The 576,716-nt window shown below is 45.8% G+C and overlaps 4 protein-coding genes across 8 annotated transcripts; 1 reads left to right on the top strand and 3 right to left on the bottom strand.

Moving 5' to 3' along the window:
* The first annotated feature begins 64,162 nt into the window (after positions 1 to 64,162).
* On the top strand, positions 64,163 to 175,115 carry EFR3A (EFR3 homolog A). Of its 5 annotated transcripts, XM_084848788.1 has the most exons (26): positions 64,163 to 64,192; positions 66,554 to 66,629; positions 71,456 to 71,560; positions 81,580 to 81,669; positions 102,095 to 102,171; positions 107,725 to 107,852; positions 109,983 to 110,133; positions 115,971 to 116,092; positions 119,520 to 119,669; positions 131,133 to 131,270; positions 132,955 to 133,033; positions 136,445 to 136,580; positions 140,470 to 140,634; positions 142,690 to 142,804; positions 146,057 to 146,108; positions 147,926 to 148,098; positions 150,642 to 150,717; positions 152,798 to 152,959; positions 153,228 to 153,359; positions 154,959 to 155,026; positions 156,731 to 156,858; positions 160,500 to 160,588; positions 163,004 to 163,052; positions 165,062 to 165,165; positions 167,153 to 167,202; positions 170,240 to 175,115. In XM_084848788.1, exons 4-26 carry the CDS (start codon positions 81,657 to 81,659, stop codon positions 170,343 to 170,345), a joined length of 2,463 nt encoding a protein of 820 aa, XP_084704914.1. In that variant the 5' UTR covers positions 64,163 to 64,192; positions 66,554 to 66,629; positions 71,456 to 71,560; positions 81,580 to 81,656; the 3' UTR covers positions 170,346 to 175,115. The 5 variants fall into 5 exon arrangements, with proteins under 5 accessions (XP_084704914.1, XP_084704913.1, XP_084704915.1 ...); XM_084848787.1 differs by lacking the exon at positions 66,554 to 66,629; XM_084848789.1 differs by lacking the exons at positions 66,554 to 66,629; positions 71,456 to 71,560.
* Positions 175,116 to 177,828: 2,713 nt separating this feature from the next.
* On the bottom strand, positions 177,829 to 226,904 carry OC90 (otoconin 90). The gene is made up of 15 exons (XM_084851441.1): positions 226,780 to 226,904; positions 225,848 to 226,016; positions 222,749 to 222,755; positions 217,649 to 217,708; positions 214,302 to 214,476; positions 212,862 to 212,974; positions 197,160 to 197,288; positions 196,378 to 196,419; positions 196,136 to 196,192; positions 194,870 to 194,920; positions 194,292 to 194,342; positions 186,142 to 186,234; positions 185,116 to 185,290; positions 178,410 to 178,516; positions 177,829 to 178,142 (listed from the first exon to the last, which is right to left on the bottom strand). Exons 1-15 carry the CDS (start codon positions 226,902 to 226,904, stop codon positions 177,829 to 177,831), a joined length of 1,668 nt encoding a protein of 555 aa, XP_084707567.1.
* A 5,667-nt stretch (positions 226,905 to 232,571) lies between these two features.
* On the bottom strand, positions 232,572 to 285,590 carry HHLA1 (HHLA1 neighbor of OC90). The gene is made up of 17 exons (XM_084847962.1): positions 285,489 to 285,590; positions 282,743 to 282,802; positions 277,223 to 277,303; positions 275,479 to 275,562; positions 273,980 to 274,063; positions 272,235 to 272,318; positions 268,465 to 268,521; positions 264,323 to 264,409; positions 262,720 to 262,812; positions 261,534 to 261,782; positions 257,181 to 257,408; positions 255,250 to 255,327; positions 253,385 to 253,456; positions 249,516 to 249,584; positions 238,620 to 238,770; positions 235,348 to 235,430; positions 232,572 to 232,982 (listed from the first exon to the last, which is right to left on the bottom strand). The coding sequence occupies exons 1-17, from the start codon at positions 285,562 to 285,564 to the stop codon at positions 232,939 to 232,941; spliced, it is 1,680 nt and encodes a 559-aa protein (XP_084704088.1). The 5' UTR covers positions 285,565 to 285,590; the 3' UTR covers positions 232,572 to 232,938.
* A 37,292-nt stretch (positions 285,591 to 322,882) lies between these two features.
* KCNQ3 (potassium voltage-gated channel subfamily Q member 3) lies at positions 322,883 to 565,077 on the bottom strand. Its single transcript, XM_084848784.1, has 16 exons — positions 564,309 to 565,077; positions 367,173 to 367,263; positions 362,115 to 362,241; positions 360,188 to 360,360; positions 359,267 to 359,419; positions 358,689 to 358,799; positions 355,056 to 355,151; positions 353,681 to 353,775; positions 350,241 to 350,264; positions 346,515 to 346,571; positions 334,793 to 334,980; positions 332,468 to 332,570; positions 330,971 to 331,102; positions 329,851 to 329,949; positions 328,669 to 328,753; positions 322,883 to 326,572 (listed from the first exon to the last, which is right to left on the bottom strand). The coding sequence occupies exons 1-16, from the start codon at positions 564,662 to 564,664 to the stop codon at positions 325,844 to 325,846; spliced, it is 2,619 nt and encodes an 872-aa protein (XP_084704910.1). The 5' UTR covers positions 564,665 to 565,077; the 3' UTR covers positions 322,883 to 325,843.
* Positions 565,078 to 576,716: the final 11,639 nt, after the last annotated feature.

The following is a 576,716-nucleotide window of genomic DNA, read 5'->3' as shown; positions in this document are numbered from 1 at the left end:
CAACAGGATGGGGGATACAACAGAGCCCTGTGGCACCCCATGGCATAACTGCAATAATCCCCCAGCACCACCTTCTGGAATCTGCCATCCAAGTAAAAGTGGAACCACTGCAGCACAGTACCTCCAACTCCCAGCCCAGACAACCTATTCATAAGGATACCATGGCTCTGAGAGAATCAATAGGATCACACTCTTCCTGTCCTTCTCCTGGCATCCCAGAGGGTGACCAAGGAAGTTTCTGTTCCAAAACCAGGTCTGAAGCCCAACTGAAATGTATCTAAATAATCCATTACATTCAAGAGTGCCTGAAGTTGACCGGTAACCACCTGTTCAAGCACTTTGCAGAAGAAGAGGATATTAGCCACCGGCCTGTAGTTGTTAACATCTTCTGGGTTGAGATTAGATTTTTCAGGAGTGGCCTAATTACCACCTCCTTAAAAGAGGCTGGCACGACTCCCTCTCTCAAGGAGGGGTTGATAACCTCCTGGATCCAGCCAGACATCCCCTCCCTATTAGATTTAATAAGCCATGATGTCCAAGGGTCAAGCACACAGGTGGTCGGCAGGACTTGGCCAAGGCCCTTGTCAGCATCCTCAGGCCCCCTCTCTCTCATACGCACACTGCCTTTGCCCGAATCCCTTCCCCATCTTCTGTAGACACGTATTCATATGCTGGCTCTGTAGCTGCAATAACAGAAGCATGCAAGCTGTCATGCCACCCTCCTGTTTGCATGGAAAGTCCCTCTCCAAAAAAGGGAGGGGGAGGTGAGCTTCAAAGAGAGGTGGCAGAGAGGGAGTTCTACAGATCCTTCACTAAGGGAGGGGAAGGAGGCCATTAGGGAGAGCTGAATGTTCATGGCTTGGAAAGCAGCTTATTGAGTATCTTCCAGCTCCAAAGTTTCCTTCCCCATCCCAGTTCTGTTACTGACAGATGGAAGTGAGCCCATGGGAACTGCTCTTTAGTGCTCCTTCTAACAGTGAACTCAAGTAGTGAGCGCTGACAGAAATGGAGCCAAAAAGAGGCCATGGAGAAGCAAAAGGGGGGTACTAGCCCACTTGGGGAATCTCCAAGATTTGCAGAAGTACAAAAAAAAATATCTGTTTTCACCACAATGAGGGCTGACGCACCAAAATGTCTTCATATCAGAAGCTGGTGGTCCTAACCATGAGGACAGCACAATCTGAAAGCCTCAGTTTGTCCCTGACCAACGCGTGGTTCAGAGGGTTGAGACTGAGGAGCCACACCCATGCCACAGTCACCAGCTTCGTAGGACCAGGCAGAACCGTACTGGCCCTTTTTGTCATGTGACTGTCATTGAGCTAGCAGCTGTCATGTTACCTTCTGGCCACAGGCAGTGGTGGCACAGCATAGCAGTGCAACAGAGAGCAGGCCTGGGAAGTCACCAAGGTGGCACAAAGATTGGCAGTGTGGTATAGTAGATAGAGCAGTGCAGTGTAACAGTTAGAGCAGGGGCGGGGAACCTACAGCCCAAGGGCTGGATGCAGATCCTAGCATAGTTTCATGTGGACGGTGGACATCAGCCTACTTTCAAACTTTGCAAACTGCCCACTTTTGCTCCAGCCCTAGCCATTTTGCTCCAGCTTCTCCCAATGTTGGCTCTGACTCTATCCATCATTGGCTCTGATCTCCCCACCATTGGCATGTGTCCCCTTGACAGATTATCCCTGAGGGCTCTTCACAGAGAGAGAGAGAAAAAAAAAGCTTCCCCACTCCTGAACTGGACTAGGGCTTCAGGGATCTGGATTCAAATTTCCACTCAGCCCTAAAATCGACAGGCGCAGTCTTGAGCCAGTCACATTCTCTCACCCTAAGCTACCTACCTCACAGGATTGTTGTGAAGATCGAGTGTGAGCTCCTTGTACAAGATCAAAATGTATTAAATAAGTAAGGGCCTAGAATTGGTTGATAGAGTACCTAGTTTGAGACACACCCCACACCCTGCTTTAACCATATTGATTTCAACCTTACATACTTAAACAAAGCGTATAATTAGCTAAGCAATGTGCACAACTGTTCTTGCCAAACAATATGCACAATTAGGAAAAGGGCATGCTATTTACATAAGTGTACCTTAATTTGCATAATGTGCCTCATTAGCATCACACAGGATTGGAGGTTTCTTGGCAGCAAATTAGAGCTTTTGTTGTTGCAAACTACTGGAAGACATGAAGCTTTTAAAAATGGCCCCAGTATATACATAAGCTGGGCAGAAGCCCAGACTAATGTTCAATTCCCCATTGAAATTAGACATCTGCCCCCCACCAAAAAGTAACAATAAGTGAATGAGACAAAAAGGCATTGCTGATCTTTTCTCTCCAGAGGGAGACAACAGGTAGTAGGTTGCCAGAACATTGACAAAAGATGACTTCAGGGAATGATAGGGGTAGACAATTTTGCTTGCCATAGCATACAGAGAATGTGTTTAACAGCTACGCACCTCTCTTTTTTAATTTAAGCACAAAATCATTCTCAATAGTGCAGTTGAAGCTGGCATTTGCTTTCAGAATATAACCTGCAGAGCTATTCTGCATAGCAGACAGCAGTTTTTCTCCAAAAATGGAAGGTTCTGCTATAGCAACTCACACCAGCCTTTGGCCTTGAACTCTAAACCTTTGGCCTTCTTAAGTCTTAAGAACCACACACACAAGGCAATCAGGGAACTGTCAGGGATGGTTGTTCTTTATGTTGGGGGGGGGGCAATGCACCACCACAGACCATGCCCACTTTACTCACATTCTACTACTATTTTTCCTTATTTATTGTATTTCTAGTGTGGCACCATTGAGCTGACTGCTACCACATTGCGGCCAGCAGCCGCTCACTTCTCTCTCTCCTCTTCCAGCAGCCTGATGGCTTCATTTGATAAACTGTTCATGAACAGTGATTGTACATGTGCAGGTCACTCACCTTGGCAACAGGGAGCATACTGGGAGGGCGCCCAGGAGAACAATCCCCCAGAGACCTGAAATCATCTCATATGGGCTCTCTCTGCTTTTGCCAAGGGATGGCCCCATGCTGGACCTACTCAATCAAAAGATGGGCACACCACCCATCCCACCCTGCCACCCTCTGTCCAACTGAGAAATGGATTAGACAACCCATGAACATTTATTTATTTATTTAAAAATAAAATAACTGGCTGTCTCCCCTATATACACCAAACTGACCCCTGAGATCCTCCAAGGAGGCCTTATTGGTCATCCTATGTCAAACAATGTATTATCATCCAATGTAAGAAGAGCCTTCTTGGTAGTGGCACCCCACTTCTCCAGCTTCACTCAGCCATTCAACCCATGGACCCTGAACTGAACAACATTGTCTGGCTTTATTTATGTATTTATTTATTATATGCCTATCCCACCTTTTTTTCTCCAAGGAACCCAAGGTGATGTACATTATCCTCCTACTCTCCATTTTATCCTCACAATGACCCTGTAAGGTAGGTTAGGCTGAGAGTCAGCAACTGGCCCAAAGTCACCCAGTGAGCTTCATGGCCGAGTGGGGACTAGAACTTGGATCTCCCACATCCCAGTCCAAGACTCTAACCACTACATCACACTGACTCTCATGCTAAAATATGCTGGTATTTTTGGTATTTTGGCCCCTCCCCTTTTTCTTGAAGCTCCATCCCTCTTGCCTTCAACCCCACTCATCACTGGAATGCTGCCCCTGAGATTTCTCTGAAATAGAGTTGGCCCTTGGGCTGAAAGAGTGTCAACACCCCTGAACTAGGGGGATCCTTTCCAGGCATGTGGAAGGAAAGATAATGTGTCCATAATTATGTTCTACTATGGTGAAAGTGTGCAAGTATCCTTAATCTTATCAATAGGCACATTAGAACGTTGATTGTCCTCTGCCCCAAGTTTGTTCATGAACATTGGTTTCTCTTGCCTGTTGACGCTCATGTATATGGGCTCCCCTCTTCCCTGCAAAGTTTGTATTTTATGGTATGTCTTGTTTCAATGTACAACAACACTGATTTATTTCCATTTGGAGGAGCTTGCTATATTTCTTCTTTAAACACAGAGGCCATTTTAACTATATCTGATTGTATTGTACACCACCCAGAGTACTTTGGTTAATGGTTGTGAAAAAGTACAGGAAGGAAGGAAGGAAAGAACGAACGAATGAAAGAACTGGGTGGAAATAATATGAGAAAGTAACATGCTTGCAGCTATCGAAGAGTTTCTGTACAGTTTCTGAGACCAAGCAGTGACTTGTTAGATCAGATGTTTCACAATTAAGCCAATTTCACAAAATGAGGAAGGATTTGAAATAGTTTGGTCATCTGGGCAATAGCAGACCTCAGACAACAGCAGGTGAGTAAGCATTTTGATAATGAGCAACAGTGGTCAGCCATCGGCCAGCACTGGTGCATTAATCTGGGGGCCTGATTTACCCAGGGCCCAGTCAAAATAAAGTCTTTGGATTACCAAGATGAGCTAGACCGCTTGTGAAAGGCATGACAGTTCATTGACAGAAAAGGGATGAAGAATAAAAGTACAAAGTGAGCTCACCCGTCTCTTCAGGTGATGAAGCTGGTGCCCTCATCACAGCTGAGTGTACATCGGGGTCTCCATCAACAGCATATGAGATGTCATTCCTAGGACCAAAGTTCTCTAGGCTGGTTGTGCATGTTTTCCCCCATGGAGCGAGATTAAATTGGTTGGGCCTCTGCCCAATCTTTTAAACCCTTTTCCAATATTTTAGAACATGCTGGAAACATCACAGGCAGGGAAATAGTTCACCTCTCCTATGAATAAGAGGTCCCAACATTCCAACATGGGAGAAGTGGAGGAGAGAACCCTCTCCGTCTCCATGAGATAAAACATCACACCCTTAGGCAGCTGCATAACTGTTGACTTGAGGATTACGCCCTTATCAGTGTCAGACAGCTTGCAATTGTTAACATATGGACCGGTGCCTGCTTGATACCAATCTCCTCATGTGAGAAACCTATGGAAGTTGCCCAGTATTCTATTATACTATTCTATGATTCAATGTATGTGGGGCCTACTCAAGAAACAAGAAAACTGCCCTTCAGTCTATAGTTGACAGGTCTTTATACATTTAATAAACAGCATATAGGACACTGTGTCAGTTCAACCCCTGACCTGACTCCTCAAACTCACTACAAGTAGTGCAATAGCACATGGGTCAGCACTTTGAAAAGGGAATTGTATTCATTCATCTTAGGATGCAAACTTACATGTAAACTAAAGTTATTACATTAAGGATGCAATCTTATGCATGTTTAGACTGAAAAAAGGCCTACAACTCTCAGCACTCCCCAGCCAGCCATGCTGGCTAGGGAATGCTGGGAATTGTAGGCCTTTTCGGTGGGGGAGGGTTGCAATCCTATGCATGTTTAGACAGAAAAGCATCCTAGAACTACCAGCATTCCCTAGTCTGGCTAGGGGATGCTGGGATTTGTGGGACATTAAACATGCATAGGATTATGCCTTCAGACACGTCTATCATTGCAAAAATTACATATTCATCTTGGCAGAAAAATGGCCTGAATGTGCAACATCAGTTTTTGATGAGGCAAAAAAATCCACTGAAAGAATATGGACTATGCAACGCTTCATGCATCCCAAACATCTGTCCCTCCCTGTTGGTAACCTCCCTCTTGATGGGCTTCCATTTTGCATCCAACTGATTGTGTTTCTCTGTATATCATACACTTTTTGTCAACGCACTTTGCCGAGGAAACTGAGCCAAGATATCATGAATCATCCAGCCGAGGATGGCGGTACGGCCTGCTTGGGGGGGGGGGGAGGGTGAAAGCAACGTTGTCACCATTATTCACATGTGTCAACGTGCTAAGCAAGAATTCTTACACATCCCACTATTTATAGTCCTTTGTTCACACTTTTGCCTCCAAGAGCTCAAGGTGGCGGTTGCTGTGTTTTCTAAAATCTGCTAATAAATGGGATGCATCCCCTTGTGGTCCGTATTTGTCCGGTGCCTGGGCATGTTCCATTATTATCCACTACTAGGCACTATCGTTTGGAGGTCATGTTTGAAACACCATATTATCGCCATGCTGCACCTCAGCATAGGATGAATAAATATGGTGAGGTGAGCCTGGCCTGTTTGACAAATGCAAATGAGTAGTCAGAGACAGAAGACCATTTTTTTCATGCCTGCCCATGGTTTCTTGAATGGGCAATTCACCTACATGAGTGGGAGGTTTCAGATAATGGCTCTGCAGGCTGACAGTGACAAGTCAGACTGGCAACAAAGTGATGCAGGATATCCTCACCTTCTAACAAGAGTGCTTCTTTTCAGAATTTATTTATTTATTACATTTATATCCCACCTTTTTTCCTCCTTAAGGAACCCAAGGCAGCGTACATAATCCTCCTCCTCCTCCTCTCCATTTTATCCTCACAACAACAACCCTGTGAGGTAGGTTGGGCTGAGAGTCTGTGACTGGTCCAAAGTCACCAATGAGCTACCATGGCTGAGTGAGAAATAGAACTCAGATCTCCTGACTCCTGGTCCAACACTCTAACCACTACACCACACTGGCTCTCAAGAGTTCCAGTCAGTCAGCCATGTCTTCCTCCAGGATATTCCATCCCTCCCCTTTCATCTTCCATTTTTCTTTACCAACTGACACTTATCATTCAATGACTACTGAGTGGGCTACTGAGTGGGTTCAATCCCCATTGTACTGGGGGTGGGTGGGGGACAATTACCCCCTCAAGTTTTCTTTTTGTTTGTATGTGTTGTGCATCTGCAAACCTCAGGATTCTCTTGGACATGCTGATAAGCCCGTCTTCTTTCTCAGTGGCCTTATTTGGCTCCAGTCCTGTCGGCACTCACCACTAGAATTCACTCTTAGAGGGAGCGGTACACTGAGAGAATTTCTAACTGGGGATATAGCCTTGAGGAAGAGGGCTGCACAAGTTGCTTGCTTTTGAGAGCTGATAGATGATTAGCTATCATGCTTTCCACTTATAGGAGTGTACTTGCCTCCACTACATTCCTACATACACTAAGATCCCAGGGGAGCTACTATGGACGCAAGCATCTAGAAACTCTTCAGGACCTGCAAGCAAGAGGGGTGTACTTTATCAGTGCTTGAAATTATCAGGCAGTATGAAGCCCCTAGGGAAAGTAGAGCAGGTATAAATACAGAGAAGCTGACATTCTTCCCTCACCTGGTACTTTCTGCACGTCATGCTCCACCTTCTCCAGCTTCATTCAGGCAGTGAACTTAGGGGCCCTATTGAACAACATTATCTGGCTCTGTCTGTCTGTCTGTCTGTCTGTCTGTCTGTCTGTCTGTCTGTCTATCATCTAGTTCCATTTATATCCCACCTTTCCTCCAAGGAGCCCAAGGTGGCATACATGATCCTCCTCCACTCCAATTTATCGTAACAACCCTGTGAGGTAGGTTAGGCTGAAAGTCAGTGACTGGCCCACAGTCACTCTGTGAGTTTCATGGCCAAGTGGGGACTAGAACCTGGATCTCCTGAGTCCCAGTCCAACACTCTAACCACTATGCCACACTGGCTCTCAAGATCTAGATGCACATATGGCCACTCACAGATAGGGATGCCCATTGTGGGACACTCCAGCCCTTGTAGGGCCCGGCAGGTTCCCATGACACCCCCAGCTTGGCTTGCCTTTGGGAGCCAAGCCAGAGGTTTCATCCCGAAATCTAAGAACTCCCCTCCCCCTGCTTCCATAAACACATTTACGGAAGGGGGGGAAAGAGAAAAAAAGTGGCTGCTGCCACTGCCAGGCAACTGACCCTTTCTCTCTGCCAGGGTCAACCCTAGCAGGGATGGTAGGTTGCCCAGTGGTAGTGACAGTGGTTGCAGTGCAAGAGCGGAGATGGGAGGATGAGAGAGAAGAGCCCTGGCACTCCTCTCTCATCCTCCCACCCCTGCTGCTGCACAGCTGCTGTGCAACTGTCATCCCATTCTCTCTGCTGCAGCCAACCCCGGCAGGGAGAGAGGGACGACAGGTGTGTGGCAACATGGGCAGGATGATGGGAGGGCACTGTGTGACCCTCTCATCATCCTACCACCAGTGTTGTGCCATCCCTGCTGCACAACCATCATCTTTCTCTTTCTGCCCCGTGCAACCGTCATCTGCCATGCAACCGTCGTCCCACTTTCTCTGCTGCAGCCAACCCCGGCAAGGAAAGAGGGACGATGGTTGAGTGGTGGTGTGGCAGCAGGGGTGGGAGGATGAGAGGAGAGTGCATGGTGCTCCCCTTTCATCCTCCCACCCCTGCTGCTGCGCTGCAGTTGCCACCTAACCGTCACAACAATGGTTGTGTGGCGGCATGGCACCAGGGGTGGAAGGATGAAAGGGGAGCGCCATGCACTCTCCTCTCCCACCCCTGCTGCCACACCACCATGCAAAGGTAGAAAATTCACCAGCTAGCCTGACTCAGTGCAGGCTGACTCAGACCAGCTGGCTGATGTGGGGTTGGAGTCCGAGGGGGCCAAGCCGGTGAAAGCTCGCCGACCTCCACATCCCCCCTGCAATGGATTTCTCTGACATCCCTACTCCCTGCTCAGCAATAATCTTGGCCTGACCCTTACACTGGCTCTGTGGGACAATACTGGAATCATATTTGGTACAGTGAATTAGGGGTGTCTAAGTGAGCAAAACCTAATGTTGTCAGGGTTCTCTGAATTCCACCTTGAAGCTTGTTCCAACTCATGTCTGTATCAGGGTGTGTGTGTGTTTTTCTTTTTCCATGAAAATGTAGATGTATTTTCTTGTGTTTTTTTTCCAAGTGTATGCAACAATTCTGCACATTTTTCGAATGTGCACATTTTTCTCCCATTCATTAACGTGTGTGTATGTGTGCACGTGCGCATTTTTCAAAAATGCACTTGTTCCCTGCCCATTTTTCAAATGCATGCATTTTGGGAATGCATTAGTTGGTGTTGTTGTTGTTGTTTGTTTGTTCCATGAACCACATCGCAAGCTTGGAAAGGTTTGTGCTTCAGCTGCAGATTGTGTTCTGGGAGGTACAAACTGGGTAAATTCTGGTCAAAAAGAAACAAAAATGAATTCTTCTTACATCTCTGCTTTCAATGGAAGGAACTGGTTGAGCAACATATGAAAGGAAAGCACAGGAGCTGTGAAAGCTCAGTGCAATGGTGTCTAAGAATGCAGACATCATCTCAAGGTGAAGACCTGCTAACCCTGTGGATGAACAACTACATGTCAAGCAACTATTGTCAAAGCTCCCAAAGCCAACTTCAGCACCACAGACAGCTCCTTTGCTAAGCTTTACTCCCTCCCTAGATGTTTTACTAGAAAGATAATTAGTAGTTAAGATGAACAAGAAGCAGCTGTTTTAATAAAAGTCTAATTACTTGTTATGAGTGATTACAGAGTCCAGCATGCAAAAGAGTTGTGCTAATCTCTTTTTATTATCACCCCCATGGATTCTCGTTTCTAACACCTGTGAGGAATTTGTGGGGGACCATCTATAACCCTAAACTTTCATTTCAGTATTATCTGTGCATTATTTACAAATCCTTTAGGAGGTACATGTAAAAACAAAAGCAGGAACAAACCTGGACTCTAACATGTGACTTGGACAGCAATCCTCTGGCTAGGGATGCTAGAGAAATTCGAGATGGATTAAAATGAGCTCGGATTTCTAAGAATCCGACCTGTGGAATCTAATGCGGGGCACCCCCCTCAGGCCGTGAGGGGTCTGTGGACTTTCAGATGATAGTTTTACTTTCCCTGAAATAAATGCATATAAATCCGTAGAAAGATACGTATGTTTCCGCTGTCTGGAAACGTTGAATGGAATGGGGAACAATACACTAAACGTTACATACTGAGGTAAATTATGTACATACTTATGTAAATACTTACATAAATATTTATGTAAATATTTCCATATTTTTCCGTAAGATGAAAAAAAAAATCACTTCTGTTCTGTCTACGGACGGATGATGGAATGAAAGGCGCCTGACAATCCACGAAACACAGAGCGGATTTTCAACAGTCCATACATCCCTACCTCTGGCCACTATATACTGTCTGGAGGGCCATGGCATTTTTCAGTTTACTGGCTGAAAGTCTGTAGACAGCGCTCCGAGCCAGGAAACAGTGCTCCCCTTCCCACCCCCTCCCCCTCCCAGCCTGCACAGGGAGAACCACAGTGACTGCCTCTCTGTGCTCGTAAAATTGAGTGTGGAGAAGGCAAAAAGGGGCATTCCCAGGGGCAAGAAGGGAAGGAGACTGTGGATGCCCCTTTACATTGCTTCCTATGGGGTCTCCAGACCTGTTCCTGCCCCCTCTCCAAAGCCCTGGCTAGATGTGCGAAATTATGCCTCCAGCCAAGAATGCAGGGTGGGTGGAGCATGGAGGAGAGGATCCCCTCTGTCCTCTGCCCGACCTACAATGGATCAATGTCAGCCTCCAAGATTGGGGGCTGATGTCTATCTCGATAGGATTGTGCCCTAATAGTTGTTTGAAACCAAATTAAGGTAACAGAATAAGTTGCTGGGGGGCGGGGGGGGGATCACTTACTAATGTGCGATATTGCCTGTGACAGGAGCAAATCCACCACAGGATTCATGCCCTGATATCTCAACAGATTCATGAACTTTGGGGGCTCCCAGCCTCATACACACATGCAGCTTCTTTGAGCTCTTCAGCCTCTTCATTCTAAGGGTGCAATCCTATGCATGTTTAGACAGCAAAAAATCCTACAACCCCCAGCATTCCCCAGCCAGCCATGTAGGACTGGGAGCTGTAGGACTTTTTCCTGTCTAAATATGCATAGGATTGTGCCCTATTTCACCGTGGGGCTGCATGGGTACCACTAGAGGTCAGGCACTCTCTTCTTACTCAGTTGCACCATCAGAGTAGCTGGTTGGAGTGAGAGGCTGCAAGCCCTTAAAGCCAGCAGGCAAGAACTCTGAGCAGAACATCCCCAGCCAAGAAGTCCAATGATCAGTTGAAGCCAGGAATCTCCTATCTCTTTACTGATTAATATTTCCCTTTCCATCTTTACAATCTATGTACCTTAGACAGCAGCTCGCATAGGAAGGGAAATTACACAGTCCAGGGCTGACATCGTGAGTTGTCATGGGTGGGCAGTTGCTGACGTCGTGGCAGAAAGTAACAAAATTTACCTACATCTGTCTATATGCACTGAAGGAAGGGTCTTTGCATAGAACAGAGCCCCCAAAAGGTGATTCTCAGAGTCCCAATTCAGAAACCAAATGAAAGATGAAGTTGAAGACAATGGGCAGTTACAACCCCCTCTTTTTATGCTAAAGCCCCAAACAACTCAAGAAATATCTTTATTAGCCAATCACAGGCTGGCTGGAACAACATTCCCAAACCGTGTGTGTGTGTGTGTGTGTGTGTGTGTGTGTGTGAAAGTTCCCACAGAAACACAGCTGAGATCACTCAATCCAATTAACTGAGTCTTACTCTGCCCTTGAAGTTACAGACGTCTCAAAATAAGAGACACACAGGTGGTTGCATCACTACATGCCACTTCAGCCTGGCCAAATGGAGTCTTAAAAACAGAGCGCAAAAAGAAAATGGCATTCTCGACACTCGCTCTTCGTCGCTCTTCCTCTGGACACTGCTAGAGGGGCCCATCTTGCAAAGGGACCCCAAAACATGGCCCTGGCCCTGTCATAGCTTGTACTGTCAGTAGGAATAACTGGGGATGGATGGGCTCACCTATATCCAGGGCACAGGGGAGCTCAACAGGGGAGCTTCCCTGCTAGCCCTGCCCGCCCATCAAGCCTCATGAGCCTCCCCTCCTCTGTGCACCAAGGACTCTGGCAGTCAAGCCCTTGTGCTTTATGCCCACAAGGGCTTGACTGCCAGAGTCCTCAGTGCAGTACATGCCCCAAGTGCTCCAGCTTGCTCCTCCTCCTGAGGAGGACAGGGCTAGAGCACTTGGGCACCCCCAAGGCCCCTCCTGCCTGCCCTGGTTGCCAAGGGCTTCCTTGCCAGCTGGTGGATGCAGGATGAGGCCTTGGTGCAGCTCCCAGCCGCTTGCTGAGCTCCATGGCTCTCGGCAGCTGGGTCTGTGAGTGCCCCATAGCTCAGTGAGCAGGGTTCAAGAGGCCAGATGGGGGAGAGTCCGTTGGACTCCACCCCCTCCTCAGACTCCCATGCCATCCCGATAACCCTGCATGACAGCTTTCCTGAATATAGAGAATTCTCCCATTCCCACAACAGCTATAGTCTTTGGGGTGGGGGTGGGGATATAAGGAATATTTAATTCATTGTTCTCTAGCCTAGTGCCTTTCAGATGTGTTGGACTTCAACTCCCATTAGCCCCAGGCTTCATAGCCAATGGTCAGGAATGCTGGGCATTGTAGTCCAAAACATTTGGAGGATACTAGGTGGGGGATGGCTGTTTGTTTGTTTATCTATTTATTTCATTTCTATACCGCCCAATAGCCAAAGCTCTCTGGGCTGTTCACAGATGCTTCAACCGCATCTGACACACTCCAGCTGTTACCAAACCATCCCATTCTTTCAGTCATGTACACTTTAGAGCTCTTCATGGTTCCATGCTGAATGGCAAGCTAGATTGGCATGGCAGCTCTTCCTCACTTTAATATGAATCTACACATATGAATAATGGAAAACATGGAAGCATTAAATTGCCTTTGGGGGGAAATATAGATTTTGACACAGTGAAGATGAGAATGAGTGGCAGATTATCCGATTCATCTAATTGCACTCCGATCAAAGCATGAAGGTTTATTCCATGCATCAAAGAGTGTAATGCTTAAGGAAATCTACTATTTCCAGAAAGCAAACCTCAGATGTTGCAACTGTCATGAAATGGGGCATTGGCAGAAATGATGCCTGGTTCCTCTGCAGACCTAGAGTAAAATTAACCCTTTTCAAACATAAGGAATTGGAGTATTAACATGGCCCTCTGGGTACCTCAATATGGCTTGCAGCACCCCACTCACACTTTGCACAATTCAATGAGAGGCCAATCCACTAGCCCATTTCAAGCTGTGTTATTCCTTACAGAGGGGACTAAACATCCAACCATGTGGAAACTTGTAAGTTTGGTAAGTCCAATTGTGTTGATTGTTGGAATAGTGGTGGCAAGGGATCATATCCAAAAAAGGGACAAGCTCAGATTTAATTTGTCCTTGGAATTTTAAAAACAGTTTTTAGGTACAATAGCATGGGTCACTTGGAGTACAGAACTAATTAACAGCTCTGGATGCATCAGTGAGCCTTGGGTGTAAACAGGGCTCACAAGCAGGAATATTGCCTAGCAGCCAGGTGGAGCCAAATAAGTTTTCTTTTAGCCTGGTTTTCTTGTGTATAAAGACTGGCATTTTCACTATGTTTAGTAGTAATAGTGGTTTCATTCTGTTAGAAGCCTGGCCAATTTGCTCTGCTGCTTAGCCCATGGGCTTTGCCAATAAGCTGTTCTTTACAGCAGTCTTATTGTTGCAGTTTTGTTCAGCTGATATGTTGACTCAGTAAAGTTTGCCAAACCCTTCACTTTATGAATTCAGTTCATGTTATTTATCTGCTTTTACTAACATTTATATCCTCAGTTCTGGTGGGAAGTACTTTGTAGACACTGTCACTAATAATGCCTATCATGGAGAAGAAACCTACACTGGACACTATCTATTGCTTCCAGAGACAGAACAATGTAGAGTCAAACTCCATTTCCAAGCTGTTAGAATGATCTCTCTCTCTCTCTCTCTCCAGCTGCTATCTCACTGGGGCTGTGTAGATTCAAGGACAGGATGCTAAAACAAGAACCATCATGCTGAGAAACCTTTGCTGCAAGAGAAGGTCAGAGGCTCCCTCTCATGGTTCCAGCAGCTGCAATTTGATGTCTCTATTTGAGTTTCTCTCTTTTTTCCTTCTTTTCTTTTTTCCAGCTATAAGCTTCTCAGCAAATATTTGATTCAGCTGTAATTTAGAAAGAGAGGTATCTGTTAGCCTCACAGGAGAGGGAAAAGAAAGATCAGTTGGTGAAGAGACAAAGAAACCATTGACTGTGCTAAGCCACAGCAATCCAGGTCTGAAAATAAGATGTCCTGCTGAGCTCAGGGTATTTAGATCCAGAGCAAAAAAGAAAACAAAAAAGCAGGGGACAAGAATAAGAAACTGGCTACATAGATGATGGCAGGCAGTTCCACATATGCCACCCATTTGAGCATCCCATAAATGGTATCCAGGGCAAAAATATTGAGATAGTTCAGAAAGCAATTTGATCACGGGTGGGCAGCCTGTGGCCCATGGGCTACTTTCAGCCCTCAACCAGCATGCAGCTCCTGGGTCGCATCTAGCCCTTGACCTAATTCACAAGCTCTCTGCCTGCAGTCAGTTCAGATCTCTAGCAGGAATTATCTGTCCCTTCCCTGGCAGCCTGTTGGCAAGAGGGAAGAGGGGAAGAGAGAAAGGGGGTGGTGGGAGAAAGAGACACACCGACTTTTGGCTCTAGCTCTGCAACTGAAATGATCAAGGGACTGGAGAATCTCCCCCATGAGGGAAGGTTACAACAGCTGGGATTGTTTAGATTGGAAAAAAGGAAGGTAGAGGGAGACATGAGGTCTACAGAATTATGCATGATGTGGAGAATGTGAACAGGGAGACATTTTTCTCCCTCTCTCAAAATACTGGAACCTGGCATAGAATCATGGAATAGTAGGTTTGGAAGGGGCCTACAAGGCCATCGAGTCCAACCCCCTGCTCAGTGCAGGAATCCAAGTCAGAGCATCCCTGACACATGGCTGTCCAGCCTCGTCTTGAACGCCTCCAGTGTGGGAGAGCCCACCACCTCCCTAGGTCATTGGTTCCATTGTCGTATTGCTCTAACAGTCAGGATGTTTTTCCTGATGTTCAGCCGGAATCTGGCTTCCTGTCACTGGAGCCCATGATTCCGTGTCCTGCACTCTGGCATGATCGAGAAGAGATCCTGGCCTTCCTCTCTGTGACAACCTTTCAAGTACTTGAAGAGTGCTATCATATCTCCCCTCAGTCTTCTCTTCTCAAGGCTAAACATGCCCAGTTCTTTCAGTCTCTCTTCATAGGGTTTTGTTTCCAGTCCCCTGATCATCTTTGTTGCCCTCCTCTGAACCCTCTCCAGTTTGTCTGCATCCTTCTTCAAGTGTGGTGCCCAGAACTGGACACAGTACTCCAGATGAGGCCTAACCAGTGCTGAGTAGAGGGGAACTAGTACTTCCCAGGATTTGGAAGCTATGCTTCTATTAATGCAGCCCAAAAGAGCATTGGCCTTTTTTGCAGCCACATCCCATTGTTGGCTCATATTCAGCTTGTGATCGACAACAATTCCAAGATCCTTCTCGCTTGTAGTGTTGTTGAGCCACGTATCCCCCATCTTGTAACTGTGCATTTGGTTTCTTTTTCCTAGGTGCAGAACTTGGCATTGATCACTATTCAATGTCATTCTGTTGTTTTCTGCCCAGGGCTCCAGTCTATCAAGATCACTTTGAATTTTGTTTCTGTCTTCCAAAATATTAGCTATCCCTCCCAATTTTGTGTCATCTGCAAATTTGATCAGCATTCCCTGCACCTCCTCTTCCAAGTCATTAATAAAAATGTTGAAGAGCACTGGGCCCAGGACTGAGCCCTGCGGTACCCCACTTGTTCCCTCTCCCCAGTTTGAGAAGGTCCCATTGATAAGCTCTCTTTGAGTCCGATTCTGTAGCCAACTGTGGATCCACTGGATCGTTGTTTCATCTAGGCCACTTTGAGCTAGTTTGCTCATCAGGATATCATGGGGCACTTTGTCGAAAGCTTTGCTGAAGTCGAGGTATATTATGTCTACAGCATTCCCATAGTCCACAAGGGAGGTTACTTGATCAAAACATATGATCAGTTTCGTCTGGCAGGACTTGTTCTTGACAAATCCATGTTGGCTTCAAGTAATCACTGCATTGTTTTCAAGGTGCTTACAGATCTATTGCTTTATCATCTGCTCCAGAATTTTCCCAGGGATTGATGTCAGACTGACTGGTCTGTAGTTCCCAGGTTTCTCCTTTTTACCCTTTTTGAAGATAGGGACAACATTAGCCCTCCTCCAGTCATCTCGCACTTCACCCGTCCTCCATGATTTTTCAAAGAGAATAGACAGCGGTTCTGAGAGTTCTTCTGCCAGTTCCTTTATTACTCTAGGATGCAGCTCATCTAGCCCTGGAGATTTGAACTCATTCAAAGTAAGTTGGTGTTTCTTGATCATATGCCTATTGATCTCAAGTTGCAATCCTGCCCCTTCAGCCTGTACTTCGCCTTTGCCAGGGGGATCATAGTCCCTCTTTTGGGAGAAGACTGAGCCAAAGTAGGAATTGAGCACCTCTGCCTTTTCTTTGTCCTCTGTTATCATTTTGCCATCCTTATTTAATAGCTGAACCACCATTTCTTTCCTCTGCCTTTTACTATGCACATAGCTGAAGAAAGACTTTTTGTCGTTTTTAGCATCCCTCGCTAACCTCAGCTCGTTCTCAGCTTTAGCCTTCCTGATGCCATCCCTGCAATTCTGTGCTCCCTGCCTGTACTCTTCCTTTATCACTTGGCCTTCTTTCCACTTCCTATATGTGTCCTTTTTTGTTTTCAGGTCATCCCTAAGCTTTTTGTGAAGCCACATTGGCTTCTTCTGTTGTCTTCCACCTTTTCTTCTTGCGGGAATTGTTTGTGATTGTGCCTTGAGAATTTCCTTTTTTAAAAGCTCCCACCCATCTTGGACTCCTTTTCTCGTTAGCGTCGCTTCGCTTGCCATGGGACCTTACTGATCATTGTTCTGAATTTATTAAAATCAGCTATCCTAAAATCCAGGGTACGCATTTGACTACACTCAGCTTTTGCTTCCCTTAGAACCAAGAACTCAAGTGCAACATGGTTGCTTTCCCCCAGAGTTCCTGTACCTGCTGCTTTATCCACTAAGTCATCTCTGTTGGTTAGGATCAAGTCAAGGATAGCCGATCCTCTAGTTCCTTCCTCTACTTTCTGTAGGAGGAAGTTATCTGCCACACAAGTCAGGAATTTCCTGGAGGGGCCATGTTTTGCAGAATTTGTCTCCCAACAAATATCGGGGAAATTGAAGTCCCCCATTACTACTACATCATGCTTCCTTAAAACACTGGCTATTTGCTTTTCAAAAGTTTTATCCTCGTCTTCTCCTTGATTGGGTGGCCAGTACTAGACTCCGACCACCAGGTTCCTTTTATTCTTTGCTCCATTTATTTTGATCCAGATGCTCTCGATGGGGCTACCAAGCTCATCTTCTTGTATTTCTGTGCAGAGATATGTATTTTTCACATACAGTGCAACCCCACCTCCCTTTCTGTTCCTCCTGTTCTTTTTGAACAAGTTATATCCTTCAATTGCTGTATTCCAGTCATAAGAGTCATCTCACCAAGTCTCAGTTATACCTATCAAGTCATAATTTTCCTCCTGTATTAAGAGTTCAAATTCGTTCTGTTTGTTTCCCATACTCTGGGCATTAGTATATAGACATTGAAGACCATGTGCTTCATAGTCTGGCTTTCTTCCTACATGTGTTTGAAGACTATTATTGGGTGCTATTAGAGCTGTCCTCTCCGTTGCAGTGCATGAGCCTACGTCCATTGTTACCCCCAACTTTACATCTCCCTTCCCTGTAGGATTCAGTTTAAAGCCCTCCTGATGAAGTTCTTCCTGCTGTGGCCAAACACATTCTTCCCAGCCATTGTGAGGTGCAACCCGTCCCTTGCCAACAGCCCATCTTCCAGGAAGTATAGCCCGTGGTCCCAGAATCCAAATCTCTCTCGTCGGCACCACCTTCGTAGCCAGCCATTCACCCGGAGTATTTTTCATTCCCTTTCTATCCCTCTTCTAACTACTGGAAGGATGGATGAGAAAACTATCTGGACCCCAAAGTTCTTGAGTTTCCTTCCCAAAGCTTCAAAATCTGATGTGATTTCTTCGTAGCTCTGCTTGGCGGTATCATCTGTTCCCACATGGATGAGAAGAAAGGGATACCTGTCAGTGGGCTTTATGAGTGCAATGGCATCATCCCATGAAGCTGATTGGTGGGAGATTCGGGACAGATAAAAGGAAGGACGCTTTCACACAGCACATACTTACACTATGGATCTCACTTCCACAAGATGTAGTGATGGCCACCACTTTGGATGGCTTTAAAAGGCAACTGGACATATTCATGAAGGAGAAGGCTCTTTCCCCAGGCATTTGGCAGCATATGATGTTGTAATCAGTCCTGGATGTGTCTTTACTTATGACTGCCAGTTCAAAGTTGTTTTTAATTATATGTTGATTGTGTATATTGTCTGTGTCCTTTTATGCAAATCGCTTTTAAACTTTTTATATTGTATTTTAATGTTTGAACTTCTGTAAACCGCCTGAGAGCTTCAGCTATAGGGCGGTATAGAAATAATAATAATAATAATAATAATAATAATAATAATAATAGCTACTCATCTACTGCTTCAGCAAAGGAGATCGCTACCTTGTCGTGGTGCTGGAGCTTGAGCACCTTAATAACGTCATGAGCTAAACCATGAAGGGACACCCAAGACGGGAAGGTCATGGCAGGGAGGTCAGACTAAATATGATCCCTGGGGAAGGAAATGGCAACCCACCTCAGTATTCTTGCCATGAAAACTAAATGGACCAGTACAACCAGAGATATGTCAGTATACCATCAGAAGATGGGACTCCCAGGTCGGAAGATGGTCAAAATGCTACTGGGGAGGAGGAACAGAGGATAAGTTCAACTAGCCCCAGATGTGATGACGCAGCTAGCTCAAAGCCGAAAGGACGGCTAGCAGCCGATGGTGCTGGTGGTGAACGACGAATCCGATGTTCTAAAGATCAACACACCATAGGAACCTGGAATGTAAGATCTATGAGCCAGGGCAAATTGGATGTGGTTGTTGGGGAGATGTCAAGATTAAATATAGACATTTTGGGGGTCAGGGAACTGAAATGGACTGGAATGAGCCACTTCACATCAAATGACTACCAGATCTACTACTGTGGACAAGAGGACCACAGAAGAAATGGAGTAGCCTTCATAATTAATAATAAAGTGGCTAAAGCAGTGCTTGGATACAATCCAAAAAATGACAGAATGATCTCAATTTGAATTCAGGGTAAGCCATTTAACATCACAGTGATCCAAATATACGCCCCAACCACAGATGCTGAAGAAGCAGAAGTAGATCAGTTCTATGAGGATCTGCAGCACCTACTGGATAGTACGCCAAACAAAGATGTTATTTTCATTACAGGAGACTGGAGTGCTAAGGTGGGTAGTCAAACGACACCTGGAATTACAGGCAAGCATGGTCTGGGAGAACAAAATGAAGCAGGACATAGGCTGATAGAATTTTGCCAAGACAACTCACTGTGCATAACAAACACTCTCTTCCAACAACCTAAGAGACGACTTTATACATGGACTTCACCAGATGGTCGACACCGAAATCAGATTGACTACATCCTTTGTAGCCAAAGGTGGCAGACATCTATGCAGTCAGTAAAAACAAGACCTGGAGCTGATTGTAGTTCAGATCACGAACTTCTTATTGCACAATTTAGAATCAGACTAAAGAGAATAGGGAAGACCCACAGATCAGTTAGATATGAGCTCACTAATATTGCTCATGAATATGCAGTGGAGGTGAAGAATAGATTTAAGGGACTAGGTTTAGTAGATAGGGTCCCGGAAGAACTATGGACAGAAGTTCGCAACATTGTTCAGGAGGCGGCAACAAAAAACGTCCCAAAGAAAAAGAAACTCAAGAAGGCAAGATGGCTGTCTGCTGAGACACTGGAAGCAGCCCAAGAAAGAAGGAAAGCAAAAGGCAACAGTGATAGGGGGAGATATGCCCAATTAAATGCAAAATCCCAGAGGTTAGCCAGAAGAGATAAGGAAAGATTGGGAAAGATTGAGTTTAAGATTGGGAAAGGAGTACAGCAGGGTTGTATACTCTCACCATACCTACTTGGATGCCCTTCTCTCTGTCCCATCAGCCAGGACAGCTAGACTGATGGGGACGAGGGAGAGGGCCTTTTCTGTGGTGGCCCCCACTCTGTGGAACTCCCTCCCTAGGGAACTCTGCCATGCGCCCTCTTTAATGAGCTTCCGTCGTGCATTAAAAACATGGTTGTTCAGGCAGGCATTTGGGGTGGGTTAGGGTAATTTAGAAAATGTTTTTACTGTAGAATTTTATTGTTTTAAACTGTTTTATTGTATGTTGTACATCGCCCAGAGTGGCTGGGTGACCAGCCAGATGGGCGATTAATAAATTTAATAATAATAATAATAATAATAATATTCAACCTGTACGCAGAACACATCATGCGATGTGCTGCGCTTGATGAAGCCAAGGCTGGAGTTAAAATCACTGGAAGAAACATTAACAATCTCCGATATGCAGATGATACCACTTTGATGGCTGAAAGCGAGGAGGAGCTGAGGAACCTCATGACGAAGGTGAAAGAAGAAAGTGCAAAAGCTGGGTTGCAGTTAAACCTCAGAAAAACCAAGATTATGGCAACCAGCTTGATTGGTAACTGGCAAATAGAGGGAGAAAACGTGGAGGCAGTGACAAACTTTGTCTTTCTTGATGCAAAGATTACTGCAGATGCTGACTGCAGCCAGGAAATCAGAAGACGTTTACTTCTTGGGAGGACAGCAATGACAAATCTTGATAAAATACTTAAGAGCAGAGACATCACACTGACAACAAAGGTCCACATAGTAAAAGCAATGGTATTCCCCATAGTAACCTATGGCTGTGAGAGCTGGACCATAAGGAAGGCTGAGCGAAGGAAGATAGATGCTTTTGAACTGTGGTGCTGGAGGAAAATTCTGAGAGTGCCTTGGACTGCAAGAAGATCAAACCAGTCCATCCTCCAGGAGATAAAGCCAGACTGCTCACTTGAGGGAATGATATTAAAGGCAAAACTGAAGTACTTTGGCCACATAATGAGAAGACAGGATACCCTGGAGAAGATGCTGATGCTAGGGAAAGTGGAAGGCCAAAGGAAGAGGGGCCAACCAAGGGCAAGATGGATGGATGATATTCTGGAGGTGACGGACTCGACCTTGGGGGAGCTGGGGGTGGCGACGGCTGACAGGAAGCTCTGGCGTGGGCTGGTCCATGAAGTCACAAAGAGTCGGAAGCGACTGACCGAATAAACAACAACAACTCGTCTACTGATGGCTATATGCCACCTCCAGTGTCAGAGGCAGTATGCCTATTTACACCAGTTGCTGGGGAACATGGGCAGGAGGGTGCTGTTGCACTCATGTCCCCCTTGTGGGTTTCCCATGGGCAGCTGGTTGGCCACTGTGTGAACAGAATGCTGGACTAGATGGACCCTTGGTCTGATCCAGCAGGGCTCTTCTTATGCTCTTATGTTCTGCCACTGCTGGCTTTGGCCTTGCTCACCTCTGACATGTGGCCCCTGACAGATTAGTCATGAAGGAATGGCTAATTCCTTCCTTCATGGAATTTTCCTTGACAGAAAAAGGGTTGCCTACCCCTGAATTAGATACTACATAGATACTAAAACACAAGATGGGGAAACTCTGGCCATCCAGTTTATTTATTCACAACATCTATATACCATTCCGCATCTAAATAGATTCCAGAATGGTGAACAATAAAATATCAAAAGAATAAAACACCATATTAAAAGTAAAAACAAACAAACAAACAAACAAACCAGAATGCCAATAAAAACTGTGGCCGGTCAATTAAGGAAGGTTTTATTTTATTTTCTATGTAACTATTTATTTATCCACTGTTTTGTGTCATGATTTTACTTATATACATGAAACCTTTGTTCTTTAAATACAATATGATATTAAGAGAGGAGGGGAAAACCTAAATGGGAAAGAATGGGATCAGAGGGGACAGCAGGATAGGAGAAGTGTTTATTGTTTGTATTAGTGCTCTGCTGAAAACTTCTACATTTTCCCCTGACCATTCTCATTCAATTTGATATAAAAGAAATGGCTTTTGAAAAGAAATTCAAAGGAGAAGAGAAGTTCAGAGAAATTATTGTGTGTTGGGTTCAGGGCTCTTGTGCTTACCTTAGTTATGAGGTAGCTGAGAAGTGTGCATGAGTGCCCTGTCTTTCATTGTATAAATAATTTTTGGGCAATCTGGAGCTTCCTGCTCCAGGCTTCCTGCAATTTCAGTTAATGCCCAGAGAAAGACAACATGAAGCAATTCCTCCCATACGGCTTTTTCAGGTCATAAAGCGCAGGCAGCCTGGGAGGCTGCAGAGCAACGGAGAGATGTGTAATAGAAAAAGGCAGACACAGCACCTTCGGCCGCCTTGCAGTGATTAGGTAAGCTCAAAATAGAACACCATAAAAATAAATTCAAAATAAATTATAAAATGTCCTCAGAATGTGGCAGGAACATGGAAGCATGGAAGAAATGGAGAAGTTTTCTTTCATGGGGGACGGAAATTGGTGGACAGATTTTGGCACACCACTTGCTCTCCACCTCTTCCTCAAGCTGGATGCAATGCCATCCCACTCACACCTGCATTGTGGAGGATGCAAAATGGGGGCCCGGCTGCCAACACAAATGATTTATTTTATTATTTATTTTATTTACAATATTTGTATACCACTCCACCTCAGGAGATTTTGGAGAGGGTGAACAACAAAGGTAAAAAGAATAAAACACCAGGTTAAAACAGTTAAAACGTGTTTTTTTTTGAAAAAAGACAAGACAAATGCTGCTGCTGTTGTCACCTGCACTGCCAAAAAAAAAAAAAAAAACCCCTTAGGAAAAAAAGAAAAAAGCTGTGCTATGACCCATGCCAGGGGTGAGCCCTACCTGTGAGAAACAGTTGGAGAATTTCTCCTCCCTTAGAGAAATTCAGTGAAATTGTCCTCCTAACTTTTCTTCCCACAAACAGGGTGAAGAATTTTGAGAGGCCATTTGTGCACAGCTCTAGTTTGTACTGTATTGAAAAATGGGGGGGGGGGTCCTAATAAACTGTTAATAACAAAATGAATACAAACTCTGACTTGGATTCCTGCACTGAGCAGGGGGTTGGACTCGATGGCCTTGTGGGCCCCTTCCAACCCTACTATTCCATGATTCTATGATTCCTAGAATGGCAGGGTGCTTCTGCCTTACCCCATCCAAGACTGGCCCTAACAAGAGACAGGCCAACGGCTATTGAGCATAGCTCTTCGGACAGCAACCAAGATTTGTAAAAAACTGTAACGTTGCCCAATGCCCTTACCCCTTCATTACACATGGAACACGAGTTCCTTCCTGCTCTATCATAATTCATAATGGTCATAAAAGAGCAGTGCGTGGGAAGGTCTTAACCTGATGGTACCAGGCGAATTAGTAAACTGTGTCTGTCGGAAGAGGGAACACCATTAGCCTGATAAAATATTTAGTCTCCAATAAAGTGCTCCATTAGCAGGTCCCAACTTCCTCTGTTGTGAGCTGCCTGGTAAAGCGTGTGTGATTTATTTGGTGTGCTGAGAAAGAGTGAGAGAGAGAGAGAGAGAGAGATGTGGCACTTGTCACAGAGAGTCTGCAGTGTGCTATTAAAAGCCCAGATTTGTGTCAAAGGAGGAGCAGCTGAGAATCACTGATTCGGTTCATGTCTGTTAGGGATGGACGAAAGTCCCTTACCTCATCCCGCAGCTTGCTTCGCGGTGGGGGGGAGGCGCCCCATCCCTCCGGCCGAAATTCTGGCTGGGGGGGAGGCGCCCCATCCCTCCTGCCGCGAATCTCGTCTCCTGCTGGGCCGCAAATGGCGGCGGCCGTAGCTGCTGCCGTTTGCGTCCCTGCAGTCAGCCGTGATAGGCTACGTAAATCCTTACGTAGCCTATCACGGCTGACTTTGGAGGGGAAAAAAAGCGCGTACGCAAATGGCGGCGCCCATGGGCACCGCCATTTGCGTTCCTTATTTGGGCACGTGTAGTCTACGTAAAGATTTACGTAGACTATGGCGAAAATAAGGGCAACACAAATAGCGTTGCCCTTATTTTCACAGAAGTCTATGTAAATGTTTCCATATGTAAATGTTTACATACGCCGCCATTTGCGTACGCGCTTCCCCCCCCCCAAAGTCAGCCAAGATAGGCTACGTAAGGATTTATGTAGCCTGTCACGGTGTTTTTTGAAAATCTAGCCATGATAGGCTACGTAAATCTTTATGTAGCCTATCACGTTTGTTGTTGTTGTTTTTCACCTTGGAAATGGTGGCGGCGGCAGCCACCAAACTGCCGCCGGGAGCCGGGAGCCGCCAGCGCCAGGGACATTCAACAAAGGTAAGTCCCATTCCGGGGGGGGGCGGGGGAGGCGGACCGTTTCTCCACCAATTTTGGGGGGCCAAATGTGTTGGCATTCGGCCTCCCAGAGATTCGTGGAGAAATTCTCCGACGTCCCTAGGAATCCAGCACAATCACGAGAGAGTGGGCTTTTTAGGAGACAAAAGCGTTGGCAAGAAAACACTATACAGGGTGCCCATCCAAAGGCCATTGAAATGAATAGAGCATGCATTTCCAGCACTGCCTAGTGGACTGTGTCCTGATTTAATCAAGAAGGTAACATTGGAAGGACTCGTATAAAACTGCCTTACAAGGATCTGTCTAGCCCAGTGGATCTCCTGCAGTTGTTTCTGAGCCCTGCAGAAGCCCTGGTTGTCCCGATTGTTTTGTAAATCTGTGTTTTCTTTAAAGTACTCTATGGGAATTTGCACTTAAATAGGTATTTTAAACACATTTTCTTATAAAATACACATTTCTACATGTGTTTTCTCTTGATAAGCACACTTTAAACTTTATGTCGATTCTTTCTTGATCCAAGAATTGTGCCAGAATGTTCTTGAAATTAAAAAAAAGAAAAGCTTTGGATGTACGTTTGGACTAAACGTACTTGGCAGCAAGCCCCACTGACTTTTGAGTGGGCATGCATAGGACTGTGCTCTAAATTCCAATATGTAGATTATTCCCAGGAAGTTTGGATGAGGTCAGTTTGCACTGGAATTCACAAAGATCAGATCCCCAGGGGCATTGCTAGGCACTTAAAAGATTTGGGACCCATGCCCATAGGGCACACTTTTGCATAAAAAAATGGCACACCCTAGCAGGGTACCACTAACGAGACCCTTGAACTTGCTCCTCGTCTTTGCTATGGCAACCTGCTTGTTCACCTGCCTCTTGCTCTGGTCCAGACATTGATGGTGGTGAGAAGGAGGAGCACGAGATGCCCGTGCCTACATGCTCACTGGCTCTCTGCCTGTCAAGAAGGAAGCAGTAGGAATGAGGAGGAGGAGGAGGAAGAGCAGCTGGCAACAATGGCGCTGAGAAGGGAGACTCACTGAGGAGGGAGGAGCCCACTGAGGGTGTCTTGCTCAAGGGGCCTCCAAAAACTGGAGCTGGCACTGATTGCATTTATAGCCTACCTTTCCCCCACTCTTGCAAGGAACCCAGGGTGACTTACATGGTCCTCCTCCTCTCCATTTCATCATCAAAACAACCTGATGAGGTAGGTTAGTGTGAGAGTCAGTGACCGGCCCAAAGTCACACAGTGAGCAGAATGGGGACTAGAACCTGGGTCTCCTGAGTTCCAGTCCAGCACTCTAAGCACTGCATCATACTGGCTCCCTAGAAACATATAGAAATTTAGAAATAATTACTAGGATTTATTTAAATTTCACAGAAGGCAAAGCCAGCCAATTTATTTCTAACTCCAATCACTTCAAATAAAATAAATTCTTCAATAAAGTTGCACTCCGCCCCTCAGCATTCCAAATCGGTGGTTCCTCTGCAATTTGCCATGGCGTGGAAAAATGTAAAAAGGAGAGTGGCCGGTAGTTTTGCATGAGTGCTCTCTCTCTCTCTCTCTCTCTCTCTCTCTCTCACACACACACACACACACACATACACATCTAAAAAATGGCCACTTTGCACCAAAATGGAGTTTCAAAAATTTGACAGAGTGCTAATCCAAAAGCAAGTAGGGATGTCTGTCACTGCAAAATCCAGCCCTTTAAGGGCCTGACGGACTCCCATGCCCCGCCCCCCGGCTCAGCTTGTCTTTGAGAGCTGAGCTGGGGGTTTGTTCCTGAAATCCAGGAATGACAACACAGCAGCAGAGGGGATCGTTCCCCCCCCCCCAACCTTCCATAGTGGCACCATCACTGATGTGCAATGCTCTCTCTGTCCCTGCCACCGGGTGAAGGGGGTGGAATGCTTCCACACACACATTTCTGATGCTGTGCAAAGGCAGAAAATCCACCAGCTGGTCTGACTTGGTGTGGGCCGAGTTGGGCCAGCTGGCGGATGTCAGACCAGAGTCCAGGGGGGCTGAGCCAGCGAAAGCTCACTGAGCTCTATCTAGGGATGTACAGACTGTGTAAAATCTGCTCTGTGTTTCAGGGATTGTCAGGTGCCTTTCATTCCGTTGTCCGCCCACAGACGGATATGAATATTTTTTTTATACAGAAAAATACACAAATAATTATGTAAATATTTACATAAGTATTTACTTAATTTACCTCAGTACGTAACATTTAGTGTATTGTCCCCCATTCCATTCAACGTTTCCTCAGCAGAAACTTACATATTTTTCTATGGATTTATGTGTGTAAATTTCAGGAAAGTAAAAAAAAATCATCCGAAAGTCCACAGACTCTGCATGGCCTGGGGGGGGGGGAGCGCTCCGCAGTAGATTTCACAGGTCAGATTCTTAGAAATCTGAGCTCATTTTAATCTGTCTCGAATTCCTCCAGCATCCCTAGCTCCCCCCCCCCAAATGGATTCTTCTGACATCCCTAAAAGCTGAACAAAGGAAAATCAAGGGATCATCCCCAATTAACTTTGCAATTCCGGTCCAGATCCTTCTCCAAAATGCAAGTTATTCCCTTCAATTAATTATCCAATTAATCAATTCTCATCATTTCCATTCTTTCAGTTCAAAATGAAGTGGTCCCCAATTCAGGGGGGTGTCAAAATGCTTAGTGGAAGGTGGGAGGGTTGGAGGGTTGAGCAGAGGGGTTAGAGGAAAGGGGGCAAAGAAGGATAGGCAAGAGAATCATGGAGGAGGCAAGCAGGCAGGCAGGAGAAGATTTGGAGGTGGGGATCAGAGGGAGGGGAAGGATGGAGCCAGGACTAGGCAGCATGGAGGAGACAGAGGGAGCCTGGAAAAAGGAAGGGGAAGCGGCAGTAGAGGCAAGGTGGGTGCATGGCCAGCGTCAAGGGAAGGCATGGTTGGGCAGCTGCCAAGGGCCCACACCCCAGTAGGGGCCCAGTGACAAGAGCACCCTGGAATCGTTCCTCCCTTTCATCATTGCAACCTGCTTGTTCACCTGCCTCGTGCCCTGGCCCAGACAAGAGAGGTGGTGAGAAAGAGGAGCAGTAGATGCCCCTGCCTTCTTGCTCCCTGGCTCTCTCCCTGTCAAGCAAGCAAGTGGCGGCAACGATGAGAAAGAGGAGGAGGAGCAAGAGCAGTGGGCAACAATGACAGTGAGAAGGTAGACACACTGAGGGAGGGGGCCCATGGAGGGTGTCTTGCCCAAGGGCCCTCAAACACCTGGAGCCAGCACAGGGTAGGTGGAAGAATGGCTCTCTCCCTTTCTCTGCTCTATAGTTTCTCACATTATCTCTCCATGTGATGGGAACTTGTGACTTTCCCCACAAACCCTATCATATACACATAGGCCGGGTTCAGACAATCAGCACAGGAAACAATGCAGCGACGGTTGTGCAGCGTATTGGGCCAGTGTTGTTGTGACTGTAGTTGATTGAGCATACCTGTGATCTATTGTTCCCCTTTTGATTGTTTAGGGCTGCCTCCCGAAAGCTGAGCAAGCACCATTTTGTGCTTCTCAGTTCTTCTAGACGTTTCAATAAAGCAAGCAGCAGAAAAAGTCCACTCCTGACTCCCGTGGCTTTCTAGCCCATGAAGGTAGAAAGGACACAACAGGTTGTTTCCTCCACCCCCGTGCATGCCAGTCACATGACTGGGACTCCCCAATTACCCACACCACGGGCTGTTCTCTCATCCGAACCCGGAACATGGTGCCGGCGTAGTGACCCTTCGCCCACCCTGCATCCCCTACGCCTGCACTGTGCACTGGGTTTGGACAACATCGCAACCTGCAGCACAGGTAATTGGGGTAATCCCGGCCATGTGACCAGCACACACAGGGGTGGGGAAAACAACTGACGCTGCGTCGTTTCCCCTACTCATCACCCGAACCCGACCATAGACACACACAGGGGAAGAGTCAAGCAGAGCAGGTAAGAAATCTCACACTAAGAACTCTCTATGCATCACAATTAGGGATGGACGAAAGTCACTTACCTGATCCCGAAGCTTGCTTCGCGGTGGGGGGGAGGTGCTCTGTTTCTCCCCCCAAAATTCTGGCCAGGGGGGAGGCGCCCCGTCCCTCCCTGCTGAAATTCTGGCCGGGAGGGAGCTCCCCGTCTCTCCAGCCACGAATCCTCTTGTCCTGCTGAGATGCAAATGGCGGCGGCCATAGCTGCCGCTGTTTGCGTCCCTGGCCTGCAGTCAGCCATGATAGGCTACGTAAATCCTTACGTAGCCTATCACGGCTGACTTTGAGGGAAAAAAAAGTGCGTATGCAAATGGCGGCGCCCATGGGCGCCGCCATTTGCGTTCCTTATTTTGGCACGGGTAGTCTACGTAAATATTTACGTAGAATACCCATGCCAAAATAAGGAACGCAAATGGCGGCGCCCATGGGCGCCGCCATTTGCGTACGTGCTTTTTTTTTTCTTTCAAAGTCAGCCGTGATAGGATTTACGTAGCCTATCACGGTGTTTTTTGAAAATCTAGCCGTGATAGGCTACGTAAATCTTTATGTAGCCTATCACGTTTGTGTGTGTGCGGGTTTTTTTACACTTGGAAATGGCGGCGGCAGCAGCCGGTCGGAAGACCGGCCGCCGCCGCTGCCGCCGAACCACTGCCGGGAGCCGCCGCCAGGAGGGACATTCGCCAAAGGTAAGTCCCATCCCGGGGGGGGGGGAGACCGTTTCTCCACCAATTTCGGGGGGCTGAATGCGCTGGCATTCGGCCTCCTGAGATTTGTGGAGAAATTCTCTGGCATCCCTAGGACTAGGAGACATCAAAAGATCGAGACGAGCTGCACCACACACAGGCAACGGGAGCAAATATGACAGGGCCTCCAAGGATGATCTTAACTTATGAGTCTGCTTCTTTCCACCTATAGCTAGGGATGCTGGAGAAATTTGAGGTGGACTAAAATGAGCTCAGATTTCTAAGAATCCGACCTGCGGAATCCGCTGCAGAGAGACCCCCTCAGGCTACGTGGAGTCCATGGGCTTTCGGATTTTTTTTTTTACTTTCCCGAAATTTACGCAGATAAATTCGTAGGAAAATACATAAGTTTCTGCTGAATGGAGTGGGGGACAATACACTAAATATTATGTACTAAGGTAAATTATGTAAATACTTACATAATTATTTGCGTATTTTTCCACATTATGAAAGAAATATATATTCTCATCTGTCTGTGGGCGGACAATGGAACAAAAGGCACCTGACAATCTGAGAATTGGATTTTACACAGTCCGTACATCCCTACCTATAGCCTTGGGTTCCTTTGTAGAATCATATTCAGCTGACAGCCTCATTCATAAAAGGATCCCGCTGCAGTGGAAAATACACTGTGATAATTTAATAAGCCGGAAGTGGAAATTGTCAAACAATGCTAACAGTTTCCATGAATGTTGACGAATAGACACATGGATGAATAAAAGAAGTAGGAGAGAAAGTGAAGGCTCTGATTTGAAATGGAAACCTACATGGTTTCTCCTGCCTACAAGACAAGCAATCTCTAAGATTACATAATGGGTGTAAATTCAGCACGAAAGCTATTCATGGCTGAGAGTCTATTGACAGGCACAGCATCTTCCACAATCCATCAGCTCTCCAGGACAGAGTGGTTTTGTTTATCTTCAGACTGCAGACACTGGCCCTGGGCACAGCTGATGCTGTTAGCATTGTATTACAAACCATGGCAAAACTGAACTTGGCATCAGACTCAATTAAAGGTGCAACTTTAGCCTTTATGTTTATTCACTATAGCTTTCCATGTTCCAGGGATATGAGATAGGCACAAATGTGCCACGCCATAATAAATCTGGCAGTTTAGTTTTGCCTCTGACCTGGCTACTCAGAATCTCAGCTACCATTTGTAGTTTCTATATTTTCTATACCTCTCTATCCAGTGGAAGCTGGTGGTTTCAATTTCGATGGGGCTGAGAATCCATTCTGGGTTTCAGTCACAACCAGTCAGAGAGGAGCTATCCAAGGTACTGAACCTATTTGGGGGATAGGGTTCAACATGTTGGATAGCTCCTCTAGAGTTTCAGTTGGTTCTGACTGAAACCCAGAATGGATTTTCAGCCCCATTGAAATCACAGCCACCAGCTACCACTGTCTCCATTTTTGCCTTGAATTTTGCTAAATATGGTCACCCTGATTCACCAAGATACAAACTATGGATGAGCTGAAAGGGGATGCTGTTCTGTGAAAGTCTTCCTCAGAATCAAAACAGGGCCCCCTTTCAGTGATTAATCAGAGATTATTGTGAAAATACTTTGAAAGTTTTGGTTGCGTAATCCCTGATAGTTTGTGATCCCTGGTTGGCTATGATCAGCTATATGACCTGTATAGGATGCCATTCCCTCACTCTAACTGAGCTCTATTTGCCCTTAGCAATGTCAGCAAATAGTAACACATCATAGGCTACATATCATTGTGACATTGTCACACCCTGCTGCACATAATTCCTAATTGGCTGGGATCATTTGAGGAGGAATCAAGTATATGGTAAAATGGTTGCTGACACTAGGGCTGTGCATTGCTTCAGTCTGAACCCTGAATCGCGAAGCCGCTTGGGGCACTTTGGGCCAAAGCGGTGTGGTTCCGGAGTGGGTCAGGATCAGGCCAAAGCATTCCAAAGTGGGCTGAATTGCTCTGAAGTGCTTTGGGGGCTTTGGCCTAATTCAGACATCCACCCCGCCCAGCCACGCAAGCCCCTCACTCCTTATCTGGACCCCTGGGGAGCGCCTGCAGCTGTCGCCCTCTTGGAGGGAGTCACCATTTTCTTCCTCTTAGTGGAAGAAGTCACTTTTTTTAAGGCAACTCCCTTGCAGAGGCTGATGGGATTCAGCACTGGTAGGGGGGCATGGCAGTGGCAGCAGTGGTTGGGGGGCTCGGTCAGCAGTGGCAGCCCCCCCCCCTGCTTTGCGTCTCCGGATCTTGCTTCAGATCTGGAACCCGAAGTGGGTTTTCCCAGCTCTGGAGCAGGGTGAGGCGGATGAGGGCCAATTCAAGTCCTCTGTCTGAAGTGGCCTCTGAAGTGGGGCAAGGTGTGTGTGGGGGGGGGTGCTGTACACAGCCCTAGCTGAAACCATATGGTAGCTGCAAACAATAGTTAACAGGTAGGTGTGGGAGTTTCAGGGTTTTCCCCCCCATAACACCCAGTGGAGGCTGGTGGCTGTGATGTCAGTGGGGCTGTGAATCCTTTCTGAGTTTCAGTCAGAACTCTAATGGAGCTATCCAAGGTGCTGCTTTAGAGTGCTGGGCAAAACCCAGAGTAGAGTCGCAGCCCCACTGCACTGGAGCCACTGAGCACCACTGACAAAACCATTGAATTGGATCCAGACTTAGACACACTTAGAGTGCACCATCCGAAATCAATGGGACTTAAGTTAGGCATAACTCAATTGTGATGATTGCATTGAAATGGGATCACTTAGCAGCAAAGCTCCGTGTCAGGATTCCTTTTGCCCCCACTTAACTTCAAATGCCGAAACATACACAGACAAGAGGCTTCAGTCTACAGCTTTTAATCCGTTACTTCACAGGGTCATACAGATGCAAATTCTCAGTGACTCTCAGTCTACAAGGAAATGCCTTCAGGGGGTTCAAAAGGTAGTTACGAAAGTTGCCCACTGTTTGAAGAGGAAGGCAGTCTCGCTAGCCTAACTTAGGGAGGGGAGCTCTCTCTCTCTTACAAGACTTCTAAGTGCAGCTTTTCACACAAGGCCAATCAGGTAGACCGTCTAAGTTCTGCCCCTGCTTTCTCTCTCTCTGCTCTGCATCTACACCTGGCGTCTATTGAATCAGACTCCCCAAACCCCGCCTCCCCCATTCGCTGTCTCTCATGTGGGGGTGAAGAGGAACCCTCATCCTCTGCCAGCTGGGCCTTTGAAACCAGAAGAGACTGCCTAGTCATGTCTGGACTAGCCTGGGAAAGTACCTCCCCCATGTCTGGTGGTTCTCCTTCAGAATCTGAACTACTATCACACTCCCTGAGCTCAGAAACACCCCTGACACTAGGGATGGCAGAGAATTCTGCCACGGATTTCAGTGAGGCCGAATGCACTGGCATTTGGCCCCCCGAAATCCGTGGCACCACAGTCTGCCCCCCCCCCGCGGATCCCCCCCAGGACGAGACTTACCTGGGGCGGATGTTCCGGACGGTGGCGGCTCCAGCGGCGGTTGCGGCTGGTCTTTTGATTGGCTGCCGCGGCTGCCATTTGCAGTCTGGTCTAGGGATGTACGAAAGGCACTTACCTGGTCCCGCAGCTTGCTTCGCAGTGGGGAGGAGGCACTTCAGTTCTCCCCCCAAAATTCAGGCCGGGGGGGGAAGGTGCCCCGCCTCGCCCGGCCGAAATTCAGGCCGGGGGGGAGGCGCCCCACCTCGCCCAGCCAAAATTCAGGCCGGGGAGAAGTGCCCCGTCTCCCCGGCCGTGAAATAAAAAACTGTGGGGGGAAAACCCCGTGATAGGCTACGTAACGATTTACGTAGCCTATCACGGCTAGATTTCCAAAGTCAGCCGTGATAGCCTACGTAAATCTTTATGTAGCCTATCACAGGTGACTTTGGGGGGGGGAAGAGCGTACGCAAATGGCGGCGCCCTTGGGTGCCGCCATTTGCGTTCCTTATTTGGTCCCAGTAGTCTACGTAAAGATTTACGTAGACTACGGCGAAAATAAGGGCAACGCTATTTGCGTTGCCCTTATTTTCGCCGTAGTCTACGTAAATCTTTACGTAAACTACCGGGACCAAATAAAGAACGCAAATGGCAGCGCCCATGGGCGCCGCCATTTGCATACGTGCTTTTTTTTTTTCCCAATGTCACCCATGATAGTCTACGTAACGATTTACGTAGGCTATCATGGCTGACTTTGGAAATCTAGCCGTGATAGGCTATGTAAATCGTTACGTAGCCTATCACGGGTGTTTTGTTTTTTTTTACTTTATTTTGTAATGGCGGAGGCGGCAGCCAGTCAAAAGACCAGCCGCCACCCCCACCCCCGACGAACCGCCGCCGAACTCCCGCCAGGACCCGCTGCCGAGAGGGACATTCGAGGGAGGTAAGTCCCATCCCGGGGGGGAGGGTGGGGGGGTGGCGGAGAATTTCACCAACAATTTCGGGGGCCGAATGCATTGGCATTCAGGCTCCCCGAGATTCGTGGAGAAATTCTCCGCCATCCCTAGTCTGGTCTTCTTTTTTTACCCAGACGTGATAGGCTACGTAAAGACATACGTAGCCTATCACATCTGGGTTAAACAAAAAACGGCGTATGCAAACGGTGGCGGCTACAGCGGCTGCCATTTGCGTTCCTTATTTTTCGCCATTTTAGCCTACGTAAATATTTACGTAGACTATTATGGCGAAAAAAGGGGAACGCAAATAGCGTAGAGGGTGCTATTTGCGTTCCTTTTTGATTTGCTGTTTTAGCCTATGTAATTATTTATGTAGGCTATTACAGCGAATCAAAAAGGAACGCAAATAGTGTACATATTTATGTAGGCTAAAACGGCAAATCAAAAAGGAACGCAAATAGCGCCCACTACGCTATTTGCGTTGCCCCTTTTTTTCACCGTAATAGTCTACATAAATATTTACGTAGACTAAAATGGCGAAAAATAAGGAACGCAAATAGCGTTTTGTTTTGTTTTTACCCAGCACCAGCCAGTCCGCAGCCGGAAATCCGGCTGCGGATGGCCCTGGCCTGGCCGGCTGCTCTGTGGAGCCGCCACAGAGCAGAGCCAGCCGTCGAGGATTCCGGGGGGAGGGACGGAGTGCCTCCCCCCCTCCAGCGGACGCCGCCAACAGAACAAGGTAAGGGATTTGTACATCCCTACCTGACACTCCCTCAGCATTCTTCACCAGTCAGCCCCCTCCCCTCCAAGAATCTGCCTCAGAGTCTCCTGTGTAGGGATATGCATACAGTACAAGCAAAACTCAAAGTTTGTCAAAGTTCTTCCAGTTCTGCCTCAAAGCTCGCTGCACCTCGTGTCCATATCAGATTGAAATCTCTGCTTTTTTCCCCTTTTTGTATGAATGTTTATGCATATTTTTGTGCATATTTTTCCAAATATATACATCAGTCGTGTGCATCCTTGAAATGTACACATTCTTCTCCCATTGATTGAAGCATGTTTGTGTGCATTTTTCAAAAGGACAGATCTTCATGTGCATTTTCAAATGTATCCCTGCTGTCAAACACTCTTCGGAGCGGGGGGATGAATCACATTGCAAGCATTGAATCACATGTTCTGGAGGCTTGGGCCGAATACCCAGTGATGTCAGCAATGAATCTGAGCATGTGGAGATGTCTGGCAGCTCAGATTCGGAATTAGAATGGGAACGGCCAGGAGGCACCCTTCCTAGTGAGCCCAGATATGGTGAGGCTTTCTTTCTAAGGCCTTGACACACAGATGGCCCAGGCTGAACTGCTCCCCCATTCCTCTACCATGAGAAGTCAAGTTTTGGAGGAGGAGGAGGAGGAGAAGGGTGAGGGGCATGACTGGAGGGACTCTAGGGTCTGTCACAGAGTGTAGCAGGAAAAGTTAGGAGCAGGGCTCAGATGCTCTGCCAGGTTGACCACTCGTGGAAGCCAATGTGGAAGGGAGCCACCCTAAGGGAGGGGCATCCCTATGACACTAGTCTGGCTGTGAAGTTCATGCCCAGACTGCTGGCAACTTCTCTAACTTCCACTTCAAATCCCCTATTGATATTCATAGGTGTGTGGATTAGCTGGTTCTATGCAGTCTGAGAGTTTCCTAGACTTTGCATTTGTAAGGAAGCTAGTCATTTACTAATAAAATAGTGTTGACCTTAAGCTTTGTTTCCTGGAGTGTGTTGATTGTGAAGGGGGAGAACAAAGGAATGTGACAGGTGACAAGACAAAGAAGCACAAGGAATGGGTACCATTCGTCCCCATTCTGTATCCTTTTGGATTATAAATTCGGTTATTGGTAGGGGTGTACGAAACCCCGCTTACCTGGCTCCGCCGGGTTCCGTAGGTGGGGGGAGGTGATCTGTTCCTCCCCCCAGAACCCTCGATGGGGGGGGAGGCGATCCGTTCCTCCCCCCTGGAATCCCGGCCAGATGGCTCCGCTCCGCGGCCAGGCCGCAGAGCCGCCGGCCAGGCCGCAGAGCCGCCGGCCAGGCGAACCTGCAGCGGGGCCTCCAGCCGCTGCTGGGCTGCTGCAGACGCAAATGGCGTCCTGTGTAGGGGATGCCATTTGCGTCCCTATGCAAGCCCATGATAGGCTACGTAAATATTTACGTAGCCTATCACGGCTAAAGCAGGGATGCAAATGGCGTCCCCTACGCCATTTGTGTTCCCACTTTAGCCATGATAGGCTATGTAAATATATACGTAGCCTATCCTGGGCCGGCGTAGGGACGCAAATGGAGGCTGCTACGATGGCCGCCATTTGCGGTTGCAGCAGCATGGCAGTGGCCGGAGCCGCTGCCGCTGGAGCTGGATCCGCAGCCAGGTAGGCTCCGTTTCATGGGGCTTTCATGGGGGGGCTCCATTCCGCCATGGATTCCGAGGGGCTGAATTCACTGGAATCTGGCCCCCCTGGGATCCGTGGCGGAATTCTCTAACATTCCTAGTTATTGGGTGGTATATAAATGAAATGAAATGTATGTATGAATGAATGAATGAATAACAGGGCTGTGCCAAATATTGTTCAATTTGGATTTGGGGGTCAAAAAATAGCTATTTTTTTTTCCTGAAAACAATACTTCACTTTTGCCAACTCTATTTCACACAGTTGTTTCCCGTGTCAGTGGTTGCTGTTTCAGTGGCATTTCTTTCCTTCCTAGATTAGTCACACGTGTGATCCCAGCGAACCAGGGATCATATTGTAAATGGGCCAATGTCTCAGAGAAAGGTAGCCAATCAGATTTGTCCACATTATATTGTTACTGAAGGTGAGTGAAGCAAGTTAAGGTTTAAAGCGTGTGTAGGCAATACATGCAAAGTGGTGAACATTTTCACACACACACACACACACACACACACTCCAACACATAAGCATTTTTTGACATTGGTAAAAACGTTTGTGGAAATTTGTGCATAGTTTTTTTGTGCATAGTTTTTGACTTCTGTCAATGTGTGACAGCCAGATCAGCTTAGCTACAGCTGGTTGTGTGCTTTGTGCATAGAGGGGTAGGCACAGATCAGACATTTGCCAATGGGTGCCTCTGTTTCTGATCCTTATGGACAACCAATCTAATAATGTATATCAAGCCTTCTTTTCAGCATCTTTGACTAAGTCTATTTTTAGGCTGTGGTGTGATCTCAGATCAGATGTTTCATGCTTAATTCATCAACGATTATCCACTGAAGAATCATAGTATAAAATCATTTGAAAGCATAAATATACTGCCTCGAGATAAAGAAAAAAAATGCCATTTTCCCCCAATTTACTGAGAGCAGACATGAACATAATGCTTTTCTTCCCCATTTATTTCTACTCCCTGCTACCTGTTTTTAACTAGTTACCCATCCATTCTCCTGTCCCATAAGTACCACATTTATTCAGGAGCAAACGTTTAGCATCCCTACCCACATATCCATTTTGCTCTAGGGATATACAAGAATTTGGTTTCAGTTCGCAAATCATCGCCCTGCTCACAACCCCAAACATGAGTGAGAGTGCTTTTTTTTCAAAAATGTTCACACATTCCCAAATTGCAATTGCATTCAAAAAATAAGTATTTGAATATGCATTTTTTCACTCCTTAGTCAATGGAGGAAAAGTGTGAACTTTTGAAAAATGTACACTGTCATGCACAGTTTTCCTGTTTGAAATGTTCACTTTCCCCATTCGAACAAACTGAAAAACAGTTCGCAAATAAAAATGGAAGCCAGCCAAGCTGAGCTTCGAACTGAGGTTCGGAGAATTTCAACAAGCTTGAACATCCCTGGTTCTCCCATCCTTATTTTGCTGTAAAAATCAGAACACACATCCTACTTTATAGACAGATGGGATAGCAATGTAAGAGCATAGGAAGCTATTTCATACCGAGACCATGTGATTTCCCCTCTCCAAGCAGTAGTCCTGATGGCACAGGAAGTAAGAATCAACAAGGATGCTGCCTCAAAAGGCTGGACATTTCCCCATTTGGCTTGTTCATAGCATCAGTTCCTTGTTCACTTAACATAAAAGAAGTGTACCTATTTTACCCCCCCCCCCGACAAACACTGGAGTATATGCCAAGTTGAATATGGGAAGAGATCTCACATATGTCGATTCATGGACAACCTAAAGGGGTCAGTGAAAATGGCTTCCATTTAAAGCCTTCTATCTTGGATTGTCATCTAAATAGGGATGGCGGAGAATTTCTCCCCAAAACTTCGGGGGGCCGAGCGCCAACGTGTTCGGCCCCCCGAACAAGTTTCGGGGAGAAATCCTCCGCACCCCCCTGCCCCCCGCACCCCCGCCGGGGCGGGACTTACCTTTGCCAAATGTCCCTCCCGGCGGCGGGTCCGGCCGGCGGTTCGGCGGGTGTTCGTGCCGGGCGGGAGCAGCAGCCGGTCTTTCGACCGGCTGCCGCCGCCACCATTCCAATAAAAGAAAAAAAAACGCCCCCGTGATAGGCCACGTGACGATTAACGTAGCCTATCATGGCTAGATTTGCAAAGTCAGCCGTGATAGGCTACGTTAATCGTCACGTAGCCTATCACGGGGGTGTTTAAAAAAAAAACAAAAACTTTGGAGTTCGCGGCCGGGCGAGGCGGGAAGCCTCCTCCCCGGCCTGAATTTCGGCTGGGCGAGGCGGGAAGCCTCCCCCCCGGCCTGAATTTCAGCAGGGGTGAGGCAGGAAGCCTCCCCCCCCGGCCTGAACTTCGCGGGGGGAGCAGCGAAGCGCCTCCCCCCCACCGCGAACAAGCTTCGATGACAGGTAAGTGACTTTCGTCCACCCCTACATCTAAACTACAGGAGCTCAGTCTGAATGCTCATTTCCAGCTGGGGTAGCAATTATCTTTGTCCAAACAACTCTAATAGCTTTTGAGGGTGGGGCAGGAGGTTAATGTTTACATAAAAACCAGGTGTCTTGGCTGACTGCAAGAAGAACTGAATTGTGGTCGATGGTATCACCCACTCCCTGTTTTGGGACAAAGAATCGTGTCTTGCAATCACAGCAATCACGTCTGTAATGAGGGTCGTCGTTTCTGTCTGAAGCTTCCAATACATGCAACTTGTCCTATGCAACAATGATCCCCTTGGCCACAGAAGTACAAGGTTAGCTTCCCTTGAATAATGAATATAATGTTGTCCTGGGTTTGAACTTTAAAAACTCATTCTGGTGCTGCTAAGGGCGGTGCTACCCATTAAAAGGCAGACATGGGGTTCCCAACCCAGTAGATGTCCTGTAAATGCTGAGGGCAGGAGTGGAGAAACTTCTTTCTGTTGAGGGCCACATTCTGTCAGTAATAATCTGCTGGAGGCCACATGTCAGCAATGGGTGGGGCCAAAGTCAGTGGTGGGCAGGACCAGAGCCAAAGATGGGCAGAGCCATACCTCCCTCTCCCCCACCCCTCTTCCACCACACACAGTGGATTACTAGAGGAGGGATTGATCACCCTTGCCAGAGGTCTGAACTGACTGCTTGCAGACAGCCTTTGAAATTAGGCTGAGGCCTGCATGAAATTAGGCCAAGGACCAGAGGTTGCCCCTTCTGGCTGCTGTAGGGTACAAGAATTTCATTTTGATTAATTCTTTACCAGAACGTATCCCATTTGCATCCCCAAAGGTGCAAATTTTTCAGGCAAACTCACTTGTTCCCGAGCTTGCATTCACATTCACAACATGTGTCTGTTAAAAACACACACACACTTCAAAAATGCATAACTAATTTTCACTCTTCAGTCAGTGGGAGGAAGTGCTTATTTGGGGGTGTGCTTAAAAAAATAGCGCTTTTCCCATTCGGACAACAACAACAAAACAGGAACATGAACAAGGCAGAACAAGCTTCAAGGTTGAACAGAACCTCACTGAGCCTGAGTCTGTCTGATTCTCCCATCCTTAATGTAGGGGCATTGGTAGAGAGAATGTGTACCCCTTCCTTGCATGTCGATTATCCTCTGCGAGTGGACCCAAGGCCATTTTTCGCTTCTTCTTTATTTTTCCCTCTGCCAGAACCCGAGACCAGAATTGAGCTTGGTGAGGCTAAAGCCAGCATGGAGAGGCATTTGCAGAAGAGAATGGATATGGGAAGGGGTAAGCACTCCTTCTTCCTGCCTGCCCATTCTCCCACGCAAAAGTCCTCTTCCCCTTGCATTTCTGTCACCTTGGCAAATGCAGATTAGGGATGTGATTGCTGAGGTAACGTGCAGCTTTATCCTAAGGCTCTTAGTCTTACCTGAATTAGTGACTGCAAAGCCAGAATGCAGAGATGGTATTCCACAGTCTTAAATCGCACCACAATCTTAGATAGGGAGGTCAGAGAAATCCATTTGGGGTTGGAGTTCGATGAGTTTTCCTAGGTTTAGCTCCCCTGGACTTCATGCTGGTTCCCACTGCAGTATCTGCCTTGATCTGCAGCGGGGTGGGCCAGGGATCAGCAGATGTGGGGGGCCTTTTGTGCATTTTTTTCACACATTCTGCAATTTGCAGAAATTTCTGAGCAATTCATGTAAAAGTGGCTATAATTTGCACAAATTCCTCAGAAATTTGTGCAAATTGCTCAGAAATTTGCACAAGTTGTGGAACCTGTGGGGAAAATATGCAGAGAAAGTTCTGGAGTGCAGGAAAAAATCTGCAGCTCGGCTCACAGACACAAATTCAGCTGTACATGCCATGGAACTCCACCGAGTCAAAATAGAACCAGATTTCCCACCAACGGACAACCCTAGTCTTAGACTAGCCCAGGGCACCCTGGAGGCATGGCTAGGGATGGACCAAAGGGCCCCTCAGTCTAAGAGGGCCCCCAAAGAGTTCCCTGATGAGTGGCAGGCAGCAGTCCTCCTCCTCCACCAGCTGTGCCACTAAAGGAAAGCAACACAGCAGCAGTGGATGGGCAGTGTTGCAGTTCCACGGGGCACCATTTTGAATGAAAGTAATTTTTTTTCTAACTTTCATAAGCAGTGTGCTGAACCAATCAGATCCTGCCTTTGTGAGCATGCAGCCAATGAGGCAACTGGAGTAACTGGAGGGGTGACAGGGGCAGTTCTTCACTGGCCTCACTGCCCCAAAAGCAGAGTCTGTCTGGTTCAGCACGCTGCTAATCAAAGTTAGTAAAGAAAAACACAGACATTTTAAAATAATGCATGTGGGGATGACGTCTTGACCAGATACTGACCTGGCAATTTCCTTTAGCAGCACCACAGCATGGCAGGAGGAAGAGGGGGAGGAGCTTCTGCTGCTGCCCAGGTAAAAAAGCAAAACTGGGCTTGGTTGGCTGGCAGGGAAGAAGGAAGAGGATGGTCAGGGAGAGCCCCCACCTCTAGAAAGTATCTTGCCTGGGGCCCCCTCAAACCTTTCAGTGATTCTGGGGAACCCTGGACATTGTAGTTCTGTGAGGGAGCTAAGGTTCTCCAAAAGAGACTTCTGCGTATCCTCCCAGAACTCCCATTCCCAAGATTCTTTGTGGGAAGCCATGACAGTTATGAAATCTTGCAGTATATATACATACATCTAGACCTTCTCAGTGGTGGCCCCCAATTATGGAATGATCTCCCACTAAGGCCCACCTGGCGTCAACACTGTCATCTTTCGGCACCAGGTTAAGATTGTCCTCTTCTCCCAGGCATTTCATGGCATATGATGGGGGAATTTATGTCAGCTGTTTTTATCAGGTGTAGTATCTTACTGATTTATTTTTTAGCTGTTTAAATTGTTTTAAATTTTTGAATGTAAAATTTTTGGCACTGTGTTTTATTATGTCATATTTTAGGGTTTGTAATTTTGTGAACCGCCCAGAGAGCTTCAGTTATTGGGTGGTACAGGAATGAAATGAAACAAATCAATAATAACAGATCAAATGAGCGGGCCCATTGGCCTAGCAAGAGAGTGAGTGTGGCAGAGGTGAGCAAACAAGGATAAGCACTTTTCCCTAAATAATCTTCAATATCCATTATTCTCAACCACAGAATTTCTTCTGTAGCAATGGAATGCTGCATTTAAGAATTTCACAGGAAGCTGCCTTACACCAGAAGACCACATAGCTATGTCCACATAGCCCAGTATTATCGACCTATTGCCCTTCTCCATCAACCTGGGTATTTTTATTTCCAGTTTGGAATTGTTCACTGAAATCATTCTGTGGGGAAGAATTCTTTCTTCAGAGCTGGCTATCACATCTCGGAGAGTATTTCAAGATATAATCTGTAAAATGGAACTGTTAAACTGACTTTTAAAAGTCAGGTTAATATCGGTGTTGCCAACCTGCTAGTAGCAATATTTTATCTCTCGCTTTAGGGAATTTCAGAAACGATATAGGATAATGAGTCACCATCATGATTCAAAATTCAGTCAGGGGAGGCTATGTGTTCTCTGCAGGACTGGGCTTAATTGGGAAAATATCAAGCAAATGTTGTTCATTTCCTAATTTTGTAAATGTCTTGTTAATAAGAATTTCAAAAGAGTTATTTCAGAGCAGATGCCTTAATCACACAAAATCTCAAATCCTCATGCCATCTTGTTTTCACGCAAATGCTCCACTGAAAAGCCCTTTCTCATTTTAGTTTGTACTCAGGGTTGTAAGAGACATGATGTTGTATGCGGGAATGCATTTAACATGTCTGTGTCTCCCCCCGACCCCTGCTTAACAACAGCAGCTATGGGAGACGTGGAGAGAGGCAGGACTGGGTCCACAGGATGCAGTGAGGAGGGACTAACCCCTCCTGCTGCAGTCCTGCCAAAAATCACACACACCCCAGTTTCACACTTATCTGATTCTAGATCTCAAAGGCTGTCCTTTCACTAATGGGATAGATCCTACAGCTTGTTTGTAAAGCAGGTAGGAGCTGGGAAGGCCCCAGTTCAAATCTCACCTTAGTCATGAGCTCATCAGGTGGCCTTCGGAATGGCTTCTTTCTCCCTTTACAATGTGGGGACAATAATGCTGACAGACAGAGCAGTTCGAAATATGATGGAAATCATCTAATGTTACCCCTGCTGGGTTGTAACCTGTCTTTCTTAAGATGATGGCTTGCGAATCAGGCATCCCCTCTACACACCAGCCGTGCTGAAACTCAAGTGCGGGAACCAATCTAGTTTTCTGGGGTTCCCCATATTGCCACACCCCCTTCTCTAGATCACCAGGTGGTGGTCACATCCCCCTCCCCCTCCTGATCACTGGTATTTGCACAATTCCCAGGCTTTTTCACAATTTCTACGCATTCTAAAAGATGGACATGGCTCTCCTAAGGCTTAGTTAACGGCCATAAGAGTATTTAATAGCGCTGTGCCAAAAATTTCTCCCACATTTTTTTCGACCATTCTCATTCAATTTAATTGAAAAGAAATTGCTTTTGAAAAGAAATTCAAAGGAAGAGAAATTTCAGAGAAATTCTCATGGGTTGGGTTTGGGATTCTTGTGCTTACCTTACTTATGAGGTGGCTGAGGAGTGTGCATGAGTGTCCTGCCCATCACTGTACAATAATCCCTGTGGCAGCCTGTAGCCTCCTCGCTTTCCCGCACTTCAGTTGAAGCCATCATGAGGAAGACATCGTGAGGCAGTTCCTCCCATGGGGCTTTTTCAAGTGCAGATGATCTGGGAGGCTGCAGGGCAATGGAATGATGTGTAATAGAGAGAGAGAACACACACAGCACCCTCAGCCACCTCACAGTGATTAGGGCAGCTCAAAAACCAAACGAAATTCAAAATTCTGCCTCAGAAAAGTGGAAGCCTCAACATAGTTAATGCTGTTGCTGCTTGCTGGAGCAGTGCAAGAAACCAAAAACCCTGAGGAAAAAAGAAAGAATCTGTGCTACAACTTTACGTAGACTACTGCGTTGCCCTTATTTTCGCCATAGTCTAAGTAAATCTTTACGTAGACTACAGCGACCAAATAAGGAACGTGAATGGCGGCTCCCTATGGGGGCCGCCATTAGCGTACGCGCTTTTTTTTTTTTTTTTTAAAGTCACCCGTGATAGGCTACGTGACGATTAACGTAGCCTATCACGGCTGACTTTGCAGATCTAGCCGTGATAGGCTACGTTAATCGTCACGTAGCCTATCACGGGGGCGTTTTTTTTTAAAAAAAAAAAACTTTGGAGTTCGCGGCCAGGCGAGGCGGGAAGCCTCCTCCCCGGCCTGAATTTCAGCCGGGTGAGATGGGAAGCCTCCCCTCCGGCCTGAATTTCAGCCGGGCGAGGCGGGAAGCCTCCCCCCCCCGGCCTGAACTACACGGGGGGAGCAGCGAAGCGCCTCCCCCCCACTGCGAACAAGCTTCGACGATAGGTAAGTGACTTTCGTCCACCCCTACTGACATCCCTAAGCCTACAACCCCTGCTAGTAGTGAGCCCTATCTGTGAGAAACTGTTGGAGAATTTCTCCTCCCCTAGGAGAAATTCGGTGAAATTGTCAACCCAATTTCTCTGCACAGAAATAGGTTGGAGAATTTTGAGAGGCTATTTGCGCACAGGTCTACTATTTAATCTAAAATACTGGTATTTGGAGTAGTTTAGGAGAGCTGGACTATAAGGAGGGCTGAGCGCTGAAGAATTGATGCTTTCGAACTGTGGTGCTGGAGAAGACTCTTACGAGTCCCCTGGACGGCAAGGAGGTCAAATCAGTCAATCCTAAAGGAAATCAACCCTGACTGCTAATTGGAAGGACAGATCCTGAAGCTGAAGCTCAAATATTTTGGCTACCTAATGCGAAGAGAAAACTCTCTGGAAAAGACCCTGATGCTGGGAAAGACTGAAGGCAAAAGGAGACGGGGACGGCAGATGATGAGATGGCTAGATAGCATCACCGATGCAATGAATATGGACTTGAGCACGCTCCGGGAGAGAGTGCAGGACAGGAAGGCCTGGCGTGCTATGGTCCATGGGGTCACGAAGAGTCGGACACGACTGAACGACTGAACAACAACAACAACAACAAGCCCCACTCCATTTTCCTTTGGCCCTGCCCTGTTTGCCTTTGGCCTCACCCCTTTACTTTTTGCCTTGCCCGTCATCGGAATGCAGCCCCCGAGAGCTTCTCCGGGATTGAGAAGCTCTTGGACAAAAGAAGTTCAATACCACTGCTTTTCACGTACACTAATAGCACAGAGAGGGGAAGCAGGCCACACTGGCCCTGCCCCCAGATCTCTGCACATGCACTGGATGGTCTGAAAGGGATGCTTCCCTGCATATAGCTGTACATACACAGACACTCCTTGTGACCTGGAACCCCATGCAGCCAGAGGTAATGCAGGCTGATCTGGGGGAGCTGAGGCAGGGGCAACAGGTACAGCCCCCTCCCCCTCCAGGCATTTAGTGTATACTGGAAGCAATTTCTGATCAGGCCTAGCGATGAGGCTGAATACAGAATTGGGTATGTTTTGAAACTGGACTCCCTCCGGGGCTGGATCCAGGTTTTTGAGAGCCCTAGGACAAGACAACCTCAATAGGGCCCCTCCCTCAGTTAGTTCACCTTCTCTACCACCATTAGCACCAAGTAGGGATGCTGGAGAAATTTGAGACAGACTAAAATGAGCTCCGATTTCTAAGAATCCAACCGGTGGAATCCGCTGCTGAGCGACCCCCTCAGGCTGCATGGAGTCCATGGGCTTCCGGATTATTTTTTTCACTTTCCTGAAATTTATGCATCTTTACTCGTAGTAAAATATTATGTTTCTGCTGGGGAGAAGTTGAATGGAACGGGGGACCATACGCTAAATGTTACATACTAAGGTACATTATGTAAATGGTTGTGAACCCTCTTACGGAACTATTTGTGTATTTTTCTGCACAATGAAAAAAGATTTTCTTCTCATCCATCTGCGGGCAGACGATGGAACAAAAGGCGCCTGACAATCTGTGAAACACAGACGGAGTGGATTTTACACCGTCCGTACATCCCTAGCACCAGCAGCTCTTGCTCCTCCTCTCTCTCGTCATTGCTCCCACCCACTTGCTTGACGGGCATGAGCCAGTGAGCAAGCAGCTAGGGGCATCTGCTGCTGCTCCTTCTCATGACCGCTGCTGCCTGGGCCAAAATGTCAGACAGGTGAACAAACTGTTTTCAATGGTGAAGAGGAGGAGCACCGCCAGGGACTCTTGTCAGTGGTCCTCTGCTGGGATGTGGCCCCTTGGCAGGTGCCCAACCATGCCTACCCTTGATGCCAGCCCTTGGCTCAGAAATCCCACCCCAAATATGAGCCAAGCCCAAACCCACTCTGAACTTCAGGCCTTGTCTTGACCCTGGCTCTGAGCAGCAGACAGGACTCTGAGACGGAGGAGGAGGAGGAGGAACCAGCTAGATGAGGAAGGCCTGCAGCACATGCTACTGAGCCCAGACCCACAGCCTGAGTCAGAGCCTGCGTCAGCCAGATTTGCCGCAGGGCCATGCATCCATGAACGCATCCATTTGAAAAATGTGCCCCAAAATATGTACAGGTTGATTTTTTCTGGAAAAAAAATCATGCAGAACAGACTTTTGAGGTGAGAAAAGGAAGAAGTCGGCCAAAATGGACCTGACAGATCCACCATCCCTAATTTATGTTCATGTGTAGGTAGGCCCAAATGTTATTCTAGCTTGACCCTCAGAGCATCTTGGAGTGAGTGTTGGGCTAAAAATCCAATCAAAGAAATGTTAAAAAGTTCATATTATTGTTGTGGGTTGGGGGGGAATATAAATGTTTCTTTCAAAGACAAAAATCAGACAGTCAAATACATTATTACATTTGACCTTAGCCAAAAAGCCAAGAAGTGATTCATATTATTAATAAAATGAAGAAATGTCTGCAGTCTCTCAGCAGCAAAGAGAACTTTTGGAACAGGCAGATAAGCTAAAAAGAAAGAACCGGTAGAAATAAGAAAATGCCATCCTAGATGGGTAAAATGTGCCATTAAATTGAACAGAGAGGAGCAGAAGCTTTGCAGAACTAAGGGCTGAATCTTACTGTACTCTGTATACCTGGGTACACATATCCTTTGCGTATTCCCTGAGCAGAATTGCACCTTCTTGCTAGTTGACATGCCCAAAGAAAGCTTAAGGAAAGCATCCCGCAGGATGATTAAATCAGTAGGTGGTGCTGCTGTCCTATGGTCTCAGTATGAGGCATGCAACAAATATGAAGTGTTTGGGGAAGGGGTGTAGCTCCGTGGTAGAGGACATGCCTTGCTTGCACAAGGTTCCAGGTTCTGCTACTGGAATCTTCAGGGCAGTGCCAGCCAGTGCCAGTCAGTTTACATCAGGGGTGTTGGACTCAAGGGCCAAATTCAGATCTGGAGAAACCCTTAAGGGGTGCATTCCAGTGGCGGACAGGACTGAAGGCAGAAGGGGTTCACAAGTTCCTATCAACCTAATATTTCCAATGTGGGGAGCTGAAATCAATTATTTTTGGACCAATCGAGTCCAGTACTCACAAGCAGGAGTAGGGATGGATGGGTCCCCCCATCTAGGTTCTCTGGTCACCCCCCAAGCCCCTGCCCCCATTTGCGCATCCCTGGACCTGTGCCCAACCACCCCCCTGCTCGCTCGCCAAACTGCCCATACTCACGCCAGATCCGTCTGGTGATCTCTGCACCCACCATTTTGTAAAAGAAGAAGTCCCATTTACACCTGTAACCTTGTGTATATTGGCCATTCACAGTGCCATTTTGCAGAAGAGCAAATGTATGCATATCTGTGCCCACCTTCTTCTTCTTTTTTTTGCAAAATGGTGGGTGTAGAGATCAGTGGACAGGCCCGGGGTGAGTGCGGGCAGCTCAGTGAGTGGGTGTGGGTGAGCAGGGCAGGGGGGTCGGCAGGCGTGGCTCGGGGCAGCAGGCGGTGGGGGTGTCCGCCAGATTCCCGGACCCGATTGGGCACCTGCACCATCCCTAAGCAGGAGAGTCCTCATCTGACCTAAATGCATGGGGAGGGTGGCTACTAATGCCGCATGTGCCAGTGGTGCTGACTCCTCAGCATATGCTCAGCACAGCACTTGCAAAGGGGTGCCTATGTTCATACAGCTGTATGTGTGTGAGCACTCCCCATGAGTTGCACACCCCTGCGCGATCAGGGGTCCTGATCACCTGGCACACCAATGCACATGTACACTTGTATGTGAACACAGTACTCTCCACTTTGAGAAAATGAGGCCTTTTAAGTGTCTCACAGAACTATTTTCTGGGCAAAATACGTGTGCCAAAACGAAAGAAGAAATACAGGTAACAGCGATGACATGTTAGGTCTGGAATCTCTTCCTGTCCATGTTTGTAGCAGGGGTATGAAGGTTCGAGGCCTACAGATGCGAAGGGGGGGAAAAGTCAGGCTTAGAGGCCTGGGGGGTTTTGCTGGGAGGTGGTATCCCTGAGAGGAGTAATTTCATTTCCCCGATTAAGTTTCAGTTTCATTTCCTCAGTGAAGTTTCATTTCTTCATGTTTGACACAGTACTTTTGGTTTTAAGGGAGGAGGGTATAAAAAGAGAGAGTCAGAGTAACCAGAGCAGTGAGAGCAGAGTCAGGAAGAACAGAGCGCAAAGAAGGAGCTGGAAGCAGCAGCCTGAAGAAGTCTAAGTGCAGCTAGGGTAGAAGTACTTGTGTTTTTGCAACTTTTATTTTCTCTTAATGCTTTTTGTATCACTCAGCTTTAATGTGTAAATACCTTTAGTTGTGATTCGCTTGCTTTAATTTACCAGTAAACTGTTGTGATTAACCCCTGTGTCTAGTGTCACCCCAAGCCTACAACCTAAACCTCATGTTATTGGAAAGGGGAAGGTAAAAGAAGGAAGGTGGGACTCTTAAGGAGGCTAGAGAATTGCTCAGGGGGTCTAGGTCATAAGGGGAACCCCGAGCAGTGGCTATGTAGGGTGGTCTGCTTCCACATTGACAAAAAGAGGACTAAAAAGAAAGCAGATTTGCATTAGGGAAGCAGATTTCCATTCCTGGGAAATCTGGTTCTTTTTTGACTAGATGGAGTTCTGCAGCATGTCCAGTTCAATTTGCGATTGCAAGCTGATCTGTGGGTTCTTCCCCAACTCCAGGAACTTTTTTTGTTCATTTTTTTGCAGGTTCCATAATTTGCAGAAATGTTTGAGCAATTTGCACAAATTACAACCAATGTTGTACAAATTATGGTCAAATTTGCACAAATTGCTCAAAAAAATTGCACGAATTGTGGAACCTGCCCCCTCCCCCCCATGTGCAAAATGCCTGAAGTGGCCTGATGAACTGCAGATCGAGTTGGGCGCCACAGTAGGAATTGAACCAAAGTCCGGCAGCTGAACCTAGGAAAACTTGTGGAACTCTACATCCATACAGATTTATCCGACATCTCTAATTTGCATAGGGTACTTTATATGTATAGGAGCATTACTGAAATTTAAATAGAATTGCAATTCATCTCAGGGCATGGTGTGAGGGCACATGAGGCAGCCACCTTGCTGAAGCTAAGCAGGTTTGGGTCTGGTCGGCGCTTGGAGGTGAGACCACCTGGGAACCACATGTAGCCACCTCGAGTTGCATGATGGAAGAAAGGTAGGATATAAATGTAATAAAAATAAATAAATAAATAAATAAATAAAATCTCCCCATATCACCAGAGTCTCACCATAGTGGGGGAAGACTGGGACCAGGTGCCTGTTCAGTCTTCTGTCCAGGTGCTAAATGCAGATCGGAAACTCCAAGGCCCTTGCCTGCTCTCCCGTCTTGGGGTTCTTTATCTTTAAACTGGACTTGGACCAGACAGACCTTGGGACACCTTCAAACTGTCTTCTGCCAGCCCTTCAAATACAGAACTGTCCTCAGTAAAGGAGGACACGTGGCCACCTTACCCTAAACAAATTTGTTTGGAAACAAGTCCCACTGATGACTTCCTCCTCCTAATAGTTTTATGCTAGATTGTTTTCCTGCACCTGTGTTGTTCAGCCTTCATTTCTCCCCTTCCCCCAGCAAATGGCTCTTTTTTTTTTCTACTTGCACTGGAATGAGTGAGATGAAATTTGCACCTTCCATCGTTACCAACTGTGTCAGACCATCTGTTTAGAGAATTAGAAGAGGAATGTTCTGTCTCTCTTAATGGGCTGAAATGGCTCTATTTTGCTTTGGGAGTTTTCTTTGCCGGCACCGTTTTCCTCTCTGCCTCGCCAATGATTCTCATGATTTTTTTCCTTTTTCTTTTTGCAGCATAGCAATTTAAATGCCATTTCACCTGGTGCATTGCTGAGCATCTTTCACCGGCTGCTTCATTTTTACGTGTTATGTTTTTATGTTTTATGTTTATGATCCTTCAGATATGTTGGATATTTCATTTTGTGCTTTGACCATTTCCCAGTTTAGCCAATATCCCTAATAAGATTATTTCAGTGTTCAAGGAATAACAACAAAACCCCAACCAATTTTGTGCCACATGAATCAGCGGGAGGGGGATGTGTATTGTTTTTCTTACAAGAGAGATAGATCATTTGTACAGCAACATCAATGTGCATAATATCACAGGGGGTTCTTGTAGGGGATCTAGTCCACCCTCTGCTCAACACAGGTAAACCAGAACTAGCCCCTCCCCCCCCAGAGGTTGCTGTCCAGCCTTTGCATGAAGATCCCCAGTGTGGGAGAGCCCCACTCTACAGGGTAATTGGTTCCATTGTCAAACTGCCCTTACCATTCAATAGCCTCTCCTAACATTCAACCAAAATCTACCCTCCTGTAATAGAGATGCTGGAGAAATTCGAGATGGACTAAAATCTAAGAATCCTCTGTGGAGAGACCCCCTCAAGCCACGTTGAGTCCGTGGACTTTCAGAATTTTTTTTTTTAAACTTTCCCATATTTTACACACATTTATTTGTAGGAAAATACGCAAGCTTATGCTGAAGAGAAGTTGAACAGAATGGGGAACAATACGCTAAATGTTATGTACTAATGTAAATTATGTAAATTGTTGCGAAGTGTCTTACGTAATTATTTGTGTATTTTTCCACATAATGAAAAAGTTATAATTCACATCTGTTTGTGACCAGGCAATGGAACAAAAGGCACCTGACAAACACAGACAGAGCAGGTTTTACACAGTCTGTACATCCGTACCTGTAACCTAAGCCCATTAGATCTAGTCCTGCACTTTGGGGCAACAGAGAACAAGTCCTTGCCCTCTTCTATGTGACAGTCCTTCAGGGATTCAAAGAGTGCTATCTGACTGCCCTTAGTTTTCTCTTTGCTGGGCTAACCATACCCTTCAACCTTTCCTAATACAACTTGTTGAGGTTCTTTCAGACTTAGAATCATAGAACAGTAGGGTTGGAAGGGGCCATTAAGACCATCGAGTCCAACCCCCTGCTCAGTTCAGGAATCCAAGCCAAAGCATCCCTGACAGATGGCTGTCCAGCCTCGTCTTGAATGCCTCCAGTGTGGGAGAGCCCACCACCTCCCGAGGTCATTGGTTCCATTGTCGTATTGCTCTAACAGTCAGGATGTTTTTCCTGATGTTCAGCCGGAATCTGGATTCCTGTCACTTGAGCCCATGATTCCGTGTCCTGCACTCTGGGATGATCGAGAAGAGATCCGGGCCTTCCTCTCTGTGACAACCTTTCAAGTCATAGAGAATACAACTTGTTTTTTATACCACTGATCATCTTCACTGCTGTCCTCTGAACCTGTTCCAATTGCCTATGTCCTATGTAAAGTGCAGCATCCAGAAATGGACACGGTACTCCAGATGAGGTCTGACAAGAGCACGGTAATGTGGCACTATTACTTCCCATGACTTGAAAACGATGGTTCTATTAATGTGGCCTAAAATTGCATTCACCTTTTTTCTTCTTTTTCTTTTTGGATCCAGGTGGCTGTGGTGTGGCCCTGGTGGATTCCAGGGGAGAAAATGGCCCCTGGTATCCCGAAAGTTGCCCACTCCTGAGGTAGAGTAGAGGATCATAAGAAACTGTCCTATACAGATTCAGACCACTGATCCATCCAGCCCAGCATTGTCAACACTGACTGGTAGCAGCTCTCCAGGGTTTCAGGCAGGATTCTTTCCTAGGCCTCCCTGAGATGCTGAGGACAGAACCAGGGACTTTCTGCATGCAAAGCATTGAGCACCAGCAGAGGAAGAGCTGGCTACCTGAGGCTAGTCAGAGGCCATGAGGATCTTTCAAAGACTACAGCCAAGAAGCACATACCAAAGAAAGAAAGAAAGAAAGAAAGAAAGAAAGAAAGAAAGAAAGAAAGAAGGCAGATGTTACATATATGGTCCTAGCAACAACTGGTCAGGCTCAGTGGGGATCCAGAACACATAGGCAAACCAGCAGTGAGCCAAAGGCAAGTCTGATACTGGGCAATGGGCAGATCTTCTATTAACATGGACACCTTCTGGTTTCCCATCATTCCCTTTTGGGTGCCACTGATTGACCAGTGACAGGGAAGGAGAGACAGGCTGTACTGGTGATGCTCAAAGCCCAGAATGTCTGGAGGTATGAACAACTGGGCTACTGTGAAGTAGTGGGCCCCTCAAAGCTCCAAATGAACTGGATTCTAACCTCTACAATAGTGATCGGTTCCTTTCCAAGCAGCCCACTAGGCAGGAAGGAAGAGGAAGAGATAGAAAAGGGGGTGGCAGAAAGAGAAAAGGGGTAACCCAAACACATTTGGCTCTGGCCTTATCCAGACTGGGTTCCCTCTCCTTGGTAATGCAGCCCCCACCCCACCCCACGCATGTGTTCTCCACCACCCTCACAGGGTCATCATTGCCTTAGTAACAGGCTGCTGTGTGGGTGACTTTTCATTCAATAGTTTTCTCCAGAATGAATTATTCATGGTTGATATTAGCAACATACAAATGGGAAGTTATGAAACCCAAATTTTGAGCATCAGTCCCAAACCATGTTAATAGAACTGCTTCATGGATATTAATTTGCAAACCAAAACTCTTAAAAACAAATTAACTGCTGTGATTCTTTAATAACCTACAGGCTATTCCATATATATATATATATATATATATATATATATATATATGTTTTTGTTTGTTTGTTCAGTCGTTAAGTCATGTCCGACTCTTCGTGACCCCATGGACCATAGCACGCCAGGCCTTCCTGTCCTCCGCTCTCTCCCGGAGCGTGCTCAAGTTCATCTATATCTATATCTATATCTATATCTCCCCATTCAAACAATGCATTCTTCTGAGTTGACAATTAGCATTGTATGTATGCTCCAGACTAGCAAAGTAATTTAGAACATATATCAAGATATGTCACCACCTTCTGCAGAGCTGAGCTGCTAAGAGCAAAGACTAGTCGGTGTTTGGAACAGAATCCTTATCCTAATTTGTATGTTTACTGGACTTCTAAATCAGCCTTCCCCAACCTGGGGCCCTCCAGATGTATTGGTAGTTATAATCCAACACATTTGGAGAGCACCAGAGTTGTTCAAATTTGTCCAAAATGTCGTGTTCCCTGTGGCACAGCGCAATAGCAGTACTCAAGAAGTGCATTTCCCAGAAGTCCTAACCATAGTAGTGTGCCAGGAATCAGAAAGAAGAAGGGGAAGAGAAACCTCCTTCCCTTCCCTTGTTATTGTCATGCTCCCCACTGGATTAATCTGTAGTGGGGCACACCGGAAGGCCCTTGTGTGGCGAGGAGGTTAGGATTTGATGCATACAATAAGTCTTCTCTATGCCTAAGTCTTTGCTGTACCCTGGACTTGCTGCTTTGGGCTAGAAACAATGAGTTACTCAGTGTCAGGTGTGTGTTACCAGTGTCAACACACCTGTGTGATGTATAGGCAATTTATATTGTAGTCCATGGTGGAAGGAATAAAAATCCAAAGGACCCCCTCCGCTATGAACCTTGCTGTGGGCTAGGATTGTGATGCATGGCAGCATAGGAGCTACAGCTGTGCTGATTCAAGGGTTCCTCAGCAACAGATGGGATATGAGTTTGTGTATCTGTTTTCTTTTCTCTTACATCGTGTGTAATTTTTCTGAATAAACCAAGTTAACAGAGCAACTTTCCAGTGTGTGTTCATTGCCTGATCTGAATCCTTATGAACCTCTGCCTCCCTGGTGGGACAGAATTGTTCTCAGTGTTGGAGCTAGAGCTCCCAGAGACAAAGAACCCTACACAACAGCCTGTATCAGAAGACCAGAAGAAGCCTGGACCCTTGGGGGAAATGGCTGTAGGTGTGTCCCCACAGGAGGTGGGGGTCCCAGCTCTGAGGCAGAGGCTGAGTGACCCTTAGCCCCAAGACCATTGTTGTCTCAAGAGGAAGGCCACAGGAATCCCTGTAAAGAGGAGTGCCTGTTTACAAAGGGGGGCTCCTTGTGTGTAAAGGACTACCTGTGAGCAAGGCCCTCCTCATGAGCAGGACTTTTGCCAGAGGGCCTGTGATGAACTGCAGCTGAGCCCTAGATGGGACTCCGGGAGCTCAGGCTATATAAGCATATAAGCCTTCAGCTCCAGTCCAGCCATTGCTGGAACAATGTCTTTCTACCAGCTTCAGTGGTTTGTGTAACCCTGGCCTTGCTTTGTGACCAATTCTCTGTGCTGATAACCTCTGGACCCCTGCTGCTTTTGGGGCTGCATTTGTATTGGACTACTTACCTGTGCTTTGACCTTGGCCATGCCTCAGACCCTTCTCCTGGATCTCTCCTTGATTGGTAACACTTTGCGCTTGACCTTTGCCCGTATACTGACTACCCTTGCATGAACGATGCTCTCACTGGACTGATTCAACTGTGCTTGACCTTTGCCCATTTACTGACTTGTTATCACACTTGCCTCTTAGTTTGCCCTAATACTAAGCTCGTTTGAGCCGTAGCAGGACAATTATCATCCCAGCAACAACTATGGTGAGCAGATGGATGGGTGGCAGCTGGGAGGGAGGGTTTGTTTTCTGACTTGCTCACTTCATGACTGAAGCAAAGGCCAAACGATCTGCAATAAGTTCAGCCCTTCTTTGAGAAAGGGAGAGAGGAATGTTTTGTGATTGGCTGCAACTTGTGGCAGTCAGCTCCGTGGAAATCCTCTTTCTGCTGTAAATCAGATGAACAGATTTTGCCTAGCCTCAAACTAGAGGAGAAGATGGCACATATGGCCAAAATGCCTGTGTAAAGGAAACAGAACTGTCTTCTAAATTTGTATGTTGTTTGGATGGTGCAGGGTTAATTATTTTTTCTGTAATTGCTGGAATCAAAAAGCTCAAACATTCAGGCACTTTCCAGTAATACTGAGTAAGGGAGGGGACAGATGGTTCAGCTACAGGTCAGGAGCCTTGCTCAGCTCTTGGATGCAGAAGTGTCTGCTCTGAGAGAAAGATAGGTTTCAGTTTGCAAAATGTAGAGGCTTTTGCAGAAATGCTTATAAGGTGTCATCAGAAGGGAGTAGGGGCAAGGGTGAGTCTTCCTGAATGGTCATGAATTGCGAGTGCACCAGCTAGCTTGACCTTATAAAAAGTTGAGGCCAAAAATAAATTTTAGAGGAAGGCTGAAATAAAGAGAGAAGCACATTGGAAGGAAAGAAGAATCGGAAACAGATAGAAAATCAGAGAGCTATCTGAGAGAAGCTGAACACTGGGGCAAAGCTGAATACTTGAAAAAACTGAAAACTCTGATGGTATTTCTGGGAAAAACCTAGAGAAATTAGATACCCAGTCTAGTTAGGAATTAGCTGGATGCATTTAGCCTGGTTATTTTCTTACCCTTTTGTTCTTATGGTTTTGTTTTGTGTTTTGTGAAACTTCAGATGTTAAAACCTTTTTCCTAATAATACTTTTTCAGTAAACATTTAAAACTTATTTAAACCCTGTGGTCTCCTTTCTTATTGGATTACCCACCCCACTCCATACTACTTAAAGGTATTTACAAGAGACTCAAGAGGTTTTTAAGGCTGTTGAGTGGAGGCAGGGAGGGAAAATATAGAATTTCACCTGGTGGTGGCAAAAAAGTACCAGGAAGGGAAGGGCAAACAGGAGTGGAGCACTCTACTTGGCTTATCTCTCTTCCACTCATTGGCCAAGGCATAGCTTGTCCCATGAGAGCTGGTGAGTGGGCTTCCACTGTGGGGGTTCTGCTAGAATGATGTGAATTTGGAATACTCCCTTTCCAAAAACCTTTAAAAAAAATTCCCTCAAATTCTTATAGATGTCTTGCCAGGGCAAGGCCCTCCAAACTTTTCTCAATTTTTTTCTCTAGGACTAGAGCTGTATGCAAATGGCCTCTTGAAATTCTCCACCTTACCTGTGGGCGGAGAAATTTGAGAGACAATTTCACCAAATTTCTCCAGCTGGAGAAGAAATTTTCCAACAGCTTCTCCCAGCTAGGGGTCATAGAATCATACAATAGTAGGGTTGGAAGGGGCCTATAAGACCAGCGAGTCCAACTCCCTGCTTAATGCAGGAATCCAAGTCAAAGTATCCTTGACAGATGGCTGTCCAGCCTCATCTTGACTACCTCTGGCATGGGAAAGCCCACCACCTCCCTAAGTCATTGGTTCCATTGCTGTATTGCTCTAACAGTCAGGAAGTTTTTCCAGATGTTCAGCCAGAATATGGCTTCCTGTCACTTGAGCCCTTTATTCTGTGTCCTGCATTCTGGGATGACCGAGAAGAGGTCCTGGCTTTCCTCTTTGTGACAACCTTTCACGTACTTGAAGAGTGCTACCCTATCTCCCCTCAGTCTTCTCTTCTCAAGGCTAAACATGCCCAGGTCTTTCAGTCTCTCAGCATAGGGCTTTGTTTCCAGTCCTCTGATCATCTTCGTTGCCCTCCTCTGAACCCTCTCCAATTTGTCTGCATCCTTCTTCAAGTGTGGTGCACAGAACTGGACACAGTACTCCAGGTGAGGCCTAAACAGTGCTGAGTAGAGGGGAACTAGTACTTCCTGGGATTTGGAAGCTATGCTTCTATTAATGCAACCCAAAATAGCATTTGCCTTTTTTGCAGCCACATCAAAAAAGTCCCCATTGGCAGGGCTTGTAGCACAGTTTATTTTTTTGGTAAGGGCTTTGGGGTTTCTTGTGCTGTGACAACATCAAATGTCTTGGCAGGCTGGCCCCCAGTATGCATCCTGTGCCATTCAGGTGGGGGCAGTGTTGTGTCTAGCTCCAGGGATGAGGTGGAGTTAGTGCTCTGCCCAAATTTGTCCTCCAATTTCCCGAAAGTTTTCTCCCCCCATGAAAGTGGCTTCCATTGTTCTGCCTCCTTCAGGATGTTTTATAAGGTATTTTGTGGTGTTTTTGAGCATAGCTAATCTCCCAGGTTGCCTGCATGTTGCCACGTCCTGATCTGAAAAAGCCCCATGGGAGGAATTACCTCATGGTGCCTTAAACTGAGCTTCAATTGAAATGTGATGTCAGGATTGATTCTGAGCACAGGGAGATAGTTAGCAGCTCAGATTCAGAAGAGGAACAGCCAGAACCGGGGGATGCATTTTCCCAAGCCAGTTCAGATATGGGTAGTGCTTCTCAGGTTACTAACTACCAGATGGGCGGGCCTGAACGCCCCCCTTCCCCCCTCCTCTGTGAGAAGCCAGGAGGGGGATGACGAGGAGGTGGAGGAGGAGAGTGGGGGCTGTGACCTAAGAGATGCTAGACTGCGGCGCAGAGCTAAGAGGGAAACGTCAGGGGCGGAGCTCAAGCAGTTGACCCGGTTAGCGATGCGTGAGAGGCGACATAGGAAAGCATCACTGGAAGGGTGGGACATCCTTCCCTAAGTTAGTCTAGCCTGCAAGCCTCAATTCAAACTGCAGGCAATGTGGGTGTTCCCATCTGAATCCCCTGGAGGCATTCCTTTGTAGCCTGAGAGTCTTTGAGGATTTGCATCTCTAATGAACTTCTTGATAGTGAATTAAAGGCCTGAGACGGAAGTGTGTGTGTGTGTGTGTGTGTGTGTGTGTATACACGTATGTGCATGAGTGCATCAGGAAAGGGGGGCCCCAAGGGAAACGTGACATGTAGGAAGCTGAGGAGGCTACAGGCAGCCAGAGAGATGATTGTACAATAAAAAACAAGACGTTGTGCTCACTCCTCAGCCACCTCCTAAGTAAGGCAAGCCCAAGAACCCCAAAACCCTTTCTCCGAATTTCTCCGAAATTTCTTCACCATTGAATTTCTTTTTGAAAGCAATTTCTCTTCTATCACATTGAATGAGAATGGTAAAAAAAAAAAAATAAAGTGGGAGAAATTTTTGGCACAGCCCTACAAAATACAGAAAAGAGTTCAAGAACAGATGTACCCATTTTAGGACTGGATAGCAGAAGGAGTCATTCATTTTCCCTTACTCCACCCCTAAATGAAAAGGACGATGGTAGTCTCTTAATATCTGGTGAGATTCACGTAAAATAATCCAGGAAAGTCAAACCTTGTTCAACCTGTGGGTTGAATTCAGCTTTGGAGAAGCTCATGGGGCTGCATTCCAGTAGTGGGTGGAGCTAAAGGCAAAAAGGGGGGGGGGATACCAGCATATGTAGCATAAAGTTCTTACTGTTGGTAACTACGTCCTAAAAGAGACATTTCAGCCCTTTAGAATGGGACAGAAAATACACAATCTAGGAAAACATTAAACAGGCTGTCAGTGGGGGAAGTGGGAACTAGCCAGTGTAGTGTAGTGGTGAGAGTGACGGACTGGGAGCCGGGAGATCCGGGTTCTAGTCCCCACTTGGCCATGGAAGCTCACTGGGTGACTTTGGGCCAGTCACAGACTCTCAGCCCAACCTACCTCACAGGGTTGTTGTTGTGAGGATACAACGGTGAGGAGGAGGATAATGTAAGCCGCCTTGAGTTCCTTGCGAGAGGGAGAAAGGCGGGGTATAAATGCAATAAATAAATAAATAAACTATCTGGTGATGTGGGGGAAGGGGGGCATGGCCAACTGGTAAACCCTGGTGGGCCAGTTTTGGCCCCCACGACTGAAGGTCAACACCCCTTATTTAATCAGAAGTTTCTTTGTTTGCGTTCCTCTATAAAACTTTCAGGTTCACCATTAACCTTTTATTCTGTCAAAGGCTGAACTATAGAGACAGTCCAATATATGGAATGAATGAAGCCTTAAAATATTAATATTGCAATGTGACCCGAATCCACAAGGGTGCTACCCAATGGAATGTGTCGTCGCTGCTCAGAAGACTCTACATGGAAGCTTCCAAGATTCCTAGGCCATGCCAGGCTGCAACCAGCAGGGCAGGAGCAGCACTGGATGCAATCTTTTTGCCTCCCTGTCCTCCATCCTGTGCTGTTCTTGGAGGCTTCGGAGGGGGAGGGAAGGAGGCTGGAGGAAGCTCAGGACAACTTGTATCCTGGCCTCTTCAGTCTCTTCCCCTCCCCACCCACTGGAACGCCCCCTTTTCCCCTCTCCAAGGTTGACTTCCTGACCATGGAGAGGTAACCCGCACAGTTCTCTGCGTGCAGGCTGCAAGGAGTCCTGTGGTCCCTGGAATGCTCGCCTAGGGACCATAGGCTTGCTGTCTAGATTACTGACTTGGAAATGGGTCGGCTTATCATTGGTATCTGATATATGCTAGGGATGGACAGGCTCACTCCATCCATGCCTTCACCCGTCTGCCAAATTCCAGCTGGCTGGCTGCCCCTGCTCACCATGCGGTCCATGGGTGCACAGTGGCTGCTTATTCCCTCAGTGAGCCACTTCTCTCTCTCTCTCTCTCTCTCTCTCTTTGCAAAATGGCAGCCTGGGTTTTTCTGTAAATGTAATGTTGCATAAATGGCAGACATAAAGGGGGCCATTGATGAAACATTATAGCATGGCTGGCTGGGGGATGCTGGGAGTTGTAGGTCTTTTTTCTGTCTAAACATGCATAGGATTGCACCCTAAGCCTTTCTTGGCTCTCAGCAGTGGACATTAGATGTAAAACCATCACTGGTTCCAAAACTAATCCTTTATTGTGTAGAAGTGAGAGTTGGAAGAAGTTTTCAAACTTAACTTGACTCTCATTCTGTTAGCATATGGATGGTCACAGAGGGGGCAGCCAAAAAGAAAATAACTCCTATCCAAAACCAAAAGCATCAGCAGCCCTGGAATGGCAATTTGCAGATGCTTGTTTATTTCTGTAATTATCTTACCCAGAGGAACTGTTAAAAGGGGATTATGTGCATTTCAGTACTTAAAACTCAAAAGTGTTGATGTCCAGTGATACGGAAAATGCTAAAGAACCATAGAAACGGAGTGGAGAAATACATGGAGTAAGTGTATCCTATATTGCAGGAGGGGGCCTGACAAGGAGAGAGAATGGTGATAACTCTGGTTGAACCCATTTTTATGTATACAGTTCTGTGTTCAAAAATTCCAGGCATCTCTAGCTAAAATAGATCTCAAATTGCAGAGTGGGGAAAGACCTGGGGGTAGAGATGTATGAGAAATCCATTTCAGTCCATTTTTTATCAGGATCTGCCAAGTTTGCATCTTCCGGGGAGGTCATTGAGTCAGACTCAATCTATCGCCGAAGCCTGTACATTTCCACGTGTGCAGCATGATTTGCAGACCCCAAAATAATGTGCTAGACAACATGCATACATTTGAAAAATGTGCATAAAATGTGTACTTTTGAAAATAGCCCACAAATACACTGTAATCAATGGGAGAAGAATGTGTACATTTCAAAGATGCACACAACTGATGTGCACGTTTGGAAAAATATGCACAAAAATACAGACGGATTCTCCTGTGGGGGCTGAGGGAAGCTCTCAGTTGTAGCAGGACAGTTAAAATCAGAGCAACTGCTAAGGTGAGCAGGTGGAGGGGTGGTGTTTGGCAGGGAGTGTTTGTAAATTCACTGAAGGATTGGGGAAGAGGTCCTGTTGTGCATGAGTGCACACTTTGGTGAGCTTGAGTTCTGATTTGCACATCCCTACCTGAGAGAGCCACTGCTGGTCCAGGTAGACAACAGCTGAATGGGCTTAATATAAGGCAGGTTCATAGGATGGCCAATTATGCATCTCCCCCACCCCCAGAAAAGAGGACACAGATATGCATATGTTAATGTACAGATGCAAATGAAGAACTAATTGCTGTCATTTAAATAGAAATACAACACATACCACCATAGTGGAGAAAGCTGTGACAAGGTGATCTGTGTGTGCCTGTGTCGGGGTTCCCCTTATGATCTGGACCCCTTAAGGATCTCTTACTTAAGAGCCCCACCTTCCTTTTAAGCTTCCCCTTCCCAATAACATGGGGTTTAGGCTGTAGATGTGGGGTGATTAACATACCAGACACTTGGGGTTTAGCCAAAACAGTTTACAGGTACATTAAAGCAAGCAAATCACAACTAACGGTATTTACGCAGTAGAGCTGAGTGATACAAAAGGCCTTTAAAGACAATACAAGTTGGAAAATGCAAGCTCCTTTACCCAAGCTGTATGTAGACTCCTCTAGGCTGCTTCTACCTGCTCTCTCTTCAGACTCTGGTCTCCTGACTTTGCTCTTGCCAGCTCTCTTTTTATACCCTCCTCCCTTAAAAGCGCAAGTACTGTTTCAAACCTGAAGAAATAAAATGAAACTGGGGAAATGAAACTACTCCTCTCAGGGATGCCCCCTCCCAACGAAAACAAAAACCCCAGGCCTCTAGGCCTGATCTTTCCCCCCCTTTGCCTCTGTAGACCTGAAACTTTCACAGCCTGCTGTCTAGGTGCTAACTGTGGATAGGCAACTTTAAGGCTTCTGTGCTCCCTTTTAAGTTTTATCTTTAAACTGGACTTGGACCGGACAGCCCTTCAGATGGAGAGCTGCTGGCTTGTGGGCCTGATAAAGCCTGCAGCAGTTCTCTATCCAGCTTCTTCCCCTGGTCCCTTTTACCATGGAGGGAAAGCTCTTATCTCCAACTGGCAGCAGAAGAGAGATAAGAGCTTTTCTTTGCAGAGTAGACAGGGTGGGGCCAGCCAGGGGAGGAAGCTGCTGCATGAGTCAGTCCCACAGAGGTTTGCCCTGCTTCCTTGTGAGTAGACATGATACTCATGCTCACTTCTGAGTAGCAATGTGATTTGAAAGTGCTGCTGAGTGATTCAGTCCTGCTTCCTTCTGAGCTTTGTCTTGCAGAGGCTTCTCCTGCATACTTATGAGTAGTTATGCAGAGGTGTGGTATTTGGGATGCTTTTGGGAAGTGCTGCTGAGTTATTCTTTCCTGCTTCCTTGTAAGTAGACTTGCAGAAGCTTGCCATCCTTACTTCTGAGTAGACATGCTTCCTACTATAAATTGTTAACAATGGAATTGGGGGGGGGGGTATCCAGGCCCAAGCACTAGAATGCACCCCCTTGAGAGCGTCTCTAAAATGGAATCTGTTCCCTACCCCTTAAATAGAGGATATCTTCAAACAGAGGACTGTCCTCTGTAAAGGAGAACACTTGGCCACCCACAGCTTCATGTGTTCAAGAAGTGGCTGCCCAGTTTGTTGTATATGGAAATTCAGGCTACCATTCTCTGCCTTCTGAATATCCCACAGGAGAGAGAAAATGCTCCCATGTGCAGAAAGCAATGCATTCATCTTCTCCGAGGGCTTTAATCAATTCTCACAGAACCTCTAGTTAAGACAGGAAATGGAAGAGAGAATAATTAGCTTCTATTTTGGGGGCAGTTATTTTAATCAAGAATTCTGACATTCTGTTTTCACTGCCTGGAAACTGAGAGGGATTGCTTCAGGTGGAGCTAAATTGAATACACTGGAGTCTGACGGATCACGGGTGTGTGAAAAGAGAAGTGGGAGCCTGACGAATATATCAACATTTCTAATAGAGAGGCAGGGAAACTATACAATAAGCCAGCCTTCTGCCAACTTGGTGCCCTCCAGATGTGCTGGACTACATCCCCCATGATCCTCAACCAGCATGAACTGGATTATGATGGATTAAAATCTGACACAATTTGGCAATGGAGTCTGTGCTTGCCTATCTTCTGTTAGAATTGCAGAAGATTGTGGAGAAGGAAGCTGTTCTGTTATGCAGGGGCCAAAGTGGCCGAGGTATTGGAAGATGGGTAGAATGTAAGGCCTTTTTCACATGTGAAGCTTAAATTGCTTTTGAGCTGCTCTTCTGCTGTCCTTTATGCAAAAGAGAAAGTGGAGAAAAGGCATTTGTAATGTGAATGGACATTCTGATGTTGGCATGCCCAATTTAAGAACAGCCTTAAGCCATGTGTGTCTAAGCAATACCCTTTCTTATAACTCCATTTGGGGTGCCCTTATGAACACTGACAGCTTTGTTAGATTTGTTGTTGTTGTTCTGACTTTGCATCCTGCAATTCTAGCAACAACCAGGGAGTATAAATCATCTGGCTAGTTGGCGACCCTGTTAAGTAGAAGCGAGGGGAAGGCACTCTGCTTGCACACAGAGGCTTACTTGACTTAACATGAATGACTTAACACTGAACATGGTACAGATGAAATCTTTCCAGATCTTTGAACTGGCTCCATACCAGCGCTCAAGACTCATTTTCTGTGAAATCTTCTCCCAGCCAGGAGGCATAGAGGAAGGCTAGCTGCCTGTAGATACTTCTAAAGAAAGGCACTCTGCACAAGCTCAGAGGCACTTTTATGTCCTTGGCCTGAACCCAGCCAGGATTTTGGAAGTATCACCAGATTTATTTTTTTACCATGTTTGCTGACTGCCAGAATTATAGGATGCAAAGCCAGAGAAATTTCCAGTCCAGTTTTTATTGTTGCTTTAAGGATACATGTGTGGTGGACTGTCATAAAGCATGTATGTACTGTTGAATGTTGCATGTGGAGAGATGGTTGCATTTTTACTGTAGCACAGGTAAGCCAAGAAGACCACGTGCTTTTCACACGGGTTTTCTCAAAAGCCAAAGGCACGTCTGGGACTGATTTCCTAAGTGAATGTTAACACATGCGCAGGCACACAATTTTCAGTGGATTTTCTGAGAAAGGAGAGGCACTCGACACATGATCAAAAGAACAGGACCGGTTTCTTAGAATACTGGAATTAGAAAAGACCAGAAAAGTGAATCGGCGCCTGTGGATGTGCTTGCTGTGATGGGTGTGGGGAATAAAACGAGCTAGAAACTACATGCATACATTTTTAAAAAAAAAATTATTTTGTGTATTTAAGGGAGTTAAGACTCCTCCCTGCAGAAGTTACCAGTGCGGCGTACAAATAAATAAATTAAAAAAAAATTAAAACAACAACAAAACATTACAGCAGCACAACAAAGAAGAGCAAAATACAAACTGTCAGCTTTTGTTCAACTTGGCCAGCGTCAGGATCATGCAGATTGCTCGTCCCTCTCTTTTTAAACGTCTGACTATAATAAAAATAAAGTCAAAGCGGAGTTCTCCGTCCCGGAGGCCTATTTCGCTAGCCCGACGCGCTCTTTCCCCGTGGAAGGCCCTCTGCACGTGCCCAGAGGCGCTCGGCCTCAGGGCACCCACCGCAAGGTAGTTGCGGACGTGTATTTATTTTGTCCCGTTGTAAAACTAAAGCCCTGACTGAGGGTTCGCTCGGCGGCCACAGACAGGTCCCGCGCCCGGGCTCAGGCGGTGTGCGCGGCCGCCCTTTCTTCTCCCCCCCCCCCCGCCGCCGTTCACCTGCGTCCTCGCAGGAGAGAAAAGCCGCGCAGCTGCCGCAGTGGCCCGCTGCGGCGCAGCCTCGCCCGGCGCCTTTCGCTGCGGCACGAGGCCGCCGGGCGGGCGAGGGGAAATAAACTACAGCCCCCATAATGCAGAGCGCCCCGGCGAAGCCTTTAATAGGGCAGGCCCGGAGCAAGATGGCGGCCGCGGCGCGGGCAGGTGAGTGAGCCGCTGCTGCGTGGGCTGGCCCGGGGTGGGCTGCGGATTGCCGGGGAGGCGCAGCAGCTCCATGGGGAAGGGGGGGGGCGGTAAGGACGAAGGAGTTGCTGCTTTCTCGTTTCCCCCCTTGGCGTGTTGACTGGACACAGTGAACTGGGTTGCAAACGTCATTAATTATTATCATTATTACCCCCCCCCGCGCTTCTGCCATCCCTCCTTTTAGCTTAACAACAGCCCTGTAAGGTTAGGCTGAAAAGAACTGGCCAAGGTCACCCAGTGAGCGTCATGGCTGAGAGGAGATTTGAACCCAGGTCACAGCCCAAGGCGCTAGCCACTAGATCGCACTACCTCTTTCGCACCACCCCTTTTGCAGCAAGGGCCAGCACGAGGCTCCCATTTCATTCTTAAACCCTGATGTTGGCAGCACCGTATTAGCATTATATGGTTTGGTTCTGATTGTTTGCTTCTTTGTTCTCCCTACCTCTCTAGGCTGTCTAGAAAGGAGGGGGTTCAATCCTTCCCCCACCTGACGCCCTCCATACGTTTTTGACTGCAACTCCCATCAGCCCCAGCCAGCATCACCAATCGTCAGGGGTGATGTGAGTTGTCCAAAACATGTGGAGGGCACCAGGTGGAGGAAACCTGCCTCAAAGCATATGCAGAGTGCATTTTCCTCAAACACCCCTCTCCCTAACTTGAGTATGAGTACCGCCAAACCCAAGTGTCAGGTGTGTGGGCAGTGTTCATAGTTTTCATAAAGATTTGGCAGCCTTGATGCTTCTCATACACCCACAGCTGAGAAGAAGATAGAAAATCCTTTCTGATCAGCTTATAGCTGCTAATCTATTTGTCTCACACATACACACACACACACACACACACACACCTGCTTTCCTCAATTTTCTGCCTCTGTACCCAAGTTAACTATTCCATGCTTCAGGGTAGCCAAGCATTTCAAACCTTGGGGTGGAAGGGCGGGGGGGGGGGGAGAGTCTGTTATGCAAGCAAAGGAAACTGCCATCCACGTGTCTGGATTGAAGCAGTCTGGGATGAGTGGGTGGAAAATCCAGAACAGAAATCCAGCGGCCAACATATCCCTTGTTTGTGTCCCTGGTTCCTCCACTCTCCCAAATTGATTGTATTCAATATTGCCCATGTTACAACGAAAAAAGGTGGACAAAAGTATGAGCACGTGTTGATATTTTAGATGCATGTACATATCTGCAGTTGCGGGACCACTGACATTCCTGCTTGGTACATATAAACCCCTCACCTGTGCCCAGGGAGGAGGCGATCCTTCTCGCCAGCACATATAGGGAAATGATTTGGGGGGGGTGCTTTACAAAAGGGCCCCCACATTTCTGTCCAAAGGATGAACAGGGAGGGTGATATGCATCCTTTCTAAGGTTAGGGAAGATAAAATTCCTCTACATGTGTCCTTCCTGCAGGTGGTAAAGGAGAGAAATCTCAACAGCTTTTTCTGGGTGGGGTGGAGGGTGTTAACGGACCCCTCTCATACAGGTACCTGGAGTGGAAAAAGGGAAGCAAGCTGGCAGAAGAGGGAGAGTGTATATGGTATAGTGGTTAGAGCAGCTTTGGCCAGTCTGGTGCTCTCCAGATGTGTTGGACTGCAACTTCCATCATTCCCAGCCAGCATGGAATTGCAGTCCAATACATCTAAAGGGCACCGGGCTGGCAAAGGCTGGGTTAGAGTGTTGGACTGGGGAGACCTGGGTTCACCATCCTCACCCAGCCATGAAGCTCACCGGGTGACCTCAGTCCAGTCAATTAGGGCACAATCCTATGCATGTTTCAACAGAAAAAAGTCCTATAATTCCCAGCATTCCCCAGCCAGTCATGGCTGGCTGGAGCATGTTGGGAGTTGTAGGAGGGTTTTTTTTCTGTCTAAACATGCATAGGATTATGCCCTAAATCTCTCAGCCTATCCTACCTCACAGGGTTGTTGTGAGGATAACATGGGGAGGAGAGAACCATGTATGCCACCTTGAGCTCTGTGGAGGAAAGGTAAGATATGAATGCAAAATACATCTACCCCAGTGCCCAGTTTCCAACAGTAGTCGGCCAGAGATACATGCCTATGGGAAGCTCACAAGTAGGGCATGAAGGTAATAGCAGAGACATGCTACCTTTAAACATGCCATCTCCATGTAGCGATTGTGACAAAATAGCCTTGCCATCCTTAAATCTATTTGATCCCCTTCGCATCTATCAAAGGTGTCAGTGGCTTTGAAGCATTACATCTTGTGGAAGCAAATGCTGCAATTATACTTTGTATGAAAAAAAAATGACTTTGGCAGAAGATTCAGGATAGCAAAACAATCAGTTTTATTGGCGTTCTAGTACTATGAAAGACAGCAAGCAAGAGAGAGAAAGAATCCTCTCTCCACTTTCTCCACACTCGGGGCCGGTGCCAAAGGTAAGCATGATTGGGCACCTGCTGAGGGCCCACGCCCCGGCAGGGGCCCGCTGACAAGAGCCCCTGGAGTTGCTCCTCCTCTTCTCTGTCGCAACCTGTTTGTTCGCTCGCTTCTCATTCTGGCCCAGACGACGGTGGTGGTGAGAAGGAGGAGGAGCAGCGGACGCCCCTGCCTTCTTGCTCCCTGGCTCTCTGCCTGTCAAGCACGCGAGTGGTAGAGAGGAGGAGGAAGAGGAGCAAAAGCAGCTGGCAACAATAGCGGTGAAAAAGTATTTTAATTTTCGTGAACTGCCCAGAGAGCTTTGGCTATTGGGCGGTACAGAAGTGGAATAAATAAATAAAATTAAAAGGTAGACTCACCGGGAGAGGGGGCTCATTGGGGGTGCCATGGGGCCCTCAGCAACTTAGAACTTGCACTGGCCGTGCCATTCATGTCTTGCACCCTCCTCCATCTTTTCTGTAAGCGTGAAAGTCCCAACTTCTTTTGCCCCTTTCTCAAACCTTTGATTGTTACTTCTGTGCTCACCTCCATCTTTTCCAGCTCCTTTCTGAGAAGGGATGAACTCCTAAGGTGTATTGCAGCCTCCCCCAAGGTGGTGGTCCAGCATATCTGGAGGGCAGCAAATCCCATCAGCCACAGGCAGCATGGCCAGTGGTCAGAGTTGATAGACATTGTAGTCCAAAACATCTGGAGGGCACCACATTGGGAAAGGCTGGTATATCGAAAAGCTTTAATTTTAATATAAAACGTAGATAAAAAATACTGAACCATGCATATATATCTCAAACTGTACTTGTTTAATGATTTACTGTGCTCCTACCTGACACTTGCGGAGTTTGTGTGGTAGCAGAAAATGTCAATGAGCAATAACAAGCCAAGTATTGGTTGCAGCCATTCCACTAATAGTTAGGGTGTCAATTTGCGTAGCATAATAATTCCTGTCTGTAATTGCAGTTTTGCCTAATTTCAAAGGCCTCGGCTTGCAAGCGGCTGTTTCTCAAAGATGCGGCAAAACAGGACACATTTGAGAAGGAAAAACCTTTTTAACCATTGTAGCAATTCATCAAGTCCATCTGTGTGTTTAAATAAATATATATATATATATATATACACATACACACACACACACACACACACACACATACATACATTGGGGCCGCGGTGGCTTAGTGGTTAAGATGCTGAACTGCAGACCGGAAGGTCGGCAGGACAGCAGTTCGAGACCCGAGTGCTGCATGACGGAGTGAGCTCCCGTCTTCAGTCCCAGCTCCTGCCAACCTAGCAGTTCGAAAGCAAGAAATTGCAAGTAGATAAATAGGTACCGCTTCGGCAGGAAAGGTAACAGCGTTCCGTGCACCTCGGTGTTCAGTCATGCCGGCCACATGACCACGGAAGCGTCTTCGGACAGCGCTGGCTCTTCGGCTTAGAAATGGAGATGAGCACCACACCCTAGAGTCGGACACGACTGGTTGGGGACACCTTTACCTTTATATATATATATATATATATATATATATGACTTGACATTCGTATAGCTCAGTAGTGGTGGAATACAAAGTGCTTCCAAGCTCCTGGCACTTAGCAGCTATGCCAACATTTTTATTTATTTATTTATGTAAAATATTTACATACCGCTGAAAATAATTAAAAATATCTGTAAGTGGTTCACAAACTACATTATTAAAATACAATTAAAGCACATAAGAAATTGTAATAAAAACATTACAATCAATTAAAACAACACCGTAATTACAAACAAACAGGCTGGGCAGCATATTCACTCAGGGAAGGCCTGGGTAAAGAAATGGGTCTTTAATTGATATACAGAGCATGATACAGTTGGTGCCTCCTAAATAGCAGGGGTAGATCAGTCCATAAATTGGGTGCCACCACAGAAAAGGCCCTCTTCTGTGTAATAACATCTCTGTCAAATGTTATTGAGAAATTGCTAACCAAGAATAAGTCCATCGGATTACGGGCTGCTCATGCCGAGGTTAAAGGACAATATCCATGCCGAGCTTACAAAGTTGTATTACCCTGAATCAGACTATTCATCTGTCTAACTTCATATTGGGTATCCTAGTGGTGGTTCTCCAAGGGCTCAGCCAGGGATCTTTCCCGCCCTGCTTCCAGAATGCCAGTGGTCGAACCTGGGGCCTTTTGCATCTGCCCAGAAATCTACTTTCATGGCAGAAAGTAGCTCTCCAGAGGTTTTGGACTTCAACTCCTAGCATTCCTGACCATTGGCTATGCAGGCAGGAGCTTCTGGGAGTTGAAGTCCCAAACATCTGGAGATGAACATCCTCCCCACCCCTGACATTGAGCAGCCTTTCTCAACCTTAGGTCCCTAGCTTACATCAGACTGCAACTCCCATCATTCCCAGTGAGTGTAGGGGTTAATCAGTGGTTGGGGATGATGGGAGTGGTAGTCCAACATGAGCTGAGGGATTGAGGGTTGAGTAAGGCTGCTCTAGAGCATGTGCTCCAGTTCTGGGCACCTTGTCTTAAGAAGGGTGATTGCAGACAAAGTGGAATGGGGTCAGAGGAGGGCAGTGAAGATAGTCGGGGATATGGAAAGTAAGTCTCATGAGGAAAGGTTGAGGGAGTTGGGTATGTTTAGCCTGGAGATCATACCTAAAATAATGGAAGGGCTGTGCATGCAGGAGGGCAAAGTCATGTTTTCTGCTATGCTGGAGAGCAGACCTAGATTTAGGATGTAATCCTCTGTATGTTTAGACAGAAAAAGGTCCTACAACTCCCAGCATTCCCTAGACAGTCACGCTGGCTGGGGCGTGCTGGGAGTCGCAGGACCTTTTTCTGTCTAAACATACAGAGGATTGTGCCCGTAATTGGCTTATGTTACTGGAGGGTAGATTTTCATTGGATGTTAGGTGAACGGTAAGAGCCAAGTGAATGGAACCATTTACTTAAGGTAGGGTGGGCTTTCCATTGCTGGATGTCTTCAAGTAAAGCCTGCATCAAACCATGGGGTTGGACTAGTTGGCCTCTAAGGCCCCCTCCACTTCTAGGATTCTGCTACCCAGGGCCAAACTACACATTCTAGCAGCCACAAAGAGGCCATGAATAGCAGCCTCCCCATGTTAAGAACATAAGAAGAGCCCTGCTGCATCAGACCAAGGGTCCATCTAGTCCAGCATTCTGTTCACACAGTGGCCAACCAGCTGTCAACCAGGAACCCACGAACAGGACACGAGTGCAACAGCAGCCTCCCACCCACATTCCCCAGCAACTGGTGTACATAGGCTCACTGCCTCTGGTACTGGAGGTAGCACACAGCCTCAAGACTAGTAGCCACTGATAGCCTTTTCCTCCAGGAATTTGTCCAATGCCCTTTTAAAGCCATCCAGACTGGTGGCCATTGCTACATCCTGTGGTAGCGAAGTCCATGGTTTAACTATGTGCTGTGTGAAGATGTCCTTCCTTTTATCTGTCCTGAATCTCCCACCAGTCAGCTTCAAGGGATGACCCCAGGTTCTAGTATTTTGATAGAGTGAGTAAAATGTCTCCCTATCCACATTCTCCACACCATGCATAATTTTGTACACCTGTATCATGTCTCCTTTCACCCTCCCTTTTTCCAAGTTAAACAATCCCAGCTGTTGTAACCTTCTCTCATAGGGGAGATGCTCCAGCCCCTTGATAATTTTAGTTGCTTTTCTGCACTTTTTCCAGCTCTACAGTATATGTTGCTCCTCTCACGGTAACATTGAGTTTCCCTACCTGTATCATGCGTATCTTATTCTCCCCCCACCCCATTCCACAACATTGGCAGCCACTGTTGGCAGGGGGAGGGAAGGAATGGCAGGACAATGTCCTCTCTGACACATATGGAGAAGTGTGTATGTAGTTTAGCCCTGAACTATGGCCTTTCCCTGTCGTTTTTTTCATCGAAGGAACGACATCTCCAAAGTGATGCTGCTGTTTGGATATTGGTGGGACAGGCACTATTTTAGTCCAAGCAAAGATGTTCTTGCAATAAAGATGCGCACTGGAAGATTTGAAGTGAACCGCTTAATGTTAATGTTAGGTCCACATGCTGGTGCTCCTCACATGATTTTGCCCAAGCGAGGGAAACAGTTGCTGCATGCTCAACGCTGCGGGTGGCTTTGCGCTTGATAGTTTCTATGTGGGTATAAATACTCGAGCACATAATAGACAGGCACCCATCAATTGTGAAAGGCACATACATGCATAAATAGTCATTCCCTGTAAAATACACAGAAGCAAGCAGCTGATTTCTGGTTGCCCCTTCTGAGGCATAACGACTATTTATATACGCACCCCCATTCACACTTGATGAAGTGTGTGGTTATGTATTTGTGTACCAGATTTGGTCTTAAATCTGAAAACAAAGCAAAAACGATTTGTGGATCTTTACAGTATGGAGAGCTGCATTAGCGAGATACAAACAAATAGGCAAAAAGTTGTATTTGGACTTTGGCCTTATGGAGTAACCAGCCCTCTTTTCTTCCAATAATATCTACCATCGCAGTTTCAAGCATCTTTGCCCTTGATTGCTCCCAGGTCTGTGTGTGCTCTGATTCTGCAAAAGCAAAGTGTTGGGCATGGGGAAGCAGAATGTGGTATTGCATACAGGATTCAGCTTTCTGACAATCGCTGTTCATTTTTTTCAGTGTTACTAATCCTCATGGCTTCAGTGCAAAAATAAAAGGAATCATGAAAATTTGTTCAATATGCATAACATATAGAAGTTGCAGAATTCAGGGTTACTTGTCCCACAATTAGGATTGCTTGGGTGAATTTCATGGATTTGTTTAGCCCTAATTGCCCATCATTTCAACAGGTTTTGGCGCTGTTCTTAAGAATCTGGGTTTGAGAACAATGCAGTCCGGTATTTTCATGTCTTTCCCTCGGCTGCTCGCTGCTGTTTAAAAATCCATATTTTGAGGTAATTAAAATGTTTTGACAGATCTTTGATTTTTTTTTAAACCCTTGGTAATAGAATATTTGAATTTAGTGTGGGATGCAAAAGCTGGTGGGTGACAGCTGCTGAGCGAAGTCTTCAGCATGTCTAATAGTACATTTTGGAAGTGGAACAAAATTCTTTGTTTTTCTCCCTGAAAGCCTTATGACATTTTTATGTAACTGGAAAAAAATTCACATACAACATATTGACAATCTGTCGGTGCTGCTTACAATCGATTTTGTTTTGCTCTCGTTCTCTGTTAGTGCTCCTTTATTAACAGATCATGCTGATGTACAGCAAGCTGTGGTAGCCCGTGGGTGTCGATGGGGGAATGAAAATGGGAAGATGTGGGCATGCCCCTTCAGAGTCGTCTGCTGGAAAGGAGCAAAAGTGGTGGGGAGTAAGCTAAAATAGGAAAGATGATGGCGGGAGGGGGCCAAAAGAGCAGGGATAATATGAGGGTCAGTGCCAGGAGCTGGCAGTGATGGGGACATGCCAAGAGCAGGGATAATTTTAAGGTCAGTGGGATAATATCAGGGTCATAATATCTGGATAATGTCTGGGTAATATAATATCAGGGTAATAGCTGGATAATGTAATGTAATGTGTGTGAGTGTGTGTATAATATATCCAGATAATAATATCTGGTTAATAGCTGGATAATATCAGGGGCAGTGCCAGGGGCTGGCATTGATGGGGACATGCCGAGGCTCACAGTCCAGCAGAGGGCTTGCCACTGACCCCTGAGAGGTCTCTGGCTCCACTGCTCCTCCTTCCTGTCACTTCCTGTTTACCTGTCCTCTCCAAATGTGCAGGCAGTGAGAAGAACAAGGAGAGGGAAAACCAGCTTCTGTTTTGACTTGCCCTTTCCTTCTGGGCAATGAGAGAAGGCAAGTGAATGAGTAGAGTGGCCACTTGCAAAGCGCTCCCCCACCCTGAGGACATGCATCACTAAAAAAGAGGAGAAAAGAGGACACCAATTTGCACAAAATGGGCATATGCTAATTTATATGTATAGATGCAAATAATTATTATAATTTAAATAGAAATACAGTGCATCTTGCTATAGTGTGGAAGACCATGACTAGGTGACCCATGTGCCTTGCTCAGTCTGCTGTCCAGGTGCTGTTGATGGGCCACTTCAAGGCCCAGCTGTCGCTTCTGATGGTTCTTTACTGGAATTGGTCAGGACAGCCCTTCAAAGAGAGGACGCTTTTGAAGCAGAGGACAGGCCCCTTGCAGCCTTTCAAACAGAGAACTAACATCTGTAAAAGAGGACAGATGACAGCGGTATGAACAAGCAGTGGTGACAGCAGTGAGGAGGTGGTCCCACTCAGGGAGAGGGCATCCCTGAGTGGGACCTCCCAAATTCTCCTCCCAGGGCCTCCCAATTCTGAGGCCGACACTGGATGGCATATGTTAACAATGACAGCTTTCTGGCTATAATTTGTTGGACCAGGATCATTAAATTGAACTGGGCCTCAAAGTGGCATAAAACTAATACAAAGTTTGTAATGGACATATGCACTCACTGTTAATATTTCTGTCCCCTGGTTAGTATGGGTGGGAGGTTTTGAAAGCCTATTAGACCTCTGAGCTTTTGAAGGGAGAGTTGCCCTGATGATGATGATGATTAGGAAATCCCAGTTGCAAGTGAACATGTTTTGGCAGCTAGCACAAGTTTTTACTTGTTATGTCCGCTACGTAGTGGATGGTCGCTGAAGGTTTCTTCAGCAAAGTGACTACTTTTCAGATCCTTTTTGCTTTGATTCCACGATGAAATACTAAAACCAGAGTTGTGGTGGTTGTCACAGCAACAGTGTCATAACACTTGCTATTAATATTATGCACGTATTATGCACTGGGAACATGTTTTGAGGCTTGTCACGTGTTTTTTTTTTTTAAAGAAAGAACTAATGCTTTTACCCTGCCATCATTTATGAGCTACGCTATGCCAAAATATTTTTGTGAGGGAATGATATGAAGAAAACGGGGAGAACCTTCACTATCGCAAATACTCACAGAACTTGTTTGGAGCATGTGGGAAGGCGGGAGATTCGGCTCCTCTATCCAGTCAATGTGGAAGTGCAGGCTGCACCATAGATTCCAGGCAGGGCCAGGGTCAAGGATAGGCATGGTTGGGCACCTGCCCAGGGCCCACACCCTAGCAGGGGCCCACTGACAAGAGCCTCCTGGATTTCCTCTTCACCATTGCAACCTGCTTGTTCAACTGCCTCTTACTGAGGCCCAGACAATGGTGATAGTGAGAAGGAGGAAGAGAAGTAAGTGCCACTCCCTACTTGCTCACTGGCTGTGACACAAGCATAAGAACATAAGAAGAGCCCTGCTGGATCAGACCAAGAGCCCATCTAGTCCAGCATTCTGTTCACACAGTGGCCAACTACCTGATGATGGGAAACCCACATGCAGGACATGAGTGTGATAGCACGCTCCCGGTCATGTTCCCCAGCAACTAGTGTACATAGGGTCACTGCCTCTGGTACTGGAGGTAGCATATAGCCATCAGGACTAGCAGCCATTGATAGCCTTCTCCAGGAATTTGCCTAACCCCTTTTTAAAGCCACACAAATTGGTGGCCACCACTACGCCTTGAGGTAGTGAGGTAGCGAATTCCATAGTTTATGCACTGTGTGAAGAGAAAGCAGATGAGGAGCAATAGCAGCTGGTGACAATGGTGGTGCAAAGGTAGACTCACTGGGGGAGAGGGCCCTTTGATGGTGTCTCGCCGAAGAGCCTTCAAAAAGTTTGCATCTGGCAGGGCTTCGTGGGCCCTTTATCCCAGGTCAGATTCCTCAGTCTCCATTGAAGATGTTTCAAACTCTGTTCTGGGGAGTTACCAATGTAATGCTACCAGTGGTGCAGCTAAGGCTTGACTTCGGGGCCAAAGTCCAGAGCCCCAGAGCCCGTGGGGCAGGGGAGGGATGACCACCCAGAGTGCAGCACGTGCAGAAGCAATCTTTTTTTTTATTCCAAATGCAAAGGTGTTTTTGTTTTGTTTGTTTTTTAAACAATCAGGATTGGGAAAGAGTTTTGTTCTAACATTTCAGGAATACAGAAGCAGATTTAAAGCATGGGATGTTGATGGGAGGGGGTTTGGAAGGGAAATGTTGCTTGTGGGCTTCACCATTGAAGTAATGGGCATCTACATAAGACCATCAAAGTCTGGGGTCTGAAATGATGTAGCTGCACCACTGAATGCCACCAGCATAAATGCTGGGTGAAGGAGAGCAGTAATTGGTTTACATGAAACACATTTATTTATTTATTACATTTATATCCTACCTTTTTTCCTTCTTAAGGAACCCAAGGAGGCTTACACAATCCTCCTCCTCCATTTTATTCTCACAACAACAACCCTGTGAGGTGGGTTGGGCTAAGAGTCTGTGACTGGCCCAAAGTCACCCACTGAGCTTCCATGGCCGAGCGGGGACTAGAACCTGGATGTCCCAACTCCCAGTCCAACACTCTAGCCACTACACCACACTGGCACACTGACTTTTGTATCACTCAACCAATTAAGCCAATTTATTGAAACTGTTTACCAAGATTTCCACGTTCAGTGAATCATCTAGAAGTCTTCCTCTGCAGTTTGGGTGTAGGGGCCCAATGGGGCCATTCACTGATTCATGTGCTTTTGAAGGATGGTGTGAATGTAAAAGTTCTTTTGATCGAAGATCCTATATACCTTTTCACTGGGTAGGAGCACTGCTTGAGGAGCCGTTTCTTCTCTTCAAGCAGTAATTATTAACCAATTGTACATGGAAGAAAAGGTCCATCACTTCTTTGGATAGCTTTGCAAATGGGTAGTTTGTGGAAGTTTCCAGAAGATCCTGGAAATAAATAGAAGTAGCCATCATGGCCTTGGTTTTTATTTAATTAGAGCGTTTCTGCTATAACTCGCTCTTCCTAGACATCATCTCATTATTTCAGGCAATTACTTGTCATACCGATAAAAACCCTCTCTCATCTCTGAGAGAAAATTTAGTTTCTTTCATGAACAGGCTCTTTTCGTAAAGAGGCAGGAACTTGGTTCAGGCTTATCTGGCAAGCAGGCTGGCAGTGGGTAACAGGAACTCTGGAATTGATTGGAAACTTGTGAAGCATTCTTCAATGAGATCATCAATTATGACAGACAAGCTTCCCTGAAAGAAAGTTTGCCAGCTACCACCAACCTTTCCCAGCAATGCCCAGACATAGGAGAGTGTTGGGTGTGTTCAAGGATGTATGTTCATATCTCATGTCAATGTAGAATTTCTGAAAGTTAAACCAGTATTTCACTCCACAGAGGTTGACTCGGGGATGGGCAAATTCCATTGGCTCTCCCCTTTTTCCCATGTCTGTGTCCATTTTGTGCCAGTGTGCGTGTTCTATGGGGGGGGGAAGTGTAGGTTTGGAGGGGGGTTTGCATGTTTTTTAAAATGTGCTAATTTTTGTGCGCATTTTGAAATTGTGTGCATTTTTGTATGCATCGATCCATTGAGTAATATATGTTTCTATGCATTTTTGAAATTATGCATTTTTTTGTTTTTGCATGTTTCAAATGTGCATATTTAATTGGACACATTTTTCCTATTCCACAGAACACATCACAAGCCCTAAAAACAAGTATGGATTGAAATATACAGATTTCGGGCACAAAGTGTGTCAGGGTCTGCATCCATTTCCAGGTAGTTTGGATTGGGGAAATCCATTAAAAACAACAACAGAGTAGATTCCTCCCTATGTTGGATATCCCAAGTCCACTCCCACATGAGTCTCATTTGAGTTTTTCTCCATGCACTGAGGTTATACCATAGTGGACCTCCAAACAAGCTTCCCTCTGGAGTTTAGCCCTGGAAAAGATATGGGGGTTCTGAAATCTTTTTTGCACCTCTTGAGTTTGGGGCTAAATTGATTCCCCCCCCCCCCCGCTCATACATTGTTTCCATAATCCTCTGGCAGCCAACTGACATTTTTCTTGGGCTGGGTTGAGCTTCTCTCAAGAACAGCATAGGATCTTAATTTGGCAGTTCATGTCTTCTGGAAAGGCTGAGAATCCATGTGGTACTGGGAAAATTCCAAAGGGAACAAACTTGGAGCAAGGGCAGTTAGCAGTAGTTGGCCACATCTTTGTGGTAGGGTTTAATCTAGTAAGAGCCTATTTCCAGGGAGCCGACTGCGGTCAGGACCTTGGAGAGTTCCCGGAGGGAGAAGGAATTGCTCCATCAAAGGTTGGAGCCCGCCGAGCTCTTATTTGAATAGTGTACCAGGGCTGCTAACAGTGTAAGCACTACCCCTCAGCTATGGGCAAGCAGGGGTTTTCAAGGGGTAGGCCACTCTTTCGAACCTTTGGAAGCTAGATTTGTTGGATAGCATCTTCTGTCTCTGTAAACTTGGGGCTTACTGAGATGAGAGACTTAGATGTTGGAACAGTCAACTTGGACTCATCACTTTAAAGAATGTGATTTGGCTTTGGGGACTGAGCCAGGTGACAAGTCTGCTTTTTCAGGATGCACCCTGAATTGCTTTCCCTCTGACTGGGCTTTGGGTAGGCTTGAGGAGTGCAAGGTCTCTGAGGAAGGGGATGTGTGAGACATTTGCTCCATCAAGGTCCCTTTATGGATTTACCCAGCATTTCCTGGACCTCACCTGAATGCAGATGCGATTGGAAATACGTAGATTTCCAAGCTTGCGATCTTTTCTCAAAAAAGGAGCATTTGACAAAATTTGAAAAATACACAGAGAAAAATGCTACATTTCCGAAACACACATGTGCATGCTTTAGTCAGTTGCCACCAAGCATGAGCATGTTTTTAAAAATCACACACAAAAATTGTGTACATTAATGTGAACATTACAAAAAAGTGTACACATTTCGGTACAACCTTTTTTAATTGCAAGCCCATGCAGAAACAGGATGGAATGAGTTTCGCTTCAAAAAACTGTCAGTTTTGGCAAAACTGAGATTGACAGTTCAGTCCATCCCTGCCCTGAGTTAAACACCACCTAACCTCCACCTGTGCCCCAGAATCACTGGTGAAGACTGAGTTGCAAGCAACACAAAATGGGTCTATACAAATAGGAAATGTCACGCCAATTTCTAAAGCAATATGTCTGCCAAATTCATGCTATTTTAGTTCAGTTTTTCTGCGTGTTTACACATGCTGAAAAGGTTGCTCTTTTCAACTGTCTGGGCTTCTTATTTAGCTTTAGATCTAAAAGTCAAACTGATACCTTCTTAACCTGTGCATAATTGGTTTTAAGAGCTAAGAATAATCTTGCTGCCTTCTTTCTTTCCCGCTTCTTCCATGCAACCTGCCATTAGTTGCTGATTGTTAATGATAATACTTATACAGGAAAGAGCCTACCTTTCAGCTCTGAGCTTCTTTGAAAGAGCTTGCAGTGAGCAAAACATTAATTCTAAGTGTGACTTAAGCGAATTCGCATTTCAATTGTTCTCCTGCCAAAGAGCTGTGCCAGATGTGAAAACAAGAGGAGAGGGGGAAGATGGGAAGCACAGCTGATCTGCACTTCCCTAGGAGGTGACGGAGTTGGTGTTGGTACAGCACCGATTGAAGCTGACTCATTTCTCAGTGTGCAATTGAGTCGGAATTTGACGCACAGTTGCGAGAGGGGCAAAACAGGCCCCTCACCCCAAACACATTATTCTACAGGAACAGGGGGTGAGTTTAAACCCACCCCAGGAGTGTTCCTTTCTCCCCTATAATAGAATTTTATGGGAAACCCATTGTGCTAGTAAGCACTATGGATATTGTGCAAGCACTGTTTTTTTCTACCACAGAGGTAGGAAACCTCAGGCCCGGGGGCCAAACCTGATCCTCCTGAGGTTTCAGTCTGATGCCCCTTTCCTTGGCCAAGCCCCTTTTCCCTCAACCACCGTTGGTTTAGTGGTTTTCGGCTTTGAAACGACTCTCTTAGAAGGCTTAGGTACTGGCATTAAGAGCTTTAAGCTAAAATATGCTGGTATGTTTTGTATTTTTGGCTGCACCTTGTGACGTTCCTGCTCTAGGTTATTCTCCCTCCAGTTTCCACCTGTTGAAACTGAAACAAACAAACCAACCCAGGACGTCTGCCTCAGCTTTGGCCAGTTGTCCTCACTGAATCCCAAAGCTTCAGCCCTTTTACTTTGAGTCAAGGAGAAACCCAATAGGTGACCTGGTTTCATTTAACCAGTACTGGAGTAGTAACAGGAAAATAGACTTTTCTGTTTGGTAGCGTTAAGAAATCAAACCAAGACATGGAATGATATATATAACAAAGCAACTAAAATGTTGTTAAATACAAGGAGAGTTATATAGGTTATTATTTAATCATCCTATACTTATTCCTAGCCCTTCTAAACCCTTCACCTCACACCCCACTCACTAGATGTGCATTCACTGAATCTCTAAGCCCTACCCAAGCATTAAACTCCCTGTTTTCTCCATTTAAATTCCTTCAAATTATCTCGCTCACAAGCCCCTCCCACCTTTCTTTCCATTCCATTCCATTAACTCTAACTTACGTGGATAACATTTTACAATTCAAACACAAACATTTACATTATACCCCCCTTTGCTTTTGACCCTGCCCCCTTTTGCTTTTGGTTTCCACCAAAGGAATGCTGCCCCTGAGAGCTTCTTCAAAATTGAATTCAGCCTATGGGCTGAAGGAGGTTCCCCACCCCTTGTGCTAGCACAGTGTAAATAACGCTAGCGGATGGATGCCGTTGGATCTTTCCCCCGGCTTAAAAAGCTGGCCTACAAGCGCTCTGCATATACATACGATGGCCGTGCCATTAGTTTATATGTAATAGTTCTAATGTGTTTGCAGGGCCTCTTAGGAAAGATGGCAGAAAAGGAAGGAAAGTGGGAAAGAATGCATTCCAGGGGTCTATCCTTGCATAGAAAAAAATATAGGATATTTTGGTCTACTGGAATGATTTGGGTGTTTGTTTAGTATTTAACTTTACCCTTCAAATAAGTTATCCGGGTAGCTGACAATAAAATATTAAGGATGGCGCAAAATAACCAATGCATCAAAATAAGCTAAAAGCACAAATCTATATAAGCGGTATAAAAATATTGAAATCAGAGTAAAACAGATGACAAAGAGTTTTTAAAAACTGGGAAAATATTTTTTTTTTAAGGATTCTGCTTGGAGTAGTAACTCATCAGAGTAGGCACCAGATTAGCCTCTTTGGAGAGGGCTTTCCAATGCCAGAGGCCACCATGCAAAAGGCCCTTTCCCTGGTAGTCACCCACTACATCAGGTGGCAGGGGAACCTGGAGAAGAGCTTCCAATGAGGAACTCAGTGTATGACCAGGCCCATTTGGAGACAGGCAACACTTTAGGTCCCCTGGCTCCAAGCCATGAAGGGCTCTAACATTTGAGGACAGTACCTTGAATTGGGCCAAGAAATGAACTGGGAGCTAGGGTGGCCATGTGTCCTAATTTACAGAGGACAGTCCTCCATTTGAAGGGCTGTTGGAGGACAGTCTTCTAATTGATGGTGTCCTGTATTTAAAGGACTGTCCAGTTCAAGAACCATAAGAAGGGAGAGCAGGGCTGATGGTCCTTGAAGTTGCCCAACAGCAGTTAGCACCTGGACACCAGACTGAGCAAGCATCCAGGTCACCTAGTCACAGTCTTCCCCACTACGGTGAACTATATTGACAAATTATAACAAAGGACAGCATCCAACTGTGTCATTCCATTAGTACAAATGACGTTGCGCTAGTGGAAACTAGGTTCTGAACTGTGCCCAAGAGAAGCATCCAACTAAAGTTACGTTTGTGCATGTTTGTGCAACTCATTGTGCAACCAGTTGCACTTAACTCCTGAGCAGACTATTGTGCAACCTGTTGCGCATTCCGCATGTACAAGCTGTTGTGCAACCAGTTGTGGAACTGCTTGCACAAGCAGTTGCACAAGCATAATGGGCTACTACTTGCTCAGCAGAAAGATTCAGCAGAGCTCCCCTATTTGAGCTATTTGAGTTTGCGGAATGACACCATTGGATACTGCCCACTGAGTCCTGCATAGGGATGTCAGAGAAATATGCCGCGGACTCAAATGAGGCCAGATTCCAAAGAATTGGCCGCCATTACCGTATCGCCAGTGCTCCGGAGCTGGAGTGCCGTTCCGGCCTGAATCCTCCTGGAGCGGAGGTAAGTGGAGCGAGTGGTACAGAGCCAGAGTGCGGCTCCGTGGAATCCTCACAGAGCGGAGCTGCTCCAGAGGATTCCGGGGGGGGGGGTGAGGAACGGATCACACACACCCCGGGCAGATTCCCCATCAGAACGGAAGGTGGGGAATCCGTACATCCCTAGTCCTGTGCCACCTTAAAGATGAATAAATTGATTCAGGCCTAAGCTTTCGTGGACATTGCCCAATTCATCGGATGGTCAAGACTTTGCTGTTTTTGCTGCAACAGACTAACCTGGCTACCCCTCTGGAAATTGTTGAAATGACGGCAATACTTTCTCAATTTGCATCAGTGTAAATAATTTGCCCCATGCGCATCTTCTGCCAATTGGTCTTATCTTTTGTTCTCTTTTTTGGTGATGCATTTCCTCTTTTCTTGGCAATGTGTAAGGGGCCACCCTGATGGGACCTGGCACTGTTTGCGAAGCACTGGCATAATATTCTGTAATAGTCTGGGGTGCATGCTTCCAGGTCCACGCTCTGAGTTATAAGTTATCTTGAGCACCAAGTATACTTTATTTAGAGTGCAATCCTATGCAAGTTTAGACTGAAACAAGTCCTACAGCTCCCAGCATGCCCCAGCTAGCCATGCTGGCTGAGGCATGCTGGGAGTTGTAGGACTTTGTTCTTATGCATGTTTAGACAGAAAAAGTCTTACAACTTTGAGCATTCTCCAGCCAGCTGCCTGGGGAGTGCTGGGAGTTGTAAGGCTTTTTTCTTTTTTTTCTAAACATGCATAGGATTGTACCTTGAACTGTTCAGTATAATCCCTCTCTCCTTTTTTGCCATTTCAGATAAGAATTTGCTCCTAGGTTTGGCACTGATTGTCAATTAAACTTCATGCGCAGTATTTGCAGTTGGTTTCAAAGTCATGGTTCGGAAAGGTGAGCGTCAAGCAATTTATGAAATGCACATCTGGTTTGTGGAATGATAAAGATAAGCCTGCAATGTCTAAATATTTGCATTTTTGTTAGGCTGTCAGTGAGTGAAGGCCTTTTTAGTTGATTGAGCACTAGCTTCTTACCAATTAACTGATTAATAGACTGAGTGTAAATAATCGACTGAGTGTAAACATATTACCAAAACCCCAGTACAGACACTTTTTTGATGCACTGAAGGCAGTGTGAAAACATACTATTTCATGAAGAAAAGCTATCTTTCCTTATTTATTTATTTAAAATGTTTATATACCCCCTTAGTTACCAAATCACACTTTTTAAAGAGAAGAAAAGATCATCCTTAATCTTTGTTTATGTTCAATTGGAGTAATGCATCAAAACCAAGATGGCCTCAAAATATAAGTAAGTAGTCCCTTTGACCTGCCACCCCAAGGATGAAAATTTTAGCAACAAAAGCTTGGTTAAGTTACTTAGAGCTTGCACACCTGCTATTGTGTATAGGCATTCTGTTGGGTGGAGGTGCTGTTAGGGGAGAAGGCATTTACACCTCGTGTAATTATTTGCCTGTATCTGGGGCCACCTCACGGTTTTCTGTGCAGTAAGTGACCAGCGGAACAAAGAGTTAAACAGGATGGAGAACTGTTTGGTGTGATCTTGCTATAGTTACTGTGATGCCATGTGTCCTTTGGCTACACATGGTTTTGACCTTTAAAGCTCTAAACGGTTTGGGGCTAGGATAGCTGAAAGACCGCCTCCTCCTGTATGACTCTGCCCGTACTTTACGATCTTCATCAGAGGCCTTGTTGTATGTCCTAGCATCAAGACAGGCTGGATTGATGGCCTTTTGTGTAGCAGCACCCTGACTCACAGAAATGTATCATGGAAAGTTTAAAGCAGGGGTCCCCAACCGCTTTAGGTCTGTGGGCACATTTGGAATTTTGAAAGAGTGACATGGGCACTCTTGCAAAATGGTTGCAAAGGGGCCTTGCCCAATTTTAAAATGGCTACCATGGTCACAAAACACTCATTTCCCAGAAGACAAACTGGTGAGAGTAAAAGAAAAGTAACTTGTCCAAGACATTTTGTAGTTTTAATGTGTTTTTTAACTGTTTTTATTGTTGTACACGACCTTTGATTACTGTTTAGCAGATAAGGTGTTATATAAATGTTCGAAAAAAAGGAAGGAAGGAAGGATCTAAGTACAAGGCAGAGGTCAGGTCTGATCTCCAAAACACAAAACCACCCCTTTGAAATCAAATACGTATGGCACTGGATTAGGGATGTACTGTGTAAAATTTGCTCCATCTGTGTTTCATGGCTTGTCAAGCACCTTTTGTTCCATCGGCCACCCACAGACGGATGCGAATATTTTTTTTTCATCATGCGGAAAAATAGGCAAGCAATTATGTAAGTATTTACTTAAGTATTTACATAATTTACCTTAGTATGTAACATTTAGCATATTGTTCCCCCATTCCATTCAACATTTCCTCAGCAGAAACTTGCGTATTTTCCTACGAATTTATATGCACAAATTTGGGGAAAGTTAAAAAAAATCATCCGAAAGACCACAGACTCCATGCGGCCTGAGGGAGTCACGCCACAGCAGATTCCGCAGGTCGGATTCTTTGAAATCCAAGCTCATTTTAGTCCGTCTTGAATCTCTCCAGCATCCCTACAAAGGAGGGCAGCACTTAATTTTTTTTTTTTAATTAAAAGGAAATGTAATAAAACCCAGGAGAGGCACAGAGTCTGGCGGGTACCAAGAGAGGTGTTGGAGACCCCAGTATAAAGTATTAAAGTTTTTTTTAAAAAATATATAAAAAATACAGTTTTCTGTATATGGGGAGAACAATCCTATGGTCACTAGATAGTGTTGCGGGCATGTGTGTGTGTGCAAAGGATAGTGCAGATTGCTGGAACCGAGGTCGGAGATAGCGCTCCAACCTCGGACCCAGGAGTCTGAGCTTCCTGCCCCCTTGCAGCCAGCCTGGAGTGAACGGTGCCCGTTGCGTCTCTGAGCTTGCAAAAGCGACTTCGGAGAGGAGGGGAAGGGGGCAGTTATGTGGGTGGGGAGGAGACTGGGGGAGTGGAGATAAAGCTCTCCCCAGCCTCCTTCCCTCCCTTTCCACAGAGGCCTAGCTAGATGGGCAAAAATGCCTGTCTAGCAAAAATGTAGAGAGGGAGAAGCATGGAGGCAACAATTGCCTCCACTCTCCTCCCACTCTACATAGGATGCCCGTCAGCCTCCAAGTTCGGAGGCTGACAGGCATCCAGATAGCATTGCTCCTAGGGATGTACGAAAGTCACTTACCTTTCGCGGATTATGTTGATGGTGGGGGGGGAGGCGTTTCGTCCCTCCCCCCGGAATCCTGGATGGGGGGAGGTGCTCTGTTCCTCCCCCCGGAATCCTCCGTGGCTGGCTGTGCTCCACGGCAGCCCCACCAAGCAGCTGGCCAGGCCCAGCCAGGCCCGAGCCATCCGCAGCCGGATTTCCGGCCGCAGAGGGCTCTGGGAAAAAAAACAAAACAAAGCCATGTACGCAAATGGTGGCGGCTACAGCCGCCGCCATTTGCATTCCTTATTTTTGACGTCTTAATCTACGTAAATATTTACGTAGACTAAGATGGCGAAAATAAGGGGAACGCAAATAGCGTAGCGGACGCTGTTTGCGTTCCCCTTATTTTTGCCATCTTAGTCTACGTAATTATTTACGTAGACTAAGACCGCCCAAAATAAGGAACGCAAATGGCGGCGGCCGTAGCCGCCGCCATTTGTGTACGCCTTTTTCTTTTTTTTTTAACCCAGCCGTTTTAGGCTACGTAAAAACGTATGTAGCCTATCACGTCTGTGTAAAAAAAACAACTGCAAATGGCGGCGGCGGCAGCCGGTCGGAAGACCAGCAGCCGCCATCGCCCGGAAGATCCGCCTCAGGTGAGTCTCGTCCCGGGGGGGATCCACGGGGGGGTGGGGGGGTGGCAGGCCGTTCCGCCACAGATTTCGGGGGGCCGAATGCACTGGCATTCGGCCTCACCGAGATCCATGGTAGAATTCTCTGTCATCCCTAATTGCTCCCTAAGTGACTTAAGGTATCTACCTTTCTCCTTTCAGTTACTTTAGGAGCTCCTGTAGTCTAACCATTAGATTCTGAAATGCCATTTAAAACTGTGGAAGACATAGATGTACAAGGAGGCGTGTAGATTTTGAGAGCTTTCATTTTTTAGCCTCTGTTAGACTTCAGCACCGTGAGGCATGCTGTTCCAGACACAGCTTGCTCCTGGGGTTGTTGCTGCAAATGGAGCAGTTTGAGTGTCTGAGAGCATTTCTACACACGACTTTCATTGCACACTTGTGATTGGCCACTCACAGACGTTCGCGGGTCCTTTACATAATGTCGTCAACCTCAAGAGTGACTCCTGGACTTTTTGAACTTCATCCCACTTTAAGAAAAATCAGAGAGAAAATGAAATAAAATTTAACCCGAAATATCAGCAGCCGCTAGATGGCAGGTTCATTGAATGTTATAGAGCATTGCCAAGAAGGGAAGGTTTCAATTCCCAGTCATGTGCTCGCCGTGTAATGAGCCCATCCTGATCCCGTGAAGAAAATTGAAGCAAAAGCCCTGGTAAGGCTGCAGGATTTGTGGGAATGACTAGTAAGTTATGGATGAGTTATGCAAACATGATACTAGTAAATGTGACCTGGGCTTTTGTTCCATTAACCTAGAGATGAATTGCTGCTAAATTAAATCTATCTTGATCAGAATTGCTACTCAGTTGGGTACAAGTCCAAGAATGTTTGGTATACCAGACTACCATTCTAAGGATCAAACCACATGTTATGTTAATTGCATAGCTTGTAGATGCAGCTTATCTTACCCTAAAGTAAGTGCAGGCTACCTCAATTTGGGTTGGGGCAATTTCACACCAGGAGGGGAGGATTAAACCCTCCCCCCTGCCATTTGCTTCCTGAAATCCCTTGGTTTAAAAAAGAAAGAAAGCCTCCATTGATGTAAATGGAGGTTGCCACGCACACACACTTTTTAAAGCCTCCACATGGGGTTGTGGGAGCCAGCTGGAAGCAACCTAGGGGGTTGGGGAAGGTTGAGTGCTTGTGTGTCTGAATGGATGGGGTTGCATGTATGTGAGGGAGAGAGAGAGGGTTTTTTGGGAGGAGGGATTTTGGAGGAACCCTGAAAAAAGTGAGTGTTCACTTCCTTGTGTTTGCAGCAAGGAAGTGAAAAGGAGTGACGTGTGTGTATTATTGTATTATGAACGCAAGCATGATGGATACATGGTGTTAGTGTGTGAGGGGGAGAGGGGGAGCATCTATGGGTGGTGAGCTGGGGTGCGGGGGAATGAGTTGGCTGGCAGAGAGGGATGGGGTGGGGGAGGTGAATGAGTTTGTTGGTAGACAAGTTAGACAACCCTACCCAAAAAAGCAGCCTCTGCCCTAAGGGACCTTCTTGAGTAATATTAGCTAACTTTATTGCCACCAAGATCTCTTTAAGAAAAGAAGAATAATGTATAAAGTAATATAACCGATACACAGTTAAAATGCTTATTTTGCTGTATGTTTTAAGTTGCCGTTAGAAGCGCACAATTGTGGCTGGATCTGCGCTTTCCCATCCTTGGAAAAAATTCCAGTTAAAACAGACAGATCTGAACATAAAAGGCGCAGTCGTGAACACATATGCCCCATTTGAAAGTGCCAATTTGGAAGGGCTCAGTTCAACAATATGGTACTGCCACTGATTTTTTTTCAAAATAAAATAAATGAGCTATATGCTAAAGAATAATCATAAAAATCTTTAGAAAGCTGACATTTTAGGAAGTCTACTATACTTTCATCTTAAGCGCTTCTTAAAAGTAATCAACCAGACCAGAAGCAACAGAGCCTGAAGAAATCAAGATCAGAGGCTTCAATTCCTCCTGTAATGTTCTCTGAACAAACATTTTGGGTATGACATTTCCAGCTTGGGGGACAATCGGAACAACGTTCAGTGGCTTCCATTGTTTGAGCTGCTGGGCACGTCGACAGCAGCATACAGGTGTCAAGATGAGGCCCAATACCTCCTGTGAGCCACCCGACACCTCCTCCCCTTCCCTTCAGGAAGTTTGAGAAGGTGGGGAGACAAGAAGAGCTTACAGCAGGGGATGGTGTGGTGCAACAGCCTCTAGGCAAGGGGTGAAGAACTTCAGGTCTGGGGGCCACATTCGGCCCTCCTGGGTCACAATCTCGCCCTCTGGGGTTCCCAAAATAGCCCCACCCCATTTCCCACACCACCAGTGGAGGCTGGTGGCTCCAATGCCAGTGCAGTGGCAAATCCACTCCAAGTTTCAGTCAGAACAGTCAGAACTCTGAGGAGCTATCTAAGGTGCTGAACCCATTTGGGGGATAGGGTTTAGCACTTTGGGTAGCTCCTTTAGAGTTCTGGCTGGTTCTGACTGAAACCCAGAGTGGATCCTCAGCCCCACCGAAATCAGAGCCACCAGCCTCCACTATACACCACCAATCATTGGGTGGCTTCCTGGCTTTTGTGCAGTTTTTCCCCCTTCTAAAAAGTTGAAATGCTTCTCCTAAGGCTTAGGGCTTTTCTACATGAGGCTTTTAACCCACACCTTTACGAAGGCTTCTGCTTCCAGATTCTTTGTGGGATTAAGATCGGCTCCTTTGCACGTGTTTTATTTTCCGGAGTTTTTCCTTCTCCGTCTTCCTATATATTTCATTATACAGCCACTAGATGATGCTGTCATATAGCAGAATTGTGCAATTACATGAGAGTCTCATTCCACCATTTCTAAATACCACACTTTCCTCGATCTAAAAAAAAAGCTGGGGAAATGGTTGCAAAGACTGGGAGAGGCCCTGGAGGATGACGACATCATATGAAGGACTTACACACTACCATGAGCGAGCAATCACAAGTGCACAATAAAAGCCTTGTGTAGAAATCCTCTTAGTTACTGGCAGTAAGAGCTTTAAGCTATGCTTGTAATTCCTGGTAGTTTGGGCCCTGCCCCTTTGGCCTCACACACCACTGGAATGTGTTACTGGAGAGCTTCTCTGAAGTGCAATTTGGCCCTTGGCCTGAAAGAGGTTCACCAGCTGTGGGCTCTCTTATTTATTCATTTGTTTGTTTATTGATTGATTGATACTGATATACCACTTAATGTATTAAAATCCCTACGTGGTTCACATATAATGGTATAGCGGTATAGAAATGAAATAAATAAATACCTCCCAGAGAGCTTCGGCTATTGGGCGGTATAGAAAAGAAATTGAAATGAAATAGCCGTATTAAAATCACAGCTTAAAATACACTATTAAGAACAATTTCAGCAATGATAATAAAACAATAGAAAAACAATAACATGGAGTAGCAGCATAATTAATTATGATTAATTACAAACCAGAGAAAGCCTGCTTAAGCAAGGGTGTTTTCAGGAGGCGTTTCAAATGTACCACATTTTCTGCCTCTTGCTCCAGACGGTGGGAGCCATTACTGAGAAAGCCCTCTTGCATTCCTAACAGTATGTGAATGGTCTGGAGCCTTCACACGTTTGTAATGGGGCTGATTTTTGTAGCCGTTCCACCCAGCTGTAGAAGAGGGAGTGAGAGCAAAGCAGGGCCACCGTCAGCCCTCCTAAGAATCCAGCTTCATCAAGCATTGCTTTTCTCCAGTGGTCATCCAGCAGCCGTTCCATCAGACTATAAAAGAGGGAGGGACAGGAAGCAGGGAAACCTGTGCAATCGTTGCTCGGTTTTGCTTACGTTTCCCATTCATGTAAAGCCAGCAGTGATCGCAAATGCTGGCGGGAATCAGTCATGAGACGAGCAGGGCGAAGATGTTTGGAGAATCCCAGCAATCTTGAACATTGCGCGTTCGCCCATCCCTCTGTTCAGCTATGAAACTTGGCCCAGCTAGGAATGGCAGAGAATTCCGCCATGGACTCCGGTGGGGGGCAGATTCTTAGAATCCACCCCCCCCTAGATTCCGTGGTGGAATGGACCACCCCACCTCGCAAAGTCCGACCCGGCCAGCTCCTACCTGGCACCACTGGGTCCAGGTCCGGCTGGGTCCATCCACAGCTGGTCTTCGGACGTGAATGGCGTACTGCCTAGCGGATGCTTGCAGTATGCCATTTACGTCCCTTCCCCTTACTGTGATAGGCTACGTAAAGATTTATGTAGCCTATCAAGGTAAGGGGAAGGGATGCAAATGACGTCCGCTAGGCCGGATGCCATTTGCATCCGAAGACCGGCCACAGCTGGAAGTCCAGCTGCGGCCGGCCCTGGCCAGCAGCTCTGCGGACTTGCTGCAGAGCGGAGCTGGCCGGGGAGGATTCCAGGGGGGAGGACTGGATCACCTCCCCGCCACAGACCCCCCGACAGACTCCAGGTAAGGGGGTTTCATACACACCTACACCCAGCTACTGTTAGGGATGCTGGAGAAATTCGAGATGGACTAAAATGAGCTTGGATTTCTAAGGATCCAACCTGTAGAATCTGCTGCGGAGTGACCTCAGGCTGTGCGGAGTCTGTGGACTTTGGGTTGTTGTTGTTTTTTTACTTCTCTGAAACTTACACACATGTATTTGTAGGAAAATACACAAGTTTCTGCTGAAGAAAAGTAGAATGGAATGGGGGACAATACGCTAAATGTTACGTACTAAGGTAAATCATGCAAATTGTTATGAAACCTCTTACGTGATTATTTGTGTATTTTTCTGCATGACGAAAAAATTCACATCCTCCTGTGAGCAGACGATGGAACAAAAGGGCTGACTATCCATGCAACACAGATGGAGCGGATTTTACACAGCCCGTATATCCCTAGCCGGGGTACGAATAAGTACAAGCCTGGGGGTACAAATATGACAGATTATTTTAATAGCACAAGTGAAATGTCATACATTCCATTTAAAAAAAACAAGAACCCTACTAAAAATATAATAGGAACAGTGAAGGAGAAAGACACTGACCACAGGGAAGGTCTACAGCTCAGGGTACAGCATGTAGTTTTCTTGCAAAAGGTTGCAGTCTCAATTCCCAGCAGCTCCAGGAAGGGCTGGAAAAATCTCCTGGAGATCACCTTTTCCCAACCTGATGCCCTCCACATGTTTGGACTACATCTCCCATCAGCCCTAGATAGCATGGTCAAGGATGATGGAAGTTGCAATTGAAAATGTCTGGGGGACACCAGGATGGGGAAGGCTGGAGTCAGTAATATTGGGCTAGTTCTGGGGTGGAGAACATGTGGTTGGACTATAACTCCCATTACCCCTAGCCAGCATAGCCAATGGGGAAGGATGATGGGAGATGTGGTCCAACCACATTGGGAGGGCCACATGTTCCCAGTCCCTGGGCGAGATGGACTCAATGTCAGGCAGCTTCATTTGTCCATATCTTACCAGGCCTACTCAACTTTGAATGAGTTCAAATCTCCAGGGCCAGATGAACTGCATCCTAAAGTAATAAAGGAGCTGGAAGAAGAACTCTCAGAACCACTGTCTATTCACTTTGAGAAATCATGGAGGACGGGGGAAGTGCCAGATGACTGGAGGAGGGCTAATGTTGTCCCTATCTTCAAAAAGGGCAAAAAGGAGCAACCTGGGAACTACAGACCAGTCAGTCTGACATCAATCCCTGGGAACATTCTGGAGCAGATTAGAAAGCAAGCCATCTGGAAGCACCTTGAAAACAATGCAGTGATTACTCGAAGCCAACATGGATTTGTCAAGAACAAATCCTGCCAGATGAATCTGATCTCATTTTTTGATCAAGTCACCTCCCTTGTGGACCATGGGAATGCTGTAGACATACCTCAACTTCAGCAAAGCTTTCGACAAAGTGCCCCATGATATCCTGGTGAGCAAACTAGCTCAAAGTGGGCTAGATGAAACAACGATCCAGTGGATCCACAGTTGGCTACAAAATCAGACTCAAAGGGTGCTTATCAATGGGACCTTCTCAAACTGGGGAGAGGTAACAAGTAGGGTACTGCAGGGCTCAGTCCTGGGCCCGGTGCTCTTCAACATTTGTATTAATGACTGGGAGGAGGAGGTGCAGGGAATGCTGATCAAATTTGCAGATGACACAAAATTGGGCAGGATAGCTAATACCTGGGAAGACACAAGCAAAATTCAAAGTGATCTTCATAGACTGGAGTGCTGGGCAGAGAACAACAGAATGACAATAGGGATAAATGCCAAGTTCTGCACCCAGGAAAAAGAAACCAAATGCACAGTTACAAGATGGGGGATACCTGGCTCAACAACACTACAAGCGAGAAGGACCTTGGAATTGTTGTCGATCACAAGCTGAATATGAGCCAACAATGTGATGTGGCTGCAAAAAAGGCCAATGCCATTTTGGGCTGCATTCATAGAAGCATAGCTTCCAAACCCCGGGAAGTACTAGTTCCCCTCTACTCAGCAGTAGTTAGACCTCATCTGGAGTACTGTGTCCAGTTCTGGGCACCACACTTGAAGAAGGATGCAGACAAACTGGACAGGGTTCAGAGGAGGCAACAAAGATGATCAGAGGACTGGAAACAAAGCCCTATGGAGAGAGACTGAAAGAACTGGGCATGTTTAGCCTTTAGAAGAGAAGACTGAGGGGAGATAGGAGAGCGCTCTTCAAGTACTTGAAAGGTTGTCACAGAGAGGAAGGCCCGGATCTCTTCTTGATCATCCCAGAGTGCAGGACACGGAATCATGGGCTCCAGTGACAGGAAGCCAGATTCCGGCTGAATATCAGGAAAAACTTCCTGACTGTTAGAGCAATACGACAATGGAAGCAATGACCTAGGGAGGTGCTGGGCTCTCCCACACTGGAGGCATTCAAGACAAGGCTGGACAGCCATCTGTCGGGGATGCTCTGACTTGGATTCTTGCATTGAGCAGGGGGTTGGACTTGATGGCCTTGTAGGCCCCTTCCAACTCTACTACTCTATGATTCTAACTTGTGCCTCACCAAGCCAACTGTAGTTTCCGAGACATATGCACTGACTAAGCCTCCTCCTCATATTTCTGGTTCAGAAAAAAAAAAAAAACAGAAGCTTCTACACACCTGGAAGGCCACATTTCTAGTTGCTGGGTGGGTTACCAATTGTGCAGCCTGGGTAGTCTGATAAGCATTTACCAGTACAAATATATCTTCTTTTACCCTGTGTCTGGAGATTAAAGTGGTGGAAAGGTATTTACTTGTACTGGTCAATGTTTATCATCAAATATCAGTTGCATGTTGAATCGTGCTTCCCCACTCCCCATCCCAAGTTTTAAATTCATGTTTTGTGGTAGCAGGGGACTATCAGAGACCTGGCCTCTGGGAAACCCACAAGCAAAGGTTGAACACATCTGGTTGCCCACTGTGGGACACACAATGCTGCTTTAGGTTGACCTTTGGTCTGATCTGGGAAGGCTCTTCTTAGGTAAATCATTTCCAGAGGAGAAGGAGCTAAACAGATGGGCTTTTTTTTAATGCCAAACTAATCACCCTGTTTTGTGCAGGGATTAACTCCCCAGCCTGTCATGAGGTAAGTTTGATGTCAGACGAGTTGCCTTTCCTTGAAATAAAACTGACTGAGCCATCTTAAGTTTTACTGAAGAGATTCCTCCAGGTGCATCTACCATTATGCACCAGTATCCTGCTCAGTATTTTAATTACCTTCTATCCACTCTCTGCTATTTATTATTAACATTTATGTACTGCATTGTTTGCTGAGAAGTCCTCAAGGTGATGTAAAATTTAAAACAATAATGCCTAAAACAATAAAAAGACCATTAAAAACAGTAAAAAATTAAAACTGCACAATTTAAAAATCTAGATTAAAAAGTTGTATCATTGTGCCCTTTCTAAAAGCCAAGAGAGTGGGGGCCAGCTGTAGTTCTTGTGGGAGCACATTCCACATTCTGCAGGAGAAAGCCCTTCTATACAGTAAAGTATCAATGTTATCAAAGGATCAATTTATTCCTATTATCTCAGCAATAACATATCCATAACAGAGTATTGATAATTATTTATGATTTTTTTAAAAAAAATATGATTATGGAATGTATCACAATAGAATATAAAATGTTCCTCAAATAATTATTAAAGTACAAAAAATTCAAAAGAAACATGAACAAGTAATTATTGGATCGATTCCGGATTTAGTCATATATTGAGCAGATCCACTGAAATCCATGGGACTTAAGTTAGTTCAGGATCTTGGACAGCTCCATTAGAGTTCTGACTGAAACCCAGGCTGAAACCCTGCCCCACTGACATTGGAGCCACCAGCCTCCACTGAGGGCAGGTCTTTGGGGCGGAAGTCCAGTGCATCACTCAGCAGATTGATCTGGAGGGCGCCCAAAGTAGGAGGGCTGGTTTACCACATTTGAAAGGAAGTGAAGTAATACAGAGAGCCAGCTAAAGCAGCCTTCCCCAACCTGGTGCCCATGATGGCTGGGGGATGCTGGAAGTTGTAGTCCAACCCAACATGTTTGGAGGGCACCAGATTGGGAAAGGCTGATCTAACGAGCCCTCACTGTAAGACCATTAAGGGAGCAATCCTATGGCCGCTAGTTGGCGGCTAGACTATAGGATACATCGGTTTCTGGGAACCGACCTCAGAGCCCACACTCTGAGGTCGATTCCCTGAGAACCAGCCTCCCCCCCCCCCACGCGTGTGCACTGCCTCACAGGTAGCACGGAATCATGGCTCTGCACTCAGAAGGGGAGCGTGGAGAGGCCAAAATGGGGTGTTCCAGGGCAGGGAAGGCGGAAATGGCGGTATGACACATCCAATGTGCCGTCCGGCACCGCTTCCTCGCTCCACCTTCCTGTGCCTAGACAGCTGAAATCGGCTGCCTAGCCGCAAATGCAGGGTGGCTGAAGCTCAGAGGGGTGATCCCCTCCACACTTCTCCTGCCCTGCATTGGATAGGCGGGTTGCCTGCGAGGTCGGAAGCGGCCGTCTATCCTGGTAGGATTGCTCCCTAAGTTGAGAATCTGAACTGACCCAATTGTTCCACCGATCTCATTTACAACTGTCAGGTGACCATCCTTGCCTTAGTTTAAAACGAAGCCCCCCCCCCCCAACCACCCTTTCAGTGGAGGCTGGTGGCTTGGCTCCTATGTCAGTGGGCAGCAAATCTGCTCCGAGTTTCAGTCAGAACTCTAAAGAACTCTAACTCCCTTAGAGTTCTGACTGGTTCTGACTGAAACCCAGAGCGAATTGCCGCCCACTGAATCTCCTGACCCTTCATACTTCCAAGCAAAGCCTTGCATTTTCTTTCTAAATATAAGACACATTTCCTCTCAGGTGAGTCATTTGGTCAAAGAGAACTGATGTGCTTATTACCAAAAGAAGGGTGTGTGTTTTTTAAATGAAAACAACCACCACAGTAGTTAAAAAGAAGCAGCTTTCCATCTGTTAAATCTGTGCATTTTTACAGGTTTATGAAGCAGAACGAGTTTTCGCATCGAAGGATTGTCGTCGTTAGAGATGATATGTGATTTTTATGCTTCAGCTCTGGCACATATTGTGTGTGTTTTTCCCCTAGCTGATGGATGTTGCGGCAGCCCTGTAATGTTCTACTGCTGGAGCAAGTCATCTTGATATAACCTTGCTTAGTGCACTGGCAGTCTTAATTAGAACCATCGTGTATAGCTTGTGAAATATCATTGTTTTATTAACTGCGAGTGGTGATAATTTTTTTCTCTCTTGGTGTGACTTATTTCGATGATTAGCTTAATCCAGGCTTCCTCAGCCTGGTGCCCACCAGCTGTGTTGGATTACGACTCCCAGCATCCCCCACCAATGGCCACACTGACTGGGGATGATGGTTGTTCCAATCCAACCCATCCAGTGGGCACCAGGTTGGAGAAGACTAGTTTAAGCTAAGGCTGATTGATACATACCCCCCCCCCCCCGAATGGGAAATAATTTCAGCAAACTATCCAGTTATCAGGTACCCTTTAGATATTCTCCTAGCTGCCACATGGCTGGGTGAGCATTTAAATGACCCAACCAGGTGGGTGTGGCCAGAGCTGTAGCTGCAGGGGGGGCAGGCATTGGCCCCCCTCAGGGATCTTTCAGGACCCTCCTTGAATATTCATGTTTTGAACTTTTACTAATATGTAAAAACAATATACAATGTATCATTATAACTACAGCAGCCTGTTGCAGCACATTTTCACCTGCACATAGTCTCTGTGACTTCCAGTTGCTTCCAGTTGAACAAACAAGGGACGCTGACATGCTCAACAGAAAGGAAAACTTCTGGATCTACAGACTTCTCGTCCAAATGGCCTTAGAGAGCAATCTTACAACCCCCAGACATAGGATATTTTGATTCCTGGATCCGAGACCAGAGTCAGGAAACCAAACTCCATGCCCCCTTGCAGCCATTGTGGACAGAACCAGCCTGGCTGCTTCTATGAGCTCACAAGCACATGCTCGTAGAGGGGGGAACAGGGGCATGCTGGTGGGCGGGGAGGGGAGGATACTGGGGGGGAGGGGATCTGAGCTGTCCCCAGCAGTCCCCAGCCTCTGTCCCTCCCCCTCCTGCTCTGCACTGGATACTCGTAAGCCTCCACTTTGGGAGGTTTCCGAGTACCCAGGGCAGATCCAATAGGACTGAGCCCTTAATCTGGACAACAATTCATAAGCAGTATACCTGTCATACCTGTTTTTTTTCTCCTTCGGAAGTTTCATCTCCCGGCATTCCAAACTGGCACTCCTGATATCCATTTAACATCACAGCTACTGATGAGGGCGGAAGCCGAGACGTGTAGCTCTATAGATTTAAATTACTCTGTTGTTAGTCTATCCATCTTTATTATATAACACAATCAGTATACATATCCAGACATATTAGTTACTCAACTACAAGGACCTGCATAACACCACATAGGTACATCTATCATTATGTTACGTTTCAAATACCTTAAATAGCACATAACATCAAATTTTTCATTTCTTTACACCAATAATTTAGGAAGTAGCAAAGCAAGAATATATATTAATTTCTATTCCATAATTATTTTTCCAGTATTCAATAAAAGGTTACCATTCCTCCATAAATGTGGGATTCTTTTGTCTACCATCTCTCAATCTAACTACCTCACTAATTTTCAATCATTGTGCAATATTTCAAACTTTAATAAACCATTCTTTACATGTAATTGGTTTTGTATTCCCCCCCCCCCAAAAAAACAGTAATCATTGTAATAAGCATTTTTGCTGCCATTAACACAATAGAGATCATTGGCTGATGGCTTTTGGGGCTCTCTAATTAGAAGAGTTCTAATAACGGGGGGGGGGGGGCTTAAGGACAAGTTGTATCCAGTTATCTTGGCTACATCCCTCTTAACTTGTTTCCAAAAATCTTGAATTTTTGGACACACCCACCAGATATGCATATAATCAGCGAATTGCACCCCACATTTCCAACATCCATAATTATCTTTTCTATATATTTTATTTACTCTGAGAGATTAGATACCAGCAATGCATTAATTTATAACAACTCTCCTTTAAACTGACACAGATTGAATTGGTCATTCCTCTCGTAAGAACTGCTTTCCGTTCTTCATTAATTCCTAATGCTGTTCAATTGTCATTTAAAAGTTATACCACTAGCCCTTTTTTGGGAGAGAGATAAAGCAGAGGTGGGAAAATTGTGGCCCTCTGTATCTTATATGGTGCTTCTAGATGCCAAGGCGCCCATGGACACCTCTCAGCACCTTCCAGGCTTCCTGCCTCTTCTGATTTTTATTTTATTAAGTTTTTTTTAATTAAAAAAAACACATTTTTTAACTGGGAGGCTTGTTTGCTGGAAAGGGAAATGTTGCCCTCCAAATACCATCTTTAGTTGGGTTCAAAAGAGTGGTCTTGTGTTTTAGAGCTCAGAGCCACCTCTACCTTGTACTTAGTTATTGGACAAGTTATTTTTCTTTAATTCTCACCAGTTTGGCTTCTTTGAAATGAGTGTTCTGTGAACGGCTTTCGATACCGTTGACCACGGTATCCTCCTGGACCGCCTGGAGGGGTTGGGCATTGGGGACACCGTATTGCGGTGGTTCCGGTCCTTCCTCTCCGGCAGGTACCAGAGGGTAGCACTGGGAGAGGAGGTTTCGGACCCGTGGCCACTTACTTGTGGGGTGCCACAGGGTTCCATCCTCTCCCTGATGCTATTTAACATCTATGTGAAGCCACTGGGGGCTATCATCAGGAGGTTTGGGGTGCAGTGTCATCAATATGCGGATGACACGCAGCTCTACCTCTCGTTTAAATCTTCACCAAGGATGGCCGTAGAATCCCTGTCCAAATGTCTGGAGACGGTGAGTGGCTGGATGGGGAGGAATAGGCTGAAGCTGAACCCTGACAAGACCGAGGTACTTTTGGTGGGAGACAAGAGGAGGCTGGGGGATGTTGACCTGGTGTTGAATGGGGTACGGCTACCCTTGAAAGACCAGGTCCGCAGCCTGGGGGTCATTTTGGACTCCCAGCTGTCCATGGAGGCTCAGGTGTCAGCTGTGAGCCGGACAGCGCTGTATCAACTCCATCTGATACGGCAGCTGCGCCCCTTCCTTCCCAACCATCTGCTCCCATCGGTAGTACATGCCCTGGTCTCCTCTCGTTTAGACTACTGTAATGCGCTCTACGTGGGGTTACCCTTGAAGACAGTTCGGAAACTGCACCTGGTACAGAACGCGGCGGCTCGCCTGATTAAAGGCAGCCGCCGGCGAGATCACATCACTCCAGTGCTGAAGGAGTTGCACTGGTTACCAGTTGTTTTCCGGGCCAAATTCAAGGTGTTGGTTTTGACCTTTAAAACCCTATATGGTTCCGGCCCAGCCTATCTTAAGGAGCGCCTCCAGCAGCACCAGACAGGCCTCTTAACAAGATCAGCCTCGGATGGCCTTCTCTCTGTCCCATCAGCCAGGACAGCTAGACTGGTGGGGACGAGGGAGAGGGCCTTTTCTGTGGTGGCCCCCACTCTGTGGAACTCCCTCCCTAGGGAACTCCATCATGCCCCCTCTTTAATGAGCTTCCGTCGTGCATTAAAAACGTTGTTGTTCAGGCAGGCATTTGGAGTGGGTTAGGGTATTTTAGAAAATGTTTTTATTGTAGAATTTTATTGTTTTAAACTGTTTTTGTTGTATGTTGTACATCGCCCAGAGTGGCTGGGTGACCAGCCAGATGGGCAATTAATAAATTTAATAATAAATAAATAAAATAAATAAAGCCATGCCACCATTAATGGGCAAGTTGCCCTGGCGGGCAGCTGTTTTCGGAATCACCCATGACACTGCCAAAATTCCACATGCAAGAACATAAGAGCTGTGCTGGATCAGACCAAGGGTCCATCTAGTCCAGCATTCTGTTCACACGCTGGCCAGCCAGCTGTCGACCAGAAACCGACAAGCAGAGCATGAGTGCAACAACACCCTCCCACCCATGTTCCCCAGCAACTGGTTTACATAGGCTCACTGCTTCCGGAACTGGAGGTAGCGCATAGCCATCAGAACTAGTAGCCATCGATGGCCTTCTCCTCCATGAATTTGTCCAACTCCCTTTTAAGGCCATCCAAATTGGTGGCCATCACTACATCCTGTGGTAGCAAATTCTATTGTTTAACTATGCGCTGTGTGAAGAAGGAGTTCTTCTTATCTGTCCTGAATCTCCCACCAATCAGCTTCATGGGATGATCCCGGGTTCTAGTATTTTGAGAGAGGGAGAAAAATGTCTCCCTCTCCACATTCTCCACACCATGCATAATTTTGTAAACCTCTATCAAGTCTCCCGTTACCCTCCTTTTTTCTAAGCTAAACAATCCCAGCTGTTGTAACCTTCTCTCACAGGGGAGATGCTCCAGCCCCTTGACCACTTTAGCTGCCCTTTTCTGCCCTTTTCCTGGCTCTACAATGCCTTTTCTGTGCTCACTGACACCTTTGGGACACCTGTTCCAGATGTTTTGGCTTACAACTCCTATCATCCTTCATCATTGCCTATAGTTGCTAGGACTGATGGGAGTTGTAGGCCAAAACACCTGGAGGGCCACAAGTTGTCCACCCTTGATATAAGTAAAAGTGTGCAGAGAGAATTCTACCCAGTTGCCTTTTAAGTATTATGACAATTAAATAGCCTTAAACATATCAATCTACTTTGACTGAGTGTGTCATTCTTCCGTAATGATTCCCTGCTTTCTTAAGCCCTATTCAGGCATTATACCTGAAGAGGTTTTATTACTGCATGTAAGGGGCTGTGCGCATTGCCCCCCCAATCCCCCCCCCATGTCTGACCCTGCCCTCTCAGTGCCTAATCTCCCTGTGTTCATTTGGGAGGTCTGAACCCCTTTTTGCTGTTTATTCGGTCAGTCGCTTCCGACTCTTCGTGACTCCATGGACCAGCCCACGCCAGAGCTTCCTGTCGGCCGTCGCCACCCCCAGCTCCCCCAAGGTCGAGCCCATCACCTCCAGAATATCATCCATCCACCTTGCCCTTGGTCGGCCCCTCTTCCTTTTGCCTTCCACTTTCCCTAGCACTGAACCCCTACTCATGTTCAATTGAGTGTAAGGAGACCCCAGCCAGGCAATTGGGAATGCTGATAAAGCAGGGTTCCCAATCACATGGAGAGTTCAACTCTGTTCAAGTGAACCTGAGTAAGTAGAGCCCCTCTTCAGAACTGGCTGCTCAACCTGGCAAGAACAGAGATAGCTTGGTCACACTGGTACAGGCATTGGTAACCTCAAGGCAGGATGATTGTAATGTGCCTTATTTGGGGAAGGCCTTGAGGCTGATCCAGAAGCTCAAGCTAATGTAGAATGTGGCTGCTTGAGTTTGCCACATACCACTCCACACCACAGCAACATTTGGCAGCCCCTCCTGAATTTTATTTTATTCCTTAAGATTTTTTTTTTTAAATAATGTTTTTATATAACTGAGAGACTGGCATGCTCCAAAGCAAAGTGCTGCCCTCCAGTGCCATCTTTATTTGGGTTCAAAATACTGGTTTTGTCTTTGGGAGCTCAGACCCCACCTCTGCTTTTTACCTAGGTTCTTGGGCAAGTTACTTTCCTTTTAGTCTCACCAGTTTGCCTTCTGGATAGTGAGTGTCTTCTGACCTGCCGTGCCCACCATGGCAGCCATTTTATGAATGGGCAACCCCTCCCATGGCAGCCATTTTGTGAGGGAATCAACAACACTTCCTCAAAATTCTAAATGTGCCCAGCAACCCAAAAAGGTGGGAGTCCCTTGCTTTGTAAAAGAGCTGCACACATTGATGGCACTCTAGAAACAATAATATCTGTTTGCCGCCAGATTTTCTCTAAGGATCTCCAACCGAGCAGAGATTTAGCCTCACAACAAATCTGTGAGGATCTCAGGGAAGCATGCGTCGGGTTAACCCATTTTATGTTCACAACAGCAGCTCTGTGAGATGGAGTTAGCCCAAGAGGTATTGTCTTGCCTCTGGGCACTCAGGTAAGTGGGGACTAGAAACTTAAGTCTAACACAGTAGCCGTTGCACCACAGTGGCTATGCCCCTCCCCGCAGAACACTAAGTCTTGTAAAAGCAGGGGGCTTATTCTAATTTTTTGAGTGCCTCCGCCAAGTGAGATAAGCAGGTGGCTGCAAGTGAGAGGGCCTTCTCATCCCAGTTATGAAATACCCTCCCTAGGGAGGTCTTCCTGGCATCTGCTGCCTGACAAAGCTCTTTTTATTTTCTGAAACATTTTAAATTATGCTTAGCTCTTGACATTGTTTTAGCTCCGATTTTTTTAAAAAAATATTTTTTGCCCTATCTTCTGTTTTGATCCGACTTCGTGCTGTTTTAATGTTGCATTGCATTGCATAGTTGTTCTTGTATCTCCCCCCCCCCTTTTTGTTTTTAATCGTGTGAGCCACCCTGGTAGTCTGGCATGCTGACAACCACCATGGGTCAATATCTTTTAGAGGGGTGGAACAGGGGAAACTCCTGAACAAATGCAGCCCATTTTTGCAGGGGCCACTTCTGATCTGATCCAGGCTATATGTGGGAATGCAGAAAAACTCTAGCCCTATTCATGCATCCAGAAAGGGGGTTAAAATCAATGCATGACGAGAAGGAAAATCCACATTCTGGCTCATGTGAAGAGCTTCCACCCCTACAGGAGGCTCTCCTCTTCAGACAGTCTCCCTCCACGAATTGAGGATGCCAAATGCCACAAGGGAGAGGGGCGGGGCTAGAATGCTGATTCCCACGCCCTTTCTGAATGCCTGAATAGGGGTATTATTGTTGCAAAGATATGCTTGAAAATGAATGAGCAATAGACATTAGGTATATAAGGAGCTGTCTTTATACCAGGTGAGACTATTTCACCATCTTGGCCAGTATTGTGTACTCTGGCTGGCAGCAGCTCTTTCAGGCAGGAGGTCTTTCCATTGCCCTGTGAGATGGCATGGACTGAACCTGGGAACTTCTGCTTGCAAAGCAAGTGCTCAACTGCTTGAGCTGCTAAAATATCAGAAGCCGGAGAGATGGCTGAAAAAGAGCTCAGAGAGTGATGTGCAAGTTAGTTAGCTCTGCTTGCACATGGGGTCTACTGAACTTACCTCTTTCAGTATACGCACGCACCAAAAGCGACCCCTGAAACCTGAACGGCCTCCAGAGTCCAGAGCAGCACCCCATGCACATGATGGGTTGCAGCTGGGCAGCTCAATCAGGCATGCTCTGTTTGCGCACAGAAGTGAGCTTCTCTTGGTCCAAGCCAAGATCTCCAGTAGTCAGAGGTGGGGCTTCACCGTTCTGCATAGCTCTTCTCAATTAGCAAAACTAGACCACATAATACAAGAGGAGGAGGTGGAAGTTATGCAAAATAAAAGATGCAAATTTGGTTGAATTTGCATAATTTCTACAGGTTGCAAACTGGTTTTGGGGTCAAGCTTAAGAAACACAGCAGAACCAGTCTAATGTAGCAGTACATCACGTTTTCAAATAGTGAGAGCCAGTCACCAGGTCTACAAGATGAAGCCTGGCAGCAGAGTCCCAGCTGGGCACCTGGTCTCCCAACCTGGATAGATCTAGCCTCCAAGAAGTTAGAGAGCAGGTAGAATCTGCATCAGGCTTAGAGGGGCTTGTTGTTTTTGTCCGAATTGGATTTTACATAGGAAACCTGCTCTTTCCACATACATTTAATAGATTGCAGCTTGTCTGATTTCTGGGTGTCAAGCTGGCTTTAAAGATACAGGAGCACAGAGCCAAGCAAAAAGGTCACAAGCCTAAATAACACTTTGTTTACTGCAAGAAAATTCATTTATATATCTTACAGCGCTTCATACCTTTTTAGTCCATGCCAAATCCTAGCTACAGCATTCTGGTTCTTCCTGTTACATCTCTTTTCACTGTGTCTGTGTCCTTGGATAATGATTTTTGCAGGCGTTTGCTGCTGCTGTGCTGCCTTGCGTCCTCGCTACAAACGTCTGGTGGATAACATCTTCCCTGAAGACCCAAAAGTAAGTAACACAGTCCTCAAGCCGTGTGGGGCAACTCAGCAGCTCAATGTTCAGAACGCTGCTTATTCCAACACTGGTTTAGGTTGGCTCCAGCAGAACTCACAAGATCTGGTTGGTTGGTTGGTTGGTTGGTTGGTTGGTTGGTTCATTGATTTACACAATTTATATACTGCTCTACATTTAATAAAACATCCGAGCGCTGAACAATAAAAGGGTGGTGGTGGTGGTAAATAATAATAATAATAATAATACAGAATTAAAACCTTTAAAATATCAGATTGTGCCAGTAAAACCATGACTGGTTAGTCAGGGAAGGCTTGTTTGAATAAAAACATCTTCAGCAGATGCTGTAAACAAAATAATGTTGGTGCCTGCCTAACATCAACAGGCTGGGAGTTCCATAGAGAGGGAGCCAATATACTAAAGGCTCTGCTGTGACTGGGCTCCAAATGGACTGCAGGTCCACACGGAATCACCAGGAGGGTGGTTCTGATGACCTCAGTAACCGGGCAGGCTGGTATGGGAGAAGGTGTTCTCCCAAATATCCTGTTCCCAAATTGTTTAGGGCTTTATATACCAATAACAAAATCTGAAACCTGACCTGGTAGCAAATAGGATCCAGATGGGATCTTTCACATTCTGGCCAACCCCATTTTGATTCAGGAAACTAAGGTTCCATACATAATATCAGACATTATTTGTAATTTAGCAGTAAGTAGGGATGGGTGAACTTACCACGGTCCTGGTCGCGCACCACTTACCGGACCCCCAGCAGCTGCCTGACTGCCCACTCCTGCTCACTGTGCAGTCTGCAAGCACCTGGCAAGTGGTGCACAGCTGCCCAATCCCTCGCTGAGCTGCCATTTTGCGTAAAAATGGTGGCTTGACCTTTCTTGTAAAGGCCAGTTTTTGTAAATGGCAGTCATAAAGCAGCATTTACACAGGATTACAGGAGTAAATAGCCTCTGCCACACCTGCTCTGTGTAGGGTGCCCATAAGCCTCCAAGTTCGGAGGCTTACGGGCATCACCATAGGACTGGCCCCTAAGGCTTCTCTAGCAGCAATGTGTGGTGTAGACTGTAGCTTGGAATGGTAACCAAATCAACAGTTAACAACACATTTGTGCCTCGATTTCCTGCAGTGTTTGATTCTTCCCTCAGCTTTACTAGTTTTTCTGTCAGAATCACAACAGCTTCTAGGAACATCGGAAGCTGCCATATACTGAGTCAGAATGTCTTTTCATCTAGCCCAGTATTGTTAACACTGACTGGCAGCACCTCTTCAGAGTTTCAAGCAGGATCATTTCCTAGCCCTACCTGGCTAAGCTGGGGATTGAACCTGGGACATTCTGCATGCAAAGCAGGGGCTCTGCCATGGAGCTATCCACCCTCCCGTTCTCTTGATGGCTGGGATCAGTTAACTGCATTTGTCATGGAAGTGTTGGATGGTGCAACCTTTTTCTATGTGTCTACTCGGAAGTAAGGCCCATTAAGTTAATTGGGACTTACTCACAGGTACGTTTATATAGGATTGCAGCCTTAATGACCTTACATCAGCCTTCCCAAACCCGGCTCCCTCTAGATGTTTTGGACTTCACCTCCCATCAGCCCAAGCCATCATGGCTAATGGTCAGGAATGCTGGGAGTTGTACTCTAAAACAGATGGAGGATGCCATGTGGGGGAAGCCTGCCTTACAGGAAGGACATGAAACAGTAGGCCTTAAGTGTGGCCTTGAGGAAAGGATCTGATTTGAGTGTTCCTTATAGGAAACTGGACTTAAAAGAGAATGTATTTATTTTATGGCTTCAGTGCTTACTCAGTTAATCCATTTGATGAATCAATTATAAATCTTTTGATCCTGTCGGGATTGACCTCAGGCCCTCTGGTTTAGTTTCAGACTCTGATTCAGATTTGACGACAGAGCTAGAAGAGGCCCAGCAGAGACAGGGTGTCAGGGAGGAAATTCCCCAAGGCTCCCCTAGAGTCAGCGAAGAACCTTCCTAGGGGCTTATCAAGGAGGATGGCCAGGCTCAGAGGCCATCTCCCCCCCGCCCATGGGAGCCTGACCCCTGTCAGAGGGGCAGGGAGCATCAGGATTGACAGATGCCAGAGCCACCTCAGAGTTAAGCGGGCAGAGCTGAGAGGAGCTGGGAAACGTCCCACCCAATTGGCTGCCTGTCAGACGGTGGGCCAGGAGGAAACTCCTTGAAGCGAGGAGACCAGAAAGAACCAACTGAGCACGGCAGCAAACCCGGCCATTTAATTTGAAAGACAAGTGCCCTGCTTTCAGTAGCCCTCTTACCAAAAGATTTATTTTGCTAATTAGGCCTAGGGGACAGCTCTTAGCTTTTATAGTCGCTTCCAAGGTGAAGAAGTGCTATTAGCTGAGTACAGGGTTTGTGGAGTGCACATCGAGGAGTCTCGGTTGCCTCATTACTCAGTAGGAGGGCTTGGAATCCCTGACAGATCCATTAAAATAGTGGCCCCCATTAAATGCTTAATATTTTTATTGTAAGTACTTACAAATCCAAAGTGCGATAGATGCCTCCTTGGAAGAGGCATTCCTCCATCTCTTTCACACAGCAGTCAATTCCTCTTCTGAGCTTGTGACTGCTGAGACATATGCATGCATCATATGCATGCTTTGCATTTATATCTCTTATTGTATCGTTGCTTTTATTATGTTATGTTGTTCTGCCGGGGGGGGAATTGAAGGGAGGGACACACAGTTTATAAATATATAAATCCCTTCAAAAAGTGGAATTATATTCTTCCCTTTTGGAATTATTTACGCCTGTAATCTTGCACATATGGGCAATTCACAGCAGCATTTTGTGTACAACTAGATGTGTGCATACCGTGATTGCCATTTTTTCCACAAAATGGCAATTGTGGCACTTGATGAAGGGTCCCAGGTGAGTGTGGGTGAGTCAGTGAGTGGTGGGGAACTCAAGCGCAGGTCTGGGGCACACGAGCAGGGCCAGGGGCTGGGTGGATGCCCAGAGAACCCAGACAGGGGGGCACCCGTCCATCCCTAGTTCACACACAATACTGCTGGCTTTGAACGTGGAGGTTCCATTTGTTTATCCTGGATAACAGCCATGGATAGACCTATCCTCCCGCCATGATTTTGTTTAATCCCCTTTTAAATCCATCCAAGTCAGTGTCCATCACTGGTTGAAAGTTTCCAGAGCCAAAGTCTGCCGCAGTTCCAAATTAGGTACAATCCATCCAAAGTGTCCCAATGCTGTAAATGTTAATCCTTTTGACTTTAACTTTGCCACATTGTCATTTGTCTCTGAGAACTGAAGGATAAACAACCCCCTAGTGCATTTAAGTTTAGCCCAATGGGATATTGTAATTCTCATTAATTCCCTCCCACCCCATCTTCCTAATGCCTCACTCCTCTTTTAATTTTTAAAAATCTGAAGGTTTTCATCAGTGATAATTTGCATACCCTGCCTTTGCACAATTTAATTTTGCCCTCTGAGGATTTCAGATTTTTGTTTTTAATAAGACAGTAGCACTACATCATAACAGTGCTCTATTAAATGTTCAAGGCAGGGGGAGACAAGTAAAAGAGGGTCAACCTCCCTAACCCTGCAGAAAACAAGCCCTCTGCTCTTGTACATCTCCTGGGTCCCCCCTAAGTTGCCCCCCCCACATGCACACACATATATAATGTGCATGATGGGGATTGTACAAGCATGCCTCCATCATGGCATTTGCCATTCCTGGCAGCAGAGGAGCATACAGACTTTAGGTAGGGTGGCCTCTTGCACGTCTCCAAGAAAGAGGATATGCATTAGCAAAAAGAAGAACAAAAAGAGGGCATAAATTTGCATGTGCTAATGGATATTAGACACCAATTTAGGAATAATTACTATAACTTAGAAATACAATACAGCCCATGATAGAGGGGAAGACTGTGACTGGGTGACCTGTGTGCCTACCTGTTCAGTCTGTTGTCCAGGTGCTAACAGCTGATGGGCAATTTCAAGGCCCTGCTCTCCCAGCTTCCTGTGGTTCTTTATGTTCATGCCAGAGTTGGACTGGGCCATCCTTCAAATATAGAACTGCCCTCTGTAAAGAAAGACTCATGGCCACCCTAGCTCTAGGCCTCTCCTGCTGGGTTGGGAAGAGACCACAGAGGTATGTGGGCATGGCGAGTCCCTCCCTTCACTGCTAAAGTGATCATATCACTGGTTGCTTAGGATGAGCAACTCTCTGTCCTGTAAACAGCCGACTGGTGAACATCCCTGCTTCGTTCTTCTTTTATACTAATGTAGAGCTAAGTCCCTTTCAGACATTATATGAAGACTTGGGTGGGAGCAGGATTGTGCGGAGTATCTCCATTTATTAATCGCCAAAGAAGTGGAAATGCATCACCAAAAAAGGAGGACAAAAGAGGACAGCAGTTTGCATAGCATTTGCATAGGCTAATTTTTAGGTATAGATGCAAATGTAGAACAAATTATTATAATTTAAATAGAAATACAGCGCATCTCACCATGCTTCAATCTGCTGTCCAGGTGCTAACTGTGGATGGGCAACAGTACTTTATAGGGATGAGCGAACTTGCCCCATCCTGTGCTGTACTGTTCGCTGGACCCCCACTGGCTGCCCAACCCTGCTCACCACGTGGCGGTCCATGGGAGCCCAATGAGCGGCGAGCAGCCTCCCACTCTTTTGCCAAGCTGCCATTTTGTGTAAAAATGGCAGCTCGGCCTTTCTTGTAAATAACAGTTTGTGGTTAAATAAATGCTTTATTTACACCTGTAATGTTGTGTAAATGGCCCCTTTACAGCCACCATTTGTGTCAATGGTTATTTACAAAAAAGGCTGAGCTGCCATTTTTAGGCAAATTTTTATACAAAATGGTGGCTTGGCAAGGGGCAGCCTCGAGCTTGCCCGGCTCGGCGCGTGCTAAGTCAGGCAAGCGTGAGGATCAGCTGACTGGCAGCCAGGGGTCCAAGCAGGCAAGAAATCACCGAGCTTCGAGCCCCAACTGGATGCCTACACCATCCTTAGTTCCTTAAAGTGGAATTGAACAAGGCAGCCCTTCAAAGAGAGGACACATTAGAGGATGCTCCTCTGGTGGCCCTACAAAGAGAGGACTGTCTTCCATAAAAGAGGATACGCAGCCACCCCAAATTTGTGCACCATTACAATTTTTGAAAAGAGACCCTGCTTGTTCAACTGTGCGTGCCTGTTCCTCTCTCTATGAGATCAGGACCCCTGCAAAATCATGCTTCCTAACTGTGCAGAGAAGCCCTGTGCACTAACAGTTGTACGTGCCGTAGTTCTTTTTTGACCTTATAATGAACCAAAGAGGTTGCGAGTGCACAGTCCTGCTCCCTCAGCCCACCCACACCATTCACATAGAGCATCTGAACGGGGCTCTAGTAAACAGGCATTCCGTTGTCATTGTCTTCACTGTTTCAGCCAAATTAATACCTAGCCATAGTAATAGATGTGTAAATCATAAGAGTGGTTACTGTTAATTGCGAGGTGGGGGTGGAAGCTTGACTAGTAATTATTCTTTATTATTAGGATGGCCTTGTTAAAGCTGATATGGAGAAGCTGACTTTCTATGCTGTTTCCGCACCTGAGAAGCTCGATCGAATTGGTGCTTATTTAGCAGAGCGACTGAGCCGGGATGTTGTCAGACACCGCTATGGGTAAAGAACTTTCTTACTCAGTAATAATGATAAGGATCTTGCTAACTTCTTTCAGTGTCGTTTTTTCTTTATCTTTTCTTGACACATCATATGGGCTAGAACCTTGGATATTTGTTTGGTAGTACAGCTATTTTTGACTTTGGTTGAACAGTAAGTAGCTCAAAACCATTGGAAACTAGTCAAAGAACTAACCTGATGTCATAGGTCTGTCCTGGGAGGAACCAAAACATTCTGATGATAAGATTTTTTTCCTTCACTTTAGGTTAGATCTACATAGTTGGTGGTCATCTCATACCTGGGAATCTCAGCCGCTGCTTCTGCCCTGCAAAGTCTCTTTGCCCCATGTGACACCACAAGCCCACAACTAGGAACATTGGCTGGGCAGTGCTTGAAATGCAGGGGGAGAGTCAGGAAGTCGGACGGTCTCATTACAGATTAGGCCAGACGCCTTGTAGCTTGTGGTTCATTCACCAACTTTACAATGCTTGAACTAATGGCTAAAAAAGTTTGATTTAGTATATTTACACTTTGAAATAATTACAGGTAGTTATTACTCATTACCATGAAAAGATCAGAGTTACTGTAAACCAAGGTTAGATAACCATGGGCACTTCTGACAATTTGAGAAACTCTCTTGGGCACCACCACAAAATGGGTGAGCTGCAGATGAAACCATTGGCCTGAAGCCACTTGCCATCTTCATTTCCTAAGAATGTCTCTGAGGCCCATGTTTGGGTTCAGAGGCATTTATGGGAAAGAAGATGGGAGCAGCTAGACGACCTTGCTTTGCTCTGAAGCGATCCCAACTGCCGGTAAGAGATTATGTTATTGAAAAAAATAAAAAATAAAAGTAGGAGGAGTAAGGTGCCTGGCCTGGCAACAAGAAAGGTGTCTGAGGGTGCACTGGTGCCCACGGGTGCCATGTTGACTGGCCCTGCTGTAAATGAAGTCACAACCACAGTGGGGTTGGGTGGCATGGGGTGCCATCCCACCTTTTTCAGGTGTAATAGAAGATGGAACAGGCTCTATTTCCTTCTTCTAGCCCTTGTCCCGGCCAGAGCTGCTTGCGGAAGTGGGAGAGGAGGCAGGCAGGCACCTGGTTAGCCAGCTCCCTCTTCTTGAAGTCCCAAGCCTAGCATCTTTACTGGGCTTTTAATTGTTGGAGGAAGAAGGAAGCAGTCCTTGAAAGTGCCTGCCTCTCCCAGCTCCACAGGTCTGGACCAAGTTATTTCTGCAACTCTCCAGAAGGTTTCCCAGCTCTCTGGAGCAGATTTTGAGGGCATGCAGAGGCTGTAGGAAGAGGGGGAATCATCCCCATTCTAGTTCCACTGACAGAACAGCTTCCAGCAGCAGAATGGCACAGTTGAGTACTGTAAACCACCCAGAGAGCTTCGGCTATGGGGCGGTATAGAAATGTAATTAGTAGTAGTAGTAGTAATAACCAATGGAGGCTGGTGGCTGCGATGTCTGTGGGGCGGTGAATCCGCTCTGGGTTTCAGTCAGAACCAGACAGAACTCTAAAGGAGCTCTCCAAGGTGCTTCCTTGGACACTGACATCAGAGCCACCCGCCTCAACTAAGTACAACCCAATGTAGTTAATCATTTCTTCTGACTTCTTCATTTAAAAAAAGTCTTTTGGTATTGTACCTTGTACAGCACCTGTGCATACAACTATGAAATGACCGTGATTTAGAGCCTGGTCCTATGCATTTTTAAACAAAAGTAAGTCTACTGAGTTCTGTGGAGCCCACAACCAAGCTAAAAGTGCCTGAGATTCCAGTCTTGGGTAACGATGGGTCAACCATCCTCTGGTCCAATTCAGAAACTGGGCTAGATGCCTAGCATCCTGGTGCTGGCCATGCTGCTGTACTAGCATTTCAAGGAGAAAGACCTCCCTTCCTGCTTTAGCTATGTCAGGGTTAGGAGGCAGTGACCAGGTTCAGAATATTGGCATGATTTACAAGCACAACAAATTGGTATTGCAAACTGTATCATTGCAAAATTGAGGAACATCACTTGTCTTTCCCTGGACCACTTTATCCTATACGGTCACTTGGCAATAGAACATACTTGTTTCCCTGAATACTCCCTACATGACTTATGTGGAGCTTTGCTTGTCTGTTCCCTCAGATATGTTTTAATTGCCATGGAGGCCCTGGACCAGCTCTTGATGGCTTGCCATTCTCAGAGCATTAAACCATTTGTCGAAAGTTTCCTTCATATGGTGGCTAAGCTACTGGAGTCCGGGGAACCAAAGCTACAAGTTCTGGGAACCAACTCAGTGAGTAAACCCAGTTTAATTAAACTCCGATTTAAGGTGAACAAAGCCGAAATGTCAAGTAATGGCCACAAAAGGTGCGTGTGGCTTTTATTTCGAATTGTCAGTTAGAAAAGAGACTGTTAGGGCTTTCAGCATATGAGACTTCTTTTGATTTGGTTTTACTTTAAAACAGTCTTGCTTTGAATTCATTCATGGGGAGAGTGATCCTATGGCCCCTTGACGGTATCTGGGAGGTCATAACATAGTTTGGATTCCTGGATCTGAGGTCAGAGACACCACTCTGACCACAGACCCAGGAGTCTGAGCTTCCCTCCCCCTCACAGCCAGCACAGACAGAATTGCGCCAGCTGTCTCTCCGAGGTTAGAAAAGCAACCTCGGAGAGGAGGGAAAGAGGGAGGTTCTGTGGGCAAGCAGGGGAGGGGACTGGGGAAGCAGGGATATGAGCTAGGTTTAAACTAGTTCTGCTCACATGGCTTCTGCCAAATAATACTTCTCCCTTACCAACCTACCCAATCACTAAGGTCATCAGAGGGCATGCTCCTGGTGGTTCCACATGGACCTATGGCCTGATTGGAGTCCACCCAGAGAAGAGCCTTCAGTGGGTGGCTCCCATCCTGTGGAACTCCCTGCTTCTGGAGGTCAGGCAGGTGCCAACAATGGGTTGTTTTCGGCACCTCCTGAAAACAGCCTTTTTCCAGGAAGCCTTCCTTGGTTAACCAGCCTCAGTTTTATCGGCACTCTTTTTTTTAAAGGATAATTTTAATATCATGTTTCTTTTGCTCATCTTATCTCTTGTTCACTGCTCTGGAATCTTTTTAGATGTGGAGCAGTATACAAATGTTGTAAATAACTAAAATAAATAAATAAATAAATAAATAAATAAATATTGGGCACTGTAGTTTTGTGAAGGTATAGAGCAGTAGTAGACAACCTGGCTGTCCTCCAAATCCTTTTGACTACAACTCCCATCATTCCTCACCACTGACCATGCTGGTGGAGGCTTATAGGAACTATAGTCCCAACCACCTGGAAGGGACCAGGTTGCTTACCCTGGCATAGTGAATTCTCTAAGAGATCCTTACCCATCCTACCCCAGTTTCCAGGGTTTCCTGGGGAGAAGGAATGAAAAGTTGAACCATCTTAAGTTTATACTGTAGAGATAGGGCTGGTTCGCATGATTAAATAAGCCACCATGGCTTAAATAAGCCACCCATGGCCTGTTGTTGGGTTATTTCAGGGTTGTTCCCCTCTCAAACAAGCCATGCCGCCCGGGTTCAGAGGACACAACAAGCTGTGCCAGAGCAGGTAATTAGGGGAATGGTACCCAGCATGTGCCAGGGATTAAAACAAGCCATCATGGCTTATTTAGGCCATGGTGGCTTGTTTTGATCATGTGAACTGCGTCATAGGGGCTGTTCACACAACACGCTAACCCACACTCAGTGGCAAACCTCTGCTGGAAGACAGGGTTCCACAATAGTGGAGCAGCCATTAAAATGCCTTTGCACGTGCCTTCTCTGTTCAAACCTGGCTCAAAGAAAGTGGATAGTGCTCTTAAATACAGGAATTGAAGAAAGGAGAGAAGAGGCAACCTCTGAGATATGTTGGGTATAATATATATACATGGGCACAAATAAGGTAATCTCACTCGCTTGTTGTCTTGCTATCAAGCATTGAAAATTAATGTATTTTAAGTTTGCTTTGTGCTCTTGATAGTTCTTAGAGAGTGAAGTCAAGTGGGCCTTAGGAAGCATTAGTAACAACAAAGCTAGCGGAGATGACAGTATTCCAGCCGAGCTATTTAAAATCCTAAAAGATGATGCTGTTAAAGTGCTGCATTCAATATGCCACCAAATCTGGAACACTCAACAGTGGCCACAAGACTGGAAAAGGTCAGTTTACATTCCAATTCCAAAGAAGGGCAACGCCAAAGAGTGTTCAAACTACCGCACAATTGCGCTCATTTCACATGCCAGCAAGGTGATGCTCAAAATCCTACAAGCTAGGCTTCAGCAGTATGTGAACCGAGAACTACCGGAAGTACAAGCTGGGTTTAGAAGAGGCAGAGGAACTAGAGATCAAATCACCAACATTCGCTGCATCATGGAGAAAGCAAGAGAATTCCAGAAAAACGTCTATTTCTGCTTCATTGACTACGCTAAAGCCTTTGATTGTGTGGATCACAACAAACTGTGGCAAATTGTTAAAGTGATGGGAGTACCAGACCACCTTACCTGTCTCCTGAGAAACCTGTACGAGGGTCAAGAAGCAACAGTCAGAACCAGACATGGAACAACCGATTGGTTCAAAATTGGGAAAGGAGTACGACAAGGCTGCATATTGTCACCCTGCTTATTTAACTTATATGCAGAGTACATCATGAGAAATGCTGGGTTGGATGAATCAGAGGTCGGAATTAAGATTGCTGGGAGAATTATCAACAACCTCCGATATGCAGACGATACCACCCTAATGGCAGAAAGCGAAGAGGATCTCAAGAGCCTCTTGTTGAGGGTGAAAGAGGAGAGTGCAAAAGCTGGTTTGAAACTCAACATTAAAAAAACGAAGATCATGGCATCTGGCCCCATCACTTCCTGGCATATAGAAGGGGAAGAAATGGAAGCAGTGACAGATTTTACTTTCTTGGGCTCCAAGATCACCGCAGACGGTGACTGTAGCCATGAAATTACAAGACGCTTGCTCCTTGGGAGGAAAGCTATGGCCAACCTAGACAGCATAGTAAGAAGCAGAGACATCACCTTGCCGACAAAGGTCCGTCTAATCAAAGCTATGGTTTTCCCAGTAGTAATGTATGGCTGTGAGAGCTGGACTATAAGGAAGGCTGAGTGCCGAAGAATTGATGCTTTCGAACTGTTGTGCTGGAGAAGACTCTTACGAGTCCCCTGGACTGCAAGGAGGTCAGATCAGTCCATCCTAAAGGAAATCAACCCTGAGTGTTCATTGGAAGGACAGATACTGAAGCTGAAGCTCCAATATTTTGGCCACCTAATGCGAAGAGAAAACTCCCTGGAAAAGACCCTGATGCTGGGAAAGACTGAAGGCAAAAGGAGAAGGGGACGGCAGAGGATGAGATGGCTAGATAGCATCATGGATGCAATGAATATGAACTTGAGCACGCTCTGGGAGAGAGCGGAGGACAGGAAGGCCTGGCGTGCTATGGTCCATGGGGTCACGAAGAGTCGGACACGACTGAACGACTGAACAACTTGATAGTTCTTCTCAAATGATGTGGTGTAATTTCCCATATTTATATAAGTCTTTTCCATAGCAACATGAGTGGTTCTAAAGCCGTAAAGACTTGGAGGAAAGAGCAATTCAAGAATAGCTGTTCTGAAATAACATACATTATTTTAACTTCGATCTGTTTAAGTGGAATAGGTTTCAGATTGGCCACACCCCTTCTTTTAATGTGAACTTGTCTATTGCAGAAAGTACATTAGCTGGACATAAAAGTAGCAAATTTGATATTTCTAACAACATGGGGGAATGACAGAACCTGCATGGAAATAGTTTTCTTCCTAAAAGTATAATCTTGTCTGGACATTTATGGGAAGTCTGAATTGAACATTGTGACTTTGAAAACCGAGCAGCCTGGGTGGTTTATTGCTCGTCGGCTATAATTCCTGGCGCTTGTTGTTGTTGCTGTTACCTACAATGCCCTAAATCGGGTGGGGAACCTCAGGTCTGGGGTCCCAGTCCAGTTCCCCAGAAGGCCACCCCCTCTTCCCATGACCCTACCCCCTTTCCCCCAACTACTGATTGTTTGGTGTTTTGTGCAGGTTTTCCCCCATTCTAAAAGTTTGAAATGCCTTCCCTAAAGCTTGGCTACTCACAGTAAGGGCTTTAAGCTACAATATGCCACAGTGGGGGTACGGGTTTCTTTGTATTTCTGCCCCCACTCCACTTGCCTGCAGCCCCATATGCTACTGAAATGCGGCCACTGAGAACCTCTCTGAAATGGAATTTGCCCCCAGGCTGTAAGAGGTTCCCTGCCCCTGCCCTAAATTATCTGGGATCAGGGTATCCAGAGGAGTGCCTATTTCCATAAGTATGTGCAAGATCATTAATTGAGCCCCATCTTCTTAGGTGAAGTGGATAAGGCCTTTTCAGTGGTGGCATCCATATTGTGTTCAAGGCCTTCTCAGTGGTGGCATCCACGTTACATTCAAAGCCTTTTCAGCAGTGGCCCCCACGTTATGTTCAAGGCCTTCTCAGTGGTGACACCCATCTTCTGTTCACCAAGCTTTTGCTGTCACTGTTGTCTTTGAGCCGCCTGGCTGAAAAACTTTTCTATGTACTAAGCCTTAAACCTCATTATATTCCTCTATAATATATTCCGGAGTTTTATTCTTTCTGTTATGTTGTTTTAGTGGTGACATTTGGGTATCATTAAACTATACAACTATTTATTTATTTATTTATTTATTTATTTATTTCTGTAGTGCCCATTATCTGAAGCTCTCTGGGCAGTTTACGAGACACAAAACCCAAAGGCCCTCTCCTTAGTAGCCACCCACCTCACTGCATTCAGCGGGGTCACCCAGGGAAGGGCCTCTGAGGATGATCTTAGGGTCTGGGTAGGTATATATGGAAAGAGACAATCCTTCAGGTAACCTGGTCCCAAGCCATTTAAGGCAGGGATCCCCAACCTTTTTGGACTAGTGGTCACATTTGGGAATTTGACACAGTGGCGTGGTCACCACCACAAAATGCCTGATCAGTGGATCGCCACTTCGGCATCTACCTGTCATGTCAGTGGATCTTAGGCTGCCTCTTATTCAGCAAAAACGTTTGTTTTGTGTCTCTTGGACACCACAACGTCTCTTTAATAAGGGATTGTCTAATTTGTTAATTGGTGGTGGTGCAATACAGCTAATGCTTCTTTTAAACATATGTTTTGGCAACGTCCAGTAGTTGCTTCTTTTGGGGAGGAGGTTATTACACGGATAAATTTTGTTCTGCAACAGTCTTTAATATTCACTGATGTTCACGCTCTTTTAAATTATTTATCTGCTTCATGGAAATTAACAGATGGTCAGCATAAATGAATTCTTTGCACCCTTTTGACAGCTAAGAGACTGACATTACAACATTGGAAGGATAAACACTCACCTCCTATAATGCAGTGGATTGAGGACCTTACAACACTATCAATATTTGAACGGGTGGCATATAGATTCCACCTTCAAATGGATACTTATCTGGATATTTGGTCCACTTTTGTTGAACCCCATGTATAATAGCTAGAATGTTGTATGCATTTCATACAAATCCATGTATGTATATAAAAAAATGAGGGTTTTTTTATATTTAAATAATTGGGCACCTGTGGTCACCACATTGGGGAGTCCTGGTTTAGGGCTTTGTAGATTAATACCAGCACTTTAAATTGGGCCTGGAAATGGCCTGGGAGCTACTGCAGATCATAATGCAATGCATTAACATGTTACCTCTGTCTTGTGTATATGGTTTTAATCCCACCATTCCCTCAAAGAGCTCAGGGTGTCATATCTGGTCTCCTGCTTTTTATCCTTACAGCAACCATCTGTGGTAGCTTAGAGAGAGAGAGAGAGAGAGACTAGCTCAAGCTCACCCAGTGAGCTCTGTGGTTGTGTGGTGATGGTGGTGAGTTGAACTCAGGTCTCTGTAGTCTAGGCGCAACAGTCTAACTAACCAGTGCCACGCTGGCTCTCAGTGTGGATGGGCAACCCAAGTACATTTCAAGCTAGGAAGCTAGACAATATATTGTTGTCTTCTTAAAGCATTATAGTAGACAGTGCACCAACCTCATGTTTTCCTCCCACAATTTTCCTAGTTCGTTAAATTTGCGAACATTGAAGAGGATACACCTTCATACCACAGGCGCTATGACTTCTTTGTTTCCCGATTCAGTGCCATGTGTCATTCTTACCATGAGGAACCTGAAGTACAAACCAAGTAAGTAACCAAATGCCTAGCTTCCATCGAATCCTGTTCTGTAGACCTAATTCTAGCCTTTTGGCTTGCTGGCTTCCCGCAGCTCCAGCCCACTTGCCCATAGGGAGGTTCTAAATATTCAGGGACTTAACTTATTTTATGTGGCATCTTTCTGCTTGGCTGCTCTGGCTAAGATTTGTCAGAAGTGTATTTGTTTATTGGGACTGTATTCGTGTCCAACAGCTGGCCTACCATCGTTCTAATGACTCACTTCTCCATACAGTACAGAAGCAGAAGTGAAATTGCCTTGAAAGATTTTTGTGAACTGCTTTCACTTGAGGCCTGTACTCGTGACCAACCAAATTAATAACAGCCTGAGGAAAAGCCTGTGTGCTTTGGCCCCTACCCCGTGGGAAATGAAACATAAGCATCCACAGCAGGATCTGTTGTCGTAGCACTGATTCACATGACCTCAAGTTATCCTTGAATGCCTTTCAGATTAGAACTGAAGGAGGCATCACCCTGAAAGTACAGTTGCTGCTGAAGATGGTAGCCACACATCTGGTTTTGTCTCACCCTACCTTCTCTAATTTCTAATATAACTTGTTTCATGTCTTGATGTCACACTGTTCTACCTTTCCCCACTCCTGCTTCACAGTATTGACTGCCCACTGTGGCATCTTGGGAAATGTGGGATATTTTGATGTCATGGTATGAACTAAACTATGTATATGTCCTCATCTACACAAGCAACAGGATGTGGCGGTATAATTCTGAGGTGGGAAAGTAGACTGTGTCACTGCAGACTGCAGGTAGGGGATATCATTTATGAATGTTCCTCTGTATGAAAAAAAACAAAACCCTGGACATAGAAAACTAGCAGCACTACTAGAATGAGATGGGTTAAAACCTCTCTCCCTGTGTGCAGTTTTTACACACGTGATTCGTTTATATATAGCGGGGCATTCCAAATCGGTGCCCCCAGCCATCGTCTGAAATGGTACTGTCCAGCATATTTTTTACCAATTCATTCTATTGCATGAAAATACCAGGCTTTAGACATTATAGAGGAGGAGTGGGGACTCTCCTGTTAACGTTGATCCCATATGTCACTCTCACTACATCTTCTTCAATCTTCCCCCTGCTTTAAAAAATAAAAGAAAATAATATTTATGTACTTTTCTACCTGAGATGGGGTTGGTTTTTTTTATTACCAAACTGATAAAAAGTGCCCTCCTGCTAAAGGTTCAACACAGACACACGCATTGATTCTTAAAGAAACCATCTGTGTAACCATATTGTATTCAAGAGCAGTTCTGTTTGTGGTCTCATTTTGCTTGGACTGCAGCAAGGAATCTTCTAGAAAGCTCTGACAGACCTGAGATGCATTGCTCCCTCCCTCAGCTGCACGGGCTGCGAAGGAGAGGCCTACGCCTTCTTGCTCAATTTGTTTCTGGGCAAATCATCTCACTGTTTCTATTCATAACCATTCGTCTTATGGCAATCTCTTTTCCTAAAATAAACTAGTATGGGTCATATGTCGGTGTTGTTTTTAATCTCTGGAGCTAGAATTTTGAATGTAGCTTCAGAAAGCAGGTGTTATTAATGATACAAGCAGGTATAAAATGTCTCAAACTGCGTTTACTGAGAAAATTCACAAATGAAATAAAACTAATTATAAATGCTTTACCCTTTATAATTAGAAATCTTTTTGAATTCTCGGCTCTCACAAGTACACAAAATACCAGTAATTGCTGTATCTAAATCTTAAGATCATAGTGGACACATCATGTGAAACCTCAGTTAGAGGACTGCTCTGGATGTATTTGAATGGGTTACTTCCAGTCTTTTTTGTTCATAGTTTTATTTATTTTAAATTATGCATTTTAAGTGGGACTGCACAAAGCAACTAATGTACAGTTAAGTAGCTGCACACAAATCTTAGAAGATAAAAAGTAGAGTATTTTGTGTGCTTGTACAATGGTTTTGTGTCACACTAATAATAATAATATATACTCTGGTCTTTAGCTCCCTCTGGTGAAAAGATGTGTTTATTATGTACAAAACTGCATAGAGGATTCAGAAGAACAACTTTTCAGAGGGCTTGTTTACACATTTCCCTCAGTAGCTCTGGTGAATGCTGGGGAAGACGATACACTCCAGTGTTTGTGTTATTAATAAATAAATGTTTATGCCACAACCTTCAACACAAATGTTCTCAGGTCAACTAACTTCACTATAAAAACAGTAGGGAACTTGTACATGAACTGGGTCATGGTTAAACATCGCTAATGGCATTTTTCCAAAGTCTGCAATCAAAGTTCTCACATCAGAAAAATGCAAATAATACAGAAAAGTATGCCCCAAAATGTGTACGTTACAGAGAAATGTGCACAAGAACGCTTTGTCTTAGGGAAAATCTATTAGTTAAACCAGAATTCAGGAAGAACCTGGAGAACAATAATGGAATGGAATGGTGGAAATTTGCTCATCCCTTCAAGAAAGACTTGCGTTCAAGACACTCATGCACATTAATGAAGCACCACACACAAAGAAACTTTATAGCACTGTATGGTCAATCATATCAAGATGCCTTTTTTGCAGTGGTTTATCAAGGTGTGCATCATGTAAGTCATGTAACTGCACTCTGTGGCCACACCCTTCCACAGACAGGGATGTCCATTGCTGGAAAATTTGGTTCTTTTTTGGTTCGATGAAGGTCCGTGGTGTGTACGATATGCATTGCATCTGTGAACTGAGCTGCAGGCTGTTCCCCAAACTCTGGAAACTTTTCTGCACATTTTGAGGTGGGGGGAAGGTTCTGCAAGTTATGCAACTGTCTGAGCAATTTGCGCAAATTATGGCCGGATTTGCACAAATTGCTCAGAAATGCATGCAAATTGCAGAACCGCCCTGCCCCCAAAATACACCCAGTCCTCAGACTGGCCTGACTCACTGCAGATTGAGTTGGGTGCCCCAGCGGGAACCAAAACAAAGTCCAGGGTGGGAGGGTTAGCCTAGGAAAACCTGTCAAACTCCACCCCCAAAAGCATTTCTCCAACATCCCAAGCCAAAGGCCGTGTGCTGTTCATCTGTGCAGCACCAACCCACCCACCTACCCTCTGGAACGCTTTACCAAATGACAGTAGACATGCCCCCACAGTTCTGATGGTCAGACATCTTCTTAAAACCCATCTTTTTACAGAGGCTTTCCCTGAAGTGTGACCCAGCCAGCTACTGTTTGTAGCACACAGTAGAGGGTGTGATTTATTCCTTACTAATTTGTATACTGTTGTTTTTATTGTTATATTTATAGTTGTTTTTATGACATTGTACCATTGTGGAAAGTGGTATATAAATTTGAATAATAAATAAATATATGGCGAATGCCTAAATTGCTTTGTCAAATGGCCGTTTCCTTCACGTTTGTTTTATCGTCTTCCACCAGGATCCGGATTGCTGGCATCCGGGGCATCCAGGGAGTGGTCCGGAAGACAGTGAATGACGAGCTCCAAGCAATCATTTGGGAGCCTCAGCATATGGACAAGATTGTCCCCTCCCTGCTGTTTAATATGCACAAGATTGAAGATATTGACAGGTACTTAGGCCAAGCTCATTACATCACTCCCCCTACCCCAATCAAGATTTAATATCTGTCCAGAGATGTGACATATTTATGTTTCCTATTACCATTGCTTTTGCCACTGTCATTGCTGCCACATAAGCCTACAGCATTTTAAAGGCCAGGCCAGGGCCATATTCTGGATCCTGACTTGGAGGGTGGGCTGGCTGAAGTCAAGGGCCTGAGCTAGAAGCTGGAGCCCGAACCTGCTGCAATCAGAAGGCCATGCTCAGTAAGCCAGACAAGGGAAGAGTACCAGGCCAATATATTTTGACCAGGCCAGCTAAGATGTTTTGTACTGCTTTGCAGTTGCAGGAGCTGATGTTGCATGCAGTGGGGGCTGGGGGCTCCGATTTCAGTGGGGCTGTGATTCCATTCTGGGTTTCAGTCAGAACCAGCCAGAACTCTAAAGGAGTTGTCTAAGATGCTGAACCTATTTTGGTCTGTGGTTGAGTACCTTGGATAGCTCCTTTAGAGTTCTTGCTGATTCTGATTAAAACCCAGAATGGAATCACAGTCCCACCAAAATTGGAGTAACCAGCCTTTATGGGGTGCATCCCCACATCCCCTTCTGCACATGGAGGAGGGCTCTGAGCGGCCTCAGCTCTCCAGACTAGACCTCCAGCACAGTGTAAGAGCTTGACTGTCAGGGCAACTTTGGATCAGTCACTGTCTCACACAGCCTAGCCTACCTCAAAGGGATGTTGTGAGGATAAATAGGGGAGAGAAACAGAAAGAAAGAAAGAAAGAAAGAAAGAAAGAAAGAAAGAAAGAGAGTTAGTTAGTTCCTGGTTAGGCACCATGAATGTTTGACAACTGTGTGTGTAATAAAAAATAGACAGACCAACAGACAGACATATACATACTGTATATATCAGAAAAGCACCCATGCTTTGACAGTACATCTCACTATAGTGGGAAAGTCTGTGATCAGATGATCAGTGCAAACTCTGTATGGACAACTTCAAGGCCCCTGCTGACTCTCCCTTCCTATGATTCTCTGTCTTTAAACCGGGCTTGGACTGGACAGCCAGGGTGACTGTTTGTGCATCACCAAAAAAGAGGAAAAGCATCGGCAGAAGAGAGGACAAAAGAGGACATGGGTTTGCATAAAATCTACATATGCTAATGCATGCACCTTTTTAGAAAGAATTACTATAACTTAATAGAATACCTCTTACCATACTGGGGAAGACTGTGACAAGGCGACCTGTGTGCCCGCCCGCTCAGTCTGCTGTCCAGGTGCTAACAGTTGATGGGCAACTTCAAGGCCCTTGCTCTGCCTTCAAGGCCTTCAAATAGATGATGCCTTTAAACTAGGGATGTCAGAGAATTCCGCCACGAAGCTCCGGGAGGCCGAATGCCAGCGCATTCGGCCCCCCGAAATCGGTGGCGAAACGGTCTGCCGGGACCTCTGGGACGGGACTTACCCTGGGCAAATCTTCCTGGCAGCGGCGGCGGCCGGTCTTCTGACCGGCTGCCACCGCCTTTTCCAGTAAAAAAAAAAACGTGACAGGCTACGTAAAGATTTACATAGCCTATCACGGCTAGATTTTTAAAAAATACCGTGATAGGCTACATAAATGTTTACGTAGCCTATCACGGCTAAGTAAAACAAAAACAACGTGCGTACACAAATGGCGGCGCCCATATTGCATTCCCCTTATTTTCGCCGTAGTCTACGTAATGTTTACGTAGACTAGACGTGCCAAAATAAGGAACAGAAATGGTGGCGCCCATGGGCACCGCCATTTGTGTACGCGCGTTTTGTTTTTGTTTTTTTTTACTCAGCCGTGATAGGCTACGTAAACATTTACGTAGCCTATCATGGCTGACTGCAGGGACGCAAACGGCGGTGGCTACGGCTGCTGCCATTTGCAGACCCGGCCGGCCAGGATTTGGGGGGGGGAGGGACAGAGCGCCTCCCCCCCCGGCCAGAATTTCAGGGGGAGGGACGGAGCGCCTCCCCCCACCTCGAATCAAATTTTGTGAAAAGGTAAGTGACTTTCGTACATCCCTACTTTAAACCGATGTCTGTCCCCTGACAGCCCTTCAAATAAATGTCTGGCCTCTAAAAGTAGGACTAGGGATGTATGAAAGTGACTTACCTGTTCGCGGATTCTGTTTGCAGTGGGGTGGTGCTCCGTCCCTCCCCCCGGAAACCTCGATGGTGGGGGAGCCAATCCGGTCCTCCCCCACGGAATCCTGCCTGGCCGGCTCTGCTCCGCGGCAACTCCGCAGAGCAGCAAGCCAGGGCCGTCCACAGCCGGATTTCCGGCCGCGGACTGGCTGGTGCGTATGCAAATGGCGGCCACCGTAGCGGCCACCATTTGCATCCAGCCAGGCAGCCATGATAGGCTACGTAAGTCTTTACATAGCCTATCACAGCTGCGCAAAAAACAAACAAACAGCGTACACAAATGGCGGCGGCTACGGCGGCCACCATTTGCGTTCCCTATTTTTCGCCGTTTTAGCCTACGTAAATACTTACATAGGCTATTACAGAGGGAAAAAAAGGAGAACGCAAATAGCGTAGTGGGCACTATTTGCATTCCTTTTTCATTCACCATTTTAGCCTATGTAAATATTTATGTAGGCTAAAATGGGGGGGGGAACGCAAATCGCGCCCACTACGCTATTTGCGTTCCCCTTTTTTTTCGCTGTAATAGCGTACGTAAATATTTATATAGACTAAAACAGCGAAAAATACGGAATGCAAATGGCGGCCGCCGTAGCCGTCATTTGCAGCCGCCATTTGTTTGTTTTTTATTGGCTTTCCGTGATAGGCTACATAAAGACTTACGTAGCCTATCACGGCAAAGACCAGGATGTAAATGGTGGCCGTGGCAGCCGGTTGAAAGACCAGCTGCCGCCGCCCACACCATCTGGAACATCCGCCACCGTCTGGAACATCCGCCCCAGGTAAGTCTCGTCCCGGGGGGAATCTGCGGGGGGGCGGGGGGCAGGCTGTTCCGCCATGGATTTTGGGGGGGCTGAATGCCAGTGCATTCAGCCTCACTGAAATCCATGGCGGAATTCTCTTCCATCCCTAAGTAGGACACCTGGCCACTGAAGGGCCTGTACCCCATCTGTCAGGGAATCTACACAAGTCAAAGTAAAATCTTCCTTTTTGTCTGGGCAGCAATAGAGATAAGATAGGTCAGGCAGGCTTATGATCAGCTCAGGCCAGGTAGCCCCTTGTTACAGAGCTGCTTGTAAAGAGAAGACCAGGGAAGGCTTTATAGAGGGATTCTGTGTGCAGAGCAGGTAGCCTGTTGTCCCAGAAAGAACTGAAGGCCTGAGGAAAGAGTTCAGGCAGAGAATGAGCACCAGCAAAGGTTTCCAGGCAAGGTGCCACATTTTCTGTGGTAGGTACCACAGAGAAAGGCCTAGCAGAAGTGTGTTTACAAATTCATGGGCAGCAGACACCTTCTTAGGAAAAGCATTCCTCCTCTTCTGTGATGGTGCCTACTGTAACACATGTGTGCATGATCTAAAGACAAAAGACTCCTTCAAAAGGATTGTTGTATTCATAAGCAAGTGTGTGAAAAATGCGATTTATTGATGAATCAATTGACAGAGCAATCGTGTGGTCTCTGGAGAGCATCCCAGGTATTTCCCAGGTGCCCCTCCTCAGGCCATAGTCACTGCTATGACTTTGGGAAGGGGACTACACAGTCTGAACCTCCCTCTCCCCCTCGCCTTGCAGGCACCATGGAAACAACCATGGCCCCTGCTTCTCAAGATCACAAGACTGGCCTTGGAGGACCTTATAGAGAGCTTCAGCTATTGGGCAGTACAAAAATGTAATTAATTAATTAATTAATTAATTAAAAGGGGGTGTTCCAGTAGGCAGGGAGGGGAGAGGTCCAGATACAAAAAATCCCTTGGCCTCTCTAGGCCCATCCCAGCCACCATGCCTCCTCTAGACAGGCTCAAAGGCCGATCTAGAGGGGGAAAAACTTTAAAAGGAAGATGGAGAAGTGAAAATCGCCTCTACCACTCCTACTGCCCTGCCAGCAGCAGCCCAGCAGGGCACTGGATATTTGGAAGCCTCTGAGATCAGAGGCTTCTGTCTAGCAGTGTCAACCCAATACAGTTGGACCCTAAAACTCCGACAACAGATCAATTAAGGTTTCTTTAATTGAGTGAGATCCCTATTAAAAACCAACATGAGAGTTAAACTGTAACCCAACCACTTTGAAATCTTGTATTGGATGAGGAAAATACTCTACCCAAAAGACTAATGCTTATCAAAATAGTGCGCAGACTACCCTTTGGAGGCACATACAACACAGAGCTTGAAAACAGTATTATGGGTTGTTGATCTGTTGGCCGCATACAGTGCAGGCAATAAGTTTCTCATCTCATTTTCCTTTTTGATATTGTGACTCTTTACATATGGAGGCAGTGCTGAGAAGGACATCTTGAGGAGTGGGAGGAAGAAGCAGATGGATTAAACAGATGGCCTCTCATAGGAGAAAACAGTATCTGCTACCCCACAGTGATTAGATAAGAACACAATCCCAACTTCAGGGAGAAGGGGGAGAATTCTTGTCATAGCAATAATATATGCAACGGGTTTAAAGATATGCTCACAGTTTGTGACTTTTACATTTCTCCAGGTTCCAACATGCGTTATATTAGGAAAATTGCTTGCAAAAAAAAATGCATGTATTAGGCAAAAATGCATACCAAAATGCATGCGTTTGAAGAAGTGTGTACAAAAATGCAAATGTTGAAAAAATGATTTTCATGTCAACGTCTAAAAAAATTATCTCACAGTTCGGGACGAACTGAACTGAACTTTAGATTGGAAAATGAGAAACTGGGAGGAATTGAAATGGACAGATTCATCCATCTTCAGTAGGCAACAGCCCTCCAGAGATGCTCTGCCCCAAAGGGGTCACTGATGGCTCTGCTTCCCCCGCACAGTCCTGTTTTACACCACCACTCGTGCCCCAAAATGCTTGCATTCCACAGCTCCCCCATGAAGGAATTAAACCCTGCACTACGTCCCATTGCTGTAACAGTGAGGCTATCTATCTATCTATCTATCTATCTATCTATTAAATTTCTTAAACGCCCATCTGGCTGGTCACCTGGACACTCTGGGTGATGTACAACAATAGAACAGTTTAAAACAAAATTCTAGATTAAAAACATCATATTTCTAAAAATACCCTAACCCACCCCAAATGCCTGCCTGAACAACCACATTTTTAATGGATGGCGGAAGCTCATTAAAGAGGGGGCATGACGGAGTTCCCTAGAGAGGGAGTTCCACAGAGTGGGGGCCACCACAGAGAAGGCCCTCTCCCCAGTCCCCACCAGTCTAGCTGTCCTGGCTGATGGGACAGAGAGAAGGCCATCTGAGGCTGATCTTGTTGAGCGGCCTGTCTGGTGCTGCTGGAGGCGCTCCTTAAGATAGGCTGGGCCGGAACCATATAGGGTTTTAAAGGTCAAAACCAACACCTTGAATTTGGCCTGGAAAACAACTGGTAACCAGTGCAACTCCTTTTGCTGTGCCCTGGCATAATGGGAGTGTAGGACTGGTCCTATGCTCTTCTATACAGGGCAGTATATGGATGCCATGAGAAAGGAAGTGTGTGTTTAGTCACTCTTTCTCTTTTTCCTTAATTTTTCTTTTATTTTTTACATTTGTATCCCGCCTTTCCTCCAAGGAGCTCAAGGTGGCTTACGTGATCCTCCTCCTTCTCCCCATTTTATCATCACAACACCCCTGTGAGGTAGGTTAGGTCAAGAGTCATTGACCGGCTCAAAGTCACCCAGTGAGCTTCCAATGCCGAGTGGAAACTAGAACCCACGTCTCCACAGTCCCTGTCCACCAGTCTAACCACTACACTACACTGGCTCTCATAATCACACTGGCTTTCATCATGCTTTCACATCCCACCAAAGCTCTGAAATGTGGATCTATCCCCTGGTGAGACTCATATCGTGCCCATGGAGAAGCATAACAAGTGGAAAGACTGGGCTATCACTTGAAATTCCTCTGGCCAGTTGCCTTTTTCCAGCAGCAGAAAACATATGGGTATCTGTATCTTTTCCTCCATAGGGAGAAAAGAAGCTAGGGGTAAAATGTGTGTGGGGAAAATGGTTGGCAGGGAAAGGGTTAAGCACCCCTTCCACTCCTGATCCTCTGCTGAGGATCATAGCCCTTTGAGACTGATTGTCATTAAAACAGAAGAGCTGGGCAGCTGGGAAAATATTACATGCATCTGTGTGTAACATCTAGTTTGAATCAGAACAAATAGTGATATGTACGTAATCTTTCTTTCACTTGTGGATGAGGGCTGAGTGGTTAACCCAAACCCCTGTATTATATCACATGGAATCTCTGAACAATTGACAACCTACACAGTTCCTAAATTATTGGCCTTACTTGGAGGCTCATGGGTTTAATATTGTAATTTTGGATAATAGCTTAGTGCTAAAAGCTTCTTTGGCCATCAGAGAAGCATAGCATTTTAACTATTCTTTTTGACATCAGAGGGCTTTAATCATAATTCGTTTGGAGAGTTATAGGACTCGGAAGACTGCAGGATATTCTGTTCTCAATCATTGCAAAATGAAAATTTAAAATCAGCCTGTCTAAAATAAATTAAAAATTAAAAATTTGATTTTTCTTTTGTGCAAAGGTATCAGGATCTCTGAATGCAAAAGCACTTTGTATTCTTTACCCAGTGTGTGGGCTTTTCTACACAAGGCATTCATGGTGCACTCATCATTCCCTACTCAGAGTTGTTTACAGGGTCTTTAGACGACGTCGTGATTCTCCAGTTTCGCTTCTGTGTCTGAAGGGCACTTTCAGCAAGTTTTTTTTAGAGCAGGGGAAGTGTGATATTTAATTGCAAAAGCAAAAGAAAACATAGTTTCCACTTGTTTAATTGCACTATAGAGGTTATGTAGTGGAAAAGAAAGAAAGAAAACACTACTCATGTAATGCTGGGATCTCAATTCTGCAACAAAACCGAAAGTACATACAGTGGATTAACAGCCAATTAACAACTTCATCTAGGAAAGCTCGGAGGGGTGTGTGTGCAGTAAACTGCTTCAGGCTGCAATATTTTACACATCTAGCTAGGAGTAAACCTCATTTAATCCAGTGGGGCTTACTTATGAGTAGACATCCACAGGACTGTGCTGTCCAATCTCCCTGGGATTGCTGCAATACTACACAGGAAATTATTTTTGAGAGAAGCACAATTTAGTTTAGGCCAGGTGGAATCAAGGAGAAATGGAGTTTAACAGTAGCAGTTAACACCTTGACATGGCCAGGAAAACCTTTCTTTCTTGTGCCTCCCCCCCCCCCCGCAGTTGTAAAATAAATTCTGGAAAGCTCTGATGTCCATGTTGAAGTGCCTGAGTGTGTCTGTGACTCTTTTAGATTCCCACTCACATAACCAAGGTATTCACAGAATAGGCTATATCTGTGTATATACAGCCCTGTTCATGCATTCCAAAGAACACACAAGGGCTCAAAGAATGCACATGACCCTGTGAGCATCCCTACGCCAGCCTAAAATCCTGCATTTAAAACAGGGCTTTCTGCTTCAGTTTTAAATGCAGGATCACAACGGACTCCCTTTACACGTGCTTCCTTTCCCCCCTCGCATTTCCCCCTCCTTCTCCCCCTTACCTGAGACTTCCATATGTTTCATTGGTCTTGCTCCTCGTCTTGCAGCTTTTCCTTTTTCACGTTGGGAAAACAAGCAGAACACAAGTGGAGTAATTTGATACCTTGTTATCTCCAATCTATTTAAAAATGGAATAAAGGTCTTTTAGTGCAGGAGACTCCCTGGAGGTTCACGACATCATCTAAAGGGCCTGCAAACTTCCTTGAGTGAACAATCTCAATAGCAGGATAAAAGCTCCATGTGAAGAAGCCCGGTGTGGCAGGCATTGCCCCTTCATTCCCCAACCTTCCAATTTTGGTGTGAGTGTGTGCATGCGCGCGCACGCGTACATACATACACACACACAAGCACACATACAGTCAGGGGCAGAAATATTGGAACAAGGATAACTGTTTTGGCAGTTGGCCTCTGTACACCACCACATTGAAGTTGAAAGGAAACACACCCAGATGGGAGCGAAGTCAGGACTTTCAGCTGTAATTCAAGGGGCTTGACAAAAGTGGGGCACTAACCATTCAGAAGTACAGCCAGTGGCATACACACACACCCCTGTCGTTGGTGGCTTATAAGTAATGGAACGAATGGCTGACAAGCAGCTGCATGGCCAGGTGTGGCCTGTTTTCTGAGTACCCCATGACCAATTAAGTGCATAAAAGGCCGGGAGGTGGTTCTGAGTGTTACATGTGCATTCGGTAGCTGTTCACTGGAACTCCCAACATGAGGTCCAAAGAGGTGTCCATGCGATTGAAGGAGGCCATCATTAGGCTGAGGAAAAAAATAAACTCATCAGAGAGATAGTAAAAACAGTGGGAGTGGCCAGTACAACAGTTTGGAACATCCTGAAAAAGAAGGAATTAACTGGCAAGCTCAGCAACAGCAAAAGGCCTGGAAGACCACGGAAGACAACTAAAGTGGATGACCACAGAATTCTGCTCATGGTGAAGAGGAACCCTTTCACAACATCTAGCCAGGTCAAGAACACTCTTGCGGAGGTAGGCATGTCATTGTCAACATCTACAGTTAAGAGACAGCTTCATGAATGTAAATACAGAGGCTTCACAACGAGGTGCAAACCACCGGTAACGCTCAAGAACAGACAGGCCAGATTAGCCTTCACCAGCAAACACCTAAAAAGCCTGCCCAGTTCTGGAATAAGATTCTTTGGACTGATGAAAACAATATTAACTTGTACCAAAATGATGGGAAGAGAAAAGTATGGAGAAGGAAAGGAACAGCTCATGATCCAAAGTATACTACATCATCTGTCAAACATGGTGGAGGCAGTGTTATGGCATGGGCACGTATGGCTGCCAATGGAGCCAGGTCACTGGTGTTTATTGATGCAGCAGAATGAATTCTGAAGTGTATAGGGCTATACTTTCTGCTCAGATTCAGCCGAATGCTGCCAAACTGATAGGACGCTGCTTCATATTGTAAATGGATAATGACCCCAAACATACAACAAAAGCTACCCAAGAGTTTCTCAAGGCAAAGAAGTGGGATGTTCTTCAATGGTCAAGTCAGTCACCTGATCTCTGCCCAATAGAGCATGCTTTTCACTTAGTGAGGACAAGACTGAAGGCAGAAAGACCCACAAACAAGCAGCAGCTGAAGGCAGCTGCAGTAAAGGCCTGGCAAAGCATCTCAAGGAGGGAGGAAACTCAGCATTGGGTCATGTCCATGGGTTCCAGACTTCAGGCAGTCATTGACTGCAAAGGATTTTCATCCAGGTATTAAAGGCGATCCTTAAGCTTGAAATGATGTTGGTTTGTTCCATTACTTATGAGCCACCAACGACAGGGGTGTGTGTGTATGCCACTGGCTGTACTTCTGAATGGTTAGTGCCCCACTTTTGTCAAGCCCCTTGAATTACAGCTGAAAGTCCTGACTTCGCTCCCATCTGGGTGTGTTTCCTTTCAACTTCAATGTGGTGGTGTACAGAGGCTAACTGCCAAAACAGTTATACTTGTTCCAATATTTCTGGCCCTGACTGTACATATAGCTATCTGTGATTGGGCAGCTGCATGTGTCTGCCTATTCCCCCCACACCATCAAGAACAAAAGGTAGGAGAAAGATAGTAATTCCTGTCCCTGCCATTCCTTTCTCTGTGCTGTTGGATGTTCCCTCTCTAGACAATGAGATGTGTTACTCCAACATTATTTTCATATCTGTATATCCTAAACATACGGTAGCTCCTGGAAGCTTGCAGGGCAGATCCGGTGTTTTTACATATGTAATTTTTCTTTCCAATTATATATTTCTGCATACCTAAAAAGTCCCCTGAGTGTGTAGAAACCAAGACTTTATTTTGGGGGAGCTCTGTTACATTTCCAAATGGATAGGCACTCAACCACCTAAGTTCACTATTAGAGGGAACACATTGGACCTGGAACAAAATGTTGTAGTGTGAAGTGCTCTGATTCAGGGTTCTAGCCAGCCATGCCTTCATCCAGGAAACTCCATTCCATTCCCCCTCCCTTATGGTTTTCTGCTTCCCCTGTCAACTGGCAAGCAGTGTTTGGTGTCCACCGAGCATGCTCAGTCCTCACTAGGCTGATATGGATGGCTTCCCTCCCTTAGGAATGTGTATTTGTAATGCTTTTTGTACTTCTGCAAACCTTGAAGTTCCCCAACCCTGCTGATATACCTCCCTCATGTAGGGATGGTGTGGACACCTGTTTCCATCTGGGAATCCGGCAGAACCAGCCATGCCGACACCCCCAAGCCCCACTTGCCAAGCCCCTGCCCGCGCTTGGCAAAAATGTGTATTTTCACACATACACAAATATGCGGATTCACAAAAATGTGCATTTTCACACATGCACAAATATGCGCATTTTGCGATTGCAATTTTATTTTTCCAAAAATGGCACCCATGGAGATTGACAAGGCCACCGGGGTGAGTGCAGGCTGCTCGCTGAGCATGGGAGGGGCTTGAGCACAGTCCAAGGACCAGCGAGCGAGGGCAGGGGCTGGGTGGGCGCTCAGGAAACCCAGATGGGTGGGTTTGCACATTCCTACTCTCATATTCATGGATGGTGCCATTTTGGCCACATAAGGATCAGCACTTGGAGAATGAGTTTGCAATTAGTATATGGCTGGGGTCTCCAATGTAGTGCCCACTGACACCAGTGTTTCCACAGACACCTGTCTTGGCACCCGCCGGGCTCCCTGCCTCTCCTGTTTTTCAGTTTATTTTTAAATATATATTTATTTTATTTACATTTATCTGGGAGGCTGGCATGTTGAAAAGTGAAGGGCTGCCCTCAAGCACCATCTTTATTTCAATTCCAATGCATGGGTTTGTGTTTTGGAGCTCAGATCCCACCTCTGCCTTTTACCTAGTTTCTTAGGTAACTTTTCTTTTAGTCTCACCAGTTTGCCTTCTGGGAAATGAGGCTTTTGTGATTGCCCATGCCCACCATGCCAAGCCATGTTATGAATGGGCAACCCATCCACCCCCATGGCAGATATTTTGTGAGAGCACCCATGACACTCTCAAAATTCCACATGTGCCCACCGACCCAAAAGGTTGGGAACCCCTGGTACATAGGCTGATGGTGTATGTGTATGTATATAAATAAGTCACAAAGAAGAGGAACAAGTTTTCAGGATGCAAAAAAAAATTATTGTAGGAAGGGCTTCCTACAATTTTTTCTCTTTTTTTGGCATCCTGAGCGCTAGTTTCTCTTCTTTGTGATTTACTTTGGATACTCACCTCCTCCTGTTTTCTATATATATAAATAACTTGAGGGCAAATGGTTTTGTTTGTTTCAGTCGAATCTGCCCCCCTTCATCGCCCCCAGGAGGAGAAAAAGAGGAGAATCCTTCTGTGCTGGCTGAGAACTGTTTCAGAGAACTGCTGGGTCGAGCAACGTATGGCAACATGAACCATGCTGTCCGACCAGTTTTTGCGTGAGTGAGAGAGATGTTTTGTTTTCTAAAGAGAAAAGTAACAGTCTCTGCAGGCGCACATTTAGGATTGCATGTAAACAGGCCAAAGTGCAGACTCCCTGGAATGCTTTTGGTCTCTCAGGAGGCACTTACAGTGTACCACCTTTTACATAGTGCTGGTGTGTTGAACCTCAGGCCCACAGACAAAATCTGGCCAGCCTGGGGTCTCAGTGTGGCCCTCTGGTGATGCCTAGATAACCGTGCCCCCTTTCCCCTGACCACTGGTCATTGGGTGGTTGTCAGGAGGTCGCCCCTGCTGCCTCCTGAATTCCTCAGGTAGCCAGAATCAACACGCAGACAATAGCGTTCTTTTCCAAGGCTCTATTTCCATTCAACCTAATGACGCTTACAGATGCTAATTGCTTGCTCCTATGAGTGAGACTTAAGAGAGCTGCCTACTCAGGGGTTCTAGTCTTAGGAATCAGTTGATCTCCATTTGGAGGGTCAGGCGGGAAACCTTTGAACTTATGAGCTAGGAGGAGAGAGTTCACCCCTTTCCCATGGGGCATCGGGGAGCCGCTGTTGCCGTCGCACCAAGCAGGCTGAGCGCCTCCTCTCAACACCCGCCATCTCCCGCTTGACACTGTGCCGGCGCCTAGCGTCCAGAAAGAGCGGTTGCGCCTCCCTCTCCCTGCTCTCCCCCCGGCTACACCTCTGAACAGCATGCAGGTTCCTTTCCCATGGTTTCTATTTCTTCCTCAGAATCAGAACTGCTTTGGGGCTCTCTGGGCTCTGATCCAACCCTGACAGTGGTTTACCTGCTTTTGTGAAGGTCTTTTCCCGTGTTAAAGGTTGAAATGCCTCCCTTATGGCTTAATTACTGGCAGTGAGAGCTTTAAGCTAAAATATGCTCATATTTTGGGCCCACCCCTTTGCCCTTGGCCCCACCCACCACTGGAATGCAGCCCCCAGAAGCTTCCCTGAAATGGAATTTAGCCCTCAGGTTGTAAGAGGTTCTACACTCCTGTGCTATGTGGTTGGATCCAAAGAACTGTGAGCAGACAGAAAATAGCTGCTAGCACTGTAACACAAACATTCATGCAATAGGTCCCATAGTGCAGCTCTCATATAGCAGCTCTCAGGCACAAAGTAAGAGCTTTAAGTTAAAATATGCTGGTATTTTTGGCCCCGCCGCTTTTGCTTTTGGCCCCATCCAACACTGGAATGCATGCAGCCCCCAAGAACTTCTCCAAAATTGAATTTGGCCCTTGGGCCTAAAGACATTGGACACCCCTGAAATAGAAGAGTAGTTGTCATCGTGAACTGGTGCTAGGCACTTATACCCAATCTTGTGAGTAGCTGTCCCAGCACAGCAGCTTAAGGATATAAGAGCCCTGCTGGATCAGACCCAGGGTCCATCAAGTCCAGCATTCTGTTCACACAGTGGCCAACCAGCTGCCCAAGGGAAGACCACAAGCAGGGCATGAGTGCAGCAGCACCCGCCCACCCCTGTTCCCCAGCAATGGGTGTTTCCCAGCTTGTAGGATGGGGTCATAAGATATTTATGTGCTCACCACTGACTTATTTTGCTCTCACCAAGGAAAAACGTAACATTCATTCCAATAATAATGAAAAAGGACATTTTGCAAGAGGTGTGTGGATTTTGATTTCATTGAATTTATTATATTATACCTTATTTTATTAGACATTTAGACCATCACAGACTCTGGGATCCCAATGAATTTGCTGTCTTCATTTTCAAAATCATCATGTATTCTATACAGGTGAGTGGGTTTTTTTTTTTTAACTCTAACTATGATTTAGTTGACTATGAAAAGTATCCAAGAGATGGCAGATGCTCTTGAATATGTGGCCACTTCTATATATAATAATCAGTCATAGCAAAATTCTACATTGTTCCTTTCCCTTATGAGAAAATATCAGGTACTTACACAAACACACGCTGAACTATAGAGATAGTTGCTATACTCCTTTTTCCCAGTCGGAGGAGACCAGCTGCCATTTTATTGGAATGGTATCCATGTACAATAGAGCCCCTGCCTAGGTTTAGAACGGCCTTCCCCAATGTGGTGCCCTCCAGATGTGCCAACTGCAACTGATGGTCAGTGCTGGCTGTGGATGATGGGAACTGTAGTCCAGCACATTCGGAGGGTGCTACGTTGGGGAAGGCTGCCTTGGACCCTAAGCCAGGGGTGTGGAACCATAAGTGAGTGGGCCCGAATTGGCCCTCATCAGGCTGTCCCTGGTTGGGATAAATGATGCCCACTGATGACATCGCCCCACCCATTTTGCCTGTATCCATACTGAGTCTGAGAGAGGGATGGAGAAAGGGGCTCGGCTGGCTGGCCAGGTTTCTGGCTTTGTGTGGCCCACACCATCCAAAAGGACTCGGCTGGCACTGGAAAGAGTGGCCACTTTCCCCAGTGCCAGCCAAGCCCCTGGCTTAATGCGGTGCACATCGTCCCTGTGGGGATGCCACGTGAAGCCATTTGGTTACTGCTGGGAACAGCACCCGCTGCACCCGGCACTAGTCGAGTCCCCCTCCACCCACATCCCACTGTTATCTCCTGTCTGAGATTGGGGATAAAAGCGGGGATTCCTTCAAGAGGTATCCCTCTAGGGGGTTGGGCTTGAAGGCAAAGCCCTCTCCCCTGAAAGAGGCCCCGTGGGCCAGACGCACAACCTCCATGGGCTCTTCATCCCTGCCCCAAGGAACAAATTATATTTTGAACGGATGCTTAACATCAACACCAAATCTCTTTTAGACACTTGGCTTTCTCCTCCACCCAAATCCCACAAGTTATGCATCGCTGCAGTATACAAGAGCCACTGTGAGCTTTCTCTGGAGAAGTGTCCAGAAGCTGCAGCCAGTACAGAATAGAGCAGCCTATCAAGGGAACGTTTTGTGCAAAGACGGGCATGATCAAGAAGGGAGGGACCTAACAGAAGCAGATGAGATTAAGAAGAGGTGCAAAGAATACACAGAAAAACTATACAGGAAAGATCTGAATGTCCCTGATAGCCATGATAGTGCGGTCACTGAACTTGAGCCAGACATCCTAGAGAGTGAAGTCAAGTGGGCCTTAGGAAGCATTAGTAACAACAAAGCTAGCGGAGATGACAGTATTCCAGCTGAGCTATTTAAAATCCTAAAAGATGATGCTGTTAAAGTGCTGCACTCAATATGCCAACAAACTTGGAACACCCAAGAGTGGCCACAAGCCTGGAAAAGGTCAGTTTACATTCCAATCCCAAAGAAGGGCAATGCCAAAGAGTGTTCAAACCACCGTACAATTGCGCTCATTTCACATGCCAGCAAAGTTATGCTCAAAATCCTACAAGCTAGGCTTCAGCAGCATGTGAACCTAGAACTACCAGAAGTACAAGCTCGGTTTCAAAGAGGCAGAGGAACTAGAGATCAAATCACCAACATTCGCTGCATCATGGAGAAAGCAAGAGAATTCCAGAAAAACGTCTATTTCTGCTTCATTGACTATGCTAAAGCCTTTGATTGTGTGGATCACAACGAACTGTGACAAATTCTGAAACAGCTGGGAGTACCAGACCACCTTACCTGTCTCCTGAGAAACCTGTACGAGGGTCAAGAAGCAACAGTAAGAACCGGACATGGAACAACCGATTGGTTCAAAATTGGGAAAGGAATACGACAAGGCTGTATACTGTCACCCTGCTTATTTAATTTATATGCAGAGTACATCATGAAAAACGCTGGGTTGGATGAATCACAGGTCAGAATTAAGACTGCCGGGAGAATGATCAACAACCTCAGATACGCAGACGATACCACCCTAATGGCAGAAAGTCAAGAGGATCTAAAGAGCCCCTTGTTGAGGGTGAAAGTGGAGAGTGCAAAAGCTGGTTTGAAACTCAACATTAAAAAAACTAAGATCATGGCATCTGGCCCCATCACTTCTTAGCATATAGAAGGGGAAGAAATGGAAGCGGTGACAGATTTTATTTTCTTGGGCTCCAAGATCACTGCAGACGGTGACTGTAGCCACGAAATTAAAAGACGCTTGCTCCTTGGGAGGAAAGCTATGGCAAACCTAGACAGCATAGTAAGAAGCAGAGACATCACTTTGCCGACAAAGGTTCGTATAATCAAAGCTATGGTTTTCCCAGCAGCAACATATGGCTGTGAGAGCTGGACTGTCTATAAGGAAGGCTGAGCGCTGAAGAATTGATGCTTTCGAACTGTGGTGCTAGAGAAGACTCTTACGAGTCCCCTGGACTGCAAGGAGGTCAAATCAGTCAATCCTAAAGGAAATCAACCCTGACTGCTCATTGGAAGGACAGATCCTGAAGCTGAAGCTCAAATCTTTTGGCCACCTAATGCGAAGAGAAAACTCCCTGGAAAAGACCCTGATGCTGGGAAAGATTGAAGGCAAAAGGAGAAGGGGACAGCAGAGGATGAGATGGCTAGATAGCATCACCGATGCAATGCATATGAACTTGAGCACACTCCGGGAGAGAGTGCAGGACAGGAAGGCCTGGCGTGCTATGGTCCATGGGATCACAAAGAGTCGGACATGACTTAATGACTGAACAACAATGTCACAAGCAGTTAACAGCTATATAGACTACCTGAAAGATTTACACTGGTACCAATGAGCTTCTTGACATGAATAAAAGTTTTGGGTTTACTCTTTAAAACCCCAAATGGCCTGAGTCTAGAATACTTTATAGAAGGCCTCTTTCCATAGGATTCCGTACCCTCCCTAATGTCACATGGGGAGGTCTTGTTCTGGGGGCCAACTCCTCATGAAGCCAATTTTGCTGAATCCTCATGGCCCATTTTACTGAAGCTCATTGCCTCTGGTTATATCAAGCATTTTCAGCTGTACCATCCTCAATATTATATTAATATGGCAAAAAATGATATTAATCCTGGTGCACATTATACAGGCCCTACCAGAGAAGCAGGTGGGGGAAGAACTGTCTGCACAGCAGGAGTGTTTTTCTTAAACACCAACCCCTCTTCAGGCAGGTTGTAGGGGAAATGGGAAGTGGAGTGCTAAAAGAAGAGGGAGGGAGGGAGGGAGAACGAACACTTGGGATTAAAGACCAGCCAGTTTTCCATGACATTGTAGCTTTTAATTTACTGTGTAGCTTTTAATTAACAATGGAAACTAATAGGTATCCTTAATTTCTAGGCACAATATTCTCATCATGTCATACAGGAAATTCTGGCACATCTTGATGCTCGCAAGAGAGATTTCCCCCGAGTCCGAGCAGGTATCATTCAGGCCCTTTTGCAAGCAGTTGCCATTGCTGCAAAGGGTTCCATAGGTGAGTTACATGTAATTAAAGATTCTCAGCAGGATCGGATGTTATTTCCCAGATTTAGCCTATCTGATATGCCTGCTCCGCTTCTGACATCCCCATAGATCCACGTGGGAAGGGAAAGTGTGAATACAATGCTGTGATGGCTGCTGAACCCAGATTTTTTTTGGTGGAAATCAAGCACATTTGGCCTACGCACACAAACGTAGGTTGTATTTGTATGTTCCGTCATCACATAGACATGCAGGGATGTTAGGGGTGAAGTGGGCACACCACATGAATGGAAAGGGCAGTTGTACACCTGCTCCTTTCCACAGGATGGGCCGATTCAGGAAAGAAGTATGGTCCAAGCTGGCTGTCTCACTCTCTAACATAGGATTTTTTTTTCATTTGTTCCTGTTTCACATGCAAAATGAAAGTGCATTATTAAATGGTTTTCTTCCTAGGAATGATGTGAAAGTGTTCTAAAACAGTCTCCCATACTTAAAAGTAAGGGTGAGGTGAATATCCAATGTAGTAGACCAGCCTTTCCAGATGTTTTGGATTCCAATTCCCATTAACCCCAGCCACCATGGCTAATTATTAGGAATGCTGGGTGTTGTAGTCCAAAATATGTGGAGGGCACCAGGTAGGGGCAGGTTGCAGTAGAGCAATTAGATATTGGAAATGGTGGGAAAAGGTACTAATGAAAAATTTCAACTACAGTTGATCCCAGATCCTCTGTTTGCTTTCTTAATTGTGTAAACACTAGAACTTGCTCTTTTTGTCAACAACTGCAAGACAAATAGCTGCAAAATATTAGAAGGCACAATTAAGATGTAAGAAAACAGTGGCTTAGAAAAATTGGGAGATACTCAACTTGGCCAAATGAACAGCATATCAGAGGCCTCATGTCAAGTATTACTTAGATGACTTCTATCCCAGACTTTGATTATTAGAAGTTGTTCTAATTATTTTGATAATATTAATTCTCGTTTTTATGTTTTCTTATTGTATGTGTGTTGTTAATAATGAAGACCAAAATTCTGCATTTATTCGTATTTGTTAAATAAGTGTCTTTCTAGATTAAAAAAGGGATGCAGTGAGTGAATATCTATGATTTTCTGCTCCCAAAGTGAAAATCGTAGATTTACTGTTGCAGAAAATGCACACTGAACAACCAACAGGTTTGCAAAAGTATGATCAGATTTTTTTAAAAAAGAAGAAGAAAAGAAACACCCATGGACTCATTGCAAAGTTAAGCCAGTTACAATGCAATTGAGCCAATTTGCCTGCTCGAGCTTTTGAAATGAGAACAGGCACAAATAGCTGGTTGGTGCTTCCAACCGGGAGCAAACAATGAGCAATATCTGTGTGATAGCTGGTCAGCACTGTGGGGGACATTAACAACAGCATAAATTGCATAGCCACAAAAATTATTGTGAGCACATGATGCCATTGTTCAGAAAGGCACAAAGGCTCACAAGGGGAAAATTGAATGTTTTGGTCATTCCTAATTTAAAGTTGTAACAGAATGCTGATCTGATCAACGTTGCCAGGACTGTTAGACTGTTTTAGGGTTTTTTAAGCCCAGGAATCTTGGAGGCGGCAGCGTCAGGACTGGATGATAGATGTTTCATAACAAGACAGGAAAAGGTTGATTAAGGAGAAAGCCAAGAGCTGTGTGTGCTCTTCAGAGGCTGGCAGGAAAACTGCATGTGCTGGTGCTATTTATCAGAGCCTGTCTTCTAGCTTTGGAGGTCCAAAGTGAATGTGAAGGGAAAAACAGGTACTCCGTTAAGGAAAAAGAAAGTTGATGGATGAATCTCAACAAACTTAACTGAAGCATCTATGATAGCTTTAGAAAGCTAGAGACATAAATAAGATGCCTCCATTCTTTGACAGTGGCAACCAAAAATAGACCTTCAGCATAATGACAATCTACTTATGTATGTTTTAATTTTGTAAACGTATACTGCCTATTTTTCAAACGCAGATTACAATAAGAAAATATATATAAACCATACAACAATAATACATGAAATAACAATCATAATAAAACAAAATTCAACATAGCAGCCTAAAAAATCCCAGCAAACAGCAAAAGCAGCAGTCTATAAAATAATAAAAAAATAATATAAAACCACAATCAATATGAAAAAGGCAAAACAGGAACAGGATAATACATCCATACAGGAAAAACAATTACTCAGCTAAAAAGTTTCCTTTAAATAAGCAGGTTGTTTAATAAGTAGAATCAAGTGTTTGGAGAGTAAGTCTCCAGTTTGGGGGCCTCAACGTCTGGATGGAAGAAGCACCAGTTCGTTTCCTTCCTGGTGGGCAAGTAATTCTGATGTGACTCTTTCCCATGCCACAGTTCCCTTCCAGCCTGGGGACTTTTGTGTGGGAACGATCCATGATTTGCTTCCACCCAGACGTTCCAGATGAGCTTGGGACCTGGCCATAAATTAGCAGCTCCCTTATCACTTGAGTAAGCATACACATCCCAGTGAACGTATGAATCACAGTGTGTCAACTGGACCGTTTAGAAGACTGAGGCTGGATCTACACTTACTGCCTTTTTTCACTTCCAATGAGGTTTCACCACCCACCTTTCACACTACACAGTACCCGCCTCGAATTGGAACCGGAATTTCCCACTTCCATGCTCCCGCTTTCAGTACCCTGATATCCCGGTATTTCCCCTTAATGTGCTCTGATTTTCCGTCTTCGCTACCGTATCCAGTCATAGTCCCCTCCCCTGTCTGTCCATATACAGCGGTGTTGGTATTTCCCTCCTGTCCAGTCTCAGCTCTCGACGGCCCCATGTCTTCTTCCAGCTACTGATCGCATAGCTTCCTCAGCAGCCCCCATTTCCTCAGCAACAAGCAAAGGGCTGGATATGCAAATGCTTTTCTGATCTCGGAAGCTAAGTGGGGTCGGCCCCGGTCAGTAGTTGGATGGGCAACTGCCTGGGAATCAGGCCTCCTGCACTGAGCAGGGGGTTATTCTATCCCTTCAAATGAGATTAAGTTTTACCCCCTCCTATCCCCCGCTCCGGATGTGTGTGTTTTTAATTAAGATGTTATCCTCGCAGAATCGGGGCTTCTGTGTGATTTTTTTTTCCTAATTCAGGCATGATCTTCGAAGATTTGAAGTTGTGAAGCTACTAGCCAGGCCCCCACGGTAGCCGTTATATGACTAGCTACGTCCTCCACAGGAGCCATCTTGTGGTGGTGCCCACAGTAGTTTCTCACTAGTTTTTCAGTTGTGAAGCTTCACAACTTTGAATCTTCGAAGATCATGCCTGAGTTAGAAAAAAAAAATCACAGGGAAGCCCCGATTCTACGAGGATAATGCCTTAATTAAAAAAAAAAAAAAAAACATCGGGAGCGGGGGATAGGAGGGGGTAAAACTTAGTCTCATTTGAAGGGATAGAACAACCCTCTGCTCAGTGCAGGAAGCCTGATTCCCAGGCGGTCGCCCATCCAACTACTGACCAGGGCTGACCCTGCTTAGCATCTAAGATCAGACAAGCGCGCTCAGGAAAACAGCACAGCGCTCGAGTGTGAACTAAGCTCGCACATTCGATGAAGCACTGCAATGGGGAAAATGGGTGAGTGTGAATAATCACGTTTTAATGCGAGAGCGTTTAACCTGATGGGACACCGAATTCATTGCGATGACGGCGCAATTTAGATCAGCCCTGACTCTCCCATTGGCTGTTCACATGAGTCTCTCTCTCTCTCTCTCTCTCTCTCTCTCTTTCTCTTTCGCCTTAGACTAGTGTTTGCTGCTGCTGCTGCTGCTGCTGCTGCTTCTTCTTCTTCTTCTTCTTCTTCTTCTTCTTCTTCTTCTTCTTCTTCATCTTCTTGTTATCCCAAAGTTAAAGCCATTATTTTTGGTTTCTCCACAGGCCCAACAGTCTTAGAGGTGTTTAACACATTACTCAAGCATCTACGTTTCAGTGTCGACTTTGAATTGAGTGACAGGCGTAGCTCAGTGAGCAGTGCCAGTTTCAGTGCAAGCACCAAGGAAAACGATGAGAGAATTGTCCAGAATGCTATTATTCAAACAATTGGTGAGTCGTTTTAAGGAACTCTTGGCTATATAAAGTCTCTTACCGGGCATAGCAGGAGGTCCACAACGTTTTGTGGGATCTGTGGTCACATTTGGGAATTTGAGAAACTACTGTAGACACCACCACAAGATGGCTCCTGTGGAGGATGTAACTAGTCATATAATGGCTGCCATGGGGGCCTGGCTAGTCAAAAGGTGGTGGAAGGGAGAGAAGTGGCGAGGTAGAGGCTGGATGGGAGGGGGAAATGGAAAGAGTTGCTTCCTGGCCTGCTCAATCATCGTTGTGTGCACACTCTCTCTGTGAGTGTGTCTCTACTCCCAGCCTCTAGCCTCACTATTTCTTTCCCCAACCCCTTTCCTTGTTGTTTCTCTCCCTTTCCCATCCCTACCCTTCTTGTATCTCTGCCTTCCTATCCCCTAGCCATGCTCTTTCTCTCCCACTCACCCCTTTACCTTGCTGTTTCTCTCATCTCCTAGCTGTTATCCTTGCTCCCTCTCTCCCATCCATCCCTTTGCCTCACTGTTTCTCTCCCCTCCTAGCCTCTAGCCTTGCTCCTTCTCTCCCCTCTCCCCTTTTGCCTTGTTTTGTCTTCCTGCCCACTGAACAGCTAATCAGTGGCAGGTTCAGGAATAGGAAGGAGAACGCAGCGCCCTAACGTTTTCCCATTTTTTATTAAAGATATGTTTTTGAAGTGGGCAATAACTATAGAGCTGGGTGGGTGCCATTGAAGGTGCCTGTGGGCACCATGGCACCCATGGGCGCTGCAGCCCCAAGGGTATACAATCCCCTTAATGACCCCTGCCTCCTTTCTGTTCTTTTGGGATACCTAGGGACACAGAACATTCCCAGTACGCTATGTGAATTAGTTAATGGAAGCCAAAATTTCAACTGGCTCCATGGTGGAAATGACTGTAGGTACCACTTAAAGGGTGGCATGAGAAAAATATGGGAATTGCTTATAAGGGAGAAAGTATGCAGATTAAGGCTGCTTTGCACTCTAACTTCAAGGATGATTTCTTGGGGAGATGCTTCCTATTTCTGGTATATGTCGAATCTAAAAAGGGAATGTGTAAAAGGCCTGCTGGATTCAATCCTGTGTTTGTATATTGTGATTTTTAATATATTGTGTGTGATGCTTTCAATGAATTTGATATCTGGTGACCCTGGTAAGAGAACACATGAGTGAAAACTGGTGAATGTTTGAAATTAGTAGTAACCATAGGGGTACACAACCTATTTTTGGTCCTAAGGGCCACATTGGGCTTTAGTGGCATGGAAGCAGCAATGCCAGCTTTTGTGGGGTTGCCAGAGGGAGAAGTCCAGCTCAGAGGAGGACTTAAAGGGGTGGAGACTTCATCCAGCAACCCAACATCTACTACTCCGGGACCTTCCAAGCCCTAGGATGTGGCTTTCCCATACTCCTTGGACTCAGAGGGCACCCCTCTGATGCAGTCCTCCTGCCCCCATGCCACAGAACCCAGTGGCTGCAGAATTGGGCAATGGCCATTTAAGAAGCAGACAGCTTCTCAGAGGGGATGGAGTTAACAGCAGGTCCAGACCTGCCAGGCTCTTTAAGGCTTCAGATGGCCTCTGCATGTTGCTGAGACAACTGTTTTTCTTGAGTGAGTCCCAACCAATACCTGCCACAGTGATCTGTCCATGGTCCTGACAGGACTGGCCAGATCACCTCTGGTAACAATGCCTTGAGTGCCATTTTCTTGGTAGGAAGGTAGAGGAGAAATCAATCAAATAAATAAACAAACAAACAAACGGCTCCATCCAATAGGACAGGACAGGGTGGCAGGTCTGTTGGATAAGGCCTTGCCTCATTGGATGTGATCCTACTTTACACAGAGGTGATCCGGCCCTGATTTAATGTTTTAAGAGGAATCTCCAAAAATGTTACATATAGAGTTTAAAAATAAAGTTGGTGAAATATATAGTTTTCAATATGTTTGGTTTTAGGTCCAGTGAGAAAAGAGAGCTTGGAGAAAAAATGATCCAGCATTGTTCCTTTTTTTTCTCCTCTGTATTTTTTTTCCTGGTTGTATATAGGATTCTTTGGAAGCAACCTGCCAGACTATCATCGCTCTGAGATTATGATGTTCATTATGGGAAAAGTACCAGTTCTGGGGGCAACTTCACATACACTGGACACCAGCCAGTTTGGGTTTGTTCAGATTATTCCATACTTTGGACTTCAAATGGTAATTTTTCTTTTCCTGAAATGGGCAGAAAAACGGATGAGTTCCTGAGTACTCTGAGTGGAAGAGAGAAGGCTTTCTTATCCCCTGCTCACCCCTTCAGCCACCTTCTCTCCCTAAAAGCCCCCTCTAGAGGGTTAGGGGACCCTCCTGAACTGCATGGGCTGAGGCACAGGGAGAATTGGGCAGAAGGTCTTTGCATGAGCAGAATTCCACTCTTATTCCCCTTGTTCTGATTCCCATAGGTCAAATGTATAGCCACATATATCCATAGGCAGTTAGCAATTTAACCTGCCCAAAAAACAAAACAAAACAAATGGGAGAGAAATATAATTGTATTCTATGGGCAGTATCCAATGTTGCCTGAGTGCCAGTGGGACCCACTGCTGGCACAATAGGAAGCAGTGCTTCCTAAAGCAACCGGAAATGAGCTGAAACACTTGTTTCCGTAACAGGACAGCGGAGATCCCAGAAGTCATGTTTCAGCTCATTTCCAGTTGCTTTAGGAAGCACTAGCTTTAGGAAGAACCAGAAGGGAGCTCCGCTGACCTTTTCTGGAAATGAGTGTTTCAGCTCGTTTCCAGTTGCTTTAGGAAGCAGCGGAAGGGAGTTCCACTAACCTGTTCCGGAAATACATTTTTCAGCTTGTTTCCAGTTGCTTTAGGAAGCGCCAGAAGGGAGCTCTGCTGACCTGTCCCATTCCAGAAATGAGCATTTTGGCTCATTTCCAGGCTTGCTCTAAAACTCCTTGTTGCGCTGACAGTGGGTTTCACTGACGAAACACAAGCAGCGGATGTGCAGGGGCACCATTGGATACTGCCCTACTGTGCTGCGCTAAATCAGGTTTGTGAAGAGCTGCTTCTCTAGTCGCCTATGGTCAGTAAGGATCTCCACCTTGGAGATTCTTACCACCCATAGGTGACTAGCCATTATTTCCATCAGCTGTGTGTTATGTCTTCCCAGTCTGACTGGTATTTGCAGTTAGCTGTTAGGAAATGTTCACCGGTGTCTCCTGAGGGACATTTTAATTATAGAATAAGAATGCCCTGGGTTTTTTACAGCACTATCAAAATATCAATTCTCTTGCTTTTATGGTTAAACTTGATGACCCCTTTGACCCCTTCCAGTCCTGTGTTCCTATGTTAAGCTTTCGGATCACTTAACAAATTAATTTGCCTCCGCAACAATTCATGAGGGAGTTGTCTGTCTACAGAATGGGGCCTAGCAACCTTCTGAGGTTGACTAGAAGAGCTTCAGCTTTCCGGAAAAATAAAGCTCTCTGGCTAATGTTGCAGGTGTCTGCTTGCTGTGGGTTTCGGAGAAATACCACTTTTCTCAGAGAACACTAGCATCGATAGATGCGCTTCTGATAAAACAGCTGAATAATTCAGAATTGCTCAGCTTCATGCTGTGCTAATCGATTTTCAGATCAAGAGACAAAGCCACGCTGAGGAAAATTACAGCAAACTTCAGTCATTTGGGATTTTTTTCTGTTCTAATGATATAAAATGAAACCAGCAAGATACCATTACCAGAGGGCGGGGGGATTTATTCCTCTCTACATTCAAATTATCAATAGTGATAATTTATTCATTGCATTTCTGAGGAAAGTACTAGAATCCTGTGGTTCTTTCTTTTCAGGTTTAATTGGGGCACCATAACGTTCTAAGTTCTTTATTGGCCCAGTTATCCTTTGTACCATGTACATAGGAGTACGCCCTTGTACAAGCCATTAGCCATGATGACTGAAGATTATCTCCACATTCAGAGGAACTATAGCGCTGAATATCGGATGCTTGGGACAAACCACAGGGAAAGACTGTTGGTCTCATTTCCTGGCTATATGCTTCCTGGAGGCATTTGGCTGCCCACTGCTGGAAACAGGATGCTGAGTGAGGTGGACCCTTGAGATGAATTAATTTGGACCAAAAAATAATAATCTCCTGGTTCCATATTTACAATTATTAACATGGATGCACTGTACCATAAGCATGCATTGAAAGGGGTGGAGAAGGTAGACCTCTTCAAGTACTTGAAAGGTTGTCACAGAGAGGAAGGCCAGGATCTCTTCTCGATCATTCCAGAGTGCAGGACACGGAATAATGGGCTCCAGTTACAGGAAGCCAGATTCCAGCTGAACATCAGGAAAAACTTCCTGACTGTTAGAGCAATACGATAATGGAACCAATTACTTCAGGAGGTGGTGGGCTCTCCCACACTGGAGGCATTCAAGACAAGGCTGGACAGCCATCTGTCAGGGATGCTTTGACTTGGATTCCTGCATTGAGCAGGGGGTTGGACGTAATGGTCTTATAGGCCCCTTCCAACCCTACTATTCTATGATTCTATGACCTTTTCGTAACTGTAATTGTAGATAAAACAAAGTAGTTAAACTGGATTAAGGCACAGCTAATCAATATTAACTGAGCTGCTGGTGCAGCAATTAAGGACAGGGGCTGTAATCTGGGGAAGTCCCTTGGCTGAAATTTCATACCAGACACAAATTTCCTGCAAACCACTATCTATAATCTCCTCCACCCCCTCATTTATAGTAGTGTAATAATACTAGCCTACCTTCCAAGGCTGTTGTAATGGTTACTGTGATAATGTTTGTGAATATTCAAAAGCTTCCTTTTGAATATTTAAGTTCTGCCCGCAGATGTCTCTGAGACTTGTAATTCCAGGCTTGGAAATAAGAGTCTTGGGAGCTTGTAATGTGTGTTTCAAATCTGACGCAAGCATTCCCTGCATGGAATTCTTCTCCAGGTCAAATTTTAACCTGAACCTGAACAAAATTTTTCTGCTACCCCTCCCAGCCAGCCTCGAACCTTCTTTCCTGCTATCCACTAATTCCCCATGTTCGCTCCTGTTTCTTTCTCACTGACTTCACCAGCTGCTGCTAGAAATGGGTGGAAAGGAAGTGAGGGTGTATTGGAGAACTGATGAGAAGGGGAAAAGAAGCTTGTGGGGAAGGGAGGTTCACAACCGTGGTGGAGAATCAGGTCAATCCAGATGCAGATTGACTTGGAAAGAAACTATTTCCTGTTGTGGAGGGGAAATAACTCCACTGGTTTCCAAGCCCCTCCCATTCAAGACAGGGAACAGGGGAGCTCACTTATCCAAGTAATTGTTTATTTAATTGTTTGTTTTTGTGTTTTCTGAAACCATGAGAAACATCGATTCAAATTCACTTGGGCTTTTTCTACAATTGCCTTTAGGGATTTGGGAACAAGGCGAATTCAGATTATGTTGCTGAGATCATTATTGATGGTAAGGCTTCTTGTCGTGGAGGAAACAGATTTTTCTTAGGGGGAAAATGCCTTTTTACAGTACAGTCAACAGACAGAACAGCCACTTCTTTAAACTTTAAATAAAAGAAAAGGTGAGTGGCATTTTCCACAAGCCCAGGTTTGCAGATAGCTTCTCGGTTGTTTACCTGTGATGAATGAAAATTGCCTGCAGACACATAGCAGAGAAGCTACTGTACATAAGAAAAGAGTTGGTTCTTTTCTTCCTTGTTTCTGTTGATGCGCCATCAGCAGCTAGCCAGCTACACAGGAATTTGCCCTGCTAATAAAACGTCTGTGAGCCATTAACTTGCACCCTTAAACCTTACATTCAGGATGGGGAACATGTGGCCCTCCAGATGTGTTGACCTACAACTCCCATCATCCCTCATGATTAGCCATGCTGGCTAGGGCTGATGGGAGTTGTAGTACCACAGCATCTAGAGGCGCACACATTCTCCAGGAGCGTTTGGACTAGAGCTAGGGAGATCTGGCTTCAAAACCCTTCTTGGCCATGAAGACAGATCTTGCGCCAGTCACAATCTCTCAGCCTAATCTACCTCAAAACAACCTTGTGAGGTTAAAATGGGCAGAGGGTAGGGATGTATGTGAAATTCATTTCAGTTGGTTTTTATCAGGATTTACCCTATTCACACCTTCTGGATGGATTTGCGGACTGAAGTCCTTGCAGTGTGATTCGCGGACCCCCAAAAAAGCATTAGACGGCATGCATCCGTTTGAAAAAATGTGCATGAAAAAAATCTGTACTTTTGAAAAATGTGCACAAATGTGCTTTAATCAATGGGAGAACAATGTGTACATTTCAAAGATGCCTATAGTTGATGCATACGTCTAGGGATGGCGGAGAATTCAGCCACGGGTTCCAGTGAGTTCCGTGGTGGAATGGCCTCCTGCCCCCCACCCCCCTGCGGAATCCCCCCGGGATGGTCCTTACCTGGGGTAGATTCGGCGGAGGAGGCGGCAGCTCCGGTGGCGGCGGCTGGTCTCCTGGCTGCTTCTGCCGCCATTGCCGTCTTTGGACCGTGATAGGCTACCCTAAAAAGAAAAAAAATGCAGCATACGCAAATGGCAGCTACGGCGGCCGCCATTTGCGTTCCCTATTTTTCACCGATTTATCTTACGTAAATATTTACGTAAGATAAAACGGCGGAAAAAAAGGGGAATGCAAATAGCGTAGTGGACACTATTTGCGTTCCTTTATTTTTCGCCGTTGTAGCCTACGTAAATATTTAACGGTTTTCTGGCTGGACGCAAATGGCCGCTACGGCGGCCGCCATTTCCGTCCGCACCAGGCTGTCCGCGGCCGGAAATCCGAAGATTCGACAGGAGCCGGCCGTCGAGGATTCCGGGGGGGAGGACCGAATCGCCTCCCCCCCCCCCGTCGAGGATTCCGCGGGGAGGGACGGAGCAAAGGTAAGTGAGTTTCGTACATCCCTACGTACTCTGGAAAAAGCATGCATGGAAATTTGCATGGATATTCATGCAAAAAGAAAAAAAACAAAGCTCACAATCTGATATGGACTTGAGTTGGGACGAGCTTTGAGGTGGAATTCAGAGAACTTCACCACGCACATCCCTAGCTGAGAGAGAACCTTGAGTTCCCTGGAGGAAAGGATGAAAATCTAAGAAATAACTATAGAACTACAGTTCTATATTTGGGTTGACTTCTTTTGCGGGCCATTGAATAAGAATGGTTGTGGAATCTGGCTTTTGGTTGTGGAATCTGGCTGAATGATTTCTTTGATAGCTACTGCTTACCTTCTCTTCGATACCAACCAGGTGACTACAGGATACAGTGCCAAGACCATTGCTGCTGCTCTACCTGCTCCTTTTCTGGATCCTTTGCTGTCTCCTTCACTCATGGATGATTCTGAACTAAGACAGCTGGTCCTGGAAATTCTGCATAACCTTATTGATCGGCATGACAACAGAGCAAAGCTCAGAGGGATACGGTTGGTGTCTGAGTTTGATGGGGCCTCAGCTGAGGCCTAATACAACAATAGTTCACACCAGTGTGTTATAGAGATGTCTAGATACTTAAATAGGTGACATGCACAAGAAGATCAATCTTATCTCTGCCAAAGCTCCTGCTAGCAATGTTTCTTCCACAACTGGTGCATATTAAGCCACACCCATATATGGGCAGGCCTTGGAGGACACTACTGAGGACCAGAGCACATTCTACCGTGAATTTTTGTACCACCCTGTTTCCCTTTCCCCCCTCCTGTCTTCTCTCTCCAGGTAAAGGGAAGGGCCATAGCTTAGTAGCAAAGCACTTGTTTTGCATGCAAAAGAACCCAGGTTCAATCCCCAGGGCTGGGAAAGACTCCTGTCTGAGACCCTACAGAGTCACTGCCAGTCCTTGTATACAGTCCTGACCTAGATGGACCCTGACTTGATAGAAGGCAGCTTCCTATATTCCTAAAGAGGTGGAGATGGGCCGAATTCAGGCATGTCGGATTTGTGGGACTGGGGTTGTTCCAAAATGGATACCTACTGGACTCTTAGAAACCTTTAAGCCCTACTTTAAGGGTGCCAAACCTCAGGCCTGCAGATCAAATCAGGCCTTTCCCCTGACCCCATCTGATGGTTTCCTGGTTTGGGGTGGTTTCCTGGTGGTTCTTGGAGAGCTTCTGCCAGACAGAGTACACAATATTAGGCTAGATAGACCAATAACCTGACTCATTATAATGCAGCTTCACAGACTTCATGCATAAGAGCTGCTATAAAACCTGTACTATGGGACTATTGGCCTAATGTTTGTGTTATGACGCTAGCAGCTATTTTCTTCCCACTCACACTTCTTTGGATCCAACCGCATAGCACAGGAGTGTAGAACCTCCTTCAGCCAGAGGGCCAAATTGCATTTCAGAGAAGCTTTTATCGGCTGGATTCCAGTGGTGGGCGGGGCCAAAGGCAAAGGGGGTGTGGCCAAAAATTCCAGCATACTTTAGTTTAAAGTTCCTATTGACAGTAACTAAGCCATAGGAGAGGCATTTCAACCTTTTAGGGTACAATCCTGTGCATATTCAGACAGGAAAAAAACTACTAAAACTCCCAGCAGCCCTGGGAACCCAGCATCCCAGGAATGCTGGGAATTAAATAACTTTTTTTCTGTCTAGACATGCATAGGATTGCACCCTTAGAATGGGGAAAAACTGTATAAAAGTCGGGAAACCACGGAATGATTGATGGTTGGGGGAAAGGAGGTAAGGCCGGGGGAAGGGAGCATGGCTATCTGGGGAGGGCCAGATTGGGCATCAGAGGGCCAAATTGGGCACCCAAGTGGGCCAGATATGGCTCCCAGGGCTGTGGTGATGCACCTCTTCTAAATAAGTAGAAGGCGGATAAGGGGAGACATGATTTGTTGTTGTTCAGTCGTTAAGTCAAGTCCGACTCTTCGTGACCCCATGGGGAGACATGACAGAGGTCTACAAAACTATGCATGGTGTCAAGAATGTGGATAAGGGGACATTTTTCTCCCTCTCTCAAAATACTAGAACCTAATGGAGTCATTCCATGAAGATGATTGGTGGGAGATTCAGGAGAGATAAAAGGAAGTACTTCTTCACATAGCACATAGTTAAACTATAGAATTTGCTACCACAAGTTGTAGTGATGTCCACCAATATGGATGGCTTTAAAATGGGGTTGGACAAATTCCTGGAGGAAAAGGCTATCGGTGGCTACTAGTCTTGAAAGCTATGTGCTACCTCCAGTACCAGAGGCAGTGAGCCTATGTACACCAGTTGCTGGAGAACATGGGCGGGAGGGTGCTGTTGTGCTTGTGTCCTGCTTGTGAGTTCCTGGCCGACAGCTGGTTGTCCACTGTGTGAACAGAATGCTGGACTAGATGGACCTTGGTCTGATCCAGCATGGCTCTTCTTATGTTCTTATAAGTAGATGTGATGTGCCACGCTCTGTATACAGAACCTTTCCATATCTAGCTTACCTATTGAAAAGGGGCAATTAATTATGTATAAGGCGCACATCTCCTTTAACAAAGCTGTGTTCTGGCTGTAATCAGTAGATGCCATTCAGCCCATGCACCTTTCTACTGTGTGCCATGTTTCTGTTTCCCAGTAGAGAAGAAAAATTTACAAGAATGTAACAATTGAACGTTCCAGTTGATTTTGTTTTCCCGCTGTATTGCTCTGAATGTTAAGTAGCTCTTCCAAATGGCTCCTGGTTTAATTAAGCTTGTAATTATATTTTTGTTTTGTGCAAAACGGGTTTGTGCAAAACATAAAATGGAATATTCCTGCACTAAGTCATAATTACTTATGATTCCATCTTTTTAAAATAGAAAGTCAGTTGTCGTTATTAAACGTGGGTGTAATTAAAATGGAAATTGCTTCAAAAATGTCTGAATAGATTAAATATATTTCACACTGTGCTTCCCACTCCCACCCCCTGAGAAGCAGCTTGTTTACCAATTATAATTATTAATGCTGCTTTAAGAAACTAAAGGACTGGTTTGTTTATCTGTGCGCAGAATAATACCTGATGTTTCAGATCTAAAGATAAAACGAGACAAAATTTCAAGGCAAGATGCGAACTTCATCAAAAAGGTAATAGCACCATGTGTAGCTAACACGTTACTGATAGAAAGGAAGTGCACAAGTAACTGGGCAAGAGCTACAGGGGAGGGTCCCACAGGTGGAGCCCATGTTTTGCATGCAGGAAGTCCCAAGTAGGGATGGCCAAACTCACCCGCTGTTGCCTCACACACCGCTCACCGGACCCCCGTCAGCCACTTGACCCTGCTTGGTGTATGGTGCAAGCCGGTGGACAGTCCACAGGCAAGCAGCAGCCAGCATCCCACTTACCTGCAAGCTGCCATTTTGCAGAAAACCGTGGCTAAGCCTTTTACATAAATAGTCATTTTGTGCAAAATGGCAGCCATCAATTGTGCCATTTATGCAAAATTGCAGGCATAAATAGTATAATTTTCTGCAAAATGGCAGCTCATGGCTAAGCAGAGATCCCCAACTTGCCCAACTCGGTGCACACCCAGTCGGACAAGCACAGGGGTCCACAGACTGCCATCTGGGGGGCCAAGCGGGAGGATGTCCACCAGACTCCACCCCCTTCCCGGATGTCTGCAACATCCCTAGTCCCAAGTTCAATCTTTGCCAACTCCTTTAAAAATTATCTCTAGTAACAGAGCTGGAAAGATCTCTGCTTGAGTTACTGGAGAGCTACTGTCAATCAGAGTACACAACACTGGGCTAGACAGACCAATAATCTTACTCCATATAATGCAGCTTTGTGTACTCATGACGTAGAGGGCAACCTCCTTGTGTTCCAGTATTCCCAGTGCTTTAATTATCTAGGCTTGGTTGGAGCCTAAGGACAATGCAAAGACCTCAAGTGGAACATCAGAACTTTTCTGGCCTTCCCTCTACTTGACAGCCTCTCGTGCACCCTGAATAGCCACACTTAAAGATTAGGGGACCCTTTGGAGTGGCATCCAGTGCAATCCAGGGGGCTGCAGAAAGATCAAAGCCCCTGTAAGAGTTGCTTTTGAGACATGCACAGGGGCGATGGGCGTTTCGGCCTGAGGGTGCAATCCACAACTCAGCTGTGCTGTGCTGATGTCCCTTTCTTCAGAGACTTTGGCCTTCTCCATGTCTGATGATTATTGCAGCGACAGAGGAGGCATAGTGAACCTAATTACAATGTCATCATAAAAAGTGAGAAGGTTCACCTGCAGTCGATTATTGCTATTACATATCCCAAGAAGGATACTAAATGACAATATGTATGCTATAGCTTTAGTAGTGCAGTATATAGGGATGTCCGCAGAATCCGCCATGGACTCCAGTGAGGCCGAATTCCAGTGAATTCAGCCCCCCAAAGTCCGCGGCGGAAATAGCGCACTTACCTGTGCTTCTCCGGACCCAATATCCCCCCCTGGCCAGTTCCGTTCCGCTGTCTGTGAGGAACCCGGAAGTAAGTGATGGGATGCAAATGGCGTCCGCTATGCCATTTGCGTCCCCGTTTTTCCTCGCGATAGGCTACGCATCTCTATTTACGTAGATACTTTTGTAGCCTATCACATGAAAAAACAGGGACGCAAACAGCATAGCGGACACCATTTGTGTCCGAAGAGCATTGTTCCGCGCAGATAGGAGCTGGGATGGAGCCGGCCGGCGGTTCTGCAGAGTGAAGCCAGCCAGCTCGGATTCCAGTGGGGAGGAATGGATCACCTCCCCCTCATCAAAGATTCCGGGGGGAGAAATGGATCGCGTCCCCCCACCAGCAGACACCCCCCCCCAGACGCGAGATAAGGGGATTCGCACATCCCTAGTAGTATAGTGAATGTACATGCAATACTTTCATGTTTGGGGAGGGGCCATAGCTGGGGAGGATTTATAGCTCAGTGGTAGAGCACTTGCTTTTCACACAGAAGGTCCCAGGTTCAATCCCCAGCATCTCCAAGTAGGGCTAGGAAAGAATCCTGCCTGAAACCGCAAGCAGCCGCTGACTGTCAGCAAAGCTGGTTTAGATGAACCAATGGCCTAACTCAGTATTTTCCCAATTGCTGCTTACCAGGTCCAATAATCTATGTCAGTATGAAACTGTAACCTACTGTTTCTAAATGGTCCACTATTTTGAGATAAATCTCCTCCTTTCTGCCTTCTGTAGCATGGGCAACAACTGTACAGGCACGTCTACTTGGGCTGTAAGGAAGAAGACAACATCCAAAAGAACTTGGAGCTGCTGTACACAACTCTGGCTCTCATCACTATTGAGTTAGCCAATGAAGAAGTGGTCATTGACCTCATTAGAGTGGCTATTGCATTGCAGGTAGAGCTTTCAGAGAGCTTCTGAAATAAGTTTATTTAATTGTTTAAATATCTAGGCTTGGAGTGGAATGGCCATGCACAGACCTCAGACTGTATCCCATCGAATGAATCCATATTGTAAAAATGCTGATCTTGCAATGAGTGGGTTGCATCCAATGTTAGTCCAACATAGAGCAGATCCGTTGAAATGAATGGGACTTAAGTTCGACTGACATTGGATACAAACCAATTATTTATTTATTTTTGAACAATTACTTTTTTAATTGAAGGATATTGCAATCGTTAATGAAGACAACTTGCCCATGTTCCATCGTTGTAGCATGATGGCAGTGGTAGCAGCGTATCTCAACTTCCTAAGCCAGATGATTGCTGTTCCCGCTTTTTGCCAGCACGTTACTAAGGTACTGTATTTCTTCTGGATATTGCATGTGCATAATGCATTTGTATAAAAACAGACCTACAACTCAATTTTGGCCAAATCAAAACTCAAAGCAATATTTGCAAATGAATTTTTGAGGGAAGATAATTTGAATAAGGCTAGCTTTTTTAAGAGTACTTTTGCACATCCATAAATTGCCTACAGATTCTGCCGTAAAGCAAAATTCAACGAAAACTTGGAGAATCCTGCTTGGGTCAAACTGTAGGTATTTATTTCATTTATTAAATTTATGTCGTGCATTTTGATTCAGAATAGTGCTCAAGGCAGCTAACGATAAAATATAGATAAAATAATGTCATAATTAAAACATTAGAAATCGAATAAAACACATCCAATAAAAACACGTCAAAAACACATAAATGAGAAATAAATGTTTTAGGGAAGTTGAAACACTTTGATCAGTTTAAACAAATTTCAAAGGAGGGCTTTTCCTTTTCTCTCCTTTTTCTCTGCCTTTCCCTTTCAAATGGCTTACCAGAGAAATTTGGCAATATTCTTGTCTAAATCTTGACATTTCCTTTTATGGTTTACAAGTAATAAATGTAAAATACAGCGATCATTCCATTGAATTTTTATACCGGTTCTCTTCTAACTTTTAGAACATTGGCATATTTCTTTGAAGCAGTTATATTGGCTATTTATTTATTTATCGAAAAATTAAGGGAAATACCTTTAACCTCTTGGCACCACTATATTTTGTTTTCGGTTGGGTTTTGAATAATTTTTGGTAGTGTTAGATACTCTGTGGTTGAGGGGCAACATAACTCTGGGCCCAAAAGTCATATGTAAGCCTCTGCATCCGATGTTGTGTCCTAGTGGTAGGCACATACACATACCCACAAATATGCACTCACATATACATATATTCTGAGAAAGGGGAGCAGAGGATCTTTAGAAACAGCACAACACATGCATTTCATAGGAGCTGCATGAGCTGGCAAAACTAGTAGCTTGCTCTCCTCACCCCAACTTTTTGGCATTGTGAGAATAGGTGGAGTTTTCCTTTAAACACACCCACACAGTGTACTTTGGTGAGGGTTTTTTTTTTTAATTCATTACACTTCTATACTATCCAGTTGCCAAAGCTCTCCAGGCAGTTCACAAAATTAAAAAAAAAACCTAAAATACAAGATGATAAAACATAATATAAAACCTTTAATACAAAATAAAAGGCAACAGCAGTGTAAAAATTAAACACAAAACTGAAGGACTGAAACACACAGTGGTGGATAGATGGGTAGTGCTATAAAACCCGTTGGGTGGAGCTTTCAGCCAGTCCCAGCCTCCAAGGAATGGTGACATCATTGCAGCAAGTGAAGAAGGTTATCTGCTGAAGTACATGCAGATGGCTTGCTATGAATCCTTGCAGACTTTCCATCTGACTGGGGCTGAAGGGAAAGTGTTCCTTCCCCCTGAGAAAGCGTGCCCATGTTTGTAAAGTAACACATTTATTTATCTGCAGTTATAAACACATTCTAATGTAGAATACAAATTAACAAAGCAGTTAATTTGCTTCACTCGGATCAACGAACCTTCTCCTGGTTTTCTGCTTGTTTTACAGGTCATTGAAACCAGAAATGTAGAGGCACCCTACTTTTTACCTGAAACCATTTTCAGAGAGAAGTGCAAGTACGAAAAATCCAGCAGTTGATAACATGAAGTTCTGTGATGTTCTTGACTTAAGGGGGGGGGGGGAGGAGAAGGAGGAGGGGGGGAGGAGAAGGAGGAGGAGGAGGGACCATAGCACAGAGCAGAGCCATATCCAGGTTCAGCCCCTGGCATCTCAGGTTCAAAAGACCAGGTGACCAGAAATACCTTTCTCTGCCCGAGACCCTGGAGAACCACTGCCATTCAGTGGGCTAGATGGACAAATAGTTGAACCTGGTATAAGACAGCTTCTTCTATTCCATATAATTTAGAGCAGGGGTGTTGAACCTCAGTCAGTCTGAAGGCCAAATTCCATTTCAGGGAAGCTCTTGAGTGCTGCATTCCAGTGGTGGGTCAGGCCAAAGACAAAGGGGCCAGGCCCCAAAGTACCAGCACATTTTAGCTTAAAGCTCTTCTTGCCAGTAACTGGGCCTTAGGGGAGGCATTTCAACCTTTCAAAATGAGAAGAAACTGCACAAATGGGGTGGGGACATCTTGGTAACCCCGCAGGGCCAGATTGGGACCCCAGGCAGGCTGGATTTTGCCCCTGGTCCTGAGGTCCTGTGCCCCTGTTTTAGAGGTGAACTAAGGACACAATGCATTCATTCCCAGGCATCAGAACATTGGAGACCCCCCCCCTTCCTCCTTCTGTCCTTCATTCTCCATCTCTCTTCCTTGGAATGTATTATACTCAGCTGAACACAGGCCAATGTGCATAGCCATGACTTGTAATTGAAAGCTGCTCTGTACCTCCAGCACACTGAGTCCAGGTGTTTTGCTCTGGCTACCGAGACTACTTATGCTCAGAGGAAGAGCAATCCACATTCCTGGGGAGGAATAGGGCTGCTAGGTCCCTCTGGAGGAAGTGCAGAAAAAACTCCAGTGATGTATAATAGTTGGTCATGTTAGTGGTGGGGGCAAATGTCAATGGGAGAGGGGAGGGGAAGACAATGGCTCTGTCATGTTCTATGTAGGGATGTATGAGAATCTTGTTTTTGCTCACAAAACATGTGAGCACGCCCTGTTTGAATCTCTGAGGCTTCACATGTGAGCACGTTTGAAGCATGTGTCCTCCAAAAATATTTATGTATGTATGTATTTATTTATTTCATTTCTACACTGCCCAATAGCTGAAGCTCTCTGGGCGGTTCACAAAAAAAATGGATAAAACCAAAAGCCTATCCAGGCCAGTATATTTGCAATATTTGCAAATGGTAGAACACATGTTCACGTTCGTCTCGTTCTCGATTCCCAGTTTGATTTGTGCAAATTTCCTAATTTTCACAAATTACCTCAGTAGACTGAATCAGCCCCACTTTAGTGTATGGGGGGATTTGCACAAATTTGGAAAGTTGCGCAAAGTTGGGGAGATTTGCACAAATCTCCCATTCGATCGCTGCTCGATTTGTGCAATTTTCTCATTCGCACAGAGTGAGCATTGATCGCAAGTTCGCCCATCCCTCCTTCTGTGTGGGTTGCCCTTCTGCGGGCACTGCTCTAGGACACAAAGCCTAATATTGTTTGAAAATCAGATTGAGGGCTGGAACAAAAACTAGTAACAATTTCAGCCTCTGACTAATTCACTCTAATCTGCATTCCTCAATCTGCTGTTTTTTCCCCATTTGTTTATTTAATTATTATTTATATAACAATTATAATTTATAATTATTAATTTCTGTTTTGAAGGCTACCCAAGTCCCTGGAGAAGGATGAAACAAACTTGTTTTTCCTGACCAACCAGATGGCAGAATCACTGGGTGGAAGTGGCTACTGTGTGGAGAGATTATCGGTGCCGTATTTACCTCTCATGACAGGTAAGTCCTTGATGGCTTGCACATGTAGGAACATAGGAAGCTGCCTCGTACCGAGTCAGACCGTTGGTCCATCTAGTCCAGTACTGTCAACAGTGACAGGCAAGACTCTCCGGGGTTTCAAGCAGGCGCTTTTTCTACCCTACCTGGAGATGCCGGGTATCGAACCCGAGACCTTCTGCTCACAACGCATGTGTTCTACCACTGAGCTATAATTCCATTCTTCTGTAGCCATCTATCACCATCTCACATAGTTGCTCTTTAAGGTGTGAAATAATACACAGAATATAATTCTCAACAGGGCATATCTCTGCCAGTTACCATATCCTTATACAGTGTTACTAAAATATATTAGGCCTACATCTCATTCCTCATACTAAAATGTATTAGGCCTACATCTCATCTTCATCTCATCCCTAGGGATGTCCGTCACTGGGAAATCTATTTCATTTTTGGCTTGATGGAGTTCCCCAGTGTTCCCAACTTGGCTTGTATTTGCGGGCTAAAATCCGGGAACTTTTTGCATATTTTTTAATTGGTGCAAATAGAGATTTGTGCAAATTACAGCAGCAATTTGCACAATTCTCTATTTGCATAAATAGAACAAATGCGGATAATCTTCAAACTGGCCCAACTCAATGCAGATCAAGTCAGGCCAGTTCATGGAAAACAGACCGAAGCCTGGGGGACCAAACCAAGGGAAGCTTGTCGAGCTCCATACACACACACACACCTGAACAGATTCCTCCAACATCCCTACTCATCCCAGGGCCAGCAATATAGGTTGCAAATGTAAATCTTATATTGAAAGCAGAATACAAGAACATGCTTGTATTTGAAATACCCTTCACTCAAACATTCCAGTACCAATGTAATCCCAACTACTGAAATTTATATACCTGACACCCTTTGCAGGAGTTTCATTAGTGGTGTAGTTTTGTTTCTGTAGGTATTAAAGCAGTGCTTGCTCCTTGGGGGCCCTTAAGATATTTTGGACTTTGTGAATGATTGAGTGCTATTTTGAGCCACACAAATAAAGCCTTTCCTCTTTAAATGAATGCTTAACGAATGTCATCAGTGTGTATAGGACTAGGGACAATAGCTCAGCGGTAGAGCACATGCTATGCATGTAGAAGTTCCCAAGCACAGCCTTTGGCATCTGGTGGCAGTGCTGGGAAAGACCATTGGATCTGAGACCTTGGAGAGCTGCTGCCAGTTGAACTAAGTAGCAGATAAACCAACTGTCTACCTTCATAAAAGGCAATTCCATGTGGTCTCAGCTTCTGTTATCCTTGATTTGCATCAATTTGCACTGATTATGGAAGCCCTTTTGAAATCTGTGTGTCACAGAAACAACACATCAGGCTTCCACTGCTGGTGAATAACAATGGCTTGGAGCTACTTTTAGGCATGCCCAATGGGCGTCCTTGGGATCTTTTTCTCTTGCAATAGCAGACTCCTTTCCCCACCACTTGTCGTATCACAAAATACTGTGCATTTCAAATGCAGTTAGACCTGTGGCAAAGAAGCTGAAATCCAGAACCCCTCTTGAGTCATCCAGTTCTTTGGATCCTGGCAAAATGTTTATGACTTTTCTGCTGTCCCTGTTTTCTAAATTTTTTGGCTGATGTGTCATCCTAAAGCTTTTGTTTCCATTCTTATGTATCTCTTGAAATTTAGCTCTATTTCCATCTGGCAAAAAGCCTCATAAAAGCAGGTGCAAGTCAAAAGGTAAATTGAGCCCATAAATGCTTATCCTCTCTGTAGCTTTCCCCTGTTGTTCTTAGGATCCATAGGCAGCCCCAAAAGCCCCACACTCATAGATAGAAAGTGTCAGTGTTGTATTTGTTTTTCCTGCAAGTCATGCAACAGTAGCTCTCATTTCTCCATACTGTTTATTTTGAACTCTTACTACTAATACCACACCTTTTTTGACATTTATAAGTGGGTTCAGAACATGGCAGCCAGACTGCTGATTGGAACTGTTGGAACACATCTCATCAGTATTGTCTTCACTGTCTTCTAATTTGTTTATGATCACAATTCAAGATGCTTGTTTTAATGTGGGAAGACCTTGATGGTTTGGGACCAGAGTCTGAAGGACTAACTGTGCACTTGCCTGCTTTCTATTACCTTTACAGGGGGCCTTTTCTCTGAGTTGAGACAAGTTTCTTTTCTCATGAAAATCCATGCACATTTCCTTGCATATGTTTCGCAACGCATACATGAATTGTGCACATTTTTCAGATGTGTGCAGTTTTGAAATGTAATCGTGCTGTCCAACACATTGGGGGGGAGGGGGTCCACAAATCACATTGCAAGCTCAGATTTTTACTGCAGATTGTGTCTGAGTCCATGTTCCGTCCAGAAGATGCAAACTGGGTAAAATCCTGAACTGAAAATGAACTGAAATGAATTTCTCATACATCCCTACTCAGCACAGCCATGAACTGATTGGGTGGCCTTCGACAAGTCACTCTGAGCCTCAGCATATCATCTGTAATGACATCTTTCTTAGATAATAGCCAATCCCCGAAATTCTCTTGGTCACTTTCTGCCATCTATGATCACTACTATGAGGTTAAGAAACAATAAGGGAATGTGATCGTCTGTGCTGATGAAAGGGGAGTGACTATGCAGATAAGCACTGGTTCCTGTTGGCTCCTGCTGAGTTCGATAGAACAAAGTAAATGAGTGCTGCAATCAGGAACACAGATGGGGTGAGGCACCCCTCACCTTGAAGAACTGGGGTCCACTGGTGGCAGAACACAGGTTTCGACTCAATCCAAATAAGTCGCTGAGTATGCACCTTTACTCACTCCCATATAAGTTTACCCATTTGAAATCAATGTAATCATTGTACCATCACTGTGATTGTAAATGAAATCTGAGCTCTGACACTACTGACATCTTCTACTAACTGGAATTCCTGTCAGGTGAGTGGTTTTGTCATAGTACATCTCTATTAGTCAGCACACTGATTGTTATAACAATACATAAGGAATATCTTTAATGACCTTGACTAGTGAAGGCTAAACCAAGTTTCTCTTTTGAGTTTTCTGGAAGAATAAGTCAATACTATACCATAGGGTCTTCATGCATTGGCAATCTGTTGGCAAAAATTTTAAACAGTTGTTTCTGGAAGCTAATTTTCAAAACCATGGATTGGATGCAGGATGTGCATTCCGTGAAAGAAAGGGCCCTTGGAGACAGGACTCCACTTGGAGAAGGTCCCTCTGCCTGATTTTTGGAAATACCACCACCACCACCACCACAGTTCACCCCATTAAGCAGGCAATCCTGACTCTCTGTGTAGCATTTTCAGGGGACTGGTGGGGCTGCTGTAGGAAGTCAGGAGTAGGGAAGCCCACTTCCATCAGCACAGTTGATCCAGCATCAATCTGGATCCAACCCATCGAATGCAGCCAGGAGCATGTTATCATGTTTTTTTGTTACAATGGAGAGCAAAAAGGTGGCTAGGTACTGCAAATTTGATTTGGCCCACTGCAGTTTAGGGCAAAGAAAATAGGAAAGTAAAATTATGTTGAGCAGGGGGTTGGACTCAGTGGTCTTATAGGCCCCTTCCAACCATACTATTCTATGATTCTATGCGTGATGAAGTCATCATTTCTCTTGTTGTCCAGACGAAGACAGACTGTCCAGGAGGAAGAGTATTGTGGACACCTTATCAATTCAGGTGGACATTCTGCCTGGTTGCAATCTGGAAGAAAAGGTATGTAACTTCTCGATGAAGGAAAAGAAGAATGAAACTTTTCCATGTGTTCTTCAGTTGTTTCCAACCTACCTTTGGGGTAGTTCAAAGGAAGGGGACGGGGGGAAGTCCACCTGAGGAACTCCTATGTGTCTGCCATGAAACCCCCTGCACATTGTAGATAATTCTGGGACATGCTGTCATGTAGGGCACACAGCCATCTCTCACAGAGTGTTGGATAGGCTATTGTTCCTCATTGGTACCCAGTGGTGTACCCTGCCTGAACTGAGACTGCATAGAACCCATTCATTTCCCTCCTTCTGTAAAGGTTGCCATTGCTGAGGAAGACTGACAGTGGTGAGCAAAGTATCATTCTGGGAAGCGTGGCCACCATATTTGGCCTTACATTTAAAAAATCCAAAGAACATCGGGATTCCCTGGAAAGCCATTTCAGTGTTCAGATGAATGTAGTTAATATTCTGCTTCCCTAAATGTTTGTTCTGCCATGCTTGCTTGCTGTGGCAGCATGTCGTCACTGCAATGCCAGCATAATATCCATGTTTCATGCCTGTGTCACTTTTACTGTGCTGTTGCGCAGCTGATTGAAAGCATCGCACAGAATCAGAAAAAAAAATGTTCGCCGACATACTTATGCATGGGTAAATATACCTACATGAATACATTACTCAGAGTTCATGTGAAATGTATACATGTAGCAAACTTCCCCACAAAACACGATGGGACTTGGTTGTTTTGCACATCTCAGGAGCCCCCCACAGGCGTACCTCTAACTTTGTACAAGCTACACATAAGAGAGCAAGATTGGATCTGCCTGCTCCCAGCTGCCAGACCAGCCATCCCTCTGGTCCTGTGTGGCAATTGCACTTTGGACAGGGTAGGCATGATTTGGGCACCTGCTAAGGCCTACACCCTAGCATGGGCCCACTGAAAAGAGGCCCTTGGAGTTCTTCCTCCTCCTCACCGTTGCAACCTACTTGTTCACCTGCCTCTCACTCTGGCCCAGATAATGGAACTGATGAGAAGAAGGGTAGAAGATGCCACTGCCTCCTTGTTCACTGGCTGTCTGCCTGGCAAGCAAGCAGGGAAGTGGTAGCAATTATGAGAAAGAGGATAAGGAGCAACAGTAGCTGGTGACAACAGGAGTGAGAAAGTAGACTCACTGAGGGAGGGGGCCCATTGAGGATGTCTTGCTCAAGGCCCTTCAGAAACCTGAAGCTGGCACTGACTTCAGACATCTCATTGGAATGGAGTCCTATGTACACAGCATCCATGATCCAACAACACACGTATGCCTTATCCCAGCAGTCTCTTTTGCAGTGTGAGGATCACTCAGATCAGGCCTATGCATGTTGGCCCATGCACCCACCCCCTATTCCAACATGACTTCTGTTGTACAAATGTGGGAGGGGGGGCGGTAAGCACTGCCTCCACTGTGCATAAGCCCTGCACTTTGAGACACCCCAATAATAGGACTTGGGGCATACCTGTTCCTTTTGTTGAAATTCCTTTATCTGAACATAACCAGTTTTTATTTGTATGTATTGTTGAGGAAGCAACAGTGATGTTCAAGCACTGTTTCATTGCTTGAGCAAAGAAATGCAAAGTTTATGGGTGGAATCCTGAGCATGATTGGATGTGTGTTAAATCTTATTGATTCAAACAGGAGTTAAGCACTTAGAATAAAAGAAGGAACCTGGTGGATCAGACCAAGGGTCTATTTCAGGGGTGTCAAACGTCAAATTCAGTTTTGGAGAAGCTCTTGGGGGCCACATTCCAGTGGTGGGTGGGGCCAAAATAAAACACATACCAGCATAGTTTAGCTGAAATCTCTTACTGCTAGTAACCAACACTTAGGAGCAGCATTTCAACCTTTTAGAATGGGGGAAAAGCTGTACAAAAGCCAGGAAACCACCAAACAAGCAATGGCTGAGGAAAGGGTGTGGGGCCAGGGGAAGGGGGCATGGCCACACTGGATTGGGACTCCAAGTGGGCCAGATTTGGCCCACAGGCTTGAGGATCATCACCCGTGATCTGCCTAGTATCGTGTTTCCAACAGAGGCCAGTCCAGTGCCTCTGGTAAGCCCCAAAGAAGAGTATGAAGGCAACATCCCATTCCCTGCTGTGTGTCCTCATCATGTTCTGATATGTAGAGATTTATTACTTCATTATCCGGAGGTTCTATTTAGCTATCTTGACTAATAGCCATTAAACATAGGATCACCTGGTAGTAGCCAGGATTGTGATCTCCTTTTCCAAAATCTACTGTACTGAAAGACTTTTTAACAGGAGAAAAAGCCAAGAAGTTGTGCAAAGGGTTGTTTTCAAGCAGAAAATTTATTTGAGGTACGTGAGACGAATGGTGGCTGGCTTATAACTCCAGTTAGTTTGTCATCTTCATCGTTGTTGTTTCTTTAGGTGAATAGCACCGAGGAGATCACCTTTGAAACCCTGAAGCAGGCAATAGGTAAGATAGATTGCATTTCTGTATTCAGTAAACTGCTCACAAATCTCTGTGTAATAGAAACTGTTTACTATTGTTACTGTTGTTAGGTGAAGACTTTTTTTTAATTCTCCCAGGCATTTTAAGAACTGTTTCTAGTGCTTTTGGATCACTGCACTTTTATTGCCGCTGGGCTGACTTTAGTTTTATGTGCTGCAGAGTTTTGACCCTTTGCTGCCAGTTTTATCGTGTGCTGTTTTTTGGTTTGTTTGTTTGTTTTTTTCATTTGTCTTATTGTTTGTATTACATTTCTGATGTATTGTGCACCACCCAGAGCACTTGGGTTATTGGGCGGTTTAGAAGGTTAATTAATTAATTAAAGAAATAATACTAGAAAAAAGTTGGATTTAGCATTCTGAAGGCAAAAGCATAGATGTGATAGTGCATAGATGTCTGTGTCAAAATCAGGTTCCCGCCGAACCCCTCTACGGCAGGAGAAGGGGTGGGTAGAAGTGGGATACCAACAAGGGTACATTTGAGACTAGGTGATAACTTTTCAGAGCCAGCGAATCTAATTTGGCTTCTTCAGTACTGGCTTTACCACTGCCTACTTCAGGGTGGCTGGAACTACACTGCTTCTTAATGAAGCATTTATCACCTCTGAAGTCCAAGAGCTGGATCCAGAGTTACACTGGATCAACTGCATTGATGTAGGTGGACTTCCTCGCAACCTCCTTCCCATGGCAACCCCTCCAGCCCCCTGAAAATTGCTACACAGAGAGTCAGGAGACCCTTGTGAATGGGGTGATGTGCGGTATGGGGGGAGGGGAGATCCCTAAAAATTAAGCAGAAGGACCTTCTGTAAGTGGAGCCCTTCCTCTCATGGAAGGCCTCCTCCTCTGAGGAAGGCAGAACCTGGATCCAGCCCCAAATGTATAGCTGAGCCCTGACAGAATTTATTAGCTCAGAAGGGCAAGGATCCAAAGAGGAGGAGGTTGATCTTAACCCTCTAAGCAGCTTGTTAACATCCTCAGGCTGTACAAGCTGAAAAGAATACATACTAGCAGGACCAAATGGTGCTTGGTTACATCCATCTCAGATTCTGATAAAACCATGGCATCCCAGTCATAACTGTATTATTGTAATTCCTTGTAGTAATAAAATAAAACTGTGACATCATCATCAGTTAAAACTCAGAGGGGACCAAAAAGCTCCCTTAAATATTTTAACCAGCTTCCTAAATGTTAGCAGTGCTGAGAATCTTCTGTCCGTTTCATGAGGAAAGACTCCCATGAAGACCATATCTATAGTACCAGTTGACCTGTCTTCCTCCAAGGAATCTAGGATACTGAGACTTATTGCTTGGAGATCCCTAGGTTTTCCATCACACAACCACAGTTCCGAGGATTCCCTGGTAAGACAAAATGCCTGTTAAGACATTTGAAATCTCTGGTGTACAAATTCTTTTAAGTAGCTTTGTTATCCTGCTCTGCCTTCTACATTTCTAAACAGTAGTAAAGGGCCTCATTTCTACATTCCATTCTATATTTTTAAACAGCAGCATGCTGCCATATTAAATTCGAGAATGAAGTACTTTACTTCTCATTGGATGAGTACATGACCTATGTTTCTCTTTGCTTTGCTCCAATGGGCAGTATCCAACTGTTCCGTTAGTGCAAATGACACTGCACTCACAGAAACTAGGTTCTGAACTATGCACAAGAGGAGAATCCAAGTAAAGTTACGTTTGCACAAGCACAGTTGTGTAACCCATTGTGCAACCCATTGCGCAACCTGTTGTGCAACCCATTGCACACTTGCACAGCCGGTTGCACAACCCCATTGTGCAACCAGTTGTGCAAGTGCAATGTCAACCACTTGCACAATAGAAAGATTTGGTGGAGCTCCGCTAGCATCATTTAAGTTTGCTGAATGACACTGTTGGATATTGCCCATTGTCGCTGGTTGTTTTGTTGATGCTATTAGCAGCTTTACAGAAGTGACTCCAATTACTATCTTTTAACTTTTAATAGATAGCAATGGGCTTGAGGAACAAGAGAAGGAAAAGAGGCGGCTTGTGATTGAAAAATTTCAAAAGGCTCCTTTTGAAGAAATTGCTGCACAGTGTGAAACCAAAGTGAGTATTTGGCCCATGGTCTGCAACCCGCTTGCTCAAGTGCAACCTTGTTTTAGGGATGGCGGAGAATTCCGCCACAGATTTCAGTGAGGCCGAATGCACTGGCATTCGGCCCCCTGAAATCCGTGGTGGAATGGCCTGCCCCCCGCCCCCCTGCAGATCCCCCTCGTGACGAGACTTACCTGGGGCGGATGTGCTGGATGGCGGCGGCTCCAGCGGCGGCTTTGGCGGCGGCAGCGGCTGGTCTTCCGACCGGCTGCCACTGCCGCCATTTGCAATCTGGTCTTTTTTTTTTTACCCAGACGTGATAGGCTACGTAAAGACTTGCGTAGCCTATCACATCTGGGTTAAAAAAAAAATTAAAAAGGTATACGCAAATGGCGGCGGCTACAGCGGCTGCCATTTGCGTTCCTTATTTTTTGCTGTTTTAGGCTACATAAATATTTACGTAGACTATTATGGCGAAAATAAAGGGGAACGGAACTAGCGTAGTGGGCGCTATTTGCATTCCTTTTTTATTCGCCGTTTTAGCCTATGTAAATATTTACGTAGACTAAAACGGCGAAAAATAAGGAACGCAAATGGCGGCCACCGTAGCCACCGCCATTTGCGTACACGTTTTTTTTTTACTTTGCCGTGATAGGCTACGTAAATATTTACGTAGCCTATCACGGTTAAATACAGGGACGCAAACAGAGGCAGCTACAGCAGCCACCATTTGCGTTCCTGCTGCGCAGCAACCGGATGTCCTGCCTGGCACGGAGCGGAGCCGGCCGGGCAGGACTCCGGGGGAAGGGACGGAGCGCCTTCCCCCCAAAGCAAAGCAGATCCGCGGAAGGCGGGTTTCTTATACCTCATTAGTAATAAAAGTCAGAGGGTGAGCTTGGCCCCTATGCAAAGACTCTCCATGATTCCATACACATTCATACCACTTGGTGAACATCTCACTAATATGGCTACAGGAATGGTCTGTTGGTGAATAGGACTTATAGGGAATAGGAAAGGCCCCTGCGGTATGGATATGGACAAGGTAGGAGGCAGAAACAGGGATGTACAAGAATTTTGTTCCTGTTCACAAATCTTGCAAACATGCCCCATTTGCAGCCACAAACATGGGCAGGAGCACAGTTCTCGAGAAATTTTTGCCATTTCCCAAGCTTGCAATCATGTTTCAAAGTGTGCACCTGCACAAGTGCGCACTTCTGAAAATGCACATTTGCCCCCTAAATCTGCATTTTCATGCTTTAGCCTATGGGGGGAAAGTACGCATTTCGGGTGCGCACTTTTTCCCATTTAAAAACAGAAAAGAAAAAGACACACATGTTCAGGCACATGAATGAGGCGAACCAAGCTCTGAGGAGGAATTTGGAGTTCTTCAATGAGCTCAACCATCATATCACCCAAGTGAGGAGAGAGGGAGGAAGCAGGAGCCAAGGGAAATGAAGGTGGGCAACATCTTCTGGGATGGGATGTGGCCAGTTAAAGCCACACTACCACCAAGGACAAAAAAGGGGTGGAGCCAAATGCAGATGGGAAGGACCAAAATACCAACACATTTTAGCTTAAAGCTCTTGCTGCCAGAAACTAAGCCTTAGGAGAGGGATTTCAAAATTTCAGAATGGGAAGAGTATTGCATGGAAGCCTGGAAACCACCAAATGACTGGGGTCAGGGAAAGCGGGCATGGCCTTCTGGGGACCACAAGTGGGCCAGATTTGGTCCACAGGCCTGACGTTCAACACCACTGGCATAAGGGAAGCAGTCCAATCCAGCACATGGGCATCCCAGGGGTACTGCCAGCAGCACAGCAGCATTGCTTCTGGTAATTACATCATGCCCATTCCATGCATAAAGTGGATGCTTGGTACTGTTGTAAACTGATACGGCAATATTAGTATTGCAAGCTCTCAGTTGTCCAGACTAATTTGCCCGAAGGGTGCAGCAGCTACCCAGCTTGTCCCTATAATATCCAATCTTCACTCTCTGCAGGCAAACTTGCTGCACGAGAGGCTGACACAGATATTGGAGCTCACCATTCGGTAAGTCTTTATGCAACATTTTTACTGGAGCTTGTGAAAAATATGCATAACAGATTATTCCAAGTTTCTACAAGTGTTTGTTTTTAACATTTATATACCACCTTATCTGCTAAAAAGCCATCAAGGCTGTCTACAGCAATGTAAAACAATAAAACAAGGATACTAAGGGTACAATCCTATGCATGTTAAGACAGAAGAAGTCCTACAAGTCACAGCATCCCCCATGCCAGCTGGGGAATGCTGAGAGTTGTAGGACTTCTTTTCTGTCTAAACATGCATAGGATCTCACCCTAGAAACATTAAAATTACACATTTTAAAAGGCTAAATTAGACATGTAGAAGAGGGCCTTTAGAGGACACCACTGAAAGAGCTTTCCCCTGCGTTGCTCCCAAACTGTGGAATGCGCTGAAGCGTGCACGTGCACACGCACACACTTGGCTTTTAGGAAGGGTGTGAAGACCTCTCTTTTTATTCCAGCCTTTTGAATTATGCCATGGTTTTAATGTTTGGCTGTTTGCATTTTCTTGTTTTAAATTGTTGTGCGCCACCTTGATGTCTTTCAGGCAGTAACAATAAATAATATAATCCATGGGTAACTGTCATTGTGGATCATACATGGGAAGTTTGCCTGGATCCACACACACACACACACATGTCCTTGAACTTTGCTGTTTGCCTGTTTCTGTTACTTAGCAAGTGTGGACCAAGAGTCAAACAAACGTCTTTGTTTGTCCCACACTCCTGAAAGGAAAGAGGAGCTGCTACACACCTACCCATCCTTGGCAGCAGCAAGTGATAGGAATGTCAGAGAAATCTGTTTTGGGGGTGGAGTTCGACGAGTTTTCCTAGGTTTGCCACCCCCCCTTTGTTCCGGTTCTCACTGTAGCACCCAACTTGGTCTGCAGCAAGTCAGGCCAGTTGGTGGATTTTCCAGGCATTTTGTGCATTTTTCCCCCAAGGGTTGTGCAATTTGTGCAAATTTCTGAGGAATTTGTGCAAATTATGGGTGAATTTATGCAACTTCCTTAGACATTTGTGCAAATTGCGGAACCTGCAGGGGGAAATGCACAGAACAAGTTCCCAGAGTTCAGGTTCGCAAATGCAAATCGAGTCATGCACGCTGCGGAACTCCGTCGAGTCAAAAAAGAACCAGATTTCCCAACGACGAACATGCCTAGTGGGTACCTGGCTTTTTAAAGAAAATAATACCTTGCTCAATCTGCTGGTCTGTCCCTATCCCCCCCAACTGCTCAGGGCCGAGGCCAAGATATTAGCTAGTTCTTCTGAGCCTCTCTATCCACTGTGGTGGCTACCGTTGTTCTCTTCTTCTACATTCCAACACCAAATATACACTGTTAAGAGGGAGCATGTGGTTTTGAGTCCACTCCATGTTCTCAAAACCACATGCTCCCTCTTAACAGTATGAATTGGGCTGGAGGCTCTATGCTAGTCAGAGTCATTTGTGCAACTCACAAGACTAGTCAGTCCTCTTGATAGCATCTGTTTGATTAGATTACAGCATTACTGATTAATATCACACCCTCTCTGCACAGGCAGTTTGGCATCATCGAAGAAGGTGACTCTGAGATCCAGATGTTTAAACATTTTTGGACATCATCCCACGTAGTTATTGCAGAGTAGTTGCTTTCAAATGTTCAGTCTTCAGAGGAGCCTTTCCAGCATTGATTCTACCACCAACAAATTCTTGCAGAGCAGCCATGGAACCTCAGAACCATTACCAAGGATTCTTTGGGGTGCAGGGTTCCATCCTCTCCCCGATGCTATTTAACATCTATGTGAAGCTGCTGGGGGCTATCATCAGGAGGTTTGGGGTACGGTGTCATCAATATGTGGATGACACGCAGCTCTACCTCTCGTTCAAATCTTCGCCAAGGTTGGCCGTAGAATCCCTGTCCAAATGTCTGGAGATGGTGAGTGGCTGGATGAGGAGAAATAAGCTGAAGCTGAACCCTGACAAGACCGAGGTACTTTTGGTGGGAGACAAGAGGAGGCGGAGGATGTTGACCTGGTGTTGAATGGGGTACAGCTACCCTTGAAAGACCAGGTCTGCAACCTGGGGGTCATTTTGGACTCCCAGCTGTCCATGGAGGCTCAGGTGTCAGCTGTGAGCCGGACAGTGCTGTATCACCTCCATCTGATAAGGCAGCTGCGCCCCTTCCTTCCCGACCATCTGCTCCCATCGGTAGTACATGCCCTGGTCTCCTCTCATTTAGACTACTGAAATGTGCTCTATGTGGGGTTACCCTTGAAGACGGTTCAGAAGCTGCAGCTGGTACAGAACGCGGCGGCTCGCCTGATTAAAGGCAGCCGCCGGCGAGATCACATCACTCCAGTGCTGAAGGAGTTGCACTGGTTACCAGTTGTTTTCCGGGCCAAATTCAATGTTGGTTTTGACCTTTAAAACCCTATATGGTTCCAGCCCAGCCTATCTTAAGGAGCGTCTCCAGCAACACCAGACAGGCCGCTTAACGAGATCAGCCTCGGATGGCCTTCTCTCTGTCCCATCAGCCAGGACAGCTAGACTGGTGGGGACGAGGGAGAGGGCCTTTTCTGTGGTGGGCCCCACTCTGTGGAACTCCCTCCTAGGGAACTCCGCCATGCCCCCTCTTTAATGAGCTTCCACCATGCCTTAAAGACATGGTTGTTCAGACAGGCATTTGGGGTGGGTTAGGGTATTTTAGAAAATATTTTTATTGTAGAATTTTATTGTTTTAAACTGTTTTATTATATATTCTGTACATTCCTAACTGGATGGATGATATTCTGGAGGTGACGGACTCGACCTTGGGGGAGCTGGGGGTGGCAACGGCCGACAGGAAGCTCTGGCATGGGCTGGTCCATTAAGTCATGAAGAGTCGGAAGTGACTGACCGAATAAACAACAAACACATTGCCCAGAGTGGCTGGGTGACCAGCCAGATGGGTGATTGATTGATTGATTAATTAATTAATTAAAGCATGAGCTTATAGTGAAGCCTAAAAATAATACCCTCATTTTGTATGTCATCTTCTCCAGACCTCCTCCAAGCCCTTCTGGAACAATGGCAATTACCACTGGACATAATCATTACCAGTCTATCCCAGTCTACGAGATGAAGTTTCCAGATCTTTGTGTGTATTGAGTGTCCTCTGAATTCATCAATACGACGGGTTTTCAGCTTCCCAGATACTTATTCCGTCTAATTTAACAGAGTGTCTGCCCACAGCAGATTACTTTCTTATTTTAAATTAGGTATATCCACCTAGTTCATTAAAAAAAAAAAAAACTATTTGGAAGGAAATATTTTTCATTCTTTCTCTTTTGCTTTTGTTCATTATATTGTAATGTTTTGTTACTTTTAGACTTTAAATTGCAAATCTCTTATTTCTTTATCCATGAGCTTTTGTTACAGGATTAACATGGATATACACACACACTTTTCCCCTCCTGCATGCTGATAAGTTTACAGCACTGGTGACTTTTTGTTCACATAGATTTATACTTGTGTGGGATATGACTCCTCTTAGCAAATGTAAAATGTGATTCACTTTGTGACTTAGAGAACAATCCCATGGTCCCTAGAAAACATCTCAGGGATTATAGAATTGTTTGGGCCTCCAAAGCTCTGACCTTGGAAGGTTTTTTCCAACGTCAGAGCCTCCCTTCTGGCTCCCCCCAGCCACTGCGGAGGTTTCCATGGTGGCTCCGTCAAAGAGGTCAGAACTCCAGCCTCATAGAGGGAGGGAAATGAGAATGTTAGGGGCGTGGCAGCGGGCAGGGAGGGAGCAGCCATGCTTCCAAAGGAACCACAATCCTCTTGGCTCCCAAACACTCTGCCAACATGGGCGGGGGGAGGGGGACATTGGACCAGCTCTGAGGCTGGTGTTAACTGAATTTGAAAGTGGGAACCCTCATGGAGTGAGAAAAGAGGTAACACACACCTCCACTTTTACTTTTGTTCTGCCCACAAGAACCTGGCAGGACTTTGGATAGAACGGAGCCTCCATGGTCAGAGCACTTCATCTTCCAGACCCCTTCCCCTTTAGGATTGTGCTCTTAAATGCCGAACACTAGATTTACACTAGGCATTAGTAAATCACTTTGAAACTGGATTAAATGTCATGACTCTCCCCCAAGGAATCTTGGGAGAACTGTAATATGGTGAAAAACATGAGATTCTTTGTTAGCCTTTTCACAGAACTCCAGCTACCAAGATTCCTTGGTTAGGAGGCAGTTATAAATAGGCTCCAAATGCATTTAGATTTCTGGGCCCCGTTGCAATAGGAGAAACCACATGAACAGAGAGGAAGCTGTGCACACACATTTCCCCAGAATGAAAACCCAGTCTAGAAACTGGGACAATGTGAGTGGTTTTCAGCACTGCCAATTATGGGGAAGGGGAGAAGGAGGGCTGGATTCAATCCATATCTTTCTCTCTCTCTCTCTCTCTCTCTCTCTCTCTCTCTCTCCCCCCCCCCGCCCCGCCCCGCCCCCCGCGTGATTGGCAATATTGAAAGCAACTTGACCTGCAGCTTTACTCCTGGATTGGGCTTTCATCCCTTGGGAATGCATGTGCAGTGCCCCATTTCACATGTGCGTTCCCTGTTGTTGGGACAGAGACCTGATGTAGATCATAACTGTGATGACTGACAGACAGACAGACAGACCGACAGACAGACAGACAGACCGACCATCCTGGAATACCTGAGAAGCAGACTTTCTCTTTTTTAATACCAGTATTCTGTAGCGTGGTTTGGAACCCATTAAAAGGTTTTTTTTATGAGAAAGGTTAACAAGATGTGCTGTGTGTCCTGCCAAAAGACAAAGGCTGTGATGTAGAGCCCTGTGCCCGCTGTTGTTAGCCATGGGAGTACTCACAGGAGTACAAGATGGCTTTCCTGGCTCGTAGCAAAGGTGCTTTGCTTGAGAGGCAAGGAGCTTAGACTCGGAAATGTGAAATGTGCAGTATTTTTTCACACCTAAAGGAATATAGTTTCATACAGATGGTGGTTTTAAAAATGCAGAGTATTTTGTTAATGACAACTTCAGGGCAATTAAAGGGAAAGCAAGTTATATATTTAATAGTACAAGGAACAGGTACAGGCATTTTATGTTTCAACTGTGAAACTGGGAAAGCAAAAGATTATATTGTGTGGAATACGTCTCTCTTCATTGTTGAGTGTTTAGCGAAACTATGTGGCTGATAAAATCTTTTTCCATATGTATATAAGGTGGGGTGTAGTTGCCCAATAATAGCATATTCCCAGGCTCCCTGGTCTGTGCATGTTTTATTAGATGGTAAGCCACATTACATGGGATTGTGTATTTGGTATAAAGCGTTGCCTATATAAAGTTAGAAGAACATAATCTTTGGTTAAAGCTTCACTGCAAAGTGTTGTGTAAAAACGTGATAATAATTAGGGTTGTTTTGCCCTTGCCTGTTGTGCCCTGAAAAGCCACACCAATGGTTTTTGATCTTGGCCTATATACAGCAAGACTGATCTTTAAAAAATTCAGTGCTGATCAACTTGGCATTCTTCTCCTTAGTTCTTAAATTTCTTTAGACAATTTAAATCAAGCTTTGAAATGAAGAAATGACATGAGTTCCTTTTTGAATTGACTGGTTAACATGTAATGACAAACCAGATTATGGGTGGTTATTACATGTGAACCCTGTGCTACTGTCTACCCATGGATGCTTAACCACAAACAACCCAGAGTTCACAAGCCAACAACAAACCATGGGTTCTTTCCCTGTTTGTGGTTAACAACCCGTAGTGAGGCCATAGTACAGGATTTGTACATAATGACAACCCACCATTCAATGACTACCACACTCAACTCATCCTCTAGGTTGTCATTATGTGTGAACCAGGCATATGTTTATTAGCAGGTTAGCTGCTGGCCTTAACCATTTGGACTAATTTTACCAATACTCACAAAAATGGCAGCTTTCAAGTTTAAAAAAAAAATGAAGTCATCTTCTCCATTAGCAATTAAGGGTGCAAACCTTTGCATGTTTAGTCAGAAAAATGTCCAACTCCCAGCTAGGTCATGCTGGGAGTTGTAGGACTTTTTTCTGTCTAAACATGCGTAGGTCTGCACCCTAATTTAAAGAGATGAATTACTATTTTAAGAAATTCCTAACTCATAAACCTGTTAGACTGCAGGCAGATCTAGAGGTGTTGCCCCAGCACTGTCTTGGTTCTCCCATTCCTATAGCTGCCCCTCATCTTCCCTCCCTACATTCATATGCCTGAAGGTGTCTGGAGCAAAATGTTCATGCAATGTGTGGCTCTGCAGTCGGAAGGGACAATCAGAAAATTCCCTATGCGGGTTCACAAACCGCCTTAAGGGCCCCACAACACTCTTTGGCTTCCATTGAACAATTTTCCAGACACATAGGTATGCACCTTCTCTGCAATGCACTTGTCCAAATTAATGAATGAAAACGAACCTCTTACACAATGTTGTTTTTATTGTTGTTCCCAAGTATCCTCCTGATCACATACTTTAGCAGAATAGGCACTTCTTACTCATCACCATTTACCACTGTTTGTCTTCTTATAATATATGGTATGGTTGTGGTACTTGGCCTATAGGAACATATTTAAATATATGCAGCACAAGCCCACATGATCCATTAAATCTGCATGAGCAGTTGTTTCCATGCTGTCTTGTATGAGCAGAAGACATCCTATATGTAAGTTAGAGTGTTGTCATGCTCATACATGGTGTTTTTCTTTATACAAAAGTGAGCAGAAGACATCCTATATGCAAGTTATAAAGTTGTTGTGCTCATACATGGTGTTTTTCTTTACAGAAAAGAGAGCTACTGCATATATGGGAATCTTTTGGTGGCTTCTGCAGAACAGTTATTTCCACTGTCATTTTCTAGCTGTTCTCTCCCTGAGCAGTCCTCCTGAGACTTTCACCTGTGCCAAGCCCCCTCAAAATGAATGGGATTTGCACAAAAGCCCTGTTGCACATCTTCCATTGCTTTCACTGTGGTTTAAGCAGGAGAACTTCCCAGGATGACTGTGCCTTTTGCTTTGCTTTGCTTTTTTACACAAAATAGAAGGAGTGCTATCCACAAAGAACCTACTTGAGGCCTACTGATACATGAATACAGATGTGCACTCTTGCACATTTTCCTTTTGTTTAGATTGTGCATTTGCAGGAGAATTGTCCAAAGTCTCTAAAGAATCTTCCTTTTCTTGCACACTTCCAGTATTTAGAATTGTGTTGTGTTCTCATAAATATCCCTAAATGATTATCTATTTTTACATGTTGTGGCCAGGTGCCTTTGCACGCTGGGCCTTGATACTTGCAACAGAATTAGTGTTGACTCTTTCTTGGTGTTGACTATTTCTTGGCATCCTATCCGTCTAAAGTAGGGCTGGGGAATGTGTGGCCCTCCAGGTGTTGTTGGACTACAACTCCCACTACCCCTTGCCAGCATAACTATTTGTGTATGGGGGGGTGATGGAAGGTGCAGTCCAACAGCATCTGGAAGGATGCGCCACATCCTTGATCTAAAGTTTGTCAACCTAATCCAGCAAACACAAAATATTCTGTAGAAGTGTCACCCCATAGAGATCTTTAAATACCAGTTCAGGTTTGAGTTTGAACACTAGGCCCCTAGGTTGAGGTCTGTATGTAGTCTAGCTTTCCATTTACCATCATTTCTGTAACTTCCTAATTCTTAGAGAAAATTGCTGTAATGTAACCTGAAAAATGCAGTTATTCACATATTTCAACTCGACCAGTTGTCCAGCATAAAAATATGGTTAGTTGGCTTGTTTGACCTTCACTTTTCCTTGGCTTTACCTAATGAATAGTTTTTGTTAAATGTAAGAACACGCTTTCTGTAATCTTCTATATTTAAGCAAATAAAGGGGGAAAAGGAAGTTAAACCATGTTGTTTGCAAATGTCTTTCTGAAATTAAATGTTTTATATAATGTGTATCTTAAACGTTCAGTGTGTGCTGTCTTTCCTCCATGATAGGTTCTATACTTATGAGTGGGTTATGCTGTGGTTCGAGAAAACCTTACCTGTGCTTATTTTATTCCCATGTGAATAGCTAGTTAATAGGTCATCTGAAGTGTGTGTGTGGGGGGGGGGCACCCATATGTTCCAATCCAGAAAGAGTTCATGTTTAAAAAGAACCAGCCACAGGAAGACAGATGCATCATCAACTTATTGAGCTTCAAGTGCCCTTTAGCTCAAATACAGAAAGACTTTAGGAGACCTGCAAAACCGCAGTTTGGGGGCAGCATTGATCACACACACCTTTTTTTTTTTTTTTAGTTTTCAGCAGAACTGAATTGAACAAAGATTTGCTTTATCTAAGTGCATTGCTTGCTGCGCTACAGAACACTGAAAACAAAAAAAACCCAGGAGGAAGATTTTTCAGACACTCTTGAGGCTCCTTCACACTGAACTTTTATCCTGTGATTGAGATTGCTCCTTCACAGAAGTCTGTGAGCTCTTTACGACACCATGATCATGCAAGGCGTCTCCTGCACTAAATGCCCTTTGTTCTGTTTTTAAATAGATCGCAGATTTATTTAGCTCGCAGATTTTTTAAATAGATTGCAGATAACAGCTATCAAATTACCCTGTTGTGTTCCACTTCAGTTTCCTCTGTGAAAAGAGTAAAAGCAGCAAGAAGAGAAGCGAGATCAATGAAAGATAATGGAAGACTCAGATGCGGGGAGGAGGGGGAAGGGGGTGGGGGGAAAGGAAGCACGTGGAAAAGGGAGTCGTTGTGATCCTGCATTTAAAATGGAAGCAGAAAGCCCCGTTTTAAATGCAGGATTTTAGGCTGGTGTAAAGATGCCTTTGGGCACTTTAAAAACAACTCAGCAGTAGTGTGAACTCATTATGAATCTAGCAGTGTGTGTGTGTGTGTGTGTGTGTAATTTTCAAATATTGCAGTTATTCTGAGCGTGGGCAACAGTGGCAATTAGCAGTGGGCGAAAGCCCTGCAAGCACTTTTCCACAGTGCATCATTAATTCATGGAATTCACAGGTACAAAAATATTGATGACTTCTAGTTTAGAAGGCTTTAACAGCCACCAGGTGGTTGCTATAGGAAACAGGATACTGGACTTGATGGACCTTTGCAAGGCTCTTCTTATGGATGTCCTGAATTCTAAAAGGATTCATAATAAATTGAGGCGTCTAAGCCTCATCGTGCTCCTGTTGAGGTCACTGGGTGTGCAACAGGGCCTAGAAAGCTCCCTGGAATCTCTGCCTCTCCAAGCATAGATCGGACACTTTCTGCCATGTCCCCCCAAGCCTTTGGTATTGCTTAGTGGAGGTAGGGATCATGTGGATGTATGAAACTTACGGAACCCCTTGAAGGCTGGGGCATTTCATTTGTAGTCTGCATGGTTCCCTCCACTGCCACTTCTAGTAACTAAGCAAAGTGAGAGATGTTGGGGAAAAGTGCAGTCTGGGGAGGCCTCTAAGCTGCATCATAATCTCAGTAAGGATCAGGAGCACATTAGGGTCCTATTTAGGATGAAAATGGTCAAGCATATAGAAGAGGGCTTGCATACAGGGGCCTTTGGAGGCCTTCCCTGGCACAAGCCAGTGAAATCAGGCCTGCTTACAGAAAGGCTATGATCCAGTGGCAAAGCACCTGGATTGCATGCAGATAAGCTTTGGTGGCTAACATCTCCAGCCGAAAGGATCTTGGGTCATAGACCTGAGAAAACCACCTTGCCGGTACCTTAGAGAATTACTGTCACTCAGGCACTACTGTGACAGATGGAAGCATGGTCTCATACAGTATAAGGCGGTTTCATATGTTGACATCCTTTCAAAATGGCAGCACGTGCACTACATAAGCCAGGCTTATCTCCTCCTTCCCTTCATCCACTGCTTACCAGCGGTGGACTACAACTGCTCTCTGCACCACTACATTGGCTACATCATTCTGGCCCCAATTATAATAGCTCATTTTCCAAATGTTGCATCTTCGGTGTTTCTTGGCCCTTTGGCTTTTAACATTAAAAGCAACCCACTATGCAATCCACATTTCTTTTCTGAGAGGGGAAAAAATTGGATTCATAAAATTAAGCAAGATGTGTAGATGTGATTTGGGGGAATCCATGGTTAGGGTCTCCTACATTAAAAAAAAAAAAAAAGCTATGCGGGGAGGAGGGCAACGACTTTTTCTTGATTAAAATCGATACGCTTCCAAACCTATTATTTGCCCCATGGAGGACAAATTACAGGCAACCAACCATATATCTGTAAGTGTTTCCAGCATGGCAAATAGATTGCGGGGGGGGGGGGGGAGAGGCTGCTAATGATGGGGGGGGTGCCGACTTTGAACAGAAAAATGGTTTGGGATGAAAGGGTTAACCCCCTCCCCTGTGTGTGCACGCACGCACGCACGCATGCATGCACAAGCACACACACACTGCTGTAGTCCTGGTCCAAAGTGATTCCCCCTCAACAGCTGCTATATTTTAAAAAAACCTACAGAAAATCCTAGGACTATAATCACACATCTCTGACATCACATCCTGTTGTACTATAACTGAGGATAGCATGCAAGTTGCTTGTTGAATACCCCTGCTAGCTTCCCAAGCGGACAGAGGAATGCAGATTATCTTGTTTGCAACGGTGCAGCTCGGGAGTTTCCCCGAGCATGGCGTGCTGCTCTCTTCCCCCTTCTCAAAACCCCCTTTGCTGGCACCGCCTCCTCACTGCTGCTCTCTTCCTCACTGGAGATACCGGTGCCTATCCCTGCACCACTAGAGGGCCTTTCGTGCCCACCCCTGCGGCAAAACAACTTGTCCTCTCGGCATGCTTGTCTGCTGGGAGAGCGCAGGCTTTCATTGAAGGAGGCAGCAGCCATGCACTCCGCCGCTGCCTTGTCGCAGGAACACAGGAGCTTTTCACACATGGTCCATCCAACACCTAAGAAAAAGAGGGTTGATATTGCTGTGTTTAAGAAGATCCACACTGGGTAGTAAGTATGTGTTGTGGTGAAAATGTCAGATGGATTTGGGAATGTCTGAAAACCCTGGCCCTGTTCAGACAATGAAACTCTCATTTAATCCCTCTCCTTTATGTAGCGGAGGGAGATATATGATCTTAATAATATATTTTATTATGAAAAATATATACTGTTTTTATTTTAATAGAAAGGTACTGAATTCTGTTCATCACTCATCCCAAACTTACACTTCGGCGTGTGATCAAAACACACAACCTCAGATCTCGAATTTCGTTCTGGATGGCATCCCAATTTCTTAACTTGCTCCAGGCAGCAATGATGAGAGAAGCAGCACCTTTAGTTAAGCAGAGAGAGTGGCAAAGTGTTACCATTTAAACAGTGTCCTTTGCATTGTTCTAAATGTTACATTTGAATACAATTTGTTAATGTTTTCTCCTCTGAGCAAACTCCCTAAGACTATCCAAATACTGGCTGATGTCAAAATAAGGGATATGGGTGCAGGGATGGAATCCAAATAGTGGTTTGGCTTCCATTTTTAATGCAGTGGTTCTCACTGGCAAAGAGGCAAGTTGAGGTTGAAAAGCCGCTTGTCTCTTCAGCAGTGGGAACTGCTGTGTCAAAATCAGAAAGCAAAGTTCCACTCTGGATCCCTGCTGATGGCTGCAATTCAGCACACAATTAAACATTGTTCTAGATTTTAGTAGGACTTGAGCACACTTAGCAAAATGCTGAAGAATTGCTGCCCTATATAGAGCTTCTATAGAGGCAGGCTTTCCTACAGAACCATCTGTCACCTTCTGTGAAGGTGTCCCTTGAATGTCCATGGAACTGCTCCCTTCTTCCCACTGAAATGCTGTCCATGTAATTTACAGGTTTTCATACCATGTGATTTCCTTACACATACTAAGCCTTCCCATTGAAACCAATGATAAAAAATGGCCCTCCACAGAAATGGCGCACAGGATGGACTTAAGATATCCATACCTCACTTCAAACCACTGTGGAGCCATCCAGCATATCTATATTCTAACTAGTTGAGTGCTGGGTTAGCCATCAGATTTACTCCCACCCCCAATTTGTGTTTCAGAGGGACTCCTCCTCTATTTTTACAGCACTGCATATACACTGAGTATTTCACTCTTCTTATTTTTTTTTAAGCAGTTTCAATTTTTTTCTGGGGATTGGTGGGGGGTGTAGGATAGGTGCCCTGGTGATACTGCAGGCATTAGCCAATTGGTGCCGTCCAAAACCAGCTTTTACTATTTACTTGAATCTCTCATTTCTGCCCCCTTTTCTTTCAGAGTACAACCCTGGGGAGAAAAAAGTATGTTTGTACTTAAAGCAGTTTTCTTCTTCTCCCACTTGTTCTGTTGTGTGTGTCTTTGTTTTGCAGAACCTGAAGGGCTCCCTGCATCTGTAGGAATCTGCTACCTCCACCTGGGGCAAAACCCAATGTGAAACTGATAGTGTGAATGCAGTTAACATATATGGGGTTTGTTTGTTTGTTAAAAGATCTAAATAGCAACCATGGGGGACCCTGAGCAGCACTGGGACTGTGGGAAGGGGGAATTTAACTCTTTCTCTCCCTGCCACAGTCCCAACAAAAATAGCCCCCCCTGAAGGTCCTATTTGTTTTTCAGGGGAGGGGGCTTCCATTGTCCCCAGTGGCACATTCACACAATTAGCATCATGGGCTTTTCTACCCAAGGCTGTTAATGTGCTGTATCTACTTTTGGTTTCATTGAAGAATTAAGATCTGAGCACCAGACAAAGAGCATTTCATTTTCTGCTGTTCCACTACATAACCTCTATATGGCACTGGAGTATAGCAGGATAGTGCAAATACCCGAGTAGAAAAAAACATTTCCTTTGACTTTCACAAATAATACCGCATTTTCCCTGCTCTAAAAAAACCTTGCCAAAGTGCTCTTTAGACACAAAAGTGAAACTGGCAGGTCACAACATCATCTAAAGAACCCGCAAACAACTATGAGTTGGGAATGATGAACATACAATAAATGCCTCATGTAGAGAAGATTCAATTCTAGTTTGTGCCCCCACTCCCAGGTTCAACTTTATGTTCTGTCTCCACTGGAGACAAGATTAGTCGTTAGTAGAAGCAGGGTCTTTTCAGTGGCTGCCCCTCCCCCCAGTAATGGAACTTCCTCCCAAGGGAGGCTCAAATAGTCCACTCTCTCCTTTCCTTTTGCATACAGACAAAAGCACCTTTTCAGAAAGCTTTGTGGGGGGATGGAAGCTAAGGTCACTCTGAACATCTTTCTCTTCTTTACTGTGTTTTAACTTTTATTGGCTTTTATTCACTTTATGCTTGACTATATTGTTATTATATTGCCCTTAGGCACCTAATAGGACACACATACTAGGATAGTAGGGCCCATAGAATTGTTTGTTCTCTCCTCCAAGGTTGGAGACAGTGTGTCTACCTTGGAAGGGGAAGTCCCTATCTTCAAAAAGGGTAAAAAGGAGGAACCTGGGAACTACAGACCAGTCAGTCTGACATCAATCCCTGGGAAAATTCTGGAGCAGATGATAAAGCAAGCCATCTGTAAGTGTTGCAGAACCCAGAGTCAGAGAGACCACGGAGTGAAGGAAAAAGAGATTCTTTATTTAACGCGCGGGCTTAAGGCTGGAATCATTTCCAAAGAGCCAGAAGCCCCGATTTACATTAGCACATTGTTTTTATAGATATTGTGACACATAGGAAACGGCTCCTCCTCTCCCTCCCATGTGGGGTTGCAGTCAGTCCTCAACATTTCTTCTCCTAGCACCATTGTTTATAATACAAGAACTGGGTTATAGCGTAGCTGTGATAAGGAGAGAACAGAAGAGAACAGCAGAGAACAAGATATACAATTGTATGACCTTTGACAAGATAAGGAATTCCTGTGTCTCGTCAGCTTACAATAATATATTCAAGGGAGAAAGAGCTCAGCAAGAACATGAAGCATGAGACTGCATGAGGCTACTTAGTCTAACCCCCGATATGGCTGCTACATAAGCACCCTGGAAACAATGCAGTGATTACGTGAAGCCAACATGGATTTGTCAAGAAGAAGTCCTGCCAGATGAATCTGAACTCATTTTTTGATCAAGTAACCTCCCTGTAGACATCATATATACCTCGACTTCAGCAAAGCTTTTCACAAAGTGCCCCATGATATCCTGATGAGCAAACTAGCTCAAAGTGGCCTAGACGAAACAACTCTCAGGTGGATCCACAGTTGGCTACAGAATCGGACTCAAAGGGTGCTTATCAATGGGACCTTCTCAAACTGGGGAGAGGTAACGAGTGGGGTACCGCAGGGCTCAGTCCTGGGCCCAGTGCTCTTCAACATTTGTATTAATGACTTGGAGGAGGAGGTGCAGGGAATGCTGATCAAATTTGCAGATGACACAAAATTGGGCAGGATAGCTAATACTTTGGAAGACACAAACAAAATTCAAAGTGATCTTGATAGACTGGAGCCCTGGGAAGAAAACAACAGAATGACATTTAATAGGGATAAATGCCAAGTTCTGCACCTAGGAAAAAGGAACCAAATGCACAGTTACAAGATGGGGGATATGTGGCTCAACAACACTACAAGCGAGAAGGATCTTGGAATTGTTGTCGATTACAAGCTGAATATGAGCCAACAATGGGATGTGGCTGCAAAAAAGGCCAATGCTCTTTTGGGCTGCATTAATAGAAGTATAGCTTACAAATCCTGGGAAGTACTAGTTCCCCTCTACTCAGCACTGGTTAGACCTCATCTGGAGTACTGTGTCCAGTTCTGGGCACCACACTTGAAGAAGGATGCAGACAAACTGGAGAGGGTTCAGAGGAGGGCAACAAAGATGATCAGGGGACTGGAAACAAAGCCCTATGAAGAGAGACTGAAAGAACTGGGCATGTTTAGCCTTGAGAAGAGAAGACTGAGAGGAGATAGGATAGTGCTCTTCAAGTACTTGAAAGGTTGTCACAGAGAGGAAGGCCAAGATCTCTTCTCAGTCATCCCAGAATGCAGGACACGGAATAATGGGCTCAAGTGACAGGAAGCCAGATTCCAGCTGAACATCAGGAAAAACATCCTGACTGTCAGAGCAATATGACAATCGGACCAATTTCCTAGGGAGGTGGTGGGCTCTCCCACACTGGAGGCGTTCAAGATGAGGCTGGACAGCCATCTGTCAGGGATGCTCTGACTTGGATTCCTGCATTGAGCAGGGGGTTGGACTCGATGGCCTTGTAGACCCCTTCCAACCCTACTATTCTATGATTCTATGATTCTATGAAGTCAGAGATCCTCCCCCCTCCACCTTCCCCTTGCAGCTGCAATGGAAAGAACCGTGCTGGCTGCCCTCCAAGGTTGGTAAAGCAACCCCAGAGGAGGAAAGGGTGTTCCAGTGAGGGGGGGGAGACCGTCCAGGATACAAGTTATCCTGAGCCTCTTCCAGCCTCCTTCCTTACCCCTCCAAAGCACCCTCGCTAGACTGCTACTCCTGCTAGTGAAATCTGCAGGGTGGGAGGAGGAGGAGGTGAAGATTGCCTCTGCTGTTCCTCCTGCCGTGCATTGGGTGAATGAACCTTGATTGTTCAAAGCCATAGGCCATCACAATTTTTTAAAAAAAACAGGATAAAATAGAATAAAAATATAAAAATTAAAAACAGTACTCAAACTATGATTAAAATGACACATTTACATCTCATTTCCCCTCCAAAGCAACAGCCGCAAAATCCTTCCCCCTAGATTTATAAGAGGGTACAGTATGATGCCCAGCTCATAATTTTCTGGCAGCCAGGGCAAATTTTGCAATATGCATCATTGTCTGCAAGAAATATACAAATCTGATCCAAGGCAGGTTTATTTGAAGAAAACAAAGGATATGGTGGAGAAATTTATATCTTGGGGACTCATACAAATGGCAGTGAAATATATAGTGTTCAATATCCTCAACTTCACCAGACTCACAGATGCAGAGTCATAAATGAGGTGGGGTATCATCAAACCTCCCCTCCAGATAAGCAGAGGGCATGCTTGTTGTTCAGTCGTTAAGTCGTGTCCAACTCTTTGTGACCCCATGGACCATAGCACGCCAGGCCTTCCTGTCCTGCGCTCTCTCCCAGAGTGTGCTCAAGTTCATATTCATTGCATCGGTGATGCTATCTAGCCATCTCATCCTCTGCCGTCCCCTTCTCCTTTTGCCTTCAGTCTTTCCCAGCATCAGGGTCTTTTCCAGGGAGTTTTCTGTTCGCATTTTGTTGTTGTTGTTGTAGTTCAGTCGTTCAGTCGTGTCCGACTCTTCGTGACCCCATGGTAGGGGTGGACGAAAGTCACTTACCTGTCCTCGAAGATTTCCCGCAGTGGGGGGGAGGCGCTTCGTTGCTCCCCCCGTGAAGTTCAGGCCGGGGGGGGAGGCTTCCCGCCTCGCCCGGCCGAAATTCAGGCCGGGGGGGAGGCTTCCCACCTCACCCGGCCGAAATTCAGGCCGGGGAGGAGGCGCCTCGCCTCGCCCGGCCGCGAACTGAACAGTTAAAAAAAAAAAAAACGCCCCTGTGATAGGCTACGTGACGATTAACGTAGCCTATCACGGCTAGATCTGCAAAGTCAGCCGTGATAAGCTACGTAAATCGCCACGAAGCCTATCACGGGTGAGTTAAAAAAAAAAAAAAAAGCGCATACGGATAATGGCGGCCCCCATAGGGAGCCACCATTCGCGTTCCTTATTTGGTCGCTGTAGTCTACGTAAATGTTTACGTAGACTACGGCGAAAATAAGGGCAACGCTATTTGGAGGGACATTCGGCAAAGGTAAGTCCCGTCCCGGGGGGGGTGCGGGGGGCAGGGGGGTGTGGAGAATTTCTCCCCGAAACTTGTTCGGGGGGCCGAACACATTGGCGCTCGGCCCCCCGAAGTTTCGGGGAGAAATTCTCCGCCATCCCTACCCATGGACCATAGCACGCCAGGCCTTCCTGTCCTCTGCTCTCTCCCGGAGTGTGCTCAAGTTCATATTCATTGCATCGGTGATGCTATCTAGCCATCTCATCTTCTGTCGTCCCCTTCTCCTTTTGCCTTCAGTCTTTCTCAGCATCAGGGTCTTTTCCAGAGAGCGGTGAAGAATTGATGCTTTCGAACTGTGGTGCTGGAGAAGACTCTTACGAGTCCCCTGGACTGCAAGGAGGTCAAATCAGTCAATCCTAAAGGAAATCAACCCTGACTGCTCATTGGAAGGACAGATACTGAAACTGAAGCTCAAATATTTTGGCCACCTAATGCGAACAGAAAACTCCCTGGAAAAGACCCTGATGCTGGGAAAGATTGAAGGCAAAAGGAGAAGGGTACTGCAGAGGATGAGATGGCTAGATAGCATCACCAATGCAATCAATATGAACTTGAGCACACTCCGGGAGAGAGCAGAGGACAGGAAGGCCTGGCATGCTATGGTCCATGGGGTCACGAATTTGGACACGACTTTACGACTGAACAACAACAATATAAGTCCCACCCCTGAGAATATAGATGGATTCTTTCTTTAAACAACTGTTTAACTCTCTTGGAAGAGTAGGCCAGTAAGACTTCTGTGCTAATCCCATAAGTATGTATGATATGTCTTACAGAATTTACCCAAGACCTTTGTGCTGGAATTTGCAGTTGTTCCAAGAAACATTTTTTTGGCAGGTGGGAATCTTTCATACAAGACAGCTTCAGCCAGTACAGGACAAGTGCAAGATGAGCACATGTTTCTATGTAGAGGATTCCTGCATTGGATGATGCCTCTGAGTTTGGGGGCTTCCAGTCACCAAGGGCACGATCCTATCAACTGCGCCCTAAATAAATGTATGTTTTTGTAGAAGTGGCGGGGGGAGGTATTGTTGGCTTTTTGTTTGTCACTTTGGGTCCCTTGCGTTAAAAGTGTGTTGGGGGTGAGTAACCTGTCCAGAGCATCCGTCGGGTGGCCTCTTCCTTCCTGACCACAGTAGCAGCCATATAATTCAAACTCTTCTGGGCACCGGTCGGTTAAACAATAGAGCATCTCGCCCAGCTGTGGCAGCTCCCTCTGGACTCTTCCATTGTCTCTCAGTTGCAGAAAGGTCAAGCGGTCACAGACTATAGAAAGAGGGAGAAATCTGGGTCACACAGTTAGACTTCTTGGGTTGCATCCAACGTGATGCAAGAAGATTTCTGCTCATGCAGTGGAACTTCCCCTTCCTCCTCTCACCACTGAACCTTCATTCACCTCAAATCTGCTCAGGAAGGCCACTCAACCAGGGACATTGCTAGACCAGAGCCTATGGGGCCCCAACCCCAAATCTACTCCATTGGTGTGAATTGAGCACATCTCAATTGCTATGCAGGGAGGCAATTTTCAAGGAGGATGGCAGCTGGGGAGGAAAGGGTTAATTCAACACACATGCGCGTGCGTGCGCGCGCGCACACACACACACACACCCCAAATCCAGCTCCACCCCTATAGGGCGATATGCAAATTTCAAATTTCAATGGCGATATGCAAATTTTTATGCAGATTTATGTCTTATAGATTGGGCCCCAAATCCTGTACGTGCTTAGCATCACCACTACTCCAACCCTCCAGAGCAGATCTGGGAGCAGGGGGTCTGTCAGAACAGGAATCTGTTCCACCAGAAGTGTCTGTTCAGCTGGAGGGCAGACATCATTGGATACAATTCTCTATGTACGTCATCATTATCACTTTACAAACACTTCATGAACCTTTTAATAGACCAGTAATGGGGGGGGGGGGTTCTTCCTGAAGAATTCATAAATTGACTTCTGATTTAATTAAGACCAGATCCTGATATGGTTGGATTTCTATCTATTCCTCTCCTGCATCAAATTTCATTAGATGAATGTTACAAATTACTCAAACTACACATTTCCCAAGTTTCCTGTGGACTTCCTCCTATTAAATTGTTGGTTACAGTGAGAGCATCCCTCACCTTCTCCAAAGGGTTCGTCAAGATCCGGTGTCTCTTCTGGAGGCACTGTGGAAAATGCTGTGCCTTCCTCTCCCCCAATCTTGAAATGGTTCCCTGTAGATCAAAAGGACTCTTTTTAGAACTGCTGGATTTTAATCCATTAAACTGACAGCAAAAAACAAAACAAAACAGAACCTTGTAGCGCCTCAGTCTAGTGCATTTATTGTGACATAAGCCTTTATGGACCAGAAGGTATTTTGTCAGAGGCACAAAAGTCCAACTTCATCAAGTATTATGTTCCCACAGTGGCCAATCAGATGCCTATGGGAAGCCCACAAGCAGGCAATCAGAAGCCCGCTCATGGTCCACAATAACTGGTATTCAGAGGCATACTGTCTTCGATTAAGGATGGGAGAGAATCAGGGGTGTGCACTGACCACAAAATTTGACTCCGGCTCCAATTCGGCACTTCAGAAAAATACTCTGATTCTGCCTGGACTGATTCGGAGGCCATTTGCTTTGATTCAGGTACCAAACCTGAGACAAGGTTCAAAATCCAAGCCCTCATGCCTCCAACTGACTATCATGAGAAATTAAAAAAAAAATGGGTCTAACCTTTTTTTCTGTTTATTCGAGGTGGGTGAAATTTGCGGGCATAGCAACCCCTTGGGAGGGGATGATGTCTACCAAATTTCAGAAGAGGGATGTCGGAAGTTGCAACCCGACAACAGCTGGAGGGCCAAGCATTCCTCATCCTTGCCTTATAGGTGTTTTATAATATTTGCACTTATTTACAAATAAACGGGATGAGCATATGTACAGGTTGAGCATATGCAAATTTGTGCAGACTGAACTGGGAATGAGATAAATGCGAGCATGTGTTCGTAAATCTGCAAGTATTTTTGCAGACGTGTTCATGTTCGGGATGTCAAATGCGGCATGCTTATGTGTTTTGTGAGCAAAAATGAAATTCTCGTGCCTCCTTAGTTGGGCATAGATGGAAGTTTCACAGTTTCAACCCACTCCAACAGACATTGCTCCCCCATTGGTTCCTTGGGAGCACATTAAGGACTCCCAAGGAACCCCCCATCTCTCAGACTGATTCTAGCTACAACTGCTTTCAAAATCAAAATTGCTTCCATTTTTGCAGACATTCCGTTAGCACATTCAATAGGGGAGCAGGGAGAAGGTGGGGGAAGAGGTATCCCATTCAGATAGTTGCTGGCCATTAAGGCCCATAAGCTGATTGATTTATCTATCGATGGTTGTGCCTAAGTCAGGTGATGGGCCTTTGTGAAACCCACCTGGCAGGTCCATCAACCCACTCTCCCAGCATCAAGAACTACAGAGTTGGAATGGATACGCCCCCTCCCTGGATATCATCTTAACCAACCCTCTGCCCCAACTAAGCAATAACACAGGGTTGCATGATGTCCTGCAATTTCAGAACAAGATGGGAGATGTCTAAGAAACTCTAACTGAGACTTCGCATTGCTTTGTGTCCAAATGGAGCTCCTAAGAAGATGATTTTACTAACCATTGTCTGTTGATCTCCCAGGAAAATCTGAAGTTGGCACCAACTCAGGCTCTGTTGAGTATATACGAGATGGAGCAGAGGTGGTTCCCTCTGTGATGATAAAAGCTTTCGCTGACAGCCCTGAAAACATGTCCATGATTAATTCTAATCTCTTGGGTTAGATCCAAACCATCATTTCACCAGTGGAAGGATACCGCCTTTGGGATGGGGCTTCCTCATTCTCTCCTCCCCCCTGCAGTTCCCTCCACACCTTCCAAATATGCTCCATACCCCCACGCACCCCTCCAAATCTGTTCCGGAAAGTGAATGTGGGGCAGGGGGGGAGGATAGGATGGGGACTTCCCATTCCACAAGCAGTATCCCACTGGCACAACAATGGTTCCGGATCCAAGTCATTAGATGTTCACAGTAGAGTGAGACAACTATTTCTTGAAGTCATGCATGCCCTGCCTTTAATGCACCCTTCCCTAACCTGATGTCCTCCACAGGTGTTGGACTACAACAACCATCACCCCCAGCCAGCATGGCCTTTGGAGGGCAGCAGGTTGGGGCAAGGTTGCTTTAAAGACACCGAGGCAGCTAAGTGCACAGAAAGAAGAAAGTTCTCCTTGCCACTTGTCAATGAAGCTACCCAAGGGTGAGAGACTGCACCCTCAACTAACAGGGCCAAACTAGACATTGGTGGCAATGGAAGTTTTCCTTCCAGGGAAAAGAGCAAGCACAAGAGGCAGCAATTTTCGTTGGCACCACAGCAGGGGAGGAAAGGTTTAAGCCCCCCCCCCCGAGCTGCAGTACTGATGAAAATCATAGATACATGACCTGAGAGCTGAGCTACTCCCTGCCCTGTTCACCTCACTGTGCTCTGTTGCTTAAAGCTCATTTTCCCCAGCCCCGCTCCAATACTGGAATTGAGCAGGGCTGGGGGGAAGGTTCTTCAAGCAACGGTGCGTGATGAGGTAAGACACTGGAGGGGGCAGCGTTTCACTCCCCTCACCCTCCTGTTCCTTTTTTGTATCAAACTAGACAAACACCCCAGCTCACCTCTGAAACTTCGTAACCAGGGGTGTACCCACCCCCATCCAGGATTGGTGGGCGCCCGGCACCCGCTGAAGCACCGCCCCCACTCAAGCCTCCCCCCCGACCCGTGCTCAAGCCCCCACAAGCTTGGCAAGCCACCCACCATCACCCCAGGTCCCGTCCGCGAGCATCTGCCATTTTGCCGCGGCGTTTTTTTAAATGAAAAAGGGAGCTAATTAAAAATGCGCATATTTAAATATGCACATATTCGGGCTGGGAGAGCTTGATCTATGCAATATTAGAGGCATAATGTCTCTAATACTGTGTAGCTTTCCAAGCCCAAGTGCGCACATATTCAAATGCACACATTTTAATTAGCTCTATTTCTTTGTTAAAAAAAAAAAAAAACTCGGCAAAATAGCGGGTGCTCGCAGACGAGTCCAGGTGGGTGTAGGGACCATCCGGAAGGGTGCGAGTGGGGACGTGCGAAGCCAGGGGCTTGGTGGCCGCGATCCAGGGGTGCGGGCAAGGGGGAGCCCAACAGATGCCCGGACCCAGTCAGACATCTGCACCTTCCCTATTCGTAACCCACTCTGGAAGAGCTATAGCACAGTGGTAGAGCACCTGCTCTGCATGCAAAAGGCCCTAGGCATCTCCAAGTAGGGCTGGGAAAGAATCTTGCCTGAAACCCTGGAGGGCCACTGCCAGTGAATGCAGACCCAGGGTGCAGAACCACAGTTTCAAGGGCCAGGTCTGATCCCCTGGGGCCCTGAACCTGGCCCTCTGGGATTCCCCAGAAGGCCACTGCCCCTTCCCTTGGCCCCACCCCTTTCTCCTGCCCAGTGATCACTTGGTGGTTTACAGACTTTTGTGCAGCTTTTTCCCCCATTCCAAAAGGTTGAAATGCCTCTCTGAAGGATTAGTTACCGGCAGTGAGAGTTTTAAGCTAAACTATGGAGGGGGGAGGGGTTGGTCCAGTCCCTTTTGCCTTTGGAACATGGCCCCCAAGAGCTTGTTTGAAATGGAATTTGGCTCTCAGGTTGAAAGAGTTTCAACCTGCACCCCCTGGTGTTGATAATGCTGATCTAGATGGAACAATGGTCTGACTGGACATAAGGCAGCTTTGTTGGTTTGTTAGTTGGTTTGTTACAGTTATTTATACCCTACCTTCCAGGATAAAATCTTACCAAGGCAGTTTACAAGTAAAACAAGAATGCAAATAATATGTAGGGCCTTCTTGGTGGTGGCCCCCCAATTGTGGAATGTTCTCCACACTGAGGCCTGCCTGGTACCAACACTGTCATTTTTTTTTTTGACGCTTCCAAGCACTGACCAGACCCAGACCTGCTTAGCTGCAGCAAGTTAGCTGTCTCATGTGCCTTCAGACCATGCCAAGATAAAAGTAGCACTAATTCATGCCTTCATTTAAAAACAATTAAAATGGTGCCTCTAGGCTCCTGCACAGTGCTTTTTCTGTCTTTCTGAGTAAGCAGCCTTCAGTGAATGGAATTAGAAGGAAAGGCTTCCAGATTAGAAACTGTGATCTGTTCACATTGGTAATAAGCTGCAGGGATGATGACGACTTACCTCTTGGCATGGAATTTTCAAAAGCAGCAGTGATGCCTTCCGGAGCTTTTGCCATACACAGACATAAAGCAGAATGTGCATGTTAGAAAACCAGACAATGCTTTCTACCTTTTTGTAGTGGTTGGGGTTTGGAGGGGGAAATTTTGAATGCATCTGTTTCCAAATCATCAGATGTCATTACAGGCCCCCGTTTACAGATCTGGAAAACTGAGGCACAATGTTTAAACAGCTTGTCCAGTTCAACAGGATGAACTGGCTGAAGTAAGAGTGTGAGCTTTGCTCTCCTTTACTGTGAAACATGTATTCTCATGTGTGCAACCTGGGATTTAGGTAACACACAAGAAAAGCCAGGGCTGCCTCAAACGGAGAGGCAAGACCACAGGCTGGTGCTCAGGAATGGCAGTCTATTGTAACCTGTGACATGCTCAATGCTTTTTAAACTAGGGGTATATGTGTAGGGATGTTGCGAGAGTCCAGGAAGGGGGTGGAGTCCGCCGGACTCCCCCTGTCTCGCTGTCCCCAAACCCATTCACTGAGCAGGTGCGCTCACCTGGACCCACTCACCGAGCAGCCGTGCACCCAACGAGAGAATCCGTCCTCTGCCCGTCCTCTGAGCAAGCTGCCTTTTTGCATGAAATGGCAGCTTAGGGATTTCCGTAAATCTAATGTTACATAAATAACAGCTGTAAAGGGACCATTTACGCAACATTACAGGCATAAATGGTCGGTTCATGCCTGTAATGTTGCATAAATGCCCCTTTATGGCCACTATTTATGCAACATTAGATTTCTGGAAATCCCCAAGCCTCCACTTTGCATAAAGATGCAAAATACATGAAACATTTTATGCAAAATGGTGGCTTGCTAAAGGGATGGGCAGCTGCTGGACCCGTGTGCTGGGTGCTTGGCTGCTCACAAGCAGGTCCGGGTGAGTGCAAAAGTTCAGCAAGTGGACCCAGGGGGAGCGAGGGGCAGCGGAGGCTCGGTGAGCGTCCAGGGAAACCAAATGGCGGTGAGTCCATCCATCCCTACATATGAGAATTTTGTTTTTACTCACAAAATATGTGAGCACGCCCTGTTTGAAGCTCTGAAAGTGAGCAAGTGTCTCCCAAAGATATTTACAAATTGCTGGACATGTGCTTGCATTCATTCATGTTTGGGAGATTTGCTCAAATCTCCCATTCGATCGCTGCTCAATTTGCAGAAATCTCCCATTCACATAAAGTGATCAGGGATCGCAAATGTGTATGGAGATCGGGCACAAGACAAGTGGCGGGACGATGTTCGGAGGATCCTGGTGATCTCGAACATCGCTCGTTTGCCCATCACTCGTTTGCCCATCCCTAGTCGAAACTGACACACTCTCCAAATGTTTTATAGCTGCTGCTTTCAGACATAGGGAGCAATCCTATGGCCCCTAGACAGAGTCTGGGGGTGGGGATAAAATATTTCAGATTCCTGGATCCAAGGTGAGAGACAGCTCCTTGACTTGGACCCAGAAGTCCAAGCTCCCCACCCCTTTCCCTGCCCCCGGCAACCAGCATGGAGAGAACCATGCTGTTTCCCTCTATGCCCTCACAAGCACGCCATCAGAAAGGAGGGAAAGGGGCGGTTTGGGGGCAGGGAGGGGAGGAGACCTTTGGCTTACAAAGAATCCTCTGGCTGCCCCAGCCTCCTTCCCTCCCTCTCCGCAGAGCCCCAGCCAGACAGGCAAAATTGACCATCTAGTGAAAATGCAGGGTGAGAGGAGCACAGAGGCAACAATCTCCTCCACACTCCTCCCATCCTGCATAGGATGCCCATGAGCCTCCAGCTCCAAGATTGCACCCTAAATTAAATCAGATGCCTTTGCCCCTGAAAAAAATCAGCTTTGGCCACTTCGGGAAAGCCAGAAATACTAGACTACCATCATATGCTCTGCCTAGGACTGCTGTTGATGACAGTAGGAAAGCTTCAACGGATGGCGTGGAGGGAATTTCTTCAATATTAAACATTTTCTCCCACTTTTCCCCTCCTTATGGAGGCGCTCAAAGTGACTAACAGAATCTAACACTCAGAATTAGAGTAACAATAATTGGCATCATTAATCATAAAATGCATAACACAACAATAACTACAAACAGCATAAGGAAAAAAAAACATAGAAAGCCAATCAATCGATAATACATAGCTTAAATAGCAACAGATTTTAGAGTATGGTGCAACCCTATGCATGTTTAGACAGAAAAAATCCTATAATTCCCAGCATGCCCCAACCAGCACCGCTGGCTGGGGCATCCTGGGAAATATAGGACTTTCTTCTGTCTAAACATGCATAGGATTGCACCCTCAACCCATTAACAATGATCACATTTCCTGAGGCCTTAATATGACTGTGTGTGAGTCACACCTGAACAGCAAGAGTGCATACAGAATGGCCTTTTCAGTGGCTACCCGCTGCTGTGGAGCTCTTTCCCCTGAGAAACACACCAGCCCCATTCAGAAGAACAGTCAAAGAACAACAGGGATGGGGTGGTTGTGATTAAACTGATTGTGGGCTGGTAGCTCCAGCAGCAGCAGCTGATATTTTCCCCTATTTTAATATAAATTGAAAGACATTACTATACAATGTTTTCATCAGTTTCTAGCCACATACCTCCTTCTCCAAGGGATTCAAGGCCCCCACCACTCTCCACATCTGGAGTAACTGTTTCAAAGAAAAACCAGCATGGGAATAATGCTGTGATCAGAAAAGCCATCTATCCACCCAAAGAAATTCAAGCAAGCATTTACCTGCAAATAATTCACAACCAAGGGTGTGTGGATGGCGAGACCCCTCACCACTGAAGGAAGCTTTAGGGTGGATGGCTTCTATCATGGACCAAGTATTTGACAGTGGTTATCATGGACCACGATTTGGTCTATTGTGGACTACTGTCATGGACCAAGTAATGAAGTATTTGATGGAACTCTATCATGGACCTCTGTATGGACCAAAGATGGGTAGCCTCTGTCATGGAACTCTGAAATGGACCAAGGGTGTATGGCTTCTATCATGGATAGATATCTCCACCTGCCCTCCCAGTTTTCTGCTTTGTGCTTCCACACACTTGGCCCCCAGATTACTAACAGATGATGATAAATAAAGGCTGTACAGTTAATTGTTCCACAGTTTCCTTTTCTGGTAAATATGGGTGTAGATGATACTTTGCAAAACTTTTAGGAGCATCACTGGGATATAGAGAAGAGTGCAGGACTAGACTTGGGAAGACCTAGGGTCAAATCCCCCCTATCAGGGTTCCCCTTATGACCTGCCCCCCCTGAACAACTCATTAAGGATCTCTTGCCTTCTTAGAGAAGTCCCACCTTCCTTCTTTTATCTTCCCCTTCCCAATAACATGGGGTTTAGGCTGTAGATGTGGAGTGATTAGCACTTCAGACACTTGGGTGTTAACCACAAGAGTTTAAATTAAATTACAAGCAAATTACAAGTAAAGGCATTTACAGAATAGAGCTGAGTGATACAAAAGGAATTAAGAGAAAATAAAGGTTGCAAAAATGCAAGCTCCTCTACCCTAGCTTCACTTAGACTTCTCCAGGCTGCACTCTCTTCATTCTCAGATCTTTCTGAATCTCTTTCTCGCCTTCCTCCCTCTGGTCTCCCTCTCACTGGCTCTCTCTCTCTCCCTTTATATCCCCTCCTTTCTCCAAACCGAAAGTACTGTTTCAAACCTGGAGAAATAAAACCTAACTCAGGAAAATGAAACTTAACAAGGGAAATGAAACTACTCTTCTCAGGGTTACCCACCCACCCCCTGAAAAAACCCAGGCCTGTAGGACTGACTTTTTTTCTTTTCTTTGCCTCTGTAGGCCTCAAACCTTCACACCCCCACTCAGCCATATGAAGCTCACTGGGTAAATGTTAAATGAAAAGTGAAATCTAAAGATCAGTAATCCATAATGTCTTTGTTTATTATGCTGTGTCATTGGAAGGAGTTGTGAATGACAGGGAAAAGACAGTTGTACTAGCCTGGGAGATGCAGTTACTTACCTTGGTCTTCCAGGTTGCTCAGCAACAGGTCACTGGAACCCGGAGTGGCATCTGCCAAAAGAAAAAGAAAAAGTTTTTCTTTTGGCAGATGCCACTCTGGAGTTCTCTGACTGGAGCCATGCTCTATAGCTTACTCAGCAGAAAAGCTAATCTAGCCCTATTTATAACCGAGAGTTGACCTTAGTGTAGATCACAAGTGAACTCTATAATTTCTCTTTAATTGATTATCGATCTAATCACTACTCATAGTTAATAAGTAGATAATTAATTTGAAAAAAAAAACTTTAACAAAGCACATTTTTTTGCCACTGACGTTTCAGACTGTATATCCAAGCTCCTATTTCTAGGCAATGCAATATTTAGAAATATTTACAAAAAGCCTCGAACTGCCACATACCTCCTCTGTGGGTTTGAAGACCTCCATCACTCTCCATATGTGAAGTAGCTGTTCAAAAGAAAAGGGAACCAGCCCAGGAGTGACGCTTTCATCAAGAAAACCAAGCATGCTTATGAAATGCAATAGAACAATTAAATATATCAATGACAGAAACAAAAAAGTACATATATGAAGCACTTACATTCTGCTCCAGAAATCCATACAGCTGACCCATTGGTGGGGCGTGGAATAACTGTAAGATACACAATAGATCAGGGTATGCCTGTGAGAGAATGCAGGCTTTAGGATCACACAAATCTCTCTGTCAAATTAGCATACCATATGTGGAATAACATACATGCTGTGATTTCCCCCCCCCCTTCTGTTTGTGCAAAACGTATGATAAAGACAAAGAACTGATTTTCTACAAGAGTGAGGCTAACCACATACAACCACATCTAAAAAACTAGACCTCAATCCTCTATCTGGCTAAATCCTAACGAACTGTAATCCCACTAGATAACTCATTTCTTCTCATAATGACTAGCTGATAAACTCAGTCTGACCATTAAAAAGCACAATCAATTCTACCTTATATTTGCTCCTAATACCAATGCTACATGAAGAACTGTGTGGTGTCTGGAAGCTTGTAGAACAGTTTAATCAATGCAACCCATCGCTGCCTGACAAAACTTCAAAAGCCAGAAGAAGGCTGAATACAGCTGTTGCTGGATTGGGCCATGGATGTTCAGGACCTTCAGAAGCTACATGGTCTTCCTCCGTGTCTAGCAAGCCCTGCCCTGGACCTTGTAATATATGTGTCCCTGGTCCTATGGTCCTTCCCACCCTCCAGGCCTCCACTGTTTAGACCAGGGATGTTGAACCTCTTTCAGCCCAAGGGCCAAATGCCATTTCAGAGAAGCTCTTGGAGGCCACATTCCAGTGGTGGGTGGAGCTGAAGGGAAAAGGGGCAGAGTCAAGTATACCCTCACATTTTAGCTTTCATAAGTTGGCCCCCAAACTGCCATATGTGGCTCCCAGGAGGGCTAGATTTGGTCCATAGGGGTGAGGTTCCACACCCCTTGCTTAGAGTGGAAAAACACCTTCCAGATGTTTCGAAAAGTATATATATATACAAAATATGTGGACATTTCCTTAGCTGTCAGAATCATAGGGGCTGTTCAGACAACATGCTAACCCACACACAGTGGTTGAGCATGGGTGGTTGTTGAACTGTGGGTTGTTTGTTGAACCGTGGGTTAGCATGTTGTCTGAACATCCATTATTTTCTTGAAGAAGCCATCTTGAGAACCCATGGTTTGTTGTTGGGTTGTTCAGGGTGGTTAACAAGCAACACTGCATGGTTTGTTTGTTTGTTTATTTATTTATTTCATGGTTAAGAAGCCACCCTGCAGACATTCAAACATTCAGCTATACCAAACAAGAACAGTGGGGAACAGGCACATACCTTCTGCCACAGATATATCTGCCAACTGTGTCTCTTCGGTCCTCTGGTGCTGAAGCTCTGCAGAAGATAGAAAGTGAGATGTTTCTTACCATAAAGAGACCTACAACATCCTTAACAACTTGGTCCATTCACCAAGCATTGTGAGGACGCAACATACAGATCTATGCACATAAGAGCCCTCCATGCAAGCAGGAACCTTGGCCACTGAAGTTCCCCACTTGTGTGTGGGATACAAAGCATACCTGCAGTATGAGCTGTTGTCTGACTTTTCTCACTAGTTGTTTCTGAAAAGAAGAGGGAACACATGTCCCATGATTTACCCAAAAACCCCTAAAAACATTTTGCCGTATGAAAAATGGACAATGTGTATTTTAAGAGAAAGGGACTTGGGGATGCAAAGGGTAACTGAATAAGGGTGCATTCAAATGAAACTGTGGGTTGCTTCTATCACATCATATGTCATTCATCCTGACAGCTAGAAGGCTGTGCCCTACTCTGCTGTAGTTTCTGAGCCTTGCCCATGCACAACAGATATACTTTTTTCTGCACTCATGAGAGCTAGAAACTTGCTGAGCATGTCAGCTTCTGCTCCAGACATTTGGCTTGCTTCTCTTTGGGGAGTTTGAATGCAACTTGACCTGGCTCATCTGGGCAACAAACTCATGGTGCCAATCAAAAGCAGCTTTGGCCGCTTGATCACACTTCTGACCCAAAAGTATGTCACAGGATGGCCAGTGAGGAATTGACCCTATTTAAATCACTCCATGCTTGAATTATATTCATCTTATTTGCTCATAAACACACAAAATGCTTGAGAGCTGAAACTTCCTAGAGATAAGCAGTAAGAGAACTTAGAGAACCCCTTTCTGTCCCGCCTGCTGTCTTTGTATCAACTTATGGCCTCATACTAGCAGTAGATCAATTTTCAGAGCAAGGAAAATGATTCATCAAAATTCAAATCAGGGAAACAGGGTTGCCTGCCTTCAGGCACTGAAGTTTCAGAGCTTTCCCTTTATAGTCTCACCTGTAACCAGAGGAGGACAGAATGAAACATCCAAACTGTTCAAGGAAGAGTTAATTCGAGAATGCAAAAAACATTCAATAGCTGCTTTGTCACAGTTGCAGAGAAAGCGTTCACAGGAATCATCAGACTCTGGAGATAAAAGACAACCAATTTCAAAAGGGGGGGGCACATACAAAGTACTATTGAGATATCTGTTTCCACAATCTGCCTTCTTGCTATAAGGTTTTGACCTGGACAAGTACATTTCATTTTGTAGTCAGAAAAGTCCATATTGTGCCCCTGGCACTATTCAGCCAGCACAGAACAAGCGGAAGATTGAGAGAAGGTTCAGAGCAAGAGGCACTAGAGAATTCAGATCTCTCTATATAATTCGCTTCTTTCTAAGGGCTGATTTGGACAGGATTGTCTTCAGGGAGCTACAGATATAAGAATCAACTGCAGCTGCAAAAATATAATCTGCCTCACAAGAACATTGAAAAGCCACCTGGAATGAGCAATTCTCAAAAAAAGTGTTCCAACCTGACCCCAAAATATAAAGTAGCATGAAGATTATACTTTTCATTATACTGTATGACATACAGTATAATGAAGGCTTGGATTCAAGACCTGCCTTCCATGAGAGGAAAGGCACCACTCACTAAAGGTCCCTCTGCCCAGGTTTGAGGGATCTCCCCACCACCACATCTCACCCCATTCAGCAGGGTCTCCAGACACTCTGTGTAGCATTTTCAGTGGGCTTGAGGGGCCATGGTGGGAAGGAGGGGTGAGGGGAAATCCACTTCTGTCATCACGGTTGATCCAATCTGGATGCAACCTGAAGAGTATAATCTTCATTATACTGTACATTTTGGGTTCAGATTGCAACATTTTTTGAGTGTCATTGTGCATCCAGTGTCCATGTGAAAGGGCCCCCATGCCTACTATAAGAGAGGGAATCCTAGTCCCAGTAGAACTCCCCTTTTGGATTGAGTAGCACTATGAACATACATCGGTACATGTGTAGGGCCCCTTCCAGCGGTGTAGCGGTGGCGGGTCGCACCGGGGCGTCGCTTCGGCACTATTTTGAATCCAGCCTCCAGCTGGGTCACAGTCTGCTAGGGGAGGAGGAGGGAGCAGAGGGAGTGTGGACGGCTGCCTCTTGGCTGCTGGCCAGACAAAGGGAGCGAGCGAGCAAGAGAGGGAGCCTGAGGGAGCTGTGCAGCCTCCTCTCGCCCCAGCTTCTCCTCTTCAGCTCTTGGCTTCTCCGCCCGTCCCTGCTCTGTGCCTGCACGCCCGGCGCTGCCCTTGTTGCAGAACCCAGAGTCAGAGAGACCACGGAGTGAAGGAAAAAGAGATTCTTTATTTAACGCGCGGGCTTAAGGCTGGAATCGTTTCCAAAGAGCCAGAAGCCCCGATTTACATTAGCACATTGGTTTTATAGACATTGTGACATATATGAAATGGCTCCTCCTCTCCCTCCCGCATGGGGTTGCAATCCTCAACATTTTTCCTCCTAGCACCATTGTTTATAATACAAGAACTGGGTTATAGGGTAGCCATGATAAGGAGAGAACAGAAGAGAACAGCAGAGAACAAGATATACAATTGTATGACCTTTGACAAGATAAGGAATTCCTGTGTCTCGTCAGCTTACAACAATATATTCAAGGGAGAAAGAGCTCAGCAAGAACATGAAGCATGAGACTGCATGAGGCTACTTAGTCTGACCCCGATATGGCTGCTACATTCCCCCCTTAAATGCATAATTTCATTACAATTATAGCATTTCTGATAACTATACAAAGCTTTTTGTGACATACATATTACTTAGCCTTTTGTTGGGCTATTAGAGCGTAGAGGGCAGCAGTTTTACTAGCTGAGACATAAAACAGATTGGTTAAACAGCTCATAAGACAAGGAACGCAGAGACATAACAGAACTTTTATGAACAATACTGGTAGAATTAGGATGAACAATGCTTTTAAGCTAGCTAAGATCTGGAAGCTAAGGGGTTAACTAATTGAGCTAATTGTTTTGTCTTATTGTTTTGTTAGCTACTATATTGTGCAGCTTGTTGATCTGTTTATCTACAGCATTGCCATTATTAGTTAAGTTAAAACAACAGAGCTTTTGGTGTGTCTCACAACTTAAATGATGAAGAAGGAAGAGGTAATCTATACCAGCTCTATTTTCTAGAACTGCACCTCTTAGATCACGCAACTCTTTATTTAACAATGACAATGCTTGTGAGGTGGCATTTATGCTTTTGGCTAAGCTGCAAGCTAACTAGTTGTTCTTTAGACCATTAGCCACGGCTAAACCTGGAACCCCAACTAGTGACATTGTTAAGGCCAATTTTTCTGAGTCAGAATATAACTGCACATGACTATTACAATTTTTAGTTAGTTGGAGTGCTCGAGGCTGCCGTTGACGGATTTTCTCAGGCTACAGGGGAAGAATTGGCACCAGTTCAATTGGCGGCTGAGGCAACATGGGTGGTTATCAGACAAGTTGGCAGGAATGAATGACCAAGTGCGGGAATTACATGTCTAAAACTATCCATGAGGCAAAAGTATGTGGGCATCATTAAAAGATATGTTTTGAATTTTATTACAGTGGAAGGGGGCCAGGGATAGCTTTGTATTTTCTGGAAAAATTTTTGACAATTAAGCATTCGTGCACACGTAGCATTTGTTTCAGCAATGATGGGGGTGCGTAGAGTGAACTCTGTAGGGGGTAGGATCTTTGCAACTACGCCCCAATTAGCATTTTGGGAATAAGTTAAACTTACACCATAAACTCTTAACATGGTATCTTTTTGAATTTTCCCAGGATGTCTACAGACAGGTATTAGGCAAGAGCTAATAAGCCTGTTTGCAGGTATACCTCTTGGCAAACAAAAATGTTTTACTCTCGTGATGTTAGCCAGGTGAAGCCAGTAATTATCAGCAAATCCCTGGGACAAACTTTCTCTTTCAGGGGCTGGCCCCCCTTTTTGCACCTTATTAAGGAGACACAATGCAACACTACTAACACTACAACACGCATGTTTGATCTTCTTTGGGATCTGACCGTACGCTGGGCAGCTATTCACCTGGCAAGCTGCAGTAGGGTCTAGTCCCCTTCTTCAATTCTCCAGTTGCAGGTCTGACCGTACGCAGGGGGACAGTTTTCCGGTGTGTCCACAGTAAGGTCTAGCCTGAGTCTTCTTACTGCTTTTTCAGAATGATTTTTAAAGGATTTTCAGGATTTCTGTTTATGGTCTACTTTCCCCCTCTCGCTCTCTTGACTCGTGTCCAATGTATCCAGGGTTTAACTCTAGCTGCTTTCATAGCTGCGGGGGTGGAAAGTATGACAGTTCTGAGTTCTTTCCATCTGGGAGTCAAAGGGTTATTTTTTCCTCTTTAACTCATACTTTAACTCTTGGTTGGAAAGGATGAGCTTCTGTGATGGGAATGGCTTATTTTTTTAAGACAAAGCGGCGCTGGGCTTGAAGAACTTTGCTCAGTGTTTGGACTTCTTGTTTAAGGCTAACGTTTGCTTGCTCTTGATGCCACTCCAGTGTCAATCATGAAGTCAATGTCACTGCCCCTCACAGTCAATGTCACGGCCCTTCTCAAGCTGTCTCCCTCTTCGCCCATTCTGGCCCCTTTGTTTTTCTCCTTTGTGTATTTGATTTATTTTATTTGGGCATTCATGCCACTAATGTCTATCTTGTCTACACTGGGCACACTGGTTCTTTTTTTTTTAAGAATCTTCTGCCTCTGCCGGGTCTTCTTCTTTTCTTTTTTCGTTTACGTCTTCTTGGGCCTCTGGGTCGAGGGGGGTGTACTGGCGATAGGCATTTGAAAGATGCTCCAAGTACGCTCTGGGGCCTCGGTGGCACCTTGCAGCACTTTAGACACTTTGGTCATATTAATTGACTTCTTTATACCTGCTTTCATGGCTTTTAACAGCAGGGTTTGATACTGGGTGAGGCGCTCTAGCCCCACTTGTGTTTTGGGATTCCAGCGAGGGGGAGATTTATTTACAAGGAGACTTTATTGGGTAACTTACAGCACACAGGCGTACTTAATTTTTGGATCAGACAGCTTCTCTGAACCACGAGCTATTGCACTAAATGGGTTTTTATACTATACATGTTACCCATGAGGCAGCACAACACTAGCAAGCATTTTCAGCATAGGCTAGAAGTGTTTGGTTCTCAGGCACAGCTTCCTGTAAACAACTTCGCTTCCCAAAGTGCTTGATAACACTTTTTATTTATTAGTATGGGAAGACAAATTTTTTCTCTTTCTTTTGCTTTCTTTTTCTTTGCTGATCTGCCTGTATTGCAGATCATGTTTCAAACTTTTTATATAAAACTTTCTGCTCCATGCACCAGCCTTGTCTCTTTATTTGTCTTTTTCAAGTTAAACTCACTTACTTAAACCTTTCTGCCTTACACTAGTCCCAATGACACACATTTGGGATAGGCTCTTCTTCTCCTTCTAGTTAGATTTTCTTTATCTTAAAGAACTATTACATTATTGTGGCTACTTTACCCCAGGTAATAAGCTCCAGGCACAATCAGCTGCTTTTAATTTACCCTGGGGGCAACTATGGCCACGCTTCTTTTTTACAAATGTTTTTTCTTTGCCTTTTGCCTTTTTTTTTTCTCTCTTCTCTATCTGTCTTTTACTTTCTCTATTCCTTTTTTTCTACTTGCTTTTGTCTTTTCTCCTTGTTATCCATCGGGAACCACACTTAGTATCATTTGGAGTTGCAACTAACACTAATCTGCAAATATCACATATATTTTATGATATTTAAGAAATCATAAAATATACACAACAAACTTTTTCTGCAATTTAACACAATGAATGGAAAACACTTCTTGCATGGTAAGGCATGATGGAGCAGATCCAGCAATTATACTGCTCTTCTGGCTGAAAGCTCAGGGCTCATTAAAATCAAGGGACGGGCATACCCACACACGCAGAGTTCTAGGTCACCATTTTTGCATCGGCAACTCTATGCTGCATGAGTTCTGGCAGAAGGAAATCTAAAAGTTATAGATCAAACTCAGCCTGCTGTACACTGAGCTGACTACAAACATAGACACACGGTCCACAGCGATGAGAGTTCAAGTTTATCAAAAGCTTCATAGCACTGTCCATGGCAAGTCTTTGACAATTTAAAATTTTAGTTCATGTGCAGAGTGTCTCTAAAAAGCCCAGATGATGATGGAGGCAAACAGAGAAGGCTCTGGGCAATGAAGATGCGATGTTTCCAGCAAAGGCTCTCTACTTTTGCATGAGTTTAAAAAGGGAAAGTGTGGCCCTACACCCCTTCTGACAGACAAGGGCCTTTAACTTTTTAGCAAGGCTTCTGTTTAAACAGAGTGGCACAGCTCAGCTCTCTAGCCATGATGCTTTAACTTGGGCAACTCCTCTGTAAATTTTATTTTACTTTTGTCAGGTTCTCTCACAGACATTTTAAAAACTTACTCTTTTTTTTTTCTTTTCTAACCTGGTACACGAAAGCACTGAAACACTGAGTGCCGAAACTCAGGACGCTGGGGGGTGATGGGCATCGCCTTATACTTGCATTTTTCAGGCAGCCATTAATCTTCGTGGAGGCGGTGGGGTGATTTGCAGGACTTCAAAGGCAAGCTTCTCAGTTTGTTTGTATTTGTAAATCCCAAGCTTAAAACAGGACAGGATGAGGTACAGGGCAGCCAAATCTTTGCTTTGGCACGGGCAACAAATAACTCGGGTCAGCTTTCTTCGCTGGGGTCTCAAACAGGAAAACAGTCTTAATTTAAAGTTGTAACATCACTGACAGCGTCAGCCAGCCAGCTACACAGATCTCATTGTTTTTCAAGACAGTTGCTCCAATATCTTCTTCTCAATCAGGTTGGGTCTTTCAGCTTACACAGTTTATTGCAGCTTTCAGGAGCATGGCAGTAGCATGATTTTGGCTTGGCCAGGAACATGCTGTCTGGTTTCTCGGTCTCTTTAGCACACACACTTAGGCAGTGTAACACTGGACACTTAAATCAGTGAGATTTCTTCATTGCAGGGAATTCCACGGCAAAAGCTTAATGGTTACGCTCTTCAGAAATCATATAGCTGATGGTCAGTAGCTACAGGCTCTATGCAATTCTAACACAGTTCAAAGCTAAACACGGTTACCTTGACAGAGATCTTCAACATGGTCTTTCCGCTTCATTCTGCTTTGGGACAGTCTTATGGCACACTTTTCACTCGAAGAGGGGTCTAGCCTGTGCTCTGGGGGCTGATTCTTCACCTTTATTTTCTATTTTGCCTTCATCTTCTGAGTCTTCATTTTCAGTTTCTATTTCTTAGGGATTTTATCTCAATTAGGCGAGGTGATGATGTTGCACAACTCAGAACGTTGTGGGCAATTTTCCTGCCCCCCCTCTCTCGGCGCGCTAGGCTAACAGCTACTTCTTCGGCCTTACACTCTCATGCTCCCACGCTTTGTTAAAAGCCAGACTGTCCTGCAACATTTTTCTAATTAACAGCCTCAGATCTTGTTTTTTTTCCTCTCAGCTCGACCTTGAGCTTTTTGCTGTTTTCTCTTTCTATTCTGAATCTTTTTAAAAAAAACCTTTTTCCTTCTTTGTTTGACATACATCTCAAGGGGGTGCAAGGTTTGCTTCCCCCACCACCCATAGCCTCCCTCCTAAATTGAAGACAGACACAATTAGGGAATGGGAATTGGTCAGTGAGTAAGGGGTCTCACTGGCCGACACAAGAGGATTTTTCACACCACGCACTTTGCTACTGGCCTGGGCACCCGGACGGTCAACGGTATGCTTTAGAAACCGCAGTAGCCACTCACACAATCATCAATCTCTCCACTACATCCATATGTCCCTGCCACCCACTTTTCCCACTTTTTACCAGAGCGGAAAACGGCTTCCCCAGCTTCCTCAGCTTCCTACTGAGTACTGGCGTGCTAGGTACTGGCGCCCACTCGGGGGTGTGATCAGGCCCCCCTTCTACCCGCAAGGAGTAGGTTCTTTTGTATACGTATACCACCAACACTGACCTTCTTCATAAGGCGGGGCCCTCTTTTTTTCTGCCCAGTGGCCTTTCTCCCTAAAGGCGGGGCCCTCTTTTTCCCATATACTTGCCTTTCTCCTGAAGGCTTCCAATGTGGGTTTCAACTCAATTGCAGCTGCGATACAGGCAGGGCTCAAGTTCCTTCCTCCGCTTCCCAGGGTTCTCTTGCTGCTCACTACCGTTTGGGCGATCCCGGTGCAGGCTTTCTCCCATTCACTCGACAAAAAGGTCGGTGGCGCCAAGAAAGGGAGGCATGCGCCGAGCTCGTCCTCCTGGTGCGGCGATCAAGAGCAGGCAAATGCCACCTGTCTGGCTCAGAGCCTGCCACATCCGAGTCACGGCACCATTTATGTTGCAGAACCCAGAGTCAGAGAGACCACGGAGTGAAGGAAAAAGAGATTCTTTATTTAACGCGCGGGCTTAAGGCTGGAATCGTTTCCAAAGAGCCAGAAGCCCCGATTTACATTAGCACATTGGTTTTATAGACATTGTGACATATATGAAATGGCTCCTCCTCTCCCTCCCGCATGGGGTTGCAATCCTCAACATTTTTCCTCCTAGCACCATTGTTTATAATACAAGAACTGGGTTATAGGGTAGCCATGATAAGGAGAGAACAGAAGAGAACAGCAGAGAACAAGATATACAATTGTATGACCTTTGACAAGATAAGGAATTCCTGTGTCTCGTCAGCTTACAACAATATATTCAAGGGAGAAAGAGCTCAGCAAGAACATGAAGCATGAGACTGCATGAGGCTACTTAGTCTGACCCCGATATGGCTGCTACAGGAAAACAGAAAAAAATCAGTTGGGAGAAGAGGAGAAAGAAGGTGTGTGTGTGTGTGTGTGTGGTTCAATCCAGCTGGGTGTGTGAACGTTTCTGTTGGAGGGGGAGGGGGAGATATAATGAAGGAGCTTAGGGAAGGCTAAGGGGTCATGTTGGGGCACTAAGGGAGTGTGCAAGGGGGCTGTTTAAATGAGAAGGGATCTGTCCACGAGGGCTGAGTTGAGAGGGTGAAGCTTCCATAGAACATCATATTTTGAAAACCTAAAATGTCTGTGTTTGAGTGAGTGAGTGAGTGAGTGAGTGAGTAAGATTTTAACACCCCTGCATTTTTTCTCAGATGTCCAATTGAAATACCCCTGCCTTACTCTCAGCTGCACTGTTTTTGGATCCCAGCTGAAGGCTGTATAAGGTTGTACAATCTTAGAAGGGGGCGTGGCTGTGACTGTCACGAAGGGACCCTGCACTTCTGAATTTGCCACTGCACTACTGATTGTTACACACAGCTGCCATGTGAATTCTGTCTTACAGTGCAATCCTATACATTTCTAGTCAGAAGTAAACCCCATTGAGTTCAATGGAAGTTATTTCCATGTAAGTGTGTATAGGACTGCAGTGTCAGGGCACAATCCTATGCACAGAAATAAATCCTACAAATCCCAGCTCTGCTGGTTAGGGCATGCTGGGAGTTATAGGATTTCTGTCTAGACATGCACAGGATTGCACCATTAAACTGTGAAGTCCTACAGGAAATGACCTGGCTTATTTATGTGGCAGTAAATGCGTGGCAGTATGTGAACCGAGAACTACCAGAAGTACAAGCTGGGTTTTGAAGAGGCAGAGGAACTAGAGATCAAATCGCCAACATTCGCTGGATCATGGAGAAAGCAAGAGAATTCCAGAAAAATGTCTATTTCTGCTTCATTGACTACGCTACAGTCTTTGATTGTGTGGATCACAACAAACTGTGGCAAATTCTTAAAGAGATGGGAGTACCAGACCACCTTACCTGTCTCCTGAGAAACCTGTACGAGGGTCAGGAAGCAACTATAAGAACCGGACATGGAACAACCGATTGGTTCAAAATTGGGAAAGGAGTACGACAAGGCTGCATATTGTCACCCTGCTTATTTAACTTATATGCAGAGTACATCATGAGAAACACCAGGTTGGATGAATCACAGGTCGGAATTAAGATTGCCAGGAGAATTATCTCCTGGCAATACCTCAGATACGCAGACGATACCACCCTAATGGCAGAAAACGAAGAGGATCTAAAGAGCCCCTTGTTGAGGGTGAAAGTGGAGAGTGCAAAAGCTTGTTTGAAACTCAACATTAAAAAAACTAAGATCATGGCATCTGGCCCCATCACTTCCTGACATATAGAAGGGGAAGAAATGGAAGCAGTGACGGATTTTATTTTCTTGGGCTCCAAGATCACCGCAGACGGTGACTGTAGCCATGAAATTAAAAGACACTTGTTCCTTGGAAGGAAAGCATAGTAAGAAGCAGAGACATCACCTTGCTGACAAAGGTCCGTATAATCAAAGCTATGGTTTTCCCAGTAGCAACGTATGGCTGTGAGAGCTGGACTATAAGGAAGGCTGAGCGCCGAAGAATTGATGCTTTCAAACTGTGGTGCTGGGGAAGATTCTTATGAGTCCCCTGGACTGCAAGAAGGTCAAATCAGTCAACCCTAAAGGAAATCAACCCTGACTGCTCATTGGAAGGACAGATACTGAAGCTGAAGCTCAAATATTTTGGCCACCTAATGCAAAGAGAAAACTCCCTTGAAAAGACCCTGATGCTGGGCAAGATTGAAGGCAAAAGACTTGGACAAGACAGCCCTTCAAATAGAGGACTGTCCTCTGTTAAGTAGGGCACATGGCCACCCTATGCTGGTGTAGTAAGTTGGTTAGTGAGCAAAAGTGAACTTCACAGAGTTCCTATATGCTGGTGGTAGACCTGTGTAATTTGGCTGGACCAATAGCTTCATGGTTAAGTAAGCAGCCTTTTTACACCAGGCCTTCATTGGTTCCAAGCAAATACAGCTCCATATGTCAATTGGCCTTTGCCCAATTAAAGAGATCATGATGCTGCCTTGATTCTCACAGAATCCACTCCCAGGAGCTGGAACTTTGAGGCCCTAGTCTCAGAGAAGGGGTGATTGATTTCCCAGCTTGTGATGCTTCAAGCATCTTTGGGGAGGAGAAGTCCCCCTTCTCCTGCATGTGTGTGCATTGGCCTGTTAGCTCCTGACAGGGGAGGGAAGCCTTGCCTGTCAGCTCAAAAGCTAGAGGTGAGGTGGGCATCTAGCAGAAAAGCTTATAAGATCCAGTCCACAGGCTTTGCACTTTGGTCTCGCTCCAAGGGGAAATATGTGGGCAGGCCAGCTTGGAGAAACTTGTGGCCCTAAAAATCGCTTCTCTATCTCGGGGGCCCAGATAGAGACTTCAGCTGTGACAGCTTCATTGGCTGACGAGAAGTGGAGCTTTCTTTGCATATATATTCTGCATCTATTTTCTATCAATAAACTGTCATCCTTTTGTACAAGTGGCTTCGTTTCATCTTGGTAATCAAAAGAATTGTCTACTTTGACTGGGACCTGATTTAGAACCCCAGATCAATACAGCTGGTAACCCCCCCATCATATTTTTTCATATCATATTTTGAAAACCTAAAATGTTTGTGTTTGAGGGAGTGAGTAAGTGAGTGAGTGAGTGAGTGAGTGAAAAAGATTTTACCACCCCTGCATTTTTTCTCAGACGTCCAACTGAAATGCCACTGCCTTCCTCTCAGCTGCACTGTTTTTGGATCCGAGTTGAAGGCTGTATATCTCACAAGGTTGTACAGTCTTCGAAGGGGCGCAGCTGTGACTGTCACGAAGGGACCCTGTGCTTCTGGATTTGCCACTACTACACTACTAGCCCCTTCACACAGCCAAGGCCGATGGGGGGTTCGGCTGGTGTGCACATCCTTGGCAGAGGCAGCGCTAGCTACCAGAACCTGCCAAACCTTTTGTGCACGCTATCAGCACATAGAGAGGGATTGTGTGAACCCCCCTTAATAGCCAGGAATAGAACCCCAAAGAGGAGAGGCAAGGCTGAGTCAGAAATGCTGAGCTAGATGCTTGCTAGGGATCTTTACTTATTAAAATGTTGGTTCGCTGCTTTCCCATAAGCTCAAAGTGAATTACAAATACATCATAAGCTAACCTTTACGCCAAGATACAACACAAAAACCAATAATACCCATGCTCAAAAATAATGGTGTTGACCCCATCTCAGAATTTGCTCAGCACCGCTCATAACATCTAGCCAACCAAAATCTTCATCACCATTACCACCACCACTACCACCAGAACAGGTGCATCTTGCAGGCCTTTCTGAAGGCATGTGAAGAATTTTAACTTTGAACCACTGAGGGGGAGAGGGAGTTCCTTCCACAGCTTTGGGCCGATTGCTGCAAAACGATTATAGCAGCCAAGGTTTTCGTTTCCTGCTCTGCTGGAGTACGAAGCAGGGCATTCTGATTTGTTTGGGGGGTTAGGGACATAGGAAACTGCCTTATACTGAGCCAGACCATTGGTCCATCTAGCCCTGTACTGTCGACACTGAAGGACAAACCTCCTGGGTTTCAGTCATTCCCAGAGATACTAGGGATTGAATCTGGGACCTTCTGCATGCACAGCAGGAGCTGTACCACTGAGCTACAGCCCCTCCTTGTTAGATATATGGGTTAGATATAGGAATAAATATTGTTGTTGTTGTTGTCGTTCAGTCGTGTCCGACTCTTCGTGACCCCATGGACCATAGCACGCCAGGCCTTCCTGTCCTGCGCTCTCTCCCGGAGCGTGCTCAAGTCCATATTCATTGCATCGGTGATGCTATCTAGCCATCTCATCCTCTGCCGGCCCCTTCTCCTTTTGCCTTCAGTCTTTCCCAGCATCAGGGTCTTTTCCAGGGAGTTTTCTCTTCGCAAGGAATAAATATAGGGATAGCTATATATAGTCTGGCCATGATCTATGCTCTGGTAGCCTCCCAAATGGATTACTATAAGGCGTTATACTCGGGGCTGCCCTTCAAGATGATTTGGAAGTTGCACAGAATTTGGCTGCCAAGATTTTAACTGGTATAGCCAGGGTTATTCATATTGCTCCCATGTTAAAAGAACAAGAACCAGTTGCTTGTTCACTTCCAGGCCCAATTCAAGGTGCTGGTACTTAACTTTAAAGCCCTAAAAAGCTTGGGATCTGACAAAGCACCTCGTCCCATAACAGCCTGGCCATGTCTTAAGATCTTCTGCTGAGGCCATGCTCCAAATACCTTTCCTACCAGACATGCACTATGTAACTACAAAGGAGAGGGCTTTTTCAGTGATGGTATCCCATCTTGATGCTCTCCTTAAAGAGGTCTACCTAGTGCCTTCTTTGCAAGCCTTTACACACCAGATTAAGATGTTGTTATTTATTCAGACATTTTAAATGAATACAATGCTTCTGCGTTGCTTCTGTGTTTTTATTTGCGGTCTCCTATTACGTTATTAGGATACCGGTGTTATTGCTTTATTGTACACTGTCCTGAAATATGAATTTGCTGATGGGATCTGTATGAATATACATAACAAATGAATAAATAGGGAGTGGAGCAGAACCAATTAAGGGCAGAGTCCAAACAGCAGAGAAAAAGGTTCCCAGCATTCAGTCACCCTGTAACATGAACAGAGAACATAACCCATGATGGTGGTTCTCTGAGTGTGCTGTGCATGAATACATGGAGATCAGGAGTGGGAAGAGGGAATAATCCCATTTTCTCTTCCATGTGTTTAGCCTGCAGGGTCTACGACAGTGTGGAAAGATCATATATGTCACGTTCCTTAGTCTTAGTCTTAGGCTCGCTACTTTATTAGTTAATGACCAGGTTCCTTAGAAATGCAAATTCTAGGAAATTCTCAGGCTACAAAGGAAACAGCTACTCCACACTATTATGAATACCAATAGAAGAGTGGAAGTGGAAGTTGGAGAAGTTGCCCGCAGTTTGAACAAGAAGTTCCCAGCCAGACTAGCTGGGGGGGGCGGGGGGGGGCTCCCTTACAGTTGCTCCCTCCTACATAGGCTATCACGCATAGCCAACCTGGAGGAGTGTCTGAGCTCCACCTCTAACTTTCCCTGCTTCGCTCTGCAATGGACCCTAGCATCCCACAAGTCATGCCCCTCACTCCATGAGACCTGGGTTCTCATGGGGGGGGGGCCCTTCTGGCCGAGCCATCTGTGTGCCAAGGTCTAAGGTCTTGCCATATCTGAGCTCACTAGGGATGGAGCCTTCCCCGGTTCTGGTTGTTCCCATTCTGAGTCTGAGCTGCTATCTCCACACGTTCACATTCATTCCTGACAATAGCTTCCAGTCCATTTTCAGATCCAGTTCAAAGTGCTCTGTATGAGCTTTGAAGCCCTACATGGCTTGGGATCAGAACAGCTCAAAGTCCATCTTCTCCCATATAAGTCTGTTTAAGACTATGGATGGATTAATGCGGCAGTTTCACTGTCTCCCACATTCAATTAAAAAAAAAAAAATCAAGTCCTTTCCAACCCGAATATGAAGAAATTTGCTAATTTTGGTAAATTCTTATAAAAAACCAAACTGAAATAAAATTTTCATCCATCTGCACAGCCAAATTTAATAGATATAGCGAATTCCAGCATGGAGAGGGCCATGTTGTACCTGCCTACCAGGTAACTGTTAAACACGAGGAGCCTGTCAGAAAGAAGAGCTGGCAAACCTCATTCATCATTAAGATGGCTTAAGGCTGAATGAGGATTCAGCATTAAACTATCTTAATGCTGAATCCAACATTAAGATGGCTTAAGGCTGAATCCTCAAGGATTCAAAGCCAGACTTTTACAGTGCTTGACGCCCTGGGTCTGGATGGACAAATCTGTCAGTTTCTGTTTCTCCTGCATTCAAATTATTTATATATCATGTCCTTTCCATCTGGAGTATGGAGATATTTCTGGATTTTGGTGGATTCATTTCAGAAATGAAGTGCAATGAAATTCTCACCCATCCTTTTTTAAGACCTTCTGAAGAGACTTTCCTTTGTGTCCCAGCATTATCCAGAGCTACTTTTGGTTGGGACGTAAGAGAGGGACTTCTTTGTGGCCAACCATGCCTAGGCTTCAGTACTCCTTCCTTGAGTGGGTGGGTGGGTCGGTCCTCCCAGACAGCCTTCTGTCACTATGTAAAGATAACCCCTTTTGGGGAGGCATTCAGCCAGCTGATCTGTTTTTTGTTTTTTTCCCCTATCTTTACTTCCCAGGCATCTTAGTCTGAACTGTTTTATCTGCTCTTTTATCTTTTGAATTTGCTATTAATTGCATTTTATTGTTTTGTTCATTTGTTGCAGGTGGGGATGCTGGAGAAATATGAGATGGACTGAAATGAGCTCAGATGGTTAAGAATCCAACCTGCAGAATCTGCTGTGGACGGGCCTCCTCAGGCTGCACAGAGTCTGTGGACTTTCAGATTCATGGACTTTCAGATCTTCTTCTCTCTTTTACTTTCCCAAAATTTAAGAAAAATTAAAATTTATTAGTAGAAAGATACACACATTTCTGTGGAGGCTGGTAAACAAATGCAGGGAAAAGTTGAATGGAATGGGGGACAATATGCTAACATTATGTACTAACATAAATTACATAAATTGTTGTGAACCCTCTTACGGAAAAAAAAAATCAAATCTGTCTGTGAACAGATGCCAGAACGAATGACACTGCACAGTCCACGAAATGATTGTGCCTGGATAGCTTCCAAATCCTGGGAAGTACTAGTTCACCTCTACTCAGCACTGGTTAGGCCTCATCTGGAGTACTGTGTCCAGTTCTGGGCACCACACTTTAAGAAGGATGCAGACAAGCTGGACAGGGTTCAGAGGAGGGCAACAAAGATGATCAGGGGACTGGAAACAAAGCCCTGTGAGGAGCGACGGAAAGACCTGAGCATGTTCAGCCTTGAGAAGAGAAGACTGAGGGGAGATATGATAGCGCTCTTCAAGTACTTGAAAGGTTGTCACAGAGAGGAAGGCCAGCATCTCTTCTCAAACATCCCAGAGTGCAGAACACGGAATCATGGGCTCAAGTGACAGGAAGCCAGATTCCAGCTGAACATCAGGAAAAACTTCCTGACTGTCAGAGCAATACGACAATTGAACCAATTACCCAGGGAGGTGGTGGGCTCTCCCACACTGGAGGCATTCAAGATGAAGCTGGACAGCCATCTGTCAGGGATGTTCTGACTTGGACTCCTGCATTGAGCAGGGGGTTGGACTTGATGGTCTCGTAGGCCCCTTGCAACCCTACTGTTCTATGATTCTGTGAAACACTCGTAGGATGGATTTCACAAAATCACCTGCCAAGGGCCCACACCCCAACAGGGGCCCACTGACCAGAGCCCCCTGGAGTTGCTCCTCCTCTCCTCCATTGCAACCTCCTTGTTCACCTGCCTCTCGCTCTGGCCCCAATGAAGATGGTGCTGAGAAGGAGCAGCAGCAGCAGATGCCATGGTCCACTTGCTCACTGGCTCTCTGCCTGTCAAGCAAGCAAGCGGTAGCAACGATGAGAAAGACGAAGAGGAGCAAGAGCAGCTGATGGTGGCAATGGCGGTGCCAAGGTAAACCCGCTGAGGGAGCAGAGCCATCGAGGGTGTCCTGGGGGGTGCCCAAGGACCCCCAGGAACATGGATCTGGCACTGCATGAGCATTTTAAATAGAAAGGCAGGATGAAAATATTTAAATGAGTATATAAACATTCAAACAAACACTGTACTCCCAAGCCTCATTTCCTTACACTGTCCTCCTATTTCAGTCTTACCACAGGTTATGTTTTTTGTTAGACAGCTGACATCCATCGTGATCTTGGCAGGATCCCAAATGCATTCTTCTTCTGTGGCCTCTTCATAACACTTCCGGTGTTGGAAACAGCAGCTTATTGGGAGGAGAGGACAAAATAATCAAAGTATTAATATAAGAGGCCATTTGCAACTACTGTAAATATTGGCTTAGCCACAGAACATGGGACATAGAACATGGGAAGCTGCCTTATACCAGTGTGAGCCAGGATGCTATAGTGTAATGGTTAGAGTTTTGGACTAGGACTTGGGAGAGTCCTGACCTGACTTGATCCAGGTTCTAGTCCCCATTCAGCCATAAAGTTCACTGGGTGACTTCAGGCCAGTCACCGACTCCTAGCCTAACCTGCCTTACAGGGTTGTTGTGAGGATCAAATGGAGAGGAGGAGAGTCATGTACATCACTTTAGGGGGAAAAAGTGGGATATAAATGAAATACATACATACGTACATACATACATACAAAGCCAGACGACTGGTCCATCTAGCCCAGTATTGTCCACACTGACTGGCAGCAGTTCTCAGGGGTTTCAGGCAGGTTTTTTCCAGCCCACCTGGAGATGAACCTGGGACTGGGATGTCAGAGGACTTTGCAACAGAACCAAATGAGTTCAGATTTTTATGAATCTGACCCATGGATTCTGCAGTCGACCGGCTTTTCCCCTGTTGGGTAGATTCCATGGACTTGTGGACCATCTTTTGAACTTTCCCAAAAATTTTGCACAAAGTTCATCATAGAAAAATATGCAAAATTGAAAAACTAGCCAAAAATGCACATTTCTCCCATAGGCTAACATGTGAAAATGCACATTTGGGGGGAATTTGCACATTTTTGCACATGCAAATTTGCACAAATTCGGAAACTTAAAAAAAAAAACCAGTTCCATCAATGGCCAGACACTGGAACAAAAGGTGCCTGACAATCCACAAAACGCAGATGGAACGGATCTCACACTATCCATACATCCCTACCTGGGATGTGTTATGTCCCCTCGTTGAGCTACGGCTACATTCAGAAGTTCCCAGGTGGCAGGATAGTGTCATTCCTCAATTGCCCCCTGCATAATGATGTAATGTATTCCATGCTCCCACTTTCACAAACAGCAAAATAGGGGTGGTGCTGTCTGGCTTTGGTTTCCTTGGATGAGCGCACATTGAAGACTTATGGCATCTCCTGTGTGCAAAGTATGTGCTCCTGCCCTGCGCTCCTGCCCTTTCAAATGTGAACTCCTAGAATTTCTCACCCATCCCTACACATGCACGACTTGCACATCCTCGTTTTGCACTTCCAGTGTAACATCTGCAGGAAATGCTGCCCCTGAGGTAGGTACAGCATACACATCTCCCCAGACAGGTTTCCCCCTCCTCAAAATGGGAGCAACATGATTAATGTCCCAGACTTACTCATCTACTTCATCCGCAGGGAGTCCCTCCATCTCGAATCGGCAGGCGCAGCCGTAGTCTTCAAAATCTCTCGGGCAAATGCCGGTCACACACTTCATTTTGCTCACAAAGTTGAGCAATGCAGGGAAGTTGGTGAATATGGACTGAAGCCAGGTGAAGTGAGAACCCAAGCAGTCTGCAGTGAGATGAGTCACAAGAACGCATCATTCAGGGCAAATCAGCCTCCATGCTTCTCCAGGGTCATCTCAGCATTTGTCCTTGGGAAGCTGAGGCCTACTTCCCAGTCTCCTCACTTCACAAGCAAACATAGGCTTGCAAAGTGGGGAGGAAATGAAGGGCGGGAGGGTGTCATGGCATACAGGAGGGGCCTTGCAGACCTTCCCCTTAAGGATGGGCTGCTCCTGAGCATATTGAGGAGCATCTTTTCCTGCTGGGATGCACAGGATGTGTAGTTTCCTCTGCCTCCTAGCCTAATTCATTGAAACCAGAGGCATAGGAAACTGCACTCGCCTAATTCTCTGAATTGGACTGGGTGGCAGAGGAAACTACACATCCCATGCACGTCAGCAGGAAACATGCTTTTCAGCATGTTCAGGAGCACACATGCCCTAAGAATGAGGCTTATAAGGCTTCTCTTGTTCCCAGAAAGTCCTCCCCACCATTAATTCTACATAGGGTTTCCATGTGCCCTATTTTACAGAGGACAATCCTAGGGATGGCAGAGAATTCCATAGTGGGTGCTATTTGTGTTCCTTTATTTTTCACCGTTCTAGCCTACATAAATATTTACGTAGGCTAGAACGGCGAAAAATAGGGAACGCAAATGGCAGCCGCCGTAGCCGCCGCCATTTGCATACGCTGGGTTTGGGGGGGGTAGCCGTGATAGGCTACGTAAATACTCACGTAACCTATCACGGCAGCCTGGCTGGACACAAATGGCGGCTGCTACAGCGGCCACCATTTGCATCCACACCAACCCGTCCGCGGCCAGAAATCTGGCTGTGGACGGCCCTGGACGGCTGCTCTGCAGAGCCACCATGGAGGGGAGCTGGCCGGGCAGGATTCCAGGGGAGAGGACCGGATCACCTCCCCCCCGTCGAGGATTCTGGGGGGAGGGACGGAGCACCTCCCCCCCCACTGCAAATCAATCTGCAAAAAGGTAAGTGAGTTTCGTACATCCCTAGACAATCCTTTGTTTGAAGGTGTAGTGGTCCAGTTTAAGGCTAAAGAAGGGAGAGCAAGCAGGGGCTTTGAAGTTGGCCCATCAGTAGTTAGTACATGGACAGGGGACTGACCCGGCACACAGGCCACCTGGTCACAGAATTTCCCACTAGGGTGAGATGTGAATTGTACTTCTATTTAAATTAGAGCAATCATTTCTAAATATGCATCCATACACTTAAATTAGCATTAAAATAAAAGAAATAAAATTAGCATATGCAAAATGTATGCAAATCTGTATCCCCTTTTTGTCCCCTTTAGACATAGACATAGAATCATAGAGTTGGTAGGGGCCTACAAGACCATCAAGTCCAACCCCCTGCTCAGTGCAGGAAGCCTGGTTCCCAGGCAGCCTCCCATCCAAGTACTAACCAGGGCTGACCCTGCTAAGCTTCCGAGATTAGATGAGTACAGGCGCATCCATCCTTCATGGTCTTTCTTGATGTTATGTTTCCTCTTCTTTGGCAATGTCATTGGCCAACCTAGGACTGGCTGGAGGCAAATTCAGTACAACTTGGCTCTGAACTTCAGAAGGGTTTGAGCTCAACTCATATTAAAAGGTAGGGTTGGAAACACCTCTCTTGATGCCACATTTGCCCCACCACTGATTTTCATGCATCTCAAGTATAATATGAACACTGTAAATAGCCACTCTCCTGATTGCCTCCAGGTGTCCATGTAGGAAAGTTTTTGGAAATTAGGAGACTTTTTAGAAACTGGTTATTACTGAAGGAATGGACTCATGTTCAGGATTCGAACAAGCCAGCTATGTCCTCCTCCAAGATATTCCATTCTATCTCCTGTCCTTTCCATTTTTCTTTCATTCCATGGCTGCTGATCACATTCAGCCCTACTTGGGCTGTTTCCTGGCCTCTTCAGCTTGTTGTGTTTTTTTTTTTTAATGATTTCTTGCAAACATAACAGTTTTCCCCAAATGTGCTGGTACGTCTCTCTCTCTCTCCCTCCCCCTCCCCCCCCTCTCTCTCATTTCTCAGGTGGTAATCATTTGGCTTACAATCCTCTCATCACCTTCCAACGGAGTTCGCTATCAGAGGGAGCATTAAGAGTAAGAATTACTCATCCCTCTCCACTATGTGTTGGCAAGAGTCACTGTTCTGGAAGTGCCGACTGATAGGAGCAGTGACCCAATCAGAGACACTGTAGGAAGCCTTTCCTGAGAAATGCCCACCCACTTGCTGTTGCTCGTGCTGCTTACCGGCCCCCTGCTGCCCCCCTGCATGATTCTAATCCAGGCCTGTCTCTTTCTAATGAGGGATGTACGAAAGTCACTTATCTTTTCGAAGGGTGACATTCGCAGTGGGGGGGAGGCGCTCCGTCCCTCCCCCCAAAATTATCTCCGGCCGGCTCTGCTCCACGGAGATTCCACAGAGCCGCCAGCCGGGGCCGCCCACAGCTGGGCAGCCTGCAGGGACGCAAATGGTGGCTAGGGGGCGGGGGGCTTCGTTCCACCACGGATTTCGGGGGGCCAAATGCACTGGCATTTGGCCTCACCGAGATCCGTGGCAGAATTCTCTGATATCCCTATTTCTAATCGGCCTCTGCTGGGTCAGTGTATAGGTAATTTTGCTCCATATCCCCATCAGGTGTTATTGAAGCATTCCTGATACTCTCCCTCTATTTCTAGTGTTCAGGTTGTAAGTGCAGTTGCCCATGTAGCCAAAACTACACCAGCCATGCACAAGAGGGAAGAATCCACAGGCTTGGGGAAACCCCAAGATTTGAAGAATTTTATATGTATATATACACACATACAGGGAAAAAACCCTAACTTCTCAAGACAGCTCAATGTGAGTTGAAAGTGTTTGGTGGTCAAGGAATATTGAGTGTCAGGGGAGGGCGACAGAAAACAGTGGTGGAATGGGAATGAAAAGGAGTGGCTAGGATTTGAAAAGACACTTAATGCAACAATATTTTGTTATAGGTCCCACATTCCTGCTATCCAGCAGACAGCCCACTCTGGATATGCACATAGCCACATTCAGATGTGTCCTCATTTCATAGCAATGCACACAAAAATACAGACATGCAAATGTTAGCATTTCCCCCCCACCTTAAAACCAAGGCAATTCAATTTTTCAAAAGAAAAGAAAAGAAAGTTCACTTACCAAAAAACAAAGCCACACTTTCCACGCTTGCAAAGACCCCATTGAAGAAGGTGATGTTATCTGAATATAAAAAGTGTAAAAATGTTCAGTATACATGTCCCTCTCTCATCATATCCATAAAGAGGTGGGGGCATTGTTCTGCCCTGCTCTCTCATCATGATACTCTAGATCAGCCTTTCCCAAACCTGGTAGGTAGCCTCCAAATGTTTTGGACTCCCACCGCCACAAGCCCCAGCCAGCATGGCCAATGTTCAGGAATCCTGGGAGTTGTAGTTAAAAACATATGGAGGGCACCACATTGAGCAAGCCTGCTTTAGAGTAACCAGGGTGGGCAGGGCTGTGCAGATGAGGGGGTGGGGTCATGCAGATAAGGCTAGGCATGGCTCTTAAGGTAGGCTGGTTTACTGCAATGCATTATACATGGGGCAGAGGATCTCAAGAGCCTCTTGTTGAGGGTGAAAGAGGAGAGTGCAAAAGCTGGTTTGAAACTCAACATTAAAAAAATGAAGATCATGGCATCTGGCCCCATCACTTCCTGGCATATAGAAGGGGAAGAAATGGAAGCAGTGACAGATTTTACTTTCTTGGGCTCCAAGATCACCGCAGACGGTGACTGTAGCCATGAAATTAAAAGACGCTTGCTCCTTGGGAGGAAAGCTATGGCCAACCTAGACAGCATAGTAAGAAGCAGAGACATCACCTTGCCGACAAAGGTCCGTCTAATCAAAGCTATGGTTTTCCCAGTAGTAATGTATGGATGTGAGAGCTGGACTATAAGGAAGGCTGAGCGCCGAAGAATTGATGCTTTCGAACTGTGGTGCTGGAGAAGACTCCTACGAGTCCCCTGGACTGCAAGGAGGTCAAATCAGTCCATCCTAAAGGAAATCAACCCTGAGTGCTCATTGGAAGGACAGATAATGAAGCTGAAGCTCCAATATTTTGGCCACCTAATGCGAAGAGAAAACTCCCTGGAAAAGACCCTGATGCTGGGAAAGACTGAAGGCAAAAGGCGAAGGGGACGGCAGAGGATGAGATGGCTAGATAGCATCACGGATGCAATGAATATGAACTTGAGCATGCTCCGGGAGAGAGCGCAGGACAGGAAGGCCTGGCGTGCTATGGTCCATGGGGTCATGAAGAGTCGGACACGACTGAACGACTGAACAACAACATACATGGGGCTGCCTTTGAAAATGGTCTGGAAACTTCAGCTGGTCCAAAACAAGGCAGTGAGATTGTTAACGGGGTATGGCCAACAAGATCATATTATGCCAGTACTTTTCGAGGCCTGATTCAAAGTGCTGATATTAACATTCAAAGCCCTTAATGGCCTGGGGCCAAGTTATCTGAAGGATCGCCTCCTCCCACATGTGCCTGCCTGGACCCTAAGATCATCCTCAGCATTCCTTCTCCATGAGTCCCTGCCAAAGTAAGTGAGGCGGATGGCTACCAGGAAGAGGGCCTTTTCTGCAGTGGCTCCCCAGCTGTGGAATGAGCTCCCTAGAGAGGTTCGCCTGGCACCTATGCTGTGCTTCTTTCAGCACTAGGTGAAGACCTTTTTTTTTTATTTTCCCAGCATTTTAGCTTTCTAGTCTTTTAGCTTTGGTTTTTTGAAATCTGTATTTTAAATCTCTGCATTGCTACTAGTTTTATCCTGGTTGTACTTTTATCTTGTAGCTTTAAGCTTTTATATTTTATATTGTTTTACGCTATACCTTGAGGTTTTTATTTTTGTGAACCGCCCAGAGAGCTTCAGCCATGGGACGCTATAGAAACGGAATAAATAAATAAATAGGTGTGGCTCTTCACTACAGGCAGAGAACAGGCTTATGCAACACCTTCTGTCGGGGATGCCCTTGGATTCCTGCATTGAGCGGAGGGTTGGACTCGATGGTCTTCTAGGCCCTGTCCAACCCTACCGTTCTATGATTCTATGATGCAGCTCGAAGTGACAGAATCAACAGTCGCCACTCAGAGGATGCTCGGTTTTTACAGATTATCGATGGGCTGATTACAGAGCAGTACCAGCTTCCAGTTTCTGAGGGCCCTTGGCCAAGACACCCTCAGTGGCCCCCTGCCACAGTGAGTCTACTTCCTCACCACCATTGTCACCAGCTGCTATGGCTCCTTGTTCTCTTTCTCATCATTGCTACCATTTGCTTGCTTGATACACAGGATGCCAATGAGCATCTGCTGCTCCTTCTTCTCAGCACCACTGTTGTCTGGGGCAGAGTGAGAGGCAGGCGAAAAAGCAGATTTCAATGGTGAACAGGAGGAACAGCAACTCCAGGGGGCTCTTATCAGTGGGCCCCTGCTAGGATGCCCGACCATGCCCACCCTTGATGTCTCTCGGCAGGTGCCCAACCACGCCTTTCCTAGATACCAACTCTGTTACAGTGCTTTGTTCAGCAAACACCCTTAGATGATTTCTAGACCCAATCTGTGCACACAACAGAACCGATTGATTGACTGATTGATTGGCCACCCATCTGGCCAGCTACCCAGTCACTCTAGGCAGCGTGCAATACTATTAACATGAAATACAACAAATTTACATAATCAACTGAACAAAACAACATAACAAAACAACACTGCTCTAAAAAACCCTTACCCACCCCAAATGCCCACCTGAACAGCCAAGGTTTTAAAGCCCGGTGGAAGCTCATCAAAGAGGGGGCATGGCAGAGGTCACTAGGGAGGGAATTCCACAGAGTGGGGGCCACCACAGAAAAGGCTCTCTCCCTAGTCCTCACCAGCCTAGCTGTCCTGGCTGATGGGACAGAGAGAAGGCTTTCTGAGGCAGATCTCATTGAGTGGCACCCCTGGTGCTGTTGGAGGCGCTCCTTAAGGTAGACTGGGCCGGAACCATATGGGGTTTTAAAGGTCGATGCCAACACCTTGAATTGGGTCCGGAAAACAACTGGTAACCAGTGCAACTCCTTCAGCACTGGAGTGATGTGATCTCACTGATGGCTGCCTTTAATCAGGTGGGCCGCCCCGTTCAATAGCACCTTCCCACTCATGTTCCCCAGTAATGAGATACCTTTTCCTAGACTGTATCATTTTACAGGTGCAGGTAGAGGATCACCAGTTTAAATACTCCACCATGAAAAATAGACTCCCTGAACCAGCATGCTGACATGCTGAACCAAGGATGTCAGGGAGAAGACAAGCCTAGAGAATTGAGGCATAGCTCCTCAGTCCCATCACTTGACAACTGCTGAAGTCAATGCATGCTGGGAAAAACTGGTTGTCTGTGTCCATTCTTAGACAGGGCCTCCTTTAAAGGAGTAATTCAAACCTATCTGCTGTTTTCAAGGGAGGGGAATAGTTTAGTGATAAAGTATATGCTTTGCGTGCAGAAGATTCCAGAAGTTCACTCCCTGGTATTTCCAGTTAAGAGGATCCTAACAGGTAGCATAGCTGGGAGAAACCCCTGGCTCAGACCTTGAGGTGCCAGTCAGAGTAGGCAGCAGTACTAGGCAAGATGGACCAATGGTCTGCGATTTCATATATTTATACATGGCTGGATGGATGTTGAACAAGTGCGTCTTACTTAGGTTTTGTTCTGTTGCATGCGGAAGATCCATTGGAAATGCTGGTGTCTCTGATCCTTGACCACCTGTCTCAGTTCAGAAGAAACAGAAATTAAAATAGAAAAATAAACCAGAAGAGCACTTCTGTGGGCCATGCCCATGTCACACGTTACCCAAGGCAAACCAAGTTTTACCACCAAGTGTACACTTCACAAGGAGCTTCAATCAATCACAGTTTCCTGGTGTACCCTAACTGCACACTACCAGTGAATGCAAATAAATGTTTGCCATGAATGTTTCCTGCATTCACACCTCTATCAGCCTTAGGGATGGAGGGGAAATTCATTCCATTCACATTTTAATGTGAGCCTACCCAATTTTGCAGTTTTGATTTTGAACCACTACGCATACTGAAGCTCAATTATCCTTCGAAATTCAAACTTCTCCAAATAGTGCAGTGGAATTCTCCAATCAAAACATGCATATAAAAATGCGTATGTTATGGAAAATAATGTTCAAAAATGCATGACACTAGGAGAATTGCTTGCAAAAAATGTATGTTAGGCCAATATGCTTATGAAAATGCAAACATTAAGAGAAATGTGCACAAAAATGATGGTGATTTTTTATGCAAACTTTAAAAATTCTCAGAGTTTGAGACCAACCAAACATAGGACATGAGATTTTCAAAATGTGAGATGAAAAGAATTTCATCTGAAATTACAACTAGAAAAATGAGAAGAGAAATCAAAATTGACAGATTTGTCCATTCCTGTTCAGCCTACCTGTGCCCTTATTTCTGAGGGACTGGCCTGTTTTGTAGTCCCAGCATTAGGGGAAATGCATCAGGTGGTGACATGAGATAGTGCCTTCTCCTTGGTGGTTTCCCAATCCCAGAATGCTCTCCCCCAAAAGGCATGCCTGGTACATCATTACTGGCATTTTGATGCCAGACTAAGACCTTCCTGTTTACCTGGGCATTTACAAGCGGTCGGGTCAATGAATATGGCAGGATCTCTGTTGTGTATTTGTTTCTCTAGACTGATTGCTATTGGTTTTATCAGATGTGTTGTATTTTATTGTTTTAATATTGTTTACTGCATTTTATTCCTTTAATGTTGTTGCAGACCTTGGGATTTTGATGAAGGGTGGAATATAAATATAATAAATATAATAAAATAAACAAATAAAATACATTTTTAGAAGTACTTAAAACAACTTAGGTATACACCCCAAATGTAATGTGTGGAGGAGGTGTCTGGGATTTTGCAGGCATTTAGGATTTAGGATGCAACAACATGAAAGGAACAGCTAATACACAATGAGTAGAAATGTTTCCTGGATCATATTCCACGTTTAGGCTTCTGATGGTGGTGGTGCATGATATGTTCAAATGTTACCCCATGAAGGACTGGGGGGTTGGGGGGTGGAATCCTATCTTCAAATCGAGAAACCATGTGATTTTTCTAGTATGTCAGGGAGAAAGCTAGATTGAATCCTTCTCCATGATATAAGTTGTTGGGGAACATTCAAACATGCACACACACGCACACATGATACGCACCGGTAACCTTAAATGATAAAATCAGGGGAGGGGGGACAGCGGAAGAAACCAGAGAACTTGATTTTAATGATTACCTAAAGAGGCCTTAAGACAATAGTTTCATAGTACATGAATGCCACATTACACTCCTGATTTGGGTCACTCTCTAATAACCCTGTGAACCATAAAGGTTAAAATAACTAAGATCTTAACTAACTACTTCATCCAGGTAAAATGCATGCAATTTATTTGGTGGGAAAGAATTTATTTATTTTTAAAACCATGGATTTTTTTTACTTGTCTGTCAGTTTCCAGTACAATCTCCAAAACCTATCCCTCCCTTGCTTTTCCCTCTTCATTTATTCCTCTCTTACTATTCATACATGAAATGTTCATGGGAGAAAAATTGCCCCAAGCGGTAGCGCGCCACTGCGTGTACAAGGACCTACATGCACACCTGACCAAGAGATGGCGATAATACCGATCATCTATGGTGGAGGCTGACAGGGAAGCAAGATCTGGAATGACTCCTCACAACTATCCCAAACAGGTGGTGATGGATGCTGTCAGAGCGCCATTGGTGGGGTAAGAGTACGGGGAGGCAAGAGTTTACATATGTCTTAACTCTGCACTGGATCAAGGTTTTGTAGTGGTATCCAGGAGAATACCAGCTCCTATTGTACTATTAGTATATTTTATTACTCGGGAATGAGAGGGAGAGAGAGAGAGAGAGGGAGAGGGAGAGGGAGAGAGATTAGACACACTGCAACCTACATACATATATTTTGAAGTGAGTTCTTTCCAGCTATTTCCAGAAGGGTTAGTCTGTTGCAGCAAAAACAACATATTGTGGCATCTTGAAGATGAACATGTTTATGCAGGCATAATCTTTTCATGGGCTGCTATGCATCTGATAAAATGGACTTCAGCCTGCAAAAAGCTGATGCCATAACAAATGCTGTCGTCTTTAGGGTGCCACACAAGACTCTTTGTTGTTCTTTCTAAATGAAATCAGTCAGATGTCTTTGCCTGTGTGCAAGAACAAGTTGCCAGCATCGATGTCTGCATTACACTGCCCCACTTCTCTGAAATGTGAAGGGTGCTGCAAGCACAAAGCGAGCCCAAACAGGATTGCATAAACATATATGGATATCATACTTGTTTATTTTTAATTCAGGAAAAGTTTATCAAAACTTCCCCTTACACAGAGCTGTGAATTGGTGTGAAAAAATAGAGATAGGAAGAATCTTGGCAAAGGAAGAATGATATTATGAGGAATATTCAATAAAATACTCTTGATTAGCTGGTGATGAAGTTCAACAGACAAAATAATATTGTGTTCAAGATGATTTAAGGGAAGCCAGAATGGCTTTTTCTAGGGTTTACAATAGGTTTTGGTAGGCTTTTGACTAATTCTCCAGTGCCTTATGGGTGTGGGAAATTTCCCATAAACTTTACTGGCTGGGTGCTCTGTGAATGCAAAAGGATGTGTGGGCAGAGCTTTCTCCTCCTTTGAAGTGAATGGAGATGCATTCTAACACAGGGGTTTCATGTGTAAGGCAAGAATACACAGAGTTCTGGAATGGAGACATTCCCTATGATCAAAAGCTAAAGGGAAGTGATGCATCTTCTCACCACATGCATCTATTTGATAGTTTAAAACAACCCTTAGTGGGCTGGATCCTGACTTAGTCATACTTTGAAATGCATGGGATTTAAGTGAGTCAACCCATTCATTTCAGTTAGTCTGCTCTGCTAAGTCTGGATCTAAACCATTATGTTCAACATACCAAAACAATGATGGATATTACTGACAGCCTGATCCTATGCGTGCTTACTCAGAAGTAAGCCTGACTGAGTTCAATGAGGCTTACTCTAGGAAACATCTGCATAGGTATAGCAGCTTTTATATGTATATGTATTATTATTAGGGTTGATTTAGTCATACTTAGAGTAGACCCATTGAAAACAATGGGTTGAGTTAGTCATCTCATTTATATCAATGGGTTTACTCTAAATATGACTAAGCCTGGTTCTATTAGTCATAATAGTAATACTTACTATAGGGTCTGTAGCAAATTGTCCATGCAAAATATTTAGTAGAGCTGGAAAAAATGGTAACATGATTTTCCACTTACCACCACTATGCAATACCATCAACATTTTCACCAGCAGAATTACCACCATTATTTTGCAGAAATCTTGCCTGGTGAATTAAGTAAAATGTTAGATAGAGTGTGTATTATGTCCTTTTAAGATAATAAAACATAGGGAAACATAAAACAAATTATTTATGTCTCCTGAATTAATTTTATTATACAATTTATATGGCAATGACCAAAAGGAAAATTACGCTAGGAACAAATTTCAACACAGAAGAGTTTGAGCTTGCAAAGATGTTGCCAGCTTGCCTGTGAAGACACCTGCTCACAGAAGGAAAGGTCAAAGCAGCCTTCCCCAATCTGATGCCCTCCAGATGTATTGGACCAGTGGCCATGCTGGCTGCAGATGATGGGAGTTGTAGTCCAACATGTCTAGAGGGCCCCAGGTTGGGGAAGCCTGGGCTAAAGTGTATGGGGATTTTCAGTTTAGGGAGGGGAGATGATTAAATGGGGACCCTGATCATGGTTTTTAGAATTGTGAAAATTTGAAAGAGGGGGAGGGGGAGGAAAAGAGAGGACTGAAATGGATGTTTCTCCCTCTTCCATAATAGAATTTGGACTGACTCAATGAAATTGACCAGCAATAGGTTAAGACTGGGCAAAAAGAAGTATCTCTTCTTCACACAATGCAAAATTCTGTTAGCATTTCTGTAGCACTTTCATAATGCTCAAAGCACTTTGCATCCTTTACCTTGTGGTAAAACATACAGCAGCCTTGTGAGGTGGGTCATTATTGCTATCTCCATATTACAGGGCAGAGCTAGTGGCTTGTCTCTGCATAACTCCATGGCAGAGATAAGATTCATGGATCAGTCCTGATTCATCGGTCAGTCTAATAGTCACGATGCCATACCAAGACTAAATCAATCCACCTTCTCTACATCCCTCTTTGCCTGAGTTCCTGATCCTACATCAATCCCTTTGAAGCAAGTCCCATTAACACCAAGGAAGTGCTCACCCTCTTTCTCAGATGGGTACTAGTGGAATGTTTAAACAGGTGCAATGTCCCAAGAAAAAGGAGGAACCATTTCACTGGGGACCATTCCTGTGCCAGCTGCTGAAAGATATCTATGTGGAATACACAGATGGTACTAATGCACTTCGAACACCCCTCATCAATGGTGTAGCTGGGGAACAGCAAAGGCTGAAATGCATTACACGTGTGCAATGCGCATGGCATAGATGGGATGCACTAAACATCCCCTCTATGCCATGCAATCACTTAAGAGCCATCTGGTTGAGCCTTAAGGCTGTAATCTTTAACAGGAGCTAAGACTGCAGAGTTACACATCCCAGGAGTAAGTCCAGTTGAACTCAGTAGGACCCGCTTCTGAGGATCATGCCACATGAGTACCTAGAATCCTGGCCCAACACTGCAGATTCAGACATATGTGCAGTGCAATCCTACGGCTGAATATTGGGGGTGGGGAGCATAGCTCAGTGGTAGAACATGTTTTGCAAGCAGAAGATCCTAGGTTCGATCCCTGGCATTTCCAGGTAGGGCTAGGAAAGAAGTCTGCCTGAAAACCTGGACAGCCGCTGCCAGTCAGTGTTGACAGTCCTGGGCTAGACGGACCAATGGTCTAAGGTAGCTTCCTATGTTCCTTTGAAGGAGGTCCCACTGGATCCAACCGGACTTATTCCTGAGTTGACATGGTTAGGACTGCCACCTTGTCCCATTCCCCCTGCCCCGCCTCCTGCTAGAGCTTATTCCAAGTCAATAAGTTTTGAAGATCAGGGTGACAGTTCAAATTCACTTGTCATCACAGAAGATCCTCTTCCAACAAAAAGCAGAAGGAACAGAACTTACCTTGAGGAATATGGCTCAACAGGAGATGGGGAGGAGAATATTGACTTTAAGAAGGCTAGGACTTAATGATTTATACCCACCTGGATATGCCCCCCTCCTTGCCCATGTGACCACTTTCTTCAACAACCCCACTTTGACCTTTCTCAATCAGTTCTTTCATAAGACTTCTGCAGGTCACAATGCTTGCAGCGGCGAGGTTTAACATTATAGATCATTTATATAGTTGGGGCTATATTAAATAGGCCTGTTCTCCTGGGGACTCCAAGTTACCAAAATAATACAGGCCCCGTTGTAATTAAACAACAATTGTTCCTCTGTTATCCATCTCCAGCTAAGTCACATGACAGTTGCGGTAGGAACTTAATAAGAGGCAACGTTCCATGTTGAGAGACAGGTGAAAGTCTAGACTGCTTTACAGACCATGGCTACTCTTGAGTGTTGAAAGGCCTAGGAGCGGGGGGGGGGGTTGAAAAAACATTAAAGGCTCAGTGGGCAGCAGGGCACAAGAATGGGGTAGTTGGTTTATTCTATATAAGAACATAAGAAGAGCCCTGCTGGATCAGACCAAGGGCCCATCTAGTCCAGCATTCTGTTCACACAGTGGCCAGCCAGCTGCCCATGGGAAACCCACAAGCAGGACATGAGTGCAACAGCACCCTCCCGCCCATGTTCCCCAGCAAATGGTGTACACAGTCATACTGCCTCTGATACTGGAGGTAGCATATAGCCATCTGGACCAGTAGCCATTTGATAGCCTTATCCTCCATGAATTTATTCAATCCCCTTTTAAAGCCATCCAAATTGGTGGCCATCACTACATCTTGTGGTAGCCAATTCTATAGTTTAACAATGTGCTATGTGAAGAAGTACTTCTTTTTATCTCTCCTGAATCTCCCACCAATTAGCTTCATGGGATGACCCTGGGTTCTAATATTATGGTGTTGTTGTTTATTCAGTCAGTCGCTTCCGACTCTTCGTGACTTCATGGACCAGCCCATGCCAGAGCTTCCTGTCAGCCGTCGTCACCCCCAGCTCCCCCAAGGTCGAGTCCGTCACCTCCAGAATATCATCCATCCATCTTGCCCTTGATCGGCCCCTCTTCCTTTGGCCTTCCACTTTCCCTAGCATCAGCATCTTCTCCAGGGTATCCTGTCTTCTCATTATGTGGCCAAAGTACTTCAGTTTTGCCTTTAATATCATTCCCTCAAGTGAGCAGTCTGGCTTTATTTCCTGGAGTAGGGACTGGTTTGATCTTCTTGCAGTCCAAGGCACTCTCAGAATTTTCCTCCAGCACCACATTTCAAAAGCATCTATCTTCCTTTGCTCAGCCTTCCTTATGGTCCAGCTCTCGCAGCCATAGGTTACTATGGGGAATACCATTGCTTTAACTATGCGGACCTTTGTTGTCAGTGTGATGTCTCTGCTCTTAAGTATTTTATCAAGATTTGTCATTGCTGTCCTCCCAAGAAGTAAACATCTTCTGATTTCCTGGCTGCAGTCAGCATCTGCAGTAATCTTTGCGCCTAGAAAGACAAAGTCTGTCACTGCCTCCATGTTTTCTCCCTCTATCTGTCAGTGATCAATCAAGCTGGTTGCCATAAACTTGGTTTTTTTGAGGTTTAACTGCAACCCAGCTTTTGCACTTTCTTTTTTCACCTTCATCATGAGGTTCCTCAGCTCCTCCTCGCTTTCAGCCATCAAAGTGGTATCATCTGCATATCTGAGATTGTTAATGTTTCTTCCAGCGATTTTAACTCCAGCCTTGGCTTCATCAAGCCCAGCACGTTGCATGATGTGTTCTGCGTACAGGTTGAATAGGTAGGGTGAGAGTATACAAACCTGCCGTACTCCTTTCCCAATATTATGATAGTGGGAGAAAAATGTCTCCCTATCCATTTTCTCCGCATCATGCATAATTTTGTAAACCTCTATCATGCTCACTTTTTTTTTAAGCTAAACAATCCCAGATGTTGTAACCTTTCCTTATCGGGGACTTGCTCCTGCTCCTTGATAATTTTAGTTGCCCTAATGCTAAGAGCAAACTCACTCTTTGAGCGCAGATCCTTATGTAGCCAAAATGGTACCACCTAAGCACAAGAGCACCGATGCAATGAATATGACTTTGAGCACACTCCGGGAGAGAGCAGAGGACAGGAAGTCCATGGGGTCGCGAAGAGTCGGACACGACTGAACGACTGAACAACAACATCAACAAGCACAAGAGGGAGGTATCAGAAGGCTTGTGGAAACCCCAACTTTTGCAGAAGTACAAAAATATTTTTGGGAAATACTCCAATAATAGGGTGGGGAGACTAAACAGCCCAATGAGGACTGGGTATGCTCAGTGGGCACAGAATGCTGACCCCCCCTCCCCCTCCAAGAAAAGGAAAACTGGAGATGGGGTGGAATGGTATATTCTGGGAAAGGATGTGGCTGACTGGCACCTTGAACTGGCTCAGTCTGTACTGCAATGTTTTGTTCCAGGTACCATTTGTAATCAATTAACACAGATTGTGAAAACATACAGCATTGTCAGCATTAAAAATAAAATAAAAAACAGCGATGAGGCTAAAAGATGTTACACGCTAACAGCTAGTAGCCATAGAACTCAAGTATGCTAAACATTGAAAAGCCATCAAAACAAAAGTGTCTTCAGTTTCTAGGGATGTATGAGAATTTCATTCCTGTTCACAAATCATAGGAACATGTCCCGAAGAACACATTTCTCAGGATAGTTTTGCAATTTCCCAAACTTGTGTTTGGGTTCGAATCTAGATTTTCACACTGTAGCCCATGGGGGAAGTGTGCAGTTTTGTTCAAGAAAAATGTGCATTTTTCAAAATGAGACTGTTCAATGGGGAAAGATGTGCATTTTTAAAATGTGCATTTTTCCCAATTAAAAATGCACATTTTCCCAATTCAAAGAAAAAGAAAAAAAGATGATCATGTTCAGGACTGCAAACGAGGTGAACTGAGCTTCAGTGAGGAATTCGGAGAACCTCAATAAGCTCAAATATCGCATGTTCAACTATCTCTAGTTTCTGCTGGGAAAGACTCAGAGAGGAAGCCTGGCAGGTTTCAAGAAGGAGAGCATTCCAGAGCGATGGCACCACCACAAAAAAGGCCCTGCTCAATGGATATCTGGAGGTAGCACTGAGACCAAGGCCTCTGAAGCTGATCTGCATACTAAGGTAGGTCTATATGGGAGCAAATGGTCCCTAAGGTAACCTATTCCTAAGCCATTTGGAGCAATGTAGGCTAGAACCAGTACCTTGAATTGAGAAGCAAATAGGAAGCCAATGAAACAAAAGCTTTCTTTTTGTTCCTTTGGTTGCTGCTGGCAGATATAGAAGGCTGACCCAGTATCCTAAATATGAGCTGGAGGAGATACGCATGAAACTAGATGTTGGCGCAACTTCACAACTACCTAGTTGCACTATCTCCATGACTCCATCCACTAAACAGAACACCCTTAGCTTATCAGGTTGCTCTTTTTCTCATCAGTTCAACAACCTATACAAACACTTTTTCACATGCAGCAGCACATGAAATGGTCTACATGGGTTGAGCTCAACAACATGGCTCCTGAGTGCAACTGCATGGGAGTTATCGTTCAAGCATGCAAGCTAAGTGAAAATGATGACGCTGACTTCTGCGCGAAACATTCTAGAAGTGTGTTTGTATCTAATAGGGGTGTACGGATTCCCCACCATCTGTTCCGGTGGGGAATCCATGGGGGGGTGATCCATACCTCCCCCCCCCCCAGAACCCTCCAGAGAGGCTCCACTCCACAAGGATTTTGCAGAGCTGCACCGGCTATAGGGCCGCTTACCTTGCTGGCCAGAGCCATTCGCCTCCTCTGCGCTGATCGCCATTCCTTTTTTCCCCTTTTTTTTAAATGGCGATCGGCAGGATGTGCCCATAGACTTATACGCAAAATAGAGCTGTGAATCTTGCATATATGTCTATGTGTCCATAGGCTTATACACAAGATTCACGGCTCTATTTTGCGTATAAGTCTATGGGCACATCCTACTGATTGCCTTTTCTTTTAAGAAATGGTGATGGGCGCAGAGGAGGTGAACAGCTCCAGTGGAAGAAGCAGCCGAGTGCCGTTCCACCTCCAATCCTCCTGGAGCGGAGGTAAGTGGTGCCAATCCGCCGTGGATGCACAAAGTCCCCCAAATGCACATTTTTGCACTTTAGCCTATGGGTGAAATGCATATTTTGGAGCATTTAATTTTGCATATTTTTCTACAACATTTGTGCAAAATCCAGGAAAGTTAGAAAACCAGTCTGCGGAATCTACCTGACAAGGGGGAAAGCTGGTCCGCTGCGGAATCCACGGGCTGGATTCATGAAAATCCAAACTCACTTGGTTCTGTTGTGGATTTCTTCAACATCCCTACTTCACACTTTGATGTGGGTGGATCCAGACTCCAGCCCACTCCAATGTGGCATTAACAGAAAGCCTTAACTCTAGGATGAGGTGGAATCCAGTCCCCTGCTCAGACAGTTCAGCCTTCTTGTACAGCCTAACCTCAGGGCTATTGGGCATATAGAGCTTACACCAGTCCTTTGAGTGGCCATGTGTCCTAACTGACAGAGGACAGTACTCTCATTTGAAGGGCTGTCACAGGACAGTCTTCTATTTGAAAGGCTGTCGGGTCCAAGTCCAGTTTAAAGGTAAAAAACCATAAGAAGGAAGAGCAGGCAGGGAAGTTACACATCAACAGTTGGTACCCTTGGAAGTTACCCATCAAGTCAACAGTTGGACATCAGCAGTTGGAACAGATGACAGCTGGCACACAGACTGTCACTGGTCACAGACTTCCCCACTATGAGATGGATTGCATTTCTAGTGAAATAATAATACATCTTTCTAAGATCTACATCTGTACATATAAATTAGCATGTGCAAATTTTATTCAAATATGGGTCCTCATGCGTTAGTGGCCATCCTTCCAACTCTGTGCCAAAAACCTTGTCAGGCTGTCTGCGTGATCTGATATATGATTGTTCATTGACACAGGCAACTCACCATTTGATACTGCACTTCCAGGGAGGGTCCGTAATTCAGTGGTAGAGCACATACTTTGCATGCAAACAGTTCCAGGTTCAGTCCCTGGAATCTCCAGGCATAGTGCTGTGCTGAAAATGTCTTCTGCGTTTTTATTATTTTCATTCAATTTGATAGAAAAAGAAGTGCTGGGGGGGGGGGATCAAAGGAGAATAAAATTTTGGTGAAATTCTCATGGGTGGGGTGGTCAGTTCTTGCACTGACCTTACTTATGATTTGACTGAGGGCTATGTGTAAGAGTGTCCTGTTTTTCATTGTACAAACATCTCTCTAGCAGTCTGACTTCCCACACTTCAGTTAAAGCTCAGGGGAAGATGTCATGAGAATAACTCCTCCCATGGGGCGTTTTCAGATCAAGAAGTGTGGGCAGCCAAGGAGGCTGCAGAGTGATGGAGAGATGTGCAACAGAAAGAAACATACCACACAGCACCCTTCGCCACCTCATAATAATAACTAAAAATCACCACGAAAAGCACCCTAAGAATGATTCAGAAAAATGGAAGCCTTGTTCACCAAGGATGAAAATTTGAAGGAAACTGGAGGGCAGATTTTGGCACAGAACTACCAGGTATAGCTTGGAACAACCCGTGTCTGAGACCCTGAAGAGCTGCTGCATCAATATACAATAGTGACTGTTAAGCGAATACTTAGCTGGATGAACCAATGGCCCACTCATTGTTAAGGCAGGTTCATAAGCTGAACATGTATGTGTAAGTGGGTTCTAAAGCACTTAACATTGATCCAGTTAAATATATGCCATTGTTAACACACACAAAAATCCAAGACATTATTGCAATGTAATTTTTATGTTTATTTTTAAATTTTTATTCAGATCTGGTTTAACGCTGTTTGCAACTCAGATGACAATCCACAGGTTGCACCCATTTACAAACTAATGAGCACACATAAAACGCAATATACAAAAAAAAAAAAGATTTCATTGCAGTTTGTTTCTTGTTTGAGTTTCACCTTCTATTAATTATGACACTTAGTTTAATCTTTTCCTGGAAGGGAGAAGATTCTACCATACAGGGAAAAACTCATCCTCCTTCCTTGATCTTCTATGTAATAAACATCCATGATTTCTTTCATTGGACAATGGAACAAAACCTCAGTATTTGTGCAAGTCTTCGTGTTAGCAATGACTCCTCTTGAGGATTTAAACAGATTTGCAAATGCTTGCAAGGCATTTTTGCTTTAAAGCTGGAAAAATGAAGGGAACAAAATCTTAATGATCTAGTTTGCACATACAGAGATGGTTAACTAATATAGGGTGCTGGTTCATACTTCCAAAATTAAGGGTTCACCATCACACAAACACCCTCCCTTCCCTGGTTCTACCCACTATCCTCCTTTGGCGCCACCTCCTCCCTCTGCTGAGTGCCCTGAGCATGTGCAAGGGGCAATATTCCAGAGACTTACAGCATTGTCCAGTCATAACCAGTCACCTGGGAAACTGAGGAAATAAATACACTTGGCTGTGCTTCCTCGCTGAAGGTTGTCCATCCCCCATTCCTTCCCTCCTTCTGTCTAGAGCTTGGTGGCAGAAAATTGGGAAGCAGAGAAGCTTGGGAAATAGAGGGCAGGAACAGGAAGATGGCTTTTTAAGTGGCACCTGTCCCCTTCTTCAGGCTTGGAGGATGGGAAGATCGACTACAAAGGCGGCAGTCCTATGCACAGTTATCTGGGTGCAAGCCACACTGAACATAACAGGAGTCAGTTCACAAGATCACCTTGAAAGCCCAGAAAGGCAGTGGTGTAGAAAGGGATGTACAAGAACTTGGTTTGCACTAACAAAACGCTCGAGCATCCCTGGTTCGCATCCTTGGATGTGAATGCGAGCAAGAGAACATGTTGTCCCAAAATGTTCGCAATTGGCTTGAGTTTGAAATTGCACAAATTTCAGAGAAAAGGCCATTCAAAGTGGTGTAATTGTTGTGAGGATAAAATGGAGAGGAGGGGGACCACGTACACAGCCTGGGGTTCCTTGAAAGAGGGAAAACAGCAGACTACAGATGCAATAATAAATTTTAAAAAATGAAATAATAATGTGATTATTAATGAATGGCAGTAATTGAAGAGAAATTGATTTTGGAGCAGAATCCAGATCACCTGGATGAAAACCTAATTGGGAGTATTGGGTAAATTAATTGAATTAATTTGGGTGTTCCGGGGGTCAGGTCTAAATTTATTGAAAAAGTTATTGATGTTATTACCATTTTCCAGTTTTTATCATCTTTCTTGCGGTTATAAATTACGTATGACACTTCGGGAGGGTTCTTCCTTAAAAAACAACTTACGCATATTTTTAAATAAATACATAATAAGTAAATTACTTGAGTGGGAAATTAATTGGCTTGCCTTCTGTGAAATACAAATTCTAGTATTTTAAAAATGTGCAGATATGCATATAGGAACGCGGGGGTAAAATCCAATGTGAGTCTTAACTTGGAGCAGATCCAATGAAATGAAACTAACCTAAGTCGCATTTATGTCAATGGATCTACTCTAAGTAGCACTTATGTTGGATTTTACCCTAGGAAGCTGCTGTCTACTGAGTCAGACTATTGGTCCATCTAGCCCAGTACTGTTGACACTGACTGGCAGAGGCTCTGTGGAGTGTCAGGCAAGAGCTTTTCCTGCCCTACTTGGAGATGCCTGGGATTGAACCGGGGACCTTCTCCATGCAAAGCAGGGGCTCTACCATGAGCCACGAATTTTATGCAGTACTGTGACTATGAGCCAGGGTCCCAGATCTTTTAAGTAGAGATGCATACTACGTAATCATAGATGAAGTCTATGATTCTATGATTTCATAGAATCACAGGGTTGGAAGGGGCCTACAAGACCATCAAGTCCAACCCCCTGCTCAGTGCAGGAAGCCTGATTCCCAGGCGGTCTCCCATCCAAGTACTAACCAGGGCTGACCGTGCTTAGCTTCCGAGATCAGACGAGGTCAGGCACACCCCCTATCCTGGCCTCTCCCAGTCTGTATTTCGCAGATTGTCAGGCACCTTTTGTTCTGTCATCTGCCCATCAATGGAATCGGCGGTTTTGTTCCCAGAATTCGTGTAAATTTGTACAGGCAAAAATGTGCACATTCCCCCAAAATGCACATTGTCATGCTTTAGCCTATGGGGGAAATGCACATTTTTGGCCAGGTTTTTTATTTTGCATATTATTCTATGACAAAATTTGTGCAAAATTCAAGAAAGTTAGAAACCCAGTCCGCAAGTCTGTGGAATCTGCCTGACGGGGGAAAGCCAGTCCGCTGCAGAATCTATGGGTCAGATTCACGAAAATCTGAACTCATTTGGTTCTGTTGCGGATTTCTTTGACATCCCTACTTTTAAGTATCTAACAATAGTCCTGATACTATTGGCCACTTCAAGTTTGGGTTCTTGCATTTTCAAAGGGCAGATCTACCAAATCCTCCCAGCCTGATAAGAATTTGCTCCGTTATATTTGAGAAAGAAAACCTTAGGTTGGATCTAAGTCATGCTTAGAGTAGACCTATTAAAATAAAAGGGATTTAAGTAAGTACACACCATGTGGAACACCAACTTACTCTTGGAGTAGGGTGTTCTTTTGACTTTTTCGCAGATATACCTGGCATTTTTCAAGAACCAGGAATAGTTTTCAATACAGAACCTAAAAATTTTAACCAGAATACATTTTTTTAACAAAACATCAATAGAACATTTTTTATTCATGTATTTATGTACTTAATCTAGTAGTTCCATAAGACTCTGATGCACAGACACATTGCAGTGCTATAAGAACAGAGGCTGCAGCCTTCATTTCCATTTTGGGGAATGGGGTAGCACTTTGAGCATTCCCAGGGCATAACTGAGATAACCCCAAACTTGCTCCCATACTACTGAAATCGATGGAACTTTAGTTCTTACCTATGTTCATAATCGCCCCAGCCCAATTTCAAAGGAATGGATGTGGCTCTGACCTTTTCAGGCTACCACTCCATGCCTTCTTGGTTGCCTACACAGTTTCTGCCATGACCAGAATGATCACGATAATCCCCAGCCAAGGAGCAGATGAATCGGCACTTTACGGCAAAATGTGGAAACCAGGGTCTAAAGTCAAAGTTGAATGACACACGTTTTGGAACCCTGGTTGCTGCTTCTGGCATTGCAGGGGGGAGGCAGGAGATAGCAAGGAAAAACACTGAGGGGGGTGACTCATTCTTCCCCTAGCTGCTGCTGCTGCTTTTCCCCTGCAATCCTCCTTAGTTGCTTTTCCACAAAACTGGGGTTCTCACTTGCATATCAAGTGGGGTGTGATAGGTATCAGTACCAAGTGGAATGGAGTGGAAGTGTTATGAAGTGCCAAACAGGGGAAGGGTAGAACACTGATCACCAGTTGTTTCTTCCCTACAAATCTCTGCCTCATACAAGGTGGGGGTTTCAGACAACCTCCCTGTACAAGGAGGCGCTCTATGCATGTATGCTTATACAGCGCCTTCTCATGCACGCCGAATATGGATGGTGGGCAGCATGGCTGACAGGCGTGTTAGACAGAGTGTGAGGATAGTGGGCATGGCCCCAAGAAGAACCCCTCAAATACACATGGGGAGGGCATCTGACACACACACCCAATACCCACACATCTAATACCACTTTGCAGTGGAGAAATAGGGCTGGAATCCCAGGCTGATGTTTCCTGCAAAATGTGTTATTATTGCCCCCAATATCACACCTTCCCCTTTTCTCAGTCAGGGATGATGGATGAGACTGAGCCTTCTTATCATGTAAGAAGAGCCCTGCTGGATCAGACCAAAGGTTTTTATAGGCCAGCATTCTGCTTCAAACAGTCAGGGCCAGCCCACCCAGGAAGCACAGTGAGGTGCCCACGTGAAGCGGCAGAGCTGGAAAAGTGGCAAATTGTACCACTCCCCTGCCCCCGCCCCACCCGCAGCCTGGAGAGTCCACCTCTGCCACCTCCAGCGGGTGCTCTAGAGAGCCTGCCAGCCGCTTTCCCACCATGGGGCTGCTCAGAGCAGCTGTAGGCCCTCTGTTACTGCAGCGCCCTGGATTAGTCATGAGATCTCGGCCAACCCCCATGCCATCTCATGAGAGTCCCCCGCATGGTAATAAAGATAAGCAGGGAGACAGGTGCACGCGCAGCAGCAACGGCAGGGAGAGAGGCAGGGAGAGTTGCACAGTGGCAGCAAGGGATGGCTGAACTCACCTGCTGTCACCTCATGCACTGCTTGCCAGACCCCCGCTGCCCGCCGGACCCTGCTCGGCATGCAGCATGAGCCGCTGGACAGTCTGCGGGCACCCAGCGAGCAGTGCGCAGCGTCCCACTTACCCACGAGCCGCCATTTTGTGGAAACCTGCAGATAAGCTTTTTACATAAATGGCCATTGTGTGCAAAATGGTGGCTATAAATAGCATCATTTACACAGAATTGCAGCCATAAATGGTCTAATTAATGTTCTGCAAAATGGTGGCTCATGGGTAAGCAGAGATCCCCACGCTTGCCCAAATCAAGGCGCTCTGTATTGGGCAAGCATGGGGGTCCACAGACTAGCATCTGGGGGGGGCAAGTGGGAGGATCTCTGCCAGACTCCACCCCTTTCCCAGACTTCCACAATATCCCTAGTGGCAGCATGAGTTCTGCTTCAAGTAGCAAGAGAGCTTGTGCTGGGCCTGCCCACAGTAGTCAATCAGATGCCTACAAGCATAACATGAAGGCCATAGTCTCTCCCACTCATGTTTCCCAGCAACAGGTATTCAGAGGCAAACTGCCCTCTGAACCTGAGGGTAGCCATTATGACTAGTCATTACTGATCGCCTTATCTTCCATGGATTTGTCTAATCCCCTTTTAAAGCCATCCAAATTGGTGGCCATCACTATGTCTTGTGGTAGCGAATTCCATAGTTTAACTATGTGCTCTGTGAAGAAGTACTTCCTTTTATCTGACCTGAATCTCCCACAATTCAACATTATGGGATAACCCCAGGTTCCAGTATTATGAGAGACGGAGAAAAAACATCTCCCTATCCACTGTCTCCATACAATGCATAATTTTGTACACCTCTATCCTGTTTCCCCTTACTCCCCTTTCTTCTAAATTAAAAAGCTCCAGATGTTGTAACTTTTCCAGCAGCCCCCTGATCATTCTAGTTGCTCTTCTCTGCACCTTTTCCAGCTCAAAAATATCCTGTTTGTGATGGGACAGCCAGAACTGTGCATGGTATTCCAAGTGTGGGCCCCATCATCATGGTATATATGTGAAGTTAGGATGTTTTGTCCCAATCTGCAGTGCTTTACACTTACTTACATTGAGCCACATTTCCTGTCTGGAGAGATCCTTTTGGAGCTCTTCAACATGTTACTTCAATAGCATCAAATATGCTATTTGATGGAGAGCTAGTGTGGTGCAGTGGTGAGAGTGTTGGGCTGGGACCTGGGAGATCTGGGTTCTAGTCGCCACTCAGCCAAGGAAGCTCAGCTGGTGTCTTTAGGCCAGTCACAGACTCTCAGCCCAACCCACCTCACAGGGTTGTTGTTGTGGGGATAAAATGGAGATGACGATGAGGATTATGTATGCTGCCTTGGTTCCTTAAGGTGGAAAAAAGGCGGGATATAAATGTAATAAATAAATTATAAAAATAAAAATATCAACTTGACAAATTGAATTACTGACATTCTATACTTTTCCTCCCTTCTCAAACTTCCACATTCAATTCTCCACTATAAAGATGTGGCTGATTTTCTTCAACACAAACTCAAGAGAACTTTAACTGTCCTTCTGCCTTCCTCATATTTAGATTCCTGAATCAACACAAACAAGGTGAGGCAGGTTCTACCTTTTACCTCATTGCTTTTTCTCTTGAGTAGCTTCTGTCCCTTGTACAAAGGCACTGCTGATAAAATTTGCACAGCTCCATCACACAAGGGTTGAGCTTTTGAATTGTGCTGGGTGGTGTGATCAGAGAGCTGCCTTTCTTGATTGCCTGTGGACATCCTAGGGAAGAAAACAGAGATATAATCCCAAAGTAGCTCATGTGTTTGGCATATCAAATGCACAAGAATAAGACATTTGTAGACACATCTAATAGTTCATTTGCAAAGAACACAGACAGCTCCCTTATACTGAGTCAGGTCATTGGTCCAACTAGCCCAGTACTGTGGACAATGATTGGCAGCAGCTCACCAGAGTTTCAGGCAGGAGTTTTTCTAACCCTACCTGGAGAAACTGGTGATTGAACCTGGGACTTTCTGCATGCTAAGCTGGTGTTCTGCCACTGAGCCATGCTCCTTCATACCAAGGAAGGATGCTCCAGAGATCCTTCAAAGTTGAGAGCAGAACAGCGCCAAAGGATCCTGGGAGATGATTCTTTCATCTTCCTTCTTGCAGTACTGGGCTGTGATAGAAGTAGAACTCCATGATGGATTCCCTTGGGCTGACTGACACCTACTACTGAAGTGAGATTTCTTGACAATGTCAAACTGTGTCATTTGCCAAAAAGAAATAGACTGTTGCCCTTTGGGATGATGACTGACATAACGTTTTACTATAGTGGGACTGCTCTGGAAGGATCCTCACTATGTTTGGTCCAAATGCGCCTTTTCTCTCCAGGTTCAAGCTCAGGGAGTGGGTGGTGAAAGAGGAGAAAGAACAGTTCCAGAAGTTTGAAGCAGAAGATGGCTTTGCATGGTGCTGATTGGCGGCTCTCACAATGTCACCAACAAATCTCCCCTTGTGTAGTGGCGAGAATGTTGGACTGGGAGTTGGGAAATCTGGGTTCTAGTCCCCACTCAGCCATGGAAGCTCACTGGGTGACTTTGGGCCAGTCACAGACTCTCAGCCCAACCTACCTCACAGGGTTGTTGTTGTGAGGATAAAATGGAGAGAAGGGGGATTATGTATGCCACCTTGGGTTCATTAAGGAGGAAAAAAGGTGGAACAGAAATAAATAAATAAATAAATGAGGGTCCTCACGCTGTCACCAAGAAACCTCCCCCTGAAGCCATCCTGAGAAGTTTTGCCAGTGAGCAACTTCGGTAGTGGGGCTAGCAGCAAGACTGGCCTGAGACAACAGACAAGATGTTGCCCTGCCTCCTCCCATGTCAAGTACAAGAGCCAGCTGGTCTGCCAGCTGAACCTGGCTTCAATGCTGACAATGGGGCAGCGTCCTCCACCACACCTGAAGGCAGCAAGTTAGCATAGGGGGTGGAGGGCTGGCCATGTGGCACAGAGCTCTCTCCTCCAACACCTTGCTACAACCTCACAGAATTGGTTGCGTTGAGGTGACTGCCTCACTTTGCCTCATGGTAGGGCCAGCCCTGGCCAGATGTGACTGACGGGCTGCTTTTAGCTTGGTGGGTCCTGCAGGCCTGCTTCTGTGCAATTAATCAGGGGTCACCGTCCCTCCTTCCAGGAAACAGGTGCAGACAGCCTGATGCATGACCACTTCAGCATCAGTTTGGCAACAGCCATTTATCGTAGCCAAAGGCAACCACAACCCAATGCATGACCACTTTCTGGTGACACACGCACAACTCCTGCCAACCCAATGGAAAAAGGGGGACACTAACTGTGCATGTTTGTCATGTCCAGTGCCGCTGCCTCCTCTCTTAAGCAGTCTTCCCCAACAGTGCCCACTGTGCTGGATGTGGAGTTATGGGAATTGTAGTCCAACACATCTGGGGGGCACAAGGTTAGAGACGGCAGCTGTAGGGAGTCTTGCTGTAATTGAAACTGCTTTGGCAATGCAGTTGAAATCCAGACTCAAGTGTACATTTTTGCAAGCTCTTTTAGCAGTAATCACTTTGGGCAGGGTAATTGGATTCCCCTTCCCCAATCTGCCGCAATGCTTCACATTCTTTACAGCTTTAGCTATGTTACATGATAGGAGAGGTGAGAGAGGTTACCCTTAGAGTAATGAGGCACTGTTGACATACACGTGAGTTGTTGGAGACTGCCACAAACTTAATATAAAATGGCATTCGCTGATGGCATTTGCTGCTGTTATCTTCAAAGAGCTGGATGAGCTAGCAAGCAAGCTGGAATTCCATCCTCGAAAGTCACGCCAGCCTCCAAACCACTCATTTCCCTGTCCAGAGTTATCCCCGCTCATCCATGAAACACAGGGCATGACCCTGGGCCGCTCGTTACCTCTTGACCAGACCTATCTCACAGGGTGGTCGCAAAGATCAAATAGGGACTGGATTGAGCTCCTCGGCGCAAAGACGGGATAGAAATGTGATGCTAAAACATCTAAACGGATGCTGGTTCGGGTACAGTTGTCAGAGAATATCATTTTGTACCCATATTGAGGGAAGATAAACCAAAATAAAAAGCTTGGGATCAGGCCATCAGTTCTTAATTTGAAGTAAATAGATAACTAACTCCTCCAGTTTTTGCTACCGAGGGATATTGCCGCCTGAAACGTTCAGCCACAAGGGCAGTTTAATGCCAGCTTCTTAGACTGAAATTGTTTTCCCTGTTGTTTCATGGGCACGTGACAAGATTTGGAACAGAACACAGAAGCCAGTGACTCCCCAGTCTCTTACCATGACCATTGCTTTAACTCAGGGGTGCACAACCCGTGACCCCCAAGGTGTTGTTTGTGCACACGCACGCACACACACACGCACTCCATGACCCCCACTGCCAAAATCACAATCTATTTTGCTGTGGTCACTCTAGGAATCGTCATTCAGAGGGCCTGCTTCCACGAGGGCACTCTAGGAACCAGCACTCAGAGGTCCTGCTTCTCAGAGCACCATCTGGAGACTGGCACTCAGAGGGCCTTGCTTCCAGGTTTTGAGGGAAAGTGTGTGTGTGTGTGAAAGAGAGAGAGAGAGAATATGTGTATATCTGTGAACATATGTGTGCACCCACAAGTACTCCCTAGTGTGCATGTGTGGCCGCAGTCCTCCACCAAGACCACACATGGCCCTCGGGGCCAAAAAGGCTGTGCACCTTGGCCTGAACTGACAGACATTTCTGAAACAATTAGGGATGTCAGAAAATTCCGCCATGGATCTCGGTGAGGCCGAATGCCAGTACATTCGGCCCCCCGAACTCCATGGCGGAACGGGCTGCCCCCCCGCCCCCCGCAGATCCCCCCCAGGACGAGACTTACCTGGGGTGGATGTTCCAGGCGGCGGCGGCTGGTCTTCCGAACGGCTTTTCCCCTCATTCGTGATAGGCTACATAAAGACTTACATAGCCTATCACATCTGGGTTTTAAAAAAAACCAAAAAAGCGTATGCAAATGGCGGCTATGGCTGCCGCCATTTGCGTTCCTTATTTTTGGCCTTCTTAGTCTACGTAAATATTTACATAGACTAAGACGGTGAAAATAAAGGGGAAGGCAAATAACGTCCGCTACGCATTATACGCCGTAGCCGCCACCCTTTGTGTACGCGTTTTTGTTTTGTTTTTTAACCCAGACGTGATAGGCTACGTAAGTCTTTATGTAGCCTACTATCACGGCTGAATACAGGGACGCAAACGGTGGTGGCTATGGCAGCCGCCATTTGTGTCCCTGCTAGCCAGCGGCCGGATGTCCAGCTGCTGGCGGAGCCGGCCGGCAGCTCCGCAGAATCCCCGCGGAGTGGAGCCGGCCGGCCAGGATTCCGGGGGGAGGGACGGAGTGCCTCCCCCCCCCAGCAGAACCCGGCGGAGCCAGGTAAGCGGGGTTTCGTACACCCCTAGAAACAATGACAAAAGTGGTGGGTTTCATTTGTTTTAATATGAATGATCTAAGTAGAATCTCATTCTCTTCTCCCCTCCCCGCGCAAAATAATTTCCTTTGGAATGATGGCTTGCTTGCAAGATGAAGTTTTGTTCAGCCACAGTAAGTAGCTGGGAGCCTTTTCTTGAGAGATCTATTTATAGAAGTGTTCACTTTCTTTATACCCTTTCAATTAGAAGCATCTCCTCTGGCGAAAAGGAAGAAATATGCAATTTCATGATATGGACAACTAGGTGCCTGGTACCATCCCTATCCCACCTTTTCATTACATCCCCACAGTGAAACCAGAGATAATGGATCATTTCCAATGACTTGGAGGGGAAGAGGATGTTCTTGTAGGCCAAGCATGGTCACGCACACCTGCCCCTCCATCCAGGGACAACAGCCTCATTCTTCTTCCATCTCCCAGCCCTTGTTACCTGTTTGAAATGAAACAGTCACATTTGGGTGAGCAAGATATATGTTTAAGTGGAAGAAAGCCAAAAGGAACAAGGAAAAGACTGAGAAGAAAAAACAATTATACCTGCTATCATTTCCAAACATGGAAGGAAGTCTTTTTGATCCATGCTTTCAACTCCAGGACTTAAAACCAGCCTTCTGCTTATGGGGGATGTCTCAGGTGGAATGTCCCAGGGACAGCACTTTGAAAACATAAAATGGTCGCTCACTCTGGCTTCCTGTTATCCCAGCCTTCCCTAACCTGGTGCCTTCAAGATGCACTGGACTGCACCTGCCATCGTTTCCCAGCCAGCATGACCAGTAGGGAAGACTGAGCTACCCTATTTGTCATTTTTCTTTTGTCCACCATTTTCTTTTGGGTGCCCTATGGCTGGTTTCAGTGCATTGATTTTCGCAGCTAGCATTTCTGTTCTTCCCATTGAAACCATTACAAATATGCATGTTAAAGAAGGATGGCCACATTCCAGCAAGTGTGCCACATATCATAGGACACTGCCATATACTGTGCGGGAACACTCGTCTGCCCATCCATTAGTCTGTCCTCGGCCTGGCATAGACTTCCCAGGGGTCTCAGGCAGGGTGGCCTTTTCTAGCACTGCTATGTGAGATCCTCTTAAAATATGGAGATGCCAGGGACAGAATCTGGAATCTTGTGCACACAAAGAAGGCGCTCAGTGGTGGAGCGGTATGTTCTGAAGTGTAGGCACTCAACATGGCAGTCCCCATAGTCATACCTCCAGCGAGAGTCCAAAGATTCAGGCAGCTGTGTTGATCCATGTCAACAAACCAGTTCTAGCCACTTTCATCTCTACCAAAAGCAGATCATTTGTAAAGCGAATGGGTCTTAATTGCCCATTCAAGACCAACCAGCCCCAAGATATGTTTCATTACAACAGGGAACACGATATTGTAGCTGGGAAAATTCATTTTCACCCAGCTAAGAGGAGGGTTGCAGCTAGGTGAAGAAGGACCAGGGAATTCTGAATGGGTTGGCAGATGATGTCTGTGTCCCTGCTAATAACAAATTGACCATGCTGCATCCCTGCATGCCCAGGTTCCTCTACATCACTGCAGGCTAGTCCTGTGCCAAATCCTGCCCCCTACTTTCAGGAACTTTTTCTCTCCCTGCAACAGAGGGATTGTTTTTTTCTGTCTCTTTCACAGAGAGGGGAAGGATTTTGGAGAATTTTCTCCTTTGGGAGGGGGACAGGGTTTCCACATGCCTTTTTAAGTGTAGGTGATTGAGGGGTCTTTGTTTCTATTTTTCTATAAAAACAAACAAACACGCCCCCTGCACTTGCACAAGCCCAGGACTCTTCTCCAGCCTGGAAGTTCTTTCTGAACTCTCAGGAGACCATATGACCTCTCTCTCTCTCCAATAGGCATTCAGGAAGATCTCCCAGCTGGAAAAGAGTCCTGGGCTCCTGCAAGTACAGGGGGCGTTTAAAAAAATAGAAAGAAGACCCCTCGGGAATCACCTACACTTAAAAAGGCATATGGAAACCCTGTCCCCCTCCCCAAGGAGAAAATTCTCTGAAATTCTCACCTTTCCCAGCTTCTTTTACCAGCATTTTCATTCCCCGTACACACACATGTGCACACAAAATGCCAAAAATAGAAGAACTGAAATTAGAAGACAGAAGAACTGAAACTCAGGTATAGCGTGAGATAGCGCCATTCCAAGGCACGCTACAGTAGCCATGCAGCTCTCTGTGCCTTAGTCTTGCTTTACCTCTAGTCTATTCAGCTGGGATAGCAGGTGGCAAAGTGACACAGGGGGCAGGCCTGACAGCTTGCCAAATTCGCAATTTCCCTACCTTTCCCTTTCCCCCATCCCACAGCATCCACGACTGAGAACATCAGAGGGAGTGGGGGGAATCAAAATCAGTAGAATATTATGTTCATTTTTCCCCACCAAGCAAATCCAAGTCGATCATTTTGTGGTGCCCACAATGGACACTAAGAACCTGCCACAAACAGAGCAGAAGTGCGAATTCGCTCTTAGTCTTCAACATGCACAACCAACACATTTACACAGAGCTTACGTGATCATGAGGTTTAGAGACTTGCATTATGAAAGGAAAGCAAACAAGGTCTCAGCATGGCAAATATAATATACAGACATCATAGCAAGATGATGGACTAGGCCTGCTAACCAAGCATAGGAATCCACTGTAAGCCTGTTAAAATCTTAGGCTATATCAAGGGTGTTGAACTTCAGCCCTGGGGCCAAATCCAGTTCTCTAGATGGTCACACACCCTTCCCTGGCCCCACCCAAGTCCCCCAACTGCTGATTGTTTAGTGGTTTCCCAACTCTTGCGTGGTTCCCCCTGCCCATTCTAAAATATTGAAATGCTCCTCTAAGGCCTAGTTGCTGACAGTAAGAGCTTTAAGCTAAATATGCTGGTTAGGGATAGACAGACTCACCCACACCTAGCTTTGTCAGGCACTCGCCAAGCCACTGCTGCCGCCCACCCCTGCTTGAGATGCCACATGAGCTTTGGTGCAGCCCAGCAAGCAGCTGACAGAGCCATGGGGCCGCCCATCCTCCCTAGCGAGCCGCCATTGTGCAGAACAATGGCGGCTCGGGCACTTTTGGGTAGGTAATGCTGCATAATTGGTGGCTGTAAAGGGGCCATCGCTGCAACATTGCAGGCGTGGATGGAGCATTCATGCCTGTAATGTTGCATTCATGGCCCCTTCACAGCCACTAATTACGCAACACTACCTACCCAGAAGTGCCTGAGCCTCCACTGTTGCACACTATGCTTGCTTGCAAGGGAGGACAGGCAGCTGCTGGGTGCACGCCAAGACGCGGGTTGCTCATTGAGCAGGTCCATGAGCAGGTTCAACAAATGGGGTCCAAGAGGGCGGGCGAGGGGGTGTCTGTCAGACTCCACCCCCACCCCCTGCAGAGTCTTGCAATATCCCTAACGCTGGCATTTTGGTCCTGGCCCTTTGCCTCTGGCCCCACCAGCTACTGGAATACGGCCCCCAAGAGCTTCTCTGAAATTGGATTTGGCCCTGGGGCTGAAAGAAGTCACCCACACTTGCCCTAAGGCAGGGGTCTCCAACCATTTTGGACCCGAGGGCACATCTGGGAATTGGGGACCATCCCGTGGGCACCACCACAAAAGGCCTAATCAGCGGATCACCACTTCGGCGTCTGCCTGTCGCGTCTGTGGATCTTAGGCTGCATCTTATTCAGCAAAAGCTTTTGTTTCATGCCTACTGGATGCCACGACATCTCTTTAACAAGGGATTGTCTTATTGGGCTAATTGCTGGCCAAATTATTTGTTGCTATGTTTATATACAAATCTTTGTTAAACCTTGCTTGACTTTGGCAGTTCAGCCTCAGATTTTCCATTAGCCAGCTCTGCCCCAATCCTAAAGACGTGCACATCAGCCAGCAATGCCAGCATCAATATTCTTGTGATTAGGGATGTACGGACTGTGTAAAATCCGCTTCATTTGTGTTTCGCGGAGTGCCAGGTGCCTTTTGTTCCATTGTCCACCCACAGACAGATGTGGATGATTTTCTTTCATCATGCAGAAAAATCCACAAATAATTATGTAAACATTTACATAAGTATTTACATCATTTACCTCCATACGTCATATTTAGCATATTGTCCCCCATTCCATTCAACATTTCCTCAGCAGAAACTTACATATTTTCCTACGAATATATATGCGTAAGTTTCGGGGAAGTTAAAAAAAAAAAATTATCCGAAAGTCCACAGACTCCGCATGGCCTGAGGGGTTGCTCTGCAGCGGATTCCACAGGTTGGATTCTTAGAAATCCAAGCTCATTTTAGTCCATCTCAAATTTCTCCAGCATCCCTACTTGTGATGGATTCCTGTCAGTGCATTCCATCCTGAGTGCTTGCTTGCATGCGAGCCCAGTCCTACTCATCGTGTGCTGAGCAGAACATAGGACTGAGCTCAAGAGTTCCCAACACTGGCACAAGCCAAGAGCATAGCAATGTCAGCGAAGTGGGGAAGTCGCTGCATAGGACAGCATAGAGGCACCTGCTTAATGCCTGCTTGCCATGCCTCCATTAATGGTGCAGTAGCCAGGTTTTTTTAAAAAAGGGAGGGTGGGAAAGCCGAGCTAGTTAAGAGGATCAAGTTAAAGTTCACTCAGTTGCCTGAACCAGAACCTTCCACATTACGCACTTCTATTTACAAGCAACACTGGATCTCATTGTGGCAAAAAGATGGGAAGGAGGGAAGATGTAACCCAACAGAGTGATTTTAAAGGGTCACCCTGTGGATACATTCTCAGGGGAATATAAGCTCTGGGGTTCAGCCACTTCAAGAATGCAGCCAGAGAAACCATCTGCACACAACCTCCTTGTCTCCACTTTCAAACAAGGGGACCCAGCCCACAGATTTGACTGAGACAAGATTCCACAGAGGCCAACAGCCTTGTGTTCCTAGCTTACCATGCAGGATGGCTTTGCTTGATGCTTTTGCTTGCCACTGTTCCCATCTTTCCTGGACAATGCTTGCCAGATACCAGCCCCTATACCAAGGGTGGTTGTCAGGGTTCCCCTTATGATCTGGACCCCCTGAGCAACTCCTTAAGGATCGCTTGCCTCCTTAAGAGTCCCGCCTTCCTTCTTTTACCTTCCCCTTTCCAGTAACATGGGTTTTAGGCTGTAGACATGGGGTGATTGACACTCTAGACACAGGGTTTAACCACAACAGTTTACTGGTAGATTTAAAGCAAACAAATCACAACTAAAGGTATTTGCACAATAGAGCTGAGTGATACAAAAGGCCTCAAAAGAAAATAAAAGTTTTAAAAAATGCCAGTTCCTTTACCCTAGCTGTCCTTAGACTTTTCTTGGCTGCTCCGCTCTGCTCACACTTCAGGCTCTGGTCTCCTGACTTTGCTCTTAGTGTCTCTCTTGGTCTTTATATACCTTCCTCCCTCAAAACCAAAAGTACCGTTTCAATCCTGAAGAAATTAAACTTAACTGGGGGAATGAAAATGAAACTTAACCAGAGGAATGAAACTATTCCTCTCAGGCTTATACCCTCCCAACAAAAAATTCCAAGCCTCTAAGCCTGACCTTTCCCCTCCTTTGCCTCTGTAAGCCTCAAAACTTCACAGTGGGCAAGCTGCAGGCCTTGAGCCAAATGCGGCCCTTGAACTAATTTAATGCAGCCCTCTGACGAATTACTTCCTGCTGTATGGGAACAAATAGGGAGAGAGAGAGAAATGGGGGTGGCTGAAAGAGGAAGAGGAAGGACCCATCCATGTCTGTCTCCAGCCCTGTCCACCAATAGCTTCAGCCCCGCTCATCACCAACTTGTGGCCCCAGCAGATTACCCTGGAGGGATTGTGGCCTTGACACAAAAAAGGTTGCCCACCCCTGCTCTACACAGTCTTCATAATCTCCACCGAGTTTAAGTAATCTGTGATGTGGGCAGTGCCTGTGTATGTACAGCCTGTATGCCACAGGTTCTATGCGCAGGTTTAGATGGACACATGGAGGTTTGGGGTGGGACCAGCCTGGGTGGGCTCCAGGTTTGTGGAGGCCCTCAGCATGGGGCCCTCCGGTGGCTTCTCTCACAACTCAGAGCTGTGGAGGCTTATTTGGTAGTGGCAGGCAACAGGGCTCTGAATTACTGTGGGAAATTCGAATGGTGACTCTCAACCACAGCCACTCTGCGCTGAGCTGAGTGCTGGAGTGTGTGTGCATGTTTAAGAATGAAGGATGCCAAGGCATTGGGGCCTGGCACTGATCTGAGGATGCCGCATGCAGCCGATACTCTACCTTGCGCCAGGAGACAATCACTGTACACTGCAAAGGTGTGCCTGTGTTTTCTGTTTTTTTTTCTGGCTGTTTTTCCCCACCAGCAATCCTATTTCAGAATTATAAAATGGACTGTGCGTCTTACTGCATTTAAAGCAGAAGCGTGGATTATGATGGCTTTTAAACACGCTTTTAACCTCCTTCCTCCAAGCCCTAGGTGCTCAGATCACAAATCAGAACTGGTGGAAGCTTTTCCTTTTTGAGCATTCAAAGGAGAGCTCATCCTCATTTGGATCGGGCCAAGTGCCATTTCCCTTCCAAATCCATGGGGAATGGAAAGTAAGTGTGTGTTCTGTGCCTAGATGCTTTCATTTCCCTTCTGCAGCTTATTTATTTATTAGATTTATAGTATTTATTAGATTTATATACCCCCACACTGAAAAATGCCGTCAGAGCATTTGAGGAAACCTGACTTTATTAGAAACTAGCATGGTTTTGCAGCTTAAGGCAAATTCCTTGAAACAGATTAATTAGCTTCAGGACTAGAAGCTTGATACATTTTTAGTATTCCCACATGGTTACAAAGACATAAGAAGGAAGCATACAAATGAATATGGAGCATTTTGAGTTTTGGATATATCAGATGCTGAAAAAATGTGTAGAGTAAACAGATCTACAAGAAGGAACTTAATTCTAAAACACTTTCTTTTCACATGCCCAGCTGTGAATAAACTGCATTTTACAGCAACCGTTGTATAAGACAGAAGTACTTACTGGAATACACCTTTAATAAGGTGCCAGGCCTTTGTGGACGTGTAGCTGTTGTAGGTAAAGGCACATTTCCTGCCAGTGAAAAGAAGAATAGAACACAAAAGATCAGCAAGATTGGATTATGCACTATGCTAATCATGCTTTAACGTAGGATCCCTGTGGGACTGCTGCTGTGGTCTAAATATCCGAGAATGCCTGTGTGTGGAGAGTTGGCTAGTCCTCTTCCCTATGCTGCACTGCTTTAACATTCTGCACAGCTCAATACTTGTATCCCATGTGATAGCAAGCAATGACCACACTCTCAGCTTTCTGGGTGGGGGTGGGATTTAAAATCCGAGTAATTTGTATATTAGAAATACTGCCATGCAGCAGTGCCATGACAGATTCTAAACATTCTAAATTAGCAAAGCAGGAGAAGCATGTCAGTAGGACAGCATCTGTATGTGCAGAAGCAGACAATGTGGCAAAATAAATCTTTTAATGATGTACAGGCCCAAGGCATGGTTAGGGGTGGAGAACCAGGGATGCTCGAACTTGCTGAAATTCTCTGAGCTTTACTTCAAAGCTTGGTTTCGCTCACCCCATTCTCATTTGTGACCTGTTTTTCAATTCGCTTGAATGGAAAAAGTTGTGCACTTTCCAAAAGTTGCGCATTCTGAGCAGGGATATATGGATTTTGTTAAATCCATTCCATCAGTGTTTTGTGGATTTTCAGGCATCTTTTGTTCCACCATTGCTCACTCATTGATGGAAACCGAGGGGGTGGGGTTTACATATGTATGAGAATTTCATTCATGCTTGCAAATGCACATTAGCACTAATGCAACACGTGCCAATGCTCATTGGTTCAGGGGCACAAGTGTCCAAAGTAAAAAGCACAAATCTGCCTACAAAATAAAAACCAGTCCACAAGTCCTTGAGAAAACTTGAGAAAAATCCCCCTACAAAGTAAAAAAAAAAAAAACCTAGGAAGCTAAAAAAAAGTAAAGTAAAAAAAGTAAAAAGTAAAAAAATAAAAAATCCCCCTACAACTTAAAAAAATAAATAATCCCCCTACAAAGGGGATTTAAATAAAAAGATCCCCCTACAAAGTACAATGTAAAAAACCTCCCTACAAAATAAAAAAGCCCCGTACAAAGTACAAAGTAAAAAACCGCCCTTCAAAATAAAAAATCCCCCTACGAAGTAAAAACCAGTCCATGTCAGGGTGGACACTGAGCCCATAGAATCCCAGAGTAGTTCTGATTCTGAGGTGGAGCAGCTGCTCATGGGAGAGGAGCGCGCTCATCCCTCCCAGGGCCAACAGCTGGCAGAGATTCCTCCCGCCGGCATTCCTGACTTAGAGGTCCCGGGAGTGAGAGAGCGTGGGAAGAGGGCTTGCTGGATGCGCGACGCCGACGCAGGGAGCGGCACCAAATGGAGGGCGCGGAAAGGAGGTGTAGTGCCCGGTTGGCGCACAAGCAACGATTGTGCCCAGAGGATCCAAGGGAAAAGGGGAGGGACTCTCCCTAGCCCATAAGTTCAGGGTCTGCAAGTGATTCTCCTTCAAACAGGGACCAACTGTTCCAACTCAGGGCATAGGTACTCTGCTGCTCATAGCTAGTCGCTGATAGTAGAGTTGTTAAGTTGTAAAAGGAATAAAGCTTTGAAAAGAATCCCTTTGTCTGTGTCTGGACTTGGCTACTGGATTAGACTGAAAGAGGCTGCCAAGGGGCTCCTGACAGTCCACAAGTCCACGCAACTTGGGAAAAATCCCCCTACAAAGTAAAAAGTCCCCCTAGAATGTAAAACAAACAAAAAATAAAGTAAAAAAAGATTTTAAAATCCCCCTACAAAGTAAAAAAAATTAAAAATCCCCCTACAAAGGGGATTTAAATAAAAAATCCCCCACAAAGTACCAAGTAAAAAAACTCCCTACAAAATAAAAAACTCCCCCATGAAGTAACAGTAGAAATTCTCCATACAAAGTAAAAAAAATCCCCATGCAAAGCACAAAAAAAATCCCCCTACAAAGTAAAAAAATCCCCCTACCAAGTAAAAACCAGTCTGCAAGTCCACCCAACTTAGAAACAGCTGGTATGTTGTGGAATCCACAGGTCGGATTAATAGAAATCCAATCTCCTTCGAATCCATTGTGAATTTCTTCGACATCCCAAATTTTGAGAAACTTGTGCATTTTTGAAGTGCACATTTTGCGAACGCAAGTTCAGGAATTTGCAATCATTTCAGGAGGATACGCGCTTTCATTCATGTTTGTGTTTGGGGCTGTGAATGCGGCTTTTTCAAGTGATTTGCAAACTGAAACAACATTCTCATAGATCCTTAATGGTGGTCAGCATACAGAGCCCTTAGAGGCAATTTAATACAACCACTTCCAGGTCAGTTTTCACACACCCAACCAAAAAGAACTTCACCATGAAACAAATGATTTGGGGGATCGCTTCTTTCAGCATGCTTCTGAACCTCTCCTGCTTAGGGGTGTACGACACCCCACTTACCTGGCTCCGCTGGGGTCCGCAGGTGGGGGGAGGCGATCCGTTCCTCCCCCCAGGAATCCTCAACGCCATTTGTGTCCCTGCTTTAGCTGTGATAGGCTATGTAAATATTTATGTAGCCTATCATGGGCATGCATGGGGATGCAAATGGCGGCCGCTACAATGGCTGCCATTTGCGGCCGCAGCAGCCCGGCAGCAGCCAGAGCCGCTGCCACCACTTCATCCGCCACCGCCGCCGCATCTGCCGCCACTGCATCCACCACCAGGTAGGTCCATCCCAGGGAGATTCCGCAGGGTGGCGGGGGGGAGGCCGTTCTGCCACGGACTCTGGGGGGCCGGATTCTAAAGAATCCGGCCTCACTGGAGTCTGTGGCGGAATTCCCTGACATCCCTACTCCTGCTACGGTAAGTTGTGTAGTATCAACTGCCCAGTGTGAGAGGATCCCTTCACAAACATCCACATGAGACCTCTATTTTCTATGATCCAGTCCCTGAGACCAAACAGAACCCAACCATGTGGGCACAGAAGATCATGTGGGTCTTTGCAGAGGGTGCCAATCACATCAGCCTTTCCCATGGAATTGGTAGCAATGTGCAAATCGCCCAAACCTGAGCTTATTAGGTTCTTTGAATTTCACCACAAAGCTCGTTCTGAGATGTGTCTGTATCAGACTGTGAGTGTTGTTTTCGGTCTCACATGAAAATTCATGCATATTCTTGTGCATAGTTTCCAACATATATGCATCAATTCTGAATGTTTTTTTTTAAATGTACACATTTTTCTGTGGATTGCATTGCAAACTCAGAAATTTATGGACTTCAACTGTAGATGGTATTCATGTCTGCATTCAGTTCTGGGAGGTGAGAACTCAGTAAATTCTGGTCAAAAAATGAACTGAAATGAATTTCTCATACCACTGGCACCCTCTGCAAAGACTTGCACAACCGTCCCCTGCCATGTGGCTGTGTCACTCACATGCAGCCTGGCAGCTGCATTGGTTCTCATCAGGGAAATGTGGTTGCTGATTGCCAGTTGCCACATGGCTGCACATGAGGAACACTCAAGGGATCAAGGAAAGGATGATGGACAAAGACAATCACAGGGGCACGGCTGTGCAACTTGCATAGCAAGAGCCTGAATATACACAGAGCTACATGCAAAGCATGTTTTCTGCCACCGACCCACACAGCTCCCTGTCCCCGCTTTTAGTTCTCATATATGTCCCCTTTCAAACACAGAAACAGAAATGTGGACATTATGGCATGGCTATTCCAGAATCAATCCTGTCCGCCATCATCAAGGAATTTGCACACTTGAAAGTAAATGACTGCTGGGGGTGGGGGGGTCCACCCACAATAATGCAAAAAAAAGCTCACCTGCCTGGATTTGGTGAGGTGCTTTGGTTTTCCTAGAAGAAACTGGCCATGTCAGGAATGTATAGGTTTCAACTGCAGGAGCAAAATCAGAATTATTGGGACAGGGAGGATTATTTTTCTAGCACCAGGGCTTTTGCAGAAATTACATCTCTTCCTCAATCAAGTTAGAGTGGCTCAGATGATTTCCTCCATGCACCTAGTGGCCACTGCCCCATAGGCTTAGCAAACATGAGAAGGAGCTCTACTTAGATACCAACTTGTATAGAGATACCAAACCTGTATATAGAGACCCTCCACCCTAGGGCTGATCTTTACTGAGCGAAGATCCCCACTTGTGTGAACAAGATCTATGCACATGCATTCATATGCATGTATATATACTAAAGCCCCTTCTCACAGGAGTCAAATGCTCAGAGAGTGGGGTGATAGTAGCCAGTAGGTAAGCTGGCTGCAACCTCCCTGTTTTGATGAACTATCTGCACATATTTCTATGATTCTCAAACAATTAAGCTAGATTTTCATAGTCTTTGCCCAGGAAGCTCAGAAAAAAAATGAGCTAATTACTAGGCAAACTGCAGGGAACACGCCCATCACAAGTGACAGTGCTGTCCTAAGCAAGGTTCCACACAGTCTTCAAGGGCAGCCCCACCAACTAAAGGATTATACAATGAAAGGAATAAACACATGCAAATTCACACCAGCCAAAATTCCACTGGAGCAACAGGAGCTTAGGATGGCAGTATAGAGGGGCACATTTTTAGAAGCAAGTCAAGCACGATTGGAACAAATCTGTATGGCATCACAATCTACCCCAAAGGATTGTTTTCACAATTTAGAGTGCTCTGGGCTCACCACTGCTGTTTGATATTGAGATAGAACTTAACAAACACAGATGTTCTTAATACAGTAGCTGCATCCACTCTTGGAAACAGAGATCTCAATGTAATATATGCTCTGGTAACTTCAAGGCTGGACTACTGCAATGCACCCTACACAGGGTTGCCCTCCACAATGCAGAGGCAAGGTTACTCACAGGCACCAGTTGGAGAAACCATATGCATTTCATCCATCAGAAAAAGCAGGCCGTGGCCCAGAAAAGCTTATGTTTGCTAGTCTTTAAGATGTCAAAAGGCTCTTGGTGGGGGTTATTTTGCTGCAACAGTGCTGCCCCTCTGAAATCTCTCCAATGGATGATGTAGACATTAAGAACATCAGAACATAAGAAGAGCCCTGCTGGATCAGACCAAAGGCCTATGTAGTCCAGCATTCAATTCCTGCATGGCCAACCAAATGCCTTTTGGAAGTCCACAAGCAGGATATGAGAGCCCTCCCTTGTGTTTTCTACCAATTGGTATTGAGAGGCATACTGCCTCTGAAAGTAAAGATAATATATGACCATCATGAGTAGTAGCCATTGATAGTCTTCTCCTCCATGATTTGATCTAACCCTTTTTTAAAGCTGTCCAAGTTGGTGGCCATCACTACATCTTTTGGTAGAGAACTCCATAGTTTGACTATGTATGGTATGAAGAAATATTTCCTTTTGTCTGTCCCTGACCTTCCCACCATTCATCTTCATTAGAAAACACCAGCTCCTAGTATTATGACAGAGAAAAATGTCTCCCTATCCACTTTCTCCACACTATGCATAATTGTATAAACTTCTTTCATTCCCCCCCCCCCCGCCCATGACTTTTTCCTAAGCTAAAATGCCCCAGACATAGCCTTCCCTCATAGGGGAGATACTCCAGCCCCTTGATCATTTTGGTTGCCCTTTTCTATACCTTCTCCAGTTCTACAGTATCTTTTTTGAGGTGCAGTGGCCAGAACTGTACAAAGTATTACACACAACAAACTCAGCTCACTGGAAGGAGGATGTGTCTTCAATCCATCCAGTCCTTGTTCCATAGAAGGAGAAGCCCATGGCAAAGGAACTCCTGTAGCTGTAAGTGTTGAATATTAAAATTATCTGTACACTCCAAAAACAGAGCCATTGATGTGAATAAAATTTCAACACTGAAAGATTTACATATACGGCGAAGAAATATGAACTAAATATGATGTGGGAATCTTAACAGATTTTCAGGTTCCTTGGGGGGGGGGAAGGTGGGGCTCTCTCAGGTCTTAGAAAGATTTCTGTGCACATAACATTTCTTGAGGGCTGGAAGCTTCACTTTTAAAAAATAATAGCACCACATAATTAGACTGCAATTATGGAGAACGTATAAATCCTACACCTGCTTCTCTCTACCCTACCTTTAGAAGATGGTTGTCAAAAGGATCATGCGCACACAAATCTCAAGAGTAAATGGAAATTCAATTATTCTTTAAATAAGGGAATAAATTTCCCCTAACTGCTGGATTGAATGTTTATCTATTCATTTACATTGCCCTGTCAAATGAATTGTTTGGCCCTCCGTGATGTTATCACATAGCCAAATGTGATTGACTATGTGATGTAGTGACATCATCCCATTCATTCTGTGATCCCTGATTGTTTAGGATTTTATTAATTTTATTTATTTAAAAGTATATTTTAGGCCACCTTTAAGGGTTAAACCATGTAAGTATCCAGGAAGGAGAAACAATCAATAACTCAGGAGGCAGGGAGGGTGAATGGCCCTAAAACAGCAGAAGCTAGGGGAACAATGACACTAAACAGGAGAGAGAAAAGTGTTTTCCTGGAAATATTTCTCTCACCCCATGAAACAGCTCTTTTTGGCCCTAAAATCAAAACTGGAGAACATTTGACACAACCTTAATTGTTGTGCCTCAGATATTAACATAATTAAACTCAAATATTAAATTCATGAATAACCTTTAAGAACTTAGGAGTCCTGCTGGATCAGACCAAGATTCATCTAGTCCAGCATTCTGCTCCTACAGTGACCAACCAGATAACTCAAGCCCTCAACTAGGGCTTGAAGGCAATGGCCACATTCAGATGTAATGATGAATAAAAGTGTATCATTGTGAGAATGAATTAAAGTGACCTTGGGCTCACATGCTTCCCCTCCCCTCTCCTCCTCAAGCACAACCAGGTCAACGCCTTCGGAAGTTTCCACTTCCAGTTTAGACTAACTACAGCTCTTCATTATGTCTGAACCCAGACAAACTGTGATGAGTCTTAACTAGCTTTCCACAACCTGGTGGATCCCCCCCCCCCAGTTTTTTGGACTGCAACTCCCAGTATTTCCAACCATTGGCAATGCTGACTGGGGAGTTGAAGTCCTTTGGACTTCACCTCCCCAGCCAAAAACTGGGGGGCACCAAGTTGGGGAAGGCTGGTCTTAACCATGGTTGAAACAAGCCAAATCAAGCTGCCTTCATTCAACTAACCATATTCGAGAGTAAGCACAGTTTAGGGTTTGGATGCAATGCTAAACTGTAGTTAACTGGAACTGGAAGCAAAATCTTCTGCTCCCCTCCTCATGGCTGCACCAGAGGAGGAGATGGGAGTGGGGAGTCCATGAGCCTGAGGCTGGTGGACATAACAGTAAAACATTGTTTATCGTTACATCTGAACTGGGCCACTAACTCTCTCCCACTGTTGCTCTCAAACAACTGGAATTCAGAGACACCCCTGTGCTGTTTCCAAAAATATAAACTTGGCCAAGCAAAAGCACAAGCAAGTGAAAGAAAACTGTTGTGAAGATACCCATAAGTAAAAATATTTTAGGAACAATATTAAATTTAGTAAATAGAGGATCTGCCCATCCTATATTCAAAGCAAGCTTTGCTTATCTTCACATTGGGCACCCATCTTTCTTCTGCTTTCCACGCTCAGAATGCTCACTCGGCACTGGCTGGGCTCCAGATGGCAGGTCATAGGTCATCGAAGGAGATGGGGAAGGAGGGACTTCCCATTCCTTAGGAGCATCTGTCCGCAGCAACGAGGACACCTGGAAAGAAGACACTTCAAAGACTTTCAAGGCAGAAGGCTTTTGCCACATGGTGGTCTGTAGGGAGATGGTCTCATCAGCTTTTGCAGCAATGGTCCAAGCTTGGGTAGGGATCTTTGGAGCTGAAAAAGAATCAAATCACATAGCAGATACTGGGAACGAATCACAAATAGAACATTTTTGCAATCTATCTCAGAGGCCTATGGACCAGCCATGCCCTTTCACTGCATGAGGTTAAAAGCCTTAGACAGCAATCCTATGCATGATTACTTTGAAGCAAGTCCCATCAATATTAGTGGGACCTAGACTGTAATCCTATATACGCTTATGTAGGGATGGGGGACAAATTTGTTTCGTTTGCATTTGAAGGCAAGTTTACTTAATTTTGCACTTTTGAACCAATACACCAACGGAAACTCGGTTAACCTTTGGAATTTGCACTTTTGATTTTTGTAGTGGAGTTCTGTGATCCAAAAATGCATGCAAACAAGTGTATATTAAGGAAATGTTCACTCAAAATGCACATATTAGTGACAATAACATTATAAATGCATTATGTTAGGAAAATTGCTTGCAAAAATTGCATACATCAGGCAGAATTGCATACAGAAATGCATGTAGTAGGAGAAATGTTCACAAACAGCTGTACAAATTTTCATGCAAAACACACCCACACACGCCCACACACACAGTTTGGGATGGACTAAACTTAAAACAGGAAAAAAATTAAAACTGGAAGAAACTGAAATCGACAGATTCATCCATCCCTATCTAGGAGTAAGTCTCATTACTCAGAAGAAGGCCTCATTGAGTTCAGACAAGATATATAGGATTGTGCTTTTAACAACAAAACATACTGATTATGTAGAATGAGGGAAGGACACTCTGAAAGGGAATGGTGTCCCTTCATCAATGATTGGTCTTTGATACAGAAATAGATTAAGTGAACATTTTTCTAATCTTTTCGTGTAGTTTGAGTTTTTTTCATTTGCACTTGCTGATATGTAAGGTGTTTTCATATTATATGATGACAACATTATTGTTTGAAATAAAACAGATTTAGGGTACAATCCTATGGGTTGCACCCTAGGTACTTGTAAGCCCCCAAACCCGGAGCCTTATGAGTATCCTATGCAGACAGCTCGCACCTGCCTCTCTACATTTTAGCCAGACAGCCATTTTTGCCTACCTAATGGAGGCTTCAGGGAGAGGGAAGGAAGGAGGCTGGGGCGGCCATACGAAAGATCGTAGGGATGCCGCTCCGGTCTCCTCCCCTCCCCCAGGAACACGCCCTTTTCCCCATCTCCACACTCTGTTTTCTGAGTGCAGAGAGGTAGCCAGTGCAGTTCACTCCACACTGGCTACAAGGGAGACGGGGACAGTGTGGAGAGAGTGGTTTCCTAGCTTCAAGCTCAGAGCCCTGTCTATGAGCTCAGAGCCAGGAAACTGAAAAATCCTATGTTCCTCAGACAGTGTCTAGGGGACATAGGTCTGCTCCCTTAAAGTGTTGGGATTTTTTAAGTATTTGTTCAGCTTCTTTTCTAAATAATCATGCATAGGTTTGGGATGCATACTTTGCATGCACACAGTTTTGTCCAGACAAAATTCCAAAGCATGTAGCAGCTATAAGAGATGCTACTTCAAAATCTAGTTGCTGACATGCTACAGTCCTTTCCCTTGATTATGCCATCTCAGAGAGGGCACACTTGTTTGAATGCATGCTCATGTCAGAACCCTAACCGATATGAAAAATCAATGCTCACAATGGAGGGAAATACACAAGAAAGTGGGATCTAGGATCTGCCCACAAAAGGGACCTTCTGTGAGAGGAAGGGCTCTACTCACAGAAGGGTTTGGGGGGTTCCACCTTCTTCCCCACACTACAGCTCACCCCATTCGACAGGGTTTCCTGACTCTCTGTAGGATTTTCAAGGGGCTGGAGCAGTTGCCATGGGAAGGAGGGGGTGTGAACGTCTACTTCCACCAACACGATCGATCCAATGTAAATCTGGATCAAGCCCAAATAATTCTTCCACTCACCAATAAAATCGGATGTGGTGCATGCATGTTAGAAGACTGCACTACATCAGTGACTTCACATTTCAGTCAGCTCTTAGCATTTTCCAGAATGGACATAAGTCCCTTGTTATTCAGGCAGATGGTAGGAGGGTCTTTCAGACTTAGTAGGCTTTAAAAAAATGTTCCAAAACTAGTAGTGTGGGGGAAGGGAGTGAGCCAGACAGAATCTTCTCCAGTGACACAAGCTGCTGAGATCAAAAATCTAGGCGTCAGGCTGGGGTGGATCCCTATTAGTCTTTGGGGCTCAGCTGATTGTGTGCAAGTAAGTTCCTATTGCAGATAGCTAGCAGGAACACAGAACAATCTGTAAGGCTTGGAGCAGAATCACGGTGCTGGTAGTCGTGGTGAAGGAGGTAAAGTATCAGGAGCCCTGGTTTAAGATACACGCCCCAATGTTTCACACGTGCCGAAATAGATTCAAGTTTCCCAGGTCCAGCACACTAAGCACAGAAACCACAATAAATCTAAGTTAATATTAGTGACTAAAAGGTGGGACCTGCAATGAGATGTTGCAGAGCGGAGCGCTCCTGTTCAGGGTTCCAGCCACCCAAGCCATGCTCTCTTCCCGAATACTTCATTCAATTTCCTTCCATGCTTCCTGCCCCAACAGCGTTTGTGGTCACTGAGCATGCTTACTACACAGTGGGCTGTTTTGTGCATGCTTTTACCGGGGGGGGGGGGGGCGAGGGTTCCCTAAGAAGCTTTTTGCACTTCTGCAAACCTTGGATTCCCCCCCCCTCCAAGACTGCTGCTGAGACCTCCTTCTTTCTCAGTGACCCCATTTTGGCAAGAGTGTTGTCACCAGTCACCAGCTGAGTTCATTATTAGAGGGAATGTTAGACTTGGAGGGCAGAACACCCCATAGGAATGCTACTTCTGGTAGCAGCCCTATGTCAGATTCTCGCCCTCTCCCCCATAGCCTGTAGGACCATTTGCCCCATGAGATAGGACCTTCTCTGTGGCAGTTATGGAACTCCACTCCCTACTGGGCCGTCCTGGTGCCAACCGTTAAGTTTCAGATGACACATCAACCACACAATTCTATGCATGTTCTATTGGGTTCAACCAATAAAACCATTTTGTTTGCTTATGGGTTAAATTTAACCAGGATTTTGCTTCTTATTATTATTTTGCACTGTTTTTAGGCTCTGCTGTTCTCCTACAGTTTTTATATTTTATCCATCTTAAGTTGTCCTTCTGCTTTGGGGGCTGTTTTACTTTTATTTATTTGTATCTCTTTTTTAATACTAGTGTTTTAATATTGTATGTACTTCCATTCATAATTTAGAACCTACTTCAAGAACTTGGGAGAAATGGAATGGTGGAGTATAAATTAAGCTCCTCAATAAATAAAATCAATTAAAATAAATGTGATAAGAACGTAAGAGCCGTGCTGGATCAGACCAAGGGTCCATCTAGTCCAGCATTCTGTTCACACAGTGGCCAACCAGCTGTCAATGGGAAACCCACAAGCAGGACATGAGCTATTGCACCCTCCCACCCATGTTCCCCAGCAAATGGTGCACATAGACATACTGCCTCTGATACTGGAGGTAGCATATAGCCATTAGGACTAGTAGCCATACAGAATAAGTAATGGTTTGAATGATCAGTGATTGGTTGAAACTCAGGACTGCCACACCTGACAGAGCACCTCTCCTGGCATGAACCTACCCATATACTATGCTCATCATCTAAGGCCCTCCTCTAGGTGGCTCCTCCGAGAGAGGCTCGAAAGGTGAAGACAAGTGAGAGGGCCTTTTCAGTGGTGGCCCCCCAATTATGGAACAATCTCCCCAGCAAGGACCACGTGGTTAAAACATTGTTATCTTTTTGGTGACTTAAGACCTCCCTCTACTCTCAGGTATTTGGCAGCATATGACAAGTTTTTTAAATGAGGTCCTGCAATATCTTACTGTTGATTGTAAAATTAATTAGGGGTGTGTGTGTGCGTGTGTGTGGGCATGTGTGTTGTCTGTTTATATGTAACTGGTTTTTATATTATGTACAATATTGCATTTTAAGGGTTTTTAAAAAAATCTCTGTGAACTGCCCAGAGAGCTTTGGCTATTGGGTGGTAAAGAAATGTAATAAATGAAATGAAAAGTTCCCTTTTATTCACACTATTCAGATATTTACTGTGACCCCTGTAAACCCCCAGAACTCACTAAGTGGTGGTAGGGCTCCTGATAGACTTTCATCATAACTTTCCACAGGAAGAGGCCTGGGTGAAGTTGTTTTGGCAGATGAAACACCATATCCTTTTGAGGCACTGGTCTGCAGCCACAAGGACAGCTGTGCCAAGGGAACTTCAGAGCCTTTCATGCTGACAGTCTTCAGCCATACAGGGTGCTGCGTCAAGAACATCTCTTTTCCTTTCAAGGCACCAGTCTGTGCCCCTGCAGGCATCCTGGTAGCTGATGTGTTAAAGAAAGGAAGAATGTGTGCATATCTCATTGTCCCTTCTAGCACACTCCTGGATTTGTGCTCTCAATACAACCTGCCTGAAAGTGGATAGTGTAAGATAGGGAAAAGAGAGAATGCAGCATTTCAGGAGAAAATAATATCTGAAATACCAGATAGAACCAATCAGGACATCTACTCTTCATCTAGGCAGTGAGGCCATAATAGGGCTGAAATGCACAACACTCTCCCATTCCCCCCATCCCCTTGGAAAAAAGATCCTGTGAGACGGTGATGGATGGGTGAAGCCAACTCAGGGCTTTGCTTCCTCATCCCCATTCCCAATCGGAAAAGCTGAAGGGGGAGTGAAGCCAGTTCCGGACTGAGCCACTGACTCAAGTCCTTGAGTTGGTTGCTCAGTCAGCAGCCAGAACAGGCCCTCTCCACTCCTCACCTGTCCAGCAGGGATCACCTGGGGAAGAAAGGGGGGGCACAATTTTTATCCTTGCCATGGCATGCTTAGATTTAAACTTCCCCCCTCCATTGCACCATTATGGGGATCAAAATGCCCCCACTCCTAAACTGATCTGTATGGATCAGCTGAGGAAGAGGGACTGGTAAAGGGGTGAGTGTGTGGGTGAAAGTGTGGGCACATGCCAGTGGTGACTCCACCCATGGTTGGCATGTGTCCCCTGATGGTCCAGCCAGGGCCAAAAATGGTTCTGTAACCCTGGAGAAGTTGATGGCTCCCCCCCCCCCGAAAGATCCACTTCAGCCCCTCTTGGAATCACTGATCCAAGTGAACCTTTATACTAGTTCAAAAAACCTGCTATTCATTATCTCCATCTTAAAAGCCTCCATTAAAAGCTAGCTGCTTAGTCAACTCATTTTCAATGGTTGACAACACTAACAGAAAAATGAGATGTTTAAATGCTGAGGATACTTGCGCACTTTTAAATGTCCATGTGTCTTTTGCAGTGTCAGCTACGACCTTGTCAGCATCTTCCCATAAAGGCATTAGACCAGGGAGGATCAAGTTTAAATCTTTGAGGATGAAAAAAGATAGAAAAGCTAGTGCACACTAGAGAAAATGTAGTGGCCATCACCAAATTGGAAGAGAACAACCACGGAGGACAGAAACTATCTAATTAAGAGGCAACTCATTACTAATCCACCAGCTGCACTGAACAGGGAAGCAAGAACAAGGGCAGAATCTGCAAGTAGGAAACTTCTAATTAACATTGCAGAGAACCTTTTCTGAATGGGATTGACTTGTGAGTAAACATTATAGAAGGGGCTTGCCTATGGGGTAGAACATTGCTGGATCGTATAGAGCAGGGCTGGGCAGACTTCAGGCTTGTCAGATTTTTTTTTTTTAATGTTTTTACTAGAATGCTGAGGTCTACCAAGCAGAGCCAAAGAAAACATGATGGCTCATGGGGTGAAGTCAATTGTCTACAGCTCCCCATGAACTATATGGTAGCATATGAACATGTCTGAGTTATCACAGATCAGGAACCCAACTCTTTAAAACTGGCCAGCAGAGCTGAACAAAGACCTGGTCAAAAGTAATTCAATTAGTGCTCCCATTTTACAGATGAAGAACACGGATGCTGAGAGATAATCAATTAGCACAAGTCCAGCCATGCCAAACCAGTTTTTTCTCCTATCAACATTACTTGCTGTGTTGCCCTGGCCATGGGCGTTGAACTCTTAGGTTAGAGGTGCCAAGACAGTGATAAATAAGATGCAAAGGTTTACTTACAAGGAGACTTTATTGGGTAATTTACAGCACACAGGCGCACCCAATGCATCAGGCAACTTCTCTGAACCCAGAGCCACCAGGTACAATGGGTTTCATGCAATACATGCTAGCAATAAGGCAGCATAACAGCAGCAAGCGCCCCTAGCGTTCATGCCCAGCATAGAGCAACAGCACTAGGTTCTCAGCTCTGCCACCTGTATCTCAGCATAAACACATAGCTTCACAATCACTTCCCAGGCATGGCCTGACAAGGCCTTCATTAGTATGGAATGCACTGGGGCTGTTATCAGCCTTTTGACTCGTCTTCACATGCTCAGAGGCTCCCTAGCAAGGGAATTGCAACAATAATGAACTTAAGCAAGCATTATGCATCTCTAGGCCCCTCTAAGACTACAAATGACTTGGCTATGCTCCTGGGGCCAATACATTTGCTCTCTTTAAAATACTGGAAGTCAGAAACCCTGGGAGATCTACTGGAAAAATCACCAAGAGATCTACCGATAGATCCCAACTGACCTTCTGCCCACCCCAGTATAGAAGCGTATTGAGTGCCATGTGGAACTATCATCTCAGTTGTGTTTCCAGCTGATTGCAGAAGAGCAATGCCTCAGCGGCTGTTAACGGGCCCTGAGCGCAGAAGCAATCTTCACTTCTACACTTTAGAGCATCGCTGTTTCATGCAATGAAAACAGTGATTGAGTTGTACTGTTTTCCTTGCACGAAATGGTTGCACGCTAATGGCTATGCTATGCTAACTCTTCTTCATTAATATGTTCAGGATGTACTCACCCAGGAGGTCCGACATGTTACCAGAAAAAGTGTAATTAATAACAGGAGACTTCTCGATTGCTTCCCATAAGTCCGACACGTTTCTGCCTGGAGGGGGAAATGGAGGGCTTGATGAAAATGCTATTTTCAGCTAAATGACTAGCATGATTAGTGGCAAGAGAATGGTCCGGGAAAGTGATGGATGAGCAGCCCAGTGCTTGTTCCCAAATTAATTATTCAGTCCCACTGAGTTCCCCTTTCCAACACTCGATAAACTGTAAGGGATTGAAAAGAAGGCTCAAACAGCCTGATTGATGTCCTCCACCATCTGCTATCCTGTCCCAGTCACCTAAAGGAAAAAAACTTATCTTGGAAAAGGGGGACGTGGTAGCAGACAGCACAGGGCTCCAACATCAATGGGTGAGACCTGGCAGGTGTCTCTCTCTCTCTCTCTCTGGAGTGCCGCAATTATGCTTCGGGGGAATCATGGGTTTGAACTACAAATCCTATGATCCCCAGCAGGAAATGACACTGCTGGCATCATTTACAGCAAATGAGAAATCCATCAGGCCTCTCATTGGCCATAAATAATACCGCCACTGTCATTTCCCTTCTGGAGAAAAAGAGGCCTGCCTCATCTTTGGGGAAGCTGCCCACAACCTTCAAGGGGGAAGGATGCTTCACAGTGGAGAAGGGGCCATGAGGCTCACGTTCCACACTTCTGCAGTGGCATGTATAGTTTGGCTCTGAATGATCAACGTAACTGAGGTCAAGAAAGGATTTTCCCATAAAGTAAATTGCCTGGTGAACCTAAGGAGACTGTTCCAGTAGAAAGTTTTCTGATTCAGTGGGATGAATGGTGGATGATCTCACCTCACAGCAATAAATTGGACTAAATGGACTTCTGTCCTTCTGGTTCTTTGATTCAGTAATTATAGGAGCTGGACTTCAAGAGAAGAAATATTGGGTGATGCAAGCACCTGAAAGTGCTGGTCACTCTGCACAAGATTTAATTTAAGGGAAATAGCAAGTCGACATTTCTACATATAATGGCGACTCGCACAGAGGATGGGTAGCTCATGCAGCTCAGTGGGCAAGTTTTAGGGCAAGCACAGAGGTTTGACGAGTAGGTCAGGGTGGTACAAGTTGCGGGGGCAGCTTGTCAAGCCCCTGGCTGACCCAGACAGAGGTGAGTCCATCCATCCCTACATGGGGGAGAGATGTCTTATATTCTTTTTTAAAAAAATACTTTTTATTCTATCTTTATAAATGAAATAAACAGTACCAAAAACCTAGTCATTATCTACAATTTCCAACAATACAGTATTCTTAGGAGGACACAGCAATAACGAAAAAGAAAAAAAAAACAGAAGAAGGAAGAGGAAGAAGAAAGCAAGAAAGAAAAAGAAAAAAATATTAAAAATTACTTAAAAGGATTAAATTTAAACTGTGGTACACACAAACTTCAAGTATCATTCTACTTAAAAGTTATACCTATAACATTGCCACTATTACAATTCAGTACAGCACAGATAATCAACCTTACATTTCAATATCATATCTTCAGTCTTATAGCAAGGAAGCAAGCCTACAATTCATTTCCAATAACCATATATTGCCCTTCAGTTAACATACAATAGTAAAGCTTAACAATTTAACCAGCCAAAAATATTACTAATCAAAGTCTCATAATAATGATAGTAATAATAATAAAAAGGAAGGAAATTAAAAAAGATAAGTAATAATTATAACTTTATGCTATCTATATTTTAGATAGTGTCATTTCTAAATCTATATATGAATGTATACATATCTATACACACACAAACAGGAATTTTATTATACAGTATATCATGTCTAATGTAAAGAAAGAGGAAATAAGAAAAAGAGAGGGGGGGAAAGAGGATATATGTAAACAATCCTCTGGACTGGAGTACTGCCCAGACCTTATAACCCAAATGAATCTGAAAAAGAATAATAATTGAAAAGTTCCCAGCTCATGAGGCTGGGGAAGATGTCTCCTGTGCCTTACTTTGAACGCCAGCTAGCCAAGCCTCCACCATTTCATGATTTAAAAACATTTTCATCTGGCCTTCAAAAAGAGTGCAAAATATAGCAGGATATTTGATATGTTATTGCAGATTCATTTGTCTTGCCTGATTTTTCGCCTTGGTAAATTGCCTGCTTTTGTCAGCGATTTCTTTAGTGTAATCCAGAAAAAACATAACTTTGTCTCATCTTGGCCCCCCCAAAAGTTCTCCCACTTCCCTTGCCAAGTGCAAAATATGATTTTTTGTGGAAACTCTTGCAAATTGAACTATAACAGTATAGGCAGTCCCTTTGGTGCCACAAACTGGACCTGGAACATGGTATGCATGCTCAATATCAAGTAAATAATCAGATGGCAGAGCAAGTAGCTCATGCAGAAATGTATCCAAGAATTTAAACAGACTTATATCAGCAGGCAGATCTTTGATACCAATGATATGCAGATTCGCTCTACGAGTATATGCCTCCAGTTGGGAAATTCTTGCAGACAGGATATTACGGGAGGCATGCATAGCAGTCTCTTGTGCAGACACCTGGTCTTGGAGATCATTAACCTTCAATTCCATCTTTTGCAAAGAACTATTAATTAAATCCACAGCCCCTTGAAGGTTAGTAACAGAATCTTGGATCGTATCCAGCCTCTTAGCCTGTTCTGTTAATTGAGAAGACAACGTTTTTTATCAGAGCCAGCAACTCCTGTACATCTCCGGTAGCTCTAGAAACCTTTGCCAAGGGAGGGATTGGGGGAGCTGGCAGTGGTCCCATGGCTTCTTTCCTTCCCCTTGATGCTGCCATCCTCCTCTTCCGTAAAGAAAGCAAGTAAGTATAATTACAGACAGACAGTCACTTCAACAGATTTTGCAGGTCCTCAGATATTGTTGGTATTTTTATCCATAAATACTTTTGGAACTCATCAGCCCTGGAGTCTCCTAATTACATAGGAGTTTCAAAACAGCTTTGAGTAGATGACGCTCCAGAAAACTGACCTTAGAGTCCATCTCTTCTTCTGCGCCGCAAAAGGAGTTGTTCTTCCAAGATCTTATCCAGATGGTACAATAGCTTCCCCTTTTAATTCCAGGGGAAGATGAAAAGGTTTTTCAACCTTTGAAAAGCTGTTTGAGGAGGGGACCTGCAGAGCCTCCGCAGGACACTTGCCAGAGCGACATGGCTCCTACCGGAAGTGAGAGATGTCTTATATTTGAATAGCTCCTCCAAGTGAATAAGCACTTTGAACATAGAAAACTAGCAATGATGGCCCCCACTCTGTGGAACTCCCTCCCTAGGGAACTCCGCCATGCCCCCTCTTTAATGAACTTCCGCCATGCATTAAAAACGTGGTTGTTCAGGCAGGCATTTGGGGTGGGTTAGGGTATTTTAGAAAATGTTTTTACTGTAGAATTGTGTTGTTTTAAACTGTTTCATTATATACTTTGTACATCGCCTGGAGTGGCTGGGTGACCAGCCAGATGGGCGATTATTAAATAAATAAAATAAATTGCAGTCCAAAAAGGGCTAGTCTATATCACTTTCCCTTGGCGTGCTAGCTAGGGATGTCAGAGAAGTCTGCAGCAGAACCAAATGAATTCAGATCTTCATGAATCCAACCCATGGATTCTGAAGTGGACTGGCTTTCCCCCTGTCAGGCAGATTCCACAGACCTGTGGGCTGGTTTTCTAACTTTCCCAGATTTTGTGCAAATTTTGCCATAAAAAAATACACAGAATAAAAACCTGGCCAAAAAATGTGTATTTTCCCCATAGGCTAAAGTGGGAAAATGCACCTTTGGGGGGGGGGGATTTGTAGATTTTTGCACATGTGCATTTGCACTGATGCACGTTTGTGCAAATTTGGAAACAAAAAAAATCCAATTCCATTGATGGGTGGGCGATGGAACGAAAGGCACCTGACAAACCATGAAACACAGATGGAACAGATTTTACACAATCCATGCATCCCTAGTACTAGCTTTGCATGGGGAGAGGGATTCAAAACATGCAATACTCCATCTGAAGTGGAACAGCTCGAGGAGGTCTCTAGGACATAAAGTTTCTAAATGTAGGGCTGAGCTCTGAGCAATAAACATCTGTGGAAGAGAAGGATAACTTCACGTTTACCTGTGTGGCCTGACATGACACAAATGTAGATGCAGTCCGTGTCATTGCCCTGGCTCACTGAAAGACAGACAGATGCTTCATTGGCTTAATTAAGATTCATTACATCAGAATTGCCTTGAGCACTACTCAAATAAATAAATAAAACCAAAAGTCATGCAGAAATTCACATCGTTAAGGCCATGACACAAGTCTACAAAGTTAACTCAGAGGCTATAGATAGAGTGAAGACATTTAAGCTGGAATTCTGCTACTTTTAAAGGATAACAACAGAACAAGAGACAAGAGCTATTTATGATTTCATAAGTGCATCCTTATTGTAACATTGATGCAAAAGACATTTCCTTGGCACCAGAACAAGTCTAGCCTAAATGACACTCCCTCTTGTTTCGTTTTCCTAGCACAGAGGTGGGAAACATGCAGTCCAACAACATGTGGAGGGCCACAACTCCCATCATCCCCTGCCACTGGCTGTGACGGCTAGGGCTGATGGAAGTTGCAGTCCAACAACATCTGGAGGGCCACATGTTCCTTGCCCTTGATCTGCCAGCTAAGAGACTGAGCTGTTGACTTGGGAAACCCATGCTCAAATTTTGCCTCAGCCATAACATTCACATGGTGGTCGTAAGCAACCAACTCCCTTTGCACCTTTACAGAGCAATCATAACTGGGTGTAAGGCAGGTGGGGAGGAGATCTGAAGGCACAGGAACTGCCTTATCCAAAGCCCTGCCAGGTATTGGCCAGCATGGCAGAGGGAAGGGAGAAGGGGCATTTTTCTTTTTATTTACAATTTCTCTTGTTTTCCTTAGTTTCTCTCCTACTGATAGGGGTGTGCAATGCTGGGAATGCCGTTCCATTGAAGTCTGATGAGATTCCACAGCATTTCTGTTCCAGTAAGTGGCGGTGGACTGCAACAGATTTTTTTTTCAAGGTTCCACCATTTGCACGAATTGTAATTTGTGGGGTTTTTTTTGTTTTGGGGACCTTGAAATTTGCACAAATGGTGTCATAACTTTTAAGTGTGTGTGTGTGTGTGTGTGATCTTGTGCAAATGTGCATGAACTGAAGTCTGCCTGTCCTCTATATAGCCCCTGCAGGGCTAGGCATTGCATTTTGTGTGTTACATTTGCTTGTATGTGTTATCAGCATTTATGTATCCATAGTTCATATTAGATTTTAGGTGAATGGGTTTCTGTAGTAGGAATGATGATAGGTTCCAGCAAGGCTGAGACCTATGGAGTATTAGAGGTCTCAGAAATGATGTCATAAGCACTCCTGAAAACTGGGTGAAGAGGCCCTCGCAGTCTGAGATCAGCGAGTGTCGTGTCAGCGATTACAGCATCCTGTAGAACAATGGCTCAAAACAGCCCTGGTAACATCCTGTGGAAGAACAAGTAAGTCTGTGGGCAGCTCACCCGGAAGCACTGCATCGTCAGCAATAAGACAGTCTTTTGACTTGTGAGTCAGCAGTCCAATGTCGGTGAGAGACTGCAGCAACTGTAGATTAACAGATGTGGGTCAACAGACAAACTGGTTGTGAGGTAACCAGAGGACTAAGGGCCAAGGGCCAGGTGGTGACTGTGGACTGCTGGATCTAAAAATGGGCTTGGGATCAGCTCCAGTTCAGAGTGCTCATAACGTCACGAAAGTGAGCACCTGGAGACCCCATAATCTCCAGAGCAAAGTCTCACTGAGTGGGGTTCACCTCCCACTGTAGCGAATGATGGGTATGATTGGATAGGGGCCAAATTCTATTTATGCAATATCTGATATCTGTAATTTGAAGTGCAAATTCTCTATATGCTATTGGTGTAATCAATAATTAATAGCAATAATAATATAATAATTAATAAATAATTAATATAATATATTGTTATTAATAAAAATGCTATTGCTATAATCAGTGATAGACTAGGGACCAAAATCTATTTACAGGAGATCTGATATCTCTGATGTGAAGTGCAAATTCTCTACTTGCTATTGGTGTAATCAATAATTAATAACAACAATAACAATAACAATAACAATAACATAACATAATATAACATAATTAATAAAATAATTAATATTATATATTGTTGTTAATAATAATGCTATTGCTATAATCAATGACCAAAGTCTATTTATAGGATATCTGATATCTCTGCTTTGAAGTGCCAATTCTCTATATGCTACTGGTGTAATCTAGGGATGTACGAAAGTCACTTACCTTTTCGCGGATGTGATTCGCAGTGGGGGGGAGGCGCTCCGTCCCTCCCCCCGGAATCCTTGACGGGGGGGGGGAGGCGATCTGGTCCTCCCCCCCCCCCGAATCCTGCCCAGCCGGCTCCGCTCCGCGTCGACTCCGCAAAGCAGCCAGCCAGGGCCGTCTGCAGCCAGAGTTCCGGCCGCGGATGGGCTGCTGCGGACGCAAATGGTGGCCGCCGTAGCGGCCACCATTTGCATCCAGCCAGGCTGCCTGATAGGCTACATAAGTATTTACGTAGCCTATCACGGTAGGCAAAAAAAAAACAAAAACAGCGTACGCAAATGGCAGCGCCTACGGTGGCCACCATTTGCGTTCCCTATTTTTCGCCGCTTTACCATACGTAAATATTTACAGAGACTAAACAGAGAAAAAAGGGGGAACGCAAATAGCGTAGTGGGCACAATATTTACGTAGGATAAAACGGCGAAAAATAGGGAACACAAATGGCGGCCACCGTAGCTGCCGCCATTTGTGTACGCGTTGTTGTTTTTTGCTTGCTGTGATAGGCTACGTAAGTATTTATGTAGCCTATCATGGCTATGATCAGGAAGCGAATGGCAGCTGCAGGGCGGCCGCCATTCGCAAGTCAGCGCGGATGGCATGGCAGCAGGTAAGTGCTCCGTTTCGCGCGCCTTTCGTGGGTTGGGGGCTCCATTCTGCACGCCTTTCGTGGGTTGGGGGGTGGGGGCTTCATTCTGCCATGGATTTCGGGGGGCTGAATGCACTGGCAGAATTCTCTGCCATCCCTAGTGGAATCAATAAAGTGATGTCAGATTAGAAGAGATCCTGCATGCAGCCTCATTGCTCCAACTTTTTTTAGATCCCACTTACAGCTTTCTATAGCCCCTGAGCATGTATGAGAAATTCAGTTCAGTTCAGTTTGGTTTTTATCAGGATTTACCCAGTGGCCAGTTCACACTTTCTAGACTGACTCAGATGCAACCTGCAGTCAAAGTGTATGCATTTCTGAGCTTGCAGTGTGACTCGTGAACCAAAAAAAAAAATGCATTCAACAGCATGTGTTTATTGGGAAAAGAATGTGCATGTTTCAATGATGTACACAATTGATGTGTAAATTTGGAGAAATATGCATGAAAATATGCACAATTTTTCATGCAGGAAGAAAAACAAAGCTTGCAATCGGACAGGGACATGGAATGAGCTTTGGTTTTGAATTTGGAAAACTTCAACAAGCTCACGTTTTGCTGATTTGCATATCCCTGATGGTCCCTCAGATGCTCTCTGGGGACCATATGATTGCTCTCTCAATTAAACAGCCTTAACAGAAATGCTAAGCATCATTGTTAAAATAACAACAGCTATAAGCTGGGCTTCTCTCATCTTTAATCCTGTGTGCACCTAAGAATTGGAACCTGTTGAATGTTATCTTTACCAATCCCACACCCTGCCCAGTTCTGAGCAGTGTCATGCCATCTTTGCTCCATGATCCTCCTGGCCCAGAACATTCAGATTGAATCATCTGGGCATCAAATGTCCATATCCACAAATAGCAACAATTCTGACCTGATACAATGGAGGTAGACTTGAAAATTTCTGTCAAGTAATTGGTGGAGTTTCCAACGATATCAACGAGTAAAGCGGTAAAATCTGGACAAAGAAAACAAAGCTTTTTTTCTTTCTTTCTTTCTTTTTTACAATAAGAACGTAAGAAGAGCCCTGCTGGATCAGACCAAGAGTCCATCTAGTCCAGCATTCTGTTCACACAGTGGCAAATCAGCTATCGACCAGGAATCCACAAGCAGGGCATGAGCACAACAGCACCCTCCCGCCCGTGTTCCCCAGCAACTGCCTCTGATACTGGAGGTAGCACACAGCCATCAAGACTAGGCTCCAACCTGAGACCTTCCTCTCAAGACCATCTCTTTGCCACTGAGAACAGACCGATCAGATGCAAAGGACAAACTACACATAACCAACAATACACTTTATTAGAATGAAGTGGCCATCCTATTAAGCTGGCCACTTTAATTTTGAAGAAAGAGCCGTTATGGGCCCCTGGATCAATGTGTTCCCTTTTTGGATCAGGGTCTTGTGCCTGTTTCACTCCAATGACAAGTCAAAGCAGATCAAAAGAAAAAAGGATTTCAGAGCCTGTTTAAAAGTTAAGAATGTAAGAGCTATGTTGGATCACACCAAAGGTCCATCTAGTCCAGCCTTCTGTTCCCATAATAGTCAACCAGCTGCGCACGAGAAGCCCACAAGCAGGATATGAACTCAACAGCACCTTCCTGCTTGTGTTCCCCAGCAACTGGTGTACATATTGCCTCAGATACTGGAGGTAATATATAGCCATGGCTAGTAGCCACTGATAGCCTCATTCTTCAACCATTTGTCTATCCCCTTTTAAGGCTATCGACATTGGTGGCCACCACCACAACCTGTGGTAGTGAATTCCATTGTGTAACTATGCATTCTATGAAGAAGTCCATCCCTTTGTCTGACCTGAATCTCCCACCATTAAGTGTTATTGGATGACCCCAGGTGGTAATATTTTGAGAGGGAGAAAAACCTCTCCCTGTCCACTTTCTCCACACCAGGAATCATTTTATAAATCTCTATCATGTCCCCCTTACTCCCCTTTTTTTCTAAACCTAGAAGTGCCAAATACTGTAACCCAGCTTTCCCCAACCTGGTGTCCTCCAGATGTTATGGACTATGACTCCCATCAGCCCCAACCAGCATGGTGAATGGGAGTTGTAGTCCAAAACATCTGGAGGGCACCAGGTTGAGGAAGGCATTCCAGTTGCCCTGATCATTTGCAGCTGGCCATTTTCTGCCTGCTTTCCAGCTCCACAATGTCCTTCTTGTGATGCAGCAACCAGAACGATACACAGTATTCCAAGTGTGAACCCCTTCATCACATATTCCTTGGAAGAGAGTTTCACAAACACAGGGCTGCCACTGAAAAGGCCTCGTCCTTACTGCCGGCCAATCTAATTGACCTTGATGCAGAGCTTCTGGGGCCAATCTTAAGACTTGGGCACCTCCACACAGATGCAGGCAGCCCTTCAAATACCTTGATCTAAAACTGTTTAGATGTCAGGGCAAGGGCTAGGCTAGAATCAGTGGAGGCTGGTGGCTCCAATGTTAGTGGGGCTCCGAATTTGCTCTGGGTTTCAGTCAGAACTCTAAAGGAGCTATCCAAGATGCCTAAATGGTGGCCTAATTATTTTAAATAAATAAATGCTCCTTGACTACTTTGTCAATATCTCCTTGGCAACTGCTACCCACTGTGTTCTACCACTCACCTGTCAAGTCATTAGTCCGGTTGTTTAAGCAGTAGCAGTACCTCATGGGGAATTTGGTGGCATCGACAGTCTTCAGGTTGGATACTGTGAAGGAAGGAGGGCCAAAAAAAATGAACAGTGGGGCAGCAAGGTAACTTCATGGTCTTTCGCACAGCCATGTGTATTACTTCAGTGGTAGTACAGTGGTATTACTTCAGCCCACAAGTAACATTTCTAATTTCCCAAACTCCCTTGCCATTCCATGCTTTACAACTGCTTCTCCCTTCCTGGTATGTTAGTGAGAGGGCAGGGGGACTATTCCCCAACCCTGAAAAGAAAGGAATACTCTAAGCATGCGCAGCTTTGCACTTTAAACTCATGTAAATCATAGCACCATCATACAGAAATGAAACTGAGTTTCCTTCTGCTGCTAAACACTTTTACGCCGGAATAAGCACCATTTGTTGTAGAAATTAAGACATATTTTAAAGTAAACAACAACCACAACAAGAGCATCTGGTACCAGGTTCATGCCTGGCCAGGCACTCCTTGACTATAAAATGATGGTTTTTTCTTTAAATGAGAAAAAAAATAAAATATGCTTGTCAAGGTTCCCCTTATGACTTGGACCCCCTGAGCAACCCCTTAAGGATCTCTTGCCTCCTTAAGAGTCCCGCCTTCCTTCCTTTAAACTTCCTCTTCCCAATAATGTGGGGCTTAGGCTGTAGATGTGTGGTGACTGACCGTCCAGACACAGGGTTCAACCACAACAGTTTACTAGTAGATTTAAAGCAAACAAACTACAACTAAAGGTCTTTACACAATAGTAAAGATTTACACAGTGATGCAAAAGCCATTACAAGAAAATAAAAGTTGCAAAACACAAGTTCCCTTACCCTCGCTGTTCTTAGACTTTTCTAGGCTGCTTCTTCCTGCTCACTCTTCAGACTCTGTGCTCACTTCAGGCTCTGGCTGTCTTTCTTTGGCTTTTGCTCTGGCTGCAGCCTGGTCTTTCTGACTCTTACTGGCTCTCTCCCTCTCTTTATATACCCTCCTCCCTCAAAACTGAAAGCACTGCTTCATCCCTGAAGAAATTAAACTTAAGTGGAGAAATGAAACTGACACCTAATTGGAGAAATGAAACTACTCCTCTCAGGGTTACCCCCTCCCAACAGAAAACCCCGGGCCTCTAAGCCTGACCCTTTTTTCCCTTTGCCTCTGTAGGCCTCAAGCCTTCACAATGATGCAACAAGTAGTGTCAGCCCGGGTAGGCCCCAGCATGCCTATGCCAGCCCAAGTGCTGACACTGGGCCTGTATACCACTTCACCCATCACCTGCTGCTCACCAGCCCCTCCCTTTCCCCCAGGGCTGTAGGTTCCAGGACTTCAGGGCTGTAGGTTCCAGGACTTCAGTCCTGAGGTTCAGGCCCCACTGCACCACTGATACATGAAATAGGCTGCAAAATCATTTAAGACTTTGGCCAAGAAAAGCTTGGAAGAATGATTATCAGATGACTTACTGTTGTAGAGGACTATGGAAACCTTATGGAAGGCATACGAGCTGTAAGACGTGATGCTCAGAAAAGAGAAGAACTTTTTGGTGCCTGTGGAAATACAGGCAAAATTTAAGCACCATACTAATATATATATAATTCACAAAAGTCAGAAAATTAGCTTACACATGGCTTCAGTGTATGGGTTGGATATATAGTTGAACAGATTGTGCTTGAACATCCTCCATCGTGTTCATGCCTCCTTGAAAACCATTTCAGCAAAAGGTTTCCTAAACTATTACCACAGCCTCATCTTTTCTGTTAGCAGGTGGATCTCTCATGTCCTTTCCATATCACTTCATTATTATTGTTATTATTAATTGCATCCCACCTTACAATAAAAAAGATAGTCAAGGCAGCTTAAACAGATTAAGAAGAAAACAGTATGAATAGTAACCTTAAAATACTATCACTAAAAATGTCATCCATACATCCAAATCCATAAATAAATAAATTTGCTATTTTTTTGTTTTATCCCCCATAAATTTTGTCTAATCCCCTTTTAAAGCCATCCAAGTTGGTGGCCATCACTATACCTTGTGGTAGCAAATTCCATAGTTTTACCATGTATGATCTGAAGTATTTCCTTTTGTCTATCCTGAACCTCCAGCCATCCAGCTTCCTCACGTCTAGTATTATGAAAGAGAAAACCATCACCCTATCCACTTTCTCCCTACCATGCATAATTTATATGCCTCTGTTATGTCTCCCCCCTTATTCACTTTTTTTCTATGCTAAAAAGCACCAAATGTAACCTCATAAGGGAACTAGTCCAGCTCCTTGATCATTTTGGTTGCACTTTTGGGCAACTTTTCCAGCTCTACAATACCCTTTAAAAAAAAAAAAAAGGAGTGGTGACCAGCACTGTAATGGGTACTCAATCCTAATGACTACTCAGGCAGCCTGGGACACTACATTTCCCATAGCTGCTAGTGCCTGGGCACATTTAGTTTACTGGGTGCCTAATGTTCCTAAAGAATACTGAGGCACCCTGGGAAACTACATTTTCTAGGGTCTCTACCACTAGGGGGGTGTGGTGTTTCGGCATTCCAGGTGCCAAGGAGGAATGAAACCCTCCAAGACAGGCCTCCCAGTCACTACTTCCATCACCGGGTAGTTTTTACATGAAAGGAGGGGGCAAAGAGTTCAGGGGCTTCTCAGTAGGGCACTTATGGGGCTTGCAGAGGGTGAGGTGCTCGGAACCTATCATGCTCCCAACAATGTCATCAGACCTCTGAATTTCAGAACTGGAAATGGGCTGTTTTACAATGCTTTGGGAAGTTTGGGAGAGCCAGTGTGGTGTAGTGGCAAGAGTGTTGGACTAGGAGCTGGGAGATCCAGGTTCTAGTCCCCACTCGGCCATGGAAACCCACTGGGTGACTTTGGGCCAGTCACAGACTCTCAGCCCAACCCACCTCACAGGGTTGTTGTTGTGAGGATAAAATGCAGAGGAGGAGGAGGATGTAAGCCGCCTTGGGTTCCTTGCAAGAGGAAAAAAGGCAGTGTATAAATGCAATAAATAAATAAATAAACAAACAATGTTTCCTCCACAAATAGGAAAACATGTGGAGGATGGAGCAGGTCTTTGCCTCGTGGCCCCATCTCCAACATCACATGCCACCTGACCGTATCCCCCTCACTTTATGGTGTCCTTGCACTGACAGCAGTTAATACATAACAAGACAATTGCATGAGGGGGAGGAGTAGCTACCTTTGAGAGCCGTACTTAGCATTCCATTAACCAGCTCAGTCAGGTTAATCGCTGCCAGATCAACCAATTTAGCAGGCAGCTCTGGAAAAGAACAAGTCACTTCCGATTAGTGCTGACATCCTGTGTAACAATGGTACCAATGTCAAATGTCTCAGTAGGCACAATTCAGCAACAAAACTTACAATGAGCACATTTTACTGCTGCAACACATGTACAATGGGTGTACTTGACAGCCAGTGGTGTAGTGGCTAGCATGTTGGACTGGGAGTTGGGAGATTCGGGTTCTAGTCCCCACTCGGCCATGAAAGCTCAGTGAGTGACTTTGGCCCAGTCACAGATAGGTATGGCAGAGAATTCCGCCACAGATCCCAATGAGGCCGGATTCAATAGAACTAACTCCAGAGTCCGTGGCGGAAAGGATCCCTTACCTCCACCTCCCACCAGAATCCTCTTCAGCTGGATCCTCCGTGCGGCCGGCTCTGTATTGTTGGTGATATGGCCACCATTGGCATGCCGTATCGCTGGCTGAGGGATTTCCGGACGCAAATGGCATACCGGACGCCATTTGCAGCCGTAAAGCTCTTAGATTAACCTAAATTCAGCCGTAAATGGCTGCAATTAGGTTAAACTAAGGGCTTTACAGCCGCAAATGGTGTCCACTATGCCATTTGCATCTGTGTTTTTTCACACGATAAGCTAGCGGGCTCACCGCGGAGTGGAGCCGGCCAAAGAGGATTCCGGGAGGAGGGACAGATCGCCTCCCCTTGCGGGTGAGTTCCCCCCGGAACAGCAGATAGGGAATCTGCCCATCCCTAGTCACAGACTCTCAGCCCAACCTGCCCCACAGGGTTCATAGAATCATAGAATCATAGGGTTGGAAGGGGCCTGCAAGACCATCAAGTCCAACCTGCTGCTCAGTGCGGGAAGCCTGATTCCTACGTGGTCTCCCATCCAAGTACGAACCAGGCCTGACCCTGCTTAGCTTCCGAGATCAGACAAGATCAGGCACATCCAGCCCTTATTTCTTGTTGTTGTGAAGATAAAACAGAGAGGAGGAAGATTATGTATGCCAGTATAAATAAATACTGAGGACTAGGGATGTATGAAAGTTCCACCACGGATCTCGGGGAGGCCGAATGCCAGCGCATTCGGCCCCACGAAATCGGTGGCGGAACAGCCCGCCGCACCCCGCCACCCCCCGGGACGGGACTTACCTGGGGAGGAACTTCCTGGCAGCAGCGGCTCCGGCAGCGGCTCTGGCGGCAGTTCGGAGGCAGCCGGTCTTCCAACTGGCTGCCGCCGCCACCCTTTCCAGGTTTAAAAAAAAAAAATAATGATAGGCTACGTAAAGTTTTACGTAGCCTATCACGGCTAGATTTTAAAAAAACACCGTGATAGGCTACGTAAATCTTTACGTAGCCTATCACGGCTGACTTTAAAAAAACAACAACACGCGTACGCAAATGGCGGCAGCCATGGCCGCCGCCATTTGCGTTCCTTATTTTGGCATGTCTTAGTCTACATAAACATTTAGTTAGACTAAGACGGTGAAAATAAGGGGAACACTACGCTATTTGCGTTCCCCTTATTTTCGCCGTCTTAGTCTACGTAAATGTTTACGTAGACTAAGACGTGCCAAAATAAGGAACGCAAATGGTGGTGGCCATGGCCGCCGCCATTTGCGTATGCACGTTTTTTGTTTTTCATTTTTTAATCAGCCGTGATAGGCTATGTAAACATTTACGTAGCCTATCATGGCTGACTGCAGGGACACAAATGGCGGCGGCTATGGCCGCCGCCATTTGCATCCCTGCTAGCCAGCGGCTGGATGTCCGGCTGCTGGCGGAGCCAGCCGGCGGCTCCACAGAATTGCTGCGGAGCACAGCCGGCCGGCCAGGATTCCGGGGGGGGGGGAGGAACGGAGCGCCTCCCCCCCCGGCGAGGATTCCGGGGGGAGGGATGGAACGCCTCCCCCCGCACCATCAGCATAATCCCCGAAAGGTAAGTACCTTTCATACATCCCTACTGAGGGCACACAGCCAAGAGAGTCATGCCCACATCCTGTCAGATTGGATGCAATAGCAATGCCCATGCCACTAGGATGGTTCCCATCTTGCTGAACCTCTCCCGGTTGGTAAAATTGACAGAGATGCTTCCTTAGAATCAAGATTGCTTGAACACTTCTCTGGGTGGTCTTGGACAGGCAACAATACAGAGAAAACAGAGATCAGGTTGAGTATGGGCAGCCAAGGAACCAGCTCACATGGCTGTTCCTTTCCAACACAAAGTGACTTCGAAGCAGCCACCTTCTGCCAGAGAGTCACATGCAATCTATTCTTCTGCGTAGGTTAGCCACACACTCTACTGTCCTACCACTATATTTTTGCAAAGCCTTGGGGCTTTGGTAGCAGGGCAAAAGAAAAAAAGAAAAAGCACTGAGAACTCGTTTACACAATAACAGCCCTGGCATCAAAGGTAGTCATTGTTGGGCACCCACACCCCAGCAGGGGCCCACTGTCAGGAGCCCCCTGGAGCTGCTTCTCCTCTTCACCATGGCAACCTGCTTCTTCATCTGCCTCTCACTCTGGCCCAGACAATAAGATGGGGACAGGTGGACCAATAGCTGCCACTGCCTACTTGATTGACAGGCAGAGAGCGAGTGAGCAGGCAAGTGGCCACAATGATGAGAAAGAGCAGGATGAGCAAGCACAGCTGGTGACAATGGCAGTGAGAAGGCAGACTCACTGAAGGAGGCACCCACTGAAGGTGTCTTGGCCAAGAGCCCTCAAAACCCAGGAGCCGGCACTGACAAGAACACACATCTCACAGATCTTGGCCAGGACATAACTACCCAAAAGCCACCTCCACACAACTTCCATAATTAGGATGTACTCCGAAACCAGAAATCCCTGTTTGTGGCAACTGAGCTGCAGTGTTGCACATGTTCCTTCCTCACACGGTACACCAGTTGCTCAAGTGATGAGAGGAACGAAGAAGTGTTAGAAGTCCGATGGCACTGCAAGCCAGAGGTGTACATGAAATGGACTTGATGGCCTTAGGATCACAAGGTGTACTGTATCAAGGCCACTTCAAAACATCATTCTTCGCATGACTGTGGTGGTCATATAATGGCATTCATGAAGTCCTGATGTTTTAGAGACTCCTGGTGGTTAGTGAATTCCAACAAACATTTGGCTTGGTGAAAATGTCACATTATGCAGGGTGCTTCCAGATGGATTGGTACCATTTCAAAGTTGCTGTGCAACTATTCAGGCTTTTTCACCTTAACAGATGTTATTGTTATTTTGTCAAAAGAAAAAAGATGGAAAGATAGTGGGAAAACATGGGAGGGTTACATGGACTGTAAAATTCCAGGGAGATTGCATGATAAAACCCTCATTTGGAAGAAGCACCAAAACCCTTTTATGGGAGGGGTGGTGGTGGTGGTATCTATTAATGTTTGAAAAATTTGGTTTAAATTTTTGTGAACCACCCAGAGAGCTTTGGCTATTGGGCAGTATAGAAATGAAATTAAATAAATAAATAATGGAGGCAGCAGCAAGTAGGGAAAGAAGTGGGATTACATACAGTCAGGGCCAGAAATATTGGAACAAGGATAACTGTTTTGACAGTTGGCCTCTGTACACCACCACACTGAAGTAGAAAGGAAACACACCCAGATGGGAGTGAAGTCAAGACTTTCAGCTGTAATTCAAGGGGTTTGACAAAAGTGGGGCACTAACCATTCAGGAAGGACAGCCAGTGGCATACACAGACCCCCATCGTTGGTGGCTCATAAGTAATGGAACGAATGCTGACAAGCAGCTGCATGGCCAGGTGTGGCCTGTTTCCTGGGTACCCCATGACCAATCAAGCAGATAAAGGGCCTGGAGGTGGTTCTGAGTGTTACATTTGCATTTGGTAGCTGTTCACAGGAACTCCCAACGTGAGGTCCAAAGAGGTGTCCATGCGAGTGAAGGAGGCCATTATTAGGCTGAGGAAACAAAATAGAGAGATAGCAAAAACAGTGGGAGTTGCCAACACAACAGTCATCCTGAAAAAGAAGGAATTAACTGGCAAGCTCAGCAACAGCAAAAGGCCTGGCAGACCACAGAAGACAACTAAAGTGGATGACCAAAGAATTCTGCTAATGATGAAGAGGAACCCTTTCACAACATCTAGCCAGGTCAAGAACACTCTTGCAGAGGTAGGCATGTCATTGTCAACATCTACAGTCAAGAGACAGCTTTATGAATGTAAATACAACAAGGTACAAACCACTGGTAACACTCAAGAACAGACAGGCCAGATTAGCCTTTGCCAGCAAACACCTAAAAAAGCCTGCCCAGTTCTGGAATAAGATTCTTTGGACTGATGAAACCAAGATTAACTTGTACCAGAATGATGGGAAGAGAAAAGTATGGAGAAGGAAAGGAACAGCTCATGATCCGAAGCATACCACATCATCTGTCAACCATGGTGGAGGCAGTGTTATGGCATGGGCATGTATGACTGCCAATGGAACTGGGTCACTGGTGTTTATTGACGACCTGACTGCTGATAAAAGCAGCAGGACGAATTCTGAAGTGTATTGGGCTATACTTTCTGCTCAGATTCAGCTGAATGCTGCCAAACTGATTGGATGCCACTTCGTATTGCAGATGGATAATGACTCAAAACATACAACAAAAGCTACCCAAGAGTTTCTCAAGGCAAAGAAGTGGGATGTTCTTCACTGGCCAAGTCAGTCACCTGATCTCAACCCAATAGAGCATGCTTTTCACTTACTGAAGACAAGACTGAAGGCAGAAAGACCCACAACAAGCAGCAGCTGAAGGCAGCTGCAGTAAAGGCCTGGCAAAGCATCTCAAGGGAGGAAACTCAGCATTGGGTCATGTCCATGGGTTCCAGACTTCAGGCAGTCATTGACTGCAAAGGATTTTCATCCAGGTATTAAAGGAGATCCTTAAGTTTGTAATGATGTTGGTTTGTTCCATTTCTTATGAGCCACCAACGACAGGGGTGTGTGTATGCCACTGGCTGTCCTCCCTGAATGGTTAGTGCCCCACTTTTGTCAAACCCCTTGAATTACAGCTGAAAGTCCTGACTTTGCTCCCATCTGGGTGTGTTTCCTCTGATCAAAATGCAGAGTTGTAGATTTGACATTGCATTTTGTATTGCCCCTCTTTGACACGGGCAAATCATGAACAGTGTTCTAGAATGGGGCATGTGTTTCTTTTTTGCTGTTGCCCCTTGGGAAAGGGGAGTCTAATTTTTCAAAGCAATTTGGGGAAATATATGCTGCTCACCCCCTAAATTGGTTTAGATGACTTCCAGACTGATAAACAGAAGGATAAGCAGCTGTCAAAAAACACACCGTTTCCTAGAGTGCCACCATTGATCATCAGCTCCACTTCTTGCCATTCTCCATGCTATCATTTCTAGTCTAGAATGAACCCATGCAAAGAGAGGGAAAGCTTCTCTATTCATTAAATGTGACCTCCCCAAACAAAGATTTACCTGCAGTCGCCAGCACAGCCACCCGTTCTTCTTTCTTGCTTTCTTCTTTTGTACTCACAGCTGCAAAAGATATTTAACTCAAGAAGCAGGTATCCGAACATCTGTCCTTCATGTCACAATCTATCAGAACAAGATCTAAAATTTACTTTATAACAGCCTATCTCAGAATGATAAAGGGCTCCCCTTTACTGACTGCCTGCACCAGTAATATGGGTTTTGGGGAAAAGTTTGAATTAGCAAATTTTTTGATGCCCCAGCTTTAGGGATGCATAGATTGCATAAAATCTGCTCCATCTGTGTTTCGTGGATAGCCAGGCACCTTTTGTTCCATCGTCCGTTCACAGACAGTTTAGATTTTTTTCCGTTGTGTGTTAAAATACGCAAATAATTTTGTAGGAGGATTCTCAACAATTTACATAATTTAACTTAGTATGTAATATTGAGCATATTATCCCCCATTCCATTCCACTTTTCCCCATGTATATTTACCAGTCTCAGCAGACACTTGCGTATTTTCCTACAAATAAATATGAGTAAAATTCGGGAACTTTTTTTTAACAAATGATCTGGAAGTCCACAGACTCTTAGAAATCCAAACTCATTTTAGCCCATCTCAATTTTCTCCAGCATCCCTACCCAGCATCATGTCAAGTTGGGCATGTAACTGGGTCCCACAGGTGCAGAGGGCTCAGAATTCATGGTGTAGGTATGTAGCTAAAATGGACAGATGGGTGAATCTGTCAATTTGAGTTTCATGCAGTTTCTCAGTTTCCTGACTAAGTTCATTTTAGCACATTTCTGCATCAGTTTGCAAATTTGGCCCCCAAAAGGAGACACATCAGCATAAAAGTTTGTACACCTTTGTACATGCATTTCTTCTAATGTATGTAGTTCTGTGCACTTTTCCTAGTATACACACTTTTTCCAAGAGGTTTTACCCTAGTATAATGTGTTTTTGTGCACACTTTCCCCTACATTGCAAAGACAAATATACTTCAGACTTTTGGACGGGTATGTGTGTGCACTTTTCCTTAATAAACAATTTTTGTGTGCATTTTTGGGTTGCAAATTGCATTTCAGAATTCTGAAAAGAGTGGATTTTGCTGTACAAGGGCATTCCAGTTTGTGTAGAAGTTTGAGAAGTAGAACTCTTTTGTTATGGCTGTTTAGACCTGTTCAAGAAAAAATACACAGACAAGTATACAAATATCAGGCTACATTTTCTTCAATTTAACTAATACACTCAAACAACTTGGCTTTTGTTGCATGGTGAATAGAACGGAATTAGCCATTTGTTCAGTGACAGGTAGGATTTTATCCAAGAGACAGTTGATCACCAATCTTTCATCTGGATGGCCTGGGAAGTTGGTCAGAAGAGGATAAAGTATGCAGCATCTCAAATCAGAGTAAAAATCACAATATAAAAGTACACATGTCAAAGTTTCAGGGACTCCTGTCTTGCATGGGCACAATCTGTTTTGGAGTGGAATTTTCAGAAATCTGCCCTGGAGCACTACTGATGGTATAACATTTAGTCTGGGAAGTATAAATGCTCTACGAGCTTGTCTATTCCTAAGAGATGTCAATTAAGAAGGTGAGGTAACATCACAAGGCAGAATCCCATGGGCCATTGGAGGACAAGTTCTGTTAGCCAGAGAAAAGTGTGAATTGGGTAGGTTTATCGGGATTTACCCAGTTTGCATCTTCCAAACCAAACACAGACTCAGACCCAATCTGCTGTCGAAGTCCATACGTTTCCAAGCTTGCAATGTGATTCACAGTCCAAAAAAATGCCTTCTATAGCATGTGTACATTTGAAAAGTGTGCATGAAAATATGCATACATTTGAAATAATGCACACAAATATGCCTTAATCAATGGGAGAACAATGTGTACATTTCAAAGATGCACACAATTGATACATACACTTGGGAAAATCTGATACAGGCATGATTCAGAATGACCTATAATTTGGAGCACTTCAGTGAGCTCGAGTTTTGATGATTCACACATCCCTAATGGTGAGTAAGGGGTCTTTCTCCCACAGGGTATAGGAGTCCCCGATTCCTCAAACACAGCCAATTACCTTACCCTCCATCTAAACCACAGGCAGGAAATCTATTGCCCTTCAGATGTTATTGGAGTCCAATACCAATCAGCCCCAGCCAGCATGACCAATGGTCAAGGTTGACCAGAGCTGTAGTCCAGCAACATCTGGAGGGTACAGATCCCCCACCCCTGCCCTAGATGGATTGGGATCAGATTTAACACATTTGCCTTATATTTACTAAACAAAATGTTGTTGTTTTTAAGTTTGTTGTTGTTGTTCAGTCGTTCAGTCGTGTCCGACTCTTCGTGACCCCATGGACCATAGCACGCCAGGCCTTCCTGTCCTGCGCTCTCTCCCGGAGTGTGCTCAAGTTCATATTCATTGCATCGGTGATGCTATCTAGCCATCTCATCCTCTGCCTGTTTTTAAGTATATCAGGTTAATTTTATTTACAGTATAAATATCTGGAAAGTTTTTCCAGCAGCGAAAGGTAGTTGAACTAAAGTATCACATTGGGATAAACAAAAAAAAAGTCACTGAATGTCAGCTTCAAATTCTGTTAACTCCTTAGCTTATTTTATAATTTAAATATTCAGAAAATATTCAAGTATTGAAGCAAACACAGCAGATTTTCCTTTAATGGTTAAAAACCTGCTCTGTGGTCAAGTGAAGGTTTACATATATGCTGTTACTTACCCAAGTTGGAAACAAAGAGGAAGCACAAAAAGGTCATGGAGAAATTAACAGCACCATGCAGAGGTAACCATGGCATTTTGGAATCTCTGTTCCACTTGTGCAAACTGCCTGGAGAAACAGAGAGAGAAAAATGGGACTCAACACATCTGGTAAAAACAGCTTTAAGCAGGTTGGTCACTTCAGTTCTCATTTATTAAGGGCACAATCCTATGGGGATAGGCGGCCACTTCCGAACTCAGAGGTGACAGCCTATCCAATGCAGGGCAGGAGAAGCACGGTGGGGATCGTTCCTTCTGCCCTCCTCCTGCCTTGCATTTGCAGCTAGACAGCTGATTTCGGCTATCTAGCCGTGGGAAGGCAGAGCAGGGGAGGAGGCTGCCGGACAACACATAGGATGTGTCATACTGGCATTTCCGCATTCTCTGCCCCGGAACACCCCCTGGAACACCCCATTTTGGCCGCTTCACACTCCTCTTCAGAGTGTGGAGCACAGGCAACGCAGAAGGAGGGAAGGGCAGTTCTCCGGGAACCAACCTCAGAGTGCGGGCTCCGAGGTCGGTTCCCAGAAAGCCAGATAGCCTATAGCCATCTAGCCACTGACTAATGGCCATAGGATTGCTCCGTAAGAGATTAGGAAAATGCCCATCATGATGGAGGATGTGATGAGTATGGAAGGATGAACCATGTATTGCAGAGACCAATATGCAGATTGGACTGCAACTCCCATCATTTCCAGCCAGCATGACCAGTGGTCAGGGATGGTAGGAGTTAAGTCCAGCAACATCTGGAGGACACCATTTCCCCACCCCTGTATGAAACAATTACATGGCCATCTGTATCCACTATACATGCCAAAGGCAGCACTGACTAAAAGTGGGTTTTGAAATTGCATTTCCCAATTGCTGCTGCAGTACTCTTAAGCACTAAGCCACCAGATTATCTATGCTAGCACAAGGGGGGGGTGTGTGTGTGTGTGTGTGTGTGTGTTGGAGTGTGAGGCCTTCCTACCAGATCTGGGAGCAGAACACTACATCAGAGGAATCGTGGGTTCAGCCTGTTGATCAAGTTGTCTTGCTTTGGCTGCTTCAGGCTCAGCATTAGGGCAAACTCAGGGGCAAGTCAGCATACAGGTCAAGAGCACTAAGCTACCAGTCAAGGAGAGTTCCAAGACAAGGGGATGAGGCAAGGTCAAAGCACAGGTAAGTAGTCCAATATAAATGCAGCCCCCAGAAGCAGAATCGAGCAGGGCTCCAAAGGTCAGCAGCCCAAAGGATCAGTCACAAACAAGACCATGAACATAACACACTAGTAGAACAATATTATTCCAGCAGTAGCTGGGCTGGAACTGAAGCCCTATGTGGCCTGAGCTCCCAGAGCCCCACCCCGGGCTCAGCTGCAGTTCATCACACACCCTCTGGCAAAAGTCTTACTCATGAGGGCCTTACTCATGAGGAGTCACTTACTCATGAATAACACTCCTTTATAAATGGGCACTCCTCCTTACAGGGGCTCCTCTTGAGATGATGATGCTCTCGGGGGCTGGGGGTCCTCAGAGGTGAAGTCCCCCACCACTTGTGGGGATGGACCTGCAGCCATCTCCCCCGGGGGCCCAGGCTACTCCTGGTCTTCTGTTCTGTGGCGGTCTTCTTCTCTGGGAGCTCTGAGGAGGATTCTTCCAGTGGGGGCATGACACTAGGAGCCTTCAAAGTCTGATGGACACACACATAGTGGTGGCTGCCCACCGAAGATCTGTGGGATTTATCCCTGTGGCCTTCTCTCCATCAGAAGCAGATAATCCTGTTGCATCCCAACATTCTAGGTGATTGGATCAGTCCATCACTCCCAGTTCAGAGGACATGGCAGAATGACTGGCCATCAGTGGAAATATGCAAATTGCACTGCTGTATGATGCCATCAGATCAAATCAGATCTGATGCTATTCAGATCAGACTCATGCCCACCACACATGGGGTGAGAGATCCTCTTCCGACAGATGCCCCTTACTCTAATACATACTAGAAGTAAACCGTTCATGGCATAAGGCTTATGTCTCAGTTTAAACACAGAAAACAAAATGGGAGACTGTGGGTTTGGGGAAACTCTGCACGAATCAAATTAAGAAGCTTGACTCTAAGACCATGCTTGTAACGTATCACCAGGTCCAAACGGAGTCATGGGTCAGAAAGCTGGACCAAAATAAAACCCCAAATCAGGCTGGTTTTGTGACATCTGCAAAATAGCCTCTCTGATTGATTGGACGATTACCTGAGCCTCCGCACTGTTGTGACATTTTTGTAATAAACCAAGGATAAAAGAAATACAAAATGCCTTTGATGTCTATTAATATTGCACAGAACAATGAGCTGGTCTGTCAGCCCAGTGGCTGTCATTAGAGGTTCAGTTCAACAAATGGTCATGGATAAAAAGGAGATGCTTCTCAGCTGTCTAAGTAATTTTCCAGCCAGGTTTCAAGCATTCTGATAGTATATTCAAACAGGTCAAGGGCAGCACTGAACAGTGCGCAAAGAAGAGAAAGGATCCCACTCAGTGTATTAAGATTCTTGAAACAGAACACTAGATGGCCGTATTCCATGACACGAATCAAGTTCCCATGAAATTCATGACTGATTCTGAACTCTTCCCATACAACCCAGCTGTCCCCATTTACTAAGAACAGTGCCTATTCTCATTTTGGCTTTGGGGGAAGCCTTGACATTTTTGTATGTTTGAGATGCTAGAATTATCATTTTTCAGGACTTGGCTCCCTCCACAGGATCTCTAGAGCAGGAGTGCAGAAGCTGTGGCCCACAAGAATAATATGGCCTGCTGGGCTCCCCAGTCTGGCCCACAGAGCCTCCTTGGGTTCCTCCATTGAGCAGGGTTTGGCTTCCAAGTCCTGCGCCTTGCATGATTACCCATTGGAGGAATCCCTGCTGCCTCTTACCTCTGATCATAGATGGAAGATAACAGTGGGGAGGCAGGAAACTAAGGCAACACTGGGAAGAGGTACAGCTCATCCCAGTGCTGGCTGAGGCTTCCTTTGTGAACCTCTTGCCATCTCTACTGAGGTGCTAAATGGCGCACAAAGCCAAGGATTTGGTCAGTGCTGGGAGGAGTGCCTGTTCCCCCCAGTGCCAGCGAGTCCCTTTCTCCATACCTCTCCTCAATCATAGTTCTTGAGGGAGCGCACTCCACAGTTTGGGAGCAACACAGGAGAAAGCCCTTTAACACATGCCTGACAAACAAGCCTCTGCAGGTAGTGGTATCTTCCAGAAGGCCTCTGCTGCAGATCTTAGTAATGGGGCAGGTTCATAATGGGACAAGCTGTCCCTTAGAGAGTCAGGTCCTAAGATGCTTGGGGCTTTAAGGGTTAGAACTAGAGTTGTGCGCAAATGGCCTCTTGATGTTCTTCACCTTACTTGTGGACAGAGAAATCTGGGAGACAATTTCAATGAATTTCTCCAGGGGGAGGAAAAGTTCGCCAGAGTTTCTCCCAGGTAGGGCTCCCCATTGTCAGGGCTTGTAACACAGCTGCTTTCTTTTTTGGAAGGGTTTGGGGGGGTCTTTGTGCCGCAACAGCATCAAGCATCTTGGCAGGCCAGCCCCAATTTGCATCCACTACAGTGCAGGTGGGGTCAGGGTTGTGTCCAGCTCCAGGGATGAGGTGGAGTCAGTGCTTGGCCCAAATCTGTCCTCCAATTTCCTCAAAGTTTTCTCCCCTCATGAAAGAGCCTTCCATTGTTCTGCCTCATTCAGGATGTTTTAAAACAGGACATTTTTGCTCACTCCTCGGCCACCTCCTTAGTAAGGTAAGTCCAAGAAACTCAACCCCAACCCATGAGAATTTCTCCGAAATTTCTTCACCACTGAATTTCTTTTCGAAAGCAATTTCTCTTCTGTCAAATTGAATGAGAATGGTCTAAACAATGTGGGCAAAATTTTCTGCACAGCACTAGTTAGAACCAGCACCTTGAATTGAGCCTAGAATGCCCTTGGCAACCAGTGCAGGTCTTTCAGGACAGGTGTAATATGGCCCCAATACCATGCACTCAGCCAAGTGGCCACAGTTTGCACTAGGTGAAGCTTCTGAATGATCTTCAAGGGCCCCATGTAGAGCACTTGAATGTAAGAACATAAGAACAGCCATACTGGATCATACCGAAGGCAGCTCCACCAAAGGCAGCGTTGCTCCTTCAAGGGGGCACTTTGGGGGGAGCTGCAAGGGCAAAGGCCTAGCACTGGGTTGACGGGTTTTGCGGCTTTGATGGGTAGGGGTTGTTTGTTTGCTTAGGATCCTGTTATGTGCCTGGGAGAGAGGACATATGGCCAAGTCGGGGTACTTGAGGGGGCCCCAATTAGTGTGGTTATGGGTCAAGGGAGATGTGGCATCATGAGGAGGGCTAGCCAGGTTAGGGGAACACGGCCCAGACAGTTAACAGCTGCATCATGTTCCGGCCCTCCCTGTCCAGCCTCAGGCACGATGGTTGCCCTATCAGCCTGCCCTCGGGTCTCCGGATGCTGCTGTTAAATGCCAGATCAGTTCAGACTAAGACCTCTATCATCCATGATTTAATAGTAGGGATGTCAGAGAATTCCGCCACAGATCTCAGTGAGGCCGAATGCAAGTGCATTCGGCCCCCCGAAATCCATGGCAGAAAGGCCTGCCACCCCCCCGCCCCCTGCGGATCCCCCCCGGGATGAGACTTACCTGGGGCGGATGTTCCGGATGGCGGCGGCTTCGGTGGCGGCTTCGGTGGCGGCTTCGGTGGCGGCAGTGGCAGCAGCTGATCTTCCGACCAGCTGCTGCCACCGCCATTTGCAGTCTCGTCTTTTTTTTTTAACATAGATGTGATAGGCTACGTAAAGACTTATGTAGCCTATCACGGCTCAGTTTAAAAAAAAAAAACACGTATGCAAATGGCGGCGGCTATGGCTGCTGCCATTTGTGTTCCTTATTTTTGGTCGTCTTAGTCTATGTAAATATTGACGTAGACTAAGACAGCGAAAAATAAGGAACACAAATGGCGGTGGCCATAGCTGCCGCCATTTGCATACGCATTTTTGTTTTTTTACCCAGAGCCCTCTGCGGCCAGAAATCTGGCTGCGGATGGCCCTGGCCTGGGCCTGGCTGGCTGCTCCACAGAGCCGCCGCGGAGCACAGCCGGCCATCAAGGATTCCGGGGGGGAGGACCAGATCGCCTCCCCCCCATCGAGGATTCTGGGGGGAGGGACAGAATGCCTCCCCCCCCACCATGAACAGAATCCATGGAAAGGTAAGTGACTTTCGTACATCCCTATTTAATAGTGGATGAGGCAGCTGATCTGGCATGCATAACTGAGACCTGGGTGGGTGAGCAGGGAGGAGTTAGTCTCTCCCAGCTCTGCCCACCACAGTATTTGGTTCAGCATCAGGGAAGACCTGAAGGCCTGGGAGGGGGGTTGCTTTGGTCTATAGGAGTTCCATCTCCCTCTGCAGGCTCCCTGTCCATGTGACTACTGGTCTGAAGTGTTTGCACCTTAGGTTGGGCCAGCGGGACAGATTGGGGACTCTGTTGGTGTACTGCCCACCCCGCTGCTCAACAGACTTCCTATCTGAGCTGATGGTGGTGGTCTCAGGGATACTGCTGCAGTCCCCCAGACTGTTGTTTCTGGGGGATGTCAGCATTCACACTGAGGGCACCTTGTCTGGGGCAGCTCAGGATTTCATGGTGTCCATGACTATGGGGCTGTCCCAACATGTCATCAGCCCAACGCATGTAGTGGGGCATACTCTAGACTTGGTTTTCTCAAATGGACATGGAGATGGTGGTCTGAAGGTGGGGGACTTTGCATCAGTCCCCTTGCCATGGTCAGATCATTACCTGCTGAAGTTTAAAGTTACAGCAGCTTTTCCCCTCTGCAAGGATGGAGAATCTATTAAAATGGTCTGTCCCCTCCAAAGGCTAATAGATCTGGATAGTTTCCAGAGGACTCTGCAGAGGTTCCTGGCTGATATGGCAGGCTCTCCTGTCGAAACCCTGGTTGATCTGTGGAATGCAGAAATGACCCAGAAGGTTGACATGATTGGTTCTGAGCATCTTCTCCTGAGTAGAACTCATACTGTTCCATGGTATACCCTGGAGCTGAGAGTGATGAAACAAAATAGGAGATGGAGAAGAACTCCTAGCAGATGCAATCAAATGCTGGTATGTGCCTATAGGAAAGTATATCCGGGGCAATGAGGGTGGCAAAAAAACATAATCTTGCTGCCTCTATTGAATCTTCTGTCTGCTGCCTAGCGGAGCTGTTCAGTGTTGTCCAGGGGGTATTACATGCCAGCCCCAAGGGCACTGTAGATCCCTCTGAGGCCTGCTATAGTGCATTTGCTAGGCACTTCCAGGATAAGATATCTTGCATCTGCTGGGACTTAGACTCCAGTGTTATAACAGGTGAATCTAGTGAGATATCCAGAGGGCAGCCTTGTGCTGTTCTCCTGGAAGAGTTTCAGTTGGTACAGATCAAGGACGTTGACAAGGTGCTTGGACAAGTTCGAGCAACCACTTCCATACTGGATCCTTGCCCCTCTTGGCTTATAAAATCTGGCAGGGAAGGAACAGCTGGCTGGGCCAGGGAGGTGACTGATGCCTCCTTGTGAGAGGGAGTGCTCCTGGGCCGCCTCAAAGAGGCGGTAGTGAGAAAAGTCCTGAAAAAACCCACCCTGGACCCGGAAAATTTTAGTAATTTTAGGCCAGTGGCAAATGTTCCTTTCCTGGGCAAGGTTCTTGAGCGGGTGGTTGCCAACCAGCTCCAGACACTCTTGGATGAGACCAATTATCTAGATCCTTTTCAGTCGGAGTTCAGGCCAGGTTTTGGCATGGAAACAGCCTTGGTTGCCCTGTATGATGACCTGTCTCAGGAGAGAGAAAGAGGGAGTGTGACCTCGTTGATTCTCCTTGACCTCTCTGTGGCTTTTGACACCATTGACCATGGTATCCTTCTGGAACGATTGTCTGAGTTGGGAGTGGGAGGCACTGCATTGTAGTGGTTTCATCCCTACTTGGAGGGTCTGCTCCAGAAGGTGGTGCTTGGGGAACACTGCTCAGACCCATGGATTCTCCAATACGGGGTTCCACAGGGATCAGTTTTGTCTAGGGATGTACGAATCACTTACCTGGTTCCGGTTGGGGCATCCGCTGGGAGGGGGAGGCGCTCCGTCCCTCCCCCCAGAATCCTCAATGGGGGGGGAGGCAATCCGGTCCTCCCCCCCAGAATCCTGCCCGGCTGGCTCTGCTCCGCAGCAGCTCCACAGAGCAGCTGGCCAGGGCCATCCGCAGCCGGACTTCCAGCCGGGGACGGGCTGCTGTGGACACAAGTGGCGGCCGCCAAGGCTGCCGGGATGGGCTACATAAGTATTTACATATGCCCCCCTCCAAAAAAGGCGTACGCAAATGGCGGCAGCTACGGCAGCCGCCATTTGCGTTCCCTATTTTTCACCGTTCTAGCCTACGTAAATATTTACATAGGCAATTATGGTGAAAAAAAGGGAACCGCAAATAGTGTAGTGGGCGCTATTTGCGTTGCCTTTTTTTCGCCGTTCTAGCCTACGTAAATATTTACGTAGGATAAAACGGCAGGGGAAAAAAGAACGCAAATAGTGCCCACTACGCCATTTGCAGTTCCCTTTTTTTCGACATAATTGCCTACGTAAATATTTACATAGGCTAGAACGGCGAAAAATAGGGAATGCAAATGGCGGCCGCCATAGCCGCTGCCATTTGCGTACGCTGGGTTTTTTTGGGGGGGGTTAGCCGTGATAGGCTACGTAAGAATTTACGTAGCCTATCACAGCTCGAAGGACGGCAATGGCGGCCACAGCAGCCTGGCTGCAGCCAGCCAGGAGACCAGCCACCACCGGAGCCGCCGCTGCCGCCGAATCCAAGGTAAGTTCCATCCTGGGGGATTCCGCAGGGGGGGCAGGGGGGCAGGAGGCCATTCCTCACTGGAATCTGTGGCGGAATTCTCTGCCATCCCTAGTTTTGTCCCCCATGCTGTTCAACATCCACATGAAACTGTTGAGTGCAGTCATCCGACATCCGGAGCTTTGGAGTGCATTGTCATCAGTATGGTGATGACACACAGCTCTATTTCTCCTTTTCATCTTCTTCCAATGAGGCTGTGGATGTGCTGAATCAGTGCCTGGCTGTGATAGTGGACTGGATGAGGGCTAATATAGCTCAGTCCAGACAAGACTGAGATGCTGTTGGTGGGTGGTTCTGCTGACCGGATGGAGGGTGTTCAACCTGTTCTGGATGGGGTTGCACTCCCCCTGAAGGAGCAGGTCCATAGCTTGGGGGTCCTCCTGGAACCATCTTTGTCACTTTAGGCTCTGGTGGCCTCAGTGGCATGGAGTGCCTTCTACCAACTTCGGTTGGTGGCCCAGCTACACCTATCTGGACAGGGATAACCTGGCTTCAGTTGTCTATGCTCTGGTAATCTCCAAGTTAGAGTACTGCAATGCACTCTACATGGGGCTGCCTTTGAAGACAGTTCAGAAGCTGCAGTTCATGCAAAATGTGGCAGCCAGATTGATAACAGGGACTAGAAGGACCAAACATATAGGAACGATTCTGGCCCGCCTGCACTGGCTGCCTGTATGTTTCTGAGCCTGAAAGGGAAGCTTGGAAGATGACAAGGGAGAGGGCCTTCTCGGTGGTGGCCCCCAAATTATGGAATGATCTCCCCAATGAGGCCCACCTGGCACCAACATTGTTATCTTTTCGGCACCAGGTTAAGACCTTTTTCTTCTCCCAGGCATTTGGCAGCATATGTTAAGTTTTAATTTATCCTGGAATGACATATGGTTATGGTTGTCTGCTTTGAGATTGCTTGTTGAAGTTGTTTTAGATATATGTTCTTGTATATTGTTCTGTTCATGTGTTGTTGTTGTTGTTTTGTGGAATTGGCTTTTAAAATCTGTATATTGTATTTTTAAATGTTTTAATCTTTGTAAACCGCCCAGAGAGCTTTGGCTATTGGGCAGTATAGAAATGTAATAAATAAATAAGGGTCCATCTAGTCCAGCATTCTGTTCACACAGTGGCCAACCAGCTGTCAACCAGGAACCCACAAGCAGGGCATGAGCGCAACAGCACCCTCCCACCCGTGTTCCCCAGCAACTGGTGTACATAGACTCACTGCCTCTGGTACTGGAGGTAGCACATAGCTATCAAGACTAGTAGCCATTGATAGCCTTCTCCTCCAGGAATTTGTCCAACCCCCATTTAAAGCCATCCAAATTGGTGGCCATCCTGTGGTAGCAAATTCCGTAGTTTAACTACGCACTGTGTGAAGAAGTGCTGTGTGTACTTGGATAACTGTTAACTGTTGCCAAGTCAGACCAGCTCAGGAAGGATCATAGGTGCCGGTCTGTGCATAATTGTGGACACACACTCCTTGCCACTACCGGCACCTAAAAGTCCAAGGACAGCAGAGGATCAAGGAACACTCCCAAGCTATGAACCTAATCCTTCAGGAACCACAACCCCTTCCACAACAGGTTGAATCCCAGTCCCCAAGTCAGTGTTTCTACTGACCAACAATGGTAGACACACTGTCTTGTCTGAGTTTAACCTCACTTTGTTCACCCTCATCCAGCCCATTATCTGACCCAGGCAACCTTATTGTTAGGTGACAGAGAGCAATAGAACTGGGTGTCATCAGCAAATGGTGGCACCTGACTCCAAAGCTCTAACTCACCTCTCTCAGCAGTTTTATGTAAATGTTAAATAATGTGGGGGACAAGACAGAACCCTGTGGGAGGCCAACGGCCATGGAGTCAAGCAGTAATTCCCCACCAGCTTCTGGACCCAAGCTGACAGAAAGATCCAAACCCACTGCAAAACAGCATCCAAAAGACCCAGCCCTGCCAAGTGGTCCAGAAGTTTACCATGGTCAGTGATATTAAAAACAGTGGAGAGGACCACGAGAACAAACAGGTTCATGCTCCCTGCATCCAGTTCCCAGTGTAGGTCATCTGCCAAGGTAACCAAAGCAGTCTCAGACCCATATCCAGCCAAAAGCCCAATTGAAATGGGTCCAGATAATCAGTATCATCCAGATGCATCTGGAGTTGCAACACCACCACCTTCTCAATCACCTTAGCCAAGAATGGTACATTTGAGACTAGCCTATAATTCCACAGAGCTCCTGAGTCAAGGGAGGGTTTCTTTAGCAGGTCTTATTACTGCCTCTTTTAAGCAAGAGGGAACAACCTCCTCCCACAAAGAGGCATTATTAACCACTTCCCTTAGTCAAGCAGTCCCATATTGGCCGATTTAACCCACCAAGAAGGGCAAGGGTCCAGCACAGAGACGGTGGCCCCACGGCTCCCAGTATTGATGTGCTACCTTCATGAATACAAGCGAGCATCTCTTTACACACCATCCTCTGCTGGTCTACCCTGAAGTGGGTGGCACATTATTCTAGTGTGATAACTTACGGAGAATGTCCTATTCACTCTGAGAAAATGGAGTGGCCTAAAGGGCTACTCCAAATACAATTTCATTGCAGAACTTACCCAGATGTAGACCTACAATATCGTCCTCTCACAACATTTTTGCTTTCTGTCATCTGCATAGTGACCCCAGATTTCAGCCCCTTATCACTTACTGTTTTCTTTCCCAATGTGGGGCATAACATATCCCAGAATCTATTGATTTTGCCATTGGGGTGTCTTTATGTCCAAAAAATCAGTCCATCTACCAGGGGCAAAAAAATGCCCCTTGAATTTTCCAAAGACCAAGTCTGGAAAGCAGTGTTAAGCACTCCGGGTGTCAGTAGGTTGGCACAACCCACGGGATTTCATCGGGGAACATCTATCTCACCAGAGACAGATTTGTTATAGGCGTATAAAAATACCCCACAACACCAAAAAATGTTAGTTCTTACAGACGCTCTACCTAAAGCTTTACTTTGGCAGTTCATGATACTTTCCTAATATTTTGAGTTTATAATATACTTCTTCTGACACCACAGACACAATGTTGTGGGGGCATTTTACCACTCCAGGATACATTGAAAAGTGGCTTGGGGTAGTAAAATGATTATGTGTATTTTTACAAGTGCTGCAGGAGGGTTAAGTTAAATCAAAATATTGTGTTCTCCAGTCTCTTGCATTTGCTGCGGGATTTACATCTGGGTAAACATGCACAGGATAAGGCTACACAATAGAGTTTTGCCAGGAGAACATGCCGATCATAGCAAACACTCTTTTCCAACAGCACAAGAGGTGACTCTACACATGAACATCACCAGATGGTCAATATCGAAATCAGATTGATTGTACTTTGCAGCCAAAGATGGAGAAGCTCTATACAATCAGTAAAAACAAGACCTGGAGCTGACTGTGGCTCAGATCATGAGCTTCATGTTGCAAAATTTCAGCTTAAATTGAAGAACGTAGGGAAAACCACTAAACCATTCAGGTATGACCTAAATCATATCCCTTATGAATATACAGTGGAGGTGAGGAATAGATTTCAGGGATTAGACCTGATAGACAGAGTGCCTGAGGAACTATGAACAGAGGTCCGTAACATTGTTCAGGAGGCAGCAACGAAATCCATCCCAAAGAAAAAGAAATGCAAGAAAGCAAGGTGGCTGTCTGATGAGGCTTTACAAGTAGCTGACGAAAGAAGGAAAGTGAAAAGCAAGGGAGAAAGGGGAAGATATATCCAACTGAATGCAGAGTTCCAGAGAAGAGCAAGGAGAGACAAGAAGGCCTTCTTAAATGAACAATGCAAAGAAATCGAGGAAAACAAGAGAATGGGAAAGACTAGAGATCTTTTCAAGAAAATCGGAGATTTGTGCAAAGACGGGCATGATAAAGGACAAAGAAGGCAGGGACCTAACAGAAGCAGATGAGATTAAGAAGAGAAAGCAAGAGAATTCCAGAAAAACGTCTATTTCTGCTTCATTGACTATGCAAACGCCTTTGATTGTGTGGATCACAACAAACTGTGGCAAATTCTTAAAGTGATGGGAGTACCAGACCACCTTACCTGTCTCCTGAGAAACCTGTACGAGGGTCAAGAAGCAATAGTAAGAACCGGACATGGAACAACCGATTGGTTCAAAATTGGGAAAGGATTACAACAAGGCTGTATATTGTCACCCTGCTTATTTAACTTATATGCAGAGTACATCATGAGAAACGCCGGGTTGGATGAATCACAGGTCGGAATTAAGACTGCCGGGAGAATTATCAACAACCTCAGATACGCAGACGATACCACCCTAATGGCAGAAAGCGAAGAGGATCTAAAGAGCCTCTTGTTGAGGGTGAAAGTGGAGAGTGCAAAAGCTGGTTTGAAACTCAACATTAAAAAAACTAAGATCATCGCATCTGGCCCCATCACTTCCTAGCATATAGAAGAGGAAGAAATGGAAGCAGTGACAGATTTTATTTTCTTGGGCTCCAAGATCACCGCAGACGGTGACTGTAGCCATGAAATTAAAAGACGCTTGCTCCTTGGGAGGAAAGCTATGGCAAACCTAGACAGCACAGTAAGAAGCAGAGACATCACCTTGCTGACCAAGGTTCATATAACCAAAGCTATGGTTTTCCTAGTAGCAATGTATGGCTGTGAGAGCTGGACTATAAGGAAGGCTGAGCGCCAAAGAATTGATGCTTTTGAACTGTGGTGCTGGAGAAGACTCTTACGAGTCCCCTGGACTGCAAGGAGGTCCAATCAGTCAATCCTAAAGGAAATCAACCCTGAGTGCTCATTGGAAGGACAGATACTGAAGCTGAAGCTCCAATATTTTGGCCACCTAATGTGAAAGGAAAACTCCCTGGAAAAGACCCTGATGCTGGGAAAGACTGAAGGCAAAAGGAGAAGGGGACAGCAGAAGATGAGATGGCTAGATAGAGTCACCGATGCAATGAATATGAACTTGAGCACACTCCGGGAGAGAGCAGAGGACAGGAAGGCCTGGCATGCTATGGTCCATGGGGTCACGAAGAGTCAGACATGACTTAACGACTGAACAACAACACCTGGCATGTGCCGGGGATTAAAACAAGCCATCATGGCTTATTTAGGCCATGGTGGCTTGTTTTGATCATGTCAACTGGGTCATAGGTCAACAATACATACACATACATGTGCACACACACACGTTTACAGCATTATGCAAACTGAGGGCACAATCCTATGGCCTCTAGACAGTGGCTAGTGGATCCAAGATTGGTTCCCAGACAACCACCTTCCGGCCCCCGCCCCTGCCACCTCAGAAGAGGCTTAGTTCATCACTGGGTCTGCACTCAGAACAGCAGCATGGAGTGGGGGGAAAGGGGGCATTCCTGGGGGTAGGGAGGGGCAGGGACAGCAGAAACACTGGTACAATGCTTCCTATGTGCCGTCCAGCCTCCCATCCCACACACTCTGAGCAGCTCCGGCTAGACAGCCAAAATCAACCTTCTAGCCGCAAATGCAGGGCAGCCAGAGCACAGAGGAGAAGATCCCCTCCATGCTCTGCCCATCCTGCATTGGATAGTCAGTCGCCTCCAAGTTCGGAGGCGGCCGACTATCCCCATAGGATTGTGCCCTTATTCATATTTACTTGGGTGCAAGCCTTATTGAACTCCCTAGGTCATGCATTGATTAAAAACATATGCAGCCCATATAATTTCATTCCTGGTTAATTCTTAAGAGGATATTGTTAGAGGAGGAAGATTTTTAAATCCATCCAATCGACTGTTTATTAAAGGGAATCCAACGTAATTGAGTTGCTTGAGTGCAGCATTATGTAGTACAGGCAATTCAGGTGAAATCTGCTCTTTATTCAAAAGCTACTGTAGTAACCAGTTCCGCATTCCATTAAATCTCAACAAGCTGACTTTGGGCCACTGTATAGCCAAATTCCAACATTCTATATGGAAGTAAATTATATTAGAAACCAACTTAATTTCATGCATTTTAAATATGTGCTAAACATAGATTTACTTTTGAAAAGCCACCTGGTTTTGCGACATTTTTTCCCCCCCAGAAGCCGTTTACAAATGCCATTTGTTGTTTGGAATGATGGTTACTTTTTGGTGCCTGTGGCTGAGTGGCACAGAGAAGTGAGTGTGTTTTTTTAATCAGCCATCAATATCAATTTAGCAGCATGCATAACTTAAAAAAAAAATGCTGGTATTTATTCCTTTGAACATAGTATTAGATACCAACTAGTTCAGCTGGTGCAGTGTTGAGAGAGAGAATGACTCCCTACACTGCCTTACTTATCAATAATATGTGTGTGGGGGCGGGATGCTGGAGAAATTCGAGATGGATTAAAATGAGCTTGGATTTCTAAGAATCCGACCTGCGCAATCTACTGCGGAGAGCCCCCCTCAGGCCATGCGGAGCCCGTGGACTTTCAGATGATTTTTTTACTTTCCCGAAATTTACACATATAAATCCGTAGAAAAATACAGACGTTTCTGCTGAGGAAACGTTGAATGGAATGGGGGACAATACACTAAATGTTACATACTGAGGTAAATTATGTAAATATTTATATTTATGTAAATGTTTACTTAATTATTTGCGTATTTTTCCGCAGTAAAAAATATTCGTTTCTATCTGTAGGCGGACAACGGAATGAAAGACACCTGACAATCCATGCAACACAGACGGAGCAGATTTTACACAGTCCGTACATCCCTATGTGTGTGTATTATTAATATATTTGTTTATGTAATTTATTATTATAAATACATACAGCTTCCAGTGATCTCCCATCCAGATTAATGACTAGGCTGATACCTGTTTAACTCTGGAGCACTATAATACCTTGGGCTTTCAAACCGGTCACTACGCTAAAATTTTAAAACCTTACATATTGTGCTTTTTACAGGGGGTCAACAATCAGAGGATACATACTTTTAAGCCCAGCTTGATCTCATGTCACGCAACCTTAAAGAAGCAATACTGAATATGCACAATTAGAACACTCAAGGTTAGCTCTTGTGTGAATTTCAATGATACTCTCTTTATTTTGAGCCCAACTCCACAATCAACAAAATATCTTAGATCAGGGGTGGACAGAAGGTGGATCAGGGTATGCTGATAGATCTCTGGGTGGTTTACATAAATTGGAAAGTGTTTCTGACTCCCAATAGTTTAACAATAGCAAATAAATAAAATGAAAGTTTTTTTAAAAAAAAAAAAATTACCAGGGCTAGCACTGTACTAGCTGCTTCTCTCTTAACCCCAGCATCCCTCACCTGTAAAACGTTTTTGACACCAGATTAAAACTTTCCTCTACTCCCAGGCATTTGATAACTATATAGCCCATCATATGCTATCTTATCCAGTCTTGGTATTTTATTGTTAACTGGTTTTTAGCTGTTTTAAATTGTTTTACATTTTTGTATGTTTCACGCCCTGTTGCAAAATGCCTTGAGACTTTTTCTGAGAAAGGCATCTCAGAAATTTTATCACCATCGTCATCGAGTATTAAGTAGTTGCCTTTGAGGAGGTCTTTGTGCAGCTCTACCGATTCCTTTGAGTCACAATCCCTGATTTGTGGTAAGCCAGAGCTGTAGGTTTGTATTTGTATATACAGTGCATGGCTCATGGAGTGCCATAGGTAATTGACTCCTCTGCCCACCCTATTTTGCACTTGGCTCTGATTAGTGGATCCATGAAAAAAAAGAAAAGAAAAAAACACATTCCCACAAGCTCAAAATCTGACCACCCTTATCAGTTCTAACACATTCAAAATTCATAGAATTAGCCCATTAATTTCAGCAGGAATAAATCAGTGCAAATCCAAACATATCAATTTAGTAACCTCTCCAGCTGTTTGGGTTATGTTAATAGAACCATTACATTCAATTGAGATCAAGTGCCATTTCATTGTTCTAACCCACTAGGTTTGTCAGGCTAACAAAAGCATTAGCCAGGCTTCACTTGGGCCATTAGCAGGACAATTTACTTATAATGTTCTTTTTTTTCACATTGCTAGAAGAGTCTTTTCCCCCTTTATCTGTACCAACAAACAAGGAATTACTGTAACGGCACTGAATACGGAGAGATCTCTTACATGTCCATTTTCCTCTTTCCCTTCAGTTCCAAGCTATAAAAGGCCATGGTCTGAGGTTTTAAGCACATTTTTAAAAGCTAATCAAAAAGAACATTACTAGGTAGAAGGGAATCTCTTTTCTAATCGTGATTGAATTTATTTTAGATCCTGATGGTCTTTTCTTTTTTCTGTTCTTTTTTGCTTAAGTGATCCTAGAATTTAAGCAATCCTGCATTAGAAAAACCCTGTCCTGTTACATTTGTCATCCTTTCTGGTCCATTACCAGAGTAGATTGCTCTTTGGAACTTTCAGAGAAGGGCTATATTTATGTTGAAACTATTCAGGGCCCGCTTGTTTTTCTCTCCTACCATATCTATGTATCTTTTAGTCTCAACTTACCTGGCTTCAAATGGTGTTGATAAACTCCAGCAAACGTAATCAGCCAAGGAGGTTATCACACTCCTTTTGATGAAAGGTAACTAGGCTGCAAAAGGACAGGCTCGATAACCTTGTTTTTTAAAAAGAAGAAAAAGAAAGAAAAAGAAAAAGGTCGGTGAAAAAAGAAATTTCAATCCCAAAGGGACGCTGAAGAAGTGAAAGGCACTCTTATACAAGCAAAGTATTTGTGGCACAAACTGGAGTGAATCCCTTCATGGGATGACTTAGCAGGATGGGACATGAAACCCCATTTGGCAGTAATTACTTTCCTCTGAAAAATAGAATTGAGTGGATTCTTTTTGTCCACCATTTAAAGAGACAGGTCCCTCCTAGTTTTTGGCCGCCAAACAAAACACAGCCCATGGAACTGTGGCCTTCAAGGTGTTTGTTGACACACCCACACCTTCGAGTTGTACAGGCCCAACCAGTCGCAACAAAAACTTTTGTTGATTTGGAAACCTATCAAGGGTTGGCTTACCAAATGCACTTATCTTTGTTTAGAGCAGGACTGGAGAACCACAGGCCTAGGAGCCAAATCTGGCCTTTCTGGGGTCCCGATCCAGCCCTCCAATGTTCCACAAATTATTATTATTATTTATTATCATTATTAAATTTATTAATCGCCCATCTGGCTGGTCACCCAGCCACTCTGGGCGATGTACAACATACAATAAAACAGTTTAAAACAATAAAATTCTACAATAAAAACATTTCCTAAAATACCCTAACCCACCCCAAATGCCTGCCTGAACAACCACGTTTTTAATGCACGACGGAAGCTCATTAAAGAGGGGGCATGGCGGAGTTCCCTAGGGAGGGAGTTCCACAGAGTGGGGGCCACCACAGAAAAGGCCCTCTCCCTCGTCCCCACCAGTCTAGCTGTCCTGGCTGATGGGACAGACAGAAGGCCATCCGAGGCTGATCTTGTTAAGCGGCCTGTCTGGTGCTGCTGGAGGCGCTCCTTGAGATAGGCTGGGCTGGAACCATATAGGGTTTGATGCCAGGGGCATTGAACCACAAATGGCCCCACCCCTTCTCCTAACCACCAATCATTTGGTTTTTTTCAGGCTTTTCTGCAGTTTCTTTCTCCATTTCAAACAGCTAACCCCCCCCCCCCCGCTTCGTTACTGGCAACAAGAGCTTTAAGTTCCAATATGCTGCTTTTTGTTGCATTTTGGCCCCACCCCCTTTTGCCTCGCCCATCACTGGAATGTGCCCCCCCCCAGCTTCTCTGAAATTGAATTTGGCCCTGGGTTGAAAGAGGTTCAACGCCCCTGGCTTAGGGGTTCACACAAACCTTTCCGCACCATCACTGAATTGGGTAGAGAAGTTCCCATGGTTATGTGGAATAGTCCTGCTCACTGCTGGAACTTTGTTTAACCCCCTGGTATATTTTTCTTTAAGAATTCTGAGTGGGAATATCCTGCACATGCTCAGTAAAGGAGTGAGATAGGGAGTGGCCACCATTTTAGGCAGATACCAAAATGCAGTGTGGAAGAAGCTTGCTTTCTCCTCCCTGTACAATCCTGACCCTTTGAGGCAGGGCTGTTTACGAAGTTGTTCCTGTGTTGCTGGACCCTGGTCCATTTTGAGAAGATTGCTGCAGTGAACTGAGTAGAGACTGTTTTCTTTCTTCAGCCAGCAGAAAAATCAAACTTCAGAGAGAGTATACACACACACGTTTGTGGACTCAAGCTATAAGACAGAACTTTGGAAGGGCTGTACTCTGTTTTATTGTTTGGTGATAAGTGCATTGTTATGCATGTACAATTATTACATGTGCATTATTATTGCTTTTAATTAAGAAATTAAAATTATCTATGTTAATTGTCCCTGTACAAGGCCTTTGCTGTGAGTCCCTTTAGAGATCCTGAAGAAAAATGTTAACATGTCCAGTAACTCCCCAATCCCCTGACAGACTTCCAGTAGAGATTTGTGAGAAGGAACACTCCACATGTATGGATGTATGTGCAGAGAACTCCAACACTCAAGAAGAGAACCTGTTTGGAGAGCTCTCCATCAGGAAAAGATGAAGGAGTGATGCTTGAGTTTTTAGAGGCTCTCCTCAATGCTTGTTTCACCTTGTTCTCATTCCGAAACATGAGCATTATTTTTTCAAATAGAAAAAGTGTGCATTTTCAAACAGGAAAAATGCATATTTTTCCTGAAGCGTGCACCCAATTGCATACTTCCCCCCATTAATTAAAGCATGAAAGTAAGCCCTTTTTTGGAAAATGCACATCTTAAAGTGCACATTGTTCAAAACAGATGCATTTTGCATATGCGATCGCAACCTTGAGAATGTCTGAACATTCCCACAAAAAAGCAATCATGCTCCCTTTTGGGTTTGTGAGCAGGGCGTTTTCATCGACTTGTCAAACATCAACAGAATTCTTGTACACCACAGCACCATTGCAATTTGGGGGGCACCGCAGCCTGTTCTTCAGCAAGGAAAAAGCCTTTTACATCTTGGAACTGAAATGTGCAACAGCAAAATTGTGTAGGGGGAAATTGACATGCAAGATATCATTTCCTCTATCAGCAATGTTTAGGGGCAAGTGCCGACCCTTAAGTAGCCAAAATGTAGCCACCACCCATGCAGAAGGAGGAGGTATCAGTAACTTCTGGGGAACCCCAAGGTTTGCAGAAGAACAAAAAATATTCAAGGGAGAAGTATCCTAAGAGGGAAATACAACAACAAGAACCCAATGAGGACTGAGCATGCTCAGTGGGGATGGAATGCTGTCTGGTGGGAGGTGGGAGGGGTTAAGAATTGGGGGGGAGTAGTAATGGAATGGGGTATCCTAGAAGGGGGCATGTCTGGCTGGCTGGAATCATGAGCAGGAGCACTTCATGCTGCAACATTTTGTTGCAGGTTACATTTGTCTCTCTGCATTCTTGACAGTCAAATTACACAGAATGGGGGAGATCCAATTACAGCAGGGATGGGGAATGTGCAGTCCTTCAGATGTTGGTAGATTGCAACGCCCATCAGCCGTAGCCAACATAGCCAATAGTGAGGAATGATGAAAGTTGCAGTCCAGCAACATCTGGAAAGCCACATGTTCCCCCTGCCCCTGGTTTATAGTGAGGCCAGAAGTGGGAAGATATGTGCTTTAATGGTGGTTGCACCTCCGATGGGCTACCCTACATGGCTAGTGGCTTGCATTTGGCTTGGTTGGGAATCTGTTGAATAGGCACGATCAGGGCTTGAATCAGAATTCTCATGGCTCGCTCACTTTTGTCCCTAATGAGGTTCACAGGTCCACTCCCCCATCCCTTCGAAAGAGCATCCTGACACACAGAAATTATGCAAGTGAAACTTGTCTGTCACATCTCTCCTTGCCCAGAAAAGCTTCCCCAGAGGTGCAGAACCTGCAATCTATGAACCTAATCTGGCTCCTGGAGGTTCCACATTCAGCCTGCAGAGCCTACTTGGGTTCCTTCAGGGGGTGTGGCTTGGCCACCAAGCCCCACCCCTGGAAGAATCCCCAGTGGACATCTCCCCGCTGTCATCTCCAAACTCAGATTGGAGATAACTGTGGGGATGGGGAGAATGGCTGAGAATGGCTGAGTGGCTTCCAGTGGAGGCTGATGGCTCCGATGTCAGTGGGGCATTAAATCTGCTCCAGTTTCAGTCAGAACCAGTCAGAACTCTAAAGTAGCTATCCAAGGTGTGAAGCTGAAACCCGGAGCAGATTTACCGCCCCACTGACATCGGAGCCACCAGCCTCCACTGGCGGCTTCTTGTGGTTCAGGATGATAATGCACATCACATGACATCAGGGGCTCAGCCACAGACACTGACATCATCCAGCCCATGGAAGGCCTGGGGGGGGGGATTCGGTCCCTCACCCTTTTTTGTTGTTCTGCACCCCTGTCCTAAAGACACAGTGAGGGTCAGGGGAAAAAATCCTGAGGTGGAAAATGGACATAACAGCAGACCTAGCACACGGGGTTGTTGAGAGCAAATGATACAACATGTTGAGAGTAAATGATAACATGAACACTGTGTTTTATCTAGTGAAGAATAATTTCAGAGGCCAAAGCTTAGGAAAGAAGTAAAGTGCTTCCATATGCTGGATGTGAAGATTGTTCAGAGCTGGTGTCCATTTTGGCTGTTCACCTGTTTGCTTCTGAAGTCTGAACTGCAGTCCCCTTGGAGATGATGAGAGATGCTCAAATGGTCTTTTCTGTGGTCTGCAATGGCTGAACAAGGAGAAAAAAAGCCCCAAACCAAACTGTATTCTCTAATAAAGGCAGGTTTTATGAATTGTGACTGAAAAATGCCTTGGAAGCAGCAACCTTTGCTGACATATCTGAATATACCCCCAAGGAGGTTTTCCTGCCATTGATCCCTACTTAATGTTCATCTGTTGGGCTGAAATGAAAGAGTCCAGGATAATGACCTATCGCAACCCCCGCTAACTATGAAATAAAGGTCTTCTCTGGGCCCCTGTCCAAACTCTTTGATGGTTGGATGAGAAGATAATTTGACTTTCAGCAGGATGTACATCACATAGCCCTCTAATTTGGGGGCTTTGCAATTTCATCTGCGCCTGCCCGCAAAGTGATGTTGAGCTAAATTGTTGTATCGTTCTATTCCAGCCAGGATACAAGAAGCTTTAGAAGGGGGCAATACTGTACCCTTGTGTGAAAGGACAGCTCAGACGAATCGTGCAAAGAAATTTCTCAGGGCTATAGTCTTTTGCTTCCCTGTGTACCGGGATGGTACCGGGATGGTAGGGATGTACAGATTTTGTTAAAAACCATTCCATCTGTGTTTCACAGACTGTCAGGCATCTTTCATTCCATCATCTGCTCATTGATGAGATCAGATTTTTTTTACCAGAATTTCATTCTACTTGTGCTAATTCACATTAGCATGAATGCACACTTGCGCAAATGCGCAAATGCGCATTAGTTAATGCAAATTAGTGCAAATCACCCACCCCAAACTGAAAAAACAGTTTGCAAGTCTGCAGAATCCATGTGACTAGGAAAAAGGTGGTCCGCTGCGGAATCCACAGGTCAGATTCATAGAAATCTGAATTCATTTCAGTCCATTGCAGATTTCTCTGACATCCCCAGGGGTCAGGAATCCTTTGCAAACCATTACTAATGGAAGAATGAAGAAATGGGTACTGGAGCATCCATGTTAAAAAGCAGTATACCTCTGTGGAGAAACAACCAAAAGAGGGTATCAGCACTGTGCCCTACCTATGAGCTTCTGAGGGGCATGTGGCTATTGGAAACAGAATGCTAGTCTGCATCAACCTTTGGTTTGATCTAAGCAAGACAATTCTTATCTTTTCAAATTGTTTATTTATTTCTGTGTACATGATGTATACTGGTCTGTATTATTTTATTTTATTTTAAAAATGGGGGGGTTTTAGGCTGCCTTTAATGGTAGAATCCTCTCAAGGTGTCAAACAAGATAAAAACAATACAAAAATATGCAAAAAAAAATTGAAAGCAATAAATATTCCATTAAAAAAACCTATTCAAACACTGTTAAAATAGATAACACTAATAAAATCTGTGGTCCGCAGATTAAGGAAAGGCCAATGAAAGCAAGGTGGGTCTATCAGAGCCTTCCTGAAGACCTGTGAAGAAGGGACCTGATGGACACCTGTTAGAAGCTGATTCCAGAGGTGTGAGTAGGGATGGATGGGTGACTCCACATCTGGATTTTCTGTGTGCCCAGCAAACCCCTATCCCCACTCACATGCCCCCGGACCTACACCCAACCCCCCTGCTCGCTGAGCTGCCCACACTCACCCCGGGCCTGTCCGGTGAGCTCTGTGATTGCCATTTTGCGAAAAAATGGCTATCGTGAAAATGCGCACATTTGATCTTAAGCTTAATTGTTAAGCTTAATTGATCTTAAGGTGACATGAATGGCTGATATATGCAAGATTACAGGCTTAATTGATGGCGTATAAGGCTATCAATGTCTACTAGTCCTAATGGCTGTATGCCTCTTTTAGTATCAGAGACCGTATGCCTATGTACACCAGTTGCTGGGGAATGTGGGAAGGAGGGTGTTGATGCACTCATGTCTTGCTTGTGGATCTCCCATTGACAGCTGGTTGGCCAGCCACTGTGTGAACAGAATGCTGGATTAGATGGACCCTTGGTCTCATCCAGCATGGCTCTTCTTTGATGGCAGGCAGATGAGAAGGACCAATGAGAAATTATGCTCCTTTTCTTGAAAAGACTCAAAGCAATGAGGATATAACAAATACTATTAAACCAAATGATCCAGGATTACAGCCAAGCTACTGATGAACTGGAGTTCATAACGTGAGAGTCCTAAGCAGAATGTGTTAGCAATACCATACCAAGATCAAATAAGCAATTAAAAATTGCTGTTTTATAGGGAGGGAAGAATGGATGGACTGAAAAAAATACACATCTAGCCTTGAACACCTCATTGGTGCTATTATTGATTTTTATGGGGCTACTCACTTGTAATCCTGGCAGGTGGATCATGGGAAGAACCACGTGTACAGCTGTCATCATATGCAGTTCCTCATTCAGCTAGAGATAACATAGACTCATAGATTTAGAAGGTACATTGGAGATCGTCTAGTCCAGTCTTTCCCAGCCCAGTGTCTGCCCTCTAGGTGGACTACAACTCCCAGAATTCCTGACCAGCACCAGTTTGAGAAAGGCTGATCTAGTCCAACCCTCTGCTCCATGCAGGCTCTGCAAGGCAGGATGGCACATGTGAAAACCTGCTTCCATGCTGGATTGGAGCATGGGGTTAAAATTCTTTGAGTTGGATCAAGACCTAAGTCAGTGGAGGCTGGTGGCTCTGATGTCAATAGGAGAGTGAATCTGCTCCAGGTTTCAGTCAGAACTCTAAAGCAGCCACCCAAGGTACTCCACAGACTTATGTCACACTCAGGGTGAAATCCTATGAACTCCACCCTCGCTGCTCGGAAGCCCCTGAACGAGGAGGTTTCTGAGATTTCTATGTTGCGCTGGGCTGAAGCTGGCAGGCCAGAAGGAGCGGTGGAGGCATGGTGTGGAGAATGTGGATTTTTCTCCCTCTCTCAAAATATTAGAACACAATGGGCCCATCCCATGAAGCTGAATGGTGGGAGATTCAGGACAAATAAAAGGAAGGGCTTCTTCACACAATGTATAGTCAGACTGTGGAATTCACTACTACAAGACTCCGCAGTGGCCACCAATTTGGATGGCTTTAAAAGGATGTGGACAAATTCCTGTAGGAGAAGGCTATCAGTGGCTACTAGTCCTGATGGCTATTGGCTATCTCCAATATCAGAGGCAATATTTAGAGCAGACCCATTGAAATCAATGCAACTTAAGTTAGTCACAACTAACTGAAGTCCCATTGATTTCAATATGTCTACTCTAATGATGACTAAGTCTGGATCCAACCCATTATGTGCCACCAATAATAGCAGCTGTGACCCAAAGACCCTCATGTATACACCCAAATTGTTCCTGCATGTGCATAAGAATGTTCCCAGTCTTTTTCTCCCAACAGCACCTTCTCATGCTGAGAGGGTCCCCTAGCTCTCAGGAATATCTGTGGGGAGCAGGAGGGGCTGCTAGGGATTGGGTTCAGGAAACACACCTGCCTGGATGTCTGAGCACACTTTTTGATTCCTGCTTCACATTGGCTCCTTCTGGATGTCTTTGAGTTGGTCCTATCTTGGGGATGCTGAAAGGATCTCACCCAGGGATCCTTGAACATTCAATTATGCCTGCTTGAAATTCTTCCAAGCAGAATAATGGATTCTGCCTCAAATCTGTTCACACTCCCACCCTCTGCTATCTGCTTCCCTGGCCCCATCGCACAAGGACCAAGCAAGCAATACATGGGATGAGCAAATCTGTCAAGCTCGATTGTGCTCAAGTTCTCATTTTCTTAACGTTAAGTTTGTTCTGTCCTGATTCTGAAATCAGATGCAATTTTTATTTTAGTCCACAATCGAGCTTGAAAATGTGAACATTATTTTCATAAGCATTATTAAAAATGCAGTTTTGTATGCATTTTCTCTGTGCTTTTTCAAATGTATGCATTTTTTTCAAGTGATCTTCCCATTGAATACAGCATGTTATGTGCATTTTTTAAATGCAAGCATTTTTTGTGCAGACTGTTTCAAGTGTATGCATTTTTGTACACTTTTTTTTTTTTACAAACTGTATAGCAAACTTTGGAAATGTATGGATTTTAATGGTAAACTACATTCTGGGTTGTGTTTAGGTTTGGGAAGTGCAAATCTGGTAAATTTGCAGTGAAGTGCAAGCCTATGAAATTTCTCATCTAGCCCTTGTAGTGATACTTGCAGCATGTTTTTTTTCCCACTGGGGACCACAAAACCATCCCCAGAGATCTCTATGCTGGCAGCATCTTTATGAACAAATAGTTGGAAAGGCATGCTGAACCTCTTCCATCTGTGAGGGAGGCAGCCCTGCTCCCAGTTACCCTATGCCACTCCCCAAGGTGAAGTTTTCCCATTGGAGGGAAGGATATGGTAGTGGACAATGGAGGGAATCAGGCCTTTCAGGCATTCTTTCAAACCATTAGGCTGACTGAGAGGGCAGGTGCTGGATGGGGTCCAGATAGATGAGAAATTTGTTTGGTCAAAAAATTTATACAGACTTACCCAGTTACCACATCCTGTACCTATATGAGAACTGGAATGCTCTTGTGCAACAAAATTGCCACTTCTCAGAATTCTGTGTTGCAATTCACAACTCAAAAAGTGAACACAAAAATGTGTGTATTAAGGTAAAGTATGTACAACAGTGTGTATGTTAGAAGAAACGTACACAAAAATGGATATGAATCTTTGTGTGGACATATTTGGGGGGGGAGCTAAATTTGCAAATTGATGTAAAAAATGGGTGGAAACAAGCTTACCATTAGCAGAATGAGAAACTGAGTGACACCGAAATTGACAGGTTGGCCCATTTCTGGGAGGGGCAGTGGTGGCAGCCTCTTGGCCGTTCTGTCAGGAATGAATCTGAGCATGTGGAGATAGTAGCAGCTCAGACTCAGGATGGGAAGAGCCAGAACCGGGGGAGGCTCCCTCCCTAGTGAGCTCAGATATGGCAAGGCCTTCTTCTCAGGACCTTGGCACACAGATGGCTCGGCCTGAAGCGCCCCCCTTTTCCTCCTCCATGAGAACCCAGGTCTCAGGGGAGGAGGAGAGTGAGGGGCATGACTTGAGGGATGCTAGGGTCTGTCGCAGAGCGGAGTGGGAAAAGTTAGAGGTGGAGCTCAGCCGCTCCTCCAGGTTGGCTATGCGTAAGAGCCTACATAGGGAGAAGCAACTGTAAGGGAGGGGCGTCCCCCTAAGCTAGTCTGGCCGGGAAGTTCTTGTTCAAACTGCCGGCAACTTCTCTAACTCCCACTTCGGCTCCTCTGTTGGTATTCGTAATTGTGTGGAGCAGCTGTTTCCTTTGTAGCCTGAGAGCTTCCTAGAATTTGCATTTGTAAGGAATCTGGTCACGAATAAAGTAGTGAGCCTGAAGCCTGGTATCTGGGAGTGTGTTGATTGCGAAGGGGGAGGACGAAGGAACACGATACATTCCTCTCTGTTGAAGGACAGAGCTTTGAGTTCCAGGAAGGGATGTCAGAGAAATCTGCAATGGATTCAAATGAATTTGGATTTCTATGAATCTGAACTGTGGATTCCACAGCAGATCTTTTTTTTTTTCCTGCATCATGCAGATTCTGCATACTTGCAGACCTTTTTGTTATTTTGGGGGGAACTTGCATAAGTGTGCATTAGCGCAAATGCACATTAGTGCAAGTGCACATTTGCACTAATGTGCATCTGTGCTAATGCACACTTGTGCACATTTGCGCTAATGTGCATTAGCAAACAACCAAAATTCTCATTCAAAAATCCAATTCTGTCAATGAGTAGATGGCAGAACAAAAGATATCTGACAATCCGTGAAACACAGACAAAATGGATTTAACAAAATCTGTACATCCCTAGTTCTAAGCAGCCTGGCCAGCACCCCCTAAGCTATCCCACTGCCCTGAACTGGAGAATACTGACCCATCACCAGTATTGAAGTAAGATTCAACCACCAGTCTGTACATACCCCTAGCTGCACCTTCCCCATTGAGTAGGTGGGATGGGAGGGTGGATACCATCATGTCCTTCACCTCATGCAGGAAAATGTGATCTAAGCGGCATGTTTTAAGGGCCTTGTTCATTTTGGTGATTGCAGGACGTGGAGGCTGGTGGCTCGAATTTCAGTGGGGCTTGAATCCATTTCAGGTTTCAGTCAGAGCCAGCCAGAACTCTAAGGGAGCTCTCCAAGGTGCTAAACCTATTTTGGGGCTAGAGTTCAGCGTCTTGGATAGCACCTTTAGAGTTCTGGCTGGTTCTGATTGAAACCCAGCATGGATTCACAACCCCACTCAAATCAGAGACACCAGCCTCCACTGATTACAAGGTTGCTTTCCCATCTCTACTTATAACAGTTCGTTTAAAATGAAATGAAATCTCTCCACACGGTGAGTAATTGAAATTTCTATGTATTTATTAATAAGTGGTGCAGGTTGTATGTTTTTAAAGACAGAACATAAATAAAAAACAGGTAAGAAGAATATATATATATATATATATATATACACACACACACACACATATATATATATACACACACACACACATATTAAAGTTGTTCAGATGTCAGACAGTGCTGGAATATAAATTACACATACTATTTAAAAATTACATTACATGATATTAGAAAGAGCACTAAAGGCCACTTGTATAAAAGTTGTGTTCCCTTGTCAGCCAGAATCTGAAAAGCATCTTCGTAGCACAGAGAAATTACATTGAGTGAGCAAGGCACAAAAATACAAGTTAGAAGAATGACAAGCTCTAAGCTAGAAAACAAGAAAACAATTTGATCATATAATCCTGTAGAACCGGACTGCACTTTGGTGCAAGGGGTTGGTTGGGGAAAGAGGGCTTGTGGGGAGAAAATGTTCCTTTTCGAGAGGGTAGCGTTTGGAGTTACCTGATCAGCATCTTCGTTTCAAAAAGCAGGCAGTGTGTTTTGAATTTAGCAGATGGTGGAAGGGAGATTGGCTCACTCCCACAGAAGTCTACGCAAGCAAAGGCCTCATTGATGCCTCCCCAACATACATAGCAACAGATTTTGATTGTAAATGTGAGGGAGGGGCTGTTTATTTTTAATTGTTGTACACCATCTACTGCCTTGATGTGCTTTATAAATAAAATAATAACAGCAGCAGCAGCAGCAAGACCCAATGTGCCTTTTGCCATAGCCTTTGGCCGCTGTCTTGGCTCATACAGGGGAAAGTAGCTGAGGGGGTAAGAAAGAAGAAAGTCCTTGGATTGGGACCTATGAGTAGTTTCCGATGCGAGTCCTACTTAGAGTAAACCCATTAAAATGAATGGGACTTCAGTTAGTCATGACTAACTCAAGTCATTCATTTCAATGGGTCTACTCTAAGTAGGACTCACATTGGAAACTACCCTCTGCTGGGAGCCAGGTAGAGCTCCTCAGGCCACTAAGTGCCTGCCCTTAGATGGAGGCCTCCGTCCTAAGCACATTTATTACCCAATCTTATCCACGTTTACTTGGAAGCAAATCTCAATGAGTTATCGAGCACAGGGCTGGATGTGCCTAATCTCGTCTGCTCTCGGAAGCTAAGCAGGGTCAGCCCTGGTTAGTACTTGGATGGGAGACCACCTGGGTATCAGGCTTCCTGCACTGAGCAGGGGGTTGGACTCGATGGTCTTGTAGGCCCCTTCCAACCCTATGATTCTATGATTCTATAGTTCTATGAATGAGCCTTACTCTGAAGTAAGTGTACATAGGATTGCAGCCTTGCTTATGTGAACATGGCACTTGTGATAATACAGCGTACTGACCAATAAGTGTGATTGGGAACTCAACCCAATCCTAAGTATGTTGACTCAGAAATAAGTCCTGCTATGTTTCATGGGACTTATTTGCAGCTCTAATAATGTAATGGGCAGCCAAACTACACAAACGGTTTGGTCATTGCACTGGTACCAAATGTAGGGATGGCTGAGAATTTCATTTCAGTTGGTTTTTGATAAGGATGTACCAACATTCGCAAAAGTCTTCGTATTTGGGATGGAAAGAACTTGAGCTTTGAAAAATTTGAACATGGAAGAAAGGGGAAATGGACAGATTTGGCCATCTCTAAGTAACTGCTTTAAAATATTCCTTTGAGATCAGGGCTAGAGACGGTCCTGAATTTTGCATTGTAAAAAATTGTTGGGGTGCTGGGGGTGGTCCTGTTTTGGCAAAACATCTATAGAAATTTCAGTGGGCTGTTAAAATGATTTTGCCAAGTTGCATTAGAACTACAGTCAGGGCCAGAAATATTGGAACAAGGATAACTGTTTTGGCAGTTGGCCTCTGTACACCACCACATTGAAGTTGAAAGGAAACACACCTGGATGGGAGCAAAGTCAGGACTTTCAGCTGTAATTCAAGGGGTTTGACAAAAGTGGGGCACTAACCATTCAGGAAGTGCAGCCAGTGGCATACACACACACCCATCGTTGGTGGCTCATAAGTAATGGAACAAATGGCTGACAAGCAGCTGGATGGCCAGGTGTGGCCTGTTTCCTGGGCACCCCATGACCAATCAAGCAGATAAAGGGCCTGGAGGTGGTTCTGAGTGTTACAGTTGCATTTGGTAGCTGTTCAATGGAACCCCCAACATGAGGTCCAAACAGGTGTCCATGCGAGTGAAGGAGGCCATCATTAGGCTGAGGAAACAACATAAACCCATCAGAGAGAGAGCAAAAACAGTGGGAGTGGCCAACACAACAGTTTGGAAAATCTTGGAAAAGAAGGAATTAACTGGCAAGTTCAGCAACAGCAAAAGGCCTGGAAGACCACGGAAGACAACTAAAGTGGATGACTGCAGAATTCTGCTCATGGTGATGAGGAACCCTTTCGCAACATCTAGCCAGGTCAAGAACACTCTTGCGGAGGTAGGCATGACATTGTCAACATCTACAGTCAAGAGATGGCTTTATGAATGTAAATACAGAGGCTTCACAACAAGGTGCAAACCACTGGTAATGCTCAAGAACAGACAGGCCAGATTAGCCTTCTCCAGCAAACACCTAAAAAGCCCGCCCAGTTCTGGAATATGATTCTTTGGACTGATGAAACCAAGATTAACTTGTACCAGAATGATGGGAAGAGAAAAGTATGGAGAAGGAAAGGAACAGCTCATGATCCAAAGCATCCCACATCATCTGTCAAACATGGTGGAGGCAGTGTTATGGCATGGGCATGTATGGCTGCCAATGGAACTGGGTCACTGGTGTTTATTGATGATCTGACTGCTGATAAAAGCAGCAGGATGAATTCTGAAGTGTATTGGGCTATACTTTCTGCTCAGATTCAGCCAAATGCTGCCAAACTGATAGGACGCCACTTCATATTGCAGATGGATAATGACCCAGAACATACAGCAAAAGCTACCCAAGAGTTTCTCAAGGCAAACAAGTGGGATGCTCTTCAATGGCCAAGTTGGTCACCTGATCTCCACCCAATAAAGCATGCTTCTCACTTACTGAAGACAAGACTGAAGGCAGAAAGACCCACAAACAAGCAGCAGCTGAAGGCAGCTGCAGTAAAGGCCTGGCAAAGCATCTCGAGGGAGGAAACTCAGCACTGGGTCATGTCCATGGGTTCCAGACTTCAGGCAGTCATTGACTGCCAAGGATTTTCATTCAGGTATTAAATGTGATCCTTCAGTTTGAAATGATGTTGGTTTGTTCCATTACTTATGAGTAGGGGTGGACGAAAGTGACTTACCTGTCCTCGAAGCTTGTTCGTGGTGGGGGGGAGGCACTTCGCTGCTCCCCCCGTGAAGTCCAGGCCGGGGGGGGGAGGCTTCCCGCCTCGCCCCAGCCGAAATTCAGGCCGGTGGGGAGGCTTCCTGCCTCGCCCGGCCGAAATTCAGGCCGGGGAGGAGGCTTCCCACCTCACCCAGCCGCGAACTCGAAAGTTGTTTTTTAAAAAAAAACTGCCCCCGTGATAGGCTACGTGATGATTGACGTAGCCTATCACGGCTGACTTTGCAAATCTAGCCGTGATAGGCTACATTGATTGTCACGTAGCCTATCACAGGGGCGTTTTTTTTTTTCTTTTATTGCAATGGCAGCGGCGGCAGCCGGTCGAAAGATTGGCTGCCGCCCCCGCCCAGGACGAACACCCGCTGAACCGCCGGCCGGACCCGCCGCCGGGAGGGACATTCGGCAAAGGTAAGTCCCGTCCCGGGGGGGGGGTGCGGGGGGCGGGGGGCGGAGGATTTCTCCCCGAAACTTGTTCGGGGGGCTGAACACGTTGGCACTCGGCCCCCCGAAGTTTCGGGGAGAAATTCTCCACCATCCCTACTTATGAGCCACCAACGATGGGTGTGTGTGTATGCCACTGGCTGTCCTCCCTGAATGGTTAGTGCCCCACTTTTGTCAAACCCCTTGAATTACAGCTGAAAGTCCTGACTTCGCTCCCATCCAGGTGTGTTTCCTTTCAACTGCAATGTGGTGGTGTACAGAGGCCAACTGCCAAAACAGTTATCCTTGTTCCAATATTTCTGGCCCTGACTGTAAATGTGTTGCATATAATAATGCACAGATATTATTAATAATATGTGAATATGGCAAGGAGAATCATAGAATCATAGAACAGTAGGGTTGGAAGGGGCCTACAAGGCCATCGAGTCCAACCCCCATTAAGAAAATTGCTTAATGTATGGGAGCAGAGCCTCTTGCAGCCTGAGGGCTGAATTCACTTTTGGAGAAATGCTTGGGGGCTGCATTTGAGTGGTGGGTGGAGCCAAAATACCAAAAAACCCAACAAATCTTAATGCTCTTACTGGCAGTAGCTAAGCCTTAGGAGTGGTGTTTTAGCCTTTTAGAATGGGGGGAAACTGAAGAAAAGCTGCAGAAAAGCTGGCAAGGGGTGGTTGCAAAGCCAGAACTATTTCATGCGGGGAAGGGGGAAGAGCCACCTGCGGAACCCCAGAGGGGCAGACTGTGACCCAGGAAGGCTGGATTTGGCCCTTGGGCCCAAGACTTAAAGTTTCAGAGTGCAGCAAGGGAACGTGAAAGACGGTTTTGCTCCCTTCTGTCCCATGTGCTCTGTTTCTTGGAAAGAGTAGACACCCACCCACACATGGGGTGAACACATGGAGCATAAATATGGTCGCTCCCGCTGGTGGCTGGTGACTCCAGTTCAGGAGAGGCGATGCTTCCATTCTGGGTTTTAGTTAGCACCAGCCAAAACTCTAAAGGGGCTATCCAACGTGCTGAACCTTATCCCCAAAATGGGTTCAGCACCTTGGATAGCACTCTTAGAGTTTTGGCTGGTGGTAACAAAAACCCTGAATGGTATCACTGCCCCACTGGAACTGGAGTCACCTGCTGCCACTGGTTGCACCACACATCTAGTTTCAGCTTTGTCCCTTGGTATAAACTACGTTATCATCCATTACATTCAGAGGAAGAAAGGCACAGCTCTTCTAAATGGCACTTATGCTCTCTCTAGCAGCATGGGAACTATCTCAGGGAAGCTCCTTCTTGTGCCATGATCATAGAATCATAGAATCATAGAATAGTAGGGTTGGAAAGGGCCTGTAAGACTGTCGAGTCCCACCCACTGGCCCCTGCTCAATGCAGGAATCTAAGTCAGAGCATCCCTGACAGATGGCTGTCCAGCCTCGTCTTGAATGCCTCCAGTGTGGGAGAGCCCACCACCTCCCTAGGTCATTGGTTCCATTCTCGTATCGCTCTAACAGTCAGGAAGTTTTTCCTGATGTTCAGCCAGAATCTTGCTTCCTGTCACTTGAGCCCATTATTCCATGTCCTGCACTCTGGGATGACCGAGAAGAGATTCTGGCCTTCCTCTCTGTGACAGCCTTTCAAGTACTTAAAGAGTGCTATCCTACCTCCCCTCAGTCTTCTCTTCTCAAGGCTAAACATGCCCAGTTCTTTCAGTCTCTCATCATACGGCTTTGTTTCCAGTCCCCTGATGATCTTTCTTGACCTCCTCTGAACCCTCTCCAGCTTGTCTGCATCCTTCTTAAAGTGTGATGCCCAGAACTGTACACAGTACTCCAGATGAGGCCTAACCAGTGCTGAGTAGAGGGGATGTGATGAAGTGATGATCCCTTAGACTTACTTGTCAGTGGCTAGGCCTGGTCCCATGGGGGCCTAGGTCCGAATCTATTTCACAGCACCCTGGATCTATTCTCACATTCCCCAAGTGTCCATTGATGCCAGTGGAAGATTTTTTGTCTTTCCTTAATTCCCATGCAGGGAGCAATTTTCAAGGGGGCTTGCTGCTGGGGAAGGGTTAACCTTCCCCTCCCCACATGCTGGAGCACCCCCCCCCCCAGCTTTTTTACTAAGCTTAATTGCATGGGGTGAGAGCAATTTCCCTCAAAGAGGGAAAGAGAAAGAAGGGGAGGAGAAAGAGAGAGACTTGCAAATCAATTACAACTGAGGAGGAACTATGGATTTTGGATTATTTGGGGTAGGGTGCCAATTAATGGAAGAATTTATTTTACTTGAGAGAGTTCGGATGAGAAATTCCTTGGCTGGCTTTGCCTTCTGTGAAATTAAAATAAATCCTAGTCATTCTTTATAAATTTGCATATATTGGTATCAATTAGCATTTGCAAATTTTATGCCGATTTATGTCCTATGTGCCTGGGTCCCAGCTCTTTTAACTGCTTAGCAATGCCACTGGCTAGCAGTCACCAGTTGGATTTCCCAGAATGCCCCAGGGTATCTGATGCAGCTCCAGAGCACTGTGGGAAATTAATATTAGGGCTCCTAGACTCAGCTGGCTGGCGTGGGAAGGCAGCTTCAGCAGCTGCCCTAGGATGCCAGGCGCTGGCATCCTAGGGCAGCTGCTGGACAGTGGAGTCCATGATGGAACTCCTTCCCACACCATTGGCAATTCTTCTGTAAATAGAAAATCCCCTGACATGGGACTTCTGCTGTTACCCTTGCAGCATGGAAAGGAGCCACATTCTTGCAGTTCCCCTGCAGCAGTTAAGATCACATGGAGCCCTGCAGTCTCTCAAGCAGATTTATTTCACAGCCTTCCTCTTTAACTACAGGCCCTGGGGGGTGGGGGGTGGAGGGAGCCTGGAACTAGAAACCATCCACATGCAAAGCATGTGCGGCACTCCTGACCACTGACCTCTCCTGAAGCTTTCTGCTAAATAAAGGAGTTCCGAAATCCAGCTTACACAAGGTGTTCTGTTTTGTGGCTTGCTCCCTTCTCTCTCTATCTCTCTCTCTCTTTCTCTCTCTCTCTCCTGTGGCCACATTGTACATGAATAGAATAATAGAATCATAGGGTTGGAAGCGGCCTACAAGACCATCGAGTCCAACCGCCTGCTCAGTACAGGAAGCCTGATTCCCAGGCGGTCTCCCATCCAAGGACTAACCAGGGCTGACCCTGCTTAGCTTCCAAGATCAGATGAGATCAGGTGCTGATGTGCCCAGCCATGTGTGAAACTTGTTGGCATTTGCATTTTATTATTTTGCCTACTGGTTATTTGTATTGTGGTCATATATATACACACACACACGTGTGTGTGTGTGTGGGTAAGAGAAGGATGTACAGGATTTTAAAAAGTATTGTTGGTGTACTGCAAGAGTCAGTTCATATCTTAAATCATTAAAAATATGTTTGGTGTATTTTCTCTCTAAAGCTGCCTTCGCTAGCCTGGAATCTGCAAATATGTTAGACTACAGTGCCTATAATCCCTAGCCAGCTGGCTGGGGATTATTTGTGGGAGTTGTAGTCCAACAGTTCTGGAGGGGACCAGGCTGGGGAAGGCTGCTCAGAAGCAAGGCTACCGAACTCACACCAGGCTCTGGAGCAACTCCAGGTCTCTCTGCAGCCCAGCCTGAAAGGTTGCTTACAGTTTCACTCATAAGGAAAAGAAAAATTCGACTGCCTAAGTGAATTATCATGAGGTTTGATTTTCAATGCAGGGAAAGAGGGGTGGGAGGGCCCAGGCAAAACAGTCATTCAGGTATTTTTGCACCTGTTCACAACCATTGTTTCCCTGATCTGCCACTTCTTAGTGACACTTTTCTTTACTTGAAATGGTTTGTGCACCAGGTGATCCTAGACTATCAGGGATCACAGAATGACTATGATGATGTCATGGCACCACATGGCCAATTAGATTTGGGTACGTAATGATGTTGCTGATGCCAAATGAAGCCCTCCAATTATTCATTTACCTCACTTTGAGTAGGGGAGAAAAGGGAGCGTGTCCCCATTTCCAGTGGAGGCTGGTGGCTCCAATTTCGGTGGGGCTGTGGATCCATTCTGGATTTTATTTATTTGTTTGTTTGTTTGTATACTGCCCAATAGCCAAAGCTCTCTGGGTGATTCTGATTTCAGTCAGAACCAGCCAGAACTCTAAAGCAGCTATCCAAAGTGCTGAACCCTATACCTAAAATGGGTTCAACATCTTGGATAGCTCCTTTAGAGTTCTGGCTGGTTGTAACTAAAACCCAGAATGGATCCACAGCCCCAACAGAATCGGAGCCGTCAGCCTCCACTGTCCATTTCCCAGACAACCAAGCCGAAACTCCCTGCCTTGTCCCTGCACTAGCAGTTTGCCAGCAAGACATGGGCCAGTTCGAGCTCTAATTCCACGTAGTTATACATGTTCATCCCCATGCTGTCCCACTTACGCACGACTGGATCAGGGCAATGAGCATGGGCCCAGTTTCCATGGCAACAGGGATCTATTCCCTTTTCCCCTGCCTCCCACTCCTTTGCAAACAGTTTCAAACCCTTTGCCAAAGGAGTGCAAAACATCATCAAAGATGAGGAGGTGCATTTTGGGTCACAGGTATTTCTATACTTTTAATATTACACATAGAGCTCTAACCACGGGAATGGCAGTCTGAGTGGGAAAATCCACTTCCAGCCCCTTTCCGGAGAATAGACATTGGCCAATCCTGCCTTAAAGAATGCCTTCCCTCCAACTGATAATACAAGATCAATGCTGCTTTTGGAGTTGTGCTTGGTTTAGGGATGTTAGAGAATTCCGCCATGGATCCCAGGGGGGCCGAATTTCAGTAAATTCAGCCCCCCAGAATCCGTGGTAGAATGGAGCCCTCTGCCACTCCACCCCGCGAAAGCCCCGCAAAACGGAGCCTACCTGGCTGCGGCTGCGGCCGCTGCCAAGCTGCTGCAGCCACAAATGGCGGCCATAGTAGCGGCCGCCATTTGCGTCCCTACGCCGGCCCGTGATAGGCTACGTATATATTTACGTAGCCTATCACGGCTAAAGCAGGGATGCAAATGGCATCCCCTACGCCATTTGTGTTCCTGCTTTAGCCGTGATAGGCTACGTAAATATTTACGTAGCCGATCACGGGCTTGCGTAGGGATGCAAATGGTGTCCCCTACGCAGGACGCCATTTGCGTCCGCACCAGCCCAGCAGAGGCTGGAGGCCCCGCTGCGGGTTGGCCTGGCTGGCAGCTCCACAGCCTGGCCACGGAGCAGATCCGGCCAGGCAGGATTCCGGGGGGGAGGAACGGATCGCCTCCCCCCACCTGCGGAACCCGGCGGACCCAGGTAAGCGGGGTTTCGTACAACCCTAGCCTGGTTTCCGAAGTGGCGGTGCCCTTTTGCCGATGGATGCACGGCCTTGTGTACAAAGCTTAACCGGCAATTTTTACTTTTCAGGCCCGTTTGCACCTGTTCAGCACACCCTCATGGAGCGGAGGCCATTCCCACAAGGATACAGTATCCGGGTGGAGCGATTCAAAGGAGCCTCTGTGCGGCAGCCCACACATGTGAACCAGAGCTCTGTTGACCTGCTAGATGCCATTTCTGTGTGTTTTTAGTGAATGTGCACAGTGAACAGAGTGAAACCCATGCTTCCTGGATCAGAATAGGAGAATAGCCCAGTATACATGAGGGAAATATAACTGCAACCACATGAGGACTGTAGACCTGAAGATGCTTAAATAAGCTCCTGTGTTTGCTTCATTGGCTAGAATCAATGCATTCTGTTCCACAGTAACCACAATCACAAGTGATGTTCTTGTACCAGGGGATGCACGACATTTTCAGCCATGAGGACCACGTCCGGTGACTGCCCGGAGGCTGCACCTGCATGCGTGTGTGCATGCATGCATGCGCACGTGCACACGCGCACACACACACACAATTTCCCTTCCCTGCCCATTGAGATCTAGGGGTGGCTCCCCAAGCAATCACCACCAAGATGGCGGTTTCTTTGCCAGTACTAGCACTGGGAAAACAAAACAGTGATGTTGGAAGCCAGAGAACAGCATCCCCGCCCCCTCCCGCTGCCCAGCTAATCAGCTAGGATGCGGGGGAAAGTGGCTTGGATCTTGCCAGCTTTGGGGGCCACACACGGAATAGCTTTGGGGGCCACACACGGAATAACCCCACACACAGCTGCATGTGGCCCCAGGTTGGGCACCCCTCCTGTACACAGATGCCATATTTTTCACACACACGAAGGAAGAGGGTGGAAATCAACACACACACACACACACACACTTCTTGGGGCGAGGGAGGCCTTCTGGGTGCTTTCATGTGAGAAACTTGTGTCTGTTTTTGGATTGCCCCTTTTCTTCACAATGAGGTTGCACAGACCCGCGTTACATGTGTTCAGTCGTTAATTGCTTTGCACTCTTCAGAAATGCCACCTCTGCTCTTTTCTAGTGTGAGAAATCCCATGCCCCCAAGAAGAGAGCCAGGACACTACGTCTCTTGGTGGCCACTATGGCCATTGTCACATGCACCATTAGGCCCATCACAGAAAAAAGAGATTCTGTGAAATGCAATGAAATTAATCACAATTCTAAGGATGATCATTTAAACTTCAAATGGCTGTTTCCTGGGTTACATAACGTGCTAACCATACATTCAACGAATACACCACCTACCCTTGCGTCCTTTGTGAAAGGCAGCACCAAGATACAAAACCAGTTGGGCGTAGTTGTTTTGATGACAGTAGCATAATAATTTCTAATCATTATAGATGGAAAAGGCGTTGTCATGTACACAACCAATGATCCAGCTAGAAATCCCACAGGGAAGATGCATGCCTGTTAACAGAGATGCTTCGATTACCCCCTGATTTAGGCCTGCTTCAGACTCCTTTACTGGGCTGGCAATGCCATTTGTGCAGCAGAGTATTGGGCATACATCTGCCCTCCACCCACCTAAAGTAAGAAGTGATGGGAGGGACCATAGCTCAGTGGCGAAGCCCCTGCTTTGCAACCAGAAGTTCCCAGGCTCAAACCTCAGCATCTCCAGGGAAAAGGATCAGGTGGTGGGAAAGACATCGGACTGAGACCTTGCAGAGGTGGCTAGTTGAAGTAGAAAACACTCAGCTAGATGGAGTAAGAGTCTGAACTGACATAAGAGCACTTTCTGTGGTCCTAAAAGAGCTTCACATGAAGGCCAGTTATGTGTAATGATGGTTTGATTCACATGATTTCTCCCCTTAGAAAGGGAGGGATCATAGGGTTGTCACATATATACGCCGCTCCACATCTCGCATGCTACTTCATGTATGCAGTGGAGAAGCATACACCCGCACTACACCACATGAACTGCATTGCTGGTCCAGTAGATCTCCGAACTGGGCCTTAATCCTCTGCAAGCATGTACATGTATACCAGTGAAGGAAAAACCCAACACCTGTGCCATTCCTTTATCCATGGTTATGCCAATGACCCCGTAATGTGCAGGCCACAGGTAATAAAGGGGAAAGGTTGACTCTCCACTGAGTTCAAAATGCTCTGTGGCTATGCACAAACTCAGCCTCGCACAATCCCCCATAGCGAGGTATAATCAGACCCATTTTACAGATGGGGAAACTGAGGCACAGGAAAATATCTGCTGATGTTTGTGACATCAGGATAACACCTTTGCTGTGTTCATGTGGTGGCAGGGTTTGTACTGTTAGGAGCAGCAGGAGGCTATGGCTCTGTCGACAGTCGACTAAGGTGATCAAATCATGTCTTAATCGAGTAATTTCTCATAATGTTCTCATAATGTTCCATAGTGGGATTATTCAGCCTACTTCACAAAGTTTCTTGATGAAGGTGAACTGTATCACAGTAGAACCTCCAGGAGAAAAAGAAAATCCTAAAGAACTTCTGAAATATTGGAAACTGCAGGATGCATAATAAGGGGGAAATGCCTTAGACTGAGTGTAATGCACTCCTTTTATACAATATATGCTTAGCCTGGAGAGTGAATCATCATTAGCCATTGATCATACATGATAGAGACACTGAGCACACTACGTTTAGCCCGTGTTCATTGTACTGAAAAAATGATATAAAAATAAAGTTTTAAAATCCCATTGAATTCAATGAAACTTCACAATTACATGCTCAAATACCATAGTGTTTAATGGGATTCAGACCTGATTCACACTTTATGGTGGCAGGCACAGTTGCCTTATTTGAAGCGGTGTTCCCTACCAGGAACATGTAAAGTGTGAAGGGGAGAAGCACGTCTCCAAACCCACAATGGGCGCATGACAGGCACCCACAACCAAGTGTGCTCCCAGCACATGTCCATGGCATGTCTACACTAATGATGTAGATTCACATTTCCCCTTCATACTTGACATGCTCCCTAAAGTGGGAACACAGGTGTAAATGCAGCAAACGCGCCTCCACCATAAAGTGTGAAATGTGATTTGTTCCTTACCGTAGGTGAGAGAAGCACTGGACACAGCAGCGAATGTTAAGATACCTAAAAATCCTGTTTAAATCAATGGAAATTAAGGAATCAGAAATGGCTCCAGACCCATTGAGTTCAATGGGATGAACTCATAGGTGATAGTGGTGTTGGCACAATCCAGAGAGTGTTAGGCACATATAAGCCCCGCTGAAATCAATGGAGCTTAAGAGTTGCAGAAAAGCGTTCAAGGCCTCCTGGAGTTGAAGTGTGCCTACACCCTGTGGCTTTATATGCAACATCAGTTATCAGGACGAGGAACACCCAAAGAAATACAAATAAATGAAGGTTTGGATGAGCAGAATTAATAGCCATGGTTAGAGTGGCACCAGCAAGATCAATAACCAAGGTTTAAATAGCCAGGCGGTGGGGTAGTATTCCATAAACATACCTATATACCAAAGGGCATTGCTCAGAAAACTAGGGGCACTATCCAGTAAGACATGAGGGCTAATCTAGATTACACTGGGCTAGCAGAAGCGACCACCAGCGCATTGCCAATAGCTTTGGCTGGCACAATGATCTTCTGCAGAATACCTGCCACGCCTAAATGCTATTGGCACTGTGCTAGAGGCCTCTTACATGAGCACAATGAAATTTACATTAGCTCTCATGTCTTCTTGGATGCTGCCCAGGTGTTTGATTTTGCTTTGCTTGTAGCATGTGCCGCTGTGCAGGTGTCTTGTTTTGTTTGTTTTTGTGTCCGGCATTGACCTGACCCTTGGTATACCGAAGAACATCCTGTCTGCTATTTTAATCACAGAAGAAATCGCCTGTCCCATTTATAGTGTAAAGTCATGCAAAACCATGCTCAAAACTAAACTGCTTAGTTTTGGCTGCATGAACAAAACCGCATTAATTGACCACATGAAATGGCGCAGAATGAGAACCACTGAGGCCAGCATGCAGTGCAGCCATGGGAGTTGTTTGTGGTCGAGCGAGGAAGCTTTGGGGGTGTATAGTGAGATATACAAAGTTTATGTTTACATCATGAGAAGAAGCCAGCCAGTGACTCCACCCACCGCCCCACCCCACTCCACGCCCACGGAGAATTTTAAACTGGCTTGCTAGAAGGGGTCCATACGGAATCAGAAATCCCATCCCCTGTTGAGGACAGAGGCATAGAGCCACTTGGGGTGAAAGGGTCAGTATCAGTGTCTGTTTCACCCTCCGCTAAGTAACGCTTTTCTTTCATCCAACTTGAAGCTCCATTTGGCCCAAACAGGAAATCATCTTTGTCCTGGGAGATGCTGAATCCACTTGGCGAGCGTTCAAGTTCCTCGTGGTTGACAGAGAGGAGGGATAATGGGGTGTCGCTGTCTCTCGTCAAGCTGTGTTTCTGTCTCAAAGAGATTCTGTCTGAGTGGGGGCTCTGGAGGTCCCCCGGGGGTGACCGATAGGAAATGTGGGGGTCCATGAATGCAAGGATAGGCAAAACGGTCGGCCTTTCTGCGTAGGAAGTTGAGAATGGCATGGCTTCCCACCTACCAGAGTTTTGCCCACCCAACGGCAATGAAAGTGGACCCATGCCACAGTCCTGTGTTGAGAATCCAAAAGGAGGAACTTTGTTCACCGGGACATGGTGGAAGCTTGGAGGCATATCATGAATAGAAGGCTCTGAGTATTTGTAAATGATCGATTTCAGTTCAGAATATCTGTTATCCTCTGCCAGGGATGTGGTATCTTTTGAAGGGCACACCTCAGTGACTTGGACTTGCAGCTGCTCCATATGCTGCATGTGCATATCGACTAAAAAATCCAGCTTCTTTCCCATGTCATGGACCTGAAAGAGAATGGCCATCAGACCAAAAAACAATGAACAGATGGGTATTTGAAGTAATAGCCAGGTTGGGAGCTTGGGAAGGTTTGCTCCATCTAGCTCAGTATTGTAGGCAATGGCTTTTCTGAGTTTTGGACAGGGGCCTTTCCCAGCCCTAACTGGAGATGCCGAGACCTTCCACATGCAGTACACATGCTCTACCACAGAGCTACAGCCCTTCCCTAAAGGAGTCCATATTGGATTGTAAAGGGGGTGGGAGCTTTCACTCTTAGGTTCCATGTCTTCTCTTGGATCAGGTTCACACTAAGAGCTTGTCTAGATGTTACCTTATCTGTGACTCAGCTGCTGTCTCATGGTAAAGTTGCATTCTTGTGCAAGATGCTCTACAAACACTTGCAAATACTTTCATCCTGAAAGACGCTTCTGAGAAGCTCATGAGCAGCCCATGGTAGATATAACTATCCATGATCATAGAATTACAGCATTGGAGGGAACCTCAAAAGTCTTCTCATCCAATCAGCTGCTACTGCAGGGGTCCCCAAACTTTCTGGGTCAGTGGGCACATTTGAAATGTTGAGGGAGTGTTGTGGGCAGTCTCACAAAATCGCTGTCATGGGGGGCTTGGCCATTCATAAAATGGCTACCAGGTGGCCATGGCTGGTCATAAAAAACTCATTTCACAGAAGGTAAACTGGTGAGACAAAAAGAAATCTAAATTGCTCAAGAACCTAAGTACAAGGCACAGGTGGTGGGGTCTGAGCTCCAAAATACAAAGCCACTCTTTTGAACACAACTAAAGATGTCACCATGCCAATCTCTCAGTTAAAAAACAACGTTTTAAAAAATCGTAAGAAATAAAATAAAAATCAGAAGGGGCAGGGAGACTGGTGGGCACCAAGAGAGGTGTCCATGGGCATAATGAAGGCCGAGGGCACCATGTTGGACACCTGACTGCTACAACATCCTTGATAGATGGCCACCCAGCTTTTGCTTAACAACCTCTAACAAAGGAGAGACCACTACCCTCCAAGACAGCCTGTTCCAGTCTGATCATCATGAGAACTTATGAAGAAACCTGCTAGATCAGACCAAAGGTCCATCTAACCCAACATCCTGCTTCCCGTATTGGCAAACCAGGTGCCATTAGGGAAGCCCACACACATGAAGGTCCTTCCCCTCTGTTGTTCCTGATGACTGCTATTCAGTGGCATACAGCCTCTGAAGATGGAGATTCCAGTCATGACTTATCAGTGGTGTGCTGCCTCTAAACACAGTGGCTGGGTTCACATGTTACCCTAACCCATGTTGGGTGGCAAGCTATGCTGGGTAGGTAGTTACGCAAACAACCTACTGTACTCCCATCAGACGATCAGGAAAAGAAGCTACACAGAGTAGTTTATTTCACACACCCCTTGCCCCTCCTCCTCCTGTAGCCCTCGTGCCCAGCCAGGTAGGTATCCCAGCATCCTCTGCAGCAGGAATAGAGACCACTTCAGAGGAGTAGAGTGGCAGCAGTGTTTTTGGTCACTCTTGCCAAGCAACTCTGTAGGCGATCTCCGTAACAGACAGCATGCTAACCCATCATAGGTAAAATAACCACTACTGCAGACTGTGGGTTCTCAGGGTGGTATATTTGGGGGAAATAACCCACTGTGGAGGGGAAAAACATCCCACAGACAACACACTAACCCATCATGGGTTGTTCTGGAAAATAAAACATAATGGGCTAGCGTGTTGTGTGAATCCAGTCAGTGAGTTCCATAATTAGCTATTATGACTAGCAGCCATTGCTAGGCTGATCCCACCTAGCCCCAGAAACAAGTCAAGTCTATTTTACAGCCATCAGTGTTATTGGCTCTTGATAGTTTTGAGTTCTGGGCCAACTGTGCAAATGAAAAGCACCGAGTTTGCGGGGGCTCAAGACCAAGAGGCCAGATACGAACTGAACCTGAACTTAGAGGAAGTCTGGATTCTCCACCCAAGCTGTCCAGGACTTATGCAGCCAACTGTAGTAAAACAGGTCACCAGTACAAAAGTTATACAAAATCTCAGGTATTCAAAGGGGAAAATATTAATGTGAAGAGCTGAGAATTCTGTACCTGTCTTTCGACTCTGACAAATTTGCCCATCATACTTTGGTCATCAGGATCTACTGTGGACGCTTTGGCTATATATGGATCATTCCTAAAAGAGATGAAATGACCCAGTTTAGGGATATGCAGAACCTTCTCTATTATTGCCACTTCACAAATAATTCACGCAGGATGTTATGGATGCCCATCTGCACAAATCAGATGCATAAAACTTTTGAGGGGAAGGCGTTTCTGAATTGTTCATTCACATGCTTGGTCTGGGTATGAGCATGGTTGCGTTTTTGTCCTCATTTAAAGGCATGGAAGCCAGAGTTAATTGCACACAGTTCAGTTTTACACTGAGTGGCACTGACAGTAGTGTACACAGGCTCACTGCCTCTGGTACTGGAGGTGGCACATAGCCATAAGGACTAGTAGCCACTGATAGCCTTCTCCTCCAGGAATTTGTCTAACCTCCTTTAAAGCCATCCAAATTGGTGGCCATCACTACATCCTGTGGTAGCGAAGTCCATGGTTTAACAATGTGCTGTGTGAAGAAACCCTTCCTTTTATCTGTCCTGAATCTCCCACCAATCAGCTTCATGGGATGACCCCGGGTTCTAGTATTTTGAGAGAGAGAGAAAAATGTCTCCCTATCCACTTGCGCTAGAGGTCACTTACACCAGCACAACATAATTTACATTAGCACTAGTGTCAACTTGGAGACTGCTCTCATTTCATGTTCAGCAGCAGCATCACACAGCATTCTGTGGCCTTTGCCATATTGGCACTATGGAGATGGTGGGGGGAGGAAGGGGAATGATGGAAATGTGGAAGTCTATTACACATGGCTGTAATCCCAATCTGGAGGTTCCCAGGGCGTGGAGGCATCCTTCAGTGAGCTGCGAGTGGTATACACTAGTGTTATCCCACTTTATCCTCACAACGACTGTGCGTCATAAGTCAGCCTGAGAAAGAATTACTGGCCTTCATGGGCTTCATGTCTGAAGGGGGATTTGAAGCTTCATTATCCTAACTTGGTCTACACACTACACCCCACAGCTCCCCACAGTTATATGGTAAGAGAGGTTAACCACATAATTTATAGAATAGAAACCCATAATCATAGAGTTTTATGGAGATGGGGGGAGGGGAATGATGGAAATGTGGAAGTCTATTCCCAACCAGCTACATGCAGAATAATTTCACCTTGGAGATTGTTGCGAAGGGTAAGAGAATGTTCCTCCCTTTTGGGATTTCTTATGCTTGGGAGTGGATGGAGGTCCAGGTGCAAAAATCATATCTATTCTGAAAGAAGAGAATAATAGGGCATGCTGAAAGGGCTATGATTCATTCATTTATAACTGATCCACCCCAGTCCCACGGGCTTATTTTTATAAGTCATCCTAGGAATCAATCTTTGTTCAAAAGGTGGGATATAAATCTTCTAAAATACATCAAACAGTCAGTGAATCAGATCAGCTCCTATTTGACCTGAAGGAAAACTTCTGTGTTTTCCACCAGCATCTATACATTTGTTGGTTTCTCTGCAATAATGCAAAGTAGTATAGTGAAGTGGCAAAGGTACAGAGTTTTTCAGGAAGTACAGGGTTCAACTCTCATATCTGCCTTCAACTCATTAGGTGGGTTTGGACAAGTGAAGGCGAGTGAGGGCAAGCCAGGCGTCATATTTTAAGTGAGCTGGGAAAGGCTTAGACACATGTCTGCTGCTTTCCGAGGAGTTTGTGCATGTGTGTTCAAACCACTTTCGTTCCATCACATTTAGAATGCCTGCCTGTCTTTTTGTTTATTCAGTCAGCTGTTTGCAATTCCAGGATAATAATGTTCACCTGCCCTGCAGGGTTGTTATAAAGACTGTTAAGAACACAGGAAGTGCCTTATACTGAGTAAGGCCATTGGTCCACATAGCCCAGTGTTGTTAACACTGGCTAGCATCGGCTCTGCAGGGTTTCAGGCAGGATTGAACCTAGGACCTTCTGCATGGAAAGCATGTGCTCTACCACTGAACACCACTTACTGTTGAAGTATGGTATGTCAATGTGCCACTTGACTTGACTGGACTGGAAGTATAATCTAGCCTGAGATAAACTCCAGATCTCGATTGTGTAAAGATGTCCTTCTTGTTGTACAGTCATAGCTTTCATGTGCCTTCTGAGCATCTGCTGGAGGCACTAGAGCCCTCAATGGTGCATGAGCTAGCAACTCTCTGAGGTTGCCTGCTCCATAATGAGAATCTCTGTGCTCATCCAGGCCATCTTAGAATCTACACTTCTTGTGCATTGCTACTGCTAGCAGCAACACATCTTACCTCGTTTGAAGGTATTTGATTCTGGAAAGCATGTCAAGGTGACCAGCTGAATATTGCTCTATCACATCCTTGACATCGTAAGGCCGCAAAGTCTCCTTGAATCTTTTCTTATAAAGGCGAAACTGTAGTATTCTGTTACAAGAAGAGAACGTTTACTGGTAGGTCTTCTCATCTGCAATAATGGATCACTATTTGGCAGTATAAATTGCAAGCACCGGAGGCCCAATCTGCATTGGGACTGCAGAGGGGGGTTAGCCCCCCATACCCCAACACCAGGATCTTGATCTGGTTCAGGGCCCCTGTACTTACTCTAGAGTGAAAAAGAAAAAAAGACATAGCTGCTTGCTACATAGGGATGGACAGAACTGTTGGTTTCACTTTCTCCCGCATTCAAATTGTTAAAAACTCAAGTTCTTTCTGTCCCAAATTTGTGAATTTCAGTAAATTTTCATCAAAACTGAACTGAAATGAAATTCTCACCCATCTGCACCAGCCAAATTCAATAGGTACAGCTATTCTCACCATGGAAAGGACCATGTTGTACCTGTCTGCCATATAGCTGTTAAAGATGAGGAGCCTGTCAGAAAAAAGAGGGGGCAACCCTAATTCAGTGGCAAAAGCTGAGACAGGTTGGTAGTCACGTTGGCTGCCATTTTGCAGTGAGACCTGACCAACCCTAATTCAGCGCCACAAACATGGCTGAATACCCATGACTTCAACCCATGACTTTTAAGAGCTAAACACTCCCTGGGCCTGGATGGATGCATGTATCCACTTCAGTTTCTCCCTCAGTTGAATTTTTTAAATCTTTCCAGCTCAAAGATGAAAAAAAATGTGAATTTTGGTAAATTCTTATTAAAAAAGAACTAAATCTAAATTCTCACCCATCCTTAAGTCTTTGAAAGTATCATCTGATTTGGATCTCACACAGATGAATATGTGTACTGTCTATATTGAACACTATTATCTTTAGAACAGGGCTGTGGGAACTTTTGCACTCCAGATGTTGAAGAACTACTATTTGCAGCATCACTCACCATTAGCCAGGCTGGCTAGGGCTGATGGGAATTGCAGTCCAACAACATCCGGAGGGCCACAGGTTCCCCAGCCTTGATTTAGGCCATAGAACTTACAAAGTTGCCTTATTCTGAGTCAGACTATTGGACCTCCTAACTCAGTCCTGTCTATATTAGCTGACAGTGGCTTTCCAGGGTTTCAGACAAGGTTCCTCTCCAGTCCTACTTGGAAATACTGGAGATTCAACCTGGAATTTTGTGCATGCAGAGAATATACTCTGCCTCAGAGGTATGCTTTGGACAGCATAAGAGATTTCTGTCTGTGATGTTTCATTGATGAAAGCTCTTTCACGGTGGCAAGTAAACTGATGTTGCAGTCATCACAAATGACAGACCATACTTTTGACAACAGGGGCCTAATTGGCTTACATTTTAAACCGATTGAAAAACAAAGAAAAATGGCGACATCCACGAACTTTACCTGACAGCTCGGATGACCACCTTCAGCGTGGGTATCATGTCTTCAATGAGGAGTTCATTGCTGTACCCTCTGTCTTCTGCCAGAGGATCTCCTGATCCAGCATCTAAATTGTAGACCCATGAACAAAGATCAGACAGAGGAGAAATCAGAACAATGTGAAGTTTCTCAAACGGTATCTGCAAAGTTCCCTTCGTGCTGTTACCACCCATCAAACTAGTGATCGGCAAACTTACCCTGAGTGAGTTTATTTATTTAGAAAAAAACAAATTCACCCATGCAGACTCAGACAAGAGTTCTCCCACAAAGCAAACTCTCAGTCCATGTAAATGAGCTTTTGCACATCCGCAACCCTGAAGTGCATCTTGGCGGTTTTAGTTTGGAATCGTGTAGTGCCTCCTCAGAGCCAGAGCTGCAGTGGCAGCAGCGATGCCATGAGGGAAACTGCTAAGGAGACAGTAGGATGGCTAAAAATTTAGGTGGAGCATTTCTCAGTTTTTGTCCTTCTCACAGAGCCAGAGTGGTGGAGGTGGCGATAGGAAGACTAAAAAATTAGGGGGGAGGTGTTGAGTCCTCCTTCTTGTGGAGCTGGAGTGGCAGTGAGGAGGGAAACAGCACCAGATTAGGCAAGGAAAGGGTTAATCCAACCAATGCAGTGCATGCATAGAAATGGCATTGTTTAGATACAGACTGTGCATGCTCGGAAGCTCACAGTCCATTCTGTACTTAATAATGAATTCCTAAACCCCTGGTCCGGGGTTGTTAAAAAGGTGAGCATTACAAATGTGTGAGGTTCAATAGGCGAGTGGACTAATTACAAAATTTGACAGCATCGCTCAGCAAAACGGTGGCTCCCAAATGTTTTACAATCCACCAACGTAGAAGTCAGCAATTTGATCTTCTGGATTTATCTATCCACATTAACCCCCTTCTCCTTAAACCACCAAACGCTCTTTTATTAGCTAGGATGAATGAATAAAATCATGGTCAGATTATTAATTCATTACTACTAAGTTGTCCTGAGGACACAACCTACTATGTTGCAGAGCGGTAATCCTAAAATGCATTATTTATTTTCTTATCTATTTGATTTGTACCCCACCTTTCTACTAAGAAAACGGCACTCATGGTGGCTGACAATCATAGATAAATAAAAACTTGATTAAAACAAATATATTAAAAAAACACAATTAAAAACACAGCAATAACAAAATAAAAACAACACCCAACTGATCTTGATATTAACAGTTTTGTTGAGAGCACTACCAACTCATATTTATTCTAGATAAATTAACCTGGGGTCAAAAGAACACAACCTATCGGTTAATCCATATACTCAGCAAGATCATGTGATAGGGTCCATTTGGGCCTCTACCACTCCAGAATGCAGGTGAGGCATTATTATGAATTTGCACGTTAATTGTCTGTCCCATGTCTCTGTCTTTGGGAGAGATATTAAACTGCATGGTGTTTTTCATCTTTCCTGGCACCCTTGGAAAGGGAAGGGGATTAGAATAATAGAATTGGAGGAGGTCCTGTGGTCCATCTGGTCCCTGCTCAATGAAGGAAATCCAGAGTAGAGCATGCCCAACAGATGGATTGTCTAGTCTCTACTTGGAGACATCCAGCAAGGGAAAATGCACCACCCCTCTAGGTAATTGGTTCCATTGCTGAACTGCACTTATTGTCACAAAGTTTCTCCTAAGTTCAACCAAAATCCTCCCTCCTGTAACTTAAGCCCAATGGATCCTGTTCTGGCCTCTGGGGCAGTAGAGAATCTGGCTTTGCCCTCCTTGAGGAATGGTTTGTCCATCAAGTGCAGCATGATTTCCTAAATATAAGCATTACTTTTCACTGCAACGTCTTAATATTCAAAGAAGGTATTGCACTGCAGGCCATTGTTGTTGCTTTTTACATTGCCCCCCCCCTTTAAAATAGGAATGAGAGTCAAGCTGGTATTTGATGTTGAAATGCAGATTGCGCTGTGAATGTGAATTACAAATTTCATTCCAGAATGTTCAACAGAGTGATCACATTAAAAAACTAACAATAGCAAAACCAAAACCGTCACTTGGTTCAGCCAACAACAAGTAAGCGTTGGTTGTTTTGAAAGCAAGTCAAAACAAAAATTTACAAATTGGAATCTGAAAATTAAAATTTTTGAATCAAAATGTCAGAGCTTTGCCAAATTAAAGATGATGATAATAATGCAACAATTCAATTCAACTCTAGTTAAAATGTCAGAAGGAGTCTCAGAAAAGAAAAAGCAGAGGGTGGTTCATGAAATAGTCTAGCCAAGTTAAAAATCAAATCAAGACAAACATTTACCTTCTGAGCTCTGCCAGAATGCATAAGCTTTCATTCGGAATGCAGTGCGAAAACGCTCTCTATTATTCAAGACAACACTCTTAGGTTCTTTAGAAGGACTTTCTTCAATTGCATCTACATTCAGAGGAGTAAATAGCTTTCCTTTAGTATTGGTACCACGAACCCGATCCAAGAGACCCAGCTTTTGGCTAAAAAAATAAGGAAAAGGGATCATTTCTCCCCCGCATTTCAATGTGGACCTGTATTTCAAGGTGTTCCAAAAGCATTATATACCAAGCAAATAAATACACGAAGGATGCCACTAAAGAAAAAATAACAGCTGATGGCTTTTATGTGCACAACATACCACTGAGCAAGGTTTTGGCAGGCCTCCAAATAAGATAAACATCATTATTTCCCCTCCTCCATCACCACCCCTAACCCAACTGAGGAATTTCAATATGCAATTTAGTTGATTAATCCCACAAATTTATCAGCTGAACTTGTATCCTCAGAATTTTCTTATGTTCAGTGTTGATCCCTGTAAACAATTATGCTTGATTTGCTAGAGTAAAGCAACCAACAGGGTTACCCCACCACCATTAATTAATCCACTGATTGCAGTTTTGATCCTGCCATTCATATAATGTGATGCCGGTGAATTCGGTCACTCAGCACCCTCTTGTGGCAGTGAGATGTTACTTGTAGCCAAATGCCCAAAATGCTTGAGGGAACTACAGAAGCAGTGCATGCTGAAAAGGAATCCCAGCTTGCCACTGGAAATGTATGAACACTGGGATGCAGTTGAATTCAGACCCAACTGTACTTTACATTGAAATGCATAGATCTGGATGGAGTGGAACTGGTGTCAAAATGAAATCAAAGCTTCCTGCCTGTCAGGGACCCTGGGCTTGAACTGAGAAAGGCATGTGCTGAGGCTGACTTCACGGAGACCAGGGATTGGCAACTTGTGGCCCTCCATATGTTTTGGCCTACAAGTCCCATAATCCCTCACCACTGGCTATGCTGGCTAGGGTTGATGGAAGTTCTCGGGGAAAACATCGGGAGGGCCAGAAGTTGCCCACTCCTGGCCTAAGAGCTCAGACTGTGTGCCCAGCCCCTGAAGCCTCTTTCAAACACAGAAGGGGATAGCCATGCACAACACGAAGTCCTACGGTTGGCAGGCATCTGAGAGATACCAACTCCCCACTTCGGTCCCAGCAATGGACAATAGAGACCCCTGGGTGGGGCAACAGGTATCTCAGGTCTGGGTTTGAGAACAGCTGTACAAGAACCCAGTCTGGCCCTGACATGTCATCTGCTGCTAGGTCTAGAGGGTTCCAGTACGTTCCTAAGCCACATCAAGTCCCTGCACATAGGCACCAATGCTTCCAGTGTGTGTCATGTTCCATGTTCATATCATTGTGCACAGGAGGCCTCTGTAAATCTGTACAGAAACTTTGTGCAGCCCAAGGGACAGTCCAAGGTGCTACTCAGCATTGCCATGAACCCACAGTGAGATCTAACCCCCTTCCAAACTGGATTCTGGGAAGTAATGCAGGAGGCTTACTGAAATTGTTTCAGCTCGGTGCTTCAGCAAATCTGTTCCAGAGAGGAACCCAGTGGTTCTGCACACCTCTAATGCACGAACTATGATTCAGCATGAGCTTCCTTTTTTAGAGTAGGCATGCTTAGGACAGAGTACTCATACAACTACTTTGCTTTGAACACATTGTACTTGGGGTGTTAATCCAGATGTCAAGCTAGTAACTGACTCCTGAGAATTAAACAATTCTTGCCCTGTCATGTGGTAGGATGTCACAATTATGACCACCCAGCAATGCAAATGAGCATCAGGCATGATGTATGCACATGCCCACCTTTATTGCACAGACTTTTAAATCACGGCACGATGGGACTTTGGTGGCGTGGAGGTCCGTCACAAAGTGGATTGTCCAAGGAGGTCTTTCACACAGTGGACTGTAATCCCACCATGTCTCCAGCAAACAAGATTTTTTACAGCTAGTCAAGTCAAAGGCATGGTGACACTGGAGTTAATCATGGGTTTACTTTTAGACATGGTCGGACAACTCAGTTCAGCATGGACTGTGTGGTAACTGGAAAAGTTAATATGCAAGATATTCCACCCCACAAAGATGGAAAACATAACGTAGGGTATTAAAAATATAGTTACTCCAGTATGTCAGAAAGACAATGGAAGAAGATCAGCAATACATGAATGGTGAATAGCAAGTGCATAGAAAAGATACACGTTCATACATAATTGAAATAAATGGTTCAAATAGTGTAACGCTTTGCCAGTTCCTATGATGCTTCACATGCTAGATACAGCAAATCCTAAATGGGCATAGAATCAAATGTAGGCCCACAGTGATCTGCAGTAAGCATGGCCTGCATTAACCATTTCAGATATGTCAATAAAAATAGCAGTACTTGCTTGCACTTGGAGCAAGCGAGCGCTCCACATCAGTATATCCAATAACCTGCAGAGCAATCCCATAAGACTGGGCAATATTATTATCCCTATATATTGCAGGTGAGGAACTGAGGCCAAGGTGATAATAGCTGTTGCCCTTTAGTGAGGTCATGGCTGAGATAGGAGGGCTGACCTGAGGACTTCCCAGCTCACCCATTTATAGCAGAATATGACATGGAGACAAACACAGGTGTGCTGCTGAAAAACGGCAGCCTGCGTCAAGTTCTTCTCCTCTGTAACATGTACTAAAAACTGACTCATGTCCTGACATCATCACACTGTAAGCTCCTCTGCCTCCACCAGACAATGATGCATAGCAGGGTTGGGAAAATGCAAGGCACAATGACATCAGGACACAGTTAACTTTTACTGCATGTTATGATAGGAGCAGGAGAATGTAAGTTGGGGCTGCCATTTTCAGTAGCAGCCCCACGCACATTGCAATGTCTGTTCTGCCCTTAGCCCCTATGCTAGATCATCTCTTACAAAATGGGCAGATTGTGTTGTAGTAACAAACCATGTTTTTGTCATCCCCCCTCCCCTCTCTTCCTCCTTTGTGCGCATGAGGTGGAAACTGAAAGCTTCCACTTTCACATTGGAACTAACCACCATTCCCTGTCATGTCTGAACTTGGGGAACTGTGGTTTATTCTAATTGTGCTTAGTTAAACAAGGATATCAAACCACCATTTGATTCTGGGGTTTTTTAACCGACTAAAGTTAGAACAAACTACAGTTCCCTGATTTGGGATGTAATGGGGCATGGTGCTTCATTCAAAATGAAAGTGGAACATTTCCATCTCCCTTTCAGGTGCACAAATGAGGACAAGGGGTGAAGCATGGGAGCCCAAGGCTTGTGCCGGCTTTCTTCCATAATGACAAGCCATAGTCTGAACCTGGCCTTTAGGTAATGCAGTCCTTTATAACAAATGTTACATGGCCTTCAATGGGTATTTCTCCAGACAATATTTGAATATTATTGAATATCTGAGAGTTAATGGGTAGGGTATTGGAGGCCCAACTCTTGCCTCCCAAGTGTAGGCCCAACTGAACTTGAATAGGCTTTTGGAGCCATTCATGCAGCAGCCAAATGCAAATCCCTTCTCAGCATGCAAACCAGACATTCCCCGATTCATTGTCTGATTCTGAAGTACATAACCAAATAGCAGTTGGGTGAGAAAAATAAAAAAGTAAATATAAGCATTAAGCCAAAGGGCCGAGCAAAGCGTGCCCCTTCCCTCAGTTTCTCAGACCACCTTTTTTGGCGAGTGGGAAGGAAGGAGCCATCATAAATGAACAAAAATAGAGCAGCTACATATTCTGAGATGTACGTTGCAGCATTAAGACTGGAAACACAAGACAACCATGCTTGTTCTGATTTTTACTACATTAGCAAGATGTACATTTCCCAGCATGGCTGAGAGCAGCTGCACACATTCATTTGTGGCAATCTCATCTTATCAAATATATATATACGACAGAGTGATACAATGGTCTGGGAGCCCAGGACAACCTCTAAATAGATGATACCCCAAAGTAACACAAGTCAACATGTGTTTGCCTGTTCCACCAGAACTGCTTTGCTGGGATGGGTGAAAGAGGTGTCAATGGAAAACTGAGAGGTAGGGGAAGTTAATGTGCTGCGTTTGAGGAATCAACAACTTTTACTTAGGAGAGAAACCCCCCAAAGCCCTTCCCAACAGAATCTACAAGAGTCTACCAGAGTGGGTGACCCTTGGGCTTGTAGAATCTCCATAGAATCTACAATTCAGCAGCAATGCTCTCTCAGGATGCATGGAGGAATGCCTCCAGTGAAGCAACCCCCCTCTCCTTCCTTGAATCCTCACATCTAAGGGGAGAAATGTTGGATCACAGCAAACCTGGTGGGGTGGGGGCTATGAAAGGAAAAGTGAGTTGGAGGCAGAGGAAAGGGGTGGAGGCAGCAGAGGTGGGGCCTAAGAGAAGGGGGCAGCAGAGGGAGTAAGGAGAAAGTGGGATTGAGGAAGTAGTAGCCAAGGGAAAGGAAAATGGTCATCATCAGTTGAGGACAAGGAGAAGAGGCTAAGGCAGGCAGCTGGCAACATCAACAACAGCCTGCCTTTAGGACTATGTTTTTATACACATTGTCATGGCTGACATGGTAGCGACCCCAGATACGTCTTCTGACAATGACCCAGCCTGACAATGACCCAGCCTGAAGGCCCTCTGGTGCTGGTGAGCCCCCACCTCTCTACTCCAGCACTCTTCTGGCCAACCCCAGCATCTCTGAAGAGGTCATGCTGGGCCTGCCCACAGAGGAAGACTTGGATAGACCTGTAAAAGGAGTCCCCAACAGCCTGCAAGAGAACGTTCCCCTGGTGGGATCAGAGGAGAAGAAGTTACCTCCCGGCCCCAGAAAACACCAACCCCAGAAGGTACAGGTGCAGACTGCCACTCAGAGGCAAAGCATGCACCTCAAGGCCCAAAGCAACCAGAGTACTCAAGTGTAAGGGTCTCCTCAGGAGAAGGGAGGTGCTGAAGGCAGGACTACGTGTTTGCAGCTGTGCCTGGAAGTGGGCTGGGAGACCTGACTCTGCTGCTTGCTAGAACAACACTTTTCATTCAGTTCCTGGTACTTGCAGCCTAGCCTGCTTCTTCTCTTGACTGATCTGCCATGCCGATGGCCCCTGGACTCCCACTGAAAACTTGCTCCTTGGATTGTGCTTGTGTTGCACTGCTTGCCTGTGCTTGACTTTGGCTCCACCTCAGACCCTGCTTTTGGATGCTGCCTTCTTGACTGGTAACAAGATGGGACAATAAGCAACCCTTGAGCTTGTCAAGATCCCACAAGTTCCACCTTGACACTTGGTCCATCCACTCCCAAGCTGGATGTGCCTGATCTCCTCTGATGATCTCAGAAGCTAAGCAGGGTCAGCCCTGGTGAGTACTTGGATGGGAGACCACCTGGGAAGCAGGCTTCCTGCACTGAGCAGGGGGTTGGACTCGATGGTCCTGTAGGCTGCTTCCAACCCTGCTTGGTTCTTCCAACAGCTGCTTGGTTGCTCAGGCAGGCATTTGGGGTGGGTTAGGGTATTTTAGGAAATGTTTTTATTGTAGAATTTTATTGTTTTAAACTGTTTTATTGTATGTTGTACATCGCCCAGAGTGGCTGGGTGACCAGCCAGATGGGCGATTAATAAAATTAATAATTAAATAAATAAATAAACCCTATGATTCTATGTCTATGTCCTGTTTCTAATTGTGAGCTTCTGCAATTACAACATCTTCTTCCTCTGTTGGTGTTTGTAACACTTGAAATCACTCCCAGCAGTTACAGAAAATCACTGATCTCTCCCTGTTTGCGCCTTGTTCTCTATAGTGTGAAATAATGCCGCTCACAAATATTGTATCAATATGATATAGCTGCATCTTCAGAATGTAGAGGTTGGGCACTTCACACATCTTGGGTCCAAAGGAGAAACCAGCTTACAAACAGATCCAGTGTTCATTGGGTGGATGGGAGGGTGATAAGTTCAACACAAATGGCTGGAAGAAAAGCAGTTTTGGAGGTTGGGGGGAAGACCCTCACTAAAGAGGTAGGAAAGGAGCACTTTCCATAATCTTGCATTCAAGGCAGAACTATTCACTTTGCTGCCTACAGACAATTCAAAGATGGCACCCTTGGCTGCCACTGGTATTCTAGGATCAGCCACAAGTTATATTCACCAATGAGAATAATGTTGTTTTAGTTCTTTATCCAGGCAATGGGTGCAGTCCACCAAGAAGAATCACAGCTAGTCTGCCAAAACCTGGAGGATAAGATAGCCTTGTAGGGCATGATCCCAGCAGCCTATTCTGACTGCAACAGGGCAGAGAAGATTCCCCAGCAGTGGAGTTATGCTGGCACTCACAGCCCATGCCTGCCCCTATCTATAGATGATTGGCTTCTGGTTATACTTATTTCCTTTCTTACTTAAGCTGTCAGTTCTCTCCTTTTCCATGCCTGCCTTCCAATGAGTCAGAAGAGTGCTCTATTTAGCCTAATGGGTCTATTTAGCCCAGGATCTCCAGCAAGGGTCTTTCCCATTTCTGGTTCAAGATGTTGTTTTTACTGGAGCTGACAGGGATTGAACCTGGGCCCTTGTCATGGAAGAATGAGAGAAGACACCAGTCAGGAACCTCAACAAGAACTTTATTGTCTCTCCTTAACAAGAACAAAGAGAACACAGGAAACCCTTGACTCGACCTGGAGACAACTAAGTCCAGTGCCGCCTAATGACTAAACTATATACTGACATGATCCATGCAGATCTTTTGCATCAGAGCAGCACAAGCCAAACACAGACCGTGAAGTTCCTCACGTTGCCTTCTCTTAGGATCCGATCTATAATAAATAATAACACACTTAAAGATTGTGGATTTAAATTGTAAGGTGCACACTTTGTACAAGCTAAGGCACTCTGTCAAGGTGGGCTCAGCAACGAGACATCCAACCACTCTATATTTTTTTCCCAATAGGACATATATATACACGTAGCTCCCTTGTAACAAGACAGACCATAGCCCCTTCTAGCCCAGTAATACTGTCTAATCCCTGGCTAGTAGTGGCTCTCTAGGGTCTCAGGCAGAGGGTAATTTGTGCTCCTGCTGCCCAAGATCATTTTTAACTGGAGATGACAGGGACTGAACTGAACCTGGGACCTCTTAAATCAGTCCAGCACGAGCGAAATGCAGCTCAGCAGCCTTTCAGGTAGTGACATCCCTTCCCTGTTTCTGTAGTCTCAGGCAGAAACAACTAGAGCAGCCTTCCCCAACCAGGTGCTCTCCAGATGTGTTGGATTGCAACTTCCATAATTCCCAGCCAGCATCACCACTGGTTGGAAATTATGGGTCTTGCAGTCCAATGCATCTGGAGGGCACCAGGTTGGGGAAGACTGGATAGGAGGCTTGGTATTGCATCTGGTAGACTGTCGTACAAGACTGGAGGGTTGACTTCAGGTGGGTGGGCCAGAGATTGCTGCAGGCCTCTTGCTAAACAGGCACTCTACTGCTGAACTACAGTCCCTCTCCTAAAGTAAGGTTGCGCAAGGAGACCGCACCCCACTTTGCTCCAACATCAGTCTTGAAAACAGCAGATGTTCCTCAAGAAAGAGATGACCTCTTCTCAAATCCTCCCTATTGACATGCAAGGATACTTGACCACTCCAGGTCTTGACCACTCCAAGGATACTTGATGACTCCAAGGAGTCAGGTCTGCAAAGATATTCTAAGGTTACTCCAAGGATGTAATACGCCAAGGATACTCCAAGGATACTTGACTACTCCAAGTCTTGACCGCTCCAAGAATACCTGATCACTCCAAGGAGTCAGGTCTCCAAGGTTACTCCAAGGATGCAATACTCCAAGGACACTCCAAGGACCACTCCAAGTCTTGACCATGCCAAGCATACTTGACCACTCCAAGTTGCTAAGACCACTCCAGGCAGTAAAGTTGAGTGGGAAACATTCCCACAGATCCCACACTAGTGGGATGACAAATCTCCCATGCCCCACCCCACAAGGCTTGTCACAGCCACAGCACTACCGAGTAGCCTTCCCAGACCAGAACACCTCATTGGGTTAAACCAGGCTTCCCTAACCTGGCACGCTCCAGATGTGTTGGACTACAACTCCCAGCATACCCAGCCAACAAGGCTGGCTAGGGATGCTGGGATGTGTAGTCCAACACATCTGGAGGACCCCATGTTGGGGAAGGCTGGGTTAACCACCACGGTCACCAAACGGGCTCATGCAGGATTGTACATAAACCTAGCCTGCCAATTGTGCTAGCTTGTTGTCCTTCAAAATTGCCCACATCCTTAAAGATGGTTGATGTTCTTCAACCACACAATAAAAGATCTCCTTGCATTTTACAGGTGTCTGCAACTTGAGGCCCATCAAGCTGATCACAGCCCACCAGCTATGTATTGTGGCTACTGGCTGATGAAACCACCACCACCACCGCTTATTTCTGCAGGCCCAGGAAGGCAGAAATAAAAATGTGAAGCTTACTGGCATCCTTATGGTTTGCCCTTAGGGCTGAGCTGAACCCCCAGGCCTAGCTTCACAGCCTCATTCATACCGTGCAAAACTACCCATTTTCTTTCTTTGAGATCTGGGTGGGCTTCAAACTAGGGCAGTTTGCCTATACTACAGACGGCGGGGGAAGAGAGCACACCCCTTTCCTCTCTCTTCCATCCCACACTGTGCCTGCAAATCAGGCAATACTCTATCAGTTCTATATTACAAGTTGCAGGCAGAGTGCAGGCTGGACGAGGAGAAGCATCAGGTGGTTCCCTCTCTCCAGGCCTGTGCTGTGCTGTCACTTGCAGCCAGGGGAGGAGTGGTAAAATTTTGAAGTGCAGGCACTCATCCTGACAGTCCCCATAGCCATGTCCCCGAAGAAAGTCCAAAAATGCAGGCAGCAGAGTTGCACATGTGTGTGTGCGTGCATAAAGAACAGCAGTGCATAGCATAATTCCCAATGCAATCCTATGGCCGCTAGTCAGTGGCTAGACGGCCATAGCATAGGTCAGTTCCCAGACAACTGACCCCCACCCCTTCCTGCGCCACCTCATAGGCAGTGTGGATCGGCCCTGCACTCATAAGAGCAGCACAGAGCAGCAAAAATGGGGCATTCCCTGGGGCGGGGCGGCGGAAATGCAGGTACAACACATCCTATGTGTCGTCTGGCCACTGCTTCCCACGCCCCGAGGTCCTGTGGCTAGACAGCCAAAATGAGCCGCCTAGCCACAAAAGCAAGGGGGGAGGAGATCTGCTCCTCACCACTCCTTCCGCCTGCACTGGACAGGCGGTCGCCCTCAGGGTTGGCAGTGACCGTCGATCCATATAAGATTGCTCCCTCCAGATCTGCTGACAGTCATAGAATATTGAGCTGCCAAATGCCAGTGTAGTTATTTTAGGGATGGATGAAAGTCCCTTACCTGGTCCCGCAGCTTTTTTTTGGGGGGGGGAGGCGCTCCAGTTCTCCCCCCGAAATTCTTGGCGGGTGGGGAGGTGCCCTGCCCCTCCCGGCCGAAATTCTGGCCGGGGGGAGGCGCCCCATCCCTCCCCGCCGAAATTCTGGCTGGGGGGGGAGCACCCCGTCTCCCCGGCCGCGAAAGAAAAAAGTAAAGTATAAAAAACCCAAAAAACATGTGATAGGCTACGTAAAGATTTACGTAGCCTATCACAGCTACATTTTCAAAGTCAGCCGTGATAGGCTACGTAAATCTTTACTTAGCCTATCACGGCTGACTTTGAAAAAAAAAAAAAGCGCGTACGCAAATGACGGCGCCCATGGGCCCGTCATTTGCATACACTTTTTTTTTTTCAAAGTCAGCCGTGATAGGCTACATAAATCTTTACGTAGCCTATCACGTTTTTTTTTTTTTTTTTACACTTTACTTGGAAATGGCGGTGGCGGCGGCTGGTCGGAAGACCGGCCACCGCCACCACCCCGCTGCCAAACCGCGGCCGCCCTGCCGCCAGGACCCGCCGCCGCGAGGGACATTCGCGCGAGGTAAGTCCCATCCCGGGGGGGTAGGGGGTGTCGGAGAATTTCCCCACCAATTTTGGGGGGCCAAATGCGTTGGCATTTGGCCTCCCGGAGATTCGTGGAGAAATTCTCCGACATCCCTAAGTTGGACTCTGGCTTGAGAAATGAGAGACAAGAAGAGAAACGGAGCAAGTTTGTCCCTGAACGGCATAAGACCACCAGCTCCAGACTGTTCAGGAGTTCTTCCCCCTCCCTTCCCCCAACACCAGGGAGAAACATGTTATCTCAAAGTCAGCAAACCAGTTCTACCAGTTTTCTGTCAGGGTTGGATCTGAGCCCATAGAGTCCCAAAGCAGCTCTGATTCTGAGGAGATACAATCCATGGGAAAGGAACTCTCTTAGGTTTCAGAGGCACAATTGGAGGGGGAGCCCCCCCCCACTCACATTCCTGGGAGTGACAGTGACCCTGGCATGGAAAAGGAGGGACAACTTGAGCTTTTAGACACGAGGCACAGGCACAACAAGAGGTTGCGGGAGCTGAGCTGAGGTGCTCAGCCCGAAAGGCTTGACATCAACAGCTGTGCCCCGAGACCCCACGGGAAAGGGGGATAATTTCCCCTCCTACTCCTTAAGTTCAGAGAGTTGCCGCACTTTTCTCCAAACGGAGACCAACTGACGTCCTAACTCTTAGAAACCCCTGGTAGGCTGTTCCTTTGTATTTCCTCTGAGTCTCAGGCAATTACCATCTGTAAGCCTCATTAGGTTGAATGGAAATTGAAATTTCCAGCCTTGGAAAGCAGCCCTTCTGTCTGACTGTTGATTCTGGCTATTGGAGGGTTCAGAAGACAATAGGAGCATTCCTGACATTTTCCTCTCCATTAGGAGCAGGTTCTTCATAAAAGGAATGGGTCTTAGTTGCCCATTCAAGCCCAAGCCACCCACCCCGCAATGCTTTGCGTTGCAACAAGGATTGCTTGCGGCAATATAGCCACGTCCCCCAGCTACTTTGAGGACTGCAGTTAAGCTCAGAGGAAAGAGGGAAGTCTGAGGGGGTGGCAGACGATGTCATACTTGCTGCTCCTCAGAGAGTCCCGGCACTCTGACCCTGTGAGCCTCAGCTCCGCTCCCAGTGGAGGCTGGTGGCTCCTATGTCAGTGGGGCAGTGAACCCACTCTGGGTTTCAGTCCTTTAGAGTTTGGCTTCACCGCCCCACTGACATCGGAGCCACCAGCCTCCACTGTCCTCTACACCAGGATCTGCAGCGAAGTTTTTGCTTGTGATCCATCACAGCACAGCGCAGGAGGAGGGAATAGTCACCATTTGCCTGGACGGTTGGCCGAGTCCCCGTCTTTTCCCACACTGCAGCCTGCAACTCACTTCTTTTGCAGTCACAAGGACTGCAACCAGCCACAGCAAAAGCTAACGGAATGGCACAGTTGGGCTTTGCAGGGGGGAGTGCACCCCACGTCTTCCCCTTCCCCTATTTTGCTCTGAAGTATGGCTCTGCACTAACCACTAGGTTGACTTTATGAAACACACCTTAATTTTCTGCTGGAAATGGAATGTTACGGTTTTGCGTTAGGCAGTTTCACCCCCCCTCCTCAGTTTTGGGTTCAATACAACTACTGTAGTAAAAATTATCAAATAAAAAAAAGGGAGATAGATATTGCAGGCAAGAACGGCATGCAGTATATAGAAAAAAAGATTCAGTTGTTACTCAGATGCATGTACCTAAGTTTTCTGGTGACGCTTGATCCAAAGAATGCATCCCTACTAAACATGACATTACTGTAAAGTGAAAAAGATGTCAAAACATGAGTGGTTAATGTTCATTTATGAGCATCTATGTGGAATTAATAACAAAAAAAAATGTATGAAACAGGATAGTTGGAGACACATCATTCTCCTGACCTAGTTTTGTTTCTCTGGAAGGAATGCTAAAAATACTAACGTTTTTACACTTACGTTGCTATTTGCCATATTATTATTATTATGCCCTGCAATCCACACCTTGTTAAACACAAGTACAGGTCTATGTAGAATAAATACATAAAATATCTGGAAGTTATGCCATTATAGAACAATATGTGTGCGGCATCATCTTAAAAATCCAAAACCCACATTTTTTTCTTATGGCGTGTGCTTTTGTGGGCAACTAGCTACTTCATCAGATATCTGAAATAAGCAGCAACAGTAATGACATCAAACCTGAACATCTGTCTTACATCACTGCCAGAGAAACTTCATAATACAGCACGGCTAAAGAGGATGAAGCCGCAAGAGGGCCTTGGGATGGGTCACATTATCTATCTATCTATCTATCTATCTATCTATCTATCTATATCTATCCATCCATCCATCCATCTTTCTATCTACGATATTGACATCAATTTTTGAGTTACCTTCTCTGGTTGATAACCAATCATGTGACTGTGTTAAGAAATCTCCCAATTACCGCTCATCACATTTTTATGCAATATGTTCTTATTTCTTTTAAAGCCCTTTCCATGGTATGGTTAGTTGCTGTTTGGAGACCTGTTGTATAAACTGTGCGTTGGATCCAAAGCTTCTCTTCCTCTAATGCAGAACAGGGAACATCTGGCCTTCCAGATATTGCTGGACTGCAATTCCCATAACCCTTTGCCATTGGCTAGGCTGGCTGGGGCTGATGGGAGATGCAGTCCAACAATACCTGAAGGGACACACATCCCGCCTCTTTCCGCCCACTCTAATGGAAGGTATTTTCCCCTATTGGAAGGGATTCTTCTGTGATAGAAGGGCTCAGCGAAAGGAGTCCTTTGACTGAAGGAAGGAAACCTTTGGCTCTTACCCCATGTGATTGATACAATAAGGCTGTTAGCCTATCCCCACTTATCTGGGAGCACGTTCCATTGACCTTAATGGGGCTTAATTCTGAGTGGACATGTGGTTTGTTCAACTGGTATGTAGGCATATGAACCAACATGAATTGGCTCAGTATCACTGTGCCAGCGCACCCAAAATGAACCAAAACTGGCCAGAATCCTGGGTAGTATCCAATATTAGTGTTATGTAGAGTAGACCCATAGAAATGAATGGGACTTAAGTTAGTTATGTCAACATGAGTGGTTAATGTTCATTTATGAGTCTCATTAAGTCTCATTCATTTCAATGGGACTACTCTACATAGGACTAACATTGGAAACGACCCCGTTTCCCACAGTGGCCAACCAGATGACAATGGTAAGCCTCAAAGCAGGACAGATGGCTCCTTTATCTCCACCAGCTGTCCCCAATCTGATACCCTCCAGATGTGTTGGACTGCAACTCCCATGCTATATAGGGATGATGGCAGTTGAAATCTGACACTTCTGAAGGCACCAGGTTGGGGAGGCTGGCCCATACCATGTTGTAGACTTCTCCTTTCTTCTGTTTAGTCCTTTGTAGGCTATGCACTCCTTCTCCCCATCCATTGGAGTGCACAGCTCCTGAAATATCTGTTTTTCTAATGCAAAGAACAGGTGTACCTCTACAACAAAGCTATCTTGTTAGCAGCAAAACTACACTCTTCTATTACAGGGAAAGAGGATATCACATTATTTGGACTGGATCCATATTTGTATAAGATTAGTGCTTTTAAAAGGTGCATTTTTAAAAACTCATTTGCAACTTTTAGAATATCCGAGTGACTAAAACCACACTGTCAGCAAATTGGAAAAATACTAGATAGCTTTGTATTGTCTAGAAAGAATTAGGGGAGAAAAAATTATACTAAGATCTCATTGACAGATTGGGCTGGGGCGACATTTATGGCTGTATGCTCCTGAGCATACCATTACCATCATCTGTACTCAACAGCTGGTTTATCATCAGACCTCATTGACTTTGATGCTTAGTTCATACTTGTGGCTTATGAATGTGTGATAATATTTTAACTTAAATGGATAAGGTATTCTTTGGTGAACCCCCCCCCCCACACACACACACACTGTACTATGCCCTGAGATGTACAGACTGAAGGGCATGCTGGCTGTGGATAATGGGAGTTGTAGTCCAGTGCATCTGGAGGGTCTGGGGATGGGGGAGGCCTCTGTAGAGCAATGTGTGACCTCAAAAAACTGAGACAGGTGATAGCTGATGCAAGATGATAGCTGGTGCAATTCTGCTTCTAAAATCCTCCTCTTGCAAGATGTATCTATGCAGGTCCTGAGATATTAAATGGAGGTCCTTCTCCGAGTGCCTTGCTATGTAAGATACTATGCGAGGGCCTTTTTCGGTGATGGCACCCAGGTGTGGAATACCTTCAACAAGCAGGGAGATCTGCCTAGTGCCTACTTGAATGTATTTTGAGCAAAGACCTTCTTCTTTTTCAAAACCTTATGAAGCATGCTAGTGCTTCAACATTGTTTTAGCTCTGTTGGCTTGTATTCTTCGCTCTCTGTTTCCTTTGATCTATTTTTTAAATATGATTTGATGTTTTAAAATTTTAATAAAATTTTATTTTATTGTTGTTGTTTGTAACATATTTTTAATTTGTTCTTTTTATTCTGTGAGCTGCCCAGATAACTTCTAGTTATAGGACTGCGGCCAATAAATCATGTAAGTAAACTGAATACAAACACAGGAGAATCAGATTTGGACCCAGTTACAGGAGACAGTCTAGGAACCTCATTCAAATGCCTGGTCTAAATAAACAAGTCATCACATGGTAAAACTGTTCTTGGACTCTACCACTTCAGACTGTCTGTAGGTGGGGCATTGCATCATCAAATGCTCTATCATAAAGAAGAACCCCTTACATGCAGAAATCTAGATGTCAGTGATAAGGGTTCCAGCCTAACCTTTTCTCCAAGATGCTAGCTGTCTATATGTAGGGAGTGTTTTTATATAGGGAGCATTCAAATATGTGAGTCTCACCTGGAATCTAAAGTGGAACTGCTTTACTACTTGATGAGCAGTTCTTCTAGACTAGAATTTTTCTAGATTAGTTTGTCTGTGGAAGAGATGCGAATTAAAGAACATTTAATTTATACTAATTTATTCCCTTTACTATTGCATTTTCTTGTTATAAATACCACAAACAATGCCTAATCAATTAGACTTTGTTCAGTGTCACTCGTTGTCAGTATTATTAGTGTCATTAAATCCTGGGCATGTCACCAATTAAATCCACTCTGATATCAGACAGCAAAGTCTTTGCTGTGTCTTTCACTTAAAATAATCATTATGAAATAATCATTTCAGCACGACGTCAAATGCTAATCTATTATTATCCTACAGAGTCAATTTTCTCTCATTAAAAAACAAGCGAAACAATAGCAACAACAATACATATAAACGAAGACTACTGAAAAATACATAGTCCCATACAAACAGTGAAAAAAAAGTCTGGATTTGTGTGCCTTGATCTGGAAGTACAATGAATGAATTAACAAATGAGTGAATGATATGAAGAAGTTGAGGATATTCATTACATACCTGGTTCCATCCACCTGCTCTTTCCTTTTGGAGAATTGAAAATAGAAAGCAATAGGAGGAAAGCAAGGAGAAAGGAAGGGGGTGTTAAATTCAGCAGGACAACTTTGGGCAATAGTCTCTGGCGAGGGCTAGCCTAACAGGCCTGCAGGGGCTTCCTTACACTTTTAGTCCTGTCACCTAACTGATAAGAAGCCTACACTTGCTTCTCCCAGGCCTGGCCAGAGACATTTTGCTGACTGAGATGAAGGACAAGAAGGCACTGCCTCTCCCTTTCCATGTACGGAAGCTGAGTGGACTGCCAGTTGAATCTTAGTTCAATACTGGGTGATGGGTTAGCATCTTCCACCATACTTGAGGGCAGCAGGACAGTTTAGGGGGTGCAGGGTAGGTTGTGGACGGCTCTGGTCCAGGCTATCTGAAAGACCGTATCTTCCCTTATGAATCTGCTCATGCCCTGAGATCTTCTGGGGAGGCCCTTCTCTCAGTCCCACCACTGTCACTGGCACATTTGGTGGGAACCTGGAAGAGGGCCTTCTCAGTGGCTGCCCCACGGCTGTGGAACACCCTTCCCAGGGAGGCTAGGATGGCTCCCTCCTTGATGTGTTTCCGGAGGCAGACTAAAACATTCTTGTTCCAGCAGGCCTTTAGGACATAGTTGAATCCCGGGGGTAAGCTGCTAAAATGCTGTTTAAAAGTTTTAATATAATTTTAATTGTATTGTTGTTTAATTTATATTTTAACTTTTGTATATTTTCCTATGTTTTAATTTTTGTAAGCCGCCTTGTGTCCCAGTACTGGGAAAAAGCTGGGGTATAAATATAATAATAATAATAATAATAATAATAATAATAATAATGGGACGACACATGCAGTTCTGTCCTCCTACAGAGGGGAACAGCCAGGGGGCTGCTGCTGCCACCACCCCAGCATCTGCTGCCTGAGGCAGTCAGCTCACCCTGACACATGGTACACAGCCCCCTTTCACACTATCACCGAACACATGGCTGCCAAGAGTGGGCATGACCAACAAGAGCATAAGCATCAGAGAGCATGATCCCATTCCTTCCTCATACAGCAGTCTTCCCCAATTTGGTGCCCTCCAGATATTTTGGACTTCAGCTCCCATCAGCCCTAGGCAGCATGGCTAATGGTCAGGAATTCTGGGAACGGTAGTCCAAATATCTAGAGGACATAAAGGGGGGGGGCTACATCCAATTTTAGTTTAACTTAAACCCATTCATTTCAATGGGTCTACTCTGGCAGAGAAGGCTATCAATAGCTCCTAGTCCTGATGGCTCTATGCTACCTCCAGTATCAGAGGCAGTCTGCCTGTGTACACCAGTTGCTGGGGAACATGGGTGGGAGGGTGCTGTTGCACTCATGTCCTGCTCGTGGGTTTCCTGTGGGCAGCTGGTTGGCCACTGTGTGAACAGAATGGTGGACTAGATGGACCCTTATGTTCTCAGTACTCAGTGTAGTGATGTGATGGCCACTTCCTTGGATGGCTTTAAAAGGGAATTAGACAAATTCATGAAGGATAAGCTACTAGAACCTGGGGTCTTCCCATGAAGCTGATTGGTGGGAGATTCAGGACAGATAAAAGGAAGGGCTTCTTCACACAGAGCGTGTAGTTCAACTATGGACTTCACTACCACAGGAAGTAGTGATGGCCACCAATTTGGACAGCTTTAAAAAGGGGTGGGAAAAATTCCTGGAGGAGAAGGCTATCAGTGGCTACTAGTCTTGATGGCTATGTGCTACCTCCAGTACTACAGGCGTTGAGCCTGTACACCCGTTGCTGGGGAACGTGGGTGGGAGGGTGCTGTTGCGCTCATGCCCTGCTTGTGGATCCCTGGTCGACAGCTGGTTGGCCACTGTGTGAACAGAATGGTGGACTAGATGGACCCTTGGTCAGATCTAGCAGAGCTTTTCTGATGTAGGACTAACACTGGATACAACCCACAGTCACTGCATACCCCTTTCGTGTGATTGGCCTATGGTCATCTAGTGAACCTCATGGCTGAGTGAGTTAAATGTTTGTTTATTTTTTAACCATTCAGAAACTGCCCTGAGAACTTTGGTTGAAGTAGGGATTTCAGAGAAATCACTGCAGATTCAAGTGAGGCCGGATTCCAAAGAATCCAGAATCCGTGGCGGAACAGGCCCCACTTACCTCCGGTCCAGGAGGATTCCCTGCGGAATGGCACTTGGCTTTAGGCTTAACCAGACCTGTTCGCCTCCGTGCCGATCGCCATGTTGTTTAAAAAAATGGTGATCGGCAGGATGTGCCCATAGACATATATGCAAAATAGAGCCGTGAATCTTGCATATAAGTCTATGGCCACATCCTGCTGATCGCCATTTTTTAAAGACTTATACTCAAGATTTATGGCTCTATTTTGCATATAAGTCTATGGGCACATCCTGCCGATCGCCATTTTTTTAAGCAACTTGGAGATCGGTGCAGAGCGAACGGGTCCAGGTAAGCAGCTCTCAAGCCGGGCAGCTCCATAGAATCCTCGCGGAGCAGAGCCTCTCCGGAGGATTCCGGGGCAGGGGGAGGATCGGATCGCCTCCCCACCCCCCGGGCAGATTCCCCACCAGAACAGACAGTGGGGAATCTGTTCATCCCTAGGTTGAAGGACAGCAAATAGAAATCTCAAAAGCAAACAGGTTAATAAAGCCCCACCACTACTTAACACCATTGGATAGGAACCAATTACAGAGCCATTTTACATGTGCCACTGTGTGAACATGTGCATAGCACAGGAATGGTGACCAGATATGCTATTCGGATGTCTTGCCCCATTTAAACAGTGAAGGGTACATCTTTACTGGCTGTGAGTTTGCAGTGTAGACATGTCCATGTTTCAAGGAAAATGCCCTCGTCCCGGTATGCATCCTACTTCTAAACACAGGCAGATCATTTCAGGCTCCAGGTTCAGGAAGCCTGTCAGAACTGTGAATGCCCTTTTAAAAAGCCTCTACCAGTGGGACCTGCAACAAAACGTTGCAGTGTGGGGTGCTCCTGTTCAGAGTTTCAACCAGCCAGCCACGCCCTTTTCCACAATACTCCATTCCAGCCCCCCATCTCCATTTTTTCGGTTTCCCAACAGTTAGTCAACATTCCACTCAGCATGGTGGCCTGGTTAGGGGCTGTTTTGGGGTCTCCCCACTGTTAGGATGTTTTCCCCTAAATATTTTTTGGACTTCTTCAAACCATGGGGTTTCTTCAGGCCTCTGGTGCCACTCTGTCTACATAAAGATCAGCGCTCAGAGATCACTATCAGTATACTGTACACACTCCTCTCCACCCACCATCTGCAAAACTGACCCTTTCCTATGGCCTGCTTCTCATGTTCCACCTGGATAAGTGGGCCCAACAATCCTTAAAATGGACTTCGTATTAAACTGATGACAGCTCAAAGCAACACACTTGCCTGAAGTATGGGAACGATACAACTGATTCATAAAATCTCCAAGTGGCAACAAGATCCATTCTATTAGGATTAGTAGCATAGTACCTCCAGGCAGCCTAAGGAACACAAGAGGGATGACATGATCAGAAGGAGTGTGTCCGCGTGTGTCTATCAGGGGTGGGGAACCTCTTTCAGCCCAAGGACTGAGTGCAATTTCAGAGAAACTCTTGGTAGGCAGGGCTGAAGGCAAAGGGGAGGAGCCAAAGGCAAAAGGAATAAAGCTAAAAGTACAAAAAAATGCCAACATATTTCAGCTTCAAGTGCTTACAGACAGTAACTCAGCATTAGGAGAGGCATTTCAACCATTTAGAATGGGGGGAAATGCTCAAAACCCAGGGACTTACCAAATGGTTGGGGGAAGAGGGTGGGGAAAGGGAGCATGGTCACTTGGGAACCAGGGGGGGCTGGATTGAGACCCCAGGAGAGCCAGATTTGGCCCCGGGGGCTTGAGGTTCTCCTCCCCATTTGCTCATAGGCAAATGCAGTGGGATAACCTTATTGTAGATTTCCATCTAAAAGCAGAATAACAAGACAAGATGCAAGAGCCATGTTTTGGTGCCGGAGAAGATCCGGCTAATGGTGCCTTATGCTATGTCATTAAGGGCTGTCAGAATGGCACCCTTCTGCTATCCAGAAAAACAGTGTGGGATTTTAGGGCTGTTTGGTTACAGGTGGGACAGAAATATGTGGCAGTGTTTGACTTAACAAGCACAGGATGCTGATTTAGGCATTGAGGCATGAGTCTCTGCTTGTGCCGCTGCCAGTAAAGTGGAAGCATACAATTGGGCCTTCCTAGAATGCTCCTTGGAAAGATGGTACATCACAACATAGCAGCATCATTCCGGGGCGCTCTGGAGAAGCAGAACATGTCATCCATCAGGAGCCAGGAGGGGCACTGATGAACTTTGTCCTTGCACCCCAAATGCAGCCACTCCCCCTGAAAATACAAAAGAGGGCAGGCAGTTTCTGCCCATCTTTCACATCCCAAACTCCCTTCCCCAAACTTGCCAAAATGATATCAGCAGGAAACTTTCACGGAGAATGTTTTCTCAGTTCTCAGGAAGCTTAACGGAGAACTGATTAGAAAACCTACTAAGTTATCAGTGGAGACCTTTCAGTCCAGCTCTACTTTTGCAAGTTTATTTAAAAAAAAAAAATTGGAAGGTCTTCTAGTCGATTGCAGCATTTCATGAAAAGAGATGTGCGAGATGTAAACAGCTCCTCTGCATCTGGTCTGCCAAAAGGCCTGAAAGCAGACAGCTTCCAAGACTTTCAAAGGGGCTGAGAAATGTGTGTACTTCAAACCGTGTGTGATGAACAGGCAGGGGAACCAAACCTGTATGAGCTCTGCCGCTGGCTTTCTCCTTTTTTCAAAGTGCTTCTGGCGGTGCTGCTCCTGGACTTTCAGAGCCAGTCCTGAACCCAAAATACCCTGAAAGCAGAGTTGAGCAAAAATGCCTCAGATGTTCTCTATTTTATGTCTGTATGCATGCATTTATTTATTTGTATCAAATTTATACACCACCCCACGGGCAATGTCCTTGGGCTGGTTTACAATCATACAAAAATAAAAACAGCAATAAAGTAGCAAAGAAAATAACAAATACAACAGTGAAATTATCAACATAATAATAATATTAAAACGTCAAAGACATTAAGGGTGCAATCCTATGCATGCCCAGACAGAAAAAAAGACCTACAACTCCCAGCATGCCCCAGCCAGCACAGCTGGCTGGGGCATTCTGGGAGTTGTAGGTCTTTTTTCTGTCTAAACACGCATAGGATTGTACATTCAGGGAGCAATCTTATGGCCACTAGTTAGCAGCTAGATGGCCATAGGATATCTTGTTTTCCGGGAACCAACCTCGGAGCCCATGTGCCAAGGTTGGTTTCAAGAGAACTGACCTTCCCCCAATTCCGTGCTGCCTCACAGGCAGCACGGAGAAGCCCCGCACTCACAAGAGGAGTGCAGAGCGGCCGAAACGGGGCATTCTGCCAGGGGGCGTTCCAGGGCGGGGAGGGAGGAAATGCAGGTACAACACATCCTGGCAGCCTCCTCCCCTGCTCTGCCTTCCTGCTGCTAGACAGCCGAAAACAACTGTCTAGCTGAAAATCCAGGACAAGAGGAATGCGGAGGGAATGATTCCCTCCGTGCTTCTCCTGCTCTGCATTGGATAGGCAGTCACCTCCGAGTTCAGAGGCGGCCGCCTATCTGCATAGGATTGCGCCATTAAAGTATTTTAAAAATCAGCAGTAAAGTTAATAATCAAAGCAACAGATTAAAGATTAAATGCCTGATGGAAGATGAAGGTATCATCTGACTTTACCTGGCATCTAAATGTATACAGTGAAGGAAAGGAAAGGAAAGGAAAGGAAAGGAAAGGAAAGGAAAGGAAAGGAAAGGAAAGGAAAGGAAAGGAAAGGAAAGAAAAGGTTCCTCCTGTGTAAGCACCGAGTCATTGCTGACTCCTAGAGGGACGCTGCTTGCGCTGGCGTTTTCATGGCAGACTAGAGCGGGGTGGTTTGCCATTGCCCTCCCCAGTCGTGACTACCTTTCCCCCAGCAAGCTGGGTGCTCATTTTACCAACCTCGGAAGGATGGAAGGCTGAGTCGACCTGAGCCGGCTACCGGCTACCCAGCTTCTGCTGGGATCAAACTCAGGTCGTGGGGAGAGTTTCAGTTGCAATATTGCTGCCTACCACTCTGTGCCACACAAGGCTCTTAATACAGTGAAGACACAAGGCAAATCTCCTGGGAGGGACATTCTATAGTTGGAGGGGCCACTACAGAGAAGGCTCTTTCCCTGGTAACCACCCATTGCGCCATTTTGGGTGGCAGCACCCAGAGCATAGCCTCCAAAGATGATCTTAGCAGCTGGGCAGAGACGTATGGGACACTGCTGAAAATGTCAGAATGAGAGCAAATGGGAGAAGGTTTCTCCATGGGGTTCTTTCCCCTGAATTGTGGGAAAGAAGGAGACTGGTTTGTTCTAGGTATACAGAGGAACAGGAGTCAAGGGTAGCATGACAGAATTTTGGCTCCATCATGATACTGCCCCTCCGAGGTGGGAAATGCACCCCTTCACTCAGACTCCACATCACTAGGGGTATGTGAGAAATCTGTTCCATCTGACTTTTTGGAGCAGATTTCTCCAAACCGCACCACCCAGAAACAAGCTGGACACAATCTGCATTTGGAAATCTGTACATTTCCAGACTTGCAATGCATTCCGTGGAGCCAGGAAAACGCATGCAAAAAAAAGTGCACATTTGAAAAGCACAAACAAAAGATGCATATGTTCCAAAAAATGTGTACAAAACAATGTTTTTGCCAGTAGGTGATTGCATACATAAAATGCACATAATTTGAAAAATGCACACAAAAATTCACACATTTTTTTAAAATGCGCATAAAATCTGTATGGATTTTTTTCCTTAAAAAACAACAACAACATCCCACATTTGCACAGAAAGGACTTGAAGATGGAAAAAGGAGGAAGTCTGTTGAAATTAGTGGTGTGCCAAAAAATTCTCCCACATTTTTTTTCAACCATTCTCATACAATTTGATAGAAAAGAAATTGCTTTCGAAAAGAAATTAAAAGGAGGGGAAATTTCGGAGAAATTCTCCTGGGTTGGGTTCGGGGTTCTTGTGCTTACTTTACTGATGAGGTGGCCATGGAGGGTGCAGAAATTCATTGTACAATAATCTCTGTGGCAGCCTGTAGCCTCCTCAGCTTCCCGCACTTAAATTAAAGCCATCATGAGGATCATCATAATCTGCCATGGGGCTTTTTCAGTTCAGGAAGTGCAGGTGGCCTGGGAGGCTGCAGAGCAACGGAAAGATGTGTGATAGAGAGAGAAAACACACACAGCACCCTTGGCCACCTCGCAGCGATTAGGTAAGGTAAAAAACAAAAGAAATTCAAAATTCTGCCTCAGAAAAGTAGAAGCCTCAGCACAGTTGATTCTGTTGCCACCTGCAGGAGCAGTGCAAGAAACCAAAAACCCTTAGGAGAAAAGAAAGATCCTGTGCTACAGCCACTGCCAATAGTGAGCCCTGTCTGTGAGAAAGTGCTGGAGAATGTCTTGTCCCCTGCGAGAAATTCGGGGAAACTGCCCCCCCCCACACATTTCTCTGCCCACAAATAGGCTGGAGAATTTTGAGAAGCTGTTTGTGCACAGTTCTAGTTGAAATGGACTTGACAGACCCGCCCATCACTACACACTGCACAGTCTAAAAGGATGCCTGACCCAGGCTTCTCCCCTGCTCCCGCTCCAGATATGCACTTTGGCTCTCCTTGTTCTCCTTAGGGAAGGGCCATAGCTCAGTGGCAGAGTTCATGCTTGGCATACAGAAGGTCTTAAATGCAATCCCTGGCATCTCCAGGTAGGGCTGGAAAAACTGTTGCCTGGAGAGCCATTTCTGCCAATCAGTGTCAACAATACTGGGCTAGATGGACCAAAGGTCTGACTCAGGAGAAGGCTGCTTGCCATATTTCCCCGTTTCTCTCACTCCACCTATTGTCCTTTGCACAGAGGGAAATTCCTCTGTCTTTCATAATGCTTGAACACAAAGCCACCCAAAGAAATTGTCTGGCAATAGATTCAAAACAGAGTCTTCTCCACGTGACAAAAACTTTGGGACTGGGGGAGTTGGCAATAGCAGACACTCCCAGCTCCTGGAGGGACATCAGCTTCCTGCCAGGGATTCTGGGACTTGTAGTCCCAGTATTAAGTGGGAAAAGATGCTCTACTAGGGACTAGGAGAGCATATCTTGCTGCCTCTCTTATCCCAAGGTGAATTTGGGGGAATGGGGAGGAGGAGGCAAGCACTCTGTGGGCTTTTGGGGATGTTTGATTGAAATACAAAGCCTCGACCCCTTCAGGGCATGGGGGGGCATAATCGCTCGCCCTAAATTTCAACCACTCCACCACATCATCTCTCTTGGAGTCATCAACAGAACTTACGGCTGGAAGGGCAAAAAATGACACTCCTACGAGAGAGAACGTTGCCGCTATCAGGCGTCCCTCCCACGTTTTGGGCGTCTTGTCACCATAGCCGATCGTTGCTAGTGTTATCTGTGGGGAGAATGTTTGGGACAGTCTGTAAGAAATACAAAGCAAACAGGCAAGGCGAATGATTTCTTGTACTTTTCATCTCCACAATTCTGCTCCATATTTTCACTTAGGATCTCACCTTCTTTGAGAGCCTGTGGAAATATTTCCCTTATGAGCCCTGACTCCTCAGTATCCATGCTTGCGCAAGATTTTCAGTGCATTTGGGAGATGTTGCAGGCAACACAGCATGCAATTTTTGCTTTTGTTTATGAGATCGAAATTGAATGATACAAGTCTTCCTTCCTTCCTTCCTTCCTTCCTTCCTTCCTTCCTTCCTTCCTTCTCCCACCCCTCTCCACAACCCAAGATGAATAACAGCTAGCATTAAAATGATAAAACAACCATTCTAAAATCTAGAAAGTTTCCAGAATACTCAGATGAATGTTCTAAAACCAATCTCATCCAGTACAATCACTGCAGGTACTGACCAGTCCCCACCAAAGTGCGTCGGCATAGGTTTCAAACTCTTTCGTCTCCTTTCCTTCTTCATTCTTTTCAGGTACATCCTTCTCCACCAGATAAACCAAGAAGGAAGAGAGGATAAGTGTCAGGAACCCAATGTACCAGGCGGTGATGAGTTCCTAAAAGGGAAACGCATTAACTGCTGTAAACAAAAGTGAAGCACCGGATTGCTGGCCTTTGGCCATGAGATTCCTTCCTAGTCCATGTCTCAGAGTTCATGAGAATTAGAGGGGGGACTGCAGCTCAGTAGGAGAACAAATACTTTGCATGCAGAAGGATGGAGCAACCATCTTACTCAGTATAAGGCAGGTTCCTATGTTCCTAGAGCCACACTGGTAATTCTAGTCTGGCATCATTTACTTGTGCCTGTATCTGGACCAGCAATGCTGCTTCCGTGGATGTCATACCTTCCATGATTGTATTGCTCTACATCCCCTTCCCCTTCCCTAGCCTTCTGCTCCCACCAGTGATATAGCAGTCAGTTTTGATGTGCAGGCACTCATCGTGACAGTCCCCACAGCCACGCCCCCAAGGAGAGTCCAAAAATGCAGGCAGTTGTGTTGACCCATGTCAACAAAACACTTCTGGGAGCTTTCATCCCAGGAGCAGGTCTTTTGTAAAGCGAATGGGTCTTAATTGCCCATTCAAGACCAGGCTAACTTTACCTTACAACAAGGAACTATATATTGCCACTGGGAAAATACATTCCCCCCTACCCCCCTCACATACACACACAGAGAACTCCTGTGGGAATTGCAGTGAAGCTCAGAGGGAACAGGAAGTTTCGAGGGGAGTGGGAGATGATGACAGCGTTCCTGCTAATAAAAAAGTGTTGGTACTACATCCCTGCGGGCCCAGGCACCTGTACACCAATCGCTCTCGCTCACTTTGCTGTGTGCACAAATAGCAGATCCTAGAAGTTTCCAGGTGCCCCCTCTCCTGTCCATCCGCAGCATCCGCAGGATCTGAAGGAAACGAAGACTTCTCAGCGAAGTAGCCAGGACATTGCCTTGGTTGCCAACAGCCACCACTGGCACGGAGGCGATCAGTACAAAGATATCTGTGGAGCAAAAAAATAACAACCAAAGAACAAATCCTGACAAAAAAGGTGGACAATTGGGTTTGATTTGTGCCTTCTATGAAGTCCCTATGAAGTCCTAATGTTGAAAAGTATGAAAGAAAAATGGCTTCCTGAACATCTTTGGGGGCTTTTTAAATTTAACATTTTGGCAGATAATGCTGATCGTTTGTTGCTGATCTTTTTTCTTTGTTTGTCTTGCTGCTTTGTCCCCAGGAGTTGGTGAATGGTAATGTCTCAATAGCCTGCCCAGCTTACAGTCCAGTCTGCACCATCACAGTGTCCCAACCACCAGTAAGTAATGCAAAGTGGAGGGCTTCATCCAGGTCAGGAAGGCTCAAGACTGAAGGGAGAGTACGCTCTGATGTGCCCCCATTAACATCATGGGGAGCACAATACGTCCTAGACACCTCATCTAATCCTAAATCAATTTGTCAAAATGTGGATTATTATTATTAGGGTGTAATAGTGGATAGCCATTAAATCAGAGGGGTTGAACCTCTTTCAGCCTGGGGGACAAATTTAATTTCAGAGAAGCTCTCAGGGGCCACATTCCAGTGGTGGGCAGGGCCGAAGGCAAAATGGCGTGGGGTCAAAGGAAAGGGAGGGAGGGGGGTAAAATTGCTGGGAACTGCCCAGAGAGCTTTGGCTATTGGGCAGTATAGAAATATAGTACATAAGTAAGTAAGTAAGTAAATAAATTTCTGGAAGCCTAAGTTGCTGCTGCAGCTCAGAGTGCCTTTTACCAGCTTCAGATAGTTCACCAGCTATGGCTACTCCTGGACAGGGATAGCTTGGCCACAGTGGTACAGGCATTAGGACTGGATTACTGCAGTGCACTCAATGTAGGGCTGTCCTTAAGGCTGGTGCAGAAGCTGGAGCTAGTGCAGAATGCAGCATGCAGCATGCAGCAGCTCTGCTGTTTTGAGGAGCTGTCGCTTTTCTGCATGTAACTCCTTTGCTGAAGGAACTGCACTGGCTGCCCATTCACTACCGGGCCAGGTTTAAGGTTTTGGTAGTAGTGTACAAAGCCCTAAACAACTTAGGACCAGGATACCTGAGAGAGCACCTTCTCCCTTACCAACCTGCCTGGTCACTGGGGTCATCAGAGGACATGCTCCTGGTGCTATGGCCTGATTGGAGTCCACCAGGAAAAGGGCCTTCAGTGTGGTGGCCCCCTTCCTGTAGAATTCTCTGCCTTTGGAGGTCAGGCAGGTGCCAACGTTGTGTTGCTTTCGGCACCTCCTGAAGACACGGTTATTTCGAGAGGCCTTCCCTGAGTGACCAGCTGTGGTTATTCAGTTTAGAATCTGTTCTTTTAAAACGTTTTAATTGTTTTAATTATGGGGTTTTATTCTTTTACCTTGTTGTTCAGCGCTCTGAAATTCTCTCATGTTTACAGTATATAAATATTATTACATAAATAAATAAATAAATAAATAAGATACCAGACATAGCAGCATATTTCAGCTTAAAGCTCTTACTGCTAGCACATAAGCCTTAGGAGAGGCGTTTCAAGATGTTAGAATGGGGGGAAACTGCAGAAAGGCCAAGAAACCACAAACAATTGGTGGTTGGTGGAAAGGTGGTGGTGGTGGTGGAGGAAAGGGGGTGTGGCCATCTGGGGAATTCCCCCAGGCCAGATTGGGACTCCAGGCAGGCTAGATTTGGCTTCTGGGCTTGAGGTTCTACCCCTCTGTTTTAGGAGAACCAGCAATGCAAGAGGTTGTGCTTACCCAACATACACAGTGGTTTTCTGGCAAACTTCAGCCTCCCTTGCCATCCTTTATATCGACAGCAGCAGCCTGCAGCCCAGATCCTTAAGGCAAATTCTGCTCCAAAGATGAAAATGGCAAACGTTTCCTACATAACAATGGGAAAGAAATAGAAAAAACCAGGGAGTGACATATGACTACGGCTGTACAACTCAGCAAAACCTGAGCTTTTCAAGGTTCTCTGAATTCCAACTTGAAGCTCATTCCAATTCAAGTCCATATCATATTGCAAGCTTTGTTTTTTTTTCTTTTTTCTCACAAACATTTGTCCGTATTTTCATGCAGTTTTCCAAATGCACACATCAACTGTGTGCATTTTGAAATGTACACATTTTTCTCCCATCAGTTAAAGGATGTTTGGGCCCATTTTTCAAAACTACGCTTTTTGTTCCATGCACATTTTTCAAATGTACCCATTTTTGCAAACACAGTTTCTGTGGTTGAGCAAATCCCAGTCACAAGCTTCTAAATGTACAGATTTTGACTGCAAACTGCATTCAGGTCCGCATTCATTTCTGGGAGGCATGAACCGGGTAAATCCTGATCAATAATTAATTTTTCATACATCCCTACATATTACCAGGGGCAGGCTGAATCTACACATAGGAGTTTTACCATTCTCATACTGCAATGGTACCTACTAGCGTACATGACACCGATGGGCACCAATACTTCTCACTGCAGTATGATAACAGTAAAACTGCTATGAGTAGATTCAGCCCAAGTTGCAAAAATTTTAAAGGTGTGAAAGAAATCCTTGGAACAAGGAGAATTTTGCTGAAAGCAATATTCGAAAACAGGGGTGTGGAACCTCTTTCAGCTTGAGAGCCGAATTCAGGGAAATCCTCAGGGGCTGCATTCCAGTGGCTGGTGGGGCCAAAGGCAAAGGAGGTGGAGCCAAAATACCAGCATATTGTAGCTTAAAGCTCTTACCGCCAGTATCTAAGCCTTGCTAGAGGCTTTTCAACCTTTTCAAATGGAGGAAAACAGCACAAAAGCCCAGAAACCACAGATAATTGATACCCATCTACAAGCACCACACCCCAGGTCGTTAGCAGCAGTACCACTCTCATTCTTACTGCATCAAAGGAGACCCCTCATGTCCTGCAGTTAAAGCCATCCTGACAGCTATCGACGTAAGCAACTAACAGGCATGGGTTGATTCACAGGAATCATCACCATCATCATTATCATGATGTCATGCTCTGCGCTCAGAGGCTCAGGATCTCCCTAAAGAGAATCCTGAGCCTAATGAGGCACTGGTCATCCCACTCCAGGAAGAACCCTGGGTGCTGCCTCAGGCACCCTCTGGGCCCAAGGATTTGGCTCTCCCCTCAACCTCAGTCCCCTCAACCTCAGTCCCCCTTCATGGATCACTGCCTTGTTGTGGCAAAGGGGCTTGTGTAACTCAGTGAAGCCATAAGCTATGCCGTGCAGGGCTACCCAAGACGGACAGGTCATGGCAGAGAGTTCTGACAAAATGTGGTCCACTGGAGAAGGAAATGGCAACCCACTCCAGTATTCTTGCCAAGAAAACCCCATGGAACATAACACAAGGCTAAAAGAGATGACACCGGAAGATGAGCCCCTCAGGTCGGAAGGTGTCCAATATACTACTGGGGAAGAGCAGAGGGTATTTCCAAGTAGCGCCAGAAAGAGTGAAGTGGCTGGGCCAAAGCCGAAAGGACACTCAGCTGTGGATGTGTCTGGTGGTGAAAAGAAAATCCGATGCTGTAAAGAACAATATTGTTTAGGAACCTGGAATGTCAGATCAATGAATCAAGGTAAGTTGGAGGTGGTCAAACATGAGATGGCAAGATTGAACATCGACATCTTGGGAATCAGCGAACTAAAATGGACAGGCATGGGCGAATTTAATTCAGGTGACCATCATATCTACTATTGTGGGCAAGAATCCCTTAGAAGAAATGGAGTAGCACTCATAGTCAACAAAAGGGTGGGAAAAGCAGTACTGGGGTACAATCTTAAAAACGATAGAATGATCTCAGTACGAATCCAAGGCAAACCATTCAACATCACAGTAATTCAAGTCTATGCCCCAACCACTGAGGCCGAAGAAGCTGAGGTTGATCAGTTCTATGAAGACCTACAACACCTTCTAGAACTAACACCAAAAAAAGATGTCCTCTTCATCATAGGGGATTGGAATGCTAAAGTAGGAAGTCAAGAAATCACCGGGATAACAGGCAAGCATGGCCTTGGTGTACAAAATGAAGCAGGACAAAGGCTAATAGAGTTTTGCCAAGAGAACACGCTGATCATAGCAAACACTCTTTTCCAACAGCACAAGAGGCGACTCTACACATGGACATCACCAGATGGTCAATATCGAAATCAGATTGATTATGTACTTTGCAGCCAAAGATGGAGAAGCTCTATACAGTCAGTAAAAACAAGACCTGGAGCTGACTGTGGCTCAGATCATGAGCTTCTTTTTGCAAAATTTCGGCTTAAATTGAAGAACGTAGGGAAAACCACTAAACCATTCAGGTATGACCTAAATCATATCCCTTATGAATACACAGTGGAGGTGAGGAATAGATTTCAGGGATTAGACCTGATAGACACAGTGCCTGAGGAACTATGGATGGAGATCCATAACATTGTTCAAGAGGCAGCAACGAAATCCATCCCAAAGAAAAAGAAATGCAAGAAAGCCAAGTGGCTGTCTGATGAGGCTTTACAAGTAGCTGAGGAAAGAAGGGAAGCGAAAAGCAAGGGAGAAAGGGGAAGATATATCCAACTGAATGCAGAGTTCCAGAGAATAGCAAGGAGAGACAAGAAGTCCTTCTTAAATGAACAATGCAAAGAAATCGAGGAAAACAACAGAATGGGAAAGACTAGAGATCTCTTCAAGAAAATTGGAGATCTCAAGGGAACATTTTGTGCAAAGACGGGCATGATAAAGGACAAAGAAGGCAGGGACCTAACAGAAGCAGATGAGATTAAGAAGAGGTGGCAAGAATACACAGAAGAACTATACAGGAAAGATCTGTATGTCCCTGATAGCCATGATAGTGCGGTCACTGAACTTGAGCCGGACATCCTCGAGAGTGAAGTCAAGTGGGCCTTAGGAAGCATTAGTAACAACAAAGCTAGCGGAGATGACAGTATTCCAGCCGAGCTATTTAAAATCCTAAAAGATGATGCTGTTAAAGTGCTGCATTCAAGATGCCAACAAATTTGGAACACTCAACAATGGCCGCAAGACTGGAAAAGGTCAGTTTACATTCCAATTCCAAAGAAGGGCAACGCCAAAGCGTGTTCAAACTACCGCACAATTGTGCTCATTTCACATGCCAGCAAGGTGATGCTCAAAATCCTACAAGCTAGGCTTCAGCAGTATGCGAACCGAGAACTACCGGAAGTACAAACTGGGTTTCGAAGAGGCAGAGGAACTAGAGATCAAATCGCCAACATTCGCTGCATCATGGAGAAAGCAAGAGAATTCCAGAAAAACATCTATTTCTGCTTGATTGACTATGCTAAAGCCTTTGATTGTGTGGATCACAATAAACTGTGGCAAATTCTGAAAGAGATGGGAGTACCAGACCACTTTACCTGTCTCCTGAGAAACCTGTACGAGGGTCAAGAAGCAACAGTAAGAACCAGACATGGAACAACCGATTGGTTCAAAATTGGGAAAGGAGTACGACAAGGCTGCATATTGTCACCCTGCTTATTTAACTTATATGCGGAGTACATCATGAGAAATGCCGGGTTGGATGACTCAGAGGTCGGAATTAAGATTGCTGGGAGAATTATCAACAACCTCCGATATGCAGACGATACCACCCTAATGGCAGAAAGTGAAGAGGATCTGAAGAGCCTCTTATTGAGGGTGAAAGAGGAGAGTGCAAAAGCTGGTTTGAAACTCAACATTAAAAAAACGAAGATCATGGCATCTGGCCCCATCACTTCCTGGCATATGAAAGGGGAAGAAATGGAAGCAGTGACAGATTTTACTTTCTTGGGCTCCAAGATCACTGCAGACGGTGACTGTAGCCATGAAATTAAAAGACGCTTGCTCCTTGGGAGGAAAGCTATGGCCAACCTAGACAGCATAGTCAGAAGCAGAGACATCACCTTGCCGACAAAGGTCCGTCTAATCAAAGCTATGGTTTTCCCAGTAGTAATGTATGGCTGTGAGAGCTGGACTATAAGGAAGGCTGAGCGCTGAAGAATTGATGCTTTCGAACTGTGGTGCTGGAGAAGACTCTTACGAGTCCCCTGGACTGCAAGGAGGTCAAATCAGTCCATACTAAAGGAAATCAACCCTGAGTGCTCATTGGAAGGACAGATACTGAAGCTGAAGCTCCAATATTTTGGCCACCTAATGCGAAGAGAAAACTCTCTGGAAAAGACCCTGATGCTGGGAAAGACTGAAGGCAAAAGGAGAAGGGGACGGCAGAGGATGAGATGGCTAGATAGTATCACCGATGCAATGAATATGAACTTGAGCACACTCCGGGAGAGAGCGCAGGACAGGAAGGCCTGGCGTGCTATGGTCCATGGGGTCACGAAGAGTCAGACACGACTGAACGACTGAACAACAACAACAACAACCTCAGTCTCCAAGGAGGGCTCTCCCAAAGCCTATAACATCCTTCATCCGCATAGGAACGTGAGGCTACAAAAATGAACATGGGTCTTGAAGATTTGCATTCAGTACCTAGTGGGGTTGGAGCTCCTCAGGGACCTGAGTTGACCAGCCAGTTTAAGCCTTCAGTCTCTGACAGTCCCTTGCTGGGGCAGCAGCTCCCTTTAGGAGGAACTACTCCAGCCAAGCAATTCTTGCAGAACACTGTCCAAGGTTCTCATTGCCTTCTGCCCTTGCTGGCTAAATATGATCTGCCTAATGGATATGACCTTTTGTCTTGCCAGATGTCACTTCTCTTCACGGGAGCCTCTGTGACCACTGAATGACTGCTTGTTTCTCTTGGAACCCAGCAGAGTCAGGACACCCTCCTCCTCCTCCTTAAGTCCTTCTGTACTTACCAACAGCAGTAACCAATTTCCTGAAGCAGTTTCATATTCCTTGAATGTTGTCAGGACAGCTAAAATCAAGCAACCCAAGACTATCAGAAACCTAGAAGAAGATATAAGAAGGAAAACAGAGTATCAGTAGATGTGCTTTCTATGAGCAGTTCCTTAGAAGGGTCTTGTACCACCACCACCACAACAAAAAATCAAAATACAATGGTTTGCACTGTAGGTACACAGAAATTAAGGGGATTGGCCCAGAGAACAACAGACCACCATCCAAAGGGTTGCCACAAGCCAGGCACTTGATTCTGTTCCCAAGGAAATGGGCCACTTCAGTCCTAATAACAGGCTTGGAAATAGGCTAGCTACGTCCTTGGTTGCCCATGGCAAGTGACAATCACCCCCAGACATCCAGATGGTCAGGCAGGGAAGCTTTTTGTAAATGGGTGTCTACTCTCTCTCTCTCTCTCTCTCTCTCTCTCTCTTTCTCTCTCTCTCTCTCTCTCTCACACACACACACACACACACACCACCCTTAAAGGCACAAGGCATAGACCCTGGTCTAGATTATACAATCAGCTGAAAGCTTTTCCTGGATTTCAGACTGCAAGTGGGGGGTTACATGCTGGAATGTCTCTCAGGTCAGGGGAGAACTTTCTATACACTGAAAAAGAGCATGTCTGAAAGAAAGGATAAGCCTCACCTTTTCTTTGACATGTTTCTTTTATTTATATATATATATATATATGTGTGTGTGTGTGTGTGTGTGTGTGTGTGCGCGTGTACAGGGAGGAATTTCCCCCTTTGGGGTGTATTCAAATATTCAACCCCCATCTCCAAGACTATAGTGGAATAAGTCCAGGAAAAGCATCACCACTTGATCCTGCCAGTAATATATAATGGTCCTCTGATATCATAGCATTTACACAGAATCTGCCTCTGACTTTGGGTACAATCCAACGTAAGTCCTACTTAGACCCATTGAAATTAATGGGACTTAGGTTAGTCATGACTAAGCTAAATCCCATTAATTTCAATGGGTCTACTCTAAGTAGGGCTTATGGTGGATTTTACCCTTTGTGTCCACGGTCCACACTGAATGGTGTTATCTAAACATTTTGGACTATTAAGTATGTATGTGTGGGGGGGGGGGGTTAAGAAAAATCTACTATTTATTTATTGTTAAATCTCTATCCCCACCTTCTCATCAAGATTCTACAGGTGCATTTCACAATCCTAAAAACATCGAGCAGCATAATTAAAATCCAATGATTAAATCTCATTAAAATATAAAAACACAACATTCACCAAAATACAAGACACCAAACTACAAGCATATTGTAGCTTAAAAGTGTTAGGAGAGGCATTTCAAACTCTTAGAATGAAAAATAAAACATGTAGAAAAGCCTGGAAATATATAGCGCTGATGGCTCCAGGATTTCCACAGAGTTGTGTTTCAGAGATTCCATTACTCACATTTATTTTACCTTGTACACTGACCACAAAACTACGGTTAATGAGCAATTTTAAAAAATGTAATCAATCCATCAATCAATAAATGCATAAATTTGAAATTTTGATATAGCGCCCAATGTGGAAATGTGACCATAGGGCAGGCAGCCTTAACCCAACCTGGTGTCCTTGAAATTATTGGGCCCCAGCTGGCTGGGGATGATGGGAGTTGTAGTCCCAACACACCCAGAGGGCGCCATGTGCCATAGGGACATCAAGGGCAGCTAAATGTAATCCTTCTTCCACCCTCCAATGTGCATGCATGGATTCCATTGGTTAGTAAGACCATTTAAGAGTCTTCAGTCATATATCGAAGGGGGAAAAGAGCAACATGCTGGAAAAACACTGAAAAATCCTGAAGGTTCCCATTTCTCGAAATCCACTCAAGGAAAAGAGAGTGTTTTGCTTTGGCCACAAGGAGGCAGCACATGCCTATGTAAGGAAGGAACAAGTGGGCTCCATCCACTGCGGTTAGGAACAGGAATTTAGTTAGCATCAGCGGAAAAAATATTCTTTTTTTAGGGTGCAATCCTATTCATGATTAGACAGAAAAAAAAGTCCTACCACTCCCAGCATGCCCCAGCCAGACATGCTGGCTGGGGCACAGGGGGAGTGGTAGGACTTTTTGTGTCTCAACATGCATAAGGTTGTGCCCTTAAAGTATCAGTTCTGATGTATTACAAAGAATTCTGAAATGTTAAATTTCATATCGATGTTTCTGCTTTAAAAAAACAACAACCCAAGAACCATAAGAACATAAGAAGAGCCCTCTTGGATCAGACCAAGGGTCCATCTCATCCAGCATTCTGTTCACACAGTGGCCAAGCAGGACATGAGTGCAGTAGCATCCTCCCAGTTTTGTTCCACAGCAACTGGTGTACAAAAGCATGCTACCTTAAATACTGGAGCTAGGATGTAGCTGTCAGGACTAGTAGCCATTGATAGCCTTGTCTTCCATGAATCTGTCTAATCCCCATTTAAAGCTATCCAAACTGGCGGCCATCGCTACATCTTGTGATGTAGCAAATCCATAGTTCAACTATGCACTGTGTGAAGAAGCCCTTCCTTTGATCTGTCCTGAATGCCCCACTCATCAGCTTCATAGGATGACCCCATTGGGTTCTAGTATTATGAGAGAGGGAGAAAAATGTCTCCCTATCCACTTTCTCCACAGCCTTATCTGTGTATTATGCCTATCATAACTAGGGCTGAGCCAACCCGCCCCCCCAATTTGGCTGATTTTGAGGGCGGGGAGTTCAGGGTGTGTGTGTGCAAAGGTTATTGCCCACTCCTGGAGTTCCTGGTGGCTGCTGGGCACCATCTTTACCTAGAAGCCCCCAATACAGTGATATTCCATCATGTACCATTGCTCGTGGAGGCTTCTGGGAGAGAAAAACTATCCTTCAGAAGCAGCTCCGGAGGTGGGTGGTTATTTCCCCCCAATTTTGCTCCCCATTCCCTGAAATTTGGTGGTGGGGGAGATGGCCTCACATCATTCCCCTCCATTCAAGCAGAAATCTTCTGGCTCAGCGCTAGAGAAGCTCTGAATCCCAGCCATAACATATAAAGCCGGACATTACACAGACTTTTGCTTCATGGGTTTGTATAATTGGCTGCCAACAACAAAAACTGGCCCTGCTTGTTGTTGTTGTTGTTGTTGTTGCTGTTAACTTGTGGGCCAGTTTCCATGAATTTCTTCATTTGCAAAACCCAAAAATTTGACCTGGTTAACAGAATCTTGGAGGGTGTAAAAGTCAGTAACATCATATTTCATGGAATGCAGGGGCAGAGAACCTTTTTTTGGCCCAAGGGCCATATTGGTTCCAGGTAAGCATGTTGGGGGTTGCATGGGTAGAGTCCAACTAAAGTCCTTAGAGTAAACTAACTTAAGTCCATTCATTTTGATGGGTCTACTCTAAGTAGGACGTTCGTTGGGGTCTACCCTATGCCTGCAGTGGGAAAGGCCGCAGCCAAAATTAGGAAGGGTCAGCCACACCGCTGGCCTGCAGATCCCTGAATGCTGCTTGTCTGCACACCATTCACACACATACACACACACACCCTTCACATACACTGGGCCAGCCTCACTCACTCCACACCTTTCACAACAGAAAAGGCAGGGAGTGAAGAGTGCAGCCTGCAGCAGCCAACTCTTCAAGGCACCAGGAGCCCCTTGAAGCCGTGGCTCCCAACTGAGCCAGGTTGGCTCAGCCTTTGCATTTCCCAACAGGAAAGGTGAGAGGCGAGCCAAGCTGGCTGAACAGATGCCTCAAGCAGTGCTACCTTCTCTGAGGGGGGTGGCTTTGGGGAAAGGGACTGCCTTCTGTGGGGGCCAGGGGCTGCAAGCCAGGGGGGTAGACCTGGCAGGCTGAATTCAACCCAGGGGCCTAAGGTTCCTTGCCCCAACTGAATGGTTCTCAGGACCCTGGCTCCCTGCAGCAACCTGGGCACAGACACAGGGGATGAGGGGCCATCAGTGCACGCGGAGGATGCCAGTGGAGGCTGGTGGCTCTGATGTTAGTGGGGCAGTGAATCCACTCTGGGTTTCAGTCAGAACCAGTTAGAACTCTAAAGGAGCTATCCAAGGTGCTCTGAGCCACCAGCCTCCACTGGAGGAGGTACTGGGCCTGAGCCCTAGCACTGGGCCTGAACCTAGACAAACCCCAAGTTTAGCAACTAGGGAGACTGAGCTAAAGGCTGGTGAGCCTGCATCTCCCTAGACCAGGGATGGATAACAAGAGCAAACAGCTTTCTCCCCGCACCCCATAGAAATTCACAGCAGCAAAATAAAATAAAATAAAATAAAATCACCAGCTTGCTGCCAGTTTTTGGCAGCAAAACACTCCAGAAGCCTAAAACGACCAAAGAATGTGGCCATTTTAGGCTTCTGTAGCAGTTTGCTGCAAAAGAATTGGTGGCAAAACACTGATTCTTTTGGCCACTACCCTCAAATTCTGCAGTGCAGTGGCAGGAGTGAAGCCCACAGAGGATCCAGGGTGGTGAAAATGCCCCCTGGACCCCCCAAAGTTTCCCATCCCTTTCCTAGATTGAGACACTCTGAGACTGCAGTAGTACAGCCCAATTCCATGGACAGACCAGAATCCTCACCCCAGTGGCCTTATACCCCACTGAAACCACTTGCCAAATCAGGAAGTGTGACCGGTGGGAAACTATGGGGAGTTGATAGAGTGCTAGGCTCCCTTTAAAGCTCTAGATTTCTCAGCAAGGGGGAGGAGCCTGAGAGGTATCACCAGGCCCATGGCGAAAGAAAATGGCTCAGTTGAGTTCTTGTTGGAACAAGTCATCTGCTTTCTGGGCCCTGTCCATGGTCCTGAAAGACCTGTCTCTGCCTGCCCTTGTTTCTGGGAAACCTGCTTCTCTCCTCCCTTTGCCCCAAACTGCTTGTCAAATGTGCAGCCTCTCTACCCATCCATGGACTTTGTCTTATGAGTTCTGGGCAATGGGCAGGTTTAACTTATGTAGCCAACAAATGCACACTAGAGACCTCAAGTGTTAAGCCAAGCACTACCACACCATCTCACACACTGCTGCTTGAGAGATTGCAGGGTATATATTTGGGGTTTCTTCACAAGCTCTGTTGATCCAAGGGAAGGGAAGGTAGTATCAGTTCTCCAAGAGAAGGAAGAGTAGTATCGGTTCTTCAAGGGAAGGAGGAGTAGTATTGGTTCTCCAAGGGAAGGGAAGGCAGTAGCGGTTCTCCAAGTATCAGTTGTGGGACCAGGCCTGAACTGCACAAGTCCTCAGAGGTAGAGGAGGGCCCTATTCCTGACTCTAGTCCTGAGGGGGCCCCATGGAAGTCAGCAGAGAATAATTATCCAGCACCTGGGAAGATAGTCCTTCCAAGGGGGGTGCCAATTTGGAGGAACCAACAACTTGATAATCTTCTTCCCTCTCTAGCCCAGGAGAGCAGGACCTCTTTCAGCCTAAAGCCCAAATTCAATTATAGAGAAGTGCTCAGAGGCCACATTCCAGTGGTGTGTGGGGCAGAAGACAACAGGGGCAGGGCCAAAGACAACAGGGGCAGGGCCAAAGACAACAGGGGCAGGGCCAAAGACAACAGGGGCAGGGCCAAAATGCCAGCATCTTTTAGCTTAATGCTCCTACTGCCAGTAACTAAGCCTTGGGAGAGGTGTTTCCAACTTTTAGAATGGGAAAAGAACTTCACAAAAGCTGGGGAACACCCTCCCCCCAATGACTGGTGGTTGGTGGAAAGGAGCGTGGCCATCTGGGGAACTCCAGAGAAATGGATTTGGCTTCCAGGACTGTTGTTCTGCACCCATGCTCTCGACCCACTAAGATTGCCCCAGGAGATGAGGTGGCAGCATGTCTGACTTGAACCTCAGCAGGAGGTCAGCTCTCCCTGAGCATGAAGCTGGGGATTCAGATGGTGCTGAGATGAGCAACCACTCTTCCCACTACAGGCTGTTTGCCCCCATGGGGATAGCACATACCATGCAAAGTTGCCCAAGTTCATTTGGGCAGCATGCACCAGCCTCTTGGGGATGCTGCACAAAGCCAGGGTCCCTGACAGTGCTGGAAGGAGCAGCTGCTCCTCCCAGTGCCAGCCAATCCCCTTTCTCCTTGTTGGGGGTGGCGGCACGGTACTCTGTGCCCCACTCAGCATGGAGGAAGTAAAAAAAAAAGAGTCTGAGCCAATGACGACAGCGGGGCGTGGTCATGCCTCCCAATGACAGCAAGGTGGGGCCATGTCCACTGATGTCATCTTGCCCATAGGGGCCCAGGGGAGTGCCATTTGATCCTCCCACCTAAAACCTGTTCCCCTCACCTGGCCTAAAAAGTGCTGCTGTGTTTACTTCAACTGGGATTCAGCTGTGGGGTTCAAATCAAAGTGTGTTGTGTTAATGGTCTCCTTAAGAACAGGCCAGCAACCAGAATCCCTCTCTCTATTCCTCTTTGCCTGGAGCAGGAAAAACCCTGCTGCAGGTCTGTGCTTAGAGCGCTGCGAGGGAGCCGTACGCAACTCCTTTAAGTAAACCCGTTATGCTAGCCACAGCATTGCTGTGTCTGAATGAGTAATAAAAGTTCAATAGACAACAGACAATGCATCCTTTCACGGACTGTTTCTCATGCCACCCCACTCTCTGTCATTGCAGGCTTTTAAGAAGGCCTTGAAAACATATTATTTTACCTTGGCTTTCTATGGATATGACCGCTGCTGTTGCTGTGTTAACATCATTGTTGGTTTGATTGTTGGTTTGAATTGTTGTTTTCATTGTCGTTTTACTGTCATTTTTATGTTTTTATCACTTTTAATATTTTAAGCATTTTTATGTATTTTATTGCTGTAAGCTGCCTTGGGAGGCTGCCCTGAAAAGCAGCCAAGAAATGTTTTAAATAAATAAATAAATAAATCTCAAGCACATGCTGTTTCCAACCAGAAGATTGGCAGTTGTGTTCCATGCTTCCTGTCTTAAGCTGCAGCATGGCTGCACCCATCCAGCAGCGACAATCACCACATAATCGCCTCCTATCACGGCGCAGCAAGGCAAGCATCATCGCCCATCTTGGCGAAAGGAATTTGGCCATGAAGACAGTCCACCCAGGGCCACGTGTAAAATTAAAGGCTACAGCCCTCGGCACACTTATCCGGGAGTCAGCCGCAATTCATTTGGCAGGACTCACTTCCGTGCAGGCATGCCTAGGATATGTGAAAGTAAAGCAAGTTCGAGTGCTCAGAATTCAGATTCAAGAACCACAGCGTTCATGTTCCAGCTGAATATGCTATGCAATTTCGACAAGACTGTGCAACTGGGCTGTCCCCCCACCCCTGCCATGCACACACACGGCCAATCTACACAGCGGATTACATGCGGAGGGGGAGCACATTGGGGTCGTTCATGACAGATGACGCTGTTACCAATCCGCAGCAACCCCAGGCTGCTTCCTTCTGGAAAAGACGCACTTTATAAAAAGTTCTTTTAGTGCATCTTTTCCCCTTAAATGAGCCTCCTGTGCGGTTCAGCTGCAGTGTGTCCCATCTGAAAGTCCTTTTAATGCATCCCCCCCCTTAAACGAGCCTCTTGCGTTATTCCTCCACAGTGTGCCCCATGCGAAAGTCCTTTTAGTGCATCTTTCCCCCTTAAATGAGCCTCCAGTGCAGTTCTGCCACAGTGTGCACCATCCAAAAGTCCGTTTAGTGCTCCCCCCCCTTAAACGTGCCTTCTGCGAGGTTCTGGCACAGTGTGCCCTGTCCCCCCACATTAAATCCTGGGTGTACCTCTGTGACCTGCTGTGACCCAGTCACCCCATTCCCTCTTTTTTCCCCATTCACATTAGCGCTGTAGTGATCACTCACTATAACACAGTCGTTCCTCTGCCCATTCACCTTATATAGCCTGCTTTTCCCATTGAGAAAACCGCATTAGGGCTCTTTTGATCTTTTACATATCCCTCTGCTGGATGAGAGTCTCTGTGAAGCCACTGCTGCCCCCGCCCCCCGGTATGAGTTTTGCTCCCAGTAAGAAGTAAATCTCGCTCCCCTGCAGCCTCGAACAGGGAAGTAAGTCCCACTGAGTTCAATGGGACTTACTTTCAAGTAACCCTTCATGAGGATCATGCTGCGAAGTTTGCTTTTTCTCCAGATACAGGATGGGGATTCACCCCAATGCTGGATGAGAGGGGAGAGGTGGGGTAAACTACAGGGGCTTACTTCAGGGCTTCCAGTAAACTTCCCTGAGCAGGGGAGTGTGGACAGGGGCAAGGAACAACTCTCTCATTTGCTGAGCAGCGCCTATCGGGTTGATGACATTTTTCATCAAATCGGCTTTGGCCCATCAGGGGCACACGAAGCAAGGAAGATGGGGTTTTAGGAGGTGCATACTTGGCTTTTCTTGCTTCATGTGCTGCTGACGGACCAAAGCCAATTTCTTGAAAACCTGAAAGCACTTCTCCTTCCATATCCGTGAAGACAGCACACACACATAAGGCCACCTGACATCAACAGCCCTGTGGAGCAAAAAATGGCGCAAGGAAGACAAGATCAGGCAAAGGGAACATCTGGGTCTGCTCCAGTTGGACTGTCCCCCAACAGTCATCTGGGAGATGAGAGGGTAAGCTGAGCCATTCCACCAGCCCTGATGGAAACCTACTCCCTCCCACCCCTTCCATCCCCTTCCCTTTCCCCTTGTGTGTCATATCTTTTTTTTAGATTGTAAGCCTGCTGGCAGGGACTGTTTTGTTTACTAATTGACTGTAAGTCACTCTGGAGCCCTTATTCGCTAAGGACTATGATAAAAATACTTTAAATAAATAAGTAGTAAAGAAATATACTATCGTAAACGTACTCGCCGGTGATGCAAAATAGCTCTTTCCTTGAGTCTTAGTGTGGCTTGGTCCATCCATAATAACATTTTCTACTCCCTACTTTCTGGAGCAGTAGGAAGTTCCACGCCAGCTTCTCGGGATCAGACCGAGCAAGGCCAGTGACAGGTGTGAGTACTCCCCCCCATCGAAGTGCTCCCCAGCCTCCCCCAACACTGGTGCCCCCACCTTACCCAAGGCAGCACATTTTGACTTTTCTGCAGTATACTGTCGCTCTAGGGCAGCCTTCCCCTGCTACAAATCCCATAATCCCCCAGCCAGCTTGTGTTGTAGTCCAACACATCTGGAGGGTGCCAGGTTGTGGAAGGCTGCTCTGGGGCGTCATCGTCATCACATTTACATCCTACCCTTTTTCCCTCTTGCAAAAAAACTCAAGGCGGCTTACCTGGTCCTCTTCCTCTCCATTTCATCCTCACAATAACCCTGTAAGGTAGGCTAGGCTGAGAGTCAATGCCTGGCCCAAAGGCACCCAGTGAGCTTCATGGCCGAGTGGGGACTAGAACCTGGATCTCCCGAGTCCAACTTCGACACTCTAACCACTACACCACACCAGCTTTGTGAAAATGGTGGCTTTCCAACCTCCCACTGCTGCTGCTCAGGAAATCTGAGCCAGGGGACATGAGCAGGAAGGGTGATGCCAATGCAGGACAGACATCAGCACCACTGGAACCTGCCAGGGTACTGGGCCACCACAGCAGACTGAGGATGCTGGACAGTGCTAGTCCTCAAGTAGCCTCAGTCCAGGCTGAAACCAAAGCAGGGGCCCTACAGGCATATGCCAGTATGCACGGAGGGGCCCTTCTTTCACTGGCCAAATGTATGTGGCTGACGGGTGCATCAGTGGTGGGGCATGGGGTCAGATGGCCTCGTGCACCCTATTGATATAGCACTTTTGAGCATTGAGGGAATTGCACATGCTTTGCCTTCTATTTTATACATTTCAACAGCCAAAGCTCTCTGGGTAGTTCACAACCATTAAAACCATAAAGTACAACACCAGATACAAATATGAATGTTTAAAGCTATGGTATAAAACAAATGTAAACCCCACACACACAAAATAAAACTCAGCAGGAATGCAAAGATTCAAAACACCATAATAGATTTAAATCAATAGAAACTAAAAGTCTAAAATGCCTGGGGAAATAAGGATGCCTTCACCTGGTGTCAGAAGAAGCACTATTTATTTATTTATTTATTTATTTATTTATTTATTTATTTATTTATTTCATTTCTATACCGCCCAATAGCCGAAGCTCTCTGTAGCTTCAATGTACAATGTAGGTGCCAGGTGAGCCTCTCTGGGAAGCTCATTCCACAACTGGGGTGCTACCACAGAAAAAGCCTTCTTCTTAGTAGCCACCCACCTCACTTCCTTTGGTGGGGTCATGAGGACTCTTGGAGAAGAACCACCGAGGATGATCTTAGGGTCTGGGCAGGGACATCTGGGAGGAGACAATCTTTCAGATTGTCTTCTTGGAATCTTTTACAACAGGAGTGCAGATCCACAGACTTGGGGGCCAAATCTGGCCGGCCTGGGATCCCAGAAGACCCTGCCCCCTTCTCCTGTCCCTGTCCCCTTTCCCCAAACACAGGTTATTTGGTGGTTTCCTGGCTTGTGTGCCATTTTTGCCCATTCTAAGTCTTCTAAGGGTTAGCCATTGGCAATAAGAGCTGTAAGCTAAAACATGCTGGTATTGTTTGTACTTTGGCCCTGCCCCTTTTGCCTTTGACCCCACCCACCATTGGAATGCTGCCCCCAAGAGCTTCTCCAGAATGGAATTCAGCCCTCAGGCTGAAGGAGGTTCAACAGCCCTGCTGTACTATATAGCTCAGTGTGACAGAGCACATGCTTTGCATGCAGAAGGTCCCAGGTTCGATCCCCAGCTTCTCCAGGTACGGTGAAGGAAGATTCCTGCCTGAAACCCTAGAGACCCACTGCCAGTCGGTGTCAACAATACTGGGCTAGATGGACCACTGTAAGGCAGCTTCCTATGTTCCTAACCTTGTACGGTAGTGGAGAGGGGAGCTCTGAGGATGAGCATCGCTTTGAAGAAGGCCAACGGGTTGATGCACGGATCAGAACCAAAGACTCGCTTCTGATTCCTAGCTTGGCACCATACATTCATCCATTATTCTATTTTGAATGTGAATTCCAAGCAACGGATGCACAACGGATGATTCACACCCTCCCTGAAGGTGAACTTTGGATTAGCAACACACTGGTCTTCACGTCATCAGAACTCTGATTTATACTTCAGCATCTGCATATACTATGCTGTGTATTGTACCTAGGTAAAAATGTCTTCCCGTCTGTATTTCCATCAGCAATTGAGCAACATTGAAGAAGGCAGAGCAGCCATCTGTAAGCAAGCAGTATTTTAGAGGAAGTCTGATGCTGAAATCTTTGGAGGAGAATATCAGCCTTTTCCAGAGCTGCTTTGATTGCATCCCTGAAACATTTTGCCAGGATCAGCAACAATGATTTTCGACAGAATATACGACACTTCCATTCACTCAGCTGACATGTTAATATCTCAAGCTGCATTCTCCCTGTTTAACTTGACATTTGCAGATGCAGACAGTTATATCAAACTTCCAGCAGAGAGTATTATTGCAAAATGCGAGACTGCTTTATTAATTTTATAGTCTAAATTCCCAATAAATTAAGTCTGTTTCCCACAATGGGACGTGGAGTTTGGAATGCTAAAATGTAGACATGGAGCGAATACAGATGACCGCTTACCACACAGTGAACATAATCGCTTGATAAGTCAGTCATCTTTGCTGCGGCAAAGAAGATCTTACAATGAGAAGGATGGGAGACTCACAGAATAGCAACAAGGAAGAAGGCCTTCTTGGTGGTGGCCCCGCAATTGTGGAATGCTCTCCCCAGTGAGATTCACCTGGCACCAACATTGTCATTTTTTGGTGCCAGGTTAAGACTTTCCTCTACTCCCAGGCATCTGACAGCATATGATAAGGCTCCTGGGTTTTATTATTAATTGTTTGACATTGTTATATAATTTTTGTATGTAACTGGTTTCATATTATGTTACTATATGATATTTCTATGGTTTTAATGTTTGTAAACTTCCCAGACAGCTTTGCTGATTGGGCAGTATTGAAATTTAATAAAAGAATGAATGAAGAAAAACTTCTTGGTTTCATGGTGTAAAGCAGTGCAGGCTGGTGGCTCTGATGTCACTGGGGCAGTAAATCCACGGGTTTCAGTCAGAACCAGTCAGAACTCTAAAGGAGCTATCCAAGGTGCAGAGCTATGGAATGTCACCATGAAGAACCTCAACAGCAGGCCTTCTCTGCAGTGGCAGCCACCCTCTGGAAACCCCTCCCCCTTTGTGTAGTTTGGGAGGCAGAATCATAGAATCATAGAAAAGTAGGGTTGGAAGGGGCCTATAAGACTCTTGAGTCCAACCCCCTGCTCAGTGCAGGAATCCAAGTCAGAGCATCCCTGACAAATGGCTGTCCAGCCTCGTCTTGAAGGCCTCCAGTGCGGGAGAGCCCACCACCTCCCTAGGGAATTGGTTCCACTGTCGTATTGCTCTGACAGTAAGGAAGCTTTTCCTGATGTTCAGCCGGAATCTGGCTTCCTGTCACTTGAGCCCATTATTCCGTGTCCTGCACTCTGGGATGATCGAGAAGAGATCCTGGCCTTCCTCTCTGGGACAACCTTTCACCTACTTGAAGAGCGCTATCCTATCTCCCCTCACTTCTATTGTAACATCTTTTAATGTCTCCTGAAAACACATATTTTTACCCAGGCTTTACCTGGGCTGTAACTGCGGCTGGGTTTTACTTTGGTTTTATGTGGTACTTTTAAACTTTTATATTATGTCTTGTCAAGTTGTATTTTATGGTTTTAATTGTGGACTGCCCAGAGAGCCTCGGCTACTGGGCAGAATAAAAATGTAATACATAAATAAATATAAATAAATAAAAGTAAATAAATAAACTAGAGGATGCCTTCACATAGAGGACAGACCTCTGTTATATAGAAAACGTGGCCACCTTATATATATAGATACCTTGTAGCAAGTCAGACCATTGGCCCATCTAGTCCAGTAGTACAGTCTAATCTGTTTGGTAATGGTTCTCCAAGGTCTCAGGAAGGGGTTAATTGGCAGCCTCGCTACCCAAGATCCTTTTCAACTGGAGACGCATAGGACTAAATATGGGTCCTTCCACATGCAAACAAGGGGGCCTTTTATGCATTGCCAAAAAAGAGGAAATGCATTTTATTTATTATTATTTATTAAATTTATTAATCGCCCATCTGGCTGGTCACCCAGCCACTCTGGGCGATGTACAACACACCATAAAACAATTTAAAACAATAAAATTCTACCATATTTTTTTTTAAAATACCCTAACCCACCCCAAATGCCTGCCTGAACAACCACGTTTTTAATGCACGACGGAAGCTCATTAAAGAGGGGGCATGACGGAGTTCCCTAGGGAGGGAGTTCCACAGAGTGGGGGCCACCACAGAGAAGGCCCTCTCCCTCGTCCCCACCAGTCTAGCTGTCCTGGCTGATGGGACAGAGAGAAGGCCATCCGAGGCTGATCTTGTTAAGCGGCCTGTCTGGTGTTGCTGGAGGCGCTCCTTAAGATAGGCTGGGCCGGAACCATATAGGGTTTTAAAGGTCAAAACCAACACCTTGAATTTGGCCCGGAAAACAACTGGTAACCAGTGCAACTCCTTCAGCACTGGAGTGATGTGACCTCGCCGGCGGCTGCCTTTAATCAGGCGAGCCACCGCATTCTGTACCAGCTGCAGCTTCCGAACCGTCTTCAAGGGTAACCCCACGTAGAGCGCATTACAGTAGTCTAAACGAGAAGAGACCAGGGCATGTACTACCAATGGGAGCAGATGGTCGGGAAGGAAGGGGTGCAGCCGCCGTATCAGATGGAGTTGATAAAGCGCTATCCGGCTCACAGCTGACACCTGAGCCTCCATGGACAGCTGGGAGTCCAAAATGACCCCCAGGCTGCGGACCTGGTCTTTCAAGGGTAGCCGTACCCCATTCAACACCAGGTCAACATCCCCCAGCCTCCTCTTGTCTCCCACCAAAAGTACCTCGGTCTTGTCAGGGTTCAGCTTCAGCTTATTCCTCCCCATCCAGCCACTCACCGTCTCCAGACATTTGGACAGGGATTCTACGGCCAACCTTGGTGAAGATTTGAATGAGAGGTAGAGCTGCGTGTCATCCGCATATTGATGACACTGCACCCCAAACCTCCTGATGATAGCCCCCAGCGGCTTCACATAGATGTTAAATAGCATCGGGGAGAGGATGGAACCCTGTGGCACCCCACAAGTGGCCACGGGTCCGAAACCTCCTCTCCCAGTGCTACCCTCTGGTACCTGCCAGAGAGGAAGGACCGGAACCACCGCAATACGGTGTCTCCAGTGCCCAACCCCTCCAGGCGGTCCAGGAGGATACCGTGGTCAACGGTATCAAAAGCCGCTGAGAGGTCGAGGAGAACAAGGAAGGAGCATTCACCCCTATCCAGTGCCCTCCTCATATCATCCACCAAGGCGACCAAGGCCGTTTCTGTCCCATGCCCAGGCCTGAAGCCCGACTGAAATGGGTCTAGATAATCAGTTTCTTCTAAGTGTGCCTTCAACTGCACCGCCACCACCCGCTCAATCACCTTGCCCAAAAATGGCAGATTTGAGACTGGGCGAAAGTTGTTCAGAACTTGAGGATCCAAGGAGGGCTTCTTTAAGAGCGGTCTCATCACTGCCTCCTTGAGGGCTGATGGCATCACTCCCTCCTCAAGGGAGGCGTTCACCACCACCTTGATCCCCTCACCCAGTCTCTCTCTGCAGCTCATAATGAGCCAAGAGGGGCAAGGATCAAGTAAGCAGGTGGTCGGCCTTACAGATGAAAGCACCTTGTCCACTTCATCAGGAGGAAGAAGCTGGAACCGATCCCACAAAACCGGTTTGCCACAGGCCGCCTCTTGCTCACTAACTGTATCCACAGTGTGCAGAGTAACACACCTAATCTGATCAATTTTATCTGCAAAGTGCCTTGCCAAAGCCTCACAGGAGGCCTTAGAATGCTCCAGTGGTTCCGGAGCCACAGGACCGACCAGGCTCCGGACCACTTGGAACAGCCTCCTGGGACAGCACTCTGCAGACGCGATGGAGGCAACATAATATTCCTTTTTTGCTGCCTTCACCACCACGTGATAGGCTGAAGATACAGCTCTAGCCCGTGTCTGATCATCTTTGGAGCGAGACTCCCGCCACCGGTGCTCTAGCCGTCTCACCTCCTGTTTCAGAGCTCGTAACCACGGATTGAACCATGGTGCAGTCTGAGCCCTGTTCAGGGGGAGAGGGCGTTTCGGAGCCACCTGATCTAATGCCCCAGTGATTGCGGCATTCCAGCCACCCACCAGGGTCTCGACCGAGTGGCCGTTGGCATGCCCCAGAGAATCCCCAAGCACATTCAGGAATCCATTTGGATCCATAAGACGCCTGGGGCGGACCATTTTAATGGGTCCTCCACCCCTGCGGAGGGGTTGTGGAACCGAGAAGTCCAACATCACCAGATAGTGATCTGACCATGACAAGGGGGTGGTGGATATACCCCCGACTTCCAGATCACTCACCGCTTCTCCAGAAACAAACACAAGGTCTAGTGCATGACCGGCTACATGGGTGGGCCCAGTTAGAATATGGTGCAGCTCCCAGGAGGCCATGGTCTCCATGAAGTCCCGAGGTGCTCCTGTGAGGATGGCCTCCGAATGTACGTTGAAGTCCCCCAACACCAGTAAGTTAGGGGACTGTACACGCACATCAGAGACCACCTCAAGCACCTCGGCCAGGGAGTCAGTCGTGCAGCGGGGTGGACGGTACACGAGCAGAATCCCCAGACTGCCCTTCGGGCCCAACCTCCAGTACATGCACTCAGCAACCTTGGTCTCCCAGAGAGGGGGTCTGGTGAAGACCAAGGACTCTCGGTAGATAACAGCCACTCCCCCTCCCCGATCCCCAGCCCTCGGCTGCTGTGCATACGAAAATCTGGCTGGACACATGGCTGCAAGGGTTGGAGAAGCCAGCATCATACGCACACCCCAAAAAAGGACACAGGTTTGCATAAAAACTGCATGTGCCTATTTATATGTATTGCTGCAAATTTAAAAAGAGTTACCATAATTTAACTAGAAATATAGTACATCTCACCATAGTGTGGAAGACCAGGTGACCTGCACGCCTGTCTATTCAGATGCTAACTGTGGATGGGCAACATCAATTTATTTTTTTATTTCATTTATTTATTTCATTTCTATACCGCCCAATAGCCGAAGCTCTCTGGGAGGTTCACAAAAATTAAAACCAAACAGCACACAATAAAACAATTTAAAATATACAGAACATTAAAACCACAATATAACAATACAACCACAATAAAACCTAGCAGCAGTGCAGGAGTTTAAAATACAGATTTAAAACAGCAAAACTAAAAGTTTAGAAAGCTAAAATGCTAAAATGCCTGGGAAAATAAAAAGGTCTTCACCTGGCGCTGAAAGGAATACAATGTAGGTGCCAGGCGAACCTCACTAGGGAGCTTGTTCCAGAGCTGGGGTGCCACAGCAGAAAAAGCCCTCCTCCTAGTAGCCACCTGCCTCACTTCCTTTGGCAGGGGTTCACAGAGAAGGGCCGCTGACAATGATCTTAAGGTCCAGGCAGGCACATATGGGAGGAGGCGATCCTTCACGTAACCTGGCCCCAAGACATTAAGGGCTTTAAATGTTAATACCAGCACTTTGAATCGGGCCTGGAGATGGACTGGCAGCCAGTGCAGCTGAAAAATCAGTGCAGCTGATATTACTGGTGAAATATGAGCTCGCAGGCCAGTCCCTGTTAACAATCTTGCTGCCCTATTTTGGACCAGCTGAAGTTTCCGGACCGTTTTCAAAGGCAGCCCCACGTATAACGCAGTAATCCAGACAAGAAGTTATCAGAGCATGGATAACTGTAGCTAGGCTATCTCTGTCCAGATAAGGGCGTAGTTGGTATACCAGCCTAAGCTGATAAAAAGTGCTCCATGCCACTGAGTTCACCTGTGCCTCAAGTGACAGTTCTGTGCCTCAAGTGACATCAAGGCCTGCCAGGCCTGCTCTCCCTTCTTAGGGTTGTTAGTCAAATAGAAGACACTGTCAAATAGAGGACTGTCTTCTGATAGCCCTTCAAATGGTGGACCATCCTCTGTAAAGTAGGACACATGGACACCCTACATACAAAGCATCTGCTTCACTACTGAGCTACAGAGCTCACATGTGATTATGTGGTGCCATATACCAGAAGGTTAATTATGGTAGTTGTTAGGTGATAAATATTCAGGCGCTTGCAATATTCTTTGCCCTTGGTTTTTAAGACATCACGTTGCAAGGAGGTCAGAGATACCAAAGCACAAGGAGCTCTTTCTTCCACGCTAGAACATCCAGCTTAGCAGCACATTCTGAATCATCCCATCAGAAGGAAACAGCTCATACTCTGTCTACCTCCCGTCATGTATAGGGGTGACATTGCCATAAGAGAAAATGACAAGTGGGGGGAGGTATGAGAATGTGCAAGACTGATATCAAGGCAGAAAGCATGGAAAAATGCCCTCGACTGTGAAATGCAATCCATTTTGGACACACCTAAGATTTTTACATTTAATTTAAAGGGGGAAATGAGCAAGTTACTAGCCCTCAGGACTATTGGGAAAATGTAGGAAATGCATGGTCTGTTCTTTTCTAAAAGCTAGGAAACAAAGATAAGTCTAGGACTTACACATACACACACACACACACACACACTTTTTCCTATGGATCTAAATATATGATCTAAAGCTATAAAACCCCACACACAACAAACCAGAACATAAATGTAAAAAAAGTTGAGAAACAGCTACACCAGTTAAACAATCCCAGCAACCTGACAGAACAAATAGGTTTTCACCATCCTTCTAGATTTTAACAAGGATGTTAGGATGTTAAATCTTGGACCTCCTGGGCTGGATATTCCATATATGTGGCACTACCACAGAAAACAGCCATCCTGTAGGCCTGCTGGGCACAATTCTGCAAAAGATGGGAACCTCAGGAGAAGGGGTCCCAAAACAATCCCAATAGACCTGATGTGTGTGCGTGTTGGGAGGGGGGGGTGTTACCTATGGGAGAAAAAAATCCCTCCTGGATCCAGATTATTTAATCCTCTGTCCCAGTGGCTTTCAAACAGTCTTCTGGGGGAACTCTGGAGTTCACCAAAAGCTCATCAAGGGTTCATCAATTAGAATTGGTAATGGTGGACAAGGTTCCCTGAAACGCAGTTAATCCACCACTTCCAATTCTACTGCAATGTGCAACTAGGGATGGCGTAGAATTTCTCCACGAATCTCTGGGAGGCCGAATGCCAACGCATTCGGCCCCCTGAAATTGGTGGTGAAATTCTCCGACACCCCCTGCCCCCCCCGGGATGGGACTTACCTCTGTCGAATGTCCCTCTCGGCGGCGGGTCCCGGCGGCGTTTCGGCGGCGTTTCGGCAGGGGCGGGGGCCGGTTTTCTGACCGGTTGCCGCTGCCGCCATTTCCCCATAAAGTAAAAAAAAAAAAGTGATAGGCTACGTAACGATTTACATAGCCTATCATGGCTAGATTTTCAAAGTCAGCCGTGATAGGCTATGTAAATCTTTACGTAGCCTATCACAGCTGACTTTGGGGGGGGAAGCGCATACGCAAATGGCGGTGCCCATGGGCGCCGCCATTTGCATTCCTTATTTGGGCCCAAATAAGGAACGCAAACGGCGGCACCCATGGGCGCTGCCATTTGCGTACATGCTTTTTTATTTTTCAAAGTCAGCCGTGATAGGCTACGTAAAGATTTACGTAGCCTATCATGGCTGACTTTGAAAATCTAGCCGTGATAGGCTACATAAATCGTTACGTAGCCTATCACGTTTTTTTTTTCCAATTTACTTTTTTATTTCGTGGCTGGGGAGACGGGGCGCTCCCCCCCGGCCTGAATTTCAGCAGCGAGGTATGGGGCGCCTCCCCCCCGGCCTGAATTTCGGCCGGGAGGGGCGGGGCACCTCCCTCCGCCAAGAATTTCAGGGGGAGAAATGGAGCGCCTCCCCCGCCCACCGAACACAGCTGCGGGACCAGGTAAGGGACTTTCGTCCATCCTTATGTGCAACCATAGCAGGCATGTTCTAAAAACAGCCTTCCTTTACCTGGAGCCCTCCAGATGTTTTGGACTACAACTCCCAGGATTCTTGACTGGGGCTTAGGGGTGTATGAAATACTCACCCCATTCCAGTTTGGGCGAGTCTGCAGAGCCGCTGGCTGGGCCCGTCTGCAGCTGGACTTCCGTCCGCTGCCGGGCTGCGGCTGCAAATGGCGTCGGCCACGCCATTTGCGTCCCTGCTCTTTCCCGTGATAGGCTACATAAATATTTACATAGCCTATCACTGAAAAGAGCAGGGACGCAAATGGCGTCGGCTACGCCGGACACCATTTGCGGCTGCAGTCCAGGGCAGTGGACAGATGGCAGCGGATGGACCCGGACCGGCTGGCAACAGGTAGGGTCCATCCAGGGAGAATTTCAGGGGTGGCGGGGGGGGGAGTAGTCCATTCCGCCACAGACTCCAGCGGGCTGAATTCTAAAGAATCTGGCCTCATTGGAGTCCGTGGTGGATTTCTCCGCCATCCCTACTGGGGCTGATGACAGCTGGAGTCCAAAACATCTGGAGGTCACTGGAGCGGGGAAGACTGCTCTATAACATGTCCCAGAGTCCTCTGCAATGGTAGTGGGGTTGTTTCCCTGTCTGTTCTGGTTTTAAGGAGGGGTATTATTGACTATGTGTTCCTTTTTTGTGCAGGGGGGTAGTTTTGCCTCTGTGGTCTTTTTTATTTTGGTGTGCCTGTCTGTGGGGGGGAGTAGTTCTGTTTTTTGTGGAGGAGATTTGCATCTGTGTTCTGTTCTTTTCGAGGGTCCATGTGTTGGGTGGTAGTGTCTAGTCCTTTCTTTTCAGGGGATGGGGTGCAGTTCTCTCTCTGGTAAATGTGAAGTAGTTTTGCCTGTGTGTTCTATTGGGGGGGTAGTTTCACACACATAATATATTTATTGCTTATAGCCATAGGCCATTGGAAACAGTAGAAAGGAGACAGACAGGCAGACAGACAAAAATCAAGGACATAAAACTTGAGTAATTGGGCTTCCTAGTTCTCATTAACATTAAAAAAAAAATAACATTAGCCGAGTTAGACAAATCTTTTTTAAATTGTTGGAGGTGTAACACAGCTAATGCTTCTTTTAACCATATGTTTTGGAAATGTCCAATAGTCACCTCCTTTTGGGAATTATTATATGGATAAACTTCATGTTGGAACACTCTTGAATATTTACTGATGTATATGTTATTTTAAATTATCTACCTGCTTCCTAGAAGTTAAGCATGGTCAACATAAATGGATTCCCTCTGCCCTTTTGACAGTCAAAAGGCTTATACTACACCACTGGAAGGATAAACACTCACCTCCTATAATGCAATGGATTAAGGACCTAACAACACTATCAATATGTGAAAGGGTGGTATATAGGCACCACTCGCGAATGGACGCATATGTGGATATTTGGTCTGCTTTTGTTGAGGTTTTTGTATAATCCATTTTTTCTAAAATGTCATAGCCAACTGAAATGGATATTTTTAATGCATGTAGTTATATTATATTTTTCTTTATTGTTTTCTTTTTTATGATGTTTTGTTTTGTTGAAATTTACCAGAAAAAATAATTAAAAATTTAAAAGACCATATAATTAAATGTTTTAATTATATATATATATATACACACACACAGAGTGGCCCAAAAGTAGGTATTTTTGTTGTCGTTCAGTCGTTCAGTCGTGTCCGACTCTTCGTGACCCCATGGACCATAGCACGCCAGGCCTTCCTGTCCTGCACTCTCTCCCGGAGCGTGCTCAAGTTCATATTCATTGCATCGGTGATGCTATCTAGCCATCTCATCCTCTGCCGTCCCCTTCTCCTTTTGCCTTCAGTCTTTCCCAGCATCAGGGTCTTTTCCAGAGAGTTTTCTCTTCGCATTAGGTGGCCAAATATAGTTTATTTGCATTTTATTACATTGTTTATTACATTTACATTTGTTTAACACTGTTTAATCTTGTAAGTGCTCAAAATCTATTCCATCAACGTTGCAACGTTGCAACATCCCTCGAACCTGTCCAGAACACTGTGACACACAGTACGACACCAATTCCGGTTCGCATCAATGTCCATAAATGCTTCTGAGATTAACTCTTTTAATTCATCCACTGTCTGGGGATTCCTCTCAAAAACCTTATTCTTTACTACGCCTCCCAAAAAGAAGTCTATTGTTGTTAAGTCGGGTGAACGTAGCGGCCATTCAATGCTGCCACGTCGTCCGATCCAGTGCTGTGGGAAGGTGTTGTCAAGATAGTCCCTTACTGCAAAAGCATAATGAGGAGGTGCTCCATCTTGTTGGAAGAGCAGTTCGGCAAAGTTAGCCCTGGTTCTGAGTTTTGGCACTACCACGTCACGTAACATGTTTAGGTAATTGTTACTATCCACAGTTGTATCGAAGAAAACAACACCTTCGCTGGACAGTGCAGTGGACTGTGACGTCTGGCTGGTTCAGTTGAGATGTGATAGTCAAATGAGGATTTTCATCTGCCCAATACACACAGTTATGCCTGTTCACGTGGCCTGACAACTTGAAAGAAGCCTCATCTGACCAGATGATCTTATCAAGAAGGTCTGGTTTGTTAGAGATTTGGTTACGCATCATCTCACAGAATTGCAGCTGACGGTCTGGGTCATCCTCCAGAAGACCATGTAACAGTCTTGGACAGTACGGCTTCAATTTCAATTTACGCATTAAGCGTTGCAAGGACGTTCTAGGTATGGACAGCTGCTTAGACGTACATCATGTGGACTTTTCTGGACTGTTCACAAATGTCAGAGCAACTCTAGGGATGTCAGAGAATTCCGCCATGGATCTTGGTGAGGCCGAAAATGCCACTGCATTTGGCCCCCAGAAATCCGTGGTGGAACGAAGCCCCCCGCCCCCCCATGAAAGGCGCGCAAAACGGAGCACTTACCTGCTGCCGTCTGTGCTGACTTGCAAATGGCGGCCGCATCTGCGGCCGCCATTCGCTTCCTCATTATAGCCGTGATAGGCTACATAAATAATTACGTAGCCTATCACGGCTAATGCAGGAACGCCATTTGCGTCCCTGCAGAGGCCGTGATAGGCTACATATTTACATAGCCTATCATGGCAAAAAAAACACAACCCAGCGGACGCAAATGGCGGCGGCTACGGCAGCCGCCATTTGCGTTCCCTTTTTTTTGCCATTTTAGCCTACGTAAATATTTACATAGGCTATTACGGCGGGGGGGGGAAGGGAATGCAAATGGCGGCCACTATGCCATTTGCGTTCCTTTTTTTTTTTTTTTGCCGTAATAGCCTACGTAAATATTTACGTAGGGTAAAATGGCAAAAAAAAGGGAATGCAAATGGCGGCCGCTGTAGCCGCCGCCATTTGCGTCCGCTAGTTTGTTTGTTTTTTGCCATGATAGGCTACGTAAATATTTATGTAGCCTATCACGGCAAAATACAGGGACACAAATGGCGGCAGCTATGGCAGCTGCCATTTGCGTCCCTGCAGGCTGCCCAGCAGCTGGCTGTCTGGCTGCGGGCAGCCCCGGGCGGCGGCTCCGCGGAATATCCGTGGAGCAGAGCCAGCCGGAGAGAATTTCAGGGGGAGGGACGGAGCGCCTCCCCCCCACCGCGAATGTCACCCTTCGGAAAGGTAAGTGACTTTCGTACATCCCTAAGCAACTCTCATCTCATTTTCCTCTGTCATAGACGTCCTAGGACGTCCAGATTTCGATGCATTAGCCACTGCACCGGTTGCTTCAAATTTATCTCTAAGACGATAAATTGTCAGACATGTTGGTGGAGGAGTGTCAGATGCTTCTTGCCATGCTGTGTGCACCCTCTCGGCATTTTCAGTCTTCCAGTACTGCTTGAGAATCCACTTTCTTTGTTCTTGACTCAAGTTCGCTGCCATCATTCACAATATCAGTTTTAAAAAAAACTAATCAACTAAACAACTGTATACCTACTTAAGGGCCTCACTCCCCTCACTCTCTACACAGATTTAACTGTCATTTAACAGATTTAACTGACAGATTTAACTGTCATTCCCTGTCACTCACTCTTCCCAACTGTCATTCTGACTCCACCCACACATCTTCTACTCACACATTCTCTCCCCCTCCCATCAACATTCTAAACAACTGTATACCTACTTTTGGGCCACCTGGTATATATATATACACACGCACACACACAATTAAAATATATCAGTCTTAAAAACTTCCAGTAATTATTTTAACTTAACTTGCTCAAATTAGGGAGCAATCCTGTGGGGATAGGTGTCCTCCTCCGAACTCGGAGGTGACTGCCTATCCAATGCAGGACAGGAGAAGCACAGATGGAATCATCCCCTCCGTGCTTCAGCCACCCTGCATTTGTGGCTAGACAACCGATTTCAGCTGTCTAGCTGCAGGAAGTCACAGTGGGGGAAGCAGTGGCTGGACAACATGTTGGATGTGTCATACCGGATTTCTGACTTCCCTGCCCCACCAAACACCCAGGAACGCCCTGTTTTCAATGCTCTGTGCTCCTCTTCCAAGCGCGGAGCCGTTCCACACTGCCTATGAGGCAGAGCAGGAGGGGGTGAAGCACGGGATCCAAGGTTGGTTCCCAGGAGCTGACCTATCCTGTGGCTGTCTGGCCGCTGACTAACAGCCACAGGATTACACCCTTGAAGAATCACCTTGGCAGTCCATTGATACTTCCTTCACAATACTTGCTCGAATTCTCTTGGCTACTGTAGCGAATAATGCAACGTGCTAGGATATACTTTCATACACATCTGAGAGTAAGTGTGCTACCACATCATTTGTTTGCCACCCCATACATTGAGACACGTAAGATACTTTGTTCTGGGAGAATCATGTAATGGACAGCATCATAAATAATGGGCGAAATCCTCTATGCAACGCCCTCCACAGATACATCATCTATCCCTTAAAGAAATATGATGGTACATGCCTTCCAAATAAGCAGCTGATACCTGCTGGAACCTTCATTCTATGAAGTCTTTTCTCAGGGGTGGGGAAATGATATTCTGTAGATACTTTGTAAGTTGGTGATTTTTTTAAATATATATAATAGCAAACCATGGAGAAAAAAATACTATTAATCACTTCCCTATCCATAAGTGTGTGAAAGTCCAGATTGAAGGCCATATACAGCTATACTCTACAGGTATCAAATATTGCTGCATTCTGACAAATCTGTGCCCAAGGGTGGTAGTTTTACCTGTATGTTCTTCTGGGTCAGGGCAGTAATTTTCTCTGTGTATTCTTTGTGTGGGGTGGGGGTTCTTTAAGCATCACCAGTTTTCCTTCTGTGAATTATCTTGGCAGAGTTACTTGTCCTTTAGGACTAGGCAATGCCCCCACAGCAGCCATTTTTTGGTGTCAACCACAATAGGTTCTCAGATTTCCAAATGTGTGCATGGGCCCAAAAGTTTAGGAAGAAAGATGCCTGCACTGAGCAGGGGGTTGGACCAGATGACCCCCATGATCCCATCCAACTGTAAAATTCTATGACTCTATAAATTACATGAACACCACTTAAGCAAGGCTTCCCCCAAAGGCAAAGGCACTGGTCATCCAGGGGCAGGAATGAGAAAAGAGGGGTTGGAGCATATGCATATTGAGCCCTTCTAACCAAGCTGTTATTGTATGCTCGTGACTGCTCACTCATGGTAGTTCGCAGGTGTTTTACATTATGTTGTCATCTTCCAGGGCCTCTCCCGTGCTTTGTGACCATTATCATGGCTTTTTTCTTAATGGGGAAAGTGCAGTATTTTTTCTGAATGGCCTCTATAATGCCATAGAAATCTCATGTAATTGTGCAATTCTGCTTTACCACAGTGCTGCCTAGTGGTTGTATAATGGAACATATAGAAAGCCAGAGGAAGAACCCCCTCGGGGGGGGCGGAAAGATGTGTAGAGCAGCCGATCTTAATCCTACTAAGAATTCAGAAGCAGAAGCCTTGGTACAGATGCGGGTTAAAAGCTTCGTATAGAAAAGCCCATTGTCCTGCTATGAAATGCCTTAAATCCTTCTGTGACTTGCTGAGTCCCCATGGCAGATACACAGGGATTCTTCAGCTGTTGAGATTAAGTGGAAAGAATTCCCCAGAGGCATTTAAAAAACAAAACAAAACTGGATTTGATTTTGGGTGAGAATCAGCTGAAAGCAAAACATAAACCAGTCATTATTGAACCCTTATTACTGAACCCACCTCCCTCTCCTGGCCCTGCCCCCTCTCTCCCTAACCACCAATCATTTGAGGGGGGGATTTCCTGGCTTTTGTGCAGTGGCTTTAAAGGGGGGTTGGCTTTAAAGCTTGGATGGCTTTAAAGGGGGGTTGGACAGATTCCTGGTGGAAAAGGCTATCAATGCCTAGTAGTCTTGATGGCCATGGGCAACTTCTAGTACCAGAGGCAGTGAGCTTATGTACACCAGCTGCTGGGGAACATGGGTGGGAGGGGGCTGTTGTGCTTGTGTCCTGCTGGTGGGTTCCTGATCAGCAGCTGGTTGGCCACTGTGTGAACAGAATGCTGGGTTAGATGTACCCTTGGTCTGATCCAGCAGGGCTCTTCGTATCTTCTTATGGTTGGGAATGGCTGCCTTAAAAGCATTCAAAGAAGCTGCAACTGAGTTCATGTAGGTGTTGATGTTTCAGTAGCCTCTGCACGTCGGATACTGGCTAGAGACAAGCTCTTTGGAAGAGGCTGACAGATCTTAAAGAAGAACAGGATGTACTGAGCTTGAGACATGGCAGTGGGTGTTTCTCTGCTGCTCAGTTTAGCCCAATCTGTCAGGTTTTGAAATTTTATTTCGCTTAAGGCTTCTGTTGTACATTCCACATCACACTATCACCTCTAAATTAGGGAGGGCAAAGTTCTGCTTTTTAAGCTACGTAACCAAAAAAGAATATATGCTTGACCCTGAAAGGAGTGTACAGACTGGGGTAGCCATGTGTCCTATTTTACAGAGGACAGTATTTGAAAGCCTTGGAATGGACAGCCCCTCAAACTGAGGACTGTCCTCTGTAAGTAAGACACATGGCCACCCTACACAATTCATCAAAATGAATCTCAGCAGCTTGTAATGTTTCTCTCAAACAGAAGGTGAGCATTGCAGTTCTTCTTCAGCATGGACTAGAAAAGGAGTTTCTGCATATGGGCAGAGAGTACTTCTTAAGCTAAATCTATTTTAAATTCAACTCCTCCACGCCAATCGGTGCTCACACAAACCTAAGCACATGCATCCCAGAAGACAATTTGTAAGGCTCCAGGAAGCACTGGGCAAGGCTAAGGTCATGACTAACCCTGACCCAGGCCTGGGTGACTCTTAGGGTGAAGATTCAGACAGCAGGGAGTCCAATGGCCCTGTGGATTCTCCCGGCACTAGTGATACCCCTAGTACCTCCAAAGAAGCTACACTGGGTCTGCCAGTAATACTGGACTCTGAGGAACCTCTGGACAGGGCCTCTAAGAACCATGCATCCCCCATAGAGTCTGAGGAGCCCGAGCCATAGAATCATAGAATAGCAGGGTTGGAAGGGGCCTACAAGGCCATCGAGTCCAACCCCCTGCTCAGTGCAGGAATTCAAGTCAGAGCATCCCCGACAGATGGCTGTCCAGCCTCGTCTTGAACGCCTCCAGTGTGGGAGAGCCCACCACCTCCCTAGGGAATGGGTTCCACTGTTGTCTTGCTCGAACAGTCTGCTCTAACTTCTAACAGAAGTTTTTCCTGATGTTCAGCTGGAATCTGGCTTCCTGTCACTGGAGCCCATTCTTCCATGTACTGCACTCTGGGAAGATCAAGAAGAGATCCTGGCCTTCCTCTCTTTGACAACCTTTCAAGTACTTGAAGAGTGCTATCATATCTCCCCTCAGTCTTCTCTTCTCCAGGCTAAGCATGCCCAGTTCTTTCAGTCTCTCTTCATAGGGCTTTGTTTCCAGTCCTGATCATCCTTGTTGCCCTCCTCTGAACCCTCTCCAGTTTGTCTGCATCCTTCTTAAAATGTGGTGCCCAGAACTGGACACAGTACTCCAGATGAGGCCTAGCCAGTGCTGCGTAGAGGGGAACTAGTACTTCCTGGGATTTGGAAGCGATGCTTCTATTAATGCAGCCCAAAAGAGCATTGGCCTTTTTTGCAGCCACATCACATTGTTGGCTCATATTCAGCTTGTGATCGACAACAATTCCAAGATCCTTCCCGCCTGTAGTGCTGTTGAGCCATGTATCCCCCATCTTGTAACTGTGCCTTTGGTTTCTTTTTCCTAGGTGCAGAACTTGGCATTTATCCCTATTCAATGTCATTCTGTTGTTTCCTGCCCAGCGCTCCAGTCTATCCAGATCACTTTGAATTTTGTTTCTGTCTTCCAAAGTATTAGCTATCCCGCCCAATTTTGTGTCATCTGCAAATCTGATCAGCATTCCCTGCACCTCCTCCTTCAAGTCATTAATACAAATGTTGAAGAGCACTGGGCCCAGGACTGAGCCCTGCGGTGCCCCACTCATCACCTCTCCCCAGTTTGAGAAGGTCCCATTGATAAGCTCTCTTTGAGTCCGATTCTGTAGCCAACTGTGGATCCACCGGATCGTTGTTTCATTTAGCCCACTTTGAGCTAGTTTGCTCACCAGGATATCATGGGGCACTTTGTCAAAAGCTTTGCTGAAGTCAAGGTATATTGTGTCCACAGCATTCCCACAGTCCACAATGGAGGTGACTTGATCAAAACATGAGATCAGATTCGTCTGGCAGGATTTGTTCTTGACAAATCCATGTTGGCTTCAAGCAATCACTGCATTGTTTTCAAGGTGCTTCCAGATGGATTGCTTGATCATCTGCTCCAGAATTTTCCCAGGGATTGATGTCAGGCTGACTGGTCTGTAGTCCCCAGGTTCCTCCTTTTTACCCTTTTTGAAGATAGGGACAACGTTAGCCCTCCTCCAGTCATCTGGCACTTCACCCGTCCCGCATGATTTCTCAAAGAGAATAGACAGTGGTTCTGAGAGTTCTTCTGCCAGTTCCTTTATTACTCTCGGAGGCAGTTCATCTGGCCCTGGAGATTTGAACTCATTCAAAGTAATGAGGGGTTCCTTGACCATAGAGCAAACCAGTGCCAGAAATATACCTCGAATTCAGCAAAGCTTTCGACAAAGTGCCCCATGATATCCTGATGAGCAAACTAGCTCAAAGTGGCTTTAAACTTTTGCTTGCCTACTGACCTTGCTAAACAAATTTGGCCCAGGTCTGGGTCTGGCCCAGCCATGACAAGGACAGCTAATGGCACTTGGGGAGAAAAGAAGCTTCAAGACCCAACTTGCCCATGGCATAAGCAAAGGCATTTATCGCAGGCTCTGCTAGCTGTCTGCCTAGTGCACACTGGTGCTGTGTGTGTGTGTGTGTGTGTGTATGTGATAGAGTTGCAGTCCAACACCTCTGGAGAATACGAGGTTGGGAAAGGCTGCCCTTGCCCATGTTCTCCTGACCTATTTAGCTTACAGAGAAATTAAAAAAGGGTTCCTCCCAAATGCTTTGGTGTTCAAATGAAAGTACCGCTCTTAGTTTAAAACCTGGACAAAAACAGATGAAATTTAAGTCATTCTGATATAGACCGACCCACATCATGACTCAGTTTAGAACTCCTCGGGGAGATAGAACAACCTCCCTAAGATTCTCCCTGAAAAAGTTCCCTACAAAGTGTCATTATTACTTGCCCATTTCTGAATTGAGCAGTGGGGAGTTTGTCATCACTAGGCAGGGATGGTGTGGGCACCCGATTCAGTCCAGGAATCTGGCAGAACCATCCCTGCCTGCACTCCCAAGCCCCATTCACCGAGCCCCTGCCCCTGCTCGCCCCCTGCCTGCATTTGGCGAATGGCCTGCACCCACCCTGGTGGCCTCACCAAGCTCTGCAGTCACCATTTTTTAAAAAATAAAATGGCAATCGCAAAAAATGTGCATGTTTTCATATGCACGAAAATGTGCATTTTGCTAATGCGCATATTCATGTATGCGAAAATGCACATTTTACACACACAAATATGCGCATTCACAAAATGTGCATCTTCGTGCCTACAAAAGCATGCACATTTTTTGTGATTGCCATTTTATTTTTTAAAAAATGGTGACTGCAGAGGTCAACAAGGCTGCTGGGGTGAGTGCGGGCTGCTCGCTGAGCGTGGGAGGGGCTCAAGCGCAGTCTGGGTACCGGTGAGCAGGGGCAGGGGCTGGGTGGGCATCCGGAGAACCTCGATGGGGGTGAGTTCACACATCCTTATCACTAGGCTCCCTGGGGAGCTTGAGCAATGATGCTATTAGGTTGGGAGGTCCTTTTCCAACCTGTGAAACTCAACTGCATCAACTGCATCGGGGACCTCTTTGAAATATGGAATCCTACACAAGTCCATATATTGCCTTACCCAAAGGCCATTTTCTGGGTTCATGCATCATCCCCCCTCAGCTCCTTGTACAAGTTGCTATTCAGACCATACATTCACACCCCTTTTCAAACACACAAGTGATTTGCGAGAAGTCATTTTCCAATACGTCATAAGCAATCATCCCACTGAGCCCATCAAATTAAGCACACCCAGAAATCTTCATGGGATGAATAAACAGCACCATAAATCTTTTTCTTTAGGAACAAGGAGGCCCTTGTTCCTAAAGCAGCTACATTTTCTTTTCCCAGAGCCTGGGCAAGAAACATCCAAGCCTATGATTCACAGCAATTACTCATCCATGTTTCTCCAGGCAGTGGGCCACTTTGTGATGTCACCCTTTAGAGGATAAGTAAATTAGATCGGCTTTTTCTTGGGTCAGTGTGACGTGATGGATGGTAATCTTGTAAGCCTCCACCAAGGCAAAGCAATCTGTTTTGTACTTCATGGGCTCCTTTATGGTTATCCACAATTTCAGTCCACCAAATGAGTTAACAAGTTTTAACGAGCTCCAGGTATTTTCCTACCATTTGTGAAAGAGGCATCAAAAGACACAATTGGACTAAGGAAATTTGACTTAATCTCATTGCAATGAAGGGTTAAAAAAGAAAAAAACACTCGCTTTAGGAAGGAGAGAATTAGAGTCTGTCTGTCTGAGTTCTCCCACTGGTCTAAACATCACAATGAGATGTCTCTTTTAAGAGCACTCAACGAACATTTTGCTTCTATCGATAGATGGGGTAACAATAAATTATATGGCAAAGAGAATGCATTACCCTCAACCCTGTGTAGGAGAAGTGGTTCTGAAAGCACAAGGTTGCAGATATTTTTGGCTGTGTGGCATTAACAGAACAAAAAAGGGATAAACAGTTAGGTTGCTGTTTCATCAAGTAGCTCCAGAGTACAAGCATTTGTACATCTAGAAGAGATTTGGTTTTAATTTACGCACAGGGACTCTGCAAAGGAGATGAATTGTGGGTTGCCCCTGTGGTCTGTGGACAGACAACAGGCAATAGATTTTGAAACAGATTTTATTTACCTCCGGTGGCGATTCTGATTTACACAAGCCTATTAAGTTGCCAATAACAAGGGGTGTTTTCACAGGTAAGCCTTGAACCAGGTTTGGCTTAGGGCCAAACTGTGTGGGATAAAGGAGATCAGTCATTGACTCTCCTAATTATTATTGTTTTTAAAAAGTTTACAGTACAGTCCTATGCATCCTATCAAACTTACAGTCCACTGACTTCAACGGGACTTACTCCTAGGGATTTGCTTATGGGATTGCAGCCCGCTCTCGCTTTCTCTCTCTCATGCTCTCTCTCTCTCTCACAGACACACACCAATTCCACCCCCCACAAGCTTTAAAACAAGCTCTAAAACAAGCTCTTTGACTCCAAGTCTATCAGTCAAGATGCTGGCATCAAATACATGCTAAACAGTAGTAATAGGCTGCACCTGGCCCCTTGGTTCAAATTGTACAAATGCCGGCACAGCTGCCTGGGCCCCTCTGTTCCTTAGAGGAAGTCTTGCATTATCCTGTCATTTGGCATTTACATCTTCCCACTAGTCCTCCAGCCTGCATTTATGGGTCAACCTTTTCAGACTTCTAGCTGTGGGCTTTGCCAGGAAGTGACTGTGTACAAAAAAAATGACACGTATCTATTGCGCTCATGACTTATCTGACAGTTCCAAATGCCACTCTGTAAATAAACATGTCACTGGCTTTCAGTATTCATGTTGTGTTTTCTTTAAGATGTAGGTCCAGCAAGCAAGGTTCCCAGTTTGCAAAGAGGCAGTCATCAGATGCTTCTCCAGACTAAGGGCCTCCAAATTCATCTCAACATTTCTTTGGGGAGAAATGTCGTGTCAACCCTAATTCCAGGTCTTATCACTTCAACTTCAGATGCTCCTGAAATAGATCACAGCCAGTGATTCCCACTGTTCCCCTCCCGCACTGCTGCTTTGGTGGCACCCCTAACACACACTCTCTCTTTGTGATTTTCATACCTGCTCAAGTGATCTCAGCCAATCAGGGATCAACTACTAGATGTGATGACATCACAGTACTATATAGCCAATACAAAATTAGTTATGTGTTGATGTCTCCAAGACAACTGAGGCCCATTAGAATGAGGGGAAATGTTTCCTCTAGCAGTCACACAGACAAGCCAACTGATCAGGGATCAAATACTTCCTATTTTTATTTATTTGTGTCAGAAGCATCACAGTTAAAAAACATACTATAACATATAACATTTAAAATATAAAATGTAGAACTTAAAATATATAGAAATTAGACAAATCTTGCCTAGAAACTAGCAACACTAATTGCGTTCTGTCGCGCTGTCATAAGGTCCTCATGTGTACATTGGTCAGGGCACAAAGGGCAAGTATACATATGTGTTGTTGTCTGCAAGTCTCCGCAGTCGCATAGGGCAGAGATCACTGGATAACCCCATTTATTCAAAGTGTCTCTAGATCTTGTTACACCCGTACGCAGTCTATTCAATGATTTCCAACCTTTCCAATACTTCCAAATGCTTCCTCAAAGTTCATTGGAAAAAAAAAAATGATGATACTTTTTGCAAAACTTCCTTCCTCCGCCCCCCCACACCAAGTGCTAGCTCAGCTCTAGTCCTGTGTGATCCAATGCTCTATAAAAAAATACTGTATATGAACCAATATGAAACCTCTATCTACTTTTTGACCACTGATGTCTCTTTCATCACATGCAAGTCTGTTGGAGATTATGTTGGTTCTTTCACAAGCAGACTGAATGCTAAACAGTTTCCCAAGCATGAGAAAACCCCTACAGACTTTTATATATGTATTTATTTCAGATCTTTTAAAGCTGCACCTACAAAAGCAAAACCCAAGCACATGTATGCCACAGTTCTGTTCTCGCTCACCTAAAGCTCCTAAGTGGGTCAGATTCATTTTGATCCTGACAAGAGTGGTGTATAATTTAAAACTTCAGGCAAGATTGTGAAATCCAGGCTGTACAAATGCCAGCTGCTTTTTCTTCTTTGTGTTACAGCATCTCATTGATCCCTGGCCAACTGGGGTGGGGGTAGGGAATGCATTACTGTGCCCTGATATTCAATTTCCAGTTAAATCCAACAGGATAGAGTTAATCAAGACCCAATGCATGAATTAATTATTGTCATCCACAGCAGTATAGGAATTCCGATCCTTTTTGTTAGTACTTGCTACGTTACCACTATTCCTACCTGAAGAAGTCATCTTGTATTATTTACATTATCTCAGAAAAATGCAGTTGCCACCTGAGAGAACGTTGTGGCTTCCAGAAAGCATTAAAAAAAAACAACAACCCTCCAACAGCCCTTGTTTCTTTGGAAACTGGAATAAGGAAGATCATATGTAGCATAAACACTGAAACCAAACAGATACTGATTCCACTGAAGGCCATTTATAATGGGTATAATGGAAACCTAGCAGAATTGAGAGAACCAGTGGGATATGGTCATCTCTGAATAAAAACTGTGTTGCAGGGAAGCAGAATCTCCAGCTGGGGGGTCCACGCAGCCCACAGAGGTTCTGTAGTCGGCCTACGGAGCTTCCTGGGGGCTTGGCCTCCAGGCGGTCCAAGTCCTTTTGCATGGCACACACCATTCCCACGGGGATGACACATACTGTGTGAAGCCAAGGACTTGGCCATCACAGCCCCTTTCTCTGTGCCAAGTGGGTGGAGGCAGGGCAATGACATCAGTGGCTGTGGACATATCCATTGGCTTCATCCATCCTACTTGGCCCCCACTTCAAATTGGTACTGCACCACTGCTCTATAGGAAAGACAAAGAAAGGTGTACTGGGAGTGGCATCACTCCATACATCAAAGAGGGCATTGTGTCAGACTAGAAACCTTAAAGGGGGCAGATTCCTCCACAGAATTGCTGTGGGTGACAATACCAGGCCTCCAAAGTAATTTAGTAGTGGGGACATGCTACTGTCTGCTTGATCAAAATGATCAGGGTAAGCTTGAGATGGAGAATGAAATCAGCGAGGCATCCGAAGGAGAAAGTGTTGTAGTAATGGGTGATTTCAATTACCTTTGTACAGACAAGATAAATGTATCATCTGGTCACAACGAAGAGGTAAACATTTCTTGATACCCTAAATGTCTGTGCTCCAGAACAGTTGGTCACACAACTGACCAGAGGGGAGACAACCCCTAACTTAATTCTAAGTGGTGCCCAGGCAGGGCTGGTGTCAAGGGTAGACATGGTCAGGCACTTGCCAACAGCCCGCATCCCAGCGGGGGCCTACTGGCAAGAGCTCCCTGGAATTACTCCTCCTCTTCACCATTGCAACCTGCTTGTTCACCTGCCTCTTGCTCTGGACAGACAGTGGTCCAGAGCAAGGCGAGAAGGAAAAGCAGTAGATGCCCCTGCCTACTTGCTCACTGGGTCTCTACCTGTTAAGCAAGCAAGTGGTAGCAATCATGAGAAAGAGGATGAGGAACAAGAGCAGCTGGTGACAATGCTGGTGAGAAGAAAGACACACTGAGGAGGGGGCCCACTGAGGATATCTTGCCTGGGGTCCCTCAAAATCCTGAAGCCGGCATTGTGCCCATGACCAACCAGGGCTCAGAATTATTTAATTCCCTCTTTTGCCCCAGGCTCTGGTTGATGGATCTTGGGATTCTGAGGTGGGGGGAACAAACAAAGTAGATCTGGTAAGTCTGACATCTCCCAAGCCCAGGGCTAGATGGGCAAGTAGCCAGAGCAATACTGCATTGTCCAGTCTCTTCCTTTTCTAATAGTTTTGATTTGCCTTCCCGAATTGCTTCCAGTTTGGCACTTCAATGCCAACCAGCTGATTAGCTCCCAAGAAAACACTCGACAAAGCACTTACAAGATGGTCCTCCTAAGTGGGAGGCCGTGACACCTGGCTTACATGTGCAGCCTGATGTTGGAGGTGCTCGGTGAACCCAGGTTACCTTTGAGCTTGGCTCCTTCTTTGTGCTGCAATGGTTAGCAAGCTTCTCCGGGTGTTGAGAGGCTGTATTAATTAATGGGTGGCAATAACTCGGAGAGACCTAAGCCAGGAGAGGTGTGATACATGCATTATTAATATGCAGGAGGAAGGCCCGCAATGCATCCCATGTGGCATACATACAGCCACGTCTGAGTTAATTGACACTGTTAATTACAGAGTGTTTACTATGGTGCTCATTTATTCTTATTTGCTGTTCCTCTTGCCCCCAAATCATCCTGCAGATTGTGCAGTGCTGAGGCAGGACTCAAACTGGCACCTTCCCTTCAGGGCCAGTCACCTCGCAGCCATCGGGCCTTGCTGGGAATCTTTCCCTCAGCGCAAATCAATTCACAGGTTCTGGATCCTTTTGTGGTCCTGCCAATCATCCAATAGTTTAAACTGGCCTTAGAAACTTCCCCAGTGTTCAGTTGCCAATTGCTCTGTTCCTTCCAGTTATCTCTGGTTAGGCCTCAGGCAGCTTGTAACTCCTTCATATAGTTATGGAAGTTAGTTTTCCTGCAAATTCCTATTTACACGGAGAGAGCAGAGGACAGGAAGGCCTGGTGTGCTATGGTCCATGGGGTCACGAAGAGTCGGACACGACTTAATGACTGAACAACAACAACAAAATGTAAAAAACACCAACAGGAAATACTCCAAGATTTGGGGGGAAATCCTGCGGCACGGTTCACAAATGTGAGCTCAGCTGGGGTGCTGCAGAAATCCATCAACCCCCAAAAGAGCCGGATTTTCCAGTGATGGACATCCCTAGATATTGAATACAGAGTAGCCCTATGCAAGCATTCAGTCTGCACGTGATAGGGTTAAAAATGTGCATACACAAGCCCTGTTCGCCTGACTCTTCTGTAGATCTTTGGACATTGGACACAAAGGTCTTCAGGGGAGTTGTAAGCATGTTCAGCTTAAAAATGATGATGATGTAAATTTCTTAGAAAAAAAAGATGACTCAAGGCAACTTACAACAGAGTTAAAATAGACACAATTTAAAACAGCTAAAACAATGATCCATTAAAATACAACCACCCAATAAAATTACTAAAACATCAGCGACAACCGAACAGCCCATCACATGCCATCAAATGCCAGGGAATAGAGGAAAGACTTAACCTGACACTGAAAAGATGTCATTGTTGGTGCCAGGCAGGCCTCAATGGGAGAGCATTCCATAGTCAGGGGCCACCACTGAGAAGTCCCTCTGACCATGCAGAGTTTCTGAAAGTGCATTCAACTGAACCTGTTTACAAACCCTCTATGGACCTTAGGACTGACCACACAAAGGTCTTTAGAGGCACCCATACTCCTAGGGACAGTGGGGTCAGGGCTTACAGATACACCCACACCCTCAACTCACCCTTTTAGCCTTGACATGTGCTGGCTGAATGCCCTTGTAGGGCTAGTGCCATTTTGTTCCACAGTGCCCCAATGAAGCTTTGAATCAGATTATGAGCCAGGAGATGTTTGTAAATGAAACCAGTTGGCCCGTGATATGACTAGAAGAATGTGCCTTTTTCTAGTCAATCTGAAAGAAAAACTCAGTTGAGTGCATCCTTCCAACATAACCTCAATTAGGTGTAGAACATCCCCCCCCCCCCGGCTAATTCCAAACATGTGAATGTTTAAAAAAAACTAAATCGAATCCAAAACGTTAAAATACTGGTTTTTGAATTTCAGTATGAGAAGCAATTTCAAAAACTAACGAACAAAAAACCTCTCTTGCTGATTCACATTAAGCCATCAACATTAAGTATTAAGGTTCTCCCATGGGAGGTACGCTTGGTGAATAGCCAAACTTTGGCCTTGTTAGTGGTGATAATTAAATGCATTTGTAGAACACTCTTGATCTGGATAGGTTCTTGCTGCTGTTTGGTATCAACACTGTAGGTTTATACTGATTATGGATTCTGAATGTTTTTATCCTGGTTATTATGATGCATACTATGGCCTTGATGGACTTATAGGCCCCTTCCAACCCTACTATTCTATGATTCTATTGTACATTATATTTTACATTCTGATTGAAAACCAGTGTAACTCTTTTTCAGATTTCTAAAAGTATTAATTTTCCCAAAATAATGTTTTATAATTTCCTAAAAACCCAAACCAAAACACATCCATAATGCTTAGGAATGTCTCCAAAATTCTCCCCATTCTATTCATTTTCCAGATGTTGGTGTTCTGAACAACCTCGTCTTGCTTGTGGGGCACTACCAACACATTTGCTGCCTGCCATTGCCCTGTTCTGTTTCCTGGACTTCATGCAGTCAGTTTGTAGCAGCTTTCAGTTATTCTTTTAATTTCATTTCCACACATACCCCTTCCACGTTACTGTTCCTTGTTCCCTCCACACACATTCACAGGAAGATTCCTTTTTGTGATGTGTTTCATCAAAGCACACCATTGCCTATGCACATAAGTAACACGATGAAGGGAGAAAGAAGCAAAGCAAGGAAGAAACTTAAAACTGTGGCAAACTGAGCATACACCAATTCCAAGAGTAAGTTGAAATGTTCTCCCTGTTAAGAGAGGTGAAATGGAACAAGGGGCAGGGCCAGCCCATGGAACAATAACAAAATGGAAATGGGGAAAACGTATGCATCCCTACCAGTGGTTCACAAAATCGCAGTTAGGACAACATATATTTGAATGTTCACAAGCATAATAATAATAAAAGGTTGTTTCCTTTTGAGATCGCTTGTTTGAAATTGTTTTAGATATATGGTCTTTTGTGTAAATTGTCTGTTCATGTGTTTTTTTATGTAAATAGCTTTTAATCTTTGTATACTGTATTTTTAATGTTTTTAAACTATAAAGCGCCCAGACAGCTTTGGCTATTGGGCAGTATAGAAATGTAGGAGAAGAAGAAGAAGAAGAAGAAGAAGAAGAAGAAGAAGAAGAAGAAGAAGAAGAAGAAATGTTTGCTTGAGAGTTTCTCCCTAAATTCCCCCCATTTCTGAAACTCTTCCAAGTTCTAACCCAAGGATGCAACTGCCAAGTCTGTGGCCCGCTTATCATTTAAACAAAAAACAAAAAACTTTATCACAGGCATTTTATGTGTCTCCTTCACTGTACCAAATGTCTGAGTCATTTATCTCCCCCATCTTTATTTTTCCTATGGCTTGTCATTAAAGGATAAGGGGCAAAGCATTAGAGAGGATGGAGTGGGGTCGAATGAGGAGGGAAAACAAATTCTGTAATGACACATGGCTCCCTTTACCTTTTAGACAGTATAATCCAGACTTCCCCAACCTGGTGCCCTCCAGATGTTTTGTACTTCAACTCCCATCAGCCCCAGATAGCATGGCTAATGATCAGGAATGCTGGAAGTTAAAGTCCAAAACATCTGGAGGGCAGCAACTTGAGGAAGCCTGATCACATTCACTAATTAATTACCGTAGTGCTTGTACCTAATAAGTTAAGAAAGAAAAGCGAGATTCCTTAAAAGATATACACTTCTTCTTTTTTTAAGACACTATATTGCATGTTAAACACATAATGTTCAGGGACATTTGTTTACCAAAGTGCATGTCTTTACAAAAAGAGGAAACCAGATAAACAAATAATGGTCTCCGCATCAATAGCAAATTCAGTAGATGGGAAGACACTAGGGATGTACGAAACACCTACCTGGCTCCGTGCCGGGCAATGCGCGGTGGGGGGGAGGTGCTCCATCCCTCCCCTCAGAATCCTCGACGGGGGGGGAGGCAACCTGGTCCTCCCTCCCGGAATCCTGCTTGGCCAGCTCCGCTCCGCAGCCAAGCCACGGAGCTGCCGGCCAGCTCTGGCCACCCACAGCTGGACATCCAGCCACTGGGCAGCCCTACAGGGACGCAAATGGCAGCTGTCATAGCCGCCGCCATTTGCATCCCTGTATTGAGCCATGATAGGCTACGTAAATATTTAGGTAGCCTATCACGGTAGGGGGAAAAACCCCAGCGTACACAAATGGCGGTGGCCACTGCCATTTCCGTACGCTGGGTTTTTTTTTTCCCCTGCCGTGATAGGCTACGTAAATACTTACGTAGCCTATCACAGCAGAAGGGGAAAAAACCCAACGTACAGAAATGGCGGTAGCCACCGCCTTTTGGGTAAGCTGGGTTCCCCCCCCCCCATGATAGGCTACATAAATACTTACATAGCCTACCATGGCCTCCGAAGGGACGCAAATGGCATAAGTATTTACGTAGCCTATCACGGCAGGGGAAAAAAAAAACCCAGCGTATGGAAATGGCAGTGGCTACCGCCATTTGTGTACGCTGGGGTTTTTCCCCCTACCGTGATAGGCTACCTAAATATTTACGTAGCCTATCATGGCTATGAAGAGGAGGAAGCGAATGGCAGCTGCAGGACGGCCGCCATTTGCAAAGCAGTGCGGACGGGAGCAGGGAAATGCTCCGTTTTGTACACCTTTCATGGAGTGGTGGCGGCGGCGGGGACTTCATCCCGTGCGCCTTTCATGGGTTGGGGGGGCAGGGGCTTCGTCCCGCGACGGATTTCAGGGGGCCGAATGCACTGGCATTCAGCCTCACCGAGATCCGTCGCGGAATTCTCTGACATCCCTAGAAGACACTGAAGAATTCAGTTTGGCATCATAGTTGTTAACATTCATGAAATAATAATCAATAATACAAAAAAGCAATAGCAGTCAATAGCTTCCACAAAAACTCAAAACTGAAACAGAAGGTGCTGCCACTGAATTAGAAGACTGGAGTTCAAAATCTAGAGATGTACGAAACTCACTTACCTTTTCGAAGGGTGACATTCGCAGCAGGGGGGAGGTTAGGGTAAATTCTCTTTGGCCGGCTCCGCTCCGCGGACATTCCGCGGAGCCGCCAGCCGGGGCCACCCTCAGCCAGACATCTGGATGCTGGGCAGCGTGCAGGGATGCAAATGGCGGCTGCCGTAGCTGCCGCCATTTGCATCCCTGTATTTTGCCATGATAGGCTATGTAAATATTTACGTAGCCTATCACGGCAAAAAACAAAACAAAACAGCGGACGCAAATGGCGGCAGCTACAACTTTTTTTTGCCGTTTTAGCCTAGGTAAATATTTACGTAGGCTATTACGGTGGGGGAAAAAAGGGAACACGAATGGCGTAGTGGCCGCCATTCGCGTTCCCTTTTTTCCCCCACCGTAATAGCCTACGTAAATATTTACCTAGGCTAAAACGGCAAAAAAAAGGGAATGCAAATGCGGCTGCAGTAGCCGCCGCCATTTGCGTCCACTGTTTTGTGTTTTTTTTGCCGTGATAGGCTACGTAAATACTTACGTAGCCTATCACGGCCTCCACAGGGACGCAAATGGCATCCCTGCGTTAGCCGTGATAGGCTACATAATTATTTACATAGCCTATCACGGCTATAATGAGGAAGCAAATGGTGCCGCAGACGCGGCTGCCATTCGCAAGTCAGCGCGGACAGCAGCAGGTAAGTGCTCTGTTTTGCGTGCCTTTCGTGGGGGGGGGGGCAGAGGGCTTCGTTCCACCATGGATTTTGGGGGGCCAAATGCACTGGCATTCAGCCTCACCAATATCCATGGCAGAATACTCTGACATCCCTATCAAAATCACTGAAAGTTCTTGGTTGTTTTTTTTAAACCAACGTAGTAATTCTTTATACTGTTTGTGTACATCTTCTCTTGGCATTTCATGCTCATGATGTCTGTCACTGGGAAATCCAGTTCTTTTTTTGACTCAGTGGAATTCCACAGCAGGTACTCACTTTGCATCTGTGAGCTGAACTGTGGGCTGTTCCCCAAATTCTTGCAGATTTTGTTTTGGGGAAGGTTCTGCAATTTGCACAAATTTCTGAGCAATGTGCACAAATTATGGCTGATCTGTGCAAATTATGTAAATTCGGCTATAATTTGCACAAATTCAGCTGTAATTTGCACGAATTACAGAACCTTCCCCCCTGCCCAATGCACAAAATTCCCAGAAAATCACAAACTGGCCCAACTGACTGCAGATCAAGTTGGGTGCTGAAGCAGGAACTGAAACCAAGTCCAGGGGAGTGCCAAGCCTAGGAAAACATGTCAAATTCCACACACACCCCAATGGATTTCTTTGACATCCATATTTTGGGCAGCCCTCATTTATTTCCTTCTTTCTGTTTTGGGGTGTTTTCCTCCCTTTGCTCTACACTCATTGTCTCCCCCCGCCCTGTGTTTCTTCCAAGCTTTGTTTTCCTTCAAATTAATCATGTTTAGACAAGATAATGATCAGCTTCGGGTGTTTGTTGATTATTGCAAATTACTATGTCTACCTTGATCATTATTAAAATGACAACAGTGGTAGGGAGTATGGCTATGACTAGAGCCAGTGTGATGGAGCGGCTACAGTGCTGGAGTTGGATCTGGGTTCAAATCCCTGCTCAGCCATGAAGCTCACTTGGTCACCATGGGCCAATCACTACCTCTCCATCTAACCCATCTCACAAGGTTTTTGTAAGGCCGGTGTGCAGAACCAGAATGTGTCCTGGGACACATTGCATCCCACCTGGCCATCTGTGGGCTGGATGGCGTCAGTGAGCATGCCTCTCTCAACATGGAGAAAGGGACTAGCTTCCACAGCATGGATAGTTCCCATGAGGCAGTGCATGCTGCTTGAAGCCACTTGGCTGGGAAGAACATCCACTCATCCAAGCACCAGCTGAGTCCCCTGCTGCCTGAACCCCCGCTACGATGGGGGACCATGGCGAGGATTCCCCTGTCCCCTGGAGGGCACAAAGGAGGCTCCACAGGCCAGAGGATCCACTTCCCTGTTGCATGTGGGGATTCCTCTCGTTTTATCCTTACACCAGTGTGGTAGGAAGGATGAGATATTAATACATTTAGGGTAAAATCCTACACATGTTTACACGGAAAAAATTCCCAACACTCCCAGCATGCATGGAGTCATAAGACTTCTTTCTTTCTAAACATGCATAGGATTGCATCCTTAATTATTACTGTGTGGGTGGTTTAATGTGGGGATTATAGATCCTAGGGTTGGAAGGGGCCTACAGGACCATCGAGTCCAACCCCCTGCTCAGTGCAGGAAGCCTGATTCCCAGGCAGTCTCCCATCCAAGTCCTAACCAGGGCTGACCCTGCTTAGCTTCCGAGATCAGGCGCATCCTATACATGTGCTGGGTGTATACTGTTGTGAAGCCCAAATACTGCCCCTCTTCCTGGAATGTGATTTATTTGTTACATTTATATCCCTCCTTTCCTCCAAGGAGCACAAGGTGACATACATGATCCTCCTCCTCTCCATTTTATCCCCACAACAACCCAGTGAGGTAGGTGAGGCTGAGAGTCAGTGACTAGTCCAAAGTCACCCAGTGAGCCTCATGGTGGGGTGGGGACTAGAGCCCAGGTCTCCCATGTGCCAGTCGAACACTCGAACCACTATACCACACTGGCTCTTGCATAAGGGCTGGTTGCTTCCCCTTGCTGCATGGCATAGTCAGCCCAGGCTTTTTCTAACCAGCTCTTCTACCAATGTACCCAAAACAGTTTATTGAAAAAAAATCCAAACAAATAATAATAAAACATTAAAGAATAAGCATACAGGTATTAAAACCACAGAACTGGAAAAACAAGGAACCATCAAAAGCAGCAATTACAATAATGGATAATACAAGCAGAAAGAGGTATTTGGGTGCCTGTTTGAATAAAAAGCTGTTTTCAAATTCTGTCTGAAAGACACTGAAAAAATAGCCAGGCCAATTTCCACAGGGAGAGCATTCCAAACCCTCGGTGAGGCCACCACTAAGAAGGCCCCGTGTCTTGTGATCACTCACTTGACAGCTTCTGGTGATGGCTCAGAGAGAACTGGGTCTCTGAGGCAGATTGTAGCCAAGACAGGTTGGTATGAGAGCATTCATAAATTTACTTGCATTTACACACTACTTTCCAGCCCCGAAAGGCACCTGTGAAGCTGCTTCCAACAAAACAAGATAATAAAAAATAATAAAACAGTATCATAAAACCAGAAGCAAGCAAACAAGATTAAACCACAGCATGAAGCATAGGAACAGACAGCTCTCATAAAACAGGCCATAAAAGTCTTCCTTAAAAAGGAAGGTCTTGTTTAATCCTCTAAATGCAGCAGCTGAGGGTGGGGGCAGAGGGAGCTAACCAACCAAGCCCTCCTGGGCAAGAGAAGGTGCCACAATGGAGAAAGGCTTCTGGCAGGTGGCTACCTGGGACAACTCAGAAGTTAGAGACACCTGTGACAGGCCTTTTCCCATAGATTAGGGCTAGGCAATCTGGTGCCCTCCAGCTATTTTGGACTACACCTCCCACTAGCCCCAGCCTTCATGGGATTATGGGAATTGTAGTCCAAGACATCTGGAGAGCACCAGGTTGCATACACCTGCTGTAGATCAAGGATGGAGAATCTGTGGACACCCATGTGTTGTTGGACTACAGTTCCCATCATCCATGACTATTGGTCATAATGGCTGAGGCTGATGGGAATCCAGCAACATCTGGAGAGCCACAGGGTCCCCAGCTCTGCTATAGCTCTTTAGACACAAGATTGAGTATATGGAAGGAAGCCATCTTTCAGATATCTAGGGCTCAGTCCATTTAGGGCGGAGGTGCAGAACCTCAGCCCTGGGTTCCCCAGGTGGCCATGCACCCTTCTCTTGGCCCCACCCCTTCCCCCCAACCACCAATCATTTGGTGGTTTCCTGGCTTTTGTGCAGGTCATTTCCTCATTCTGAAAACTTGAACTGCCTCCCCCAAGGAGGAGGCAGTCTTACTGACTGACAGTAAGAGCATTAAGCTAAAATATGTAAGTATTTTGGCCTCACCTCCTTTTGCCTTTGGCCCCACCCACTACTGGAATGCGGCTCCCAAAAGCTTCTCCGGAATGGAATTCAGCCCTTGGGCTAAAAGAGTTTCTGCACCCCTGATTTGGGGCTTTAAATGGAAAAACCAACATTTGCTCAACACGACATAAAGAACAGCCAGCTCCTCTCTGGGATTTGGAGATCCTATATACATTACGGGTGCAATCCTATGCATGTTTAGACAGAACAAAAGTCCTACAACTCCTAGCATCCCCCTGTCTAAACACACATAGGATTGCACCCTAAATCAATGGGATTTACTTCTGAGTAGACATGCAAAGGATCATATTATCCAAAACGTCAGCCCTGAAGATGAGCTAGATTAACAGCTGAAATATATTGGGATCCTTCTAGTAGCATCTCCCTCTCTCCCCCTCTGTATATGTGCATGCGCACTGCTTGAAGATCAGGAAGATGCTTTGCATGTATCAGATTCAACCCAACCCTAAAAACTGCAATGAGATTTCGCTAAATAATAGTAGACTTGTTTGTACAGTCCACAGTTATTATTCCATTTGGGCCTCATTTATAAATTGGCATTTCTTTCCGGAGCCTCGGAGACATGATGTTTTTCTGCAGATATAATCGGATCAGCTGTAGCTCTGTGTGCAACTTATGGGAGATTTGCAGCATTAAGAGACACACAACCCCATTTTTTAACATTTAGTCAAAGAACATCTGCTTTTCCTCTTGCTAAAAACCTGAACGTAAAAATAAAATAAAATTACAGTGTGTGAGATTAAAAGGCAGGCATGCCACCAGCAAGGCTAACCAGATTTGATATTATACTTACTCCAGAGTAACCTTATACATTTCAGTGGGATTGAAGAGACATGGCTATTTGTGGACTGAAGCCAACAGCTACTTCACACAGACAACCTCCCCAACCCAGTGATGGCTTGAGGATTTATGCATTATCTGGAGACACCACACTTATGTTTTATTAGGGCTGCCCCATATATTTCCATACAGAACGGCAGCTCTACCCAAAGATGGATAAGCATGGCTGCACCTCCATTGAAATGAACGGGGAAGCCATTGTGGGTGGAGAGGTCCATCTAATATACCTTAGGCCAAAGACAGCAATGCATTAAAAAGGATGTGGTGGGGAGAGGGGGGCAGGGAAAGGGAAAGGACAATGTATCTTTTTGGCACCAAGTGAACACCTTTTCCCCAGGTATTTTAGGAACTGTTTTAAATTATTTTAGAGCTTTGCACTGTTTTATCCCTGCTGCTGGTTTGCTTTTGGTTTTATTATGTGCTGCTGCTGGTTTTATCTTGCTTTTATCTGACCTGTTTTATTGTTATCTTGTACTTCATGTTATTAATTTGTACACCACCCAAAATACTGTGTATTGTGTGATTTAAAAATGCCATAAACAAAAAATAAATTCATGGACATAAGCCCTATTGATTTTGATGGAGTTAAGCATGCTTAGATTTGCAGCCTTCTATTAATTTCCAGTTTATGATTCACAGTGCAATCCTACAAATGTCTCCTAAGGAGTAAGTAAGCCCTATTGATTTCAGTATTCTCAGGTAAGTGTATTTGTATCCTGCTTTTCCAGACAAAGCCACCACAAAGTGGCTTACAATATAACCAAGACAGTACAAGTACAATTTAAAACAATATCACAGACATGCATCATAAAAGCAATTTAAAAATATAAAACATGCATAGAACACATCAAACAAAGGGAGCAGCATAGAAACATCCCAGCAAAGATCAAACACAGAGCAATAAGAGATGTAAAACTCCAAACCAGCATCAGCAATTAAAAGCAGATGGGAATAAAAAGGTATTTAAGGCCTGTTTAAAAATGACTGAAGAGGAGGACAATCATACATCCCATGGAAGTTCTACAAAGTTGGGGCCAACTCTGAAAGGACCCTGTCTCTTCTACCTTCCAGTCTAATTGACCTTGATAGTGGGACTGTCATCATTTCCATACGAAAAGTGCCTGACGACGACCTTCAAGTAGCCACAGGGGTCCAGCACGGAGGGTGGGGGAGTAAAGGGGATCCAAGTGTTGGAAGTGTGTGCTTGCTCCTTTTTGTCCCACCTCTGATGCTGTATTGCGGGACGGGGCAGGGGGTTTGCAGATGGAATCAGTGGAAATTTACTAGAGAAATGTACATGCATACCCAAGGAAGCACTTTAACCAAAGGACAGGCCAGTAATATGCAAAAAAAAAAAAAAGTGCTCTGAATGGAATGTGACTGCCTCCAGCCCAGGGCGATATTTGAGAAAGGGATTTGCTTTGGAAAAGTGAAACCTTTGCTACCAGCGGGGAAATGTTGTAACTTGCTATGACACATTAATTGTTGCTTTGACTCAAATTCCAGTTTGAAAGAGATCATCACGAACAATCCAATGGTGAAGAGAGATGTGGCTACATCTCACATTTCTTAAAATGTAGGTAAATTTACATATTGAGAGCCAAGGAACCAGGATTGCTAGATTGATTCTTATGAATAAAATACACTTGCAAGGTATATCTTGATCATTCTGTTCTCAATCCTCAGTTGTAGGTCACTGGGGTCAGGAAAGGCCTTTGTCTTCTTCTGCTTGGATTTTTGTCCATTTCTCCAGGACAGCCTGCCTAAGCCAGAGACAGGACACTGGTAACATGGATTTGTGCCCAGGGGAACCATCACAGATTATGTGGGGATGGCAAGTGGAGCGATTTTAGTAAGGGTGAGGCAAGATTTTTAGAAACATCTAAGATATAGCCAAGGTTTCATTGTATAACCCACTGGTATATTTTTCTTTAAGAATTCTGAGTTGGAATATTCATGCACATGCTCAGTACAGGAGTGAGATAGGGAGTGGCCACCATTTTAGGTGATTACCAAAATGCAGTGTGGAAGAAGCTTGCTTTCTCCTCTCTGTACGACCCTGAACCCTTGAGGGAGGGTAGTAGGGAGGTTTCCTTTTGAAAAAATTTTTTAAGGAGTCATGACTTTTTTTACAAACACTATGAGTTCCTTGTTGTTTATGTTCTTTAATATTGTATAAAGGGCTGTTTAACAAATTGTTCCTGTGTTGCTGGATCCTGGTCCATTTTGAGAAGATTGCTGCGGAGTTGGAGTGAACTGAGTAGAGACTGTTTTCCTTCTTTGGCCAGCAGAAAAAGCAAGCTTCAGAGAGAAGTTTTATTTATATTTTTGTTGTGGACTCAAGCTGAAAAAAAAACAGAATTTTGGGAGGTGTGCTCTGTTTTATTGTTTTGGTGATACGTGAATTGTTATGCATGTAAAATTGTTACATGTGCATTATTAGTATTTCTAATTAAGAAATTAAAATGATATATGTTCATTGTCCCTGTACAAGGCTTTTGCTGTGAGTCCCTTTAGAGACCCTGAAGAAAAGTGTTACAATAGTGCGTGTGTGCGCGCGCGCATGCGTGCACACACACACACACACACACAGAGCAGTGCTTTCTATTGGCAACTTCTACAACCCAAATAACAATAGCATTGCAATTTAAAATGGGTCAGAGAGACACTCCTGTTTTCAAAGCACAGGGATTTGTACATTCCATATACTCATGAATAGGGCTGTTTTACTGTCTAAAGCAGCATTGTCTGGACTTGCCAGCTCCCAGACCCTGGGATGGATGAGATGTCTTCAGAGGAGGAAGGGGAGCTGCTGTCTGCAGAACCCAGTGTCTGCTGGGAACAGGAGGAGTTGGCTTCTCCTACTTGCTCTGTGCCGAGGGTGGCTCCAGTTTTTGAGGGCCCTTTGACAAAAGACCCTCAGTGAGTCTACCTTCTCACCACCATGGTCACCAGCTGCTATTGCTTCTCATCCTCTTTCTCCTCATGGCTACTTCTTGCTTGCCTGACAGGCGGAGAACCAATGAGCAAGTAGGCAGGGCCACCTGCTCCTCCTCCTCCTCACTACCACTGTTGTCTGGGCCGAAATGAGATGCAGCTGAACAACTAGGTTGCAAGGATGAAGAGGAGGAGTAACTCCACGGGCCTCTTGTCAATGGACATGGGCCCTGCTGGGGTGATGGCCCTCGGCAGGTGCCCAACCATACCTGCCTTTGACACCAACCCTGTTTTGCACAGGCTTTTAAGAGCTACCAGGAAAGCCTCAGCTATACCTATGGCTGCCTCATGTGGGAAGCCCCCAAAGCTACTCACTGGAGCATCTTAAGGGGCAGTGAAGTATTGTCAGGCCTCGGACTGGCCTCACCCACCCAAACTAGCTGTTGCATCCTTCCTGGACAGGAAGGATGATAAATGGCTTGGGCAAGAACTTTGGCTGAGAACAAACAACAGTGTTCCTGGCCTTGGTGTGTTGTACTTCATTCATGAGCTCTGATTCCTGGCTTCATCCTCAGCTCCAGCCCCCTCTTGGCTCCCCCTCCCCCAAATAACCCCTGGCTTCTGACTCCCTTGTGACAACTGTATATGGTTCAACCCTGGCAAAGAGCATTTCTACCTCAGACTAAAATCCTGCAACATTCCTGGGGCTTTCTGCTTCCATTTTAAATGCAGGATCACAATGGGGTTCCCTTTACATGTGCTGCCCTCCCCCGTCCCCCCTCCCCTGTCCCCCCTCTCCTGCTTTTCTTCCCTTAGCTGTTTGATCTATATGTTTTATTATACAGCCACTAGATGGTGCTGTGGTCTAGCTCCTCTTATTGCTTGACTTCCTCTTTTCAGGAGGAAACTCAATGCACTGTAATTTGATAGCTCGTTATCTCCAATCTTTTAAAAAATAGGATAAAGGTCATTTAGCACGGGAGACACCCTGGAGGTTGACAACATCATGTAAAGGACCCACAAACTTCCATGAGTAACCAATTTCAATCACGGGATAAAACCCCATGAGGGGAAGCCAAAGATATAGTTCACAGCAGGTGGAGGCTGGTGGTTCCGATGTCAGTGGGGCGGTGAATCCAGGTTTCAGTCAGAACCAGTCAGAACTCTAATGGAGCTTTCCAAGGTATGAAGTTCTGACTGGTTCTGACTGAAACCCAGAGAGGATTCACAGCCCCATTGACATTCGTGCCACCAGCCTCCACTGGTTCCCAGATGTCTACCTCCCCAGGGTCTATGAAGAAGATAAGCTTTGAATAACTTCTCACTCATTTACTGTACTGTTAAAGGGCTGGTTCACAAATGCATGTACAGCACTTAAATCTTTACGTGCTTGATGACTGGCACCTAAGCACGTGAACTGAAATGACTGGAGAGCATCAGAAAGCATCTGCTGGAAAGCACCGGCTTCGAGGTGATGTGATATTTCTGTCCCAGGCATTATAGCCATGATAGCCCACCCAGAAAGTAAGGTATCGCAAAAGCCCGTTCACACGTTAAGCACAAGGAGAGCGGAGATGCGGATTAGGGAGTGCAGGGCTGGACTGTTCGCCCCACTCCTGGCATTGCACACACCTGCCTGGCTCCTGTCCTCTGACCTCTGCACATTTGGTGAAGGCCTGAAGGAGAAGGCAATTGAATCTGGGTAATGTGATCAGGAGCCTTGCGGAATCAGGGCTCCCAATTGTACACAAGAGCCTAAGTGAGTACAGCCAGTTCCCCTTTGGGACTTTTGCTGAACACACAGAGGTCAGGCCTGGGACTGATGGAGGCAAGGGCAGCTTTCGTTCCTTCCCCACCCCCCGCAGCCACCACCCTGGTCACTGTCAGGAGCGCCCTAGCGGCCTCTTTCAGTACACTCCAATAGCCAACTCAAGACACAGACGAAAGGATTCTTTTCAAGGCTATAATCCTTTTACAACTTAATGACTCTTTCAGATGCTAATCACCAGCGACTAAGCAATGAACAGCAGAGTAGCCTATGCTCCAGGTAGGCAGTTGATCCCCATTTGAAGGAGAATCACTTGAAGACCCTGAACTTATGGGCTAGGGAGAGATCCTCCCTCTTTCCCTTGGGTCCACGGGAGGCGGCCATTGCTTGCGCGCCAAACGGGTGCTACGCCTCCTTTCCGCGCCCTCCATCACTCGTCGCTCCCTGCATCTGCGTCGAGTGTCTAGCAAACCCCCCTCCTGCACTTTTTCACTGCCAGGGTCACTATCTATCTCAGGAATGCTGGCAGGAGGAATCTCTGCCAGCTGCTGTGCCTGTGAGGGATGAGCTGGCTCCTCTCCCACGGATTGCTGATCCTCCTCAGAATCAGAAGTGCTCTGGGGTTCTATCGGCTCAGTTTCCACTCTGACAGTCACCTCCTCCTCCTCCTCCCACTCCAGATCTCCTTTCCCTCACCCTGCTGAGGAAGTTAAGTGTGGTCACTGAGGGTGGGGAGGGGGGAGAGGGAGGTGAGCACAACTGGGGGGGGAAGAGGAGATTATGGGAATTGTAGTCCAACACAGCCAAAGGGGAATGGGTGGAAGAGTGCTGTCCTGCCCTATTCTCTTAGGACTCAGTGCCCTTTAGATGTGTTGGGACTACAACTCCCACAGTCCAGTGGATCTCTAGGACAGCAGGTTGGGAAGACTGGGCTAGGATACTGCAGTTATCAAGTGATAAACATGCAAGTGTGAATCCGCCTTAAGAATCGACCCTCCCCTTCTGGCAAAAACAACAACAGGGGATACAATATGCTGTTTCTTGAGCTCCTACCCGAAAGCAAGACTGTGGCTTCTCTGCAGTATTGTCTTGATGCAAATACAGCATCCAATCATTTTCTCAGATCTGACTGCTAGCGATCACAGCAGGAGCTAGAGAATAATGAGTACAGTCACAAGGCAAGGTGAAGATGCTGGTTAATCTTTGGGCTTGGTGTTTTTTTTAATTACGACAGCCTGTCTCTGTACAAGAATTCCATTAACTGCCTACTGACAACCTCAGAAGAGATTTAAGACAAAACAAAGATCTGAAAGGTGGAAAGGAAAGTTGGGAGATACAACAGGGGCAAAACTCTACTTTTTATCGGACCAAGGCTAGCAGTGTTCAGCTTCAGAGCTTCATCGAACTCATCTGCCAAGTCGAGAGCTCTGCAGAACTCAAAGTTGCATGCCCCTGTAAGACAGATCCTTTTAGCTACTTTGCATTTTCGATCTTTGGAACGTATATGGAAACCGCTGTCTATGGAACTGTCGAGTGCAAGCTGAACAACCAAGGGGTTTGTAGAGTCAGTGGTCTCCTGATGATCAATTAATGGACCATGCAACCCAGTGTCAGGTCCCTTAATAGGTTCTAAACCCACCCCCATTAGACTTTTCCTTTCATTTATAGTAGCAGCACAAATATCCTAACATTAAATAGAGCAAAGAAGGCAAACCTAAGGCCAATTTATACAAATATGCAGAATCTGGTAGTAAAGTTTTTCCTAGACTGGAAAATGTTGTAATGTTCAGAAGTGTGCTCATGGGGGGAAAATGATTCCTTCCCTGCACAGAGAAAACTAAGATGTCAGGCAGAAAGCTATCCCAATCCCTTCTGCCACATTAGAGGTCTATATGTAGGGAGCTTCCTCCCCACCCCCATCCAATATATAGGTGCATCTAGACATGCAACTTTCTACCTTCAGTCTCAAGTGTTACATTCTTGGCTTTATTACTTGATTCTATAGAGTACCTAAATAGACCCCCAATACTTGCTTTTAAAAATATTTAAAACAATAGAGATAATGACACAAAATGAATAATAAATCATCTTTTATTCAAATTATTGAAATCTGAATACAGTTCAACAGGTTTGTATAGATTCAAATTACTGAAAATAAAGAATAGGTTGATCACCTGGCATTTATCATTGCTGAATGTGGCATAAACACTCCAGTTCTCAATCTGTTTGCAAACGTTTGATTCTCTTTTGCCTTTACACAGGTCGATTGCATCATAATAGCAATATCCCAAATCCTAAAAAAAAAAAATCCTAATTCTTCATGATCCAGGGAAAGACTATATGATGGTAAGGAAAGCCACCCAGAATGACTTGCACAGTAGTCCCCATCAAGAAAAGTTTTAAAGATTAACATCTGGAGGGCACCAGGTTGGGGAAGGCTGATCAACTGTATAGCATGCAGAAACCACGAAGCTGCATAGTGATGCTTTTATCGTATCTATTACATTTCTACACCACCCAATAGCCGAAGCTCTCTGGCCAGTTCACAACAATTAAAACCATAAAACACAACACAAGATACGCTGTTTGGTCACTCTCCCATTTTAATGCCACTCTCAAACGTTATTGTTTGTTGTTGTTAGTGGTGGTGGTTTCTTGGTTTTATGAGAAGTTTTAATAATATTTTTTAATAAGTTGCCCCAGGCGCCTGTTAGGTGGAAGGCACAACTTATGAATAAAATAAAATAAGGGCACAATCCTATGCATGTTTAGATGGAAAGGAGTCGCACAACTCCCAGCATTCCCCAGCCAGCCACGCTGGAAAGAAGTTCCACAACTCCCAGCATTCCCCAGCCAGCCACGCTGGAAAGAAGTTCCACAACTCCCAGCATTCCCCAGCCAGCCATGCTGGAAAGAAGTTCCACAACTCCCAGCATTCCCCATGCTGGCTGGAAAATGCTGGGAGATGTATTTTATTTATTTATTTATTTATTTATTTATTTATTTATTTATTTAATTTATTAATCGCCCATCTGGCTGGTCACCCAGCCACTCTGGGCGATGTACAACATACAATAAAAACAGTTTAAAACAATAAAATTCTACAATAAAAACATTTTCTAAAATACCCTAACCCACCCCAAATGCCTGCCTGAACAACAACGTTTTTAATGCATGACGGAAGCTCATTAAAGAGGGGGCATGGCGGAGTTCCCTAGGGAGGGAGTTCCACAGAGTGGGGGCCACCACAGAAAAGGCCCTCTCCCTCATCCCCACCAGTCTAGCTATCCTGGCTGATTGGACAGACAGAAGGACATCCGAGGCTGATCTTGTTAAGCGGCCTGTCTGGTGCTGCTGGAGGCGCTCCTTAAGATAGGCTGGGCTGGAACCATATAGGGTTTTAAAGGTCAAAACCAACACCTTGAATTTGGCCCGGAAAACAACTGGTAACCAGTGCAACTCCTTCAGCACTGGAGTGATGTGATCTCGCCGGCGGCTGCCTTTAATCAGGCGAGCCACCGCGTTCTGTACCAGCTGCAGTTTCCGAACCATCTTCAAGGGTAACCCCACGTAGAGCGCATTACAGTAGTCTAAACGAGAGGAGACCAGGGCATGTACTACTGATGGGAGCAGATGGTCGGGAAGGAAGGGGTGCAGCCGCCATATCAGATGGAGTTGATACAGCGCTGTCCAGCTCACAGCTGACACCTGAGCCTCCATGGACAGCTGGGAGTCCAAAATGACCCCCAGGCTGCAGACCTGGTCTTTCAAGGGTAGCCGTACCCCATTCAACACCAGGTCAACATCCCCCAGCCTCCTCTTGTCTCCCACCAAAAGTACCTCGGTCTTGTCAGGGTTCAGCTTCAGCCTATTCCTCCCCATCCAGCCACTCACCATCGCCAGACATTTGGACAGGGATTCTATGGCCAACCTTGGTGAAGATTTAAACGAGAGGTAGAGCTGCATGTCATCCGCATATTGATGACACTGCACCCCAAACCTCCTGATGATAGCCCCCAGCGGCTTCACATAGATGTTAAATAGCATCGGGGAGAGGATGGAACCCTGTGGCACCCCACAAGTAAGTGGCCACGGGTCCGAAACCTCCTCTCCCAGTGCTACCCTCTGGTACCTGCCGGAGAGGAAGGACCGGAACCACCGCAATACGGTGTCCCCAATGCCCAACCCCTCCAGGCAGTCCAGGAGGATACCGTGGTCAACGGTATCGAAAGCCGCTGAGAGGTCGAGGAGAACAAGGAAGGAGCATTCACCCCTATCCAGAGCCCTCCTCATATCATCCACCAAGGCGACCAAGGCCGTTTCTGTCCCATGCCCAGGCCTGAAGCCCGACTGAAATGGGTCTAGATAATCAGTTTCTTCCAAGTGTGCCTTCAACTGCACCGCCACCACCTGCTCAATCACCTTGCCCAAAAATGGCAGATTTGAGACTGGGCGAAAGTTGTTCAGAACTTGAGGATCCAAGGAGGGCTTCTTTAAGAGCGGTCTTATCACTGTCTCCTTGAGGGCTGATGGCATCACTCCCTCCTCAAGGGAGGCGTTCACCACCGCCTTGATCCCCTCACCCAGTCTCTCTCTGCAGCTCATAATGAGCCAAGAGGGGCAAGGATCAAGTAAGCAGGTGGTTGGCCTTACAGATGAAAGCACCTTGTCCACTTCATCAGGAGGAAGAAGCTGGAACAGATCCCACAAAACCGGTTTGCCACAGGCCACCTCTTGCTCACTAACTGTATCCACAGCATGCAGAGTAACACACCTAATCTGATCAATTTTATCTGCAAAGTACCTTGCCAAGGCCTCACAGGAGGTCTTAGAATGCTCCAGTGGTTCCGGAGCCACAGGACCGACCAGGCTCCGGACTACTTGGAACAGCCTCCTGGGACAGCACTCTGCAGACGCGATGGAGGCAGCATAATATTCCTTTTTTGCTGCCTTCACTGCCACGTGATAGGCTGAAGATACAGCTCTAGCCCGTGTCTGATCGTCTTTGGAGCGAGACTTCCGCCACCGGCGCTCTAGCCGTCTCACCTCCTGTTTCAGAGCTCGTAACCGCGGATTGAACCATGGTGCAGTCCGAGCCCTGTTCAGGGGGAGAGGGCGTTTCGGAGCCACCTGATCTAATGCCCCAGTGATTGCGGCATTCCAGGCACCCACCAGGGTCTCCACCAAGTGGCCGTTGGCATGCCCCAGAGAATCCCCAAGCGCGTTCAGGAATCCATTTGGATCCATAAGACGCCTGGGGCGGACCATTTTAATGGGTCCCCCACCCCTGCGGAGGGGTTGTGGAACCGAGAAGTCCAACGTCACCAGATAGTGATCTGACCATGACAAGGGGGTGGTGGATATACCCCCGACTTCCAGATCACTCCCCGCTTCTCCAGAAACAAACACAAGGTCTAGTGCATGACCGGCTACATGGGTGGGCCCAGTTAGAATATGGTGCAGCTCCCAGGAGGCCATGGTCTCCATGAAGTCCCGAGGTGCTCCTGTGAGGATGGCCTCCGAATGTACGTTGAAGTCCCCCAACACCAGTAAGTTAGGGGACTGTACACGCACATCAGAGACCACCTCAAGCACCTCGGCCAGGGAGTCAGTCATGCAGCGGGGTGGACAGTACACGAGCAGAATCCCCAGACTGCCCTTCGGGCCCAACCTCCAGTACATGCACTCAGCAACCTTGGTCTCCCGGAGATGGGGTCTGGTGAAGACCAAGGACTCTCGGTAGATAACAGCCACTCCCCCTCCCCGATCCCCAGCCCTCGGCTGCTGTGCATACGAAAATCCAGCTGGACTCATGGCTGCAAGGGTTGAGCAGCAGCCTCGGCCAGCCAGGTCTCCGTAATACATGCCAGGTCTGCACCCTCATCCAGGATGTAGGACTACTTTCCATCTAAACGTGCATAAGTTTGTGCCCTAAATTAATTAATCCACAAAAGGAGCAACAACCGCAGTCGGCAGGCCTGCTTTTACGACCCCCAGTCTGACAGGCAGATGTGCATGGTGAGAAAACTAGAACTGGGTTGGATTCTAAATCCAGAATCTGACTCTGGTGAAGACATTTTAAAACTAACCCTTTTTGTCAAGGCACTGAATTGCTGCTGCCATACTGGAGTCACTCAATGCTCACAGTTTCCATTCATCGTTTTCAATCTTTTACCATGGCAGGCAAAAGTTGGGAACAAAACGGCAAGATAAAAATAAACTTTTGCAAGGTCTCAGCAGGTGTGAAATCTCTCTATTGGCTGACTCACTGGAATGGATGCCCTGCTGAGTCCTCAGTGGAAAGATCAGTTATTCTGAGCCAACTCAGTTTTTATGGGAGAAATACAGCCATGCCACACAAGTTTTACTTGGGAATCTATCCGACAGCATAACTTTTCATGAAGAGCTGCCTCAAACCGGTAGTAGCAGAGGGACTGAGCAAAGCTAGGGATGTACGAAGTCACTTACCTGTTCGCGGATTGTGTTGATGGGGGGGCGTTCCATTCCTCCCCCCGGAATCCTCGCTGGGGGGGGGAGGCGCTCCGTTCCTTCCCCCCGGAATCCTCCGCGGCCGGCTGTGCTCCGCAGCAGCTCCACGGAGTAGCCAGCCAGTCCAGAGCCGTCCACAGCTGGATTTCCAGCCACGGAGGGCTCTGGGTAAAAAACAACAACAACCGTGTACGCAAACAGCGGCGGCTATGGCCGCCGCCATTTGCGTTCCTTATTTTTGCCCTCTTAATCTATGTAAATATTTACGTAGACTATGACAGCGAAAATCAAGGGGAACGCAAATAGCGTAGCAGGCGCTATTTGCGTCCCTTTTTGATTCCCCATTTTAGCCTATGTAAATATTTATGTAGGCTAAAACGGGGAATCAAAAAGGGACGCAAATAGCGCCTGCTACGCTATTTGCGTTCCCCTTGATTTTCGCCGTCATAGTCTACGTAAATATTTACATAGATTAAGAGGGCAAAAATAAGGAACGCAAATGGCGGCGGCCGTAGCCGCTGCCGTTTGCGTATGCAGTTTTGTTTGTTTTTTTAACCCAGCCAACCATGATAGGCTACGTAAAGATTTACGTAGCCTATCACGTCGTGTTTTTTTTTAAAAAAACCTAGTCATGATAGGCTACGTAAATCTTTACATAACCTATCACGTCTTTCTTTTTCTTTCTTTCTTTTTTTTTTACAAGAGTGGAAATGGCGGCGGAGGCAGCCAGTCGGAAGACTGGCCACCGCAGCCGCCACTGCTGGAGCCGCCGCCGCCCAGAATATCCGCTCCAGGCGAGTCTCGTCCCAGGGGGGATCCGCGGAGGGGGCAGGCCGTTCCGCCATGGAGTTCGGGGGGCCGAATGCACTGGCATTCAGCCTCACCGTGATCTGTGGCGGAATTCTCTGCCATCCCTACGCAAAGCTACCTAGCTGGCCAACAGCCACCCTGCCTGCAGAAGCTCAAAGGAGATAGCAATGCCAATAATAATGGAGAGATTCTATCTGGCTTTCTAGATACTTAAAAAAGAAAACTCTTAGATTTCAGCCAATGGATTGTCTTCTAAGAACATAAGAAGAGAAGAGCTTTGCTGGATCACACCAAAGGTCTACCTCGCTCTCCATCTGTAAGCCTCTGACCATTTCAGTTCACATTTCATTTACAGCTGACTGGTATCACGTGCATAACACCAAAAGGGAATGGGTGTAACAGATCATTACACAATTGGGAATTAAATGTTTTTGGGGAGTGGGGGGATTGTCTGAAGATTAAACAATTTTGAAAAGAAAAAGAAGTATTGGATATCATCTTTGAAATGTTAGGATATCATCTTACTCCAGACCTCAAAATTGTCTGTTGGGATATTTAAAGGAACAAACTGAGCTGGAGGATATCTAGTTAAGGGCACACTCCTATGCATGTTTAGACAGAACAAAAGTCCTATAACTCCCATAGCTGGCCAGGGCGTGCTGGGAGTTGTAGGAGTTTTTGCTGTCTAAATACGGATAGGATTGGACCCTACTAGAGATTCTATTGACTATGGCAAAAATTTGCATTGCTTCTTATTGGATGTCTTCTCAAATCCCACATGTTAGAAGAGGGATAGAAAGGGAACGAAAAATACTCCGGGTGAATGACTGGCTACGAAGGTGGTGCCGACGAGAGAGATTTGGATTCTGGGACCACGGGCTATACTTCCTGGAAGATGGGCTGTTGGCAAGGGATGGGTTGCAACTCACAAAGGATGGGAAGAATGTGTTTGGCCACAGCATGAAGAACTTCATCAGGAGGGCTTTAAACTGAATCCTACAGGGAAGGGAGATGTAATGTTGGGGGTAACAATGGATGTAGGCGCATGCACTGCAATGGAGAGAACAGCTCTGACAGCGCCCAATAATAGTCTTCAGAAACATGTAGGAAGAAAGCCAGACTATGAAGCACATGGTCTTCGATGTCTATATACTGATGCCCAGAGTATGGGAAACAAACAGAATGAACTTGAACTCTTAATACAGGAGGGAAATTATGACTTGATAGGTATAACTGAGACTTGGTGGGATGACTCTCATGACAGGAATACAGCAATGGAAGGATATAACTTGTTCAAAAAAGAACAGGAGGAACAGAAAGGGAGGCGGGGTTGCACGGTATGTGAAAAATACATATCTCTGCACAGAAATACAGGAGGATGAGCTTGGTAGCCCCATCGAGAGCATCTGGATCAAAATAAATGGAGCAAAGAATAAAAGGAACCTGGTGGTCGGAGTCTACTACCAGCCACCCAACCAAGGAGAAGACGAGGATGAAACTTTTGAAAAGCAAATAGCCAATGTTTTAAGGAAGCATGATGTAGTACTAATGGGGGACTTCAATTTCCCCGATATTTGTTGGGAGACAAATTCTGCAAAACATGGCCCCTCCAGGAAATTCCCGACTTGTGTGGTGGATAACTTCCTCCTACAGAAAGTGGAGGAAGGAACTAGAGGATCGGCTATCCTTGACTTGATCCTAACCAACAGAGATGACTTAGTGGATAAAGTAGCAGTTACAGGAACTCTGGGGGAAAGCGACCATGTTGTACTTGAGTTCTTGGTTCTAAGGGAAGCAAAAGCCGAGTGTAGTCAAACGCGTACCCTGGATTTTAGGAAAGCTGATTTTAATAAACTCAGAACAATGATCAGTAAGGTCTCATGGCAAGCGATGCTAACGAGAAAAGGAGTCCAAGATGGGTGGGAGCTTTTAAAAAAGGAAATTCTCAAGGCACAATTACAAGCAATTCCAACAAGAAGAAAAGGTGGAAGACAACAGAAGAAGCCAATGTGGCTTCACAAAAAGCTTAGGGATGACCTGAAAACAAAAAAGGACACCTATAGGAAGTGGAAAGAAGGCCAAGTAACAAAGGAAGAGTACAGGCAGGTAGCACAGAATTGCAGGGATGGCATCAGGAAGGCGAAAGCTGAGAACGAGCTGAGGTTAGAGAGGGATACTAAAAACAACAAAAAGGCTTTCTTCAGCTACCTGCATAGTAAAAGGCAGAGGAAAGAAATGGTTGTTCAGCTATTAAATATGGATGGCAAAACGATAACAGAGGACAAAGAAAAGGCAGAGGTGCTCAATTCCTACTTTGGCTCAGTCTTCTCCCAAAAGAGGGTCTATGACCCCCCTGGCAAAGACGAAGTGCAGGCTGAAGGGACAGGATTGCAGCTTGAGATCGATAGGCATATGGTCAAGGAACACCGAATTACTTTGAATGAGTTCAAATCTTCAGGGCCAGATGAACTGCATCCTAGAGTCATAAAGGAACTGGCAGAAGAACTCTCAGAACCACTGTCTATTCTCTTTGAGAAATCATGGAGGACGGGGGAAGTGCCAGATGACTGGAGGAGGGCTAACATTGTCCCTATCTTCAAAAAGGGTAAAAAGGAGGAACCTGGGAACTACAGACCAGTCAGTCTGACATCAATCCCTGGGAAAATTCTGGAGCAGATGATAAAGCAAGCCATCTGGAAGTACCTTGAAAACAATGCAGTGATTACTCGAAGCCAACATGGATTTGTCAAAAACAAGTCCTGCCAGACAAATCTGATCTCATTTTTTGATCAAGTAACCTCCCTTGTAGACTGTGGGAATGCTGTAGGCATCATATACCTCGACTTCAGCAAAGCTTTCGACAAAGTGCCCCATGATATCCTGACGAGCAAACTAGCTCAAAGTGGGCTAGACGAAACAACGATCCGGTGGATCCACAGTTGGCTACAGAATCGGACTCAAAGAGTGCTTATCAATGGGACCTTCTCAAACTGGGGAGAGGTGATGAGTGGGGTACCGCAGGGCTCAGTCCTGGGCCCAGTGCTCTTCAACATTTTTATTAATGACTTGGAGGAGGAGGTGCAGGGAATGCTGATCAAATTTGCAGATGACACAGAATTCGGTGGGATAGCTAATACTTTGGAAGACAGAAACAAAATTCAAAGTGATCTGGATAGACTGGAGCGCTGGGCAGAAAACAACAGAATGACATTTAATAGGGATAAATGCCAAGTTCTGCACCTAGGAAAAAGAAACCAAAGGCACAGTTACAAGATGGGGGATACGTGGCTCAACAACACTACAAGCGAGAAGGATCTTGGAATTGTTGTCGATCACAAGCTGAATATGAGCCAACAATGTGAGGTGGCTGCAAAAAAAGCCAATGCTCTTTTGGGCTGCATTCATAGAAGCATAGCTTCCAAATCCTGGGAAATACTAGTTCCCTTCTACTCAGCACTGGTTAGGCCTCATCCGGAGTACTGTGTCCAGTTCTGGGCACCACACTTGAAGTAGGATGCAGACAAACTGGAGAGGGTTCAGAGGATGGCAGCAAAGATGATCAGGGGACTGAAAACAAAGCCCTATGAAGAGAGACTGAAAGAACTGGGCATGTTTAGCCTGGAGAAGAGAAGACTGAGGGGAGATAGGATAGCGCTCTTCAAGTACTTGAAGGGTTGTCACAGAGAGGAAGGCCAGCATCTCTTCTTGATCATCCCAGAGTGCAGGACATGGAATAATGTGCTCAAGTGACAGGAAGCCAGATTCCGGCTGAACATCAGGGAAAACTTCCTGACTGTTAGAGCAATATGACAATGGAACCAATTACCTAGGGAGGTGGTGGGCTCTCCCACACTGGAGGCATTCAAGATGAGGCTGGACAGCCACCTGTCAGGGATGCTCTGACTTGGATTCCTGCATTGAGCAGGGGGTTGGACTTGATGGTCTTGTAGGCCCCTTCCAACCCTACTATTCTATGATTCTTCTATGATGTCTGGTTAAGGAAAATCTGGGAAGCAGTTCTGTCGATTAAGTTGACATATTTCCTAAGGACTCTGCAAGATCCACAAACAAATGCATAGAAAAATGGTCTATTTTCATAAACCTTTGGAAGAATAAGTGTCATGATAGAATGTCACCATGTCTTTTTCCCTATTATATAATTATCATTGTAAGATTTTGACACTGAAGTTTATTGCCTTTCTTCAGATTGTATTTATACTGTATTGTTGCTTTCTCATAAAAATAAAACAATGCTTAAAAACAAAAAAATGTGAGTTTGAAAAGATGCAACCAGAGCTGCTTTCTGATTCAACAAATCTTAATCAATTAATAATATGAATTTTAGTAAATTGATTAATGTAAGAATCTAGTTTGCATAAATGTGCATAGAAGTAAAAACCATAGCTCTGAAGTATGACGCATACTTTCTTGGTTCTTAGATTATATGCTCTGGTGTCCCAGGAGGCATCATCTAAGAACAGGAATTCCCTCCGATGTGATTGCAAAGGGCAAAATTCTTCTTTTAAGACAGGGCCTGCCATCTAGGGGTGTACGAATGACTTACCCCATTCCGCTGGGGCCGTCTGCTGGGGGGGGAGGCGATCCATCCCTCCCGCCCAGAATCCTCCCCAGCCAGCTCCGCTCCACAGGGAGCTGCTGGCTGGCGCTGCCCAGAGCCGGGCTTCCATCCACTGCTGGGCTGCAGCCGCAAATGACAGCTACCGTAGCGGCCGCCATTTGCGTCCCTGCGGTAGCCGTGATAGGCTACGTAAATATATATGTAGCCTATCACGGCTACCGCAGGGATGCAAATGGTATAGCAGCCACCATTTGCATTCCTGCCTTATGTCGTGGTAGGCTACGTATACATTTACGTAGCCTATCACGGCTACCGCAGGGACACAAATGGCATCCCTGCATTAGCCGTGATAGGCTACATAAATACTTATGTAGCCTATCATGGCTAAAGTGGAATGATAATGGAGGCCACAGATCGGGGCAGCCATTCGCAGGGCAGTGGATGGCCAACAAAGGTAGGCTCTGTCCCGAGGGGATTCCGCAGGGTGGCAGGGGGGATTGCTCCATTCCGCCATGGACTCTGGGGGGCCGGATTCTAAAGAATCGGGCCTCATTGGAGTCCGTGGCAGAATTCTCTAACATCCCTACTGCCATCTGCACCTTTTTAAGCACAAGTATTAAAAACTGTGTGTGTGTGTGTGTGTGTGTTTGTGTGTGTGTACACACAGACAGACACACATACTCTCTCTCTCTCTCTCTCTCTCTTAATTGTACCCAATTAATTGCTGACTCCTTAGGAAATTAATTACAGAGATGTAAATTAAGCCCCACCATTAGTAAAATTGGTAGGATCTACTAGCTAAGTACATACGAACATGAGGGGTTTAAATGAAAATAGGCAGCTTACCTGTTCTAAGCTGAAACTGGTAAGGTGGAAATCACACAGCAAGCAATATTAGTTACAGTGCAATCACAAGCAGGTTTGCCAGGGTCAGCCCTATCATTAGGCAGATTGAGACGGTTGCCTCAAGCGGCTGATGTTAAGAGGCAGCAGCAAGGTGATGGAGGAGAGAGCTGTTTTCCATGCAGTCTGCCCTGCAGCCCTTAGGCAAGCCTGCCGCTTTCTGGTGTGGTGAAGGATGCTGTCCCATTGTCAGAATCGAAGAAAGCTTCAACTATCAATCCAGTCGGCTTTTGTACATGGAATGGGCAAAGGCACCATCTTGTCCTTTAAATCCAATGGGACTTACTCCCTGGTACATATGAATAGGATTGCAGAATTACAATGCAATACTATGCATGTTTACTTGGAAATAAGTTAATGATTGCATCCATAATATTTAGACAGCATAATCTCTGGGTATGTGAGGCACAGAGTACCACAGAAAGTAACCCTTCCAACAGGAATGGGAAACCTCCCAACTCTGGGCTGGATCTGGCCCATGGTGTTTCCTCCTCTGCCCCACCCACTCCTCCTTGCTGCCACACTCCATTTGTTTCATGCATGTATTTAGTTAAAATATTTATATACCGCTCCATATCTAGAACAGATTTTGGAGCAGTGAACACAAGATATAAAACAGTCAAAGGATAAAAAGATTAAAACACCAGATTAAAATGACGCTATTTTTAAAAGCAATGCCAATAGAAACCGTGACTGGTCAATTAAGGAATGCCCCCTGGAACAGCGGCTATGGAAACAGCACAGTGTTGGCACCTGCCTGACCTCCAGGGGCAGAGCGTTCCACAGAAAGGGGGCCACCACACTGAAGGCTCTTCTCCAGGTGGACTCTACTTGGGCCATAAGTCCATGTGGTACCACCACTGGCTGGGGCAAGCTGGGAGTTGTAGGACTTTTTTCTGTCTAAACATGCATAGGATTGTGCGCTACACTATATAAACAATTTAGAACTCCTATGTACATGTCTATGCTTTAAAACAATTAAAGCATTTTAAAAGAAACAGATTCTGAACTTAATAAACCGCAGCTGGTCACTCAAGGAAGGCCACTCAAAATAACATCTTCACGAGGTGCTGAAAGCAACACAAAGCTGGTGCCTGCCTGACCTCCAAAGGCAAAGAGTTCCACAGGAAGGGGGCCACCACACTGAAGTCTCTTCTTCTGGTGGACTCCAATCGGGCCATAGGTCCATGCGGAACCACCAGGAGCAAGCCCTCCAATGACCTCAGTGACCGGGCAGGTTGGTAAGGAAGGAGGTGCTCCCTCAAGTATCCTGGTCCCAAGTTGTTTAGGGCTTTGTACACCAGTACTAAAACCTTAAACTTGCCCCGGTAGCAAACAGGCGGCCAGTGCAGTTCCTTCAGCAAAGGAGTTACATGCTGGAAAGGGGCAGCTCCCGACAACAGCCGAGCTGCTGTATTCTGCACTAGCTCCAGCTTCCGGACCAGCCTCCAGGGCGGCCCCACATTGGGAATCCTCCTCTGCCATCTACCACTGCATGACTGAAGTAAGACCCAGACAGCTGAAGGGGGGAGCTGACAGAGAGCTAGATGGGCCTCTCATGGGAAGAATGGGAGTGTCAGGAGCGCTCTAGCTGCCTCTTAAAGTCCCCTCCAGTTGCCAAAACAAGATGCAGACAAAAGGGATTCTTTCCAAGGCTTTATTCCTTTACAACCTAATGACTCTTTCAGATGCTAATTGCCAGTGACTAAGCAAGGAACTGTATCATAGCAGAGTAACCTAAGCTCCATGTACGCAGTTGTTCCCCGTCTGGAGAAGGGCAGGAAAAGCTCTGAAACTTGTGGGCTAGGAGGGGAGGCTCCTGCCTTTACCCATGGGGCATCGGGACGTAGCTGTTCCCAGAGCGCCAAGCAGGCTGAGCGCCTCCTCTCGGCACCCTCCACCTCACGCCTCTCTCTGCGCCGGCGCCTTGCGTCTAGCAACAACCACTCTCCCGCTCTTTCGCTGCCAGGGTCACTCTCTCTCTCAGGAATGCAAACTGGGGGGGGGCCTCTCCCTGCAGCTGCACCTCTGAGAGACGAGCGGGCTCCTCTCCCATGGGTTGTAGCTCTTCCTCAGAATCAGAGCTGCTTTGGGGCTCTATGGGCTCAGTTGCAACCCTGACAGGGAGGATGTGTGTGTGAATGGATGGATGGTGTACACATGCAAAAAGGAGAGTGTGGGGTGTAGCGTGGCCATTTGTGAATCACCAAAAAAAAAGTGGACAAAAGAGGGCAGTGATTTGCACATTTGCATATGTTAATTTATATGCAAACATGAAAATTTAGAAATAATTATCATACTTTAAATAGAAATACAGTACCTCTCACCATCCTGTGGAAGACTGTGACCAGGCGATCTCCCATCCAAGTACCAACCAGGCCTGACCCTGCTTAGCTTCCGAGATCAGACAAGATGTTGGTCACTGGACAACATTCCGGTAAGACCAGCCAGTGTTTTTCTCCATATTGCAGATGCGTTGGTTCAGCAAAGAGTAGCTTGCCTGAAGCTGTGAGAGACAGACCCAGGAGACTGCTGCTCTATTTCAGGCCAACCTAAGCTTGCTCTCAAAATAACCTGCCTCGGCCATAAAACATAATCCATGGGGCGGACTCTTTACGCGTTCAAATTTCAATATAAGTTAGTTGCTTGGGGGACTGTGAAAACATTAACATCTAAAAAGCAGCTGAAAATAGTAGCAATCTCCAGAAAGGAAGAAAAATGCTGAACTTGGATCTGTGTTGGAATGTTTTTCAGGTAGCAGCAATTACTAGTCATAATTTTGGAAAATTGGGCCTAATTATAAACTCTGCCAGTCAGTTCCCAGGCTAGCTTTCTGTATGCTTTTAGATAACGACAATGTGCTTCTGACATATCTATTTTCCAAAGCACCAGCTTGGCAAGGGTTGATCACTTTTGGAAAAATGAAGAAATTTAAATTCTAGATATGGAGCTTTATAAAACCTTGCATTAGGTCTGGTCCCAACTGTATTTCTTACATTTTGGTTGTTGCATAGGGTACAATAAATTTGTGGTCATGTCTGTTGATTAGGGTTTTCTAGCTCATAAAAAAAAAGTAAACAACCTTTTGCTAAAAGACAGGGGTAAACTATACTTCAATCCGTCATCTGAATATCAGGAGAAGTTTCTTGCAAATACGAGTTGGAAAATGAAGGTGTGAGCAATGTAAAGCCTTTACACCAGGATTGTTGAAGCTCAGGCCTAGTGCCTAAATCCAACCTGCCTAACGTCCCAATCCAGCCCTTCCAGGTTCCCCAAATGGCCATGCACCTGTCCCCATGTCCCCAAGTGGCTTCTCACTCACACACACACACACACACACACACACACACCTCTATGTCCTATTATTTCTTGGTTTCCAGCTTTTGTGTGATTTCTTCCCCATTCTAAAAGGCTGAAGTGCTTCTCCTAAGGCTTTACTGGCAGTAAGAGCTTTAAGCTAAAACTTGCTGGTATTTGGGTTTTTTTGACCACATCCCTTTTGCCTTTGGTTCCATCCACCACTGGAATGAGGCCCCAAAGAGCATCTCTGAAATGGAATTCAGCCCTTGCACTCAAAGATGTTCCATACCCTATTTTGTACAAACCAACAGTATCAGAAGGTAGACTGGAATCTACTGCTGGGTCTCTGGGTAACTTAGAGTAGATCAGCAGGCGTTTCCAACTCCCAATGGTTTAATGACAGAAGCAACGGAGAGCCCCTCTTCCCCTTCTAAATTAGGCTGCTGAAATCAAGGAAGCTTGTGCCGAGAGGGGGGGTTATGAAAGGATGCGTGTGCCAGCTCCAAATTTTGGTTCTGAAAACAAACTCCAGGGCTGAGCATGAGCTCAGAGACACCTTGTTCCCCAGTTATTTCTCTGCCTTTCTGAGCTGCTATGTTATATGAAACTCTGGTCAGTGGACCTCAGGGTTGTAGTGAAAAGCAAAGAAGATCCTATAACCCTAAAGCTTCCTCACCACTGCTGAACCAGTTCAGTTGCCCCATCTCAAAATGGACAGAAAACAATGACTCACATTATCAAGATGTTGGACCCAGCATGCAGCTAGGTAATTTTAGACCCTGACCTTAACGGTCTTAGTTCAGTTGTGAAGCAAAACATTCGAGCAAAGCAACAACAAAACTGTTTGCCAACCCTGATTTTAAAAAAATAAATAAATAGAATACTCTAAGCATTTGCATTTCAAACTCACTTAAATCATAGCACCATCATGACTACAGAAAAAAGATGGAGTTTGCCAGCACAATGCTGACCTGTTTGCCGCCGACCCCATCATCTGCCTCTCTCTGGGTGGACATTTGGAGGTCTCCAGGCCTGCAGAGCCCTAAACTTTGGGGCCCTGTGATCCACCCACAGCTGCACCATTGGTTGGACCACCTTCCCTACAAGATCAGGCTGGAAGCGTTGGGGGCTTTTTCCTGCTTTATGAATAGTGTGAAGGAGAAAGTAGAGTCATGTGGAGGAGGAAGTTATCTCCCTCCTTCTTCCTCATAATAATAGAACTTTGAGTCACACAATGAAATTGATTGCCAGCATCTTTGGGACAAAAAAGAGAGAGAGAAAGTACTTCACACAGTGCATAATCAATCAATAGAATTCACCGCCAGGAGATGTGCCTATGGCCACTAGCATTAAGGAGAGGGGATTAGACATAGTCATGGAGGATAGTTGGTCAATGGATCCTCCATGGTCAGAGACAGTACCGCCCTGAGTACCTGTCACTTGTGGGGCAAACAGCACCAGAGTGCTATTGCTTTCACATTCTGCTAGTGAGTTCCCCAGAAGAAGCTGGTTGGCCACCGTAGGAAGCAGGATGCTGAATTAGGTGAAGCTTTGGTCTGATCCAGTGGAGCTCTTCTTAAGTTCTTACCAGGAATTCCAGCACACTCTCCACACCTTACCTTCAGGCTACCCCGATTAGCTTTTTTAACTCTTTAACAAGAATGGATCGTTCACATGATCAAAGAAATAGGTACGTCAATAATCAACAATAATGGGTTGGATCCAGACTTACTCATGCTTAGAGGAGATCCACTGAAACGAATGGGGCTTAAGTTAGTAATAACTAACTGAAATCCCACTGGTTTCAGTGGGTCTGCTTCAAGTGTGACTAAATGTTTATATTGACTAAGTATTTAGATAAGGTTGTTGCTGTTGTTCAGTCGTTCAGTCGTGTCCGACTCTTCGTGACCCCATGGACCATAGCACGCCAGGCCTTCCTGTCGTCCGCTCTCTCCCAGAGTGTGCTCAAGTTCATATTCATTGCATCCGTGATACTATCTAGCCATCTCATCCTCTGCCGTCCCCTTCTCCTTTTGCCTTCAGTCTTTCCCAGCATCAGGGTCTTTTCCAGAGAGTTTTCTCTTCACATTAGGTGGCCAAAATATTTGAGCTTCAGCTTCAGTATCTGTCCTTCCAATGAGCACTCAGGGTTGATTTCCTTTAGGATGGACTGATCTGACCTCCTTGCAGTCCAGGGGACTCGTAAGAGTCTTCTCCAGCAACACAGTTCGAAAGCATCAATTCTTCGGCGCTCAGCCTTCCTTAGAGTCCAGCTCTCACAGGCATACATTACTACTGGGAAAACCATAGCTTTGATTAGACGGACCTTTGTCGGCAAGGTGATGTCTCTGCTTCTTCTTACTATGCTGTCTAGGTTTGCCATAGCTTTCCTCCCAAGGAGCAAGCATCTTTTAATTTCATGGCTACAGTCACCATCTGCAGTGATCTTGGAGCCCAAGAAAGTAAAATCTGTCACTGCTTCCATTTCTTCCCCTTCTATATGCCAGGAAGTGATGGCGCCAGATGCCATGATCTTCATTTTTTTAATGTTGAGTTTCAAACCAGCTTTTGCACTCTCCTCTTTCACCCTCAACAAGAGGCTCTTTAGATCCTCTTCGCTTTCTGCCATTGATTTATATAAGGTAGGTCAACATTATAGACCCCTCCCCCCACTGGAGATGGGAAACTGAGGCTGAGTAGAGACAGCATGGCCTGCTGCCTAATACTACCCAGGAAGATTGCGGCTGAGGGAAGATTTGAGCCAAGGACTTCTTGATTATACTTCTCTAGCTCTCTCATATAATCACCAACAGTATCCCCCCATGAACAAATTAAAAGGCAATGTTTGGTCCTGTTCCAACCTTGACAAGAAGCCCATGGGACACAACGGGGTGTCAAGTGAGGCACTGCTGAACCTCAGCATTATCCACAAAGCAACTTCCTCCAACAAGCTCTGGTACTGAACTGAAGCCTTTTATTCCTCCAGGGCCAGATCATGCCTACCAGGCTCTGCCCTTTCCCCAAGGATGGGGGAGGCCTGGAAAGTAAGCTGCTGTGTGAATCACTCCTGCTTACTTCTGAGTTTTGTCCTGCTTACTTCTGAGTAGACATACTATTCATGCTTACTCCTAAGTAGACCTACAGATGCTTGATACCTGCATGGTATATGAAAGTGCTGCTGAGTGAGTCACTCCTGTTTACTTCTGAGTATACATACAGAGGCTTGATATTTGGATGCTGTATGAAAGTGCTGCTAAGTGATACTGTCCTGCTTAGCTCTGGGTAGATGTGCAGAGACTTGGTATCTGAGATGCTATTTGAAAATGCTGCCGAGTGATTCAGTCCTTCTTACTTCTGAGTAGATATGCAGATTCATCTTGCTTACTTGCAAGTAGGGTTAAAAGCACTAATAATAACATCTTGGCCCTGTTCACTCTGCCTTTGGTCACAGCCACTCTGCCTTTGGCCTCGCCCACAGATGGATGGGTCCCCAATAACTTTCCGAGATTGGAACTGAGTCCTCAGACTGAAAAGGTTCCCCACTCTTGCCTTAAAGGGGCAATCCTCCAGCCTCCACCACCTGATCTCCTGCACCAACAGGACTGTGTCTCTGCCACAGTCCTGCCCAACTGAGCTCGGCCCTTCAAGAGTGCCATCTGGGACACAGTACCAGCCTGCATGAGGACTCAGCTGATTGAACAACTTGTCTGTAGTGTGAAGACACTGGTAAAGAGCCCCGGAATGTGTTTCCTGCCTACTTCTGGACCACACATCTGCTTCTGATCCGACTGAAGTGACAGCCAGCTTCCGCCTGCCCCCACCACAACCACCAGAATCAGAACCTTGATGAGGCATGACAATGACACACAGAACATGTTCTTGCCTGTCCTTTGCTACCTGTTGTATACAGAGTTGCTTCGTGAGCCTTTTCTTTGGCTGCTTCATTTATTTGGTTTAAAAATCTATTTCACAGTGAAGAAACACAGCATGATGAAATTCACTTCCTACAGCAATGGGAAAAAATAGCAATCATCCTGTGCAACGCAGCAGTCAGTAACAGACTCGGAATTATTATGGATCTCTCTTTCTCTTTTTAAAAAAGTGGCAAATTCAAAAAGTGGTAAATAAAAGTGAACTTAATCCTTACACAGTGAATGGCTCAATGGTGCTTGATGTTGTTCTATCTCTGAGTGACAGAATAGGAAGTGTGAGGCGAGGATGGCCATGTTTCCTCTTTGCATATTTCTGGGATAGCGTGCAAATATGAGAGGGACTGCTTACCTACCTCCCCACTAGCTAAATGAGCAATACATTCCCCTTCATACTTCATACAGTCCCCATTCTCCTCGTGGTTCCACATGGACTTATGGCCCGACTGGACTCCACCCAGAGAAGAGCCTTCAGTGTGGTGGCCCCCTTTCTTTGGAACTCCCTGCCCCTGGAGGTCAGGCAGGTGACAATACTGTGTTGCTTCCAGCACCTTCTGAAAACACCTTTATTCCAGGAAGCCTTCCTTGACTGACCAGCCACGGTTTTTATCAATATTCTGTTTTTTAAAATAACATTTTTTAACATGATGTTTTATTTCTTTTATCTTTTTACCATTTTATCGTTTATTGTTTACCGCTCCGGAATCTGTTTAGATGAGGAGCAGTATATAAATGCCATAAATAAATAAATACTTCACAGAAATCTGAAAAGAAATGAAACTCTTTCACATTTTCTGTTGTGGTATTTCCGTTTCATGTGTAAGGATATGCAGTTCTGGATCTCCAAGATTGCAGGTACTGGGTCTGGTGTCCACTGAGAGAAAACCAGATTGCGCAGAGCCTAAGCGTTCACAGAATCACAGAACAGTAGGATTGGAAGGGGCCTATAAGACCATCGAGTCCAACCCCGGTTCCTTCACAAAAACATGTGGGTCGCTCGGTCAACACTCTGATTCACAGCTGATCATGTGAATTGTCTCTGCTGGTAAGTGTTTTCTCTGAGACGACATCAGGAGATATGTGAGGCCTAGCTATTGTGACCGATCTGTGATAGCTAATTCATGGAGTGACGCATGATGCTGTTGTCAATGAGTTATGAAGAAGCATGCATGAACTGACCCTCAGGTTCTCAACTAGTGGGCAAAACCCACCCATCTTGATTCAGAATTTGTGTTTTTCTGACCCTTTTTGCAGAACTGTACAGAAAAAAGCTTGGGCCTTTCAAAAGCTCAGAAAGACACAGACCAGATGAGCTTGTCTACCATTTCTTACCTTTCCTAACCTTATGAAGTCACAAGATGAGAGGAATGACAACAGCTGACTTTCTGATTCTCTACAGAATCTACAATGATGACTTCAGAACATACTCAGACCTTCCATAGCCAGTGTGAACTCTGGAAAAAAATGATTTTTTATTCCTCCTCACTCATGGACCAGGAGGAGGTGAAAGAAGGTCTCTGGTTCCCAAAATTCATGTCAGCAACAAAGGCTTCAAACATTTTCAGAAGCCTACAGAGCAGGAATTCAGGAATGTATGAAGATCCTTCCATTTTAGCCACCTCTCTCACGCTGTTTTGTTAGACACTGCTCATAATGGCCCAGGCATTTCCAAACTGGGGGAGTCAGTATTCCAAGAACACTCCCCCAGTTCCAAATGTTGCTCCCATCTATACCCCTTCCTACATCCAACCCAGCTCTAAGTAGCAAGTAGTGGGTCCCTCACCTATGACATGCAATACCTTGTGTCATACTAGCAATGGGGAAGAAATTCATTCAGTTCACATTTTAATGCGAAATTTCGCACTTTCTAACCACTATGCAAACAGAAACTCGGCTATCCTTCAAAACTTGCACTTTTCTGAATTTTGCAATTGAGTTCTCCAATTTAAAAAGTGTATACAAATACATAGGTATACATATTAGGGGGGGAAACTGTTCAAATATGCATTTTATTAGGAAAACTGCTTGCAAAAAAATGTGTATATTAGGCAAAAATGCATACAAAAATGCATGTATTAGGAGAAATATGAACAAAAATACATGTGAAATTTCATGCAAACTTTTTAAAAAAATGCTCAAGTTCTGAGATGAGCCAAATTTAAGACTGGAAAAATAAGAAACTGAGAAAACCTGAAACTGAAAGTTTCATCCATTCCTACATCATACTTTTCAGCCTTCATACCTGACATTAAATTTGGGGCTGCCCCCTTTAGTTTGACTTGCACACAGCAACACACACACACAATTCTGAAAAGAGAGCTGAAGAGCAAAGGCTGACAGAATGCCTTTTCCAGGCAACTAAAACACCCGCAGTGAACATAAGTCTGTCATTGGTTGGTGCAACCGAACTACACAGAAACAATGAGAAGACATTAAAGCCAGGAAATTGCAGTCTGTACATCATGGACTGGACAGGTGGTGGATGGTCTCTATCATTATAAAGTTATTTTAAAAAATTAAGTTAGATGAAGCCTTCCAGAGGAAAGGACAGGAAGAAACCTTCAAGTGTAGAAGACAAGTGATAATTTGTTCCTGCTTGTTCCTGAAACATTGCTGTCATTCTCTCCAATTGCTATGGTGACATCATCCCTCTCCTTACGTCCTTACATTGGCTCTTCCTCAAACTCTCTCCATGTACTCCACACAAGTGGATGCAAAAAAGCACCTGAGTGATGTGGTTGCTGTTCTTGTGTGGTTCCAGATCACTCCATTACAACAGAGAAACAACAACATGGAAATGCCCTCCAAACAAAAGGGAACCCCACATACACACACCTCCACATACAGAGGCCTCCTTCACGTGATTAGGAATCCTAGCCAATCAGGAACCCTGGTTGGATAGAGGAGTGCATACGGGTGTACATCCAGAAGGCCCGTTTTTCACTAATGCTATACATGCACCACTAGGAGGCATGGGCAGTCAGCCTGACAGTATAGGAGGAGAGCATGACGGGTGGGTGAGTTACCACTAGCCTCTTCATTTCTGCTCTAATGTAAACAACTGTTCACCTACAAAGTTGCTGACATGGCATCACCCATTTTAGCCCCATCTAAGAAAAGAATATAAGAAAAGAAATCCACTGGCAAGAGTCTTGCAGCACCAACAAGAAAGCTTTAAAAACAGATTTACTACATTTTACCCTTCCCCTTCCACAGAACCAAAGGTGGCATAACATAGTTCTCCACCCGATCCCACCACCATTTTATTCCCACAACAGTCCCGAAAGATAAATTAGGCTAAGAGATACTGATTGGTCTGAAATCACCCAATGAGCTACATGGCTGATGGGGATGTGAGTCAAAGGCTCCTTGGTCCAACCCAACACTGCAACCACCACCAGTGGAGGCTGGTGGCTCCGATTTCTGTGGGGCTGTGAATCCATTCTGGATTTCATCTAAAATTCTAAAGGGGCTATCCAAAGTGCCGAACCCTATCCCCAACCTAGGTTTAGCACCTTGGATAGCTCCTTTACAGATCTGGCTGGTTCTGGCTGAAACCCAGAGTGGATTCACCACCCAACCGAAATCAGAGCCACCAGTTTCCACTGACCACCACATCCCACTGGCTCCTTCTTATTCCACATTCACTTAATCCCTTGAAAACTCCAGTGACAGCACAACACTCAGCTATCGTGTGCCTGGCTGCAAAGTTCCCAGGTGTCAGGGTGGAAACTGAGCCCATAGAGCCCCAGAGCAGTTCTGATTCTGAGGAGGAACAGCAATCTGTGGGAGAGGAGCCCGCTCATCCCTCACAGGCACAGCAGCTGGCAGAGATTCCTCCTGCCGGCATTCCTGAGTTAGATAGTGACCCTAGCAGTGAGAAAGTGCGGGAGGGAGGCTTGCTAGATGCTCGACGCAGACGCAGAGAGCAACAAGCGATGGAGGGCGCGGAAAGGAGGCGTAGTGCCCGTTTGGCGCGCAAGTAACAGCCGCCTCCCATGGACCCAAGGGAAAGAGGGAAGATCTCTCCCAAGCCCGTAAGTACTGGGTCTTCAAGTGACTCTCTTTCAAATGGGGATCAACTGCCTACTCGAAGCTTAGGCCACTCTGCTGTTCCTTGCTTTAGTCGCTGGTGATTAGCATCTGAAAGAGTCATTAAGTTGTAAAAGGATTAAAGCTTTGAAAAGAATCCTTTCATCTGTGTCTTGAGTTGGCTATTGGAGTCTACTGAAAGAGGCCGCCAGGGCGCTCCTGACACCAGGAGAAGATTAGGTAATCAGCCTTCTCAATATTTCATTAGCTGTAAATTTCTAGCATTCTCCCTCGGTGTATTAAAATGTGCTGGGAATTGCAGTTTTGGTTTTTAAAAAAAAAAAAAAAGTTGGCCTGTTAAGTGAGCCATTTAGAGTATTTTATTACAAATCCCATAAAACGGGTTAGCAGAGGGAGGGGGGAATGTCCTCTCAAGGAAGAGTCTCAGGGACTTTAAATCTCCAACGAAGAGCCGGGTTTCAAATGTGCCCCTTTGACAGACAGGGAGATAAAGCAAGGTTGCATCCAATGCTGATATGTATTTACATTTTCAAAAAGGTACACAATCAGGGCTACGAGGAAACATGGAGGGAGAGAATAAACCACTTGGAACCCCCTCTCCCCATAGTGCAGTACCAAGAGTTGCCCTCAATCACCCAAACAGTCTGTGGAGCCTGGAGGGAAATGAGTCCTTACTGGGAGGGGGGGGGTGCTGTTCTTACACTTCTCTTTTTTGAATTTACAAACTAATACTTCACTGTATGTGTGAGGAGTCCACCTACTATGCAGAAACCACACCCTTGTCGGTGGATTGCCCTGTTTCACTACCCTGCTGATAGCAAGCAGGGTGGCTGGGTTTCCGACTTTATAGAGGGCAGTCCTCTCTTTGAAGGTGTGACAAGCCAGCATGTCTGCACCTCCATCCTGCGAGGTAGGAAAGGCTGTAAGACACCCTTTTGTCAATATTTCTCATAGGTGGCGTGCTGCCACTACCTCTCCCACACCTTTTTAATATCTGTTATCCTGCCCACAAAAGAAGACAGGCTTCTGTTTTTTATATATGTAGAAGCACAGGCCTCTTTTTCAGCACTTCCTTTAAACCCCTTGACAACCTGGTAAGCATGTTTGCCAAGCAGCCCAGCACATGGGTGAGGCCAACATCCAAGCTAGGTGAGAGACTCTAACCAACTCCAGTTTCTAATCTGATATATTTATTAGAGCTGTGCACAAATGGCCTCTCAAAATTCTCCATCCTATTTGTGAGCAGAGAAATTGGGAGAGGACAGAATAGGATATCTAAGCGAATCTATTTCTTCCATCCCAAAGACAAAAATAGCATGGGGGCAGAACAAATCTAGGAAGAGAAGCCCACATGTGGAAATAGTCTTCCACGTGCAGAGATGATACTTATCTGGATGCTCTGCTCATTCTCACCTGCATCCCAATGCTAATTTGAGCCCTGTTCGACTGACTGGGTGTTGTATTCAAGCACCGTGAATTAACAGTGTATCTTCCCATTAAGCACAACCCAGTCTCCAGCTTCCTCCCTCCCTCTCTTCCCTCACCTAGAAGAAACCCTGCAGCAGGCCTCCATTTAGAGTAGGGGTGGGTGAGAAATTTGTTCGGTTTGCATTTTAATGTGAGCCTCCCAAATTTGCAGCTCCCAAACCTATGCACAAAGCTGAACACAGTTATAAGGGGATATTCGCACTTTTATTAATTGTGTGATGCAGTTCACAGATCAAAAATTATGTACAAAAATGCTTTTAAACAGGGAAGTGTGCACAGAAATGTTTATATTAGGGGAAAGTACACACAAAAAGGCATCATATCATGAAAATCGCTTGCCAAAATGCATCCCCAAGGAAAAGTGTGTACAAAAATGTATAAAGTCAGAGAAAAGCACACGAATTTTTGTGCAGACTTTTAGGGAGGAAATTGCAAATCGATGCAGTAGTGGAACAGAACAAATTTAATGTTGGGAAAAATGAGGATCTGAGCAGATTAGAATTTTACAGATTCGTCCATCCCCTAGTTTAGAACTCTGCCTATTATAATTATATTTACATCCTGCCTTTTTCCCAATACTGGGACTCAAGGCGGCCAAGGAGCCATCTTAATAAATAAGGCAATTAAGCTTGCAAATCTAAACACACTTACTTATGGAACAAGCCCCACTGAACTCATTGGGACTTCCTTCTGAGTAAACATGTTTAGGACTGCATTGCAAATTACCATATTAGCAACCCCTGTGTGTTGCTAGGATTCAGTATTCAAAGTTCAGTGGACCATGTGCCTTTGGATGTGTGCACCGCCCCCCCAATTCCAAGCCACCAGCTGGTAAACTCTGACTAGACTTGGATCAGGGCCACCATCTTTCCTGCAAGACTCAAGTGCTCCTTGAGATCATCATCCTGAGTGCCTGATATCCAAGCATCCCCAAGAAGCATCTGTTCCTACAGAGATGCCAATCACTCCTTTGCCCAAAGAAGTTTGAATTGCAGAATCATTTCCCCAGACAGTTTTGCTCCTGAGCCAAGACATGCTGCCTGTGACATTGTGTCTAGCACCCGGGACAGCCCAGGAGCACTTGTTTGTGTTGCTGAATGCATTAGCAGCCTGGTCGCGACATATCCTTGTGAGCCCAAGCCAGGTTGCCAGAAAACCTCCCATCCGTCAACACAGCGGTTAGGAAATAAAGGCTTCCATTTGATACAGCATAAGCTGGGCCAACAGGATTGCTTTGGCATCGCTCACAGTTTTTTTCACTTTTTGCCTTGGACAGTCCCCAGAAGTGTATGCATTCCATGCTTTTCGCAAACACATTGTACAAGTGCAATAGTCACCAACCTGAGAATCTCAGTTTTAATTTTCTGTTCTTTATTTAAAAAAAGTTTCTAGCCCTTATGGCTGTAATAATCTTGAAAACATGTGGGCAAAGGCTAGAGGAAGATGTGCCGCAGTCAAAGCTTGCCGCAGTCAAAGGTGGCATCTTCAATGCTCTACGTTTCCCTGGGTCTCTCCATATGCCTAAGAAAAGAAGAATAAGGCTGCAACACTACGCCCCCTTACTACGAAGTAAATGCACTGAACTCAGTTGGAAACATGGTTAGGATCATGCTGCAGATTATCCAAACCAAGCAACTCTGCAGAAACTGGCTTGATTTATATAACCTAAGTCGACATTCCTTGGCACAATGTAACCCACTGGTATATTTTTCTTTAAGAAGTCTGAGGGAATCTTCCTGCACATGGTCAGTAAAGGCGTGAGTTAGGGAGTGGCTACCATTTTAGGCAGTTATCAAAATGCAGTGTGGAAGAAGCTTGCTTTCTCCTCCTGTAAGACCCTGAAACCTTGAGACAGGGCAGTTTACATTGTTCCTGTGTTGCTGGATCCTGGTCCATTTTGAGAAGATTGCTGCAGAGCTGGAGTGAACTGAGTAGAGATTGTTTTCTTTCTTCAGCCAATAGAAAAATCAAGCTTCAGAGAGAAGTTTTATTTATATTTTTGTTGTGGACTCAAGCTGAAAGACAGAACTTTGTGAGGGCTGTGCTCTGTTTTATTATTTTAGTGATAAGTGAATTGTTATGATGTCAAATTATTACATATGCATTATTATTGTTTTTTCATTAAGATATTAAAATGTATGTTAATTGTCCCTGTACAAGGCCTTTGCTGTGAGTCCCTTTAGAGACCCTAGAGAAAAGTGTTGCAACAACATTTGGATGACTGTTTTTCTCAGACTACTAGAAGTGATTTTCTGCAGGTCTTTGCCATTTGCACTTCATTGTATATGTTACTGGAAATTCTACACGCTTGGCGTGAATTGACACAGCCACAACTCGAGTCAGATGTGTAACATGAAGACAAGCCCCTACAGAATACTGCAGCCTAAACCTGGCATCGCATAGTAGACTTTTCTCCCCTATCAGCACCTAACCTGCAGCCATTTATATACAAAATGAACAACGCCTACACCTACACCTAACAGTTCTCCTGTTCAGCCTAATCAACTAATAAAATGAAACCCAAGAGACTATGTATATTTAAATTCTGTGCCACAATAGGAAACCAAAGTCTACACCTGTGGGGATAATTGTGGAGCTGCGGACGTGCATTAGCAGTGTACTACTAGCAGGTAGACAGAATCAATCCAATTTTTAAAAAAAATTGCTATTCAAGACCAAGAAATAGTGTGCATAAACCCAGAGCCGCCTTATTCTGTTGAGATTTCTGTATGCATGTTCATGTTCAGTGCGTTTGCAAACATTTGTTTGAGGTGCTGAAAAACCCCACCCATTTTCAGCAATGTTTTGCTACTTCCCGCAGCAACAACACCAAAAAGTGTTTACTCATTGCTTTAAATACCCCTCACTTGTCGTCATTCACAATTGCCCTCACTTCCATTCACTGATATTATACAGCGAAGATCGGATTGGTTATGTCAACCCACATGATTTACTGATGTTTGGTGATATCATCATGTCAAGAAGATATAGTGTCAGACATAGTGCTGACATCAGACATATCAGATGTCAGACATAGTGCTGACATCAACCCATTCACTATAGCCCTATTGATGCATTATTTGCATGAATTCAGTAAGCATGTTGAAAGAGGCTGTAAGAGTTACAATGAGGCCTGCCCCAAAGGTGCACCACTCCTTTCGCCCTTGCTGTTGCCATGTTCAGTGTAATGTCTGAAGCCCCTGTACTTCTGAGGTGATTCAGAACCCTGATAATGCGGAGTCCTAAATCATGTGGGATGCCTCCATGGATTCAGGAGTCTCCCCACTTCAGAAGTAATGCCAGACATGGTGGGGGCAGAAAGAACACTGTGACTGCAGGGGCAGAGCAAAATGTGCTGCCCCACTGCCCCTGGCATTATGCTTACTCTATTCAGGTGAGTAATGCCTGGATAGGGATTACATGACCCCTGATTGAGTGGGATTATTCCTATCACTATTAGCATAATCCTATGCATGTTTAGACAGAAAAAAGTCCTACAGCTCCTAGCATTCCCCAGCCAGATATGCTGCCTGGGGAATGCTGGGAGTTGTAGAACTTTTTTCTGTCTAAACATGCATAGGATTGCACCCTAATTCATACATTGCCAGGAGTAACCGTGGCACTAAACAGTATCCCCATCACCTCCAAGTTAATATTCACCTTGTCCAAGCATTGTTCAGGAAAACTTTCTGTCCATCTCCATCACACACACACCTTAGGTAGGTAGGTAGGTATCCTGTTTCTTTATTCTTTATATTTCTTCTCAAAAGAGCTAATGCTAGTTAAAAACTCCATCATAAAACACAGACATCCAAAATAAACAAACCACTAATACAATCTCTCAATTCAGTTTAAGAAGCATGACTGCAACCATAACCAACCACAGCTACCTGGGAGTAAGGTCCACTGAACTCAGTGATGCTTACTTCTGCCTGCCAGTGTTCAACTTAGAAAACACATTGAGCTTCGACAATAGATCTTCAGCCACCTGAAATGCCACCTTGAGCTTTGAATTACCATTTAAACTTCTCACGTGAAGTAGAAAACCCATCAAAGGAAAGGAAAGACACATTCTGACGCTGCCTGATTATTTTCCTCATTCTCTGACTTCCTCTATGCTGATCTGTCACCAACAATGATAAAACTTGAAAGCCTCCTTATCACCTCATTCACTCTTCCAGAGCAAGGAGGGTCCATTGATTATCCAGGCATGCCATGAAATGATCACTGCTGCTCTGTAAATAATTTTTTTTAAAGGGCCTGAAGCTATGGTTCCCTGTATTCCCCCTGCCCCTGGCCCTTATATGCTGAAAGAGCTTCACAAACCTTCTCAGTACTGATCTCTGTTTATTTATTTTGATATGACTTTTATATCACTTAATATCCTAAAATCTCTAAGCAGTTCACAAAACATATCTAATAATACTGTATAAAATCGATATAAAAACAATGTAAGACCAATATAAATTGATTGAGAATTAAATAAATAAATTGATTGAGAATTAATTAAATAATTAAGGCAGCAATCCTATGCATGTTTAGACAGGAAAAAGGCCTACAACTCTCAGCATTCCCCAGCCAGCATGGGAGTTGTAGGCCTTTTTCCTGTCTAAACATGCATAGGATTGTGCCCTAAATTAATTAAATTTTGTAAATGGGTGGTGCTGTTTTGGCTACGGAAAGATCCACACTGGGAATTTCTTTATTTTATATATTTATAAAATAAATATTTTTTCCTCCAAGAAACCCAAGGCAGCTTACATGGTCCTGCTCCTCTCCACTTTAACATCACAAAACCCCTGTGAGGTAGGTTAGGCTGAGAGTCAGTGACAGGCCCAAAGTTACCCAATGAGCTTTATGGCTGAGTGGGGACTAGAACCCAGATCTCCAGAGTCCCACTCCAACATTCTAACGATTACACCATATTGGCTCCCACGGTTTGCCATTAAATATATATTAGAAAAGTTAGCACGCATGATAAAAAAAAGCTATATCAGCCTAGCATGAAAGAGAAAACCCCTTTATTCTTGGCCTGCAATATGGTGCCATGAGCTTCCATGAGCTAATTTGCTTGCCCAGATATAACTTGCAGTTACCCAGGAAAAAGAGGCATCTGTTTGCACATGAGAAGCATTTTCCCCCCTCAGCAACTAGGGCAGATCCACCTGAAAAAGCATTTCCTTTCAAACCAGTCCAAGCTTATAATGTTTCCTCAGGTCTTTCTGCAAGCCAGCCCAGGCCCCAGCCAAGAAGAGCAGCCGCTCTCAGAGAGCAGTGATTCACTGTTGTATAATGCTTGGCATTTTATCTCTCAGATTTATGTGGTAGACAGAGCTAAAGTGTTAGCCATGTTCCCATAAAACCCTGGCTTTATTTCCAACAGGGCTCTCCTACCCACTCCACCCTCATGCCAATCTGCAGGTCAGTGTGCTATTCTGAGGCCTTGGTTTTGGCCATGAAAAGGGGAGACAGGTGTTGTACGGCTGAGCAAAAGCGGCCTCCCAAAGTCATGGCCCCATTTGAAAGTAGCAAACTGGGGATGGGAGGATTTTTTAGGACAGTAAAGCTTTCTGCAAGTTCGGGGCAGAGGTGCTTATTGATTATTGGCGGCAGCTTCTTAAGTTGTAAAAAAAAAGTTGCTTTCCCATTTTTGTGGCCACTGTCACAGGCAGAAGCAACAGCACTAACAGATCTCTCCCTTCCTCCCTCACACACACACACAGAATGATGCTACATCATGATGTAACAGCATTCCAAGGTGCATTCTGAGTAGGGCGCCCAATTCCGAATCACCAAAAAAAGAGAACAGACGATGACATTTTGAATAAAATTTGCATATGCTAATGTACATGTATAGATGCAAATTTAGAAATTTTTATTATAATTTAAGTAGAAATACAATACATCTCTCCATAGTGGGGAAGACTGTGACCAGGTGACTTGTGTGCCTGCCCTGTCTGCTGTCCAAGAGCTAACTGTGGATGGGCAACTCCAAGCTCTCCCTTCTGGTGGTTCTTTATCTTTAAACCAGACATGGACTGGACTGCCCTTCAAATAGAGCAGGGGCAACATTGGGGGGTCCAGGGGCCAATTTCAACCCCTGCCCCCCCTCCGGGACTGCATCGCTGATGTAGCAAATTTGGGAGCAGTGGGGCTTCACTTAAGGCCAAGGAGCCACCCTACAAGGTACTGTGAATGCAGGTCTGACTAGGCGTTGTAAGTAGTTTCGTTCAGGCAAGGTGCCTGACAGGATTGAGAGAATGTGTATGTGTCTGACCATGAGAAGGTAATTATAACTTACTCAATGTAAGCAAGAAATTCCTATCCACCAAAGTAGCTCATCCCTGAAGAATGCAGCTGTGCTGATAAGACCGTTGCTGAGCTAAATTAGCTCTTGAGCATGCGTAGCATATTTTCTTTGTTCTCCAATTAACAGTCTGTATAAATGCCTCCTGTTTCTTGTAATTGGGAAGACTCAGTTTCAACTGACTCTCCCACAGAGTCTGTGCTTTAATAAATTCCTGACTGTTCAACCTAACCTGCCTTGGATATTTCCTTAACAGTATCCACCCTGAAATATAGGATTTCTTCAAAACAGGTGGCAGTCCTCTGGCAGCTCTTCAGATAAAGCCAAGGTATAACGTTGACAACACCAACAACAACAACAACAACAACATGCCATAAGGCGATTTAAAAAAAAATGTGCAGCAACAACAAATGCATAGCAGCAGTAAGCAAAGTGATATTGTCATTTGCTGTATGTCTTCTCATTTTCCCCTGTGCCAACACACACACACACTGCTGTCAAGGTGCATAATACCGAAGAATGGCCAAGTTATTTTGGCACTTGAGGCAGAAAAACACAGAAGTGCCTCTCTCTGGCAGCAGCACCAGCAGCAATAGCAATAATAACAACAACAACAACAACAACAAGACAATAACTAACACATCTGCTGCCCTTTCATGACACTCAAACTCAGCTGCTTCACTCACTCTGCCTAACGGTAAGGGTGACCTTAGCTCTTAGTGCAGGTGTGGGCCCTGGCTCTCCAGATGTTTTGGCCTACACCTCCCATCAGCTGTAGCCAACACAACCAATGGTAAGAGTTGGTGGGAGTTGTAGGCCAAAACACCTGGAGGGTCAAAAGTGGCCCATCTTAGTAAGATCTAACAAGGATGAGCCATTATGCGTGAGTTTACGATGCGTGATTTGATCTGCAATGACAGTTTCACACGTCCAATTTACTGCCTGATGTTATAGACATGAGGGACAAGAATCTACTTGAATTATTGGGATGGTGCCATTCTGGTACATTTCTCCAGGTAAACATCCACCAGAGAATCAAAACAGTATCTATAGATTCCAAATTTAGCGGAAAAAATTATTAAGGGTGCAATCCTATGCATGTTTGTTTGTTTTACAACATTTGTATACTGCTCCCCATCTAAAACAGATTCTGGAGTGGTGAACATGAGTGGTACAATAGTACAAGATTCAAAAAGTTAAAACACCATATTAAAATTATTAAAAACAGAATGCCAATAAAAACCATGGCTGGTCAATGCTTCTTGGAATAGAACTGTTTTCAGGAAACAATACAGTGTTGGCGTCTGCCTGACCTCCAGGGGCAGGGAGTTCCAAAGAAAGGGGGCCACCACACTGAAGGCTCTTCTCCAGGTGGGCTCTAATTGGGCCATAGGTCCATGTGGAACCACCACTGGCGGAGGCATGCTGGGAGTTGTAGGACTTTTTTCTGTCTAAACATGCATAGGATTGTGCCGTACATCATATGAACAATATAGAACTCCTATGCACATGTCTATCAGTCCACCGATTGGCATCTAGGCGCCGTTTGCTTCTGAAGGGAGGAATTCTAGAGAGTGAGCCCATGGATATAATGAGGGCTGTGCTTATGCAGGAGTGCATAATATGTGAATTGTACAGAACACAGCTTCCTGACAAACTAAGTCTTCTTTAAAAAGAAAAAAAAAAGAAAAATAGAGCAAGTTTCTAGCTTTTATGGATCCCGCACATAGTCCTGGGTGAAATTCTGTTCCACTATAATCTCCACTGAAATGAACAAGGATGACTTAGGAAATTCATGTAGCATGGTGGCTGAGCATACGCCATGAGGTCCTAAGTATTTAAATGGCAGCCTTGTTGCAGGCCACCTAATCCAACCTCCAGCTCGGTGAAGGAAATCTGAAGCTAGTGCATCCATGCCAGATGGCTCCCCAGCCTCTGCTTGAAGAACACCAGTAAGGGAGAGTCCAGTATCCCTCTACAGAATGGGTTCCATTGTCGGACTGCTCCTAATGTCAAGAGGTTTTTCCTCGTGTTCAGCTGAAATCTACCCCCTGCCCCCCATGACATAAACCCATGAGATCAGCCTTCTCCAGCATGGTGCCCTCAGGATGTCTTGCACTAAAAAAAACACCCTATCATCCCTGGCTGTTGGCCATGTTGGCTGCATCTGACGGAAGTTGTAATCCAAAATATCTGGAGCTCACCACCCTGAGGAAGGCTGCATTAGATCTAGACCTGCCCTTTGGGACAGCAAGGCTTTGCCATGTTCTGTGGGACAATCCTTCGGGAACTTGAAGGGTGCTATCATGCCCCCTCCCTCTGTTTTCTCTTCTCCAGGCTAAACTACCAGTTTCTCATAGGACTGTTTTCCATGCCCGTGATCATCTTCATTGTCCTTCTCTGGACCTGATGCAATTTGTCTATTCGGTTCTTAAAAGTGCAGCATCCAGAACTGAACACAGTATTCCAGGTGAGGTCTGAGTAGTGCAGAATAAAGTGGAACTATTTCTTCTTGTGGATATTACTGTTACTTCCTGGTTAATATTTATTACTAGTGAACAGACCTGGCTTTGCATGGGTTGGAATAGCCCCTAGGTTGATACAGCGAAGTGTTCAGGTAACCCTAGGCAGCTGTCAGAACTGGACATACTGTGCCCACCCTGTTTGAGCGCAGCTGTGTCCACTGGCAGTTCTAGGCCTGGCCCCTGCCATGAGGGATCCCTATAGCCTCCTAAGGATGGGGGGGGCCGCCCCACAGTACCGGGGAGGGGGCAGGCGCAGAAATCGACTAATCTCTGCTGGCTTCAAACAGTACAAACTGCAAAGTTATGTGCTGTTAGGGAAGTCTGCCCCTGGTGGCTGAAGATGTTACTGCAGGCTTTTAATGGGCACATTAAAATTAATTGCAATTAATAACAAAATAACTCTGAGGTGCATGCTCCTGGGGTCCTATTAGTATGCATGTCAAGTTTCAGGTGTGTAGGTTTCACAGTCTTGGCACTATGTTGCTGATGGATGGAGAGACAGACACACATTCTCTATCATCATCATTTTATTTATTTATTGCATTTATAACCCATCTTTTTTCCTCTTTCAAGGAACCCAAGGCAGCTTACATTCTCCTTCTCCTCCTCCTCTCCATCCTCACAACAACAACCCTGTGAGGTGGGTTGGGCTGAGAGTCTGTGACTGGCCCGAAATCACCCGGTGAGCTTCCATGGCCGAGTGGGGACTAGAACCCGGATCTCCCGGCTCCCAGTCCAGCACTCTCACCACTACACCACGCTGGATATCATCATCAATATTATTAAATAGGGAGAAGGAAGGTGCGGAGGTTTGAGCATAGTGTGTACCTGCCTCCACTCCATGCCGAGCACAGGCCAGCTGGAAGCGAGTACAGCAGGGCTTGTGGTGGTGGCTGCCTGTCCAGCACACCTCCACCTCCTTTACTGGGATTTAAATGCTGAGCAAAGCAAAGCAGCGGGGAAAGGGGAGCTTCCAAGAGAATTTGTCAAGACGTTTTTGAGGCAATTGGCCATTAACTGTGTGCATGGAAAGAGCGGGAAAGAGTTGAGAGATTCCGGATTCAGGGATCTAGCGGTGAGCCAAGTTTGGAAAGAAGAGAGAAAAGAGTAACACCAGTGTTTGTTTGTTTATTGCATTTATATCCCGCCTTCTTTCCTCTTGCAAGGAACCCAAGGTGGCTTACATTATCCTCCTCCTTTCCGTTTTATCCTCGCAACAACAACAACCCTGTGAGGTAGGTTGGGCTGAGAGTCTGTGACTGGCCCAAAGTCACCCAGTGAGCTGCCATGGCCGAGTGGGGACTAGAACCCGGATCTCCCAGCTCCCAGTCCGTCACTCCCACCACTACACTACACTGTTCTTTGGAAAGGACAAGAAAGCAGGATAGCAGAACCGTTTGAGGAGGAGGGCCTATATTTAGTGTTTAGAGCGAGTTAAAATTACTGCAGGGAAGTCCTGTGAGGAGCCAGGGTTCTTAACTCTGCTGGAAGGGTGTGAGAAGGACCCCCCCGCCCCCGAGTTAAAGAGGGAGAAGTGGGCTCTGAGGACTTTTCCTTAAGAGTAAGTGCATCTAATCCCCCCGCCCCCCGGCCTTCCTACAGGAACTCTAATTCTGGCACAGGGATTTGGCAGAGTGCATCATTAACCATCGAAGTGCGACGGAGACATATTAAGAGTTGAGATGAGGATGCAATCCTGTACACACTTACCTGGGAATAAGCACCGGTGTGCCACAAAAGAACAAGCAATTTACTGGAATCAAAGAATGGGCAAAAAGTAGGTCACCAAAAATGCATTAAGAGAAGGACCCCAGCATAGTTGGCTAACAGTGCACTGTTCTTGTAATCATCAACTTGCTTGATAAAAATCTATAGGAAAAGACCGTGAGCCCATGCTGGACAGAAATTGCCTTTGAATGCCTTTCAGAAAATCATTTACCAGGTCATTATGTAGATTAACGTGAGAGGTTCTGTTTTCACAAGCGCAGCAAAATGCATCATTACAGCCAAAGCTGACCTATTTCAGTCAATAATCCATTAATGTACAAGAGAAACCGCAATGAATGTATGGTTCTTTATCAGAGGGTTTTTTTCTCCCTCCCCGCTGGTCCCTGCTATGGGATTATTAAATTTCTTGAGAAGTCAAACAAACCCAGCCAAAGAAAGTGGTTAGCACAAGTGAGGACATCCAAAAGGTCATGGGCCTCTCAATGGAATGCAACTGGATGTCAAGAAGGAACTTAGTTAAGTTCTATAGGGGCAGGGGGAATGCCCCCAGGTCTAGTGATGGTTTGGCACTCAGAGAGTTTCATACATATCATTTACTTCCTCTGACAGCTTAACATAGGGTTGGGCAATTTGTGGCCCTGCAGATTTTGTTGGACTACAACTCCCATCAGCCCTAGCCAGCATAGCCAATGGTGAGGATGATGGAAGTTGCAGTCCAACTTCATCTGGAGGGCCACAGGTTTAATGCATAGCACCAACAGTGTCCTATCAAGGGTGGGAGGGAGGGAGAGGGTCACAATACAAAAAGGAAACAGCTCTTGCTTAGAGACCCTGCAATATAGATGGAAAACACTGGGATAAAATGCAGAGAGGGAAAAGATTACTCTTATTCAGACAATATATCTGGGCATATGAATCTATGGACAAAAGACTAGAGAATGGAACTTTACCTACTGCTTATGCTCCTGGCCTCCACACTCTCATCCAAAGCTCTGGTCAGACGCTACATAAGGGGGGGGGTATGTGTCACCACTGAGTTCAGTTCTGGTCCCCACCCCTAGTCCATACGTGTGGCTCAGTGGTAGAGCACATAGTTTGCATGAGGAGGGTCCCAAGTTCAATTCCCATCATCTCCAGGTAGGGTTGGAAAATGTCCCTGGAGAGCTGCTGCCAATCAGTCGTAGTGGAAACGCGGATGACAACTGTTATTTTGAGGAGTTGGTGGCGTACAACAATTGCTCCTTCTGTGCCTACAATTCCGGTTGGGCCTGTTGCTTTAAGTTAAGAAATGCTCCTTCTTCTCATAAGTTCCCGAAGTCAGTTATCTGTTTGAGACTAAACAATTTGAAAGTCTTGTAGATATGCCTTTGGCAAAATCTCAAGGTTAGCCAAAGTAACTGGGATGGAATTATCTATGCTAGCTTAACTGCCAAATATTCTTTAAGTCATTGGAGTAGAGCTGCAAAATGGGGGGGATTAATATGTGCATAATGGTATATATGGATCTCTACGACACTCCCAAAGTGGGATCTTAATGCAGGCCAATCCAGAAACATGCTGTGTATCAGAGGCTCGTATTGGAGTCATGTCTGTTGCCATATTTTGATGGGGTCCCCAGCAACTGTAGGGATATAAGCTTATGTTCTTGCTTTGTAGTTGCTGGCTGCAATCATTGCATTGCAGTGTTTTGCTTTCTTCTGTAGGGATGGTGGAGAATTCCGCCATGGATCTCAGTGAGGCCGAATGCCAGTGCATTCGGCACCCAGAAATCCGTGACAGAACGAAGCCCCCCCGCCCCACCACCGTGTGAAAGGCGCACGAAACGGAGCACCTACCTGGTGCCGTTCGCGCTGCTTTGCGAATGGCGGCCACATCTGCGGCCGCCATTCGATTCACAATTTTTCCTGTGATAGGCTACATACTTACATAGCCTATCACGGCTAACTCAGGGATGCCATTTGCATCCCTGCGGAGGCCGTGATAGGCTACGTAAATATTTACGTAGCCTATCACGGCAAAAAAAGGGAATGCAAATGGCGGCCGCCATAGCCGCTGCCATTTGCATTCCCTTTTTTTCTCCGTGATAGGCTACATATTTATGTAGCCTATCACGGCGAAAAAAAAGTGACGCAAATGGCGGCGTCTATGGCAGCGTCTATGGCGGCCGCCATTTGCGTCCCCCCGCAGCCCATCAGCGGCCGGATGTCACTGCGGGCAGCCCCAGCCAGCGGCTCCGCGGAGTCGCCGCGAAGCAGAGCTGGCTGGTGAGGATTTTGGGGGGAGGGACGGAGCGCCTTCCCCCCACCGCGGATGTCACGCAATGAAACAGGTGAGTTGTTTCATACATCCCTATTCTTCTGCTTTGTTAATTTGCTCCCACTTAATAAAATCTTCAGCCGTCACCCATTAGTGTGTTTATTGTTTCTGAATCCTAAAAAGAACCGTTGCCTCTTGGCAACACATCAGTGTCACCAATACTGGGTTCAAAAACCAATAGTCTGACTCAGTATATGGCAGCTTCCGCCGTTCCCCTATGTTTCTATGTTCTCCAGATATGGTCACGTGAAGAGAAGTGAAATTGACTGAGAATGCAACCCTATGCAGATGTTTGGTGCCCATGTGTACCAAAGGTATGAAGGCACCTGGAACATGTGGACTAGCCTACAGACGCCAGCACATGCGCCGTCATGCGTTAGGTACCAAGGGCGATGTCTTCAGTGGCGGGATTACAGAAGGATTTAAAACAGAGGTCCCAACTTTCAATTACAAAAATTCTGGCGCCCTGGGTACAGTGCCCCTGAGCATGCATGGAGTGCTTTTGTGGAGCACACCATCTCTGTTTTCACAAATGGACATTAAAGCAAACAGGATCCTGACCAAGCCCACGATATATCAGCTTCTATAGATTAATAATAAAATAATCAGTTCCACATGTTTTTTCATTGTTCTTGAATTTGGGCTGCCTTCTAAATGTACTTCTACCCACCACACTCAGGCCAAGTAGTACCAGCTGATCCATGGGTAATAAGCATGCTTTTCTTTATTGGGCCTAGACATACTGCCATTCAATCAAGGCTCAGCTAAAATGGCCCCAACTTCACTGCCCTGTTTCAAGATGACAAAAAAGGCTTCCCCTTTGCAATTCTTCAGGGAGCCCTCCAAACAGGAGCAAAGTATTTTCCCAATATACCAACAGCAATTACCATTATTTCCCTCCTACTGCGAGTGCCGTGCTGTGCTGGGGGCAGAAAAGCTAGGCTCCTGCGGGGGCGGGGCAGCCACTGAAGGAGCGACACCAAAGGGGTTCGCCCCTTTGGAGGAGCCACTTCAGGGGAACATGAGGCCGAAGGCCTGCCCCTTGTCAACAGAGGGGTGGGGGGGTGTTGGGAAGGATATGCTTCAAAAAAAGAAGGGGAGATGAAGGGACACAGGGAGCAGCCATCACAACTATACAGGGCAGAGGGAGATAGGTGGGGGGGAGACAGTTGCGTGTTCAGGGGAGTGGGGACCATAACAGGGTCCTGGTTGTCTTCAAGCAGTCCCCCAATACAAATAACCCAGATAGCCTTGGCAGCAGCCCCCCTGGGTTGAAAATACTGCTGGTGAATGCCAGGTTGGTGAATGGTAAGACAGCTGCCATCCAGGACTTGATCCTGGACGAGCATGCCAACCTGGCATGTATTACAGAGACCTGGTTGGATGAAGCTGGAGGTGTTAATCTATCTCAGTTTTGTCCCCCAGGGTTTTCTGTAGTACAGCAGGCTAGACCTGGGGGGCGGGGGGGTGGAGTTGCAGTGGTCTATCGTGATACTATCCCCCTTACCAGGTGCCCTGGACCACAGTCTGCTGGGTTTGAGTGTGTTTACTTAAAAGTGGGTGCTCGGGACAGAATAGGGATTCTGTTTGTGTACCGCCCACGCCGCTGCCCAACAGTCTCCCTTCCTGAGCTAGCTGGGGTGATCTCGGCGGCAGTGATGGAGTCCCCTTGGCTTGTTCTGCTGGGAGACTTCAACATCCATGCTGAGGCTGCCCTGTTGGGAGCAGCTCAGGACTTCATGTCCTCCATGACGACCATGGGTCTGTCCCAAGTGGTTTCTGGCCCCACTCATACAGCAGGTCCCACTCTAGACCTAGTTTTCTATGCTGAGCAGGATGATGGTGATCTGGGTGTGGAGGAACTTTCTGTTGTTCCGTTGTCATGGACAGATCACTACCTGGTGGGGTTTAGACTCACTGGCTCTGCAGGGGTGGGGGACTGATTAAACTGGTCCGCCCTGGGAGGCTGATGGATCCAGATGGTTTCCTGATGGCTTTGGGGGATTTTCCTGCTGCCTCGGCAGGTGATTCTGTCGAAGACCTGGCTGATCTCTAGAATAGGGAAATGGTTAGGGCAGTGGACACAATCGCTCCTGAGCATCCCCTCTCACAGAGTGTAGCCAAACCAGCACGCTGGTTCTCTAGGGAACTGGTGGTGATGAAGCGAATGAGATGGAGACTAGAGCGACGTTGGCAGAAAACTCGGAACAAGTCCGATCGAAGACGGGCTAGAGCTTATTTGAAAGCCTACTCAGTGGCAGTGAAGGCAGCAAAGAAGTCTTTCTTTTCTGCCACCATTGCATCTGCAGGGAGCTGGCCAGCAGAGCTGTATAGAGTGGCCAGGGGCCTTCTACATCCTGGCCCATGTGACAGAAATTCTGACCATTTGACAGCCCACTGTGAACAATTTGCTCAGCACTTTGGTGATAAAATCGCTCAGATCCGTTCTGACTTGGATGCTGTAGTTGATGCAGATCTGTGGATGTCACTTTGGCTCCTGCTTGTCCAGTGTTGATGGATTCTTTTCAGTTTGTGCAGCCCGAGGATGTGGACAGGATCCTTGGAGTGGTGAGAGCCACCACATGGTATGCTGGATCCTTGCCCCTCCTGGCTTATTAAAGAGGCCAGAGGAGGACTGGCTGAGTGGATAACGGGAGTGGTTAATGCCTCTTTGGAACAAGGTATTGTTCCATTGTGCTTAAAAGAGGTAGTTGTGAGACCTCTGTTGAAGAAGCCTTCCCTGAATTCCACCATACTAGATAACTATCATCCAGTCTCTAAAGTACCATTTTGGGGCAAGGTATTAGAGCATGTGGTGACCTCCCAGCTCCAGGGGTTCCTGGATGAAATGGATTATCTTGATCCATTTCAATCTGGTTTCAGGCCTGGGTATGGGACAGAGACAGCTTTGGTCGCCTTGGGGGATGACCTACACCGGGAACTGGACAGGGGGAGTGTGTCCCTGTTAGTTCTGCTGGACCTTTCAGCGGCATTCAATGCCATCGACCTGGTATTCTTCTGGGATGCCTCGCTTGGATGGGACTTTGGGGTACTGTTTTACAGTGGCTCCATTCCTTCCTAGCAGGGCGAACTCAGAAGGTGGTGTTGGGGGATGCCTGTTGGACTCCATGGCCGTTAGCTTGCAGGGTCCCTCAGGGTTCTGTTCTGTCCCCCATGCCATTTAATATCTACATGAAACCGCTGGGAGAGGTTGTCCGGAGTTTTGGAGTTCAGTGCCACCAATATGCTGATGACACCCAGCTCTATTACTCCTTTCCACCAGATTCCAAGGAAGCTGTTTCTGTCCTTAACCAGTGTTTGGCATCGGTAACGGTACGGACTGGATGAGGGAGAACAAATTGAAACTTAATCCAGACAAGACAGAGGTGCTCCTGGTCAGTCAAAAGGCAGATCAGGGAATAGGGATTCAGCCTGTGTTGGATGGGGTGACACTCCCCCTGAAGACTCAGGTTTGCAGTTTGGGGGTGCTCCTGGATTCTGCCCTAAGCCTGGATGCTCAGGTTTCAGCAGTGGCCAGGAGTGCTTTTGCACAGTTAAAACTAGTGCACCAACTGTGCCCATTCCTGGAGATGTCTGATCTGGCCACGGTGACACATGCCTTAGTTGCATCCTGTTTGGATTACTGCAACATGCCTTACGAGGGGCTGCCTATGAAGAGTGTTCGGAAACTGCAGTTGGTTCAAAGAGCTGCTGCCAGACTGTTGACTGGGGCTGGTTACAGGGAGCATACAACTCCCTTGTTAAAACAGCTTCACTGGCTTCCAGTCTGTTTCCGGGCACAATTCAAAGTGCTGGCTATGGCCTATAAAGCCCTATACGGCTCCATTCCAAGTTATCTGAAAGACCGTAGCTTCCCTTACGAACCTGCCCATGTTCTGAGATCTTCTGGGGAGGCCCTTCTCTCAGTCCCACTACTGTCACTGGCACTTTTGGTGGGAACCCGGGAGAAGACCTTCTCGGTGGCTGCCGCACAGCTGTGGAACACCCTTCCCAGCGAGGCTAGGATGGCTCCCTCCTTGATGTGTTTCCGGAGGCAGACTAAAACATTCTTGCTCCAGCAGGCCTTTGGGACATAGTTGGCACCTGGGGGTAAGATGCTAAAATGTTGTTTTAAAATGCTGTTTTAATATAATTTTAATTATATTAATTTATATTTTAACTTTTGTATACTTTCATATGTTTTAATTGTCTATGTTCTAATTTTTGTAAGCTGCCTTGCATCCCAGTACTGGGAAAAAGGCGGGGTATAAATATAATAATGATGATGATTATGATGATGTAGCCAACCAGATTTGCCTATGTGATGACATCTGGAGACAAATCAGGGTGAGAGCCGTTCTTCCTGCCCATCCTCTGGCCTCACACTGAGCAAAACCGTAATGCGATGTATGTGAGGCTGCCTTTGAAGGCGGTTCAGAAACTCCAACTCATGGAGAATGAGGCTGCCCAAGAATTGGTGGGGGCGAGGCATTTTGATCACAGCTGCACTGGTTTCCAAGCCCAATTCAAGGTGCTGGTTTTGACCTGTAAAGCCTTAAACAGTTTGGGACCAAGTTACTTGAAGGCCCCCCTTCACCCATATCAGCCTGCCCACACTTTAAGATCAGAAAGAGAGGCCCTTTTCATTTGCCCACCCGTGAGAGCAGTGAGGTGGGTGACCACATGTGACAGGGCCTTATCTGCGGTGGCCCCATACCTTTGGAACAAGTTGCCATGCTCCGTCATTGCAGGCGTTTAAGAAGGCCTTGAAAATATATTTCTTTACCATGGCCTCTCTTGATATAATGGCTGTTGTTGCTGTTACTGTCGTTGTCGTTATTGTTGGCTTTTATCCTAGTTTTTATTGCTTTTATTGCTTTTAATATTTTAACTGTTTTAATGTATTTTATTGCTGTAAGCCACCTTGTGAGAGCTTGTGCCCTGAAAGGTGGCCAAGAAATGTTTCAAATAAATGAACCAATAAATAAATAGCGGTGGTGGTGATGGGGAGTACGGCATGGACAGTGGGGGAAAGCAAGTCAACCCTGCTACCACCAGGAACAGGCAGCAACGAAAGGTTACAAAAAAGGGGAACAAATGGGGCAGGGGAGCTTTTATCATGAAACATTTTGCCTCTCCCAAACAGTCCCCACAAAGTTCACTCTAGAATATTTGGTTCAGCCTTACATTCACTACGTGGCCTTGAGATCAAGAAGCATCACTCTCTCTATACAGTTCATGATTTAACAGTTCTATCAAGCTCTTATTCATTTATTCTCTCTAAATAAAAAATCACCCTCTTTAGCCTTTCTTCATAGGAAGATGCTCCAACTCCTTGACCATTTTGGTGGTCTTTTTCCAGCTCTGCCATATCCTTTTTAAAAAAAATTTATCCAGGGCAACCAGAACACTAGACAGTTTTCTAAATGTGGTTTCAACAGAGATGTATACAATGGCATTCCAATACTTATGGTTTTATTTTTCAGCACCTTTCTCAATATTTTGCAACATTAAACTTGTGTGTGTGTGGGGGGGGTCTACCAGCTGGTATTTTCACTGAGCTTTCTGCTATGAAAGAATATCTCAAGCATATCTCTTTCCTGGGTAAGTCGCAGCCAATTTAGAGATCATCAGCAAGGAGTGAAAGTATTCCCAATCCCATGTGCCTTACCTTCCTTTACATTCTATCTCATTCTGTTACCAAGTAACCCAACCTGGAGAGATCCTCATGGAGCACAGTCAAACTGGGAATTTACCAGGCAGTGCAATCTGTTGTCACAGGCAAACCTGACTACCTCTTTACTCACCCATGACTCCGGATCATTTATGAACTAAATCGCTCCTGGTTCTCCCAAAATAATTCACCAATTTGCCAATGTACAGACCTCAGCTGCCACATTATGTGAGAGGTGACCCACTGGTTTTTTCCAAATACTGTATTAGCATCAGAACAAGAGCGATAGCGGTCTCCATTTCACAAGGAGCATGGTTCTAAGTATAGTGTGGCAACCAGTGAAAGCTGGTGACTCCAGCCCAGAGGGGCGGTGATTCCATTCTGGGTTTTAGTTACCACCAGCCCAAACTCTGAAGTTGCTATCCAAGGTACTGAACCTTATCCCCAAAATGGGTTCAGCACCTTGGATAGCACCTTTAGCGTTTTGGCTGGTGGTAACTAAAATCCTGAATGGAATCACCAGTCCTCCAAAGCTGAACCAGCCATCACTGGTGGCAACTATTAGTTCAGTAGAATTTCACTGGATAACAGGATTGACCATATGTTCTCTCTCTCTCTCTCTCTCTCTCTCTCTCTCTCCTTCATCAAAAGAAAGGCTTGGAATGCTTTGCTCCCATGCAAAAAAATACCTGGGAGTTTAAAGGCAATAAAAATGCAGCAGCTAAAAACATTACAGATGGACAAGCCAGAGAAGCATTACACTAGCAACTTTTAGTAATTTTTAATCTAGAAGGTTCAGATGTTCCCTATTCAAAAGTACAAACAGCATCATTCCCTCTAATAGCAAACTCAGATGGTGAAAGCCAACAAGATTGGAGCCAAAATGAACGTGTTTCTTTAAAAATGTTTTAATTGTTTTAATATGGTTTTTTTTTTTCTTTTATCTTTGTTGTTCACCACTCCAAAATCTTTTGATGTGGAGTGGTATATAATACAAAAATAAAATAAAATGGGGCCATGGAGAGAATGGCTCCACAAGGAAAATGGCTCCACAAGGAGTTGTACTTAGTGGTTTTCAGGTGTGAAATGTTGAGGATGTCAGTTGGAGGGAGAAATGGAAAATGCTGGGAGGGAGGACAACTTGGTCTGCTTGAGCCTCTAAGAGCTTCTAGGGTCTTGGAGCTGAATGCTAGGGTTGTGTTGAAGAAATTTACTTGTAGTTAAAAGTTAAAATGGAGATCACCTTTACAATTAACGGAAATAGATTTTTTAAACTTTGCTCTAATTTTCTTAGCTGATTGCAAACAAGGCCACCTTGTAGTAGCCTTAATAACAGAAGGATCATTATCAGATAACAGTACTAGTATTTTCTCAGATAATGTTCTTCCAGACATTGTTTTTAACAGCAGAGCAATAAATTGCTTTCTTGGAGATGAATGTAATTCAGAGAACAACATGTAATGAACAATATACTCTGTTTGTAGGGCTCTGCAAATACATAATTGCTGTATAATCGGCAATTTAGCATAACGTCCAATTGTATTTTAATGTATATCATACTGATTTAATTTTTTTTTGTAAATTGCTTAGAGATATTTTTAACTGTGGTCAGCAGTATATAAATCTATTAAATAAATAAATAGAATAAATAAATATGCAGACAAGTGCAGACCTGCAACAAAATGTTGCAGTGCATCCCCAACCCTAAGGAGAGTTGCTCCTTTTCAGGGCTCTATCCCTCCTGGGATATGAGGCTCATAGAGCGGTTCAGTCCCCAGAGAGGTGCATGGGGAAAGGAAGTTTCAGGAGTGGGGAAAGGAAAACAAGGACCTCTTTTTTTTTTCCTACCCTCCTGAAACATTACCCCCACATGCTATATGCTTAATAATGGCTTAATTTTGAAGCTGGCTGTCAGCGCAGCACTTTATTGCTATTTAGTGGTGGTAATGTTACTTTTAATACTACCTACCTTTTAATTTCATGGCATGCATTGCTCCTACCTCCCCAGCCCCATAACCTTAATTTGAAAATAAAACTTCAGGATTGGATATATGTAATGGATGCAAGTCAGGACAGGAGAGCTGGCCAGTCCTCTGGTTTCAGTAGATGGTATTGTGTGTGGCTTCAAAAACGATGCTAGAAGCCCATCCCCATACTTTCAGATTCTGACATAAAATTGCTAAAATGTTTATATAAAACATTAATAAAAACATGGAAACCAGTACAACATCATAATTACAAACACACAAACTGGGCAGCACACTCACTCAGGAAGACCTGGGTAAAGAAATGGGTCTTTAATTGGTGCTGAAACCATGATTCAGTTGCTGCCTCCCAAATACCAGTGGGGAGATCATTCCATAAATTGGGCACCACCACAGAGAAGGCCCATCTTATGTAGTGGTGCATAGAATGTAGGTCTGCATCATGGCACAATGCACATGCAGTGCACAACAGGAAATGAATCCCACCGTGTTCAACAGGATTTATTTGCATGTAGATGCTTATAGGAGCATTAATTTGGTCATTATCCTGCACATCTAATACACACACACACACACACAATGGTTTACAATATCCATTATTGCTGCCCCCAACCCCCCAACCCACACTAACCCAGTACTGTCCTTGATTCAAGCAACAATTGCACAAAAATCAGCAGGAAAAAAACAAGGAATGCAGTCAGTTTGCAGGGTCAGCAGGGAAGGAGATTAACTGGGAATGTCCTTAATGGGTTTGTATTTGCAGATGCTCAACTCAGGGCCTAACTCAGCTTTCCTCAACCTGGTGCCCTTCAGATGTGTTGGATTTCAACTCCCATGATCTTCAGCCAACTTGGCCAATGGCCCTTTGGGCTGAGAATGATGGGAGTTGCAGTCCAACACATCTGGGGGGCACCAGGTTGGAGAAGGCAGTGATTAGTAACCACTTTGTGTGTTATTTAAAAGAAAATATCAGCTCCCCCCACCATGAAGATTGCAGCACACAGAGAGTGCAAGTTTAAGCCTTCCTTCCTCCACAGCTGCAATCTTCCTGAGATTCACTGCCTTCCCCCTTGCACAGCAATTAGCATTAGGAGCTATTCTACATGAGACTGTTCATCATCAGTTAATCTACTGTATCTACTTCCTGTTTTGCTGCAGAACTGAGATTCAAGCACTACACAAGGAGCATTTCCTTTCCTCCTTTTCCACTACAAAACCTCTAGGTGGCACTGTGGTATAGCAGAATAGTGCAAATGCACAAGAAGAAATCACGGTTTCTTTCACTTTCACAACAAAATCTCACATTTTCCCTGCTCTAAAAAAACACGCCAAAGTGCTGGTTAGACACAGAAGCAAAACTGGAGAGTCACATCATCTAAAGTACCTATGAATGCCTTGTGTAGAAAAGCCCTAGGAAAAAAATCTCCCATTGGCAGCAGTGGGATTTTCCCCACTTAGGGCACAATCCTATGGGGATAGGAGGCCGCCTCCAATGCAGGGCAGGAGAAGCACAGAGGGGGTCATTCCCTCTGCATTTCTCCTGCCCTGCATTTGTGGCTACACAGCTGATTTTGGCTGTCTAGCTGCAGGAAGGCGGAGCAGGGGAAGCGGCTGCCAGATGACACATAGGATGTGTCGTACCGGCATTTCCGCCTTCCCCTCCCCGGAACGCCCTGTTTTTGCCGCTCCACGGCATGCTCCTTTTCCAAGCAGGGAGTGTGGGGCTGTTCCAAGCTGCCTGCGAGGCAGCGCGGAAAGGGAGGAAGATCAGTTCCCCGGGAACCGACCTATCCTATGGCCATCTAGCCACTGACTAGCGTCCATAGGATTGCTCCCTTAATTGCCTTAACATTTAGCCAAGTGGGGGCTGGCGGCGGGGCGTGTGTGTGAATTTCACAAAGATGGCAGCTGGAGAGGGAAGGCTTAAACCTCCTCTCCACTCATACTGTAAACTAGGTGACAATTGCCTCCCCCTGCCCCATATTTTAAAAACACATGACATGGTTCTTAATCATGTCACGAACAGCAGGCATAGTTCAGCCCTCGGTCATTCTCTCCAGTGCCGTGCAATAATCTAGGTATATATGGCTGAAGAATGCTGCCCTGGAAGTCATGTTAGCAGGACAAGTGTTTTCTTTCTGTCGTGGTTCCCAAACTTGCTGCTGCTGCTCTTACGCTTCTTCCCTCTTGGGAGCACAGCAATATTTAAGTACTGTGTTTATCAGGAATGGAGCAAACTGATCTGCTTTCCCAAGAAGCAAAGGAAGCCCTGATTTTCATGAACAGGAGGGAGTATGGATTGAGGGGTCTATACAAGCCTTTGCTTTGATTGAAGCCATTAATTGGCTTCTCTGATTCATTAGAAAAGGCAAGTGGGAAAGATTACGGAATCACAAGAACACAGGAGCCATGCTGGATCAGACCAAGGGTCCATCTAGTCCAGCATTCTGTTCACAGAGTGGCCAACCAGCTGCCTATGGGAAGCCCACAAGGAGGACATGAGTGCAACAGCACCCGTCCGCCCATGTTCCCCAGCAACTGGTACATACTGCCTCTGATACTGGAGGTGGCATATAGCTATCAGGACTAGTAGCCACTGATAGTTTATCCTCCAGGAATTTGTCCAATCCCCTTTTAAAGCCATCCAAATTGGTGGCCATCACTACATCTTGTGGAAGTTTAACTATGCGCTGTGTGAAAGAGTCCTTCCTTTTATCTGTCCTGAAGCTCCCACCAATTGGCTTCATGGGATGACCCCACTGGGTTCTAGTATTATGACAGAGGGAGAAAAATGTCTCCCTATCCACTTTCTCCACACCTTGCACAGTTAAGGTACAAAATGGACACCAGCATAGATACCCCCCCCCTTTTTTTTTAAGGCTTAGGACACAATCCAATGGATATTTGGACAGAAAAAAAGTCATACAATTCCCAGCATTCCCCAGCTAGCCATGCTGGGACTTTTGACAGCTATAAGCCATAATAGCTCATTGGAGAACCTCCATATTCAGGGTCGGTATAACTCTGGGTACTGGCTGCTGGAGAAAGGCAGCTATCGATCAGTCATTTATTGTTATGGTCAATGACCAGCACAGCAGCTAATCCTGGCTATTTCTTTCATGTCCCGCATGTGGGCTACCCCTGAGCAGCTGGCTGGCCACTATTAGGATTCGAATGCTGAGTTATTTAGATTTTGATCCCATCCAGGCATTTCATGGGTAAGGGCCATAGCTCAGTGGTAGAGCCCCTGCCCTGCAAGCCGAAGGTCCCAGGTTCAATCCCCGGCATCTGATTCAGTATAAGGCCGCTTCCTAGGGAGAGGAGCAAACATTGTTTCAGAGCCATCATCGCCATTGGTGTAACAGCCTTCCCCATCCCAGCGCCCTCCAGATGCACTGGGACAATTGCCATCATCCCCACCTGGTTCCTTTTGTCCCACTCTCATTTCCAGGTAAAGGGTTTCTGCAAGTTTTTGGAGTTCTAGAAAAAACTACCATAGCGCGTAAAGCAGAGACAGACCCTGAAATAAGCATTCACACCACAGCAGAGGCAGCAATGCTGTTCTCCTGCTACCTTCAACTCTGAGAACGACAGCCTATTGTCCATCTCAAAGCTTTGAATCCCAACCAAAAACAGCCAAGGCCCTTTCCATCTTAATTTCAAAATCCAGCCTCCCTCTATTGTTAAAGTGAAGCGACAGAACTCACTCAAGTGAAGAATGAATGGATTTGGAGGAGGGATAGGGCAAAGCCTAATATGCCAATATATTGCCAAGTATTGCTTTTATATTTATTGTGTGCAACCATCTTGCATCATAATGTCGTTGTTGTTTAAAATGCATGAACTTTAAAATTTTATATTTATTTGTTTACAAAATGTCAGTTACTAGATGTGGGTCATGGAATAGCAGGAATCAAATTTCTCTATTTCTTTGGAAATTTAGAAAACCATTCTTCATCAGAAAGAAGGTAACAGGGCAGCGAACAATGAAAATGTAATAAAAACAATGAAATGCAATCACAAAACTGTCAAATCATAAGACAGTCAAAACCATAAACCAGACTGACCAGCTTAAAACGCCCAGATGAATGGAAATGTTTTGATCTAGTGCCGAAATTACTGCAAGGTTGGCAAGAGTCACACTTCCACAGGGAGGGTGTTCCACAAAAGGTGGGAGCACAACGAAGAAGTCTCTTTCCCTAGTTGTCACATGAGTAGAAGGCAACTTGAGAAGATCGTCCTCTGCAGATCTGAAGACATGGACAGGCTGGCATAGGGAGAGGCATTCTTTCAGATATATCAGTCTCAAGCCATTTAGGGCTTTATAGGTAAGCTCAAACACCTTGAAGCAAATAGGCAACCAGTACAGCTCCTTTAGGATTGGTATAATATGATCCCATCTGGCTGCATCCACATTCTAGCAGCCACATTCTGCCCTAGTTGAAGCTTCTGGGTCATCTACAAGGGCAGTCTCACATACAACATGTTACAAGTAGTCCAACTGGGAGGTCACCAGAAGATGGACCACTGTGGCCATACTAGCCCTATCCAGGACTGGTCATAGCCAACAAAACAGCCAAAGCTATTCAGAGGCACTCTGACCCACCAAGGCCACCTGGGTCTCCAGGGACAAAGGTGAATCCATGCTGTTTTGAAGAGAGTGCAACCCTATCTAAAACAGGCTACACACTCAAATCCTGGACAAAAGAACTACCTAACCACAGGGTGCCCATCTTGTCAGGATTTGACTTCACTTTATTGGTCTTCATCCAGCCCATTACCAAGTCCAGAAGACAATGTTTCAGGAAATAATGGGATTCCATTCAATAAATACTAAGGACATGATCACCCTATCACAGAAGAAACCTCTGAAATGATAGAGAAATACTTTAAAGCATTTGCCTAATGTGCTTATTAGAAGCTAGTCAAACAGTAATGCTCCAGGCATTCAAATGAGCTAGGAGATCATGGGAAGCAAGGCAATTCATTGGGCTGGTACAGATGTCACAGTAACTAGGGATGTGTAAAACCTGGCACTTTCTTGTTGTTGGTATTTCCACCTTCCCACAGGGTAGCATTACAAGTCTGGGATACTTCACCACAGAAGGCAGATATGTCATCGTTGCAAAACAGGGCCAAATCACAATGCTGCATAGTCTGCACATTATCTGCATCCAGACATCATGTTCCCCACTCAGAAGCAGACAACAGCAGTCCTGATATGAATCTTAGTTGCTCATCATGTGCAATATCAACTTCATTGGACATCAGAATTAAGCTTCAGCTCATCATGTTTCCCATTAAAAAGGACAGCAGTGTGCATGAATCCAGATCTGAATCACTGTTGCATTTTACACATGCAATTTCATCGGGACCATTTGTGTTCTTCTGGTTCTTTTCTGATGTAGAATCCTGAAGTACAGGATTTTTCATTTGCACAATGCAAATCTTTTGTGTATGTCTATTCACAACTCAGCAATGTGGCATTTCTTCCAACAGATCTCTCACACTGCATACTTCTCACATTTTAATCAAAAATGCTAATGCACCACATGAAGGTGGAATGGGACACTTTGTACATTTACTGTCCTCATTAGCGTATTAGCAACAGAGAAACCTCACACTGAAGGTCTCATATATTGCATGTAGATATGCCAACCACAGTTGACAATTTTCATTTCCAGGTGACTCTGGATGATGTTTTGCACCTGTTGCTATTATACAGACCATGTGGCAAGTAGAGAAGGAAGGAAAGAGTCAGTACCCTCTAGATGTTTTGGACTACAGCTCCCATGGTCCCCAGCCAACCTCCCCCAACCCAGTACCCTCACAATGCCTACCTCTGGTCTAGCCCTTGCAGAATCCGAGAAATGAGACAAAATGTCCCAGCACTATTCTGTCCAATCATTTTGTGAGAAATAACCCTCTTACCACCTGTTTAGCCAATGGGTGAAGCCATAGCTATGACATTTCTATATCAGTGCAAGGCACAGAGATAAGTATAGGGAGATCATTTATGTGCAGGAAGGACTTCCTGGTTCATTTTGGACCCATTTTGTTTGTTCTGCCCTCATGGAGCAGTGATTACTGCCCACAGAAAACAATCATGAAACTCAGAATAGTAGTGCAGCTGTGACTGGGCAATAGCATGTCCAGCCCAAAATAACAGGTAGCAGAAATAACAGAGATTCATGATAAAGTAAAATAACAGGTAGCAGAAATAACAGAGAACAGAGATTTCTAGCTCAGGTCTAGGGATGGCAGAGAATTCTGCCACGGATTCCAGTGAGGCCGGATTCTTTAGAATCCAGCCCCCCGGAATCCGTGGCGGAACGGCCTCCCACCACCCCGCGGAATCCCCCAGGGACGGAACTTACCTGGGGTGGATGCAGCGGCGGCGGCGGCTCCAGCGTCAGCTGGTCTCCCGGCCGGCTGCGGCCGGGCTGCTGCGGCCGCCATTTGCGACCTTGCAGCTGTGATAGGCTACGTAAGTATTTATGTAGCCTATCACGGCAAAGAACAGGAACGGAAATGGCAGCCGCTACGACGGCCACCATTTGCGGCCGCGGCAGCCCAGCCATGGCCGGAACTCCAGCTGCGGCCAGAGCCACCGCAGAGCAGAGCCAGCCGGGGAGGATTCCAGGGGGAGGGACGGAGCGCCTCCCCCCCACCGCGGATGCCCCTGCGCGGAGCCAGGTAAGGGATTCATACATCCCTACTCAGGTCTTATCTCATGCACACACACGAGTGTTGCGTCTGGGCTGTTTTTTACTGAGTTTGTAAACATGTAAAAATCACCCTGCAAATGCCAATACACCATTATATCCATATTATGGGCAGGTGAGTAGGTGGGTGAAGTGGCACTGTGGCTGAGCATTGGTTACACAAGTCCTGCAGAGTAGCCATTGTTATTGTTATCTTCATATTGCTGGGAGGGAGAGTAATGTCCATCACCCCTGCAGTGCTTGTTGTTGTTCAGTTGTTAAGTCGTATCCGACTCTTCCTGTCCTGCGCTCTCTCCTGGAGCGTGCTCAAGTTCATATTCATTGCATCCGTGATGCTATCCAGCCATCTCATCCTCTGCCGTCCCCTTCTCCTTTTGCCTTCAGTCTTTCCCAGCATCAGGGTCTTTTCCAGGGAGTCTTCTCTTCGCATTAGGTGGCCAAAATATTTGAGCTTCAGCTTCAGTATCTGTCCTTCCAGTGAGCACTCAGGGTTGATTTCCTTTAGTATGGACTGATTTGACCTCCTTGCAGTCCAGGGGACTCGTAAGAGTCTTCTCCAGCACCACAGTTTGACCCTGCAGTGCACATCAGTGTTATTATCTAGTACAACAACAACTACTATTTAGCTATGCTTTTCTCGTGTGTGTGTGCATGTGTATATATATACACATACACACACAGACACAGACGCATATTTAATGCATCCTCTATTTTCCTCCCTTAGAATATAAGAAGAGCCATGTTGGATCAGACCAAGGGTCAATCTAGTTCACACAGTGGCCAACCAGTTGCTCATGGGAAACCCACAAAGCAGGACATGAGTGCAGGAATACCCTCCCACCCATGTTCCCCAGCAACTGGTATACAGAGTCATACTGCCTCTGATACTGGAGGTAGTATATAGACATCATGACTAGTAGCCAATTATAGCCTTATCTTCCATGAATTTGTCTGACCCCCTTTTAAAGCCATCCAAATTGGTGGCCATCACTACATCTTGTAGTAGCAAATTCCATAGTTTAACCATGCTGTTCTGACTGTGAGTGCCATTCCTGCATAGCCAAAACAGCACTCACAGCCTGAACATTGGAAATAGAGGGAATTAAATGTGCGTATGTGTGTGTATATATACACACACACACACACACACACACACAGACAGAGTGAAAACAATAGCACAATAGAACATGAAATGCAAAAGATACAGCCAGTAACATTTTATACAAAGCTCAAACAATGTAAAACCTGAAGCTCATATCAAAAGAGTGGGCTAACTTCCCAGTTGCCTGCTTGTGCTCTGTGAGTCAGATCTGTCTGGCAACCTTAAAATCTGTCACCTGAGGTGGCCATTTCTCCTTTCTTCTGTAGCATAACCAGTTTCTTTGCTTAATACTATAGAAGGAAAGGAGCTAAGCTAATTTCTTTCTCGCTGAGGCAGTAGATGCTTATGTGATAGAAAACTGGTCCTCCCTTAAAGGGTGGGTGTGAACACATTATTTTAGGTTGCAATCCTATGCATGTTTAGGCTGGCTAGGGAATACTAGGAGTTGTAGGACTTTTTTCTGTTTAAACATGCATAGGATTGCACTCTTAAAGCACTTTATGCCATCCAGAGCTTTCTGGGTGAATAAGGGCGGCAGTAATGAGTGCAAATAAAAGCCAATAATTCATCAACATTGCCCAGGAACTATAGAAAAATCACATTCCAGCATATGCTATTTTTTTATATGCTTAAAAAAAGGAAAGAGGAAGAGAGAGAATGTTTTGTGAATTTTAAAAATAGAAAAGTTAGAGAGACCACTCTTTGAATTGAATCTCATCAACTGGCTATGCTCCATGCTGTAATAATAATGTTTCCAGTCAATCCCAGGAGTGCCAGGCCGGGGGGGGGGGGAACGGGGAAATAATCTGCTTTTGTTCAGCCACAAAGACCCTATAAGGCCCATCAAAAACTCTTCATTCTTCATAGCAAGCCAGTTCCCTGCAGACAAAGGTGAATGGATACAGGTTAAATAACCTGGCCAAGGTTGAGTGAAAGAGGGGAGAAACCTGATGAATGAGATAGAATTCCACCCCTCCCTGCTAAGAGACCTCATTAAAATGGTGATAAATAGGATCAAGAAAAATGTATGTAGAAGGCACTGCACTGATTCAAATTAACTCGAGACAGATGTGAAACTAGACCAAAAATCAGTGATCCCAATCCTCCAGGGAATGTGTTATTTTAAACTGAGATTTGAAATGGTGAAGGAGGGGTGCTTCACCCTTTCCCCACCCACTGCTTCTCTCCTCTGAATCATCCCTTCAGTGCACAGGGATGCAAACACATGTTTGGAATTCTGCCAGGGGAAAAGCAGATGCGAGGCGGGGGGCAATTTGGGAGTGCAGAAGCGGCAGGAGGAAGGGTTATGCAACACTTCTCCGTGCCATTTTTCAGCTTCACATCACCCCCTCCCAAAGCTGCTTTACTGGAGAAAAACCTGGGGCTTCCAGAGAATGCTGCAGAGCTGTGGTTCCTCTTTGTTTATATGTGTGTACAAACTGAGAAGGCATCATGGGGCAGCAAAAGCAAGCACACAGGCAGGCAGGGCTGATCTCAAAGCAACATTGGACCAGTACCCCAAGTCCTAAAGCATCTTCCCAGTCAAAACAAAAAACACACTGCTTTTCAGCTCTCCTCATGCTACTCTCCCCACCCCTGAGACTGGGATAACCAATTTAAGACTAAATCTATGTCTTTGTGTTTGTTGTTCTGTAATGGTGTATGGCTAAAAGCAATAAACATATGACGATGACTAAATGCTACACGCACTTGGGAGTACATTGAACAGCAGGACTTATTTCTAAGCGAAGTGCCCTCTCTCATTACTGGCTGGTATGATTCATGCACATGTATCCGAAGTTTTGGACAAAGAACAGCCAAATTAGCCATTGGAGCCCACATTGTCCCTCATCATTGACTAGGTTATGCCAAATCTCAAAGGAGTGACATCTTTCCCCTTTGTTCAACACAACTGCATCACCTGCAACTGTCTGAAGCACGGTTTGCATCCTAGTGAACTATTAATCTATGTGCACACTACATCAAAGGTGATTTGCCCCTTCTTCCATGACCTCGATAACGGGAAAGACTTGGTAGGAACAGCTGTCACTCTGTGATGCACGAGTCCAAACTTTCTCAATCCATCTTCCCAAGCTGTTTATTCAATAGTTACACTGCTTGAATTTGTCTTGTCAGATGTAATACCCCAAAATTGGATTAAAACATTTTGAGTCGGAACTCGGATATGGATTGTCATGCGTTTGCCCAAAACCTAATTACATCCTGCTACGGAAACAAATCTGATTTTTTAAAAAAAGTAAAATATCAGGTGAAGGAAAAAGCAAGCAAAGAAAAACTCTGAACATTCTCATCAAGGTAGGCCTGTGCCAGAATCAGGGCGGTCATGTGGCTTTCTTTACAGAGGAGACTCCTCTATTTGAAGGTGTCTTCTATTTGAAAGGCTGTCTAGTCGAAGTCCAGTTTACAGTTAAAGGGGGAGCAGGCAGGGGCCTTGAATTTGCCCATCAGTAGTTAACACCTGGACAGCAGACCAAGCTTGCACCCAGGTCTCAAAATAGCTCTGCCATGGAGGAGGGGGCATCCATTCACAAAATGGCTGCCATGGTGGGCACATCGTCACAAAACACTCATTTCACAGCCTCTGGACCCATGCGAGGCCCAGAGGGATTCCAGGGGAAGGAAATTAAAATCACAGATAGCTGCAAACCAGTGTTTTGCTTTGCCCAAGGTAAAGAAAGAAGAGAAAAAGCCTATGTTAAGTCCCTTATATTTATGTAGTATAAATGAAACACAGTATTCACTTGTAGGCCTAAACAGCACAAGGCTGTTTATTGAAGAACAGGCTAACACTGACCTAACTAGGAAAAGGAAAGTAATCACAAGCACAAGCTAACGGGGTGGAGTCTAAACTCCAACCCATAATAACTGCAGCCAATCTTTAACTCTATAATAGTTTCCAATTACTACAGCCTACCTTTAAAAAAAAAAAATGTGGAGGGGCAAGGGCAAGGTGGCTGATGGTGCATTGATGCCCATGGTTACCATTTTGGAGACCCCAGCCCTACAGCAGGATCCATTTCCTCCCATATTGGGAGCCAACAGAAGCCAATGGAGGCCTTCAATGCAATGGCCCCCAGCCGTTGGCCTGGCAAGTGCATAGTGCCAGTGCACTGCATTGCACCCAGATGTTACTCACAATGAGAGGTCAGTTGGTTGTGCCATAATAGGATCTCACATCCCTGCTCTTCCCCAGGGCCCCAGCATGTAAGCTGCTTAGCCCAAATAGCCTGTATACACAAGCTCTGGAAAGTCTGAGTCTCTGGATGTCACAACAGAAGACCCAATGGTGGGCATGTCATGGACAATTCTAGAGGGCCCCTCTGTTCTCCAGATAATGGTCCATGAGCCGGATGTATCTATTGCAGGACCACCGGTGGTGCAGTTTGGTAATTTTAGACTCTGAACTTATTGGGTCTTATACCTCCCCCACTTTGATGGTAACGTGTATTACCTCGCTTACTTCAATATGTGTTGAGTCAGCCCTGCTGCATTTGGGGACCCTCCTGTTGAGTGGGGCCCTAGATTTCTGCCCCAAAGTCCTGCCATGATGGCATCACTGAGGACCATGCAACCCCCTCATTGGAAATCAAGGTCTTGAATGCATTTGTTATCATTTAAAACTAAGGGAGGTTTCCACAGTCATGTGGTCTACTGTCTAGGGGAAAGTTACCCTAGAACATGATGGAAAAGTCTGAACTCATTGAACTTCATAAACCTAGTGATGCATTTCCATCTATGTCTGGCTAGCTCAGCAACTACAGAATGAGCACATTCACTTGCAGCTGAGAAATAGGCTTTGACATTCTGCTAGATCAAAGCTGATATTCCATTACAGAACAGCAAGCGAGCTTCTGGTATCTGGCCTTGTGTTTTTCATGCTTCAAGATTAGAGCCACATGGTGTTTGTTGATACAACCTAATGTTGACTTTGCTTTTCTCGCAATAAAAAAAGCTGAAACGTCTCACAGAGTTTCCTAGAAAAAGAGCAGAATTGACATAATACGTGTGGGCAGTGCAGACTCTTTAACAGCATAAGGGTATTGCCCATGGAGAGTTACATTTTTATTTGATAACCATAAATACATTGCTGATCCTATTGCTTCAGATGATTTTCTGCCGTGCCATTGCCACAGAACCTCTGTGTGTTGCAGAGAAGTCTGGGGAGCAGTGGAGGCTGGTGGCCCTAGTGTCAGTGGGGCGGTGAATCTGCTCCGGGTTTCAGTCAGAACCAGTCAGAACTCTAAAAGAGCTATCCAAGGTGCGGATGCACCTATTCCTATCCAAGGAAGCACCTTGGATAGCTCCTTTAGAGTTCTGACTGGTTCTGACTGAAACCCAGAGCGGATTCACCACCCCACTGACATCAGAGCCGCCAGCCTCCACTGCTGGGAAGTGTACTAGTTTCCACGCGCTAGTGCAAATGGGGAATTGCCCGGGCTTGTTAGGACTCACCAGCACACCCCACTGTCAAGAATGAATCTGAGCGTGTGGAGATGTCTGGCAGCTCAGATTCGGAACCAGAATGGGAACAGCAAGAACAGAGCGAGGCACCCTCCCTAGTGAGCCCAGATATGGTGACACTTTCTTCCCAAGACCCTGACACACAGATGGCCCAGGCTGAACTGCTCCCCCGTTCCTCCACCATGAAAACTCAAGTTTCGGAGGAGGGTGAGGGGTGTGACTTGAGGGATGCTAGGGTCCCTCACAGAGTGAAGCAGGAAAAGTTAGGGCCAGGGCTCAGACACTCTGCCAGGTTGGCCACTCGTGGAAGTCAATGTAGGAGGGAGCCACCCTAAGGGAGGGGCATCCCTGCGAAGCAAGTCTGGCCATAAAGTTCATGCCCAAACTGCTGGCAGCTTCTTTAACTTCCACTCCCATATCCTCTATTGATATTCGTAGATGTGTGGGTTAGCCGTTTCATTGCAGTCTGAGAGTTTCCTAGAATCTGCATTTGTAAAGAAGCTAGTCGTTAACTAATAAAGTAGCCTTGCTTGAAGCCTTGTTTCCTGGAGTGTGTTGATTGCGAAGGGAGAGGACAAAGGAACGTGACACCCACATGAACAGAGGGCCAACTATATGTGGCATGGGCAGCACGGTGTAGTGCAAGGGTGGGGAACCTCAGGCCCATGGGCCAAATCCAGCCCACTGGGGATCCCAATCCAGTCCTCATGGGTTCCCCAGATGACCACACACCCTTCCCCTGGTCCCATCCCTTTCCCCTGCCTGCTAATTCCTGCCAGTTGTATGGTGGTTTCACAGCTTTTGCACATTTTCCCCCATTCTAAAAGGTCGCAGTGCCTCTCCTAAGGCTTGGTTACTCGCGCTAAGAGCTTTAAGCTGAAATTGCTGCCATTTTTGGTATTTCTGCCCTCTTGCCTTTGGCCCCACCCATCACTGGAATGTGGCCCCCAAGAAATTCTCTGAAACTGAATTCAGCGCTCAGGCTAAAGGAGCCTTCCCAGCCCTGGTGTAGTGTTTAGAACAGGGGTAGGCAACGTGGCACCCATTGGCACCAGTGCACCCCTAGAAACCTTTCTTGGTGCCCCCCAAGGTGCCCTACCCCTCCCACTTTTTTTCTAATGAACACTTTTTCTTACCGGCAGCTGGGATTGCTGTGAAATAGGTTTATGCTGCTGCTGAAAACTGGGGGTCAATGGAGTTGTTTAGTGTGTTAAGCCCAGACCCCACCTTGCCTTGAACTCATTCTTTTGGGAAGGTTAAGTGTCCCTCATCACGCCTCCCATGGCAACCATTTTGTGGTGGCCAGGACAGTTTCTCACATTGCTAAATGTGCCCATGGCCCAAAAAGGTTGCCTACCCCTGGTCTAGAGTGTTGGGCTAGGACCAGGTGATCTGGTTTCAAATCCCAACTCAGGCATGAAGCTCAGTTGGTGGCCAGTCAGTCTCTGCAACATCTACCTCACAGGATTGTTGTGAGGATAAAATGAGGGGGGTGGGAATCAGGTACACTGCCCTGAACTCCTTGGAGGAAAGGTGGGAGAAAAAAATGTAATAAACTCATGAGTCTCCCCTTTTCATACCTAAATGCAGCAGACCTGTAAATAAACAGTTGGCTAAATTTGTAGCATGCCTACTATTACATTACTTACCAATGGGAGGCCCACTGGTGCTCTCAGTCATATTGACAGGATCCGGTCTTCCTGGGGCCTGGATGCACAGGTAGCCGCCCCTTTTTACCTTAAAAGTAGCACTCAGACAAAGGGGCCTGAAGCCTCCCTGCCTTTTCTCCCCAAACTCTGTCAACGGATGCACATTTTTCCTCAGCCAGTTTACTTATGCTTTACTTCCTTCCTTGAGTGACCAGCCACAGTTTTATCAGAACTCTGCCTCTTTTAAAAAAATAGTAATTATTTTAACATGGCTTTTATTCTTTTACCCTATCTGCTGTTCACCACACCGAAATCTTCAGATGCAGAGCAGCAAACAAATATTGTAAATTAAATAAATAAATACAATACTGGAGCTAGGCTGGGGCGAAAAAGTTCCTGCAGTGCTGGAGCAAGGGGCAATAAGTCAGGAGAAAACACACACACACACACACACACACACAAACCATCACCTTTAGACAGATCTTGCCCTGAGGTTATGGGAGAAGAAGCCGAAACAGCTTGGTGAGCTTCACCATCTAAGCTACCAGCCCAGAAGGACAATAGATGCAGTACCAACCTGAGTTCAAGTTATATATTCCCATCCACCTGGGCAAATGGATCAAGTATCACCATCATGCTTTATTTTCCTCCTCCCTCCCAATCGCTTTCCTTGTGTCTCGTGACTTTTTAGACTGTGAGCCTGAGGGCAAGACTGTCTGACTGCTGGTTCTTGTAAGCCACTCTCAGGCTCTCTTCACACCTGGCACTTTATCCAACTACAAACTGGTCCTTTTGATTCCAGATCCTTTCCGGGATTTACACTGGCCCTGTATACAGGCAGCTCTCATAGCGCGTCCTTCCACGTAGGGGTGTATGAAACCCCGCTTACCTGGCTCCGCCAGGTTCCGCTGGGGGGGGAGGCGCTCTGTCCCTCCCCCTAGAATCCTGGCTGGCCGGCTCCGCCAGCAGCCGGACATCTGGCCACTGGCTAGCAGGGACACAAATGGCAGCGGCCGTAGCCACCGCCGTTTGCATCCCTGAATTCAGCCGTGATAGGCTACGTAAAGACTTACGTAGCCTATCACGTCTGGGTTTAAAAAAAAAACACACTACAGCCACCGCCATTTGCGTTCCTTATTTTTGGCCGTCTTAGTCTACGTAAATATTTACGTAGACTAAGACGAAGACAAGAAAGGGGAACGCAAATAGCGTAGCGGACGCTATTTGCGTTCCCCTTTATTTTCACCGTCTTACTCTACGTAAATATTTACGTAGACTAAGACGGCGAAAATAAGGGGGAACGCAAACAGCATCCGCTACACTATTTGTGTTCCCCCTTATTTTCGCCGTCTTAGTCTACGTAAATATTTATGTAGACTAAGACGGCCAAAAATAAGGAACGCAAATGGTGGCGGCCGTAGCTGCCGCCATTTGCATACGCGTTTTTTTTTTTTAACCCAGACGTGATAGGCTACGTAAGTCTTTACATAGCCTATCACGAATGGGGGGGGGACAGGCTGCAAATGGCGGCGGCAACCGGTTGGAAGACCAGCCGCCGCCACCAAAGCCGCTGCTGGAGCCGCCGCCATCCGGAACATCCGCCCCAGGTAAGTCTCGTCCCGGGGGGGATCCACGGGGGGTGGGGGGGCAGGCCGTTCCGCCACGGAGTTTGGGGGGCCGAATGCACTGGCATTCGGCCTCACCGAGATCCGTGGCGGAATTCTCTGACATCCCTACTTTCACGTTATATCTCTTCATGGCTGGGCCGAGCTGCATGGAACAATCAGGACAGAAGGGGGCTGCTGGCTCCATACCCCCTCCCCTCCCCTGATCACTGTAACATGATTGATGGCTCCGCCCATCCTTCCACTCCTCCACAGCAGGAGGGTAGTCGGAAGCCCTTCTAGTGGCTTTGATAGGGGGCTATGGGAGCTGGTCCCCTCCTTTCTCCAAGGGAGAGAGAGTCTTCTCGGTGGCTTACCCCGAGATTGCTGGCACTGCTAGTCCTTCTCTGCTAAATATGTCAGTATGTGATGGAATTAAATGCAGTATATTTCTTGCACTACTGAGTTTGAAGGGTGTAGCGATTTCCGGGTTTCCAACTACAGAAGTAAGAAATCCACGAACGGACTTGTATACACTCAGTGCACCAAGCCACCTCTAGCAGCCCTCCCTGCAGGCGACCGCTTCACGAGGGACACCTTCATTAGACTCAGCTTGCTCCTCCCCCCCGTGCTGTTGTTCCTCTTCCACCTTATTCTGGCTTCCCAACGACCCTGTATGGTGGGCTAGGAGAAGAGATAGTGGCTGGCTAGGTGGGAGGGATTACTATGGAAAACCACCTCAGCATTACTGCTTTATCTAAAACAACTACACACGCCAAAAGGAAACTATTAAAAATGACCATTCCAAGCTCTGCATGATGAATTTATTCAGGGGAGGAGAAAAGGCTCATTTAATACCCATTGAAATCCTAACTGTCAAGCCTTTCTCCTGCATGGCTGAGAAGGGAGACTCCCCCATCCACCCTGGGAGGGAAAAAAGCCCATCAATCTGGTGAGCAAAAGGGAGAAGAAGCAGTCAGTGAAGTCAATGGGAGGGGCAGGTTCAAAGTAAATGCACTGAAGGGGATGGGAGACCTTAAGGCTGCAATTCTAAGTAGACTTACAATGCACTCCTATGCATGCCTACTCAGAAGCGAGCCACAAAGATTTCAATGGCACTTAGTCCCAGGAAAGGAAAGCCTTACAGCCAATGAGTTTACTCAAAAGTAAGCACTGCTGTGTTCAAGGGGATCTCGGAGCCCGTACTGGAATGCGAAAGAGGCAGAAATGGGAGGTCAGTGACCTGCCCCACCTTCCCACCAATTTCTTGTCATGACAATGGTATTCAACACCAGCCAGCAAGACCCCCTAGCACATGCCCACACAAAACAGGGCAAAGCACTAAAGGGGAAACACACAGGGGGGAAATGATGATTTCAGTCGCAACTCGCAAGCACAGAAAATGCCAGGTTTTCCCCATTCTCAGATAACACAGGATGAGGCAAGGAAAGTTGTGAAATAGCAGCAGGAGAACAGTGGCGTCATCTAAAGCTCCAGCGAGAACCAGGGGTTAAAGAAGAACAATCCTGCTAAAAAAAAAAAAAAAACTTCAGGTGTGAAGAGAGCCTCAGCATCTTTTGACTGAAGAGCAGGATAGAAATGTGTTGAGTAAATAAATAAATGGGGCAGGTATGTGAATAAACCAACCAGACTGCCCTCATCAAAGGACCTAAGAGCATACACTGAAGGTATCTTCCAGGGATATTTTCCACACAGTGGTGCAGCTAAGTCATTTTAGACCCAGGACCTAATGATCTTACCCCCCTGCTTAGAGAGCCGTGGGCATTACTTTAGTTCTGAAGAACGGAACTAACATGTCTTTTATCCCCACCGCCACCATTCCATGACTGAAAATTGCTTCTACGTTCCCAATACATTTGAGCAAAAAGCAAAACAAAACCTCTTTGCCAACCCTGACTAAAAATGACTACTCTGGGCATGTGGAGTTTTGCATTTTTAACTCACTAAGAGAGAAATCTTATGGCCACTAGACAACAGCTAGACGGCCATAGGATATGCTGCTTTACGGGAACTGAACTCGGAGCCCACGCTACGAGGTCGGTTCCTGGAAATCTGACCTCCTCCCACATCTGCTCTGCCTCCGAGGCAGCGCAGAGAAGCAGGGCAGGGAGAGTGGATCTGTGTGTATGACACATTCAATGTGTTGTATAGCAGCCTCCTCTCCTGCTCAGCCCCCTGCAGCTAGACAGAAAAAGCAGGGCAGGAGAGGTGCAGAGAGAACAATCCCCCACCCCCCATGCTTCTCCTGCCTTGCTTTGGATAGGTGGTCGCCTCCTATCTAGTTAGGATTGCGCCCTTAGGGTGCTACGCTGTGAATGTTTGTTGTTGTTGTTCAGTCGTTCAGTCGTGTCCGACTCTTCGTGACCCCATGGACCATAGCACGCCAGGCCTTCCTGTCCTGCGCTCTCTCCCGGAGCGTGCTCAAGTTCATATTCATTGCATCAGTGATGCTATCTAGCCATCTCATCCTCTGCCGTCCCCTTCTCCTTTTGCCTTCAATCTTTCCCAGCATCAGGGTCTTTTCCAGGGAGTTTTCTCTTCGCATTAGGTGGCCAAAATATTTGAGCTTCAGCTTCAGTATCTGTCCTTCCAATGAGCACTCAGGGTTGATTTCCTTTAGGATTGACTGATTTGACCTCCTTGCAGTCCAGGGGACTCGTAAGAGTCTTCTCCAGCACCACAGTTCGAAAGCATCAATTCTTCGGCGCTCAGCCTTCCTTATAGTCCAGCTCTCACAGCCATACGTTGCTACTGGGAAAACCATAGCTTTGATTATGCGGACCTTTGTCAGCAAGGTGATGTCTCTGCTTCTTACTATGCTGTCTAGGTTTGCCATAGCTTTCCTCCCAGCATCTCCAGGCCAGCCACATTGGCTGGGAAATGCTGGGAGTTGTAGGACTTTTTTCCATCTAAACATGCATAGGATTGTGCTTTAAATCATAGCACCATTGTGACTACAGAAATATAGCACAGCTTGCTTCTTCTGCCCTGATGCTAAACAGATTAACTGGGGAATAAGCACCATTTTGTTGTTGAAAAAAAGTTTATATTTTAAAGTTAAAAAATCATAAAATGAGCAGCCTTAAGTGCTGGCTGCCCCCAACTCTAAAATGATTTTCTTTTTTAAGAAAAAGGACGGATGCTGTGGTGAGCAGCTTCAGTCGTGGTGGGCCATAGCATGTCCATGCTGGCCCAGGTGCTGTGGTTGGGCCTGTTTGCTGCTGCCCCATCACCTGCCACTCCCTGGGTAGTCATCTGTGAGGGGGTTGGTCTGGGAGCCCCCTACTTTGTTCCCAAGGTGACTGTTCTTCTCAAGAACAGTTCTTCTCTCTACTAACAGTTCTTCTACTAACAGTTCTTCTACTAACAGTTCTCTACTAACAGTTCTCAAGAACAGTTTTTCTCTCTCTCTACTTCTTCTCTCTCTCTACTTCTTCTCTCTACTTTGTTCCCAAGATGACTGATCTTCTCATTGGGGGAACCATCAGAAGCTTCCCGAGTTCTCTCAGGACACTCTTTCAAAAACCACTGCCTCAAATAATCACATTCTGAAAACGGAACTATGATCAGAAACTCTTCTCAACTATTCCAATTCCTGCTTTATAAAAATGTTGGGCATATTAGGGTTCCCTGTGGATCACTGGGCTCCTTCCTTCTGAAACATGGTAGCCATGACAGTAGCCATCACGCATTTTTACTGATCAAGGGAAGGGGGAAGCTAATCAAAGCTGTCACCCTCTTGTTGTTGGAGACGCACGGATGTCTGTTCGATTTCACTGCTCAGCAAGGCTGTCGTGAGGACACCTGCCTCGGGGGCCCTTGCTGCGCTTTTCACTCAGGTAGGAGACTTCCACCAACTGAATCATTAGCTCCAATTACTTACTGAGCCATCTCAGGATGATCCCTGGAGGCCTCTTAACCAAGTACCGACATAGACTTGTCCCAGAAAGAGGTAATGAAATTACAGCAAGCGACGAACACCTATCCATTTTGCATGCCCTAATTCAGCAGTTCCTATTTATATACTAATGTAGCATCGTAACTTACTTAGCTGACTTAGTAACTTAGGGCACAAAGAGAACATGTTACAGCCACTGCCGAGATGCTGTGGAAAATGGCCTCTCTGAGATCAGCAATTCAAACGTTGCTAATGGCCTGTAATGTTTAGAAACACTGACATGTACTCAGGCCTTTAGGGTCAAACTACACATGACATGGAAGTCCCCAGCTACTTGAAAGGCCGCCTTCTCCCGTATGAGCCAGTGCCCGGGTTTTAAGATCTTCGATGGAGATACTCTTGATACTCAAGAATATTTTCTTGGTGCTGCTGCCTTCAGAGGCATGTTTGATGGGGATGAAAGAGAGGGCCTGTTCAGAGACCACTCTGAGGCTCTGGATCTCCATCTCAGAGCGACTAGGTTGTCCTTCTGCTGGCAGGCAAATATGTTTTTATTCAGGCAGGACTTTGGCATGCAAGCTAGTCTGTCAGTAAAGGGTTTTTGAGTAGTTACTGCTGTTTACTTCTTGTATTGTTGCATTTTTAATGAATTTGCTTTTATGGGTTTTTTTAATTAAGATTTTGTTTATAATCTGGATTTTATCGTGAGCCACCTGGAGTGCTATTTTTGGGTGGAAAGGTGGGATACAAATTAAGTAAATCAATAATAAACCCTCTGACATCTTTTTATTTTACAAAAAATCAGCTGCAGAGAGGGAACTGTTTGGATTGTTGCTGCAAGATGGGGGTCTAACACTTTGCCCCAGCATCATGGCCCCAGTACCAACTGGCCCACCCAAAGCTTCTATTAGCCATGGAGGGGGAATTTATGAGCTTAAGCCCATACATTTTTTTTCCACCATATCTAGTAGCAGCATTAGGGAGGGGATTTAAGTCAGGGATGCAGCACAGGGACAAAGGATTAGACCTCACTCCCTCTGACCACATGGCTGTTTTTTATAAAATAAAAAGACGTTGGGAGTTCCAGTCACAGAATTGTGTGATTTGACCCTTAGTTGCTTAAGCTCATTTGGGGCACAATCCTATGCCTGTTTAGAAGAAAAAAGTCCTACAACTCCCAGCATTCCCCAGCCAGCATGGCTGGCTGGGGAATACTGGGAGTTGTTTGGCTTTGTTCTGTCTAAAGAGGCATAGGATTGTGCCCTTAATTGAGGACTTTCACATACTGTATGTTGCCATGGGAATGTCACTGTAAGAACTTACCCTGTGGAGTTCCACCGTCATATTACAAGTATCCATGTCCCTGTTCCATGCTCTTGCTAGTCAAAGGAGGGAACATCTTGAATCATAACACTCTAGTAGAGCTGCACATGGTAAGTATTTCTGCACATTATTGCTTGGAGGAATATCAACTGCAGAGGGAAAGGCCATTTTGAGTGATAACACAATGGGAAGAGTATCACATGCACCAGCCTTTACTTAGCTTTACACCACCTTCAGATGCTTAGGTTTCTATTCTAGTTTTCTATATGCAAGCATTTTTCCCAGGGAGGAGGAGCATTCAGTCATGTGACCCCATACATTCAGTCATGTGACCCCATCATATTCTCTGGCCTCAAACCCCCACCAAGCTCAAAGGAAGACAGAGATTGGGAGGAAGCATCTCTGGGGGAGTCATCATCCCCTGCTTCCAGATCTTCTAGGCCAGGAGATGTTGCTTTCTTAGAGTCCTTAGACTCAAAGGACACAGCCCTAGTGTAGTCCTCATTGAGCTCATGCTGAAAGAACCAATGGTTGGAGAATCAGGCAGTGGTCCTATGAAAGCACATAGAGTTCCTCAGATGAGGCAGGCCTAACAAGCCGGGCCAGACTAGCCAGTCTTCAGAAGGCCTCTGCATCTTGCTGAGGCAACAACTCTCCCTTCCACAGTGATCTGTCCAGGGTTCTGATAAGCCCTCTTTGCCTGGATGTTACTCTACCCTACCTGCTGCAATCAGCTTCCGTTGTGAGCCTCTGGGAGTGGGATGCCCCCCACCTCCAGTGCAGACTAATTCAGTCCAGACACAGATTCACCACGTCCTCTGTTGTGTGGGACAACTAAGAGGAAAATACTTTATATTAAACAATCCAGGAAGTCTCTCCATTCACCAAATCAAGTTCATCAGTTTTCCCAATTCAGTTCTGTGGTTATTGTAATTAAATGTGTCTCATCAGCAGAGGGCCTCAGTGAATGAGAAAGCACTTGCTATGCCATCCATTTGTGGACCAGCCTGAGAAGGAAGCCCAAATCCCTCCTTTCATGAGGGTGAGCCCCCCCCCCATCAAAATGTAAAAGGTGCTTAAGCGGTGAAACAACTCTAAAGGAGTCTTTTTATGCTGACAAAATCTAATTCTGCTTTTCAACAAATCCTGTAATTTTTCTTCTAGGAACTGGTGCTGGGCTATAATATGAAATCATGATTAAGGCAGCCACCAGCAGAGAATACCAGCTGCTTCAGCTCTGGAAAACATGGAGATTTTCTAGTGTCATTTTTAAAAAAACTATTCCTGAAACAGCGTTCAGGCAAGGAGAATAGGATCTGCTCAGATATAGCCATTCTAACAAACATTAGTGAGAGCTGATCAACGCTACCCAAAATGTCTGTCTTCACAGTTTCTTTTTAGAGGGTATAGTAATACTCCCAGCCGAGTCAGTCAACAATACAGTGTAGGTGTAGGTCTAGGGTGTGTGTGTGTGTGTGTGTGTATGAAAGTGTGTGTGTGTGTGTGCATACATATACACACATACAAACACCTATGACAAAAGCATTGTTTTTCCAGCATGAAACACCGAACTACTGTATGTACCTCATTGCCACATGATGCAATTGTGGTTCATAGGCATGGTCTGAAGGCTATGCATGCATGAGTCTGCTCAGTGCCTAGATGGAAGGCATTGAACGTGGGCATGAGAACCCTATGCCCATGTTCCATAATAGAAGAAAGGACTGTCTCACAATCTACTAGCTCCTGGAGCCTGAATTGGATGGAACCTTCTTGGATGGAACTATGCCATTGCGGCTGTAAAGGTCTTAGTTTAAGCTAAATGCAGCCATTTGCATCCGCAGTCAATCCACGCAGCCAGCAATATGGCAATCAATGGCGGCCGTATTGCTAGCACTCCGGAGCCGGCCGGTGGCTCCGCGGAATCGCAGCGGACCCAGCTGACTAGGATTCTGGGAGGGGGAGGATGGATCGCCTCCCACCGCTGCGGACAATCCCAGAGGTAAGCATTCTGCCCATCCCTATGCACGTTTAGATTGAAAAATAGCCCACAAGTCCCAGCATGCCCAAGCCAGCCATGTTGGCTGGGGCACACTGGGAGTTGTAGGCCATTTTTCTGTCTAAACATGCATAGGATTGCTCCTTTAATTAACTAAAACAATAGGATTAATGGACTGAGGGCACAACCCTATTGTTTAGACAGAAAAAAAGTCCTACAACTCCCAGGAATGTTTCTGTCTAAACATGCATAGGATTGCTCAAAAGATTATTTTCATCGGGTGACTGCCCTGTCCCTCACCCCTTTTATTTTCTTTACATCTGAAACTATGGGCAAACTTGTTACCAACCTGTGATTAAAATTTGCTAGGGACGCCAGGAAAGTGGGTAAAATTACTCCAGTGCAAGCCCTCCCTAGATTGAGACACAATGACATAGAGAAAAAAATGCAGTCATAACACAAAAACACAACTTTACTGGGGTTTTTTTCTTAGCTGTACTGTAGCTTCTTGATGACAAGGTTGGCTCCATGTGTGTTCAGTTGCTTGTTTCCTACTATATTTTCTACATCCTTGAAACCCACCCGGCAGTGGGTCTCTTGTGCAAGTCAGCCAATGCTCAACTCCACCTTAATTGAGCTCCCCACCTTTCTCACTGTACTAAATATAGCTGTATTTACAGCCAGATGTCAAAGTTTAATTGCATTTTAGAACAGAAGAAACCTGCAAACAACTCCAAAGGCTGACAGAAGAAAAGGGACTTCAGAGTTTCCCTCCTCATATGTCATGCAGGTCATTTGCAATTCCCCAGAGCAGAACCAATTAAAGGGATGTTTTTGTAAAAATAATAATAATAATAATTTTAAAAATGCAATAGATTCACCAGTATAGTCAAAGGGAAAATTCTCCCTGTGTGAGCTGAAACAGAGGTGATGTAGAAGATCAGTAACTGGATCTCCCTTTTTTTCTCAATTAAAAATACCAATGCAGAGCTCTGATTTTCATCAGGGTAGTGGCATTCATTGGGGGAGAGTGGCTTAGCCTTTTTCTCCATGCCATTTTCTGAATCTAACACCCCCTTCCCCTCCACCCACCCCCCAAACAAAGGTTCCATGAAGCACCCAGCAGAGGAAAAAAATACAGGCGTGGTACAAGAATTTCTATCCCCTCATCACTGGTAACTCATACCAGTTTGTGGGGAGGAGATCATTTAGATCAGAACTATCTGGAAAACAGGACAAGGAGAAAATGCCTAACACTGTCCCATGGGACCCCTATAGGTAGAGATCAGCCTGCCCTGGTTGGAAATGGTGGATGGGTTTTGCCCCCTCCACATTTTTGTCCCCAAGTAGTCTTTTGGTTTTCCCCACAGGGATAATGGACAGCCACAGAGGAGAAAGATGTTCACTTGACAACACTATGGTGCCACTTAATGAACCCAGCTATTAAATATCAAGCCCACTCCCTTCTGCATAACCTCATCTTGAGTTATGTTCTTTGGCCACACCAGAGTGTGATGGGATGTTGGTAAGATAGGATGGAATGATGGAACGTTGAGAACTAATGAGAGATAGATAGATAGATAGATAGATAGATAGAACAAGAAACTGTAGCCTGACACAGGTTTGATTATTCAAGTGCTTTTCCAAAAGCTACAACATATTAATTCAGTTCTGTTTCTGATGTGTTTACACAGTCAGGGGGTTTAAACAAACTGAAAGTAATGTTGATATCTCAAAACACATGGCAAGCATTCATTCATTCATTCATTCTTGTTTTTTGTGTACAATTGTTTGGTCCAATTTAGTCCACAACTTAGTCCAGAATTTAGAGAACTCTGCAGCAGAAGAGGAGAAAGCTTTTAAAATATTTCAATATGCTATCTGGCTTAAAGGTAAAGGTAAAGGTGTCCCCAACCAGTCGTGTCCGACTCTAGGGTGCGGTGCTCATCCCCGTTTCTAAGCCGAAGAGCCAGCGCTGTCCGAAGACACTTCCGTGGTCATGTGGCCGGCATGACTGAACACCGAGGTGCACGGAACGCTGTTACCTTTCCCGCTGAAGCGGTACCTATTTATCTACTTGCAATTTCTTGCTTTCGAACTGCTAGGTTGGCAGGAGCTGGGACCGAAGACGGGAGCTCACTCCGTCACGCAGCACTCGGGTCTCGAACTGCTGACCTGCCGACCTTCCGGTCTGCAGTTCAGCGTCTTAACCACTAAGCCACCGCGGCCCTATCTGATATGCTAGAATCATGCTAGATATGATAGAATCAGATATGCTCTCTGGCTTACCTACTTATTATTTTGTGCTTTTGTTGTTAGCTGTTTAAAACATTAAAAAAGAAAACAAGCTGCCAGTGTGGGAAGCTGCCCCCAGTTAATTGGGGGCTGCTGATTTGGCACTGATGACAGGATGACACTGGAAGTTTGAATGGACACAAACTGCACAAGCCCATACATGTCCACTCCCAGGTAAGTGCATCCAAGGTTGCAGCCTGAATTGCTGTAATTCACTGTAGCTGCATAGCATCATGAGGGTAACAACAAAGAATGATCAAGGAGGCAGGTTGTTAGCAAGGCTGATTTATATCCTTGCCAGACTTCCCCATCCCACAAGCCCCTCTGTTGTGAGCTTTTTCTTCTATTTATTCTCTGTACATTACTGCAGGCACGAGCTATATATAGTTCCTTACAGCGGGGATACCCCTGCCATTACTCCTGGATTTATGATCACCCATGAAAAGTTAATTCATCTATGCTTATAGAGCTGGAAAGGCAACCTCTGAATAATTCATCTTTATACACTCATCTCAGCCTTTCTGAAGGTCGTAAAGGCAGGGGAGCAACATCATGCCACTAACAGCTGGGAGTCCCACTTGATGCACAAGGCCATTTCAAGGTTACACAAGACATCTGCTTTGCTGCTTACATCTTCCAGAGCTGCCCACCTGGCTGCCTTTTAGAAATGAAAGAAAAAGGAAGGCAGAGCTCAAAATGGCCAAGGAGTCTTAAACTGGTGCCAGATGGGAGAATTTATTTAGCTCCTCACTATGTCGGAGCTAAATAAATACATCATTTATAGCTGATATACATCATTTGACCAAATGATCCAAATATCCAAATGATGGATAGCTGATACACATCATTTGACCAAACTGACAGATGTCTGATAATACTGATGGACATCTGTGTATGTTTATCAGAATGTACTTTGTAGAATCATAGATCATGGAAGAAGTCCTTGCCCACCTCAAATATCAGCTTGTCAGCTATTAGGTGGTATAGAAATGTAATGAATTATTTATTTATTTATTTATTTATTTATTTATTATTTACAATATTAATATACCACTCCTCATCAGAAGATTTCGGAGCGGTGAACAACATAAGAATAAAACAATGGTTAAAAGAGTTAAAAAAGTTAAAACATTTTTAAAAAGATAAATCCCAATGAAGTGGAATTCAACAACCCACGGCTGGTCATGCAAGGAAGGCCTCTTGAAAGAACAACATCTTCAGGAGGCGCCGGAAAGAACACAATGTTGGCACCTGCCTGACCTCTAAAGGCAGGGAATTCCATAGGAAGGGGGCCACCACACTGAAGGCTCTTCTCCTGGTGGACTCCAACCGGGTCATAGGTCCATGTGGAACCACCAGGAACATGCCCTCTGATGACCTCAGTGACCAGGCAGGTTGGTAGGGAAGGAGGCGCTCTCTCAGGTATCCTGGTCCCAAGTTGTTTACGGCTTTGTACACTATACCTTAAACCTGGCCCAGTAACGAATAGGCAGCCAGTGCCGTTCCCTCACCATAGGAGTTACACGCTGAAAACGGGCAGCTCCCAACAACAGCCGAGCTGCTGCATTCTGCACTAGGTCCAGCTTCCGAACCAGCCTTAATTGTCCAAATCCCTGCAGGAGGAAACTAAAGCACCCCTGATAGGTGACCATCCAGCCAACGTCTGCTTAAAAACCTCGAAAGAGAGTACACCACTTTGTGAGGCAGGTTGTTCCACTTCTTTGTTGAAGTTTGTTGAGCAGTTTGAGCCATCAGGACATTCTTCCCAACAGTTAATCTAGGGCTAGGGAACCTTTTCGGGCAGTGGGCGCATTTGGCAATTTGAGAAACTGTCCTGGGTGCCACCATGCTGGCTGGGGAATGCTGGGAGTTATAGGACTTTTTTCTGTCTAAACATGCATAGGATTGTGTCCTAAACAACTCCCTTGAAATCAGAGCTTTTAGCACCCAACAGAAACCTATGTTATAGCAATCGTAGCTGCTGGCAGGAAAATGTGTTAATTAAAAAAATAGTGGGAGGAGTAGGGCACCTTCATAGGTGACGAGAGGTGTCCAGGGTCACGTTGGTCCCCACAGTCACCACACTGCCTGCCTCAGTTTAATCTACATCATTTTTACATAATTTGAACAAGTTAATTTGAACCCTACCCTCTGGAGCAACAGAAAATGCCTTTTTCCATCATCCATGTGACAGCCCTTCCACTATTTAATCATGTCTTCTCCAGGTTACGTTTACCAAACTCCTTCAGCCTTTTCTCAAAGCACTTGATCTACAGGCCCCAACCGTCTTTCTGGACACGTTCCCTTTTGTCAACATGCTTCTCAAACTACAGTGACCAGGACTGGATAGAGTACCCCAGGTAAGACCTGACCAAAGCAGAATAAAGTAGTACCATAACTTCATCTGATCTGGGCATCATACTGTTGATGCAGCGTAGAATTACATAAGCCTTTTTAGTTGCTGCATGGCATGACTGACTCATGTTTAGTCTGAGGTCTACTAACTCCTTTTCACAATGTATCACCATCCTGCATTTGTGCATCTGATTCTTCCTACCTAAATGCAGAACTTTACATTTATCAGTGTTGAAATTTTTTTTCTTTTTAGTTTTTGCCTAGTTCTCCATCCTGTCAAGATTATCTGATGAGCATCCCCTCTCCTCCTTCATCCAAGTCATTTGTGGTGATGTTAAAAGATGCTGGGCCATTATTTTAAAGGTTTAAGATATATATGTCATTCATTATTAGAACTGACATGTGACTTGAAACAAAACGTGGCATTATGGAGTGTCCCTATTCAGTGTTCTAGCCAGTCAGCCAAGCCCTCTTCCAAGGTACTCCATTACATTCCCCCAGTAGACACATAGTGCTCTGTGACCCCTGAGCATGCTCAGTCCTCATTGGGCTGTTTTGGAGGCTCCTCCCCTTAGAATCCTCCCCCATTTGTGTGTGTCTGTCTGTGCACGCTTCTGCAAGCCTTGTGGTTACCCCGTGCCTGCTGATACCTCCCTCCTGTGCATGAGTGGTGCCATTTTGGCTACATAGGGATCAGTACTTGAAGAATGAGCTTGCTCCTAGTACATAGGATGGGTATATAGTCTATATACACATCTCATTCATTCATACATTATATTTCTATACCATCCCATAGCCAAAGCTCTCTGGGCAGTTCACAAAAATTAAAAACCATTAAAATACATTATCCACAGTACAAAGAACATTTACATAAAAAACATATAGACAGATAGCACACACAGAGACAATGGATATCTAAAAACACTTTTTAAACAATCAGCCAAAGACAATCCTGGACCTGATTTAAAAAAACTCGTTATATGCTGCCAAATGCCTGAGAGAAGAGGGCAATTTTAACCTGGCGCCGAAAAGATAACAGTGTTGGCACCAGGCAGGGCTCATTGGGAAGATCATTCCATAATTGGGGGCCACCACTGAGGCCCTCTCCCTTGTTGCTGCCTTCCAAGCCTCCCTTGGAGAAGGCACCCGGAGGAGGGCCTGCTGAGCATAGTGTGTAACATCCTTATAAGGCTCAGGACCACATAAAGGGTACTTTAAGAACAGACTGATTCAGAGAACATCCACCAGAGTATCCAAAATTAATCCATTTTTTAAGGGGATGGATTACAAATCAGAAAAGCCCGTAAGGTCCATTGCACACCCAATCATCTGCCAGAAACTTTGCCAGATTTGATGGGGCCTCTGCACCTACCTTCCTTGCCAGCATGAATGGAATCCTGCTCACTGCCATGTGATGCCAAAGCAATATAGATATGTGTGGCAACACGCAAGGCTTCCTTGGCCTCAACAGCCTTGGCTGTTCAAGTAGGGTATCTCCAGATGGGGTTGGAAAAACTGCTGCCTGAAGCTCTGGATAGCCACTGCCAGTCAGTGCCTACAATACTGGGCTAGATGGACCCATGGTCTTACTCAGTATAAGGCAGCTTCCTGTGTTCCTAAACTAATTAAATCACCAGGAGCTTCCCAAAGTATGGGAACTACAGAACCTCCCAGTGTCTCTTGATGGCTGACTCACTGTTCTAATCAAGCTGCACACAGCTGATCCTGAACTAGCCAATCCAAAGCCCTGGTTTGAAAAAGTACTCCATTCATGCAACTGCAACAACAGTAAACACACAGCAATTGTTTACAGCCATTAAGGTTAGAAACTCCGCTTTCACACACAGCACCTATTGCAACCTAGAATCAAAGAACCGTTTTTTGTAGACTGGACTCTCTATGCACGAACAGCTAGAGGAATCAATATCCTACAGTCCTTTTGATTTCCTTTGCTTTGGGAATAACCATGTCCCCCTCCTTACCTAAGGTTTTAAAACAGGTCCTGTCCCCCCTGGCAGGGGGAGTTTGACTCCAAACACATATCTTTTAAAAACTCTTAGAGACATAAAGCTATTATACCCATCATTTAAAACTATTACATTTTTACATTTACAGCTCAAGGCCTTCTACTTGCAATAAGCTCTGCTTCCCTTCCCTTTCCTGCATCTGTGTCTATCATTTTGTTTTTGGCCCAGTCAGGACTTCTCCCCCACCTGCAAAGCTTGCTAACAAAACAACAACAACCCTAGAACGTTCAAAGGTTAAAGAGACCTGTAAGGATCTTGCTAGCCCCCAGTTCCCCACTGCAGAATCATGGAAGGACAACCTCTGAACCTGGAACTGAGAGCTACAGCGTTCAAGACCTCCTCTTCATATCAATCCTCCTCTGGAATAGATAAACATCTCCACTGTAATTTTTCTCTCATCCTTATTTTCCCATTTTTCTCATTCATTCATTTTTTCAGGGCACAATTCTATGGGGATAGGTGGCCGCCTTCAAAGTCAGAGGCGACCGTCTATCCAATGCAGGGCAGGTGAAGCACACAGAGGATCATTCCCTCCGCACTTCTCCTGCCCTGCATTTGCGGCTAGACAGCTGATTTTGGCTGTCTAGCTGCGGGAGGCAGAGCGAGGGAGGAGGCTGCCGGACAACACATAGGATGTGTCGTACTGGCATTTCCGCCTTCCCCGCCCCGGAACGCCCCCCGGAATGCCCCATTTTGGCCACTCCATGCTCCTCTTCCGAGCGCGAAACGTGGGGCTGTTCCACACTGCCTGCGAGGCAGCACAGAACAGGGGGAAGGTCGGTTCTCCAGGAACCGACCTCAAAGCATGGGCTCCAAGGTCAGTTCCCAGAAAACTATATATCCTATGGCCATCTAGCCTCTGACTAGCAGCCATAGGATTGCTCCCTTAAAGAATTTTTATCCTGCTCCTCAGCCAAAAAGGCTCTCAGAGGCAGTGTACAAATAATCTGTAAAACAATTCTGTCCTTGCCCACAGATTTATAGTCTAAAAAGACATAACACACAAGAAAAACAGAATAGGGAGGGAGGAGGGGGAAAATGTCTTTCAGCAGGCCCTGCTTCTCCCTCTCCTCCTCAGTACAGACTGCTAGAACAGCTCCATCATTTAAACATCTACCTCTCATGTTGCCCAAGCTCAAATAATTTACATTTTACATTTGCCCCCCTGCATCTAGGCCTCCATGAACTTGAGCACACTCAGGGAGAGAGCGGAAGACAGGAAGGCCTGGCTATGGTCCATGGGATCATGAAGAGTCGGACACGACTTAACGACTGAACAACAATCTAGGCCTCCAACAGTGCCCACAGTGCCCTCCCTGTTACCTTATTTGGGAACCGTAACTTCCCTGCCTCTTTGGCTTTCTTCACATGGAGCTTTTATCCTGTGACTGAGATCGCTCACTCACAGAAGTTTGCGGGCTCTTTACATGATGCCGTGACCCTCCAGGGCGGCTCCTGCACTAAAAGCCCTTTGTTCCATTTTTAAATAGATTGCAGATAATGAACTATCAAATTACCCCACTGTGTTCCGCTTGAGTTCCCTCCATGAAAAGAGGAAAAGCAGCAAGAAGGGGAGCGAGATCAATGAAAGATAATGGAAGACTCTGATACGGGGAGAAGCGGGGGGAAAGGAAGCGAATGAAAAAGGGATTCATTGTGATCCTCCATTTAAAACGGAAGCAGAAAGCCCCATTTTAAATGCAGGATTTCAGGCTGGTGTAGAGATGCCCTTTCTGTCTACTTCCTCATTCTCTCTCTCTCTCTCTGCCAGTCTAGGCTTCATTGGGTTAATCCAATCAACTTCTCCATTCTGTATCAAGCTCATACATATTTGGTCATCTTGTATGTTTTGGAATAAAGTTTAGTCTTTGTCTGCACTGAACAGCTAATAACCTCCTGCTAGAAGTGTGAAGTGCAACATTCCCATGGCACACCTTGGGTTGGATCCAGACTTAGACATGCTTAGAATAAACCCATTGAAAAAGCTAGTAAAAGGACTTGAGGGGGCTCTGCTTGCCCCAAGGACCCCAGTGCAGAAGAACTCCTGGTGTCTTGTACCAAGAACAATCTCATAATCTACAGCATCCCCCAGAAGATGAATCCCTTCTTCTCCACTGCAGGAGAGGTAACGCCTCCATTTGATTTTCCTCCTTCTACCTCTATTCTCTCCCCATCTCTCTTTCAGTAATATACCCACACTGCCAACAGCATCTTTTATATTCTCACCTCTCCTTCCCTAACCCAAGAAGAACTTGCACGTGCATTTGGCACCTACTGCCTTCCCCGCTACATTATTTGGCATTAGGTTCCTCCTTTCCTTATATTCTCTTAAGAGTTAACCGAAGAATTGCAAGCCCAAGTCAAATGCTGTGTTTGCGATCAACCTTTCACTTCTGCAACAGCTTTGGAAATTAATGTATGCTCAGTAATGTGTAATGCAATGTTGTGTGTTGTTTTGTACACTCTTGATTCTAAGCTCCAGTCTGTTCTCTGATTACTAATTCCCCCAGATGTGTGAAACTTCCCTGTGGCATGCCACAACTCTTCACGGAAGAGCCCTAAAAAACACATGTCCCCCCTGTACACATGAACACTACATGTGTGGATGAGGACACGTGGTAACACATTTCAGCCCTATTCCACAACGTGAATGATTGCAGTGTTCCCACACCCCTTTTAGATCTTCCCCATTACTAGCTATAAATACTTTTGATCTGTCTACTGGTATGTAACTAGCCCATCAATTTGATAAACTTTGGCTCATATCCAGAAAGCGCTGTTCACACAGACAGCCCATTGCAGGCATGCCACTCTGAAGTCGCCCCCAAAATTCAAAGTATCTGTTAGGGATGTGTTTGCAATTGAGGTAGGAAGAGTGTAGCTGAAAAGTTATGGGTACATGTAGAAGACTTTCCACAGCTTTTTGGATCCCAGTCTTCATTTTTTTTAATATGTATTTAATTATTTGATCTTGAACAAAGGAACTTAGGAAAATGCCTTCTACCAAGTCAGATCATTGGTCCATTTAGCTCAGAATTAACTATGCTGACTGGCAGAACTTTAGTGATTTGGACAAGAGGCGTTCCCCCCCACCACCACCCTAGCTGAAGATGCCAGGGATTGAACTGGACCCTTTCTGCTCACAAAGCATGTGCTCTATAACTGTGCTACAACCCTTTCCCCAAGGTGAGAGTGTGCTGCATGATCTTATTAGTTCCTCATTTTATTTGCTCTGAATTTTGACATTTCTCTGTGTTATTAATGGTTTTAAGGAACTACATGGTTGTTCTTGCAGTAATTTTATTTTGCATTTCTTGACATTCACAGCTGCCCTTGAACAAGAATATTTGCCAGACCATGTCAGGCATCTGTGCGCTATATATATATATATATATATATATTCATTCATTCTCCATCTGGCACCAGTTTGATTTTTGCTGTTTGAGAATCCACAAATGCCAAAGGCATGCCATTAAGATTTGATGAGCTGGATATTTGCTGATTTATGCAGCTTGTTTTTATCTTGCTATTTCATCATCGCTTTGTTATTTGGTTAGAAAGAGAGAGAGAAGGAGAAAGAGAAGGAGAGAGAGAGAGAGAGAGAGAGAGAAGGGAAATCCTGACATGTTCAATACACTGAAATCAATATTCCGGTTGGCAGACAGTTTTGTGGGAGCAGAACTCCAGCCAAAATCAAAGAGTGGATGAGATAGCATAAGGCCATAAACTTGTTAGCTGGAATCTGGGCTGACACACATCAAGTGCATGGATAAGAAAAAGTGATCACAGTCCAGAGAACACGGAACACATTTTGTAAGCCCAGTCTTACAGTTTCTACCAAGAGCTACTGTGTCGCCGCCTTTAGCACTGTGATGCTAAAAATGAGGTTTTAAATGGCAAAATGTGTATCTGGCGCTGTTTATAAAACCATAACTGATATGGAGAGGAGAAATGCTAGAAACTGAATTACTCACCCTTGCCCAATAACATTGAATGATATTCGGGGTGCAGAACAGGCACAAGTATATTGAAACAGCAGAGCAGAGGCGCTAGCAAAAGTCAGCATCCCTGCTCGAATGCTTGCAAACAGGACTGAGGCCAACATGGTCCCCTTCCTAACCTATATGTGTCAAGATCCCTTCAAGCAACCACCACTACCCTCTTCCCGAAGGCCCAGGCTCACCTTGGAGCAGGGTGGAGGAAGGCAGTGGCAGCATACACTCCCAGGTTCCAGTGGAATGTTTTCCCCACTAATCCAGCCCTCCAGGCTTCTCCAGATGAGCACGTTCCTTTCCCCTGACCACAACCCCGGAAAGGAAAGGAGGTGTAACGCCCGTTTGGCGTGCAAGCAATGGCCACCTCCCGTGGACCCAAGGGAAAGAGGGAGGATTTCTCCCTAGCCCATAAGTTCAGGGTCTTCAAGTGATTCTCCTTCAAATGGGGACTAACTGCCTACCCGGAGCATAGGCTACTCTGCTGTTCATTGCTTAGTCGCTGGTGATTAGTATCTGAAAGAGTCATTAAGTTGTAAAAGGATTAAAGCCTTGAAAAGAATCCTTTCGTCTGTGTCTTGAGTTGGCTATTGGAGTGTACTGAAAGAGGCCACTAGGGCGCTCCTGATACACTGGCATTATCCAATGTGACACTACCGCTCATGTTAATTGTCCTGCACATCCATCAACCACCTCTAGCACAGTGCCAAGAGCGCTTGCTGGTGCGACGGGTTTTCCAGGAAAACCCACTGCACCTGCAAGCACTGTGCGCAGGGCACTGAAGGTCGTTTACAATAGAACAATGTAATTTACATACGTGGAAGCATTGCGCTGGATACTGCCCTTGCAGTTTACTAGGACAGGAGAAACAATGGGGAAAGGGAATTAAGACACAAAAGGAAGGGGAAGAAAGAAATGTGTAGGGTGACTATTACCTGCCAGAACAAGTTTGTACCCACTTCCCTTAGCCATCTTCCTGCAGAAAAATCGCTCTGTATTCAACAAAGCCTTCCTTCTAGGTTCAGCTCGGTGTCATGGCTTGGTACTCAGAGCTCCCGCTATCAGTAGAGGGGTCTGATGAAATGGAGGATGGGGGGGACACTGTGTTCAAGAACCACTCCAGTCACGATCTTCCGGAGGAACCATCCTACTAGAGATGCCCATGGAAAGAGAGCTCTGTCCTGTTCTGTGGCCCCTTGAGGGTTGCAGGGGAAGCTGGTAGCCTCCATTGGCAGTCAGATCAATGCAAGAAGAAAATAGGACTTTGGACAGCTCAAAGTGGATCCGGCCAGCTGGAACTCTCCTATGCCAAGATTAGAAGGATGCCATCCCAGTGGGGAGCTAAAGCCAATAGAAACCTCATGTAGGCTGACTGACAGTACCTGTAGTGTGGTCAGCTCTGCCCCTCCTGGACATCCCTCCTTACCATGGCAGCCATTTTATGAATGGACAAGGCACCTCCATGGCAGCCATTTTGTGAGAGTGCCCATGACCCTCAGAAAATTCCAAATGTGCCCACTCAATTTAGCCACTCCTGCTTGCAGCAGGAGCAATCAGGCACTGTTTAAGAATGCACTGCTCGTAAACAATAAGCCAGGGTTCAGAAGGATTATTATGACATGCGGGTCCTCTCATAATTTACTCTCCCGGGTGTTAAGTCAATAGTTATCTCATGACAAGCTAAACACAGGATGCAATCAGGAATATTTATAAGCACATGATCTTCTCAGCTGAATTCCGATCTAGGCACGGCTGCTATTTACTAACAGCAGAAATAATGCTGTACAGTCTGTATGTTCTTTGCAGCTACATATCTAATTAATCACAAGAGTTAAGAAATTTGCATTCACTTTCTGCGTACACACAAATCCTCCAGTATCTGCTGTGCCAATCTCTTCCAAAACTTGTCATATCCTCAGCTAATGTAAATTCTTTCAGGCAGACTTGCAGATAAATCTACTGAAGTTACAAACTAACCAGATTGTTTGTCTCCTGCTGTGGAGGGAAAAATCACATGCTACTTTGTTAAATGTACATCCCCGGTCCTGTGGGTGCTGATGTAACGCAAATGCCAGGGCAAGCAAGAGGGGGCATTTGGAGGAAGAATTAGTGGTGGAAGGACAAATTGGTATTCAGTGGAATATTGAATACGCATTTGTAGTGCATCAAATAAAGAAAAGTGGAGCGAAGCCTTGCATATGCCAGGGGAACTGAATCGGAGCACATGAAACCGAAACGTCGCTTATCTGGAAGCAGCTTATAAGCTATGCGATTAAGAGGATAGCCCCCCTGGCTTTGTAGGACCCTCAGAAGGAAGGCAGGTAGAGAGGTATCTGCAGACCAGTGAATATTTTAGATCAGAGGTCAGCAGATGTAAAGCTTGCAGGATCTACTTTGTTTTTCACTAGACTCAGCTAAAATTAGGGATGTCAGAGAATTCTGCCACAGATCTCGGTGAGGCCGAATGCCAGTGCATTCGGCCCCCCGAAATCCGTGGCGGAACGAAGCCCCCCCACCCCGCGAAAGGCACGCGAAACGGGACACCTACCTGCTGCCGTTCACGCTGCTTTGTGAATGGTGGCCGCAGCCGCCATTCCTTTCTTCATTATAGCCGTGATAGGCTACATAAATACTTACGTAGCCTATCACGGCTAACGCAGGGATGCCATTTGCATCCCTGCGGAAGCTGTGATCGGCTGTGTAAGTATTTATGTAGCCTATCACGGCAAAATAAAGGGAACGCAAATGGCGGCAGCTATGGTGGCCACCATTTGTGTTTCCTTTTTTGGGGGGCCGTGATAGCCTACGTAAATATTTATGTAGCCTATTACAGCAAAAGACAGGGGCACAAATGGCATAGTGGCCACCATTTGCACCCATCTCTTTTGCTGTAATAGGCTACGTAAATATTTACATAAATAGGCTACAGCAGCCGCCATTTGTGTCCCCGTGCAGGCTGCCCAGCGGCCAGATGTCTGGCTGCGGGTGGCCCCAGCCGGTGGCTCCGCAGAATCGCCGTGGAGTGAAGCCAGCCGGAGAGAATTTCAGGGGGAGGGACGGAGCGCCTCCCCCCCACCGCGAATGTCCCCCTTCGAAAAGGTAAGTGACTTTCGTACATCCCTAGCTAAAATCCATCAGCCACTGTTTTTCACAGCCATACACGATGAATTTAAAAATCCTGGGCCAAGGATCTTGTTTTGAGTACCAGAAGCAAACTGTGCTCATAGTCCTTCCAACAAACGTCCACTCCTGGTCACCTCCCTCCTAGTTTTATTCATTTCAGCAGTATGGCCGGGGGGGGGGAGTCACATTGTTATTACCCACTTGGGAGTCAGAAATCCTTTCCGATCTACTTCAAGTCACCCAGGTATCTGTCAGTAGATCCTGATCTACGTTCTGCCCACCCCTGTCTCAGAGGCTGCAAGAGATACCGAAGAACGTATTGCATCTATTACCACTAGCGAAACTTGTGATTGATTGATTGATTGATTAACAATTGATCTATTATACATACATACATAGTTTATTTCTTTTAGCCAACCAGGCCATCCTCATGGAGAAACAGGCACAATTTTCCATAACATCCAGAGGGAAAACCAGGATGCAAATTATTAATAAATAGCTAATAAAAACAAATTAAAAACAATCTTTAAACTCCTAAAACTATATTTGCTGGCATGTTGTTACCATATTTGTTTATCTACTATATGGGGGGGCCCCTTTGGGCCAAAAAGCAGTATACAAATAAATAAGTAGTAGTAGTAGTAGTAGTAGTAGTAGTAGTAGTAATAGCAGTAATTTCTTCTCCAGCAGGAGGCCTCTCCAGCGGATGTTGTTAGGGTGTTGCCTCACAATGGTTGTGCTTGAGCCTGCATTTTATTATAGATGTGTCCGTTGTGCCCCACCCTACAATATCCCTGATGACCTCCCTCCCCGGGGGGGGGGGAACCCTTCTTGTTGTGGTACCAAGCTGTATGCCCCGGCCGTGGGCTGCTAAGGTTTGGAGGTGCTGCAGAAGTTATAAGCCAGATCCAGGTTTACTTACAAGGAGATTTTATTGAGTACTTAACAGCACACAAGCGTACCCAATGGCTGGATCAGACAGCTTCTCTGAACCCAGAGCCAAGGGGTAAAATGGGTTTTATTCCATACACGTTAGCAGTGAGGCAGCATGACAGAAGCAAGCGTTAATGAGCATTCATCTGCAGCTTTCCCAGCATAGACTAACAGTGCTTGTTCAGAAGGAAAACAATCAGGACTTTCCCAGCGCAGACACCTGTAGCTTAGCATAAACAGAGCCTCACTTTTCAGGCGCATCCTAGGCCCTGATAAGATACCAGAGCTCGTTAGCACGGAACGTGCTGAGGCAGCGATATCGACCTTTGATTCATCTTACCAGCCAAGAGGCCCACTAGCAAGGGAATTGCACTTATAATAAACCTAAAAAGAGCATTATGGATCTCTAGGCCCCTCCAAAACTACAGCCTGAGGCCATTACACAAGCTCATCCACTTCCTCCCTCTTATGGGCTGATAGGACAGATTACCACTCCATGCTTTTCATTTTTCTCCCACTATTCCATGTCAGCTACTCTCTTATTTCAGGCCATACAGCTGTCTCAGAGCTTTGGGTCAGCTCCCCACACCTTGGCACTGTCCCCTTGGTTCCTTTGTCCGCCTTCGCTAGACCAGCCCCATGGTGTTCACAAGTGTCAATGGCAGCCAAGCTGGGCTGAGTTTTCAACACGAAGTGGGACAACTGGGGCCCAATTTCAAGCCAATACCATCGGGTTGGCTTCGTTACTAGACACAGGAGGCTGCCTTACACTGGGTCAGACATTACTTGATGGCACAGGGTTGCCACTCAAAATGGCATTCCCCTGTCTAGTTCTCTCCCAATGTCCAGTGCAGTGGGGAGGAACCTGATGTTGTTGGACGACAACTCCCATCATCCCTGACCATTGGCCAGGTTGTCTGGGACTGATTGGAATTGGAGCCTAACAACATCTGGAGGGCCACAGGATTCCCCACACCTAGTCTAGTAGTAAAACTCACTACATGATGCATTATTATGATGCTGTCCGTTGCCTCACCAGCAGCAATGTGTGGAGTAAGGATGGGGAAATGTGGACCATGACGATGTCACATGATGTTAAAGGAGAGTGGCCAGGGAGAGGGCGAGAACTGGTCACAAGGGCACCATTTTTGACAGCAGCCCCACATCTTTCAGAACAGCGAGTTCCTGCCTAAAGGATGGAAGACGTGAGTGACAGATAAAGGAAAACAGTGGAAGCAATTGTTTTTAACATTGTTGAGCTGGGTGACAGCAAACAGATGAGATTAGGTGACTTGTGATTAACTAGTCTCTTGGTGTTATACTTAGGACAAATTTATTTGAAGGAGCAGGGGGTGAGGGAGTGAGGAAATTATCACTGCCTGACAGATGCCTGGGTGATTTTTGTATCCACGGTTCAGTGGAATCCTGCTGATGTTTATCTCTCCCATTAAAAAACTATCCTTCGTTTATCTCCAGTGAAGGGTGTGCATGAAAGTTATTCTACTGATCAAGGTCTGCAAAAGATCAGAAATACAGCCTTTTCTCCACTCCTCTCTGGCAATCGTTTCCCCAGACACGATGAATTATGTTTGACATGGCAATGTGCGCCTGTATTTTGGTTGCATCTGTCACTGATACAGCCAATTGAGTCCCCAATGTGAGTTGGTATATGCTGAGGGAGAATGAGAGAGCTCAGGCCCACTTAGATCGGGTTTGCAAAAAGACTTGTCTAAGCAGGGGAATTGCATCCAGGGGATTAGGCAGAAACTAAGGTGCCGGGCTCAGACAGGAGTGGGGAACACTGCAAGTCAAAGCAAGACAGCAAAAACCAAAATAAAACTAGTTAATTATTAAATAGTTCTCAAAAGCAAAGTTACATAACTGTTTTTAAAAGTGCTTAGCAGCGACCCCAGTTCCTTTACAGATAAGCACTCTTCAGACAATGCGACAGGATAACCTTAGCCTCCCCGTATTCCATGTAACTTGGGCATAGATCCTCAATGGGTATGAACAGACACCCACAGGGAGGGCCCTTGCCACACAGCCAGGAAGTTCCCAATTGTGCACAAAGGATGAATGTGAGATCTGTGCACACATCTAGCAAAAGTAGTACATGCACTAGTAACTTCCCAATTAGACTACTGCATGAACTTTATGTGGGGCTGCCCTTGAAGACTTGGAATTTGAAACTAGTGCAAAAATGCAGCAGCTAGACTGTTGACCAGAACATCTTGTAAAGATCATATAACACCAATTTAAAAGGAATTGCACTGGCTGCCAATATACCAGTCAGAATTCAGGGTTCTGGTGATGACATTTAAAGCCCTAAGTGGCTTGGGATCTCGATATTTGAGGGAGCACCTCTCCCTTTATATGCCTGCCTGAGGACTGAGATCTGTTGGAGGGGCCCTCCTCTGCATCCCACCAGTGCGAGACATACACTACAGTGGGACATGGGAGAGGGCCTTCTCTGCTGTGGCACCCCGGTTGTGGAATGCCCTCCCCTTGGAGGCCCGATTCACAGATCCTGGTTTCATTTCAGCGCCAAGTTAAAACATGGCTTTTTACCAAAGCCTTTGAGGGCTAAATGCATTCCCTAAAGTAGCACAATGTTTTAGATTGGTACTAGCTGATATACCCGGCGTTGCCTGGGATGTAATTTTGTCATAGGTACTATTTGTTAGAAACACATTAAGGTAGGTTTACGCTTCTCGGAAAGGCTCCATAAGAAAGGTGAAAAGGAAAATTAAGGAGACTTTTTGTTTATTTATTATTACTATTATTATTTAAAGTCTTATAAAGAGGACACAAGACAATTTTTGCTTATTGTTACAAACTAGTTCTGGAAGTTATAACTGTACGTGGGAAGAACATGGAGATTCCTGAGCAGCATGATGGGCGACATGATGGCGATGGCGCCAACAACTATGGACTTAAAGTTAAATATTAGGAAGTAGTTTTGATATCTTTGCTTTTGGAGAAACTTGTCGAATGTGTTTCCGTTTTTTTTGGAGTCATGTTGAATCCACCAGACGTAATTAAAAAAGCACAACAATTATAATGAGCAGATTGAATAAAAAACACTACTATAAATGCAAGAGACTGAATCTGTAACCATTACTACAATATAATCCACACTGAATCTCTTACCACTGTTAAAATGTTCAACAGAGGCTTCCTTGCTGGATATTGCAGGAACAGGGGAGAGAAACTGAATGCTCTTCACAGTCAGAAAAGAAACCATGAGTACCATGATTGAGAGGGTGTACTTGTTAGTAAGGGGAAGTATAAACAAAGCAATAATGTAACCCAGTGACTCCTGTCATACTCTGGCAAGTGAGAATGTGAACTAAAAGCGGCAACAACTCTAGGGCCCAAATGGCGGACTCAGTGGCCCCTGCAGTGTGATTAGGCTCAGGGCAGCTCCCCCTTATGCCCTGTCTTACAGATGGCCCTGCAGCCAGCCACAAACACACACAAACCCAAAAATCTTCAATTCAGCTACATGTAAAAGTCTGCTATTTTGCCCTTCATTTTGCAATTGCCTTCTCAATTCCCCCCAGTTCGCTCTTTTCTGAATAAAGCCCCAAGTCTCCACTCCACTGTGTCATCCCAGCCCCTCAGACAGGCGAGCACACACCGCACCACGTGTCACATTAGGGTTAATCACACACTACTAACAGATACATCTGGCATTGAAAGGGGTAAAGATATTTTACGCTAACTTGCTTGCTCGCTGGATATTGCAGGAAGAGGGGAGAGAAACTGAATGCTCTGCACAGTCAGAAAAGAAACCAGGAGTAAAGGGGAGGGAACAAACGGCAGCCAGCCAATCCAAGGTGAAGGAAGTCAGAGTGAATGGGAGAGAGACCAATAGAATGAAAGATGGCCAAAAGGATGACTCATAGCTGAAATCAGAAACCTGGCCTGTACCATGATTGAGAGAGTGTACTTGTTAGTAAGGTGAAGTATAAACAAAGCAATAATGTAACCCAATGACTCCTGTCATACACTTTGGCAAGTGAGAATGTGAACTAAAAGTGGCAGCGACTTTAGGGCCCAAATGGCGGGCTCTGTGGCCCCTACGGTGTGATAAGGGAGCTCCCCCTTATTCCCTGCATTACAGACGGCCCTGCAGCCAGCCACAAACACACAAACCCACACACAATTTTTGACTTTTATATAGAGAGATTAGCTTGTTTAATAGTTTAATATGCTTTTAGTTGTTTAAATTATTTATTATTTTATACTGTTTAAATTGATCTTATCTGTATGTGCCCTGAGATCTTAATGATATAGGGTGGGATACAAATGTTTTAAATAAATAAATAAACAATCTAGTCTAGTATTGTCGACAGTGACTGTCAGCAACTCTCCAGGGATTCAGTCAGCGTGTTTTTTTTTCCCCCCTCACCCTACCTGGAGATGCTGGGGATCGAACCTGGGGCCTTCTGCATGCAAAGCAGGAGTTCTACCGCTGAGCTATAGTCCCTCCCAGCAGCACTACCACTGTACACATGTATGGGAAAACATTTAAGAAGCAGGTCTGTTTAATGCACGTTTTGGCTCCCCTCAGTGATCATGTGTGTGCATGTGTGTGTTTGTGTAGTGTGAGAATGGCTGCTGTGTGTCTGCCAATGGGTGTGTATATGTGTGGGGTGTGCCATGGTCCCACTCATCAGCCCTGTCCACTTATCTGACCACCAAAGGGTTCTGTGGTGGCCAATGTAGCCCCCAAACCCAACAGGTTGCCCATCCCTGGGCGAAAGGTAGGTCCAGTGGACGTTGGTGGCTCTGACTTTGGTGGGGAAGTGAATCCACTCTGGGTTTCAGCCAGAATGCTAAAGGAGCTATCCAATGTGCTAAAACTATTTTGGGAATGGGGTTCAACGCCATGAGTAGCTTCTTTAGAGTTCTGGCTGGTTCTGACTGAAACCCAGAATGGATTCGCAGCCCCGTCAAATCGCAGCCACCAGCCTCCACTGGGTAGGTCTCAGGTCTGATGATGATTGGGGATGAATACTGCCTGCAAGTTTCCCTTACATGTCTTTATTGGTGTTTGTTTCTCCTTCTGAAGCCACTTGGGTGACCCAGTCAACACCCTTCCCTTCAGGCTCCTGAGCTCAGCACTTCAGGCTGGTGTCTGCAGAGAAAACGCCATCGATTCTGCTGACGGGCCTACGTGGGGAGAGGTGTCAGCTGCCAAATCACTCTCTAAATCAGTGTTTACCTGGACTGTTGTTAATCATGCACAGTGTAATTGAGTCTCCCTCAGCATCCAGCAGGAAGTGTCCCCACTCTCAATTCTCGAGGTGGCTGTAATTTACTGCTGTGTTTGCGCTTGAAAAACATGGGGGGGAACAGAGCACCCCACACTGAAACATATAATGAACTGCTCAGGTGATTGGAAGAGAAGTGCTGGGAGGCAGGCAAATCCACGGCAGGCGGGCAGCAAACACAGGGGCAACGCACTGCCAGTCACTGTGAAAAATGGCCTGGAGTCTTTAGCATGTGCCATGCAGGACCCTAATTTGGGCAACTGGCCAAACCGACAGTTAATTTAGGACCTGTAAGCCACACAAGATGGATGGTGTTCTTTGCACGAGGGATGGAGTGAAGGGCAGTGGCGTTCTATGCCTGTAGAGCGACATAATGTGGTTCTGCTTCCTGCTAGCTCCGAAAGTCAATCGCCACGATCATATTAGGCTGCATGAAACAGAGGGGTTGATAAAGCGTTGGGTATGTGCCGACGGGTGGCTACCCCACATCGTGGATTGATTTGCACAGGTTCACCAACGGTTGTGACACTGCGGGCGAAGGCATTTGGATTTATATTGGCATTGGGTCTTGTGGTGCCTTTCATTATGGGGGTCAAAAGGAGGTAGAAAGAAGGGGGATCTCTCATTTTCTGTCACTGTATTAGTACTTGGAGACTGTGAGCCAAACTACACATTACACTAAACACACTGTGTGTAGCTGAAGGTTAGCTGTTCCTTTAATGTAAGTGCCCACAGCCCTGAGTCAGATTGGGACCACTGCATACCAGAAGGGGAGGATTAAACCCCCCGTCCCACTGTTTTCCCCCCAACCCCCAGCCCCCACTGACACCAATCAAACCTTTTTTCTTTTGTTAACACCCTGCAAGGGGGGGATTTCTGGAAAAAAAATCATGCGGGGAGGTTTAATCCTCCCCTCCCTGTGCTCAGTGGTCCTGATCCAAATCAGGGCCATGTACATTTATACTAGAGTAAAGGAAAAGCTCATCTTCACCTGCATGCTAAGGGATTAGCGTAACATGATGTTTGGCTCTGTTTGCCGGAGATTCAGGACAGACAAAGGGAAGTACTTGTGTGCACTACCCCAAATTAATCTATGGAACTCTCTACCACAAGTTGTGCTGATGACCACTAACTTAGATGGCTTAAAAAAAAAAAAGGATTAGACAAGTGAAAAGCAGACTTTTAACATTAAATGCTGAGAAACACCTTTTAATAATGGGAATGTAGGCCAGGGGTTTATACTGCCATGGTAATGCACACAAATGAACAGGGGACTGGAAAAAAGGGCCTATGAAGAGGGACTGAGAGAACTGGGCATGTTTAGCCCTGAGAAGAGAAGACCGAGGGGAGATAGGATAGCGCTCTTGAAGTACTTGAAAGGTTGTCACAGAGAGGAAGGCCAGGATCTCTTCTCCACCATCCCAGAGTGCAGAACATAGAAGAATAGGCTCAAGTGACAGGAAGCTGGATTCCAGCTGAACATCAGGAAGAAATTCCTGACTGTTAGAGCAATACGACAATGGAACCAATGACCTAGGGAGGTGGTGGGCTCTCCCACACTGGAGGCGTTCAAGACGAGGCTGGACAGCCATCTGTCAGGGATGCTCTGACTTGGATTCCTACATTGAGCAGGGGGTTGGACTCGATGGCCTTGTAGGCCCCTTCCAACCCTACTATTCTATGACTCTATGACTCTAAATGCTAATTATATGATTGGACCAGTGAAGAACATAGGAAGTTGCCATATACTGAGACAGGGGAAGCAAACAAGTGCATACTGAGACAGACCATTGCTCCATCTAGTGTATTGTTTACACTGACTGGTAGTGGTTCTCCGGGGTTTCAGAAAGGGGACATTTCCAGCCTTACATAGTAATGTCAAATCCTTGAACCTAGGACCTTCTGTAATCAACCCAGAGAACATCCATTATTGGGTGGATTTAAAATATAAATAAATAAATAAACAAACGTCTTGCATGCAAATCATGTGTTTTTCCACTGAGCCATGCCCCTTGCCTGCACTCCCACATAGCTAGGGCCCCTCATAGGGAAGTTTTTGTCAGCTGCATGTGGATTAATCTGCTTCCTAGCCTCCATCAGTTTCAGCTCCCTTTTGACCTTCTTGGCCACTTGTGCTGTTGCCCTCCTGGTCTTTCTAATTCACAGGGTATTATTAGAAGTTGTGCTGTCTTCTTGCAGGCTTGGCCACTCAAAATAAATCCCAATTAGTGGGCAGTTGGGATCAACTAGCAATGCTAGTCATTTGAATTTGGAAGGAGAAAGAGAAAGTAGTGTGATTTATTTAATTTACAGGGTAGAAAGAAGCTGCCTTAGGTGGTTCCTGTCGGGGACGGAGGATGATTTGGAAGCTGGTCCTACACACGAACCAGCATATGCATGGAGAGGTCTTCCACATGTATTGCCAGAAGGGATGAGGCTACCCTGCACAACGCCTGATCGACTCACATATTCCTTTAACTGCCGAGCCAGATCATGGGCAGTATCCAACAGGATGCTTATGCCCCAACAATTCTTTTGCACCCCGCCAGTTCCGTCGCGCAAGCAGATGCCACCGCTTGTGCAGTGGCAATTTATCACTTCCGGGAGGCAACCTGAAATGAGCAGAAATGCTTGTTTCTGGAAGGGGGCAGGTTGGCAGAGCTCGTATAAAGGAGCTCCACTGACCTGCCCTCTTCCAGAAACAAATGTCCCTACTCGTTTCAGGATTTCCCACTGGAAGCGTTAAATCACTGTTCCGCAAGTCAGTAAGGGCAGCTGATGCCCAGATTGCAACAGATAGCAAGAACAGCACAAGCAAAGGGTGAGTGGCAAGTAGAAGCATGGCTCTGTGCACAAATGCCCTGCCACCTGTCTCCGCCAACCTCCCACCCATGGGTGTAATTTTAGAAGAGACATGTGTGAAGCGGCGGTACCCCCTTCTTGAACTCCAGACTTGGAAGAGAATTTAACAGATTTCATCCTCCCTCCCCATAGGGATGCTGGAGAGGTCGACTAATTTGAGGTGGACTAACACGAGCTTGGGTTATTTATTTATTTATTTATTTATTTATTTATTTCTATACTGCCCAATAGCCAAAGCTCTCTGGGTGGTTCACAAAAATTAAAACCAAAGAGCGTACAATAAAACAATATAAAAAATATAAAGCATTAAAACCAAACCATACAGTAAACAATGGATTTCTAAGAACCCAACCTGCAGAATCCGCTGCGAAATGACCCACTCAGGCCGCGCAGAGTCTGTGGACTTCCTGATGGTTTTTTTAAAAAAAACTTTCCCAAAATTTACACATATTTGTAGGAAAATACGCACGTTTCTGCTGAGGAAATGTTGAATGGAATGGGGGACAATACGCTAAATGTTACGTACAGAGGTAAATTATGTAAATTGTTACAAAACCTCTTACGTAACTATTTGTGTATTTTTCCGCGCACCCCCCCCCCCCGAATGCATCCCTCTGTGGAACAAAAGGCACCTGACAGTACATGAAACACAGGTGGAGCAGATTTTACGTAGTCCGTACATTCCTACTTCCTCACAGTATAGGACACCCCACCCACTCCTTTTGAGCCCTGCAAATGTCACCCCTGCAGGGCTCGAACGAGTTTAAAACTGTGCCCCAGTTATCGCTGATGTGGAACACATATACCTGGATCATACCACTTTAGGCTGCACTGGGTGGGTGGGGGGGATTATATGACTAAATGCTTCTCTCCACGCACAAAAATTCTTCATAGGAAAGCTCTCCCTACAACCCTCTGAATAATTGGGTTGCTTTTCTCTCTAACTCTATCCCCTTCATTTCCATTTTACGTTACCCTTTCCAGGTGGGGTGAAACTCCCACAGTACTCCAAGCAGGGTTGTACCAGGGGGTTATATAACGGCGTTACAAAATGAGCCATCTTGCTTTCAGTCAAGGTCAACAACGGGTGGGACTTTGGTGTCCTGGAGCGCTTTGTTCCTTGGTGATGACTAGCAAAGCAACCCTATTCACACTTATTGGCAGTACAGCCCATCGCACCTAAAGAAACCTAGTTCAGAGTAAACATGCATAGGATTGTTGGCCCACACTTTATGCCAAATAAGGACACCACTGCAGATCAGATTAATTTGCAGCAAATCCAATTAGTTGCATCATTTATACAGATTGCATAAATCAGCTGTCCTAGAAGCAGAAATTGGGTTCCCTTTTATGGTGGGATTTGAATCTCTCTCTCTCTCTCTCTCTCTCTCTCTCTCTCTCTCTCTCAATGTAGAATATACATGGCTCCAGCAGCAGTCCTATGAGGCTGCTGAAAAACGTAGGAGAGAAATTACCAGTGAAAATTTGAGTGGCAGGGTGAGACCCCAAATGTACCTTGCCGGTGGCACTGGGATGTTGTTAAAGGGATTGCAAGAGATATTGACATAACTGGATTAGTGAAGCATGGTGGTGGATGGTGGGGAAATAACAGAAGGTGAGAGAATGGGATGGTGTGTTTGTTAAAGCATTTTTGTACTTGGAAAACTGCTATAGACATGAATAACAGCATTGCAGATTCAGCCAAGGGCACGTCTTAGCACCACACTGTGCCACTTAATAAGGAAGTAACATGGGGCAGGGCAGGGGGGAATGTCATATATACCTTGAAAGAGCTGTGGGAATGAAACCCCACCCAGGGGGCTTAAATAAAACACAATCCAAGGCTTGCAACAAGGCAGCTTGGAAAGAGGTGTGCTGAATCACAGAATCATAGAATAGTAGGGTTGGAAGGGGCCTACAAGACCATCGAGTCCAACCCCCTGCTCAATGCAGGAATCTAAGAAATGAAATGAAAGCGCATCGCCAGGCAGTAGGAATGATGGAACACTGGCTGGCTTGGCCTTTCAAAATGCAATTGGGCTGTTGGACTTCTCAAAGTTGATCAGTCCAAAAGCCCAGTTCCCCGCCCCCTGTGCCAAGCCTCCCGCCCACCTCTGCTTCCCCACCTTTCTTGAGAGCCCCCCATTTCTTTTCCAAGGAAAAAGTCCTTCCCATGGGGAAAAGGGGTGGCAGAGGGCAAGAGAATGGGGCACAAGAGGCAGTGGGGCGTCTCCTCAGCAGGAAACGTATGTAGGAAATGATGCACTACACATGTCATTTCCTGTATAGGGTCATGGGACTTTTAATCAAGCTGTACGGGGTCACGGGATTTTTTAATGAGGACTTTTAATCATGGGATCCCACAGGAAACGATGCATGGAGCATATCTGTTGCCTTCTAGCACCTCTTCCACTTAGACTAGAATTCTTCATTTTGGGAAGGGAGTAGAGTCTAGCCGGAAGAGGAGTTGGAGAAGTGGGGTGCAGCCATTTCACGTTTGACCCCACCCCCGTTCTTTTTCAATTACACTAACCCTGCCAGGTAGTCTGCAGCCCCTTTCAGACATTCAAATGAAGATGGGAGCGGGGTGGGGGTGGAGAACAGGATCCCAGTGCAGCTCTGCCCCCATTGGTACAAAAAGGGCCACCCAGGGACCACAGGCAGCCCACAAAGCCTTGTCTGCCACCCCCAACCCCTTGAAAACAAATACCAGGGCAAAAACATTCTAGGAATGGGCTCCATGATTCCTGCCATAGAAACCTGATTCCTAGAGCATCCAGATGCATCCTAGGAAGCCATGCTCAAAGGCTCCTGCCTGCTTCATAGGACACACTGGAAGCAGGGTTTCTATGGCAGGAACCATGGCGGCTGTTCCTAGAGCATCTTCTTGTTTTTTTCCTGAAAAAAATCCGGGAAATAGACTGTGGAAAATCAGGATCCTTCAGCAAGACAGTGGATTAGAGGATGGCTAAGAGCTGGGATTCCTGGGTGGTTTGAACTGAGGTTTCTGGGCGGAGTGTTGGTTTTATCTGATTAAAGCAGGTGCCTCTGAAGTGCTCTGGGCAGGAATGGATTTGAGTGAGTGATAGTGCAATCCTATGGCTAACTTGCATGCAATTGTTCCCTGAGTGAGTGATGTGAGTGTGTGTGTGGGGGGGGTGAGTTGTATGTGTGCAAGCATGCAGACATATCTGGCCCCTGCCACACCTGATGCACCCCTCGGGGCTGAAAGGGTTGTGCACTCTGCTAAACTTGTTCACCTGAATGTCTGCGGAGAGCCCTCCATACAGACAGTTATCCCTGCAGCGGCTCTCTTCAAACCTTCAAATGAAAGCCTGTGGGCTGAGAGTGGACCACTCCCATCTCACTTCCTCACCATGCGCCTTCCTTTGAACATCTGAAAGGGGCTGGTCTGTCCAACATTCACGTTTGAAAATGACCCGGAGCTGCTTTGGATGGGCAGGAGCAAACGTACTTAGCCTAAGAACCGAATACAAGGCTAACATCGGATTAATATTATATTAAAAAAAACAGGTTTTAAGGGTTATGCCACAGCAACACAGAAAGTAACCTTGCGTATTTTGGCCTCTCAGAAAGATAAATAAAAGATTAAACAAGAGAACTGTGTTGATCTGCATCTCAGCTCATTAATCAATGGATGAGTAACTTAAATTAAACATTGCTATACTTTGATACAGGTGATAGTCTAAGGTTGTGATCCTAAACACACTTACTAGGGAGTAAACTCCAAATGGGAGTTACTCCTGAGTAAACATGCATAGGGTTGCACTGCATGATGACAACATTAGAGGAGTAGTCATTAGGAACATTAGCTGCCTTCTCTACCAGGTGAGACTATTTGTTCATCTTGGTCAATATTTGTTCAGGGCCTTCTGTAGTCAAAACATCATGCTCTACCGCAAAGCCTTCTCTTTCCCCCTATATTTGTTCTTTTAAAGATTCTCCATGTAGACTCCCCCTATCTACCTCCTTCTTCCATTAGTTTTGTTTTTATAAAAACCCTGTCATTTTGTGGGGAGGGCTGAAAGGGGGTGAGCTTAGTGAGCCAAATTGTTTTTATGTAACTGGATGCACTCTGAAAATGTTAGGGGTGTTTTCACACATGGTGCTTACATTGCCTTTGAGCCACCTCTCTTGTGCTATGTATGCAAATGTGAGTTTGCTAGGCATGCAGAACAGGAAATTAAAGGGAGGCATTTGCAATCCAATTTGCATGTACCTTTCACTTTCATATTACAAACCAATTTAAAAAGAAACCACTTAAATCCCTGTTTGTAAAAGGAGCCTTTAGGGCATCTGGAAGCTGCAGAGTTAAACTGGTTTAATGATCATTCCTTCTCTTCAGGGAACACTGGGAGTTGTTCATGGCAGGGAGGGGTGGAACAAAGGAATTCTAATAGGGAGTTCTCAGCACTCTCAAAGAACTACAGTTCCCAGGACTCTTTGTGGGGAGCCATGGCAACTATGATCAAGGCCATCTCCAGGCTTAAGGGAGTTCTCAGCACTGGGCCCTCTCCTATGGCAGTGGCCTTTCCTGGTAGTGGTACTCTTCTCATCAGTGCCAGGCAGCTGCTATTTTAATTCCCCCACAATACACCTGACATAGCATTACAAGAAATTAAAATGTCAGCCCAGAGTGGGGGCTGCCATTTTAATTTCTCACACTTCCGCTGGAATGATGCTACCTCAGGGGCACCATGGGGAATTAAGATGGTGTTGCCTGATTTGATCTATATTCAAGAGACCTAGTTGTCTGAGCCTTTGAATCTTAAGTTATTAGGCTATGTTGCCCTTTGTAGGTGGAAATGCTATGATTTTTATCCGGGAGGCTCTGGCTTTTGCAGAATGGGGCACCTTGGACACTGCTTTTGAATATCTTGAGGTGGACGTACCTTTAACAGATTCTGCAACTGCTTTGAGAGTTGTTCATGCATATAATCCCTGCCTTCCCCTTGATGCGGATGGTTTGGGTCATCTATTGGGGGGAATGCAGGGACCTTGCATTACTTGTGGAGATTTTAACCATCACAATCCTGTTTAGGAGAGTCACAGTACTGATAATAGTGGGAAGCTTCTTGAGGAATTCTGTGACAGTGCTGACTTGTTTTTTTAGATGATGCTACACCTACTCACTTTGTTCCTATATTGGTCTCCTGTCCTGCTTAGATTTGGGTATTGTATCAAGGCGTATCACTGTTTTACGTAGGTGGGAGCTTTTTCACGGCAGCCCTTTGGGGAGTGACCATGTTCCTATAATTATCACTTATAAGGGAAGGGTTTTACTGATGAGATTACTTCGATCCCTTCCTGGAATTTTAAGAAGGGTGAATGGGTGTTGTTTCAGCACAGATATTTGGATTTTCTTGACTTTTTGAATGAGGTTGATGATGTTGAAACTTTCATTGGTAGGTTTATGGCAGGGTTGTTAGATGCTGCTTTCCAGGCTATTCCCAAATGTAGGCCACTGCAAAGAAACTGCATTGTAGTGCCCTGGTGGATGGAGGATTGTGACAAGGTGATTCGTGCCTGCAACTGTGTTTTTTGGAAAGTGAGGCACTCCTGTACTGGAAAAAATTGACTGGAGTGTAAACGATGTATGGCCTTGATCGAAGGGGTTCTCAGGACAGCAAAGAGGAGCAGTTGGTGGTGTTTCTGTGGTAATCTTTCTGTGGATATGCCAGTGTCACTGGTGTATGAATGGTGTCTGCTGTCAGGGGAAGGGGATCCCTGCTTTGGTCACTGGTTCAGAAGTATATACGTCTAATGTTGTTATTGTTCAGTCGTTCAGTCGTGTCTGACTCTTCGTGACCCCATGGACCATAGCACGCCAGGCCTTCCTGTCCTGCGCTCTCTCCCAGAGCATGCTCAAGTCCATATTCATTGCATCAGTGATGCTATCTAGCCATCTCATCCTCTGCCATCCCCTTCTCCTTTTGCCTTCAGTCTTTCCCAGCATCAGGGTCTTTTCCAGGGAGTTTTCTCTTCGCATTAGGTGGCCAAATTATTTGAGCTTCAGCTTCAGTATCTGTCCTTCCAATGAGCACTCAGGGTTGATTTTCTTTAGTATGGACTGGTTTGACCTCCTTGCAGTCCAGGGGACTCGTAAGAGTCTTCTCCAGCACCACAGTTCGAAAGCATCAATTCTTCGGTGCTCAGCCTTCCTTATAGTCCAGCTCTCACAGGCATACATTACTACTGGGAAAACCATAGCTTTGATTAGACGGACCTTTGTCAGCAAAGTGATGTCTCTGCTTCTTACTATGCTGTCTAGGTTTGCCATAGCTTTCCTCCCAAGGAGCAAGCGTCTTTTAATTTCATGGCTACAGACACCGTCTGCGGTGATCTTGGAGCCCAAGAAAATAAAATCTGTCACTGCTTCCATTTTTTCCCCTTCCATATGCCAGGAAGTGATGGGGCCAGATGCCATGATCTTAGTTTTTTTAATGTTGAGTTTCAAACCAGCTTTTGCACTCTCCTCTTTCACCCTCAACAAGAGGCTCTTTAGATCCTCTTCACTTTCTGCCATTAGGGTGGTATCGTCTGCATATCGGAGGTTGTTGATAATTCTCCCAGCAATCTTAATTCCGACCTGTGATTCATCCAACCCGTCGTTTCTCATGATGTACTCTGCATATAAGTTAAATAAGCAGGGCGACAATATGCAGCCTTGTCGTACTCCTTTCCCAATTTTGAACCAATCGGTTGTTCCATGTCTGGTTCTTACTGTTGCTTCTTGACCCTCGTACAGATTTCTCAGGAGACAGGTAAGGTGGTCTGGTACTCCCATCACTTTAAGAATTTGCCACAGTTTGTTGTGATCCACACAATCAAAGGCTTTAGTGTAGTCAATGAAGCAGAAATAGATGTTTTTCTTGAATTCTCTTGCTTTCTCCATGATCCAGCGAAAGTTGGCGATTTGATCTCTAGTTCCTCTGCCTCTTCAGAACCCAGCTTGTACTTCTGGTAGTTCTCGGTTCACATACTGCTGAAGCCTAGCTTGTAGGATTTTGAGCATCACCTTGCTGGCATATGAAATGAGCGCAATTGTACGGTAGTTTGAACACTCTTTGGCATTGCCCTTCTTTGGAATTGGAATGTAAACTGACCTTTTCCAGTCTTGTGGCCCCTGTTGAGTGTTCCAAATTTGTTGGCATATTGAGTGCAGCACTTTAACAGCATCATCTTTTAGGATTTTAAATAGCTCAGCTGGAAGACTGTCATCTCCGCTAGCTTTGTTGTTACTAATGCTTTCTAAGGCCCACTTGACTTCACTCTCGAGGATGTCCGGCTCAAGTTCAGTGACCACACTATCATGGCTATCAGGGACATTAAGATCTTTCCTGTATAGTTCTTCTGTGTATTCTTTCCACCTCTTCTTAATCTCATCTGCTTCTGTTAGGTCCCTGCCTTCTTTGTCCTTTATCATGCCCGTCTTTGCACAAAACGTTCCCTTGATATCTCCGATTTTCTTGAAAAGATCTCTAGTCTTTCCCATTCTCTTGTTTTGCTCGATTTCTTTGCATCGTTCATTTAAGAAGGCCTTCTTGTCTCTCCTTGCTATTCTCTGAACTCTGCATTCAGTTGGCTATATCTTCCCCTTTCTCCCTTGCTTTTCACTTCCCTTCTTTCCTCAGCTACTTGTAAAGCCTCATCAGACAGCCACTTTGCTTTCTTGCATTTCTTTTTCTTTGGGATGAATTTAGTTGCTGCCTCCTGAACAATGTTACGGACTTCCGTCCATAGTTCCTCAGGCACTCTGTCTATCAGGTCTAATCCCTTATATCTATTCCTCACCTCCAGTGTATATTCATAAGGGATATGATTTAGGTCATATCCCTTATTATGTACGTCTAATGTACAAAACGTAAAAGTGCCGTCAGAGGTATTTCAAAAGGTCAGTAGTGTGTATAAGTGGTTGGAGCAGGGGTGTCATTATACAGAGGCCCACCTTGGCATGGGCCCTGGATCTTTTTTTTTTAGCTGTGCTCCGGATCTTTAGAGCTGTCCTAATTGCCTTTTTCTTTTCTTTTCTTTTTTACATTTTCCCATTGACTTGCATTGGAAAACAGAAACGGCCATAATGTTTTTAGTTTGTGTGATAAATACATGAGATTTGGAGACCTTGTAGCTCGCATGGATATAATTGAACCTGCCAAATTTCAGGCGGTTTGGTCTGGTGGCTTTTGTGCTAGTGACAGGTACCATTTGCTATTCTCAAGAAAATCTGACAAAGTAAAACGCTATACTTTTTTTTGTGCTCCCACATAAGTACATGGAATTTGGGGACCTAGCAGCCCATATGAAGAACATAAGAAGAGCCCTGCTGGATCAGACCAAGGTCCATCTACTCCAGCATTCTGTTCACACAGTGGCCAACCAAAGGCCCATGGGAAACCCACAAGCAGGACATCAGTGCAATAGCACCTTCTCACTCAGGTTCCCCTGCTGCTAACATTGGTGAAATGTAAATAAATTCTAGTAATTCTAAATGTGCATGCATGTATATCCTTCAGAAACCTTGCAGGTTTCTTGCCTAGGGGACACCTCTAATGACCTGGGCATTTCCATACAAATTTACCCAAAAACTATTGCGGGGGTGGAGGAAAAGCAAATCACTCACTCCCCCAAATTGGAGGACTCCCCTTCCACATGAACTGCTGCACCTACCCTTCTGAAACTTTGCTGGTCTCTTACTTAGGGACACCTCTAGGCTGTCTGTAATTTTCAGAACAGTGGTCCACAAGAAACATAGGGAGATAAGTATGTCCTCTTTTGGAGACCTCAAAATGTCATAAAAACCCCTGTGGCTATCATTCTGACCTTTGGCAGACATGATCTCCTCTGATGGGGTAATGAATCCTGAAATTTTTATCCAATTCTTCAAAGGAATAAAAATGTTATTGGCAGTTCCCTTTAAAAGAAAATCAAAATATAAACCCTACCCCTATTTTTCTGACATTGGACAGGTGTAATCCCCTTCTAGGGGGCTACTATGTCTGAAATTGTCATCCAGTTCTGTCTAAGAGAAAAAAGTTTTTTTTTTTTCTAATTTCCTATGGTAGTCAACAGGAAGCATAAAGACTCATTTTTCCAAACCTTAACTAAGGTTTGGTGCTGAGCTGAAGTGGTGTGACTACAAATTGGCCCAAACAGAAGTGGGATGTTTTCCAAAATGCTGAATAGGGATTTGAGTTCTAGTGGAGTGGGTGGGTCAGGGCACACTTCTTATGTATGTATGTTGTCTGTATGTAATCTATGCACACACACACACACACACACACACAAGCACACCACACACACGTGTGTGCACACACACACATATATATATCTGTATATTAGAGGTGCGCTTAGACTCAGACATACATGCAGATGTGTGTTATGGGCCTGTGCCCTGGATCTTTTAAGAACCTAGCAACGCCCCTGGGTTGGAGGCTTTTAAACTTCAGCGGCAATCTTTTGCTAGTTTGCACAATGCCATCTTAACTGACTGGTCACCAGGTGATCAGGAAGTTTTGAATATGGATTTTGCTTTATGGGAAGTGGAAAGTGCATTAGGTGGAAGTAAAAATACTTCTCCCAGTGAAGATAATATAGGGTATGAAATGCTCCGGCACTTGCCTAGAGACAGTTTGCTGACACTTCTTGCCTTTTAAAATCTGGTCTGGAAGCTAGGCAAGTTGTCTGAAGTATGGAAGCATGCCCTTCTTGTTCTTATTGGCAAACCAGAGAAGATTTTGTCTGATCCTATCTCCTATAGGCCTGTTGTGCTCACTTCTTCCTTGAGCAAGATTATGGAGTGAATTATAAATTATAGGTTGCTGGCTCATTTGGAGAGGTATTCTCTCTTAACTCCCAAACAAAGTAGATTTCGCAGTGGCAGATGTACAGATCATATCAGAGCATGTCATTCGACTGGAAGAGTTTTTGCTCCAGGGAATTTTTAGTAGCTAAAAATATTGATATTGAGAAGGCTTATGATATGGTCTGGAAGGAAGGCTTGATTTATACACTGTATCAGTTGGGTTTGCGGGCTAGGGTGACTTTAAAAAAAAAAAGCACGTACGGATAATGGCGGCCCCCATAGGGAGCCGTCATTCACGTTCCTTATTTGGTCGCTGTAGTCTACGTAAAGATTACGTAGACTATGGCGAAAATAAGGGCAACGCTATTTGCGTTGCCCTTATTTTCACCGTAGTCTACGTAAAGATTTACGTAGACTACAGCGACCAAATAAGGAACGCGAATGGCGGCTCCCTATGGGGGCCGCCATTTGCGTACGCGCTTTTTTTTTTTAAAGTCACCCATGATAGGCTACGTGACGATTTACGTAGCCTATCACGGCTGACTTTGCAGATCTAGCCGTGATAGGCTACGTTAATCGTCACGTAGCCTATCACGGGGTCGTTGTTGTTTTTTTTTACTTTTAATTTCGCGGCCGGGCGAGGCGCCTCCTCCCCGGCCTGAATTTCGGCCAGGTGAGGCAGGAAGCCTCCCCCCTGGCCTGAATTTCGGCCGGGCGAGGCGGGAAGCCTCCCCCCCCGGCCTGAACTTCGGGGGGAGAGCAGCGAAGCGCCTCCCCCCCACCGCGAAAAGCTGCGAGACCAGGTAAGTGACTTTCGTGCACCCCTAGTCTGAGGCTTGCTTGGTGCACAACGGAATCCCTCAGGGGAGTGTAGTTAGTCCTACCCTTTTTTATGTGATCATCAATGATCTTCCTTTTGTTAGTCCCTCTGGAGTTGCTGTCGGCTTATATGCTGATGATTGTGCCATGTGGGTTCAGAGTAGATCTCTTCAGGTTGCTGAAATCCAACTTAATGTGGCTCTGAGTAAATTGGAAGAATGGGGAGATTCTTGGGGTTTTCACTTTTCTTTGAAGAAAACTGTACGTATGGTATTTTCCTAGGCGGTGGTGCCTTAAAACTATTAATTTGCAGTTGTATGGGGAAAGAATTCAATTGGTGTCAAGCTTGAAGTTCCTTGGGGTTGTTGTTGTCCAGTCGTTAAATCATGTCCGACTCTTCATGACCCCATGGACCATAGCACGCCAGGCCTTCCTGTCCTCCACGCTCTCCCGGAGCGTGCTCAAGTTCATATTCATTGCATCGGTGATGCTATCTGGCCATCACATCTTGTGCCGTCCCCTTCCCCTTTTGCCTTCAATCTTTCCCAGCATCAGGGTCTTTTCCAGGGAGTTTTCTAGGGATGGACGAAAGTCCCTTACCTCATCCCGCAGCTTGCTTCGCGGTGGGGGGAGGCGCTCTGTCCCTCCCCCCAAAATTCTGGGCGGGGGGGGAGGCGACCCATCCCTCCCCGCTGAAATTCTGGCCAGGGGGGAGGTGCCCCGTCCCTCCAGCCAAAATTCTGGCCGAGGGGGAGGCGCCCCATCCCTTCGGCCGCGAATCCTCCTGGCCGGCCGGGACGCCATGATAGGCTACGTAAATCCTTACGTAGCTTATCACGGCTGACTTTGGAAGAAAAAAAAAAGCGTGTACGCAAATGGCGGAGCCCATGGGCGCCGCCGTTTGCGTTCCTTATTTGGGCACGTGTAGTCTACGTAAACATTTACGTAGACTACGGCGAAAATAAGGGCAACGCTATTTGCATATGTGCTTTTTTTTCCCCCCCCAAAGTCAGCCATGATAGGCTACGTAAGGATTTACATAGCCTATCACGTTTGTTGTTGTTGTTGTTGTTGTTTTACTGGGAAATGGCGGTGGCGGCAGCCGGTCGGAAGACCGGCTGCCGCCGCCGCCGGGAGCCGCCAGTGCCAGGGACATTCGGCAAAGGTAAGTCCCGTTCCGGAGGGGCGGGGGGGCGGACCGTTTCTCCACTAATTTCGGGGGGCCGAATGCGTTGGCATTCGGCCTCCTGGAGATTTGTGGAGAAATTCTCCAACATCCCTAGAGATTTCTCTTCACATTAGGTGGCCAAAATATTTGAGCTTCAGCTTCAGTATCTGTCCTTCCAATGAGCACTCAGGGTTGATTTCCTTTAGGATTGACTGATTTGACCTCCTTGCAGTCCAGGGCACTCGTAAGAGTCTTCTCCAGCACCACAGTTTGAAGGCATCAATTCTTCGGCACTCAGCCTTCCTTATAGTCCAGCTCTCACAGCCATACATTACTACTGGGAAAACCATAGCTTTGATTATGCGGATCTTTGTTGGCAAGGTGCTTCTTACTATGCTGTCTAGGTTTGCCATAGCTTTCCTCCCAAGGAGCAAGCGTCTTTTAATTTCATGGCTACAGTCACCATCTGCGGTGATCTTGGAGCCCAAGAAAATAAAATCTGTCACTGCTTCCATTTCTTCCCCTTCTATATGCTAGGAAGTGATGGCGCCAGATGCCATGATCTTCATTTTTTAATGTTGAGTTTCAAACCAGCTTTTGCACTCTCCACTTTCACCCTCAACAAGAGGGTCTTTACATCCTCTTCGCTTTCTGCCATTAGGGTGGTATCGTCTGTGTATCTGAGGTTGTTAATAATTCTCCTGGCAATCTTAATTCCGACCTGTGATTCATCCAACCCGGCATTTCCAATGATGTACTCTGCATGTAAGTTAAATAAGCAGGGTGACAATATGCAGCCTTGTCGTACTCCTTTCCCAATTCTGAACCAATCGGTTGTTCCATGTCTGGTTCTTACTGCTGCTTCTTGACCCTTGTACAGGTTTCTCAGGAGACAGGTAAGGTGGTCTGGTACTCCCATCACTTAAAAAATTTGCCACAGTTTGTTGTGATCCACACAATCAAAGGCTTTAGCGTGGTCAATGAAGCAGAAATAGACGTTTTTCTGGAATTCTCTTGCTTTCTCCATGATCCAGCGAATGTTGGCGATTTGATCTCTAGTTCCTCTGCCTCTTCAGAACCCAGCTTGTACTTCTGGTAGTTCTCGGTTCACATACTGCTGAAGCCTAGCTTGTAGGATTTACATTTCCACAAATTGATACGGAAAGTTCATCTTGATTCTGTGGTCTGAAAATGTAAGATCAGGTTAAACACGTTGAAGGCTGAATCTGGACATACATGGGGAGCAGACAGGAAGATCCTTTTCATATTTTATCGTACCTATATTTGATCTTTTCTAGATTATGGCTGTCAGGCCTACACATTGGCTTCTTCCACTTTGTTGCATCAGCTTTATGTCATTAAGGCTCAGGCTTTGAGAATAATTAATGGGAGCTTTTGTCACCTCTCCCTGTGTGGTTTTGCAAGGAGCTAGTGGGAAATGGCCATGTGATTTATGGCATGATTTCCTGGGCCTTATGCTATGGGATAAACTGCGTGGTTTTCCGGAAGGTCCATTATGTGTCCTATATGATGGCTGCTGGAGTTTGGCGATTCTGAGAAGTTGAAGGGCCGTATTCCTCATGTGGTTTGGGTTTGGCGGTTACTATGGAAATATGGCATAGTTAACAGTGTTATTCCCAGAAAGGTTGTTTCTGATTATTATAGTTGGTTAGGGATTCCCCTTTTGGTGGATATACATATTAGTGAGTTAGCGTCTCAGAGGTCTGGTGCTTTGGGTATAAAGGATGTGGCTTTAGAGTATGTTTTTTTCTCATGGAGTCTTTGTTGTATGATTTACACAGATGGCTCCCGGGATGCTTCTGATGGTAGAATGAGTGCTGCTCATTGTATCCCTAGTTTTGCAATTCGAAAAGGGTTTCGATTATTAAACTGGGTATAAATACTGATGGCAGAGCTGATGGCCATTTTAATGGCTCTTGAGTGGGTTAAAGATGTCAGACCAGATAATGTTCTGATTTTATATGATTCCCTTTCAAGATTGCTGGCTATTCAAGCTGGAGGTATGGCTTGCAAGAATGATGTGGTCAATGAAATCTGGTCTGTGAATATAGAACTTCATTTCATGGAAATCTGGCTTGGGTTTTGTTGGATACCGGTTCATTTTGAGATAGCAGGAAATGAATTGGCTGATTTATCTGCAAAAAAAAAAATGCTTTGCAGCACTCTGTTATTGACGTCTCTTTGCTTTTGTTCCAAAGGGATGCTGTCCCCAGAGGGAATGGCAAAATCAATGGGAATTAGATGGTTCTGGCTGCAAGATTTTTCCTTTTGTCCTTCTCTTGAGGATTTTCAGATTTTTAATCAGCTAGATCAAGTGAAACAAATTTGTCTTTTTCGGGAGCTAACAGGACACCCTGCGGCACGCGGTAATCTTTTTGGCATTGGATGGGCGAGTTCAAATCTTTGTGAAGTTTGTGGGGTAAAGGAAACCATAGATCATGTTCTTTGGGACTGCTTATGGTAGAGGGATGAGCGAGTGGCTTTTCTTTGTTCTTTGGCTACTAGGGGAGTTTCTACTGGCGATTTGGGAAGAGGTGTTCAAGATCATGCCTTATGGCCTCTAGCATTATCTGCCATTCGGTGCTTTTTGCAAGCTTGCAGTTTGGTTGGCCTTTTGTGATTTAAAAAAGTTATTCCTTTTAGTCATGGGTAGGAGGCGGTATTTGGACATTTTGAGCGTTTCTTCACCATAAAACCAAAGAAGAAGAAATTAAGATGGTGGTCACTCAACACTAAGAACCACACATGCGCACGCGCGCACACACACACACACACACACACACACTAGTCCCAAGGCTGGTGGTGGTGTTGGATAAGTGCTATGAAAATGATATATGTGTGTAGTGTAGATAGTTTAGGTATGTGGCAAATACTGAGTCCCACCACATGGAAGCACACTGACACAGAGATGTGTGGAATCCCCCTGAGGCATTTTTCTAATCTTGCTAGAAATCATAGAATCATAGAATTGCTTTTGTCATCTCTTGAAATTCCTAGCTATTTCGCTTGTGCAGCACTTTCCAAATTCATTCTGTCAACTCTAAGGAACTATTTGTAGTACACACACACAGTGGTAAAAATGACCTTGTGCCAAGATATTATGAGAAACAACATAAATGTGGCGATAAACAACCAATAAATGTTTTTAGGCTCAACTCAAAATTATCTTCTCTGGACCCAGTGTAAAAAGTATTATTGTTTTTAATATTGCATCTGAAAATGAACCAATCAAAGCACCATCTGTCATCCAATTCAGTCCTCTCAGCACAGTGCCTGCCTTTCCATTTCAACTCTGAAAACCAAAACCATAATTACCATTTAAAGCAACAGCAAAGGGAAATAAATAGTTAAGCCCCATCTTCCTTTTTTTCTTTTTGTTTTTTTAAAGGAAAAAGAAATGCATGAATCTGTTTTCAGTTAAAAGCTCTTCAATTCCCACAAACATTCTATTTAACAAAAAATCCCCTACAGGTCAATTATGGCCAATTTTTTCTCATGGCTGCCTAACTATGAATCACTTGGATAAAGGGAGGAAAACACATTCTTTGGACACTATCACCACAAATCTGAGACCTGTGGAACTCCATGAGCATGCATGGGAATTGTGGAAATTGCTGGGGCCGTGGATTTCAAACTGCATTGGAAGGAAGTGTTATCAGACCATATTGGAGAAATCAGTGATAGTAGATTAGGGATGTACGAAATTCACTTACCTTTCGCGGATTATGTTGATGGGGGGGGCGTTCCGTCCCTCCCTCCGGAATCCTTGCCGGGGGGGAGGCAATCTGTTCCTCCCCCCCGGAATCTTCCGCAGCCAGCTGTGCTCCACGGCAGCTCCGCGGAGCAGCCGGCCAGGCCCAGCCAGCCCAGAGTTGTCCACAGCTGGATTTCCGGCCGCGGAGGGCTCTGGGGGAAAAAGAAAAAAAATGCGTATGCAAATGGCGGCGGCTACGGCCGCCGCCATTTGTGTTCCTTATTTTTGCCCGTCTGAATCTACGTAAATATTTATGTAGACTATGATGGTGAAAATAAAGGGGAACACAAATAGCTTAGCGGGCGCTATTTGCATCCCTTTTTGATTCACCATTTTAGCCTATGTAAATCTTTACATAGGCTAAAACAGCGAATCAAAAAGGGATACAAATAGCGCCCGCTACGCTATTTGCGTTCCCCTTTATTTTCGCCGTCATAGTCTACGTAAATATTTACGTAGATTCAGATGGGCAAAAATAAGGAACACAAATGGCGGCGGCCATAGCCGTCGCCATTTGCGTACGCAGTTTGTTTGTTTTTTAAACCCACCCAGCCATGATAGGCTACGTAAAGATTTACGTAGCCTATCATGTCATTTTTTTTTTAAACCTAGCCATGATAGGCTACTTAAAGATTTACATAGCCTATCATGTCTTTTTTTTTTTTTTTAAGAAGACTGGAAATGGTGGCAGCGGCAGCCGGTCAGAACACCAGCCGCCGCAGCCCTGAAGATCCGCCCCAGGTAAGTCTCATCCCGGGGGGGATCTGTGGGGGGGCGGGGGGTGGCATGCCGTTCCGCCACGGAGTTCGGGGGGCCGAATGCACTGGCATTCGGCCTCACCAAAATCCGTGGTGGAATTCTCTGACATCCCTATAGTGGATGAGCTTTCCTGAAAGACAGGTTGTTCACCACTATGGGGCACCCCCAGCAATATGCCCCTGTGAGAATATTCTAGAATTCTGTTGGGAATATTCTAGCAGGCTGAATTAATCTCAGGCAGCAGTGAGTATCTACACAAGCTGACTTCATACAGGATGGCCAAACTTCTGTGTTCTTGAGTGCCATCGTGGATTATCTGGTGGCCTCCATCCATATGAGATTAACCATATGCTGAGGTCAACTTCAGGGCTGGCAGCACCCCAGTTGTGGAATTACTGGGCAGTATCCAACTTTGCCATTCTGTTAGTGTAAATGATGTTGTGCTAGTGGAAACCATGTTCTGAACTATGTGCAAGAATCCAACTAAAGTTACGTTTGTGCAAGTGCGGTTGTGCAAGTGGTTGTGCATTTTGCTTGTACGACCCACTGTGCAACCAGTTGCACAACCAGTTGCATAAGCCTAATGGGCAACCCCTTGCACAGCGGAAAGATTCAGCAGAGTTCCACTAGGGCTATTTGAGTTTGCAGAATGACACTGTTGGATATTGCCCACTCTCCTCAGGAAGGCTTGCCTGGTCCCTACTCTGTTGTCATTTTGGCACCAGGCAAAGATCTTTTTCTTTATTTTCCAGGCATTTTAACTGCACATTTTAATCCGTAGTGATTGGTTTTTGTCCTGCTCTGCCATCTGCTGTTTCAAATGTTATTGTTGTTTTATTGCACACATTTTATTTTGTTCTATTATGGCATTTCTATTTTTATTGTAAAAGCTGCCAGGAATATTTCTTGGAAGGGATGGTTATAAATAACTAAATAAGGGTACAATATTATGCATGTTTAGACAGGAAAAAAGTCCTACGACTCCCTACATGCTGGCTGGGGGATGCTTGGAGCTGTAGGTCTTTTTTTTTTGTCTAAATATGCATAAGATTGTGCCCAACTGAATCGGGGGATGGACCAAACCACCCCATTAGACTGCACAATACAGTTGGCATCACCAAGTGGGGAGGGCATGAAGGGTGTGGAGTGCACACACTGAGACTTTATGACCTCATCCGTTTGAAGGACCACCTCCTCCCACATGAACTCTTGTGTTCCATCACCAAGAGAGGTGTGATTAGCAAGGAAGTAGGACAGGGCCTTTCTGGTAGCAGCACTTCAACTATGGAACTCCATCTCAAGGAAGGTTAGGCTGGCCCCTGCATATGAATTTTGTGTGGACTACTTTAAAATTCACAAACTAATGTGGAAATGGGAAGGAACTAACAAGATGGGGGAAATAAGAGAACCTGAAATTGACAGATTTGTCCATCCCTAATCCAACCAGGTCATTCCGCTCATTTCTTATATCAAAGGCTTCCCGGGCCCCATGAGCAGAGAAGTCATGGCTTAAAACAGACACTGATATGTTGCTTCCCACTGTATAATAAGCAAAACCAATTTTGTGCATATGGCTTTGTAACACATGCAGCACCACTGTATACTGTCATTATTTACCCAGGTGGCTGGGCTGCATCTGCTCCCCAGGTTATCCAGGGTGTGAATCCCTCATAAACCTCCTGAAACCTTCTTTCTCGAGTTGTTGGCATTGGCCAAGATACTGAAAGTGAGAAAAAAGGTAAGAAAAGATGGGCAGTCTGCAGCTGCTGTGATCCCAAAGAGATTACTGGTACATTTCCAGAAGACAAGCCATGCTTATGCCTGTGAAATCAAGAGTAGCCAATTGCCAGTCTTCTGAGATCCTGCTTAGAGCTCCTGCTGTCTCGCTCTGAAGTATGGCAGCTGGCGACAACGGGACAGAACCTTTTGTAATTCTGGGGCCACCAGAAACAAGTCCCTCCTCTCGAAGGAAATTTGCCTCACTTCTTCTGAGCCAAGGCAGCCCTTTTTTGAGAGCTGCTGCGATTGTCTGACTGAACTTTTTATGATAATTCTGGGATTGGGAGTTATCTACGTGAGGGGTGGGCAAACTTTATTTTGTTTCTTTTTATTTATTACATTTATATCCCATCTTTTTTCCTCTTGCAACCCAAGGCAGCTTACTTCCTCCTCCTCTTCTCCATGTTATCCTCACAACAATCTTGCGAGGTAAATTAGGCTGAGAGTCAGTGAATTAGGCCCAAAGTCATCCAGTGAGCTTCATGGCTGAGTGGGGACTAGAACCTGGGTCTCCCGAGTCCCAGTCCAACACTCTAATCACTACACCACACTGGCTTTGAGAGTTGCCCTTTAACAATAAGGCAGAGTGGGTTCTAGTCCCCATCTAGTCTAGAACCTTCTAGAGAGGTTCTAGTCCCCACTCAGCCATGAAGTTCACTTGGTGACTTTGGGCCAGTCACTGTCGCTCAGCCTAGCCTACCTCACAGGGTTGTTGTGAGGATAAAACAGAGAGAAGGAAAACCATGTAAGCCAGCTTGGATACCTTGCAAGAGGAAAAAAGGCGGGATATAAATGTAAACATACAATACATACATAATAATAAATCAAATTCACTAAAGAAACAAAATAATTCACTAATTATATTTCTTAGTCTATAACTGATATGCTTATGGAACATCTACAGTAAAATGGCCTAAGTAAGAGCTCAGTACCTAATGAAAGAGTAAAAATACAATGTAAAAAGGTAAAGATGTCCCCAACCAGTCGTGTCCGACTCTAGGGTGCGGTGCTCATCCCCGTTTCTAAGCCGAAGAGCCAGCGCTGTCCGAAGACGCTTCCGTGGTCATGTGGCCGGCATGACTGAACACCGAGGTGCACGGAACGCTGTTACCTTTCCCGCCGAAGCGGTGCCTATTTATCCACTTGCAATTTCTTGCTTTCGAACGGCTAGGTTGGCAGGAGCTGGGACCGAAGACGGGAGCTCACTCCGTCACGCAGCACTCGGGTCTCGAACTGCTGTCCTGCCGACCTTCCGGTCTGCAGTTCAGCGTCAGCATATAAAAGGAGCATATACAAGTATCATTTTGTGTGTATTAGTCAGGAAAAATATATAGGTAACTGTGCTTGGTTGGAATTTGATCAAATGTTTGAAGAACTTCAGCATACAAAATAAATGGAAACCATGGTGCCATAATATCTTTCTTAACGTTAGGATTCCTTGCCCACTGCACTTGCCGAGGAAGTTTATACACAGTCCTCCTAGTCTCCCAAATTTTATCACCCCACTGCTCTTTAGTTGGTTGCTTTGGAGACTTCCAACTACACGCTATACATGACACTGCAGCTGTATGCCATTGCTTAAGAAGGTCTTTACGCAGGAATCCAGGATCATATATTATAATTAAGGGTGACAGGAAGAGTGCTTTATTGGAGGACCACCAAAGCCTTGCTGTTTCAGCCCCTAGCAGTAGGACACCCTTGCCACAACAAGAAGCCCCTCCCTGGTCGTCGTTCATTATTGGAAGCACCTCCAACCTGGGCTGCAGCTCTTCCTCGCCATCTCGTCGCTGATGGAGCATTGGTCTTATGTTTCCTCCCCGCTCTCCGCAAAAAAAAATGTGATGATGTTTGCTGTTGTTTTAAGTCAGCATCGGTTGTCAGCTCATTGCTTTCTGGGAGAGCCAGAGGCCACGAGCCAAAGGACTTGTGGGGAAATGCCAAAGGAATCAACAATTTGAAAAATTCATCTCCCTAGATGGAGCTGACAGTTTTATGAGGGTGACTATGCTGTAATTACTTTTTAAGTAACCCGGAATTATGGGCTAGACACTGGCAGACGGAGGGAAGCAGCGTCTTAGCCAGGGAGCCAGCAAGAATCCCAATGCTACTAGGAATCACGGCTCTTTACTCTAGCTGTGTCTGGGCATTTAGACTTGCACATTCCTGGTCACATAAGGGAGCAACAAGGCCTCAAGCACTGGTGCCAGTAGGGCACCACGCCCTGACATCCACGTGTTGGAGGGGAGTCTGAAAGAGAGAGGCTACATGGGCAGGCTCTCCACGTGATACAGAACCCTGCACAATGTTCTAGAGCGTGTGCGTGGGGTGCCTACACGCACAGAGCAGGCTTCCTGCTTCAGACTCTCCCTGACATATGGGGGGGGGGGTAAGGCAAGAATGCAGTGGTGGGGCCAGTGAGTGTGGCCCCATGCTTCTCCTCATGTGATGGGGAACACATGAGTATGAATGCCGAAACAGGAGTCCTGAAAAGTCTTGACTCCGAAAAGGCCCCAGAGGCCAGCAAAGAATAGCAGGGAAGTCACTAGGGTTCCATAGAGATTCCACATGGTTCCATAGAGATGAACAGGGATGGGTATTTTCTTAGAGCCATTCTTTGCATTTAGCAGAATGTGATGGTAAAATTCTGGACTGTACCATTTTAAATTGTAGACTAGGGGCCCGTCTTCTTACATGTCCCCCTGCCCTCAGACAAACAATCTGCATGTAGTAAACTAGAATATCAAAAAGAGGGCTCTACTAAACTTTTCTCCTTGATTGCTAATTTTCAACATGCAGGGGAGAGTTTTCTTTCTTTCTTTTTTATTTTGGGGAGCATTAAAAAGCAGAAGCTTGAACTGATGTGCCTCGGTCTGCCTCCTCAACCTCTGCTTTGATTCTCTGAGAAGTGTCTCTAATATTTTGGGCTCCTGTCTACTAGAACTGGGGAAGAGCAGAGGGAATTTCCAAGTAGCGCCAGAAAGAGTGAAGCGGCTGGGCCAAAGCCGAAAGGACACTCAGCTGTGGATGTGTCTGGTGGTGAAAAGAAAGTCCGATGCTGTAAAGAACAATATTGTTTAGGAACCTGGAATGTCAGATCAATGAATCAAGGTAAGCTGGAGGTGGTCAAACATGAGATGACAAGATTGAACATTGACATCCTGGGAATCAGCGAACTAAAATGGACGAGCATGGGCGAATTTAATTCAGGTTACGATTATAACTACTACTGTGGGCAAGAATCCCTTAGAAGAAATGGAGTAACACTCATAGTCAGTAAAAGGGTGGGAAAAGCAGTACTGGGGTACAATCTCAAAAATGATAGAATGATCTCAGTACGAATCCAAGGCAAACCATTCAACATCACAGTAATTCCAGTCTATGCCCCAACCACTGAGGCCGAAGAAGCTGAGGTTGATCGGTTCTATGAAGACCTACAACACCTTCTAGAACTAACACCAACAAAAGATGTCCTTTTCATCATAGGGGATTGGAATGCTGAAGTAGGAAGTCAAGAAATCACCAGGATAACAGGCAAGCATGGCCTTGGTGTACAAAATGAAGCAGGACAAAGGCTTATAGAGTTTTGCCAAGAGAACAAGCTGATCATAGCAAACACTCTTTTCCAACAGCACAAGAGGCGACTCTAACACATGGACATCACCAGATGGTCAATATCGAAATCAGATTGATGATATCCTTTGCAGCCAAAGATGGAGAAGCTCTATACAGTCAGTAAAAACAAGACCTGGAGCTGTGGCTCAGATCATGAGCTGCTTCTTGCAAAATTTTGGCTTAAATTGAAGAACGTAGGGAAAACCACTAAACCATTCAGGTATGACCTAAATCATATCCCTTATTAATATACAGTGGAGGTGAGGAATAGATTTAAGGGAATAGACCTGATAGGCAGAGTGCCTGAGGAACTATGGACGGAGATCCGGAACATTGTTCAGGAGGCAGCAACTCAATCCATCCCAAAGAAAAAGAAATGCAAGAAAGCAAAGTGGCTGTCTGATGACACTTTACAAGTAGCTGAGGAAAGAAGGGAAGTGAAAAGCAAGGGAGAAAGGGGAAGATATATCCAACAGAATGCAGAGTTCCAGAGAATAGCAAGGAGAGACAAGAAGGCCTTCTTAAATGAACAATGCAAAGAAATCGAGGAAAACAATAGAATGGGAAAGACTAGAGATCTTTTCAAGAAAATCGGAGATCTCAAGGGAACGTTTTGTGCAAAGATGGGCATGATAAAGGACAAAGAAGGCAGGGACCTAACAGAAGCAGATGAGATTAAGAAGAGGTGGCAAGAATACACAGAAGAACTATACAGGAAAGATCTTAATGTCCCTGATAGCCATGATAGTGTGGTCACTGAACTTGAGCCAGACATCCTCGAGAGTGAAGTCAAGTGGGCCTTAGGAAGCATTACTAACAACAAAGCTAGCGGAGGTGACAGTCTTCCAGCTGAGCTATTTAAAATCCTAAAAGATGATGCTGTTAAAATGCTGCACTCAATATACCAACAAATTTGGAACACTCAACAGTGGCCACAAGACTGGAAAAGGTTAGTTTACATTCCAATTCCAAAGAAGGGCAATGCCAAAGAGTGTTCAAACTACCGTACAATTGTGCTCATTTCACATACCAGCAAGGTTATGCTCAAAATCCTACAAGCTAGGCTTCAGCAGCATGTGAACCAAGAACTACCGGAAGTACAAGCTGGGTTTCGAAGAGGCAGAGGAACTAGAGATCAAATCGCCAACATTCGCTGGATCATGGAGAAAGCAAGAGAATTCCAGAAAAACGTCTATTTCTGCTTCATTGACCACGCTAAAGCCTTTGATTGTGTGGATCACAACAAACTGTGGCAAATTTTTTAAGTGATGGGAGTACCAGACCACCTTACCTGTCTCCTGAGATACCTGTTCGAGGGTCAAAAAGCAACAGTAAGAACCGGACATGGAACAACCGACAGGTTCCAAATTGGGAAAGGAGTACGACAAGGCTGTATATTGTTGCCCTGCTTATTTAACTTATATGCAGAGTACATCATGAGAAACGCTGGGTTGGATGAATCACAGGTCAGAATTAAGATTGCCGGGAGAATTATCAACAACCTCATATACGCAGACGATACCACCCTAATGGCAGAAAGCGAAGAGGATGTAAAGACCCTCATGTTGAGGGTGAAAGATGAGAGTACAAAAGCTGGTTTGAAACTCAACATGAAAAAAACTAAGATCATGGCATCTGGCCCTATCACTTCCGGGCATACAGAAGGGGAAGAAATGGAAGCAGTGACAGATTTTATTTTCTTGGGCTCCAAGATCACCGCAGACGGTGACTGTAGCCATGAAATTAAAAGACGATTGCTCGCTCCTTGGGAAGAAAGCTATGGCAAACCTAGACAGCAGAGTAAGAAGCAGAGACATCACCTTGCCAACAAATATCGTATAATCAAAGCTATGTTTTTCCCAGTAGCAATGTAGGGCTGTGAGAGCTGGACTATAAGGTAGGGATGGGGGAGAATTTTTCCCCGAAACTTCAGGGGGCCGAGTGCCAATGTATTCGGCCCCCCGAAGTAGTTTCAGGGAGAAATTCTCCGTACCCCCCCGCCCCCGCCCCCCCGGGATGGGATTTACCTTTCCCGAATGTCGCTCCTGGTGGCGGGTCGCAGCGGCGGTTCGGCAGGGCTTCGACAGGGGCAGGGGCGGCAGCTGGTCTTTCGACCAGCTGCCGCCGCTGCCATTCCAAGAAAAGTAAAAAAAAAAAAAAACACGCCCCCGTGATAGGCTACATGACGATTAACGTAGCCTATCATGGCTGACTTTGCAGATCTAGCCGTGATAGGCTACGTAAATCGTCACATAGCCTATCACGGGGGCGTTTTTTTTTTTTTTAACTTTTTATTTCGTGGCCTGGCGAGGCGCCTCCCCCCCGGCCTGAATTTCAGCCGGGCGAGGAGGGAAGCCTCCCCCCCTGGCCTGAACTTCGGGGGGAGGAGCGAAGCGCCTCCCCCCCACCGCGAAGCAAGCTGCGAGACCAGGTGAGTGACTTTCGTGCACCCCTACTATAAGGAAGGCTGAGTGCCGAAGAATTGATACCTTCAAACTGTGGTGCTGGAGAAGACTCTTACGAGTCCCCTGGACTGCAAGGAGGTCAAATCAGTCAATCCTAAAGGAAATCAACCCTGAGTGCTCATTGGAAGGACAGATACTGAAGCTGAAGCTCAAATATTTTGGCCATCTAATGCGAAGAGAAAACTCCCTGGAAAAGACCCTGATGCTGGGAAAGATTGAAGGCAAAGGGAAAAGGGGACAGCAAAGGATAAGATGGCTAGATAGCATCACCGATGCAATGAATATAAACTTGAGCACACTCTGGGAGAGAACGGAGGACAAGAAGGCCTGGTGTGCTATGGTCCATGGGGTCACAAAGAGTCGGACACAACTTAACGACTGAACAACAACTACTAGAACTGCTTCAGAAATTGGTGATGGAATAAGCCATATCCGTTTCCATGGCAATTGGGAATTAAGCCCAAACTTGATACTGATCAAGTTTAGAGATGTTTAATTCCACAAGCCTAACATCTCTTAGACAAGATGGTGATATCTCTAATCTACTGCCAATAAATAGCTGCTCAGGATCCAGCTATTTATTGTTTATAGTAAAAATAGCCCATTTTGCAGGAAAAAGTTATACCTTTTGCTGCATGCTGATTTGTATATAGGGGTCAATCAACACAGCTACTCAAGATTCTTTCTATTCGATATATTACAAAATTTAATATAATAATTCTTATAGAAATACAAGAAGGGATGTATGGGCAGTATCCAATATGGCACTAAGGCTAACATAAATCACATTGCACTAGAGTAAGTGACCTCTAGCACAACACCAGCAGCATTTGCTGGCACAATGAGTTTTCTTTGATTGGTGATCCTGTGTTACCAATTTTTTTCTGCTAAATCCAAAAAAAAAAAACCAACCCCAAAGCAAAGAGCAATAAGTAATATCAAAATAAATGGCCAAGAACCCTTGAAACAGCACCAAGAAAAGAAAAACAGAGCTGACACCAAACATCAATGAAGTTTTTAAGGCCTATAAACTTCCAGATTAGACTAGTGCAATGCACTTTACGTGGGGCTGCCCTTGAAAATGACTTGGAAGTTGCAGCTAGTGCAAAATGCAGCAGCAAGACTGCTGACTGGAACATCTCATGAAAATCACATCACACCAGTTTTAAAGGAATTGCCCTGGCTGCCGATACGCTTCTGGCTGGAATTCAAGGTTTTGTTGATGACATTTAAAGCCCTAAGCAGCTTGGGACCTCGATATTTGAGGGGGCGCCTCTCTGTATATATGCCTACTTGAAGACTGAGATCTGTTGAAGGGGCCTTCCTCTGCACCCCACCAGTGCGAGACATACACTACGGTGGGACGTGGGAGAGGACCATCTCTGCTGTGGCACCCCGGTTGTGGAATGCCCTCCCCTTGGAGGCCCGACTGGCACATACATTGGTTTCATGTCGACACCAAGTTAAAACATGGCTTTTTATCAAAGCCTTTGAGGGCTAAATGCATTCCCTAAAGTAGCACACTGTTTAAACTGTTTTATTGTTTTAGATTTTGAATTGGTATTCGCTTGCTTAATGGTTTAATATGTTTTCAGCTGTTGAAATTATTTATTGTTTTATAATGTCTAAATTTATTTTATCTGTATTTTAAATGATATAGGGTGGGATATAAATGTTTTAAATAAATACATACATATCTTAAAATGTTTCCACTCGAGCATCATCTGGGCTGCTTTCTAACCCTATTAGATAAAAACACTGAGCTTAAAAGGACTCGTTTCAAATCACCCATCAGTCCCAGGATTCAAGAGGCAAGATATTTCCTGCTTTTGAGCTCAGTTACTCATCTGGAAAATAGGAATAACAGAAACCTACATCACTGAGTTGTGAGGACAAATGTCAGTATACATTAGAAGTGCTGCAGACCAGCCACCCTCAAGCTTGTGCCCTTCAGATGTGTTAGACTACAATGCCCAGCATCCTTCACCCAGCAATGCTGGCTAGGGATGCTGGGAGTTGTAGTCCAACACATCTTTAGGTCACCAGGTTGGGGGAGGCCGCTATAGACATGGTCCAATCCCATCTATATTTACTTCAAAGTTAAATTCCAGAGTTTTTAAATTTGGGCAAACTTTCAAATGAATATGCATTGGATCCCAGCCTTGTTTCTGGTAGGATGATTCTTGGGCATAGAACTTTAAAAGGAATTTTAGGATGTTAATTTATGTAGCCCCCCATTTCTGTGAACCACGTCCAGCCTGAGCACAGAGATGGAAACCAGGACAGACTAGCCAATGCCTGCCGAGCCAGATGTGACAATATCACGATCACCAACTCACCCGTGCCTGCTCCATGTCACAAATGCCAAGTAGAGAAATCCACGTGCCTTCCAAACAGTTGTCCATTTTTCTGCCCATGATGAGAGCCAGAATAATAAGCATGCACCACATACTGTATGCTCTATCCCATAGTTGTGGAAATGGGAGAATCCTTTGCTAGGCTGCTTCTGTCTCCCATTGGTGGTGAACTCGCACCTTTCTGATCTGACAGAAACACAACTCACACAACAAACATTCTGTGTAAGCAGGCTTCAACTTTGGAATCAAAACAGGACTTAGAGATTTTGATACCCTAGGCAGCAATGGTCAATAGGATCCCACTCCCTATCTGTCCAATAGCCCTGGCCTGCTGATCTCCTTAGCTTCATGCTATTCAGTTAAGCTTGGCATCTGGGCCCAGACCAGGGGCTGCTACTTATCCATATATGCTGTACAGGCCACTGTATGCCCCAGCCATCCCTGACCCAAGAAATCTTGTTTACTGCCTGGCCTCTTCCTGGAGATCCAGGAAAAGTCACTCATTTTGGTTGCCAAAGCAAAGAATATCCTGGCAAATAATTCCCCAAGGATTTCCTAGTGGTAAGTCAGGCCCTATTTTAGAATTCCCTTCCATAACATCACACTGACTGATGCAGTAGCGGAATGGCTAAGAGATTGATCCACAAATCATATAAACCCTGGTTTGAATGTTGCCTCTTCCACAAACTCCCAAGGTGGCATTACGCAAGCCATAATAAGGCTCTTCAGATGTTTCCCTTCCATACATTACGGGGTACATCACACGGAGCTTGTATCCTGCTATTGAGATGGCTCTCTGTCAGACGTTTGTGGGCTCTTTAGATGACACCGTGACCCTCCAGGGCATCTCCCGCCATTTCCTCCAGCCTATCCCATGTTTTCCCCAAACACAAAAGATGTGGTAATTTTTCCAGCCCACAGAACAGGAGCACCTTGACCTCCCTGTGAAATTCTCCAATAGCAGAAGAAACCGCTGTGTCTGCCTGCTGTGGGCATTTGTTTTCAGTTGTTGGGGGCGCTGTCAGGATGAGATTTGACAGGAGGGCAAGAATCGCCTGCCGATTGCATCTCCTGCCTCTGCATTTCTCAGGTGGAGGGAGAAGGGGGTAAAATGCCTCCCTGCAATGAAGGGAGACACATCCGATCCCCCACCCCACCAAGCTCAGAACCAACATCCTCTGTTGTTTCAGAGCACCCTATTAAGTTCAATGGGGCTTACTCCCAAGTAAGTGTGCCGAGGGTTGCAGACTTACAGGGTGATCTTATGTCTACTCAGAAGTAAGTCCCATTGAGTTCAGTGTGTCTTACACTCACATAAGTGTGCCAAGGGTTGCAGACTTACAGCACAATCTTACATTTTATGTCTACTCAGAAGTAAGTCAGAGGTTTCCCCGGGGCTGAAAGAAAACAGTACAGCCGAAGGTAAGCTACGAAAACAAGACTCTCCTCCCTCCTTTGCACACACGCCAGGGAGGGAGGGAGGCACCCCCTCACTTCAAACCATGTGGCTGCCATGTAAATAAGCCCTTCTCAATCCCGCAAAGAAACCAAAAGCAGGAAGCTCCAGAAAGGATGTGGGGTTTTTTTTGGGGGGGGGGGTTGCTTAATGTAGAGACACCTGGAGAGTTCAAATCTCCAGGGCCATATGAACTGCACCCTAGAGTAATAAAGGAACTGGCAGAAGAACTCTCAGAAACACTGTCTATTCTCTTTGAGAAATCATGGAGGACGGGTGAAGTGCCAGATGACTGGAGGAGGGCTAATGTTGTCCCTATCTTCAAAAAGGGTAAAAAGGAGGAACCTGCGAACTACAGACCAGTCTGAAATCCATCCCTGGGAAAATTCTGGAGCAGATTATAAAGCAATCCATCTGGAAGCACCTTGAAAACAATGCCGTGATTACTCGAAGCCAACATGGATTTGTCAAAAACAAGTCCTGCCAGACGAATCTGATCTCATTTTTGGATCAAGTAACCTCCCTTGTGGACTGTGGGAATGCTATAGACATCATATACCTCGACTTCAGCAAAGCTTTCGACAAAGTGCCCCATGATATCCTGATGAGCAAACTAGCTCAAAGTGGGCTAGATGAAACAACGATCCGGTGGATCCACAGTTGGCTACAGAATAGGAATCAAACAGTGCTTATCAATGGGATCTTCTCAAACTGGGGAGAGGTAATGAGTGGTGTACTGCAAGGCTCAGTCCTGGACCCAGTGCTCTTCAACATTGTTATTAATGACTTGGAGGAGGAGGTGCAGGGAATGCTGACCAAATTTGCAGATGACACAAAATTGGAGGGGATAGTTTGGAAGACAGAAACAAAATTCAAAGTGATCTTGATAGACTGGAGCGCTGGCAGAAAACAACAGAATGACATTTAATCGGGATAAATGCCAAGTTCTGCACCTAGGAAAAAGAAACCAAATGCACAGTTACAAGATGGGGGATACGTGGCTCAACAACACTACAAGCGAGAAGGATCTTGGAATTGTTGTCGATCACAAGCGGAATATGAGCCAACAATGGGATGTGGCTGCAAAAAAGGCCAATGCTATTTTGGGCTGCATTCATAGAAGCATAGCTTCCAAATCCCAGGAAGTACAAGTTCCCCTCTACTCAGCACTGGTTAGGCCTCATCTGGAGTACTGTGTCCGGTTCTGGGCACCACACTTTAAGAAGGATGCAGACAAACTGGAGAGGGTTCAGAGGAGGGCAACAAAGATGATCAGGGGATTGGAAACAAAGCCCTATGGAGAGAGACTGAAAGAACTGGGCATGTCTAGCCTTGAGAAGAGAAGACTGATGGGAGATAGGAGAGCGCTCTTCAAATACTTGAAAGGTTGTCACAGAGACGAAGGCCAGGATCTCTTCTCGATCATCCCAGAGTGCCGGACACGGAATCATGGGCTCAAGTGACAGGAAGCCAGATTCCAGCTGAACATTCAGCTGAAGGTGAAAAACTTCCTGACTGTTAGAGCAATACGACAATGGAACCAATTACCTAGGGAGGTGGTGGGCTCTCCCGCACTGGAGGCATTCAAGACGAGGCTGGACAGCCATCTGTCTGACTTGGATTCCTGCATTGAGCAGGGGGTTGGACTCGATGGCCTTGTAGGCCCCTTCCAGCCCTACTATTCTATGACTCTATGATTCACCCAATGTCAAGCATGGGGAATCTCTGGCCTGCAGGGGTTCCCCGTCTGGCTTGCCAGCTTCTTTTCCAGGCCCCACACCCTCTCCCGGCAGGGAAAAGGTATTTTTTCTGATCAGCAGCTGATCAGAGAGAACAGCTTTTCACTGCTAACCACTGAAAAAGGCTCCCTTTCTCAGTGTTCAGGAGGGGAAAGCTCTTCTCTCCAATCAGCTGCTGATCTGAGATAAGAGGTTTTCCCTGCTGGAGAGGGGGCTGGGGCAGAAACTTGAATGATTCAGTCTCCCCAACCTTTTGGATCAGTGGGTGCATTTAGAATTTTGAGAGAGCATTGTGGGCACTCTCACAAAATGGGTGCCATGGGTACAGCTTGCCCATACATAAAATGGCTACCATGGTGGGCATGGCCAGTCACAAAAGACTCATTTCCCAGAAGGCAAACAAGTGAGATGAAAAGAAAAGTAACTTGCCCGAGAAACTAATACAAGGAAAAGGTGGAGTCTCACCTCCAAAACACAAAGCTGCTCTTTTGAACCCAGATAAAAATGGTGCAATAGGGCAGCATTTTGCTTTGCAGCATGCCAGCCTCCCAGCTGCTGCTGTTGTTTTAAACTGTGGGAGAGGGCGACCTTGAAAACAGCAGCACCAGGAAAACAAAACAAAAAAAGACAGCTCCACAAAAGGTAACAAATATCAGGATTCAGCAAATAGCACAGGAGTTTATAATGTAATGTGACAGCAAAATATAGTTAGGGAACTGGGGATTTAATAAGCAAAGGTGTTCTATTACATACTGGAAAAATGCAGTGCTGCATTTGTTCCAGATGGTTCTATCAGAAGATTAGCGACAGGTTGGGAGTAGTTTAGGGGGAAAGCAGGATAAAAGTTGGTGATGTTCAAGAAAAAGAAAACATTTGCCGCTGCTCTCTGTTCGATCACGACTCTTCTTGATAGGGCCACCCATTTGCATCCCATCTGCCAATGAGCATGGCAGGATAGATGAATCAGAAAGGGTGCAGGAGCTGATGGGCTTTGGGGAAGTGGACATCATAAAAACATAAGGAGAGCCCTGCTGGATCAGACCAAGGGTCCATCTAGTCCAGGATTCTGTTCACGCTGAGGCCAACCAGCTGCCTGTGGGAAACCCACAAGCAGGACACAAGTGCAATAGCACCCTCCTGCCCATGTTCCCCAGCAACTGGCATACAGAGGCATACTGTCTCTGATACTGGAAATAGCATATAGCCATCAGGACTAACAGCCATTTATAGCCTTCTCCACTATGAATTTGTCTAATCCCCTTTTATAGTTGGTCGCATTGGTGGCCATCACTATGTCTTGTGACAGCAAATTCCATAGTTTAACTATGCACTCTGTGAAGAAGTCCTTCCTTTGATCCATCCTGAATCTACCACCAATGAGCTTCATGGGAAGACCCCAGTTCTAGTATTATGAGAGAGGGAGAAAAATGTCTCTGGAGCCATTTTCTCTCCACACCATATATAATTTGGTACACCTCTATCATGTCCCCACTCACTCAGCCTTTTTTCTAAGTTAAAGAGTCCCAGATGGTGTAACTTTTCTTCAAAGGGGAGTTGCTCCAACCCCTTGATCATTTTTCTTGCTCTCTCCTGCATCTACAATATCCTTTTTTTGGGGGGGGGTGATATCAATGCCAATGGAGGTGGCTTCCTTACAGAGGAGACAGGGAAGTATTCCCAAGGAGCTTTGGCTACTCACAAGTAAGGGGTATGCCAAAAGAGCAGGGAGGAAAGGAGGATCCAGGAAACCACAGGCTGGTTAGTTTGACTTCGTTACCAAGGAAGATACTCAAAAGAGATTATAAAGCAATCAGTCTATAATCATCTTGATAACACAACAGTGGTTAGTAGAAGCCCGCATGGAATAAATCCTGCCAGACTTAACCTGATCTCTTTTTCTGATCAGGTTACTAGCTAAGTGGGATTGTGGTAATCCTGCAGACATGATTTATTTTGATTTCAGCTAAGCATTCAACAAAGTTCCCCATAATATTTTAGCAAACTGGTAAAAATGCCGAGTGGATTTCACAGCTGATTGGAAAACCATATACAAAGAGTCCTCATCCATGGCTCTTCATCAAACTGGTGGGGGGGCCCTCGGGGGGGGGGCGCTCAGGGCTCTGTCCTCCTAGAATTCAACACTGTTATCCAGGACTAGATGAAGGGGTGGAGGGAATTCTTCTCAAATCTGCAGATTTGAGAAGAAAAAAATGGGAGGGATAACTAATCCTCAGAAGGTGGGAATAAAATTCAAAATAATCTTGACTGAATGAAAAACTGGGCTGAAACTAATAAAATGAAATTCAAGGAAGACAAATGCAAAGTTCTGCGTACAGGCAGAAAAAAATAATTAAGAGAAGTACAGATACAGTACGACTAAAATCCTGATATCCTTTTCATATGTACTACTGCCAACCCTGAAGACCAGACAACAGCAGGAACAATAATTGCAGCCCTGGCTCAAGGCATTCATTCAGCTGCAGGGGAGGGAGGGAGGGCGGGAGGGAGGGAGGTGTGTGTGTGTGTGTGTAGATGATGGGTGAATGGGGTATGTACTTGTGTGTGTATGAGGAAGACAGAGGGAGTGCATGGGGTTAAAGGGAGGAGGGATTCAAGGTCAGCAACAAAGGTAGGCATGGTTGGGCACTTGCTGAGGGCCCACACTCCAGCAGAGGCTCACTGATAAGAGCCCCCTGGACTTGTTTCTCCTCTTCTCCATCGCAACCTGCTTGCTCACCTGCCTCTTGCTCTGGCCCAGACAACAGTGATGGTGAGAAAGAGAAGCAGCAGATGCCCCTGCCCACTTGCTCACTGGCTCTCCGCCTGTCAAGCAAGCTAGTGGTAGCAATGAAGAGAAAAAGAATAAGGAGCAATAGCAGCTGGTGGCGATGGTGATGAAAAAATAGACTCACGGTATCTTCCCCAAGAGTCCTCAAAAACCTGGAGCTGGCACAAGAGGAATTGTAAGTAGGGATGGCGGAGAATTCCACCACAGACTCCAATAAGGCCGGATTCGAAAGAATCTGGGCCCCCAGAGTCCGCGGCGGAACAGACCACTCACCTCCGCCACCCCGCAAAGTTCGTGCCAGCCGGATCCTACCTGCCGCTGGCTGGGTCTGGGTCGTCTGCTGCCAGTCTGTGGAAGCAAATGGTGTCCGGCGTAGCAGATGCCATTTGCGTCCCTGCTCTTTGCCGTGATAGGCTACGTAAAGATTTACATAGCCTATCACGCAAAGGGACAGGGACGCAAATGGCGTCCACTGCGCAAGTTACTTTTCTTTTCAACAGGGAACAAGATACCATTGCTGAGAAAATTCATTTCCCCCCAGCTACTGTGAGGACTGCAGCTAAACTTAGAGAGAACTTGGACATCTGAGAAGGAGGTGGGGGGTGCTACGTCCCTCCATGCCCTTTCTCCATTACACCACTGCTTATGTAGTTGTCCATGGAAGCCAGAAAGGTGAGCCAGGGATCAGAGCAGACTGGACTTCATTCTGTATGGCTGGAATGCAGGAGTAAAATGTACTTTTTAGATTTTACCTTCTGCTGTACTAAACCATGGCTTGGAGGAGCTTTTCCCCAAAACACATCTGAATCCCAAGTACTCATAGTCTAAGGCTGCAGTCCTATACACACTGACCTGGAAGTACTTATTTCCGAGTAGACCTGCGGGGGGTTGCACTGTAAGCAATTAACTGTGAAATCCCATACATCAGGGGTGTTGAACCTCAGGCCTCTGGGCCACATTTGGCCCACCTGGAGTCCTGATCTGGCCCTCTCTAGAAGGCCACACCCCCATTTTATTCATTTCATTTCTATACTGCCCAATAGCCGAAGCTCTCTGCGCGGTTCACAGAAATTGACACCACAAACTTCAACATAAAATATAAAATATGAAAGCTTAAAACCACAATCTAAAAGTACAACCACAATAAAACCTAGCAGCAACGCAGAGATTTAAAATACAGATTTAAAACAGCGGAGCTAAAAGACTAGAGTGCTAAAATGCTGGGAAAATAAAAAGGTCTTCTCGCCTGGCACCGGAAGGAATACAACGTAGGCACTAGGCAAACCTCTCTAGGGAGCTCATTCCACAGCCGGAGTGCCGCAGCAGAAAAGGCCCTCTTCCTGGTAGCCACCCGCCGCACTTCTTTTGGCAGGAGCTTATGGACCCCTGAAGATGATCTTAGGGTCTGGTGAGGCCCCACCCCTATTCCTGTTTGGTGGTTTCCTAGCTTTTGTGTGGGTTTTTCTAAAATGTTGCAATGCCTCTCCTAAGGCTTAGTTACTGGCAATAACAGCTTTAAGCTAAAATATGTTGGTATTAGCCCCACCCATGTCGCCTTCGGTCTTCTTGCCCCCTGGTGAAATTCAGTTGAGAAATTCTCCAAAACTGAAGAGGTTCAACATTCTTGCCATACATGTACACTCAGAAGTCAATCCCATGGCATTAAACAGGTAGAGAGAATACGCCTGCAGCCTAAATGGTTTAGAAGAGAGACAGAAGGGGCCAAATTAAATTAAAATGTCATTTCATAGACAAACCATGTATTTTTTTCATCTTTTTAATTAAAGTGGGTTACTTCCAGGTAAGCATGCATCAGATTGCAGCCTTAGTTATTTGCATTACATGACCAGCCTTGGGCAAAAATGGAGACACTGTTCTGCAATGGTTAGAGCAGACTTCCCGAACCTGGTGCCCTCCAATGTTTTGCACTACAAATCCCAGCATTCCTGGACATCAGCCACAGCAGTGCAACAGATCTGGAAGACACCAGGTTGGTGAAGGCTGCTTTAAAACAAGAACAAAACAAATCTATGTACCTTGTAGCCAGTTAATTCCTCTTAAGTAATGCCACATAATGTTCCAAAAGTAGCAAAGAAACTGGGCTTATTTATTCACAGGCATTTGATCATAGCACTGTAGTATCTCAGTAAACCCTCATTAATGGGATCTCATAAGGAAAAGCCCTACTGGTTTCATTTTAGATCGAGATGTAAACAGCCATTTCAAAACACTTGGCATTCTGATACTGATGAACAGGTAGATTGATGTCAGAGGTGCGGATGGATGGATGGCTCTGCCTTGCAACAAAGGGCTATCAACTTCAAGATTTATGATTCAATTGTTCTACAACCCAACCTTGCAAATAAAACCTCAATAAATTACTAGTCCACATAATTTCTTCCAAGCCTGGCCACTACATGCTAAGGTACTGTAAGTCATTTGTGATACAGCATCAGCATGAAATACTAATACTAGTATCAATACTAATAAATCCTTCCAATTTACTTCAGTAACTGGTTGCCTGAAAATAGGAAGTGGGCACCCTCGAGGCTGTTATAAATTGCAGTTTCCGCACCCGAGCAGCTTAGAATTAGGGAAGGGACAAGCGGGACCTGTAACAAAATGTTGCAGTGTGGAGTGCTCCCATTCAAGGTTCCACACAGACAGACATACTCTCTTCTGGGATACTCCATTACATTCCTCCTCCTCCCTGGTATTCCATCCCCCAGCCCCAACAATCAATCTGTGTTCTGTGCATATTGGACTATAACTGCCATCATTGGTGACCATTGGCCATGCTGGCTGGGGTTGATGGGAATATGGAGGGCTACATGTTCCCCACCCCAGGTCAATATGGAGCATCTTATATAAGAATATGTTAGTGTAATGCTTATTACCAGAGATCTACCAGACCAATTTTGTTTTTGTTTTTTTAAACTAGAGCTTGAGCACTGTAGATGTACAGAAAATTCTGAAACTCCAAAACAGTTCAAAGCTTGAGCTTTAATAGCAAAACAGCATGTTTATTTGCTCTGTGCCAAACAGTCTCCATTTATTCTACGGTTCAATGCCGATTCATTTATTTATTTAAAACATTTCTTTGTTTATTTGCTCTGCACCAAAAAGCACCTGGTCTGACATCACATGTTTTCAACTTGAAACAAAGACATGCTAAATGATCTTTTACAAAAAGAATGACCTCCGTTACCTGCATCCTCCCACTTTCCTTTTCTCAGTTTCTGCTTCGGTTTGTTTCTATTCATTTTGTTTCACAGGCAGGCTTCACAGGGCACCGGTGTCAGGAGCATCCTAGCGGCCTCTTTCAGTACACTCCAATAGCCAACTCAAGACACAAACGAAAGGATTCTTTTCAAGGCTTTAATCCTTTTACAACTTAATGACTCTTTCAGATGCTAATCACCAGTGACTAAGCAACGAACAGCAGAGTAGCCTATCCTCTGGGTAGGCAGTTGATCCCCGTTTGAAGGAGAATCACTTGCAGACCCTGAACTTATGGGCTAGGGAGAGATCCTCCCTCTTTCCCTTGGGTCCATGGGAGGCGGCCGTTGCTTGCGCGCCAAACGGGTGCTACACCTCCTTTCCGTGCCCTCCATCACTCGTCGTTCCCTGTGTCTGCGCTGAGCATCCAGCAAGCCCCCCTCCAGCACTCTCTCACTGCCAGGGTCACTATCTATCTCAGGAATGCCGGCAGGAGGAATCTCTGCCAGCTGCTGTGCTTGTGAGAGATGAACGAGCTCCTCTTCCATGGATTGCTGATCCTCCTCAGAATCAGAACTGCTCTGGGGCTCTATGGGCTCAGTTTCCACCCTGACACCCGGTGGGCCTTGGAGCAGCTGCGAGGCACAACAGCCATGCTCCCCCCTCCTCAGATTGTATTGTTTTGAACGGGACAAATCAGAGAGCAAGGAGGGAGGGGCTACTGCTGCTCCTCCTGTGATGCCCCACGCACTGGTGGGGTTTATGTATTTGGGTGTGTGCATATGGGTGTGTGTGTGAGAGAGGGGGGCCGTGGGCAGGGTGATGTGGCAGGAATGGGTGGGGCACAACACCGGCGCCATATTGGATGGCTCCGGCTCAGGGCAGGTGAGAGAAAGGGGGCATTTCTTCTTCTCCCCTCACCCCGTCTCACCTTTTGTTTTTCAGGCCAAAGTGAAGGTGGGGGTGGGGCTTCTTGGGTGGGGGCTTGGAACACCCCCTTTCCCTGCAACAGAGGAGGGGCGAGTCTCTCTATACTTTCATGTAATATGGGGGTGATTCGTATCGGAAGCAGGGAGGCTAATCTCAGGGGTGAATGAGGGGGAGGGAGGGACGTTGAAAGACCCCATTTGCTATGACAGAGGGAGGCTTGCTTTAAAGTAGTGGGAAGAGGTCATATTATTGGGGTGCTCACTGAATGGAAGCTGGTGCAGGACACAATTCAAAAGCTGAGAGAGGAAGAGGGAAGGAAGGAAAGAAGGAAATGCTCCCCTGAAAGTTGTTCCAGTCACAAGGGAAATGGCCAAACATATTTTCAACCAATAATTCTCAGACTATTTGCACCTGTGGTGACACGGGCTTTACACTATTATATAATAAGTCAGCTCCAAATATTCTGTCACACTCTAGCATGACCAAGAAACAGAACCCAGGATGAGGCCCTAGAGACAGGAACAGCCATGATTCCAAGTGACCACCAGGATCAGGCTGCAGAATCAATAACCACCCCAATGTCCCTTTTTAGTTTCTGTCATGTGAATGAATGATCTCCATTCGCTCCAAAGGGAAATGTAATGCACTGTCCTTGGGGAAACAGTTACAGTGAAGGCAAACCTACCCTCAGTCCTTGACAATGGACGCTTCAGCCCTCACTGGAACAGACTGTATGAGAGGTGCAATATTTATCTCTGTGACACAAGGCCCTGAACTTGGCAGAAGCACCCAGAAATGCATGACATCCTCACCTCCTTTCCAGGTCCTTACACTATGTGGGTGTGTGTCAGGGGGGAGGCAGGTACCACCCCCTTTGCCGGACCCCTGTAGTTACTTGAAGGAAAGGCACTTTTCACATACAAATTATAACTGGAATTAAAATAAAGCTGAAGTCCTAAGAATGCATGTTTGAAAATAACTCCACCAGCATCCACAGGACTTTCTTCAGAGAAAATATGTTCAGGATGGGAGTGCTAATATGAAGTATACCATTATTTCTCTTTCAGAAATCCTATGTGTGGGACAACGCTCCCACACTCCCCAGGAATGAACACAGCCCCTTCTATCCACCTTCACAATCTTATTTTATGGTGCTACCACTGCTGCCCTGTCTGGTAAGCAGAGTTCAGTCCCCACCTCTACTTTGTACTCAGTCTTTTGGGCAGGTGACTTGTCCTTGGTGACTAGCCATGCCTTCCATTGCAGTCATTTTGTGGTGATGCCCAGGACAGTTTCTCAAATTCCCAAATGAGCCCATGGACCCAAAAAGGCTGGAGACCCCTGCTCCATTGTGTCTGATTCCCAGCTTTTGATCCTCAGCTCTCACTCAAGGCTGCTGATATATACTGTACAAACTAGGAGAAGGTGTCACAAATGGTTGTTTGACTGACAGGCTTGTTTGCTTCCCGGAAGCTGTACCATTCACACTCACACTAGGACGTCTTTCTCCTACCCATCCAGAGCTTCTTGTTCCTGCAAAAGTTCATTCAGATCCTCTTGCAAAGCAGATGATTCTACTGCAAGTTGCCATAGCAAATGAATCCCTGGTGCTATTTTGCAGCTCTAATAATGAAAACAACAGTGTTTCAAGACTTGAATCCACACCTTTGAACCAATTATCAAGATCTTCAGTTGTCTGATGGCCCCTGAAAATCACTGCATACATCTGGGTCTCATTCATCATCACACATCAGTCATGAATAGGATCCTTTCTTTCTCTGCAAGGATACACCTGTTCATTTGAAGCACAAAAGGATTCCATACAAAAACCAGGTGTACAGTGAGGAATCTTACTGCAGGCTTACTCTCAGCTGTTGACCTGATTCACATGACAAGACAACCCACCATAGGTTGTCAGTCTTGTTTCTTTCCAAGTCGCTTCTCATGACACCTAAACCTGGCACAGTTTCCTCTGCATAGGTTGTTAACCACACACAAACCACTCTGAGAATCCATGGCTTGTTGTTGAGTTGTTCAGAGTGGCTTGTTTTCAGAGTGGCTTGTTGTGACGTGCAAACCTGGCATGGTGGCTTGTGTGTGGTTTGTCTGAAAGGGCTACTGAGCCACCTGGCAAGAGCAGCAAAAAACCCAGTCACTCTTCTGATTGCGCTAACAATATCTCCTATTTATTACATCTTGAAATGACACTAGTCAATTTACTCCTCTACTTTGTTGCCTCCCTAGACAGTGGCACCTTTTCACCTTCATGGAGCGCTGTGCAAATTTAACTTCTTTTTTAAAAGAAATTTTTGGAGATTTGTGCATATTTAACATTTTTCCCCACATTCAAAGAAATTTGTACAAATCTAATGGAGTTCTTTCTGCCTTCAGGGAGAGTTGTACATATATAACTTTTAAAAAATCAGGAAGATTTGCACAGATTTGCTAAAGCGCAGTAACTACTGTGCTTTAGCACAAATCTCCCTGAAAGTTAATAAAAAGAAAGTTACGTTTGGACAAATCCCTCCGAAGGTGAAAAACAACAACATTAAATGTGTGCAAATCTTCCCAAAGCTGAAAAGAATACAAAATAAACTCTACTCCACTTATGAATGCATTTGCACTAGTTAGCAGAGTAGCAGAGTAGGCTGCTGATGTTGTGCCACAAAGACCCCTGGGATACATGCCAGAAGCAGGCAGGAGGACTAACAGGGAAACAACCCACGGCAAGCCACAGAGTTCCTGATCATCTGTTGGGAGTAATGCAGGTTAGCAAGTGGACAACAACCCACTGTAGCATATTTTCAAGGTGGCTTATCATGATGTGCGAACTAGCCCACTCTGTCAATAAGAACCAGTAGAGATCTTCTCTGCCCCAACAATGTGGGTTTTCCAGAAAATTTTGCAAATCAAAGTAGAGCCATAGACATAGAATCATAGGGTTGGAAGGGGTCTACAAAACCACTGAATCCAACCCCATGCTCAGTGCAGGAAGCCTGATTCCCAGGCAGTCTCCCATCCAAGGACTAACCAGGGCTGACCCTGCTTGGCTTCCGAGATCAGGCGCATCCAGCCAGGGCTTATTTGCATAGGGTCATCTGTATAGGAACATTTTCGGTTTGAATCTGAAAATGTTCTCATGCCCGAGAGAGATCTAATTTAGCATGTAAACAAAACTTTAAAAAGTACCCCATGTTAATTTTTTACCCCAATGCACTACAAGTGTTTGACCTGAAAGATTTGAGGGGGGATTAAAGGACACTTAACATGATTTGAATATTATGTTATGTATAATTTTTGAGTGGAATACTGGTAAAAATGTAAAGACATTGGGCAGTATCCAACACTGCTGCTCTGCTGGGAGTTGTAGGACCTTTTTTCTGTCTAAACATGCATAGCGTTGTGCCCTTAATGTCACATCTTTCAATAGGCTCTAATTCTGTCAGGGGTGCAGAATCTCTGGCCCATGAGCCAAATACAGCCCTGCAGAGTTTTCCAGTCGGCCACACCCCCTTCCTCTGGCTCCACCTCATTTCCCCTGACTGTCAATTGTTTGGCGGTTTCTCAATTTCTGTGCATTTTTTCCCCCATTCCAAAAGGTTGAAATGCTTCTCCTAAGGCTTAGTTACTGGGCGTATAAGCTATCCTATGCTGGCATTTTTGGCCCTGGCCCTTTGGCCTTGGCCACCACTGGAAATCACCCCCCGAGAATTTCTCCAAAATGAAATTTGGCCTCCCTTGTGCACTGTAGTCTCAGAAGCAGAATACGCTATCGCACCTGTTTCCCCATCCTTTGCTTCTTGTTTCTTTATTAGTTTGACTGCAATGGCACTTCTGTTCATTTGTTTTGTTTCTTGGATGATATTTTAGGATTTGATTGTTGCAGGTTTATATTGTTCACAGCATTGGAAAAACATATTGAACGGCAGTATTTAAAATATATAAAATTATATATATAATATATATAAAATATATATCACTAATTCACAGATTCTGTTGACTCCAGACTTCAGTTACACCTGGCTGGGAGTGGCACACGGGTTGCCAAGAAGACAATTTGAACTCATGGAGAAGAGGGGTGGGACAGAAACATTTACAATCAACAGTGGATGGTGGACGTGTGAGAATGGCAGAGTCAAGTTCTGAGTTTTAGGATACATTTATACAGTTGCAATGCACTAGATCATAAGGACTGTAGGGATAACAAAGAGAACGTTAACTGTATCTCTTGGAACAGACAGCAGGGAAAAGGCTGGGAACATAACATCATATCTCAAACCTGGAACTTTAGGAGCCAAAGAGGCGAGAAAGGAGTATAAATAGCAAGCTTGCTAATTAGAATATTTTGGATGGACGAAGAGTCAGCTGGAGAGAGATCAGATATGCTGCTGGCTCTTTGCTGTTTATATTGGTTCCTAGATCAGAACAAAGTTCGCAGAAATGCAAATGCTGCACAAGGGAGTCGAAACCAGACAGTTTGTTTAACCAACAAGAATAACTCACTAAGAAAGAATAAATGCCCTTAAGGAGACCAGAGACAGCAGCAAGACCACCACAGAATATGCTCTAGATCAGTCCCTTTCACAGATCCTCATGTCCTTCAGAATACCCACTGTGATGGACACTATAGAATAAAATGTGCCGATTTATACATGGGCTGCATTCACATGTCACGATAAATCAGGATTCCTGGCTTATTCTAGCTTACTGTGAATGAGCAGCATGCTGTTGCATGTAACCTGTTTGGTTTTCCCTTTTGTGTGAGCGCATAACCAGAAACAGTTACGTCCAAACCCAGGATCCTGGTTTATCGTTCCCAAACAACCCAGGATTTGCTGTTGGCTTACAAATCCTTGCTTGCTTGCTTGCTTGCTTGGGAGCAACAAGCCAGGATGCTGGGTTCATACATAACCTGAAGCTATCCCTTCCTGGTTTGTTTACCCACTCACTTGAGCAAGAGGAATAAAGCAAGAACTAATAGACCATGTGCCTGCATGCTGCCTCTTTAGAGGAAGCCAGGGTAAACCAGGAATTCTGGTTTATTTTTATGTGCAAAAATGGCCATTATGCAGAGTGAGGTGGTAGGAGAATTCTGCACAGAGATGCTTTTCACTCATTAGGACCAACCACTCGATACCTCCAGCTGCAGACAGTGTGAGGAATACAAAGGCAAACCGGATCGGCAACTGCTTGAGTGCAGTGGTTAAAGAGCGTAAGATGTGAAGCGGGCAATCCCCAATCCAAGTCTTACCTGGGTCATGAACGGACTAAGCGGCTTTAGGGTCAAACTCGATGTAATGCTAACTGCATGTTAGAATCCCAGGCTTGGGATTCTCCCCCTCATGGAAAGGGGCAGTCGCTCAGTGGTAGACCATCTGCTTTGCATGCAGAAGGTCGCAGGTTCAATCCCCAACAGCTCTAGGAAGGGCTGGGAAAGAGCCCTCCCTGAAATTCTGGAGAATGGCTGCCAGTCAGTGTAAAAAATACTGAGCTAGATGGACCAGTCCTACATCAACCAGCAACAGCACACATCGGGGGGGGGGGGGAGAGGGAGAGAGAGAGAGACAGAAGGAAAAATGCACCAATAGCAGAGGCAGAGATGTCGGACAATCGTCAAGAAGAAGAATCTAAAATTTCAGACCAGCTGTGTGAAAACTAGTAGCTCCTTAATGAGATTTGGCATTCTGCATTTGAAAGCCTGGATGTGGAGCGCAAACTGCACCTGATCACAGGATGAGGGGTGGATCCTGCCCCTTCCTACTGCATCTAGGAGCAGCCTTGCTAACCAGTAGCCAGGGAGAAAGGAGCAAGGAGTGGTAGGGAGAGGCTCAGAGCGAGAAGAGTAGCCCCACAGCCCAAGAAAAAGGTTAAAAAATGGGGTCAGGAGGAGCACCTTGCCTGGTACGGGGGCTGGAGGGCTGGAAGACATCTCGTTCTAGGGCTCCTCAACCCTAGCAGCACCGCTGAATGTATCCCAAGCACATCACATGGAGATGTTTTCGGAATGCCTGAGATGGCCCACACACAGCAGCATTCCGGCCGTTCTCCCACCTAGCAGCAAAGATTTAATAGCAGAAAGGGTGCAGTGAGGTCTCAAATCACTGAGACTTCATTACTTTTACAAAGTACGCTGCCAAATATTTATTAGCGCAAAATGAATTATTAGCATCAGTAATTAAAAGCGGGCTAAACAAAACAAGCAAACAGGGGGCCTTTGCCGATGCAGCAGCTTTGCGCAGGGCGAGATGGCTACACGGTTGGAAGCACGGGCAACGTTCCATGAGGGTTGGAGCAGGGAGCTCCATCACCCACACACATGAAACGGGTTATCTTTGCTCCCCCCACCAGACGCCTGCACTGCAGCAGCCAAATACACACACACCTTGTAGCCATTGGTAGCCATTTTAATGCTGAGGGTCTACAATCTTGAAAATGGGACCCTCCTGAATACTAGGGTGACCAGAGGTAATAAGGACAAGAGAGGGCTGAAGGTTGGTCATGATCTCATGGCAGATCTCTGGGTAGTTAGCAGGAGATTGTCAAGGTTTTCTGACTCCTAATTGTTTACCAATAGCAAAAAAAGAAGTCCTTCTATATACACACACACAGCTAAACTAGGCTACCGAAATGAAGAAGGGAGAAACCCTGGACTTTTGTATTATACAGCTGTGAGGTCAGTACTGTTGCTGCAAACAACATATTCCTGGGCCAAACACATGCTCAGAGACAGCCTGTTCCTCACCTTACCCTCCAACAGTGCTAGCGTCAAAGGTAGGCATGGTTGGGCACCTGCCAAGGGTCCACATCCCAGCAGGGGCCCACTGACCAGAGTCCCCTGAAGTTGCTGCTGCTCTTCAGCTTTGCAACCTGCTTGTTCAGCTGCTCTGGCCCAGACAACAGTGGTGGTGAGGAGGGGCAGTGGATGTCCCTGCTACTGGCTCTCTGCCTCTCAAGCAAGCAATAGTAATGATGAGCAAGAGGATGAGGGGTCATGGCAGCTGGTGGAGAAATGGTGGTGAGAAGGTAGGTGCACTGAGGGAGCGGGCCCACTGAGGGTGTCTTGTCCAAGGGCCCTCAAAAACCTAGGGCCAGCACTGCTGCCAAGCTACTATTTTGCATCTGGCTCCAGCTGATGGGGTAAACTGTTAACTAGACCCTGAAAGCCTGAAGGCTGCCCCTGCCCCTGGTTCAGGAGAGGGAATTTCATCAAATTCAGCTTTCCTCACCTCATGACACAATGACACTGTTAGCACTCAGTGGGTGCCACAGGCAGCCAGGCCCAAATCTGGGCCTTGAGAGCTGGCACTTCCAAGGCAGCAGGTAATGCTTGGTTGACCAGGCAGGACCGAAGGCTGGGCTCTGAATAGGTATACCAGGCCTTACCAATCCAGAGGCTTCATAGTGCCTGCCAATCGGAGGAGCTGATGTTGCATCTATGGCTGCCTGGAATAATAATAGGATCCCAGGGTGCAGTTCTCCACATCTTCATGTGGTGCATTTTGGGAAGTTCAGAGCCATGCTTTAATCACAGAGACCCTCAACTGAAAATTTATGTCTGTGCAGTGGGGGCCAGGTCTTGTACGTGCCCTTTCAGCACGTGGAAAAGGTGTATCCTGCACCCAGCCTAAATTATGCTAATTATGAAAATTTGCATATTTTTGGTATAACATTGTCAGCTTCCACCTGTCATGGGAAGAATGGTGCAGAGCACAGGCACTTACTGGAACATCTGCTCAGGCCTATCTCTGGTTTCTTAGATTTCACCAGGCATTCTACACACATGCACAAACTTATCTTCAGAGATGTTAAGGTCTAGAACCTTGGAAAATGGGATTTTCGGGGTACTGAATTTGTGCTGCCTTGTGTGATGGGATTGCAGAATCGTGGCATACTAAGTGCACTGCCAAACACTTCCCTCCTCAAAAGACATCGAGGGTTGCTGGGAAGACAAGCAATGGAGAAACATCCACATCCCTTGTCTCTCACACAGATGAGTCACCTTTGCTGTTCAAAATCATCTCTCATTTCTATTCCTTCTGCTTTAACTTCCACTCCCTGATTCCTTTTCCTGCACCCTTCCTTTGCAAATCAGAAATCTCAGTAGTGCCTGATCCTTCCAATGCTTCAGTTCCTTTTAATGACCAGTTCAGGCTGATCCAGTGGTAAAAACAACCAGTAGTAACACACCACTGAGTATCCATCCACTGACTCGCTACAACCACGGGGGTCACATGTTGTGTGGGAGTGAGAGAAGAAAGGGAGGAAAAGAGACATCTCTCTGTGTTCCCTGAAGTTATGTGGCATCCTGTATCACAGGGGGACAGAACCTCAAGCCTAGGGGACAAATAAAGCCCAGCTGGGGTCCGACTCCAGCCCTCTGAGGTTCCCCAGATGTCCAAGCCTCCTTCCCCTGGCCCTGCTCCCCTTGCCCCAATCACCGATTGTTTGGTGGTTTCCTGACGTTTGCAGGGTTTCCCCCCCATTCTGAAAGGTTGAAATGCCTCTCCAGTGCTTAGGTACTGGCGGGAAGAGCTTTAAGCTCACATATGCTGGTCTTTTGCCCTTGCTCCCCACTGGAATGTGGCTCCTCAGAGCATCTCCAAAACTGAATTTGGCCCTTGGGCTGAAAGAGGTTCAGCACCCCTTTACACTGTATCAGGTGTGTGTGCGGGGCGGGGGAGGCTACCAGACCTAATACCACTGACTATTGTGTCCCCATGTGCATTCAGAGAGCAGTACCTCACAGGGAAAGTGCAAACCACCCCCTGTAGCTGTAGATCAGCCTTCCCCAACCTGGTGCCCTCCAAATGTGTGGAAAACTACTCCAATCATCCCCATGCTGACTGGGGGCGGTGGGAATTGTAGTCCTACACCTCTGGAGGGCATAAGGTTGACGAAGATTATTGTAGGTGGATGTCTTCTGCCTAGCAACCTACCAATTATATCCGGATATTTCTGTGGTGTTGACACCATGCAAGAAAGGCTGCCAGCTCTCTCAGCGTTTTCGCTTTTTACTTAGGGTGGGACTCTGAGGGAAGAACTAAAATCTCACAGTTGCGGATCTACAGTCCAAAAGGCACAAGCTGTTTTCTGCTGGGTTTCTTTTAAGAGTGGTTCCGCCACACACCCCTGCTTTACGTCCATCCGGATCTATTCTGAAGCAGCAGGCACACAATGTTCCCCCCCCAAAATCTGGATAGGTGGGGAAGTCTCGAAGCCAGTGTGGTGTAGTGGCGAGAGTGTTGGACTGGCAGTTGGGAGATCCGGGCTGTAGTCCCCCCTCGGCCATGGAAGCTCACTGGGTGACTTTGGGCCAGTCACAGACTCTCAGCCCAACCTACCTCACAGGGTTGCTGTTGTGAAGATAAAATGGAGAAGAAGAGGATTATGTACGCTGCCTTAGGTTCCTTAAGGAGGAAAAAAAGGCTGGATATAAATGTAACAAATAAAGAAAGGTACTGACCTCTGCCCCAGCTAGGCAATTATTTATTTAGATCAAGGGTGTTGAACCTTATGCCTGTGGGTCAAACCTGGTCCATCTGTCATCCCCACCCACCCCTTTCCCTTGGCCCCACCCCCTTTCCGCCCAACCATTTCCCGACTTTCACGCAGTTTCTGTTCCCATTCTAAAAGGCTGAAATGCCTCTCCTATGGCTTAGTTACTGGCAGTAAGAAATTTGTTAAAACATGCTGGTATTTTTGTCCCCACCCATTCTGTCTTTGCCTCTGCCCATTACTGGAAAGCTTATTTATTTCTTTATTTGATTTATACTGGTGCTGAGCCTAAAATTTCTCCCACATTTTTTTTTACCATTCTCATTCAATTTGATAGAAAAGAAATTGCTTTTGAAAAGAAATTCAATGGTGAAGAAATTTCAGAGAAATTCTCATGGGTTGGGTTTGGGGTTCTTGGACTTAGGTTACTTATGAGGTGGCTGAGGAGTGTGCATGAGTGTCCTGTCTGTCATCGTACAATAATCTCTGTAGCCTCCGTGGCTTCCCGCACTTCAGTTAAAGCCATAATGAGGAAGACATCATGAGGCAATTCCTCACATGGGGCTTTTTCAGTTCAGAAAGTGCAGGTGGCCTGGGAGGCTGCAGAGCAATGGAAAGATGTGTGATAGAGAGAGAAAACACACACAGCACCCTCGGCCACCTCGCAGTGATTAGGTAAGCTCAAAAATAACACCAAAAGAAATTCAAAATTGTGCCTCAGAAAAATGGAAGCCTCACCACAGTTGATGCTGTTGCCACCTACAGAAGCAGTTTAACGAACCAGAAACCTTGAGGAAAAAAGAAAGAAGCTGTGCTACAACCCCTGCCAATAGTGAGCCCTATCTGTGAGAAATTGTTGGGGAATTTTTCCTCCCCCAGGAGAAATTTGGTGAAATTGTCTCTCCAATTTCTCTGCCCACAAATAGGCTGGAGAATTTTGAGAGGCTATTTGTGCACAACTCTAATCTATACCCCACCTTTCTACCAAAAAATGGCAGTCAAGGTGGCTCAGTTTATCTGAAACTGAATTCAGCCCTGGGGCAGAAAGAGATTCAGCACCCCTGATTTAGATTCTTCAAGCGGTTAAAATGCTCATTAAAATGCTCAGGACATCTTACAACAGACAGTTTAATTAGCGCTGTGCCGAAAATTCCAATTCTTCCATTTGCAGCATTTCGGGGGGGGGGGCGCAAAATGAAAACTGGTGAAAAAGACTGGGAGAGGTGAGAATTTCAGAGAATTTTCTTCTTGGGGAGGGGGACAGGGTTTCCACAGAGCTTCTTAAGGGTAGGCTGTTGTTGAGCGGTTTTCTATTTCTTCTTTTAAAAAAAATAAAAAAACATACACACCCTACACTTGCAGGAGCCCAGGACTCTTCTCCAGCTGGGAGTTCTTCCTGAATGCCTATTGGAGAGGGCAAGGTCACATGGTCTCCTGGGAGTTGAGAAAGAACTACTGGGCTGGAGAAGAGGCCTGGGCTCCTGCAAGTGCAGAGCATGTTTTTACAAAAATAAAAAATAGAAAGAAGACCCCTCAAGAATTACCTACACTTAAAAAGGTATATGGAAACCTTGTCCCCCTCTCCACGGAGAAAATTCTCCAAAATCCTCTCTCTCCTTGTGAAAAAGGCAGAAAGAACAATGCGTCTTTCGCAGGGAGAGCAAAAGTTCCTGAAAACAGGGAGCAGGATTCGGCACAGCACTAGTTAAAATAAGACTGTGGAGGTCTCTATAGAAGTCTGTGGGGATCCCCTCTGCACCCACAAGAGCCTCCTGTCCAAGATAAACATATCTTATTTAACATCAGGATCATCCCTGAAGTTGCCATGGCATGGAACAAAAGCCCTACTCAGCAGGGCTGGCCCAAGGTATTTTGCTGCCTGAGGAGAAGATCAAGATGGCACACCCTCCCATTTCATGTACAAAAGCTGACTAGACTGTTCCTTCAACACTGGTGAGGGAACAGCAACTTCCATTGAACCTGAAGGCAGCAGGCTAGGTTAGGGAGCATAGGGCAGGCCCTGAGGACACAGCTCTTTCCTCCAACACCTTGCTGCCACCTACCAGCATCTGCTGCCTGAGGCAACTGCTTCACCCTACCTAATGGTAGGGCCGGCCCTGCTGCTCAGCCATTATGCTTGCACAGAAAATATCAACCTGTGTACAGAGTATAGGGCTGTACTCACTCACTATGCACCCATGTCCCTGCATGCACCAGTCCTGCCTTCACTGTCCCCACTTTCTCCACGTTAAGCAGGATGGTCCAAAGGGGGCTTCTACTTGCATTTGCTTGAATGTGAGTAGAACCCTCCATGTATTCATGACATAGGGAGAGTGGGTGTGCATGCCCCCTACACAGCTTGATTGTTCCTATTCAGGCCTGAAGAGGGCTGAAGAAGTCCACAGAAAAGTGTAGTAACAAAGGCTGGAATCCTAAAAACACTTCCCAGGAAGTAAGCCCCACTGAACACAGCAAGACTAACCTCTGAGTAAATATATACAGAATTGCACGGCAATTTATTCAACAAAGAACCCACAATGCCTTTTGCAGTCAAAGCATTACCTGGACATGCCAATTCTGCTATTGCTGTGTTAATAGCCATTTTATGGGCTATAAAACTCCTGGCATGAATGCACTGAGGAATAGGCTATGGTCAGTGTAGGGTTGCAGGTTGTTGACTGTTGACTTAATCAGGCCCTTTCTTGCTCATTTTGTTTTTTTAAAACCGCGGCCTAGCCATTCAGCTCAAAAGCCCTCAAGGACTCTGGCTGAGGGCCTCTCAGAGAGCAATCCTATGCATGTTTAGACAGAAAACTCCCAGCATGCCCCACCCAGCACCTTCTCCCATATTGCACCCTGCCTCTCTGTGATTTCCTCTCTTCCTATGTCACCAGAGCAGAGTGGGATGCAGGCACTGGTCACCCCTGCTGCTCATGAATCAGGCTTCAGCCAAGGCGGATGACTTCCATACCCCCTCCCCTTGCCATCGCTAGCTTGCCACAAGCTGGGAACACAGTAAGAGGCTGTCTCTGTTAACTCTGTTGTTGCGTGTCAGCGACAAGGCTGACCCAAGACATTTTGCTACCTGAGGCGAAGGACAAGAAGAATCCCACATACAGAAGCAAACCAGACTGACAGCCAACGCTTACTTCACTACTGGGGATGAGACAGCTTCCGCCACTGCACTTGAAGGCACTGGCTCGCCTGTGGGGAGGCCCAGGGCAGGCTGAGCGAGACACACACAGCTCTGTCCTCTGACAATTCCCCGTCACAACCTGCTCCCTCCTAGCAATTGCTGCCTGAGGCAGCTGCCACATTTTGCCTAATGGTAAGGCCAGGGCCAGGTGGGTAAGCCCTTACATGCTTCCCTCCTCACACCCCCAACCAAAAGCATTTCTTCGAAATCAGCAAGGATGCTCCATCTTCTCCAATGATTCGCGGGGCCGCATGCAAAATGCTTAGCTCACGAGTAGGCCCAAGCACGAGCACCACAAGTGTGAAGCTATCAAGCAAGCAACCACGCATGCAGAAAGAAAGAAAGAAAGAAAGAAAGAAAGAAAGAAAGAAAGAGCTGCTCTAATATAAATTACTCAGGGACTGTCTGGTTGCAGGCAGGGGGTTGGATCCACAATCTGCCTTCCGCAAGAGGAAGGGCTCCACTCACAGAAGGTCCCTCTGCCTGATTTTGGGGGATTCGCACACACCACAGTTCACCCCATTCAGCAGGGTCTCCTGACTCTCTGTGTAGTATTTTCAGCGGGGTGCCATGGGAAGGAGGAGGCAAGAAAGTCCACTTCCATCAGCACAGTTGATCCAGCATAAAACTGGATCCAATCCAGGCCATTTAACTATTTCTAGCACTGCTTTTTCCACACCCGCCCTAAACGGAGCTTCTTGTATGAAAAATGTATGGGAGAACATCGTCAGAACGCTGAACTATATGGAACTGCTCCCATTAATCAAAAAAAGCTTTAAGAGAAAGCCAGAGTGTCTCAGCAGAATGGAAAGGCCTTTGATTACATGTTTGAGGTATGGTACTTCATCATGTGGGGGACCCACATGTGTGTGGGTGACCCACATGTGTGTGGGTGACCCACATGTGTGTGGGTGACCCACATGTGTGTGGGTGACATGTTGCTATGAGCATTCCAGAGAAGTGTGGGATATAAAGATAATAAATAGTGGAAATAGAGTTAATGCTGACTTTTGCAGGACAGAGAGTACGCCTTCACACAATGCAAAATTAATGCATGGAATTAATGGTCATGAGATTTGGTGACGGCCCCTGGCATATATTGCTTTTAAAGGAGATTAGGCAAATTCAGAACTATCAACATCTGTAAATAATATGGAATACTTGTGTAGTGCTCCCAAGCACTCAAAGTGCTTCACATGCATTATCCAGCTGCAACCCTTACAATAGCCACATAAGGGAAGTCAATGTTATCATCCCCCATATTGCAGATGTGTGGCTGAAGCTCAGAGAGAGTGGCTTGCTGAAGGCCATTTCATGAGCCCATGACAGAGGTGAGATTCAAACCAGGGTCTGATTTGTGCCTCACTCATCCACTACATTGGCTCTCTACTGGGAGCAATTGGCCGTGATAACTAAAAGGAACTTCCCTGTTCAGAAGTAGTGTATCCCTGAATACCTGTTACTGAGGCCTAACGACACAAGAGAGCGGCTGGCTTCATGCACTGCCTTATCAGCATCTGAGAAGTGGCTGGCTAGCTACTGTTAAAACTGGAATGTGGGATTAGGTAGACCTGGTTGGAAATGGCAAGGAAGCAGATTGCAGTTAAACATTGGAGAAATTTCCTAACGGTAAGAGCCATTCAGCGGTGAAACAGATTGCCCCAGGAGGTGGTGAGCTCTCCTTCACTGGAGGTGCTTACAACCATCTCTGTAACTGTATCCTGCACTGCAGATCCTGCACTGAGCAGGGAGTTGGACTAAATGACTTCCAAGGACCCTTCCAACTCTAAAATGCTATGATTCTTTGAGTTTTTGTCTGAAACAGCAAGGCAATCCTTATATTTTTATCTATTTGTCTAATTGTTTCAGATTATGCCTTCCCACCACCCACCACCTTAGTTCTATATATGGGTTGAGGGGATATCAAAGTGATCAACACACACATTCACAGAATTAAAAATGTTTAGATTTCTTTCCAGCAGGAAGTCATAACTGGTTTCAAAATGGTTTGGATTTGCAATGTAAGGTGGACAGCAATCACCGTGAATGACTTTCTCTGTCTTTTCTACTGAAACTTAGGCTGGATCATCTACACAGGCAGCAGAAAGAGATGACAGAGTCCTGAGATGCTGGAGAGAACTATACCACTGAAAGTGGGGAGATATACTGAGCTGGGTCCAGATTTAGACAACACCATCATCTTTCTTATTTGTTTGCTTATTTGTTATATTTATATCTCCGCATATTTAGAGTAGACCAAGGGTATGCAACCTGGTGCCCTCCAGATGTTTTTGGCTACAACTCCCATAATCCCAGATCATTGGCTATGCTGGCAAGGGGCTTATGGGAGTTGTCGTACAAAACCTCAGGAAGGCACCAGGTTGTCTACCCCTGGAGTAGAACCATTAAAACCAATGAGACTTAAGTCACATTGATTTAATGGGTCTACTCTAAGTATAACTAAGTCTGGATCCAATCCACTATTTAAAAGTGTTCCGCCCCTGGTAAAAAAAAATATTCTTAAAACCTTACAGATAAAACACTAGCACGTTGGGGAAGGAATGGCCCCCATGGGGATCATCAAGAATAAAATTGTACTCAAGGAAAATCACAAGTAGTACAATCCATTCTACCATCTCTGGGCTCTACCACCTTATTCTGCTGAATGTGTAAATGGGTGTGTGTGTGGCAGGGCTGTTAGCTACCATTTTTAGAAGGCTATTGGGGCATGATTTAGTTAAAATGGGAGGGAGTTTAAGGACCCCCCTTCCTTTCCGAGGGCGCTCTTGGCTGGTGTTTGAGAGTGCAAAGGGGACAAGGCTATCCCTTATGAATTCCTCCCTCTCACCTATTAGCCCCAATAACAACAGTGACTGCAAGGACAGAAGCACAACTCCCCAGAGGTCACATTATCAATCTTCTTAGCTCTGGCAGGGACAGTTCAGAGCATGCAAACTGGCAGTATCTTGTCTGCTGTCATATGAACACTGAAGAGTGGACAGCTGGTTATTAGATGCTCCTTGTCTGCAGAACTGCTGGCATTTATCAGGATTCCCATCTGGGACCTTGTGGTGGGAAAGTTTGCAATATCCTCTGCTCCTCACTACAACCCACCGTAACAAGTTAGCGTTGTTAAGTAGTATGTGGGAAGCTAAGAGTCCATGGCAACATACTAAGTATTCCCTGCATGAGGGATACCATATCAAGTGCTACACACAGTACAGAACTACAAGGTATTTATTTCTACCAGGGCTACTAATCAGTTGGATTAATTCATTAAAAAGACCCTTTTGATCAACTGAAAAGATCCCCTGATTAATCAGGGGGCAGATCTTTTTATATGATTACAAGTCCTTATAAAAACTGCAAATGGCAAGTGCCATCTTAAAAGATGTAATCCCTCTTCTCCCTCAGGCATGAAGGAATCCCTCTTCTCAAGGATGCCTGCTATGACATATGCAGCACCGTCTAAAAACAACGTATTTCACAACTATTGTTTTTACCTGCATGCTAAGGGATGCAAATCCTTTCAACCAACCAACCAGCCACCCTACCCAAACTCTCATGATTAACTGACTAAGATTTATGTAATTGCTTCCCAACCCTAATTTATAGCCTGCTCTTCCTCCACAGTCGATTTCTCATGTGCCACTTGACATGTTGGGAGGTCTCAGCCTGAGGAGCTCAGAGTAGTTTGTATACTATTCCGAGGCAATCTGATATCAGTTCACAGGGCAGGCATACTTGGCTTCAGCAATGGAACTGTTACTGTAACATGCCCTTTCAGACCATTCTCTGTGACAGGAGTGGGCAACCTCTGGACCTTGGCTTAATTTGAAAAGCCCTCTGTAAGTGATCAGTTCAGACCTCTGGCAAGAGTGATCTGTTCTTCCTTGAGGGAGAAAGAGATGGGGTGGTCCCACCCACTTAGGATCTGGCCCCATCCACCGCCAACAGATGACACCTGAGGGAATGCAACCCTCAACTGAAAAAAGGCTCCCCAGCCCTGCTTTGGACCAATGACCCTTATTAGAAGTCTCTTCCCCAACGTGATGCCCTCCAGATGTCTTCTACTCCAACTCCCAGCATTCCTGACCACTGGCCATGCTGGCTGGGGCTGATGAGAGTTGGAGTCTATAACATTTTGTGGGTACCAGGTTGAGGAACCCTGCTCCATGCGCACCATGTAACTAACCTATGAACATGCCATTACTGGTATTATGGTATAGCTATTATTATTATTAAGGATAAGATAGCTAGATAGCATCACTGATGCAATGAATATGAACTTGAGCACGCTCTGGGAGAGAGCGAAGGACAGGAAGGCCTGGCGTGCTATGGTCCATGGGGTCATGAAGAGTTGGACATGACTTAACAACTGAACAACTGTTACTGTTATTGTTATTAATGTTTACCTCATTCTGCCCCCAAGGAGCTCAGGGTGATATACCTGGTCTACTTTCCCCTTTATCTTCACAACAATCCTGTGAGGTAGGATCAGCTTAGGAATAGCGACTACTTTACAAGATGAACCAGTAATGTTTGTTGCTGATTGGGGATTTGAACCTGAATCTTCATAGTAAGTCCAGCACTCTTGCCCAGGGGTTGGTAATCATTTTTGGCCATGGGCACATCTGGCAATTTGAGAAACTGCCCTGGGCACCACCTCAAAATGGCTGCCATAGGAGGTGTGGCAAAGGACAAGTAACCTGCGCAAAAGACTGAGTACGAGGCAGGGCTGGGGTCTGGGCAAACTAACATGCTAAACAATTCCTTTGAACCCACATTTTTCAGCACCAGCAGACACCTGTTTCACAGCAATCCCAGCAACAGGCCAGAACATGTGTTAATTTTAAAAGGGGGGAGGGGAGGGCACCTTGATGGGTGCCAGGAAAGGTGTCCATGGGCACCACATTGCCCACCCCCTGCTCTAGCCACTATACAAGACAGTCTCCTGACACAGCTAAGTGGCTTCTGTGCTCCGGTCCCACACAATCGCACAGCCACCATTCATTTCAGCAGGGCTCGTACTGGACAGCTACCCAATGGATTGTGGCTATGAAAAGATGTGAGGCAGCCAATACTCTCCTGCTTGCTCTTTCAGCCATCTTTTGGCCGCCCCTGGCTATTTCGTTTACGATTGCTCATGCCACGATATAAGCCAAGCAGTCTCTACGGTTCCTCAATGCTTTTTTGTGGCTACAGAATACCCCAGCTATTTTTTTCTAGAACACGAATTGTGCATGTCCAGTTCCATTTTGCCTGCAGCGGGGATGATGGAATCTGTGCCCCCCTCTGGATGTTGTTGGGCTACAACTCCCATCATCCCTGACTATTTGCCATGACTGGGGATGATGGATCTTGCGGTTCCATAACATCTAGAGGGTCAACAGAGGTTCCCCAACCCAAATTCCACCTCGGTTTGAAGTCTGTTTCCTCCCGGGTTCTTAACAGCTCATGGTCTGAGTGATAAGCAGTGTCTGGGAACATTTTGTTCATAGTCATTGTGAACTGAACCTATCTTTAAATAAATTGGGGGTTACCAATTAGCCATGAAATCACAGGGACCCTCCAGGTTGAGCGGCAGCATACCTACAGATGAGCAGGTGCAAACAGCACCACTTCCATGCCCTACCTGAAAGTTTCCCAGGGGCACCTGACTGGCCAGCGTCAGAAACCAAAATGCTGGATAAATGGATTCTTGGTCTCAGCCAGAAAACAATTTAAATATATGTAAATCCATCACTCATCTTGCTTTTCTAAAACCTTGTTCATCTGCATATTTAAACAAAGAGCTAAATTCCAGTGGATAGCATCTCATTTTTTAAAACAAAAAATTCAACCTTTCCCAGTCGGTTAAGCCAGGGTGAGATAACATTTTCAACATGCATAAACACATCCTAAAGAACTGAGAAAAATAATAGATTTTCCCTTTTCAATTTGAAAGCACCAACCAGCCACTGTCATTGTTTTTTCCAACTGCAAGCACCACTCCGGGAGAAATTCCCAATACATTTCTGTGGGTTGACAACAAGTTTCCGCGAGGCTTCTGCCTAGACTAGAATGATGAAGCAAGGCTGCCGGATCATCAAACGCTGCTGTTTCTATGGCAAATCTCCCACAACACCTTGAGCGTTTTAGACTTTCAGGAAAACATGTTCGCCTGCATGTGACCAAGATAACATTACGTTATCTCAGCCTTCACATCTTGGCCTGTAAATTTCTCCAGAGTGCAGTTTTGAGGAGGAAAATAAATCCATGCTCTACCATTGCAAAATGCACCAATCCACACCATCCTGACAACCTTGAACTTGCAGGAAAAGAAAGTGCTTTTTTATTGGGGGAGGGGTGTCCAGAACCTTCACTTCACCTAATTCCCAAAACACCACATCAGGATATATCCAATTTGGGGGGGGGGGTGTCTCTGGAAGTGTTCAGCTGTGTGCGTGTGTGCACGCACGTGTGTTTCATCTGTATGCGCTTCTGGGGCTACAACCCACAACATTTTCTTTGAAACTGCCCATAGAAGTCAGCGCTCAGTCAAGACTCTGTGGGAGGAAATAGCAACTTGTGAATCAGAACCACATCCCAGTGCATGTGCGTGACCCGACATTTGACAGAACCTTCCCAAAGGCTGATTCACACATTACATTAGCTAAGCTGCCTTCAGCCGAAAGCACGAATGCAATAAATACGGATTTGCAGACAAGTGTATCTTACCGGCATAAACTGCAGCCCCCTGTTGGGTGCACGTCGCTTACAGGCAAACCCGGGTTTGCTGCCCCGTAATGTGTGAAATCGCCCTGGACCAGCTGCATTCCAGTATCTGTGTCCGCAGCCCGGCTGAGTCTAAGCAGGAAGATGCTATCTTTCAGGAATGGACCCACCTGATGGGTTCCCCCATCTCCAACTCATGACAACCCATTGAGGGACCGACAACCCATGAGGGCCACGAGCCCTATCCAACCCGCCCCCCCCCCCCGGAAAGAAATGGGCATCTCTGTGAAAATCAAGAAATCACCGTGAAAACCAGTCAATAAACACATGACAAGCTGGCACGGTTCGCCAGGGACTCACACGAAGGCGTGATAGAGCAGCGCCCAGCCCCTCGGCCTCTCCAGGGCATCGTAGATCAAAGTTTGCATCCTCCTGTATCTGACATTGTTCCTCTTGACGGGCCGGCTCAGCGGCGTCTTGGCCAACAGCCCAATCCCTTGCGCGGACCTCTTGCCCCCGTCTTCCTTGCCCCCTCCTCCCAGCAGCAGGGTCCCATCCTTGTCCGCTGCGGCCCCCAGGGCCAAGGAGCCCTGCTCCAGGTCGCCGCCGGAGAGCCCCCCTTTCTTCTCCTCCCCACCGCGGTCACCACCTTCCCCAGCCCCCGGCGGCGGCGCAGCAGCCGGTGCGGCTGCCGCCTTCCTGGATTTCAGTCCCATCTTCCTCGGCTTCTTCCCCTTCTTCTTCTCCTTCTGCCGCCGCCGCCGCCGCCGCCGCTGCCGCCGCCCTGGTCCTTGGAGGCGAGCGAGGGGTGAGCAGGCGCAGGGACAGGGACAGCAGCTGGGGGAAGCCCAAGGCCATGGTCCGAGCCCGCCCCCCGATCTGGGAGAAAGCGTCCCCCAACGGCAGGGCAGGGCAGGGCAGGGCAGGGCCGGGGGACGGGAGCGGGGGACTCACATCCTCCGTCAGGTCATCCTCCGCGTCGGGGACGAGCGCCGGCTAAGGCGAGCGCGAGGCGGCGGGCATGGCGCGGGAGGAGGCGGGCGGCGGGGGCGGCAGCGCCTGGACCAGCCGGGCACGGAGGGAAGGAGCATGGCAGGGTGTATTCGCCAGCCCGGCGCAGCCTGAGCCCGCCCCTCTCCCCCCCCCGCCCGCCACGACCCAGCCCCTCCTCGCCCAGCCCCTGATGCCGAGCGCTCCCCGATCCGCCCTCCCTCGCTCGCTCCGCCCGGCCCGGCCCGGCCCGGCCTCACCGTAGGGCGTGGCCCATTGTACGGGCGAGGCGCCGGCGAAGAGCAGCGACGCCTCCCCCGGCGCCTCCGCCTCCGCCTCCGTTTAGGGGCCGGGCTGGGCCGGGCGTGCAGCCGCGGAGCGCCCGGCGTGCGCAGTCGCCGGCCGAGATCCAGCGGGGCGCGAGGAAGAAAACCAGGGAGCGCCCCCCCCGCCCCGCTTTAAATCGCGGCGGCCAATCGGTGCAGACAGAGAGAGAGAGAGAGATGGAGACGCGCGACTTCCAGGCAGTCAGGCGCAGCCGCCGCCGCCGCGGGATTGCAACAGCACTCCCGCCGCCGCGCTCGGCCTCTCCTTCCCTTCCAGCCCCGGGGGGGGGGGGGAGAGAGAACGAGGATGCGGCTGCAGGGGCTGCCTGCTGCTTTCTTGCGGGGGGAGCGGAGGGGCGGGGGGAGCGGAGTCATGTGAATGAAGGCTGCCGGGAGGAAACGGGAGGTGGGGGGAGGAGGAAGGGATTTGGGGATGCTGCTGACACGTGCACGCGTGGACACCTCCTGCCAGGCAAGGTGGCCATGCGTCCTGAGGCTCGGAAACGCGATCTGGATTTTACAGAGAGCTAAATTCATCAGAACGGTCTCGGGACTCAACTGTGATATTGCCTGTGTTTCTGGTGCCAGGGCTGGCCTCGCGGAGGCAGGGAGGGCATGAGTTTGCAATGAAGTGGCCTGAAACACATGCAGAGTGCCCTTTTTTTTAATGTGCAAGTGTGCCTGGAAGCACACACAGAGTGCCACCTCCCATTATGACTCCCACCACTCCTCCACCTTCCTAATTGCCCACAAAGCTAGCCTCGAACTCAGGGCTTCTGAGATGGGACTTGCGGTCAGTCTTGGGGTGCTTCCAGATGGAGGGGTCCTAGCGCTAACCATCAGAAGCCATTGGGCAGCTAGTCTGTCTTTTCTTCTTTAACAGAAGTGATGGGGAAAAATGGGACAAAGCGGTGGGAAAACATGGGAGGGTCACAAGTGGAAAACAACCATATCTGGACCCCCATAAAATTATGTGAATGAGGCAGGACAATGGTGGGATAAAAGCTTCGTCTGGAAGCACCCGAGCTCCACCATCTCTCAGCTCATGGCTAAGCACGTTTTGGGGATGCAAAGTGGGAGATTAGGATTGGTGGATGGGCTTTATTTTAAGACAGCAGCATTGAACCGCTTTCAGTCCAAGCACCAAATTTCAGTTCAGAAAAGTGCTCCATCTGCGTTCCAGTGGTGGGCAGGGCTGAAGTCAAATGGGGCAGGGCCAAAAATACTACTGGAGTTTAGCTTCAAGCTCTCACTGCCGGTAATTCAGCCTTCGGAGAGGCATTTCAACCTTTTTGAATGTGGGGAAAAACTGCACAAAGCCAAGAAACCACCAAAGGATTGGTGGTTGGAGGAAAGAGGGTGAGGCCAGGGGAAGGGGGCATACAGCTATCTGAAGCATGCTGGGAGGCTGGATTGTGGCCACAGGTAGGTCAGATTTGGCTTGCAGGCTTGAGATTCAGCACCTCTTGATTTAAGGGCTGCCTTAAAGTTATTTAGTGAGGACCTTTATCTGAAAGGACCATTTTTAAGGTGTAAAATCTCAGATCTTTTGAGTGAACATTTCAGACGGAGAAGTGAGGACCAAACCATGCTTCTTTCGATAAATAAATAATACAGTTTAATGTAACAGGTGTGGGGATCTCCAAATCTGTTGGAAGCAAATCTGATGGAAGCACCTGTGTGCCATTTTCCCAATCTAAATCTTCATTCCTCTGAGCTGTATGGGAGGAAAACATACCAATACCCCTGGGAGAAGGAAATGACTAGGTATGAAAAGGTTATCCCCTCCTTCTTCAGTGCTGTTGCTCCAACCCAATTTGAACTCACGCCATAGAGCTGATATTACACAAAAATGAACATGGAAAGACCACTGATCCTAAGTGGCCCTCTGCCTGGTGTCCTTTGGCCCTTATTCTATGGTCTCTCTGCCTTCCTCCTTGTTCCACCCTCCCTTTGGCAGTTGGGGGGGGGGGTTGGCTCAGGCCCTGGCCTGCAACTGACTGTCTCCAGTGCTCCATGCCACTGTGGTCCCAATCCTGGTGGGTCTCACACTTCAGCTCACTCTGGCTCAGTGCTGGCAACTTGATACAGTCTACTCTGAGAGGTAGTGACAGAGATCCTTTTCAATGGGGACACCGGGCAAGTGAACCTGGAATGACATACAGAGCCTCGGATGTGCTCTAAGATGGAGCCATGACCCCTTAAGTTCAGAAGCCAAGCTCTGCCTTTTGTGCTCCATTCACAGCAGGATGTAATCCTGTGCAGATTTACTTGAGTGTGAATTCCAGTGGAGCTCAGCAAACAGAAGTCACTGAAACAGATGGGTGACCCATCCAGCCCACCATTGCTTACTCTGATGCAGAGTAAGGGGCAAGGAGAGGGGCCTGCCACAGAGGGTGCACAACCCTCTGCAGGCCGGATTGGACTAGCCCCTGGGCCAGAATTTGCCCTCCTTCCCCTGCACTACACACTCATGTATATTACCAATGTCAGTGTCAAATAAATGCCTTTAATGGTGAAAAGGATGGGCTGGAGATGAGAAAAGAAAGCTATACGGAACTTGCTCTCAAATAGATGGATGGTCCCATACATTGCCAGCTACTTCTCATGGCTGCCAGATGGTGGATAGCACACCAAAGGCTTTCTGCATGCACACAGTCAATCGTTAATTTGCCTTGTCCCCCTTTTCTGTATCAGAATAACAATAATTGGCTTACCTATTTTTTCAATTTGATTTGTACCCTGCCTTTTGTCAGGGGGGAAACTGAGCCCATAGTGGGGTGGAACTGAGCCCATAGAGCCCCAGAGCAGTTCTGATTCTGAGGAAGAACAGCAATCCGTGGGAGAGGAGCTCACTCATCTCTCACAAGCACAGCAGCTGGCAGAGATTCCTCCTGCCAGCATTCCTGCTATAGATAGTGACCCTGGCAGTGAGAGAGCGCTGGAGGGGGGCTTGCTGGATGCTCAGCGCAGATGCAGGGAGCGACGACAGATGGAGGGCGCCAAAAGGAGGCGTTCCGCTCATTTGGTGCTCAGACAACGGTCGTGTCCCGAGGACCCAAGGGAAAGAGGGAGGCTCTCTCCATAGCCCATAATAGTTCAGGGTCTTCCCGTGGTTCCCCTTCAAACAGGGACCAACTGCCTTACCTGCAGCTTAGGCTACTCTGCTATCTTTCCCCAGTGCTGTTCCTTGCTTAGTCGCTAGTGATTAGTATCTGAAAGAGTCATAAAGTAATAATGGAATAAAGCCTTGGAAAGAATCCTTGTCGTCTGTGTCCTGAGTTGGCTACTGGTGGGGACTGCAAGAGCGCAGTCCCCTCAAGCCCCTTCAGCAGCTGCTTTTAAAACAAAGCTTCCAACAGTGAAGCAGCCACCCAAAACAGGTGCAGCTGTACGCTTGATGCCCTGACTCAGGGCAAATCTATTGACTTGAAGCAACACTGTTTGAACTCCTCCTCTGGATGCTAAATGCCCAGGATTGTAGCTTTTGAGAGAGGGACCGTAGCTTAGTGGTAGAGCACCTGCATGTATTGCCCCGGCCATGGGCTTCGACCTCTTAATTTAGAGGTGCCAAGATAGTGATAAATCAGGCCCAGGTTTACTTACAAGGAGTACTTTATTGAGTAACTTACAACACACAGGTGTACCCAATGGTTAGATCAGACAGCTTCTCTGAACCCAGAGCCATGGGGTACAATGGGTCTTATACCATACATGTTAGCAATGAGGCAGCATAGCAGCAGCAAGCACCCCCTAGCATTCATTCCCAGCATGGACTAATAGTGTTTGGTTCTCAGCACAGTCACCTGCAGCTCAGCATAAACACATTTCACTTCCCAGGCACATCTTGATTCACTCATTAGTATGGAATGTGTTAGGCCATGCTATCGGCCCTTTGACTCATCTTTATATGTGCAGAGGCTTACTAGCAAGGGAATTGCACCAATAAATAAGCAAGCATTATGGATCTCTACACCCCTCTAACACTACAGGTGACTTAGTTACGCTCCTGGGGCCAATACACTGCAGAAAGTCTCAGGTTCAATCCCCAGCATCTCCTGTTCAAAGGAAGAGGTAGCAGTGATGGGAAATACTTCTGCAAGGTAGAGAATTAGTCAGATCATGGTATAAGGCAGCTCACTCTGCTCTATTATGGCACTGGAGGGTTGTGACCAGTATGAATGGACTTGCGGCACCTGGTGTCTCCAGTTTCAGAGGGGCTGTAATTCCATTCAGAATTTTAGTCACCACCAGCCAAAACCCTGGCAGTGCTATCCAGGGTTCTGAAACTATTTTGAGGATGGGGTTCAGCTCCTTGGATAATGCCATTAGAGTTTTGGCCGGTGGTAACTAAAACCCTGAATGGAATCACAGCCCCTCCTGAACCGGACTCACCAGTGTATTGGCCCCAGGAGCATAGCCAAGTCATTTGTAGCATTAGAGTGGCCTAGAGCTCCATAATGCTTGCTTAAGTTCATCATTGTTGCAATTCCCTTGCTGGTGAGCCTTTGAGCATGTGAAGATGAGTCAAAAGGCTGATAACAGCCCCAGCGCATTCCATACTAATGAAGGCCTTGTCAGGCCGTGCCTGGGAAGTGATTGTGAAGCTATGTGTTTATGCTGAGATACAGGTGGCGGAGCTGAGAACCTAGTGCTGTTGCTCTATGCTGGGCATGAACACTAGGGGCGCTTGCTGCTGTTATGCTGCCTTATTGCTAGCATGTATTGCATAAAACCCATTGTACCTGATGGCTCTGGGTTCAGAGAAGCTGCCTGATGCAACCATTGGGTGCACCTGTGTGCTGTAAGTTACCCAATAAAGTCTCCTTGTAAGTAAACCTTTGCATTTGATTTATCACTATGGCACCGCTAACCTAAGAGTTCAATGCCCACGGCTGGGGCAACAAAACCAGCCACCACTGGGATGGGAAGAACTCTTAATTTCATTCTCATTGAGATTGTTGGCTCTTCATGCCAATGGTTGGCTCATTCCATCCCATTTCTGCATACGTTTGCAAATGTGGCGTGTGTGTTTTTAATCAGCATGGAAATTTGCAGGAGGTTGTGTGTGCATTTTCCCCCAAATGTACAGATTTTTGTGTGCATTTTCAAATATCTGCCTTTTCCAACTAGTTTCCATTAACGTAATGCAGTTTTGTGCACAATTTTCTCTAATGTATGCACAGTGTGTGCATTGTTTGCACATTTTGTTTCCCCTCCAACTGCATCACCAAGCTTGGATAAGTGAGGATTTCGGCACACAACTCTGTCTCACCTCGTCTGTTGGCTCGGGAGGTGCAACTTTGGTTGTTGTTGTTGTTCAGTCATTCAGTCGTGTCCGACTCTTCGTGACCCCATGGACCATAGCACTCCAGGCCTTCCTGTCCTGCACTCTCTCCCGGAGTGTGCTCAAGTTCATATTCGTTGCATCGGTGATGCTATCTAGCCATCTCATCCTCTGTCGTCCCCTTCTCCTTTTGCCTTCAGTCTTTCCCAGCATCAGGGTCTTTCAGGGTCTTTCATATAAATGCTGATAGAATGAATTTCTCACCCATCCCAAGACACACAGTGGTGCATGCATGTGATGCCCATGCCAAAAAGAAAAATGGTGTCTCCATAAGAATCAGAGGAAGAAAAGTGGAAAGTCAGAGTTCTACATCATGCGGGGAACTTCCAAGGATTAAAAAAAGGCTTCCAACTTCAGAAGTTTGCCCTGAATACAGGAAGTGCAGAAATACAGTTGACAGAGGAGGTGGAACTAGCATGTTCATTCTCACTGCCCCTCCTTGCATAGGATCGAGAACACCTGAATAGTGCTACAGTCTGGGGCAGATAGAATCATAGAATAGTGGGGCTGGAAGGGGCCTGCAAGGCCATTGAGTCCAACCCCCTGCTCAGTGCAGGAATCCAAGTCAGAGCATCCCTGACACATGGCTGCCCAGCCTCGTCTTGAACGCCTCCAGTGTGGGAGAGCCCACCACCTCCCTAGGTCATTGGTTCCAATGTCATATTGATCTAACAGGACGTTTTTCCTGATGTTCAGCCGGAATCTGGCTTCCTGTCACTTGAGCCCATGATTCCATGTCCTGCACTCTGGGATGATCGAGAAGAGATCCTGGCCTTCCTCTCTGTGACAACCTTTCAAGTACTTGAAGAGCACTATCCTATCTCCCCTCAGTCTTCTCTTCTCAGGGCTAAACATGCCCAGTTCTTTCCGTCTCTCCTCACAGGGCTTTGTTTCCAGTCCCCTGATCATCTTCAGCCCTCCTCTGAACCCTCTCCAGTTTGTCTGCATCCTTCTTAAAGTGTGGTGCCCAGAACCGGACACAGTACTCAAGATGAGGCCTAACCAGTGCTGAGTAGAGGGGAACTGATTTGGAAGCTCTACTTCTATTAATGCAGCCCAAAATAGCATTTGCATTTTTTGCAGCCACATCACATTGTTGGCTCATATTCAGCTTGTGATCTACAACAATCCAAGATCCTTCTCACTTGTAGTGTTGTTGAGCCAAGTATCCCCCATCTTGTAATTGTGCCTTTGGTTTCTTTTTCCTAGGTGCAGAACTTGGCATTTATCCCGATTAAATTTCATTCTGTTGTTTTCTGCCCAGCGCTCCAGTCTATCCAGATCCCTTTGAATTTTGTTTCTGTCTTCCAAGGTATTAGCTATCCCGCCCAATTCTTTGTCATCTGCAAATGTGATAAACATTCCCTGCACCTCCTCCTCCAAGTCATTAATAAAAATGTTGAAGAGCACTGGGCCCAGGACTGAGCCCTGCGGTACCCCACTCGTTACCTCTCCCCAGTTTGAGAAGGTCCCATTGATAAGCACTCTTTGAGTCCGATTCTGTAGCCAACTGTGGATCCACCTGAGAGTTGTTTCGTCTAGCCCACTTAGAGCTAGTTTTCTCATCAGGATATCATGGGGCACTTTGTCAAAAACTTTGCTGAAGTCAAGGTATATTATGTCTATAGCTTTCCCACAGTCCACAAGGGAGGTTACCTGATCAAAAGATGAGGTCAGATTAGTCCAGCAGGATTTGTTCTGCATGAGATTTTAGAGAGCTGCTGTCAGCTAGTCTATAGCTGTTGATCTTCAACAAGTGAACCGGGACCCACTTCTGGGATGCAGCCTGATCTAAGATACAACAGCAGAATTAGCAATATACTAATATATGGTAAAGAATTAAGCAGTGGGTCCCTAAGATGCATGTTCGGGCTACAGATGGGTCCCAGTTCTGAAAATATTGGAGACTATTGGACTACATGGACTGGCTGAATATATGGAGCAGTATTCAATTGTGTCATTCCACAAACTCCAATAGTGCTAGCAGAGCCCTGCTGAATCCTTCCATTGCACAAGCGGTTGCACAAGGGAAATTCGCAACTGGATGCGCAAACAGAACTCTAGTTGGATTCTTCTCTTGCGCATAGTTTGGAACCTAGTTTCTGCTAGCACAACGTTATTTGCTCTAGCAGAGTGACACAGTTTAATACTGTCCACAAGGTAGTTTTGTATTCCTATAGGAGGATTATAGCGCATAGCGCTGTAAGTGCACAGTGGGCACTTAACAGGCAAGCAGAATGTTTTTGGAGTTGAGGGAGACAGTTGGGGGAGTAGAGGTCACACACCCCACCTGCCCATACTGCTTCTCGTATACATTAACAAATGTAAGTGTGATTGCAACAAGCAACTGTTTGCAAACACGTGTATCATACAGGTCCACTCATCAAGGAACAGTAGCTCCTTGTTGAGTGGTGACAGACAAAGGATGGCCTCTGTGTACTGTGGAAAAGGCCCAGAGAAAGACTCTGGAAGCAGCCACAATTGTGTAGCCAATCTATAAACGAATTACTGAGCAAAATTGGCAGTGCCCATAGCAGATTGTAGCTCTTTGGATCCAAGTGCAAGATGTTACCACTGGCCCTTGGGACATAAGATTTCTTCCAGTGAATCCACCCTCAGTAATTTCCAGTTTCATCCAATATTGATCCTTAATGTCTATTTTTATACATCAACAAATTTATTGGTTTCATTTCTTTGCAATAGCTCATAGCAGCAAGGCAAAGACACGGAGCTCATATCCCTCTCTCGATTCATTCATTATTCTTCTGGCCTTATAACTGTTGCTAGGAAAAGAAACAACCATTTTAGGTGGCATAAAAAAGGGAGATTGTATCTCTAAATTCAGTTAAGGGAACAGATAGCTTTCCATTCTGGCCTTCTCTTCCAGAAAGATGTTGTCATATTCTCTCTTTGTTTACCTCATGAACACAACTTAGGTCTCAGAAAGGTAGCCATCTTGATTTGTGTCTCCTTAAAAAAATCAATAGTTCCGCAAAGTGTTGACTAGTTAAAAAAAAAAAAAAAGTACCTCATTTTAGCTGCCATCTGTTCCTTTACTTAAGACCTCAAGAATCCTCTGTTGTGGTTTGTTGGTCAGCTATCTGGAACCTATTCATATTCCTGTCGCTCATATCCCCTTTCATATGAACATTTCCCATTTCCTTCTATCTGCACATGGCAGTCTCTAAGGCATCAGTGGAAGCAGGAGGGAAGGAATATAAACATGGGCAATGCCTAAGGCCTTCAATCAGGCTGTTGCAGGAGCACATTAAGGATACAATCCTATGCATGTTTGAGAGAGAGAGAGAGAGAGAGAGAGAGAGAGAGAGAGAGAGGAGCCGGCACGGAAAGATATACAAAGTGGTTAAAAGAAGGAAGGAAGGAAGGAAGGAAGGAAGGAAGGAAGGAAGGAAGGATTCTTGCAAAGAGATATTGGGGACCATAATGTCATGGAGAAACTGGACTTCCTATGTAATGTTTGTGTTTTGTCAGAATGTTTAAAAAAGAAACATGCAAAGGATTGTGCCCTAAGAGGCTTACAGAACAAAAGCCAGCAGTGGGCGATGTCTCCAAACTGGCTGAGACGAACACCAGGAAAGACAAACAGAAAGTCACCAATTGCAGGGAAAGGAAGGGAAGACACCTTCAGGTACACAAGAAAAAATATGTTTTTAGGCCCAGTGTGTTTCAAACCACGCTCTTCCTCGGGGCACTCTTGAATGACAAATTTCAACCTGGTATCAAATCACTGTTACAATGTGATACCAGGTTAAAAATGGTCAGGCACAGGTGCCCCTGCGGAAGCTTGTTTTGAAAGCCTTGGGCGTAATTAAACCATTTCTTTCCTCTCATGCACCTGGAGGTTTCCTCCCTTCCTTCCCCTGCGACAGGGCTGGCCCAAGACATTTTTCTGCCTGAGGCTAGAGACAAGATACCACCTCCAGGTACAGAAGCTGACCAGATTGGCAGTTGAATCTCATTTCAACATGGGCGACAGGGCAACGTCCTCCATTGCACCTCAAGGCAGCAAGCTAGCTGAGGAGCACAGGGAAGACATACACAACTCTGTTCTCCAGCAACTTGGCACCACTCCCCAATCCTCGGCATCTGCAGCCTGAGGAAGCTGCCTTACTCTGCCTAATGGTAGGGCCAGCCCTGTCCTGAGACCAGCACTTGAGAGCATGCCCCAGAGAATCCATGATGTTCCCCCCATTCCCCTCCATAGCTCAATGCAAAAGGTCCCAGATTCAATTATTAGCATCTCCAGTTGAGGCGTCAGGTAAAGCTCTGATACCTTGGATCAGGAGTTGGCCATATGCCACCTGTGGGCACACTGGCACCTGCCGAGACCCTCAGGTGTGACTGCTGCCCTCCACTCACCTTGACTACCAGTCAGCATCCTTTCCCCTACCTCTGCCTTTAATAGAGGCTAGGTAAAGGGTGACCTGCTAAAAAGGTGAGGGAGGAGGAAGCCCATCCCCTCACCAAAGACCCTTGGGGCAGCAGGGCCCTTGGTGGCAGGTGGGCTTCCCCCCTCCAGCAAAAGGCAAGAAAAGTGAGAATCCAGAGCAGGGCACTCCTAACATTTTACCCCCCACAGCGGTTTGTGGTGCTTGCCCTCCAGATGTTTTGGACATCACCTCCCACCAGCCCCAGCCAGCATGGCCAATGGTCAGGAATGCTGGGAGTTCTAGTCCAAAACATCTGAAGGCCACCAGGTTGGGGAGGGCTATGCAAAGCCATCTTTTCCCAAACCGATGCCTTCCACATGTGTTGGACTGCAACTTCCATCATTCAGAGCCAGCATGGCCATTCTGGCTGGGAATGATGGGAGTTACAGCCCAACACATCTGGAGGGCACAAAGCTGGGGAAGGACCAGTTGTCTGACTCAGTATAAAGCAATTTCCCACATTCCCATCATCTCTCAACAACTATAAACTATATCCTCACAAGTACCAAGATGGCCATTTTGAACAACAAAGACAACAAGAGCACTTACTGCAATGCATGGATTAGGGATGTATGGACTGTGTAGAATCCATTCCATCTGTGTTTCACGGATTGTCAGGCACCTTTCGTTCCAGTGTCTGCCCATCAACAGAATCAGATCTTTTTGTTTCCAAACATGCGTGAATGCGCAGTTGTGCACATTCACACAATTTGCGCAAAAATGTGCAACCCCCCCAAATGCGCATTTTCACGCTTTAGCCTCTGAGCATTTTTTGCTGGCTTTTTAATTTTGCATATCTTTTTACAATGAAATTTGCTCAACATCCAGGAAAGTTAGAAAAACAGTCCACAAGTCCATGGAATCCACCCGACAAGGGGAAAGCCAATCCACCGTGGAATCTGCAGGTCAGATTCATGAAAATCCGAACTCATTTGGTTCTGCTGAAGATTTCTCTGACATCCCTAGCCTGGATACACCATCTAATTAATCCTGCCTTATCTAGGGATGTCAGAGAATTTCGCCACGAATCTCGGGGAGGCCGAATGCCAGCGCATTTGGCCCCCCGAAATCGGTGGCGAAACGGTCTGCCACCCCCCCCGCCACCCCTCCCCGGGACGGGACTTACCTTGGGCGAATATCCCTGGCGGTGGCAGCTCCGGCGGTGGTTCGGCGGCAGTTCGGCGGCAGTGGCTGTGGCAGCCGGTCTTCTGACCGGCTGCCGCCACCGCCATTCCCAGTAAAAAAAAAACACGTGATAGGCTACGTAAAGATTTACGTAGCCTATCACGGCTAGATTTTTAAAAAATACCGTGATAGGCTACGTAAATGTTTATGTAGCCTATCACGGCTGAGTAAAAAAAAAAAAAAACCATGTGTACGCAAATGGCGGCGCCCATGGGCACCGCCATTTGCGTTCCTTATTTTGGCACGTCTAGTCTTCGTAAACATTTACGTAGACTACGGCGAAAATAAGGGGAACGCAAATAGCGTAGCGTCTATGCTATTTGCGTTCCCCTTATTTTCGCCGTAGTCTACGTAAATGTTTACGTAGACTAGACGTGCCAAAATAAGGAACGCAAATGGCGGCGCCCATGAGCGCTGCCATTTGTGTATGCACAGCTTTTTGTTTTTTGTTTTACTCAGCCGTGATAGG

Source organism: Heloderma suspectum, chromosome 4, assembly GCF_057233095.1.
Source record: "Heloderma suspectum isolate Gila_16-S chromosome 4, 16-S_ref, whole genome shotgun sequence".
Taxonomy (NCBI): Eukaryota; Metazoa; Chordata; class Lepidosauria; order Squamata; family Helodermatidae; genus Heloderma; species Heloderma suspectum.
This window is presented reverse-complemented; position numbering and strand designations above follow the sequence as displayed.

Coding starts and splice junctions, on each gene's coding strand:
- EFR3A (XM_084848790.1), top strand. CDS start 102,082: ATGATTTTTGCAGGCGTTTGCTGCTGCTGTGCTGCCTTGCGTCCTCGC. Junction 131,271..132,954: donor GCTGTCCGACCAGTTTTTGC/GTGAGTGAGAGA, acceptor TTATTTTATTAG/ACATTTAGACCATCACAGAC. Junction 156,859..158,535: donor GTATTTACCTCTCATGACAG/GTAAGTCCTTGA, acceptor CTTGAAATTTAG/CTCTATTTCCATCTGGCAAA.
- OC90 (XM_084851441.1), bottom strand. CDS start 226,904: ATGTTAAACCTCGCCGCTGCAAGCATTGTGACCTGCAGAAGTCTTATG. Junction 212,975..214,301: donor CCTGCGGATGAAGTAGATGA/GTAAGTCTGGGA, acceptor CCTCCCAATAAG/CTGCTGTTTCCAACACCGGA. Junction 194,921..196,135: donor AGATATATCTGTGGCAGAAG/GTATGTGCCTGT, acceptor TGTATCTTACAG/TTATTCCACGCCCCACCAAT.
- HHLA1 (XM_084847962.1), bottom strand. CDS start 285,564: ATGCCATGGTTACCTCTGCATGGTGCTGTTAATTTCTCCATGACCTTT. Junction 249,585..253,384: donor ACCTCACCAAATCCAGGCAG/GTGAGCTTTTTT, acceptor TTTCACTGGCAG/GAAATGTGCCTTTACCTACA. Junction 232,983..235,347: donor AAGAACACCCTACTCCAAGA/GTAAGTTGGTGT, acceptor TCATTTTTCCAG/CTTTAAAGCAAAAATGCCTT.
- KCNQ3 (XM_084848784.1), bottom strand. CDS start 564,664: ATGGGACTGAAATCCAGGAAGGCGGCAGCCGCACCGGCTGCTGCGCCG. Junction 362,242..367,172: donor GAAATTGGTTACTGCTGTTG/GTAAGTACAGAA, acceptor ATTGTTATGTAG/GAAACGTTTGCCATTTTCAT. Junction 328,754..329,850: donor CCTTCGCAACAATCTCCAAG/GTGAAATTATTC, acceptor CATCTCTTTTAG/GAATGATCCATATATAGCCA.